This window comes from Homo sapiens, chromosome 22, assembly GCF_000001405.40.
Source record: "Homo sapiens chromosome 22, GRCh38.p14 Primary Assembly".
Classification (NCBI taxonomy): Eukaryota; Metazoa; Chordata; class Mammalia; order Primates; family Hominidae; genus Homo; species Homo sapiens.
Window position 1 is genome coordinate 45,132,414 of NC_000022.11, and position 530,688 is coordinate 45,663,101.

Below are 530,688 nucleotides of genomic sequence, written 5' to 3' on the forward strand. Positions count from 1 at the left end.
GTTTCACCATGTTGGCCAGGCTGGTCTTGAACTCCTGGCCTCAAGTGATCCAACCACCTCGGCCTCCCAAAGTGCTGGGATTACAGATGTGAGCTACTGCTCCTGGCCTGAACCTGGCTTTGAATACAAATGAGCATATGTGTATGTGTCTGAGAGAGTGGCAGACTCGGGGGAAGCAGGCTGAGTGAAAAGGGACAAAGGAGGCCAGAGGGAAGAAGGAGAAGCAGAGAGGGGAGCACCAAGTATCTACCCACCACCTGGAATCTTCCGGATCCTGCGTGGCCCTGGAAATGACCTGCCTATGGCTTCAGACACGGCGACTTTAGGATGCCATCATAACACCCTCATTTTGGCAGACCTCCTGGGCCTTAAAGCTTCACCATCTCACTCAAAATTCACGGTGGCTTTTCCAAGCTAGCTTTCATTTGCCTTGAGATTGTCAGAATTACCTAGTGCCTCCCATTTTTCTTGCCTCCTCGCTCATCAATGCCAGTATTGCTTTCATACCCTAAGGACTGCTGTCTTTTAGCATCTTCTCTTTCATAATGAGTTAACTACAAATACACACCCCTCGGGATCAGAAAAGTAATGTGGCCTACAAGGAGTGTAAAAGCATTTGTAAACTTTATTTGTAAACCATATACATTTTAAAAAGAAAGTCAAATATTTTCTTTTTTTTTTTTTTTTGAGACAAAGTCTTGCTCTGTCGCCCAGGCGGTAGTACAGTGGCACTATCTTGGCTCACTGCAACCTCTGCCCCCCCAGGTTCAAGTGATTCTCCCTGCCTCAGCCTCCCAAGTAGCTGGGATTACAGGTGCCCACCACCATGCCCGGCTAATTTTTGTATTTTTAGTAGAGATAGGGTTTCGCCATGTTGGCCAGGCTGGTCTCGAACTCTTAGACTCAAGTGATCCACCCAACTCAGGCCCCCAAAGTGCTGCGATTACAGGTGTGTGCCACCATGCCCGGCCAAATATTTTCTTAAAAAGTAGGATCTAAAGTAATTCAAGGGCTGGGCATGGTGGCTCATGCCTGTAATCCCAGCAATTTGGGAGGCTGAGGTGGGCAGATCACGTGAGATCAGGAGTTCGAGACCAGCCTGGCCAATGTGGCAAAACCCCGTCTCTACTAAAAATACAGAAATTAGCTGGGCATGGTGGTGGGCGCCCATAATCCCAGCTACTCAGGAGGCTGAGGCAGGAGAATCGTTTGAACCCAGCAGGAGGAGGTTGCAGTGAGCTGAGATCGCACCACTGCACTCCAGCCTGGGTGACACAGCAACACTCTGTCTCCAAAAAATAAATAAATAAATAAATAAAATAAAGTAATTCAGGCAGAATTTTAAAATAAAGCCTTCTCCAATTTTTTCTGAGCAAGGAAAAAGAAGGAAATAAATCAGTATTTGTTGGGGGTGTACAAAATGCCCAGAACTGCGCTAGCCCCACCTTCTGTCTCAGTGGTGTGTGGTCTTCCCAGCAATGCTTAGAAAGAGAGAACGGTGTCCTCATTTCACAGATGGGGAAATAATAAGGGCTCAGGAAGGTGACATACTTCTAATAAAACTGAAATCTGAGCTGAGCTTGGTCTGACTTTTACAAGTGCATTGGACTTTTTCCACTCTAGGAAAACTTCCTCAGCTCTAACTTCCAGGTAGACTCGGGTTAATAAATGTCATGTCACAGAAAGTTCTAGCAAAGCCCATGGCTTCACAAAGCAGATGGTTTGATATGAACTTAATGTTTTTGTCTAGAATTATCCTTCATAAATGTAGGAAAGGCAAAGACAGCCCTTCACCTTCTGGTAAAACACAGGCCTCAATTTCTCCTGCTCCCTCCATCTTAACCTCTTCATTGAGGAAAAAATAATGCTAAGTGACTCTTGTCCAACATGAGTTTAGTGGTCAAAGGCAGAGTAGAAATTACTTAGATGAGGCTCATAGTAACACTATACCCATGATAACAGCCATATTATTCAGGATAAAGTCCAGGCAGCTAAAACAGAGAGACTCTAAAAGACAGTGACTCACAGAAAGTCCTTATCATATAACAGTCCCAAAGTCGGGACAGTGAGAGGGCTCATGACGTCACTCAAGGACCCAGGCCCTTTCCACCTTGTTGCTCTGCCAGACTGCAGAGTACTGTTTTCGCCCCATGGTCAAAGCTGGGTGGGAGCACATGCACATTCCAGCTTGTGAGAAGAGGAAAGAGCACCGCTGCAGGACCAGGGCTCATCTTCCATGCCCAGGGCTCATTTTCCATGCTGGGGACGACCTAGAAGTTGCACCATCATCACTGCACACGTTCTGTGCTTGGCCACAAGGCCGCACTAGCAACAAAGCAGACAAGAAGTGTAGTCTCTCCCTGGGCCCAATGGCAATTCTGTTCCTGTGGAAGAAGGGGAGACCAGATTTTAGTGTCCAACTATTAATTGCAACCTGCCACAATAACAACCATAGTTTACATCTGTACTTTGCTTTACAGTTAATCAAATACTTTCATACCCTCCAAGCCACCTAATCTAACAACAAACCTTTGAGTAGGCAACATTTCTCTCATGTTATACATGAGAAAACAGTACCAAATGCATTAAGGAAATAGGGTAAGGCATAGGTTGGAGTTTTAAATGCTCAGTGGGAATGCACCCCCTGTGGTGACTAAATATTGGTAGAACCCAAAAGAAAAGCTTGTTCAGTTTGTTCCAGACAGTATTTATTAAGCAAGTACTAAGAACCTAGGAACTGAGAAAACAGAATGACAAGACAGGGTCCTTGCCCCTAAAGATTTCACAACAGTTGAGGAGAGCAAAACGGTGCTTGTAGTATATAGGCATGCCTTGGAGATATTGTGAGCTTTGCAGGTTCAGTTCTAGAATAAAGCAAGTATCTCGATAAAGCAAGTCACACAAACTGTTTGGTTTCCCAGTACGTGTAAAATTTATGCTTACACTATACAGTAGTCTATTAAGTGTGCAATAGCATTATGTCTAAAACAATGTACATACTTTAAGATTAGATTTTTTTTGTTTGAGACAGAGTCTCACTCTGTCGCCCAGGCTAGAGTGCAATGGCCTGGTCTCGGCTCACTGCAACCTCCGCCTCCTGGGTTCAAGCGATTCTCCTGCCTCAGCCTCCCAAGTAGCTGGGATTACAGGCGCCCACCACCATGCCTGGCTAATTTTTTATATTTTTAGTAGAGATGGGGTTTCTCCATGTTGGCCAGGCCGGTCTCAAACTCCTGACCTCAAGTGATCCGCCTGCCTCAGCCTCCCAAAGTGCTGGGATTACAGGCATGAGCCACCACACCTGGCCAACAATATTCACTTGTATCTCTTCCTCCTGCATTGCTTAGCATGTGGGAAGTTTGCAAAAATGCTTGCTGAACCAAACTGAATATTGTATTTTAAAATTTGCCCATGTGTTGTCATGATGTAGACACATTGTAGACTTTGCTATTGTTCAAATGTTGTCTTATTTGATGAATACAAATACAAAGGGTTTGGCTGAGAACTTGAGCTCTGGTATCAGGTAGGCCTGGGTCTGAGCCTCAGATTCTCCACTAACTAACTGTGGCACAATGTAATCTCTCTAAAAAGCAACATAATTAGATTTGCATGCTCAGATGAGATAAATGCCCACCTGGAATTCCCTGCCCAGCTGAATGTCAATAAAAGAATGACGGAGAGAAGAGTTTGTTTTTCTTAATAGGACTAAAAGAATACCACTGTAAAGATTCTCATTGAAATAAATTCTATAGTATTTATTTCAGAAAGAAAACATTTAAAAGAGAAAAATGTAGGAAACAACGGTGAACAATAATGGGTAACTACGTAGGCAAATCTAAATAAGTATTGACTGTATAAAAACAACAGCAAATTGTAACTAATTTGAATATAAAAATGAGTTGGAAGTAAAATAATGAATAATAATAACATATAATTCTTACTCTGAGCAGGGCAACAGGGGAAAAGTGACATACAAGACATAAAATGACATATTGAGTCCAAACAGGTGTTTGGATTATAGCATTTTAAACTCTTGGCATTATCCAAGACTACAGTAGAGATATTGATTAATTTCAGATAAGTCGAAAATGAATGTTAAATATGCAAATTTTAAAAACTTCTACCCGTGGGATGGGGTAGTTGAGAAGTGGGTATAATGAAAACTCAGACAAAACAGAAAACAAGAAGAGTCTTTTTTAATCAAATAAAAAAAAATAAACATGAAAATTAGAAAGTACAATGTTAGACAGTATCTATAGTCACAATGATAGCAAACAAAGTTTCCACTACAAAACACAGAATCACAGAGGAGACACAGACAAGACAAATTAATCTATATAATACTGAAAGAAACACACCCAAAGCCGAAGTATCTAGAAACACTGAAACTGAAAGAAGCAGGGCGTAGGGGGAGAAATAGGTTTACCTAGTTCTATTTTACCAGAAGAATATGAACCAAAAAAGAAAGCTTGTATAGTTATTTTATTCTCAGAAAAAAATGGAAAGACAGAAAGTATTATCAGAAATAAGAGGCTATAATAAAAGGAACATTTCCCCACAAAAGTATAAAAATTCTGAACCTGTTTTCAACTTAACAACATAATCTCAAAACATAACCAAAAATGGACAGAATTACAAGGAGAAATTGGTAAATCCGCATCAAAGTCGAAGAACGTATCATTTTCCCAAGAACATTTACAAATATTGGTCACATACTAAGCTATAATGTCAAACTCAACAAATACCAAAAATTGATATAATAAAAACCAATTTCTCAAATCCAATTTAATAAAAATAGAAATCATTAACAGAAAATAAGTCTAACATGTCCATGCGATTGGAAAGTTAAAAAATAAACTCCAATATAACTCATGGGTCAAAGAAAAACTCAGCAACTATCATTTAGGACAAAATAATATTTTTGAATATCCCCTCAATGGTGCCACTCTACCCGCTCCTGACCAATGCTGTTAGACAACACACACAAACACACATTCACAGACACTGTACTGGGAATAGAGAAACAAAATTGTCATTATTTGCAGAAGACTCCAATAACAAAAAAAAAAAAAAAAAAAAATGAAAGAAGATCAAAGACAAGGCATAAGAAGAAAAGAATTTAATTAGGCTGCAGGATATAAGATGAATATACAAAAATCAATTGTGTGCCTATATGCCCACAACAAATGGCTGAAAACTGTCACTTTTAAAGAATACAAAGTATTTAAGGTACCTAGGAATGTATCAAACAAAAGATGTATAACATCTTTATGTTGAAAATTATAACACTTCTTGAATGACAAAAATGGATGAGAAAACCTCCCATTTAGAGGAAAATTCTCTCAAAACTAATATTAAATATTAAGCGCAGTTTCACACAAAATCTCAACAGGGTTTTTTTGAAGAACTTGTAAACTGATTCCAAAATGTATATGAAAGAGCAAAAAGTCAAGTACAACTAAGAACATTTTAAACAATGTGAGACTTCCTTTGCCAGTTATCAAAACTTACCATGAAGCTATTAAATTTAAGATATTGATACTGAGATAAATATATGGTGAATGAGACTAGAGTGCACTGGGGAGCAATGGGAGTCGGCTTTTTAAGGGATACAAAATTACAACTAGCAACTAGACAGGAGGAAGAAGTTCTAGGGTTCTGTGTCAATGTAGCATAACTGTAGTTAACAATAAGATATTACATAGTCTCAAATAGCTAGAAGGAGAATATTGAATGCTCTCAACACAAAGAAATAATCAATGTTGGAGATAATGAATGTGCTGTTAGCTCTGATCACTATACATTATACATCTCAAAACATGACTCTGTGCCCCATAAATATGTACATTATATGTCAATTAAAAAATTAAATTTGAAAAGGAGAGTAGCAAACAAACTCATGCATATATGAAAACACAATATATGATAATATATGATAGCTGTTATTACAAAAGGAAAAGGATTTAATAAATGGGGCTCCACACAGCTTGTTTTCCATATGAAAAAAAACCGAACTGCTTTCTAATACTATTCGCAAAATACTATTCACAAAAATAAATCCTAGGTGGATTAAAGACCTAAAAGCAAAACTTGAAATCAAAGGAAACAGAAAGACAAGAAAAATAGCAAAACTTGAAATAGAAGAATAGAACAAAAACTGAATATTCTTATGTTCTCAAGGATAAGAAAGGTCTGAACAGGCAAAACACATCAACTATAAGGGAAAGGTTGGTAAGTTTGATTATATAAACAAATGAAAACTTTGTTACAACCAAAGTCACTGTTGCTGGGATAAAAGTCAGCCTATAGAGCAGGAGACATTCACAATACATATAACTGACTAAGGATTCATTTCCAAAACATATAAAGAATGTCTATAAGGAATAAAGGCCAGGTGTGGTAGCTCATACCTGTAATCCTAGCACTTTGGGAGGCCCAGACTGGAGAACGGCTTGCGGCCAGGAATTCGAGACCAACCTGGCCAACATAGTGAGACCTCGTCTCTATTAAAAAAAAAAAAAAATCTTTAAAAAAATTATACATACATACATACCATATATATGATATATATCATATATGTATATATATGATATATATCATATATATATAAGATATATACCACATAACTAATACATAATATATGTATATATAATAATCCATATATGTCTATATAATAAGGGCCAAAAACTCCAGTAGAAAAATTGGGGAAAATTTAAATAAGCATTTGACAGAAGAAGGAACAAAAGACCAAGAAAATCAACCTCATCGGTAATCAAGGAAATGCAAATGAAAATGATGAGGTTCTCTTTTATACCTAGGAGAAAGGAAAAACTTAAATTGAACACAATGAAGTTTCCAGGGAGGCTGGGCACAGTGACTCACGCCTGTAATCCCAGCACTTTGGGAGGCCGAGGTGGGCGGATCACTTGAGGTCAGGAGTTCGAGACCAGCCTGGACAACATGGTGAAACCTCATCTCTACTAAAATAAAAAAATTTGCTGGGCGTGGTGGCATGCACCTGTAATTCCAGCTACTCGGGAGGCTGAGGCGGGAGAATCGCTTGAACCCAGCAGGCGGAGGTTGCAGTGAGCCGCGAATACACCACTGCACTTTAGCCTGGGCGACAGAGCCAGACTCTGTCAAAAAAAAAAAAAAAAAAGTTTGGGAGGAAATGTGGAGTAAAAAACCCTCGCACATACTGACAGGGTCATACAAACACTTGGGGTAACCATTTGGACAGAGTTGGTAGGTGAAGATGCTGGTACCACATAACCAAGGAACTCTACCGTAGGTATATACCCAAACACTTCCGCAAGGATGTATGTACAAGAAAACACTCGCTGCAACATTAGTAGTGATGGCAAAGATTTAAAAATAGATAAACTCTGTTGCACTTATTTGGTGGACCACGATTCATAGCTGTGATGAGGAGTGCCTGGCATACAAGCACTATATAAGTGTTTGATGACATCATCATTGTCACTGTCATCATCAGCATAGATAAACCTCAAGAGCTGAAGTTCAGTATAAAAAAAAAATCAACAGAAAGTTGTACAGGGTGTGTTATTACTGGTATAAAGTTCATGTAGTTTAAAATCGTTTTGCCAATGTTGTAAGGCATACTTATGGATAGACACATGTGTAAATAATATAAACTACGAAAACCTGCCTGGGAATAAAAATCATGAAACTCGGGATGACGTTCATCGGGGAGGGCAAAGGAGGGAAATGAAGTCAGGGAGTGCAGGAAGGGCTCCATTTGTATTTGCAGTTTTATTTCTAAAGCTGGAAAGACAGTATATGGAAACTCCTTATCTTACTCCCCACGTGTCTTGTCTTTTTTTTTTTGCAGGCAGGATCTTGCTTTGTCATCCAAGCTGGAGTGCAGTGGCACAATCTCAGCTCTCTGCAGCCTCGACCTTCCCAGGCTCAGGTGATCCTCCCACCTTGGCCTCCCAAGTAGCTGGGACTACAGGCGTGTGCCACCACACCCAGCTAATTTTTGTATTTTTTTTTTGTAGAGGTTTATGTTGCCCAGGTTGGTCTCGAACTCCTGGGCTCAAAAGATCTGCCTGCCTCAGCCTCCCAAAATGCAGGGATTACAGGGGAAAGCCACCACGCTCAGCCCTCCGTATGTCTTTATGTACTCAATATTTCATATTTTAAAAAGAAGTCTGGTAATGCCATGTGCCAGTGAGGATTTTCAGGAAAAGAAACTCATACTGCTGCTGGGAATATAAATTGGAATAGCCATTTTGGGGAGCGAAGTTTGAATGTCTGTCCTGGGACCCAGCAATCCGACTTCCAGGAGCCTATGCTAGAGAGGTCTCCTGCATGCGGGCACAAAGACATTGATAAGGATGGTTAACCAACCACTGTTTATAAAAACAAATAGAAACAATTGTTTCTAAATGTCCATCAATAACAGCTGACATTTAGTAAGTGCTTGCCACACACCAGTGGTTGTATAGGGGGATGAACACATAGAAATAAAACGGATAAACAGAATAGCCTACTATTACTATTAAAATGATAAAGAGGACATAAATATATCAAATATGATAAACCTCCAAAAATGTGTTAAAATGGTGAAAAACAGGTACACGCAGTATAAATTTTAAAATCATAAACTGATATCAAATAATGCCACTCATAAAAACATAGAGGGCCAGGTGCTGTGGCTCACGCCTGTAATCCTAGCATTTTGGGAGGCTGAGGTGGGTGGATCACTTGAGGTCAGTCATTTGAAACCAGCCTGGCCAACATGGTGAAACTCCGTCTCTACTAAAAATACAAAAATTTGCCGGGCTTGGTGGCAGACACCTGTAATCTCAGCTACTTGGGAGGCTGAAGCAGGAGAATCCCTTGAACCCAGGAGGTGGAAGTTGCAGTGAGCCGAGATTGCACCACTGCACTCCAGCCTGGGTGATAGAGCGAGACTCTGTCTCAAACAAACAAACAAATAAATAAATAAATGGGGGAAGAAGTTTTGAGAGTCTCTGACCTATGAGGCTGCAAGCACCCTGGGGTATACATTTACTTGACAGCAGTTACCTCTGAGGAAGGAAGGAGAAGAGGAGACAGTGGGCTGTACACTGCAATGTTATGTTTCTTAAAAAAAAAAAAAAAAAAAATCTGGGCCAGGTGCAGTGGCTGATGCCTGTAATCCCACCACTTTGGGAGGCCCAGGAATTCCTGAGGTCAGGAGTTCAAGACTAGCCTGGGCAACATGGCGAAACCTATCTCTACTAAAAATACAAAAATTACCCGGGTGTGGTGGTGGGCACCTGTAATCCTGGCTACTCGGGAATCTGAGGCAGGAGAATTGCTTGAACCTGGGAGGCGGAGGTTGCAGTGAGCTGAGATTGCACCACTGCACTTCAGCCTGGGTGGCAGAGCGAGACTTCATCTCAAAAAAAAAAAAAAAAAAAAACTGAAGTAAATATGGTAAAATATTAACATTTGTTCAGTCTGAATGGTGAATACGCAGGTGTATTAAATTCTTTTGTATTTTTCCATATGCTTGAGATATTTTATGTCTGATTTAAGGAAAAAAGAAAAGTCACCTCCTTTGAGAATGTAAAAAAAGAAAAAAGAAATGAAAAACCCCCAACTCTAAATCGTTCTTTGATTCAAAGGGAATCAAGTTGCTCATTTCCAGTAATGACAGGCAAGCTAGGACTGACCCAACCACTGAAAACATCTAAAAATCTGGATTAAACAAACATCCCATTAGTATTCTATGTGTTAGAAGCAAGTCACAGATCCTGGAGTTACACAGGGCATGAGTAACAGGGGACAGGGATCAGAGCAACCATGTAGCTGGCTGTCCCCACACAACCGCTAAGAACATTGAGACTAAAAAGAAGCTGTACCCAGAGAGGTAGGGAGAGTGTCTCAGAGCACAAGCCATTTGTGCAATGAGGATGTTTTCTAATACACTGGACTTGTGGTCCTGTTCCATGGCCCTCAGGCCAGAATGACAGAGATCAGAACCCAGGACCCACCTGCCTGGGTGGGTATCACATGGAAGACGCTGCCCATATTGGTTTGGGGCAGCACGACAAATACAAAAATACAAGCCAGATTTTCACACACACACACACACACACACACACACACACGCGCGCGCGCGCGCGCGCGCATGCGCTACTGGGAATGCAGAGACCGAAGCCTTGAGACTAAGGAATGAAACTGAAGTTCAAAAAAGAAAATAAGCAGCCTTTGGGAGAATGTGGCCACGGGCCAGCCCTCAGGTGGACTGGCATCCAGGGCACTTGTAGCATTTTTGGGCCAAGGACTCCTGAAACTTTAACTTGGCTAGAGTTATCATCTGATGGTGCCCCTAAGAATCTAGCAGACGAAGAGACGGGAAGGTCCTTCCCAGGCCTCAGGGAACCCACACAAATAATTCCTCCAGGGTAACGGCAAAACGCCAAAGATATTAGGCACTTAAAACAATATGATAACATGCCGGGCGTGGTGGTTCACGCCTGTAATCCCAGCACTTTGGGAGGCTAAAGTGGGCAAATCACGAGGTCAGGAGTTTTACACCAGCCTGGCCAACATGGTGAAACCCCGTCTCTACTAAAAAATAGAAAAATTAGCTGGGCGTGGTGGCGGGCGCCTATAATCCTAGCTACTCAGGAGGGTGAGGCAGGAGAATCGTTTGAACCTGGGAGGCAGGGGTTGTAGTGAGCCGAGGTCGCACCATTGCACACCAGCCTGGGTGACAGGGCGAGATTTTGTCTCAAAAAAAAAAAAAAGGAATATGACAACATGAAGAAAGGCCAAGAAAAACCACAAACAAGACAAATAGAGCTGCACAGGCTTTAGAAACTGGAATTATCAAGGCTACTTTTAAAAACAATTATGAGCTGGGCATGGTGGCTCACGACTGTAATTCTGACACTTTGGGAGGCCAAGGCTGGTGGCTTGCTTGAGCTTGGGAGTTCAAGACCAGCCTGAATGACATGGCAAGACCCTGTCTCTATAAAATATTTTTGAAAATTAGCTGGGCGTGGTGTAGTCCCAGCAACTTGGGAGGCTAAACTGGGAAGACTGTATGAGCCCAGGAGGTTGAGGCTGCAGTGAGCCATGTTCATGCCACTGCAGTCCATCCTGGGCAACAGAGCAAGAACCCTATCTCAAATAAATAAATAAATAAAAACAATTATGCTTACCACGTTAAATGAAACAAATGACAAACTTAAAAATATTTTCAGGGAGCATGAAACTAAAATGTGAAAAAAACATATTTGAAAAAGAGCCAAACAGGATTCCTAAAAATGAAAAATAGGATATCCCAAATTTCAAATTCTATGGACTATTAGTGGCAGACTGGACACAGTCAAGGAGAGAATTAATGAACTGAAAGTCAATGCAGAAGAAATTATCCAGAATGCAGCCTGGAGAAGACAGAAAATACTGAGGAAAGGGTAAGAGATGTGTGGGATACAGTAAGGAGGTCTAATGTATTTGCTCAAAGTCCCAGAAAGAGAGAACTGGGAAAACCAAGCAGAGGAAACAACAGAAGAGATAACGCTGTGAGTTTCACCAGTCTGACCACTTATCCACAGATTTGAGAGCCCAGTACATCTCAAACAAGATAAACAAAAAGAAACTGTCATCTAATATATCATAGTGAAATTGCAAAAAAAAAAAATCAAATAAAAAAGTTGTAAAAGTGTGTATGGAGGGGATGCCCTTCAAAGAAGCATTGACTGCTTTTCCATAGATTGATTTTCCACAGCAGTGAGAGAGATCAGAAGACAGTGTAAGAAAGCATCTCAAAGAAAAGAACTGCCAAGAAAATTTTCAAGAATTAAAATAAGAATAGTTTCAACAAACAAAATTGAGAGTCTGTATCAGTAGATCCTCACTGAATGCAATACTACAAATTGTGCTTCAGGCATTAGAAAAGAGTTCCCAGTTAGAAGTTCTAAGATGAAAAAAAAGAAGTAATAAATGTGTGGGCAACTATAAATAAACATTGATCATATAAAGAATAATCATGTCTACTAAGGTTATAAAAAATGACAATACCAGACAATAGTAACATATGATTAAGAGATGATATAAGGAATAGTAGGTAGGATTTTAACAGGTAGAGATGACAGAGAGAAACATTCTGGGTAGAAACAGAAGCTTGAACAAAGAAATAGTGGTAACAACAACATAGAGAATAAGCAGTCCAGTCTGACTGAAACAGGGCAAATGAAAAGAACCTGGTGAGCAGCGCTGTATTAGGAAGGATGTGAGGACTTGGTCTTTAATGACTTGTGCATCTGGGGCTCATAGGGGTAATTGCAGACTCTTGGTTAATGTCACGGGACTCCCAAAGTCTTAGAAAACAGATAAAACTGATGTGGTTCCTGTCCTCAATAAGCTTTTAGAAGCACAAATGAAGGAACACCAGAGATCTTCACAGTTTATCCCTCCAACACAACTGGTAGTTCTGAAATGAACCTCTAACAAACAGCATGTTGGAAAATTACAAAGAATACTTATTTCCTTAATCTGCTTTCAAGTCCCATGGTAGTTTTTTCTTAATAACAGCTTTGTTGAGATATAATTCACAAACCATAAAATTCATCCTTCAAAGTGCACAATTTAGTGGATTTTAATGCATTCACAGAATTGTGCAATAATCAACCACTATCAAGTGTTATATTTTTATCACTCCAAAGAGAAATCCATACTCCTTAACAGTTGCTTCCCATTCCCCCCTCCCTGCAGCCCTTAGCAACCACTACTCTACTTCCTATCTCCATGCATTTCTGTATAATGGCTATTTCATATAAACAAAGTCATACAATATGTGGTCTCCCGTGACTGGTCTTCTGTTCTTTCACTTAGCATGTTTTCAAGGTAGATCCAAGTTGCAGGATGTATTAATACTTCATTCTACTTATTGCAAATAATATTCCATTGTATGAACATGCCATATTTTATGTATCCACTCATTCATTTATGGATATTTTGGTATTTCTACTTTCTGGTAATTATGAATAATTCTATAAACATTTGCGTAAAAGTTTTTCTATGGGCATGTTTTCAACTTTTTTGGGTGTATACCTAGGCATGGCATTCCTGGGTGATATGATAACTCTGTTTTTTAACATTTTGAGGAGCTACCAAACTGTCTCCCAAAGTGGCTACACCATTTTTTATTCCCCCCAACAATGTATGAGGGTTCTAATTTCTCTACATCATCAACACTTGTTGTCTGTTTTATTATATCCACATAGTGGGTGTGAAATGATATCTCTCTGCAGTCTTGATTTGCATTTCCCTGCTAATGATGTTGAACATCTTTCATATGCTTATTGGCCATTTGTATATCTTCTTTAAAGAAGTGTCTATTCAGGTAGTTTGCCCATTTTTACTGGGCTTTTTGTCTTTTTTATTGTTGAGTTATACACTTTTTTTTTTTTTTAAAGAGACAGAGTCTCAATTGGTCACCTAGGCTGGAGTGCAGTGGCACAATCATAGCTCATTGCAGCCCCGAACTCCTGGGCTCAAGTGATCCTCCTGCCTCAGCCTCCCAAGTAGCTGGGCTGACTTTTCATATTTTGTAGAGAGGGGGTCTCACTACGTTGTCCAGCCTGGTTTCAAACTCCCGGCCTCAAGTAATCCTCCCACCTCAGCCTCCCAAAGTGTTTGTACTACAGGTGTGAGCCACCACTCCTGGTCCCAACATGTCCTTTATATATATGTATACATATATATTATATATATATATATCCCTTATCAGATATATGATTTGCAAATATTTTCTCTCATTCTTTTGGTTATCTTTTCACTTTCTTGAATGGTATCTTAAGAAGTACAAAAGTTTTGAGTTTTGATGAAGTCTAATTCATTTTTTCTTTTATTGCTTGTGCTTTTGGTGTTATAAGTAAGAGATCATAACCTAATTCAAGGCAATGAAGATCTATGCCTATGCTTTCTTCTAAGACGTCTATGATTCTAGCTCTTACATTTAATTGATTCATTTGAGTTAATTTTTGTATATGGTGGGAGGTGGGGGCTCAACTTCATTGTTTCTCCTGTGGATATCCAGTTGTCCCAGCATCATTTGTTGAAAAGTCTATTCTTTCCCATTGAAATCTTGCCTTTTATTTCTTTTTCTTGTCTAATTGTCCTGGCTACAAATCCCAGTACAGTGTTGCAGAGAAGTAACAAGAGTGCCCTTCCTTGTCTTGTTCTTGATCTTAGGGTGAAAACACTCAGTATACTGTTCTTTTTGAGTTTTTCATACCTTTTATCAAGTTGATAAAATTCCCTTCTATTATTAGTTTGCTGTCTGTTTTTATCATGAAAAGCTGTTAGTTTTTTTATCAAATGCTTTTTCTGCATCAATTGAGATAATCATATAGTTTTTTCCCTTTATTCTATTAATGTGGTGTATGATATTGATTTTTATATGTTGAAGTACGCTTGCATTCCCAAGACAAATCTCACTTGGTCAGGGTATATACAGTCATGTGCTGCATAACAGCGTTATATATGATGGTGCTCACTTGAGATTATAATACTTTACTTTTACTGCACCTTTTCTATGTTTAAATACACAAATACTTACCGCTGTATTACAGTTGCCTGCAGTATTCAATGCAGCAACATGTACAGGTTTGTAGCCTAGGAGCATAGGCTATACCACACAGACTAGGTGTGTAGTAGGCTATCCAGCTAGGTTTGTGTAAGTATACTCTAGGACGTCTACACAACAACAAAATTGCCTAATGATGCATTTCTCAGAAAGTTTCCTCCTCATAAGTGACAAATATCTGCAATTCTTTTAATATGCTGCTGAATTCAGTTTGCTAGTATTTTCTCGAGAATTTTTACATCTATGTTCATAAGGAATATTGGTCTACAGTTTTCTTGCACTGCCTTTGTCTAGCTTTGGTGTCATGGTAATGCTAGTCTCATAGAATGAGTTAGGAAGCGTTTTCTTCTCTTGTTTTTTGGAAGTTTGAGAAGATTGGTGTTAATTCTTTAAATGTTAGGTAGAATTCACCAGTGACACCATCTGGTCCTCGACTTTTCTTTGTTGGGAGGGTTTTGGGGTTTTTTTAAATTACTAACCCAATCTCCTTACTTGTTAAAAATCTATTCAGATTTTCTAATTCTTCTCAAGGTTTGGTAATTTTATCTTTCTGGGAATTTGCCCATTTCATCTAGGTTATACAATTTGTTGGCATAAAATTATTCATAATATTCCCTTATAGCCCTTCTTAATCTTAAGGGCATTTGTGATGCCCTCTTTCATTTCTGACTTTAGTAACCTGAGTCTTTTTTTCTTGGTCAGTCTAACTAAAAAGCTTGAAAAGAACAAAGGAGTAACTTTTGATTTTTCTCTATTCTATTTCTATTCTGTATTGCCACTAAAATCCGTGATTTTTTCTCTTCTGCTTGCTTTGGCTTTAGCTTGCTTTACTCCTCGCTGCCCCTCCCCACCCCCCCACCCCTTTTTCTTTTACTTTCTTAAAAGGTAAAAGATTTTAGATTTGGTTATTGGCCTGAGCCCTCACTCTTTTTTTTTTTTTTTTTTTTTTTTTTTTTTTTTTTTTTTAGTCTCACTCTATGGCCCAGACTGGAGTGCAATGGTGTGACCACAGCTCATGGCAGCTTCCAACTCCTGGGCTCAAGTGATCCTCCTGCCTCAGCCTTGCAAGTCCCTGGGATTATAGGCACAAGACATTGTGACTGAGATCTCTTATTAATATAAATTTCCTTCTAAGCTCTGCATTTATTGCTTCCCGTAAGTTTTGGTGTTATGTCTTCACTTTAATTCATTCCAAATATTTTCTAATTTCCCTTGTGATTTTCTTTAACCATTCATTATTTATGAGTTTGTTGTTTAATTTCCATATCTGTGAATTTCCCAACTTTCCTTCTGTTAATAATTTCTCATTTAATTCCCTTGTGAGGGGAGAGCATACTTTGTATGATTTCAATCCTTTTAATTTTATAAGGCTTGTTTTATGGCCTAATACATGGCCTATCTTTGAAAATGTTTTACGGGCACTTGTGAAGAGTATGTATTCTGATGTTCTTGGGTGGAATGTTCTCTAGGTGTCTATAAGGTCTAGTTGCTTTATAGTGTTAAGTCTTCTATTTCCTTGTTGATCGTCTGCCTGGTAGTTTTATCTATTATTGAAAAGTGGGTATTGCATTTCTCCCTTTAGTTGTTGCTTTTTATTTCATGTATCTTGCTTGGTCTTGTTGCTTTTATGGAATTGTTGATTTTCTCAGGTCTTTATCCACTATTCCAGAAGTGCTCCTACCCTCGACATCTGATTTGGAGCTTAGAGAATGTGTAAGCTTTTCAGTTAGAATCAATCTTGTTTTATAATATCTTCTAGGCCACAATATCAAGGTTCATACACTGTACAATGATCATATTCATTTTTTCCAGAATTTTCATTTAACAGATCTTAGCATCAGTGACATGTATGAAGAGTAAGGTAAACTTGAAGATAAAAACTAATATACTAATGCCCTCTTAGGTTTTTTTGTGTAGTAATTATAGGCACCGTATCTCCGATATCCTCAAACATTACATTTCTCCCAGGCTGTATATTTCACCTGAAAATCATAATCATGAAACTATACAGCTGTCAGGATTTTATCTCCACCTAGAATCTATGTAGATGCCAACCCAGTGTACCCTAATATACTCAAGGTCTCTAAATTATTGGTAGAAACGGTCCCTGACTTACAATGAATTGACTTAAGATTTTTCAACTTTACAAAGATGCAAAAGCAGTACCCATTCAGTAGACGCCATACCTTGAGTAATTATACAACTATTCTGTGTTTCCCTTTCAGTACAGTACTCAATAAACTGCATGAGATATTCAGCATTTTAATATAAGCTGTGTGTTAGATGATTTTGCCCAACTGTATGCCAACGTAAATGTTCTGAGCAAGTTTTAGGTAGGCTAGGCTAAGCTATGAAGTTCAGTAGGTCAGGTGTAGTAAATGCATTTTAGGTTTATAATAGTTTCAACTTATGATGAGGGACATAACCTCATCGTAAGCTGAGAAGCATCTATACCCGGCCTTATATATTAGGTATTTCACTTAGATTATTTTGGTTTCTTAAGTGCACACCTGAACATTACTCCTTTCTTTGAAGGTTGGTTTTTCACTACAAAACCAACCTAAAATAAAATCTAAATTGGGATTTCATTAGTCTCTATGATATAGAACTTTACTCAGTAGCTTATCCTCTAGTCTGTATTTATAAAAAAGCTCTAAGTTGTTCTTTTCATATCAAGTTTATCCAATTGTAAATACTAAAAACTTGTTTTGCATTCAGCAGTCTGTGTTTGTCAAGTGTGAGTTTTGCTGGCAAAAAATTCTGAGCCTAAAGCTTAAAACAATTATGAAAATAGTTAAGCTGAGTCAGAGACTGAGTGGCTTATTGCTATTATAAACATCTGAAACGTAATATGTTCTTCTGGAAGATTCCAATGAGAGTGATTGTAATATCCTTGCCTAATACAACTTGGTGCAAGGACTCTGCATATATAATTATGTAGATAATATAATCCTAGAGTATCTTATTCCACGTGTGTTCATGGTTGTCAATATTTGATTCTACCTTTTATTCAAAATATTCTTTTTATTCAAATAGAATTATTTGCCAATAGCTCATATCAATATAGAGACTGGTGTTCACTAACAATTGAGACTTAATTTTTTCCAAATCAGCTTAAATCATGATTGACCATGTGTTATAGGCTGAACTGTGTCCCCCCAAAATTCATATATTGAAGCCCTAATCCCCAGTGTGACTTCATTTGGAGATAGGACCAATAAGGAAGTAATTAAGGTTAAATTAGATCATAAGGGTAGGGCCTTGACCACATGTGGGATTACTGTCCTTATAAGAAGAGACACCAGAGAGCCCTCTCTCCCTCCCCCTGGCCTGACCTCTGTCTTCACATATGCATTGAGGAAAGACGTGAGAACATAGCTAGAAGGCAGCTCTCTACATGCCAGGAACAGACTCCTCACTAGAAACCAACTCTGCTGGGCTTTGATCTGGAACTTCCAGCATCCAGAACTGTAAGAAAATAAATGTTCGTTGTTTAAACTACTCAGCCTGTGATATTGTATTAATAATGGCAGTCTGAGCAAACTAATACACCATGTTTGGCTCTAGAGGTACAAAAATGAATCAGACCTAAGTCCTATACTTTAGGAGCACACTGTCTAATGAGGAGACACTTTCATGAAAATACAATGCCATAAAAAACTTCTAACTCAGCCTGGGAGCCCTGGAAGGCTCCCCAGAGCACACATTTGACTAAGGTTTTCAAAGAAGTCCAACTAGGAGAAGAAACAGCAATCCAGGCAGAGAGAATCCTCAGGAAGGACTCGGAGGCATTCAAAGGCAGGATGTATTCAGTGAACACTGAGAGGTCAGCGGGCATAGAAGGTGTGAGGGACTGTCAGGACAGAAGGCTGAGTAAACGGACCAGGGCAAGATGTCTATGAAGGGCCCTGAGAGCCAATATATAAGAAAACGGTTATTAAACAAAATGTTAGTACTAGGGCTGTCACAGCAAACTACCATAGACCTAGTGGCTAAATAACAGAAATTTCTTTTCTCACAGTTCTGGTGGCCAGAAGTCCAAGATCAAAGTGTCAGCAGGGTGGTTCCTTCTAAGGCCTCCCTCCTCGGCTTGCCGACGCCTCCTCACATGGTCTTCCCTCTGTCCACGCATCTACATCCAAATTCACTCTTCTTAAGAAGACAGGATTCATACTGGGTTAGCGCTCACCCTAATGACTTTATTTTAACGTAATTACCTTTTTAAGGACCCTGTCTCCAAATGCAATCCCATTCTGAGGTACAGGGATTAGGACTTCAAAAGATGAATTTTGGGGGGACACAACCCAGACTCTAGCAAACAACTACCACATGCATAACACAAGTTAAGTTTAAAACATTCACCTCTAGAGAAGTGATTCCTTTTGGACAACTTTTATACTTTTACCCAATGAACTCCCAGGCTTTTAAAGATTTCATCTGCCAAACTGCATTTATTAGCTTACAACTTCATCATTTTTTTTATTTTTTTAAATCAAAGACAAAATGTCAATCAAATTTCATCAGCAGGAAACATCTAGAATGATCATACTGAGTTGAAAAAAATGCCAACCAAGAGAAAAAGCTGACATTCTAATTAAAATGTGAAAACCCGTTGTGGGATAAACATGTGACCAGTGATAAACTTTCTGAAGAAGACCTCCTGAAGCGCACACACCTACAGCTGCATCCTGTGCGTGTCTGTATTACAGCTCTCAGCATACCGTATTGAAATTCTGTTTCTATGACTGGAGCCCGTCCCACACTCTGAATTTCCTATAGATAGGGACCATGTCTCACTCATTTTTACATCTCTAGCAGTGTCCCTGTGATAAGCTGTAATGAAGCCATTACTACCTCTTCGTAATCCCCAGAGACCAGAGGAGCCCAAAGCTGAAAAACACTGCTCGAGGATCTTAAATGTAAATGGGAAGATCACACATGTGTACATATACTCGTGTTCATGTACACACAAACTCCTACTTTAAATGCCAAGACAATGCACATGAAGAGGGCTCAGAAGAATGATACCGGTGGTGCCAGAGGATTCTGAGGAGGAGCTGATCAAAAGCTGGAGCACTCAGGGAAGACTTACTGGAGAAGGTGAGATGGGCTTTGGAAGATAAAGTAGAATTTGGATAAACAAAGAAGAGGGAGAAGGCATTCCAGTGAAAAAAATGACATGAGAAAATTCAGGGACGGAAAGGAAACATTTCATGCTTTTCAGCAATTAAAGATTTTTTTTTTTTTTTTTTTTTGAGACAGAGTCTCGCTTTATCACCCAGGCTGGCATGGCCTAGGGATAGGCCCAATTGTAGTAGGTTAAATAATGACCACCCAAAGATATCAAGTCTTAATCCCAGGAATTTGGAAATGTTACCTTATTTGAAAAAGAGGTCTCTGCAAATGTGACTTGATCAAGGATCTGCAGATGAGAACACACTGAATTAGCTGGGTGGGTCCTAAATGCCATCACAGTGTCTTTTCAAGACAGAGGCAAAGGAAGGTAAGGAGACATGGAGAAGATGATGTGAAGGTGGGGGCAGAGACTGGAGTTTCGCAGCCACACGCTCAGGAATGCTGGGGCAGCCACCAGAAGCTGGAAGAGGCAAGGAAACTACTATAGGGCAAAGTATAAAAAAACACCAATTTATTATTTTATCATTTTGAATCTTATTAGTTTGGCTTTTCTTTGAGGGGGATGAAGCCTCACTCTGTTGCCCAAGCTGGAATGCACTGGCGCGATCTCAGCTCACTGCAACCTCCACCTCCTGGGTTCAAGTGATTCTCCTGCTTCAGCCTCCCAAGTAGCTGGGATTATAGGCGCCCGCCACCACGCCCAGCTAATTTTTGTATTTTTAGTAGAGATGGGGTTTCACCATTTTGGCCAGGCTGGTCTCGAACTCCTGACCTCAGGTGATCTGCCCGCCTTGGCCTCCCAAAATGCTGGGATTACAGGCGTGAGCCACCGCACTCAGCTTTTATTGTCTTGAATTTCTTAACCAGGGCATTCTTTCCCCATACCAGGATACTTGGGAAATGTAATTATTAATGTTTCTAATGTGGTATTATTTTGCTATACAAAGGTCCTGGGCTCAAATACATTTGTGAAAATATTAAATAGTTCAAACAGCTTTATGTCATAACTTCTTGGCTCCTATGATGATGTGCTTGTGAAGCTCTAAGACTGGGGAGATACGACACCCCGAGCCTATTTAACCATGGAATACTTTTACTTCAGAGCATTTCTCAGCACTGGCATTCCATTGGCTATTTTTTGATAAATGCTGAACTGCAGCAAAGAAAGGAATCGTCTTGAAGAGATTTCACTCAGACCAGGAAGCAGCCTAATAATGAAACGTCCATGACCCACTGAACAGAACACTTCAGTAGTAACCAAAATCTTTCGTCTCTAGGCTCCTCATCTCTTTCACCTGGACAGGGATGGATTCATATGGCAAAATATTCTTTTCCAAACCCAGTTTATCTGGTTTTTATTAACAACACCTTCTTCTGATGGCTATTTTTTTTTTTTTTGGAGCAACAGAGTCTCACTCTATTGCCCAAGCTGGAGTCAATGGTGCGATCACAGCTCTCTGCAGCCTCCAACTCCTGGGCTCAGACAATCTTCCCACCTTAGCCTCCCTAGTAGCTAGAACTACAGGCATGTGCTACCATGTGCAGCTATTTTTTTTTATTTTTGCAGAGATGGCGTTTTGCTTAGTTGCCTAAGCTGGTTTCAAACATCTAGCCTCAAGCAATCCTGCTGCCTTGGCCTCCCAAAGGAATTATTTTCTTAAATTTGTTTTTATCATTAGTTAAGCCAGATAGATTTCCCTAATCAACTGGACTTTATTTAGTGGCTACTGAGGCTGCTCTAACAAGTTACCACAAACTTGGTGGCTTAAAACAAGAGAAATTTATTCTCTCACAGCTCTGGAGGGTAAAGTTGAAAATCCAGCAGGGCCACGCTCCCTCCAAAGGCTCTAGGGAGAATCTTTCCTCGCTTCTTCCAGTGTCTGGTGACTCCAGGTGTTCCTTGGCTTATGGCTGCATACCTCCATTCTCTTGCTGTCTTCCCATGGCTGCCTGCTCTTCCTCCCTTAAGAACACCTGTCCCTGCATTTAGTGTCCACCTGGAAAATCCAGGATCATCTCAAGTTCCTTAATTACATCTATAAAGACCCTTTTTCCAAATAAGGTTACATTCACCAGTTGAGTGGGTTAGGATGCTGACATATCTTTTGAGGGCCACTAACTATTCAACCCACTACAACCCTGAAAGAGGTATTAGTGTCGGTCTGCCACCAAGCTCATCTCTGGGTAATTACAAAAGTTTAGACCTGCAAAGTTGAGGGCCAGATCGCAGCCAGTAAACTCATCTGGTAGTACCTTTCTGCTTCACCATGAACCATCCCCATCACCTCGCTCAACCAAACAGCAGAAGTCATTATTTCCATTTTACAGACAGACAAACTGAGGTTCCATGAATGTGAGTAAAACCTCCAAGGGCACAGAACTAATCAGTGACAGAACTGGAATTCAGACTTGAGTCTTTATGACTGTGAAATCACACTCTCAACTCCATCTCACTGTCTTCTGCATTCCTTCTAGGACTATTCGTCTTATCTACTTCTGAGTCACACAAAACACACATAACAGACAACAAACAATATGAGACTTTTCCAGATGTGTCAAATGTTTTATATCCTGTTTTCCCATTTCTAGTCTTAACACCCCTGGCTCCTTCAGCCTTCACTTAGATGACATGGCTTGTCCCCTTCCCTTTTCAGTCACATTCTCTAAATCTGTTGCACTTAGTCTGTATGCTTCTTGAAAGAATGTTTCCCAGAGCAGACTAATTATAAACACCAATTTTTATTTAGTATTTATGTGCCAGGCTCTGTTTAAAGCATTTCAATTGTATTACTTGAATCTTCAGTAATCCCATTAGCTAGGTTACTATTATTATTCTCCATTTTGGAGATGAGGAGACACAGAAGTATCCTGCTCAAAGTCACAATGCTAGGATGTGAAAGACAGTATTAAAATGCAAGCAGCCAATCTCCAGGGCCCTGCATGCTTAGCCTCTACCCTCTATGCTGCCTCTCCTTGTGCCTACTACAAGTTTGGTCTCAACTGCTGGGAGTAGAAAAAGGCCATTTTCCTCCTTCTAAATAGTATTCAATTAATGCCACCTAAGATCATATCATGGTCGTATCGCATATGGGCATCTGGACATTGCTAAATGTGCGCCCAGCACTGATTCCCTTCCTCTTCCTTCTCAAAAGGATCTCAATTTTGTTCACGTATCTATCCTTCCCCCTCCTGAATTAGGGGATGGCGAATTAGTGGAACCATCCTCAGTGTCAGGGGTACAGCTTGACTGGCCTAAGACCTATTCTTAGACTGAAGTTGACCCAAAGAGAACTGAAGGAACACTGACAATTTTCAGAGGGACTCGTACCTCTGTGTGTTAGTTAGCTTGGACTGCTTTAACAAAACACCATAGACTGATGGCTTAAGCAACAGTTTATTTTCTCACAGTCCTGGAGGCTGGCAAGTCAGTTCCTGGTAGTATGCAGATGGCCAGCTTCTGGCTGTGTTTTCACATGCCATATGACATCATTTAACCTTAATTACTTTCTTACTCTAAATTCAATCACACTAGGAGTTAGGGTTTCAACATACGAATTCGTGGGGGACACAATTCAGTCCACAGCATCCTGTAATGTTCTATGACGTAAGCAAGAAGTCAGATGTGTTTGCCTTCTACTCCTGCATTCTCTGAGAAGGAATCCCAGTCCCAGACTCTTGAACTCTAATTTCACTGAATAGAAGCAATTAACTAGGCTCTGAGGCAGAGGAAGAAAGAGGACCTGGGATGAAGACTGAAAGGTCACTGATGGCTGGGGAGAGGGAAGAAAGTCTGAAAGGAGAGGCTCAGGCAAGGCAGATTCAATTCCGATAGGCAACTTAGAGAAAAATCTTGCCCCTGACCCAAGAAGCTGATGCATCTAACACTAAGACCTCTTTCCCAGTAGAAGTCTGTACTGTCCATCCTTTCAACCACTAATGGTAAAACCAGGGCAGTATGCCTTTTTAAACTGTACCCTGAAGGTCAGAAATATACTGATTTCAGAAATGTCAAAGGTACATTTTTTAATCACAGAAATGGGGTATTTCCAATCCCAGCTTTAACTTGGTAAAGCCTTTCCTATTACCCTGCTATGGGCTCAGTTTTATTTCCCTCAAATTCTTATGTTGAAGACCTAACCCCCAGTACCTCAAAAAGTGACTACATTTGGAGAAAGGGCCTCGGAAGTAACTAAATTAAAATGAGGCAGTTAGAAATCCAGGGACTGGTGTTTTTTGTTTGTCTGTCTTTGAGACGGAGTTTTGCTCTTGTCGCCCAGGCTGGAATGCAATGTCACAATCTCGGCTCACTGCAACCTCTGCCTCCTGGGTTCAGGCGATTCTCCTGCCTCAGCCTTCCAAGTAGCTGGGACTACAGACGTGTACCACCATGCCCAGCTAATTTTTGTATTTTTAGCAGAGATGAGGTTTCACTGTGTTGGCCAGGCTGGTCTCGAACTCCTAACCTCAAGTGATCTGCCTGCCTCGGCCTCCCAAAGTGTTGGGATTACAGGCGCGAGCCACTGCGTCCGGCTTTATTTGTTTTTGAGATGGAGTCTTGCTCTGTTGCCCAGGCTGGAGTGCAGTGGTATGATCTCAGCTCACTGCAACCTCACCCTCCCCAGGTTCAAGCAATTCTCCTGCCTTTGCCTCCCAAGTAGCTGGGACCACAGGAGTGAGCTACCACTCCTGGCTAATTTTTGTATTTTCAGTAGAGACGGGGTTTTAACATACTGGTCCAGCTGGTCTCAAACTCCTGACCTCAAGTGATCCTCCTGTCTCAGCCTCCCAAAGTGTGGGGATTACAAGTGTGAGCCACCGTGCCCAGCCTGACTGGTGTTTGTATAAGGGATTAGAGACACAGACAAAATAGAGAGGGAAGACCATGAAGACACGGGGAGAAAGTGACCATCTAAAAGCCAAGGAGAGTCCTCAGAAGAAATTAACCCTGCTGACACCTTGATCTTGGATATCCAGACTCCAGGACGGTGAGGAAATCAATCTTTTGTTTAAACCACTCAGTCTGTGCTACATTGCTACAACAGCACAAGCAGACTAACACAGGCCCCAGTCTGAAATGGTCTCTCCCCTCCCTTCTCTCAGCTACCATTGGAACTTCATTTGGTATTTAATCAAGCACTGCTTCAATGTTATCTCGCCCACTAATATCTCACACAGTAAAACTGCTTACTACTTTTTTCCCATCCATTTTTTCTCCTGTCTCCCCAACCAGGTCCTTCACAAAGTCTATGAGTATAGGCTTTGCCTTACAAAATATACATCTTGAAATCTTTTGATGGCTGAGCCCTCCAGGCAGAAACCACCTGCTGCCAGGCCATGGGATGTGCTGGGGGCCAGCCGAAAAGGTCTGCTAAAGTCACAAAACTGAGAAAAAGTATGTGAAAGAGGGTGGAGACGGACAGGAGGAAAGAACTAAGTACAAGAGAGGGCCAGACACAAAGGGTAAAGCAGCAAGTAGGTCAACACAGTGAAAGCAATGACAGAGCATGTACAGGCAGACTGAGACCTGGTTTGGTACAAATCTCAAAGAGAGGGTCTTCCAGTCGTCACTGGTAAACTCAGCTCTTTCCCCACTTTGTATCGATTTACGCAGAGGACATTCAACTGTAAACGGTAACCAGGTTTTAGTCGCTGGCCAGGGAAGGGGCTCTTAACTCTAAATGCCCCTTCTCCCCAAACACTAGAAGGCATGGAGTTTTTAGGACTAGGTGTGGGACAGGAGAGGAATGTTAGCATGTGCAAAGTGAGACTCTAAATGTGCACACACAATTCATAAACATACGTCTTCATACATCACATGTACACAAAATGGTGGAGACTTTCTTTTAGGAGAAGGAATTTTAGCATTATAACGACATGATAATGATCTGAAGCCAACCAGGGGTTGCCTATCCTGTTCCGCTCTGCAGTCTTATCTTCCTCTGGTATCTGATAAGGGGTCAGGAAGCTCTGGCACCATCCTGGGGCCATCTGGTTTCTTTAAGCAGTTGTGCCTATAAAGGGACTGAAGAAAAATAGTAAGAAAAAGGAGATTTTCCAGTTATTTCATCCAGCACCCTCCCCCCACCTCTCCACCTCTATAAAACCCATCCATCCTAGGAGGTCATTTAGCTCCAAGATGTGAATGTTTAATCGCTTCTGCTTGCATCGATTTCTCCCTCCTCGGAATGCAGAACAATTTTTGCCCCATCATCATTGACTGGTGACATCTCTTGATGGTTTTATTATTTAATTGGCTAATTTTGTTCTCAGAAAAAAGATACGCTTTTATAAGCCACAGTATCTTTAAGTTTTTTTACGTACTATATATTGTTACTTTTTTAGTGACCATAAAGCCTCAAGAAAAAATAAATAACAGCATTAGAAAACTTAGCCATTACTTTTAATCCTTCTGCACTGAAGCCTAAAATATGAAAAAATGTGAAAAATAGAAGTTGTGAAAGTTTCTGAGTGTCCAGCAGATTGGAATCTCTAGGACAAAATAAGTCATGTGCTCTGCCCAAAGTCTCGAGGCAATCCAGTTGAATCCCAGTTTAGTTAAGTCTTTCTTAAAGAGCCAAATGTGTTCATATTGAAAGAGATTCAGTCTAGAATCTATGAATGGGGACAGGGAGTCCCTGACCTCTGGCCAACATTTCAAAAAGCCTACTGGAAATCATAAATCTAACTCATAATAAAACTGCTCTGGCTAAAACACAGCTCTTTGCTTTTAGCCAGAGTTACAGGAACTCAGCTCAATATTAGTGGCGGTCTAGAAGCCAAAACCGCCGAATGTCAGTCACACTTTTTTGTTTTTGTTCTTTTAAGCCTCAGTGGGGGTGAAAGTTATATTTTTGATCAGTTAAAAAAAAAATGAAACTGAATTCCCATTTCACAAATATTTTACTTGTGTTGAAACAAGGTCTTGCTCTGTCGCCCAGGCTGGAGTGCAGTGGTGCAATCACAGCTCACTACAACCTCGACCTCTCGGGGTTAAGCAATCCTCCCACGTCAGCCCTCCCAAGTAGCTAGAACCACCACGTGCCACCACGCCCAGCTAATTTAAACAGTTTTCGTAGAGATAGGGTTTTGCCATGTTGCCAAGGCTGGTCTCAAACTCCTGGGGTCAAGCGATCTGCCTACGTTGGCCTCCCAAAGTGCTGGGATTACAGGCGTGAGCCACCATGCCCGGCCTGTTTTTTAAAAATTTTCCATTTTTGTTTTTTGACGAGACGAGGTCTCATTATGTTGCTCAGTCTGGTCTCCAACTCCTGGGCTCAAGCAATCCTCCTGCCTTGGTCTCCCAAAGTGTTGGGATTACAGGTGTGAGCCACTACACCTGGCCAAAATATTTTACAGTAAAATATTTTAAAACAAGAATTAGAAAAATATTAGCATTAGAAAAAAATGAAAATCTTTTGAGCTGTTTAGGGGAGAAAGCTCCAAGGAACTTAAAAACAAGTGATACTGTCTTATTTAACAGTCCATTTACTCAGCCCCATACTGTGTGCTTTACCTAAGTGTTCACACTTAATCTGTACAACCAAATGAAGGTACATAATACACCCTCGCTTTACAGATGAGGAAACTTGAGCTCAGAGCTCAGTTTGTCCAAGGCTGCCAAGCTGGTAAGTGATACGGCCAGGAGATTAACTCCAAAGCCCCACTGCCAGGCAGATAACAGAACATTTCCTGTTTTCATTCCTTAACATTAGGAGCAAAGTGTAGTTCTGTAGGCTTCCTGTTGGGTGTTTTCTGGTAAATCGTAACAGGAATGACTCCAGGTCGAGGTTTAAGCCTACCTAAAATGAAGGCCAGAACACAGCTAGAACACAGCAATATTATCTTGCCATTTTCTTTGCTAGGTTAAACTGGGCTTGAATGATCTGAGACATTTATGACCTGATCACTGTGGCAAAACTGATACAAAGCTGGCTCCTGGCATGGACCTCTAACAGCAGAAAGAAAGGCAGGATCACATCACCATGGACTCATTTGGAATCAGGTAAAGTAGGTAAACTGACATGTCTGGGTATTTATTTACTGAACATGATGACAATGACCCAGCCTAACAACCATCACAGTCCTTTGGCTCTCAGGGGTTAAGCAAATTGAAAGGGATTTTTGAAAGGCAGAGTATAGGAAAAAAGGGCTAACACCTTTGGAGGAGTATTTCATAACATGAGACTTGAGCTTCATTAAAAGGAAGTAGCCAAATTCAATGGAGGTAGATGTCTGCGTGCAAAGTGCCTCCATTCTTCTGAGTTATAGCCAGTTTAAAGTTGTCATTTTAGCCAGCAATGAAATCCATCCAGTAAGGCGCAAGACAGCTACAGTGCTATCATATACATAAATCTTTTTTATTTGCATTAGAAAGGCATCAGTTATTTCAATGCTACAATGTGTAATTAAGTAAATGTGTTAATCATTTGGCTTACCCTTACAATACTGTATTATTCCAAGAATGAAAGTTCTGATTTTAACTAAGCCACAATTCAATGTTGAGTACAAGAAAGTCTACCTCTACCTAAGCTGCCTCTATCCCTGACATGGTCACAACCTAGAGATCAAGCAGCCAGTTTGTCAGAGGCATTGGAACCAGAGCAATTCCATCTTGAAGAGGCAGTAGGTAAAATCAGGCAGAGACCTGTTGGCTGCATTCTTAGTAGTCACAAGATGTTTAGGGTTACAGGAACAGATTAATAACGTTCACTAAACAAACCCAGGACTTAACAGACCCAGGAAACATTTTGATGTCGCTGTATCTGTTAGTCCAAACTGCACCATTTTCTTTCTTTCTTTTTTTTTTTTTTTTGAGATGGAGTCTCGCTCTGTTGCCCAGGCGGGAGTGCAGTGGGGCAATCTCAGCTCACTGCAAGCTCCGCCTCCTGGGTTCACGCCATTCTCCTGCCTCAGCCTCCTGAGTAGCTGGGACTACAGGCACCCGCTACCACGCCCGGCTAATTTTTTGTATTTTTAGTAGAGATAGGGTTTCACCATGTTGGCCAGGATGGTCTCGATCTCTTGACCTTGTGATCCACCCGCCTCAGCCTCCCAAAGTGCTGGGATTACAGGCGTGAGCCACCACGCCCTGCCAAACTGCACCATTTTCTAAGCCCCCCGCCATTTCGCAGACACTGGTCAAAGCGAAACATTCCACGGGGGTTCAGGCCGTGAGAAATTTCCTGCCCAACTTTCTTACCAAACCCTGTTGGGTAAAGGCCCAATTGAAGGAACATCCCTATCAAACCTTGCTCAGCAAAGGTGCAAGGAACATCACTGTCACTTTCTGAGGGAACAAGGGCCAAACTGCCTGATCATAGAACGTTTTATGGATAGATATACTGGTAAGTATATTCACATGGCAAGCCATACTGCCCATTCCCCTCCTGCCCTATAAGTACCCCAGCCTGTAAGCAGCAGTGGGCTCTGGCATTAAGCTGATCCCCCATCTCTGTAGGTTTTTGCCATATACCTGTGTTGCTGTTGAGCTGCCCTTTGTTTTTTTTTTTTTTTTTTTTTTTTTTTGAGACGCAGTCTCACTGTATTACCCAGCCTGGAGTGCAATGGCGTGATTTTGGCTCGCTGCAACCTCTGCCTCGCGGGTTCAAGTGATTCTCCTGCTTCAGCCTCCCAAGTAGCTGAGATTACAGGCATGTGCCACCACGCCCCGCTAATTTTTGTATTTTTAGTAGAGATGAGGTTTCACCATGTTGGTCGGGCTGGTCTCCCACTCCTGACCTCAGGTGATGCACCCGCCTCGGCCTCCCAAAGTGCTGGGATTACAGGCGTGAGCCACAGCGCCCGACCTGTGTGTCATTCTTTAACTCTCGTCTTCCCTTCAAAACCTAACAATATCTTAAGATCAAAAGCATTCTTCATTTAGGTTTCGCTTTAAAGATAATATAGATCTTTGCCAAAGTCAGTAAACAAAGATGAACAATCCTTGTGTCAGGCCTCTGAGCCCAAGCCAAGCCATCGCATCCCCTGTGACTTGTACGTATACGCCCAGATGGCCTGAAGTAACTGAAGAATCACAAAAGAAGTGAAAAGGCCCTGCCCCACCTTAACTGATGACATTCCACCATCGTGATTTGTTCCTGCCCAACCTTAACTAAGTGATTAACCCTGTGAATTTCCTTCTCCTGGCTCAGAAGCTCCCCCACTGAGCACCTTGTGACCCCCCACCCCTGCCCACCAGAGAACAACCCCCTTTGACTGTAATTTTCCATTACCTTCCCAAATCCTATAAAACGGCCCCACCCCTATCTCCCTTCGCTGACTGTCTTTTTGGACTCAGCCCGCCTGCACCCAGGTGAAATAAACAGCCATGTTGCTCACACAAATCCTGTTTGGTGGTCTCTTCACACGGACGCGCATGAAACCTTGGTCGTGGGCCCTCGTGGTAGAGCCCATGTCCCCCAAGATTTCTTTGGCTGTGTTACCTTAGATTTGAACAAGCACTGTACCTAAGGCGGGCGCCTTCCTCCTCCCGCTTTCAGGAATGCCCTGCTCTGCCATTCTTTTGCTTTCTCACTTCTCTAATACACTTGCTTTCACTTTAGTCCGTGGACTCGCCCCGAATTCTTTCCTACGCGACATCCAAGAAGCCTCTCGCTGGGTCTGAGTGGAGACCTCTTTCTGGTAATAAACGGACTAGGGAGATTCGACTTTGAAGGTGAAAACAAAAACCACCATCCAGTTTATAAGAAGGCGCTCGAGGCCGGGAACGGTGGCTCAGGCCTGTAATCCCAGCACTTTGGGAGGCTGAGGTGGTGGGGCGGGGGGAGGGAATCACCTGAGGTCACGAGTTCGAGACCAGCCTGACCAATATGGTGAAAACCCGTCTCTACTAAAAATATAAACATTAGCCGGGCGTGGTGGCGCACGACTGTAATCCCAACTACTCGGGAGGCTGAGGCAGGAGAATCGCTTGAATCCGGGAGGCAGAGGTTGCAGTAGGCCAAGATCGTGCCACTTCACTCCAGCCTGGGCGAACAAGTTAAACTCTCCATCTCAAAAAAAAAAAAAAAAAAAGGGCGGCACTGGAAACAGCTGGGAGTGACAGGGCCAGGGATGAGGGATCGCAAGCTGCTGGTGAGAAAGGAGCTCAGAGGCTGCCTGGCCTACGGGCCAGGAGACCTCAGCGCAAAAAGCGCAGGACTCGTTCCCCTGCTCTACAGCTGAGTGCCCAGGACGGATCTCACTGGCTGAAAAAAACAGAAGAGAAGGCACCCAATGCAAAATCAAATGTCAGCGAACGAGGGGTCCTTTAACAGGCGGCCCACACGGCCCCTCCTGGCGCCGAGACCCAGCCCCTCCGGGCCACCCCGGCCAGGTACGACCAGCAGGGTCACCTGCGCGCGTCCCCCGAGACGGGGCCTCCTGATGTGAAGCGACCCCAGTGGCACCTCACACGATTCCCGAGGGTTGCGGGCGGCCTCTCCTCAGCCCTGCAGCTCCCACACGCGGACACCGCGGGCCTCGGCCATGTCCACTGACCGACCTTCCTCGCCGGAACTCCTCGCGCATCGCCGGCCCCTCAGCGGCGACTAGCGCGCGAACATCCTGGAAGACGCGTTGCCGGCCCCACGTGAGCCGACGCCCCAAAGCGCGGCTGCTGGCGCCGGCTACGAGATCAAGGTCGGCGCGTGCGCGCTTGCGCGAGACCGGCATTCTCAGCCCCGCGCCGGTTTCCAGGGAGCTGGGCGCATGCGCCGCGTAAGGGGCCCGGCCGGCGGAAGGAGGTGCTACTGCCGGAAGCGCCGGCGCGCTTGCGCAGTAGCTGAACGCGGGCGTTTCTTTCCTCCCTTTTTTTCGAATTGGTTTTGGGGGTAGATTCGAGTTACAAAATGGCCGCCCGGAGCGTGTTCGGCGCGGTTCCCCCAGCTGTCTCTGGCTGAACCGGCGCTCTCGCCTCCCTGCCGAACACAGCGTGAGGAGCCCCCCCAGGGATATGGTGTTTGAGTCTCTGGGCTTGCCGAGCACTAAGTCCTCTGAGTTCCGCAGCGCAGCACCGGAAGCGGCCGAGCGCGCTCAGCCCGGCGACCCCTGCGGGCTCCAGACCCCTGCGCCGCTGCGCCCCGGGTTTCGCCGCAACCAAGACCCAGCGAGTGCAGCGGCGGCCGCCGAGGAGGTGAGGAGCGGCGGCGGGCGCGGGAGGAGAAGAGGCTGAGGGCGGGAGCCTGGTGCTGAGAGCCCAGGGCCGGGAGGGCGGGAGCGGGCTCGGGCCTGGGAGGGGAGTGCGAGTGCAGGGCTGGGGACTGGACCCTGGGGAGGGAGGTGCGGGTTCAGCGCCGGGGGACGGGCCCCTGGGGAGGGGTGCGGGGCCGGGGGACCAGACCCTGGGGAGGGGCTTAAGGGGCTGGAGGACGGGACCCTGGGAAGTGGGGTACAGGGCTAGAGGTCGGGACTCTAGGGAGGGAGCCTGGGTCGGGCGCACGGGCCGGGCGGGGCGCGCGGTGGGGGAGCGACGGGTGGAGGGTGGGGTGGGATGACAGCGGCGACGCAGCCCCGGCTGTTTTTGAAGCGGGGCCCGGGCCCCACCGGGCTGCGGCGTCCGACTCGAGTGAGACTCTCCCCTGCGGCCCCGCCGGAGGTAGGGGGCTGGCAGGGCTGTCCTGGCGTGGTCTTCTCCGTTTCCTTCCTAGCGATTCCTCTCGAGCTTCCTCTCCCCCTGGCCGCCCCTCGTCTCTCTTCTCTTGGGCGCATTACCTCTCTGGCCTGTCTTACTGCGTTCCCGGGTTATTCATCACCCATTTGCTCGGTTCCATTAAGAACCAGCTTGGAGATTAGGTATTTCTGTCTCCTTACTTGGCCCCCTTGTTGTTTTCCTCCAACAAGGCACTTCACTATTAAGTGTAGCCAAATCTGTGTTTTCGTTTTAAGGTGATGTTGACAAGTTGAGCTTTCCAAGGGCAGAGCTACACCAGATGCCAGAGACCACATAACTATATCAGGCACAAATAATGTTTTTTTCCAGTTTACCTAGACTTTCAGTCTCCCACCACGTTGCTTCATACCTAGAAATCATGTCTAATTTGGTTTTTTACCCACAAACGCAAACGTTTTTTAAATTCCCTTTTATTGATTGTTTGATTGAGACTGGGTCTTGCTTTGTCACCAGGCCTCAGTGTAGTGGTAGCTCACTGTGTAGCCTGAAGCTCCTGGGCTCAAGTGATTCTCCTGCCTCAGCTTTCCAAGTAGCTGGGACCACAGGCGTGCGCCACTACGCTCGGCTAATTTTTTATTTCTATTCATCTAATCTATGTCCATCTTTATTTTCGTAGAGACCAAGTTGGTTTCCAACTCCTGGCTTCAAGAGATCCTTCCGCCTCCCTTAAGTTCTTCATAACAGTAGCTAGACATAAGACTCCAGGTGCCAGGCCTTGTTCTGAATATTTTACAGAGGGTTTTTTCTCCCCCCCACTTCTAGCATAAAAGTAAAATGTATTGTCTGAAGTGTCATGCTTTGAAATAAAATAGGGATTTGGTAAAATATTTGTAAAAATCTGGTTTGTAATCCAAGTTATTCTTCTTCCATGCTACAACTTTTACGTTTTGGAGGGAAAATGATAGTTTATAGCCTTTGCTTCTAATAAAACTTGTTTCTTTAATAATTTATTAAGCCCTTCCTCTGCTCCAGGCACTGTTCTAAGCCAGTCTTTGTTTATCTTAACTTTCTTAATACTTCCTGTTCCACAGATGAAGAAACTGAGGCACAAAAATTAAATATAACTTGCCCAAGTTCTCACAGCTAGAAAATGGCAAAACTGGGATGCCAGCATCTTTTAGTATTTTTTGAAATACTTTATGCTCACTGGGGAAATACTTCCCCAGCTCACTGATCTAATGACAGACAGGACACCTGCTGTTTGAGCTGGGCACTGTTGGGGCATTTGGAGTATATCTGTAAACAAAACAAAGATCCCTGCGTTTTGGTTATATACTGATTTGGTGAGTATGTTAGGACGTGGAAGCCCCTACATTTATTTAGACTATTTTACTGCGTCACCTGTCTCTTCATTGTGGGTATGAGTTAGAAGTTACAATTTTACTATTACAGTTTTTGTGTATTCAGCTCCATCCCTTTTTTCTCCACAGCTAATTTTTTTTTCTTTTTCTTTTTTTTTTTTTTTTTTTTTTGAGATGGAGTCTTGCTCTGTCACATAGGCTGGAGTGCATTGGCGCGATCTCAGCTCACTGCAACCTCCACCTCCTGGGTTCAAGAGATTCTCCTGCCTCAGCCTCCGGAGTAGCTGGGATTACAGGTGCCACCACCACGCCCAGCTAATTTTTTTATTTTTAGTAGAGACGGGGTTTCACCATGTTGGCCAGGCTGGTCTCAAACTCCTGACCTCAAGTGATCTGCCCACCTTGGCCTCCCAAAGTGCTGGGATTACAGGCGTGAGGCACTTCGCTGGCCCCACAGTTAATCTTAAATAGCAAACGTGACCGTTGGTGACTTCTTACTTCTCCAACCCTCTGGTGGAGACATTAGTTAATGAGTAGGAAAATTGCCAAAAAGAATCCGTACAGAGACCTGGTTTCTGCACAGTAAAGAATTATGTCTATTCCTGTATTTGTTTTTGTTTGTATGACAAAGATTAATGGCAAAACTTAACCAAGTGTTTTTGGGTGGACATTAAAAAGAGAGGGTTCCCAGCGAATGGAAAGTGTATTTATTTCTCATCCTTTATATTTTAGAATCTTGGACTTTAATATCATTTGTAATCAGAAAAATAGCATAAACTTACAAAATTTAAAAATCACTAAAATGTATTAAAAGCTGACAGCCCGTATGTAATTACTCCACTGGCCATCAAATTGTAGAGGCCTTTGGAATACCAGCATTTGCATTTTACTTTTAGATACTAAAGAGTGATATGTCACCTCATATCTTAGCGACCACTTTGTGGGGTTGTAATACACTCTGTATTACACAATACACCAGAATAAGGAAGCTTACTCTGGTGTATTGTGGTGTTGAGAGCAAACAAGAGTGGGGAGAGTATCACGAAGGAGTTCAGGCAGGTTTAACAAGACCTGGCAGGTCCCCAAAACTAATCAGTAAGTTTTTGGGCGAGGTGGGTAGCAGGGGAAATGGAAAGGTTTTTTGTCCAGCTGGAGAGTTAGTGAAGAAGGCAGCACAACACTCATAGCGGAGCTCTGGGTTGTGGGTTTTCTTTGTTTTGTTGTTATGATATTAAGATCAGAAAACAAATCGTAAATTTTAAGGGATGGACAGGAGCACCCTCTTTGGTTAGGTGCCGGAATCCACTGCAGAGTTCACGCCGTTCCCCAACTCCTGCCCCTTCCACTAATGCCATCGTATTGAAGAGTTAAGCCAATGATTTGTTTTTGAAAGGTTATAAGTTCCCAGAATACTAACACACCCATGTTAATCATTTTGGACTTCTAATTGTCTTGGCAATATACAATTTGAAGCAACAAAATGTTCAGTCTTGGGAACCATGTATCTCTGTCGGCTGTAGCTTAAAGAACAGTATTCGTGTTGTGGAGGCGTTTCCAGCCCGTTATTCGTATTCTTACTGAAAGATACACTTCTTTAATGGGTCATCTTTAAGAGAATTTTAAATATTAAAATTATTTTCTTTATGACAAGACTTTCAGTATGTATATGCGTAGAATAAGTTAAGGACTTTTTGATTATATATACAGTACTTCAGATTCCAGATTTTTAAAAAATCAATTGATATTTCATTTTAATTTTTCCAAATGGAGTCGGTTTAGTGTTGTTCAGGACTGCTGGTGTTCCCTAGGAATCTTCTTCTGCCTCCTGGAAAAAGCCTTTATTGATTTGTAACACTGGGAGCCTAACAGCACCAATGTAAAGTTCTCATTAAAGCAGTTTCCAGATGCTTTTTTTCCCTGATAAAAAAACCAGAGATGTTTTTATCTCACTTCATGCTAGAGTGAATTTTTAAAATTCTTTATAAGAATTTATTCTTCTAGAAAAATAAACTCTTCTGTTTTCTATAACTTAGGTTCGAAAACATGGCCAAAAGAAATGCCGAGAAGGAACTGACAGATAGGAATTGGGATCAAGAAGATGAAGCTGAAGAGGTAAAAAGCAGCTTCCCTAAGAATGATTTCCTGTTTCTTTTGCCTTTTACATTCATTTTGGGGTTCCTCATGAAGACTTGTGACAGAACTAAAAGACCTTTCTAAGAACATCATGAATGGGAGATGACAAGAAATTATATGACCTGTACTTAGTGTAGATATTTATTAATTACATTTCTGTGACCTCTAGTTAGTGTAGAAATGTATTAATTACATTTAGATGTGCTTTTCCACTAGTGCCTGCTCCTTAAATATTCTCCTTAGTAGAAGCACTTTTCCTCCTGAGTTTCGTATACTTGAAGCATTCTGAACCCATGTTTGCAGTAAGCCATTTTAGTCATGACTGAAGGCTGAGTTAAGTGATGTAGTCATGAACTTAGCACACTGCCCAGATGTGAAAGTGGTACACCATCACCATCTTGGTCTGTGGTACTCCGTTTCCCTAATGCTTCTTGGAGGCCTGCTTTATTTCCTTTTCTTAATGGTAGACCTGAGACCCCTAACAATTGCATTTATAGGAATAGAATTGAGATTGGCCTAGTTCCTTTTCCAGCAGAATAAAAATGGTCTCCCCTGAGGAAATCTGATCATTTTTCCCTTATAAACAGTAGGACTGGGCAGCATAGAGAGATCCCGGTCTCTATAAAAAAAATTTTTTTTTTTTTTTTTTTTTGAGACAGAGTCTCACCCTGTTGCCCAGGCTGGAGTGCGGTGGCACAACCTCGGCTCACTGCAACTTTTATCTCCCGGGTTCAAGTGATTCTCCTGCCTCAGCCTCCCGAGTAGCTGGGATTACAGGTGTACACCACCACACCCAGCTAATTTTTGTATTTTTAGTAGAGACAGGGATTCACCATGTTGGTCAGACTGGTCTCAAACTCCTGACCTCAAGTGATCCACCCGCCTTGGCCTCCCAAAGTGCTGGGATTACAGGCGAGAACCACCGCACCCAACCCCCCAAAAAATTGTTTTAATTAGCTGAACATGGTGGCATGAGCCTATAGTCACAGCAATTTGGGAAGCTGAGGCGGGAGGTTTGCTTGAGCCCAGGAGTTCAAGGCTGCTGTGACCTGTGATTGCACCACTGCACTCCAGCCTGGGCAACAGGGTGAGACCCTGTCTAAAAAACAAAGAATAAAACACAGCTGTACTTATAGGATGTGGGCGAAGGATTACCCAGGTGCCGAGGCAAGAGACTGAAGGCACAAACTGTTTCAGTATAATACATAAAATAGTTAGAATAAGAATAGTCATAATACAAATTAGATACAGAGATGATCACGGGCATTATCAATCATTAGTATAAACATTACTAGTCATTAGCTTTTAATATTACTCTTTGTTGTACTACTAATATAACCAAGGAATAACCGGCAGATACAGGGTCAGGTGCTGAAGGGACATTGTGAGAAGTGACCTAGAAGGCAAGAGGTGAGCCAGCCCTCTGTCACGCCCGCATAAGGGCCGCTTGAGGGCTCCTTGGTCAAGTGGTAACGCCAGTGCCTGGGAAGGCACCTGTTACTTAGTAGACCGTGAAAGGGAGTCTCCTTTACTTGGAGGAGTCAGGGAACACTCTGCTCCACCACCTTCTTGTGGGAGATTGGATATTGTCCAGGCTTGCCAGTAGTCATCCAGAGGCTTGAACCCCTCCCTGTGGTGCTGTGCTTCAGTGGTCACACTCCTTGTCCACATTCATGCTCCTCCCGTAGTCCTGGTTCCTCTTTGAAGTTCTTAGTAGATAGCAGTAGAAGAAATAGTGAAAGTTTTAAAGTCTTTGATCTTTCTGATAAGTGCATAGAAGAAAATGCTGACGTACGCCGCCTTCCTTCTCTGCTTCAGCTACCTAAAAGGGAAGGGCCCCTGTCCCATGATCACGTGACTTGCTTGACCTTGTCAATCCCCTGGACGACTCATCCTCCTCACCCTGCTCCCTTGTCTTGTATGCAATAAATATCAGCACGCCCAGCCATTCAGGGCCACTGCCGGTCTCCGTGTCTTGGTGGTAGTAGTCCCCCAGGCCCAGCTGTTTTCTCTTTATCTCTTTGTCTTGTGTCTTTATTTCTTACAATCTCTGTTTCCCCCTTCGAGGAGAACACCCGCAAAGCCCAGTAGGGCTGGACTCTACAGTCGTACCTTATCAGCAGTGTGTTACCCCCAGGCCAGATGACTAAGGAAATCTGTAACCACGACTTTCAGGTTAACAGCATAGTGCTAAGTGAAAAAAGAAAAATGTTAAAACTGCAACTGTTTCCAAGCTTATTCTTAGACGGCCATCTTCCTTCTTTTGGAATCTTTCTGGTACTAGTACTTTTTTTCTCTACAAGTGTATCTCCTCACATATGTTTAGGGAAACCAGAATCCCAAGGATGTGAGTGTTTTGACAGGGTCAAAACTGATTTGGTGCTTTTTAACTAAAATCTTTGGTTATGGGGGTTTTTGGTTTTTTGTTGTTGTTGGTTTAAGATCTTAAGCACAGTTACATTCTGGGCTATAGTAACATCTAGATTACCATGTAACTATTTGCTTAGACATTAAAATATTCAGGAATGAAAGAACTCCCATTCGAACATATGCCAATGAAATGTGTGGAAAGATTACATTTAGTTAAGTACATTTAACTTGGGGCAAGTGCAGCCAGATGGTCCCCTCTATGAGTGTAGGAGCCCGTTAAGTTTAATATGATCTGAAACAACTATAGGTGAGAATTTTTGCATGAGAAATATTTTATTCCGACCCTACAGGGTAAAAGAAGGGCTATAAACTAAAGCCGAAGATATTCAGCAGCTTTCTGACGTGGACATCAGAAGTGTGGACATGAGTGTGCTTTGAGCGCACTGTGGAAGAGCAGTGGTTGTCCAGCAAGGTCCTAGGTGCCTCCGTGGCCTTTCGTACAGTGGGCAAGTTGGGCAGGACTCATCTTAAAAATCATGTGTATGTTATAAATAACAAAATTTATTTATTTATTTTTTTGAGACAGTCTTGCTCTGTTGCCCAGGCTGGAGTGCAGTGGTGCTATCTCGGCTCACTGCAACCTCCACCTCCCGGAGGGTTCAAGTGATTCTCCTGCCTCAGCCTCCCAGGTGGCTGGGATTACAGGTGCCCACCACCATGCCCAGCTAATTTTTCATTTTTAGTAGCGACAGAGTTTCACCATGTTGGCCAGACTGGTCTCAAACTCCTGACCTTTGGCCTCCCAAAGCGCTAGTATTATAGGCGCAAGCCATTGTGCCTGGCCAAAATTTATTTTTGAGAGGCCGGACACAGTGGCTCAGTTCTAGCTTGTTGTTGTTGTTGAGGATTTTGTCATCTGTTTGGCTTTATCTTACTGCTGCTTAATTTGTATTGTATTGCAGGTGGGAACATTCTCCATGGCCAGTGAGGAAGTCTTGAAGAATAGAGCCATAAAGAAAGCAAAGCGCAGAAATGTTGGATTTGAAGTGAGTGCCCCCTTACAGCTCTTGCTATTAAATACTCATTTGATTTCTGGGTTGCACAGCAATCCCTCCGCTGGGAGCAATGATATCAACAAATGCTTTCTTAAAATACTTATTCTTTGATGTAGGTCATGGGAGATAGAAAAAAATAAGAAACGTCAGGTCTGGACCTTAAAGAGAGCTTATCCAGTTGAGGAAATAAGATAAATATAGACAAATTCAAGTTGAGTGACAATCTGGAGAAGAAAAATGAGCAAAGCAATACAGAGGTGGGCGAAGTGGCATCAGATTGGAGGAAGAAAGGAAAACGCAAGGATCTTCTGAGAGTCTTGTCTGCTCCCTGCGATTGAGGCCTTGGTAGGGGGAGCCCTTTCACTATACTAGAGGCATTTTAGGTGTGGATTTTTTGCTAGTATAGTATATTAAAATGATTCATTCCTGTGCTAAGAAGGATGGAAGATGAGTTGTAACTCCTAAATTGAAATAATGTGCTGATTATTAAGCAGTCACTCCGCATCTAAGAACTCGTCCCCAGTACATCCTCTCCCTTCAGATACATTCTAGACCCAGGAGAGTGTGGTCTTGGTGGCCTGGACATCTGGTGTTAGGCAGGAGATGCCGCTTTGAATATCCTGGGTGGCAGCTTTGAAATAAACCTACCCTACCTCACGTTTTGCAGTGTTTAAAACATCAAGAATAGACTATATTCTTGGGTGTCTCTAATCTGGAAATCCAAAATGCTCCAAGATCTGAAGCTTTTTGAGCACCAACGTGATGCTCCAAGGAAATAGTCATTGGAGGATCTCAAATGGTCAGGTTAGAGGTGCCGTGCCAGTAAGCATAATGCAGACTTCCTGGGAGCGGAAATACTTACTTTCCTGAGCGTTCTCCTTAAGGGACATGCAAGCTTATTTCCCTTTTATTTCCAAAAAAAAAGGATAGGAAAGGTGTATCATTCACACTTTGAGAAGCAATGAAAAGAAATTGTTATTACAAAAATATTCATTACATTGCCAAAGTTTTGATCATAAAATGTATTAAAGTTTGAAAACGTAAGGAAGGGAGCCAGGTAGGTGGCAGTGGTGGGGAGGCAGTCAGTAAGACGTTTACAACAGCCAGTCACTCAGAGCGTCTCATAAATGGTGGTATGTGTTAATGGGAAAACAATTCAAATTATAAAAATAAAGTATTCGCAATTTTCCTAAAATATATTACTGTATATACCAATATAGTGTAATTCGAGGCAGAGATACGTAATCCTACATGAAATCGATTCTCAGGTGGTTCTGGGTAGTCTTGAACGTCTTTAGGATGCCATGGCTAATGTCATAAGTGTGTGCTCTTTCTCTGCTCCATTGCATGCTTCAGATGCATGAGAGGAGCTTCATTTCCTGACGTTGTAAAAGCTCTTTCATGTAGAATTCAGGTTAACGGGTTGCACTGCCAAGAAAGGAAGTAGGTACAGAGGAAGCATATCTCAGATCCAAGCTAGAGATTAGGTCTTGTGTTTTGTAATTAATTAATTATATTTTGCTTAAAAATTGTATTTCTTATTTGACAAAAATTATATACTTATGGTGTACAACATGGTCTTATTTTCAGATGCATAATACATTTCTACCTGCCTGTTGTACAGTAAACCTCTTGAACTTCAGGTGTTTTTTTTTTTTTTTTGTCTGGTTTGATTTTATGAATTGCCTTGACTGGTGACTAGGTGGTAGACGTAGGTGTTGAGCTGAGTGATATTTGATGGCTCTTTCACTGGGAAGATACATGGGGGGAGGGACAGTTTAATTAAGGAGGAAATGGTTGGTCTTGGAAATGCTGTATTTGAAAGGCCTTGGTACACTCAAGTGGAGTGCCCTGGAAGACCACTAGGTATACAACAGGAATTATGGCAAGGATGGGCACAGCTCCGGCAGCTTTCGTCATGTGGGGGATTGAGGCCATGGGAATGGGCGACAGGAGGCATGCAGGTGGAGGGTCCTACGAGGAGTGAGAAACAAAGCTCACTGCAGAAGCCAAGGGAAGCCATTCTGAAGGAGGGGCAGTCACCTGTGCAACCGAAGGAAGTTCAAGAGGTAGAAATAGTACAGACCATAATCTACAACTTAAGCTGAAGGGATGAGGGAAGGAGAGGGCAGGAGCCCTTGGGCAACTAAGGGAAATTAAGTGTAGGTGGATAATAGAAATCCACAGATAATTTTAGCTGTAACTCTTAGCCTGAAGTTTTCATATATTAGGACAATTAAATGTCATGTCACCCACCAGAATGCTGAAATGCGGCTTTTCCTAAATAGTGGATTCAGTAGATCTGCTAAGCACTGGAGATGTATTGGTGAGTAAAAAAGACCAAAATCATCTTGCCCTATGGAAGAGAACAAATACATAGTATTAATTTTTCCTCTGTAAGTGCCATGGGGAACAGTAAAACCAATGAGGGAAATTGAGGGATGTGGGGCTGTGTCAGTGCCCATGGAGGAGCCCACATGGGTATTTTCCCTTTTTTTTTTTTTTTTGAGACAGGGTCTTTGTCGCCCAGGGTGGAGTGCGGTGGCACAATCTTGACTCTCTGCAACCGCCGCCTCCTGAGCTGAAGCAATCCTCCTGCCTCAGCCTCCTGAGTAGCTGGGACTACAGGCATGCGCCACCACACCCAGCTAATTTTTGCATTTTTGTAGACAGGGGGTCTCACTCTGTTGCCCAGGGTGGTTTCAAACTCCTGGGCTCAAGTGACCTGAATGTCTCGGCCTCCCAAAGTACTGGTATTATAGGCATGAGCCACCACACCTGGCCCCTTGATGAATATCTTAATCAACTTTTACTCTCATTTTTCTGAATATCTTTTTTTTGTTTAACTTGTGGTTCTTGAATTTTTGTTGTGATTCTAGAGCCAATTTACTATCAGCAATTTCTAAAATCCCTACAAGTGACTTTTAACTTTGTGCAAAATCGGAGGCTCTGAAAAGCCACTTAATGGCTTTATAGTTTGTCCATGAATCATTGTTTTAAAATGACAGCTATCAGTGTGGCGGGTTTGGAATTTTAAATGATGAAAAATCAAATGTAGAGCAACAGAATCTAAGCTCTGTTTATTATGTGCATTAAAACTCATACAAGTTACAATTTTCCATTCTTTGCCTCATTTTATTGCCTTAAATATATCAGTGGTCAGTAAACATCTGAAATTCTGTAGATGAGATTGAAACTTTGGTTTTGGAAAAACATGCAGTAATATTTAGGCTGACTGGCCCATTTAGTAAATGAAGGGGTTCCAGTTTAATTTTTTTTTTTTTCTGGTGAAATCATGGTTATAATTCACTCATGTGGAAACTTAAGATTTGTGAACTGTCTCTTAGATGTTCGGTCTAAGAAGCAGATCACTTCCTATAATGTAATCACTTCTTCGAACAACAACAAAAAAGGGCTTCTAAAAATTGTGGTGAGTTTATTTAGCAAAGCACTATAAACCGAGGAACCTTTCTCCAAAAGTTCCAGGGGCAGAGAGGAGCTTTAGAATTCATACGGAATGCCACACATTTCCAGAGCATCTTAGGTTAGAGATGTGAGCAGGCTAGCACAAAGGGAAAAGGCCTACTAGAAAAACCTTGTTAAAACAATCGAGTTTAAGGAAGCAGTGAGGAAAAGGAGAGTAAGAAGTTGTCCCGGGTTGTTCAGCTAACAGGAACATGTAGATTTGAGACTCGATCATCTAAGTTTTTGTAGGCTGAAAGCAGTTGCAAGCCACAGATGTTAAGAAATTAGGCAAATGGATATTTTTAGTTAACCTACCTTGATGTTTTTATCATTTCTTTAGGCAGTAAATGGTCTTTGACTGAGTAGTACATGAAGTATCTTTCATTTGGGATTTAGTTTTATTGAGCCGCTTCAGTAATTCTGAGGCTGGGTGGTGGGTACATAGGTTTATTGCATTAGTCTTTCTTACCTTTTATGTCCTAAAAATACACATAATATATTTTTTAAATGTCCTTCCTGCCTGTTTCAGGAAAGCAGCTTTGGGTTGCAAAGCTGTTCTTATGAATACAATCTTCCCATCTCATTTCTTATTTCTGCTTGTGCCAGCAGTTTGCCTTATAACGCTGACTGCATGTGGAGTCTAGGTGCTGTTTAGCCAAGATGCTGTTGTCACTCACTTGCTTTTTGGTAATAGAAAGTACACTTACCTAATGTGTGCTCCTCCTTCATACTTCAGTCTGACACTGGAGGAGCCTTTAAAGGTTTTAAAGGTTTGGTGGTACCTTCTGGAGGAGGACGCTTTTCTGGATTTGGTAGTGGCGCTGGAGGGAAGCCTTTGGAAGGACTGTCGAATGGAAACAACATAACCAGTGCCCCTCCCTTCGCCAGTGCAAAGGCAGCGGCAGATCCCAAGGTAGCCTTTGGTAAGTAGCTCCCATCCCCCAGCCGCCTGTGTAAGTATCATCTATGGAAAATAGCTTTACAAAGATGTTTTTCTTATAGCTACCCTGTGTCTTGGAACTGTGTGAGCAAAACCAGGGTGATAATGAAAGAGATGGAACTTAGGGAGGTGTCGGTTACTTACAGAGTAAGTGGGTAGAGCACAGGCTTTTGATCCAAAACATCTCAGCTTTGTTCTCAGCTCTGCTGGCTACCAGTTGTGTGACCCTGGCCTCTAGGCCTCAGAATGTTCAATTTTGAAAGGAGAGTGGCCCTCAGAATTGACCTAGAGTCGAGAGAGAAAAGAAAATGCTATGTAGACCCTTTGTGTGCCAAGGGCTTTCTGTGTGCCTCGCACCAAACTGGCTACTGGGAACTCAGATGCGGTTCTCCGTGGCCAGGGTGCCTCCCACGCTAGGTTTGTTTGGGTATGGGATGTGTTGATTGCCTGATCCTGTTTTGAGGGAGTCAGTCAAAAACTCTTGGAATTAGCAACAGAGAATAGGATCACGGGTTAAAAGCTTGGAAATGATCCTGACTGGTTGGGTTGTATTTAGCTGATTATTCTGAGAGTATATACTGTTTGATTTTAATTTGGCAGAATGTTTAGTGTGATGTAAAATAAGTGTTCTCTGTTAAGTTTTGTTGTTGTTGTTGTTTTTTCTAAGTTGGAGTCTTGCTCTGTCACCAGGATGGAATGCAGTGGCGCGACCTCTGCTCACTGCAGCCTCCGCCTCTGGGTTTAAGCGATTCTCCTGCCTCAGCCTCCCGAGTAGCTGGGACTACAGGCATGCACCACCATGCCCAGCTAATTTTTGTAATTTTAGTAGAGACGGGGTTTCACCATGTTGGCCAGGATGGTCTTGATCTCTTGACCTTGTGATCCACCTGCCTTGGCCTCCCAAAGTGCTGGGATTACATCCGCGAGCCACTGTGCCCGGCCTCTGTTAAGATTTTTAACTACAGCCATCCCCTAGTATCCTGGGGATTGGTTTCAGCACCCCCTTGGATGTTCAAGTCCCATAGTCAGACCAGCATAACTCTTAGATAGGAAAAGTGAGTGTTCGTATCCACTGGTTTCTCATCCCCAGAGTACTGCATTGAGACAGGGTCTCGCTCTGTCACCTAGGCTGGAGTGTATTGGTGTGGTCTTGGCTCACTGCAGCCACAACCTCCCGAGCTCAAGTGATCCTCCCCCATCAGCCTCCCCAGTAGCTGGGATTATAGGTACACACCACCACACTCAGCTAATTTTTACATTTTTTGTAGAGATGGGGTTTTGCCATGTTGCCCAGGCTGGTCTCAAACTCCTGAGCTCAAGCGATTTGCCCACCTCAGCCTCCCAAAGTGTTGGGATTACATGCGTGAGCCACCACACCTGGCTGAGGACTGCATTTCACAGGTGTAGAACCTGCAGGTACAGAGGGGCGACTGTACTTTAATACTGTTCATCCCAACAACCTTGGGGATTAAGTGTTAATGCTGACCTGCTGTTCTAACAGTGCTGTTTGAAATAGGCATCCTTTTGTCTACTGCCACACCACCCTCGACGCGCCCGATCACATCTCAGATAGGCGTCCTTTTGAAGGAAAAGATTATTTTTAAAATGTGTAGAGCAAGCATATGGTGGTTAGTGTTCTTGTATAAACTTTGACTTGATCTTTATTCATCGGCTTTACTGATAACTGGTTACTAAATTCTACTCCTTGAACACATACTTTTTGAGCGGTCACAAAAATAGGGCACAGTAGGTCGGGCGCAGTGGCTCACGCTTGTAATCCCAGCACTTTGGGAGTCCGAGGCGGGCAGATCATGAGGTCAGGAGTTCAAGACCAGCCTGGCCAACATGACGAAACCCCATCTCTACTAAAATACAAAAATTAGCCGGGTGTGGTGGCGGGTGCCCGTAATCCCACCTACTCGGGAGGTTGAGGCAGGAGAATCGCTTGAACCTGGGAGGCAGAGGTTGCAGTGAGCCAAGATCGTGCCACGGCACTCCAGCCTGGGTGACAGAGCAAGACTGTCTTGGTGTGGGGGGAGATACAGTAAAAGCAGAAAGTATGAAGGCAGAGTGGCAAAAAAATCTAGATGATTTAATCAAATTAGGCTAAATAAATGGTTCAATTATTAACTTTCTATAGGTTCTCTTGCTGCAAATGGCCCTACCACCTTGGTTGATAAAGTTTCAAATCCCAAAACTAATGGGGACAGTCAGCAGCCCTCCTCCTCTGGCCTTGCTTCCAGTAAAGCTTGTGTCGGAAATGCCTATCACAAGCAGTTGGCCGCCTTGAACTGCTCCGTGCGGGATTGGATAGTGAAGCACGTGAATACAAACCCCCTCTGTGATCTGACACCTATCTTTAAAGACTATGAGAAATATTTAGCAAACATTGAACAGCAACACGGGAACAGTGGCAGGAATTCTGAAAGTGAATCTAACAAAGTGGCAGCTGAAACACAGTCTCCTTCCCTTTTTGGCTCAACAAAATTACAGCAAGAGTCAACGTTTTTGTTTCATGGCAACAAAACTGAAGATACACCTGACAAGAAGATGGAGGTGGCATCTGAAAAGAAAACGGACCCATCATCACTAGGAGCGACAAGTGCCTCATTTAATTTCGGCAAGAAAGTTGATAGCTCTGTTTTGGGCTCATTAAGCTCTGTCCCCCTGACTGGATTTTCTTTCTCCCCTGGAAACTCCAGTTTATTTGGCAAAGATACTACCCAGAGTAAACCAGTCTCTTCACCATTTCCCACTAAACCATTGGAGGGCCAAGCAGAAGGTGACAGTGGTGAATGCAAAGGTAAGTACCAGCTTTGTCGTTGAGTCGAGGTTTGCATAAGATTCTTGTTTCTTGGGAAACCCAGAGACTTTGATTCCAAATATGAGTCTGGATTCACATTGAGACGTTGTTCTCTCCATGTGTGATCTCAGACAGAGCTAATCAGCTTCTCTGAGTTTCAGATTCCTGCTTTATAAAAGAGTAAGACTTTTGTAGGGTTGTTTATAAGGATTAAAAATAAAATGAATTTGAAAACACCTGACTTTGAAAAGTCTCAAACACACATGGTTTAGCATATAAAAAACAAGTGAATTAAAGACGTTTTTTGAAAATTGTGTTTTTGGAAAAGTTCATCAAGTTCATCATGAATGTCCCCTGAATTGATTTGTACTTAGGAGATCTCACTGTAAATAAAGTCATGTGGCAAAACAGTACTTGACTATACATTACAAATGTAGACTTTTCATAGCCATAGAGAAGAAATCAACATTGTTTTCCTCCTGTGGGTTTGGAGGCGCCTCCTTTCCAGAGCGTGGCAGTGGTGTCTAAGTGATGTTTCCTGTGTGTATCGTCAGTGCCCCAGACAAGGCACAAGGTCTGGGCCCTCCAGACCTCTGTTGTTAGCTTAAAAAGTGGGGTGATGTCATGATGCTGCTTCCTCACATGGTGGTTGTGAACAGGTGATGTCTGTGAAGACACCTACTTCTAAGCAGTTGAAAGTGAGGCCAGGTGAGGTGGCCCACACCTGTAATCCCAGCACTTCGGGAGGCCAAAGTGGAAGGCTCACCTGAGGCCAGGAGTTTGAGACCAGCCTGGGCAACATAGCAAGACCCCATCTCTACAAAAATTTTTAAAAATTAGCCAGGCCAGGTGGTGGGCGCCTGTAGTCACAGCTACTCTAGAGGCTGAGGTGGGAGTATCTCGAGCTCAGAAGTTCAAGGTTGCCATGAGCCGTGGTTGCATCACTGCACTCCAGCCTGGGCAGCACAGACCTTGCCTCAACAAAAGAAAAAGTGTACTTCTCAGACATATGGACATACTGATCCTTGAGGAAGAAAACTGCATTTGCCAATTTGCCTCTGAAATATTACGGTTTTCTATCAGGAGTCTAGACTTCCATTACTGTTTTGCCTTGCCCTGCTTTCAAGTATATCCTCAGGCACGGGCCCTCTGGGCACAGGGTGAAATAAGGGTCTCCCCTTTTCTTTCTTCTCTGCCTCCCATAAATAAAACAAATGGGGAGTCTTTCCTGAGGCAGGCACTGGGGATTTGAATCGAGTCCCAGTGGAGGCAGGATGCCCCTCAGTGAGCGCCTGTTCCTTGTCCCTTGGTTATCACAGTTTAAGCATCAGAAGACTCGGGAGATTGGAGGGATAAGACGGACAGTCGTGTGACCTAATCATCTGAGCATCACAGTTGTTTTTCTTAGAATTGCTTTTTGGTGAGTTTTTATGCAACTGCCGTTCTCTTTAAGAGGATCCTTTTATATATGTGGGGTTTTTTATTTTTTTGAGACAGGGTCTCGTTCTGTCACCCAGGCTAGTAGTGCAGTGACGCAATCATAGCTCACTACAGCCTCTACCTCCTGGGGTGAAGCAATCCTCCCACTTCAGTCTGCCAAGTAGCTGGGTCCACAGGCACGTACCGCCACACCTGGTTAACTTTTTTATTTTTTGTAGAGATGGGGGGCGTCTCACCATGTTGACCAGACTGGTGTTGAACTCCTGGGCTCAAGCGATCTTCCTGCCTTGGCCCTGCAGCGTGCTGGGATTACAGGCGTGAGCCACTGTACACAGCCTAATACATGTGTTTAAATGATGGCCTAGGTCTCCCGTGTTTGGGAGACCCCGTTAGTGGGGATACCTTTGGTACCAGAGCAGTGACCCATGTGGCAATTCAGACAAAGCTTAAATTACTTACACTGGGGCTTTGGAATGATTTTTCTGACAACTTGTCCCCTGTTAAAAAAAAAAAAAGTATTTTTCTATCTTTGGCTATTACTGATACTTGTAGATGTAGTCACAGGAATATTCAGGGGTGAAGGTGTTAAAAACTCATCCGAGATGGAATTTTCCAGTGGGTAATTTGCATATAGAGTGTTGATTTTTTTTTTCTGTCATAAGCATGGAGATTTTTCCATTTTAAGGTTTTCTATATATTGGAAGTTATTTTAGAATTAAGAGGTATGTTCCCATTAAAAGGGATTCTTATTTTTCACAAAATAGTTAAAATCCTGCAGGTACTCCCTTCTGGCATCCCCCCCCCCCCCCATTAAGTGTGCATTTTAGTCTGTCAGTTTACATGGAGTGCTCCGGTGGAGGTTTAGGGTGTTACGTAACAAAACTTCAGTCACTTCTTTAAGCTCTGGATTGGAATCTTACTGAATTATTGTCATTTTTATAAAAGGTGGAGATGAAGAAGAGAATGATGAGCCACCCAAAGTAGTAGTTACCGAAGTAAAAGAAGAAGATGCTTTTTACTCCAAAAAGTAAGAATCCCCACAACCTGCTGGCGCATGTGTTTTGCAGGCATGGTGGCATGCTTCAGGCTGGAGAATGTCCTCACGGCACTTGACTGAGCTTCCAGTCTCGGGGTCAAGCTTTGCCTGCTCTCAAGTGGAACAGGAAAGAATTCTTGGCCAGTTTATTTAAAAATCCAGTTCTAGAAATGTCCTGGTGGGCAGGTCTCACTCTTTTCTGTCACTTTAGCTCTTTTAAAGTGCTTTAGAGACAGGATCTTCCATGATCTTCCCAACCCCATCCCATCCCATCCCATTCCATCCCGTCTTCTCTCCCTGTGTCTTTCTCCCTCCCCTTCCTCCTCCCCAACAAAGAAATCGCAGAGTCAGTCAGTGATTTCAGGTTTGGCCTCAGAAGGCATCTCTCATCCCTTCCTGGAGACTTGGTTGGCCTTTCTGGATTTTCTCATAGTCAAAAAGTTAAGCACAGTAACCGTCCCTTCCTGTTGAGGACTTATAAAAACTTTCATCTTCCTTTCAATTAAATGAGATTAGTTTTTACAAAGATATTTGCTGAAAAAACATCTGTGCCATTTCAGAAGCTTTCAAAGATGTGTTTTTGTAATGCAAAAATTTCCGAATAATGAGCCAGCAGTTTTCCATGAACAGGTCACCACATCCTGTGGGATTCCCAGGTGTTAGTTTCAAGAACTTTTAAAAGAGGCCAACAATTTCTTCTGTGTTTAAATTTCATTACTCACATGACATAAAGGAGTGACCCAACTTTAAGATTTTTTTTTTTTTTAATTAGAATCAAATGAGGCCAGGCATGGTGGCTCATGCCTGTAATCCCAGCACTTTGGGAGGCTGAGACAGGCAGATCACCTGAGGTCAGGAGTTCCAGACAAACCTGGCCAACATGGTGAAATCCCGTCTCTACTAAAAATATGAAAATTAGCCTAATGTGGTGGCGCACGCCTGTAATCCCAGCTGTTTGGGAGGCTGAGGCATGAGAATTGCTTGAACCCTGAGAAGCAGAGGTTGCAGTGAGCCAAGATCATGCCACTGCACTCCAGCCTGGGCCACAGAGTAAGACTGTCTCAAAAGAAATACATAAATCAATACATGAGCCATGGTTTTGTATTAATAACCTCAGGAGATGCATAGCACAGGAGGCTGGGAAGATATTTGATTACTTTGTTATTAGTTAGACCCTACCCAAGAATGTTTTCCAAATTTATTTAAAAATGTTGTGCAATCAAAAACTGAAAGAGCCTTGAGGTTTGTTTTTTTTTTTTTTTTTTTGAGACGGAGTCTCTTTCTGTCACCCAGGCTGGAGTGCAGTGGCACAATCTCGGCTCACTGCAAGCTCCGCCTCCCAGGTTCATGCCATTCTCCTGCCTCAGCCTCCCGAGTAGCTGGGACTACAGGTGCCCGCCACCACGCTCAGCTAATTTTTTGTATTTTTAGTAGAGACGGGGTTTCACCGTGTTAGCCAGGATGGTCTCAATCTCCTGACCTCATGATCTGCCTGCCTCGGCCTCCCAAAGTGCTGGGATACAGGCGTGAGCCACCGCACCTGGTCGAGGAGAATTTTTAAAATAAGAAATAGGCCACAAAAAAAAAAGGAGGGAGAGGTGGGCGAGATAGGACAGGGTCTTTGTCCTTTATTTGTTCCTGTCTTTAGAGGACCAGATCGGCGATCTTGAGCTCAGGGCCAAAGGAGCAGAATGGCAGGGGTTGGGGGCGGGGGGGGGGGGGGGTTGGTGTTGAGCCCTGATTTTGACTGACTTGAGAACACAGTTTCAGAAAGTGTTATAAAAAGTTTCATGGGGCCCACTGTTTAATTTGAAAAAATGGGGAGGAGTTTTAAAATCTCTAAGCAGATTTTCTTATTCTGGTTTTTGCTCAGGCTCTGTTTGGATCAATTAAAGATTTATCCTGAAGCTTCCTGTACTCATTTAATAGAGATTTTCCACACAAGTGTGAAGAGTGGTTGTTAGAAAACTGTGTGACTTGATTCGTCCTTGAATGCTTGATGGTCCCTATTATTTTTCTCCATAGGTGTAAACTGTTTTACAAGAAAGACAATGAGTTTAAAGAGAAAGGCATAGGTACTCTGCATTTAAAACCTACAGCAAATCAGAAGACACAGCTTTTGGTGCGGGCAGACACCAATTTAGGTGGGTACCTTTTTTCAGTTAGCACAAAATCATCATCACATAGTATATAAAAGCGTTTACCCTGCTGACTCAAGGTTATTAATATGTTTTTAAACAGAGCGCATTCAGGCCAAATTCATCCTGTATTTACTTATTTATAGTTTTGAGTCCCAGGATAATAGTGTGTAAGGAAACATAAATGTGTTAGAAGCTGTAAACAAAATGATTTTTCATTTTCCTTTGTGTTAGAAATGTGACTAAGAAGCTAGAGATTAGACCATTTAATGAACACCCAAGGGAAATTAACCTTTTAAAGGAATCCTTTTTATATAGCAAGTAATGACTAACTGCTTGCTGTCCATCCTCAGTTTTAACCTGAAAAGAGTCCACTGCAAGGATCCTAGTGCCCGGAGGAGGAGGAAGACGGGGCAGGCCTGCGGTGGAGCGGGCAGTAGTGGTAGAGAACAGGGGGCTGTGTTGCAGAAACTCCAGGGAGGCATTTTTCTTTCCCGTGGGCTTGACTAGGGAGTAATAACATGGTCGTGTCACTTTTGCCCAGGGAGCTGTGCCGGCCTGTGACAGAGGTGTCCTTTGTCCGTGTGGCGCAGTGAAGACACTGGGTTGTGCCACCGTGTTCTTCCTTCAGTGCAAAGACGGACAGTGTTGAGAGGGCTGACGGTTCTGAGCGAGGCTGCTGGCTCTGAGAGAAACGCTGTGTGGGTGCAGAGACCCGGGCTGGAGGGAGGACGGAAGGCCACTCCTCACAGTGAGGGCAAGTGCTCCCCGAGGCCTCCCAGTTCTCAGGGAACCAGTCCTGATTTTGTGCTGTCCTGTTGGCTCCCTGTCTTAGATGTATTAAGTTATTTCAGCATTTAATGTTTAGCATATTACAGACTCCTTTGGTGGAGCTATAGCTTCTATAATTTTGATGGGTTTTGTTTGTTTGAATGCAGGCAACATATTGCTGAACGTTCTGATTCCACCCAATATGCCATGTACGCGAACAGGGAAGAATAACGTTCTTATCGTCTGTGTTCCAAATCCACCAATTGACGAGAAGAATGCCACCATGCCAGTCACCATGTTGATTCGGGTAAAAACCAGCGAGGATGCAGACGAGTTGCACAAAATTTTACTGGAGAAAAAGGATGCCTGAACACGCAAAGTCGGCTGCAGAATTATTGCCAAGTTGCTGCTGCTTCCACCGCCCCTTAAAGTTAGTCAGTTTTTCTTCTCTTCTTTGACATTCTAAGAACTTATAGATAACTTAAAACTTTTGTGAGGAAGATTAATGTGGCCAATAAAACCTTTAAATGTTAAGTGTCAAGAAACTGCACTCTCCCTTCTTAAGAACTGCCTAAAGTGTAAAATACATTTGAATGCAATTTTTGGAAGATTTTTTAATGTTCGTTTATTAAACTAACCCTAAGTGATTTCTTCAAGGACTGCAATCAGGGTATCAATTTGCTTTCCCAAAGGCTCTTCCAACCCGTGGGTTTTGGGGTCCACCGCCACCACGAGAGAGGCTTTTGAACAGGTGCCTGGCTGTGTTCAGAAGGAAGCTGGCCTGTGTGCTTCTCTCCGGTGGGCTCAGCCGACGTGTGAGACTTGTTCTGTTACCAAATGAACCGGGCTGCCACGCTGTGACAGGCGTTTGTCCTCTGCTTTATTTTTACTTTGAAGCTCAAATGCGAGTACTAAGTGTTCACCTCAGCGTTCGAATCATTGGCCTGTAACCCTGTGGGCTGCTTCACGAGAATTCAGGACCTGCATTTTCATTCTAAAAAGAAATGAACAGCTTGTGAAGGAGTTTTTTGGCTTCATAGTTTCTATTCATGAGGTAGTGTTACTTCTTTATCCCCCTAAAGACAAAATGAAGATAAAGGGGGATTGCCAGGAATGGGTTTAAAAGCACAAATGTGGTAGCTTATCATCTACACCATGGAGAGTGAACCCTTACGAAATGAAAGTCAAATGAGACCATCCGAGAAAAAGATGCGCATAGGCATTTGTACCATGATCAACCCCACGCACATGAAAACTGTGACCAAGTGACGTGCCTGGGAGCTTTGACACACGAGCCGTGTGAATTCACTAGGAAACATGTAATAAAGTCATGGAAGAGAAAATCGTGTGTAAACTTTGCCTTTAACTTTAGACCGCAGTATATTATAATACATTTGATATCTGAAATATCTTTACTTTTTTAAGAGTAAGATTCCATATGTCTGTCTGGAAGGGAGCCATGGTTATTCACACGAATATCCCTGTCACTTCTCCAGAGGTGTCAGGTAACTAACACGAGCATTCTTTGAAGACTCTGGGCACATGAATGATACACAGAATTGAATGTTTAAATTTCCACTGAGTCCTCATGAATCATTTGAGACTAGTACCAGCTGATCTTGTGTACAGGCTCAGGGTCAGTGCCCAAGGGCTCCCGCGTGTGTGTTCTGATCTTCAGTGCGTAGCACATTCTCCATTTAGAAAAGAGTGGTCAGAATAATTGTGGACGGTACAGTGGCTTTTTAAAACTACAGTCTTTAGGTGTAAGGTTTGGCGCCGGGAGCAATTTTATGATCAAATATGATGAACTCCTAAGTCACTGAGGTGTGATTGGGCCAATGTTGGCATGAGGTTCTTGCTCTACTTCCAGTGTTTTGATTCCACTGGGAGAATTTGGCCTAGTGTGTGGCTTTGGATGAATCCGTGTAGAGAGAGGTGAGCTTGTCCTGTTACAGATGCTGTCAGACATAGCGATAGTAGGCACCTAGGGAGGAAGTGGCCGTTAGTTTTACACTGACTTTTTAAGAATGGAGAATGCACGTGGGTTTCTGTTGCGGATGATTCATAGTAAGCAAGCGGTTGATGCTGTTAATACCGGCCCCACCCGATTGACATTAAGTTTATTCAGCTTTTAAAAAGATGAAGAACTAAGGGGAACAAATTTAAGTTTGTTGCAACTTAGCCACACATGCTTCCCTGGTACCAGCTGGAATCAGCAGCTCACAGGCATCTTCAGGACACTTCAGTGTATATGACACAGTACTTTGTTAGCGTCTGCGTGTGTATGGAAAGTTGACAAAAAATGGCATGAAAAGATCATGATTGGATTTTCTTTTAAACCTGCCCTTCTGTAAAAAATAGTTTATATATTTTTAAATTAGTAGGTATGTGTGGCTTCCTTTTTTCCTAACATTCCCAGCAAATTTTTGCTGCTAAGACTATCACTGTTAAAGTGAAAATTACAGGGAAAAATGTGATGAATATACCGTAACTCAAAATGTGATATTTTCTTAAAATCACTCTTTTATGCTTTAGGAACTGGTTGGTCTCCACTTTGATTATTAGTGTAAAGAGCCTGAGTATACGTGGATTTCATTGTAAAATTTAACTCCTTGTCTTTTACTTGGGGCACGGGGCCCCTGGAGGGCTTCCCTACTTTCCCCACTATGTTAACAGGTAATTCTGATTTATGCGTTTAGTTTGACTTATTTTTAACAAAATATTAGAAGTTATGCTTTAAAATGTTTAATGTGGACTGAAATTTTCATCTTTTGTTTGAGAATCTATGAAGTGTATCATATACGTGGCCTAAAGCAAGGTGTGTATTTTGTTATTCTGAAATTGTTTTGCATCTGGACAAATACTAAATATCCCAGTGGCCTTTTTTTTTTTTTTTTTAAAACCTGTGTATCCATCTCATCCTTTTGCGCATTCCTAGTAAGCAAAAAAATTTGTTATGCCATCTTCATTATTCGAATTACAGACTGAAAAAATATGGCCAGTTTTTAAAGAAGTTTAGATTATGTTTTCCATGGAAGGACAAGTCTGACTGTTCATAGGCTGATTTTCTTTAAGAGGATTATTCTGTTTTACAATTTCAATTCTAGATCACATTTTATATATGCTGCATGCCAAAAAAAAAAAAAAGAGAAAACTGCCTTTTCTGGTGTGGAGGGGAAGAAAAACTAATATTCTACCTTACTAGTAGAGTTCAAAACAAGTTTTCACTGAGAGCCTTTTCAGTAAAAGTTAAACAAGTTTGTTTTTTGAGCATTTGTCAGTTATTCTATTTCAGAAGAGTCAAAATTCAAGCACGATACATTTTGAAGGCTTTGCAAACTCCTAAACCCCTGATGAGTCCTCTCATTCTGGAAGTGGGAATTTGAGTAGATACTGATTTGTCCCGTAGTATGGCAGATGACAGGGAGGTCTTTTCCAAGCAGGCACTCAGAACACAGGTCACCGTATGTTCTCAGCCAGTAACAATCATACTGAGGACGAAGGACTCTCCGTTTGATGCAGACACAATTGTAATGGAGATGTAAAACTTCTTAGCAATCAGATGGATAAATTGTTTGCTTTTTACTTTAAATAGGAAATTGTTTTCTAAAACTAAAATACTTGAATTGTCAGACAATATAATCTCAGCTTGTATTAGTTTTTGAATGCTCCCATCGAGGAAGTGTAACAATCCATGAAATGTGAATAAATGAAAAGTAAACAAAATCCCAATGTGTGAGTCTTATGTTCCTCTGTGATGCACTTGGCATTAATACAAGTCAGACAGACCTGAGGAAGAAGAATCAACGCAGAAGCTGCAACCGGAAACTTCCTTGAACAACAGGAAGGTCAGCTTGGAGGTGAGTGAGAGACCAGTTTATTATCAGACTCCTTGTTGGGGGCCGAGACTACTTTTAAACCATTCAGACCAAGGGTTTCTGTTGGATTAAAATCTTAACAGATTGGAATGGGAACAATTGATCCTTAATGGGCTAGTGTGCAAAGCATTGGCTAGGTGCTTTATATGTATTACCTTGGTTAGTCCTCAAAGCAAACCTTTGAGACTTATTTTTTAACCTTTCCTATGTTACTCAGCATTTATTTGGTTTATAAGGGGTATTTTCTGGTTTAAAAAAATAATATTGCAAAGATTTAAGTTATCCATCAAAGTATTTTCCTGAACCGTTAACATCTAATAGAAACTAAATGACACTAAGAGAATGTCATCTGAAGAGGAAGATTGCACCTGAGCCGCAGCAGCCCTGTTTAGATACTCAGCTGCATGGCTGGGCTAGAACCTGGGTTCTCAGAGTGGTCCTGGGACTGACACATAAGAAGTTGATGGAAATGCAAGCCCGGCCGGGCCCAGTGGCCCACGCCTGTAATCCTAACACTTTGGGAGGCCGAGGTGGGTGGATCGCTTGAGCCCAGGAGTTTGAGACCAGCCTGTGCAACTGTTGGGAAAAGGGCTTGTGGGGTGCCTGTATAAACTGGCCATAAAAATACAGGACACTAAGTTGTGGAAAGCCACAAGAGGTCTCTGAGGAGGAGAGCCTCCTAATTGCCATCATGTTCCCATGCTCAGAGTGAGACCTGCTCTCGTATCTGTAAACACTGTGTTCAAGGAGAGAGACACTCCTTTGAAACACTGGAATGCGGACAGACGTGCAGGCTCCGAGTTAAGCCCGCTCCCACCAGCTACTCTCCGATAAAGATACGCTGTTTGAGCAGCACAGAGGAGGTTCGTTGAAACCGCTGTTGCCGTAGATGATGCCTGTGACGCGCCGCCGCCCTTCCACTGTTTCGCCCCGAACATCTGCTTAAATCTAAGTGATTGGACTCAATAGTGTGGAGACCAGAGCTCTAAGCCTTTTGCAGCCTCCACATTTTGCAACTGGCCCCCTGGCTCCCACCTTCACTCTTAACCTGTCTCTTCTCAATCCTTTGTCGCCACCAGACTTCGGGTACCCTACGGGTGGTGTTGAGGCTGGTCCCCAACATGCAACATAGCAAAAACCCTGGCTGTACAAAGAATACAAAATGTAGCCAGGCATGATGGCATGCACCTGTAGTCCCAGCTACTTGGGAGGCTGAGGTGGGAGGATGGTTTGATCCCAGGAGGTGGAGGCTCCAGGGAGTGAGCAGTGATCATGCCACTGTACTCCAGCCTGGGTGACAAAGCAAGACCCTATCTCAAAAAAACAAAAAAAAATCAAACCCGGCTGGGCGAGGTAGCTCACGCCTGTAATTGCAGCACTTTGGGAGGCTGAGGTGGGAAGATTGCTGAGCCCAGAGTTAGAGACCAACCTGGGCAACACAGCAAGACCCTGTCTTTAGAAAAAAAAAAAATTTTTTTTTTTTAATTAGCTGGGCATGGTGGTGGAAGGAATCGCTTAAGCCCAGGAGATCCAGGCTGTAGTAAGCCGTGGTTGCGCCACTGTACTCCAATCTGGGTGACAGCAAGACCCTGTCCGTGCCCATCCACCCCCCCACAAAAGGCTAACCCATGGGCCCCAACTAGGCTACTGAATCAGCGCCTCAGGTTGGAGCCCATTTTTAAAAATTGAGATAGAATTCATATAAACTGCACCCCTTTAAAGTACATGATTCAGTGGCTTTTAGTATACTCACAGTGGTGCAGCCGTCATCACTGATCCAAAGTATTTTCCTCACCGGTCTTCTGGGTTTGAACGTTGGGTTAGAGCGTGCATTAGGTGATCCTGAGGCATGCTCACATTTGGGAACCGCTGGCACATGCACTCCCGATGACTCCAAAGATGGCCCGTGAAATACCCCTTGCACACGCCGGGAAGAAATGGCAGTAGTGATCAGCGTTGCCAGCAACTATGCCAGCCTTTGGACGTAACCTTGTCTCACTTCAACATCGTCGCGTCCCAGGAAGGAAAGTGGTGATTCTACTTGAGAAAACCCAGGCCCAGGGTTAAGTGTGTCTGAGGTGGTGCAGCTTGAGGTCCCAGCCCCACACACCTCTCCCCAGCGTGCCACGTTAAGTGAGATATACGTGCCCACTAAATTACTCAACTGCACTGGCTTCTGGAAGTGGCTAAAATCTTTTAAGCAAAATTGTTTATTCAGAGTAGCATAAAATTTGGCTAAAAGCCATGGTTATTTCAAAATGAGCAACCTAATTGTTTCATTAAAATCAGATTCCAAGAGGAAAGACCCCAGTCCACACAGAGGAAAGAACTCTCTAACCTGTTGGCTGATGGAGAGGCTAAGTCAGGGGCAATTCAGTGACACTGTAAGGAAAGAAAAGACAACATGATCCTTTCTTTATCCCCAGAAACAAGTATTTTCTCTTCCTCATGTAAATTTTCCAGCTGTTCTTAGCATTTTAACAATCAGGCACAAAGTACAGCATGTTACCACAGTCAACATGTCTATTTACAATGAACTGTGTTATTATATGGATTGAGTTACATTCCCCTCTCCTCCCAGTGTAAGATTCCCAAAGGTTTTCCTTTCCAGTTACCTTTTTTCCTTCTAAGCTAGGGCATGACAGTACTTCCTAAAAGCTCATCTAAGGCTAAAGGAACCGAAATAGCAGATTAGCCTTCCAAGAGGAGGCAATGAATAGGAATGAGGTTCCCGCAGGCAGCTTCCAAGATAGAGACTCTCCCCAAATTTCTATTAAACATTTTTCAGGTGACTGCTTTAAAAGGACTTCCCACTGTTCAACAAGAAGGGGGTTGACCTGGATGGCAAGGAAGTCTTCACCTGCTAGACCGCCTCCTTCCTAACCTCCATCTTCATGGGCTGCCTTTGGGGTTGTGGTCAGAAAATTCTCTTGGTCTGGTGTTTCTAAGGCAGTGGCTGTTCCCAAGAAGTGTCATTGATGGGATGTCCCTTACTGTATTCCGGAATGCTTGCGTTCCTCTCAGACCCTCTTTTCTCTGCCCCTCATTTTCCACTCTGTAACTTTCTGCGGTGTCTTAGGTCTTAACATCCATCGCTGGTAACTCACTAAGTCCATCTGACCGTGGAAAGGAAAAGCTCACAGTGTGAAAGGCGACGATGAGGCTGCTCCCACCTACGAGGGCCCTGCAGTAGCAGACTCGGAAGGATCAGCCGGAAAATGCGAGAGCCTGCTCGAGGTCCCCTCACCTGCTGAGCTGCAAGACAGACGCCTGCTGCAAACACCTCATCTTCCGTTAGATCAGCCAGCTTACCTGGAGCCTGCAAAACCTGAACTTGGGGCTCCTGGCCTCTATTCCATTTTTTCCATTTCTGTGAGGGTTAAGAGGTTCTCTGAAAAAGCCTGGGAAATTTTATAGTACAACTGAAAGGGTGTGCACTACTTTGTGGAGGCTAAAAGCTTAACTTGAAATGCATTTTTTTTTTTTTTTTTTTTTTTTTTTGAGATGGAGTCTCTGTCACCCAGGCTGGAGCGCAGTAGTATGAGCTTGGCTCACTGCAACCTCTGCCTCCTGGGTTGAAGCGATTCTCCTGCCTCAGCCTCCCAAGTAGCTGAGACTACAGGTGCACATCACCACGCCCGGTTAATTTTTGTATTTTTAGTAGAGATGGGGGTTTCACCATATGTTGGCCAGGCTGGTCTCGAACTCCTGACCTCAAGTGATCTGCCCGCCTCGGCCTCCCAAAGCACTGGGATTACAGGCGTGAGCCGTGCCAGGCCTTGAAATGCATCTTGAAATGATTTAATACTGCAAATATGGCATCTCTGGCCAAACCCATCACTGACCTGCCCACCTCTTCTCGGACTCCTCACTGGCTCACGGCAGGCAAAGCCAGCACACAGGGTGATTTTTCTCTGCCTCCAACACACTCTAGTTCAAAAAAGTAGTTTGTGTGAAAGCTCCAAAAAAAGTTTCAGGAATCACTGGGGGCAAATTAAGTTTCAATCATTAAATTATTGCTTTGCTATAATATCTGTATTTACCCTGAAATTCCCATTACAGAAAAAGATTAGAGGAAGACACAGAAAAAAAAAATTTAATATTCAACATGCAAAACAACCTTTAAAAGAAACATGAAATCATAAAGCAAAGCTAACAGCCAACCAACAAATACCGCCTAGCAATGATTTCCACTGGATGTGGAAGAGGGTTAATAAAGACGCTGTTGGTAACGCGTACAGAACTATCACTGGCAATCAGCATACTGAGCTATCCAGTGGAGGCCAGCATCGTGTTTTTGCTAAAATACATGTTGTAGAAGTCATAATTCATAGTGAAGAATCTCAACAGGTTTTCTTACAGATTTAATTACTCTCACACAAATAATTCATTTGGAAACCATAAAAGATACCTATTTACACCTAAACTGCCTGGCCTTCCAGAGCGGGGACTAAAGGGGCAGGGCGGGGAAGAAAGCGAGCGTGTCGCGGGCTCTGTGGGGTTGCAGGGTCACTGTTATTTTGATCTGCTGAGCTCAAGGACTGGAAACGGAATAAAAACGCCTACTCGCCTTAGGCAGGATAAGAAGTTGTAAACTCACCCATCAGCAGCTGCCTCCACTTCTGAGGCTCCCCCTGCGGGAGGAGCTCTGAACCCAGCCCTGAGGCCACTCGGTGTCCCGAGGAGTGCTCCAGGGCTCGGAGAAGGGGCTCAGGGGTCCTTTTGCCACTGAGGATCAAGCCAGCCAGTGAAAAAGAAAAAACAAAAGCCCCAGCAGGTGCCCATCACCCGGCTCCCAGGGGTCATCTGCAGAGTCACGTGGCACTCTGGCCACTGCTGAAGAGCTGCTCTCCCTCGAAGGGCAGTGGCTGCCCCCTCCAGAGGCTGCTTCCATTCAAGCTCAAGGGCACGTGCCTTTCCTTATCTCGTGGAGTGTCCGTCCTATCAGGTGGTTGTTTGTAAAACAAAAGTACAGTCATTCTGCTTTCTGATACAGACTAGAGCAAGAGGACAGGAAGAACCAGTGGGCTGTCAAGAGACACTTGGTTTTTGAAACAGGACATGAAAGCAAATCCCACCTAAATTCAAAAATTGAGGAAAACGTCAGTGAAACCTGTTAAGTTCGCTAAAAAGTTGGCAGATGTTTCGTATGTCTTTAAAGGATTTTGGCCAACAACTTAAAACCACCATATTAGGACATGGTCCAGGCAGTCATTAGAATATACTGGCTGCACAGGGCCTTTCCTCTGGGACATCTTTTAATGAAAAAAAAAAGTTTTACTTTGTTCTTCAAAAGTCTTCTACTAACTAGTCTATTTATGATTAAAACAGCAAAAACAGATCCTGGTTTGAGTGCAGGTACATTCTTTGGGGGAGGGCACCTCAGGAACATGCATTTATACCCTTCCTGTGACTCCGTGTAGAGGGAAGACTAACTCACAGTCCATAAGAATCCAAAAGTGAGCGGCGACTTCACTCAGCAACCCATCCTGCCTCCAAGCTGACTTGGCTATAGAGTATCTTGCGTCCTTTTGTTCTCTTCTGACTACCTGTCACTCATGTTTTAAATAATCTTCTTTTGAAATAATAAGCCTTAGCTGGCTTTGCAGGCAACTAGGCACTTCCAGCAGGACATGAGAATGTAAGATGGCCACTACCGGAACTTACAGGTGCCAAAAGAAGAAAGGGTATAAACGGAGACCACCTATCACTCATCAGAACCTAGGATCATCACATTCCTTTAAATGGAAAAGCCCACCCTACAACTTTCTTTTTAATGTTCTAAAAAGTGACACCTAGGTTTCCTCAACAGAAAGCTGTGCTTCAATCCCAAATCCCCTTGAGACCAACATGCCTTAAAGGGGGTTTGGGTTTAAAGACCAATGTATCTTTTTTTTTTTTTTTTTTTTTTTTTTTTTTTTTTTTTTTGAGACAGAGTTTCGCTCTCGTTGCCCAGGCTAGAATGCAATGGCGTGATCTCGGCTCACTGCAACCTCTGCCTACTAGGTTCAAGTGATTCTCCTTCCTCAGCCTTCCGAGTAGCTGGGATTACAGGTGCCTGCCACCATGTCCAGCTAATTTTTCTATCTTTAGTAGACATGGGGTTTCAGCATGTTAGTCAGGCTGGTCTTGAACTCCTGATCTCAGGTGATCCACCCATCTCAGCCTCCCAAAGTGCTGGGATTACAGGCGTGAGCCACTGCGCCCAGCCCCAATATGTCTTAAAGGGGGTTTGGGATTAAAGTACAGTTTTCCGCTGAGGAAACCTAAGGTCTTAAAGGGGTTTTGGGATCAAGTGTCCTGTTGAGGAAAACTAGGTGTCACCATGCATTAGTCTTCCCCGCATTACACAAAAGGCAGGTGTGTTCCCAGAAAAATTAAAGATGGTCTTACAAGAAGTACAAATGTGCCAACACCAGGACTTTGGGGACCCTGGTTCTGGCCCTGCCACTTGTTACTCTATTACTTTATTCCACATGTCATCTGTTACTTTGGAAAAACAAACCTGGGAGTAACACCTTACTGTCTGGTTCTCAAGTGGCTAAGTGGCTCTGAGCAAGTTTTAAATCCGGCATCGCAAGTACCCTTTGGAGAGGGATTTAGGGCCTGAGAAAGGCAGACTCCACCGAGTGTCTGTCCATCTGTCCGGACAGCACCATGTGGCTCAGCATGCAGGCCAGGCCGCGTGCCTGGGTTTGACTCCCATCGCCGGCCCCTGCTGTTAGTTCCGGACAGTTCCTTGGTGCCTGTGTGCTGGTTTTCTCGTCTGTAAGATGGGGTCGGACAGGCAGCTGCACATGGTAGGCGCTGTGTGTCGGCTATGAAACCACCAGCCCACCGCGTGCCCTGTTCACATGCCTTACAAATTGAGGGCTGATCTCTAAAATAGCATGATTTGTACACGTTTCTGTGACCAGCGAGCCCTTTCACACATCACTGTGACTGGTCCTCATGGTCACCCTGTGAGGGGGGCAGCATTTTTGCCATCTTACAGACGGGGAGCCCAGCTTGCTCTGAGCCATCCAGCAGTGCTGGCCAAGCCTCCGAGCTTGGCCAAATGCTGGCCCCAGAGGAGACAACCTTCTCCCGCCCCTCACCTCTGAGAACAGAGGGCGGGCCGCTGTGCTCCTCACAACCTGGACTGCCTCATCTTCCCACGGACGAGCTGTCAGGGCTGTGTTTCTCCCAAGATCCCCAGAACAACCAGGGGAAGAGTTCCTGAAGAAATGGGTGTATTTTAGCCACATGGACTCAAACTTGGAAGCAGCATTTGGCATCCCCGGAGAGCACTCAAATGGGGCTGGACCATGCTCGGGGCTCCCTGAGGCTCTGTCCCCACACTTTGGGGCATGACATGACCTGGCTCTGTGCTGCCCTAAGACATGGGTTTAGGAACATGAAATCGTGCAGAGCTGAGCTGTCAGGCCTGAGCAGACACTGCTGGGGGAGAGAGAAAGTTCACATCCCCCCACCAAGCACGGTCTCAGATTAGGTTATTACAAAGGGCGAGGGGGAGGAGGGCATCCCAGGAGTCTAACATCCAACCCGACCTATGCAGAATGACGGGTGACCACGCCCTGACCCAGCCACACACTTGAACCCTGGGACTTCAGTGAGGTAGGTGGTATCAGCCCCATTTCACAGGTGGGCAAACTGAGGCAGAATGAAATGCAATAGCTCGCTTTTAATAACAACATACAAAAGTCTGGAGAAAGCCCCAAAGTAGTCCCCTGTTCCCAGAGCCCAAAGAATAAACAGATGGGAGAACAAGACCCTCCTCTTCCTTTTCCCCCACAGAGAAGATCCCTAAACACATCACCGGAACCCCTCAAATATTCCTGGGAACTTCAAACAAAAAAACATAGCAACAAAGAGACCCAGCTTCCAGTTTATTCCCAGTTGGGTAGGGGACAGGCCTGCTCTCGGGGAGGGTACCGTGCATCCTTGCAGATGGAAACGCCTTCATGCTGGACCAGGCCGAGGGCAGGCCTGGGGCTGGGCAGCTGCTCACACGAACCAATGGGGGTGCCCATGTGAGCCTCTGAGCAACTCCTCTGCCTCAGTGAGCTGGTCTGAGAGATGGGACCAACACACGCCGTCAAAGGAAGTGAGTTCTAGGAAACCAGGGAAGATGAAAAGACACCCCCGCCCCCAGAAGACGGGGTCCCACCTAGAACCTTCCTGGGAGGATGCCAGCCCCACCCCACATCAGACACCCTTTGGCAGATATCCTGTTCTGCCTGGCTACCGAGGCCTCCCGACTACCCTCAGAATCCAAATTCTGCAGGTTCCTCCGTGCGAGGCCCAGCGTGGGATGTCCCAGGTTGGAGGTGTGCGTGTTGGCGGTGTTCTTTGGCTGGAAGCAAAAGGCCGTTCTGGCGGGATCGGGGCCGTCTGCTCAGCTGGAGGCCTTTCTGGAACTGGGCGTGGGTGAGGTATTCCCAGCCCAGGGCAAAGCCATCAAACTTCTCGTGTTCCCATCTCCTATTAGAACAAAGTGGTAAACTGGGGAGGATGAGCTGGGACTGACTCGGGTGCTGAAGTTCATCCGCACGGCATTCCAGAATCTTCCACCGGCTTTCCTCAAGAACATGTGGACAGTCCAATGCACTGAGTGCCCTGGCTGGGTGGTTCCGCCTGCTGCTGGGGGGACGTGAACATAGACCCGCCGCTCTGGCCCCGCTCTGGGCATCAGCTGCTCCTTCCGCTCTCTCTCATGGCCGCTCGGCATCTCTAGTCCTCTTTGGGTGCAGAGGGCTCTCCAGAGATGGGTGGGGGGCGATGGGCGGGGGGCACAGGGCGGAGCAGCGCCAGCAGGGGAGGGAAGAGGCACTTCAGTTTGGGCTGGTGTTCGTGGAGTCGGCCCCGGCCCCGGGAGTCGAGTGGCCTCGCCTGGCTGCGGCTCCAGCACTGGCGTGCCATCGCAGACCCCGGTGGCGGTGGACAGGTAGGCACTTGGCAGCACTCCGAGGGCTGGGCCCGGCCGGGGCTCTGCGCAGGCTCCGCACGCGGCTAGGTCATCAGGATGGGCTTCTGCCGAACTTCCAGGATGTCTAGGGCCGGCAGGAGGGAAGCAGGTGAAACAGTAACCCTCAACAGCGGTGAGTGCTATGGTCACGGCAGTGCCACTTCTGAAGGAAGCCCGCCTCAGCCACTCATGCATCTCCTCTCCAGGCCTCACAGACTGCAGAGGAGACGTGTCTCCACCATCCTCACCCTGCAGACTGGGAAATGGGCTCGCAGCAACGGCACACCCTGCAGGGCCTCAGGTGCAAGCTGGTGTGGGGGCCAGAGCCACTGCCTGTCACAGCTGCTGCAGGCCTGGGTCAGCGAGGTGGCCTGAGAGCCTCCCCTCGCCCGTGAGTAACACACACCTGGGCATCTGTGGCCACTCAAGAGGGGACAGCAGGTGCGCCAGAAAGGTGAACAAAGGGAGGACTTCAGCTCTGGGAAAGCTACGGCTCCACCCAAAGTCTGAGACAAAGAGGCCAAGAGCCCTGCAAAGAAACCCAACCAACCGACAGGACAGGGCGGGATGACTCCGGGTGGCTCACAAGTACCAAGGCCCTGGAGGCAGAGCTGGCTGTGAGAAGGTGCGGCTGCTTCCCCACATCCGCCAGCATTACCTGTTAAAATCCGATGCAGCGGCAACGTGACGTAGGTTAAGTGTGCATAGAGAAGGAAGTTTCCATCTGCTCTGTTCAGCTTCAGCCAGGACCCGACCAGGGACCGTCCTGTGCCCGACAGGGACCGAGACCGCAGGTTGGTTGCATTGTGCAGATCGGCTGGAGGAAAGAAGGCCAGGTCAAGGCCCCCACAGCATGGGACGCGGCGGGAGCAGCAGGAGGCCAGCTCCCAGTCCAGGCTGAGGCCAAACTCTGCTGAGGCCAGGACGCTCCTTACCAACACCCCCACACCAGCACCCACACGCTCCAGAGCTGCTGCCTCCTCGCCTGTAACACCCCTCCCTGCTTCCTCTGGCCCAGACCCAGGCCTCCAACTCCAGGAAGACTTTGGCCACCCCCCTCATCTCTCTCTTCTCTGTCACAAGCTTAGTCTCCTCCGGGGGTTCTGGCACACACACTGTGTAATTCTCTGCTTCTGCAGGCCCTGTCCCTGGAACTAGGCACCGCCACCTGCAGAGCATGGGAGCAGCAAGGCTGAGCCGACCTGCACCATTACCCAGTCCTGCGGTCCAGGCTGGGGGAACCTGCCCCAGAGAGGCAGACTAGGGCAGTGATCAGTACTTCTTACTGATTCGGGAACGGGCCCAGGTGGGGAAGGGGCTTGCCCAAGTTCACACAAGAGCAGGTCGAGGCCAGTGCTGGAGTCCCTGACCCAGGCCAGGGCCTTGAGCAGGTGGGACACCCCTGCTTCTTGGTCCCAGTGGTCAGGACAAAGACTGCCACCTCTTCTGATCAATGCTGCAGCCCTGCTCCCTGCTGGGGGAGGTGCTCAGTGGGAGTTGTCAGCGAATCCTTCACGTCGTTTTTTTTTGTTTGTTTTGAGATGGAATCTCACTCTTGCCCAGGCTCGAGTGCAGTGGCACGATCTCGGCTCACCGCAACCTCTGCCTCCCAGGTTCAAGAGATTCTCCTGCCTCAGCCTCCTGAGTAGCTGGGATTACAGGCGCCCACCACCATGCCCGGCTAATTTTTTGTATTTTTAGTAGAGACAGGGTTTCACCATGTTGGCCAGGCTGGTCTCGAACTCCTGACCTCAGGTGATCCACCCGCCTCGGTCTCGCTAAGTGCTGGAATTACAGGGGTGAGCCACTGTGCCTGGCCAATCCTTCACTTCCATACACTCAACAGACACGCACACAGTGCGGAGCCAGGCGCCCGCTGGGTCCTGAGGATGACAGTGAGGAAGGCACGTGGTCCATGCCAGCAGAGCATGGCAGAACTTCCCAACCTGTCTGTGACGGCCACGCCTGTCCCCAGGAGCCATTTCCCACAGAGACTGCTGAGTGGCATTTTAAATATGCTAATCTGATTGTGTCACTCCCTTGCTTAAAACCCCTCAGAGGCCTCCCTGGGGGCTCTGGGAACAACTCCTGTATTCTGGAAGGTCACTGAGCGAGGACAGGGAGCAGGCACGGGTGCTCAGGAGAGAGTGCAGACTGTGCCTGGGCAGGACTAAGGGGCATGGTAACACCCAGATACAGACAACCGGAGTCCAGGGGACAGGGGCACAGGAAGGCCCCGGGGGTAGGCTGCACGAGGTGGCGACTGTGTCACCAAAGAGCACGTGGTTCTGGGAGGCTGCACAGAGCCAGGAGGGCCAGGCCTCACCCTGAGGGCGAGCTGGCCCAAGGCAGCGCAAGGGAGGGAAGCCCTCCTCTCTCCCGCCACACCCCGTGTGTGCGGAGCCATCAGATCACCCATCCGCTTTCTTCCTTAAGCAGGCTGAAAAGCCTTAGAAAGGTGGGAAATCCCCTGAAACTGACCAACTGCTGCACATCTGCGCTCCAAGCACTCTGCCAAGGAGACGCCTGAGCCCACCAGGACGGGACCCCCAGAGGCAGCCATTTCTGCCTGTCCCCAGCTCTACCCCTCAGCTCCTGGAGGGCTGCCTGGCACATGGCACCCACTCTCTAAGTGCTGCTGAATGAACAAATGAATGAATGAATAAATGAATGAATGACTGGTCTGGATCAAGAAGAGACTGAAGGGCACGGGGACCCTAGGGCACGGAGTGGGGGGTCACCTCCACCGTCGTCCTCCCGGAAGAACTCCTCGCTGTCGTTGGCCGAGTGCGACTTCTTCATCTCAGCGATCCGGTTCCGGGGCACCTTCCTCTTGAGGGATGGGGAGAAGAAGGCAGGCCGGTTGTTCCGTTCTGGGGTGGGGGGTGTGCTGAAGGAGGTCACCTGGGAACAAGCAGCCAAAGTCACCAGAGTAGCAGAACAGCCCCCTCCCCGGGGGTCCCAACGCCCCTCCTATCCCACCCTCAAACAACCTGACACAGCTCCCAGGGAAGAGGCCGCTGGCCCAGGAGGACCCAGGCCCAGCCGGCCCGTGCTAGGTGGGGCCTAGAGACTGGAAGATGCGTTCCAGCCCAGGGGCCAGCAGGACACCTGGCCACCAGTGCTACCCGAGGAGGGGCCAGGCTGCTGCCGCAAATGGCAGAAAGACCCCCCTCCTCTGGGCCTCAAACAGTGGGTAGGGGGTGTTCAAGCACAAAGTAACAACAGCTGCTGACGCTGAGTGAGCACTGGCCCCACACACAGACCCTCTGAGCCTCCAGCTCCGTGAGACAGGGGCTAGCGTCAGCCCATCTGACACATGGGGAAACTAAGGCAGGGACCGAGACCCTGGCTTGCCTGTGGTCACCAAGCAGGACGGCAGCAGCCCTGTCTTCTGTCCCCCAGGGCCACGCTCCTCATCCTACTTCTCAGGGCTGACGTGGCCCCATCCCTCTCATTCCCAGCACCCTTCACAGGAAATACTGTGCTAAGTAGCTCTATGCCTCTGTCTTCTCCCCACTTCTAATCACGTTTGGTTCTGTTCACCAAACATTCACACCCACTCAGGGCCAGGCAGGCACAGCACTAAGGACAGACAGGCACATTGCAGGTCCCTGCCCTCAAGGAGCTCACAGTCTGCTGGGGTGACAGACTCAGAGAGTGACAACCATAGACAGCATGCTGGCTGTGGAGACAGAGAAAGAGAAGCACAGGATACATGAAGCACAGAGGCAAAAGGGATCCACAGCCTGGGAAATCAGGGAAGGCTTCCTGGAGGAGATGCCGCTGGAGCTGGGTCTTGAAGGACGAGTAGGAGTTCGCCAGGTGAAGAAGGGGGGGAAGGGCGTTCCAGCCAGAGGGAACTTGGCCCATCTCCTCCCTCCTCCCCATGCCAACAATAATCTGAGGAGCAGGATGAGCTGGGACTGAGACTTCGGGAGCCCCGTCAGCCTCCTCGTCACGGCTCCGACATCCACCAAAGTCCTGGCAGCTGCTGGGCTCCAGACGGTGTTCCCACAAGCCGGGGAAGGTTTTTAAAAGATAAAAGAAACAAACAGCAGCAACCACAATACACAGAGTCAGCATGTGTCACGCACTGGCTCCAGACGACCCCGCCAGAGAAGGAGACAGGTAATAGCAGGCGCACAGGCGGCAGTCCCCAGGGGCCAGCCCTGCTGCTGACCCTGTGTGACCCTAGCACATCCCTCCTCCTGAATCCCAGGGCTGCCCAGCTGCTAAGGCACCAGGGACTTTCACACCCCTCACAGCCACTCCCGCTGGACAGATGGGAAAACCAAGGCTCAGGCAGGTCTAGTGACCTGTAGTCACTCAGCCCTCAGGCTGTGGCTGGAGGTGGCACCCGGGTTTGTCCAGCCCAGAGCTCGGGCCACATCTTCGTAAGGACTTTCACACACACATTTTGTCAGAGTCCCAGGGCATAATTTAGGACCAGGGAGAAGAACCAGGCCCTTTATCTCGGAAACAAACTCAGAAATATAAACCACCTCATTCCAAAGACAAGAGAGGCCCCTGCCTGGAATTCTCACCCATCTTTGCAAAAAATAGCACTTGCTGTCTTTGGCTTGCAAAACACATTCATTGCAGAAGATACCTCCCCCCCAAAAAAAGATATACAGAAGAGAAAGAAAACCAACATCTGACCACCCGGAGATATGCATGATTCAGATCTTTCTCGAACTAAAAGTATAACAAACGCACACTCCCTCATCTCAGGCATGCCTGCGGTAATGCATCGTTTACATTCCCACGCCTCTGCTTTCCAAGTAGGTCAACAGCAACTACTGCAGCTGCCACCTGGGAATCCTCCTGAGGGCCAAGCCCCGGATTCCTCAAAGCCTCCCAAATACTGAAGGAGCAGGTATCCTCGTGCCCTGTTTCTAGATGAGAAAACTGAGGCTTGGAGAGGAAAAGAGACACACCCAAGGTTATGAGAGCAGCAGAGCAGGATTCTGGCTGTGGGTGGCGTCTCTCCTGGACAATGGCTGGGCAAGACTGCCCCTGGACCTGTGCCAAGGGCACCCCCCTGCCCAGCACACCTGTACTCTTCCAAGAACTACAGCTCTGGGCAGTCCCTCTGGAAGAACCAGGTAGAGCAAAGCAGCCAGTGGGCTGGAGACCTTCTCCTGCCTGTGCCCCACCAAAGGCTTCTGGGAACAAAGCTGCTGCTGACCTCAGCCTCCCGCCCTGGGGAAGGAGAGTGGCCTAGGCAGAGCAGGGCCCCAAGCCCAGTGCTATCCCAAGAGACCTTGTGACCTGGGGCAAGCTGGCAAGTCTGGTTTCCGGCTGTGCGAGGCAGGAACGCCTCTCCTGCAGCAGAACCTCCTACAAACCGCGGGGCAAAGAGCTGGGTGGCCTAGGCCTCTGCATGCGCTGGCTGACCCTCAGTCACCATCATCCCCATCTGACTCACCGGGGAAGGCCGGCCACGTGCCCACGCTCACCCAGCAGGTCCACCCAGGCAGGCGCCAGGGCCGGGCCTGGGTCCCCAGCCAGTCTCTTCTGCCCACTGGCTCTGTGGACTCAGCCTGGCTTTGTGGCATCTCAGGGAGGCAGAAAGAGCTCTGGCCCAGCACCAGCCTGCGGTGTGACCTTGGCCAGGCACAGCCCTCCAGGTCTGCAAGGCAGGAACGCCTCCCCTGCGGCAGTGCCTCCTACAAACCGCTAGGCAAAGAGAAGGGCTGGGTGGTCCGGGCCTCCGCACGCTCGGCACCTCGGCCTGCGCACTGGTGGTTGGGGATGACAACACCTATGTCCCCAGGGGGCCGTGAGCACGGGGGAGACGGTGGAAAGTGAACTTGACGGATGGGAGCCCCCGCCCCCAGCTGTGCAGCCCTTACCCGCTCGTGCATGGGCGAAGCTGGGCTGGAGTCCTCTTCAGTCCCACAGGGGGATGTGTCACCTGTAGACACTCGGCTGACCGCCATCTCGGCGTGGCCCTTGCCCTGGGGGCCCTTCATGCGCACAAACTCCATGTTGCTGTACTTGTAGAAGCCAAACGACATCTTCTGTGCCATGCGGGCGGCCACGCTCACCTGGGGGCCGGCGCGGGGCAGCCTGAGTCAGGGAGGTGGCGATGGCTCCATGGGGCCCCTCCCCAGGACATGAACAGCCAGGGCGACCATCCCTCAAGGAGCGGGGGCTGCCCGGGAGGGAGCGTCTGAGCTGGCAGGCGGGGCAGCTGGAATGGACCCACATCTCTGCCTGGTGCCCCTCCTGGTGCCCCTCCCACCGCCCCATGAACCACGGACCAGGCTGAGGACAGGGCCCCAGGCTGGCAGCAAGGCTGGCTGCGGATGGTGCCCGCTGGGGGAGAGGGGCCTGCCCACATCTGCTTGCTTAGTTGGGGGCGACTCGGAGCACTCCCAGGGCCAGTCGCAGGAAGCAAGTGACAGTGAGGAGGTGACAGCGACACCATCAGCCATCACTTCCCAGGGAACTAGAGACTGAGGAGGAAGTTCCCGCTCACATTTCAGATGAAGGCAAGTGGCCCGCATGGGCTGAGGCCGACCATGAAGAATGACGTTAAGAGGACCAGGGAGCGCCTAGAAGGAGCCCGGAGGGGCTGCAGGTACCCCTGGCGGCCGCTACCATGCACAAGCAGGCTGGGGGGCCCCATGGTATGGACCACGGTGGGCTGTGGAGCCGCCGTCCCCGGGCCCAGAAGAACACCCGTGAGGCCGCCCCGCACTCACCCGGTTGTCATACACCTTCTTGAGCGCCTCGTAGCGGATGGAGCCCTGAAAGATGACCCCCTGGAACGTGTTGGTTTTGTCACTAGCCACCAGCTCCACACAGACCATCTCTCCTTCCCCTACGGTCATGTCGCTGAACACCTGGGCCAGGACACAAAGAGACAGGGACGTGACCATCAGCTCCCACCGCCCACACCACAGCCTGGCCCAACTGGCAGGGAGGGCTGCTCAGAAAACCCCATTTTGCAGGGGACAACCGGCTGTCACACACTCCTGTGGCCCCATGCCCTCCGAGCCCCACAGGACAAGAACAGCCTCACACTGGGGCAGGGGCTGAGCAGCAGGGGAGGACAGGGACGCTTACGGAGACTCTGGGACTGGCAGAAGACGCACACCCTCATCACGGTTCACCAGGACCGTCAGCCACCGTCTGGGCCCCTCCACACCGCCTAGGGGTGCCCAGCCCTGCCTGCCACATCTTTGAGGCTCCTGTGTGGCCAAAGGCTCAGTGTGGTGGCAGGGTGACTGCCCACCTGGGGTGACAACACCAGACTAAGGTGCCACAGGCCCCATCCTGCCACCTTCCCGAGTCATTGCTCCCAGGACCTGGTGCACAGACTGTGAGCTCCGAGGCCACAAAGACTTAGACGCAAATCTCAGCTCTGCCCTCTAGGAGCTACGTGTGCCTGGGGAGGGGACATGACCTCCCTGAGCCTGCGATTTTCCTGCAGACGCCCACGCCTTCCTCCTAAGTCCTCAGGGCCCTGAGCACCTTGGATGCGCACAAGGACCCCGACCAGGGCCTCAACAGAGGAGAGACACAAATGGGCAGAGCAGGGAGTGAGCTGCGACCGGCTCCCTCCCCGCCCTCCCAGTGCCCTGTGTTTCTCGGTGAGTCTCCTTCTGCCCAAGCCCGTTTCCCAAACCTTAAAACAAAGGCTTGGCCCAGATAACTCCGGAAACCCCATCCCTCTTTGACATCCTAGGATTCCAAGTCAGTGCAGGCGTGGAGGCGCTTCTTTATCATTTACTAGCATTAATAATGGCTCCTCCCGCCCGGGCAGTGCTTCTTGCAAGAGTTTATGAGGCGTCCTCCCACTCAGGAGCCTTTTAGTCTTCAGCCCTGACAGTAAGTAGGACAGATGATCATGACACTGATTTTACAGAGGAGGAAACGGAGGCTGCGCCGGGGAAATTCACCTGCCCACAAGCAAACACTGGGAAGAGAGAGAGCCACATCTGCCTCAGCCGGACTCTTCCCGGCTCCAAGCCACCCATGCCTTTCTGCAAGGCTAAGGCCGCGGGGAGAAGCGCCTAACACCCATCTCACGAGAAGGGGAAGCTAAGGAGAGAGGCCCTGTGCAGAGCTCACCTCCTCGAAGCTGTCAATCATGAAGAAGATGTTGGGGTAGCTGATCTTGGACTCCTCCCCCTTGCTGTCCATGGGGTGTTTACTGGGGGACGCGAACACTTGCTGGAAGAAAGCAGATTTGGAGGACAAGTGAGGCCCCACCCGGCACACAGGCCCAGAGCCAGTCCAAGCCAGTATAGGGAGGCCACCCGGCCCAGAGCCAGTCCAAAGCCAGAGACCTACCAGGAGATGTGGGGGATAAGCTGGTTCTGTGCTCCTCGAATGGGATACGGGATCCCAGGAGCTGAGCAGATTTCTGGAGTCAGACCCCTCACCTCCAGGGCAGAGAAGCAAGCAGGAGGACTTGTCTCTCTCTGCCACGCCCAGCCTGAACTGGCAGTTAGGAGGCTGGGGGCTCTCGTGCCAGGGCTCACCTGAGATTTCTTCTTATGGATGTGAATGTCCCCGCCGTCAGCACGTGTGCACACCGCACAGGTCACCATGTAGTCCAGCTGGAAGAGAGCACGGGTCAGCGTGCAGGGAGGGGTCAGCCATCCCACAGGGCCAATCCGCAGCCCCACCCATCCCACCCCATACCTTCTGCAGGATGAGATTCAGGCAGACGCTCTCCTCCCAGTCGATGTCAGGGTCTCCCAGGCCTGGCAGCTTCTTGGAGTCCCGCCGGTACACCTCCACCTCCACCTCAGGCTCAGCTGCCTGCGAGGCCCAGAGCAGAAGTGAGTGCCCAGGGCCCACTGTGGTGCTCTTCTTCTTCCCTGACTACTATGCAGGCATTACGATGGACAAGGACTCCAATTCTTTTTTCTTACTATTTTTTGAGACAGGGTCTCACACCGCTGCCCAGGCTAGAGAGCAGTGGTGCAATGACAGCTCACTGTAGCCTCAACCTCCTGGGCTCAAATGATCCTCTCACTTCAGCCTCCCAAGCAACAGGGACCACAGGCACGTGCTACCACACCCGGCTAATTTTTAAAACTTTTTGTAGATGTGGCGTTTCGCCATGTTGTCCAGGCTGGTCTTGAACTCCTGGGCTCAGGTGATCCTCCTGCCTCGACCTCCCAAAGTACTGGGATTACAGGTGTGAGCCACCATGCCCGGCCAGAACTCCAATTCTTGCTCCCCAGTTCTCTAGCGACGGGAGATGGGACCCAGGGGCCATCCATTCTCCTCACTAAGCCTCAGTTTCTTCATCTGTACAATGGACTAAGGGCATCTTCCCCTCAAAGTTGTCATAATGATTTAAAGAGCTCATATTTGCTAAGTGGCATCAATGATAATAGTGACACCTACTGAGCTCTTAGTGGACGGCGGGGTCTGGGCTACACATTTTACAAATTATTAATCCTTTTAAAGCAACCCTGCAATGCAGGTATCATTAGCCCCATGTTAACAGATCAGAGTCAAATTTACTGAAGATCAATAATAAATACATATCAGAGAGAAACCAAAGCATGTCTACACCTCTCCTGGGAGACTGGCTTCCAATTTTTTTTTTTTTTTGAGACAGAATCTCACTCCATCCGTCACCCAGGCTACAGTGCAACACATCTTGGCTCACTGCAGTCTCCGCCTCCTGGATTCTAATGATTCTCCTGCCTCAGCCTCCTGAGTAGCTGGGATTACAGGCACGTGCCACCACACCTGTCTACTTTTTGTATTTTTGGTAGAGACAGGATTTCACCATGTTGGCCAGGCTGGTCTCGAACTCCTGACCTCAGGTGATCTGCCCACCTCGGCCTCCTAAAGTGCTGGGATTACAAGCATGGGCCACCGTGCCCGGCCTCAATTTATTTCTTATTTATTGTTTTGAGACGGAGTCTCGCTCTGTCACCCGGGCTGGAGTACAGTGGCACAATCTTGGCTCACTGCAACCTCTACCTCCTGGGTTCATGTGATTCTCCTGCCCCAGCCTCCCAAGTAGCTGGGATTACAGGTGTCTGCCACCACACCTGGCTAATTTTTTTCTGTATTTTTAATAGAGAGGGGGTTTCACCATGTTGGCCAGGCTGATCTCGAACTCCTGACCTCAAGTGATCTACCCACCTCGGCCTCCCAAAGTGCAGGGATTACAGGCATGAGCCACTGCACCCGGCCTCAATTTATTTCTTATTTTTTTATTTTTTTGAGATGAAGTCTTGCTTTGTCACCCGGGCTGGAGTACAGTGGCACAATCTTGGCTCACTGCAACCTCTACCTCCTGGGTTCACGTGATTCTCCTGCCCCAGCCTCCCAAGTACCTGGGATTATAGGCGTCTGCCACCACACGTAATTTTTTTTTTTTTTTTTTAATAGAGACGGGGTTTCACCATGTTGGCCAAGCTGATCTCAAACTCCTGACCTCAAGTGATCTACCCACCTCGGCCTCCCAAAGTGCAGGGATTACAGGCGTGAGCCACCGCGCCCAGCCTGGCTTTCAATTTTGAAGCAGCTGTGCTGACTGGGGGCCTCTGGTCCCGGTCCTGGGTGCTCTCACTGACTCGGGCTCCGAGGGGCTGGGCACTGCTGGGCCCTCTTGCAGGTGCACAGGCCTGCACCCCCCAAAGGCAGAGCTGGGATCTATGGAAAGAGGTGCAAGAGGCCAACCTTGCCTAGGAGCGAGAAACAGACGTCCCCGGGTCGGGGGGCCCCACTTCCACCGCCTGTATGGTTCTGCAGTCACCCCGAGCCCCTGAGCTGAGAGTCCTGGGGTTCACAAGACTCTGCTGTTCCTCCTGGTCTCGCTTCATTGACCTGTTCATTTGCTTTTGCTCAGCAAAGCGCTGTGGACTCAGTGAATGAAAGGCTCGGGGGCACGATCACACGGCTGTTCGGGGCAGCACCACAGCACAGGCAGGCGAAAGAGCAGGTTCCCCATCAGAAAGGTGTCCGTGTGCGCACCAAAGCCAGGCCCAAGAGGACACTGGGAGCTGCCCGGTACCCACTGACAGGAGGGTGGCCAGGCCGCCATGGTACACTCTGCAGGCATTACACAGCAGTGAGACCAGATTACAACCACCTGTGTCAACAGGCATGACTCACAAACATGACATGCGGAGAAAGAAGCCTGAAACAACATATACTGCCCGATTCCAATGTATGAGCTGTGAGAACAGGCAGAACCACCGACTCCACACACATGAGCTGTGAGAACAGGCAGAACCACCGACTCCACATGCACGAGCTGTAAGAACAGGTAGAACCCGCCAACTCCACACACACGAGCTGTGAGAACAGGCAGAACCCAACTCCACACGCAGGAGCTGTGAGAACAGGCAGAACCACCGACTCCACACGCACGAGCTGTAAGAACAGGCAGAACCCACCGACTCCACATGCAGGAGCTGTGAGAACAGGCAGAACCCGCCCGGGAAGTTTGAGGAGACAGAGCAGCAGCTGCCCAGGGGGAGGTTGAGCCCTGGGGTGGGGTGAAGGGGCCTCGGTGTTCTCATCACACTCTGTATCTGGGGGCTGGTGAAACCAGGTGTTCAGTCTAAGAAGAATCAAACTGTGTACACGTCTGTGTTTTTCTGTATAGACGTTATATTGAAAACAATCTACTAAAAAGGAAAAAGTGAGACTGGGGACAGGGCTTCGCCGCTGGCAAACTGTGTGACCCCAGGAAGCTTCCTCCCCGTCTCTGAGCTTTGGTTTTCTGAGTGGGTGTGAAGGTGATCGGCACCTTAGGATCCTGAGGTGTCACGTGACCGTGAGACACAGGGCTCCGGCCACCAGCGCAGAGCCAGCAGCACACAGAGCCAGGTCCCCCTCCTGCCAAAGGCACACAATGGGCTGCCCAGGAACACAGAGCGTTTTGTCCAGGGCTGGAGGAAACAGAGGGCAGGGAATCCAGGACATCCCTCCCTGGGAAAGGCTGGACTGGGGATGTCCCTTGGGCCCTGGAGCACTCGGGGTTCCTGGCATCCTGTCCCCCTGACACTGCAGCTCCTGCCCATCCACGCTCCCCTGCTAGGTGCAGGAGGCCCGGCTGGTTGCTATGGCAACCGGGTACCAGCGGGATGGGCATGGGGAGGGGGCGGGAAGTAGCCAGGCTCCCGCAGAGGACTTGCAGTGCGCAGGCGACTCCGCGGGTCCCCCACCTCCACCGAGCGCTCAGGGCTTTTGCCAGGGGGGGTCTCCCCGTCTCCCCATCAGCGCCTCCAGCCTGCCCCCTGCAGGCCACCCTCAGCACTGCAGCCCGACAAGCTGGGAAAAATGCCAAGTTGGGGCAGCCCCAGGACCCACCCACCAGGCCCCGCAATCTCCATCGGCCTAGTCTGGCAGGTCCCATGTGGCACTCGTCACACACCCTCCCACTCTGCACTCACTGGTCCCTCCACGGGGCGTGTCCTCAGCCCACTGCTGCCCGCTCTCTCTGTCCTACAACCCGCCCGCCAGATGTCACCTTCTGCACTCCCCCCACCACCGCCGCCCTGCTCCTCTTCCCACCATCACAGCACTGATGGCTCCATAGCACTGGCCATACCGTCTGTCTATCCAAACAGACTGAGGCCAGATATGAGTCATTTCTGTGCTCCCAGCACTGAGTGTGGGGGGGCATCTGCACATGGCTCACAGTGGGTGTTCAATAGAACATTCTAGCATGTAAACAGCTGGACTGCCACCTGCTCCCGTGGGACTCAGGCTTCCCTCACTGACCTCGACACCCCCAAATTTTCAGCAGATCCTGGATGTGACCCCATCCCCTCTGCTCCAAATTCCTCAGGCCTAGATCCAGGGCTGCGCTTTCTCAGTGGAGGGCTCTCACCTTTAACTTCTGCTCCACCCAAGATGGACCCCTCATCTGCCGTTCCTTTCTCCTCCCCCTACCCCGGCCTATCCAGGGTGCACACAACCCGTCCTCCCACCTCCCTGTCTGCCCTCTTGACCAGAGTCGTGACCTCTCTGGAATCAAAATTCAAAGTACAGCTGAGAGTGTCTCAAATGCACCAAGTCCTCGTTAGAGCCCTGGCTTGCAACAGACTCTGCCTTGGGGAAAAGACCAACATTTGGGGGTGGGAGAAAAGTTCTCTGCAACCTGAACTCCAGCAGAAGCTGAGAGGCCACAGTGGACGGAGGCAGGGGTGGGGTCCACAGCCCTGGGACGACAGAGGGCCTGAGCCTCCGAGTTCCGGTTCCCATGGGTGAGAGGAGTCCCTCCCCCAGAACTGTGCAGAGGTGAGAGGAGCCTGTGCCCGCCATGAGGGTCACGGGCAGTGAGGATCCTGAGGCACCATCCACCCCCCTGCCAAGGGCACTCATATGGTCACACTAACCCCAAACATCCCAGCCTCCCAGGTGTCCAGAATGGGAGGGCCCTCACCTTTCGGGGCACCTGCCCTGATCCCCTTTTACCCCAGAGAGGAGATGACCTGGCAGTGTCATATGGTAAACCAGGGAAAAACAAGACTGGCCTTGAAAGCTGGTCTCTCGATTGTACACCCAGACAGGGCGGGCGTGGCAGCAGGTTCTGAGGAGCCCTGAGCCAGCTCCAGAAGGTTCTTACTCGGGGATCCCATCACCAGTCAGGCCTCCTCTTCATCCCTCCCAGAAAGCATTCCCTGCCTGCCCGAGTGTGGCTCTAGTCCCTGCACACCCTGCCTGCCCGAGTGTGGCTCTAGTCCCTGCACACCCGCCACTGAAACTGCTGCGCCAAGGCCGCCACCCCTCCCTGGTACCGAATCCAATGGGCCCTTCAGACACTGCACCCCACTGGCTGCACCCACGTCTCCAGACCTCCCCTCTTGGGGTGCCCTCCCCTCTCCTGGCTCTTCCCCCACCTCTCTGGCCAGTTGTTCATGGTCTCCTGCTGGTCCCTCCAAAGTGGGGCTAGCTCAGGGCTCGGGGCCAGCATGCAGGCACCCAGGCCCTTCCACTTGCAGAAAATCCATCCCGCGTGTGTTCAGGCTCAGAAAATGGGCCCAAGGCAAGACCAGGCTCCAAGTAATCCCTGCATGAGCCTCTGCCAGCAAACCATGGCCCCGGAGTTACAGAGCCAGGCAGGCTGCAAGTTCCAGACCTAGCTACACGGCCCTCTCATTTCTTGTTTTTGAAGGAAAACAAAAGCGTTTCCATGTCTGGCATATGGAGTTGATTAAACATTTTACGAACAGCAAAAGCTTGTGAAAAACAGAGAAGGAAGCATGCAAAATGTATTTTATTAGCTCCTCCCACACTGCGATTTAGTGGATGAAATACGTTAGGCGAATCACTTCATCTCCGAGCCCTCCGTTTCCTCATCTGTAAAAGGGGTAAGAACACCCACCCTGTCGAGTTGTTGGGACTTCACAAGGAGGCTAAGAAGAAGAGAGCTCAGCACTGTGTCTAGATGATGGCGAGGGCTCAGTAAGTGGAAGGCACCGTCATCATCACCACCACTGAGTCAGGTCACCCTGCCATGGCCAAGGGAGGGCCCTGGGCTCTGGAGTCCGACCTTTGCTCTACCATCTACTGACTAATTATAAGAGGCCAGCCGAGTTAGCTGTCTCTGATCTGTTTCCTCAAAGCTACGACGGTGACGGCAATCACTGCCCTTCAGGGTCACAGTGAAGATGAATGACAATGTGTACAGACACCCAGCACATCCAGATTTGCACATGAGACTGTCTACACAGTTCCTGGAATACAGTAGGTGCTCAATAAATATCACTCACCCTCTTTGATATGCATGAGCACTGTAGGAAAGCCCACATGTACACCGAGAGCAGACACCACAGGGATGCTTGGGGCACAGACGCAGGGGCAGGGGCCGGGGGTCACTCACCTTCCTCCCGTCTGCACCGCTTTCGCTGCCGGAGTACGCCAGCTTCCGGCGCACATAGAAAAGCATGTCGTCCTGCCGGGGAGCCCATTTCTCCATGAAGTAGGTGGAGAACATCCAAGTCCAGAAGACGATGCGGTCATCCTTGAAGCACCCTGCAGAGGGAGGCCAGACAGGAGTGAGGAAGGACGGCCACCCTGGCCCTTGCAGCATGGCCTTGGCCAAGCTGCGCCCATACCCCCACATTTCTGGCCAGAAATTTGCGAGGGCTCTGAGATGCGCCACCCTTCCCTCACCACTCCCGACCCCCACCCATGGAGCATCCAGAGAGGCTGGAGGACACCTCCCAGGAGGCCCAGTTCCTCCACTCAGCAGCAGCCTGAGAGCCCATGCTCCCAGCCCCACAGCTGAGCCTGACTCCAGCCTGGGGATGAATCAGCAGCTTCGGAGGAAAAGGAAAATCCCGAGGAGCCAGGAACGCCACTGGCTGGCTGGTGTCTGGGCTGGAAGCCGGGAAGGCTTGGCTGGGGGGGAGCCTTTGGAGAGGCAGGGCTCTCACCAACATCTCTCACCCCCACCCACTCCCCCTGGCTGCGGCAGTCCCAGCGGGAACCCGACTTAAAGGGACAGCCGCCCTCCAGCCAGCCAAGGCTGCAAGCGGGAACCGCAGGGAGACAGCACCCGCCCCACCCCTGCCCCACGTCTGCGCAGCTTCGTGCTCATCTGATCCTCACAGGGACTTCTCCTTCTATTACAAATGGTATTTCTTTATGATAAATATTTGTAATATTTTCCTGCAAAAGAGAAAAAGCCCACAGGCTTTGGTAGGGAAGATCTGGGTTTCCATTCCAGCGCTGCCGCTGGTGATGGGACAATGGGCGGGGGCTCTGAGCCACAGGTTCCTCGGGGCACATGCAGACAAACCGAGACCACGGGCACACAGCAGGATCAACATAGGTGGGTCTGTCCCCTCTCTAGACAGATTCAACACTTCAAAATATGCAGCCAAGCTCTCTCTTATCAACTCAGTAGATTAAACCGGGTCTGCTTTTGTTTTCTGTCTTCCTCACTGACCAGTGCAATCTAGTGCTGGTACTCGGGCTGGAAGGCACTAATCCCGACACTTAGAGATGGGGAACGTGAGGGCCAGTGGTGCCAGAACCCTCTCTCGCGCTCACAGGCAGGCCAGTGGGCTGACCAGGACTCGGCCACTAGCTGAGTCAAATGCAGAACACCCCAGCCTTGGTTGACGTCAGCCACAACACTAACCAAAGAACCAGGACTCACAGCCAGCCCCAGCCCTCGGCCCTCAGCCCTCAGCCCTCTGCCCTCTGCCCTCAGCCCTCTGCCCAACAGTGTGTTGCTCACCCACTCCCATGCCCTGCCTGGCTCCTGGGCTCTAGGGCAGTGAGAGGGAGGAAAAGAGAAGGAGGCTTCATCGGTGAGGGTCTGGGTCAGCGAGCCTTGTCAGCCTCCAGGGGTGAGGGCCAGGAGAGCCCACGGGACTGGCAAGACCTCCCAGGCTCACAGGACCCGGGGGAACGAAACACGCGTGCTGTCTGCAGAGTCGCTTTGAAATTCCTGCCGCGTTTTTGCAACAGGCAAAGCCCAAGTCACGCTACTACAGACCCTTGCAAAATTAAGCAAAGCGCTGTGATTATTCCTGGATAAACTTCAATTCTTTTTTACTTCCTCTTTACATTGCTTCACTTTTGGTTCCCTCTTAGAGCCCAACGGAATAACAGAATAAATTTGGTCTTTAAAAACCAGCCCTTGGCTGGGTGTGGTGGCTCATGCCTGTCATCCCAGTACTTTGGGAGGCTGGGGTGGGTGGATCACCTGAGGTCAGGAGTTCAAGACCAGCCTGGCCAATATGGTGAAACCCTGTATCTAGTAAAAACACAAAAATTAGCCAGGCATGGTGGCGGGTGCCTGTAATCCCAGCTACTCGAGAGGCTGAGGTGGGAAGATCACTTGAACCTGGGAGGCAAGAGGTTGCAGTGAGCCGAGATCGCACCATTGCACTCCAGCCTGGGTGACAGAGCAAGACTCCATCTCGGAAATAAATAAATAAATAAGCCAGGCATGGTGGCAGGCGCCTGTAGTCCCAGCTACTCTAGAGGCTAAGGCAGGAGAATCACTTGAGCCCGGGAGGCAGAGGTTGCAGTGAACCAAGATCGTGCCACTGCACTCCAGCCTGGGCAACAGAACGAGACTCTGTCTCAACAAACAAACAAACAAACAAAACAGCCCTTAAGAAAACTGCCAGATTCTCACAGAGTTATACATATACTTACAAAACCAGCCACTAGCCACTCCTAGGTACCTGCCCAAGAGAAATGAAGCACATGTCCACAGAGACTGGTACACAAATGTTCACAGCATCTTTATTCGTAACGGCCACAAACTGGAAACCAGGAGAATGCACACATGTCACAATAAAAACAAACTAGTGATCCACACTACACTGTGGATAAACCTCAAACTTGTCCTGCAGAGCAAAAGAAGTCAGGCGCAAAAAGCTATTTACTGTATGATCACATTCACACGATGTTTCGGAAAAGGCGGAATCGTAGTGACTTAAAGCAGGAGGGTGGTTGCCCTGAAAGGTTCTAGATCTTGATTGTGACGCTGGTTTCACAGGTGCGTATAACCATCAAAACTCATCAAACTTAGCCGGGTGAGGTAGCTCATACCTGTAATCCCAGCACTTTGGGAGGCCAAGGCGGAAAGACTGCTTTAGGCCAGGAGTTCAAGGTCAGCCTGGGCAACACAGTGAGACCTGGTCTCTAAAAAAAAAATAAAAATTAGCTGGGCATGATGGCATGTGGCTATGGTCCCAGCTACCAGGGAGGCTGAGGTGGGAGGATCACTTGAGCCCAGGAGTTCGAGGCTGCAGTCAGCTATGATCGAACCACTGCACTCCTGCCTGGGGGACAAAGTGAGACCCTGTCTCTAAAAGGGTATTAAAAAATAAAATTTAGGCCAGGTGCAGTGGCTCACACCTGTAATTCCAGCACTTTAGGAGGCTGTGGCCGGCAGATCACTGGAGGTCAGGAGTTCAAGACCAGCCTGAGCAACATGGTGAAACCCCATGTCTATTAAAAATACAAAACTTAGGTGGGTGTGGTGGTGCTCACCTGTAGTCCCAGCTACTCGGGAGGCTGAGGCACTAGAATCACTTGAACCCGGGAGGCAGAGGCTGCAGTGAGTCGAGATTGTGCCACTGCACTCCGGCCTGGGAGACAGAGCGAGACCCTGTCTCAAAAAATTAATTAATTTAAAAAACATAAAAACTTATCAAACTGTTTAGTCTACATATATGCAGTTTATTTTACATAAACCATATGCCAATAAAATTGTTAAGTTGTAGCTAATGCTGGCAAGGGTGCATTGAACTGGAACTCTCCGATATGCTAGAGAACAAAACATGTGAGAAGCTAAAGAGCATTTTCTCACTCCTATGCATCTACCTGACGGCAGAGTACAAAATTAAAGGCCTTCTGCACAAAAACATTTCGTGTGTTACTCATGAGAAAAAATAATATAACAGCAATAACCACAATGAAGACGACGAAAGGAAAGGACACAATATCCTGCCATTTCTGACATTTCCCCGAGGTAAAGCATGCCATACGGATTCAACCAAATCGCCACCAATCTTTTTAAACGATGGCTATAAAGACTACACACAGATGCATGGGAATACGTGTAATACGATGTTTAGTGGAAAAGCGGAACCCCAAGTTGTAGACACAATGATGACAACTACGTAAATCACATGGAAACACCAGAGGTAAACAGACGAGAACGCTAGGAGTGGAAGAATTGAACACAGCATTTTTTTTTACTTAATATTTTCAGTCATAAGATTATAATACTTTCTCCCATGAATGTACAACTTTTAATATCATAGGACTCATTAAGAAAGGGAACGGGGAGGCGGGTGCCTGTAGTCCCAGCTACTCGGGAGGCTGAGGCAGGAGAATGGCGTGAACCCGGGAGGCGGAGCCTGCAGTGAGCCGAGATCGCGCCACTGCTCTCCAGCCTGGGCGACAGAGCGAGACTCCGTCTCAAAAAAAAAACAAAAGAAAGGGAGCAGGGAGAGTGGAGAGAAAAGAGATTCTCTCTCTTCAGAGGGAGGAAGGGAGGCAAACACAGACACACTCCACATCCAAGAGCCAGGAAAGGTCGGGACTGGAGGGATATCTCTGATTCCCGGAGGCACAGTACAGTGTTAGGAGTTGCAGTCAAACATATGTGTGCTCAGGTCCTGACGCCACCCTTCCCTACTCAGATGGCCAATTCATTCAGCCAACCTCTCTGACCCTCAGTGGTTCTACCTGTCAGATGGGTCTCTAACCTGCCACCCTCCCAGAATCCAAGGTGAGGACTTGGCTGAAAGTGAAAGTGCTCTGCTGGCTGCACGGCTCCAGCTGCTGCAATGTGGGCTGCTGGAGACCCTCTGCTCTGCTGCCCTGCATGTCAGAAACACTGACACCGAGCACGGCAGTGTGGCCTGCTTGGATGACGTCAGTGGATCCCAAACCTTCCAGTATCCTTTGGCCTCACGGTGCAGCAACTGGCTGTGAATAAACACACGAGGCACAGCTGGCCTGTGAAGTCACTGCTGACTCTTTCTCCCACAAGCAAACCCCTTCTCCCTTCACCCTTTCCCAGGGGCTGCCGAGCAAGAAATCCCCTGGGTCACAAGCCCCGGGAGCTGCTAGTCCAGCACAGAGCCTCGTCGTCTCCAGACTCCTCTCTGTCCCTTCTCCCTACCGTCTTGCCAGTCAGGGCTGCAGGTTTTCCCCACCCTCAAGCAGAGTGGAGACTTACGGAAGCAGATGTGGCCCCGAAAGCTGAGCCAGGCTTACGGTGGTAGCACCTCGGACAGCTCTGTGCTCACGGCCCTGCCTTCCCTCCCTTCCCTCCCGGGGTCCTATGAAGCCAGATTATAATCCATTCTCCTGATTTGAGGCAGCCGTGAACACTGAATTAGTCAGTACCGACCCACTGGGTCCTAAGGCAAATACAAGGTTAGGGTCCTCTGATCACATTTTCAGCAACTGATCAATTCATAACCTTACTTTATGTATGTTTCTCTTTCAAGACACTTTATTTAAGGCCAGATGCGGCGGTTCATGCCTGTAATCCCAGCACCTTGGAACGCTAAGGCAGGTAGAATACTTGAGGTCAGGAGTTCAAGACCAGCCTAGCCAACATCGCAAAACCCCATCTCTACTAAAAATACAAAAATTAGCCGGGCATGGTGGCGGGCGCCTGTAATCCCAGCTATTTGGGAGGCTAAGGCAGAAGAATCGCTTGAACCCGGGAGGCGGAAGTTGCAGTGAGCTAAAATCACGCCACTGCACTCTAGCCTGGGAGACAGAGCAAGACCCCGTCTCAAAAAAAAAAAAAAAAAAAAAAAAAAAAGACACCATATTTAACATATAGTTCATTCACTAACACTGAACTCATGGCCAACAACAATCAATGTTGAACGAAGCTTCTCTAACACATGTATTTTCTCCATAAAGTACATCACAGCCATCTTGTGCCTGGGACTAGATAGCATCTCAGCCCAGGGCCATTTTAAAGCACTGACAAAAAGCACAAAAAATGCAAAATACATGGCACTAACTAGACTGCAAAAAGGACACTTCTTTACAGTGTGAGACGGAGCATCGCCTTGTCTGACCTCAGCTGGAAACCTGTGTCAGGTAAGGAATTTTTCGACACTGCATGAATGTCAGTCATTAACCCGAAAGTGCCATGAGTACTGATTTTAGGGTTACAAATAAATTTCAGTGAGTAGGTGAATCCGTGAATAATGACAATGGCCTGGACCAGGAAAACTGATATTTGCCAGGAGTTCTGGTGATCCAGCTGTCTCCCCTGCCTCAAGCGAGTGACCTGCTTCTGTAAGTCACTCTCTTCGAACTCCAGAACTGGAAGAGCCCTTTCCAGGTGAGTGACTCCAGGGACTAGCAGGGGAGAGGGCGCGTGGGAAGTGAGCACTAAGCCTGGGCCGTCCACACCCCAGTGCGGTGTCTGCCACCTCTGAATTGCCACTAACTCTCCTCCTGGTTCTGCACGACGCTGGACTGGTGGCATGACAGCACCAAGAGCTCAACAGTGCTGGTTTCAGGAGCGAGGAACGTGATGACAGCTCGCGCGTGCCCTGCACCCTACAGTGTGTTTATTTATTCATTTATTTTTGAGACAGAGTTTTGTTCTTGTCGCTCAGGCTGGAGTGCAATGGCACGATCTCGGCTCACTGCAACCTCAGCCTCCCAGGTTCAGGTGATTCTCCCATCTCAGCCTCCCAAGTAGGTGTGATTACAGGCATGCACCATCACACCCAGCTAATTTTTTTGATTTTTTTTTTTTTTTTTTTTTTTTTTTTTTAGTAGAGACAGGGTTTCACCATGTTGGCCAGGCTGGTCTCAAACTCCTGACCTCAGGTGATCCACCTGCCTCAGCCTCCCAAAGTGCTGGGATTACAGGTGTGAGCCACTACGCTCGGCCACCCTACAGTTTATAAAGCCCTTTCACCCATTGTCTTTTCAGATCCTCATGGCAACTTTATGAGGTGGGGACCACCTCAGCTTAGTTTCAAACCTCAGTCTTCATTTTCAACCAAAACTTGAGACTCTAGTGGCTAGATGGTGTGTGCAGGAGCTGAGACACAAACCCAGCCCCTCCAACAGAGCCCATATCCTTCTCCTGGATAAGCCCACATCCTTATCCTTAGCCTGGCCCTGCAGGAGGATTCTCCCAGCTATGTTACAAATGCAGAAACTAAGCGAACCCGGGGGTCACCTGGTGAACAGCTAGGAAAGCAATTCAGGCTTTCAGACCTCTCCCCTCCCCCAACTTCTGAGTCCCCAGCGGGGTGGGCTCACAGGGGCCACTCTGAGCCCTGAAGCACCATCAGGGCTTCCTGGGATAGTCTAAGAACCCGTGAAAGAACTTCAGACAAGAGCTTCATGCACAGGGGCTGTGGGATCCACTTTCCAGCCGAGTGCCAATTTAACATAATTTAATTATTTTCCATGGGGATGGTTCTTCAGATGCACACTGAAAAGGGAAACTTTTATCTTTCGAGGCATTTCACGTGAATCCAATCACAATATGGGATGGGGGAAGACTGTCAGATTGGAGTTCAAGAGCAGACTTGATTCCCATTTGTGATGCACTGCCCACGTGGGTAAGTGACTGAACCTCTCAGACCTTCAGTTTCCTCATCAGTAAAATCAGAACAGCTGCCTCCTACGGTTACCATGGAGACCAAATGAGCTCCTACACAGTGCTCAGCAGTGCAACACGCACTTAGAAACGATGAATGACAACTGCCACTGTGGTTACTATGATAACTTGGAACATTTTCCACTAACCAGACCCTGGGAATAATCGCGAATTACTTTAGGAGGCATTCCTTGAAACCCACCCCAATCCTTTTTTAGAAAAGGATTAAACCATTAAACCACACAAGCAAGTTATGGTAAAGCCCTGATTAAAATAGTTTATAGCCATTAAAAATGATGGTTCTGTATTAAATAAAGAAAAATGTCCAAGAACTATCTCCCAAAAAAGTACATTAACACAGCAGGCCAAGAGGTGATTGTTTTTTTTTTTTTTTTTTTTTTTTTTTTTAAGATGGAGTCTCAGTGTCACCCAGGCTGGAATAACATCATGTGATCTCGGCTCACTGCAACCTCCATTTCCTGGGCTCAAGCCATCCTCCTGTTTCAGCCTCCTGAGTAGCTGGAACCACAGACATGCACCACCAGACCCAGCTAATTTTTGTATTTTTGGTAGAGACAGGTTTCACCATGTTGCCCAGGCTGGTCTTGAGTGCCTGAGCTCAAGCAATCCGCCTGCTTGGCCTCCCAAAGTGCTGGGATTACAGGTGTGAACCACTGCGCCCAGCCCAAGAAGTGATTTTGGGAAGGCAATCCTATCAGATTTTCAGGAAACAGACAGCTAGCTTCAGGGCTACTCACACAACTTCAGAGCCTAAGAAACATGCCAATTCTTTTTCACAAGGAGGCACAGTATTGATTTCGAAGACCACACACACAGAAAATTACAGGCTAATCTCACAGATGTCAAGACAAAAATCTTAAAAATAGTATTTAAAAGAATCCAGCAACTTATTAAAAATATATGCCATTGGCCAAGCAGAATTTAACTGGGAATAAAGAATGGTCTAGGCCAAGCTCAGAGGCTCACGTCTGTAATCCTAGCACTTTGGGAGGCCGAGGCAGGAGGATTACCTGAGGTCAGGAGTTCAAGACCAGCCTGGCAAACATGGTAAAACCCCGTCTCTACTAAAAATACAAAAAAATTAGCCGGGTGCGGTGGCAGGTGCCTATAATTCCAGCTACTCAGGAGGTTAAAGCAGGAGAATTGCTTGAATCCAGGAGGCGGAGGTTGCAGTGATCGAGATCGGGCCACTCCAGCCTGGCGACAGAGACTCAGTCTCCAAAAAAAAAAGGTTCAATATTAGAAAATCTATTAATATATTCATATCTATTTAGAGCTCAAAAGAGAAATAACACAGGATTATCTCCACAGATGCTGAAGGAGCATTCAATCAAATTCAACACGCATTCTTGATTTTTATTTATTATTTTATGTTGGGACAGGGTCTATCTATGTCACCCAGGCTGGAGCACAGTGCTATGATCACGACACACTGCAGCCTCGACCTCCAGCCTCAAGCGATCCTCCCACCTTACTTTCCCAAGTAGCTGGGACTACAGGCATGCAATACCATGCCCAGCTGTGTTTTGTATTCTTTGTAGAGGCAGGGTTTCGCCATGTTGCCCAGGCTGGTCTTGAACTCCTGGGCTCAAGCGATCCTCCCACCTAGGCCTTCCTAAGTGCTGGGATTACACGTGTGAGCCACTGTGCCCGGCCCCCCCAACCCCACCCACTTCTCACAAAACACTGCTTCCACCTTGTGCTAAGCGTCCCCATCCTGGCCTGTATCACCATCACTGCCTGCTCACTGGTCTCTGCGTTTCCACCCTGCCCACTGTTAGAACACACATCAGTTCTGGTCACTTTTCAGCTCAAATTCCTCCACCAAGCTTATTTCCTGACCTGCCCCCAGGCTCTTTACTGAACTATCACCTTCTCAGACAGGCCTTCTCAAACCACCTGATTTAAAATTGCAAATCCCACCCTCAATATGCCCTATCCCACTTCCAGCTTGATTTTTCTCCACAGCACTTGTCACTATCGAATATATATTTTGCCTATTCTGTTTACTTTCAGTCTTTCCCTAGCAAAGGAGTCAGCAAATTCCATGAAAGTCCAGAGAGAAAATATCTTCAGCTTTGCAGACCATAGCTGCAAATGGCATGGCAGTACGTAAAGAAATGGCATGCCATGGCGATATGTAAGGAAATGGACATGGCTATGTTCCAATAAAAGTTTCTTTACAAAAACAGGAAACAGTCCGGATTTAGGGTTATAGTTTGCCAACACCTGCCCTACCAAAGCTGATGTATGTTTTCACGCAGATGCCCTACCAGAACTTAAGCTCCATGAACACATCATTAGCTTTGCTCTATGATCATTTTGTTCAATGCTATACATTTAGTTTCCAGAATGGCATATATGACATAATAAATATGTGCTAATTGAATAAATGAATTAAATGATTAATGAAAGCAAGGTGGTATCAGTACATGACTGGACAGATCAATGGAACAGAATAGAAAGCAAAAACACAAAACTCAAACACACAATAACTGGGTTTTTGTTGTTGTTGTTGTTGTTTTTTGAGACAGAGTCTCACTCTTGTTGCCCAGGCTGGAGTACGGTGGCACGATCTTGGCTCACAACAATCTTTGCCTCCCAGGTTCAAGCGATTCTCCTGCCTCAGCCTCCTGAGTAGCTGGGACTACAGGCATGCGCAACCACGCCAGGCTAATTTTTCTATTTTAGTAGAGACGGGGTATCACCATGGTGACCAGACTGGTCTCAAACTCCTGACCTCAGGTTATCTGCCCGCCTTGGCCTCCCAAAGTGCTGGGATTACAGGCATGAGCCACTGCGCCTGGCCAAGAGTTTTTATGAAGACAGCACTTGAAATCAATAGGATGTAGATTATTCTTCCACAATTGGTCTTGGTACAAGTGGCTTGCTGAGGAAAAAGAATAAGGTTGGGTCCCTGCTCAAGCCAAAATAAATTCCAAAAAGATTAAAACTTTTAATGTTAAAAGTAAAACTATAAAAAAGAAAAACCATGAGAGGATTTTTTATTCCCTCAGAGAGGGAGAAGCCTTTCTAAGGAGAACATAAAAGCTATTAAGGAGAAGAATGATCAATCAAACTATATAAACACTTAAAATTTCTCTTATTTGAGACAGGGTCCCACTCTGTCACCTAGGCTGGAGTCCAGTAGCACAATCACTGCAACTTTGACCTCAACAGGCTCAAGTGATCCTCCCACCTCAGCCTCCTAAGTGGCTGGGACTATAGGCGCACGCCACCACACCTGGCTACTTTTTGTATTTTTTGTAGAGATGAGGTCTCACTATGTTGCCCAGCTGGTCTCAAACTCCTGAGCTCAAGCAATCCGCTTGCCTTGGCCTCCCAAAGTGCTGGGATTACAAGCATGAGCCACTGGGCCTGGCCAAAAATTAAAAATTTCTATAGGGGAAAAAAAACCACCCCCGCCCCCCCACCACCACACACATACACCATAAACAAAGCAAAAAACAAATACCACACTGGAAACACAGACGGAACCCTTACATGAGGGCAATTTCCTTAACAAATACTAAGTTGTACACAATGCATAAGAAAATAAAATGGCACGGAAAGCAGAAGGAAATATAAGTGGTTTTAGAACACAAAAACATGCTCAGCTTGACACAATTAGAGAAATGTAAATTAAAGCCTCAAAATTCTATTTTCCATCTATCAGGTTTGCAAAGATCAAAATACCTGACAACACTTCAGGTCAAAGAGGATGTGGAGAAACAGGGACTTTATATCCTGCAGTAGGAACGTAAACTGCCAAAAATATCAGACAGTCAAAATCACAAACGCATTTTACCTCTGACCCAGCGATCCCACAGATGAATTTTTCCCTGTGGTCTCACTACCTACCACCTACATAAGATTCTTTAAGCATTACAGCACTGTTGGCAAAATAGTGGAGTGGTCCTATCAATAGGGATAGTAATTAAATAAACTAACTTATAAGACATTCACAGAACAGAACACTACGCAGCAATTAAAAAAGATTGAAGCAACTCTATCTGTTCCAAGGAAGAAAGTTCTCTAGAATAAATGAAGCAAAAAATGGAGAGCAGACCAATATTAGAGGTTTTTCCTATTAAAGCCAATCGTTTAAGATGACTCCAATGCTTGCTGGAGCCTGCGGAAGAGAAGGGAGGTGAGGAAGCCAGATGGTCAGGGTCCATCCTGGCTCTGGCAGTTCTGGTCATGTGACAGACAAATCCAAACCTCCTGGTGCCTGTTTCCTGACTTGTAAAATGGCAGTAACAATGGTATCTACCTCCTGGGTTGTTGAAAGTTAGTCCATCCACGTGAAGCCTTTAAAATTGTGCTGGCACCGAGCCAGCACCTAGGATCAGCACCAGATAAGCACCCAGGGTCAGCACTGAGCCAGCAACTAGGATCAGCACCAGATAAGCACCCAAGGTCAGCACTAAGCCAGCACCCAGGGTCAGCATTAAGCCAGCACCCAGGGTCAGCACTAAGCTAGCACCCAGGAACAGCACCAGATGAGCACCCAGGGTCAGCACTGAGACAGCACCCAGGATCAGCACCAGATAAGCACCCAGGGTCAGCACTGAGACAGCACCCAGGATCAGCACCAGATGAGCACCCAGGATCAGCACCAGATGAGCACCCAGGATCAGCACCAGATAAGCACCCAGGGTCAGCACTGAGACAGCACCCAGGATCAGCACCAGATGAGCACCCAGGGTAACCACTGAGCCAGCACCCAGGGTGGGAAAGTATTATTACATCATTACTAGTATCCTCATGGCCTCTGGGGAGAAAAACTATGAAGGAGAAAGACTCAGTGTTTTCATTAAGAACCTTCTCAAACCTTTTGTATTTTGTACCCTGAGCACGTTTACCTATCCAAAAAGTAACCAAAATATTTCTAACAATGCAGTTACTTGGAAAAACGCTCATGGTAGAGGAAAAAAGCCAGGACACAAAATTATACCTGAATACTTAAATGAAGGAAACTGTCTATTTTAAAAAATGCCTAGGAGGAAAGACTGAAGGAATTACACGCACATGCCCACAGTGAAGGGTTAAGAGTGGTGCAGTGCACAGATCCTCATCCCGCAAATAAAACAAAGACAAAAAAAAGTGAGGCCAGAATAACTTCGTCCTGTTTTACAAATACTCTGCGGCATGTTTACAAATACACCCAGGGCTGCCTGTGTGCCAGGCGTGGTGCTCAACACTGAGGCCTGACGCTCTTGATCTCACAACAACTGAAGCAGTTTATTTTACAAACGAGGACATGGCAGGAGGGAGACTGCCCGGCTCCCGCGGTTGGAAGCTGGTGTTTGAACCCACTCGTCCTCACATCAGTTAGTTTGGTCTCATGCGGTCCCTGCTGCCCCCGCCATCCCCAGCTTCAGTGGAAGCAGGATGAATTTTAAGTAACACAGACAGAAGTGAGATGGTAGCTGTGGCAGGCACCAGTAGAAGGTGGTGGCTGGACAGGGAATGCCAGTCAGCTGGAGACTCAAGGAAAACTAGGAATCAAGCAGGCAAAGGTGGACGGCATTCAACGCTCCCCTTGGGGGAAGATGAGTGAGGCCAGGATGGTGGATCAGCCCTGAGGCTGAGGAAGTAGAGTGGGAAGAAGAGCTGGAGGGGCCGGGCCCTCTTCCCTGGGTCAGGGGTTCTGTGTTATCCCCAGAGGGCTGGGGACCCCTGAAGTGTTTGGTGGGGAGGGGGCTGAGAAGGCGTCTGCCGTGGGGTGGCCTGCAGATGCTGGGTGCCTGTCCCGGGACTGTCTGGGTCAAGGGCCTTGAGAGGGTCCTCTCCAGAGAACACCGGGCTCAGCAATAGACTCCACTTGGCCCTGGTCATGGTCCAAAGGTGGGGGTCAACTGGACTCTTTGGGGAGAGTCCAGGCGGCCCTTGGCCCTCTGTAAGCCTCCGCACCCAGGCAGCCAGGGCTGGCTGAATGGGCTTCTGTGGCCCCTCAATAGGCCTTTCATCCACTCGTGCCTCGCAGAGCCTCTCCCAGAGCCTCTCCAGCTGAGGGCCTCCCTCCCTCGGGGCACAGAAAACAAAGGCACTGTCCAGGGAGGCCCCTGGCTGCTCTGACGAGGCACTTGGGGGAGGGGAGCTGGACCATTGAGTCCCCACGTGAGCAGTGCCATGCCCTCTCCTCTGACCAAAGGGAAGCGTGGGGTCTCCACGTTGCGTGCCTAAAACCCCTGCCTGGTTTCACATCTTCCTTTGGAAGAAGTCCAGGCTCCCTTACCAGGCAAGCCAGGCTCTCCAGGCAGCCCCCGCATCTGCCATGTGGTCCCCGATGTTCCAGCCAGCCTCGGCCCTTCTTCTCTGACCAAACGCCCTGCATCCCCCTGGAGAGCCTTGCTCCCTCTCACCAGGTCTCGACCACACCACAGGGCACAGGGCACAAGCACGGCGCCCATTCCAACTTGGCCTGTGCAGGTCAGCTCAGGGGCCACCTCCACCTTTGCAGTCACCCCCTCGGGGTGCCTTCCTTACCACCCCACCCCAGCACCGGCCTTCCCTGACCCAGCTGGGGCCCTGCAAGACATCCCGAGTGCTGCCCGTGCCCACGTGCACCTGACGGCATTGCCTCACTTGATCTTCACAAAGATCCTGAGAGGTAAGAATAATTCCCTTCATTGATCTGATGAGGAACTTGGGGCTCAAGGCCCGAGCGCCTGGTCTGCAGTCAGGCCTGTCAGGGCCAGGCCAAAGCCCCACCTGCCTGCAAAGCCACGCTCCTGGCTCCACACTGCAGGCTTGTCACACTGGCCCCTCCCCACCCAGAAAAGGCCCTTTGCTGGCAGGGCGTCCGGGGCCCAGCGCAGGGCAGTATCCACCACAGAGAGCCAGTGAACGACAAGAAACACAGGACGTGCCGAGCCCTGTCCTCGGTGCGTTCAGAGAGCACGCGGCAGCCTCTCCACTCACCCTCAGCTGCTGGCAGGCAGAACTTTATTCATGGGCCTGTCTTAGACTTGCACAACGCTGTGAAATCCTCGAAGTGCTTTCACAATCCCCAGGCCACATGTGTGACCACCTAACAGCCATTTTACAGTTAAGGAAACCGAGACCTTCAAGTCCGGGCACCTGGCAAGCTCGTGGGGTTGGGCTTCGTATCCAGTTCTGTGGGCCTGCTCTGCCCCAGGCGCTGCATGAGGTCCTAGGGGACAAAGGGGAACAAACCCTGACCTCAAGGTGCCTTGCATGGCGGGGGAGGCTCCTGCTGGATTGGGGCTCCCATAAAGCATCCTTTATCCTCCTCTAAGCAACAATTCCCACAAAGCCCCCTACCTCCTGTGACCACCGCACCTGCTGCCCGCCCCGACCCCACAGCTGTTTCCAGACAGTTTCAATATCTCCTAAGCACAATCATCAAGCTGAAACAGTGGTTCCATATTCAAATTCCTGTTTTCTGTGAGATCATCCTCACAGGGGCCTTATCCAAGATCCTAACTCACTGCTCTGCTCAGACACAGAAAATGGCCTCCTACATGACCAGCTGACCGACCGACCGACCACTTCCTGAGTAATTTCTCAAGCTTCTCCTGACACTCACGCAAAGGTGCCCCATCTCAGCCAAGAGCCAGCACTGCCAGCTTCCCCGCCCTTTCCTCCACTGCCTGGGCTTGAGGCCACCCAGCCACTGCCCAGTCATCATTCCACCTCCTCCCGCCTCCATGCCAGCATGCTCTATGGCACGAGGAAGTCACAGAACCCTTGAACCTTGAGGCCCACCCACGCCCCCAGCTCACGATATCTGCAGAGATGCCAAACCCTGGCAGAGGAACTCAGGCCATGTGCTTCAGCTGCTCCCTCACTCCTCCACTCCCTGCCCGGGCCCTGAGCCAGGAGCCAGGCACACAGCTGGACCCATCCGCCAATGCCACCCACCCTTGTGCCCAGCACCCGGCCCACGGCAGGTGCTCAGTGTGCAGGCCCACATGTACTAGGTGCAAGGCAACGACACACCACACAGGACAAGGATGCAAAGCACCTTCTGGGCCCTTCTGCGGCTCTGCCTTCCCAGGGGTCTCAGTCCCCTGCTCGATCTCATGCTCTCCGCAGGCAACGTCCTTGGAAATGCCCACTCCCACACCAACCCTCATTCCTAGCCCTCCTCTACTCTGACTTCTGAGACCCACTGCATTGTGAAAACCAGGGGGCTGGGCTCTGCCTCGTACACTATGCCAGGACAGGCCCACCCAGGAAAAAAAGGGCATCGAACATCCTTCTCTGGAGAAAGGGATATGTTTGAGCATGAGAAGGGAAGCGCCAGCCTCGAATCCAGGACAATTAGGTCCAACATCCCCTGCTGCTATGGGACCCTGCACAAGTGCCTTAGCCTAAGTCCCACTGTCTCCCTCTGCCAACAGGGACAACACCCCTCACGTCACCGGGCTGTCACTGGAATGAAACGCTGCCAATACAATACTGGAGGAAATGAAGTCCCCTCCGTAAAGGGGACTGCAGTGGTTCTGGCTCCAACTGTCCCCGGGAGAGAACGGGCCCCACTGAACTTCAGGGAAGGATCCTGGACGCAGAGCCTTCTTCTTGTCGCAGCCTCTGATAGAGATGACCTCATCCCTGTACCCTAAAGCAGAAGCAGCTCCGGCTGGGGCGGATCCATCGGGGTTTGCTGCAGGGAGAGGGCTCCCGGGAGCTGAGCAGCAGCTAACGAGCTCCCACTGTGTGCGGGGGCAGCTCCCTCCTCCCTGGATCAGGAGAAACCTGGAATCCTAGACCCCTACACCCCTGGTAGGCATGGTCTCAGGGATGGCCCAGGTCAGCACCGGCCAATGCAGACAATCCGTGGGCTGGCAGGAGGGACCTGCAGATAGAGCTGGGGGTTTGGGGCAGGAAATCTAGGACCCAAAGTGTGAAGTCACAGTTCACAGGGTTGTGGGATGAGAGGGTTCGATTTCTATTTTGTGGGGCCAGAGTGGGGTGTGATTCTTCTCGCTTGTCTTGCTTCCTTCACTTCTGATGTCCCCGATCCCCAGCACACACAGCATCAACCTCCCTGAGCAGCTGGTCCTGCCTACCCACAGTGCTTTTTACAAGTGGCTTGGTTTCAAGTGGTTAAGAGTGTGGACCAGTGAAATGTGTCCCAGAACCTTGGCTGTGAGCAGTGACCAGGCCAACCTTCTTCTCCCTAATTCATAAAAGGAAACTGAGGCACAGCGCTGCCACCTGTCACAGCAGCCTCCATGACACGCTCTGAGGCTCTAGGTCTGACCCTCGCTCCTTCCTCAGGCAGAGATAGAGCAGCAAGCAGTACTACTCTGCAAAGGGGAACAGAGCCCAGAGGCCTACAGTGACTTCCCAGAAGCGGCTCAGCAAATTACAGTGTGAACCTTCATTGCCCTTTTCCTGCCGCCTCTGCTCAGGCAGGGCCCTGTGTGGGCAATACCTCGCTCAAGGGCCAGTTCCCCAACAAATGATCACCTCTTCACCGGAAAGATCCCTCTCCACCCCCCCAACCACCAAACACTCACCCGAAAGATCCCTCTCCACCCCCCTACCACCACTCACCCGAAAGATCCCTCCCCATCCCCCCCAACCACCAAACACTCACCTGAGAGATCCCTCTCCACCCCCGCCATCACCACTCACCCGAAAGATCCCTCTTCACCCCCCAACCACCACTCACCCGAAAGATCCCTCCCCATCCCCCCAACCACTCACCCGAAAGATCCCTCTCCACCCCCCAACCACTCACCTGAGAGATCCCTCTCCACCCCCGCCATCACCACTCACCCAAAAGATCCCTCTCCACCCCCACACCACCAAACACTCACCCGAAAGATCCCTCTCCACCCCCCCACCACCAAACACTCACCCGAAAGATCCCTCTCCACCCCCCAACCACCAAACACTCACCCGAGAGATCCCTCTCCACCCCCCAACCACCAAACACTCACCTGAGAGATCCCTCTCCACCCCCGGCACCACCAGTCACCCGAAAGATCCCTCCCCATCCCCCCCACCACCAAACACTCACCCGAAAGATCCCTCTCCACCCCCCAACCACCACTCACTTGAGAGATCCCTCTCCACCCCCGCCATCACCACTCACCTGAAAGATCCCTCTCCACATCCCCACCACCACTCACCGGAAAGATCCCTCTCCACTCCCCCATCACCAAACGCGCGCCTAGGCAGCTCCTCCTGTCACTCCCAGGGGCCTGCGCCCAGGCATCCGTCTCTGAGCTGGTGCGAGGGATGAAAAGTCAGAGCCGTGGAGGGGAGCTCAGGTGGGAGAGGGACAGGAGCCACACACGAGGGACTACGCAGTGTCACAGCACAGGGGCAGGAATTGACAGGTGGCACCAAGAACAAGGGTAGCAGTGGCTGATTCCACCAACGGGTCAGGAAGAGGCCACAGAAGGGCCCTAGAGCCAAGGGCCCCCCTCTCCGCCAACAACGGGTTGAGGAGGGTGATTCCAGGCCAAGTGTGGAGGGGACCTCGGGAAACCCCCTCCAACAAGTCTTACGGCTGGGGCTCAGGGGGTCAGCTGGGGCAGGTCACCAAGGGTCTTGGACTATATGCCTGGCAGACATCAAGAGGTTCTTAAAGGTGTGAACGTGGGCCAGGTGCAGTGGCTCATGCCTGTAATCTCAACACTTTGGGAGGCCAAGGCGGGTGGATCACCTGAGGTCAGGAGTTCAAGACCAGCCTGGCCAACATGGCAAAACCCTGTCTCTACGAAAAATACAAAAAAATGAGCCAGGCATGGTGGCAGGCACCTGTAATCTCAGCTACTCAGGAGGCTGAGGCAGGAGAATCACTCGAACCCAGGGGGCGGAGGGCGCAGTGAGCCGAGATTATGCCACTGCACTCCAGCCTGGGTGACAGTGACAGGAACAGCCACATGGGGACATATGGGACAATGCAGGTGGGGAGAGGAGACAGCCCAGGCACAGCCTGGACCTCAGCCACAGCTGGCTGAGGGGCAAGGGAGGGCTGACTCTTGGCCTGCGGCTGAGGAGTGCAGGGGAGAGCAGACACAGGGCGGGCAGCGAGTCACGTCTTGGTCAGGCTGAGCTGGAGGCACCCGAGACACATACAGGTGGGAGCAGATGTCCCAGGGCAGTTGGTGATAGGGTTCAGGCCACGTTACCCCAAAATACGACACGCTGGCACTTGAGAAAATAGCAGAAGCAGGAAGGTCTCTCTCACCCTCCCTCTGCCCTTCTCCCTGAAGCAGGTCATGAGACCCTCATGTGAAAGGCACCCTCTCTATGTCCGGAGGAAAAGAGCATCCTCATCTCTGAAGACACAGCAATTAGTTGAGAGAAGAATCTCAACAAACAGGCCTTGCTAAGTGCCCCCAGTTTATTACCCCAGATCACATTCTTTTTTTTTTTTTTTTTTTGAGACGATGTCTTGCTCTGTCACCCAAGCTAGAGTACAGTGGCGCAATCTTGGTTCACTGCAACCTCCGCCTCCCGGGTTCATGCAATTCTCCTGCCTCAGCCTCTTGAGTAGCTGGGATTACAGGCACCTGCCACCACACCCGGCTAATTTTTAGATTTTTAGTAGAGACGGGGTTTCACAATGTTGGCCAGGCTGGTCTCGAGCTCCTGACCTTGTGATCCACCCACCTTGGCCTCCCAAAGTGCTGGGATTACAGGCGTGAGCCACGTCGCCCAGCCCAGATCACACTTCTTTATCCAGTCAGACTCCTCCACAATGACCCACTTCTTTATCAAACCTAGCATAGAAAATAAACAGGTTGAGGCTGGGCACGGTGCCTCAACATACCTGTAATCCCAGCACTTTGGGAGACTGAGGCAGATGGATCACCTGAGGCCAGGAGTTCAAGACCAGCCTGACCAACATGGTGAAACCCCATCTCTCTACTAAAAATACATAAAAATCAGCCAGGCATGGTGGTGGCCGCCTATAATCCCAGCTACTCAGGAAGCCGAGGCAGGAGAATCGCTTGAACCCAGGAGGCAGAGGTTGCAGTGAGCCAAGATCTGAGACTCCGTCTCAGAAAAAAAAAAAAAAAAAGAAAGAAAATACACAGGTTGAGCCCATTTCTTTGGATTTTCACTTCCTTATGAAGGCTCCTGTATCATGTAAAACTTACACTAAATTATACTTTTCTCTCTTCTGCCTTTTGTTATAGGAACCTCAGCCATGAACCTAAGATGGGAAGAAAGATAGTTTTCACCTCCTACATTGGCAGTGGGGCCTGAAGATCCGAGGGATGTCTGGGCTTGTCCCAGCGATGTGTGTGAACAGGATACAGAGGCAGGGGTGGGAAGCCAGAGGCATGAACAATCAGCCTGTACCTGCCTGCCACCACCCCCTCCCCAGGGAGGGCCAAGCTCCCAAGAGTCAGATCAACCCTAATTCAGCACTGCATTTCCAGGGTTCAATATATATGACCTCCACAAATGACACAATGGTGACTACAAATACATAAAAATGTACACTCAGACAGGGGTAAAAACTGCAGAGAAGGTAAGAAATTAACAGGCACACCAGGCGCAGTGGCTTATGCCTGTAATCCCAGCACTTTGGGAGGCCGAGGCAGGTGGATCACAAGGTCAGGAGATCAAGACCATCCTAACATGGTGAAACCCCGTCTCTACTAAAAATACGAAAAATTAGCTGGTGTGGTGGCGGGTGCCTGTAGTCCCAGCTACTCGGGAGGCTGAGGCAGGAGAATGGCGTGAACCTGGGAGGCGGAGCTTGCAGTGAGCCGAGATCGCGCCACTGCACTACAGCCTGGGTGACAGAGCGAGACTCCCTCTCAAAACAAACAAACAAAATTAACAGGCACAAGGGTCTTGAATGGCTGTTGTTGCTGGAAAGGTGCCTATGAAGCAAGGTTTCAGAAAGAACCAGAAGGGAGAAGCCTAGTCCAAGGCCACCTCACCCCAGGTCCACCTATCACTCTGAGGCCTGGTCCCCCTCTGTAAATGGGACAACACCCCTCCTGCCTTCTGCTCAGCACTGCTGTGAGGACACACGAGGGTGTGCAGGGCAGCACTTCTCTATTATAATTACATGGATAATCCACACGCTTCATAACATGTGGATTTGTATTCTGCTTTTCTCCCTTTCTCTGCCATAAGTGTTGCTCCAAGTGTGAAAAGCATTTTTCAAGATTCAAAGCACATCCCAATACAAAGCCCTTTTACATTAAAGATAATGGACACGTGGAGTAAGGGAACTCTGCCTGTTGTTCACCTGCCTCGGTCTCCTCACTTGCACCACGGGGCAAGAGGCAGCACTGGTGAGATCAGGCAGCCAGCCCTCCTGATTCTTCACCCTGTTTGAGACAGTCGGGGTCCACTCTGAGTCTCCCCTGTCTGTGTCAGTGATAGGGCTAGGCTGGTTGAATTCTGGGACTCTCTCCATCCCAGCTCCCCCAGGACGGGCTGTGACCCAGAGGGCATTCTGCTGCCTCAGCCGAAACTGGGACACTGGGAGCAAACTGCCCCCCTACCTTGGGAGGGTAGAGCTCATCAGGCACAGGAAGCCTGGAGTCACATCTTCTCCCAGGAGAATGCCCATCCTGCAGAGTGGGCTGGGTGGGGACCGGCTCCAGGGGAGGCTGGCCCACCGCCTCTCCATGTGGTGGGGCTGAGCCAGGGCTCTGTATGTGACCTCAGCCTCCGTTTCCCTGATGTGCAGAGTTCGGCTTTGACTCAGGGGCACAGGTATCTCTGGGGGTGAGGAAGGGACCCCGTGGAGTGTTAATTTTCCCACCCACCCCCGCCAGGTGTCAATGTCGATGACATTAAGGTTCATGCTGTTGGGGCTCAGGTGGATCCAAGGACAGGTGGCTGGGAGCAGGCCAGATCAGGAAGGTGGAGGAAGGCATCACAGCCAGTCCCTCCTGCTTCTGAGCCTCAGTGGCCCCATCTATCACATGGGGGCAGGGGTGGTAAACAGACAGCCCAGTGGCCACCAACTCAGGCTGACACACCCAGACAGAGGGAACGAATGAATTACACCACAGACTCCAGGGCCCCCCAGGAGGACTTTCACTCAGATGCCCAGGTCGGGGGAAGGAATGGGCATTTTGTTTTAAAGTTCCCCAGGGTTCTGTGCTCTGGACACGGTGTGGTACAGGGTGGGCAGACTGAGGCAGGCGAGGTGTTCTAAGGAGTGGAGGCTGAGGTTCAAGTGGAACGGGTAAGCACAGGTGCTAGGCCGAGTTCCCCAGCACAGGCCACGCAGGGCATGCAGCCCCACTTCCAAGGAGTCGGTAGGCCTGGGTGGGAAAGCTCCCCTCAGCACAGCAGCCACAGCCATAAAGGCCCAGAGGCGGGCATCACCTGGAAAGTGGGAAATCACATCCAGTCAAAACACGCTTCTACTTCAGCTGCAGAACAGCCCGGGTGCCCACCCGGGTGGCAGGACCTTCACTAGGCTGACTCACCAGGGGACCTGGTGGCTGCTCTCAGGACGCTGGGAGGGTGGGCAGGACAGCCGGGTTTGGGTGATAGGCAGTGAGCTCTGCCCTCTTAGGAAGCTGAGTGCACCAGACCCAAGCTGCTGGAAATGACCGAGGGAAGGTCTACTCAACCCTCTGAGCCTCTGCTTCATCCCTGTAAGACACGGGCTAACTCCTACCTGACAGGGGTTATGATATTAGATGACGTATTGTTTACAAGTCCCGCTTGGCCCTGCCTAGCCCAGCACCGCATGCAGGAGGGATCAGAGGTCCAGAGGGACAAGGGCCTCCAGAAGACAGAAGAGCGGGGCTGGGGCTGCACAGGAGCTGCAGCTATGCACCAGGGCTTCCCCAATCCCACAGAACCCTTAGCGGGAGAGCCTGGACTGGGGCTTGCAGAGCTCCTGTCTACAGCAGTGACAGGGAGAGGCTGGTTGAATTCTGAGACCCGGGGGCCTTGGCAGAGGCCGGGCACATGTACTGACCCTGAGGGGCAAACGTCTCTGTTGTCTCTGAGGCCCGGCAAGCTGGGGTGGCCTGCAGTGAGGGGTGACCAGGAGTGGAAGGTCAGTGTGCGTGTGGGTGCCGTTGGGGAGCTGGCCTGGCCTGTGCTCAGGGCTCAGCTCCCAGGCCTCATGGTCCTCCGATGGGGAAGAGGGGGCCTCTGCTTCCTGCTCGGGGAAGACAAGCCTGAAACGCCAGGGGGAGAGCTCTCAGGTAAGAAGACAAGGTTGGAGGATCACAGACTGGCAAGGCATGGGCCCAAAGTCTAGTCTGAGGCTGGATCCTTTCTCAGCTCCCTGCATGCCCTCAGCAGGGACGCCCATCACTACCTTCTGTGGCTCACCTTCCTTCCTAGTCCACACAAGCTAACTAAAAGGGTTCTCCTTCAGCCCCGTGAACACCCGTCTACCACCTACGGTCCTACCCCTGCCCTTGGGGGTCACACAGCAGCCTCCAAGAAATGGCCTCCCAGGTGGCCAGCTTAAAGACATAATCCAAATACAGACACCTTTGCACGTATAAAAAGCTTTGCTGCAAGTTATTTCTAACAGTGAAAACTGGATCCCAGCTATGTTTCCAACCACATGAGACCAATTAAGTAAATCACGGCATTGCCCACCCAACTCTCGAGCAGGCATTTAATGTTTGGAGTCTGAGCAACATGGGAAATGTGTTAGGAACCTTAAATGAAAAAGCGTGATTAAGAAACCTGCATAGAGAAGATCAAGTACTCTTTTAAAAACCTCTGGAAAGATCAGAGGGCAGGACTTTGCAAAGTTAATGGTGTGTCTCTGGGTAATTGGAACTAGGCATAATTGTTTCCTATTTTCTAGTTTCCGTAATGTGCATGTGACTTTTTTTTTAATTAGAAAAAAATGTGTTTGGGAAATCTGAGGATGTTAACAAGTCTCCTGCTTGGGGCTTCTTTACAGCAGCCTAGTGGTGTGGCTGACACAAGCCTCCCCAGCTCGATGAAGGAGGCAAGGAGACCCAGGACAGTGAGGGGACGGCTCATGCCATGGAAGTTCCTCTGCAGAAGGCTGGAAGCTGGAGGCGGAAATGACTCCCCAAGGCCCCTGAGCAGGGCAGCACAGCATTCTTACCCAGGCCAGTGGTGCCTATGCGGCCGCTGCAAAGATGTCCATGCAGCTGTGGTCCTCGGCCTCTTTAAACTGTAGGGTCCAGCGTCCTCAGGTTCCGTCCGGAAGGACACAGAGTCTCAGCCTCAGGAGAGGGCCTCCTGGGCTGCTCCAGTCCCAGGAACGGGTAGAGGCCGGAACCCACAACCCTTAAAATAGGCCCAGGAACCGAAAGAGGCTCTGCTGCCATGCCACACGGCCACACTTCCTCCCCGCTGCGCTGGCCCACAACTAGCTCTGACTGCTGTGGGGTTGGAGGGCCCCAAGGAGTGCAGGGAGAGCTTCCGCATTGACTCAAAGCAGCCCGAGCGTCGGGGCATAAATACAACCCTGATTCCACGTGCAGGCACTGCGCCAGGTGCTTTGTATCCTGGATAATAACAGCAGCCTGGACTGCACCCGACTCCACACCAGGGATTTGTGCTGAGCCTGTACCTGCCACGTCTCATTTACTCCCTGTCACTTCTCTCATACAATCCCTAAGTCCCTAGAGAATTTGTGGTCTCCAGTCTACAGATGAGGACACTGAGGCCCGAGGGCTGGAGTGCTTAGCCAGGGCTCACAGTCTTCCTTTCCAGCGGCACCTCCCACTAAAGGCCCCCCGGCCCCCATCACTTATGCCCAGCTACACCTGGCCTAGCAAAGTGATGGCGGGTTGGGGGAGGTGAAGGGTGCACAGCGCTCTTCCCCATTCGCAGGCCTAGCACACACAGGTGTTCAGCACAGAGGCAAGGCCGTCTCCCTCACTCCTCTGGCCCATTCCACGAACCCTTCCGGGTTGGCTATTTGCACATGATGGGCCTCAGCTGGAATGGCAGCCCTGCCACCTGCCAGCTACGTGGCTGTGGGTACATCCCTCCCCACGCTGAAGCTCAGCTTCCTCACCTGCAGAATGAGGTCAAGACAGAACCCACCTCTCCGGGAGCAGGACTGAAGGAAACGCGGCAGGTGTTAGGCACCGGCTCGCGGCAGGCACGCAGCATCCTCTGCACTGATGGCCCCTCCCGTGCAGCCGCCCCACAAATCACACCTGCAGGGCTTCCCGAGGCCAGGGCTGGGAAATACCAAGTTCTGAGCCAGGGATTACTCCAGCCTCGACTTATACAGCCCTGCTTAGAGCAAAGTGAGCTTCTGCTCCTCCATCCACACAAGCCCATCCAGCCTCAGCCCTGCTTGAAGACTACGCTGTCCACAAACCCCTCCCATGGGCCACGCTGGTGGCTCCATTCTCTGTGGCCTCTGGCTAAGTGTTCACAGCTCCACTGGGGTCCTGCCTCCATCCACTGTGGCCAGGCTGCCACACAACCTGGAACACCATACCCTCAGCACCCTGAGGACGGGTCTAGGTGGGCCTCACCTCTGCGCAGGGTTAAGCAATTAAGAGCTTGGGCTCAGCAAGATTCGGCCACTTCCTAGCCTTGCAGCTGGGGGCACCTTACTTCCCCCCAACCTGTGTTCCCTCATCAGGACAAAGAGAAGAACAGAACAATGTCTAGCCCACAGGATTACTCCAAAGACAAAAGGAAAGAATGAACATAAAATGCCCCTTCTCTGCACCACTCCGGACACAGGGAGAATCCCTTAGCCCCAAATGCCAGGCACAAATTGCTCCAAGAATGCTCAGCTGAGGCAGGGCACAGAGACAAGCAGCCGGATGTGGGTCCCACCTGCTCACGGCACCTCTCAGGACTCACACCAGGTCTTGGGCCCAGGTCGCGTCCACGTTACCTGACCAACTGTCGGGTGGGCTGCCCCTGTTGAAAGGGAGCCTGTGTGCTTGGGCTGAGGCCCAGGGCCCAGGAGAAGGCCCAAGCCCCGGGAAGAAGTGGCAGGGTTTGTCCCCCTTCAGTCCAAATGTCTGCATCGCACACCTGGGTCCTGAATCACCTGGTTCATCTGTGACCTGGAGTCATGAGCAGTGTCCTGTGGATGCAACACCAAAATCTTGCTCCGGGCAGCCGCAGCCCCACTGCTTCCAGCAGGGTTTGTACTTCAGCTAACAGTGACCTGTGCTCCTGGCTGTCTCCCCCATGGACTGTGCCCTCCCACAAGGCAGGGATCAGGGCCCAACACTCCCGCCCCCTCTCAGTACAGAGCAAGTGCTCAACTCCCCTTCTACTGCAGAGGCTGCCACAGACAAGCCTCAAAAGCCAGATGTGAAATCTACAAGGTGCCTTTCATCACGAGAGCTGAGCGATGACCCCTGAGTGAGGAGGGCCAGGAGCTTAGTCCCATCTCAGAGACAGACACTGACTCAGAGAATGACAACCACTCAACCAAAGCCCAGCGCCTCCACCTGAGGCTCCCTTGACACCTTCAAAACAACGTCAGAGGACACAGCAGGTTTCTGAGTAACCCAAGCTTTTGCTAAACAACAACAAAAATCTGGGAGATTTAAATTCATTCATAAATCTAACAGGCTGTCACAGAGGTGAAGTGGAGATGATCAAACACAACCCTGCCCCCACAGCTTGAGAGTGTTGATGATTCAGTGGACGCAGAAGTGCTCCGGGGCTGGTGTTCTGGCTCCTCTCAGGACTCACACCTGAGAGGTGAGAGGTGCGCTCCACTCTGGGCATCAAGTTCCTAGTAAGCTCACCCCTCGCTGAACATCAAATCTCTCATCTGAAAAATGAGCCCTTTTTTTTTTTTTTGAGACAGAGTCTCACTCTGTAGCCCAGGCTGGAGTGCAGTGGCGTGATCTCGGCTCACTGCAACCTCCGCCTCCCGGGTTCACACCATTCTCTTGTCTCAGCCTCCTGAGTAGCTGCGACTATAGGCGCCCGCCACCACGCCTGGCTAATTTTTTTTTTTGTATTTTTAGTAGAGACGGGGGTTTCCTCATGTTAGCCAGGCTGGTCTCAAACTCCTGACCTCATGATCCGCCCGCCTCAGCCTCCCAAAGGGTTGGGATTACAGGCATGAGCCACCACGCCCGGCCAAAAATGAGGCCTTCTAAGAAGCTAAGATTCCCATCTCCGTGGCCCTCCACGCCCTTCATCTGCCAGTCCAGATAATAATTTTCTCACTTGTTCACTAAATGTTTACTGGGCACCTGCTCCGTATGTGCCCCATGCTGGGCACCAAGATGAATCAGACTGGGTAATGCCTTTGAAGGCCTCACCTGCTAACTGGGGAGACAGCACACAGACCATGACAAGGCCACAATCATCCTGATTGTCCCAACAAACATGTGCCTGGCACAAAGAGAACACAGGCAGAACAGGACTGTGTGCCTGGGAGCTGGAAAGAGTTCCCGGAGAGGCAACACTGGAGCTGAGACTTAAAGGAAAACTTAGAGATGCTTGTGGGGCACATGAGTAGGGGCGGCTTTCCGGGCAGAGAAAACAGCAGGTTTTCTCTGCTTCAGAGCCCTGCAGGGACTGAGTTCAGCAGCAGGGGAAGAGGGGAGACCTGGCACGTGCGGGAGGCCTGGAGAAGAGACAAGGAAACAGCGTGAGTATCGTAGGCACATAAAGACCTGGCTGGGGATATTCAGGGAGTGGAGGGCAGGCTCTGAGGTCAGGCTGGCAGAGGGTCAGTCCCGGCTATGCTGCTATGCTGCTTCCTCATTGGTTGTCCCTGGGCAGGCTCTCTCTCTCTCTCTCTCTCTCTCTCACCCTCAGGCTCTTCATCGCTGATATGGAGATAATACTGCTCCCTGGCAAAGTCAGCATTGTGTCAGGATTAAATTTGCAGCATGAGTAAAGCACCCGGCACATAGTAAGTGCTCAGTAAATGCTAGGTGCCATTTTCACTGTTCACTGTTCTTCTGGGAATGGCCCTGCAGCCTCCTTGCGGGAGGGGCTGCCTAGAAGAGGAGAGAAGGTGCTCACAGGTAAAGGTGGTCAGAGGACAATAGGTGTGTGTGGACAGGGGAGTGGGGAGGGACTGCTTGAAGCTGCTGAGCAAACAGGGCCAAGTGACCTGCAGCAGATGGTCCTTCAGATGCATCCCAGCTCAGATATTCGGTGCCAGCTGACAGGTGGGCCTGCCACGGTGGCACACAGTAGGTGCTCAATGAATGTTTGCAGAATGAATGAATAAGCACGCTCCAACTTCTGCTCAAAAGTAAATCTTGACACCTTTTCAGAAAGAAACCATTGAAACCTTGTCAACCATTGAAGTTCTTGTCCATTTCACTTCATAAGCACCCCCCACCCCACCCCTGCATGAGGAAAGGCTCGCCTGGGCAGGCTAGGCTGGGGCCTGCTCACTGGGAAGCCTCCCATGCTAAGCCTGCCTCCTACAAAAGGGATTCAAATTTACTTCCTCTCTCCACTCCAGCCTCCAGGGTGTGGCCTGCTGAGGGGCCCTGAATGCCTGGGACTGCCATGTCCCTGCAGCTGTGTGACCTTAGGGGGATGCACTTGTTCTCTGGGACTCAGTTTCCCCAACGGTGAATGAAGGGGTGAATCTGGAAGGCTGACATTCCGTACTCAGCAATGCTGTCACCCCCTCAGAAATCCCCAGCCTAGCCTGGGGGTGGGGTGGGGGGTGGCTGACAATGTGGTATGAAGTCATTCCCTGCACGGAGGAGGGAGGGGTCTTTTCCATGGAGAAAATGACGAACCTGAGACGACAAAAGAGGGGGCTTCTCCTGGGCTTCAGTCTGGGCATGATCCATCAGTAATGGATTACCTCACTGGCTGGGAGACCCCACCCACACCTGCAGTCCCAGGCCCTTCCAAACAATACGAGGCACCCCCATCCCACGCCCCCCAGCAGATCCATGACTTAAAGCCCAGAATCACACCGAGAGGCAGCAGGCCCTGCCCCTCAGCCAAGCGGGCGGGTTCGGGGGGCCATTGCCCAACAGGTCCCTGGATACAGCTAAGGGATGAGAGGGGCCGGTGGGTGCGGAAAGACAAAGGCTTCGGGTAGCAGGAGACAGTGGCCAGGGCACGCTCGCAGCGAGGTCCACCCAGAGCCCAACGAGGGCCCGACCCTGCCGCGCTGGGCTAAGGGTGTACCCAGATCCCACGCCCACACTCCCTACCGCGGTGCTGAGGGCCCGGGGCGGGCTTCCTGGAGAAGGAAGAAGACCCGCAGAGACACGAAGAAGAAGGAGGAAGATGAGACAGACACCCGGACGGACTGACAGGGGGAGACGCCGAATGAGACCCGGGCACAGGGGTGCGGGGCGCTCGTCGGACGGAAAGCAGAGACAGACCCAGATGCAGGGACGGTGGGGGGGGGGCCATGGAGGAAGACAGGGTACCCAGGCAGACCCAGAGACCACGACACCCGCGCAGAGACAGAGATGCGCGGGGCGCACAGAAACACGGACGCGCAGAGGCGGCCCCGGAGACGCTCACCTCTCCCGGCCCGGCCTCGCCCCCGGGTCCCACTCACCGAGGCCGCAGACCTCGCGGCGCAGGCTAAGACGGCCGCGCTCCTCCGCTATGGCACGCAGCATGTGCTGCAGCGAGCGCTCCTCGGCCTCGGCGCCGCCCGCAGGCTCGGGGGCGGCGGCGGCGGGGAGGGCGGGCGGCCCGGCCCGCAGCCCGCCGCGAGCACCAAGGAAGCCACAGTCCGCCTCTGTGCGCGTCGCCGTCGCCGCCGCCGCCGCCACCACCCGCCAAACACAGCACCGGCGAGCGCACCTCCGCGCCGCCGCCGCCCGCGCGCCCCCGGCTCCGCTCGCCCCGCCCCGGCCCGGCCCGGCCCCGGTCCGGCCCCGCCCCTTCCCCGCCCCGGCCCCGCCCCTGTCCCCTCCCGCCCCGCCTCTGAACGGCCCGGACCCACCCCGGCTCCCTGGCCCCGCCCCCTGACCTCCCTTGCCCCGCCCACTTCCAAACGGCCAGTCTCCGCCAATCTTCGGATGCCCAGGACAGCCTCCCTCAAACCGCTCGCGGGGTCCCGCCTCCACCCAAGGTCCTAAACGCCCCACCAACGGGATCACGCCTCTGAGCCCCTCCCGCCGCCCCTTCAGGGCACCTCTCCCCTCCCCCGCTGCTACCCCACGGGATGTGTACTTTGTCACCCGCCCTGTGCGTTGCCACCTCCACCAAGTCCCCTCGGCTGACTTCTGGGAACTTCCTCCGCAGAACCCCTCAAGAGGTCACCTGCTCCCAGAAGGTGGTCTCCTGGGGGACACCGTGGCAAAGCCCTTCCGGCCCCCCTCCTCTGCACCTGGCACAGTGCAGAGTGTTGCGCCTCCATTTCCTCAGCTGCACCATGGGGGACCTTTCCCTGCCTTGCCTCCCCAACATGGGGGAGTGTTGATGAAGGGGGAGGTATGAGGTTAGCTGGGCGTGTCATCCTGATGAAGCCAGGTCTGGCCAGCATCCCTCCGTGTGCTAGTTGTGGCTGATACAGGAAGACACCGGAGAAGCAGCCAGTGGCCTCCCCAAACCTCACGCCTGGTGGTCCATTTCCAAGAACAGGGGGAGATGGAGAGACCAGCATTGATTTCCAGGTCTCTCCAAAGCTAAATCTACATCACTCCCTGCATTCACAGCCTGTGTGTGGACCCCAGACCCATCAAGGTCCCCCTTTCCCCTGTCTGGAGTCCTCTTCTCCCCATTCCTGTGTAACTTGCTTCCTTTGTGTCCCGAGTGTCACATCCTCAAAGAAACTCCCCTGACCGCCTTCCCTCCCTCTCTCTTCCCTTAGTCTGTTTCTCCTTCACAGGGTGACACTTACCTCCTCCCGACACATTGGATACCTATGGGTTCACTTGTTCTCTTCTCTACCGAGGGAGGGGCCTGTCTACTACACAGCTGTTGTCTCAGTACCCAGAACATTGCCTGGCACACATTAGATGCCCAATAAATAGATATGGGCTGCAGGCTGGGCACAGTGGCTCATGCCTGTAATCCCAACACTTTGGGAGGCCGAGGTAGGTGGATTGCCTGAGGTTAGGAGTTCCAGAACAGCCTGGCTAAAATGGTGAAACCCCATCTCTACTAAAAATACAAAAATTAGCCGGGCATGGTAGCACACATTTGTAATCCCAGCTACTCTGGAGGCTGAGGCAGGAGAATTGCTTGAACCTGGGAGGCGGAGGCTGCAGTGAGCCGAGATCCCGCCACTGCACTCCAAGCTGGGAGACAGAGCAAGACCCTGTCCCCCCCCAAAAAAAAAGAAAAGAAAAGAAAAAAAAATGTAGGCTGCATAAACGAAGAATGATGGAGAGGTCTGATGGGGACGCAGGGGTCTTCCTGGGAGGCACAGCAGGAAGGAGCCGTGGGGTTGGGCAGAGCCCCAGAAGGGAGATGGGATCTGGATCCTGCTTCAGGCCTCTGCCCCAGTTTTGTGCCACTGGCCCCTGAACTCTTCAGAGCAGAGCCACATCTGACCCCTCTGTGTCCCCAGTGCCAGGCCCAGGAGGGCTCTGTAGAAAGGTGAGCAGTGAGGGAATGAAGGAAGTGCGCGACCAGCCTCACGTGTATTTCTCTTCTCCAGTGGGCCTGCATCCCTGTCTGTAAAGTGAGGACACTGGCATGAGGGCTGAGGCCTCTGGTTCTGCGTCTGGAGAGCTGGGGTTTGGGCTGGTGGACGTGAGAACTGGGGATGGTGGATCAGACAGCATGAGCGAGTGCTCCAAGGCTGTCAAGTCCAATAGTCACATCCCTCTTTGCCTCCCCAAACCCCACAGCACCCCCTGCCTGTTCCCACTGCCATGCGTTTGCCCACAGTGTTCCCTTGGCCTGAAATCCTTTCTGCTCCGCAACTGTAGTTGCCTTTGGGACCCACATTGCCTGGTTACGCTTGGCCAATGCATTGTGTTCTTATTTGCTTCACAAACCCCCTTTCCCCACCCCACCCTCCTGCACACAGTTGCCTCCGTGTATTCTGTGTCATATGACCAGCATTGAACCAATTCATCCCACTTCCCGTGGCACCCAGCCCAGGACTGGTGCCAGAAAAATATCTGTTGAATGAATGAGTAAACAAACATCGCTTGGGCTCTCTCCTTTGTATTTCAATAATACTCCAGGTATTACCTATACACAGAATTTTCTTTCTTTCTTTTTTTTTTTTTTTTTTTTTGAGGCGGAGTTTTGCTCTTGTTGCCCAGGCTGGAGTACAATGTCGCGATCTCGCCTCACCGCAACCTCCACCTCCCAGGTTCAAGCAATTCTCTTGCCTCAGCCTCCCAAGTAGCTGGGATTACAGGCATGTGCCACCACGCCCGGCTAATTTCATGGAGATGGGGTTTCTCCATGTTGGTCAGGCTGGTCTCGAACTCCTGACCTCACATATACACAGAATTTTCTAATGTCAACAAATGCTAAATCACACTGTGCATGGGAAGAGGGCAGGAGCAGGACTTCTGGGGCTACAGAGCATGTTCTGTTTCTTGATCTGGGGGCTGGTTACACGGGTGTGGTCAGTTTATGAAAATTAAAAGGCTGCACAGCTGGGCATGGTGGCTCACGCCTGTAATCCCAGCACTTTGGGGGGCCAAGGCGGGCAGATCACCTGAGGTCGGGAGTTCGAGACCAGCCTGGCCAACCTGGCGAAACCCCATCTCTACTAAAAATACAAAAATTAGCTGGGCGTAATGGCACACACCTGTAGTCCCAGCTATTCTGGAGGCTGACGCAGGAGAATCGCTCGAACCTGGGAGGCAGAGGTTGCAGTGAGCCGAGATTGTGCCACTACACTCCAACCTGGGCAACAGAGCGAGACTCCATCTCAAAAAAAAAAAAAAGTTAGAAAATCAAAAGGCTGTGTGCTGTGGTTCAAACCTGTAACCACAGCACTTTGGGAGGCCAAGGCAGGCAGGAGGCTGGCTTAGGCCCAGGAGTTTGAGACCAGCCTGGCCAACATAGCAAGACCTCATCTTTACAAAAAAAAAAAAATTAGCCAGGTGTGATGACACACGTCTGTGGTCACAGCTACTCAGGAGGCTGAGGTGGGAGGATTGCTTGAGGCGGGGAAGTCAAGGCTGCAGTGAGCCGCGATCACACTGCTGCACTCCAGCCTAGGCAACAGAGTGAGACCTGGTCTCAAAAAAAAAATATATATATATGTATATATAACATATATATATGTAATATATATAATATATATGTTATATATGTAATATATGTATGTAATATATATATAAAGCTGGCATTTTGTAATTATTTATGCACTTTTCTGTATACAAATATTCAGAATATAAAATAGAATTGAAAGTATATAGGCAGAATAATGGCCCCAAAATGCCCACACCCTAATTCCTGTGCTAATTCCTGTGAATATGTTGCCTTACCTGGCAAAATGGACTTTGCTGACGTGATTTTTTGTTTGTTTGTTTTCGAGACAGGGTCTCACTCAGTTGCCCAGGCTGGAGTGCAGTGGCACGATCTTAGCTCACTGCAACCTCCACCTCCCCAGCTCAATCCATCCTCCCACCTCAACCTCCTGAGTAGCTGGGACTAAGGGTGTGTGCCACCACACCCGGCTATTTTTTGTATTTTTTGGTAGAGACAGGGTTTCACCATGTTGGCCAGGCTGGTCTCGAACTCCCGACCTCAAGTGATCTGCCCACCTCGGGCTCCCAAAGTGCCGGGATTACAGGCATGAGCTGCCACATGGGGCCTAAGAGTACAGACACTGAGATAGGGAGACTATCCTGGGTTATCCAAGTGGGCCCAATCTCATCACATAAATTCTTAAAATCGGGGAACATTTCCTGGCTGTGGTCAAAAAGAGATGTGACAACACAAGAATGGTCAGGTAAATGCAATGTTGCTGGCACTGAAGAGGGAGGAAGGGGCCACAAGACAAGGCATACAGGCAGCTTCCGGAAGCTGGAAGAGGCAAGGAAACAGATTCTCCTACAGTTGCCCCCAGATATGACACAGCCCTGCCTGCACCTTGACTTTAGCTCAGCAAGACCTCAGTTGAACTTCTAACCTACAGAACTGGAAATGTGTTAAGGCAATAACGTTGTAGTAATTATTACAGCAGTGATACCAATACGTGGGCAAGCCTGAGATGTGGGCATTGTGTCAGCTCTCCACCTAAGCGCTTCTATCCCTGAGGTTTATTTTGCAAACACTTAGAACAACAATCAAGCAAAGTTTAGCAGAAAGAAAAAACAACCACAATCCAATTGCTTTAATAGGTCAGTCTTGCTTCATTTTTCAGAGTTCCTGCCCGGGGTTTGCCTAATGCCATCCCTCTACACTATTGTAACAGCGGTGTCCGACAGCACACATTTTTATCTCCAAATGCTTGGGGCTGATCTTATTCAAAGAGCCAGACAGTGTTTTTTTGTTGTTTTGTTTGTTTGTTTGTTTGTTTTTTTGAGACTGAGTTTCACTCTGTGGCCCAGGCTGGAGTGCAGTGGCGCGATCTCGGCTCACTGCAAGCTCCGCCTCCCGGGTTCACGCCATTCTCCTGTCTCAGCCTCCTGAGTAGCTGGGACTACAGGCGCCCGCCACCACGCCCGGCTAATTTTTTGTATTTTTAGTAGAGACAGGGTTTCACTGTGTTAGCCAGGATGGTCTCGATCTCCTGACCTCGTGATCCGCCCGCCTCTGCCTCCCAAAGTGCTGGGATTACAGGTGTGAGCCACTGCGCCCAGCCACCAGACAGTGTTAAGAACAAAAACTTTTTTTTTTTTTGAGACAGAGTCTTGCTCTGTCACCCAGGCTGGAGTACAGTGATGCAATCTCAGCTCACTGCAACCTCCGCCTCCCAGGTTCAAGCAATTCCCCTGCCTTAGCCTCCTGAGTAGCTGGGATTACAGGCGCCTGCCACAATGTGGGGCTAATTTTTGTATTTTTAGTAGAGATGGGGTTTCACCACGTTGGCCAGGCTGGTCTTGAACTCCTAGCCTCAAGTGATACACCTGCCTCGGTCTCGCAAAGTGCTGGGATTACAAGTGTGAGCCATCGTGCCCAGCCACAAAAGCTTCTTTAGAACTCCCCCGCCGTGTTTTAAGTGACTGACAGGCCCAGAGACTTGCCAGTTCAGCTTCGAGGCCCTGGCCACCACCCTCTCCTGTCTAAGCCTCAGTTCACGTCACAGTCTGTATAGGAGGTGGTGGGACTGGCTGATCTCTGAGATCGCTCTTGGCCTTAACATTCTGCAAGACTGTTATTAAACTCCAGCTGTTCATCTTTTCTCCTTGGTCCCCAAGAAGAAAAGATAACTAATTCCCAGTCACGTTAGGTATAAACAGCTCCAATCTCAGGTCCATGAGCTCATGTTCCGAAGGCCAGGTTCCAGGGCTCTCCCATCCACCCTTGTAAATCATTAACATACTTGCCATAGTCCTGTGAGAATGTGTGTCAGCAGCTTCCGGCCAGACTTTTCCCTGTGACTCATGGTTCTCCTTTGCTGGGAATCCCTGCTTCTCATCTGGAAAACAGATGAAACCCAGCCATCATCCCCAGGCCTAGACTGCAGCAGCCCCTCTAATACGGGCCTTTTCTCACCTGCTACAAAGATAGAGGCACTACTTGACAAGGTTCAGTTGCCTCCCTTCCTCCCTTCCACACCATTGCACCACCCCAACACCCCCACCTAAGCTAACTCCACACAAAATATTTTCTCATTCTCAGATGTTGTCAGAAATTCTACCATAAGCGATCAGCTTTTTTTTTTTTTTTTTTAACAGATCCCTGCTAAAATTCCCCTGGAGGGAGTAGCCTTAAAATTATTATTAAGCATGACACCTTGGTGAGAATAAAGGATTCAGAAGACACTTTGAAAGAGGAAGCACCTGATGGGATTGGGGGTGGGGAGAGACATACTAATATTTCCTGAGGCCCTGCCGTATGCCCGGAGCTTCATGGATGTGGACAACTAGAACCCCTGAGCCCCGGAAGAGGCAGCCAGTGTTTTTTCTTCATATGTTAGCGGGGGCAAGCAAAACCCAGAGAGGTTGAGTCATGCTCAAAATCACACGGCGGGCCGGGCGTGGTGGCACATGCCCATAATTCCTGCACTTTGGGAGTCTGAGGCAGGCAGATCACCTGAGGTCAGGAATTCAAGACCAGCCTGGCCAACATGGTGAAACCCCGTCTCTGGGCTGGGCACGGTGGCTCATGCCTGTAATCCCAGCACTTTAGGAGGCTGAGGTGGGTGGATCACCTGAGGTCAGGGGTTCAAGACCAGCCTGGCCAACATGACGGAACCCCGTCTCTACTAAAAATACAAAAAAATTAGTCCAACGTGGTAGTGGGCACCTGTAATCCTAGCTACTTGGGAGGCTGAGGGAGGAGAATCACTGGAACCCAGGAGGTGGAGGTTGCAGTGAGCCGAGATCACGCCATTGCACCAGCCTGGGCAACACAGCAAGACTCCATCTCAAAAAAAAAAAAAAGAAAGAAAAAGAAAAGAAACAAAACTCTGTCTCTACTAGAAATACAAAAATTAGCTGGGTGTGGTGGCGCACGCCTGTAATCCCGGTTGCTCAGGAGGCTGAGGCAGGAGAAACACTTGAACCCAGGAGGCAGAGGTTGCAGTGAGCCAAGATCACACCACTGCACTTTAAATGGGCGACAGAGGGAAACTCCACCAAAAAAAAAAAAAAAAAATCACACAACAAATCAGAACTGAGCCAGGATTCCAATCCTCCTGTAGCCACGAAGGAAGAGATATCAGTGTACACTCTGGTATTAACTCATTCCTTTTCTGGTTTAAGGTGGGAAGGTCCACTGGAAAGCAGAGTGTGGAATGCTAAGTTGTTGTTGTTGTTTTGAAACAGGGTCTCACTGTGTCACCCAGGCTGGAGCGCAGTGGCATGATCACAGCTCACCACAGCCTCCATCTCCCCAGCTCAGGTTATCCCCCTGCCTCAGTCTCCCAAGTAGCTGGGAGTACAGGCATGTGACACCATGCCTGGCTAATTTTTTTGTATTTTTGTAGAGATGTGGGGTTCTGCCATGTTACCCAGGCTGGTCTCGAACTCCTGACCTCAAGTGATCTGTCCACCTCCATCTCCCAAAGTGCTAGGATTGATTACAGACACCCAGCCCTGGAATGCTGTGTTTTTTCTTTTGTTTTGTTTTGTTTTCGAGATGGAGTTTTGCTCTTGTCACTGAGGCTGGAGGGCAATGGCGCAATCTCGGCTTACTGCAACCTCCGCCTCCCAGGTTCAAGTGATTCTCCTGCCTCAGCCTCCCAAGTAGCTGGGATTACAGACGTGTGCCACCACACTCGGCTAATTTGTGTGTGTTTTTAGTAGAGACGGGGTTTCACCATGTTGGCCAGGCTGGTATCGAACTCCTGACCTCAAGTGATCCACCCACCTCCGTCTCCCAAAGTGCTGGGATTAATTATAGGCATGAGCCACCGCGCGCAGCCCTGGAATGCTGTTTTGAAGGAAGAAAACCTATGTCATGCAACACAGGACAGCTTCATTGCTGGGAAGTGGAGTGGAGATGCAGGGTGCTCCAGGGCAGGGGCACCTGAAACCAGCGCAGCCTGAAACAGGCAGATCCCTTCTGCTCCAGCGCCCTGCTCCATCTGTCAATGAGAAGGAGGCTAAACTAGATATCCCCTTGGGCCTTTCCAGCCCCAACATCATGGGAGAACAGGTAGGGTGGGCCAGGGCAGGGAGAGCTGGAGAGCCTGCTCCCCTTTTCCTGCCCCCTGAGGCTCCAGTTCAGAAGATGTTCCCCTTGTCCATGAACACACAGCCTTGGCACCCTCTGCCTCCTGCCTGGTCATGGCTGTGATCCAGGTGAACCTGACCTACCTGTCTCTGGACAGAACCTTTTGACTTCTGCTAGCACAGCTCCCTGGCATCTCCCCACCCCCAAAGCTTTGGTGAGCAGAGCCAGGTGGGACTGGGCAATAGGTCTGGTCATTGCCTCCATTTGGTCATCTCAGAATCAGCCCCCTTGGAGGCATCTGTGTGACCTCTGCCCCTGCTGATGCTAGGTTATTGGTTAGGCTCACAGGGCTGGAGCTCACAGAATTTTGAGGGGCGATGAACACTGTGTTAATAATTAACATTGTGTACTACTGTAAAATGCAAAAATAAAATGGCAAAATTAAAATTAATAGACATTTCATTAAATACCTACAAGATGGAAGATTATGTCATCTTTTCGATTTGGTATTTATAAAAGTTTTACTACATTTGAAAACTCTTTGTGGGTTAGATTTTCTCACGTAGCAAGAATTCTGAGAGTTCCAGATGGTCGACGAGAAATCAGAAACTGAAAGTTACTGGTATTTTAGTTTATTTGGCAAACGTGTATTCAGGACTTACCTCTGCTGGGCGTGGTGTTATGAATTTACATATGTCAACACACTGAATTCTATGACTTAAGAGCCATCATTATTCCTGTTTTATGCATGAGGAAACCGAGGCATACAGAGGTTATGTACCTTCTCCAAGATTAGCAAAGGCAGAGTCACGTAGCCAAGAAAATTCAAAGGCAAAATTATAGAAATCTTTTCAGATTTTTTTTTTTTTTTTGAGACGGAGTCTCACTCTGTCACCCAGGCTGGAGTGCAGTGGCGCTATCTCAGCTCACTGCAAGCTCCGCCTCCCAGGTTCACGCCATTCTCCTTCCTCAGCCTCCCTAGTAGATTACAGGCGCCCGCCAACACACCCGGGTATTTTTTTTTTTTTTTTTTTTTTGTATTTTTAGTAGAGACTGGGTTTCACTGTGTTAGTCAGGATGGTCTCGATCTCCTGACCTTGTGATCCACCCGCCTTGGCCTCCCAAAGTGCTGGGATTACAGGCATGAGCCGCTGTGCCTGGCCTGAAATCTTTTCAGAATTTTTCAGGGGAAACATTTTGATAAGGGTGCATTCATGTTGCAGATGATATAGGCTGAGCCTCTGAAAGCTAGAGTGACTCAGGCCAACAAATGCCTGGAAATGGCTCTGTCCTCCAGCCCACATGGATGGTGGGGCCCACACGTGGAAGGTAACTATTGATGAAAGAAGAAAATTAGGCCAGGTGCAGTGACTCACGCCTGTAATCCCAGCTCTTTGGGAGGCTGAGGGGGAGTGGATCACCTGAGGTCAGGAGTTCAAGACCAGCCTGGCCAACATGGTGAAACCCTGTCACTACTAAAAATACAAAAATTATCCAGGCATGGTGGTGGGCGCTTGTAATCGCAGCTACTTGGGAGGCTGAAGCATGGGAATCACCTGAACCTGGAAGGCAGAGGTTGCAGTGAGCCAAGATGGCGCCATTGCACTCCAACCTGGGCAACAAGAGTGAAACTCCATCTTAAAAAAAAAAAAGAAAGAAAGAAGAAAAATTAACAACTCATTGCTCACTTGGAGGGATAGCGTCTCCAGAGAAGGGAAAAGACAGCACTTCTTAATAACACTCAGTGGTATGCCGAGGTCTCTTTAATCCCCCTTTAATCCCCCTAAATTAACTGCAGGATTGTACTGGGTATTTTTGGGTTTTGTTTTTGTTAGAGACGGCGTCTCGCTCTGTCGCCCAGGCTGGAGTGCAGTGGCGCAATCTTGGCTCACTGCAACCTCTGCCTCCCAGGTTCAAGCGATTCTCCTGCCTCAGCCTCCCAAGTAGCTGGGACTACAGGCGCGTGCCACCACGCCCGGCTAATTTTTTGTATTTTTAGTACAGATGGGGTTTCACCGTGTTAGCCAGGATGGTCTCAATCTCCTGACCCACCCACCTCCCAAAGTGCTGGGATTACAGGCGTGAGCCACCGCACCCGGCCTTGTTTTTGTTTTTGAGACAGTGTCTCACTCTGTCGCCCATGCTGGAGTGCAGTCCACAGCTCACTGCAACCTCTGCCTCCCAGGCTCAAGTGATCCTCCCACCTCAGCACCCCTCCGAGGAGCTGGGACAACGGGCTCACACCCCTACACCAGGCAGATTTTTGTATTTTTAGTAGAGACAGGGTCACGCCATATTGCCCAGGCTGGTCTCAAACTCCTGGGCTCAAGCAATCTGCCTGCATCCACCTCCAAAGTGCTGGGATGACAGGCGTGAGCCACTGCACATGGCCCGGATTGTACTGTTATCATCCCCATTTTATAGGTGAGAACATTGAGGCTCACCTTTTGACAACATTTTGCAGGGAGTGGAGATGCCGAGTGGCTTACTCAAGGCCACGAAGCCAGGGGGTTGTGCCCGTGGTAAGCGCTGAGAAGAAGGCGGTGACTGTACTTGTATATCTGGCCTCACTTCAGTTATATTGATGTGTTTAGCACCTACTTAGTGAAGAGCCCACACCTGTTCCCACCCAGTGCCGCCCTTTCCTACGTGGGCGATGGAGCAGTGGTGCATCATGGGAGCCACGGATAAGGGCTGGATGGGAAAGTTTGGGCACATCTGGAAGCCCCAGGCTGTTGTATAGACCTTCAATCCTGGGAGTCATGACCAAGGAGTATTTATGGTGCTTCAGAAACATGAGCCGAGGCTGGGCACAGTGGCTCACATTTATAATCCCAGCACTTTGGGAGGCTGAGGCATGTGGATCACCTGAGGTCAGGAGTTCAAGACCAGCCTGGCCAACATAGTGAAACCCCGTCTCTACTAAAAATACAAAAATTAGCCAGGTGTAGGGGTGCACACCTGTAGTCCCAGCTACTCAGGAGGCTGAGGCAGGAGAATCACTTGAACCTGGGAGGCGGAGGTTGCAGTGAACCGAGGTGGCTCCACTGCACTCCAGCCTGGGCAACAGAGTGAGATTCCGCCTCAAAAAAAAAAAAAAAAAATTAGAAACGTGAGCTGGGTGAGTGTCAGTTTCCTGTGGCCGCCGTAACCAGTCACTACAAACTGCTGGCTTAAGCCAACAGACATTTATTCTCTCACAGTTCTAGAAGCCAGAAGTCAGAAACCAAGGCATCCATGGGGCTGTGCTGCCTCCAGAGGCTCCAGGGGAGGAGGCGTCCTGCCTCTTGCAGCTTCTGGTGGCTCCAGGCACTCCTTGGCTTGCGGCTGCACCACTCCAATTTCTGCCTCCATCTCTTCACATGGCCTCCTCCTCTGTGTCACTGCGACTCAGTCTCCCCTGCTGCTCTTAAAAGTTCAGGCTTGGCCAGGTGCGGTGGCTCACGCCTGTAATCCTAACACTTTGGGAGACCAAGGCGGGTGGATCACTTGAGGGCAGGAGTTTGAAACCAGCTTGGCCATGATGGTGAAACCCCGTCTCTACTAAAAAGACAAAAAATTAGCTGGGTATGGTGGTGCACGCCTATAATCCCAGCTACTCAGGAGACTGAGGCAGAAGAAATCGCTTGATCCTGGGAGGCGGAGGTTGCAGTGAGCCAAGATCGTGCCACCGCACTCCAGCCTGGGTGACAGAGTGAGACTCCTTCTCAAAAAAAAAAAAAAAAATTCAGGCTCACACCTGTATAGGCTCACAGCTATAATTCCAGCACTTTGGGAGGCCACGGCAGGCAGATCACCTGAGGTCAGGGGTTCGAGACCGGCCTGGCCAACATGGTGAAATGCTGTCTCTACTAAAAATACAAAAATTAGCTGGGCATGGTGGCAGGTGCCTGTAATCCCAGCTGTTCGGGAGGCTGAGGCAGGAGAATCGTTTGAACCCAGGAGGCGGGGTTTACAGTGAGCCGAGATTGCGCCACCGCACTCCAGCCTGGGCGACAAAGCAAGACTGTCCCCTCCCAAAAAAAAAAAAAGTTCACTTGACATTGAAGTGAACCACCGTGAATCCAGGATGCTGTCACCTCAAGAGACTGAGCTTAATCACATCTGCAAAGATTTTCTTTCCAAATAAGGTCACTCGCATTCACAGGTAGACATCTCATTTTGCAGGAAGTAGGGGACAAACTTCAACTCACTGCTGCAGCCTCTTCCACCACTTTTGCTAGTACAGCATCTGTTCTGTCCTCTTCTCATGATGGGGTTTTTCCTCTGGGACCCACCTTGTGCCCATTTCAGTTCACGAGAGCTGAGCCAGGTCTGGCCCATTAAATCAGAGCATCTCCCTCGCCATAGTGATAGTCCAGGGATGGTCCAGTCAGGGCCAATCCCAGGACTCTGGATGTCTTTGCAGTAAGGCCACTAAGAGGACAGCTGCCAGCCGCCATCTTTCCAGCAGCCATCTTGGTAGGGCGACCTGGCTGAGAATGGAGTCCACACAGAGGAGAACAGGGCCGAGAGATGGAAAGTGAAGCCCAGTCTTTCAGTTGCGGAGCCAATACACCCCCTTTCCTGCTGAAGCCAGCTGAGAGGGGTTTCTGGCCCTTACTCATTGTTAGGTTTTGAAGGAAAGGCAAGGGTTAAAGGAAAAGACACACACACACACGCACACACACACACACACACACACAGAGAGAGAGAGAGGTGGGGGGTGGGGATGCGGCTCTACAGCAAACACAGGCATTTATGTCCAGCATCAGCCCTGCGGAGGTGGGGACCAGCTTGATGCCAGTGGCTACTGCCACTTATAGGCTGGAGTACGTATAGGCCTGGGCAGGAGGGGTCTGGGGGGCATGGCCTGCTGCCTGGAAAAATGTTCATAGCAGGCTGGGCGCGGTGGCTCACACCTGTAATCCCAGCACTTTAGGAGGCCGAGGTGGGTGGATCACAAGGTCAGGAGTTCGAGACCAGCCTGGCCAACATAGTGAAACCCTGTCTCTGCTAAAAATACAAAAATTAGCTGGGCATGGTGGCAGGCACCTGTAATCCTAGCTACTCGAGAGGCTGAGACAGGAGAATCACTTGAACCTGGGAGGTAGATGTTGCAGTGAGCCGAGATAGCACCACTGCACTCCATCCTGGGCAACAAAGCAAGACTCTGTCTCAAAAAACAAAAAAGAAAGTTAATAACATGCCATGTTGAGGCAGTTTGGCCCTTGTTTCCACAGAATGTGACAGTGATGCTTCTTCAGCTGGGTCTTTGCCTGGCAGGGTATGATAAGAAAGTCAGGCAGTCAGGGAGGATGTTTGTCACCACCTGAACCCCTGTGGAATATTTCACTTTGACCAAGGCCTGTGAAATGGCGGGGGGCTTACAAAATGGTGCAGTTTGGGCCGGGCACGGTGGCTCACACCTGTAATCCCACCACTTTGGGAGCCCGAGGCGAGCAGATCACCTGAGGTGAGTTCGGGACCAGCCTGGCCAACATGGTGAAACCCCATCTATACTAAAATACAAAAATTAGCCAGGCATGGTGGCACGTGCCTGTAATCCCAACTACTCAGGAGGCTGAGGCAGGAGAATCGCTTGAACCCAGGAGGCGGAGGTTGCAGTGAGCAGAGATCACGCCATTGCACTCCAGCCTGAGCGACAGAGTGAGACTCCGTGTTAAAATAATAATAATAACAGTAATAATAAAATGATGCAGTTAACACTCATCAGTGGGTTATGACTGAAACAGAGACCACCATGAGCCCTCACTTAACAAACGGGGGAGTCCCAATGGTACGTTGGCTGCTGGGCCCTCCCTACCAGAGATGAAAGTGGGACGGGCAGTAGAGGGTGAGCCCTGGTAGGGCCCTAGGAGGCCTCTGGTCCAGCCTGTCCATTTCACATTGAAGGGACAAAAGCCAGAGAGGCAGGGACCAGCCTGAGGTCACATGTGTGCTGCCCTCAGCCTAGAATGCCCATTCACCCTCACTCTCAGCTCAGGCCTCTCACGTGGGCCCTCTCCGAGGGTGGGCTGGCTGTCAGCAGGCACTGTCTTCCTGCTGAAGCCCAATATGTCCTGTCTGCACCCCCCCATAACAGCCCTGCTGATTCTGCTGCCGCTGCTTGCTGACATTTTCTTCCCTTCTGGCCATGCTGTTCTGTTCACGAAGTGCACCAATCCATGCCTCATCGTGGCATAGAGCTTGGGCCCTTCATCCTGAGTAGAAGTCTGTGGACAGAATTCAGGAGATCTGTGAACTTGGATGGGAAGAAAATAACACCTTTAGTTTTACTAATGTTGAGCGGAAATTTGGCATGTCTTTCATTATGACTGTAGGCTACAGACCACAGATATACTGGTAATATCTGTGACTTTGTCACCAGCATCCACACAGGGCCTGACAAGAGGGTGAGTCAGATGTGGTTCCTGCCTTCCCAGAGCTGCCCTGAGTTTGCAGGGGTTTGCAGGAGAGGCCGGGAGACCCAGGCTGGAGTGTTGCTGTGGGAGTGAAGAAGGGGAGGAGACCAAATCCAGAGATAATGAAGCAGTCACAGTGGCAGGCCTTGGTGGCCTGTGTGACATGCAGCCAGCACTGAATTGCCCCTCACCCTGAGCCCTCTCCCCTCCCTGGTGTTTTGGTCTGTTTTGTGCTGCTATAACAGAAGACTGGGTAATTTATAAAGAAGAGAAATTTGTTTCTCGCAGTCCTACAGGCTGTGAAGTCCAAAACCAAGGTGCCAGCATCTGGTGGGGGCCTTCTTGCTGTGTCCTCACATGGCAGAAGGTAGAAGGGCAAAAGAGCACTCAAGTGTGCAAGAGAAAGGAGGCCAAGTTTATCCTTTATAAGGATGCCACTTCAACAGTAACAAACCCACTCCCACTCCATAATAATGACATTAATACATTTGTGAGGGAAGAGCCACCATGACCCAATCACCTCTTAAAGGCCCCACCTCTCAACACTGTTGCATTGGGGATTAAGTGTCCAGCACAAGACACACTCAAACCATAACACCCAGCTTTTAGGACCCAGGAATCAGTCCCTCCAGGCTTCTTCGGAGTCAGGTCCTTGGGGGTCCATCCTGGGCCAAGCTCCTCCCTCCCATGGCACCAAACTCCATCACACACCAACCACTCCCCACATCTGCTTGACCTTCAGCCCTTACCTTTTCCTGTGCCCAGCTGAAAGTTCAAGAAGTTCATAGAAATGCCTGAAGGGACACCTCAATGTGTCCCCCAGATCTCATCCTCCTGCAGGCTCTCCCTCTCCATTTCTTTCCAGACACCCCCTCCTTTGCTCTCAGCTCTCATCCATCTGGTGATTTCATCTTCTAAGTACTCTCAGGTCCATCTGCTTCACACCATCCCCACTGTCATGAGTTCTTCTGCTTGAACTCTTTTAGCAGTGTATTTGTTTTCTATTCCTGCATAAAAAATTATCACAAACTAAGTGCTTTGTCAGCCCACCATGTTATTGGTTGGTAGCTCAGGCTCACCGTATCTGGGTTCTCTGCTCAGGGCATCCCAGGGCTAAAATCCTGGTATTGGCCAAGGCTGAGGTCTTACCTGAGACTTGGAGCCCTTTTCCCAGATCATGTAGTTGTTGGCAGAACTCATTTCCTTGCAGCTAGAGAACTCATGGAGGCTTCCTTGACTTTTTTTTTTTTTTTTGGCAGGGTCTCGCTCTGTTGTCCAGGCTGGAGTGCAGTGGTATGATATCAGCTCACTGTAGCTTCATCTTCCTGGGCTCAAGGATCCCCCCACCTCAGCCTTCCAACTAGCTGGGACCACAGGTGCACACCACCATGCCCAGCTAATTTTTGTATCTTTTTTTGGTAAAGATGGTGGCTTGTTATGTTGGTGAGGCTGGTCTTGAACTCCTGGGCTCAAGCAATGCATGCACCTTGGCCTCCCAAAGTGCTAGGATTACAGGTGTGAGCCACTGTGCTTGGCCTTTATTTTTATTTATTTATTATTTTTTAAAAATAGAAACAAGGTCTCACTATGTTGCCCAGGCTGGTCTCAAACTCCTGGGTTCAAGTGATCCTCTTGGCTCTGCCTCCCGAAGTTTTGGGATTACAGGCATGAGACACTGTGGCCAGCCCCTTGGAGTGTGTGTGTGTGTGTGTTTGAGATGGAGTCCCTTTCTGTCACCAAGGCTAGAGTGCAATGGCATGATTTCAGCTTACTGCAACCTCTACCTCCCGGGTTCAAGCAATTCTCCTGCCTCAGCCTCCCAAGTAGCTGGGGTTACAGGTGCCTGCCACCATGCCCGGATAATTTTGTTTGTATTTTTAGTAGAGATAAGGTTTTACCATGTTGGCCAGGCTGGTCTCAAACTCCTGACCTCAGGTGATCCACACACCTTGGCCTCCCAAAGTGCTGGGATTGCAGGTGTGAGCCACCACACCCAACTGAACTTTTTAAAATGGACATTTTTTCTCCATAACTACAATACCATCATCACACCTAATGAAACTAACACTAATCCTCTAGTTCCTTCTTCAGGCCAGCAGAAGCACATCTCTCTGACTTACCCTGTCTTTAAGAGTCCCCTTTCAAGAGATCACCTTATTAGGTCAGGCCCACCCAGGACAATCTCCCTTTTGATCAGTTCAACTGTGAGGGACCCGAATCACACTTGCAAGTTTCTCTTTTGCCAAATAATGTAACACAATGACAGGAGTGATATTCCGTCATATCTACAAGTCTCACCCATACTCAAGCGGAGAAGATGACACAAGGACATGGTCACTGGTGGTCATTTTAGAATTCACCTACCACGAACATCCTCTTCGTGGGGCGATATGGCTGGGATGTTTGTCCCCTCCAAATCTCATGTTAAAATGTGACTACTAATGTTGGAGGCGAGGACTGGTGGGGGGTGTTTGGGTCATGGGGGCGGACAACTCATGAATGGCATGTGTCCTCATCATGGTAATAAGTGGCAATGAGTTCACACAAGATCTGGTTGTTTAAAAGCGTGTGGCATGCTGGGCGTGGTGCTTCATGCCTGTAATCCCGGCACTTTCGGAGGGTGAGATCGGCAGATCACCTGAGGTCAGGAGTTTGAGACCAGCCTGGCCAACATAGTGAAACCCTGTCTCTGCTAAAAATACAAAAATCAGCCAGGCGTGGTGGCAGGCACCTGTAGTCCCAGCTACTCAGGAGGCTGAGGCAGGAGAATCACTTGAACCTGGGAGGCGGAGGTTGCAGTGAGCCGAGATGGCTCCACTGCACTCCAGCCTGGGCAACAGAGTGAGACTCTGCCTCAAAACAAAACAAAACAAAAAAGCATGTGGCCCCTCCCACCCCTCTTGCTGTCTCATTGCGTGATGCACTTGCTCCCTCTTTGCCTTCTGCCATGATTGGAAGCTTCCTGAGGCCCCACCGAAGCTTACCAGATGCTGGTGTCATGCTTCTACAGCCTGCAGAACCATGAGCTAAAATAAACCTCTTTTCCTTATAACTTATTCAGTCTCAGGTATTGCTTTATAGCAATGCAAAATGGACTAACCCATGGGGTCTCCCAACTTAGGAGGCCTGGCCCCTCCAACCCACCTTCTACCCAAAAACCAGGGAGATCTATTTGTCTGTCTGTATATCATTGACCTATCTTTTCTTCTTTCTTTGTTATTAATTTTTTCTTTTTAATATGAAATATTTCAAATAAATCCAAAAGTAGAGTGAAGTATATAATAGAAAATTTTTATATCCATCCCCTAGATTTAAATTATTAATATCTTGCCATATTTTCTCCATTTGTTTTGTTAGAAATATTTTTGTTTGTTTGTTTGCTTGTTTTTGAAACAGAGTCTCGCTCTGCCACCCAGGCTGGAGTGCAGTGGTGTGATCTCGGCTCACTGCAATTTCTGCCCCCTGGGTTCAAGCAATTCTCGTGCCTCAGCCTCCTGAGTAGCTGGGACTACAGGAGCACGCCACCATGTCTGGCTAATTTTTTGTATTTTTAGTAGAGATGGGGTTTCACCATGTTGGTCAGGCTGGTCTCGAACTCCTGACCTCAGGTGATCCACCTGCTTGGCCTCCCAAATTGCTGGAATTACAGGTGTGAGCCACCAAGCCCAGCTCATCTTGTTAAAAATATTTTAAAGTTAATTTTAGATATGATGCTCATTCACACCCAAATGCTTCAGTAAATGCATTGACTTTTTTAGGTGGACATTTTTTTCCATAACCGCAATACCATCATCACAATGAATGAAACTACCAATAATCTAGTTCCTTCTAAATCTCAGTCACATTCAAATTTCCCTTATTGTCTCTAAAAAATTCTTGTTTTTGTGTGTGTTCGTTCGTTTGTTTGTTTGTTTGAGATGGAGTCTCACCCTATTGCCCAGGCTGGGAATGCAGTGGCAGAATCTCTGCTCACTGCAACCTCCACCTCCCAGGTTCAAGCCATTCTCCTGTCTCAGCCTCCCGAGTAGCTGGGATTACAGGCGCCTGCCACCACACCCGGCTAATTTGTGTATTTTTAGTAGAGATGGGGTTTCACCATGTTGGCCAGGCTGGTCCCGAACTCCTGACCTCAGGTGATCCGCCTGCCTTGGCTTCCCAAAGTGCTGGGATTATAGGTGTGAGCCACTGCGCCCAGTCTCTATAACATCCTTTATAGCTGGGTGTTGAATCAAGGTTAGGATGATCTTTCCAGAATCCAAACTTGAACATGTCACTTTCCTGCTTAGCAGTTAGTGGTTTCCCTCACCCTGGGATACAGGCCGAGCCCCAGCCTGAAGAAGGCAGGACCCCCAGGCCCCTGGGCCCCTGTCCCTCACTCCTGCCCTCCTGCCTCATAGCCTTTTGGCTTCTCAACAGGCCATCATCCTTCCAGACACGAGACCTTCTTTGCTGTTTGCTCCTCCTGGAATGTTCTTTGCGCCTTCTCATCCTCCCATCCAGTTCAGCCATCATTTCCCCAGGGCGGCCCCCAGGAATCCCTGAACCAGACCCTACTCCTGTCTTATCTGACTCCTTAGAACCCTGTTCCTGCCCTGAACCCCCTCCTTCCCCTCACAGCACCCAGTTTGATTCGTGGGTGTGACGGCTCTACTACTCTCTCACTCCCCCATGGCCTGCGGCCCTAGGAGTGGAGTGTGTCTGTCTGCTCACCAGTATAGTCCCATACCTGGCCCAGAGCTGACACATAGTAGGTGCTCCATGAACATATGCTGAGTTAGCAAATGCACGAGTGAGCCAGGATGAGGAGGAGAACTGTGTCACTGTACCACCGTCTGAGGGCTTTGCAAGTCGCTGCTGGCAAGAGGGAAGACAATGATAGAACAGCATGGCCCCCAGGGGGACAGGGCCAGCTGTGGGAGAACTGCTGCCCTGGTGGGCATCGGGGGGACAGTAACTATGGGGATCCCTGAGGTCACTGCCCAGAGTTCCCTCTAGGACACCTGGCTTTCCTGGCTGCTGTGGGCCATAGACAGAAAGGACAGGACAGGAGCGACAGAGAGCACTGTCTCTTTAAGAAGCAAGAATGTAGCCGAGCAAGGTGGCTTACGCCTATAATCCCAGCACTTTGGGAGGCCAAGGCAGGTGAATCACTTGAGCCCAGGAGTTCAAGACCAGCCTGGGCAACATGGAAAGACCCCCGTCTCCACAAAAAAAATACAAAAATTAGCCAGGCATGGTGGCACGTGCCTGTGGTTCCAGCTACTCGGGAAGCTGAGCTGGGAGGATTGCTCAAGCCTGGGAGGTTGAGGCTGCAGTGAGCCGTGATCACGCCATTGCACTCCAGCCTGGGCAACAGAGTGAGACCCTGTCTCAAAAAACAAAACAAAACAAAAAGAAGCAGCAAGAATGTGCTCGTTCTCCCTTATAGGTGCTGACTGAAGCTGCACGGGAACCACCAGGTCTAGGATAGAGGCAGGAAGGGCAAAGGTGGGGGGAACACCAGGGGAAGTGAGGGCTACAGGAAGAGGGGCCTTGGGGCTGGGTGCGGTGGCTCACGCCTGTAATTCCAGCACTTTGGGAGGCCGAAGTGGGCGGATCACCTGAGGTCAGGAGTTCAAGACCAGCCTGGCCAACATAGTGAAACCCTGTCTCTCCTAAAAATACAAAAGTTAGCCGGGTGTGGTGGCAGGCACCTGTAATCCCAGCACTTGGGAGGCTGAGGCAGGAGAATCGCTTGAACCCAGGAGGCAGAGGTTGCAGTGAGCCAAGATCGCGCCACGGCACTCCAGCCTGGGTGACAGAGTGAGACTTTGTCTCAAAAAAAAAAAAAAAAAAGAAAGGGGTTGGGGGAGGCTTCAGAACAAGGATGTGGGCTGCAGGCCCGACTTGTCTCCTGGCATGCTCAGCGATAGGCAGGTCCCCACATACCCTGGGCCTCAGTTTCCTCATCAGTAGGAGAAGGGGGCCCCTCATTCCTCCTGGATACTGAGAGCCACGAGGAAGTGGGGAGAGCCACACTCGGGGCTAGAATCCCAGCTCCACCAGCCCCTCGCTGGGTGAAGCGGCTCAGCCTCTGTGAGTCTCAGGTCCCTTCTCAGCAAAGTGGGGGTCATGGGGGCCGTGCTTCCCCATGGGGCTGTGCACACATTCCTTGCGGTCCTGCCTGGAAGCCTCTAGCACTTTCAATACAGGAATGGTTTTCATGGTCCGTTTTCCTTAAGACTCAGCACACAGAGACATCATTCATTCATTCTCCCCTCTTTCATCGTTGCCTGCCTCCTCAGGGTAGGCCCTTGATGGCTGGGTTCTGGGGACACCAAGTGCTCCCCACAGCCTGAGATATCAGTGGTTCATGGCTTGGCAGGCTGCCCTATGATTGAAGAAACAAGGAAGGGACAGGTGTGTGTACAGACGTCAGAGCAGCCAGGTGCAGAGGCAGGTGCGTGTACAGATGTAAGCGGGGTCAGGTGCCGATGTTATGGAATCTTTGGGGTGTCGCTTTTCTGGGCAGAAACCTCTGTGGCCAGTGGCATCTTTGTCTGAGTTTTGCTTGGGCCCACTGGGCTCATTCCGCCCACTTGTCCTGGCAGACTGCACTCGGCTCACACTATCGGCCTGGATCCCACGTCTACCAAGGGAGACTGCGTGGGGTGGTGACGGGTGTGTAAGCACGCGTGAGGTCCGGCCACTGCACAGTCAGACACGCCGGCTGCTGCAGTGGGGCAGGCAGCTCCGGGTGCCAGCATGGGCCCCAGCTCTCTGCGAGGCTACAGCTGGACCAGGCGCACTGCAAGCAGCTTCCACAGCTGGCACTGGGGAACACAGTGGCTCTCAGAAGCTTGGAGATGCCAGAAACCACAGGGACCCAAAGAGGGCATCACAGCCCTGGCTTGGGAGACTCCCCGGTCTGGGCTCCCCAAAGGGCTGCAGCTCTTCCTTCCTTCTCTTCCCCTGCAACGTGGCCAGCAAGGGGCATGTCTCAGCACTGTTTGTGTTATAGCTCTTTTAGCCTTATTCAGTGGGTCCCAAGTTCTTGTCCTCCACTCAGGAAGAATGAGGTACGGAAACAAGAGGGTGAGCAAGACGAAGAGGAGCTTTATTGAGTGACAATAGCTCAGAGGAGGCCCTGGAGAGGGCAGTTCCTCACTACAGCTGGTCATCCGACGTCTGCTCAGCTCTGGCTGAGCCTGGGGCTTCTGTCAGCCTCAGAGAGGGGGAAGTTCATGCTGACTGGTCCATGGGCGGCCATGGGCAGGCCCAGAAAAGGCAACACAAGTTCGCACTCCAGTCCACGGCACTGACAGCCTGGCCCCCAGCCTTCAGGGCCTCCCTGGCCTGAAGGTGGGCCTCACCAGGGACTCACCCCCTTCTGCCCAGAAACCTGTCTGCCTCCTGCTGCCATTCATGGCGCCCAGGCTATAGGTACCAAGGGGCGTCTGCAGGCCACTGCCAAGCTGCCCTCAGTTCCTCCTCAGCTTCATTCCTATGCTCATCAGTGCCCAAAATCTGGAGAGGGCTGAGACGGCAGGGGGCTGGCATGTCAGCACTGCCCTGAGTGTGTGCACACCTGGCTGGGCTGTGACAAAACCCAGGCTCGGCCCCAATTTTGCCCCAAGATCAGAGCAGGTGCCGACAGCAAGGAGAAGCCAGGCAGTGGGAGCAGGCATTTCCAAGCCTGTGAGGGCAGGGGGGCCTTCCAGGGCCCCCAAGAGTGCAGAGATGCCTGGGTCCGCAGTGGCAGTTAGGGCCGGTGCAGCTATGTGGGATGTGGGGCAGGACTCCAGCCTGCTCCGTGGAGCGGGAGGCCCCGGTCTGCAGCTGTGGTTTGGGCGGCTGCAGCTGCACCTGGGAGGGTGGGGTTCCCACCTGCTCCCAGGCTCCGAGAGCACAGGGATGCCTGGGTCCACAGCCGTGGCTTGGGCAGCTGCAGCGGCATGCAGGGAGCTGCCACCCCGACTCAGAATGGGAGAGGCTCCTGCCTGTCCCCAGCTCCTGCCAGTTCCATGGAACATGCAGCCCCAGCCGTGCCTCCCTGCTGCAGCTGGTGTGACAGCAGCAGCCGCTCCAGATGGCCTGCCACTGCCACCACTGAGACAGGTGTGTGTATAGAGGTCCATTTTATTCAGGCTGGCGAAGGAAGGCTTCTCAGGGGAGGTGGCCCTTGGGCTTCCTCCAGATGCTCTGGAGTCCTCAGTGTCTGACTCCGGCAAGTCTTTCTGAAGAACAAGCAAAGCTCTTTCTCTTGCCACCGCCAAAACATTTCCAAGGGACTCTTCAGAAGAGAGTCAGTCTGCACAGCTCCCCTGGGGCCTGGGCGGTGGGGGCAGAGATCTTATCCAACTTCTCAAATGAGATTCTGCAGGCTCCAGTGACTCGCTGGAGGTCACCCAGCTGGTAAGAAGAGGAACTGGAACTTAACCTCAGGGCTTCCACCCCGGCTCCTTCTTCTGCTCCACAAATGCAGCCCAAGCCTTGAGGGCAGTGAATAGGTCAAGGGCCAGGACAGTAGCCTGGAGCCACCCCACGAGGGTGTGGGAACCGAGGGCGGGGTGGCATGGTGAACATGGAGGAGGGAAGCCCCTATTTTTCCTGAATCCCATGCCCTGGGATCCCAGAGCAAGGCTGGCCAGGGCTGACCTTCCTTCTCATTGCAGCATCTGCTCTCAGGGCCAAGGATTGCTCTGATGACAGACTACAGGCAGAGCGAGTGGCCGGCAGGAGCCACGTGCTTCCGGAGCCTCCTGCGGCCACCCCTGCCTCCGCACTCCCCCTACAGTCCACCTCGACACAGCAGCCCAGGCCACGTTTCCAAAGCCAAAGTCAGATCATGCCATTCCTGTTCTCATCTCACACAGAATAAAACCTCAATTCTTGTCTCCGCCTGCAAGTCCCTGTACAATCCGGCGCCTGCTGATCTCATCAAGCTCTCCTGGAACCAAATCACCAGAGCAACACCATGGCAGGGGCCTCCCTCTCAGAGGAGGAGGCATTGACAGGAGATGATCTCAGGGCAGACAGTTCTAGACCAGGACAGAGCTGGAGCTGAGGCCTGAGGCAGCAGGTGCCTAGCCAGGGGCCAGCAAGGAGGTCTGAGTGCTGGAGGTCAATGTTAGAAAATAGTCGGGGCCCAGACCAGGCAGCCCATGAATGGGTTTTTCTTTGGTTCACACAGTATATTACAAAACGGACCCACACATATGTAGTTAACTGAATTTGTTTGTTTGTTTGTTTTTGAGAGAGTCTCTTGCTCTCTTGCCGAGGCTGGAGTCCAATGGTGCAATCTCGGCTCACTGCAACCTCTTGGGTTCAAGTGATTCCCCTGCCTCAGCCTCCCGAGTAGCTGGGACTACAGGCACACACCATACCTGGCTCATTTTTGTAATTTTAGTAGAGACAGGGTTTCACCATGTTGGCCAAGCTGGTCTTGAACTCCTGACCTCAAGTGATCCACCTGCCTTGGCCTCCCAAAGTGCTGGGATTACAGGCGTGAGCCACAGTGCCTGACCAAATTAACTGATTTTTGACCAAAGTGATGAAGCAACTCGGTGGGGAAAGGAAAGTGTTTCCACAAAAAGTGTTGGATCAACTGGACGTCCATATATATATAAAAAAATGAACTTCCACACTTACTTCATACTACATACTAAAATTAATTTGGGGCTGGGTGCAGTGGCTCACACCTGTAATCCCAACACTTTGGGAGGCTGAGGTGGGTGGATCACAAGGTCAGGAGTTTGAGACTAGCCTAACCAACATGGTGAAACCCCATCTCTACTAAACATACAAAAATTAGCCGGGTGTGGTGGCACTCACCTGTAATCCCAGCTACTCAGGAGGCTGAGGCAGGAGAATGGCTTGAACCCAGGAGGTAGAGCTTGCAGTGAGCCAAGATCACACCACTACACTCCAGACTGGGTGACAGAGCGAGACTCCATCTCAAAATAAATAAATAAATAAATAAATTTGGGGGAGTCTATAAAATGGACCACAGACCTAAATGGAAGAGTTAAAACTGTGAAACTTTTACAGGAAAACAGCAGAAAATCTTAGTAACCTTGAGTTAGACAGAGGCTTCTGAAATAGCACACAAAAAGCACAAATTATAAAAGGGATAATTGATAAATTGGACTTTATCCAAATTAAAATTTTTTGGTTTTTGCAAAGCATACATCCAACAAAGGACTTGTATCTCGAACACTTTCTCAGCTTTTTTCCATTCCCTTCCTCATCCAAGGAATATTTTTAGACAATCCTTCCTAATCACCCCCATGGAAATTTAATACACAGGTACCCGTTTATGTATTGTGCGTTTATTGTGCTTTGTACATAAAGAGCACAATTTTTTCATTTCACGAGAACCAATTTTTTCCCATTGGGGGCAATTTTGCCTTCATTGAAAATGCATGATCAGGCCAGACACAGTGGTACACGCCTGTTGTAATCCCAGCGCTTTCAGAGGCAGAGGCAGGCAAATCACTTGAGCTCAGGAGTTTGAGACCAATCTGGACAATATGGTGAAACTCTGTTATCTACAAAAAAGTAAAAAAACTAGCCGGGTGTGGTGGTGCATGCCTGTGGTCCCAGCTACCCAGAAGGCTGTGGTGGGAAGTTCACCCGAGCCCTGGAGGTCGAGGCTGCAATGAGCCACTGCACTCCAGCCCGGGCAACAGAATGAGACCTTGTCAAAAAAAAAAAGAAGAAGAAGAAGAAAATACATGATCTAGAATATTAAAAAAACTCTTATAGTAAACAATAACAACCCATTCTTTTTTTATTTTTAATGGGCAAAAAATTTGAATAAACTTTTCACCAAATAAGATATACAGATGACGAAAATGAAAAGAAGTTCAAAACCATGAGTTCTGGGCGGGCACAGTGGCTCACACCTGTAAGCCCAGCACTTTGGGAGGCCGATGCGGGAGGATCACAAGGTCAGGAGTTTGAGACCAGCCCATCCAACATGGTGAAACCCTGTCTCTACTAAAAATACAAAAATTGGCTGGGCGAAGTGGTTCACGCCTGTAATCCCAGAACTTTGGAAGGCCGAGGCAGGTGGATCACGAGGTCAGGAGTTCGAGACCAGCCTGGCCAAGATGGTGAAACCCTGTCTCTACTAAAAATACAAAAATTAGCTGTGCGCAGTGGCAGGTGCCTGTAATCCCAGCTACTTGGGAGGCTGAGGCAGGAGAATCACTTGAACTCATAAGGCAGAGGTTGCAGTGAGCTGAGATCACGCCACTGCGCTCTAACCTGGGTAACAGAGTGAGACTCCATCTCAAAATAATAATAATAATAATACAGAAATTAGCCTGGTGTAATGCTGCATGCCTATAATCCCAGCTACTCGGGAGGCTGAGGCAGGAGAATCACTTGAACCTAGGAGGCGGAGGTTGCAATGAGCCAAGATTGCGCCATTGCACTCCAGCCAGGGCAACAAGAACAAAACTCTGTCTCAAAAAAAAAAAAAAAAAAAAAAAAAAGATTCCCTAGGGAATGAGATGTTACAGTGAGACACCACTATACATATACCAGAATGGCCAAAATGAAGAAGACTGAACACACTAAGTGTTGGTGAGGATGTGGAGGAACTGGAATTCTCACGCACTGCTGGTGGGAATGTAAATGGATATCCACTGAAAGACAATTTGACAGTTTCTTAAAAAGTTGAACACATGCCTGCCACATGGCCCAGCCATTGTACTCTTAGGTATTTATCCAACTGAAATGAGAGCACATGTCCACATGGAGACTTGAACAGGAAGGTTCATAGCAGCTTTAGAGCTAAAATTTTAAAAGCGCCCATTAACAGGTGAACGGATCAGCTAACTGCATATCCAGTTGCATATCCTACAATTGGATACTACTCGGCAATAAAAAGGAATGAACTATTAATGGCATCTAAGAAAATGGATGAACCCCAAAATAGTTATGCTGAGTGAAAGAAGCCAGACCAAAAAAGAACACATGTTATGATTCCACTTACATGAAATTCTGAAAATCTCAGTCTCATCTATAGTGACAGAAGCAGACCAGTGGTTGCTTGGGGGTGGGATGGGGGTGGGGTGGAGGAGAGGGGAGGGGGGATGAAGAGGGAATGGATTACAAAGGGACAAGGACATACTTTTTCTTTTTCTTTTCTTTTCTTTTTTTTTTTTTTTGAGACGGAGTCTCACTCTGTCACACAGGCTGGAGTGCAGTGGTGCGATCTCGGCTCACTGCAACCTCTGCGTCCGGCGTTCAAGCGATTTTCCTGCCTCAGTCTCCGAAGTAGCTGGGATTACAGGCACCTGCCACCACACCAGCTAATTTTTGTATTTTTAGTAGAGACGGGTTTTCGCCATGTTTGGTCAGGCCGGTTTCAAACTCCTGACCTCAGGTGATCCATCTGCCTCAGCCTCCCAAAGTGCTGGGATTACAGGCGTGAGCCACCGGGCCCCGCCAGGGGCACACTTTTGGGAGTGACGGAAATGGTCATTATCTTACTGTGGTGATGGAGTCACAGAATATACATCTATATTCAAAACTCATCAAATTGTATACTTCAAATATGTGTGATTTATTTTATTTTATTATTTTATTTTGAGACAGGGTCTTGCTTTGCCACCCAGGCTGGAGTTCAGGGGCACTATCATAGCTCACTGTAGCCTTGAACTCCTGGGCTCAAGCAATCTTCCTGCCTCAGCCTCCCGAGTAGCTGGGATTACAGGCACGCGCCACCACACCCAGCTAATCTTTTATTTTTGTGGAGATGAGGTCTCACTATGTTGCCCAGGCTGGTCTTGAACTCCTGGGCTCAAATGATCCTCCCGCCCATGTCCACGCATGGTCCTTCCCTCTGCCGCACACAGAGGAAGGACCTGGGGCAAGAGGATCTGTGGGAGCTGAGTGGGGGAGCCTAGGAGAGAGGGGGTCCGAAAGAGGGGGTGGAAGGGAGAGGATGCATGCCCCGCCACTGCTGGGCTTCCTGTCCCCCTCTCCCTCCCCGCCAGCCTGCAGCCTTCCAACCGCTGCCCCTGCCCCTCCGCTCAGACCTTCCCCGAGCTCCAAAACCGTCCTGGGCTGCCAGGCCCCGCCCCGTCGCCCCCCATCCTCCACCCCCTGCCCCTTGCTGACCTCATCACCCAGCCCTCTCCCCTCCCTCCTCCTGACAGCCGCCGGTGAGGTTCCCTCTGCCTGGAAGATCTTCCCAGTCTCCCCAACCTCCCTCTGTCCCCTCCTCCAGGTCCCCGCACAGTCCCTTCTGGTGAGGCCACCGACGCAAGCCCCGCCTCCACCCGCTCACCCCTCACTCGCCCCCATCCCCGTCACCCGCCCCACTCCCCTCACCCGCTTCCCTCACCCCTCACCCTCCCCTATCTCCCTGGCCCGCCCCCACCCCCCTCACCTCTCACCCGCCCCCACCCCCGTCACTCCTCACCCGCCCCCATCCCCCTCGCCCGCCCCCATTCCTCCCGCCCCTCGCCCGCCCCATCTCCTGCCCTCGTCTCTCCCAGCACAGGAGAGCGCCGTGGGTTTGCTGACCGCGTCCCTGCTGAAAGGCGACTCCGGGAGCACAGGCTTCTGCCCTCTCCTGATGTCCCTAGCAGCGCCGGGCACGCAGCAGTGCTCGCTGGGTTTTTGTTGCACCTTTGAGAGGAAAAGGAGCTCGGTGTCCCCTGCAGCCCCTGGAAGTGAGGCGAAGAAGGCCAGGATGGAGTTGGGTGGGCACCCGCCTGTGGTCGTACCCGGATCGTGGAGGCCGCGGGCCCTGAACCCTAGACACTGGGCGGGACCCTCCCTCCATTATAAAAAAAAGTAATAAAGCAAAAGCATCTCGCGACTGCGCTGCCATAATGGCAAATGTGTCGAAATTATACGCGAAAACAATTGCTTCCCCCTGAGAGGGCATTCTTCTGATGCTAATAGAAATTGGGGGAGTCAGCCTTGCTGTGGGCGCGGCACCGCCCCCTCCCCGGCCGAACCGCCCGCGTTGCGCCGCCAGGGGGCGCCCGACACCAACGCGAGGCTCCACGCGCCAGCGGGGCGGGGCTGAGAGGAGGTGGGGGCGGAGCCTGGGTAGGCGGAGGCGGAGGCGGGGGCGGGGGCGGGGGCGGGGGCGGGGGCGGGGGCAGGCCCCGGGCGGCGAAGCCGCGCTCCACAGCCAGGACCCTGCTCTCCCGGCCCCGGCCCACCCTTGCGGTCCCGGCTGCACCCAAACCCGACCCCCTGCACTTCTCACCTCCCGGCGTAGTGCATACTGTTCCTTCCACCGGGAACACGCGGAATACCTTCCCCGTTCAAGATCTAGTCGAGGCACCACCGCCTCCAGCAAGCCTTCCCGAGCCTCAGGCTGAACCAGGCACCTCCCTTGGGCTCCTACAGGTCCCCTGGCCACACTGTCACTCTGTATTCTTCTCCTGGGACAGTGGACAGTGAGTCCCCCGGCCGGGATGGGGCTGGGTCACCCACGATCCTAGCACGTGGTGAGTGGGTTTCAGGTGAATAAATCTGGGAGCCGGGAGCCCCAGGCAGCTTACTCAGATGATCGATGGTGGAAGTCCTGTCCCTCCACCCACCTTTGCTTAGAGCCTGGGACCACAGACGCTCAGTAAGTAACTGGGCTCCCTGGCTCCTGCCCCAGCCTGTCAGCCCCCATCTATAACTTCTGAGGGCTGAATCTTCCTCCTGCAGAACCTCGGGCTCTGAAGGTGATCCTTAGTAGGCCAGCTTGCAGCCCAGCCTTTGCATCTAACACCCTCCCCGCTTTTCACAGTCTCTCCCTGTTCCCTTGTTCAGTTGGGGTGGGGGATCGTTTGTGAGACTTGTCTTCATATTGTGAGCAATAATAAAGTACTTAAAGATATTTGAAAACTATTTTCTTACGAATAATAGAGAAGATTCCAGTTATCCCTGTAGTAATCTCTCACTCATTTGCAACCTTGCAGACTTAGTGGTTTCAGAAAGTCTTGCAAATACTCAGCCTTTCATTCCCCGGGGTCCCGTGCTGGCATCAGGCTCACACATGCACCAGGTGACTGGTTCAGGCACAGAGGGAAGCGGACTGCCTGGGTTTAAATTCCAGCTCCACGCTCCATGGATGTGTGACCTTAGGTAAACTACTCAGCCTCTCTGTGCCTCAATTTCTTCATGTGTAAAGTGTGATGGTGATGTCAGAGCCACCCCTGGGATTCTCAGGACGATTCGGGAAACTGCCTGTGGTGCACTCAGGAGGGAGTGGACCACAGAGGAAGTGCTCAGTAGGGGTTAGTAGTGAGCAGTGCTATTAGGCCTTCAGGGTCACTGTCATGTGCTCAAGGAAGCGGGAGAGAAAGGAGCGAAGCTTGCCTGGCCCCAGGACAGCACTGCGTGAAGTCCCTGAGACCCTCTTTTCTCACACTCCTCTCATGTAACCCTGAGGTGGGGATGCACCTGTGTTTGTCCTCCCCCCCATCCTCCTGACCCGGAACTCCTGGAGGGAGGAGAGGGCTGAATTGTTGGGGGCAAGGGAGAACATGGCTGCCCTCCTCTCCTGGGTGAGAACTCTTCATTCTGGGGTGGGAGTCAAGGTCCTGACTTGAGGAAGCAGGAGCTCCGCGTGTCGGCTGAGTGAATGAGTGAATGAATGAATGAATGAATGAATGAATGCATATGCCAGAGGCAGTGTCACACAGTGGCTAAGGATGGGGGCATCGGCTTCCAATAGCCTCAGATTCAAATTCTGGCTCACCTGCCTGCCAGTCATGGGGACCCTACTACCTGACTGCTCTGAGCCCCGGCATCCTCCTCTGCACTGCCCACTCCGTGCCCAACCTCTGGATGTTTGTGTCTGCCTTAAATCTGTCCACTGAAGCCCCAAGCACCTGTATTTGGAGATAGAACCTATAAGGAGGTAGTTAAGGTTCAATGAGGTCACGAGGGGGGGGGCATAATGAGGGGATTAGTGCCTTCATTAGGGAGAGCTTGCGCTCTCACTCTCTCTCTTTTTTTTTTTTTTTTTTGAGACAGAGTCTGACTGTGTCACCCAGACTGGACTGCAGTGGTGCAATCTCAGCTCACCACAACCTCTGCTTCCTGGGTTCAAGCAATTCTCCTGCCTCAGCCTCCCAAGTAGCTGGGATTACAGGTGTGTGCCACCATGCCCAGCTAATTTTTTTTGAATTTTTAGTAGAGAAGGGGTCTTACTATGTTGCCCAGGCTGGTCTTGAACTACTGAGCTTAAGTAATCCTCCCACCTCAACCTCCCAAAGTGCTGGGATTACAGGCATGAGCCACCAAACCCAGCCAAAAACTGAATTTTGAAATTTAATTTTAATTAATGTTAAACAGGCATGTGTGTCTAGCGGCTATAGTGTGAGACAGTGCAGTTCTAGAGAAAGGAGAGGCTTGGCCACACAGACTGATTTGAGGGGCAGTGAGAGATCAGCTTCTTCCCAAAAGGCACCCTCTGCCCCACCCCTTGGTGTGCTTCATCCATCAGTGCAGGTTGTCTGAAGCAAGGTCCCACTAAACAAGCAAAGGCCCAGCATTCAGTCACCAAGCACTTGTGATGTGCACCGCCCCATTTAATCTTCACAATTGGGTATTGTTGTGTGCATTATTTAATCCTAAGAGCTGATTCACAAGGGAGAGACTGTTACCATTTTCATTTGGTCTTAGCCAAAAGGCCGAGAAGCGATGGTTATCATTTTCGAATGTGGATACGGTGCAGAGAGGCAAAGCGCCCTACCCAAGACCCCAGAGGCGAGTCCTTTAGGCTTAACCTTCATGCCTCCCAGCCTCCCCAGGAAACCGCCCGGGACAGCTGGAGGCATTCACAGCCCATGTGAGCAAGTTTGTTAGGACTTAAAGCCTGGCGGCTGTTAAGGGTTGAGTGGGGACAGGGACATGGAACTAGTTCTGGAGCTCGGGTTTCTGGCAGAATGTTCCAAAAATAGGAACTAGCAGCCAAAGGACAACGTCAGAAATGACCGAGTCAGGAGTGGTCTGTGTCTGAGCTGGGAGAGGCAGCAGAGAGGATTGTGGTTTGATACACATTTGTGTAAATAAGCACGCCTGTTTTGTAGATGGGGAAGCTGGGGCAGAAATGGGGCAAAAATACGATTTTAAAGCCAGTCGTGTACAGACATGGTGGCTCAGGCTTATAATCCCAAAACTCTGGGAGGCCAAGGTGGGAAGCTTGTTTGAAGCTAGGAGTTCGAGACCAGCATGGGCAATAAAGCAAGACCCCATGGTATGCGCCCGTAGTCCCAGCTACGCAGGAGACTGAGGCGGGAGGATTACTTGAGCCCAGGAGGTCGAGGCTGGAGTGAGCTATGTTTGGGCCACTGCACCCCAGCCTGGGTGACAGAGCAAGACCCTGCCTCTAAAAAAATAAAGTAAAATAGGCCAGCCCTGCTGGGGCCGTGCTGGTGGCTGGACTCTGAGCTTCCCTCTGAGCCTTGGTCTCTTCACCAAAACCACTTGGGGGTGGATCTGACTCACATAGAGGCCCCTGCCGCTGGTCAGGCACTGCCTGGGATGGACCACGCAGGATGGGGGTGGGCAACGGTAAAAATACACCAAGGCCCAGAGTCCAGGCTCCTAGTGTCCAGCTATCACTGGGGCCTAGGAGTGCCCACCCCAACCCTCCATCCACAAGAACTCCTGAAACGGGACTCGGGATCACAGCATCCATTCAGTTTTTGTCTGGGTCCAGTGGCTCACGCCTGTAATCCCAGCACTTCAGGAGGCCCAGGTGGGAGGGTCACTTGAGCTCAGGAGTTCGACACCAGCCAGCGCAACATAGTGAGACCCCTTCTCTTCTAAAAGAATGTATCTGGGCTGGGTGCCGTGGCTCACGCCTGTAATCCCAGCACTTTAGGAGGCCAAGGCAGGCAGATCACGAGGTCAAGAGATCGAGACCATCCTGGCAAACATGGTGAAACCCCGTCTCTACTAAAAAATACAAAAAAATTAGCCGGGCGTGGTGGCGGGCACCTGTAGTCCCAGCTACTTGGAAGGCTGAGGCAGGAGAATGGCGTGAACCCGGGAGGCAGAGCTGCAGTGAGCCGAGATCGCACCACTGCACTCTAGGCTGGGCAACAAAGCGAGACTCCATCTCAAAAAAAAAAAAAAAAAAAAGTGTATCCAGAGATCTGGCAGGAGACTCAGGGAAAAATCACTGCAGCGTTGTAACCCCATTTTTCTCCTCTGTAAAGCGGGGGTGGCATGGACAGTCTCCTCGAGTTGCTACAGGGTTGAAGGGGCACTGTTTGGGAGCTGTGAGGTGCTCCTGCTTCCACCCGGGGCCTGCACGAGTCCTCCTGGCTCTGAACCCCCGACCCAGGACTGGCTCAGGGTGAGGGGTCAGTGGTCCGCATGGTGGAGAGAGAGAAATTCTGAGCCAACAGACTCTGTTCAGGGGACAGGAAAGGCCCTCATCCCCGCTGGCTTCCAGATCTCCCAGATAAGGAGAAATTAATGTTTGATCTGAGCTTCATTCCAGAGACAGACAAACCAGTTTACTGCTGCTGACTGAGAGGACACCCCACCCCTGCTATCGCACCTCACCGCCCTTTGGACTTGACACAGGACTTCTCCTGGGCCCCATGGGTCCCATTGTCCTCAGGCCCCTGTGCTTAGCATGGACCGGGCAGTCGGTGGGCCTGGGGGATGTTTGCTAAAATCAGGTTGCAAATCCAGCCCGCCACCTTCCGCCACTTCTTAGTGGGAGAAGCTGCCTCCGAAGCCAGGGATGGGACCCTCATCAGGAAGTCAGCCTCATGGATCCCAACGTAGACGCTGCCAGGAGGAGAAGAACACAGAGATCTGACTGCCTCACTGAGCAGCTGTTAGCCTTGGCCGAGCCACTTCCCCTCTCTGGGCTCCAGACCCTCAGCTGTAGAAAGGAGTCTTAATCCCTTCTCCCCTCCAAATCTGCTCTTCCCCATCTCATCTCAGTTGGGAGCTCCCCAACTCCATCCTTTTGGCTCCTCAGGCTAGAACTAGGGTCCCCCTTGACTCCTCCCTCACTCTCACCCCACCTCCAGTCCATCAGCAAAGTCCTGTGGGCCCAACCTTCAAAATACATCCACCACGAGAACTTTCCTCCGGCCCGCACCGGTGCCAGCCTGCACCACGCCATGCTGCTCCCTCCTTTACCTATCTGGTGTGATCCAAGACGAACTTAGCACCTAGAAAGAGCCTTCCGTCTTCCACGCATGTTAATTAGAAAATTTACCTGTTTGGCCTGGCACGGTGGCTCGTGCCTGTAATCCCAGCACTTTGGGAGGCCGAGGAGGGTGGATCACCTGAGCTTGGGAGTTCGAGACCAGCCTGACCAACATGGTGAAACCCCGTCTCTTCTAAAAATACAAAATTAGCCAGGTGTGGTGGTGCATACCTGTAATCCCAGCTACTTGGGAAGCTGAGGCAGGAGAATCGCTTGAACCCAGGAGGTGGAGGTTGCGGTGAGCCAAGATCGCGCCGTTGGACTCCAGCCTGGGCAACAAGAGTGAAACTCTGTCTCAAAAAAAAAAAAAGAAAGAAAGAAAGAAAGAAAATCTACTCATTCATTCATTCATCAAACACTGCTGAGAATGTGCCCTATGCAGGACACGGGAGGAGGAGGATTTGGGCCAGGCCTTGGAGAATGGGGGGCTTCCATGATGGAACGTGCAGCATGGGCACCCCAGGCAGTGGGCACAGCAAGTATAAAAAGAGCTTCAAGGCAGGGGTGGGGGGCTTCGACTATTGATGTCAGAGTTGGAGGGCACTGCAAAAGTCCTCATCCTTGGAGCCACCAAAGGGCAAGAGAGAGCTGGGTGAGCTTAGGGACCTGTCAGTGTTCAGTGGGGCTGGTGCCAGGGAATGAGGTAAGACAGGAAGGAGGGGAGGTGGAGAGGTTGCTGGGAGCTGACTGGCCACCAGGGCCTTGCACACTGGGGTAGGAAGCGTGGGCTTTATTTTTTTATTTTATTTTATTTTATTTTTGAGATGGAGTCTTGCTCTGTCACCCAGGCTGGAGTGCAGTGGTGCGATCTCGGCTCACTGCAGCCTCCGCCTTCCAGGTTCAAGCAATTCTCCTGCCTCAGCCTCCTGAGTAGCTGGGACTATAGGTGCACGCCTCCACACCTGGCTAATTTTTGTATTTTTAGTAGAGACGGGGGTTTCACCATGTTGGCCAGGATGGTCTCGATCACCTGACCTCATGATCTGCCCTCCTTGGCCTCCCAAAGTGCTGGGATTACAGGGGTGAACCACTGCGGCTGGCCGGAAGCGTGGGCTTTATTCAGAGGACAGTGGGTGACCTTGAAGGGCTTTACATGAGGAAAGTGACAACCAGACTTGCGCTTTAGAAATGTCACTCTGGGGCCCAGATGAGACGCAGAACCACGCTTGCCCCTTCCTTTCCAGCTGCGGCCCCGGAACTTGCAGCTGCATTGATGTTGATGCCTAGGAAGAACCAGATTGCCGTTTATGAACTCCTTTTTAAGCAGGGAGTCATGGTGGCTAAGGAGGGTGTCCACCTGCCTAGGCACCCGGAGCTGGCAGACAAGAATGTGCCCAACCTTCACATCATGAAGGCCATGCAGTCCCTCAAGTCCCAAGGCCACAGGGAGGAACAGTTTGCCTGGAGACATTTCTACTGGCACCTTACCCGTGAGGGTATCCAGAGTATCCGTGAGGACCTCCATCTACCCCCTGAGACTGTGCCTGCCACCCCACACTGCAGCCCTCCAGAGACTGGCAGGCCTCGGCTAGGTCTGGAGGGCAGTCGACCTACAAGACTCACAAGAGGGGAAGCTGACAGAGACCAACAGATGGGGCACTGTGCCTCCTGGTGCAGACCAGAAAGCCGAGGCTGGGGCTGGGTCAGCAACCAAGTTTAGAGGCAGATTTGATCGTGGACATGGTCAGCCATGTCAGTAAAACTGGAGAGGATTATTTTGCATTGAATAAACTTATAGCCAGAAAAACTTTTTATTTTATTTATTTTTTATTTTTTTTATTGAGACAGAGTCTCACTCTGTTGCCCAGGCTGGAGGGCAGCAATGTGATCCCAGCTCACTGCAACCTCCCCACCTCCCGAGTTCAAGTGATTCTCCTGCCTCAGCCTCCCAAGTAGCTGGGATTACAGGCGCCTGCCACCATGCCCGTCTAATTTTTTTTGTATTTTTAGTAGAGATGGGGTTTCACCATGTTGGTCAAGCTGGTCTTGAAGTTCTGACCTCAGGTGATCCGCCCTTCTCGCCCTCTCAAAATGTTGGGATTACAGGCGTGAGTCACGGCGCCCGACCCAGAGAAACTTTTTTAAAAAAGAAATGTTACCCTGGCTTCTGGGTGGGGACGCATCAGAGGAGTGATGCATGAACAGGGAGACCCAGTAGGAGGCCAGTCTCCGTAGAAGACAGGGTGTGGACACCAGGGTCCCATGGCCTGGGTTTAAAACCCACCTCCCTACTCCCTGTGTCTTACCTGGAGGACGCTGGGTCTGTCTACCTGTCCATCTCGGCAGGGTCAGGCACTGTGCGGGTGCCGCGGTTAGAGCTCGCGTTTTAGCGGGCAGTTATTCAACTGCCTTGAGCCTCACTTCATCTGAAGGTAATGGAGGTAATAACAGTACCTGCCTGCCAGACCAGATGTGACAGATAAGTTGAAATGTGTAAAACCCCTAGCACAGTCCCTGACACGTGGGGTCAATTGTTATTATGTTATTAGTCCAGGCATGAAAGTGTGGAGGGGGCCAATTACATGTGTGAGGGCTCAACCACACCCCCCAGAACTCATCTGTCAAAGTCCTAAGCTTTAGTACCTCAGTAAGTGCCTGTATTTGGAGACAGGTCTTTAAAAGGGTAATTAAGCTAACATGAGGTCATTAGGGTGGGCCTAATCCAATATGACTGGTATTCTTATAACAAGAGGAGGTTAAGGCTGGGCGCGGTGGCTCACACCTGTAATCCCAGCAGTTTGAGAGGCTGAGGCGGGCGGATCACCTGAGGTCAGGAGTTTGAGACCAGCCTGGCCAACATGGAGAAACCCCGTCTCTACTAAAAATAAAAAAAAATTAGCCGGGCATGGTGGCACACACCTATAATCCCAGCTACTCAGGAGGCTGAGGCAGGATAATTACTTGAACCCAGGAGGCAGAGGTTTGGAGTAAGCCGAGATCGCACCATTGCACTCTAGCCTGGACGACTGAGCCAGACTCCATCTCAAACAAGCAAACAAAATAAATAAATAAATAAATAACAAGAGGAGGTTAGTGGGCTGGGCGTGGTAGCTCACACCTGTAATCCCAGCACTTTGGGAGGCTGAGGTGGGAGGATTGCTTGAGGTCAGAAGTTCAAGACCAGCCTGGGCAACAAAGTGAGCTCTTGTCTCTACAAAAATTTAAAAATAAGCCAGGTGGCGGCAGGCGCAGTGGCTCACACCTGTAATCACAGCACTTTGGGAGGTCAGGGCGGGTGGACCATGAGGTCAGGAGTTCAAGACCAGCCTGGCCAAGTGGTGAAACCCTGTCTCTACTAAAAAAAAAAAAAATACAAAAATTAGCTGGGCATGGTGGCAGGCACCTGTAATCCCAGGTACTCGGGAGGCTGAGGCAGAGAATTGCTTGAACCCGGGAGGCAGAGGTTTCAGTGCACTCCAGCCTGGTGACAGAGTGAGACTCTGTCTCAAAAATAAATTAAAAAAAAATAAGCCACGTGTGGTGGCACATGCCTGTGATCCAAGCTATCTGGGAGGCTGAGACAGGAGGATCGCTTGAGCCCAGGAGCGGGAGGCTGCAGTGAGCTATGATCGTGCCACTGGACTCCAGCCTGGGCAACAGAAAGAGACCTTGTCTCTTAAAAAAACAAATAAACAAACAAAAAACGGAGATTAGGACACACACACACAGAGGAAAGCCCATGTGAGGACACAGGGAGAAGACTGCCATCTGCAAGCCAGGAAGAGTGGGCTCAGGAAGAACCCTTGATCTTGATTAGCCAGCACCTTGATCTTGGACTTCCAGTCTCTGGAACTGTGAGAACGTGAATTTCTGTGTAAGCCACCCGGTCTGCCTTACTCATTATATCAACCCTGGAACACTAATGCACCGTGCCAGGCAGCGGTGGCAGCATCAGAATGGAAGAGGTGGGTTCCAGAGTCACTGGGAAGATCCGTGTGCCCAGCACGCAGTAGGCACTCAACAAACACCTGTTGAGTAAGTTTGGATTCTACGTGAGAGGGGCCTGAAAGGAAAGAGATGGCCCAGAGGAGACAGGACTAGTCCAACAGAGCCCAGGGCTGTGGTGACACCTGGGGAATGTGGGGGACCCTGCCACTGCCCACCACCGCAGTCACAGGGCACATTCACACCCACGACTGCACTTCATCCCACCCCTCTGCAAGAGGACCCCTTGAGCATCCCCATCTTCCTGAAAAAGAAACCAAGGGTAAGGACCACCACAATGAGAATCACAGCCAGGGCTGAACACGGCTCTTCAGAGAGTCCTGTCATGCGCGGCCCCTTGGAGTCACCAAGGAGGGCATGTTCTGCAGGACGGGCAGCTGGAAATGTGGGTCTGGAGCTTGGGAGACAGGTGGGGGCCCCTTAGAGCAAAGTGGGCGTCCTCATCACAGAGTGAGGATAGACGAGTGAGCACCAGGCAGGGACTTGGGTTTCTCCACTGGGGTTTTTGTTTCTCGTTTTAAAGTGACTGAATCTCTGGTCGGGCACAATGGCTCACACCTGTAATCCCAGCACTTTGGGAGGCTGAGGCAGGTGGATCACCTGAGGTCAGGAGTTCAAGACCAGTCTGGCCAACATGGTGAAACCCCATCTCTACTAAAAAAAATACAAAAATCAGCTGGGTGTGGTGGCACGCACCTGTAATCCCAGCTACATGGGGGGCTGAGGCAGAAGAATCGCTTGAACCCGAAAGACGGAGGTTGCAGTGAGTTGAGATTGCCCCACTGTACTTCAGCCTGGGCAACAGAGCAAGGCTCCATCTCTAAATAAATAAATAAAGTAGCTGAATCTGAAAGCACTGAAAAGCTTGACTTCCAGAGTCCTGGGACAGAGCCCCCACAATGAAAGCCAGCACTTGCTGTGGTGGGATTCCTGCAACTTCTCTGACTTCTGAAGAGAGGAGTCATGGAAACCGACTGGACCCGGGCTCTTCAGTGTTTGGAGAGACATTTCTGGGTCAAGAATTTCCAGCCCATAAATTCCCCATGCTTCAGATTCAAAGGAGGTCTGTGAAGGGCTGGGCTTTGCTTAACCTTTCACATCGCAAAACTTCCTGCCTCTCTGGCCTCAGACAAACACATCCTCCAGGCCAGGGTTCAGAAGGACGGTCTGATGGATCTAGATGTATAAATGACCTCAAGTCAGACTGAATCTGAGTGCTCTAGAAGTGGCCTGATCAAAAAGGAAACATTAAAAAAAATTTTTTTTTAACTTTGGGCTGGGCACAGTGGCTCATGCCTGTAATCCTAGCACTTTGGAGGCCGATGCAGGAGGATCAGTTGAGCCTGGGAGTTTTAGACTAGTCTGGGAAACATGGTGAAATCCCACCTCTATAAAAATACAAAAATTAGCTGGGTGTGGTCGCCCCTGCCTGTAATCCCAGCTACTAGAAAGGCTGGGGTGGGAGGATAGCTTGAGCTCAGCGAGGTCGAGGCTGCAGTGACCAGGGATCATGCCAGTGCACTCCAGCCTGGGTGACGCAGAGAGATCTTGTCTCAAAAAAAAAAAAAAAAGAAAAAAACAAATAAACTTAGGAAAGTGCACGTGGAGCAGCAAGGGACACTGGCAGGTGTCAGGCCCCCTTTTTCTCCTGTTTCCCCTCCACTGACACAAGCAATGGTCTCTCCCAAGTGAATTTCCCACCATGACTCATTTCTCCTGTACTTCCCCCTCTTCAGAATGAGCCAAACAAAAGTCAGCAATCTTTGAAGTGGACATTTGTTTATAAATCTAAGATTTTTTTCTTTCCAGAACATGTTTTGGGCCTTTGCAGATTATTGTTTTAACATTTTCCTTCAAATGTTCTCCCCATATTTGGGCAAGGCAAGAGACAAGAGGACTTTTTGGGGTTTTTGTTTTTTTTTTAAAGAAACTGCAGCGTTTTGGAGAAAACAATTTCCTGGGCCTACTTCCTCTCACAGGTGATTCTGAGCTGGGCCTTTAAGATCAACCCTGCTGAGGCCAGGCACGGTGGCTCACACCTGTAATCCTTGCACTTTGGGAGGCTGAGGCTGGTGGATCTTGAGGTTAGAAGTTCAAGACCAGCCTGGACAACATGGTGAAACCCTGTCTCTACTAAAAATACAAAAATTAGCCAGATGTGGTGGTGCACACCTATAGTCCCAGCTACTTGGGAGGCTGAGGCAGGAGAATGGCTTGAACCTGGGAGGCGAAGCGTGCAGTGAGCCGAGATCGCCCCACTGGACTCCAGCCTGGGTGAGAGAGCAAGACTCCATCTCAAAAAAAAGAAAATCAACCCTGCTGGCCTCTGATAAACTGCAGGTTCACAACCAGGTTCACAAACAATTGTTGAACAAGAAATGTCAGTCTATAAAAATTCTTGGAAGAAAACCGCAGCCCTGTTCAAGAGTTCCTTACCTCTGGGACATTTTCTGTGTGCTGAAGATAAGGATCTGATCATCCGCTCTCTGCATGTCAGGGCTGAGAGGTGACCAAACTCCCTCCCCACTTTCTAGAAGGTAAACCGACACCCAAAGAGGGGAACAGTGCATTTCTGTGGCAGAGAACAGACTCTGTCCCCCAACATTTTCACTTTGAAAAATGTCAAACCTACAGAAACATTTCAAGAACACTACAGTAAATACTCATACTTATTTACCAATTGCTAACATTACACTAAATTTACTTTCTCTTTTTCTCTCGAATCTCATATATATGTTAGTTTCAGGTATCATGACACTTTATCCACATGCAAGCTGGGAGGATCCCTTGAGGCCAGGAGCTAGAGACCATCCTGGGCAACATAGTGAGACCCCATCTCTACCAAAAAAAAAAAAATCAAAAAAAACTTGCTCAGCCTGGTGGTGCATGCCTGTAGTCCCAGGATTGCTTGAGTCCAGGAGGTCGAGGCTACAGTGAACTATGATCTTGCCACTTTGAGCTATGATTAAAGCTGCAATAACAGAGCCAGACCCTATCTCTTAGAAAAAGGATAAAGAAAATCAGCAGAAACTAATTAATTTCTGTATGACGTTGATGACATAACCTCACTGGCAGAAAAAGAATAAAACGATCTGAGTAATTATAGAGCTGGGTTGTCCAGGGGTACCTCCTTAGTGGAGTACACTCTAAGAACTGGGAGGCCTGTGACAGAACCCCAAACCTCACTAGTGACTTTGTTATTGGCAGTGGGGAGGGCGGAGCCATTGTGAAGCAACTTTGGGTTATCCTAGGATTGGTGGTACCAGAACCCAGATTCTCACTGTAGGATGAGGGAGATTTGGAATGGAAGAAGGAAAATGCTGGTGTTTTGTTATTTGTAATTAGTTATGGAAAAAAATTACTAAAACAAGATTTTTAAGTGAAAAGAAAAGAAAAAGGCTGGCCAGGCACAGGCCTGTAATCCCAGCACTTTGGGAGGCTGAGGCGGGTGGATCACTTGAGGTCAGGAGTTCGAGACCAGCCTGGCCACATGGTGAAACCCCGTCTCTACTAAAAATACAAAAAAATTAGCTGGGCATGGTGGCGTGCGCCTGTAGTTCCAGCTACTCAGGTGGGTGGCTGAGGCAGGAGAATCTCTTGAACCCAGGAGGTGGAAGTTGCAGTGAGCCAAGATCACCCCATTGCACTCCAGCCTGGGCAATAGAGTAAAACTGTCTCAAAAAAAAAAAAAAAAAAAAGAAAGAAAGAAGGAAGGACAAAGAAAGAAGAAAGAGAGGAAGGAAGGAAGGAGAAAGAAAGAAAGAAGGAAGGAAGAAAGGAAGGAAGGAAGGAGAAAGAAAGAAGGAAGGAAGGAGAAAGAAAGAAGGAAGGAAAGAAAGGAAGGAAGGAAGGTAGAAAGAAAGAAAGAAAGAAAGAAAGAAAGAAAGAAAGAAAAAGAAAAAACTAGGTTCATTGAGACAGACCGAGAAGCAGTAATACCCAGTTGCAAGAGGCACCTTGCCACTGTTAGATCTTAAACTCCAGTCTCCAGTGAAAGGCACCAGTGCCCCTTGGAGAGATGGCTGAATCCAGAGCTGGGACAGGGAATGTCAAGAGGAGCCCGGGACATTTTATTGTGCCAGAAAGTAAAGAGGTTCTCAAAGAATGGTGGGAGCGTGAAAGCAGCTAGCACAGAGCTGCTGGAAGGAGCTGCCAACAGCCAGGCCTGGGAACATTTGAGCACAAAATAAATAATGGAAGTCATACATTCAGCTTGCTTTTTTTTTTTTTTTGAGACGGAGTCTCACTGTGTCACCCAGGCTGGATTACAGTGGCACGGCGCGATCTCAGCTCACTGAAACCTCCACCTCCTGGGTCCAAGAGATTCTCCTGCCTCAGCCTCCCAAGTAGCACTGATTAGAACTCACCGTCATGACCATGTCCTGCCCAAAAGGTTTAACTTGAATTTCATCAATAGGAAACCATCAGACAGATCCACATGCAGGGACTTTCTGCAAACCAGCTGGACTGGATGCTTTGCAAATGTTCACATCAGGAAAGACAGAAGCAAAACAAAACAAAAGGCTGAGAACTGTCTGATGGTTTCCTATTGATGAGATTCAAGTTAAACCTTTTGGGCGGGACATGGATGTCCAAGTAGCTGGGACTACAGGCGCCTGCCACCACGCCTGGCTAGTTTTTTGGGTTTTTTTGTATATTTAGTAGAGAAGGGGTTTCACTGTGTTGGCCAGGCTGGTCTCAAACTCCTGACCTCATGATCTGCCCACCTCGGCCTCTCAAAGTGCTGGGATTACAAGCGTGAGCCACCGCATCCAGCTGGGGAAAGATTTTTAGGGATCAAGGGCCGGGCGCGGTGGCTCACGCCTGTAATCCCAGCACTTTGGGAGGCTGAGGTGCGTGGATCACAAGGTCAGGAGATTGAGACCATCCTGGCTAACACAGCGAAACCCCGTCTCTACTAAAACAATACAAAATATCAGCCAGGCATGGTGGCAGGTGCCTGTAGTCCCAGCTACTCGGGAGGCTGAGGCAGAAGAATGGCGTGAACGTGGGAAGTGGAGCTTGCAGTGAGCCGAGATCACGCCACTGCACTCCAGCCTGGGTGACAGAGCAAGACTCCGTCCCCCCCAAAAAAAAAAAGAAAAAAAAGATTTTTAGGGAACAAGACATACATTAATCCAGAGATACCAACTTTACCAAATGATGAAATGGAACATCCCCAATAATGGGACACACTGACCTCATGTGCTTCCTTCCTCCATTCCAAATCTCCCTCATCCTACAGTGAGAATCTGGGTTCTGGTACCACCAATCCTAGGATAACCCAAAGTTGCTTCGGAATGGCTCCGCCCTCCCCACTGCCAATAACAAAGTCACTAGTGAGGTTTGGGGTTCTGTCACAGGCCTCCCAGTTCTTAGAGTGTACTCCACTAAGGAGGTACCCCTGGACAACCCAGCTCTATAATTACTCAGATCGTTTTATTCTTTTTCTGCAAGTGAGGTTATGTCATCAACGTCATACAGAGATTAATTAGTTTCTGTTGATTTTCTTTATCTTTTTTCTAAGAGACAGGGTCTGGCTCTGTTATTGCAGCTTTAATCATAGCTCAAAGTGGCATGATCATAGTTCACTGTAGCCTCGACCTCCTGGGCTCAAGCAATCCTGGGACTACAGGCATGCCCCACTAGGCTGAGCTAATTTTTTTTTTTTTTTTTTTGGTAGAGATGGGGTCTCACTATGATGCCCAGGATGGTCTCTAGCTCCTGGCCTCAAGGGATCCTCCTATCTTGACCTCCCAAAGTGTTGGGATTACAGGCATGAGCCTCCTTGCCCCTCTTCTGTTGTTTTTTTCCTATCCTTGTTGACTTACTTTTATTTCTTAAATGTAAAATTGATTTAAGGTGCATCCAGAGATGTGCACAGATTCTTGTGATGGAGGGAACCGCACAGTCATGGTGAGGAGTCCATCATAATTTTCAAACGCCCCTTTAAGAAGTAGGCATTAACACCCTGCTCCATCCCTTTGGAGGCAGCCCTGGGCTGAGCACTGGACTCCTGGGTTCCACCAGCCTCAGTGTCTCCAGGAGACCAAGCGCGGCCGGGGGTGAGTCCCTGTCCCCGCGCCCCCCACCACGCTCCAATACTTACCCCCTGCCCCACCCCCCAGCCTCCCGGGCCTTGGCTTGTACCTGTGAACCGAAGGGGTCATACTAGGCGTCATACTAGGGTCTCTGGATAGCTCCCAGGCCTGGACTTCGTTTTCCAGGATATCACCTTTACTGGTCAACCCATTTTGTTTCGCGAGTGCCCAGTGAGTGTTTGGCACGTAATAGAGCCTCCATAAATAGTTGTAGAAATTAGCGTCATTTTACAGTATGGAAACTGAGGCTCCAAGTGGGAGTGGCTTGCCCTCAAGGTCCCATTGGTGAGAGACGCTGTGGAAGGGCTGCCCTGGCCTGGGCACACAGTAGGCGCTTTGATGCGGGCTGGAGAAGGTCCTGCCCGGTGGGATTGCGCCCTGGGGCACCGCGCACGGGTCGGGGAAGCCCGGGGCAGGGCCGTATGCAAATAGCGCGCGAGGAGGCCGCGGATTGGCCAGCCCAGGCGGGGGCGGGGCGCGCCGAGGGCCCAGAGCTGGCAGGTGCCCTGGCAGGGACAGGTCTGGTGCCCGCGCCTGCTCGCTGGACCGCCCGCCCCGCGCTCTGGCGGCTCCTCCCGGGCGATGCCTCCGCTCTGGGCCCTGCTGGCCCTCGGCTGCCTGCGGTTCGGCTCGGGTAGGCGGTGAAGGGCAGGAGGGGGCTGAGCCCAGAAAGAGCGGGCAGCTCTGCCCTGGGGCGCCCGCCGCCTGGACCCTGATTCCTGGCGCTGGGGACCCAGATATTACTGTTATGAATAATAGTGATAGCCAACGTTTACGGGCCTCCTCTGTTGGGAATCCGAGGGCTCACAGATGGCTGCAGCCCTGCGATGTGTGTTGCAAGAGACCAACATGCAGGGGGGCTGCGGTAGGACAGAGAAGGGACTAGCCCCAGCCCCATGGTGACGCCTGGACGGGGGCAGATAGAGAGATATTTCGGCCGAGGAAGCAGCATGGGCAAGTTCATGGAGGGGAGACAATATTGGGCTGTCCTGGGAACTGCCAGTCCATGGGACCAGCTGGAGCCTGGGGTGAGGGGAGCCTGTGGGGGAAGGGGTGAGGCTGGAGACCGAACAAAGCAAAGCCCAGAACTTCAGGACCTCACTGCCTTTCCAGAGAGGCTGGACTTCGTCAGGGGGCGCTGGGGGACCATGGGAGGGCCATAGCCAGAGAATGAGGCAGTCAGACTTGCATGTGGGGGGAGGGCCCAGGTGAGGAAGGTGGGACGGAGGAGGGCTGGGCCGATGGCATGGAGAGATGCTTAGGAGGGGCAGTGGAGTTCTTGGCAACTGAGTGTCTGCAGCAGGGAGAGAAGGCAGCAGTTTGGCCCGACCGCTCCATTTCTGAGCAGGATGACTGGGCAGGGGGCAGTGTCTGAGACAGCTTATGCGGTGGCCCAGGGGGAGGGTGAAGCCCAGGGCCTGGCACACAACACGTGCTCAGTAACTGCAAGCAGAGTGGGTGTGGACAGTTCTGCCGGAGGTCAGTTCCCATCCTCACTGCCTCCTCCAGCTGTGAACCTGCAGCCCCAACTGGCCAGTGTGACTTTCGCCACCAACAACCCCACACTTACCACTGTGGCCTTGGAAAAGCCTCTCTGCATGTTTGACAGCAAAGAGGCCCTCACTGGCACCCACGAGGTCTACCTGTATGTCCTGGTCGACTCAGGTAAGGGTCCTGCTTCCCTCTGGCTACTCCAAAAGGGGCTCTGACCTGTCTGCAGGGAGGAGGGAAGGAGGCAGATAGAGGAACCCTCCATGCCTGTAGTCGTCTCATTAAACAGGTACTGCAGCCACAGACCTGTCCTTGCCTTGCAGGGACATCCAGTTAGTGAGGGAAGTAATAACACCACCAGTCACTGAACACCTACACCATACCAGGCACTTTGCACACCATAGAGCTAGTATCTACAACCAGCTTGTAAGGTAGCTATTACCAATCCCCATTACAGAGCAGGGAAGCAAGGCTCAGAGAGGTGGAATAACCCCCCCTGGACCTCCCAGGGCTGGAGAGTGAATCCTGATCTCTCTAGTCCCCAAGCCCAAGGTCCTTCCTGAGGCTTCGAAAGGTGGCTCAAGATTGGTGTTTCTGAGACAAAACCATGCATTTGGACCTGCTGCTGTGGCCCAGCCCCAACCCCTGCCCTGGAGGGGATCCTGAGCTTCTGAGACAAGCCAACATCAACTCTTGCATTTCTAGCAGCCAGTCATTTACAACAGCTCATTCGGGACCATCCTTTTCTTCTTTCAGCATGTGTTTATTGACTATAAACTAAAGTGCCTGATCTCCGGGCACTGTAGGGAATTTCTCTCCCATTTCATAGAAGACTAGGGTCTGAAGAGGTAGAGTGAGTTGTCCAAGGTCACCCATCTAGTAAGGAGGAGAGCTGGGTCCTGCCTCCACGTTATTTCCCTTGGACCGATGACCTTCCTTTCCCATTTTACACAAGAGAGAATCCAGGGCTTTCAGCAATGAAGAGACAAAGGTCTGTTGGGATGGGGGGTTGCAGGAATGTCACAAGATAAGGCGAGAGTCAGACACAGCGCCCAAAGCAGGGAGGTGATCCTTGTCCATCTCCCACATTGCACTGAGAGGGCAGAGACTAAGTTTGCCCCATGCCTGTGATGCCAGTGCCCAGCACAGAGCTGGGGCAGAAAGGATGATCAGGCATTTGATGAATAACTGAGTGAGTGTCGCTGAGCCGGAGTGGCCAGAAGCCTGACTCCCTGCACCGCCTCTGCAGCCATTTCCAGGAATGCCTCAGTGCAAGACAGCACCAACACCCCACTGGGCTCAACGTTCCTACAAACAGAGGGTGGGAGGACAGGTCCCTACAAAGCTGTGGCCTTTGACCTGATCCCCTGCAGTGACCTGCCCAGCCTGGATGCCATTGGGGATGTGTCCAAGGCCTCACAGATCCTGAATGCCTACCTGGTCAGGGTGGGTGCCAACGGGACCTGCCTGTGGGATCCCAACTTCCAGGGCCTCTGTAACGCACCCCTGTCGGCAGCCACGGAGTACAGGTGGGTGTAAACAAACCACTACAGGAGAGCCGCGGCAGTTCCCCAGTCCTGATGAGGGAGAGCAGGGGCAAAGTAGGAGCAGCCACACTTCTTGAGAACTTATATGCTGAGAACATCCCAGGTTCCAGGCAGGCCACGCTGAGCCTCAAGTTCAGAAGAGGCCCCTCTTGGATTGACGCTCTGCAACTACCGTCTTGAAATTCTGTATTTTATTTATTTATTTATTTTTTGAGACGGGGTCTCCACCATTTCCCAGGCTGGAGTACAGTGACACAATCTCAGCTCACTGCAACCTCCGCCTCCCAGGTTCAAGCGATTCTCTTGCCTCAGCCTCCCGAGTAGCTGAGATTACAGGTGCACACCACCATGCCCGGCTAATTTTTTGTGTTTTTAGTACAGATGGGGTTTCATCATGTTGGTCAAGCTGGTCTCGAACTCCTGACCTCCAGTGATCAGCCTGCTTTGGCCTCCTCCATAGTATTGGGTTACGGGCGTGAGCTGCCATGCCTGGCCCATCTTGAAATTCTTAATTGTTGAACAAGGGCCCACATTTTCATTTTGCTCTGGGGCCCACAGATTATGCAGCTGGTCCTGGCCCATCTACGTGTGTGGAAGTCACCCACCCAAACCCCTTCGTCTTACAGGAAAGGAAACTGTGCCAGAGAGGGAAGGTCACCCAGTGGAAAGCTGGGGCCCAGCATGAACAGAAACCCTACCAAAGCCTTGCCATCTGCAGCCTCAACTTCTGCTTTTTTTTTTTTGAGATGGAGTTTCGCTCTTGTTGCCCAAGGTGGAGTGCAGTGGTGCAATCTCGGCTCACCACAACCTCTGCCTCCCGGGTTCAAGCGATTCTCCTGCCTCAGCCTCCTGAGTAGCTGGGACTACAGGCGCCCCCACCACGCCTGGCTACTTTTGTTTTTGTATTTTTAGTAGAGACGGGGTTTCACTGTGTCAGCCAGAATGGTCTCGATCTCCTGACCTCATGATCCGCCCGCCTCAGCCTCCCAAAGTGCTGGGATTACAGGCGTCAGGCACTGCGCCCGGCCCATTTTTGTATTTTTAGTAGAGACAGGGTTTTGCCATGTTGGCCAGGCTGGTCTCGAGCCCCTGACCTCAGGTGATCTGCCCGCCTCAGCCTCCCAAACTGTTGGGATTACAGGCGTGAGCCACCATGCCCAGCTTCAGCCTTTTTCTTTTTCAGTTTTCTTTGTGATGCCAAGGAGCAGGCTTGGAGTCACGGAAGGCAGAAATGCAAGGAAGACAGATGCATTAGTGCTCAGCAACTATGCCACGTGTGTTACATGGAGGAAAGAAATGGAGGGGAGCTCTAAGAGGGAGCGCCTAGAAGGGCAGCTTCTGATTCTGAAGGCTTCATGGATGCAGGAGGTGGCAGCTGATCCAGGGAGGGGTCCTGGGGGGGGTCCTATTGGCCAAGCTCAGCACTGTCCTGTTGCCCAGAGCCCGCTCAGTAGCCGTCTACATTTCCGTCTCCTGGAAGGGCCCCCGCTGCCGTCTCCCACCCCTAGGCCATCCTACATCCCCCCACCGCCTCCCTGTGGGTGGGGCTCACAGGAAGCATAAAAGTCACCCTGGCTCCGTCTCCTTCCAGGTTCAAGTATGTCCTGGTCAATATGTCCACGGGCTTGGTAGAGGACCAGACCCTGTGGTCAGACCCCATCCGCACCAACCAGCGTAAGTGGTGGGCAGTGGTGGTGGTGATGCTCAAGGGGACCCGAGAAGGCGGGGCCAGCCACGGCGGTGAGAACCAAGGCTCCTCTGTCCCTGTGAAAGCCTCCCAGGCCAGGCAGTGATGAGTAAAATGCTCCTTAAAGCTGTTGAGCCAGGCCAGGTGTGGTGGCTCACATCTGTAATCCCAGCCTTTGGGAGGCTGAGGCAGGTGGATCACGAGGTCAGGAGATCGAGACCATCCTGGCTCACACGGTGAAACCCCGTCTCTCCTAAAAATACAAAAACAAAAGTAGCCAGGCGTGGTGGGGGTGCCTTTAGTCCCAGCTACTCGGGAGGCTAAGGCGGGAGAATAGCGTGAACCCGGGAGGTGGAGCTTGCAGTGAGCCAAGATGACACCACTGCATTCCAGCCTGGGCGACAGAGTGAGACTCCGTCTCAAAAAAAAAAAAAAAAGAAAAAAAAAATTAGCTGGGCGTGGTGGCACGTGCCTGTAATCCCAGCTACTTGGGAGGCTGAGGGAGGAGAATCGCTTGAACTGGGGAGTCAGAGGTTGCAGTGAGCCGAGATCACGCCACAGCACTCCAGCCTGGTGACAGAGTGAGACTCTGTCTCAAAAAAAAAAAAAAAGTCGTTGAACCTGGAACTTCCTCCTTCCTCCTTTCCATCCTTGAGGGCCAGGTGTGGGAACAGATCAAGGTGCAGGCCTTGGTGGCATTTGGGCTGGGGATGGGTGTAAGCGGATCAAAGCCGGCCCATTCCTCCGTCTCTCCAGCCCTTACAGTGGGTTGGCCTCAAAGGCACGCGGAGCTGACCCGGCATTTACGTCCTAACCAGCCCCTTTGCTAAATCCTCATAGCAGCAAGCACCCTATGGCCAGGTAAGATGTTTCCAAGGCCTAAAACCAAGATGGCAAAGGCAGCAAGGAACCGCTCTCCTTCCCTGCACACCTACTCCTTAGCACCTGGGCGGCTTTCCTGAGGTGGAACGCCAGGGTGCTGCGCTGTTCCTTGCTCAGCAGAGACCCAAAGTTCATATACAGAGTCGAGTCTGCTGAATGACAGGGGCCACGCCAGGGTCTTTGATGGTAATTTTGGGCAAATGATATCCTAACTTAAGACCTCCTCCCGCCACACCTTGGCCCCCAAGACGAGGCTGTCTGGCAGGATGAGTGTCAGGGTCCTGTGCATTTCACCTGCAGAGCCTCCTGTTGAGCCCATGTGCACCCCCAGGGGCGTGGGGGGCTCTGAAAGGTTGCCTGAAGTCACACGCGAGTGGGTGGTAGAAAGCCTTGTGTGTGAGTATGTGAGTGCCCGTGCCTGTTGTGGTATGTCTATGTGTGTGTGTTTGTGTTGCGTGTGGCGTGTGGTAACTGTATAATGTAGTTTACGGTGTTGCGTATGTGTGTGAGTGGTGTGTGAGTGTGAGAATGTGTGTGGTATGTGGTGTGTGGAGAGTATGTGAGGAGTGTGGTGTGGATGAGTGTGACAGTGTGTGGTGTATATCAGGGGTCCCCAACCCCTGGGCCATGGACCAGTACCAGTCCATGGCCTGTTAGGAACGGGACCGCGCAGCAGGAGGTGAGCAGTGGGCGAGTGAAACTTCATCTGCATTTGCAGCCGCTCCCTGTAGCTCGCATTACTGCCTGAGCTCCGCCTCCTGTCAGATCAGCAGTGGCATTAGAGTGTCACGGGAGCGCGAACCCTGTTGTGAACTGCGCATGCCAGGGATTAGGTTGCATGCTCCTCACGAGAATCTCATGCCCGATGATGTGTCACTGTCTCCCATCACCCCAGATGGGACCGTCTACTTGCAGGAAAACAAGCTCAGGGCTCCCACTGATTCTACATGATGATGAGTTGTACAATCATTTTATTATATATGGCAAAGTAATAATATAGAAATAAGGTGCACAATAACTGCATATAAGGTGCTTGAATCATCCCGAAACCACCCCCAGCCCACTCCCGTCTGCAGAAAACCTGTCTTCCACAAAACCGATCCCTGGTGCCAAAAAGGCTGGGGACTGCTGGTATATGTGGTGTGTGGTGGGGTTGTGTGTGTGAATATGAGGGTGTGTGTGGTTAGTGTGAGAGTATGTGTGGTGTGTGAGTGTGAGAGTGTGTGTGGTGTGGGTGGTGTATGTGGTGTGTGGTGGGGGTGTGTGTGAATGAGGGTGTGTGTGGTGTGTGTGGTTAGCGTGAGAGTATGTCTGGTGTGTGTGAGAGTGGTGTGGGTGGTGTATGTGTGTGTGGTGTGTGGGTGGTGTGAGAGTGTGTATTGTATGTGTGTGGTGTGTGTGGTGTGAGAGTGTGGCAGGTGTGTGTGTGAGTTTGAGTTGTGTGATGTGTGTGGTGTGTGAGTGTGAGAGTGTGTGTGTGAGTTGGAATGTGTGTTGTGTGGTGTGTTAGAGTGTGGCAGTGTGTGTGCGTGTGTAAGAGTTTGAGTTGGTGTGTGGTGTCTGAGTGTGACTGTGTGTGTGTGGGAGTTGGTATGTGTAGTGTGTGGTGTGTGAGAGTGTGGCAGTGTGTGTGAGTTGGTATGTGTGGTGTCTGGTGTGTGAGAGTGGCAGTGTGTGTGAGTTGGTATGCGTGGTGTGTGTAACTGTGTGTGTGTGAGTTGGTATGCGTGGTGTGTGGTGTGTGAGAGTGTGGCAATGTGTGTGTGTGTAAGAGTTTGAGTTGGTGTGTGGTGTCTGAGTGTGACTGTGTATGTGAGTTGGTATGTGTGGTGTGTGAGAGTGTGGCAGGGCGTGTGAGTTGGTATGTGTGGTGTGTGGTGTGTGAGAGTGTGGCAGTGTGTGTCAGTTGGTATGTGTGGTGTGTGGTGTGTGAGAATGGCAGTGTGTGTGGCTGGGGTGGCTCCTCCCATCCTCACTCCCTACCGCCCCTCCCGTGGCATTCCCACGCAGTGTGGTTTCACCGAAACAGCCTTGGAACCCTTGGGACTAAGAGTCCTGAGCCCAAGCCCCGCCTCTGCCCCTCACTGCGGTGTGAGCCGTTATGGACCTCGGTTTCCTCATCTGAGAAGAGGGAAGAAGAATTCTTGATGGGCCTCTGCAGCAGGGTTCCTTTGGGGAACCCAGGCAGAAGCACAAGGCCCAGTTTTTTTGGGGGAGGACCGTGGGGCCCATCTGGGGGACAGCATGCACCTCAGGACCAGGCTGGCCCAGCTTGAGCCTGGATTCTGCATGTCCTTGGCTGGGGACTCAGGCTCCCTGAGCGCAGTGAGTGATCTGCAGAATGGGGTCTCCAGGGGACCTACCTGGAACAGTAGCTGCAAGTGGCTGGCTGCAGTAGGACCTATACATCATCTGTTCACAGCGTTCCAAAGGGTGAGGCCATCCCCAGAAGAGTGACAGCCACCGTCCACCTGGCCCCGTCAGACCAGGGCCCTTTGCCTCATCTTTACTTGTAATCCATATCTCAGCCATCTCACCAGAAGACTTGAGTCAGTTTATGATTTAAAATTATGCAAAGCCGGGGCACTCTGGTGGTGGCTCACACCTATAATCCCAACACATTGGGAGGCTGAGGTGGGAGGATTGCTTGAGCCCAAGAGCTCAAGACCAGACTGGGCAACATGGTGAAACCCCATCTCTACAAAAAAAAGTACAACAAATTAGCTGGGCATGGTGGCGTGCACCTGTAGTCCCGGCTGCTTGGGAGGCTGGGGTGGGAGGATGGCTTGAGCCTGGGAGTTTGAGGCTGCAGTGAGCCAGGATGGCGCCACTGCACTCATGGCTGGGTGACAGAGCAAGACTCTGTCTCAAAAACAATAACGTAAAATAATGCAAAAAAAAAAAAAGAGAAGAAAGAGTTAAAAGAGGAAGTGGCCAGAAACACACAAAAGAAAGTTGGAAAGTGGAATGTGGGGGAAAATAAGGTAATTGTGCCTAAAACCTGAGAGAAGTCGCCCCACTGGGTCCCAGGGTCATCCCTGGATCCCCGGCAGCCAGGGCGGGGGAGACACCCGCCGCCTCCTGGGAGAAGGGTGAGGGTGGTGCGGTGTCTGGGAAGTAACCGGGCTGCATCCCACCACAGTCACCCCATACTCGACGATCGACACGTGGCCAGGCCGGCGGAGCGGAGGCATGATCGTCATCACTTCCATCCTGGGCTCCCTGCCCTTCTTTCTACTTGTGGGTTTTGCTGGCGCCATTGCCCTCAGCCTCGTGTAAGTACCTGCCTGCTGGGAGGGCTGGACCCCAGGGACATGCCAGACACATTTGGCTCACAGGGACTCAGCAGTGGGGTCCTCCGAGGCAGGGGACAGCCCGGAAGGCAAGGAAGCTACCCTCTGCCCCGCGGGTGGGGTCTGGTGAAGAGGGAGCAGAGTCCTGGGATTTCAAAGCGGGAGGATCATCAAAGTCAAGTTGCTCAGCTGGGAAGGGTGGGACTCAGCACCTGGGCTTGTGGGCAGACAGCCGATTCAGATCTTAGCTCTGACACTGAAGAGTTATGCAACCTTAGGTATGGCTTGCTATCCTTCTGTTCTTCAGTTTCCCCATCTGGAAAATGGAAATAATAAATATTAGTCATCTCACGGAGTTGTGAAGGTTAAGTGGAATAATCTCTATAGAGTCTCTAGAGCAGTGCCTGGGAACTCAACAAGCATTTGCTTTCGTTGTCATTATAATACACCTACTTGCAGTACAGAGGGGGAAACTGAGGCCCAGAGGGGGTCAGAGTGGCCCAAGGCGACACAACCTGGGACCAGAACCCAGAGTTGGGGGCCTAGAACCTGGGACTCGGGACTCCACTGACACCTCTGATTTGTGTCGCCTTTGGATGAGGACTTGAGGTCTCCCGAGGGGTGTACCAGGTTTAGCAGGGCTGTGGGTGGGAAAGACAGGTGAACCCACAGTCCACTAGCCCCTGGGAAGACCAGGCAGGGGACAAACCAAGGTGCCGTGGGAATCCAGAGGAGGGCCGGGGGGGTGCTGCCTGGAGCATCAGGGTGGCCTTCCTGGAGGAAGGGTCAGTGTGAGCAAACTCTCATCAGCAGAGTGTTCCTCAGTGAGAGGCAGGGAGGCAGGGAGGCCCAGGGGACTTTGAAGACTGAGAGAGGTCCCAGTGTGGGTAAGGGTGGAGCAGATAGGAAAGTTTCTTGGAGTAGGTATAGTTAAGTGGATCCATGGAAAGCAGCCAGGCAGGAAAAGATAGGTGGGGCGGGTGGAGATCGAGTGAGGAAGGAGGCTGAGAACTTGTGAATCAGGTTGGTGGGCTGTGGGCTCACCTGTCTTCCGCACCCCCATCCCTGCTAACCCTGGTACACCCCCCCCGGGAGACCTCGAGTCCTCATCCAAAGCTGACACAAATCAGAGGTGTCAGTGGAGTCCCGAGTCCCGGGTTGTAGGCCCCCAACTCTGGGTTCTGGTCCCAGGCTGTGTCACCTTTACCATTTAATGACAAATGACTCTGACATTTAAGTGAACAAAAACAAAATAGATGATATCAGCCTCCCAGAAACTCTGCCTGGCTGCACCCGGGAGCAGTCAGAACACAGCAATGTCCCTCCTTCCTTTTGGACAGTGCCCTAATCTGGCACTGAAGACCCTGCTATCTGAAATTAGCCCCAGTTTTTCCATGTATCCCTCTTGCTATCCCCACTTTGTTCCGGCTCCAGCTGCACTAAACTGCGATCTGTACCATCGCTCCAGATACTCCTCAGCCCTTCCTGCCTCACACCCACCATGTGCTGACTGACCCCACACTTGGATGCCTTTCTCTTCCCCTACGCTCCTTTTTTTTTTTTTTTTTGAGACGGAGTTTTGCTCTTGTTGCCCAGCCATCTCGGCTCACTGCAACCTCCGCCTCCCAGGTTCAAGCGATACTCCTGCCTCAGCCTCCTGAGTAGCTGGGATTACAGGCGACCATCACCATGCCCAGCTAATTTTTTTGTATTTTTAGTAGAGACAAGATTTCACCATGTTGGCCAGGCTGGTCTCGAACTCCTCACCTCAGGTGATCCACCTGCCTTGGCCTCCCAAAGTGCTGGGATTACAGATGTGAGCCACTGCACCCAGCCCACACACCTTCTTTAGGGCCACGTGAGCTGCCGCCTCCTCCAGGAAGCCTTCCTGCAGCTCCCACCTGCGCTTGTCCATGCTGCGTGGTCATTGTTGCAGTCAGTCTGCCCCTGCAACCTTAGCTCTTTGGGAACATGGGACAATGGCCTCAAATTGTCCAGCTCCCAATAAGACCTATAAGTTGTTCACATCATTCCAAAAGGTGGACCTCTTCCTTATTCCCAGGGCCTGGCACAGGGTCAGTGCTCCAGAAAGATGGATTGATTGAATTCATGTCTACGAAGACGATATCTGTGAAAGCTATGTCTGAGTATGAAGGTCCCCAAGCAGCTAAAGGCATTTGGGTTTGCTCTGGTCCCCTAATCCTGGGTCTTTCCATCCCCTTGGACAGGGACATGGGGAGTTCTGATGGGGAAACGACTCACGACTCCCAAATCACTCAGGAGGCTGTTCCCAAGTCGCTGGGGGCCTCGGAGTCTTCCTACACGTCCGTGAACCGGGGGCCGCCACTGGACAGGGCTGAGGTGTATTCCAGCAAGCTCCAAGACTGAGCCCAGCACCACCCCTGGGCAGCAGCATCCTCCTCTCTGGCCTTGCCCCAGGCCCTGCAGCGGTGGTTGTCACACCCTGACTTCAGGGAAGGTGAAACAGGGCTTGTCCCTCCAACTGCAGGAAAACCCTTAATAAAATCTTCTGATGAGTTCTAGTTCAGTAACTACTTACAGAATGAATGAGTGAGAAGGTGAATGAATGAATCAATGCCAAACTGAGGGCTTGAATTGTTTCTCTACAGGGTAGGTGGGAGCAGGGGGGCTAATTTTCAGTCAAGGCTACGGCATGTGAATTGCCAGGCAGTGGCACATGCCTGTAGTGCCAGGGACTCAGGAGGCCGAAGTGAGAGGGTCGCTTGAGGCCAGGAAGGCAGGGCTGCAATGAGCTATGATCGTGCCATTGCACTCCAGCCTGGGCAACACAGCAAGATACTGTCTCAAAAAACAAACAGGCTGGGCGCGGTGGCTCATGCCTGTAATCCCAGCACTTTGGGAGCCTGAGGTGGGCAGATCACCTGAGATCAGGAGTATAAGACCAGCCTGACCAACATGGTGAAACCCTGTCTCTACTAAAAATACAAAATTAGCCGGGCGTGGTGGCGCATGCCTGTAATCCCAGCTACTTGGGAAGCTGAGGCAGGAGAATGTCTTGAACCCGGGAGGCAGAGTTTGCAGTGAGCTGAGATCGTGCCATTGCCCTCCAGCCTGGGTGACAAGAACAAAACTCTGCCTCAAAAAACAAACAAACAAACAAACAAACAAAAAACAAGTTGGTTGACCCTCCCTTACCCTCTAAGCCCCTAGTCTCGGTCTTCTCATCTGTAACATGGGCTGGTGGAAATGGTGAATTTCTGAGGCCATGCATACCTGGCTAGCAAAAGAGAAGAGCTGCCCAGCCCCCCTGCTCCAGGCCTCAGTACACTCCCACTCCAGCAGGAAGACCAGAGGATGGTGAATGAGGCACAGCGACAGAAGCTATCACTTCCGGGCTGAGGCTGCCGGATGCCTGGGAGGGGGCATCAGGTCAGCCTGGGGGGTGAAGGGGCTGTCCCAGTCTAGGGTCTCCATTCAAAAGCTTCAACTCTCTCTTCTGAGCCAGGCAGAAAGACTGCTTCCCCATTGGGCGTGCAAGACAAAATCACAGTCCGTCTTCCTGTTGCTGAAGGAAGATGTGGTTTGTCAGAGCAGGGTTGGTTACAGAGTGGATGCTACCCAAGCGCTACAAATACAACAGCCCAGGCAGGCTGGCGGGTGCCCCAGGTGGACCAGATACTTACCCCAGGGCCACTGTTAAGCAATGAATGTTTGTGTCCCTCGACATTCATGGGTTGAAATCCTAACACTGGCTGTGATGGCATCTGGAGGTGGGACTTTTGGAAGGAGATGAGGCATGAGGGTGGAGCCCTCTTTCCACTTGTGAGGATACAGTGAGAAGGCTGCAGCGTGTGACACAGAAGGCGGCCCTCATCAGAACCCCACCACGCGGGCACCCCGATCCTAGGTGTCCAGCTTCCAGACCTGTGAGAGAGAAATTTCTGTTGTTTACAAACCACCCAGTCTGCAGTGTTTTTTTTTTTGAGATGGAGTCTCGCTCTGTCGATGAGGCTGGAGTGCAATGGCACAATCTTGGCTCACAGCAACCTCCACCTCCAGGGTTCAAGTGATTCTCCTGCCTCAGCCTCCCGAGTAGCTGGTACTACAGGCGTGCGCCACCATGCCTGGCTAATTTTTTGTATTTTTAGTAGAGATGGGGTTTCACCGTGTTAGCCAGGCTGGTCTCGATCTCCTGACCTCGTGATCCACCCGCCTCACCCTCCCAAAGTGCTGGGATTACAGGCATGAGCCACCGCACCCGGCCTCCCCAGAGAGTATTAATTCCTCCCGCTTCTGTCCCCAAAGAGACTGTTGGGAGAGGCTGCCGAGGCAGTAAAGTGCAGTCACTCTGAAGTCAGAGGGGTCTGACTTAACCTTTCAGCCAGGTGACCTTTCAGCAAGTGCTTCTGGAGGAGCTACCCCACCTCCTGCAGCCTCCATTTCCTCATTGGTAAATGGGTGCCGCACACGGTGGGGGTGAGGGTGAAGTGGAACAGTGCGTGTCCACTGGTATCCCTGCTCCCCGCTACATTACAGCCCCCATGTTCCAGCTGGTGAGTGTCTCTGCAGCGTCTAGACTGAGCTACTGGAGGGCCGGTAAAGGTTGGATCCATTTTTGTGACCCCCACCCCACGCAGCACACAGCAAGGAGGGGAAGGAGTTTGGTCATCATAATAATCACTCACGTCGTTATTTATTGGACACGTGTTTTGTGCTCCGTGTTCATGGGAGGAATGAGGCATCCACTTTAAGGAGCTATATATATATATTTATTTATTTACTTATTTATTTTTTTGAGACAGTGCCTCGCTCTTGTCACCCAGGCTGGAGTGCAGTGGTGCCATCTCAGCTCACTGCAACCTCCGCCTCCCAGGTTCAAGTGATTCTCCTCCCTCAGCCTCCCAAATAGCTGGGATTACAGGCGCCCGCCACCACGCCTGGCTACTTTTTGTATTTTTAGTAGAGACGAGGTTTCATCATGTTGACCAGGCTGGTCTCGAACTCCTGACCTCAGGTGATCTGCCCTCCTCAGCCTCCCAAAGTGCGGGGATTACAGGCCTGAGCCACAGCACCCGGCCAGGAGCAATATTTTGCCAATGTTGGAATATTCAAGGCCAGCAAGAGGAGAGGTGGCCAAGGGTGGGAGAGGCTTGAGGCCACCATGGGGAGGCTGGATTTTATTCCGGGGCTAATGGGAAGCTCTGAACAGTTTCGCACAGAGAACGGTCTTCGTGAAGCCCACTTCACAGCTGTGCACAGGATGGATTTGGGGGCAGGAAGCCGAGGGGTGGCAGTGTAACTCTGATGGGGACACGGAAGAACTTGCTGATGAACTGGCTGTGGGGGAGGAGGGAGAAACGGGATCTGGCATGACCTCTGGGTTGGGGACCAGGGCCACTGAACACACGGTGGTGCCCTCAACCAGAATGGGGACACGAAGTTTCAGCTAGAGGCAATCCAGAATGCGGGGTGGGCTCAACGCGAGCTGCATGGCATGCATCAGTAGGGCTGAGTAGCAGGCTACGGGGTATCCAGGTCTGGCGCCCCGGGGGAGGAAGGGGCTGCAGATATCCGTGTTGGAGTTGTCAGAGTTATCAGAGGGGTTAGAGCAAATGGTTGCTCCCAGATACTCGCTGCCTGGATTGGAAAGGATTATACTCCCTCCCGCCCCTCATTGTCAGGTCTGGCCGTGGGACAGGCAGGGGCCACTCTGAGCAGAGGTTTGAAGAGCCTTTGGATGGTTCCGCTGTTGCTCAGCCTCTGCCGGGAGAACAGCATAGCCCAAGCGGGACTGCTATGTGTGCCTGGGCCCTGAATGAGGAAGACGCATGGAGCCGAGTCACAGCCTGCTCACAGCCAACAGGGATCCCAGACAGGAAATTCACCTTTGTATTGTAAACCACTGAGACATTAGGGGTGGTTGTCACTCACTGTAGGGGAACCGCTCGGAGCAGAGCCGATGTCCCTCAGTCCTTGCCCGTATCCACAGAGGCCACAGAGGCCCAGCTTCCCCGCTGCTGGTCTAAGCCTTGGCAGAACTCCCCGTGGTCCTCCCAGAACATGAGAGCATGGGAGGTTTGTGAGTTGCTGCCACATGGCCCTGTCCCCACCTCCCATCTTCCTGGGGGCCTTTATGAGAGTTTCTCATGGCCCTCAGCTCTGATGAGGTTTGAGGCTCCTTCCTCGTCCTCCTCAGGGTACAGCTGCAGCTCAGCAACGGGGTGCCTCCTGCTCACGCTGTCCTTATTGGGCCCCTCTTATTTCAGTGTCATCCTGTGGGATGAGGATGCAGGGAGCAGGGGGCAGGCATCTCTGATCTTTTGCTGTCTGAGTCTCATGAGGACTCTGTTTTTGCTTTTTTTTTTTGGCCAGCTGAATCCATTAGCCTTACTTTGTCAGTCATATTAAAGCAAAAAGAACCTATGGCAAGCTTTCTGATACGCCAAGCAATGAATGATAGTATTTGAAGCTCCAGGACTGCTGAGATCACGAAAGGCTAAGGACCAGAGAGGCAGCCAAGGTGAGGGACAGAGCTGCGGTAGTATTTGGGTGGGGACGGAGGGATACCACGGAGGCCAGGAGAGAACTGATGGGAAAGCCGGACCCTGCTCTGTCTCCTGACAGCCCTGTTACTGAGAAAGCAATGGTGCTACTCTACCGGCCACTCCACCCGCACTTTTTTTTTTTTTTTTTTTTTGAGACAGAGTCTCGCTCTGTTGCCCAGGCTGCAGTGCAGTGGTGTGATCTCAGCTCACTGCAACCTCTGCCTCCCGGGTTCAAGTGATTCTCCTGCTTCAGCCTTCCGAGTAGCTGGGACTATAGGCACCCACCATCATGCCCAGGCTAATTTTTGTATTTTTAGTGGAGACGGGGTTTCACCATGTTGGCCAGGCTGGCCTTGAACTGCTGACCTTGGGTAATCCGCCTGCCTCGGCCTCCCAAAGTGCTGGGATTACAGGTGTGAGCCACCACACCTGGCCCTCCACCCCCACTTCTGCAAACAAAACAGCTCCTCCTCTTTGGATGGGTCCTTGCAGAATGTGGATCCCAGGCCCCTCCTAGGCAGCACCAGGGCAGAGGCAGTAAGTTTGGATTCTGAGGGGTAGGACAAGTCCTTGCCAGCTTCCAGTCAGCTCTCCCCAATCCCCCTGAGCTGAATAGCCCAAGCTGGTGGTGGGGGTGAGCGGGAGTTGCTGCGCTTGGCTCCTGAGCTCTGGGCTGGACTCAGGCTTCATAGAAACTGCTAATTATAAATCCATGCAGAAGCAGTTTTATTAGCTTGCTTCTCCAAGTCTGTAGGACTCATCTGCCATGGCCAGGATGGCAGGGACTTCACAGCTGAGCTTCCTACTTCTACACAGAGGCGGCTTCACCTTCCTCCCACTCCAGCCATGGTTCATGGGTTAGCTACTCACCCTAGGTGAGCTGTGTGATCTGGGGCAAGGAGGTAACCTCTCTGGGCTCCCCTGACCTCACCTGTGCAAAAAGGGTCAGATGCTTGGGAAGGCTGCTCCCAAATGGGTAATTTCTTCTGAGTTCAGGCCAATCACAAGGGATGCCATTCAGTTTGATCCAATGGAGCCCGGAGCCCGGAGCCCGGATCCCCAGGCTTAGGAAACCTGGGAGCCACCCATCCGGTCAGAAGAATGGAAATCCCCGAGGAATTGTCAGAGCAGAATCTTGGACAGAATTGGCACCCTAAATAAAAGGGCATATGTTCCTCGTCACCCTCTATCAACTCACCCAGCTTGATTTTCCCACTTTATTGGGGCAGCACTGATGTATAATAAGATGCACCTATTTAGAACATATCTGATGAGTCTTTTTGTTTGTTTGGTTTGTTTTGTTTTGTTTTGAGAGGGAGTCTCTCTCTGTCGCCCAGGCTGGAGTGCGGTGGCGCAATCTCAGCTCGCTGCAACCTCCGCCTACCGGGTTCAAGTGATTCTCCTGCCTCAGCGTCCTGAGTAGCTGGGACTAGAGGCACCTGCCACCATGACTGGCTAATTTTTGTATTTTTAGTAGAGATGGGGTTTCACCATATTGGCCAGGCCGGTCTTGAAGTCCTGACCTTGTGATCCGCCCACCTCGGCCTCCCAGAGTGCTGGGATTACAGGCGTGAGCCACTGCGCCTGGCCCGGCCACTGTGTATACACTTTAACAAATGTATACACCTGTGAAAGCTCCACTGCAATGGTGATAACATCCATCTCGTCAAAAACTTCCTTGGGCTTCTTGGTAATCCCTCCATCCCACCCCTGCCCACCCTGTACTGCAGTGATCTTTTTTTTTTTTTTTTTTTTTTTTAGACAGTCTCACTGTGTTGCCCAGGCTGGAGTGCAATGGCACAATCTTGGTTCACTGCAACCTCCGCCTCCCAGGTTCAAGTGATTCTCCTGCCTCAGCCTCCCGAGTACCTGGGATTATAGGCTTGAACCACCATACCAGGCTATTTTTTGTATTTTTAGTAGAGACGGGGTTTCGTCACGTTGACCAGGCTGGTCTCAAACTCCTGACCTCAAGTGATATGCCCGCCTCGGCCTCCCAAAGTGCTGGGATTACAGGCGTGAGCCACCGCACCCAGCCTGAGCTTCTTTCCATCACTAAAGATTAGTTTGCAGTTTCCATAATTTTTATATAAATGGAACCACATGGTATGTTCTCTTTTGTGTCTGGCTTCTTTCACTCAGCATAACAATTTTGAGATTCACCATCCTGCTGCGTGTATCAACACTTTGCTCCTTTTCCTTGCTGAGAAGTACCCCACTGTGTGGATATTCTATAATGTGTGGATCCATCATTGACCTGTTTTGTTTCCAGTGTGGGGCTATCACACATAAAGCCGCTGTGAGCACTCATGTGCAAGTCTCTTTGTGGACATCTGCTTTCACTTCTCTTGGGTAAATACTGGAGAGTGGAATGGCTGAGTCATATCATGGGGCTATGATGAAAAAAAATTTTTTTTTTGAGACAGTCTCAGGCTAGAACGCGACCTTGGCTCATTGCAACCTCTGCCTCCCAGGTTCAAGCGGTTCTCGTGCCTCAGCCTCCCAAGTAGGAGGGACTACAGGTGTGCCCCACCACGCCCAGCTAATTTTTTGTATTTTTAGTAGAGACGTGGTTTCGCCATGTTGGCCAGGCTGGTCTCAAACTCCTGGCCTCAGATAATCTGCCCACCCCCACCTCAGCCTCTTTTTTTTTTTTTGGAGACAAGGGTCTCACTCTGTTGCCCAGGCTGGAGTGCAGTAGCACGGTCTCGGCTCACTGCAACCTCCGCCTCCCAAGTTCAAGCAATTCTCCTGCCTCAGCCTCCCGAGTAGCTGGGATTACAGGTGTGCACCACTACACCTGGCTAATTTTTGTATTTTTAGTAGAGACGGGGTGTCACCATGTTGGCCAGGCTGGTCTCGAACTCCTGACCTCAGGTGATTCGCCCGCCTCACCCTCTTAAAGTGCTGGGATTACAGGCGTGAGCCACCGCTCCTGGCCGCGGGGTATGATGAATTTTTAAAGAAACTGCCAAACTGTTTTCCAAAGCGTTTGTACATTTTTTAGAGAAAACCTTTTTATTTTGAAATGATTCACAGGAAGTTGTAAAAAAGAAATGTACAGGGAAGTCCTGAGCACCTTTACCCAGCCTCTCCCCGTGTTAATGCCTCATATAACTACAACACAGTTATGTCAAAAACCAGGAAATTCAAATTGGTACGATACACAGAGCTTATTCAGCTTTCACTAGCCACAAGTGCTCGTGTGTGTGTGTGTGTGTGTGTGTGTGTGTGTGTAGTTCTATGTAATTTTATCAAATATGTAGCTTTGGGTTACCATCAACACAATCAAGATACAGAACTGCTTCATGTCCACAAGGCTCCTGCACCCCTGCACAGCCACACGCACCGCTTCCCCAGCCCCTAAACCCTGGGAATCACTAATCTGTTCTCCATCTTGACAATATTGTCATTTAAAAACTGTTTTATATGACATTTTGGGCTGGATGATAAAAACAAAATTAAAAATGAAAACAAAAATAAAACAGAAACGGTTCTAGAAATGAATCATAGAGTTTATGTAACTTTAAAAGATTGCCTTTTCTTCATGCAGCATAATTTCCTTGTGATCCATTCAAACGATTGCATATATCAAGAGTGCATTCTGGCCGTACGTGGTGACTCATGCCTGTAATCCCAGCACTTTGGAAGGCCGAGGCAGGTGGACCACCTGAGGACAGGAGCTCAAGACCAGCTTGGGCAACATCATGAAACCCCATCTCTACTAAAAATACAAAAATTAGCCGGGCGTGGTGGCGGGCGCCTGTAATCCCAGCTATTTGGGAGGCTGAGGCAGGAGAATTGCTTGAAGCCGGGGGGTGGAGGATGCAGTGAGCCGAGATCGCGCCATTGCACTCCAGCCTGGGAGACAGAGCAAGATACCGTCTCAAAAAAAAAAAAAAAAAAAAAAAAAAAAAGAGTCCATTCCTTTTTTTAGTTTTTGTAGAAACAGGGTCTCAACATGTTGCCCCGGCTGGTCTTGAACTCCTGTCCTTAGGCAATCTTCCCCCCTCAGCCTCTCAAAGTGCTGGGATTACAGGCGTGAGCCACCGTGCCTGGCCTCTTACTTATCGCTGAGTAGTATTCCACAATATAAATGTGCCACAGTTTGTGTAACCACTCGCCCACTGAAGGACATTTGGGTTGTTTCCCGTTTTTGGCTATTATATCAATAAAGTTTTCATTTCTGTGGGATAAATACCGAAGAGCACAATTGCTGGATGTTTTGGTAAGTGTAAATTACTTTTATGGTTTTTTTTGTTTGTTTTTTTGAGACGGAGTCTTGCTCTGTCGCCCAGGCTGGAGTGCAGTGGCGCAAACTCGGCTCACTGCAAGCTCTGCCTCCCGGGTTCATGCCATTCTCCTGCCTCAGCCTCACGAGCAGCTGGGACCACAGGCACATGCCACCACCCCCGGCTAATTTTTTTGTATTTTTAGTAGAGACGGGGTTTCACCGTGTTAGCCAGGATGGTCTCCATCTCCCGAACTTGTGATCCGCCCGCCTCGGCCTCCCAAAGTGCTGGGACTACAGACGTGAGCCACCGCGCCCGGCGCAAATTACTTTTAAAAGAAACTGCCAAACTATTTTCCAGAGTGACTGTACCATTTTACACTCTCACCTGCAATGTATGGATGGTCCAGTTTCTCTGCATTCTCACCAGCAATTGCAATTGGCATCATCTCTCTTTTTTATTCTAGCCATTCTGGTATTTTTTTTTTTTTTTTTTTTTTGAGATGGAGTCTCGCTCTGTCGCCCAGGCTGGAGTGCAGTGGCGCGATCTCGGCTCACTGCAAGCTCCGCCTCCCGGGTTCACGCCATTCTCCTGCCTCAGCCTCCCGAGTAGCTGGGACTACAGGTGCCCGCCACCACACCCGGCTAATTTTTTGTATTTTTAGTAGAGACGGCGTTTCACCGTGTTAGCCAGGATGGTCTCCATCTCCTGACCTCGTGATCCACCCGCCTCGGCCTCCCAAGGTGCTCGGATTACAGGCGTGAGCCACCGCGCCCAGCCTATCCTAGCCATTCTGGTAGGTGTATAGTGGTATCTCATTGTGTTTTTGATGTGCATTTTCCTAACGAATAATAATGTTGAGGATGCTTTCAGGTACTTATTTGCCATCCATATATCTTTGGGGAAGTATCTGTTCAAATCTTTTGCCCAGTGTGGTTTTTTTTTTTTTTTTTTTTTTTTTTTGAGACAGGGTCTTGCCCTGTCATGCAGGCTGGAGTGAAGTGGCGCGATCTCAGCTGACTGCAACCTCTGCCTCCTGGGCTCAAGTGATCCTTTCATCTCAGACTCCCGAGTAGCTGGGACCACAGGAATGCATCACCACACCCAGCTAATTTTTTTATTTTTTGTAGAGACGCAGTTTCGTCATGTTGCTGAGGCTGGTCTTGAACTCCTGAGCTCAAGCAATTTGCCAGCCTCGGCCTCCCAAAGTGCTGGGATTGTAGGTGTAAGCCACTGTGCCCAGCCTTACACAGATTTTTAAGATTGAGTTGTTGACCTTCTTCTTATTTATTGTTTTAGAGACAGGGTCTCGCTCTGTCACCTAGGCTGGAGCACAGTGGCACAATCATACCTCACTGAAACCTCCCAACTGCTTCACTCAAGCACTCCTGCTGTCTCAGCTTCCCAAGTAGCTGGGACTACAGAGGTACACCATCATGTCTGGCTAATTTTTAAATTTTTTTAGTTGAGACAGGGGTCTCACTATGTTGCCCAGGCTGGTCTCAAACTCCCAGCTTCAAGCAATCCTCCCACCTCGGCCTCCCAAAGTGCTGGGAATACAGGCTTGGGCCACCGTGCCTGGCCCCTTCTTATTGAACTGTGAGTGTTCTTGTTATATTCTAGATTAGGTCCTTGGTCTGACATATATTTTGCAAATTTCTTCAGTCTATGTCTTGCCCTTTAAATTTTGTAGCAACATCTGTCCCTTACACAACTTCATTTGTCTTCATAGCCTCATCACGCCCTGACACCCGGGTTCACTGTCCATTTCCCCACCCACTACGCTGTGAATGGCAGATGGACCTGACAGCAGTAACTTAAGCATACCCTGAAAATGACCCTTTGGTCTAAGAAGAAAGTGTGTTTGGAGTCTTGAGCTAAGGAATCTGGGAGTGGCCAACTAGGAGTCTCACTTCTTTTCTATGAAGAGATCTGAACCCCTGGCCTGTTGGTCCCTTGGAATGCAGGCCGTACAGGGGATCCAGGCCCTTTGTTGTGGCTTAAATGGAGGTTGCTAGGTGGAGAGGGCTCCACAAAAATTGCTATATAAATTGCATGCTTTTTACAAATGATAGTGTTTCTCCTGTCCAGGCCACTGCCACTGGATCACTTTTGTATCTAAGTCCTCAATAAACTCCATGTCTCATTCACTGGCTCTGGGTCTCTTCTTCGGCCTCTTGGACATGGTGCCATTCTTATTGGAGTCAATAGGGGCCTGGCGCACCATGTTGTCAGCTCCACGAGGGCAGTGCTGGTTTTCCCGCTATGTCCTCGGCTCCTTACACAGCGGGTGTTCAGCAGATATTGTTCAGTGCTCCTGCCAGTCCTCCCGGACATGGCGTGTCTTGGTGGCAGGTGACATGGACTGGTGAGTGGAGACCTCAGAGCAGCCTGTTGCAAAACTTCCAGGCCAGCAGTAAGGGGTCCTGAGCTGGGGCACGGGTGGGGTCTGGGGAAAGGAGACGAGCTGACGGAGAAGGAGGGCCAGAGAGACTTTTCCAAGGTGCAGGCTCCCCTCTTCCCTTCCCCTGCCTGCCATACACACCCCGCCTGCTGCTCAGCAATGGCATCACAGCCCCTCCTGCCAGCCTGCCCGGATGCAGGGAGCAGCAGGAGAGTTTCTACAGGAAATAGACATGGGCATGGGTGGCATGTGGGGAGGCTCTAAAAGGCTTGATTAGCTCCTTTACCATGAGTGTGTTTACAGCATGTATGTGTAATGACACACACAGTGTGAGGGTGTATATTGCATGGTGCGTGTTATCTCTGTGGGGTGTGTTCTTGTACACCGGTGCAGGGCATATATGTGTTATGATGTGGGTTTGTCCAGAGAATAAAGCAACAACTTCCTCTCCAGGATGGGAGGACTGTTATGTGGTCTCTGGTGTCCTTTCTGTCCATTCTTTAGAGCATCCCACCAGGGACCCTGCCTGTGAATCTGTTGGCTCTCTCTTTTCTGACAGTGCAAAACAAAGCTCCTTCTGCAGCCAGACAGACCCTGGCAGCAATTCCAAGCAGATGCCCACTTACCAGCTCGGACTAGTTGCTCTAACGCCTCTGAGCCTGTTTTTTGGTCTGTTAAAGGAGATTAATAACACCTACCACGCAGGGTGGCAGCGACAGTGAGGAAAGGTATGCCTATGAAGAGCTTAGAATAGCGCCTGACACACAGTAGGTGCTCAATTCACAGTAGTGTATATGCCCACACACAGGTATGTACATTCCAAATGCACCAACGCCCCTCAAGATACCCTCAATACACAAATAGATTGAGTCTGGGCTGGATGCGGTGGCTCATGCCTGTAATCCCAGCACTTTGGGAGGCTGAGGTGGGAGGATCACTTGAGCCCAGGAGTTCAAGACCAGCCTGGACTGGTGGAGACATGGTGAGACTCTGTCTCCATGAAAAATAATTAAAAATTTAAAAAATATATTTTAATTTGAAAACTTTTAAAAAGGAAAGATATGGACTAGGTCTGGTCGCTGGGCTCCTGACGACAAGGCTTGCTGTGCACATACATCTTCATTAGTGTGAGCTGTGCTCACGTCGGCTGCGTGGAGGCTGGGACAGACACGGACACCCCACAGTGCCCAGTGATGTGTCACACCCACACATCAGCACCACGCTGACCTCTTGCCAACCTGCCATATCTGCCCCCTTATCTACTCAGAATGGTCAAGGTGCCCAGGGGGCAGTGTCTCTCAGTAATTTTCCACAACCTGAGAAAAAGCTGTGTTTCTCTCAGATGTGGGGAAAAGGGGAGCCCTTGTTCCTGAGGCATCCTTCCTGCTGTCCTTGCTCTTGTAAGGCTGACTGGCTGAGTTTTTGGGTGGAGGGGCTGAGGCTCCCAGCCTATCTCAGATGGTGCTGAATGTGGCTGGAGGTTACGATTGCTTTGGTCCCACCACCCCTCAGAGGATGCCCTGCGCAGAGTCTTGGGTCTGACTGACCTCGGCAGCACCCAGCCCATAAGGTCCTGTTAATCAAAATCCTTGCTGGGGCCTGGGAGCTCCATGAGGGAAGGGGCCACATCTCCCACAGGTCTCGGGCTTCAGCACCCAGTACAGGAGCAGGTGTTCATGAACTGAATTATATATCTTTTGCATTAAAAAAAATTTTTTTTGAGACAGAGTCTCGCTCTGTTGCCCGGGCTGGAGTGAAGTGGCATGATCTCAGCTCACTGCTGCCTCTGCCACCCGGGTTCAAGTGATTCTCCTGCCTCAGCCTCCCGAGTAGCTGGGATTACAGGTGTCCGCCACCACGCCCGGCTAATTTTTGTATTTTCAGTAGAGATGAGGTTTTGCCAGGTTGCCCAGGCTGGTCTGGAACTGCTGACTTCAGGTGATCCACCTGCCTCAGCCTCCCAAAGTGCTGAGATTACAGGCGTGAGCCACCGGCCTTTTTTTGCATTTAAGTCGCACCTCCAGGGGTTGGGGAGCTGTATGCAGTGGTGGTTACATGTGTGGGCTGAGGCATGGAACTACACAACCTCTTGGGCCTGAGCTTCCCCTTGTTAAACTGGAATAACAATGAAGACGCCTTCCTCATAGGGTTGTTCCAAGAACACCATGAAGGAACGCATGCAAAGTGCTCAGGGAGTGCCTGACCCCACATACAGAGCACCCAGGGGCTGCCCTCTTCATCCCAGAGTCACTGCTCCCACTGTTTTCTGGGCTCTGGCCCCCCCTAAAATTTCACAGGCCGCTAACACAACACTACCTTCTGTCACAAAATGAGAGCTTTCTGGTGGGCTAGGGTAGGGGGAGATATTAACAGCCAACTTTAAAATCAGGCAGGAAAAAAAGGTGCCAAGGAGACAGGAAGTAATAAATGACTCCAGGTTGGGCAGGGCAGGCTGGGAAGAGGAAGTGGATTGGGTCTTGTTTAGGTAAAAGACTTCAGTGGCAGACAAAGGAGGAGTAATAAGATCGCTAGGGGGCCCGTGCCCAGCCCACCCACGCACAATCTCAGTCCTCGCAATACCCACAAGGTAGGTGCTAGGATCACACCCTTTACGGACGCGGCACCTGCGACAGGGATGCGCGAGGAGTCAGGGGGCCTCGCCGGATCGAACCTAAGCTGGGGAAGAGTATTTCTTGTATTTTTAGGAGAAATTCTCAGCCTCGGGGAAGAGTATTTCTTGATGAGGGAAGAGCGCGGGGAAGACACTCACGCACGCACAAACATGTGGGCGGCCATGGTGTGCCCAGCGCCGTGCTGGCTTCTGGGAACCCCCAGTGGACAAGACGGACAAGGTACCGGCTCTCAGGGGAAGTGGGAGCCAGTCACAAGCGTACCTAATTTCGGAGAGTGACAAGTACTCTGAAAAAGAAAGAAGGTAGGGCTGGTGACTGGCCAATTTAAGCGGGCAGGAGTCTGCTGGGGGACGGAGACCAGCCTCAGGTCTGGGTTGGGGACAGAAGCTGTGCCTAAGTGTGGTGCAGGATGCAGTTGCAAAGGAGCGCTTCCGATCGCACTTGATGCTCGCCACGTCCCTGCAAAGTGCTCCCGCCCCCTTTCTGCAAATGAGGAAACGGGACGCGCGGCTCGCCGGGCCAGGTAGGGCTAGGACGCGGACTCTAGGCCCAAGCGCTCCCCAGCGCAAGCCCTCCCCCGCACATCCGACCGCGCCTGCGCTGGAGACCCCGGGGGCGTGGCCTCCCCGGTGGGCGGGACCGTGGTCACCGAGGTGGGCGGTGCCAGAGGATCTGGCGGCGGGGCGGGGCGGGGCGCGCGTCCTGGCTTCGCCCTTCCCCGGGGCGGGGCCTCCGGGGACCGCGGGGCCGTTGGTTTCGGGACGGAACGTTCACGCGGCTGGGGCGGGCGCGCGGGGGAAGGGTTTGCGGCGGCGCCGCTGCCGGCTAACGCGGAGGGGCGCCTGGAGGCGGCGTGGCGTCCGCTCTGGCTCCGACTCCGGCTCTCGCTCTCGCTTCTAGCCCGCGTGCCTGCGCAGTCCCCTCCCCGAGAACCATCCCCTTGCCCCGCCCAGCGTCAGGGGTGCGCGGCCGCCGAGAGACCCCGGAGGCGTAGCCGGCTGCGGAGGCGAAGAGGTGGCAGCGCGAGCTGGGACCAGCGTCTCGGAGGCGCCGCAGGTGAGGGGGCGGGGCGGGCCCGCGGTCCCTGCATCCGGAGCCCCTGGGGACCCCGAGATCCTCAGGATCCGCCCCGGCCCCGGGGCCACCCCAGGACTCCCTCTCAGCTCTTCCCCTGGAGCCCCTGCCCCCGAGACCCCCTCAGGATCCGCCCTGCCCCTCCAGGCCCGCGAACCCCGAAACTCCAAGATTTTCTCTGGACTCCGAGACCCCCTGAGGACCCCGGCCGCTAGTGGGCCCTGAGAACTGTTGGTTCCGGAAACTCTCGAGGTTCCCTTGGGACTTGCTTCCAGCAACCTCCTCAGAAGCCCCCAGGCCCGGGGCATCTTCCTGTGGGGAGCCGTGGTTCCCAGTGTCCTTAGCCCCGCGAGACCCCGGGTCCCCGTGCCGCCCACCCTGAGGCTCCCTCTCCGACCTGATCTCAGGGCTAGGTTTCTCCAACTTGAGGTCCCTGGACCTGCGGGGCGTGGGTGGAAGTGTTCCCAGGTCTGGTGATAACTTAAGACGGTAACAGCGCGCCCGACGACCACCTCCTAAGCTGTGGTCCCCGCGCCTGCAGGTGCAGGGCCGGGTTTAAGTTTTAATGTTCTGCTGAGACTCAGGTGGCCCCACAGGACAGTCTATAGAGCAGGAGACCTGAGGTGGCCGAGGGCGGCCGAACCGGGGAGGGAGCGAGTTAGGGCACATGGGGACGCTTTTAGGTTGTCTCCTCCTTAATTTTTTCATTCAAGGAACTAACATTTTGTTTTTGAATGCCTGATAGGCTCCAGGAATTGACACTGGAAATAGAGATGAGACGGTCCCTGCTGTCAGGGCCTAGGGACCTGGGGCATAAGACAAGTAGGTCGTTTTTATCTGGAGGAAGCTGTGTCGTCGCTGGCAGGGAACCCATCTGGGTGGGCATGGGATTCTGGGAAGGGGTGGGTGTTAAGGAGGGCGTCTTAGGAGTCGTGGGGAGGAGATGCTAAGCAGCAGGTGAGCTGATTCTTGAAGGTTGAGCTAGAGGAGAAGTTTGCCAGGGTCATTCCAGGCAGAGTTTCAGGGGACAGCCAGTATGTCAAAAGGCAGAGAGGCTGCCACGGCACACAGTGTTGGAAGGCGGGAGGTGTGGCTGGAGCACACCTAATGAAGGTGGCGTGGGAGTGAATGCTAACTGCGGAGAACCCAGCTTTGCTCCCGGAGGCCCACCGTGCCCTTGGCCCTTTCTTGAACGACTGCACCTGCCATTGTCCTGAGAAATGATCCAGCTGAGCTGAAGGAAGGTGGGAGGTGGTCAGGGGGAGAAGTGAGGGAAGTGTCTCGCTAGAGACCTGGTATGGGAGAAGCTGGGACTTTTGCAGAGTACTGGGTTTGAGGTGGGAGTGACAAGAAAGAGGGTGTGATTCTGAGAGCCAGTCAGGACCAAAGCATGCCCAGTTTAAGCTGAGTGGAGGGTTTGGTACTTAAAGGGAGTGGGTGGCCATTGAAGGGCTTTGGGAGGAGAGGGGCGGGAGTTGGTGTGTTTTTGAACCATCCATGTGGCTGTGGTGGGGAGACTTTTTTGGAGGAAGCAAGACCCTATGAGAGATGGGGGTGACCTGGACCAAGGCGGTGGTAGTGGGGGACTGTGGCTTTCTGGAACGGGGCTAAGCTTCTGAAAGCCCAGGCCCAGAAGACTGGTTCCCGCTCTTTCCTGTCTGAGCCTGGGGTCTGAACTTTAAGTGAGGTTTTTGTCCTATTACCGTAGGGTCTGTGGTCGCCTTAGTGCTTCATGGTGACTGTGTGTGTGTGCTTCACCATAGTCTAATGACCACACAGGACGCAGTGGGGCAGGGTGGGGAGAGGCTGAGTCTCAGAGGTGGGCCAGGACCATGCTGGGCTAGGGGTCCTGAAGAGAACCTGTGTGTGGAAAAACCACCCATCGTGCTTTTTCTATTATCTCACTCAACGACAATCAACAGAGATGTCTTCTGTGACCAAATGTGAGGAGAGGTTTCTCCCTGCCACCAAGCGGGCAGTCATTTGTGCAAGAGACACCAACTGGGTATCTTCCAATTCAGTTCTGATACTACCTGGAGATAGCATCAAATCTCGCAAGTTGAGGGCTCAGTCCCCCAAGACTGCCCTCCACCCCTTCGGACACCAGTCACAAGCCTGAGCCTCTGGAACTTCTGATCGATCAGCTTCAAGTTGGGGTTCCCATGACCCTTCCTTAGGTTTGATTAATTTGCCAGTCGCGGTGGCTCACGCCTGTAATCCTAGCACTTTGGTAGGCCGAGGAGGGTAGATCATCTGAGGTCGGCAGTTCGAGACCAGCCTGGCCAACATAGCAGAACCCCATCTCTACTAAAAATACAAAAAATTAGCTGGGCATGGTGGTGTGCACCTGTAATCTCAGCTACTCAGGAGGCTGAGGCACGAGAATCCCTTGAACCCGGAAGGCTGAGGTTGCAATGAGCTGAGATTTTGACACTGCATTCCAGCCTGGGAGACAGAGCAAGACTGTCTCAAAATTGCTATGGAACAGCTCACAGAACTCAGGGAAACACTCAGGTTTACTGGTTTGTTATGAAAGATATCGCAAAGGACACAGATGAGAAGATGCGTAGGGTGAGGCGTGGGGGATGCTGTGCAGAGCTTCTGTGCCCTCCCCGGGGTGTACCATTCTCCAGAAACTTCGGCATGTTTGTATTTATCTCTCAGGAAGCTCTCAGAACCCAGCCCTTTTATGCCTTTTATGGAGACGACTTAAGCATGTAGGCATGCTTAATTAAACCATTGGCCTTTGGTGATCAACGTAATCTTTAGCCCTCTCTTCCCCAGGTTAGTGGGTGGGGCTGAAAGTTCCAAGGATCTAATCCTGCCTTGGTCTTTCTGGTGATAAGCCCCCTTCTGAAGCTGCCCAGGGCCTATCTGCGTCAATCAGCTCATTAGCATACAAAATGACAGCACTTTGGAGATTCCAGGGATTCTAGGAGTAGTAAGACGGGAAACAGGATGAAGACCAAGTAGAGATTTCAACAAAATGCAAAGCTGTTGGAGGGGAGACAAGTTCAGATGTGTCAGAAATTTCCCTCTGGTGACTATGTGGGACTAGAGGACTAGAGGGGCTGGAACTGGAAGCAGGTGCCTTTCAGTGTCAGACATGTCGTGAGGGTTTTTTTTTTTTTTTTTTTTGAGATGGAGTTTTGCTCTTGTTGCCAGGGCTGGAGTGCAATGGTGCGATCTCGGCTCACTGCAACCTCTGCCTCCCAGATTCAAGCGATTCTCCTGCCTCAGCCTCCCAAGTAGCTGGGATTACAGGCGCCTGCCACCTTGCCCAGCTACTTTTTGTATTTTTAGTAGAGACGGGGTTTCACTATGTTGGCCAGGCTGGTCTTAAACTCCCAACCTCAGGTGATCCATTCGCCTCGGCCTCCCAAAGTGCTGGGATTACAGGTGTGAGCCACCACTCCCAGCCAAGTTGTGAGGGCTTTAAGACTGTGGCAGACGGTATGGATTAAACAGATTTAGGAAGAAAAATCTACAGGACTTGTTTGTTGAAGTCTGGGCTTAGGTGAGGGAGAGACAGACTCAGGGATAACTGCACAATGGAACTTCCTGTGGTAACCAAAATGTAATGACTGTTGTCCAGTACACACTGGCCGCTTGTGGCCGCCGAACACTGAAAATATGACTAATGTGACGCAGCTGTTTAATTTTATTTAGCTTTAATTTTAATTAAATCTAGGAAGGATTCCCTATCACACATCTAGGGTGTAGTAGGAAGCACACTGTTCCAGGCTTTGTTCTTTTATTCCATTTAATGCTTCCAGCAACCTTAGGAGGTATAAGATATTCTTTCCTTTGTAGAAAAAGTAAATAGGCTCAGGAATGAGTCCTTGCCCAGGTAGTAAGGAGTTCAGCCAGTACTGATTTGTTGGCCAGGCTGTTGCTGCTGTATCCTACCTCCTTCCCCCAAGGAGCCTGCAGCATCTCCTTGTCAGGAAAATGCCGTCCTCTTGAGTTGGTAGCATTGTTCCTCCATGTGGCCCTCCTTATCTGTTCCCACCCCGCCCCCCAAGCTAACATGGACAGTTGAATGATAAGCACACTGTGCAGGGGCTGGTCTTTTTCCTGGAGCTGCTCTGCCTGCCGCCTCTTCTATCTGCCTAATGGCAACTCTTTCAACATTTCCGGGGAAGGAGAAACTGTAGAAAACTAAACTGTGCCTTATTTGTAATGATTTGGTGGTAAAGAGGTAGAAATGAGTGCCTTAAAGTGTTGGGGTCACAGTGGACCAGACAATGCCCAGGCCGGTGGGAAGGGTATGGGACATGAGCCAGGAGTTACTTTATAGCTTGTTCCCAGCCCCGTGGGGGAAGTTGACAAAGTCACTGTCTCTTAGTCTCAATTTTCACTTCTGAAAAATTAGGGCATTTGGTTTCATGTAACCTTTAAGATCCTGCCCGCTCTGAAATTCTGTCATTTTACATTTTGTTGGAGGTTTACCTTCTAGAACATGTCTTACGTATCCTCTTGAGGTGGGGTAAAGGCAGGTGGGTCCACAAGCCCCTGGCCTCTGTCTTGGCGTGTTTTAACATTGGCTTGTTAAGTAACACGTTTATTTGAGTTAATGTGTCACATCTGGTGGACAAACTGTATGTAAAATGCTGAATGCTTTAGTGGATGGCAGAGTTCCCAGTAAAATATCAGGTATATTTGTTTGCCATTTCAAGCTGCACTGATGTTAGGAAGAAAGGCGCAAGAATATATAATACACAACTTGGGGCTGGCCTGTTAGAAGGGTTCACTATCGGCCTTGGCCAGGCTGTGGGTCATAGGAGTCGCCACCTCATCGGGTTATTGAGGTTAACTGAGATAGTGCGTGTAAAACGCTTAGCATTTTCCCTTGAATCTCTATTAAAGGCTGAAAAAGTGGCAGTAATTAATGTTGCTCTTTGAATTAATTTGTGACCAAATTAAACTAAATTTGAATTAGATTCTTTTTCTAGTGGTGGGTTTTGCTGTTTTCCTGGTTTGGGTGTATACGTCCAAGCAGCTCTGTTTGGTGGGACTGGTTTCAGGAATCCAATTAACTTATTTCCATCATTACAAAATAAGGCATTTTTCCCATTATAATTAAGTTCAACAGAATAAAAAGTAATTGGTTAAGTGGAGTGCGTTCAAATTAAGGGTTCATATTTTCTGTAAATTGAAGAAAATAACTCATCCTGAAGATCCCTTATTATTAGTAATGGCTGAGATTAAGTTTTACCAGAACCATGATTACACTGAAATGTAGTTGTGGTGACTGCCTTGGAAGAGTGGTGCTAGCGTGAGGCGGTTGAGAGTAACAGACACTGTACACTTTATTAAGTGCCTTTCAGATACGCGTCTCCCTTGAATGTCTGCAGCAGCCCCGTCGGTGATGTGCATGTTGGGATCCCCATTTGGGAGATGGAGAAACAGGTTTAGAGAGGTCTACCTGGCTGGGGGAAACAGGTTTAGAGAGGTCTACCTGGCTGGGGGAAATAGGTTTAGAGAGGTCTACCTGGCTGGGGGAAACAGGTTTAGAGAGGTCTACCTGGCTGGGGGAAACAGGTTTAGAGAGGTCTACCTGGCTGGGGAAAGGGTGGTGTTTCCTTGTCTCCAGATCCTGTGTTTTCTGCACCTTAGTCCTAATGCTGCTTCAGGTGGGGGTGTTGTGGTTTCAAGGCTAAGCCTCTCCTTTGCAGTTCCAGAAGCTTAATTTTTTGCCCATTTGTGCCTTGTTTCCAGTTCAGGTGACCCTAGTCATGCTAATCAAACTCACCAGAAACCTATCAGCTGGATCGCAGATGGTTCATTTGTGGTTAGAAATATGACTGTCACATGTGCTTGAAGACTGTTGCTCAGTGATTTGATTTGATTTTTGAGATGGAGTCTTGCTCTGTCACTCAGTGTGGAGTGCAGTGGCACGATCTCGGCTCACTGCAACCTCTGCCTCCCGGGTTCAAGCGATTCTCCTGTCTTAGCCTCCAGAGTAGCTGGGATTACAGGTGCGCACCACCATACCTGGCTTATTTTTGTATTTTTATTAGAGACACGGTTTCACCATGTTGGCCAGGCTGGTCTCGACCTCCTTACTTTAGGTGATCCGGCCGCCTCGGCCTCCCAAAGTGCTGGGATTACAGGTGTGAGCCTCCACATCCAGCCTTGCTCAGTGATTTCTGCCGCCACACTCTTCTCCTCTCCCAAGCCTACGTGGGAACCTGATGGCTGTGAAAAAGGAAGTTTGTGGGAATCACATCTAGAATGAAGGGAGAGGAGGATATTAATGAGCAGGGTCTGGCCGTTGAGCTTCCATAGCATGCAGTCATCTGTCTTGCTGAGGGTCATGCTGGGAAGGGCTTGCTTGAAGGCTCCCGGTCTTCCAGAGCTGCCTTGGTGTAGTCAGAATGCAGTGGATAGATTCTGGCCTCCTTTAAGGACATTCCAGTCCTCAAGATCCACCCTGGCTACACTGATTAAATTTAGTATTTCCCAGCCTCTTGTCTCCTGTCAGTAGCACATTTATAAATGCTTTCTTAGTGTGAGGCGCTTTTGTCACAGTGGCAGTGGTAATATTGGTACTAATAGCCTACTGTGTTGCCGGGCTTTGCTCTAAGGGCTCAACATAAATCAACTCCTTTGTAGTCACAGTGACCTTGTCTGACTTTGCAAATTCTGGGGTCATTTTATGATCACTGTGGATTGACTACAGGTGAGTTAAAGGTGAGCATTCGGAAACTTTGCCGAGTAAATGTGACACCACTCACTCCTGTGTGAGATGGATGTAGTTTGAGCTTATGTTTACTCTGAGTCCCTCTTGCTTCATTGTAATCAGATGCTGCTTGGACACCCTTATCTCCTTGCTTTTTGAAACTGCTCAAAGCCCATGTGATCATCTATTTATAGAAAGAAATTAAGAAAGTTGGGCACAGTGGCTCACACCTGTAATCCCAGCACTTTGGGAAGCTGAGGCAAGTGGATTGCTTGAGGTCAGGAGTTCGAGACCAGCCTCTGACCAACATGGTGAAACCTGTCTCTACTGAAAAACCACAAACTTATCCAGGTTTAGTGGCGTGTGCCTGTAATCCCAGCTACTTGGAAGGCTGAGGCAGGAGAATTGCTTGAACCCGGGAGGCGGAGGTTGCACCAAGCCGAGATTGCGCCATTGCACTCTAGCCTAGGCAACAAGAGTGAAACTCACTCTCAAAACACACAGAAAAGGTTTTCTTAAAGGATACTTTTGAGGATCCCAGAATCTGGACACTTCCAGTTGATGGTTTGTGCTTGTTAAGTGAACATATAGCTTGTAATGGAAAGCGAGTAATTTAAGGTTTTTTTGTTACACCACTTTTAATCATTACAGTTCTTGACACACATTCCCCTCTCCCCACAGAGCCTCGTGATGTTCGTTCATTCGTCCATCTGCTCTGTTTTCCTTGGCACTCTGGGCTTCTCCCTGTCCCGCCAGGGTTTAAACAGCCACAGCCTATTTGCTAGCTCAGCGCCAGGCCCAGGTCCCGGCCCAGCAGGTTCTTATGCCAGGCTCGCTGGGGCCACTCATGCAGTTGTGGCCCAAGGCAGCCTTGCTCTTGTGTGGGTGGATGGTACCTCGGCTGCCCACCAAGTGGCAGGCCAGAGCTCTGCAGGGCAGAATTCCACCGGGACAGGCTCTGTCGTAAAGGGTGTGTCGGACTTGTACTTGCTTCCCGTTATCCCATTTGCCGATATCTCAGTGGCCAAAAAGTCACATGGCTAAGCCTGGAGTCTGTGAGGGGCTGTAGAAGGGTGTGGCTGCCAGCAGGCATGAGGGGCGGGGCCATTAACATCCTACCACGGTAGGGTTGTGAGGTACTTTGTTTTACTACCTGTAAATAACAAGTTCGATTTTGGTAGCTTGTATTTTGCATTGAACTCCGTTTGATGAACGTTTACGTAGTGCTGGATGCCAGGGTTTGAAGAATAAGACAGTCTCTAGCTACTCTATGCTAGTTTATAAAATGCTAGTGATCTTAAGTTCTAAGCAGACAGCATCCTGGTAAGAGTTTGGCTTTGGATTAAAAAAGACAGGAACTGCTTATAAGAATCTCTGCTGGGGCCAGATTTTGCTTTCAGAAATGCTGATAGGTCCTTGAAAAAAAAGAAGGGTTGCTATGATGACTTGGCTCTGGGCCCACACACCGTGGTGACGACATAGTCACTAAGGAAACCGAGAGATGCAGCGTCTGAAAGGCCTCCGAAGGGTTTTGTTACTGTTTTCTGGGATCTGATTGGCTTAGACGGTGTTTGGATGGGAGCAGAACGCTGGAGCTTGCTGTCCTGCTGAAACTTCTAGGACCTGGTGCCGAGTGCTTTTGAGATCACCTTACTTGGATTTTGGTTTAAAAACAAGGGGGAGATTTAGGGTAATTTCTAGATTATTGTGAGATTTGACTCTGATGTTTAGGCTGCTGTAAAACAGGAAATGAGGTAATGTCTTTAAACATGTAGTGTGATAATGAACTGTAAATGTCTAAATATGGGCAACTGTGCAGTTCAAGTTGCAGAGTTGCTGTGTTGAGTTTTTATATAATTGGGTACTTTCCGTGTTGGCTCCTTTGATCCTTAAAAGTATGCATCAGTATTAAAGTCTAGAGGCCCATCTGCCTATTGAGGTTGGACTCCGTGTGGTTGTGTTTGAAATACTGTCTGAGGAGCCAGCACCAGACCTGCAGTTCAGGCTGAGAAAGAGGTTTTGAGCACTTAAGCGAGCCACAGACCACCCAGGAGTGCGAGCTGTGGCCTGTTACGTAAGTGTTAGGAATAGTGTGATACCTCGTTCTTTTGAGAAACTTTGAAATCACTTAATTTCGGAGTTAAATATAGCCTGCAAAAGTTTAATTTGTTCATACTGTTTTTGAAGATGTGTAAATGCAGTATTTAGGATTTGAATTTGTAACCATAATCACTTATATGTGGAGAATCGAAAGCAATTGAACAGTGGTTGAAAGAACTAGAGGTAGATTTTGAAAGTTCTTTACTGTGGTAACAGTTTTAGGCATGTGGTTTTTTTACGTCACTGGTTGACCAGTGCGTGTTTAAAAAATAGTCTAAAATGTCGTGTACAGACGGCTGAACTAAACAAGCCCTTCTCATAGACAGGGAGGAGTAACTATTTGGAAGTGATGTGGATTATTTTGGGGGGCGGGAGTAGGGGGCACTTGAATTAGCCAGCTGATGAGCCCTCTTATCGTCCCCTTCCAAATAGGATTGAACAGGAGTGGCTCCCAAGTCCTGCCCCACAGCAGGAGGCCGGGAGTGTGCAGGCCGCCTCATCCACAGGCCAGAGCCTGAGCTGTTGGACTCAGCAGTTCCAGCTGCCAGAGCACTTTCATACAGAGGCCTGAGCTTTCAAAACTCGGCCCATTGGCAAGAATCCATGTTTTATGGTTAATAAAACTGAGGATTGGTGAACAGTTAAATCAGTCATTGAAATCTCAGGGGTGGGGTCCAGAGTTGCTTATATTATTAATAGATGGTGGAGGGATTATATTATACAGCGGAGAAACTCAACTTCTGTTACTTTCCTTAGAAAGTATCTAGTAGATTAAAAAAACAAAAGATTAGTTTGATGACTGATGTTAACTCCTCAATGGGAAGAAGGATGTGTTAGGGCCAAGCCCCAGCCCGGACTCTGCCAGTCTTTCCCTGGGGCAGGTTACAGGCATCTGTGAGCCTCGTTTTCTTTGCCTGTGGACTGTGATTTCTTAGCATTTGGGGTAAGGTCGCAGACATGTTTGGGAGTTGATGGAAGCTGTGAACTCTCCCTAGGAAAATATATGCATGGACTTAGGTAGTTGTTTACATTTTCAAAGGATAACGGGGATCCCATTTAGCTCTGCGATCTAATGATGCTTATGGACTGATTAAGCCTTGTTTCCTTACCCTGGAAAATTACTTTTGATGACCTGATTCTAGTGGCTGGGTGTGTGTGTGTGAGTGAAGATTACACATGTGAAAAAGTGATTTTTCAGCCAGTTGCTGTGGCTCATGCCTGTAATCCCAGCACTTTGGGAGGCCGATGCAGGCGGATCACAAGGTCAAAGATCGAGACCATCCTGGCTAACATGGTGAAATCCCGTCTCTATGAAAAATACAAAAATTAGCCGGATGTGGTGGCGCAGGCCTGTGCCACTGCACTCCAGCCTGGTGACAAAGCGAGACTCCATCAAAAAAAAACAAACAAACACGTAATTTTTCTTTTTCTTTTCTTCCTTCTTCTTCTTCTTTTTTTTTTTCTTTTTAAGACAGGGTCTCACTCTGCGACCCAGGCTGGAGTGCAGTGGCACAGTCGTGGTTCACTGCAGCCTCAACCTCCTGGGCTCAGGTGATTTTACCATTCAGCCTTCCAAGTAGCTGGGACTACAGATGAGCACCACCACATTGGCTAATTTTTGTATTTTTTGTAGAGATGGGGTTTCCCCATGATGTTGCCCAGGCTGGTCTTGAAATTCTGGGCTCAAGGGATCCTCCCACCTCAGCCTCCCAAAGTGCTGGGATTACAGATGTGAGCCAGCGTACTCTGCCAAAGTCATTTTCAGTCAGTGCTGGTTTGGATGTGGCAAAGCGAGCACTGACGTGTTCTGCTGACCACTTTTCTGGAAAGCGGTTTGGTGGTGTGTGCTAAGATATTTTACAGTGTTCATACTCTCTAACTCAGCAGTTCTTCTCAGAAATCTCTCCTAAATAAATAATTTCACAATATACAGGCTTTGTGCACTAAGTCGGTGGTCAGGGTGTTATACTAACATTCTGCATCAGACATGTGTCAGTAAGAGAGAATTCCATATATATACATTACACTTACATTTATGAATAGTTTTTAATAACATAAAGGAGATGTATTTATTTTAATGCATGAAAAAGTAGGATATGCACTGTGTTCTCAAATTATGTCAATACTTTTGTTTGTTTGTTTATTTTTGAGACGGAGTCTTGCTCTGTTGCCTAGGCTGGAGTGCAGTGGCGCGATCTCAGCTCACTGCAACCTCCACCTCCTGGGTTCAAGTGATTCTCCTGCCTCAGCCTCCCTTGTAAACATTTTTAAAAGAGAGTAGAGGGAATATATAAATGTTAACAGTTACTGCTCACAGGTCATAGGATTATAGGCAAAACCTTATTTTTCTGTATTTTTCCTTGCTTACAGTAGATATTATTTCTAGAATTGGGGGGAAACGCGATTTTGGAAAATTTTTATTTTTTATTTATTTTTTATTTTTGAAACAAGGTCTCACCCTGTTGCCCAGGCTGGAGTGGAGTGGTGTGACGTGGCCATGGCTCATTGCAGTCTCAACCTCCCAGGCTCAGGCGACCCTCCCACCTCAGCCTTCCTAGTAGATGGGACTACAGGCATGCACCACCATGCCTGGCAAATTTTTTTATTCTTTGTAGAGACAGGATCTTGCTGTATTGCCCAGGCCGGTCTTGAACTCCTGAGTTCAAGCAGTCCACCTTGGCCTCCCAAAATGCTGGGATTACAAGCATGAGCCACCATGCCTGGTCTGATTTTGGAAAAATTAAAGAATATGGAGATAGCTTGGTGAAAGAGACCCAGATGGTTTGGGATTTCTGTTTTTATATAAGGTAAGAATTGGCTTTTTACTTGGATGACTTCTTTAGAGTGGATTTCAGTAAGGCCGAGGGGAGGGCTGGTGCCTTGGAGCTGGTGCCGATGCTGAGGATGGCCATGCTCCAGTCCAGTGCTCTGCACCTTAGAGCACTCGTTGGCTTCCTCTGCAAAACCGCCTCTGGCTTCGCTTTGTTGTGCCGCTTGCTGTGTTTTGCTTCTCTGATAAGTCATCTGTGTTCATGTGCACTGGAAATTCTTCTAGAGCAGTGTCCCAAGAGACAGCGAAAACCCCAGCTCGGAGCCCACAGAGCCCATCCTTCATCTGCTCCTGTGTGTGCGTTTTCCTTCTGTGCTGTCCCGTGTAGAACAGCGAGAGTCCAACCAGCCTGATGAGTCTCATGAGATGAGGAATGGTGGCTTAGGAAGCATTTTGGATGTACGTCATTTGCGTATGACATTTTTCAGATATTATAATTTAAGTAAAGATTGAGGACCTTTGATTTTAATTCTAGCCTTAACTATCTTCCAGGGTGCAAATAAAAACTTTTACCTGGGAGACAGAAGTCACTTCTGACTAATTTTTCTCTTTAGAATTCACAGATGGATTCAGTGGAAAAGACAACAAATAGAAGTGAACAAAAATCCAGGTAATTAAAGGCAACTATACCTTCAAGCAGCTTCATTGACTTCATCTAGCGTCTCTCGTGAGTGTGCGCACTCGTTCTTTAGTACCTGCAAGGGCGAAAGTGAAATGGAAACACTGGGGCATGAGAGAACCTCGAGGGCCATTTTCCACCCTTGGCTTCAATGTAAGGAACGTTCCAGAAGGCAGCTTTCTGCCCAGTCTCCAAACCAAGCAACATGTCATTAGAGGTGTCATGTCTAGAACTGGGAGTGTCAGGCTTCCTAAGAAAGAATTCTTTGACTACAGATGGACAGCAGCTTGTGTTTGCTATAAAGTGAAGCGCGATAAAGAGGTACTTACTGTTGGGATTGGTGGGTGGCAGGAAACCAGCATTTGCCAGTAACTGTCTTATCCGTCACTGCAAGCAGGGGTCATTTTGTCATCATCGTTTGTATTCATAACCTGTGTGCAGCTTCAAAGGAATGATATGTATCACTTAAATTGAGCTTAACACTGGGCAACTTAAAATGCATGAGACACAGCTGTCCCACGTCCTTTAAGGAATAAGGGTAGAACATGTGAAATAAATACGCAAAGAAGGATACACAGGCCGTCTCCCCACAGCGTCAGAGGGGACTGTGTGTGTGTGTGTGTGTGTGTGTGTGTGTGTGTACACAGCACAAGGCCGGAACTCGCAGACAGTTCCAGACTTTGTGTTTGCAATGTTTCCGCTTTGACTTTCATTCTCTTGCTCCCTTCTTTTCAAGTAGAAAGTTTTTAAAAAGCCTCATCCGGAAACAGCCCCAGGAACTGCTCCTGGTTATCGGGACTGGCGTCAGCGCAGCAGTGGCCCCCGGAATCCCTGCCCTTTGCTCGTGGAGAAGCTGCATCGAGGCCGTCATCGAGGCTGCAGAGCAGCTGGAGGTGCTGCACCCCGGAGACGTCGCCGAGTTCCGGAGGAAAGTGACAAAGGACCGGGACCTGTTGGTTGTCGCCCATGATCTGATCCGGAAGATGTCACCTGTAAGTGTCAGACAAGTACCTCTTGGGGACAGCTTGGTTCTGCAGCAGGTTGGATGAGTCTGTGAACCTAATGTTAAACTCTGCAGGCCTAACTTGTGTTCAGTGCTCAGCAGAGTCGGGCTGATGAGCCAGAAATCCTTGAGTCCATCGGGGTGTCGTCTTTTAAAATTGAGGGGATGCCAGCCACACTGCAGCGTGGGGCTCCTAAAGTAGCTCCTATTAAATGGAGCCTGACTGTGTGAGATCGTCTCAGGGAGATTGTCCAGCTGCACTCAGTATGAACTTTGTGATTGTATATTCACTTAGTGAAGGGATATCCCTTAGGCGTGTTTGGTGTAAGCAGGCCGGCCATATTTCTTCAGATGACAGGTGCTTCCTAGAAAACATCTGAAGATGGGAGAAGTTCCAGCTTCTTTGTCTGCTGCAGAGATGATCTAGATGATCTAGTTGAGAGGAGAAGCACTGATGATTCAGGAGCTATTCCTGAGCGAGGCCCTGGGGCCGATGGGTCTGGTGCAGGGGAAGGTGCGTGGCAGGCCATTGTTGTCCCCGTCAGCTATGGCGTGTGGCCATAAAGGCTGGGAAGCTGGACCCTATGGCTGGGGCTCTTGGCAGTCATTGTCTTCTTCTGCTCTTGTATTTACTGAAGAGGCACAGTCACCATCTGAGAGTCAGGACGGGAGGAGATGTTGGACGTTTGAACAGAGGAGAGAGCACGAAAAAAAGTGAGCTCGTCACCAAGGAGAGTGGGAGAGTTGAGGTTGGCTGTGAAAGGAGACCTTAAACCACATGGCTTCATGTGAGCACCTTTATAATCCCCACCTAGAGACCCGGGTGGGCAGCCCAAGGAGAACATGGTGGCCGGGCAGGGCCCCTCTTTGCTGGCTCTGCCACCCTCAACAGGCAGCTTCCGTCGGGTGCCCTGCGGGCAGCTGTAAATGATGTGCGTGCGCGGGGAGTGCGTGGAGGAGGGAAGTGCGGGGAGGGGAGGAAGTGGGGGGCTTCAAGGGCCACCACTGAAGTCACATACACCGCTTCTGTTTCATCTCATTGGCCAGAGTTTTAGCTAGGGCTGCACCTAGCAGAGCTTGGGAAATGTTTTTAGTCAGGTGACTCTGCCACTCATGGGTGTTCTATTAATAAGGAACACCTTTCATCACAGGCCAGGGGTTGGAAATGTACAGCCTTGGGCCTGTTTTTGCAAATGAGGTTCTGACAGGCGGCCACACCCATTCATTTACGTATAGTACGTGGCTGCTTTCATGCCTCCAGGCCCAGGTGAGTAGTTGGAACAGAGACTTTCTGGCCCACAAGGCCTAAAATACTTCCTCTCTGAGGCAGGGGCGCGGTGGCTCACGCCTGTAATCCCAGCACTTTGGGAGGCCGAGGCAGGCAGATCACCTGAGGTCAGGAGTTTGAGACCAGCCTGGCCAATGTGATGAAACTCTGTCTCTACTAAAAATACAAAAATTAACCTGGCGTGGTGGCAGGCGCCTGTAATCCCAGCTACTCAGGAGGCTGAGGCAGGAGAATCGCTTGAACCTGGGAGGCAGAGGTTGCAATGAACCAAGATTGTGCCATTGCACTCTATCCTGGGCAACAAAAGTGAAACTCCATCTCAAAATATTTTCTCTCTGGCCCTTGTAGACAACATTTGCTCACCCGTCATAGGAAGAAGAAGGGAGGAGTCGAAGGGAGGCCAGGGAAGGGTAGTGGGGTCGCTGGGCAGCACTGAGGGCCCTTGTTGTCCTTCAGGTGAAGAGAGACTGTTTGTCTAGAATGAGAATCGTTTGTCTTGAAAACAAGTAGTTGAGCATCATTCAACTCTTCTGTTCACTTTTGCGTGTTTTTGAAAACCTCCATCAGGAAGCGTTGAGGTGAGGCTGTCGACACAGCTGTGTTGAGAGTCGGAGAACAGGCATGGGGGAAGCTGAGAGTTGGTTGCATCAGGAATTCCAGCAACACCAGAGAAGGGTGAGGGGCTTGCAAGTGTATTGGGGGAAGTTGTAGTGATCCATTGTAGACTCTAAGCTGCTTGATGGAAGAAGGCAGGACAGGACAGCAGGGCAGCTAGTGACTGGTCAGTGATAGTGGGGTCAGTAGCTCACGGGCCTCAATGGGCTTGAAGTTTCCCTGGGAGCCAGGGTGCTAGAGAGGTGGGCAGATGGGAGGGAGTGGTTGGACAGGGGAAGCTGGCCCAGAGGTTCTGGAAAGGATCCAGGTCTTGGTAACGATAAGGCCTTGGGGGCTGTATGTGTGGATGGCTGAGATGGACCAGGACTATTGGAGGAGAGTGATGGCTGGAATTTAGAGGCCATGATCCCAGGGAGAATCATCCAAGCGGACATGAGAATCACCCCAAATTATGACGGCACAGCTGGAGAGACTCAGCCCTCACCTTCATCGGTGCAGGGAGTGCAGGGGAGCCCCCAGGAAGGGTCTCAGGGATGCATAGAGCCAGGTCTCAGGTCGGGGAGAAGGTGAGCATTCCCAGGAGATGATGGAGATGTGGGGGTTGGCTGATGGCAGACCCCCTGGGAACAGTGGGAGGGTTTGGGTGGTGGGAGAGTCAGAAGAGCTGTGGCGATGAGTGGGAACCTATGAGTCTTGGTTTTCTTGTGCCGGCCAAGCAACACGAACAGGCACAGAGGGCGAGGGGAGGTATTTTGATACCCAGGTGCCGAGGCAGAGGGTGACAATGAGGCTGGGAGCCGGGCAGAGGGGACCCTGTGTCCTCCTGAACCCGCCCCCACCCCGCCTCTCTGTCCCCTCCCAGCAAAGCTCTGCAGCATGGTTGCTGCATCTGCTGTCACCAGCCCTTCCTTTTTCTCTTGAAGCCATCCCAGCCAGGCTTTGGCTGTCAAGGCCCCTTGGAGACAGCTCCTGTCAAGGCCACCGGTGAAACACTGAGGCTGCTTCCGGAGGCCAGGCCTCAGTCCTGATCCTCTTGTGTCTCTCAGAGTATATGCGGCACTACGGGCCAGGTGTGCTGGCTCATGCCTGTAATCCCAGCACTTTGGGAGGCCAAGGTGGGCAGATCACTTGAGGGCAGGAGTTCAAGATAAGCCTGGGCAACATAGCGAGACCTCGTCTCTACAAAAAATAAAAAAAAATTTAGGCCGGGTATAGTGGCTCACGCCTGTAATCCCAGCACTTTGGGAGGCTGAGGCAGGTGGATCACCTGAGGTCAGGAGTTTGAGACCAGCCTGGCCAACATGGTGAAACCCCATCTCTACTAAAAATACAAAAATTAGCTGGGTGTGGTGGTGCGCACCTGTAGTCCCAGCAACTTGGGAGGCTGAGGCAGGAGAATTGCTTGAACCAGGAGGGGAGGTTGCAGTGAGCCAAGATCACGCCACTGCATTTCATCCTGGGTGACAGAGCAAGACTCTGTCTCAAAAAAAAAAAAAAAAAAAAAAAGTTAAAAAATTAACTAGGTGTTATGGTGTGTGTGCACCTATAGTCCCAGCTACTTGGGAGGCTGAGGTTGGAGGATCACTTGAGCCTGGGAGATCAAGGCTGCAGAGGGCCGTGATCGTGCCACTCACTGCACTCCAGCCTGGGTGACAGAGTGAGACTCTGTCTCAAAAAATAAAATAATAAAATGAAAAATGAAATAAAATAATATAAAAAATTAAATTAAAAAAATTTTTAAAAAATATAATGAGTTGGGTGTGGTGGTGGCACCTGTAGCCCTAGCTACTTGGGAGGCTTAGGTGGCAAGCTCGCTTGGGCCCAGGAGTTGGAGGCTGCAGTGAGCTATCCTGGCACCACTGTGCTCCAGCCTGGATGACAGAGCAAGGCCCTATCTCAAAAAAAGAAAAAGAAAAAAGAAACACTGCCTCCCGCCTCATTGAAGGTGCCACGAAGACACGCTGTTTCATTACCACCGAGAAAGAGAAAACTGGGACTGTGCAGCGCTCAGGGAAAGCCAGAGTCTTTACAGTGGTCCTCAAGGCCCAGGTCATCTGCTTCTGCTGCCGACTCTTCCCCTCACTCCTCTCCTGCCTCCGTGGCCTCTTGCTGACCTGGGACGTACCTGAGCCGTGACCTCAGTGCTGTGGCCCTTGCTCTTCCCTCTGCTTAGAACATTCTCCACGAGCCCTCACCTCCTCAGGCCCCTGTTCAGATGCCCTCTTCTCAGAGAGGCTTGCCTAGTGTCTTGGTCCTGTCCACCTCCCCTGACAGCGCCTGCCCCCGTCTCTGCCGTGCTTTCCTGTGGCAGCGTCACCGGTGGCGTGCTACACGTGAGCATCCCCTGTCCCCCTGCTCTGGGGTTGCGGCGCACGCTGTGAAGCCAGATTTTCTTTGTTTTCAGCCGCTGTATCTCTGGCACCCAGAAAATGGCCTGCTTAGGTGCTCAGTAGTTGTTAAGAGCTGATGTTTTGGTAACTGTCGTTCCACCTTTTTGTAGCGCACAGGCGATGCCAAGCCCAGCTTCTTCCAGGACTGCCTGATGGAGGTGTTTGACGACCTGGAGCAGCACATCCGGAGTCCTGTGGTGCTGCAGTCGATCCTCAGCCTGATGGACAGGGGCGCCATGGTCCTGACCACCAACTATGACAACCTGCTGGAGGCCTTTGGCCGGCGGCAGAACAAGCCCATGGAGTCCCTGGACTTGAAGGACAAGACCAAGGTATGGGCTGGGGGTGCGGGAGGCCTTTGGCCGGCGGCAGAACAAGCCCATGGAGTCCCTGGACTTGAAGGACAAGACCAAGGTATGGGCTGGGGGTGCGGGAGGTCTTTGGCCGGCGGCAGAACAAGCCCATGGAGTCCCTGGACTTGAAGGACAAGACCAAGGTATGGGCTGGGGGTGCGGGAGGTCTTTGGCCGGCGGCAGAACAAGCCCATGGAGTCCCTGGACTTGAAGGACAAGACCAAGGTATGGGCTGGGGGTGCGGGAGGCCTTTGGCCGGCGGCAGAACAAGCCCATGGAGTCCCTGGACTTGAAGGACAAGACCAAGGTGTGGGCTGGGGCTGCGGGCAGCCTGCAGGTGTGGGGAGTTCTGTGCCCTGGGAGCTGCTCTCACTTTGTAGCAGTGAATTACTAATAAAGTAGCCAGGCATGGTGGCGCCTGCCTGCAGTCCCCGCTACTGGGGAGGCCGAGGTGGGAGGATTGCTTGAGCCCAGGAGTTCCAGACTGAAATGAGCTATGATCATGCCACTTATTCCAGCCTGGGTGACAGAGTAAGACCCTTTCTCTTAAAAAAAAAAAAGTAATAATGGAAAGTGGCACACTGGCAACTTGGGAGGCTGAGGCAGGAGAATAGCTGGAACTGGGAGGGAGATGGTTGCAGTGAGCTGAGATCACTGTACTCCAGCCTGGGCAAGAGAGTGAGACCCTGTCTCAAAAAACAAAAGAAAAAAAAAAAGAAATACCTGAGACTGGGTAATATATAAAGAAAAGAGCTGTAATTGGCTCACGGTTCCACAGCTGTCTAGGAAGCATAGCAGCATCTGCTTCCGGGGAGGCCTCAGGAAGTTTCCAATAGTGGCAGAAGGCAGAGTGGGAGCAGGCATGCCACATGGCAACAGAGAGAGTGGCAGGGGGGTGGTGCCACATGCTTTTAAATGACCAGATTTCTCAAGAAGTCACTGTCACGAAGATGGCACGAAGCCATGAGGGATGATCCTGCCCCGTGATCCAAGCACCTCCCACCAGGCCCCACCTCCAGCACTGGGGATCACAGTTCAGCATGAGATTTTCGTGGGGACAAATGTCCAGACTATATCAGTTAGCATATATTTACAGTTATAAATAACACTACAGGGTCCTCATACTTTTATGTCCTGTTTTCAAGATGAATTCCTAGAAGAGTTTTATGGTCAAAAGGTATGAATGTTTTAAAGACTGATGATGTAAATTACCAAATTGTTTTCCAGAAGGAGCACCAGTTACACTCCCGGTAGTGGCTGAGTGTGGGAGTATCCATTTCCTGTATCTTGCCAACACATGGTGTTATTAAGAAACAAAATGAAATACACCTTGTCCATTTGATAGCTGAAATTTTCAACATTGATTTCTTGTGTTACTAAAGGTTGAGCGTAGTTTCATGTGACTCTTGATATTTCTTTTGTGACATACTTGTGACCTTTGTGTGTCTGCTTATGTTATTCATAACTAACACTGCTGCCTGTGTTGTCTGGGCTGCCTTGTGAGGTAAGGCCCTGGCCCCGCTCTGTGTACAAAGAGACTGAATTACGGGGCACGGGGCAGTGTACACGGGGGCAGGGCCGCCTGAGGGGAGCGGGCAGGGCCAAGGCACCCACTCCTGCCGGTAGTGCCATGGAGTAGACATCTGCTCTCTGCGTCTGAGCCACATGGTCCCCACTGCTGGGGCTTGCTGTTGGAAACAGACAGCCAGTTGCATAAACAGAACTGCCAGCTGGCTCACCGCCCAGTGATGGCAGCAGGGCTGTTGGTGTTTGTGTCCATTCCACCTGCTGCTGTGCGGGCTCCGGGGTGAAGATGACTTGACAGTGACCCGATGGGCATCTTTGTAAGGTCCCGTGTTCTGTATCTTGATAAGGTCCTGCGTTCTGTATCTTGAACTGAAAGGAATGCACTTAGCCATTTGATAAATACTTTTCTCCACATACATATGTATATTTTTTTCTGGGTGTGTAGAAGTAATACAGAAATAGCAGTAATTAAAATATAACATATAACTTAGAAGTGAAAGTCCCCATAGCCCACCTAAAGTAATCACTCTTAACAGTTTGCTGTAACCTCAAGTGTTAAAGACATTTTCTATGTAACTGTCTGTCTTTAAATAAGTCCTTTTTTTCCACCCTGAGACAGGGTCTCACTTTGTTGCCCAGGCTGGTCTCGAACTCCTGAGCTTCAAGTCTTGGCCTTGGCCTGAGTAGCTGGGATTATAGGTATGAGCCACCCAGAAGCTCTTTTGCTATCATGGGACCAGCATGACTGGCGCTAACAGCCGATCCTCTCTCAGGTTTTACAGGTGTGACTGTACCGTCGTAGGACGGGAATAACTAGGGCTCACAACCAAGTTTCTCTTAGGTTTTGAAGGTATAAGTGTAAAGTGAAGCATCTCTCGATGATTCTTTCCAAGATAGGTTTAAAAACTATGAATCCATTTTCAGTATTTTCTTCTCTCTGTTTGAAACAGTTTGAGGATGTGTTTCTTTTTCTTGGCTTGATGTTTGGTAGGTCCTTGAATGGGCAAGAGGGCACATGAAGTACGGCGTCCTCCACATTCACGGCCTCTACACGGACCCCTGCGGGGTGGTGCTGGACCCATCGGGGTATAAAGACGTCACTCAAGACGCAGAAGTCATGGTACGGCCCGTCCTAATTAGCATCGGTGCGTCCTCTCAGGGATTACTGGTGGCCACTGGCCATTGGCTGCAGTTGAGTGGCTTCCCAGGCTCCAGGCGTCCGTGCCCTTCAGGTCGGCCCTGCACACAGTTGCTGAGGGAGGGGCCACGTCTCTTGTCCTCGTCTGTGTCTCTGGGGTCCCGCATGGTGCCTCCATGTTGAGTAGATGCTTGGCGAACATTTGTTGGAGGAAGGAATTCATGATTCCTTTCAAAGCAGAGATCTGCCTGTACCCTCTCTAGGAGCCCTGGCCATTTGGTGGTTCTCACCTGCCCAGGTATATAGTGAAACTCCTCAGCATGACATATAGGCCCCGTGCAGTCTAGAATGTTGTCCTTGTTCTTCCAGGCTTCTTCTGGTCTGAAATTCTCTGCTCTCCTTCCTGTAGTTGTAAAGCTTCATTTTTGGCCTGGTATAGTGGCTCATGCCTGTAATCTCAGTGCTTTGGCAGGCCAAGGCAGGAGGATTGCTTGAGTCCAGGAGGGAGAGGCTATGGTGAACTGGGATCGCACCACTGCACTCCAGCCTGGGCAACAGAGCGATACCTCATTTCTAAAAAAATAAATAAATAAAAGTAAATAACACTTCATTCTCTGTGAGGTTTTATTTTTCTTCTTCTTAAATAGACAGGGTCTTGCTCTGTGGCCCAGGCTGAAGTGCAGTGGCATGATCAAAGCTCACTGCTTCCTTGAACTCCTGGGCCCAAGGATCCTCCTGCCTTAGTCTCCCGAGTAGCTGGGACTGCAGGTGTGTGCCCCTACTCCCGGCTGTGAGGTCTTCCTGATGCCCTAGAATGCAGTGTGGAAAAGCTGTGCTTCTGGTAAGCACTGAGAAACTCGGTGTCTGTGGATTTACCCTCAAGCACACAGCTAGGCGCCCTGTTCCTCAGTGCTCATCCCTGGGCCGGTGTCATTCCGTGACAGGTGTCAGCAGATGAGTGACTGGGCAGATGCTTTTCAGTTGCATCATTAATACTGCTTGGTGATAAGAAATACCTGGGCTGAGACTGAGCCTCTCTGAGATATTTGGTTAGCTGCATTGGCGATTCCCTCCTGCCTGCCTGAGTGACCCCATGCAATCTGCTTTCCCTGTGCCCACCCGACCCCGTCAGTCATGGTCACTGATCCCCTCCTCAGCTCTCTTGCCCTCATTCGCAAAACCACCCCTGCAAGAATTCCCACATATGGCCCACTGAGATCAACATTAATTTCAGGGTGTTTTATGTGCATAATTCTGAACTGAAAACATTTACTGTCCTCATTTTGTGTTTTAATAATTTAAAATCGTACCCAATTTGAGAAGATTTGAGTTGGGTGACTGCACTGGTGAGTGTGTGGGGTGGGCGATGGGCTGGCCTTGCTGTTAGGGGTGTGGGCACTGCCACCCGCCTCGGCCAAAGACCAGCTACCCTGGCTTAGCTGGGGACAGGCAGGCTCAGCCCAGCTTTGGTCTTTGCTGCCACAGGCTGCTGCTGGGGGGTGGCCTGAGTGCCATGTCGGGAAGGATACTGTCCTTCTAACTGTGCTCCTCAGCGTGGCCCTGGGAACGCCTGTCAGGGAGCAGTGATGTAAAAGCACACACATGTGACTTGGTTAGTTGTAAGCTCTTGCTGTCTTTCAAATGAGCACTCAATTTCTTCATTGGCCTTTTCTAGGAAGTCCTCCAGAACTTATACCGCACCAAGTCCTTTCTGTTTGTGGGCTGTGGGGAGACCCTTCGTGATCAGATATTCCAGGCCCTCTTTCTTTACTCCGTGCCGAATAAGGTGGATTTGGAGCACTACATGCTTGTGCTGAAGGAGAATGAAGACCATTTCTTTAAGCATCAGGCAGATATGCTTCTGCACGGAATCAAAGTTGTATCCTACGGGGACTGTTTTGACCACTTTCCAGGATATGTGCAAGACCTTGCCACTCAGATCTGCAAACAGCAAAGCCCAGGTATGGGATCTGGCTTCACTTTCCTTTTTCTTTCTTTTTTCTTTTTTTTTTTTGAGACGGAGTTTTGCTCTTGTTGCCCAGGCTGGAGTGCAATGGCACCATCTTGGCTCACCACAACCTCCGCCTCCTAGGTTCAAGGGATTCTGCCTCAGCCTTCCGAGTAGCTGGCATTACAGGCATGCGCCACCATGCCTGGCTAATTTTGTATTTTTAGTAGAGATAGGGTTTCACCATGTTGGTCAGGCTGGTCTCGAACTCCTGACCTCAGGTGACCCACCTGCCTTGGCCTCCTGAAGTGCTGGGATTACAGGCGAGAGCCACCGCGCCCGGCCTGTCTTCACTTTTCAAGTACAAAACTCACAGGGCTCTTCCAGTTGTTTCTCTCTGTCTTTTTTTGATGGAACCCACATACCCCTAAAATTCACCAGTCTTCGTTATTATTTTTTAAAACTGCCTCTGTAATTTAAAATTAGAAGATTGGAGTAATTGGTGTCCTAGTGACAGTCTGTAACTAGAACTTTAAAGTAACTTCAGGCTGGGCACCGTGGCTCACGCCTGTCATCCCAGTTTTTTGGGAGGCCAAGGCAGGAGGATTGCTTGAGCCCAGGAGTTTAAGACCAACCTGGGCAACATAGGGAGACCTGGTCTCTACAAAAATGTTTTTAAAAATTAGCTGGGTTTGGAGCGGGCGCGATAGCTCACGCCTGTAATCCCAGCACTTTGGGAGGCTGAGGTGGGTGGATCACGAGGTCAGGAGATCGAGACCATCCTGGCTAACACGGTGAAACCCCGTCTCTACTAAAAATACAAAAAATTAGCTGGGCATGGTGGCGGGCACCTGTAGTCCCAGCTACTCAGGAGGCTGAGGCAGGAGAATGGCATGAACCCGGGAGGCAGAGCTTGCAGTGAGCCAAGATCGCACCACTGCACTCCAGCCTGGGTGACAGAGCAAGACTCTGTTTCCAAAAAAAAAAAAAAAAAAGAGCTGGGTTTGGTGGTGGACATCTGTGATACCAGCTACTCTGGAGGCTCAGGTGGGGGGATTGCTTGAGCCCAGGAGTTAGAGACTGCAGTAAGCTGTGATCAGGCCACTTATTCCAGTCTGGACGTCGGAGGAAGACCCTGTCTCTAAAAATAAAAAATACAGTAACTTTGAAGTTTACAGCTGTGCACACATGTATAGCTGGACACATTTATTCCTGTTTCAGGTTTCCTTAACCAAGAAGGAAAACTACCAGGCTAGCTTTATCAGTTGTGATACTTAACACTTGAAAGACGCAGATATCTCATATCTGTGTCCTATTACTGCAGTTGAAAAGTTACAACTTCACAAGCACAAAATGATTTCATGAACACTTTACTTCTTTTTTCACGTAATGTATTTTCCCTGTTCTGAATGCAACACCTCTTTTAAGTAGTGCTCCTTGGCACTTTTGAGAAATTGCTCATCTATCAGGAATGACCAGGGTAAGTGAGAAATTCTTAAACTTGGTCATCTTGATATAAGGGAATTAATAGCTGCGAGTTTGGCATCATAAAACATTGATGATGGCAAGCTTGGAAAGGCCTGTGCTGGCTCGTTTAATTGTAACAGGAAACCCAGGCACACTCACCACACACTAGAACGAGGTTAGCCACAGAGGCAGGTATATGTGACCAGCTGTGAACTTGGAGACCAGAGAATGCACAGATAATCCAATCGCTAAAGTTTTTGTTGTTTTTTTAACCACTATCATTTCTTTTCAGAATTGCTAATAATTAGCAAAATGGACCAATGTAAGTTCCATTTCCATAAATAAAAGTATGATTAGGGCAACAGCTTCTTATTAAGGGCAGAAGAAAAGAGCTCCTGCTTGCCATGTGTCACCCTCTGCTCGGAGTTCCATATTCTCACCTGACTTGGTTTTTCATGGCAGCATGCAGTGCTAGTAAGTAGATGATTTCATAGACGAGATGAGCTGAGCTGGCACAGGCACATAACGTGCCCAGACATTTTGAAGCTGGGATTGGGATCCTGGCCTGACTGCAGAGCAAAATACACCATTTGGTGCATCCTGGCACCGGCCCACATGTGTGGCTCTGCAGAGAGGCAGCGGGCTTTTCTCATCTCTGCCCCCGTCCGCCGCTTCTCATTCCACCCCCACACTCCCTGGAAGAACAGGACCCAGAGTAACCCTGCATGTGCTCGGGCTCCTAGAGTGGGGCTGAGCAGCTTTCTGTCCCACTGAGCCTCCCTTTCCAGGTTGGGGCAGGCAAGTGGATTCGACAGGCTGCCAGAAGACTGCAAGGTCATTGGGAGTTTTAATCTGTGACTGTGTCATGAAGGACATTTGTACTCGAATTCATGGAGTGCCACTCCTGATGGGAGAGGAGGCCCATGACAGTGACAGTCATGCTAGTGATCGCGGACACCACACCATGCTGCCTTTGCCAGCTGGCTCCTTCAGCGAGTCCTCGCACCAAGCCTGGGAGGTAGAGGTGAGGGCAGCGAGCAGCGCAGGAGTCCGCAGCCCGCGCGGGCTGACCTGCCCAGAAGCCTGTTCCCAGTCCCTGCCGTTCCCAGTCACTGCCTCAGGGTGGCCGAGGAGGACGAGCTCTTGGTGTCTCGGCTCCACTGACTGCTTTTCTTTCTCCTTCAGATGCTGATCGCGTGGACAGCACCACATTATTGGGTAAAGCAGATCTTTCTTCTTGCCAGCCTGTTTTTTGCCTACACATTCCATTGTCTTCTGTCACTAACTGTAAAATCATAAACGTTTGTTTTTCACCTTAAATAATTAGCTTGTATTAAAACAGCCCCACTGAAGATGATAAATAGCCATGCCTTAGCATGGTCCCTGCCACACCAAGAGACTAAAAGCCATCCCTTTGACGAGGAAGCACAGCCGAATCACACGTGAGCCAGCTGGCACCTGAGAATAATTTCTTGCCCTAGAACCAAGAGTGACGGGACTTGGAACAGGTTCTATTTGTGTGATACCATGTGGTGCCAGATGCAGTGCCTTAGAATGACCCAGCTCTTCCGAAATGTTCGTTGCACGGGTCTGAGCTTGCACACAGAAGCTTCCTATTTAATACTTGTTTTGAAATGTGAACGCTCTTCTTGCTGGGCTCAATTCTGCCTGTTTATAAATTTAATGAGACTCGGTGGCCATGAGCGTCCTCCTGTGTGTGCGCTGGGCACCAGGTGCCTCCCCTTGCCGAATCATTTGGGTAAAAGGGACTCTGGTGAGTGGCGCGGAGGCCTCTGTGCGCAGCCCTGTTTTCCCTGGCTGTTTGGCCCAGCGCGTTCACAGATGGGAAAACGCGCATCGATGTGGGAGCTGCTCGCCTCACATCCATGTTAGTGGTGCAGGAAGTATGAAACCGCCGCAGTCGGCTCCCCGTTGCCACCTATTCCCATGCGAAAGGACATCTTCATTACACTTGCTTTCTCACTGAAATGCGACTCCTGGAAGCATGGCTCTCTTTGGAGAGAAGCCGTAGCGTGGTTGATGTCATCTCTAGTGGATGGCAGGGTCTGCTTGGCCAGTGCTTCAGTAAGGTCACATTATGAACTGTGCCTTGGCGAGTGGATTCTGAATAAACAAGCTTCTTAATAAATTCTTCTCTTTTAGGTAATGCATGCCAGGACTGTGCAAAGAGGAAGTTAGAAGAGAATGGAATTGAAGTTTCAAAAAAACGCACACAATCAGATACTGGTATTGTGTCTGTTCTTTTTGTGGGGAGCTGCCTCGGGTCTCTCTTGTTGGCAGGCATCTTCAGGGACCGTGCTGCGCTTTAATGCCCCGCGCCCTATGGTGGGAGGACGGTGCATACGTTCTGTCAGGGCCAGAGAGCACAGGAGGCTTACTTAGCAGAGACCCTGACCTCTCACCCCAACCCGATTCCAACTGCCCAGAGCTACTGGTACCTCTTTAGAAAAATGTTACGGAGAAAACATACACTAAGAAGGTGCAGCGGGCAGAAGGTGCTCTCTCCAAAAAGAAAAGTTAAAAAGATGAATAAAAAGTGCACAAGTTACATAAGGTCAGCTCCGCATTTTTGCGAAGTGAACGCTCCCATCTAATCACACGCAGTTGAGGAAGCAGCATTGCCAGGACACCCCTTGTCACTGTCCAGCCTCCTCCAGCCCCCAAGGGTGACCACTAGCCTGATGCATGTCACCTGAGTCTCTGGAGAAAAGCACTTTAACTCATTTGAGCTTTGTTGCCTCTGTTACAGACTAAGATTTATTTAAGTGATTGAACTATTTATCTAAACAGTGTATTTGAATAGGCCTCTCTGTTGACGCTATGAAGGGCGATCTCGCTTGTTCGTGCCGGTCCCTCCCTCTCCTCCCCTCCTCCTCCTCCCAGGTTTGCGTAGTGCTGTGTGTTATTTCTCATTCTTTAAATAACATACTTAAGCCAGACTTCCCCACACGAAGCCTGGGCTGGATGGGCCCCCACATGCGTATCCCACCCCCTAGCCCGCTGGCTTCCCCGTTTTGTCGGTCTCCGTGGTGACAGGACAGAAAGGAAACGAGACCCCCAGTCTGTCTGTAGGTTGATTGTAAAAGTTGGCAAACAAAAGCATTTCCGTGATGAAAACAGCGTCAGTGTTCTTTCCTGCTTAGCCAGCATGTGTGTTGTGTCTGTGGGCCCAGTGCCACGCCGCCTGTGCCAGCTGCGGATGTGTCCTCAATGTCAGGGTCAAATGTGGCTTGTTCTTATATTCCATTCTCCCATTTTTTATTGTTTAATATTGGGGCTTGAAGACATTTGTGTTACTTCTTACTTTTTGAGGAGTTTTTAGGTTCTTCTTTCCCCTTTGTGTTCCAAAAACTAACGTTTCCCAATATTCTTAAATGTATGCACTCCCTCAGCTTTCAGAACTGAATAAGAAATTTTTTTTTAAAAAAAGTATGCATTCTCTTCATCCTGCCACCCCACATCTCCCAGGACACCTTCTCCTGGTCGGCTCCGCTGGGGACTGCTACCTCCTGAGCTCCCCTCCTTCTCTCTGAGATGGAGGCCTAGGTCTCCCTTGCTCTGGCCCCCCATCCATCCTGCTAGTACCTCCTGAGGCCGCTTCTGCAGACCCCAGTGTGGGGTCGCCTCCTGAGGGCCATGTGTCTGCAGGTGTCTGTGCCATCCTCATGCTCGCGGGAGTTTTGGCATGGGATTCTCCGTTGTGATTCCCCCGGACTCCACTGTCTGAAGACCAGGTTTCCTATGAAGAGGGTCTGATGGGAACCTGTTCCCAGTGATTTGAAGGTACCCGTTGCTTTTTTTCCTGGGAGTTTTTAGGATCCTCTTTTCCCTTGATTAGAAATTCAATGAGGATGTATTTAGGTGGAAAACTTTTTTACCTGCCTTACTCACATGTTCTTTTTCCTCTTCCATTTCTCCAGTTCTGGAATGGTCTGTGATTCTCTTTATTTCTTCTTTCCATCTTCTCTGTTCTCCCTTTCTGGAAGTCATACTAGTTGGGATTGCCTGGATTGATTTCCACCGTCTTTTAAGTTTTCTCTGATGTCTTTTTTTTTATTTTTTGAGACAGAGTCTTGCTCTGTTGCCCAGGCTGGAGTGCAGTGGCGCGATCTCGGCTCACCACAACCTCCGCTTCTTGGATTCAAGCTGTTTTCCTGCCTCAGCCTCCTGAGCAGCTGGGACTACAGTCGCACACCACCATGCCCGACTAATTTTGTACTTTTAGTAGAGATGGGGTTTCACTATGTTGGCCAGGCTGGTCTCAAACTCCTGACCTTGTGATCCACCCACTTTGGCTTCCCAAACTGCTGGGATTATAGGCGTGAGCCACTGCGCCCGGCCAAGCTCTTGTTTTCTTAGTTACCTTTTCTCAGAGCATCTGCTGTTGTAAGTCTGCGAGAACTCTGGAGACAGAAGTCAACCTGGTTATCTGACTCTACTACATTCCTGAAAACATTGAGAGAGGATTTTCATATAATAGGAGTTTATATTTAGTACTTTATATAAGTAAGCCAAAGTAAAACACTCTTAAATACCTATATAGCAGTCCACCCAAAATTTCTGAGAGCTACGAAGCATCCAGCTTATCAGTTACCTCTTCATTTAACATTTAAATCCTTCAGTGGGTATGCTGGAGCAGTATCATGTCCCTGCACGTTCCTTCAACACCACAGGGACCATGTGCAATAGTCCATGTTATAAAGATTCTTAGTGAGTGCAAATTTAGTCAAGTAAAATAAGGCAGTTCTAAAAGGGCCACCTGCAGAGTGAATTATAGCACAAGCGAGGGCTGGTGGCAGGGGGTGGGGGCGCCCTAGCGTCCTGCCGTCCAGGGGCAGGGAAGATGAGAGTGAGCTGATGTGGCAGTCCTTGTGGGAGAGCTGTGAGGGGCAGCTGTCACAGACTCGACATCCTCTCATTTAGTTTTATACAACTTTGGCTGGGCTTAGTGGTTCACGCCTATATTACCAGCACTTTGGGAGGCTGAGGCAGGTGAATCACCTGAGGCCAGGTCAGCCTGGCCAACATGGCGAAACCCCGTCTCTACTAAAAATACAAAAATTAACTGGGTGTGGTGGCGGGCGCCTACTGTAGTCCCAGCTACTCAGGAGGCTGAGGCAGGAGAATTGCTTGAACCCAGGAGGCGGAGGTTGCAGTGAGCCGAGATCACACCATTGTACTCCAGCCTGGGCGACAGAGCAAGACTCCGTTTCAAAAAAGATAAAATAATAATAATAGTTTTATACAACTTCAAATGCACTTGGGGGCACACATGTTTTAGAGAATTCGATTTTGATATTGTTTTGGATCAAACTGTTTGAAATCTTTTTGCAAATATTTGGATTGTGAGTTCAGCTAGTAGAACCATCATATAAGTAAAAACAAAACACAAAACTGGTGTTCTGTGAACTGTTTCCTCCGGGGTAGGTGGTTCTTTTCCACTACTTTCTTTCACGTTCATTGTTTTGTTTTCTGCATATCTGGGCTCCTCCAGTGCCTGCTGACAAGAACGAAGGCCCGGGCGATTATTCTCAATAGATTGGCTTTCTTCTGCTGTTGCTGCTGTTGTGTGTACATAGATTTTGTCCCCCCGTGGCCTACCTCTGACTGGTGTGCACATCGCGGGTAGGGCCTACTGCCTGGTAGACCTTGCTGTGGAGCATTGGGCAGGGGTTTTCTTCAATACCTGTGAGATCTGTGCTCCTAGACGCCATCACCTGCACCTGCAGCCCCGGCTCTCCCCACCCAGTCATGTCTCCTTAGGGCGAAGCTCCTGGCCTCTGTTGTACAGAAAGCCCTGGCCTGTCCTGCATGTGGGTGAGAGAAGCCAAGCCTGGGGATCCCAGAGGAATCGACAGGCTTATTCTTCTCCATACCTCCAACAGGCTCTCACTGTATGTTTGTTGAAATTGCCCCATCCTCAGTCCACTAAGAAATAAAAGAGCATCCATGTTCATGGATTGAGATTCCCACAGATCGTTGCAAATGTAATGTCATCATTTGCTTGATCCCCTGATAGTACTGATAATTACACAAGGTCATTTCCAGACAGTGGCTACTGTTTCCATTGTGGAGGGGTTTTCAAAGTCTTCCGTACATAAGAACAATTGTAAAGCAGTTTCTGAAATAGAAATCTATTGCAAATAACTTCTTTTAGCTGGACTTTAACCCTTGGGCATTTCATTCTTTTATTTAAACAGATGATGCTGGAGGGTCTTGAAATCTTTACAGTAAAACCTGCAACTTGAAAACTAGCCTTCTGTAACCACAGTGCCCAAACGAAGAGGAATGTATGGAGAACTCCACGTGGATCTCTGATTGCGAAACCGTCACATACACCAAGAGAGCCACATGGGCATGTGGCCCTCAAGGCTGGGTGAGAGGGCTCCCCTGTGTGTTGAACTATGCAGGAGGGTGACGCGGACACATTTCAGGTGGACTTTGCAAGGACTGATGGATAGCTACCTCAGGGACCAGAATCCGTGGGAAGGGATGGACCTGGTGTTCCCGTTCCCATCTGACAGGCTCTCTTTTGTCAAGGTGGTATTTTTCGTAATAAAAGGGGAAGAGTAAAGACTGTCCAAGCAACAGTAGCTGCCAAAGAGAAAATACGAAATAGACACTTTTTTTTTTTGAGTCAGAGTCTCACTCTGTCACCCAGGACAGAGTGCAGTGGTACGATCTCAAGCTCACTGCAGCCACCACCGCCTGGGCTCAAGTGATTCTCCTGCCTCAGCCTCCCGAGTAGCTGGGATTACAGGCGTCCACCACCATGCCCAGCTAATTTTTTTATTTTTAGTAGAGTTGGAGTTTCACCATGTTGGCCAGGATGGTCTCGAACTCTTGACCTCAGGTGATCCACCCGCCTTGGCCTCCCAAAGTGCTAGGATTACAGGCATGAGCCACTGCGCCCAGCAAAATAAACACATTTTATAATTTGTATGTGGAAACATGTTACTATAGAAAGCATTTTAAAGGTACGTTTTAAAGGTCCACTGTTAAATAGTAAAGAATGAATCCGCTAGCGAAAATGTTTTTAGGGAGAACAGCTGGATCAAAAGGGCTTCTTTGGAATTAGGTTGTTTTAGTAACTTCTGTTCCAAAGAAACACAGGTCTGATATTGCTAAGAACTGAAATCGGAGGAGCCAGAGGCCCTTTTCAGTCCAGGCCAACATTGTGCACGGCCACTGTGGGACTGACAACCGGGATAGCTCAAGTTCGAGAGACCAGGTTTCAAACATTATAAGTTCCAGGCTTTGCAAGTCTTTATTCTCTGGGGTAATATCCAGTCTTTCTGTTATTGTCTCTTAAAATTCTCTTCCATGGCCCACATTAAGGGAGTTTGCAGAGAGTGAGGGAGGCAAAACTTGAAAAGGGCCTGCAACACTTTAAACCTTCTCAGGTTCACCCACATGAAACGGCTGTGCTGAGTGTGCTGCCGGTGCCCGGGGAGCTTCTCTGACTGTGACCCGGCAGAGGCTTCTGTGGCGGTGCATGAGCGGCCCTACAGTGGAGGGTTCTCTTTGGAAACAAACAGCCCTGCTTGGTTTCAGTTTGAGGCCACTTATCTTCAATGTGACATTTCTTGCCAAGCCCTGTGACACTCCCCATTGATGACTCCCATAGGTACAGATAAAGTTAAGAACAGGAAACAGAAGGGTAGGATGCATAGGGAGGGAGAGAAGCCCTGAAAACTTTTTTTTTCTTTTTGAAGCATGGAAAACAAATCTTTTATGCCACTCCAGCCATAAATAAAATTTTAACTTCAACCCTGTGTGCTCAGTGTTTCTTTAGTTATGCCAAGGCTTGCTAGAATGTTATTTAGTGAGAATTTTTAGCTTGAGTTGCCACCCAACTGTGAAATCAACTAAATGATTACTTGAATGTATTTAAATGTTTTAAAAAGCAAACATTATAAATTTTTCTTTAATGTCATTTAGTAAGTGCAGTCAGGGAATATCTGAATCTAAGAGCTGGCCAGACACAGGGTATAGCAGAATTACAAGCATAGAGGATGCTATGCAGTAGGATGTAAAGCTCATTACAGCCCATTTTTAAGAAAAGCTTTGTGTGCTCTGCTGGAGGACACAGCCATGTTGCTGCACCACATGGATGTATCTAGTCAGTTCTGTTGTATGCTCGTTGTAGAATGTAAAGTTTATTCCAATCCGATTGATAGATTAAAGGCAATTCCAGCATAGTGCACTTGCTTGTGTATAGTTTAGTCCGTGAGAAACATCACATCAGGAGGTAACAAAGTTGGCCCTGCTGTTTACTGCCTCAAGCTAGAGTAGCTATTACATTTTAAAATGGTTATATTTTAAGACAGGGCAGGTAGCTCAAACCTGTAATCCCAGCACTTTGGGAGGCTGAGGGGGGCGGATCACTTGAGGCCAGGAGTTTGAGACCAGCCTGGCCAACATGGTGAAACCCTGTCTCTACTAAAAATACAAAAATTAGCCTGGCGTGGTGGCGTGTGCCTGTAATCCCAGCTACTTGGGAGACTGAGGCAGGAGAATCACTTGAACCAAGGAGGCAGAGGTTGCAGTGAACCAAGATTGCACCACTGCACTCCAGCCTGGGCGACAGAGGGAATTCCATCTAAAAAAAAATAAAAATAAAATGGTTACATTTTAAATAGTTATACAAGTACCTGCTAAGAACCTCCTTACTATCTCAACAAAGCCTGAATATGTGCTGTGGCCCTTAAATTAGGTTACTGGGCATGCTCTGTTATATCAGAAATGACTGAACTTGGTGGGATCACTGACAGTCTATAAGTCAAAGTTATGAAAGAGAACAGCCAAGCGCGGTGGCTCACGCCTGTAATCCCAGCACTTTGAGAGGCTGAGACGGGTGGATCACTTAAGGCCAGGAGTTCGAGACCAGCCTGGCCAATGTAGTGAAACCCTGTCTCTACTAAAAATACAAAAATCAGCGGGGCACGGTGGCAGATGCCTATAGTCCCAGATACCTGGGAGGCTGAGGCAGGAGAATCGCTTGAACCCAGGAGGTGGAGGTTGCAGTGAGCAGAGATCGCGCCACCGCACTGCAGCCTGGGCAACAGAACGAGACTACGTGTCAAAAAAAGAAAAAGGAGGACAAATAGAGTGGCTTCTGCTGTCTGCAGTTCATAGAGGTCAGCTATCTCACCGTACCGGAAGTCCCTTCCAGGAAGGAACCAAATCTTTTTGAGATTTAATTTCTTCCTCACAGAGTGCATTCTGTTATTACATGAAACAGTGTTGTTAAAATGGATACATTTACTCAGGAGGCTACTCCTTGGTTAGCACTTGGGCCCAAAGCAGTCTGAAGTGGAAGCCCACCTCAGAATTTTCTTGTCCCTTTTTTTTTTTTTTTTTTTTTTTTTGTTGAGACAGTCTTTGTCACCCAGGCTGGAGCACAGTGGCGCAATTTCAGCTCACTGCAACCTCCACCTCCTGGGTTCAAGCGATTCTCCTGCCTCAGCCTCCTGAGTAGTTGGGATTACAGGTGCACCCCATCACACCTGGCTAATTTTTATATTTTTAGTAGAGACAGGGTTTCACCACATTGGCCAGGCTGGTCTCGAACTCCTGAGCTCAAGTGATCCACCCGCCTCAGCCTCCCGAAGTGCTGGGATTACCAGCGTGTGAGCTGCCGCTCCAGGCCTGTCTTGTTCCATTTTGAAGTGGAAATGAAGTGGTGAAAGTGCAGCTTTCTGCACATAATAACGTTTGTAAGTGGAGAAGTCAGTTGTCACTTGAGAAACTCTGTATTCTTCAATATTTCCGTAACAGAGATTCTATTTATAAAAATTCAGATTGCATTGAAACAGACATAATTCAATTTCACCATTAAAATATTTTTGGCTTCTAAAATTCTACATTGGAGACATTTGAAATTAGAACATTTTTTATTGATATTTTCAATACTAACATAGTTTCTCTGAAACAATTTCCCAAAAGCCAGGTTCAACAGTTTATTAACAATCTTATAACTAGTATGTTTAAAAACCAAGAGAAGTTCCCTTCAAGATTACTTGGGTGCAAGGCAAGATCAGAGTGAAGATGAAGCTGAATTCAAAATTTTTCCAACCAAACTAGCTTATTTCAAAATAGAAGTTAGAATTATAGTACAAAATTGTACCTTTTGTTTGTTTTTTAAAAACTCATTTGACACCAGCTCTCACTGAAAACTTTCCCTACTAGAATGAGGTCTGAACACTCAACTAAAGTGAGCCACAGCCTCTTTGGCTAGAACGACTAAGGTTTCTCTTAAAGGGTGCACCAGGCTGGTCCTGCTTGCTCCAGAAGTCTCCTGTGGAGGAGCTGTGTGAGTATTAGAGTGGGAACTGAACAGTGATCAGGTGACTGCTGCAGGACTGCCCCTAGCGGGACTCTCCGTGTCTCTTGCTGCTTTCTTGGCCTTCAGTGTCTGGATACTGAGAAAGATCTAGGGTCAAAACTCGGCTGAACATGCAGTCATCGTACTAAAATGGAGAGAAGACAGTTAAAAGTTCCCCTAATTAGGGAAAAAGTATTATTAAAGTAAGAGCCATTAGTGAGTCTAGAATTGCATTCAAAAGGAATCTTCTTCAACCTAGTAAGATATCTGCATTTATATTGGTTGTGGGTTTTTTTGGTATTATCTGGTATGAGAATTTCCATTACTCATGCATTATATTTCCAGGTGGTCCCCTAACATTCTGTAGGCACAGGAAGGTAAATTTTTATCTTTGCTTAAAGGAAAATTCAGGAAGTAAATCCTAACTGTCCAAAACCAAATGACCTGAACTAGTGGCTCTACTTCATGAGTTCAGGTTAGTATTTTCAATGGCTTGAGAAAGGTGTGTTCACATTTTAGAAGTTACTATACAACTTGGAACTTCTAATGTATTTCTTTGTTTTGTCCTCTGATACTTTTGGAGGATAAATGGTTCCTTGCTCTACCACAGTGCATTTGTTTTTGCTTAAAACACTGAAACACTGCAGAAATAAGAAGTATAATGTTAACAGTTCGTGTAAATTAACATGGACTTATTTCACGAAACAAAACTATCCTACTTACTGTTCTGCAATTTTCCATTTGCTTTTTTCACTTAAAATATATCTTCAATCTCTATGTATTGTCTAGGAAAGCACCAGTAGTTATTTTTAATCTTATTTGATTAAAAAGTCATTTCAGCATTAGACTCCATTTGGAAGTTTTAATTAGGAAAGCCCAGTGGCTGTCAGGGTACTAAGGGAAGTTGGCATTGGGTACACTCCTCTCGCCTCTGATTTGTCTTTACCTCAGGATAGATGCCGATCAGCGCGTCGGCTCTGGAATAGAACTCTTCTTTTAGGGAGATGACTATCATCTGAAACTGGTCTTGAGTTTGCTCTTTGATGTAACTTGACACCTGGAAGAAATAAAAACACACATTTCACTAGGAAGGAAAGGCCTTGTCTGGGCTCTGGAGACAGTAATTCTGCATGTCTCTGAGTCTGGTCAGTTTAGGTGACAAGGACTTATCCACCTTTCCAATAATTCAATAAATCCTCAACAACTGCAGAAATGGAAATAGATTCTAAAATGAGATAAACTTCATTAAACCTATGATCTAAAACTTTAAGAATATTTTAAAGAATAAAGCTCCAACTTAAGATACTGTGATGTGAATAGGTAACCAGCCTTTATAACAAGAAAAAAACTACCACTCAGAGTATTTTTTGAGGGTGAAAAAGGGCTGGTATTTAAACGTATAACCTCCAGGCTGGGCGCAGTGGCTCACACCTGTAACCCCAGCACTTTGGGAGGCTGAGGCAGGCGGATCACCAGAGGTCAGGAGTTCAAAACCAGCCTGGCCAACATGGTGAACCCCGTCTCTACTAAAATTACAAAAAAATTAGGCAGGCATGGTGGCAGGTGCCTATAATCCCAGCTACTCGGGAGGCTGAGGCAGGAAAATCGCTTGAACCCGGGAGGTAGAGGTTGCAGTGAGCCGAGATTGTGCCACTGCACTCCAGGCTGGGCGACAGAGTGAAAGACTCCATCTAACAACAAGAAGAGCAAAAATCCAAAATAATTTCCACCTTCCTATTTTGCCAACTCAGCCTGAAAGGAAAAACAGGGCAATTATATATGTATTCGTAATCCATAATCAAGTCATTTGGTTAGAGGTGAACTCTGGTTCCCTAAGGAAGCTCAATTCCAAGGAAATGAGAAGTGCAAAATGGACTCAATAGAGATGAGTCTTGGTGAACAAACCACTCAGAACTTGGACGGTGATAAACCCCAAGAAGAGAAAAACTACCAACAGTCTAACAAAGGTAATACCAACTCCTGGATTTCTCTGAGGGCCTAGAATGGGTCTTCTCCATGTGCACCAAAGATCCTGTGGACACAAGCTCTGGAAGTAGGAATGGTAGCTTCCATTGAGGAATGAGTGGCCATGTTTTACGTGAGAAAGGAAAGAAACTGCTCTAAGAGGCTGAATTCATAGAAGGAACTTCCAGCATTAGAGGCAATGGTAGTAGCCACTATGACAGGGCTGAAAAAAGGTCTTGGGCCCATAATAGGAAAAGAAGGGGAGATAGGATGCGAAGATGCAGGGCATGCGTTTTTCCTGGAGAGTTACCTGTTGGGCACCCTGATCACAAGAGGGAGTGGAGGGTGCTTCATAGTTCTTCATACTACATAACTGCTCATACTCAATTCAGCAACGGAGTATCAGAAAAATACATCTCAAAAGGGATAATGCAATTAAGAGCTTTTAATACATAGGATGGGTACTAGTAGGAGTCTGAAGTAAGACCTAGTACCTGGAGATGCCACCAATGCAAACATCTAATTTTTCCTCAAACAAATACCTTCAATACAGCCAAGAAAAAGACAGCCACCAAGATTTCCCCTCACAGAATGTGGGATATAAAGTGCCAAAATTCTCCTCCTAAGGGGAGATTTCTCCCAGATGAGTCTGCCATGGAGTCCAGTCATTTGATGCATGCTGGCTGGCATTCAGGAGACAACTCAAGATGCTCTTCTTTCCTGTTTCCTTCCCAGCTACCATGTCCTGTTTCCTCCCCAGCTACCATGTCCTGTTTCCTTTCCCAGCTGCCATGAAGCTTCTGGCAGAGACTTTTTGGGGGTATGGAGTTGATGTGATACTCTTGTGTATCCCTGGGCCATGTTAAAAATGCAGGGCCTTCAAGAGATTTTCTCAGATGAATACAATTTGAGAAATGCTCAAAGACTACATTCATGCCATCAGAAGGTACCTCAGGTTGCAGCTACCCAGGCAATTCACATGAGACTCAACAGAGTAAGCAATCAAGGAGGTCAGCTTCAGAGGTGCAGAACCTACTGGGTGGTACCCCGAGACTGAAAACATCTCTCAGCCACGGGCTCCTTAACATCACTCACAAGACTAGGTTATAAACCAGAATGCCAATTTATTTCTTTTTTTCTTTTTAAATTTATTTATAATAGAGACAAGGTCTCACTATGTTGCTCAGGCTGGTCTCGAAGTCCTGAGCTCAAGTGATCCTCCCGCCTCAGCTTCTCAAAGTGTTGGAATTACAGGCATGAGCCATCACGCCTGGCCCAGAATGCCAATTTATAAGTAAATGATGAGAAATACATCTCTCAACATGACCAGAGCAGCCACCCTGTAAGCAGCCGTTAATGCAAAGCCTGGTCATTTCTAGAAGATGGATGGGCCTGGAATCAGAACCAGGAGAACCTAATTCACCCATCTCCAAGAATGAATGGCCCCAGTAGCAGAACCATGGTACTGGGAACTCTGCAGGCCGGTGCTGCCCTTCCCCTGGGCAGTGTCGGGCACTGCCAGGATTTGCCTCCATCCTTTGTTCATGTTCCATAGCAGACCCCACTCTCATGTCCAAAATTCAATCTAGTCACTGTCAATTTGTTTGGGCTGAGAGCCCAGCTCTTTTAGGTGGGCTCTGAGTATCTACCCACTGATCCTTGAGTACTGACTAAAATTCAACTCCTAAGTGTGAAACTGTTCCTTAGTTCTCTCATTCTCTCAAAGACTGAAAACAGGATCATGCTCAAGTACAGTAAATTATTGGATACATTTTGATAGAACTGGGAAGTAGGGCTGGTGTGGTGGCTGACGCCTGTAATCCCAGCACTTTGGGAGGTTGAAGCGGGTAGATCTCTTGAGCCCAAGAGTTTGAGACCAGCCTTGGTAACATGGTGAAACCCCATCTCTACCAAAAACACAAAAATTAGCCAGTCTCATAACCTGGTCTCAAATAAATAAATAGATATAAAAACTGGGAAGGTAGGATTTTAAACTTTAATTCTTTTGGAATTTAGAGATGGTACTCTTGGGGCCTGTTATTAGGGGTTCTCTAATTCCCAATATCTAGATTTGGTGAGAAACCTGTTATGCCAGCAGTAACATTGTTGATCAAGTACAGTGATCCTCATTTGACCCCCATGTTGATTTCTCATCAACTCTGGAAGGTCCTCTAAGCCTTGAATGAAGACTACCCTGAATCAACTTGTTTTAGATATTTAGCTTAGATTTCAAAAGGACTGTTTTTTTTGTTTTGTTTTGTTTTTTCCTGGAGTGCAGTGGCACGGTCTCGGCTCACTGCAATCTCTGTCTCTCAGGCTCAGGTGATCCTCCCACCTCAGCCTCTTGAGTAGCTGGGACCACAGATGTGTGCCACCATGCTCAGATAATTATTTTTTTAAATTTTTTGTAGGGACAAGGTCTCCTTATGTTGCCCAGGCTGGTCTCAAACTCTTGGACTCAAGCAATCCACCCGCCTCAGCCTCCCGAAGTGCTGAGATTACAGGCATGAGCCACCAAGCCCAGCCTACAAGGACTGATTTTTTTTTTTTTTTTTTTTTGAGACAGAGTCTCTGTCGCTCAGGCTGGAGTGCAGTGGCACAAACTCAGCTCACTGCAAACTCCACCTCCTGGGTTCAGCCGATTGTCATGCCTCAGCCTCCCAAGTAGCTGGGATTACAGGCACCCACCACCACGCCTAGCTAATTTTTGTATTTTTAGTAGAGACCAGGTTTCACCATGTTGACCAGGCTGGTCTCGAACTCCTGACCTCAAGTAATCCACCTGCCTCAGCCTCCCAAAGTGCTGGGATTACAGGCGTGAGCCACGGGTGCCTGGCCAAGGACTGAATTTTTTGTTTTGTTTTGTTTTGTTTTTTTGAGACAGAGTCTCACTCTGTCGCTTAGGCTGGAGTGCAGTGGTGCAATCTCGGCTCACTGCAACCTTCACCTCCCGGGTTCAAGTGATTCTCCTGCCTCAGCTCCTGAGTAGCTGGGATTACAGGCGCACACCACCACACCTGGCTAATTTTTGTATTTTTAGTAGAGACGGAGATTCACCATGTTGGTCAGGCTGGTCTTAAACTCCTGACCTTGTGATCTGCCTGCCTCGGCCTCCCATAGTGCTGGGATTACAGGCGTGAGCCACCGTGCCTAGACCAAGGACTGATTTTTAATGAGCATTTTCCATTGCTTGCCTCACATGATCCTTGAATTGTAGACAGTCTATTGAAAATGAAAAGCAGAAACTTACTTTGCCTATGTTAGTATTGTCTAGGGCTGCATCCACTTCATCTAAAACAAAGAATGGGGCAGGACGAAAACTAGAAAAAAATTACAATCAAGTAAGTTACAATTTTCTATTTGTTTTACAAAAGACTTGGAGGAAAAGATTAACAGTATTCAGAATAAATAAAACACATTCTTTTGGATATTTCTAAGTAATCGGTGACCTCTATGTTACTAAATCCAGTGCTCAGTTATCAGTCCACATGTATGTGACCTATGCAAGGAGTATTTGGGATTGGTCACTCCCTCCTTGAAATACTGCTTTGTGACTTGTAAGGGGACACAGTCTACTTCCCCTCAGCCCCTGCTTTTTCTGAGTCTGCTGAGAACTCTTCATCTCTCCAACTTTGGATGGCTGCAGTGCCCTCAGGGCTCTGTGCTTATCTAATCAACTCCCTTGGTGATTAAATCTGGCCTCAGGGTTTTAAATACCACCCAAATACTGATGGCTCCCGCCCTCTTACCAATAATTCTAACCTGTCTCCTGAGTTCTTTTTTTTTTTTTTTAATTTTTTTTAAATTTTTTTATTTTTTGAGATGGAGTCCCGCTCTGTCACCAGGCTGGAGTGCAGTGGCACAATCCCGGCTCACTGCAACCTCTGCCTCCCGGGTTCAAGTGATTCTCCTGCCTCAGCCTCCCGAGTAGCTGGGATTACAGGCGTGCGCCACTATGCCCAGCTAATTTTTGTACTTTTAATAGAGATGGGGTTTCATCATGTTGGCCAGGATGGTCTTGATCTCCTGACCTTGTGATCTGCCTGCCTCAGCCTCCCAAAGTGCTGGGATTACAGGCGTGAGCCACCGCGCCCGGCCCTGTCTCCTGAGTTCTAACCTCAAATGTCCAACTACTTTCTCTACAATTCCATGTGGGTGACTAATACATATCTCAAACTCATCTCAAAGCAAACTTCTCCCCTGCCCTCCAAACATGTTCCCTCCTGTGGTCTTCTCCATCTCAGTTAATGGCAGCTCTTATTACTCTAGTTGATTAGGTCAAAACCCACAGAGCCATCCCCTTCACATCACTTCCTTCACACCCGTACCTGTCAGCAAATTCCGTCTGCACAACCATATCCTCTCACCTTGGCCCAGTCACCATCGCCGTCTTTCACCTTGATTGTGACCAGTCTCCTAGCCCTGTGCCTGCCACTGCTGCATACAGTCTATTCTCCATCCATGCTGTGCTCACTCTGGCCTCGGGGCCTTTTGCACTTGCTGTTGCTGATGTCTAAGAATATTCTTCCCTTAGCTGTCCACATGACCTGCTCCATTTATTCCTTCAAATCTTTGCTCAAATGTTACCTTCTCAAATAGACCTTCCCAGATGACTCTTTAATATTGCTAACCACTTCCCTGCCACTCACCATCTCCATTCCCTGCTTTTTTTCTCTATAGAACTTGTTACTTTCTAATATTCTCTATATTGGATAATTAGTTTACTAATTTACCTTATTTATTATCTGCCTTCCCCAACTAAAATTAAGTATCTTCGAGGCAGGCATTTTGTTTTGTTCACAGCTGTCTCCCCAGTGCCTGCAACAGCACCTGATACACAGTAACTAGTAAATATCTGTTGACTAAATGGATGTGGGTGCCACCTGTCTGATTTTGCTCAGATGACTTGTTCAAAGCAGGCCTCCAGCTTTTATGGTTTTCTCTTTTCTTTTCCTGTGGCGGCCTATTCCTTTTCCTTCTAGAGACCAGTAAAAAGTTTTCAAACTCTTGTATGTTTTTGTTCCTGGTCATGGAAATAGAGAAGCAGCAGTATCTATATTTTACTAATTGTATTATGCATATATTTTTTGAGACAGAGTTTTGTTCTTTCACCTAGGCTAGCGTGCAGTGGTGTCATCACGGTTTATTGCAGCCTCGAACTCCTGGGCTCCAGCAATCCTCCCACCTCAGCCTCTGGGTAGCTGGGCCTACAGACATGTGTCACCACATCTGGCTAACTTTTTTCTATTTTCTGTAGACACGGGGTCTCACTATGTTGCCCAGGTTCAGCATCTGTACTTTAGATCTTCATCTAATGTTCTGAATGTTGAAAGAGGTTAATTGCCTTAATTGTAGATAACTTTTTGTTTCTTGATTTGTTTTACAAAGAAACAGTTCCACCACCATCAGTGGAAATAAGGAGATTAAATACTTTTATAGAAGAAATACTTCAACATTCTTTACTAAGTAGCAGATCTTGACTATTGACTAAGAAAATAATACACAAATTGGGATTTTTGTCAATCCTGATGTTACCTCTGGCTATTCCAAGTATTTTTTCTTTTCTAAAATGGAATAGTAGTAGCTATTGATAATAACAGAAATTGAATAAAAATCTGTCACTAACTAGCTGGGCATGGTAGCACATGCCTGTGGTCCTGCCTACTCAGGTGACTCAGGCAGAAGGATCACTTGACCTGGGAGTTTGAGCCTAGCCTAAGCAACATAGTGAGACTCTGTCTCCAAAAAAAAAAAAAAACCCCACTAAAAATCTAAGAATTCTGTCTTCGATTTGCTGTGTAAAGTCTAAATTGTTGTAGGCCTAAAACATAATCTGAATTGTCTGGCTGAAGAAGATAGTTTTGTATCTCATTTGCTAAATATTAATAAAGACAATAGTTAATATATCTTCTGTAGGAAGGTCCCCTTGGCTTCTGCCCTGATATGAAAACTGAATAGCTTTTGTGACCTTACCTGTGCACAGCAAACAGGAGAGCCAAGGCTGCCACACACTTTTCTCCCCCTGACAAATTGTCCATTGGCATAAACCGTTTGCCTGGGGCCACACAGTTATAGCTAATTCCCTCCAAGTAAGGTTCTTCAGGGTTCTCTGGGCTAAGAAATGCCTGAAACGCATGTTATTTATTTAGCAATATCAGAAAAGCAACTGATAAAGTTCAACTTGGAGTTTAACTGCAAAATATTCTATTGGTTAGCTTTTCTTCAATTTTGATGGAAAACTACCAATGCCTATAAATAATGTATTTAGTTCTACATGTAATCACAGACAACAGGGTTGTCTGGGTAGGCGGTAGAGGGAAAACACTCTCCTAACATACCCAGGGATCAGCCCTTTCCACCAGACTGCCAGTCAAACCTCAGAGGCACATGCCACAGTCTTACAAAACAGTCTTCATGCAGTTCACTCACTGATACGTTCATCAAACATGTACTGAATACCTATTATGGGCCAGGTACTGTAGATAAACAGAGATGAATCTTGTTTTCAAAGAATTAGGCATGGTGACTCATGCCTGTAATCCCAGCACGTTGGGAGGCCGAGGCAGGCAGATCACTTGAGGTCAGGAGTTTGAGACCAGTCTGGCCAACATGGTGAAACCCTGTCTCTACAAAAAATACAAAAATTAGCCAGGCTTGTTGGTATGCGCCTGTAATCCCAGCTACTTGGGAAGCTGAGACACTTGAACCCGGGAGGTGGAGGTTTCAGTGAGCCGAGATCGCACCACTGCATTCCAGCCTGGGCAACAGAGGGAAACTCTGTCTCAAAAAAAAAAAAAAAAGAAAGAAAGAAAGAAAAAAAAAAAGGGTTAATGGGTTTTAGTCTTACTTTACTGAAAGTAAGTTATTTTCAGTTCAAGTTCTAAATATCTGATCCAGGATCACCTTTTAGTCATAAAAGAAAATGAGAAAACAAAAGCAGAGCAGGTACATAAGTCCCGACCTACATCTTCATTTCACATTCAATTCCACAAGTATTTGCTATGGATACTGATAATGGAATGGGAGTGGTTATCATTAAAAGGGTCATATCTGAATTTGAACCCTGCCTTTAGTTATTTTCCTCTCTTTTGTTACTCTGGTCAACTCCACAGATGAACCATCTTCCCAGGATCCTCTATTATTCCACATTTACCACAGAAACCAACAGTTCTATAAAATCAAATTAATACCAGACTACAGAATTTTGGAACTAAAAGAGAATTTGGAAACAAAATGATTTAGTCCATTTATTTTTCAGATGAAGAAACAGACCCAGAGAGGTTTTGACTTGTCCACACTGAACAGTGTGGAGTGAATGGGATCTACAACGCAGGTCATTAGATAACCACTCTTCATGAACTGACTTTGCCCCATGAGTGAGTTGCTCAAATAATGTGGCAGTGGTTATTTCCCACCAAAAAAAAAAAAAAAAAAAAAAAAAAACAACCACCACCGGTAACACAGAATTCTCACTAGTATTTGAGGATGAAAGATACATACTTGGGCGCTGTTGTTTCTGCAGAGCTTCTTGTAGATTTGATCAATTGAGATTGAGACATGCTCAAAACACTGGGTGAAAAGATCGTATCTCCTTTTTTTCACTTGCTCGAACTCTTGCCTACACAGTCTGGCTTCCTTTCTGCTGGCCTCAAAAGCTAAGAGAGAATCAATGTTCTTTATTTTAGAGACCACTGAGGAGGTTCTTTTACTTAAACTGTAAAGCATAAAATATTTTTAAAATTGGATTTGAGTTTGGATCTCTTGAGTAAAGGTACCTTCAAAATACCTAAACTATTATTAATTCCAAGAAAATAGCTCTTAGAATTCATGAGCCTCTTTTCTAGTAGGGCTAATTGTTAAATAATATTGACAAGTTCTGATAGGGTATGTATGTATGTATGTATGTAAGTATGTATGTATGTATGTATTTAGAGACGGAGTCTTGCTCTGTTGCTCAGGCTGGAGCTCAGTGGCGTGATCTCGGCTCACTGCAACCTCCACCTCCCAGGTTCAAGCAATTCTCCTGCCTCAGCCTCCCGAGTAGCTGGGACTACAGGTGTGTGCCACCACACCCAACTAATTTTTGTATTTTTAGTAGACATGGGGTTTTACCATGTTGACCAGGCTGGTCTTGAACTCCTGACCTCAGATGATCCGCCCACCTCAGCCTCCCAAAGTGCTGGGATTACAGGCGTGAGCTACTGCGCCCAGCCTGATAAGAGTATTTATTATGTCAATTTTTTTGGTATTAAAAAAATACATGTGTTTTAAAATCACCAATAAACCTGGTTTTAAATTAAAGCAAAACATTTCAAAAAGGAAACAATTAATGATTCAGTATTAAAAGCACACATTAATATAAGACCACAGAGGAAAAAATCTATAACAAAAAGGGACAACAGAGGGGAGATTGTTGGCAAATGTTATAGCAATCAAAACACCCATGAATATAATCTTGTTAGTGACTACACTCAATTTTACCATCTGTGGACTCTTGAAACTTGTCTCTGACAGTCTTTAAGTTCTCCAGTGCTCGTAGGTTTGGGGCTGCTGTTTTCAGTAAGATATCTTCCTGGGATGCTACTTGCTGCAATAAGAGCCTAAGGTGGGCCTCGATTTCTTGATCAGACTGTAGAGCCTATTATGGGCAAAGAACAACACTGACTGGCATGGCATGTCTTTTACATCCAGCAAGGTAGGGTGCGTGTGTGGGGCACTTCACCATCCCAGGTCCCTGTGCATCCACTCCTTCTCTCCCCAAAGCCCTCTCTGAGCCTGGAGGTGCAGTCCTGCTGCAATATTTGTAGCTTCCTGAGTCGGCAGTGCTCTTTTCTTTGAACACATTTCAGCTCATTTTTTAATCTGGGTAAAGAGCAACAATTTATACTTCACCTTCATTTATTTAAAAATATTCATAATCTACTATGTATTACACTGAGGATTCAATGATGGAAGCTATTCAGTCTTTGCCTTTAAAGACTTACAGGGAAGTCAGACATATAAACTGGATTAAAAATTTTTTGTAAGAGACAGGTCTCACTCTGTTGCTCAGGCTGGTCTTGAGCTCCTGACCTTAAGCAATCCTCCCACTTCAGCCTCCCGAGTAGCTGGGATTTAAACCAGCTTTTACAGCGAAGTGAAAAGACTTCTAATAGGGCAAGCATAGGTACTACGGGGCAGGGAGAGGGGATCCAATCCAGCTAGACAGGTTAACACTTAAACCTGACACAAGTGATGAATAGAAGAGAAAAAGTGCCACGCCCTTCCAGAAGCTTTTTTTGCCACAAATACAATCAGAGTACAAAAAGTAGGCCGTGTGTGGTGGCTCATGCCTGTAATCCCAGCACTTTGGGAGGCCAAAGCATGTGGATCACCTGAGGTCAAGAGTTCAAGACCAGCCTGACCAACATGGTGAAACCCCATCTCTACTAAAAATACAAAAATTAGCCAGGCATGGTGGCGGATGCCTGTAGTCCCAGCTACTTGGGAGGCTGAGGCAGGACAATCGCTTGAACCCGAGAGGTGGAGGTTGCAGTGAGCCGAGATTGCACCACTGCACTCCAGCCTAGGTGACAGAGCAAGACTCCGTCTCAAAAACAAAACAAAAAAAAGTCTAACAAAATATATTAACAGCATATAAACTGAAAAGATGTGGTGGATATTGCTACTCAGCATCTGTTCTCCATTTTTTTTTTGTAATGCAGCACATGCTTTTGACCAGGTAGATCCACTTCTCCATCCTGGACCACATGTACTTAGACTTAGAGGCAGGGCCTGCTTGGTCTAAGGTAAAGTCCACCATCCTCCTCCCTCTACAGTGATTGGTTCAGCAATGAATATGTGACCCCATTCAGGCAACTGTGATGAGGGGACAATTGCTGGGGCTTTGTAGGTAAAACCTTTCTTCAATTTTAGAACAGCATGTAAACCAAAGAGTATCTGAGACAGGTCTCAATCAATTTAGTTTATTTTACCAAGGTTAAGGACTTGCCCCAGAGAGAAGTCTGTGCCTTTCTCCAAAGATGATTTTGAGGGCTTTGATATTTAAAGGGGAAAAGCAGGCAGGAGCAAGAGGAAGTATATGGTCACATCACTGAATCCATATATCGCAAGAGAAAAGGAGTAGGCAGGAAACAGTCAATTATGGATTCATCTCATGCTCAGTAAATCAGCACTTTACCATAAGATGAGAAACCATAAATATCTCCCCACGGAGTTGCTACCTGGGGAAATACTTAATTTTTCTTTTCTTTTTTTTTTTTTTTTTTTTGAGACAGAGTCTTTCTCTGTCACCCTGGCTGGAGTGCAGTGGCACAATCTTGGCTCACTGCAACCTCCACATCCCAGGCTCAAGCAATTCTCCTGCCTCAGCCTCCTAAGTAGCTGGGATTACAGGCACGTGCCACTGTGCCCGGCTAATTTTTTGTGTGTTTTTAGTGGAGACAGGGTTTCGTCATGTTGGCCAGGCTGGTCTCGAACTCCTGACCTCAGGTGATCTGCCCATGTCAACCTCCCAAAGTGCTGGGATTACAGGCGTGAGCCACCACGCCCGGCCTGATACTTAATTTTTTATATGTAGCTCTCTGCTTAGGAACAAAAGGAAAGGCAGTTTTTTGCATGACTCAGCTTTCAGCCTAATTTCTTCCTCTTGGTACAATGAATTGGGGTCCAAGTTTTCATTTTCCTTTCACTAGCACCACTACAAAAGACAGCTTCTTTCATCTCTGAAGGTTGTAGCTGTGTGGCTGTAAAGCCAAGAATAGCTGCACTCATGTGGCATTCAGGAGAGAAGCAGCTTCAGAATGAAGCCAACACCCAAAGAAATGTATGGCTACAGGGATGACTGGGAAACAGAGCCAGAGCTGCTCAATTAAAGGCACTAAATAAAGTTAAATTAAAGCTGGATTCCAGGTCTGTGCTCTGCAGCTGTGAAGGGTGTGCCACACCATCACCTACAATCCTGAGAGAGGCCTGTGTCTACTAAGGGTACTGCAGTGGGATGCCAGTGAGCAAATTTGGGATGCTGGAGTAAGTAGTTGGTTACTTTTGTTTATTGAAGGACTTCTCAAAAACTTTAATATCCATTGTGAATCTCTTCTCTTCCCTTCCCAAGAAGGGAAAAGACTTTCTCAAAAAGTAACCACAGAAACTTTTCTTCTTTGGCTAGACATTTCATGACACCAGTGTTCTACACAACACAGTCAGAAATGCTGACATAAACATTTTTTAAAGTAACCAATATATTTACTAGCTATTTTGTGATAACATGATACAATAAATATATATTTGGTTTTCATCCCAGTTCTAGGCACAGCATACCTAAAACCTTTGCAATTTCCTGAGTGGTAGGAGTGAGAGGGGCATCTTTTATTATTCATGATAAGCCCCCGTCAATCATACCTAATGAGCTGACTGTTGGAGGATGGGGACTATTGCAAGAGGAACCAACCAGGTGATTGGAGGGCTGGAACCTTCAGCCCCTCTTCTCTAAGGAGGTGGGGGAGAAAGGCTGAAGATTGAGGCTGGATCACCAATTGCCCATGATTTATCAATCATGTATGTAATGAACCTCCCATAAGAATCCCTAAACAGTGGGTTGTGAAGAGCTTCCAGGTTGGTGACCACACAAGAGATGCTGGGAGGGTGACATGCCCGGAGAAGGTGTGAGAGAGGGCATGGACCCTTTCTCATACCTAGTCCTATGCATTTCATCCATTTGGCTGTTCCATGAGTTGTAGCCTTTAAAAATGAACTGGTTAATGTAAATAAAGTATTCCCCTGAGTTCTATGAGCCATTCTAGCATATTATCAAATCTGTGGAAGGAGTTGTGAAAACTCCTGATTTACAGCCAACTGGCCATGAGTCTGGGAGGCCTGGACTTGTGATTGGTATCTGAAGAGTGGCCAGTCTTGTGGGACTGAGCCATTACTTTGTGGGATCTGATGCTAACTCCAGGTAGACAGTGTCAGAATTGAACTTAATTGTAGAACCCCCATTTGGTATTCAAAGAATTAGAGAATTGCTTGGTGTGGCAGAGACCCACAATTTGTGTCAGAAGTTTCATGATTACAGTGTTTTTCCTTTGTATATTTCTTCCAAAACCATTAGGAAATCTTTTAAAAAAAAACAAACTTAATTCTATCATCCAAAAATGATTCGGTAAGATTTAAATATTCCGTATTACTGTGAGTGATAAACAACAGAAAGCTTTCCATTACCTTCAAATCCTCTTTTAGAGAGCTGTAGTCTATTTCAAAGGCTTCTTCTTTTTCATAGATATCAATTGTTGCCTGGGTACTTTCTGCTTCAGTTCCCATCTGAAAAATATGTGAACACATACATTTGTTGATTAAGTTTGTTGTCTTATATGGGAGTGGTTCATGGCACTCCAAAAACAATTACAATAGTAACATCAAAGATCAGTTATATAGATCACCTTAACAGACATATAATAATAAAAAAGTTTGAAAGATTTCGAGAATTATCAAAATGTGACACAGAGACACAGAAAAGTGAGCATATGCTGTTGGAAAAATGGTACCAACAGACTTTATCAGCATGGGCTTACCACAAACCTTCAATCTGTAAAACAAAAACAAAAACAAAAAAACCCCTGCAATATCTGTGAAGTAGAATAAAACGAGGCATGCATGTATATGGGAGGATGCGCATAGGTCATATACCAAAACTATGCCATTTTAGATAAGAGATTTCAGCATCCTCGGATTTTGATATACATGGGGGATCCTGGATCCATCCCTGTGGATATCAAGGAATGATTGTACTTCCAGCCAATCTAAAGTGTCCTGTATAATCCAAATGTGGTGAAAAAGAAAGAAAAAAGGCCAACAGGGAAATGTTAGTGAGCCTTGGTTTTATCCTGTGATTTCTTTGGTGTCCATTCTTGCCTCCTCCTGTTCCGTCACCACCTGGAGATACTCAGTAGGGCACGTTTCTTCTGAGAAGGACCTCAATACAACTGTTGGAGAAGGTGCAGAGCAAGAACCACCCCCGCACATGATGTAAAATGTTATGAGAGTGCAGGGAACCGCTGCATACTGCCTGTGGCTCATTGTGCAAAAACATTCTTGACTCCAACAACTTTAATTCTCTGATTTCTCTTGGGTATCTAATATGTAGGTAAGAAACATGGGTTCATCCCGTGGCCCTAGTCCTCTGAGATGACAGTCATTTTGCCCTTTTTCCCTCCTATGAGATGTCTTCACCACCCCTAAAGGGGCTACAGAACAAGAGAAAGAATAAGCAAAGGGCAATGCATTAAGTTCCACACAACGGCACATATTTTACAGTCATTTGCTAGAATACCTCCACTTCAATGATGTCATCCAGTGACCCCGACAAAAGGATTATCTCAATGTCTTGCACTTTGCAATCAAGCAGCAAGTTATGCTTCTCTAATCGTTTCTGTTCCAGAGAAGTTTGAATACTTACAACTTCTTTTTGCAATTTCCCCACTTCCCTGTAATTACACAGATATGAAAAAGTAATTTTACTCATTATGTAACACTGCACCAAGGAAGAAAAATGTATGCTATAAACTTTTATGAAAAAAGAATTATTTATTCCTGTGAGTGCTGTAAGTTCTAGAATCCTCTCATTGATGCTTGTAATTTAATTGTTAACACTCCTGAGAAAGGTCACGAATATACTCAGTTAATCTAAGGGAGCATTTTCCACTAATAAATGTTACTGATTTAATCAGGGTTACCAAAAACAGTGCTTTCCTCACTCAAATATAAGCTCTACATTTTAGACCTCAAACCAAGATAAACAGACTCTTAGCAAAAGAAATCCCTTGCCAGTAAGTCACATACACTTAATAATCTGTTTTCCTTGCTACCACCACCACTAATGTAGTAACGCCTTCTATCTGAAAATGAGGGCTTGGGTTTTACTAATCGAAATGATGTGAGATTTTTAAAGGAACCTGGAAAAAGGACCAAAAGAAAATGGAAAAAAAAAGAAAGAAAGAAGAAAGTAAGAACTATGTGTTTTTCAAGAATATGAAGGGAAAAAGAAAGTATTCTGTTTGGGCTGAGTGTGGTGGCTCACGCCTGTAATCCAGCACTTTGGAAGGCCAAGGGAATAGGATCATTTAAGCCCAGAAGTTTGAGACCAGCATAATGAGACCTCATTTCTTAAAAAAAAAAAAATGGAAGAATGTGTTCTATTTACACAAAAAACAAGAGTTTTAAAAAAGCAAGAGTAAACGGACTTTAATTCCACTCCAAAATCTTAGACAAAGAACTTTCTGGCTGTATCTTGAAACACCGAAGGTCTTCGAACAGTGAGAAAAACTGTGAAATGCCAAAAGGCTGAGCAAAAACAGAGAATTAACTTTGTCTAATCACTCATGGTTATGTAAATCATGATGCATGACAGGAAAGCAGGTGTCATTTTGGTACAGGCCAGTCAATTCAAATCGTCATTGCCATCATCATGGCAGACACACAAGCTAATCTTGTGCCAGGTACTTTTTTTTTTTTTTTTGAGACAGAGTTTCACTCTTGTTGCCCAGGCTGGAGTGCAATGGCACTCTAAGTGCGTATGAATATTAACATATGTAATACTTACAACGATTCTGTGAGGTAGGCACTATTACTATCTCCATTACTGATGAGGAAATTAAGGTATCATATGTCAACAGCAGAGCTGGGATATGAAACCAGAAATTGTGGCTCCAAATTCTATCTCCTTACCCTCTGTGCTATCTTGCACAGACTAGAGGGAATCTCTGTACAACAGGAAGACACCAATGTCAAGGTAGAATTAGGGTAAGGGACTCTATACAGGTTCATGTTTTCATCCAACAAAAAGAACTATTTGCTCTAGGCCAGGAGCAGTGGCTCACGCCTATAATCCCAGCACTTTGGGAGGCTGAGTCGAGCAGATCACTTAAGGTTAGGAGTTCGAGACCAACCTGGCCAACATGGTAAAACCCTGTCTCTACTAAAAGAGAAACACACACACACACACACTAGCTGGGCATGGTGGTGTGCTCCTGTAGTCCCAGCTACTTGGGGGAGACTAAGGCAGGAGAATCATTTGAACCCGGGAAGCAAAGGTTGCAGTAAGCTGAGATCATGCCACTGTCCAGCCTGGGCAACAAAGGGAGACTCCGTCTGAAGAAAAAACAAAACACTATTTGCTCTAAACAACTAACCACTTCTCCTGGTTGAGAATGTTTGAAAAAAATTACAATGTTTGAAGGGTGTGATGTGAGACCAAGAGCAACAAAGGGCACATATTCAAATGCAACTCATTTCATACATTTCAGATAGTTGGTGTCCATGTTTAAAACTCTGACTAGGTCTTTCAAACTGATGAAGTCTTAATTACCTATCAACAGCCAGAAACTTCTTCCGTTCCTCTTCAATTTGAGTTTGAACTTTCTCGGCACTGGAGTTCTGAGTGACACGTATGTCCTTAAGTTGCTGCTGCTTTGCCATGAGTTCATTCACTGTCTGCAGACAGTTTTCTTCAGCCTGAACAGAGAGGATCTGCATTGTAGATTTACTATCTTTTATATTAATAAGGTACTTCTATGTTCTTATCAATAACACCAAACCAGTTATCCCGAGATGAACCTTCTCACCCTATGTGCTACCTGACCTTCCATCGTGGACTGTGACTCACGTTCTACACTTTTTAGAAACTGGTGATCATTACCTGCCTTTATCCTTCATTTTGTTTTTGTTTTTTTGTCCTTATTTTGGATTCATTCCTCAGCTCACTGACTTCTGTTCCCATTCTCCAATGAGAGTGTTTCTGCTATCATGATCTCTGTCAATTAAACATTTTCCAGACTTTTACGTTTTTGACAGCCTTGATCATTTCCTCCTTCCTGAAACTCTGGGGCTTCTGTGATACCACCTCTTTTGACTCTCCTCATAAGCTAAGTGACCACCTTCCAGATCCCATCGCTGCTCCACTGCTCTTCACTGCCTACCTCCCTGCTAGGGAGTCTCAACCATTCTCATGTGGTTTCAGTTTACTCCCATAAACCAGCAACTCCCAAATCTGTATCTTCAGCCTAGACTTCTCCCATTATCTACTGTTTAACAGCCTGCTGGAAATTGCCATCTAGACATCACATAGGCAACTCAAGCTCCACAGGTCCAGAATTTTCTCTCCTTAACCTGCTGCTCCCATTCACCAATCACCCCAGTTAGAACTAAGGAGTCATCTGTGACATCCCCTTGCCCTTCCTCCCATGTTGACATCCAGTAATTCATAAAGCTCTGCTGATTTTACTTTAAGTATTTCTTAAATCTGTCCCCAACCCCTTCACTAACAGGACCCTTCAGGAGCGCACAAAAGGTTTACCACATGAAGGAAGTCATAATTTCAATGAAGAGGCACTTCAGCTACCCATTATTAATTACCTTCTTTAGGTGATCAATATCTTCACTACCTTTCTGGATAGTTTCTTTTAATGTGTTGATCTTATTCAGTTTCTTCTTAAGGTGACTGCGACTATACTCAAGTTGAACATTAAGCCGAGTTTTTTGTTTTTCAAATTCTAATCTAGTATAATAAAGTCAAGCATTACAAGTGTAAACAGAAAACTTTGATTCCTTCTTTTTTCTTATGGGAAATTTCAAACAAATATAAAAGTAAAAGGAATACTATAATGAACTCCCAAGTAGCTGTCACCCAACTTAATAATTATCAATTCATGGTCATTCTTGTTTCATTGATAACTCCACTAATTGACCCTCCCACCACTGGCTTATTTGAAGCAAGTTCTAGACATGATGTAATTTCACCTGTAAGTATTTTTGTATGTATCTCTAGAAGTGAAATGACTTTTAACTCATAAAGTATTATGGCTAAAATATAATTCATTAATATCAAATTGCTGTCATTGCCAAATTTCCTTTTTAAAAATTTTCTTTTATTCTGGGCGCAGTGGCTCATGCCTGTAATCCCGGCACTTTGGGAGGCCAAGGTGGCACATCACTTGAGGTCAGGAGTTCGAGACCAGCCTGGCCAACATGGTGAAACCCCACCTGTACTAAAAATACAACAATTATCCAGGCTTGGTGGCGTGTACCTACAGTCCCAGCTACTCAGTAAGCTGAGGTGGTAAGAACTGCTTGAACCTGGGAGGTTGCAGTGAGTTGAGATCACACCACTGCACTCCAGCCTGGGTGACAAAGTGAGACTCCATCTCAAAAAAACAAAAGCAGATACAAAAAAAATTCTTTTTTAAAAAAGAAAAATTGGTTGTTTGAATCAGTATCCACACATTGCATACAGATGATGTTTCTTAAATCTTTTATAATCTACAGATTTCCTCTCCTCTTTTTCTTTATGTGTTTATTCTTATTATTTAGTCTTTTCAAATAACTATTTTTTTTTTTTGAGATGGAGTCTCACTCTGTTGCTCAGGCTGGAATGCAGTGATGCGATCTCAGCTCACTGCAACCTCCGCCCCCTGGGTTCAAACAATTCTCCTGCCTCAGCCTTCCTAGTAGCTGGGATTACAGGTGTGTGCTACCATGCCCGGCTAATTTTTGTATTTTTAATAGAGACAGGGTTTCGCCATGTTGGCCAGGCTGGTCTCAAACTCCTGACCTCAAGTGATCCACCTGCCTCTGCCTCCCAAAGTGCTGGAATTACAGGCATGAGCCACCGCGCCTGGCCCAAATAACTATTCTTATATAAACACCAAACTTGGGAACGTTCATTCCTACTTTGCCAGCTTCATAAACTCCTCATAAAGAATTCCATTGTCAACTGTAGCTCATCCTTTCCATGCTCACCCTGCCCCCCCACCACACCCTGCTAACAGAATCATTTGTTCGAGAAACATTTTTAAGTACTAACAGCTATTGTGCTAGATACTGCTAATATAAAAACAACTATAACAATTAAAACATTAATAACTATTTAATGAGAGGTTACTATATACCTGACAGTGTTATAAAAGTTTTTACATGAATTAACTTACAAGTTTTAAAACTCTACTAGGTCAGTAATATTATCATCTTTATTTAACAGATGAGAAGACCAAGGAACAGAGAGCTAAGCAACTTGCCCAAGGCTACCCACTTAGTGGTAGAGCCAGGGATGACACACTCAGACAGGGGGACAACAGAATCCCTGCTCTTAATCCGTGACCACACTGCCTGTAGGAGAGCTTAAGAAATTTATTTGTGCTGCAGGAGGCAGACATACAGATGATGTAGAAGTGGAACGCTTCTTCACTTGGCTTTGGGGTGTCACATTACCCTGGCTTTCCTTTCCCCCAACTAGCTGCTCTTTTAATGGTTCTTTCTCATCTCTTCGACTTGCTAACATCTTGTAGGATCTCTTTTCCTTTTTTTTTTTTTTTTTTTTTTTTTTTTTTTGAGATGGAGTCTCGCTCTGTTGCCCAGGCTGGAGAGCAGTGGCACGATCTCGGCTCACTGCAAGCTCCGCTTCCCGGGTTCACGCCATTCTGCTGCCTCAGCCTCCCAAGTAGCTGGGACTACAGGCACCTGCCACCACGCCCGGCTAATTTTTTGTATTTTTAGTAGAGACATGGTTTCACCGTGTTAGCCAGGATGGTCTCGATCGCCTGACCTCGTGATCCGCCCACCTCAGCCTCCCAAAGTGCTGGGATTACAGGCATGAGCCACCGCACCCGGCCGGATCTCTTCTCCTTTCTATCCACATTCATTCCGTTGTTGCTCTTGTGTAGTTACATGACTTCAAGTGCCATTTATATACGGACATTCCCAAAATTTATACCTCTAGCCTGGGCCTCGCCTTTGAACTCCTAACTTGTGTATTCAGCTACCCATTCTATACCTCTAACTGGATATCACAGACATCACAAACTCAGTACCTAGAATACACAGTGAATAAGCCACTAGAAGTAACAGAGGATTTAGCAAAGTTACTAGATGTTAGATCAATCTAAAATTTGAGATTAGGCCGAGCATGGTGGCTCACACCTGTAATCCCGGGCACTTTGGAAGGCTGAGGTTGGCAGATCGCTTGATCCCAGGAATTGAAGACCAGCCTGGGCAACATGGCAAAACCCCATCTCTACAAAAAATACAAAAATTAGCTGGGCATGTTGGCACACACCTGTGGTCCCAGCTACTTGGGAGGCTGAGGTAGGAAGATCACTTGAGCCCAGGAGGCAGAGGTAGCAGTGAGCCAAGATTGTGCCACTGCACTCCAGCCTGGGTTGACAGAGTGAGACCCTGAATTAATAAAGATAAAATAAAATTTGAGATTATTTTTCTACACTAGTAGAAACCAACTAGCAAAAGCATCATAAAAACACATACTATTCACAAGAAAAAAATAAACCCTATAATTATCTAGAAATTAATAAGAAAACATAGATCTCTATGGGAAAAAACTCCAAAATTCTAATAAAGGATATAGATGATTAGAATAAATGGAGAGACATTCTATGTTTTTAGATGGGATGACAATATTTTGAAGGTATCAATTCTCCACAAATCTATCAATCCAATGCAATCTCAATTAGAATTCCATTTTGGTTGTTTTTTGGGTTTGTTTGTTTGTTTGTTTGTTTTTGAGACAGAGTCTCCCTCTGTCACCTAGGCTGGAATCTGGTGGAACGATCTTGGCTCACTGCAACTTCTGCCTCCCAGGTTCAAGCAATTCTCTTGCCTCAACCTCCTGAGTAGCTGGGACTACAGGCATGTGCCACCACGCCCAGCTAATTTTTGTATTTTTAGTAGAGATGATGTTTCGCCATGTTGCCCAGGCTGGTCTCAAACTCCTGAGCTCAGGTGATCCGCCTGCCTCGAGCTCCCAGATTGTTAGGATTACAGGTGTCAGCTACCATGTCCAGCCTCCAGTTGGATTTTTGTGAGAACCTCAATAAACATTGTAATAGGCAGAATTATTTAGAAAGCAAGTCTAAATAAGAGGTCCAGGCTAAAGGTACAAATTTTGGGAATGTCAGTATATAAATGTTACTTAAAGTCATATAACTAGACAAGTTCAAAGTTTACCTCAGAAGAAGAAATATGACAAGGTTAAAGAGGGGGCATTTTATGATGATGAATTAATTCATCAAAAAGACAGTGATCCCAAATATGTATGCACCTAATAACAAGGCTTGAAAATACATTAAGTAAAATCTGGCTGGGTGTGGTGGCTCACACCTGTAATCCCAGCACTTTGGGAGGCCGAGGTGCATGGATCACCTGAGGTCAGGAGTTTGAGACTAGCCTGGCCAACGTGGCAAAACTCCAAAAAACTAAGTGCTGGGATTACATGCATAAGCCGCTGCACTCAGCCACAGATAATTCTTAGATTTGCTCTTGAGATAATTTTCTATATCTTGTAGGCATTCTTCATTCCTTTCATTCTTTTTTTCTCTTCTGTCTTTTCCTGTAGCCTATCTTCAGGCTTACTGATTCTTTCCTCTGCTTGATCCATTCTGCTGTTAACAGCCTCTAAGGAATTTTCCAGTTCAGCAAATGTATTTATCAGTTCCAGCATTTCAATCTCTTTGTTAAGCTTCTCCGATAAATTTCTGAGTTGCTTTTCTGTTATTTTGGAGATCACCAAGTTTCCTTAAAACTTCTATTTTAAGTTCTTGATCAGAGAGCTTGCCTACTAGTCTCACTAGGCTCAGTTACTGGCTCCTTGCTTTGTCTGTTTTGGGAGGTCATGGTTCCCCGTTTGCTATTGTTTCTTGTGGATGTACATCTATCTCTTCACATTAAAGGATTATCTCTGTCTGGCTTGTTTTTGTTTTTTTATTTGGTATGTTTGCTTAGAAATTTGCAATATACCTGTTGGGTACCTTTTCTTTTTTCCCCGCTGATAGGCTCACTGCCTGCTTTTTGGCACCAGGTGATGCCTTAAGCTCAGGTTTGCTTCAGCTCCAGCAAACTTTGGAGCGTTGCCTATCTTGCATGGGGGAGATCCTAAAGGGGATATCCTGACAATTTGGGAAGGCTGGCTACAGGCTGGTGCCCAGGGGACCTATGGAACCTACCTCTGTGTGGTGTTGCTGTGTGATGCTGCTGAACAGCCACTCTAATTTGGTGTCTCCTTTGACCAAGTTACACAGCAGAGTTTCCTGGACTGGGGATGCTAGTCCTGCTTCACTGCTTTGTCTGTCGGTCCTCAGGAACTTTTCTCCCTTCAGTGATACTTCCTATGGGCTGAGGCAGGGACAGGCCCCTTGCCAGGGAACCCAAGATGGTGAGGAAGCTGGTTGTCCACCTTGATCTCACTCTTTCCAGGGTAGTAACCACGAGTCAGGGGAAATTTTTCTGCACACTTGGTGCCTGACATATTGGGATAAGGGCACCACAGATGTAAGTCCAATTCTCTTATTGTCTGCAAGATTTTTCACTTCTCTGTGGCTTCAGGAACTGTCTCATTCTTGTTTTTGAATTCTGGGATATTGCTGGTGACAATCTCAGCACTGTATATTTGTTTATGGTTTTCTCTGGGAAGCAGTGAAGCCAGCTTGATTCTATTCTGACATTTTGGTGATGTCACTGCCAAATTTGTATACTTTATTTTTCTTGTCTAACTTTATTGACTAGTATCTCTAGAATAATATTAGATAATAGTGATACTGAGTATCTCTAATTTCTGACATTACTAGGAAGTGAAACCATGAAACCACAATGCTGATTTCTGAGATGTATTTTTTCATATCATAGGTATCTTAACTATTCACATCTTAAGAATATTCAACCAAGAATAAATGCTGAATTTTGTCAAGTGTTTTTTCATCATCCTTAGAGTTGATCATATGATTCTTTCTTAATATGGTGAATTAAACAATAGATTTCCTGATACAGAACCATCCTTATAGTTCTGATATAAAGCCCACTAGATAATGGTACATTATTTTGTTGTTGTACTGCTGATTTGTATTTAACCTTGTTTTACTTGGTTATTTATAGGTGACATTGATTTACAGTTTCTTATTGTATGTATACTTTTTTGAATTTTGGAATCAGTATTATGTTCCTTTCATAAAAAGATGCATTTTTTCCTCTTCTACATTCTGAAATAGTTTTTTTTTTTTTTTTCTGAGACCGAGTCTCGCTCTGTCACCCAGGCTGGAGTGCACTGGCATGATCTCGGCTCACTGCAATTTCTGCCTCCTGGGTTCAAGCAATTCTCTGCCTCAGCCTCCAAAGGAGCTGGGATTACAGGCACCCACCACCACGCCTGGCTAATTTTTGTATTTTTAGTAGTGATGGGGTTTTACCATCTTGGCCAGGCTGGTCTTGAACTCCTGACCTCATGACCCACCTGCCTCGGTCGGCCTCCCAAAGTGTTGGAATTACAGGCGTGAGCCACCACACCTGGGCTGAAACAGTTTTAATATTGAACATCTGTTTAGACATTAAACACTGAAGTTACATGTGCCTTTAAAGTCTGCTGAGATAATTCACCTGTGAAGCTATCTGTACCTGGTGTATTTGGCAATGGGGTGGGTAGGAAGCCTTTTTACTTTCTCTTCCTATTGTAACTGGCCATCTTAGATTTTTCTATCTTGAGATAATTTTTGGTAATATATTATTTCTTGAAAATTACCACTTACTATCTACATATATGAATATTTACAGACAAGCAAATTATTGTCTCATTCTTTTGTTTTTTTTTTTGAGACGGAATCTTGCTCTGTCGCCCAGGCTAAGTGCAGTGGCACGATCTCGGCTCACTGCAAGCTCCACCTCCCAGGTTCATGCCATTCTCCTGCCTCAGCCTTCCGAGTAGCTGGGACTACAGGCGCCTGCCACCATGCCCAGCTAATTTTTTGTATTTTTAGTAGAGACGGGGTTTCACCGTGGTAGCCAGGATGGTCTCTATCTCCTGACCTCATGATCCGCCTGCCTCGGCCTCCCAAAGTGCTGGGATTACAGGCATGAGCCACTGCACCTGGCCTATTGTCTTATTCTTTTAATAACCAGTATACGTGTAATTATGCCCCTATTCTCTTATTTTGTGTATTTATGCTTTCTCTCTTTAAAAAATTATGGAACAAAAAAGTTAGATCTCTTTGTAAGAATATAAATTTTTACTAGCTGTTTCTTTTTTTTTTTTTTTTTTGAGATGGAGTCTCGCTCCATCGTCCAGGCTGGAGTGCAGTGGCGCAATCTCCGCTCACTGCAAGCTCCGCCTCCTGGGTTCACACCATTCTCCTGCCTCAGCCTCCCGAGTAGCTGGGACTACAGGCACCTGCCACCACGCCTGGCTAATTTTTATTGTATTTTTAGTAGAGACGGGGTTTCACCATGTTAGCCAGGATGGTCTCGATCTCCTGACCTCGTGATCCGCCTGCCTTGGCTTCCCAAAGTGCTGGGATTACAAGCGTAAGCCACCGTGCCCGGCCTAGCTGTTTCTTGATGAAATGAAACTCAGGCATAATTCCTCTAAATTATGAAATAATAACTATTTTTATAAATATGTAAGCTCCTTACCAACATCTTTTTATAAAAATACCTTTTTTGATCAATTTCTTGTTGCCGTTTAACATGTTTGTTCTCAAATTCACGAATATTTTCCACGCCAATTTCTTCACAGAAGTGTTGGAAGATATCGTCTTCTACCTTTTAAATTATTTTAAAACAATTGATTTAATAAGCAATTTTAAGAAATATATAATCTTAAATATGTTTTTCCCTCCAAGATTTTCCTGAATTAGGCCAAAAACTAATCCCACCAAGCATTACTGTATTCTGAGAAGCCAGTACTTTTTTTTCCTTTAATTCCATAAATTATGCCATCTACTTTCAAATTTCTTATTCAAAAAAACTAAGAAAGATCATAATTGGCCTTATTAAGTGCTTTGGCTTTATGAATGTTTAGTATAAAACTGGAAGAATTCCTTTTACTTTAGACCCACAAAAATATTACATTCTACATAAATAAAGGAAAGATTCTTTATGTATGAGTAATACAATAGCACCTTTGCCAGTATAGTAACAAGTGGAATGGGGCATAGAATTAAGAATGAAAAAGACTTGGAAAAGCTAGAATGGGGAAATTCAACAAAGTAAAATTTAACCTCAATGTTTTAAAGCTCTCATTTTATGTATAATTATAGGATGAGAAAGAACTATTTTAAGAACAGGACATTTTTAAAAACTTTCAGATTTTAGTTGAATATACATTAAATATGAATGTGGTATGACTGACGCAGTAGTAAGCTACAGTTAGCATGACTAGATAATCCAAGTCATGGAAAGTTACAGTTATAAACATACAGACCCACAATATGCTGTACAGACAATATTTTGACATCATGCTCTGTTCAGGGGCATTGATAACATCCAGAGGATGGTTACCAGAGCTGGTCTTAAATCCATGGTAATGTGAAATGAATAAAGAAACTAGGGATATTTAACCTGGAAAAGAGATAACTAATTAGGAAGTAACGTAAGTGTGGTTCCAAATCGTGGTAAACGTCAGGCCTAAAAGCAATGGGTGGAATTAATCAATGGGTGGTGTAACAAATCACTTTGTAAGGATCAGAGATACCCCACGGTGGAATGGATTAAATCAGAAAGTTTCTATCCCTTTATAAGCAGAATCTAGGTGACCAAATTTTTATTGTCCTAGAGCCAAGTACTGTGCCTGACACAGAATAGGTGTTTTAAAAAAAACTCCTGAGTGAATAAATAACCTTAAAAGATAAGCTGAATGACAGTTCTTTCCCTCATGGTATTAGGGAAGTGGGAGAAAAGAATGAGACTATAATTTTCACAGTGGGCAAGGAGAGGTTGGAGTGCAGAGGAGAGTAGGCACAGGTCATTGTCTCTTGAGGTGAGCAACAGAGGTTCTCAAAAAACACAAGGAAAATTTGGCAAACCAATAAAACTTAGCTTACAACATTGTTGTTTCTGACAGGGCACTGTTACCTATCAACCTTTGCTTTAGCATATATTTAAGAAGCCCTAAATCTAGTATCTGGTCTAGAACTACATATACCATTTAGGAATAAATATAACATTCATGACCTTATCTATCTTTTCTTGAAATTCTTTAATTCTTCGTTGTCGTTCCTTGATTCCTTCACTCAACATAATACATTGAGACTCAATATTTAGTAGTTCACTTTGTAACTGAGATTGTTCCTAATAACAAAAGAGAAAAATTTTTTTAACATGGCTGTTTTAGCTTTATATAGTGAAGCCAAAAATGTGATAGGTATCTTTTGGAATAAAAGAAGAATCTATGAGATAAGATGAATTCACCTGGATAAAAGGTTAAATACCACATAAATAATTAAGGGACTATAATATAATCTCAATCATGGGATAAAGTATCTAAAAATTGGCCAGGCATGGTGGCTGTAATCTTTGTGAAGCCAAGGTGGGCATATCACCTGAAGTCAGGAGTCTGAGACCAGCCTGGCCAACATGGTGAAACCGCATGTCTACTAAAAAAATACAAAAATTACATGCCTGTAATCCCAGCTACTCGGGAGGCTGAGGCAGGAGGATCACTTGAACCTGGGAGATGGAGGTTGCAGCGAACAGAAATAAAGCCACTGCACTCCAGCCTGGGTGACAGAGTGAGAGACTCTGTCTCAGGAAAAAAAAAAAAGTATCTGAAAATTACATGGAGCTATATAAATGTAATTCCTGAAATTCTATGTTCTGGGTCAAATGCCTATCATATTTTATGTAAGTCTATATTACCTGGTAAAAAGCAACAAGGTGCTTCTTCTTAATCATCTCTAGTTCATTTTGTGAATATTTGAGTCGTGTTTGAGTTCCCTGTATCAGGGTCTGTATTTGTTTCAAATCTGTTTCTTTGCGGAGTGTCTTCATTAAACCCTAAAAGGAAAGAAAAACATGAGAATATTTTATGATAGAAAAGCACTTTCACTTTTCAAAGTGCTTTCATATGTAATAATTCACTGATTTTTACATACCACCACACCTGCACCTTACCTCCCTTTCCTCTGATAAGAGACTGGGCAATTAAGTACATTAGTGATCTGGAGTAACCAAAATGCCATACAGCTTCCTCAAAAAAACTAACAGTGCTTAATAGGAAAGAATTGGGAATGGAAAATGAAGAGGGGTGTGTATATTCCATCCAACGCACATTAATGACATAAATAGGATCATGTAATTGCCTTGTTTTTAGTGCATCTTTCTGTTTTGGCTTGCCTCTCTCACTCCCTTCTTCTTTCACTCACCTTATTACTCAACCAAATTAACTCCCTCAGACACTCCCTCCCATTGACTCCAGGTCTTTTTTTTTTTTTTGAGACAGAGTCTTGCTCTGTCGCCCAGACTGGAGTGCAGTGGCACAATCTTGGCTCACTGCAAGCTCCGCCTCCCAGGTTCACGCCATTCTCCTGCCTCAGCCTCCTGAGTAGCTGGGACTACAGGCACCCGCCAGCAGGCCCAGCTAATTTTTTGTATTATTAGTAGAGACGGGGGTTTCATCGTGTTAGCCAGGATCATCTCGATCTCCTGATCTTGTGATCCACCCACCTCAGCCTCCCACAGTGCTGGGATTACAGGCGTGAGCCACCGCACCCGGCTGACTCCAGGTCTTCAGATAAACTCTTTCAACCAACTGCCAAGCAGAAACTCTGAATCTACCTATAACTTGGAAGTGCTTTCTCCAACCCCCAGCTCCCAGTTCTTCTGCCTTTCTGGACTTAACCAAGGTACATCTGACATGTATTGATTGATGTCTTAAGTCTCCTAAAACATATACAACCAAGCTGCAGCCTGGTGACCTGGGGCACACGTTCTCAGGACCTGTTGAGGTGGTGTCACAGGCATGTCCTTAACCTTGGCAAAATAAATTTCTAAATTGATTGAGACCTGTCTCAAGATACCTTCGGTTTACAATAAGATGGGGCACAAAATTACTTTCTCCAGATGTGCCAATACCATTTATTAAATAATCTATCCTTTTCTCACTGAACTAAAACATCATCTTGGTTGAACATTAATTGTTAAGCATACTGGGCTCTATTTCTGGAATTCCTGTTGTTTCATTAACCTGTAAGGTACCTGTAAATAGCTATATCTTGAATTTAGTAAGATTACCATAACTTCTAATTTGAGGCTTTAGGCAGTCTAGTCCACAGGCAGTAAGGTTTGTTTTGGGAAAGGGCTGTTACTGTCTTTGTTTCAAAGCTAAACTATAACCTAACTTCCTCCCAAAGTTAGTTTGGCCTAGGCCCAGGAATGAACAAGGACAACTTGGAGGTTAGAAGCGAGGTAGGGTCAGTTAAGTCAGACGTTTTTCACTGCCTCAGTTATAATTTTGCAATGGCGGTTCCATAACTTTAAATGATGACTATTGCAGTTTTCATAAATAATCTAGGTAAATGATTAAAATAATTAGGCAAATGTGATGGGATAAATACTTGTAGACAAACTCATAATTTGGAATCTAAAGTTACATTAAATAATAGATATTTCATTATTTGGGTATTTTCCAATAAAAATATATTGTAGGAAAACATTCTAAAAAAAAGGGTGTCCATTTCAAAAAGGTGAACAATTTTTGTCTAATTCAAAGCTTATTTAAAGGTTATGTATAAAACAAGGTAAAAGAAACCGGAAAATAAGAGAGAAGTAAAGAAAGTTATAAAAACAAAGACGGTTTTTTTTTTTTTTTTTTTTTTTGGTAAGAAAGCTTAAAGAGAAATAATTTTATATGAGAAAGAATCTTGTGTAGTAAATTTAGTCCTAGAATAAAATGACTGGTTGTTTAAGAAAAAGGGATGTTCAGGACAAACCAGAAAGTTCAAGCATATCATGAGTGGTCTGTGTAAGTCACAATAAAAAGATTTATAGAAAAAAAAACAAAAAACTTTTAGATGATCAAGTTGTCTCTAATTAAAGGGAAATTATAATGGTCTTTCTAGAGATTGGGTTTGATGTAAAAAATTACTCTTGCAACATGTGTACAAATATCAGGCCCAGTACAATACAGCAGTTCAGTCCTACCATGACTTGTCTTTAGTAAAAATGGAAAACTGGAGAGAGAAATATTATGTTTCAAAAACTAGTACACCTGTTGTTACAGTCTAGTCTTGCCTAATGTTTTTGAATTTTTACAGTTTGGACCAAATTCTAATTTTTCTTGGTTACAAGTCTTCAAAATAATGTTTTCAATTGTTTTCCTTCTTTTTTCCCCATTTTTCCTAATTTGGAGTTGCTGAAAACTAAGCTGTGCTTTTCGTAAAGCCCTACGAACTGAAGCTACACAACTTAAACTTCAGAAGAAAATAACAGCAACCTATTTATACACATAAGCCACTTTCATACCTGCCTACTAATGTATGGACTTCAGAGTAATGTGGCCTATATCGATTTTCCAGGATTGTTCTTCTTTTTTTGTTGTTCTTCCTTCCTTCCCCTATTTTCACAGGACATGAGAAAATCAGCTTTCCTAGTAACTTGGAACCTACTCATCTAGAAATAAACCATCCTAGCCATGAGAGATCACATGAAACCTGAGACCAGAGAATCATTTTCCTCTAAAATGCTTTCTCCAAAATATTTTTAAAAAGAAAAGGGGGGAAATGTGAAAGGAAAATAAATCTTGGGGCTCCAAAATCACTAAGCTAAAGGGAAAAGTCAAGCTGGGAACTGCTTAGAGGAAACCTGCCTCCTATTCTATTCAGAGTCCCCACTCTGTTCACCAAGATAAATGCATATCTGACTGCCTCCTTTGGAGAGGCTTAATCAGAAACTTAAAATAATGCAACCATTTGTCTCTTATCTACCTATGACCTGGAAGCCCCCTCTCTGTTTCGAGTTATCCTGCCTTTGCTTCCAGTTGTCTTGCCTTTTCCAGAGCGAACCAATATTCATCTTACATATGTTGATCGATGTCTCATTTCTCCCTAAAATGTATAAAACCAAACTGTGCTCTGACCACCTTGGGCACATGCTGTCAGGACCTCCTGAGACTGTGTCATGGATGTGCGTCCTCAACCTTGGCAAAATAAACTTTCTAAATTAACTGAGACCTGTCTCAGATATTCAGGGTTCACACTTCCAAGACTACATTGAATAGTGATAACAGATAACTATTTCTTGATTTTAACTGAAATGATTTCAGTGTTTTCACCATTTAAGCAATTATTTCTGTTCAAGTAAGAGCTATTTATTTTATTTAAATAATTTCCACTAATTAGTCTTTTACTTAGTAGTATTTAAACTAGGTCTGGCTGCTGAATTTTATCAAATGCCTTTTCTACATATGATGACATGACTTTTCTCCTGCCTTTAATTCATTAATAGATTATGATGATCACTTAAACACCCTTGTATTTGTGAAATAAATTCTATCTAGTCAGATGTATTATTTTACTACAGTGTTCAATTCTCTAATACTGACATTTAGATATTATATATTTATACTCATAAGGGAAGTCAGTTTTTAGTTTTATTTTTTGTACTATATATTTTATATTAAAGTTATACTACCTTTATAAAATAAGCTGGAAAGTTTCCATCTTTTTTATATGTTACATAGAACTGAGCTGTAAGCCCATCTGGTCCCAGAGGTTATTTTTGGTTTTTACTTGTGGTAAAATATACGTAACATAAAATTTACCATCGTTACCATTTTTATTTGGCTAGTCAAGCATAGTCGTGAGAGCTTTACCATTTCTAAGTGTACAGTTCAGTAGTGTTTAAATATATCCACATTGTGTGCAAGCAATCTCCAGATCTCTTCATCTTCCAAAACTGAAACTCTGTCTCACTTAAACAACAACTCATTCTCTCCCCTTCTACAGCCACTGGCAACCACTGGCCTCCTTTCTGTCTCTTATGAATTGGACTACTCTAGGTACCTCATGTTAGTGGAATCAGACAGTATTTGTCTTCAAGTTTCATCTATGTTGTAGCATATGCCACAATTTCCTCCATTTTTAATGCTGAATAATATTCCATTGTATGTATATACCACATTCTGTTTATCCATTCATCTGTTGATTGACACCTGGATTGCTTCTACCTTTTGGCTATTGTGAATAATGCTGCTATGAACATGGGTGTATAAATCTCTTTTTAAGACCCTACTTTCTTGTTTTGGGTATATGCCCAACATATTCACAGGTTTCTGGGGTGACAAAAAAAAGAATTGCTGGATCATATGGTAATTCTATTTTTGATTTTTTGAGAAGCCATCATACCATTTTCCATGATATGATACACCATTTTATATTCCTGAAGTCTTTTTTCAGTGTAGATCACAGTGGCATTAAATATAGTTTTTTTTTTCCTCACACAAAACTAGTTAGACTGATGCCATGACTCAATAATGGATCTAATTTTCAGCTCCTTAGTACAATGGCTTTGATCCTCATGTTTGCTTTTCCCTTGGTGCAATATTGCTGCTGCATCTTGACTGCGTTCCAGTCAGGAGGAAGAAATGCAGAACACCAAAACTTTCATTTATATCTCACTGGCCAAAACTTGTCACATGGCCAGCCCTAGCTACAAGGCAACTTGTGAAATTAAGTTGTTTTTGTTTTTCACAATCTTGTAATAGAGTCTAGAAAGGAAGGAAACTGTGGATGGGGATTAGGCCAGCAAACCACACCACTGCCTATCTTTTCAAACATTTCACTTTTTTTTGTTCAATCTTGGTAATTTATATTTTCTAAAAAATATCCATTTCTTCCAGATTATCAATTTTTAAAACTATACAGTTATTTGCATGTAGGATTCTTTTAAAATTATTTTAATGTTTTCATTCCTGATCATGTATGTTTGCGTCTAGCTTTTTTTTCCTTCATTAGGATTGCAGAGTTTATCTAGTCTTTCAAAAGCACTAGCTTTTAGATTTGCCCCTTTTCTATTTTCATTTGTTTTCTACGAAATTAATGTCAGCTTTAACAAAATTTCCTAGCCTGGGCATGGTGGCTCATGCCTGTAATCCCAGCACTTTGGGAGGCCAAGGCAGGCAGATCACAAGGTCAGGAGTTCCAGACCAGCCTGGCCAGCATGGTGAAACCCCGTCTCTACTAAAAATACAAAAAATTAGCTGGGCATGGTGGTGTGTGCCTGTAATCCCAGCTACTCGGCAGGCTGAGGCAGGAGAATTGCTTGAACCCGGGAGGCAGAGGTTGCAGTGAGCCAAGATCACCCACTGTACTCTAGCCTGGGCAACAGAGTGAGACTCTGTCTCAAAAAAAAAAAAAAAATTCCTTGTATAACTTTTGTTATTTTGTGGGTATTCTAATTTCTTTTATTTTTGTTTATTTTTAAATAGAGATGGGGTCTTACCATGTTGTCCAGGCTGGTCTCGAACTCCTGGGCTCAAGTGATCCTCCTGCCTTGGCTTCCCAAAGTGCTGAGATTACAGGCAAAAGCCACCACGCCTGGCCAGTTGTTCTAATTGCTTTCCTTTTTTTTTTTGAGACAGGGTCTCCTTCTGTTACCCAGGTTAAAGTGCAGTGGCATAATCACTGCTCACTGCAGCCTTGACCTCCCAGGCTTAAGTGTTCCTCCTGCCAAGTAGCTGGGACTACAGGTGCATGCCACCACTCCTGGCTAATTTTTTAATTTTTTATTTTTTGTAGAGAAGAGGTCTCACTATGTTGCCCAGTCTGTGATTCCTCTATTTTTTTTAGAGTGACTAATAAGTTCCCTTATATTTTCTTTCTTCTTTAGTAATGTAGACATTTTCCTCTTGATGTAGCTTTTACTGTGTCTCAAAGATAATGGTAGGAAGTATATTCCTATTCATCAGTTTTGAAATATTTTGTAATTTGCCTCTGGATTGCTTCCTTAATCCCAAAACTATCTACAAATACACTTCTTAATTTCTATAGAGACAAATATTATTTTGGTCACTATTTCTTATTTCATTAAATTATCATCTAGCTGACCTATAAAAAGCTCTACTTTAAAAAAACTATTGAGGTTTCCATTGTGGCCGAGCATATGATCAATTTTCATAAATGTTTAACAGATATTTTTAACAGTATCTCACATTTATTGAGCACTTACTGTTCTATGCAATTTACATTTATTAACCAACTTAATCCTCTTAATGCTACGAAATAGATGTTATTATTATCCCCATTATACTGATGAGGAAACTAAAGCATAAAAGCGTGTAACTTAGAAGTCACTCTGCTGAAATGTTCCACTATATTTTTATTTTTAATTAAGAAGTAGTTTCAAGCCTTCTTTTCCCTAATTCAACCAAACTAAACACTTAACCTTTCCTTCTAAGAGTGATTTTCCAACTCCTGAGTTATCTTTTCCATTCTATTAAAAAAAATTAGTCTCACTCTAAATATTAATATTTAGGTGCTATGTGCTGCAAACAGATTTATAATGGAAATCTTTGTCTTATGTTACATATAATCTTCTTTATTCAATTAAATTGTAAGTACTTACTGAAAGCTTACTACACACAAGGATTTTTAACCTTAAAGTTCACATTGTCTGATATTATTACTTTTGTTTTCTTTTTGTTTGCATTTGTCAGGTAAGCATCCCATTATTTTTCAACATTCAGGTTTTTTTCTTTTTTCTTTTCTTTTGAGACAGTCTTGCCTTGTTGCCCAGGCTGGAGTGAAGCGGCATGATCTTGGCTCACTGCAACCTCTGCCTCCCAGTTCAAGCAATTCTCCTGCCTCAGCCTCCTGAGTAGCTGGGACTGCAGGTGCGTGCCACCAAGCCCAGCTAATTTTTGTATTTTTAGTAGAGACAGGGTTTCACTATGTTGGCCAGGCTGGTCTCGATCCCTTGAACCCCTGGCCTCAAGTGATCCACCCACCTTGGCCTCCCAAAGTGTTGGGATTACAGGCGTGGGCCACCATGCCCAGCCTCAACATTCAGTTTTAAAATGACTTCTTGTAAATAACACTCACTTTTTAAATCTATGAGTCTTGATCTTTTAATGGGAGACTTAAATCTACTCATGTTTACCGTAATCACTGACATACAAAAATTTCATTACTTCCATCTTGCTTTTGTTTTATTCTTTTCACTCATTTTTATTGGTTTTCTATTTGTCCCTGTGTTAGCTTGGTATACTTTTTAACACTCTAGTCCCTCCTGTCCCCCTGCGTCCAATATACATACGGTCTTTAGAATATTCTAACTTCCTCTCCTCACAGATGAGACTTTTGGAACACATTGACCTTTCTCTCCACTTCTAATTCCTTGACTTTGCTGAGTTAGTTTAGCACTATTCGTTTATTATAATTAGGTCTATTCTAATTCATGTGTTGCTTAGAGTACTTTCCTTTTTCTTTTTACTTTTTTTTTTTTTTTTTTTTTTGAGACAGATTCTTGCTCTGGAGTGAATTCTTGGCTGGAGTGCAGTGGCGCAATCTGGGCTCCCTGCAACCTCCACCTCCTGGGTGCAAGCGAATCTCCTGCCCCAGCCTCCCAAGTAGCTGGGTTCACAGGTGCAGGCCACCACGCCCAGCTAATTTTTGTATTTTTAGTAGAGACAGGGTTTCACCATGTTGGCCAGGCAGGACTTAAACTCCTTCCTGGCCTCAAGTGATCCACCAGCCTCAGCCTCCCAAAGTGCTGGGATTACAGGTATGAGCTATTGCTCCCAGCCACTTAAGAGTACTTTCTCTAGTATTTTTGTCACATGGAGTACGTGGATGACAATCTGAATTTGCTTATTGGCAGATCCTCGAAAGGTAAATAATATCTTGGTTGTAGTCCTCTTCCTTTTAGCTATTATTCCATAGTCCCATCCAGTTTTGCAGTCTGATACGAGCCTTTTTTTTGTTTAAACGTATAAGGAATTTTTCTTGAAGGGCAGGTAGCTTAGCATTGCTTCTATAACCTATAGGTTAAGGAGTTACACCCAGATGTGTGTTATTGTGGGCCCTTTCCCACCAAACGTACGTGAAACTCTGTGTGTCCTTTCAACTGGTCAATTAAAGTTGATCCTTAGAGAAATTTTCTTGTTTTTAATTTTCTCCTTCTCTATGTTCTTTTCCTCCTTTCAAGAATTTATTAGTCTCACATCAAGTTTCCTGAGTCTATCTACTAAGTCTCTATTTTCCTCCTACTTCATATTTGTAATTTTATTACCCTAATTGAGAAGCTTCTTCCACTTAGTCTGCCAGGTTACAAATTTGGTTCTCAGCAATGACATGCTTTCCTTCAATTCATCTACTACATTTTACAGTTAAGAAATATGTTTTTGGCCAGAGGTGGTGGCTTATACCTATAATTCCAGCACTTTGGGAAGCCAAAGTGGAAGGACTGCTTAAGGCCAGGAGTTCAAGACCAGCCTGGTCAATATAACAAGGCCCTGTCGCTACAAAAAATTAAAATAAAAAAAAATTAGCAGGGCCTGGTGGTACACCCCTGTAGTCCCAGCTACTTGGGTGGCTGAGGTAGAAGGATCCCTTGAACCCAGGAGTTCAAGGTTACACTGAGCTATGATGGCACCACTGCCCTCTAGCCTGGGTGATGGAGCAAGAACTGTCTCTTTAAAAAACAAACAAACAAACAATAAAAGAAGTACTTTTTTTTTTTTTTTTTGTGAGATGGAGTTTCATCCTGTTGGCCAGGCTGGTCTCGAACTCCTGACCTCAGGTGATCCACCCGCCTTGGCCTCCCAAAATGCTGGGATTACAGGCGTGAGCTACCATGCCTGGCCAGAAGTACGTTTTTTAGTCCTAGGAAATCTTTTTGTGCGCTGGGGATTGGCAGGGGAAGGATGACACTATACTAAATTTCCTTAATGCTCCATTACTTTTTTTGTTCAAGTTATTGCCTGGCTCCTAGAACACCTCAGATACGTTTATGTATTTCTTTGCCCACTGAGGATCATGTCTGAGTATTAAAGTACCCTAAATCACAGCACCCCACAAGGATTTTCTATACCTGAGGGTCAGTAATTACAAGAGAAGACTGTCAGTACCACCCTGAGACAGAGACCACCCTGAGGCAGAAGAAAAGATACCTCTCTGGTATCCCTGGACTCTTCCAAACTCAGGAATAGGGAGGCCACAAACTTCCTGCTAAGCTAATATTTAGCTTCGTGGGGTTCAAGACCAGGCATCTTCACATGGGACAAATGTTTAACTTACCCCCAGATTCCACTATGTCCTGATTCTTACCCAAGCACTTTTCACATCAAAAGAGACGAAGCCCTATATCAGCTTTTCCCAGCAGCCTCCCTCAGAACCCAAGACATCATTCCCTCCTAGCTGCCACCTGGTTCAGGTTGTGACACACAGATGGAACCTTAGCATGGACATGGATGGGAAGCAAGATTTGCTTTAAGTTGGCATCTTCCCAGAACTTTTTCTGTGCCTAGGCCTAAATTTGTTAAAATCTTTAAAAGCTGAATATTCCTATACCTTAGATTAAAACATAAAATGTAGTCTTATGCTTCAGAAAAAGATGAAAATTAGTCAAGTAACCTTGCCAAAATATATGCTTGAATCAACCAAGGAAGAAAACTAAATAGAAACAATAAATAAATAATCTGAAAGCATTCTATATTGATTTAGCATCTGTAAAATTTGGCTTCAATAAATGAGGGAATTACAATATTCAACAAATGATACTTTTGTAAAATGGTAAGTCAGTTGGTAAAAATAAAGCTGGATCCCCAGTCATCAAAATAAATTCCAGATGAATAAAAAATATAAATGTTAAAAACACAAAAGCACTAGAAGGAAGCATTATTGAACTTCTTTTGTGATCTTCAGAAAGAATTTGGTCTTTCTAAGCATAACACATCCTAAAATCCAGAAGTTATAAAAGATTAAATTTGGCTACATAAAGATTAAAAATGCATGTATGACAAAAAGAACAAAGTCAATGTGAAAGAAATACTCAGCAATTAAAAAGGAATAAACTTTTGATACATACAACATGAATCTCAAAAATACTAAGCTAAGTGAAGAAAACATAACACAAAAGACTACTGACTGTATGAATCCATTTATATGAAAGTCTAGAAGAGGAAAAACTATAATGACAGAAAGTAGATTGGGTTGTGAGGCCCCAAGGGGTCCAGAAGAGGGGACTGAGTAAAAGGAACCCAAAGGAATTCTGCGGGGTGAAGAAAATGTTCTATGTCATGAGTGCAGTGATGGTTACGTGACTACATACATTTGTCAAAAGTTACTAAATTATACTTACAATGGGTGACTGCTATTGTATATAAATTATATTCCACCTGAAGCTGACTAAAAATCAAATGAAAAAATGTTTACAATACATATGACTAAGAACTAATTTACTTAATACAAATAATTCTTAAAATAGTAATGAAATAAGAAACAATGTACTAGAAAAATGTGCAGAGAAAATAAGCAGTTCACAGAAGGAAAAATTACAGAGGACCATTAAATTCATGAGGAAATGCCCAACCTCAGTTATACTTTAAGAAATGCCTATCAGGCCGGGCACAGTGGCTCACAACTGTAATCCCAGCACTTTGGGAGGCCAAGGCAGGCGGATCAACTGAGGTCAGGAGTTCAAGACCAGCCTGACCAACATGGAGAAACCCCGTCTCTACTAAAAATACAAAATTAGCTGGGCATGGTGGCACATGCCTGTAATCCCAGCTACTCAGGAGGCTGAGGCAGGAGAATCACTTGAACCCAGGAGGCGGAGGTTGTGGTGAGCCAAGATCGCACCATGGCACTCCAGCCTGGGCAACAAGAGCGAAACTCTGTCTCAAAAAAAAAAACAAAAAACAAACAAAAAACTTGCTGCAAACACTATTTATAGCAACAGTCTATCATAAAACAAAGAAAATAGGAAAAATAATACATACACTTGCACACACAAAGAAAATTTCTGGAAGCTGTGTATCAAACTGTGTTTAGTAAATAACTCTGAGATATAAGGAAGAGAGTAAGGGAAAGATTTTTATTTTTTATTTTTATTTCATTCTGCATTATTTGAACTCTTAAACTATAGAATTGGCACTGTTATTATAAAAAACCCACCTAGTTTAAAAACACAATTATTCTACTTAGTATATTACAACTTTTATGACATGGATTTACCTTTAGCTCTTGGATTTTCTGGCTTCGTCTGTCTCTTAGATTCTTTAACTCTTTCTCATCCCAGCATCTAGCCTTGTATTTTAAGTCACTTGACCCTCCAGAGATCACTCCAGATTTTAAAAATAATGTTCCATCAAGAGCTACTGTCTGTAAAAGTAAAAATATTTTGCCCTGGAGAAATGTACATAAAGATACAAATAAAGACACAATGTGTCAATTTTTAAAGCTAAGAATAAAACATATGAGAAAAGCCACTTACTGAACTTTACTAATAAAATATCTAGTTTATGAAGAGACCCCAAACAATAAACAAACCACAAATATAAAACCCATTTTACTAAGGCCCAAAGCAATTCTAGGCAATAAATTATTGATTTAGTCTTATATCAATATCCGGGTTGGTTCCAATTTTTCCTATTATACACAATGGTTCAGTGAAAAAAGCTTGTACACATATCATTTCATATACATGTAAGCTAATCTACATGCTAAGTTCCTCAAATGTACAAGTGAGATAACTGCCCTTCACAGAACTGGTATAAATTTAGGTTCCCACAGCAGTGAACAGAAGAATCTCTTTCCCCATAAAGTGTTACTAAACATTTTGATGTTGGTCAATCTGACAGGTGAAAATAGTACCTCAGTGTAATTTTAATGGGTATTTCCCATATGAGTGAGGTTGCATTTTCATGTTTAAGAATTATTATATTTCCTCTTATGAAAACAAGTTTGTTCATATCCTTGCCCATTTTCCCACTATATTATTGTTCTTTTCCATAGTGATTTGTAAGAACATCTGCTCTTTACTATGAGCTACAAATATTTTCCCCAGTTTGCCATTTTTCTTTTGATTTTTCTTATGGTAGTCTTTGCCATGCAGAAACTCTTTATTAGGTGAATTCATTCATCTTTTATAGCTTTCGGGTTTTTTGTCATATTGGAAAAGGCTTCCTGTCTCTGAGATTAAGAAAAAATTTCCCAGGCCAGGAGTGGTGGCTCATGCCTGTAACCCTGGCACTTTGGGAGGCAGATCACTTGAGGTCAGGAGTTTGAGACGAGCCTGGCCAACATGGTGAAACCTCATCTCTACTGAAAATAAAAAAATTAGCCAGGCGTGGTGGTGGGCACCTGTAATCCCAGCTGCTCAGGAGGCTGAGGCACGAGAATCGCTTGAACCTGGGAGGCAGAGGTTGCAGTAAGCAGAGATCACACCACTGCACTCCAGCCTGGGTGACAGAGCAAGACTCCATTTCAAAAAAAAAAAAAGAAAAGAAAAAATTTCCCATGGTTTCTCTTAGAAATTTTATGGTTTTACTTTTTAAATTAATATTTCTAATTCATCTGGAATTTATCCTGATACAAGGAAGAGTTTTAGATTAACTATATTTTATTCCAGGTGGTAACCAGCAAAGTGGTACCCTGCACTTTATTCATTATTGTTTAATATGTGCAATTTTGGAAAAAATAATCTTTTCACAAATTTTCCAGCTACTTACTGACATTTTTCTGGGTCTGTTTTTTGCTTCACCATATTAAAAGGGCACAGTATAAATAGATCTTTTTATAATATATATGTTTTAGAGTAACAACCAACCAGTCTATAGGAGAAGAAAATAAATAATTGTATCTCTGGTTAAGTGGAACAGATAGAATAATTACATGTATGTAAAGAGATTCAGGATTTTTAAATTTTGGTACATAAATTTTTTAAATATGTAAAAACTGAGTTATCACTAAAATATGGTGCCCAAACTATAGCTAGCAGAATTGATGTAATCCATATTTGTAGTTTACAGATACTGTATGTAGTTTATACATACTATAGTTTATAAGTAAACAAGTAAACCAAAATATTTAATACTACTTGCAATGTTTGACTAAAGAAAATTCTATAACATGGTATCAAGTATATAGAAAACCAAAAGCACAAATTGCAGATGATTCACCAGATGATTTCTGTGAAAATGTGACATCTATCCAATTGTTTGACCCAATCTAAAACACAGAGAAAATTCTTTCAAAGTTCCTGAGATATAATTAAGATACAAATAAGATACATCTGATTAAAATTTTGAAATACTGATAAAAATAAGATACAATCTGAAGGGGTAAAGATGTTACTGTGAACAAGATAGAAACCATAAATATTTGTTATATGAAGGAATAAGCAATCATATCTTCATGTGACTTCTTTAATTTGACTATACAAATCTTCAAATATCAATTCTATAAAATATACAAATATACAAAAGTCAATGTTAGTGCAGTTAATTAGGCAGAAAAATAAGAAAAACACTTAATAACTTACTACCCTAGCTTAAATTTAACATGTAGAACTCAATGACAGTGATCACATTATGCTTAAGATTATTGATCAGAAACACCAAAATGTATGAAAAATTAATCATGTTAGATAAGTCAATAAATTTAACACTGGAAATCTTCATGTCTCATTAAGAAGTGCCTGCTTTTTGTTAATTTGCAATTCTGGACATTCCAGATTAAGTGTGTTAATTGACTAGTAGGTAATAAAATTACTACCAGTTTTTGAGAGCTATTTGCCAGGCACTATAATAGCATTTTTCATGTTATTACTTAATTTAATTCTCATAACCCTATAAAATAGGTAATATTATTTCCCCAATTTTAGATGAGAAAACTAAAACTAGAGGTTTAGAAACTTCCCTAAAGTCACATAATTAGTTACTAAGTAGCATCACTGGTCTTACTTTATAGCTTATACCCTTAAGCATTATGTGATACTTCATCATAAATGTAGTTTTAAAAAAAAAACTATGTCAGATTATTTGAGTTTAACATTGCTCAACTAAATACAAATATAACTAAATACTCTCTATTCCACTGAGAGTAAAATAGTACTTATTTTTAAGACCAAAATTATTCCCTCAAGATACTTGTATTTAGTAATCTCATTTCAATTGTGTTTTCTAGAAATTCAAATATGTTAAACCTTGAATATGCAAAAGGACAGTTAGTATCTCCACTAAAGTATGGAAGAATTAGCCCACATTGTAAAATAAATACCCAAAATCTTTCCTGGTATTCAAAACCACAGGTACCATATCCAGGGTCCATATAAGGTTTAAAACAACAACAACAACAACAACAACTAACTGCTTTAAGATATTATTAAAAGAAATCTAATTTCCAAAATTATAATTTATGATGTTGAGAAATGCTATAAGAGTTTTTTTTCTAAATTCAACAGAACATTATAAAAACCACTGAAGCCATAACCACCTTAGGTTCTATGTTGGTTCTCTTTAGAAAAAAGAACACATAAAACGCATATGTAAATATTTGTGTGTGTTTGTGTATGCTAGTCTTATAAATACTACTTCAACTTATCCAAAGGTGTGATCCAAGCCTCTTTTCTTACTTTCTGTCTTTCAGGTCCACTGAGTGCAATATGCCTTGCTTCTTCCATAGTCTCACAAACAAGACCATTTCCACACACAAACTGAATCACTTTCTTCAGCTGAGGAAACTGAGTCTTTATGACATCAATCACCATTTTACAGCCTTTAAGCTCCCTTAGTCTTTCATTGATTGGCTTGATCTAAAGGGTTTTAAAATATTTAACATGTTACATACACTGAAATAAAAACCAAATGTTCATTATATTCTTTCTCACAAAACATATATACGCATGGCAGCAAAAGATCAACAGTATGTACCCAGCCAGGCGTGATGCTCACGCCTGTAATCCCAGAATTTTGGGAGGCTGAGGTGGGCAGATCACTTGAGGTCAGGAGTTCGAGACCAGCCTGGCCAACATGGTGAAACCCTGCCTCTACTAAAAATACAGAAAAATTAGCCAGGCATGGTGGCACATGCCTGTAATCCCAGCTACTCAGGAGGCTGAGGCAGGAGACTCGCTTGAACTTGGGAGACAGTAGTTGTAGTGAGCTGAGATCGCGCTACTGCACTCCAGCCTAGGCAACAGAGTGAGACTCCGTCTCAAAAACAAAACAAAACAAAAAAAAGTATGTTATTACATACCATAAAAGATTGATAAGAACATGATGAACTACATCCCATCATTGGTTTGGGTAATATTTTTTAAAAACAAAACTTCATCGAAAGCCACAAGACGTAATTTCCAGTTTCAACTCTGTCATTAACTAGTCAGGATAAAACAATGCATAGGAAGTGTTCCACAAAACACTTTCAAAATCATAAAATCTAGTGAAAAATAATGCCCATTTTAGATATGTGTCAAGAGAGCAGAAAAACACTATGGAATTTAAAAAACCACTTTTGGGCCAGGCGTGTAGCTTACGCCTGTAATCCCAGCACTTTGGGAGGCTGAGGCAGGTGGATCACCTGAGGTCAGGAGTTCAAGACCAGCCTGGCCAACATGGTGAAACCCTGTCTCTACTAAAAACACAAAAATTAACCGGGTGTGGTGGCAGGTGCCTGTAATCCCAGCTACTCAGGAGGCTGAGGCAGGAGAATTGCTTGAACCCGGGAGGCGGAGGTTGCAGTGAGCCGAGATCACGCCATTGCACTCCAGCCTGGGTAACAAGGGTGAGCCTCTGTCAAAAAAAAAAACAGCAAAAAAAACCCACAAACAAAACACTTTTGACTTAAATGATCAGGAAAGCCTTCAGAGCTTCTTAGTCATGACCTTTAGTTTGGGTTTACAACAGATCACAAAGTGTCTGCAATATATTACCAAAACCCAGCAAGTATGATCTCACTTTTTAATAAAACAAAACAAAACAAAGCAGAAAACTCATATACAACTAAAATGTGTGTGTGTATGTGTGTGTATATACATTTGGGAATATGTAGTTATATACATTGAGTGTATGGAAGCAATCTAAAGTAGTTACTACTAAGGAATCAGGCATTATGAAGGGGTAGGAGTATCCCCTTTATATTTGATACACTTCTGTGTAAGATTTTTTAAAAAATGAGTTTGTCTTGGAAAAAACCTCAAGTGAGAAATAAAATAGGATTCTAACAGACAGATGAGATGGGGTAAAGAGTTTTAGTGAGCAGAAGGTAACAACAGTGTGGAAGTACAAAAGGGAGGTCTGGACCATGAGTAACACCAGCCAGCATTTGCTGAGCCCCTCCTCTGTGCAGGTCCTATGCCAGGTGCTTTACAAGTAACAATTCCTTGTAGCAATCCAATAAGGTAAGAATTAATTCTTCCATTTCCACACATGGAAAACTGATGCTCAGAAAAATTAAGAATAGGACAGGCGTGATGGCTCACGCCTGTAATCCCAGCACTTTGGGAGACCGAGGCAGGCGGATCACCTGAGTCGGGAATTTGAGACCAGCCTGACCAATGTGGAGAAACCCCGTCTCTACTAAAAATACAAAAAAAAGAAAAAAAATCAGCCGGGCGTGCTGGCACATACCTGTAACCCAGCTACTTGGGAGGCTGAGGCAGGAGAATTGCTTGAACCCGGAAGGTGGAGGCTGCAGTGAACCAAGATCGTGCCACTGCACTCCAGACTGGGCGAAAGAGCAAGACTCTGCCTCAAAAAAAAAAAAAAAAAAGAAAAAGAAAAAAGAAAAAAAAAAGAAAAATTAAGACTATATTAAGTAACTGCTAATTAGAAGTAGGGCTGAGATTCAAACTCAGAGCAGTCCAGCTCTAAGGCATGTGCTCTTAACTATTACGCAGACTGCCTGCAATTCAGGGTCTTGACTGGTGAACCAAAGAGAACATTTTCTTGAGTAATCAATGAAAAATCACTGAAGGATATCAATCATGATATGACAGAGTTCCTGCTTCATGAATTTAGACTCAGGATATGTTAAGGTATCTCAATACATACCTCAAGGCTCAAAATTTAGCCTTTTCCACAAAGAGCTAACACACTGGGTCAAACATTTACAATTGAGGCTGAGTTGGCATTTCCAACAGACCATACGTCTTATCCATTTCCTATACTTTGCTATATAGGACAGAATATATTGCTGGCTAATAGGTAGAGTGGTGCACTGCTAGTGCAATGAAATCAAAGGTAGAATTCTGTAAAAACTAGATAGGGAAGAAATGGTATGATGTCAAGAAAGAGAGTAGCCACTTGATATTATTCTTTGCTTGCCAATATATTTAACACCAGCCATTAAAATGATTGCCTAACTGGCATCCAAGCTACAATTTTTCTCTATCACTATCATAGTTTTAGGCAATAAGATCATTCTTTAAAAGACAAGATTTTTATCACTATAAATACCAGGCATTACAAAGTTCTTACATCAAGGTAATCTAGAGCGAGGAATGTCTCAGGTTCAGCTCTTTCCTCCTTCAGAAATCGAATACAATCTTTTGCTACCTTTTCAGAGGCTACAACAATGGCAGTGATGAACCGGCCAAAAACCTTAGTAACAGCCAGCTGGTATTTCTTATGAATAGGATGACACAGGTCAAATAGTCTTCCAAACTTAGCAGGTTTCAAAAAAGGAGAGAAAAACAGATATATTAGAGTGAAATATATAATTCATTATTTTCTAATGTAACAAAGTAGCGCAGACAAAAACTAATTTTATAAAATTACATACATCATAATTAATAGAGTTTTATTCAAATAGACCTAAGTTTCATTATGCAATGTCCATCTAGCTATGTAACACTTCATTTAAAAAAAGAGTAACAAAGAGGGACTAGCCTTACCAAAATATTAAAATATTTTCTAAAACTACACAATTAAATAATATTCATTTATTCCCTGACCTATTAAACAAGAATCTATAAGGGACCTACTATTGCAGGTACTGAGCTAGATACTGGATAAAACATAAATGAACAAAGCAGATACTTTCTGACCTCACAGAATTTTCAGTCTAGTGAGGAAGACATAAATAATCAATAATCACATGTATGTACAAAATGGAGCTAGACACTGACAGAGAGTGCTCTGAGAATATTTAACAGGGACCAGGTTGGTATAAGAAGTCTAGGAAGGATTTCCAGCTGGGCGTGGTGGCTCACGCCTGTAATCCCAGCATTTTGGGAGGCCGAGGCGGGCAGATCATGGGGTCAAGAGATCGAGACCATCCTGGTCAACATGGTGAAACCTTGTCTCTACTAAAAATACAAAAATTACTGGGCGTGGTGGCGCACGCCTGCAGTTCCAGCTGCTCGGGAGGCTGAGGCAGGAGAATCGCTTGAACTCGGGAGGCAGAGGTTGCAGTGAGCCGAGATCATGCCACTGCACTCCAGCCTGGCAACAGAGCAAGACTCCATCTTAAAAAAAAAAAAAAAAAGTCTAGGAAGGATTTCCATGAAGTGTTACTTGAGCTGAGACCTGAAGAATGGTCAAGAATTAATTAGACTGAAGTTCAAAAACTTTACTAGAAAATGTTTGAATGTCAAGCATCATGTATCAGTGGTCTCTAGAATATTTGAAGGTTTAATTTTGTATCTTTGGACTCTTTCCTCCGTTTGTTAGGTTCTACTTCAAGAATACCATTTTCCTATGATAAACCATCACTGTCTTTGCTGTTTAAATATCTTTGACTTTTTCTTCTCCATTAATTTGTGATTATCTCAGGCCTTTCTTCAGGGTCAATAATTTGATTTTCAGCTGTGTAATCCATTATTTGCTACCTTTTTTTTTTTTTTAAAGAGATGAGGTCTTGCTATGTTGCCCAGGCTGGTCTCAAACTCAAGTATTCTCCTGCCTCAGCCTCCGAGTAGCTGAAACTATAGGCGCACACCATCACGCCTGGCAGCTACTTCTAATTTATTAGTATTTCTTGCTATTAATGCTTCTAATTTGTTAATTTGTCTATGTTATTTATTACTTACATGCTAACTATAATTATTCAGTAATAATGCCTATTCTTGATTTGTTTTCACAGCTTACATTTTCCTTTTTATCTTATTGTTTTACCTCATATTTGAATCTAGTTTTATAAATTCAAGTTCTTATTAAATTGCCCATAGTGCAAAACATTTATGGGGATTTTGTTCTGTAACCTTCTAGACTGGGCTCTTTGACTTCTAAATGTTTTAAAATAGTTTCTTTCTCTTTGTTGTTATTATATGTACCTATAGCTGCCACAGTGATTCTTTTCACTTTGCTTATGTTTAATGTGAGTAGCTCTGTTCAGATCTTTGATTTGCTATGGCGGATAACTTTTATTAATTCCCTTTCTCACAGAAGTGAGACAATCACCTCCTCCGAGCAACAGTTGATAGAATAAGTATTTCCTATTCTGTTTACTTTCTTGTAAGGGATTGGATGGTAGGGGCAAGTGAGAACTCACCTAAGACTTTTAAAGAACATACTTCATTTAAGTACCTGAATTCTCTCGTCTGAGTTTTTAATTAATATCCCATACCAAGGTTCTTCTACTTTGAGGGAGGAGGACAAATCCCATCTTGAAGAGAGGGCTTCAAAATGGCCTCTCAATTTTAAAGCCCTAGTAAGTGAGAACTTGGGTCTTCACTTCCATTAGAGAGCATATGAGCTTCACATTCCCCAATTCACCAGTGTTTTTTTGTTTTTGTTTTTTTGAAACAGTCTCACTCTGTCACCCAGGCTGGAGCGCAGTGGTGCTCACTGCAACCTCTGCCTCCCGGGTTCAAGCAATTCTCCTGCCTCAGCCTCCCAAGTAGCTGGGATTATAGGCATGCACCACCACGCCCAGCTAAATTTTTTGTATTTTTAGTAGAGACAGTGTTTCACCGTGTTGGCCAGGCTGGTCTCAAACTCCTGACCTCAAGTGATCCATCCACTTCGGCCTCCCAAAGCGCTGGGATTACAGGCACCCAGTTCACCAGTTTTTAAATCTCTCTCCAGTTAGAAGAGGAAAAGGAAACACATACATGTGAGTTTGCTTCTTGCTAGATCAAGGAATACTAGGTGAGAATTCTCAGGAATTAGTCAATTTATCAGTTCAGCTTCTGTGGAGTTGAGAAAAAGCAATGCTATACTTCAATACTTTTTTTTTTTTTTAAATCCTAGATTATCACCATTTTCTAAAGTTTATGGCATCAGGTCGATTTTTTTTTTAACTAGTTGTGTGTGTGTGTGTGTGTTTCACTAGTTTTTGTCACTTGGATAGGAATTGGGGGATCTAGATTTTGTGACCTAGATTTACTCCTCCATCATTATCCAGAAGTCGAAACCAACATTTAGGAGTCAGAAAGTCAAAACAGATGCTATAAAGGAGATGAAGATGGGTGGCCAGAGACATAGGAGGAAAACCATGAAAGTGTGGATATGGAGGCCAATGGTAGATGTTTCCTTTTTTTTGGAGACAGAGTCTCACTCTGTGGCCTAGGCTGGAGTGCAATGGTGTGATCTCAGCTCACTGCAAACTCTGCCTCCCGGGTTCAAGCGATTCTCCTACCTCACCCTCCTGAGGAGCTGGTATTATAGGCGCCTGCCACAATGTGCGGCTACTTTTTGCATTTTTAGTAGAGACAGGGTTTCACCATGTTGGCCAGGCTGGTCTCAAACTCCTGACCTCAGGTGATCCACCAGCCTCAGCCCCCTAGAGTGCTAGGATTATAGACGTGAGACACTGCCCTGGCCGGTAGGTGTTTCAAAACAGAGCAGTGGTTACCAGTCTCAAATGCTGAAAACAGGCCATATCATAAAATAAGGACTGCACAGTATACACTGATGTTAGGGACAAGAGGATCAGATGCCACCCCGATACAAAAGGAAATAATCTTGTGATGCTGGCACCCCAAGCAACAAGTGATACTGTATTTTGGCTAATGAAATACACTAGCAATACCAGATGCACAGTCATACTTACAGAATAAAAATATGCCAATGATGTCTGCTGAAAAAATATTTCAAAAACAAATAAAACCATGAAAAACATGAGGTTTGAGGCTATGTGTCTGGGTGGCTCAGAGTACTTCACAGCATCCAGGTCCTTTTGGGGATACTGGCCACAATTTGAACTTTCTGGGTACTATGTTCATGTCAAGCTTCTCCCCAATAATTACGTTATCTACAGCTACTACTGGAAGTTTTACCCTAATTAGTTACTGTCACATTTTAAATATAAAGAGTCAAACACAAAACTTAAAGATGTCTGAAATAATATTGCTTTGTAATAATGGTAATATTTCTAATCCCAAATGAGAAGATACTGTTGAAAGCAAACAGGAAAGCTTAGTTTTTTTTGTTTAAATTAACTATTCATTCTCATTACCACAGAATCTGGGTACAGTCTTTTAAGGTGTTCCAGAACCTCTGCTCTCTTTTGCTGACGTTTTCCCTCATGGGTATCAATCCCAGCATTCTGCAATTCACTTCTAATAAGATTCAATTCTTCATTAACTTCAGACATTCTTGATTTTGTTTTTTCAATTTCATCCACTAGGGTTTCCTCTTGCTGTTTTTTCTCTTTCAAGCAATCCCTACAAAATAACAACAAATTATACAGCAAAATGATAAACCAAAATTTAGGAATTACCAGGTACAACATACTCCTGTCTGGCATTGCAGGGGAATAGAGCAGTGCTCTATCAATTTTTAAAGGGTAAAAAATGCAATAAACCTGACACCAAACATGGGCAAAAAAGATTTTGCTCATTCTTTGTTGATTTGAAAAATGTGGCTGGGCCAGGTGGCTCACTCCTGTAATCCCAGTACTTTGAGAGGTTGAGTGGGTGGCTGGCTTGAGTCTAGGAATTTGAGACCAGCCTGGCAACATGGCAAAAACCTGTCTCTACAAAATACAAAAAAAAAAAATTAGCCAGGTGTGGTGGCACACACCTGTAGTACCAGCTATTCAGGGGGCTGAGGTAGGTGGATCACTTGAGCCCAGTGGGTGCAGGCTGCAGTAAGCCATGATCACGCAACTGCACTCCAGTCTGGGTGAGAGTGAGACCCTGTCTCAAAAAAAAAGGAAGAAATACATAAATAAGAAAGCTGCAAGGGGTGCGATGGCTCACACCTGTAATCCCAGCACTTTGGGAGTCCGAGGAGGGTGGATTGCTTGGTCCAGGAGTTCAAGATCAGCCTGGGCAACATGGTGAAACCCCATCTTTACCAGAAATAGAAAAAATTAGCTGGGTGTGGTGGCATGTGCCTGTAGTCTCAGCTACAGGCTGAGGTAGGAGCGTCATGTGAGCCCCGGAAGTTGAGGCTACCGTAAGCCATGACTGCGCCACTGCACTCTGGCCTGGGCGATGGGAGTGAGACCCTCTCTCAAAAAATAAAAGAAAATTGCTGCAAGAAATTTTTTTTACTCTACCTACATGCATGTCTTTGTATACTCCTCTAACTTCTCTATTCGTTTTTTATGATCTTCTATTTGTTCTTTTATTTGTTTTAGATTTCCCTAAAAGAGGAAATAAAATCTAAAATCAATTACGGCAATTCCAAACCAACAAAATTACATGCCTAGAACTTACTATAATATTATAAGCTGTTATAAAATTGAAAGATATCAAATATAATTATATGAAAACACTTATCAGAGCAAATTACAGATCAGGGTTCAACTCCTGAATCTTTACCATTTGCTAGATATTTGATCTCTAGCGATTTCTCTCTGTAACTTCAAACTTCAAGGAGATTATTTTCAAATATCTATATAGTTCTTACCCCTTAACTAATGTACTGAACAAATATATTAGGTTGGTACAAAAGTACTGCAATTACTTTTGCAACAATCTAAATATATTCACTGGCTACCATGTGATAGGAACTAGAGGTACAGAAATAAGCAGGAAAGAGTCCCTGCCCTCAAAGAACTAATGTCTGGTAGGAGAGACAGATAATTAAATAAGTAATTATAGTAGAGTGGTTTTGTGTTATAATAATATAGGCACCTGTAGGGCAACTAATAGCCTTGTGGATGAGGATTTCGGGAAAGTTTTGTTCTATTCACTTTATCATTAAATCCAACTGGAGACTACCACAAGTCTTCTCCATCTGTCTGCAACTACATGTGTTCTTCTTGTTTTTTTGTATTCAAAAGACAACAGCAATTCAACCAACACTTATTGACATCTACTAAGTGCAAGGTTTACAATGGACACAATTAGAATCCTGCCTTTAATAAGCTTCCAGTCCAGTAGAGAGGTACCAATTAATTTTAATTTTTATGCGATCTGACAAAAGCCCTTAGATATAGATAAAAAATTGACTGGGCACGGTGGCTCAGGCCTGTAATCCCAGCACTTTGCAAGGCTGAGGAGGATGGATCACCTGAGGTCAGGAGTTCAAGACCAGCCTGACCAACATGGAGAAACCCTGTCTCTACTAAAAATACAAAATTAGCCAAGCATGGTGGCGCATGCCTGTAATCCCAACTACTCAGGAGGCTGAGACAGGAGAATTGCCTGAACCTGGGAGGCGGAGGTTGTAGTGAACCGAGATCGCGTCATTGCACTCTAGTCTGGGCAACAAGACCGAAACTCCGTATCAAATAATAATAGGTAGTTATATGAGGAAGAAATTATTTTTGGCTTTTTTAGGAGCTGGGATATAAAGAAAAGGAGGGCCAGGGAAGGCTTTGCGGTGTTGGTAACTCTAGATTTTAACATGTAAAGATGAATAGGTTATTCCAAAAAGAAACTAGCATGTACAAAGGCAAAAATGTCCAATGTGTATTTTCATAAATCAGTGTATAATTTTATAACATATCAATTACACAATTATACAAATGTTTTAAAAGTAATTCCTGCTATGTTACCACCTTTGTTTTTCTCCTTGCACAAAATGCCTCTTCTACTCACAGAACTATCACAGATTATGGCTATTATATTTGTATCTTCATCTGCCAAATCATGAAATAAATGAAATGAGACAGTATAGTGTAAGGTTAAGGAGATTCATTCTGGAGACAGGTACAAAAAGGAAATAAAATTTCATTAAGAATGATTCTAAATCATTACTGTACAACCCAAGACACCTGAACTTCTCCATGCCTCCTCTTTTCAAATGCCAGTCTTTCTTCATCTGTCTTCTGTTCCCACTGCAGTTTTTCCAGTTGTTGAGTCATTGTAGCTACTTTCTTTCTTACTTGTTCCTTAAGTTCTTTATAACGATCCAGCTGCATAAACAGTATTGAAAAATTGCTAATTCACCTTAAGAAGCATGAGAGCAAATTTCTTTGTATGAAATCCTGTACTAGAAGATAATTAATCTTCCCAAAAGCTTGCTTTATATAAATTAAATCATAATCGACCACCTTCCCCCGGTAAAATAATGTGAGCATGAAAGCTTCCTTTAAAAAAACTGTTTATTATTTATTTATTTATTTATATTTGAAACTTATTTATTTATTTATTTTTATTTTGCCCAGGCTGGAGTACAGTGGCACAATCACGGCTCACTGCAGCTTTGGCCTCCTGGGCTCAAGTGTTTATCTTATTATTCATAAGGTAATCATTTTTTCCTCTCATAAACACTTAAAGATACATGTGGCTTTGAGGAGACATGATCACTTAATTGACAAGAAGGAAACTGATTACTTAAGGTGCTTTAAAATGTTCAGTGATGAATTAATCTCTAACTTATTATACAAGATTTAATTATAATAAATCACTAGATGGCAAAAACATGTAATCGACAAACAACCACATTTTTATCGTTTATCTCTTTTATCAATTTTATGATAATCTTATATCACAAATATACCAAATACCAAAACAATTATGACTATATATACCAAAATAATTATAACTATATAAGTAGAAAAAAATATATCATTTTCTCTGGATTCTCCTTTCTCTTTTAAGATTTTTGGACAGAGACCTTAGTATAGAGGTTTTTGTTGCTCTATTTTAAACAGTCTTTTAGGCCAGGCACAGTGGATCATGCCTGTAATCCCAGCACTTTGGGAAGCCGAGGCAAGAGGATCACTTGAGCCCAGGAGTTTGAGACCAGCCTAGGCAACACAGTGTGACCTCATCTCTACAAAAAATTTAAAAATTAGACAGGTGTGGTAGCATGCGCCTGTAGACGGGAGGATCAATTGAGCCCAGGAGTGACACTGCAGTGAACTATGATTGATAGCAGCAGGAGACAGACAAATCCTAGACAGACAGGGGTGGGTCCCCAGTGAAACCTGACCTTCAAGCCAAAGACAGTTTAAAGCCTAGCTACAAGTGCTGGGTAAATCCACAGACAAGACTGAGAAACTCTCTTGCTGTTTGGTGTGCTTACCTCTGATTGATCCCTACCCTTCACCTATTTTACATACACCTACCCTTCCCTAATTGGTTTTTCACATTGTTGTACCCACTTTAGGGTGGTGCCGTTGTTTTAGCCTTTTTTTGCATACTCACAAACCAATCAGCACACATTCCTCCATTCTGAGTCCATAAAAGCCCCAGACCCAGCTACACTGGGGGAGAAACCACCTGACTTCAGGTAGTGGATGACCTCTTGCATCCCCTCTCTGCTGAGAGCTGTTTCATAGCTCAATAAAATTCTTCTTTGCCTTCCTCACTCTTCGATTGCCAGTGTAGCTTCATTCTTCTTAGACACAGGACAAGAACTGAGGACCCACTGAACGTGGGTACACAGAAGGCTGAAACACTGTGGCCCTCTGCCCTCTGCTGGCAGAGGGCAGCTGCCCCACATGACAGGAAGCAGTGGTGGGGCCGAGCAAGCCCCAGAGCTGAGGGCCAGAGTGGGTCAAGAGGCTGACAGAGCTGTTAACATGCCTTCGGACGTGCATCCTTCAGGCTGCAGACAGGACTAAAGAGCTGATTAGCACACTGTAACACCCCCTCTGGGGCTTTGGGGTCAGGAGCACCCTTGCCTGGGTGCCACTGTGTTCCCCTCATCTGGGCGCCAGAGCCCACTGTGGAAGTGGCTTGCAACACACCTGGTCCAGCTCCAAGCACCACATGAAGCCTGCTTCTGTGCCGGTACTTGGAACAGCTGGCTGGAAACTAAACTTGCTCGCTCACACACCCTCTTCTGCTGGGGGCTGAGTGAGCAGTCGTGGCAGCTGTGGGATTCGCGCCAGAGTGCAGGCCAGGTGCGGCCTGGCAGGCTGACAGGGTGTCTCCTGCAGTGAACGTGGGACCAAGCAAGGCCTGAGCAAGGGCGTCACCAACTGAGGGTCTCTGGCTGACAAAGTGACTGAGAAAAATCCTGCATCGGCCGGGCATGGTGGCTCACGCCTGTAATCCCCGTACTTTGGGAGGCCAAGGCAGGTGGATCACCAGAGGTCGGGAGTTTGAGACCAGCCTGACCAACATGGAGAAACCCCGTCTCTACTAAAAATACAAAATCAGCCAGGCATGGTGGCGCATGCCTGTAATCCCAGCTACTCAGGAGGCTGAGGCAGGAGAATCGCTTGAACCCATAAGGCGGAGGTTGCAGTGAGCCAAGACCACACCATTACACTCCAACCTGGGCAATAAGAGCGAAACTCCATCTCAAAAACAAACAAAAAAAAATCCTGCATCATGATTATGCCACTGCACTCCAGCCTGAGTGACAGAGCGAGACCCTCTCTCTACAAAATTAAAATTAAAAATAAATAAATCTAGTTCTGTATACAGGCTGAAAAATTTAAATCCCCACAATTTACATTGAGGATAATCTCTTAAAATATCAGAGAGGTCATCTTTTAAATTTTTTTCTAATTCAAAGCAGCTGAAATAATAGAAACACAAGATTTCCCCTAAGTTGTCCTTTTTTACCTGACTGGCTTCCAGTTCAATGTCTCGCTTTTTATGTAAAATTTCTTCCTCAATCTGCTTTTCAAAACTTCTCCATGCAGCATCTAAATCAGCCAGCTCTGTCTCCAGGGCTTTTATATCATCTTCCTGTTTAGAACATTGTTTTTCGCTGTCCTTTATTGATTTCTTAGCCACATCTAATTTCTTAAGGTGGTGAGAAGTGTTTTCTTTGGCTTTAATGTACTGAGGCCTCTTCTGATTTAAAAGGGTTTCAACCGATCTGAAAAGGGAAAAATGTTTGCTTTAAAGAAAATTTCATTTCTTTAATATATAAAGGGAAGAAGTTGTTTTGATCAAACCACTTTAAAAAAGAAATCCTAAAAATCAACTTTCAGAGACTGTAAGCAGATCAATGGTTGCCAAAGGTTGAGCAAGGTCAGGGGGAGGGATGAATAAAGCACACGGTCACTTTTGAGAGTGGTACTGTAGTGGTAGACACTTGACACTATGAATTTGCCAAAACCTGTATTACTTTACAGCACCAAGGATGAACCTTAATGTAAGCAAATTAAAAAAGAATCACTCAGGAGGCTAAGGGATCCTATATGGAATGTAGAATGCAATAAAAAATCTAACTTTATTATAAATGTAGAAACAGCCTTACTGAAGGGGTGGAAGGAAAACATGCTGACCTAATTCTAGAAATGAGTGGAGTCTGTAAGACTAAAAGCAAAAGAATTGTATATAAGTACTATACTGTAGTTACAAAGATGCTTTCCATGGGGGTACGGGTTAACAATTCTGACGCTATTACACGTGATTACTGGAAATGCACAATTAAGCAAATGGATGGCAGATGGTAGAAGCCAGATTTCCCATTGTTGAAGTGGGAGGTTACAGATAAGCAAGAGAAGGCTAGAATGATTAATGTGGTAATGGCTTAGAATTGGGAGACATCAATATGAACTCATGTTTAGCTTAATATAGATGGTCACATATGAAAATATTTATAGCTATGTGTATAAATAGTATACACAGGTATTTCCTAGTTCCAACAGCTGAGAAAGCCTAGAAGCAAGGACACTCCAGTAGCAACGAACACACCTACCACCTAGATGTTGGTTCCTAATACTGTTCTCCGATAAAAGGAACCAGGGTTCCTTGGAGAGCCTGGGGCAGGCTCATACAAGCTGGGGCAAGCTGATGCTTGGACTGGCTTATACAAGATGACAGTAGAAGATACTTATCTTCTAGAAAGTAAGGAAGAGCTCCAAAAAAAAATCACAGTAATGAGAATATTTCAAAGGGACACAGGAGCCAACTCAAAGAGTTCTCAGTGGCCACAGCAGGAACAATCTAAGCAACAAAATCAACAATGTAATACTGGATTATAACTCTAAATGTAAAATATCCATAAATCTATACTGATGTAAACAAATAACAATTAATTTAATTTTAAAATAATTAAGTAGAGACAAATCTGTGCAGAATTCCAAAAAAATCATGTAGATACTTTGCCCTCAAGGTAAAACATAACTCTCCTTACTCCTTAAGTGTGGGCTAAGCATAGTGACTTCCTCTCAAAGATTATAGTATGAAAAGGGAGAAAAAATAACCTCACAGAGGAGAAACATGACAAAAACTACTTCAGTCAGGTGATCAAGGTCAACATCAACAGTGATACCATGTTGATATGACACATGATATAGTACATGATAAATGTCATGTAACATATATAATACACTGACACTCTGATAGAATATAATGAGAAGGACATTTTACTTCTGTGGGCTTCCTCCCCACAGTCTGTATCTTCAGTCTAATTATGTGAAAACCATCAGACAAATCCGGATTGAAAGATGTTCTATAAAAAAACTGACCAATATTCCTCAAAATTGTCAAGTTCATCAAAAACAAGAACTGTCACAGCTAAAAGGTGCCTAAGGAGACATATAACTAAATGTAATATGGTATTCTGGATCATAAAAAGGACATTAGGCAAAAGCTGAGAAAATATGTATAAAGTATGGACTTTAGTTAATGTATCAATATTAGTTTATTAATTCTGACAATGTATCATAATAATGTAAGATATTAATAATAGGAGAAACTGAGTGTTGGGAATATGGGACTGATACAGGGGCTAAAAATAAATTATTTAGGCAGATAGTGAAGGTTAAGAGAGTCCTCAGCAGAGCTTCCCTTTTAACGAAAAGCAGCCCCAAAATCATTTCTTTTCTAACAAAGAGGAGCCTGAAAAATTAGGCTACAAATGGGGTACATAAGCAAGCTGGAAGCTTACACGAGTGAATGCCGGCAGCTGAGCCAATAGAAAAGGGGTACTCAGAAGCCAGCTATGTTCAACATGAAGGCTCCATCTTCCCTTTTCTTTGTCACCACGTGTACAGTAGAAAAGCTGGCAAACATGGCGCCAGCCAGGTACAGAATCTGCATAATAAAAAATTAGGGTGGGATGGCCAGCTTCTTTGTGCACTATGCAAATGGCACATCTAGTCCTAAGCGGTTCTTCACGTGCTATGCAAATGGAATACCTGATCTGAACAACCCTTCATGCCCTAAATCAGACACCGCCTCCTCAAGCTCATCTATAAAACCGCCTGTACTTCACTGTGGACCAGAAGACCCAATTGGGAGCCCCTCTCTCTGCATGAGAAAGCTTTTCTCTTTCTTTCACCTATTAAACCCACTCTTAACCTCACTCCTTGTGTGTCTGCATCCTTGATTTCCTTGCTGTGAGGCAATGAACCTCGGGTATTACCCCAAACACCACCACTTCAGGACCATTCTACACCACCTTTTTTTTTTTTGAGATGGAGTCTCACGCTGTTGCCCAGGCTGGAGTGTAGTGGCGTGATCTCGGCTCACTGCAAGCTCCACCTCCCAGGTTCATGCCATTCTCCTGCCTCAGCCTCCCGAGTAGGTGGGACTACAGGTGCCTGCCACCATGCCCAGCTAATTTTTTGTATTTTTAGTAGAGACGGGGTTTCACCGTGTTAGCCAGGATGGTCTCGATCTCCTTACCTCGTGATCCACCTGCCTCAGCCTCCCAAAGTGCTGGGATTACAGGCATGAGCCACCACACCTGGCCTATACTATCTTTATAATTTTTCTGTATATCTAAAAGTATTCCAAAGTAAAAAGCTTATTTTTAAAATCAATTTTCAAAGTGTCACTTATATTATTCCCTCTATCAAGCTACATATAACCCAACTGTTAATATCTACTTTTAAAAACTCACTTTAATTCTTTTTCTGTTTGTTGTAGTTGTCTAGTTAGCATTCCATGTTCCTTTTTCCTGGCTTTAACTATGTTTTCATGATGAGACAAAGACTCTCTTTTGACACTCAAATCCCTATTCACATGCTCTAACTTGGTGTTCAGGAGATGAATCTTTTTCTCATTATGGTATAGTTGAAAAAGCTGCAGTTGTATCTTGTTCATTTTCAGTTCTTCAAGGAGACTCTGGTAACGTTCTGCCTATAAAAGAGTATAATTCAACAGCAGTTAAAAGGGAGTGTATTTAAGTTGGCCTTTCATAAACTCAACTACTATACCAACAAATTAACTAATGAATGTTTATTTATTAGGACATAATGTTCTTGCCAAAAGTAGCATAATTTGGCGAGGGTTTCTGAATATACTTTTTAAATAACCCAATACACCAGCAAATGATTTTGTGTTCTTGCGCTCAGTGGTATGATGATGAGAACAAAGAAGTGGCATGCATTAGCCTGGGTCCCTTTTGTCTGGACCTGTGAGTTTCACAACTCAATCAGTATTTCTGGCATCAGCTTCCTCCTTTGTAAACTGAAAGAAGAGTGTGATATGACTTATAAGGTGCTAGTAACTTTAAATTCAATGACTCCAGGAAAAATTCCTACTACAGGAAGTAGTTTTTCTACCGATAAAACAGGACTCTTACAGTGCTAAATTATATGTGAAAAATAATAATTTCCTTAACATTTGTGCTATTAAAGAAATAAAGGAACAGGCTACCTCAAGAGGAGCTCCTAATCAATATTGGAAGTATTCAAAGTAACAGGCTATCCACTAGGATGTTGTAAAAAACAATTAGGAAGTTGTTTCGTTCTAACTGTCCTTAAAATGTTTAAATTTTGCAGTTCAGTATATTGTGATTATTATAGTCTGACTTCCACTGCTGCCACTCCTTTCCACTAACAAAACCAAGGACATGTATACATATTAGAAAACATGAAGACACAGAGAAACATCACTAATAAGAAACATCCACTTTCCATTTACTTCTTCAAATATGTATTGAGTATCTACTATGAGCCAGGTGCTGGTCTATGCATTGAGAATATAGCAGAAAATAAGACAGACTATCCCTGATCCTGTTTGTTTGTTTGTTTGTTTGAAACAGAGTTTTGCTCTCTCACCCAGGCTGGAATGCAATGGCACGATCACAGCTCACTGTAGCCTCGACCTCCTGGGCCCAAGAGATCCTTCTGTGTCAGCCTCCTGAGTGGCTGGAAAGACAGGCGTGTGCCACCACACCAGGCAAAGTTTTTTATTTTTATTTTTGTAGAGATGAGGTCTCACTATGTTGCCCAGGCTAGTCTCGAACTCCTGGGCTCAAGGGATGCTCCCACCTTGGCCTCCCAAAGTACTGGGATTAAAGATGTGAGCCACCATACCCAGCCCAACCCTGCTCTTGTGCAATTTATATTACAGTTATTCTAATGGGGAGAAGAGAGGAAGAAAAGTCAGAGAATAAACACAAGGACTAAACTCTGATCTTTTTTCTTCTCTTGCCCAAATTTCTATCTAAGGAGCCTGGGGAGTCTGCTCTACAAAGTTTCATCAGAGGGTGTTTTTTGTTTGTTTGTTTGTTTGTTTGTTTTGAGACAGAGTCTCACTCTGTCGCCCAGGCTAAAGTGCAGTGGTGCAATCTCGGCTCACTGCAACCTCTGCCTCTTAGCTTCAAGTGATTCTCCTGCCTCAGCCTCCTGAGTAGCTGGGATTACAGGCATGTGCCACCACGCCCAGCTAATTTTTGTATTTTTAGTAAAGACAGGGTTTCTCCATGTTGGCCAGGCTGGTCTCAAACTCCTGACCTCAAGTAATCCACCTGCCTCGGTCTCCCAAAGTGTTGGGATTATAGGCATGAGGCGCCATGCCTGGCCAGAGGGGTTTTATTCACCCTATATCATATAGCTTACTTTCCAACCTGATGCTGGCATAGTATCACATGACAGATAAGGAAGGAAATTAAAATATTTTAACTGCAAATATGTTTCTTTGCCATATCTTGAAATAGCCGTGCAAAGTTGTCTCTTGTGGGGAAAAAAATCTACATTCTGTAGAGAATCCCCTTTCCCTTTTCCAAACCTTTTTTCCTGAACCAGGAGACAACCAACTAAGAGTCCCATACCTTTTCAAGTCTGATAAGAAACATTTACAATGTATTCTCTCTGAAGCCTGCTACCTGGAGGCTTCCTGTGCATAACAAGAACATTGGTCTCTACAATCCGTTATCTTAATCCAGACATTTCCTTTCTATTGATTCCAGGTCTTTAGCTAAAACTCTTTCAATCAATTGCCAATCAGAAAATCTTTGAATCCACCTATAACCTGGAAGCCCTGGCTCCCCCTCCTTTCCAGAATGAAGCAACATACATCTTACAAGTATTGACTGATGTCTTATGTCCCCCTAAAATGTATAAAACCTAGCTGTGGCCCAACCACCTTGGGCACATGTTCTCAGGATCTCCTTAGAGCTGTGTCACAGGCCATGGTCACTCATATTTGGCACAGAATAAATCTCTTCAAATATTTTACGGAGTTTGACTCTTTGTTGACAGACAAGCAAACAAATAATAAACAAGATAATTTTATACAGCAATAAACGCTACAAAAGAAACAAAATAGGGTAATGTGCTAGTACAAGGGAGGGGGTGCTAATTTAGATTGGAGGAATGAACAGTAAATGCCTACCTGAGAAAATGGCTTTTTAATAAAAACATGAATGAGAGACTACCAGGTATGTAAAATCAGGCACACAGCTATCTAGGCAGAGGAAATAGCAAAAGCCCCAGAATAGAAAGGAGTTTGGTGTGTTCAACACATAATAAAGGTCAAGGTGGTAGCAAAGCATAGGAAGTTAAGGCTCAAGAGGTAAACAGAGACAAGGCTAGTACGCCTTATAAGAGACAAGATTCTTGGCCAGGCGCGGTGGCTCACGCCTGTAATCCCAGCACTTTGGGAGGCCGAGGCAGGCAGATCACGAGGTCAGGAGAATGAGACCACGGTGAAACCCCGTCTCTACTAAAAATACAAAAAAAAAATTAGCCAGGAACGGTGGCGGGCACCTGTAGTCCCAGCTACTCGGGAGGCTGAGGCAGGAGAATGGCGTGAACCCAGGAGGCGGAGCTTGCAGTGAGCCAAGATCATGCCACTGCACTCCAGCCTGGGGAAAAAAAAAAAGAGACAAGACTCTCAGTGCAGTGAGAAGCACTGCACTGGAAGGTTTTATGCATGGAAAGTTAGGATCTGATTTGAGTTTCAAAAATATCACTTTAACTACAACTGAAGATAAGGTACTATATTAGGCATTTTGAAGGGGCCCAAGAAATGTATAGAAGTACATTTGCATGTAATGTGGTCATGGCCTCCTAGGAGGTTCCCAAGACCCTTTTAGGGAGTCCCTGAAAACAAAATTATTTTCATAATAATACTAAGACTTTGTCTATTTCAATGTGTCGACACATGCACTAACAGTGTGGACAAAATTGCTAGGCCTTAGCATAAGTAAGATTTAACACAGAAATGTTTATGAGAATTCAGCTGTCTTTTATCAAGCTAGACATTAAGGAAATTATAAAAGTGGTAAAACAATGTCTCTCTTCTAATTGGTTGTGGAAAATACAGTTATCTTTCATAAAAATGCTATTTATATTAACATGTAATGAGTTTATTGCTATTTTTACAGGGATCATTAAAATATTTTTTAAATTTCCAGTGTTAATTTCACATACAATAAATATTAATAGATATAACCCATATGAACAAAAACTCTTTGGGGTCCTCAATAATTTTTAAGAGCATAAGGGGTTTAATATCCAAACATCTGAGAGCCTTTGCCACATAAGACATAAACCCCTCAAGCTTGTTTTTAGTTGGGAAAATCAGACATTTTTCTAGTTCAGGCTGTCCTGCCTATTCGGAAAGAAAAACCCAAATAGTGGGAAATACATCAAAAAGTTTATCTTAATGAATATTGGGCTTTAATTGTCTTATACTATTAAATTAATCTTCTTGGTAAGCCCAAGCCCATACCTAGTGATTCTAACATAGAAAGTTTTATATCCAACAACTAATGGTTACATCTTCATGACATCTTACCTCTTCCTTCTCTAATTTTGCTTGTCTGCGCTCTGCCGCTATATTTTTTTTCTTATTAAAGTTAAACTGTGCATCCTCTTCGGCTTTTTGTAACTTTCTTTTCTTTTCTTCATATTCTCCTATAAGCTCTCCTGAAGTGCTGATTTCCTCAAAAAACTGGGTCCTTTCTTTGGGTTTCTTCACTGAAATTGACTCTACAGTTCCCTTTTAAAAACAGTAATGCACATCAACATATAAAATATAGTGATGTATTTTCAAAACTCTGAATCAAATAAACTACTATAGCTACTTACCTGAAAAACCAAACAATTTTGTGCTTTGACTATTATGCCTATCTTTTCCAACTCTGCAATGTAAACAGAACGACTCACAAGATTATCATTAAAGCGAAATTCTGAGCATCCCCCTAAAATAAAAAAATAAACCCTGTTAAAAAATATATAAATACCAGATATACCTCAAAATCCACCGAAAGTTTAATAAAATTATTTTTCTTATTGAAATGGCCAGTTATATAATAATATACATGGGAATAAATGCATTTAATGAGTCAACAAATATTGAGTGTCTATTACATGTCAAGGTCTCTTTTACAGTGGCGAACAAAACACATGAAAGTCTCTTATCTGAAGAGCATATATCCTAGTCAGGATGTAAAAGGAAAATAAATCTCAGAACCCCTAACTCACTAAGCCAAAGGGAAAAGTCAACCTGGGAACTAGGTCATGCAAACTTGCCTCCTATTTTGTTACTAAATAAGGTAGCTGTAAAGATTGAAAAACAACAACAGCAACAAAAACTGCATGCCTCCCTCACAATTTACCCACAGGGAAATTCCTTGTGGGCCCCAAGATCTTTACCCTAAAACAGTTCTGTTGAATTTTAACCTGACAATATAAATTGATAGCTTATCTTCACATGTACAGGACAAAGGACAGAACTCAGTCATCCCTCTGCTCACCTGAGATAAATGTATATCTGATTGTCTCCTCTGCACTATCTTTATCTTTTTTTTTTTCTGAGACAGGGTCTTGCTCTGTTGACCAGGTTGGAGTGCAGTGGCGCAATCTTGGCTCACTGTATCCTAGACCTCCCGGACTCAAGTCATCTTCCCACCTCAGCCTCCTAAGTACTGGGACTATAGACTCACGCTACCACACACAGCTAATTGTAGAGACAAGGTCTCACCACGTTTCCCAGGCTGGTCTCAAACTCCCGAGTTCAAGCAATCGTCCTGCTGTGGCCTCCCAAAGTGCTGGGATTACAGGCATGAGCCCCATGCCCAGCCTATATTATCTTATATAAAAATGCAGATTCACTGAGCTAGCCTAATGCAGAAGTGACTATGCCTCTACCCCTGTCACATGTGAACAATTGATCAAAGGCTCAAAAGAATGCAACCACTGGTCTCTTTTCTATCCACACCTTTAAAAAAAATTTCTTCCTCTTTCCCAAATCCCCGCTCTTTTCCCGTAAATGTATATATACACACACACACAAATTCAAACATTTCACTCAAGTTGCTTTTTGGTGGTAGAAAAAACTGTCTATAATAAAGCCAAAAATATGCATACAATTTGTTCATCACTAAGAAAAACTGATAAACATAAAGAACCTCAAGAATAAATTTTATGATTTCTCTGTCTTCAAGGTACTCCTTCCTTCATCTTATTATTATTTTTTTGAGACGGAGTCTTGATCTGTCGCCTAGGCTGGAGGGCAGTGGCGTGATCTCGGCTCACTGCAAGCTCTGCCTCCCGGGTTCATGCCATTCTCCTGCCTCAGCCTCCCGAGTAGCTGGGACTACAGGTGCCTGCCACCTCGCCCAGCTAATTTTTTGTATTTTTAGTAGAGACGGGGTTTCATCGTGTTAGCCAGGATGGTCTCAATCACCTGACCTCGTGATCCGCCCGCCTCGGCCTCCCAAAGTGCTGGGATTACAGGCGTGAGCCACCATACCCGACCCTCCCTCCTTCATCTTAACTAAATATCCAGATTTTAAAATGTTATTTGACAGTAGGGGGATTTGAACAATTATGTCAGTTAAGGAAAAGCAGACATAATTGGAGAAATATGTGGCGAATCAAACAGGTTCTGTTACTTGCTTCTGAGATATGCTATGCAAGAGAAAAAAGAACTCTAGTTCATTACACCAGTAGAATAATAAACCATACCCTCCAAAGAAAGAAAAAATGGGCAATCTTACTTGACTCTTGAAAAATAAAATGAAAAAAAATTATAAAAAAATACCTCGGATAATCCTTGCAAATGTTTTCTCTTCGCCACTTTCCTCCACATATATAATTTTTACACTTGCAGAAGAAGAAATAGGTTTTCCAATATGTGCTCCATGAATGAGTTCTTGAATATTTTTCACTCTTAAATTAGCTATTTTCTCTCCCATTACAAAACTAAGTGCATCCATTACATTAGATTTTCCTGGGGAAGAAAAGAGATAAAACATTATTCATTCTTAATGATAAAAAGCCCTACCCAGAGCTGAAGAAATCAGGCCACCAATCGAAGTGAAATATAGCCAAAAGACATGTCCTTTTTAATCAATGTTCAAAATGCATGACTGAAATATTTGATGTAGATAACTCATTTCTTCTATGCATCTATTGTAGACTATTAAGAGGTCTAAATTTAAGGACTGAAATACACCTATCTAAATCCCAGCTCTCTTCCATTGTTAGGTATCACACCATGGCAAATCATTTAACTTCACTGAGTTTCAATTATCCTCATTTTATAAATATGGAAACTACCTAAAGCATTGGTGCAGCACCAAATCCTCTTATACTCTAAAAAAGAGAGGCTAAGGCTGGACGCGGTGGCTCATGCCTATAATCCTAGCACTTTGGCAGGCCAAGGTGAGCAGATCACCTGAGGTCAAGAATTCGAGACTAGCCTGGCCAACACGGTGAAGCCCCCTCTCTACCAAAAAATATAAAAAATAGCCGAGCTTGGTGGCACGCACCTGTAGTCCCAGCTACTCAGGAAGCTGAGGCAAGAGAATTGCTTGAACCTAGGAGGCGGTGGTTGCAGTGAGCCGAGATTGCACCACTGCACTCCAGCCTGGGCAACGAGGAGAGACTCCAACTCTAAATAAATAAATAAATAAATAAATAAATAAATAAATAAATAAATAAAAACAAGAGAAGCTAACTAAATCCAGGATCGAGGGCTAGATTAAAATTGTTTGATTGGTATGAGATGGTGCTACAGAAAATTTATATAGCAGGCTTGATACTGTTATCTTTTGAAAGTCCTACTTACAAGGTTGGCTGGCTTACAGGGATTTGGATTTGGATGTTGGGAGGGTTTCTAACATTCCCTATTAAGAATGGCTCACAGTGCCTAAACTATCTGTACAAACAATATGATTTAATCTGAACATATGCTTTCTTTCTAGGATTCTGGAATATTATTTTATAATTTCTTTTGAGGAAGGTCTGGCCTAAGAAGATTCTGGAACTTGGGTACATGATAGGCAAACGGTGCCTATGTGACAATCTCCCGATAAAAACGCTGCACATTGAGTCTTTAGTGAGGTTCCCTGGTGGGCAACATTTCACATGTGTGGACTAGCTGCTGGAGGAATGAAGCACTGAGTGACACCAATGGGTAAGGACTTGGAATCTTGCAACTGGTTTCCTAAGACTTTGCCTCATATATCCTTTCCCTTTGCTGAGTTCGCTTTGTATTTTTTCACTGTAATAAATAATAGTATTGAGTCAAACTATATGTAGAATCCTGTGAGTTTTCCCAACAAATTACTGAACCTAAGGGTAGTTGTGGGCATTCCTAACCCCAATGTTAAATCTGTTACCCAATCATTGGCCCATAATTTTCTCTAAGACAATTTCCAAGGTGCAATGTCAATGCAGCTGTCACCATCACTATTATTTCTCCTTTTCACATCCCTTCCCCTATATCCACAAAGCAGTTTAAATTTTCAGGCTGGGCGCAGCAGCTCACACCTGTAATCCCAGCACTTTGGGAGGCCGAGGCAGGAAGATCACCCGAGGTCAGGGGTTCGAGACCAGCCTGACCAACATGGTGAAACCCCGTCTCTACTAAAATACAAAAAATTAGCCAGCTGTGGTGGCGTGCGCCTGTAATCCCAGCTACTCGGGAGGCTGAGGCAGAAGAATCACTTGGATCCAGAAGGCAGAGGTTGCAGTGAGCTGATATTACACCACTGTACTCCAGCCTGGGCAAGAGAGCAAGACTCCATCTCAAGACAAAAGAAATAATTAATTAATTTTCAATGCCAAAACTAGGAAAGTAACATAAACAAAGCAAAGGAATACTATCAGCCACCGGAAATATGGCTTAGTTTTAGAGGTTTAGGGTCTTTCTAAAAAGAACTAGAAATAAATTGCTGCAAATTTATTTAGCTGAGTCTCAGTCAACTAACAGGTATGAAACGGCTTTTTTGGGTTAATGGATAATCTGCACATTGAGGGCTATTGTAAGACAGTGCATATGGACAAGATAAACATTCACTGAATTAAATTATTAAGTAATTTAAGTATTAAGTAACAAAACTAAACATAAACTTTTAAAATCAATAAGTCAATCCTTATTTAAATCTGCCTAAAATAAATACTTCTCATCCAAATCCATTTATTCCATTAAATTTCATTAATATTGTCCCTGCCTAATAAAGGTTATAGTCTGTCAAGAGAGTCAAGGCAGCATAACATACCACAAAGTGGCAACAACCCAAACTATCAACTGATGGATAAACAAAATGTAGTATATCTATACAGTGAAATATTATTTGAAAATAAGAAGGAAATAAGTACTAATACAAGGAGCAACATAGATGAATCTGAAAAACATTATGCTAAGTGAAAGAAGTCAGACACAAAAGGCCATATATTGTCTGATTCTATTTATACGAAATGTCCCAAATAGGTAAATCCATAGAGACAGAAAGTGAATTAGTAGATACCAGGAGCTAGGTGGAGAGGAAATAACAGGGAGTGATTGCTAATGAGTACAAGGTTTCTTTGGGGGCAATGAAAATGTTTTGGAAGTAGATGGTGATGATGGTTGCACAACTTTTGAATATACTAAAAACCACTGAACGGTGCATTTTATTTATTTATTTATTTTTACTTATTTATTTTTGAGATGCAGTCTTGTTCTGTTGTTGCCCAGGCTGGAGTGCAGTGGCGTGATGTCAGCTCACTGCAGCCTCTGCCTCCCAGGTTCAAGCGATTCTCCTGCCTCAGTCCCCTGAGTAGCTGGGACTACAGGCGTGCGCCACCACGCCAGGCTTTTTTGTATTTTTAGTACAGATGGGGTTTCATCATGTTGGCCAGGCTGGTCTTGAACCCCTACCTCCAGTGATCTGCCTGCCTCAGCCTCCCAAAGTGATGGAATTACAGGTGTGGGCCACCATGTCAGGCCTTATTTTTTTGTTGAGACAGAGTCTTGCTCTGTCGCCCAGGCTGGAATGCAGTGGCACAGTCTTGGCTCACTGCAACCTCCGCCTCCCGGGTTCAAGTGATTCTCCTGCCTCAGTCTCCCAAGTAGCTGGTATTACAGGCACGTGACACCACCCCCAGCTAATTTTTGTATTTTTAGTACAGACAGGGGTTTCACTATGTTGGCCAGGCTGGTTTCTAACTCCTGACCTAAGGTGATCCGCCCGCCTCGGCCTCCCAAAGTGCTGGGATTATAGGCATGAGCCACGGCGCCCGGCCAATTTTATTTTATATTTATCTTATTTTATTTTATTTTAGAGTCGAAGTCTCGCTCTTGTTACCCAGGCTGGAGTGCGGTGGTGCTATCTTGGCTCACTGCAACCTCTGCCTCCCGGGTTCAAGCGATTCTCCTGCCTCAGCCTCCTCAGTAGCCGGGATTACAGGTGCATGTCACCACACCCGATTAATTTTTGTATTTTTAGTAGAGACAGGGCTTCACCATGTTGGTCAGGCTGGTCTCGAACTCCTGATCTCATGATCCACCCGCCTCGGCCTCCTAAAGTGCTGGAATTACAGGTGTGAGCCACCGCGCCCAGCCTTTTTTTTTTTTTTTTTTTTTTTTTTGAGACGAGAGTCGCACTGTGTTGCCAGGCTGGAGTGCAATGGCGTGTCCTTGGCTCACTGCAACTTCCACCTCCCAGGTTCAAGCGATTCTCCCGCCTCAGCCTCCAGAGTAGTTGGGATTACAGGCGTGTGCCACCACACCCAGCTAATTTTGGTATTATTAGTAGAGACCTCCGCAGGTCCTCTGGCCTCTCCAGACCTCAGTTTCCCCAACTATAAAATGGGGAGAGCAGCCATGCGCCATGGCTAACCAAAGACGGTGTCGCCAGGAACTTAGGAAAAGCTCAGTAAACTGGGTCATCATCACTACATTCCTGGGTCAAAGCTCCCTTGGATCCAAATGGTGGTTCTGGCTGCTTGGAACCCATTACCTCCTCGACAGCTCCCTCTCACTTCAACTTCGGATGAGAAGGGAAAAGGGACGCGAGTGACCAGGGCCAAGGGCAAGAGCAGTCCCCGAAGCAGGAGTGAGGGCAGAGAACAGGGCCCAGGGCGGGACCGGGGCGGAGAGGAAGCGTCAGGACCCCCAGGGTGGGGGGCGAGGGTTGGGAGCCCCTGAGATGAAGGGCGAGGGCCGGAGCTGAGGTGGGGTGGGGTCCCTCAGGGTGTCGGAGGAGGGTCGGGAGCCAGGAGGTGGAGGGCGAGAGCGGGGCCCGAGGCGGGGCCGAGTGGAAGGGTCAGGACCTCCGAGGTGGGGCGGAGGGACAAGGGTCGGGACCCCTGAGGTGGACGGCGAGGACCGGGGCTGAGGTGGGGTGATGGGCAGGGGCTGGGCCAGGGCCAGGCCGGGATCCGGTCGCGGTCAGGCTCCGGGACTGGAAGGGGAAGGCCGGCCAGGCGCCCGCGGCAGACGCCCACACCCCACAGGCCACGTGTGGCCTGGACGCCTGGGACGGCGGAGGCGCTCCGGTGGCGCCCTGAGCTGCTCAGTTACCAGAGCCGTTGGGGCCGATGATGCAGGTGAACCTCCGGAAGGGGCCAATGACCTGGCGGCCCCGCCACGACTTGAAATTTTCCACAAGCAGCAGCTCCAGGTGGGCCATGGCGCCGCCCTCCACGCCTCACCCGCGTTATCAAGCGCCCGCGGAAAAAGCGCGGGAAGGGATTCGCCAAGTGTCGCGAGAAGAGAGCGAGACGCGGCAAGCGCGGAGCCGTTCCTTAGCAACGAGTTGTTGACATTTCCGAGAGAGCGGGAGCGTCTGTACCTCTGCGGCGTCACTGGGAGCCCGACGGAAAACTGCGCTAAAGGCTTGTCTTTCCCCTGCCCGACCGAAGGAGCCGACCTTGCCTGCGCTACAGCTTCCTTATTTTCGTCGCCTGTTCTCCTGATCCTGCGTGTTCTAAAAACCCCTTAGGCTTTCCATGGGTTCCCAGACCATGGCGGTGGCGCTGCCCAGGGACTTGCGGCAGGACGCCAACCTGGCAAAGAGGAGGCACGCGGAGCTGTGCAGGCAGAAGCGGGTCTTCAACGCCAGAAACAGGATAATTGGGGTGAAAGGGCAGGGGCCGGGACGGGGTTAGAGCGGCAGATGCGGGCGAGGGGCTGCGTGGAGGGGGAAAGGAGATGAGTTCTAGGATGAAACATCTGAGCCAGGAGGCAGCAAACGGCCTCCTGCAGGGCCAATAATGCTCCCTCTCGAGCTCGCCTGGAGTCACCAACGGTTCTCCTCCCCTGAGCCAGATTTTCTACAACTCGTTTACAGTGGGGCAGAGATTAAAAATAATAATAAGTAGGATTGTTATTACTGAATAAAATGATCTGGCTCTAACCCTTCTCCTCTGTTTTTCCATTTATAGGGAGACACTGAAGCCTGGGATGTTCAAGTTCATGACCAGAAGATAAAAGAAGCTACTGAAAAAGCTAGACATGAAACCTTTGGTGAGCATTTCCTGAATGCTTATCTATTGGTTTAGGATTGTGTGGCTTTAGACTCCAGTCTTCCCCACCGTCCCCCTGCCCCGCCTTTTTTTTTTTATTTTTTATTTTTTTTATTTAATAGAGATAGGGTCTCACTATGTTGCCCAGGCTGGTCTGGAACTCCTGCGTGCAAGTGATCCTCCCACGTCAGTCTCCCAAAGTGCTGGAACTACAGGCATGAGCCACGGTACCCAGCCCTCCTTTCTTCACATATATAAAAAGTTGTCATTTTCACACTCTTCTTCCTTTTAAATTTCACAATTTCTTGTGCCCAGTTAACTTAATGCACTGATTCTTCTCTTAAAAACAGCTATTGAATTCGAATGTGGATTATAAGAAATAGATTTTAAGGGTATATGTATGTTTTCCTTCATTTTCTTAAAAAACTGGATAGGAAAAGCCTTAAACACAGAAAGACACACACACACACTCACTTGCTCTGCTCAAAAGTTTAAGACCGTCTATGAAGGACAGCTGTTTATACCAGACAACACATATGTCCGGGCTCACACCCTCAAGCTGACTCAGAGACAGACATGATTCAAATCATAGTATTCAAGTACCTTGAATACTGTTATTCAAGGTATTATTATTCCACTTCAAATACAACTTATTTTCCCCTATCGTGTCCAACAATTTCAACAATTGTTGAAATTTCACACTTTGAGAGGCTAAAACTAGAGGATCACTTGAGACCAGGAGCTCCAGACTTGCCTGGGCAACAAAGCGAGACCCCATCTCTACAAAAAATAAATTGAAAAAAAAAAAAAAAAGAAATTTCAGTGTTTTTAAACACCATAAAGATTTTTATAATAGAAAAAAAAGCAGGATACAAAATTGTACATACAATGGGCTGTTATGTTTTTAAAATATTTTAAAATATGCTCAGAAGAAGAAGAGAGGAAATATGCCAAAATGTTAGCAGGGTAATGTTGGAGGGATAGAATTATGAGTAAACTTTATTTTCTCCTTTATACTGTTCTGTATGTTCTAAACATTTTATCTTTTTTATTAATATTTTTAGTTATGAGGTAATTCAATCTTACAAAAACAATGTGACAGGTACATATGTACCCACCATCAGACTAGATGTTAACATTTTGCCAGATTGGCTTCAGATATCTTCAGTGTTTTTTGAGAATTGTGTTTTTTATATATGTGTATATATATATATATATATATAACAACACTGCCCTGCCCCCTACCTCTTAATTTTCCCCTCCTTTCTCCTCAGAAGTGTTTATCATTCCCATGCTTTTTTTTCTATTTTCTTTTGAGATGGAGTCTTGCTCTGTCTTCCAGGCTGGAGAGCTGTGGCGCGATCTCAGCTCACCGCAACCTCCGCCTCCTGGGTTCAAGCAATTCTCCTGTCTCAGCTTCCCGAGTAGCTGGGATTACAGGTGCACACCACCATGCTGGGCTGATTTTTGTATTTTTAGTAGAGACGAGGTTTCACCATGTTGGCCAGGCTGGTCTCGAACTCCTGACCTCAGGTGATCTTCCCGCCTCTGCCTCCCAAAGTGTTGGGATTACAGGCATGAGCCACCAGGCCCAGCCCCCACGCACTATTTATGCTTGTACTATTTATGTATGTATTCATAACAATATAAAATTGTTTTTATGTGTTTTTAAAATTTATGTAAATGGTATCCTATTGAATAGATCCATTTGCAGTATGCTTTTCTTTCATCCAGGCTTGTATTTTTGAAATTAATCAGTGATTTACATATAGAGAGTATTCATTTTAATTGTTTTATGGCATTTTGTTATATGAATTAACTACAGTTTCTTCATCCATTCCCATACTGATGGCTGGTTTAGATTTTTTTTTTTCAGTTGTTTTGTCATTGTGGACACTGCTGCAATGACTGTCCAAGAATTGTGTCCCTAGCACATGTGAAAGGGATAACTAGAAGTGGAATTGATGGATCAAAGGTAGTTTTATGGGATATTGAAAAATTGTTTCGTTGTAAGTGTACCAAGTTACACTCCTACAAGCAGCAAATGAGAGGTTTTTGTTTTGTTTTGTTTTGTTTTTGAGATGGAGTCTTGCTCTGTCACCAGGCTGGAGTTCAGTGGAGCGATCTCGGCTCACTGCAACCTCTGCCTCCCGGGTTCAAGCGATTCTCCTGCCTCAGCCTCCCAAGTAGCTGTGACTATAGGCACGTGCCACCAAGCCCAGCTAATTTTTGTATTTTTAGTAGAGACGGGGTTTCACCATCTTGGCCAGGATAAGCTCTATCTCTTGACCTTGTGATCCGCCCACCTCGGCCTCCCAAAGTGCTGGGATTACAGGCGTGAGCCACCATGCCTGGCCGCAAATGAGAGATCTTGTTTCCCCACATCCTTACTAATGTGTGCCATTATTAGCATTTTAAATATTTTGCCTTCGATTCATTGGATGTTTCCCACCTTGTATGGGTGATCATCCTTTCATAATTGTATTGATTACTCAGGTTTTTTTTTTTTTTTTTTTTGAGACAGAGTCTCATTCTGTAACCCAGCCTGGAATGCAGCGGCGTGATCTTGGCTCGTAGCAACCTCTGCCTCCTGGGTTCAAGCGATTCTTTTGCCTCAGCCTCCCGAGTAGCTGGGACTACAGGCTCCTGCCACCACGCCCGGCTAATTTTGAATTTTTAGTAGAGACAGGGTTTCACCATGTTGGTCAGGCTGGTCTTATACTCCTGATCTCAGGTGATCCGCCCACCTCGGGCTCCCAAAGTGTTGGGATTACAGGTGTGAGCCACCACACCCAGCCTCAGGTTTCTTTATAGTGATCTGCCTGGCCGTTCCTACACTTTGCCCATTTATTGGGTTGGGGTTTTGGGGTTTTTTTAATTGATTTGTAGGTACTCTTTGTATATTCAGGATACTAATCCTTTAATGGCTGTGTTACTTTTTTGGAGGGTTGTATTACTTTTGCAATCACTGAAAAAATTAGTTTTTAAAGTAGATTCATGGGCTGGGTTCAGTGGCTCACTTCTATAATCCCAGTGACTCAGGAGGCTGAGGCAGAAAGATGGTTGGAGGCCAGGAGACCAGCCCAGGCAACATAATGAGGCCCTATCTCTAAAAAAGTAAATAATAAAAAATAAAATGGATTCAAATTTATTTTTTCCTCTGAATCCTAAGCTTATGGATATGCTGTATCTCTTCCAGCTGCTGAAATGAGGCAAAATGACAAAATCATGTGCATATTGGAAAACCGGAAAAAGAGGGATAGGAAAAATCTCTGTAGGGCTATCAATGACTTCCAACAGAGCTTTCAGAAGCCAGAAACTCGCCGTGAATTTGATCTGTCCGACCCCCTAGCCCTTAAGAAAGATCTTCCAGCCCGGCAGTCAGATAATGATGTTCGGAATACGATATCAGGAATGCAGAAATTCATGGGAGAGGATTTAAACTTCCATGAGAGGAAGAAATTCCAAGAGGAACAAAACAGAGAATGGTCTTTGCAGCAGCAAAGGGAATGGAAGAACGCCCGTGCTGAACAAAAATGCGCAGGTAATGAAACAGAAGAGACGAGCTGGTCTCAACGCTCTCTTCAACAAACCAACCCTACAGTTTTTTTTTTTTTTTAAGCAACCCTACAGTTTTTTTTTTTTTTTAAGCAACCCTACAGTTTTTGTGGGATTTGTTTAAAGTCCTACCAATGTGCACAGACAGCCACATGCTACTTTGGCCCTGTGGGGAAAGAAAAGTCAGAGCCTGCCCTCCAGGAGGGAAACACCTGCAATGACACCTCAGTCATGTGGAAAACACTTTCCGTGTCGGGGTCCCAGTTGGATGCCGGCGTGCAGAGGTAACTCAGAATCGGTCCCTGCCCTCCCAGTCTGCGGGGAAGGTGAATGGGAAAGATGCAGGTCTTCCTGAGTCTCTTGGGTGCTGTGGTAGAAATTCCTACAGGGGACTTTGGGGGTGTAGTTGCAGGCATGGTGGTCACATGCCCTCACCAGGACTCCCCAAGCCCAGGGAACCTCTTGGGCAAAGGCTCCAAGGCATGAAACAGCCTCTCATTGAGGGAACTGCAGAAAGCCCCATGTGTCCTCACTGAGGTCAGCAGCATTCTGCTCTCCCAGCTCCTCTTCATGCCTGCACTCGAGCAGCACTGACCCGCCCAGCCACTTCTGTGCCGGAAAGACCGGGTAACGAAGACGACAACATCCCTGCTCTCTTGGGGTGTGTCAGCGGGTGATGGAATAGTGAGGAGCTATGAGGAAGACAAAACAGGGACCAGGCACAGAGAGGAATGCACTCCGCCTTCTTGAGCGCCTCCTCTCTGCTTGTTAGTTTGCAGTCTCCTTGCTCGGCCCATCCTCCTCCAAGCCTCTTCTCTCCCCAGTCTACTCTCCATGAGTGATGTCTCCCCAGATCATCTTCTCCCATTCTTCTCCCACTCCTACCAGATTTATGCCCTCCCTGCTCCACTGGAACTGCCCTGGCCAACCTCACCAGTGACCTCCATGTCGCCCAATCCAAGGTCGGTTTTTGACCTTCATCTGGACCTAACAGTCGATCACCTCCTGCTCCTGGAAATGCGCATGCAATTCAGCTTTCAGAACACCACTCTCACATTAGCTCCCTTCCCATCCAGGTCCTTTGTTGGTTTCTCATCTGCTCAACCTCTGGATGTTGTTCACACCAGTGCTCTCCTCTACCAGCTAAACTCACCCGAGTGATCTTGTCCGGTCTCATGGCTTTAAATGCCACCTATAGGCCATCATTTCCCAGGTTTATACCTCCAGCCTGGACTCTTCCCTGAATCCAGACTCATAAATTCATCTAACTTCTCTTGGATGTCTAATGCACTTGTCAAGATCAGCACGAGTCCAATAACTCTGTTCTTCCCTGCAGACCTGACCTTCTACCCACATCCGTGACAGCTCCTTTCTTCTAGCTGCCCAGGCCCCAGCCCAGGTAATCTTGACTCCTTCCTTTCTCTCCATTTTTCAGCTACTTTCCACACCCTCCAACATTCCCATTCTGAACTAAGGCTATCAGCATCTCTCGGCTGGGCGCAGTGGCTCATGCCTGTAATCTCGGCATTTTGGGAGGCTGAGGAGGAAAGATCACTTGAAGCCAAGAGATCAAGGCCAGCCCGGGCAACAAAGTGAGACCTCATCTCTACAAAAAATTAAAAAGTTAGCTGGGCATGGTGTCGTGCCCATGTAGTCCCAGCTACTCAGGAGGCTGAGGCAGGAGGATCACTGAGCCTGGAAGGTCAAGGCTACAGTGAGCCGTGATTGTGCCACCGCCCTCCAGCCTGGCCAGCAGAGTGAAACCCTGTCTCAAAAAAAAAAAAGACCGGGCACAGTGGCTCATGCCTGTAATCCCAGCACTTTGGGAGGCTGAGGCGGGCAGATCACGAGGTCAGGAGATCAAGACCATCCTGGCTAACACGGTGAAACCCCATCTCTACTAAAAATACAAAAAATTAGCCGGGAGTGGTGGCGGGTGCCTGTAGTCCCAGCTACTCGGGAGGCTGAGGCAGGAAAATGGCGTGAACCCGGGAGGCGGAGCTTGCAGTGAGCTGAGATTGTGCCACTGCACTCCACCCTGGGTGAGAGTGAGACTCCATCTGAAACAAACAAACAAAAAGCATCTCTCAGCTGCTCTTTGGGTCTCTCCCCTTATCCTACAGAGTAAACATTTCACTCAGAGTAAACGATTTTTTTCAGAGACCTACAACGCCTTCACAGTCTGGCCTTATCTCCTGCTATGCTGCCCTCTCACTCCATTCTTTCCACACTATCTTGCTGTTTTCAGACGTGAGTATATCAGGCTCACTTCTGCCTCAGGGCCTTTGCATGTGCTGTTCCCTCTGCTTAGAAATGTCTTTCCCCAGATATCTGTAGGGATCACCACTCTCCTCCAGGGCTGTGCTAAAGTGCTATCTTATCAGTGAGGCTTCCCCTGACCCCCCTATTTTAAACCCTGTACCCTCCTCCCACCCCACATTCCGTATCCTGTTGCTTAATTTTTCTCCATAGCCTTGATCACTGACGTGTTGTATGGTTCATCCATCTCCCAAGTGGTCTAAATTTCCACCTCTGGCCAAAAGGCTTTGTTTCAGCTGTGGACTTGGTTCTTCAGCAGTCTCCTTGACATCTCACAGGACCCTTCACAACATGTCGGAAAGCAGCCCTGGATCCTCTTCTGCATCTGCTCCTTTTTCCATCTTTCTCCTCCAACTAACTGGTACCTCCTGCCCTTAAACCAGAAGTCTAGGGAATCATCCATGACCCACCCCTGACTCCAGGCCATCTCTGACTCTTGTCCCTTCTACCTCCTGCATATATTTTGAACTGTCCGCTTGTCCCCATCCCTGCTGTCACCCTTGTGATGCAAGCCACCATCTCAGCTGAACAGACCTCTGCCAAGATCTTTCTGATGGCCTCCACTTCCTTTCTTGCCCCTCTCTGGTCCATTCCCAAAACAGCAGTCAGTGATACTTTTAAACAATGTGGAGTTTGGCCAGGTGCAGTGGTTCACACCTGTAATCCCAGCACTTTGGGAGGCCGAGGTGGGTGGATCCCCTGAGGTCAGGAGTTTGAGACCAGCCTGGCCAACCTCTGCCTCCCAGGTTCAAGTGATTCAACACTGTTCTTACTTTGGGAGGCCAAAGTGGGCAAATCACGAGGTTAGGAGTTCAAGACCAGCCTGGCCAACATGGTGAAACCCTGTCTCTACTGAAAATACAAAATTAGCTGGGCGTGGTGGTGCGCGCCTGTAATCTCAGCTACCCCGGAGGCTGAGGCAGGAGAATTGCTGGAACCCAGGAGGCAGAGGTTGCAGTGAGCCAAGATGCACCACTGCACTCCAGCCTGGGCAACAGAGCGAGACTCCATGTCAAATAATAATAATACTATTATTATTATTAATACTATTATTAATAATAATAATTAAATAATTAATTATTATTTAAATGCCACCTATAGGCCATCATTTCCCAGGTTTATACCTCCAGCCTGGACTCTTCCCTGAATCCAGACTCATAAATTCATCTAACTTCTCTTGGATGTCTAATGCACTTGGATGTCTAATTAATTATTATTATTAATAATAGTATTATTAATAATAATAATAGTATTATTAATAATATTAATAATAATAATAGTATTATTAATAATAGTATTATTAATAATAATAATAGTATTATTAATAATAATAATGTTATTATTCTGCAAAGGAGGTATGTCCTGCTTCACAGGTAAGGACACAGGCTCAGCAAGGCTAAGTAATAGTTGAGGTTAACAGAGCTCGGAAATGTCTGGGCTGGGATGTGAGCCTCCTCTGACTCCAAATCTTCACATTTTGCTTTTGGACCTTCTACCTTGACCCCTTCACCTCCTACTCTTCCTCTTTCTCTTACTCATTGGCCTGACCAAGTCCTCCTGCCACTCCACAGTATCTGTCATCTGGCCCCACTTCCTCCATAGAGTCCTGTCTGGTTTCTTGCTCTTTCACTTCTGGATTCCCCTGAATCCTTTCCCAAAACCTCTGCACCTGCTCCCAACCCACTTCTTTTGTCCTGCAGGTCTCAAACGTCATTTCTTGGGGCTGTAGAGTATCTCTTGCCCACTGTAAGGATGTAGCTGCCTCAGGATAGAGCAGGACAGCAAGGGGCACACCACCAGCCTGTCCCAGGACCCCAGCATAGTAGTGATCACTAGCACTCATCTGGGAGCTTGACTCTCCCACAGCCTTCAGAGGCAGGTCCTGTCATTATTGTTCCCGTCCTCATGCTCATGGCTAAGGACGTGGTAGGAGGCAAAGGCACGAACGGCCACACGTGGGAAGGTGCTCCTGTGGCCAGGTCGATCTGATTGCTTCTTGCCTCCTTTCAGAGGCCCTCTACACAGAGACAAGGCTGCAGTTTGACGAGACAGCCAAGCACCTCCAGAAGCTGGAAAGCACCACCAGAAAGGCAGTTTGTGCATCTGTGAAAGACTTCAACAAGAGCCAGGTATAGGTACTCCGCGACCTCGGGCTCGACGACTGGAGGGGAGGATGAGCCCACTACGGCTTCCCAAGGCTCTCCGGCTTCCCTGGGATCCCAGTCTCAGCCTGCTCCCTGGTCACATGACCGGCCCTGACAGAGACCCTGATGGGCTGCCTGATGACAGAGATGGATGAGACCCAGTCCTGTGCCTTAGCTCTGAATCTTGGAGGGAAACCTGCCAAACTAGCCATGTAACCTGGGGAAGTCAGCTCACCTTTCTACACCTCGGTTTCTTCTTCTGTAACATGAGGATGGTGACATCCACCTAGACTGTTACCGCCTAGCTCTGCTCCACTGCCTGGTGCTGGTTTCCATTCTTCCCACCTCTCAGACTTCCCCTTTACTGAGAACAGCTACTTGGATGCTCACCGATGGCAGGGATGATGAAGAAGATCATAATGAGCTCGAACACTGGGGCCTCCTGAGACCTCCCACCTCCTCTCTAAACTCTGGCCCCCCTCCTCCCACACACTCCCCTCCCCTCCAACCTGATGCTGAAATTGCTGAAATAGGTTCTTCTTTTTGTTTCTTTGGTTTTTTTGTTTGTTTGTTTTTGAGACAGGGTCTCACTCCATCACCCAGGCTGAAGTGTAGTGGCACGATCATGGCTCACCGCAGCCTCGACCTCCCAGGCTCAGATGATCCCCCCACCTGAGCCATCCAAGTAGCTGGGACTACAGTCACGCGCCACCATGCCCAGCTAATTTTTGTATTTTTTTGTAGACACAGGGTTTTGCCATGTTGCCCAGGCTGGTCTCAAACTCCTGAGCTCAAGCAGTCCTCCCGCCTCAGCCTCCCAAAGTGCTGGGATTACCACATCTGGCCCTCTTTTCGTTTTGGAAATTAGAGCTCGCCCCCCTGCCTCTCCCTCCCCCCACAAGGTTTTCTTTTCGAATGCAATTCTGTTTTCTGGTGGGTGGGGACTTTGCCTGGGTTCATTGATCAGGTTCGCTCGTCAACTAGAACTATGGTCCCCAAAGAAGGCTGTGCAGGATCTGTGGGAGAGCAGATACCAGAGCCCTGCTTTATATTCATTTTTAACCTCATCACTTTTGATTTCCATGTACATGTGTAGTTATAAGCATGTGCTATCATTAAGGTATAGTAGTACCATGCTGTGAACTAAATATATTGGAGATACAAGCTCAAAACTGTCCTGGTGGAGGCAGGCAGTCAAAAATCCCAGAGAGGCTGGACCAGACACCAGAGAATGTGGGTTTTCAACACGGGGGAGAGGAATGAGGAGAGCCAACTGCGGGGGCTGGGGAGGACCAAAAGGCAAAGCAAGACACCTGAAGTCCGAGCTCACCACCCAGTGAGCTGCAAAGGTCTTAGAGATCATCCATCCCTGCCCTTCATTTTACAGAGGGCGACCAAAGAGGGGAGGCTGTTTGCTCCAGTCCCCACTGCAAGTGAATGGCAGGATGTGGGGCCCTTGACAATTAGTCCACTGTTGGCTGGTGATCTGCTCATTCATTTATGGAAGCGATGGTGATGATGATGATGATAATTCACTCATTCATTCATCAATTCAACCAATGTTTATTGAGCCCTTCCTGCTGGGCATTGGAGTGGCTTTTGCTAAACCCTATTGTCTCATTCATCAATTTATTCATTCATATATTCTAGAAGATGTTTAATGGGCATCCACAGCCTGCCTGGTTTTCTCAGACCCCCGGCTCCTCACGTGGATGCCACGAGGCAGCACCATTGCAAACACTCCTGCACTGGGAAAAGCCGCCCTCTGGCTTCTGCAGCTCTGCTACTAACTACAACTAGGCTTTTTAATTAACCTGGGATGTTAATCCAAAGCCCAAGCAGGCCGGTCCAGTTCAACAGGAAGGACACACGTGAGGGCCTCCAGTTCTTGGGTCGGGGCTCATTTCGTCAGAGAGGCATTGTGGCATCAGGGTGTGGCACGCAGGCTCTGGAGCCCGACCACACGGGGTGCAGACCAGGCTCTGCCCTGCAGCCTTGGGCAGGCCACCCACTGCGTCCATTTGATCATCTGCAGAATGAGGAAGCGACAACACCCTCCTGTGTCGGTCAGAATGTGCTAACCCTTGCTGGGATAAGAAGCAGCAGTCTCAGTGGCTTAAACAGAAAGTTGATGTTCCATGCATGCTCCCTGCCCGCCATGGACAGGCTGTGAGGCCTGTTCCTTGGCATCCTCACTTTGGAGCCCAGGTCCTGGGATGGAGCGACCGCCAGCCAGAGGATCCCTGCAGGAGGAGGGAAGGAATGTGGCTAGTCCCCGCAGGCTTCCTCCCAGGAGCAGTACTGCCACCTCTGCTCACATTTCTTTTTTCTTTTTTTTTTTTTTTTTTGAGGTGGAGTCTTGTTCTCTTGCCCAGCCTGGAGTGTGTAGTGGCGCGATCTTGGCTCACTACAAGCTCTGCCTCCCGGGTTCACACCATTCTCCTGCCTCAGCCTCCCAAGTAGCTGGGATTACAGGCCTCTACCACCACGCCCAGCTAATTTTTCTATTTTTAGTAAAGATGGGGTTTCACCATGTTGGCCAGGCTGGTCTTGAACTCCTGACCTTGTGATTTGCCCACTTTGGCCTCCCAAAGTAAGAACAGTGTTGAATCACTTGAACCTGGGAGGCAGAGGTTGCAGTGAGCCGAGATTGTGCCACTGCACTCCAGCCTGGGTGACAGAGCGAGACTCCGTCTCAAAAAAACAAACAAACAAACAAACAAAAAAAAACGGGTGTAGGGGCTTGGAAGGATGAGCTGACTTCCTTAGGGAGTACTCAGTGGCAAGTCCGGTATTGAAGTTGGGCCTGTCTAACTACAAAGCTTGTACTGTGTGACTCAATCAAGCTGGCCTCTGGTGAGCACATGTGGGAGGCCGGCTCCTTGCAAACTGCCCTGTCCATGTGTTACTGAGGACAACTGTAAACCCAAGTACATGTCTCCTAAGCCATCTCCTGACTTTACAGAGAAATGACTGCAGCCCAGAGAGGGGAGGTGACTTGGTATAGGCCACATAGCCAGGGAACCCCCAGGGAATCAAACAGAAATGAGACCTGGAATTACTTTGTACTGGGGGCTGCAGCTCAGGACCACTGAAGTGACAGTGCATTTTCTACCACTGTTGTCAATCACTCTGTTGAGCGTTCTTTGCAGCCCACAGATGTCCAAGGGTTGCCAGGGGCATAGAGCCCTGCCTTGGGTGGGACCAGGCCCACGCGGGGTGTCGGCCTAATCCAAGGAGGGAGTTCCCTGCCTTGGTAAGTTGGTGCAAGACCCGGAGCTCTTATGCATACACCCAACAGGTGGTGATCCCCCGAGTCCAGCCCACCCGCCCAGCAGTGCGCAGGCAGCCAGGGGTTCAAGGACCCACCCACATCCGTGCCTGACAAGTCTCCCCTCCACCCGACTCCTGCTGCCCTTAGCATATCCTCCCCTCGAGGGCCCCCAGTGAGATTTGCTGGCCTGGGTGTCAGAATGCCCCTGGGGTCACTCGGACCATCTTCTTTAATGTCTTCACCTGCTTAGGCCATCGAGTCAGTGGAAAGGAAAAAGCAAGAGAAAAAGCAAGAACAAGAGGACAACTTGGCCGAGATCACCAACCTCCTGCGTGGGGACCTGCTCTCCGAGAACCCGCAGCAGGCAGCCAGCTCCTTCGGGCCCCACCGCGTGGTCCCTGACCGCTGGAAGGGCATGACCCAGGAGCAGCTGGAGCAGATCCGCCTAGTCCAGAAGCAGCAAATCCAGGAGAAGCTGGTGACTGCCCCGCCCCTTTTTCCAGAGCCCATAGAGCCAGGCTCTTTGCTCCCACTGCCTTCCAGGCACAAATGTAGTTGTAGCAGGCCTTGTGCTCTGCCCTAGCACCTGCCCTCAAGGAGTTTCCCTTCTAGTCGGTGGGAGACAAGAGCCAGATAGTGTCACACCCGTATGATGTGGCATTAGGAGTAGGAGTGCCAAGATAGAGGACAGTAGAATGGGAAGACATTGAAGCAAAGACCCAAAAGAGGGTAGGGAGGGAGCCATGTGTCTACCTGGGAAAAGGGCGACCGGGCAGGGTGAGCTGCAAGGGCAAAGGCCTTGAGGCAGGACCCTGCCAGACCTGCTCAGAGAAGGGCGTGGAGCCTGGTGACTAGAGTGGAGTGAGGAGAGGGGCAGGTACGGAGGCCTCAGAGGCAGACGGTCGAGGTCCTGGCAGTCCACTGGGGAGGACTTTGGCTTCTTCTGTGACGGAGACGGGGAACTCTGCAGGGTTTTGGACAGAGAAGTGACAGGATCTGACTTAGGTTGAACAGGATCCCCAGCGTGATCCCCCTGGATTGAGGGCAGACACTAGGGGCTGAGGGGGAAGGAAGGAGATCTCCAGGAAGGCCTTTGCAGTGTTCACAGCGAGAGGTGATGCTGGCTGGGACCACGGGGCAGGCAGTGGGGGTGCTGAGCAATGGTCAGATTCTGGATCTGTTTTGAAGGTAGAGTCGACAGGATTGGATGCATGATTGGGTGGGGACGTGTGAAAGAGAGGAGTTAAAGGCGACTCTAGGTCCTGTGGCCTGAGCAACTAGAGGGATGGAATTGGCATTTCCAGAGATGGGGAAGGTGGTGGGAGGAGCAGGTTGGTGGGTGGGGAGGGGTGGAAATCAGAGTTACAATTTTGGATACGTCAAGTGTGCAAAGTCCATTAGATATCTGTATCTATTAGGATTACATTTGCCTGAATGTGGCAGAAAACCACACATAACAGCATCTTAAACAAAATAGAACTTTCTCTCTTGCAAGTAGACTAAATCCTCAGGAAAACAGTCCAGGGCTGGTATGGCAGCTCTGTGGTCATTGACTGATGTCCTGCTATCCTTGGCTCCTGGCTCTCACTTCTTAGTGCAAGATGGCTGCTTGAGCACCAGCCATCACATGCATAGTCCAGCTACCAGGAAGGAGGAATGGAGAACACTCTAAGGAGATTTCCACTTACATTTCACTGGACAACACTTAGTCACAAGGTTGCCCCTAACTCTAAAGAAGTCAAGGAAATGCGTTTATTCCAGACAGTGAAGTGCTGGTGATTGTTTTACTAAAGAAGAACGAAAAATGGTTACTGGGAGACAAGTAGTATTTTCTGCCACAATCTCCAATTAAAGCCCAGGAGGCAGCTGGATATGTAACATAGGGCTCAGAACAAGGTCTGGGCCAGAGGCATAAATGTGAGTCGTCACCTACAGAGAGAATGTATGCATGTATTTTGAGACAGTCTCACTCTATCACCCTGGCTGGAGTGCAGTCATGCAGTCTCGGCCCACTGCAACCTCTGCCTCCTGAGTTCAAGCGATTCTCCTGCCTCAGCCTCCCCAGTAGTTGGGATTACAGGCATGCACCACCACACCCAGCTGCTTTTTGTATTTTTTGTAGAGGTAGGGTATCGTCATGTTGGCCAGGCTGGTCTCAAACTCCTGGTCTCAAGTGATCCACCCACCTCAGCCTCCCATAGTGCCGGGATTACAGGCGTGAGCCACCATGCCCGGCCCTACAGAGAGTATTTAAAGCTGAGGACTGAGTCCTGCTCCCACCTCCCCAGCACCCCCCTTCTCACCACCACTGTTGATAAAGAGCAAAGGCATCTGAGAAGGGGCCGCCAGGGAGGTGGACAGATGCAAGCCGTGGTTTCCTGGAGGCCAAGTGAGGAAAGGTGTTTGGGAGGGAAGGAGAGGGGAACCCCTGGGTCAAACGCTGCTGCCATGCTCAGGCTAAACGCTGGATCCAGCACCATGGCAGTCACCAGGGACCCTGTCAGGAAGGAGCATGTTTGGCAGAGGAGTGGGGCTGCCAGCCTAATGGGCTCAAGAGAGAACAGGCAGGAAACGAATGGAGATGGCACATGCAGACAGCACTTACAAGGCGTTTGCTGTAAAGGGTGCAGAGAAATGGAGTAGGAGCTGGTGGGGGCCATGAGGTGAAGGGAAAGTTTTTGTTTGTCTTGATTGTAGAAATAACAGCATGCTTGTCATTCAGCCGGAGTGATGCAGTAGAGGGGGAAATTGATGCCAGAGGAGAGACTTGCTGGAGCCGTGTCCCTGGGCTGCAGGAGAGCGAGGGACATGGAGTGCTAGTTGAGGGCTTGGTGTGGCCTCTGGGAGCTCAGAGCCATCACTGGAGTCACGGGAAGGGGCATCAGGGCGGGAGCTTGCGGGTGAACAGAATTGAGACCTGAGTTGATCTGTACTGGGGGCTGTGGCTCAGGACCACTGAAGTGACCGTCATTTTCTACCTTTTAGAAGTAGAACTGAGCAGGGCCGGGGGGAGTTAGTGCTAAGTGGTCATCTAGAAGAGCTGGAGAGGGAACAGCCTGGAGGAAGGGGACAGGATGGTCAGACAGTGCCCAGGGCCCACTAGGGGGTCATAGTCAGATGACTGGGTCACCCCATAGGTCTGGGTCACCCCATAGTCTGGGTCACCCCAGAGAGCACTGTCAGGGTGTCCCCCACCATGCTTAGCCAGATTCATTGTGGTCACCGCCTGCCTGATCAAGTGAAGGACTCAGGGGGCCGAGGGTATTGGCCTGGGAGCATCTGCCATGAGACGAACCAGGGGGCCAGAGAGAGATTGGAAAAGTGGCGGCCAGCAGACTGGAGGTCACACTTTGCGGGGGGCATAATCATTGGAATCAGGGACTTGGAGAGAGAGTGGAAGAGACAGGTTAGAGCAGTGAGACTGTTATTGGTAATGACAACGGAAGGGTGGAGGGTCCCAAAGGGAGGGTCTCCGGACCCACAGCATCGGCCGGGTGGGGCCTGCAGTCTGTGGTTTCGAAAGCCCCCAGGGGATTCTGATGCCTACTCAAGTTTGAGAACCACTGGTAGGGTGTGCCCAGTGGGTGAGAAGGTGAAGCCGGGACTAGATCTTTGGAGAGGAGGCAGGAGAGCTGAGCAGCTGGGGACAAGAGAGGGCTGTCTCTGTGTGTGCTGAAACCACTGAGAATCCTGGCAGGAGAGATCTGGAGAGGGTCTCAAACCTGCAAAGAGTGGGTGGAAGAGGCCAGGCTGGGGTGGCAGGTGCCATAGTTGGTGTAAGCTTCTGATCTGGTGGGTCTGGGGAGGAGGAGGGACAGTGGCGGTGGCGTGGACCAGGGCATGAGGAGTGGGTGGGGCAGCTCGTCCACCTGCTTCCCTGCAGGCCAGAGGTGCACATGTGTGGGAGGCTGCAGTGGGGCCGGGACCTGGGCAGGCAGGGGGCGTGAAGTTCAGGAAGTAGTCCAAGGTGGAAAGGGCGCCGGGGCTGGAATGGGGGTCCAGGGCCCTGCTCTGTGCTTCAGGACTGCCGCTCTGCCTGGACCATCTGGCACAGGAGATCGGCCGGCCATCCTGAAAGCAGTATTGCTGTCTAGTTTTCATTTTTTGTAGAAAATTAAGAAGACAGAAAAGCACAAAGGGGGAAAAACACACATGAAACCTCCCCACTCAGAACTACTGCCCGCTTCCTTTCTGGGTCCTTGCCTCCATCCCCTTTTCTATGCTTGGAGGTAACTGGGAAAGTTGAGATCTCACCTCAAACAGCTGGGCTGTCTGCTTTGCTCTTAGCCCGGGTGAGTGTGTCCCATGCCATTCCCTGTTTGCCACCAAGCAGCTTGTGTGATGACCCTGGGCTCCTGAGAGCAGCCTGGCTTTACAGCGGGGGACACTGAGGTTCATGAGAGCAGGGTGACTTGCCTCGTGGGTGACAAAGCCCGCCAGCCTGCCTTCAGTCCCAGGATGGGGCCGCCCAGACCCCCGTGCCACTCACCGGACACATCCTTGCTTATTTGGCGGGAGGAGGCTCTGCCCTAAAAATGGCAAACGTGGGCAAAGGGGACTCGTCTTCAGCCCTAACAAAGCTGACAACACACGGGGAAGTACCCCTTCCTCCACACAAATCCAGCTTCCTCTTCCAGGGCTCCAGAGTTTTCACAGTGAGGAGGGCAGTGAGGAATGAGCTGAAACATAGCAACTCAGGGGTTGGGGTGCCCCTCTAGGACCATAACCTTCCTGTCACCGGGTGAGGCTGTGGTGTCTGCATGTTCTGGAAGCTGCCCAGGTGATCTGCGTTCAGCTGTGGGGCAGCCGGCCATGGCTCATGGAGGTGGCATCTGACAGCTGACTGAGCCAGGGAGCCCCCTGAGGACCTGAGAAGGAAGACTCTGGGCCCAGCCTGCACCTGGGAGCCCTGCACCCCGGAGCTGGGAGTGGAGGCTGCTGTAGGAATTGAGTCCCTGCTGTGCCTTTAGGAGAAGGAGGACGGCCAGCACCTCCTGACGGGGGAGGGCAGCTGGGCCACATGGAATGAGGGCAGGCTGGGGGTCTCCTCTGGCTTCCTGCATGACATCGGTCACCTACCTGCTCGTCCTCTGAGCCTCAGTTTCCCCATCTGTAGAATGAGAGGCCAGGCCTCCTAGATAATCCCCTGGGGTTCTTTGGCTCTGGGGAAAGGTGGTGGTGAGCCGCCTCTTTTCCTTCCAGAGGCTCCAGGAAGAAAAGCGCCAGCGAGACCTGGACTGGGACCGGCGGAGGATTCAGGGGGCTCGCGCCACCCTGCTGTTTGAGCGGCAGCAGTGGCGGCGGCAGCGCGACCTGCGCAGAGCTCTGGACAGCAGCAACCTCAGCCTGGCCAAGGAGCAGCATTTGCAGTGAGTGCTGGGTGGGACCAGGGCCAGGTGGGGGACCGGGTGGAGGGACCGCGGGGCTGTGGAGGTCAAGGACGAGGAGGGGGCAGGAGGGGAAACACCCCGCCCTGGTGGTCCTCATCTGGACACTGTGGACCTCAAGTGGGCTGGCTTGGGTTGACAGACCCATGGGCCACAGGTCACTGCTGTCCACACGGGGTGCATGGGTGGAGGGCACCGGAAAGCCCCAGGGAAGAGCACTGAGTCTGCTGGGGGAGTCAGGAAGGCTTCCTGGAGGAGGCTTCATTGGTGAGACCCAGGAGGAGGATGGCACTGCCTATTCAGGGACGGCTTTCCAGGTAGAGAGAGGGGCTCCTGGGCTGCCCCAGAAAAGCCTGGAGTCTCTTGGTTATAGACAGGACTCCAAGAGTTCAGAGCTCCAGCTACAAGAAGATGTCAAATGCAAGCAAACAGGTGAACTTGCACCTGAAAAACACAGTATTTATTTACTTATTTATCTAGCTCTTGGCTTAAACTCAGGGGGGACCCAGGAATATTTTCTCCAATCCGATATCTGGTTGCTTGTGGGTCCATCTGTTATCACTTCTGCTGAAGGCCTAAAAGGAGCATTAAGAGTGATCTGAGGGCTGGGCTCGGTGGCTCACGCCTGTAATCCCAGCACTTTGGGAGGCTGAGGCGGGCGGATTATGAGGTCAGGAGTTTGAGACCAGACTGGCCAACATGGTGAAACTAAAATAAAACTAAACTAAAAAGACAAAAATTAGCCAGGCATGGTGGCACACAGTTGAAATCCCAGCTACTGGGGAGGCTGAGGCAGGAGGATGGCCTGAGCCCAGGGGCTGGAGGCTGCAGTGAGCAATGATCGCACCACTGCACTCCACCCTGGGTGGCAGAGAGAGATGTTGTCTCTAAAAACAAGAAAAGAATGATCTGAGAAATCAAACAGGGTGAACACCCACGGAGATTTAATTTTCTTATGTCCCCAAATGTTACTGGTGTAAGTCCCTAATCTAACTGCAGTGTAATTAAAAAGTGACCCTCGCCGCTGAGGAGCGGTTGAGATGGATCATTTTGGGGGGCTCATTAGGTATGAAACGTATTCTGTATTTTGGGGATAACACACTAATAAAAAGTTTGTGTGCCTTTTCAAAAAAAAAAAAAAGAAAGAATAGGAAGTATACACATTTGCTGACCTTTTTTTTTTCTCATTTTGTTATCAGGAAAAAATATATGAATGAAGTCTATACAAATCAACCCACGGGAGACTATTTCACACAATTTAATACAGGAAGTCGATAATGAGGAACACACCCTTGTTCCCGTCATTCACGTATAAAGAGTGGCTACCTTAAAGAGTCACGTTTCTTTTTTAAAGATACACTCCTTGGGCCACAAGTACCCTTCAGCTGTAATCGTCCACTGTGGACAAAACATTTATCTAACCTCTCCCGTGTATTTCTGTGAGGAACATTCGTTTCTGTTCAACTCAGCTCAGCGAAGGTCTTGAGTGGGGCTCTAGGAAGTAGCTCCACACGGGCCTGCTCAGGGCCACCCTAGAGAGAGGTGGTATTTAAGGTGGTATTTAAGGTGGGCCTGTGTTCCGCACAGACTCTAGGTTCAGCTGCAGTAATCGTTACTGCTGCCAAATGCGAGCTCTGTGCAAATCCAAACACTTCATGTAGAATTCACTAATGTGATTCTCACAACAGCTGGTGGTGCGTATTTTTACTACTCACATTTTCTAGTTGAATAACCTGAGTTACAGACACGTTAAGTGACTTGGCGAGGTCATACCCCCAGGAAGTGTGGGCGCTTGGGATTGAACCCAAGGATAAGTGGCTCTCAGGCACTTCACTCGGCCAGCTCCTACAGCTGACCTGAAACAGCAGTGGCCTTGACACAACAGAGGCTCGGCCAGGCACTATGGCTTACGCCTGTAATCCCAGCACTTTGGGAGGCTGAGGTGGGCGGATCATGAGGTCAGGAGTTCAAGACCATCCTGGCCAACATGGTGAAACCCCGTCTCTACTAAAAATACAAAAATTAGCCGGACGTGGTGGTGCGCGCCTGTAGTCCCAGCTAGTTGGGAGTCTGAGGCAGGAGAATTGCTTGAACCCAGGAGGTGGAGGTTGCAGTGAGCCAAAATTGCGCCACTGCACTCCAGCCTAGCGACAGAGCAAGACTCTGTCAAAAAAACAAACAGACAAAAACAAAACCAGAGGCTAATTTCTGCTCTCATAGAAGTGCAAGCTCATATGGTGGCTCTGCTGAGGCTCCTTCCAGCTTGTGGCTCTGTCCTCTCCGCTGCCACACGCAGCTCCTGTCTTGTGGTCCAGGATGCTGCTCCGGCCTCCACCATCCTGCCACGCTCTGGCCAGCAGCGAGGAGGAAAGGCAAAAAAGAAGGGGGTCGGCATGCTACTTCTCCATGACAACATGGAGACATGGCATGGAAAGTGCATTTCACCTCCGCTTGTATCGCATGGAGCAGAATTCAGTCATGTGACCACACCTACGTGAATGGAGGCTGGGAAGCTTAGCTGGCTGACCGTGTGACCAGACCATCATTCTACAACTGTATACAAATGAAGTAATACATATTAGGGGACAACTAGCTATCTGCTGCAGGCCACACTTGAAGAGTGACTTGGAAATTGCCAGGCAGGAGGTGTGGGGAGGCATTTTCCACTGAGAGTGGGGACTAAGTCCAGCCCTGTCCTTGAGGTCAAGGACAGGATTTCTGGCCCCAAAGCCTAGAAATCACTGGGTTCCCCCACCCCAGTTAACCTCTTCCTCCTCCACATGGGTTTCTTGTGGGGCCATATACCCAGGGCCATTGACAGATGGCAGCTCTTGGCATGTTATCCTTAGCTGAGATAGAGCTGGATACTCCAGTGCAGACAGCTTAGCTCACTTTACCCTCCGTCTAAATGCCCCTCTGGTTCTTCCCATGCTCAGACCCTTCACTGGCTGACGTTTCACCTGAGCCTCAGGATCGGTAGGGTTTTTAGGTGGACAGAGTGGGGCTGGACTTGCTAGCAGGCATAAACAAAGGCACTGCGGTGTCCAGGAGAGAAGTGGCAGGGCAGTATCCGCTGAGGTGGGTGTGTAGAGGGCCTGGGGTCTGGTGTGGGGTGGGGGTGGAAGGAAGAGGTGTGTGGCCAAGGTGTGAGGAGCAGGCGGGCCGACGAGGAAGGCTGCAGACTTTATCCTGAAGGCAAAAGGGGAGCTTGGAGAGAGTTGTCGGCCAGGCAGAGAGGGCTGGGTGTGCTCTAGCAGCCCAGCAGGCTCAGGCCACCCAGGGGCTGCCAAAAGGGAGGCAAGGCTTTGCAGACAGACTTTATGCCTCCCTCTGGATCCAGGCCCACACGGGCTCCCAGGCAAAGCATTTGAACAAATGACCACACTGAAGACGTTGTTCAAATTCACAGTCGATCAAGTAATGCTGCCACCCCCAGGCTGGTGTGGGACCACGGGTGGGACCCAGGGGACTGCCTCAGGACCTGTAACTAGAGTGTGGATTGTGATGTAAAGCCAGAGAGGGGAGGGCGAGAGTCGGTTTGTTAGCACGCCCTGTGTACCAGGCTCCCACTGGGCCTCTTGGGCAGGTGGTCTCTTTAAACTGCCCCCATCGCACCGCTGGAAAGCAGCTGCTTAGCCTCGTTTTGCATCCACAAAATGAAGGACCTCACTGTTCTCACTGCACCAGGCAGGGCCACCATGCGGATCCCAGGGCTTCAAAACTCTCAGCCAGCTGCTCACCCCTTGTTTCCTGAACTGGAGCTGCGTATTTTCACAGTGACTAACGGTAACACGGACACTCCCTGTAGGGAAAGGGGTTCGGGGTGTACTCATTTCCCAGGCTGCCATTAACAAATGCCTGCAGACTGAGTGGCTTAACCAGGAGAAACTTAGAGTTCCTCGAGGTGCTGGAGGCCAGAAGTCCAAATTGAGGTGTAGGCTGTGTTGCTTCCCTCTGAGGCTGCGAAGAAGGATCTGTTCCGGGCCTCTGCCCCAGCTCCTGGTAGTTTGCTGGTGATCTCTGGTGTTCCTTGGCTTGTACATGCATCACTCTGATCTGTGCCTTCCTCTTCCTGTGGTCTTCCCTGTGTGCGTGTATGTGTCCAAATTTCCCCTTTTCATAAGGACACCAGCCACGCCGGGTTAGAGCCTAACCTAATGACCTCATATTAACTAATTTCATTTACAATTAACCTATTTCCAAATAAGGTTCTATTCTGAGGTACCTGGGATTGGGACTCCAACATATCTTTTGTGGGAGGACCCAATTCAACCCACAACAAGGGGAAAGGCAGGAGAGCACCTGGTTCCGTTGCCTCCCAGGATAACTCCATTAGGAACATTTGTGTCCAGGCTGAACAAGCCAGGCTCTGGGAGGGCCCCAGTGATGGGCGAGTGACAGCCAATACTGTCATTCACCCTCCTGCTTTCAAGTGGGGAGATAAAGGGAGAAATGGGAAATAATGTCGGTTCATTCAATGAGCACTGAGCACTCTTCCTGTCCTGGATCAGGCTAGGCCCTGGGCCAGGATCGCCACGTCTAATGGGAGACAGGGACAGGGAGGGAAATCCTTGGGAAGAAGGCAGAGGAGAAAAGGGAGACAGCGCTAGGAGGCCGCCGCAGCCATCACCACTTCGTTTATATGCCTGGAATCACGCCCCAACGTGGAGAGGCTTGCTTTAACTCTGAAGGCTGCAACTTTGTAAAAAATACTCCTGAAGGAAGGAAGGGCAGGCGTGAGAACTTTGGACGCAGACTTGCTTTCTGTGCGCCCTCTGCTGGTGACCAGCAGCACAACACAGTCCCTGCCGTTCTCCAGGCAGGAAGAGGAACGAGGTGATTAAACTGCGAAGGCCCAGGTCCTGTGCTGGGCAGTTTCTTGCAACAGCCCCGACACTGCTGGATGTTGTGATTCCCGTCCACAGGATGAAAGACGTTCCGTGTGTTGCCCCTGGGTGGAAGGCAGAGCCGAGGCCAGACATGGGGGGTTACTCTCCCCTGAAAGGCCCATTGTGATTTCATAAATCCAAAGGGTTTTTGTTACATTTCCCCCCTAATTTTTTTTTTGAGAGGGGGGTCTCACTTTGTCGCCCAAGCTGGCGTGGCACAATCTTGACTTACTGCAACCTCTGCCTCCTGGGTTCAAGCGAGTCTCCTGCCTCAGCCTCCCGAGTAGCTGGGATTACAGGAGTGCACTACCACGCCTGGCTAATTTTTGTATTTTTAGTAGACACAGGGTTTCTCCATGTTGGCCAGGCTGGTCTCGGACTCCTGACCTCAAGTGATCCGTCCACCTTGGCCTCCCAAAGTGCTGCGATTACGGGCCTGAGCCTCTGCACCCAGCCCTCCCTGCTACATTTTATTTCAAGCATAAAGAAAAACTGAAGGAATTGTACAGAATGTACACATACATCCACCACCTAGATTCTACAATTAATATTTTGCTATATTTGTGTCCTAGTGAGAGGTGACAGCGTGCTGGCAGTCCTCAGAGCCCTCGCTTGCTCTCGGCACCTCCTCTGCCTGGGCTCCCACTTTGGTGACACTTGAGGAGCCCTTCAGCCCACCGCTGCACTGTGGGAGCCCCTTTCTGGGCTGGCCAAGGCCAGAGCCGGCTCCCTCAGCTTGCAGGGAGGTGTGGAGGGAGAGGCGCGAGCGGGAACCCGGGCTGCGCGCGGCCCTTGCGGGCCAGCTGGAGTTCCGGGTGGGCGTGGGCTTGGCGGGCCGCGCACTCGGAGCAGCCGGCCAGCCCTGCCGGCCCCGCGCAGTGAGGAGCTTAGCACCCGGGCCAGTGGCTGCGGAGGGTGTACTGGGTCCCCCAGCAGTGCCGGCCCACTGGCGCTGCGCTCCATTTCTCAGCGGGCCTTAGCTGCCTTCCCGCGGGGCAGGGCTCGGGACCTGCAGCCCGCCATGCCTGAGCCTCCCACCCCCTCCATGAGCTCCTGTGCGGCCCAAGCCTCCCCGACGAGCGCCGCCCCGTGCTCCACGGCGCCCAGTCCCATCGACCGCCCAAGGGCTGAGGAGTGCGAGCGCACGGCGCGGGACTAGCAGGCAGCTCCACCTGCAGCCCCGGTGCGGAATCCACTGGATGAAGCCAGCTGGGCTCCTGAGTCTGATGGGGACGTGGAGAACCTTTGTATCTAGCTCAGGGATTGTAAACGCACCAATCAGCGCCCTGTCAAAACAGGCCACTGGGCTCTACCAATCAGCAGGATGTGGGTGGGGCCAGATAAGAGAATAAAAGCAGGCTGCCCAAGCCAGCAGTGGTAACCCGCTCGGGTTCCCTTCCACTCTGTGGGAGCTTTGTTCTTTTGCTCTTTGCAATAAATCTTGCTACTGCTCACTCTCTGGGTCCACACTGCTTCACCGCGAAGATCTGCAGCTTCACTCCTGAGCAAGCGAGACCACAAACCCACCAGAAGGAAGAAACTCCGAACACATCCGAACATCAGAAGGAACAAACTCCAGACGCGCCACCTTAAGAGCTGTAACACTCACCGCGAGGGTTCCCGGCTTCATTCTTGAAGTCCAAGAACCCACCAGTTCTGGACACACTAGCTCTCCACAGACTGGCTTTTAAAAATTCTAGTTATATATACGCCACTTACAAAAGGCACATCTAAAACAAAACAGCACAGAAAAATTATAATAATAGCGTTCAAAAGCCATTTGTATTTGCCCAAATGACGTATGTCCACACTTGTGTCTGGCACATGGGTGTCTACAGGAGCTGTATTCATAATTGCCAAAACCGGGAAGCAAGCAACGTGTTCTTCAATAAGTTAATGGATAAAAACACTGTGGTACCTCCAGACAATGGAGTCTTATTAATATAAGATATAATAATAAGAAAAGAGCTATCAAGCCACAAGAAAATGTGGAAGAAGCTTAAATGCATATTGCTTGGTGAAAGAAGTCAATCTGCAAAGGTTATCTACTGTATGAGTCCAATCATATGACTTTTTTTTTTTTTTGAGGAGTCTCCCTCTGTTGCCTAGCCTGGAGCGCAGTGGCACCGTCTTGGCTCACTGAAACCTCCGCCTCCCAGGTTCAAGCGATTCTCCTGCCTCAGCCTCCCAAGTAGCTGGGACTACAGGCGTGCACCACCACGCCCGTCTAATTTTTGTATTTTTAGTAGAGTTGGGTTTCACTGTGTTGGCCAGGCTGGTATTGAACTCCTGACCTCAGATGATCCACCCACCTTGGCCTCCCAAAGTGTTGGGATTACGGCATGAGCCACTGCACCCAGCCTGACTTTTCAAAAAAGGCAAAGCTATAGAAACAGTAAAAACATCAGTGGTTGCCAGGGACTGAGGGGAGGGAGGGATGAATAGGCAGAGAGAGCACAAGGATTTTTAGGGCAGTGAAACTTTGCTGTGTGATGCTGTAACCTTGGGTATATGTCATTATACATTTGTCAAAATCCACAGAATGTACACAGGGTGACCCCTAATGTAAATTATAAACTCTGGGTGATGATGATGTGTCAATGTTGGCTAGTCAATTGTAACAAATGTACCACACTAACATGAGACATTAATAATAGGGGAACTAGGGGCCTATGGGAAGGGAGCATATGGGAACCCTCTATACTTGTTACTCAATTTTCTTGTAAACCTAACACTGTTCTAAAAGATAGCCTATTCATTTTAAAATGAAGCCATAAGATAAACAGGAAGAAAAATAGAGTCATTTGCACATGGTTCTTTATTCTGTGTTCAAGTTCTTATGTTTAGAATAATGGGAAGGGGGCCAGGCACGGTGGCTCATGCCTGTAATCCCAGCACTTTGGGAGGTCGAAGTGGGAAGATGACCTGAGGTCAGGAGTTTGAGACCAGCCTGGCCAACATGGTGAAACCCTGTCTCTACTAAAAATACAAACTAGCCAGGCATGATGGTGCGCACCTGTAATCCCAGCTACTCAGGAGGCTGAGGCAGGAGAATCTCTTGAGCCCGGGAAGCGGAGGTTGCAGTGAGCTGAGGTCACACCACTGTACTCCAACCTGGGCAACACAGCAAGACTCTGTCTACAAAAATAAAAATAAGGCCAGGTGCTGTGGCTCGCGCCTGTAATCCCAGCACTTTGGGAGGCCAAGGTGGGCAGATCACGAGGTCAGGAGATTGAGACCATCCTGGCTAACACGGTGAAACCCCATCTCTACTACAAATACAAAAAAATTAGCCGGGCATGGTGTCGGGTGCCTATTGTCCCAGCTACTCAGGGGGCTAAGGCAGGAGAATGGCATGAACCTGGGAGGTGGAGATTGCAGTGAGCCGAAATCATGCCACTGCACTCCAGCCTGGGCAACAGAGTGAGACTCCATCTCAAAAAATAAAAAATAAAAATAAATAAATAACATAAAAATAAGGCCAGGTGCGGTAGCTCACGCCTGTAATCCCAGCACTTTGGGACACCGAAGCAGGTGGATCACGAGGTCAGGAGTTCAGGACCAGCCTGGTCAACATAGCGAGACCTCGTCTCTACAAAAAATTTAAAAAATTTTAGGCCGGGTACAGTGGCTCATGCCTGTAATCTCAGAACTTTGGGAGGCTGAGGCAGGTGGATTACCTGAGGTCAGGAGTTTGAGACCAGCCTGGCCAACATGGTGAAACCCTGACTCTACTAAAAATACAAAAATTAGCCAGGTGTGGAGGTGCACACCTGTAGTCCTAGCTACTCAGGAGGCAGAGGCATGAGAATCACTTGAACCAGGGAGGTGGATGTTGCAGTGAGCTGAGATCATGCCACTTCATTCCAGCCTCGGGTACAGAGTGAGACTCTGTCTCAAAAAAACAAGCAAAAAATCACAAAAAGACCTTTACAGAAATGTTTATAGCATCTTTATTCATGATAGCACCAAACTTGGATCAACCAAAATATCTATCAACAGGTGATCAGATAAACAAAAGTTATATTCCTATCACTCACAGCTGAAAAGAAACAAACTGCTGATATACCCGTCAAAACGGCAGAATCAGAAATCATAATCAGGGCGGGGCGCAGTGGCTCAGGCCTGTAATCCCAGCACTTTGGGAGGCCAAGGGGGCAGATCACGAGGTCAGGAGATCAAGACCAACCTGGCTAACATGGTGAAACCCCATCGCTACTAAAAACACAAAAAATTAGCCGGGCGTGGTGGCATGTGCCTGTACTCCCAGCTACTCAGGAGGCTGAGGCATGAGAATTGCTTGAACCCGGGAGGTGGACGTTGCAGTGAGCCAAGATTACGCCACTGCGCTACAGCCTGGGCAACAGAGCAAGACTCCATCTCAAAAAAATAAATAAATGAAATAAAAAATAAAAATAAAAAATTAGCTGGGCATGGTGGTGAGGGGTGGGGTGGGGGGTGTTCCTGTAATACCAGCTACTTGGGAGGCTGAGGCAGGAGAATTGCTTGAACCCGGGAGGCAGAGGTTACAGTGAGCCAAGATCGCACCACTGCCCTCCAGCCTGGGTGACAAGAGCGAAATTCTGTCTCAAAAAAAAAAATCATAATCAGAAACATTGTAACAGATACAAAGGAGTTCACAGTTTACAATTCTATCTATGGGGAGTTCCAGAATTGGGATAACTATTCCATCAGTGCTTGCCTGGGACAGGGTGAGGGGGTTTGATGGCAAACAGGCATGAGGCTACTTTTTGGAGTGATGGAAACGGACAGAAAAAGAAAACCCAACCACACTCCTACCCCTGACAGGACTGCAAAGGGAGGACCCCTAAGAAACCGGGTACCATCTGTTATGCATGCAGCAGGACGAGCCGCAGACAAAACTCCTCAGACACTGAGTTAAAGAAGGAAGTGGTTCTTTCGGCCGGGAGCATCAGGTAAGACTCCTGTCTCAAGAGCCGAGCTCCCCCAGTGAGCAATTCCTGTCCCTTTTAAGGGCTCACAACTCTAAGGGGGTCCGCGCGAGAGGGTCGTGATCGATTGAGCAAGCAGGGGGTACATGACTGGGGGCTGCATGCACCGGTAATCAGAAGGAAACAGAACAGGACAGGGATTTTTGCAATGCCTTTCCATACAAAGTCTGGAATCTATAGATAACATAACCGGTTAGGTCAGGGTCGATCTTTAACTACCAGGATTAGGTCAGGCAGGCCCAGGCCTGGTTTCGGGTCTGGTTCCTAGGCGCCGGGCTACCTGCATTTCGTTTCGCTTTTCTTTCCTTTTCTGAGTATAAAACAAGATAAAACAATATGAGAGAGTCTGTCTCTCTTCTCTCATGTGCAGTGAGCTGTTGCTGTCTACTGGAGAGCTGTCCACCAGCAGGTGGCACATCTATCTCTCGTGCTCCCAGCATAGCCTCTGGCCATCTGGTTTCCACCTGCACCGGGTCTCCCTCTGCAGAAGCGACAGCCACTTTGGAATGTTGGTGCAATGAGGTGACAGGTCCCCATGCTCCTGGGTGGAGCAGCGTCCTGAGCCTGGTTACAGGAGGGATCATGGGGTGAAGGTTGGGGATGGAGCAGGGGCCTCTAGAGCACCTTTTCCAAAGAGACATGTTTCCTTTTCTTTTCTTTTCTTTTCTTTTTTTTTTTTTTTTTTGGGACAGAGTCTTGCTCTGTCACCACCCAGGCTGGAGTGCAGTGGTGCGATCTCGGCTCACTGCAACCTCCGCCTCCCGGGTTCAAGCGATTCTCCTGCCTCTGCCTCAGCCTCCCAAGTAGCTGGGACTACAGGCGCATACCACCACACCCAGCTAATTTTTTGTATTTTTAGTAGAGACGGGGTTTCACCGCGTTAGCCACAATGGTCTTGATCTCCTGACCTCGTGATCCACCTGACTCGGCCTCCCAAAGTGCTGGGATTACAGGCATGAGCCACCGCGCCCAGCAAGAGGCATCTTTTCAACCATATGGATTGTGCCCACGTGATGTTAAGAGAGTGGTGAAAAGAAGCTGGAGGATGCCGAGTGAGAATGAGGCTGTGAGTGACACAGAGTAGGTAGTTGCCAGGTGGGGCTTCATCTGTGCTTGCCCCGACCAAGTAAAGGCCTTGATCCTCCCCCACCCACCACCTCATCCAGCCCACCCCCAGATTCATGCTCCCCCATCTTCGAACCTCACTTGCTCTCTGCCCAGACCTGGCAAAGTCAGTTTCATCTACTGAGTCTGGAAGGTCTGCCTTCCTTTCTTCTTCCAGCGAATGAAAGATGAATCCAAAGTCCCTGGGGCCAACCCCCAGCATGGCCCCCAGAAGTAAACAGGAATGGGAATGAGGGCAGATGGAATGTCTGCGAGTCAGTGGGTCTTTTCTTTTCACCAGACGTTCCAGAAAGCTCTCCAAACACACTTGTTCTAACAGTGTCAGAAAAGACTCCAGCCTCATTGTCCACAATTGTTGGGGATAGAACATTCCAGAGCCTATTGAAGAAAAAAGTGGGTAGGGCCATCTCCTCCACACCAGGCTGATCTGTGAATTAATCGCCCCTGAAGGTTTTCCCCGGGGCTCTGGAGCTGACAAATGTGACTTTGTTACCTGGATATCCCTTGGAACCTGGCAGAGCCTGAGGACAGGACTCAGCCACAGAGTCTCTCACCCAAAGCCACTCAGTGTCCTCAGCTGCCCATCTGGTAACTGGCCCTAAAACGGCCTTTCAGTTCCAGCACTGCCACCCCTCCCAGCCCCACTGGCCCAGCCTCCTCATTCCCAGCTCAAATTCGTGACCAGGGGGCCTATGGGACCTGGTCGTCTTTTCAGATGGACAGTCCCTAGGTCAAGGCCCACTCCCTGGCCCCATCCTCGCATGGGGAGAGTCGGCTCATAGTATATTCAGAGGCAAAAAGGGCGGTGGGCTTGCAGCACCAATAAACATGTCCAGCAAAATATGCTGATGGTGTACATGGCTGCTGCTTGCTGAGCCCGTGTGTGCTGATGCCACAGAGCTGAGCTTCTTAAAATCTGCAGGAGGCTGCCGGGTGCGATGGCTCACGCCTGTGATCCCAGCACTTTTGGGAGGCCGAGGCGGGTAGATCACCTGAGGTCAGGAGTTCGAGACCAGCCTGACCAACATAGAGAAACCCCATCTCTACTAAAAATACAAAATTAGCCAGGTGTAGTGGAGCATGCCTGTAATTCCAGCTACTCGGGAGGCTGAGGCAGGAGAATTGCTTGAACCCAGGAGGCGGAGGTTGCGGTAAGCTGAGATTGCACCTTTGCACTCCAGCCTGGGCAACAAGAGCAAAACTCCGTCTCAAAAAAAAAAAAAAAAAAAAACCTGCAGGAGGCTACAAGAAGTGTTACCAGTTTCATATCCCCAATGAGGATGAGGAATGTGAACACAAAGTACCTAAGACAAGTCTCAATCCATTTAGAAAGTTTATTTTGTACCTGGGCTTGGTGGCTCGTGCCTGTAATCCCAGCACTTTGGGAGGCTGAGGCAGGCAGATCACCTGAGGTTACGAGTTCAAGACCAGCCTGGCCAACATGGTGAAACCTCGTCTCTACTAAAAAGACAAAATTAGCTGGGCATGGTGGCAGGTGCCTGTAGTCCCAGCTACTTGGGAGGCTGAGGCAGGAGAATCACTTGAACCTGGGAGGCAGAGGTTGCAGTGAGCCAAGATCATGCCACTGCACTCCAGCCTGGGCAACAAGAGCGAAACTCTGTCTCCCAAAAAAAAAAAAAAGGAAAGAAAGTTTATTTTGCCAAGGTTAAGGACGTGTCTGTGACACAGCCTCAGGAGGTCCTGCTGACATGTGCCCAAGGAGGTTGTGGTATAGCTTGCTTTTACACATTTTTGGGAGACATGAGGCATGAATCAATATGTGTAAGATGTACATTGCTTCAGTTTGGAAACGCAGGACAACTGGAAGCAGGGATTTCCAGGTCATAGGCATATAAAAGATAAATGGGTGCATCCTTTTGAGTCTTTGATCAGCCTTTCACTGAATACACAATTTCCATGTGAGCAGAGGGTAGAGGAGTAGTCCTGTGTGCCCTAGTCTGGCTCAGTGAATCTGCATTTTCACATAAACAATAGGGCAGAGGAAGCAATCAAGCAATCATATATGCATTTGTCTCAGGTGGGCAGAGGCCTGATGGTGAGTTCTGTCCTTTGTCCCACATCTGTGAAGATAAGCTATCAATTTACATTGCCAGGGTGAAATTCAACAGAACTGTTTTAGGGTAAAGATCCTGAGGCCCACAAGGAATTTCCTTGTGGGCAAATTGGGAGGGAGGTATGCAGCTTGTTTATCTTTGTAGCTATCTTATCTAGGAAGAAAATGGGAGGCAAGTTTGCGTGATGCAGTTCCCAGCTTGACTTTTCCCCTTGACTTTGCGATTTTGGAGTCCTGCGATTTTCCTTTCACAAGAACTAAGGGCTAGAGAGGGGAACTCACTTTCCCAAGGTCCCAGAGCCAGTTCAAGATGGAGCCAGGAATTGTGCCCAGTTCTAAAGTCCCAGCTACCTCTGACAGAATGCCTGCAAGGAGACAGTCAGCAGAGCTCCAGGAGGGGAAGACAGGTGACAACACTCTAGTGTATTTCTCTAGCTTGACCTCTGCTGTGAGTTCCAGGCTTGGTACCCAAATGTCGACTTGATAGCTTTACTGGGATGTCTAACAAGCAGGCAGTCAACATGAAGGCATCTGAACAGAACTGGTTTCCCTCTACCCACACCTGTCCCTCCAAAGTCTTCCCTGTCTTAGGCTATGGAAACCCCAATGCTTCCAATTGCTCAGGCCAGAGAGTTTGGATCCATCGTTGGGCTCTCTCTCTCTCAATCTATCAGCAAATCCTGTTGGTAAGACTTCAAAATATAAAACAAATCTGGCCAGCCACGGTGGCTCACGCCTGTAATCCCAACACTTTGGGAGGCCGAGGTGGGTGGATCATCTGAGGTCAGGAGTTCGAGACCAGCCTGGCCAACATAGTGAAACCCCATCTCTACTAAAAATACAAAAAAAAAAAAAAATTAGGTGGGCATGGTGGCTGGCACCTGTAATCCCAACTACTCGGGAGGCTGAGCCAGGAGAATTGCTTGAACCTGGGAGACAGAGGTTGCCGTGAGCCGAGATCATGCCATATTTGTTGCATGAATTGGTGAACTGTGGGCGTGAGTTTCACAGCCTGAACCTGAACACCCAGGGTTCAGGCATACTCAGGACAGGTCTAGACAGCAAGGAATGTGGATCCTCCAGAGACCTCTTTGTGTGATGATGGAGTTGCTGCCTGGAAAATCTCATCCTAGGGGCAGTGACAGTCCAGGCACACAGACGTACGTGTCCTAGTTATAATGGAGTGACTGATAATGAAGAGAGCTGGGGCTCAGCTCTGTGGGGTCTGTTGGAGGTCTGGGGGAGGGCACTGGAATCCAAAGGCTAGTATCTCTGTGAGCCCTAGGGGGCACAGGCAGCGTGACCCCACAGTGGCACCCGAATCATGGCCCAGGCTGTCGGAGAGCGTGATCAGCCAAGCCTGGACGCCAGGAAAGTGGCACCACCTCCCGGCGGTGGACAGGCCATGTCAAGAGGCCGGAACAACATGGCCTGAATCACACCCAACCTCATGCTCATAGTGCAGCACTTCTAAGCAATGCATTAGTGCTGCATCCCTCTCTTCCCTGGGTTCAGAGGTGAGAGGACATGGCTTCTGCTGCAGAGAACTCATGCTCTGGAAGTCAAGGCTGCCGTGAGCTGTGACGGCACCACTGCACTCCAACCTGGGCAACAGAGCGAGAACCTGTCTTAAAAAACAAAAAAAACCAAATGAACGTGTAAAATGTGTGTTTATCAAGAGCCCACAACAATATTCCCAAAGTTCTGATCCTGGGCTTCTGCAGCAATGAAGAAGTCCTGGCTATGCACGGCGGCTCATGCCTGGAATCTCAGCACTTTGGGAGGCCGAGGCAGGCAGATCACGAGGTCAGGAGTTCGAGACCAGCCTGGCCAACATGGCGAAACCCCATCTCTACTAAAAATACAAAAATTAGCCGGACATGGTGGTGGGCGCCTGTAGCCCCAGCTACTCAGGAGGCTGAGGCAGGAGAATCGCTTGAACCCGGGAGGTGGAGGTTGCAGTGAGCCGACACGCGCCACTGCACTCCAGCCGAGGCAACAGAGTGAGACTCTGCTTCAAAAAAGAAAAAGGAAAAAAGATTGACACCTTTGGAGGGTTTTGAGCAAAGAGTGATTGGACTTCCATGCTGGAATGACCTGTCTGGCTTCTGGGATGAGACGAGAGTGTAAGAAGGCAAGGATGGATGAAAGAGACCAGAGAGGACAGGGCCGTGGTAATTATCCAGGTAGGAGACAGCAGTGGCTCAGACCCGGATGGGCAGCAGAGATGGTGAGAAGTGATTCACTACTGCACAAATGTAAAGATGTAGCAAAGAAACCTGCCAACAGATCAGACGTGGGGTGTGAACATGGGTCAAGGATGATTCAAGGTTTTTGGACTTGGCAATTATTTAAATAGAGTTGTGGTTACAAAAATGGATGTCTTATTTCAAAAGGATCTCTTGGGCTGAGCTCACCAAGCAGGGACAGGCACTGGACATTGGAGTTAATCCTTCTCCAGCCCCTTCGGTCCTGGTCGTCCAGTGGAGGAGACACCAGGCAGCAGATGGTTTAACCAATCAGGTGGGGCAGGGCTGTAAGGACAGAGAGACCTGGTGGAAGTGAGGAGCGGAAATAGACTGCACCTGTGGCCTTGTTTCTTCTTCTGGGACACATATTTTAGGAAGGACATTGACACATGGATGCATTAAACAAGATCCAGGGCCGGGCGCAGTGGCTCACGCATGTAACCCTAGTACTTTGGGAGGCCGATGCAGGTGGATTGCCTGAGGTCAGGAGTTAGAGACCACCTTGGGCAACACGGTGAAACCCTGTCTCTCCTAAAATACAAAAGAAAAAAAAATTTAGCCAGACGTGGTGATGCGCGCCTATAATCCCAGCTACTTGGGAGGCTGAGGCAGGAGAATCTCTTGAACCCGGGGATCACAGGTTGCAGTGAACCGAGATTGTACCACTGCACTCCAGCCTGGGTGACAGAGTGAGACTCTGTCTCAAAAAAAAAATAAATAAAGATCCAGTGATAAGTCTAATAACTACCCTAATTTTGAAGTACAGCTGGCCATTATTTAGTGAGGAAATAGTCACAGGTGCTGCTAATCTTCCCCTGGAATGTTCTGTACCTTCATCATGGGAAGAAGTACTGCATTCGGGGACGGGCTGGTTGGAATAAAGGAGCAAGTTTCCACTGGCCGGGTGCGGTGGCTCACGCGGATTACAACGTCAGGAGTTCGAGACCAGCCTGGCCAATATGGTGAAACCCTGTCTCTACTAAAAATACAAAAAAAAAAAATTAGCCAGGCGTGGTGGTGGATGCCTGTAGTCCCAGCTACTCAGGAGGCTGAGGCAGGAGAATCGCTTGAACCCGGGAGGCGGAGGTTGTAGTGAGCCGAGATCAGGCCACTGCATTCCAGCCTGGGAGACAGAGCAAGACTCTGTCTCAAAAAAAAAAAAAAAAAAAAAAAAAAAAAAAAAAAAAAGAAGCAAGTTTCCCCCATTCTATTTCATGGGTTCCCTTCTCCTCCAGCTTCTCCATGGATCTCTTGGGAATCTGTGGACTCAACTCAAGAAATCCTGTATTGGCCGGGGCGGTGGTTCATGCCTGTAATTCCAACACTTAAAAAAATTTTTGTCAAGCCAGGCATGGTGGCTCATGCCTGTAATCCCAGCAATTTGGGAGGCTGAGGTGGGAAGATCACAAGATCAGAAGTTCAAGACCAGCCTGGCCAACATGGTGAAACCCTGTCTCTACTAAAATAGAAAAATTAGCCAGGTGCAGTGGCTCATGCTTGTAATCTCCGCACTTTGGAGGCCGAGGTGCTGAGATCACCTGAGGTCAGGAGTTTGAGACCAGCCTGGCCAATATGGTGAAATCCCATCTCTACTAAAAAATACAAAATATAGCCGGCTGTGGTGGCATGTGCCTGTACTCCCAGCTACTGGGGAGGCTGAGGCAGGAGAATCGCTTGAACCTGGGAGGCAGATGTTGCAGTGAGCCAAGATTGCACTACTACTGCCCTCTCACCTGGGCGACAGAGTGAGACTCCATCTAAAAAAAACAAAAATTTTTTTTTCAAATATTAAAAAAAAAGGAACCCTGAATTACACCCATTTTGCTGATGAGTTGAATAAAACGAGGCTCAGGTAGGTGAAGAGACTTGCTCAAGACCATGTAGTCCTGAGCTGGATGGGAATCCAGGCTGCGTGGCCACAAAGCCCACTTCAGACTCCTGCCCTCCATCTGTAAATTGGAGATCACCCGGCTTACCTGGCTCGGCTGCTGTGAGAATTTGGTGCAATGTGTGTGCAAAGGCCCAGTCCATGGGAAGGGCTCCATCAACAGCCACTCCTGGGATCCTGGGATAGCCGGATGAGATGGAGGCCAGACAGAAAGAATGGGCTCTGGGCGCTTGCCCTGTGGCTGTCAGCGGCCTGGATGATTTGAGGCTGTTTTTGAAGAGCCCAGCCCTCCCTCAGGCTGTAAGTTGGCAAGTTGAGTCCCAGGCCCGGCCGGTGGCCTGGGGCCAGCTGGGTGGGGCAGGGAGCTGGCTGGTCACTGAGGCACCAAGCAGGGAGGAAGAGAGAGGCTGCCCCAACCTTGACCCAACCCCGCCTTGCAAGCAAGCCCCAGAGGAGGGAAAGAATGGACTCGATCTCTCGACTCCTTTTATGTAGCCATGTGCACAAGATGAATGGCCAGGGAGCTGTCAGGAGGAAGGCCTCGGCCTCTGGATCTGGGTGGTCTCCCTTCCTGTGGAATTAGCTGCACAGGCTCCCGCTCTCTTGCCTCCTCGCCAGGGTTCCCAAGTCACACCTGGTGCAGTCACAATTGCACTGAGGCCCCTGGAACCTCCTGAGGGGGTTCTTTATTAATTATTATTATTTTTTTTTGAGACGGAGTCTCACTTTGTCACCCAGGCTTGAGTGCAGTGGCGCGATCTCGGCTCGCTGCAAGCTCTGCCTCCCAGGTTCATGCCATTCTCCTGCCTCAGCCTCCCAAGGAGCTGGGACTACAGGCACCCGCCACCATGCCCAGCTGATTTTTTTTGTATTTTTTAGTGGAGACGGGGTTTCACCGTATTCGCCAGGATGGTCTCGATCTCCTGACCTTGTGATCCGCCCGCCTCGGCCTCCCAAAGTGCTGGGATTACAGGCGTGAGCCACCGCACCCGGCCTCTATTTTTTTTTTTTTTTTTTGAGACAGAGTCTTGCTCTGTCTCCCAGGTTGGGAGTGCAGTGGCATGATCTCGGCTAACTCCCAGGTTCAAGTGATTCTTGTGCCTCAGCCTCTCGAGTAGCTGGGATTATGGGCACCACCATGCCCGGTAATTTTTGTATTTTTAGTAGAGATAGTGTTTTGCCATGTTGGCCAGGCTGGTCTCGAACTCCTGGCCTCAAGTGATCCACCTGCCTCGTCCTCCCAAAGTGTTGGGATTACAGGTGTGAGCCATTGCACCTAGCCTATTTATGTATGTATGTATGTATGTATTTATTATTATTTTCTAAGACAGAGTCTCACTCTGTTGCCTAGGCTGGAATACAGTGGCGCAATCTTGACTCACTGCAACCTCTGCCTTTCAGGTTCAAGCAATTCTTTTGCCTCAGCCTCCTGAGTAGCTGGGACTACAGGCATGTGCCACCACGCCTGGCTAATTTTTATATTTTAGTAGAGATGGGGTTTCACCATGTTGGCCAGGCTAGTCTCGAACTCCTGACCTCAAGTGATACTCCTGCCTTGGCCTTCCAAAGTGCTAGGATGACAGGCGTGAGCTGCTGCACCTGGCCCTATTTATTTATTTTTGATGTAGAGTCTCGCTCTGCCACCCAGGCTAGAGTGCAGTGGTGCAATCTTGATCTTGGCTCACAGCAGTCTCCACCTCCTGGGCTCCAGCAATCCTCCCACCTCAGCCTCCCAAGTAGCTGGGTCTACAGTTGCGCACCACCACACTTGGCTAATTTTTGTATTTTTGCAGAGACCGGTTCTCACCAGATTGCCCAGGTTGGTCTTGAACTCCTGGGCTCAAGAGATCTGCCTGCATCAGTCTCCCAGAATGCTGGGATTACAGGCGTGAGCCACCGTGCCAGCCCTCTTGGGGGTTTCTCGGGCTAAGCCATTACCTCTCAGCCTCCGTGCCCCGGTGGGCTCTGAAGGAGCCTGTTTCATCCTGAGCAATGGTGGAGGCGGAGGCTGCAGAGGAGGGGTGAAGTCCTGGGGCTCTGGGGGAGACAAAGGACCCTGCTGGTGTCCCTCAGACCCGGGTTCTGGCCCCTCTGCTTCGTGTGACTTCAGACAAGTCGCTTTACCTCTGTGAGTCTGTTTCCCCAGCTGTAAAATGGGGATCATAACACCAACCTACCTCTCAGGATCCCCAAGAGGAGGAAGTAGGCGAATGTACAAGAAGGCCCCTTCCACCCAGCCTGGGCACTGCTGGTGCTCACAGGGACTCAGGAACAGTGCGTCATGGGGCGTGGGTCACCTTCTCTGGGCCCACATACCAGCTTTGCCTCTCACTGGCCGTGTTCTCTTGGAAAAATGACCTACGTTTCCTAAGTCTATGTTTCCACATCTGTAAAATGAGGATGATCCACATATGGTTGTCCCAGTATTATTCTGAGAATTAAATGAGATACTTCATTAAAGTACTTGATGCATAGGATGGACTTAATAAATTACTACGTAACGATACACTCTGGGAATATGTAAGGCCTGTGAGTGGAGAATGCCATGCCGGGGATGTTATTTGGAAGGATCCAGAATCACTAAAACAGAATTTAACAGGGAGAAGGATAAAAGTTCTCCATTAAAGTTCCAAACATGAGTTTCGTATATTTTTCCACTTCTGTGTCAGAGAAGCCACACCTCTCCCGTCACCAGCCCTCGGAACCTGCAGAAAGAGATGTCAAATGGGAAGACCTCGCATGTGCTGGCTTGTGGCATTTGCCTGTTTCTTTTCACAGCCAACGAACCGTCACTGAGCACCGTCTGTGTGCCCCGAGGTAAGGGGCCTGGGGAAGCCCCAGGAAATGATCCCGGGTCCTCATCCCTAAGGGGTTCACCCTTTGAGGCTGTTCTGCCTTCCTGGTGGAAAGTTCAGATGAACACCCTGAAATTGACCAAGTGGCTGGCTTTCTTCCACCCAGAAACACATTGGGAAATGGATATTCTAGAAGAGTTCTCCAACAACCATTTCTTGGAATTGTAAATGTCTGAGGGCTGCTGCAATACTTCAGATTATCTTGTTTTCTTGATCTGTGGAAGCCAAGATTTTAATGCTACATCTGTGTGAGTATCTTTTGATAATAAGAACCAAATGTTGTCGGTGGAAATGACTGGAAATTACACTTAGGATCAGAATGTGGGGTTTTAGATTCCCTCTTGGAAGGCAGTGCTGAGAAACAAACACAAGGGACATTTTCCCTATAAATCACTCAGGATGTTGCAACACTCAAGGCTCCTGCCTGCTCCTCTCTCCGGGCATCAGGAAGCCTGGGATGGAGCACCCTGGGCGAAGGGGTCCACTGGTCAGTAGTAAATATCCCATAGCTCAAATTAAACCTCCAGTTCCCATCTCCCCTCTAAATTCTTTCTTATTTTTTTGAGACAGAGTCTCACTCTGTTGCCCAGGCTGAGTGCGGTGGCGCGTTCTCAGCTCACTACAGCCTCCGCCTCCCAGGTTCAAGCAATTCTCCTGTCTCAGCCTCCTGAGTAGCTGGGACTACAGGTGCATGCCACCACGCCTGGCTATTTTTTGTATTTTTTAAATAGAGATGGGGTTTCAGCATATTGGTCAGGCTGGTCTCGAACTCCTGTCCTCAGGTGATCCACCCACCTCGGCCTCCCAAAGTGCTGGCATTACAGGCATGAGCCACTGTGCCCGTCCAGTTCCTTCTTTTTCTGCTGCTAGAAAGCTTCACCACAGGCACGTCCAAAATGAACTCATCATTTCCCCCAAACCTGCAGACTCCACATTGATGAAAGACACCACCTGGCCCTGGGAGAGAAACCTGGGAACCATTCCTGATCCTCCCCACCGTGCTGCCCCCACATCAATCAAATCCTGGCCCTTCTCTCTCTCACTTGGCTCCCCCTTGGCACCGGTCCTGGTTTAGGGTCCTCCTGCAGAGCTTGGGCCATTGCTTCAGCCTCCTCTTGCCAGCCGCCAGCAGTCGGCCTCCCACTCCTCCAATCTCACCTCCAGCCAAAGTAATCTTTGGAAAAACCCAGCTCCCACTTGGCCATGGCTCTTCTTGAGAACTAAATTGGAACCTGAATGCATCAGTTTTCTCCACTTGAACTCCACCTTCACATGAAAACATAAATGACATCCATAGAAACTCAGATCTAGGATTTAGGAAAAGGCGGTAGGGAACTTCCAGGAACTGCCCTGAGACCAGGACACTCAGGGTGCAGATGGTCCCCCTTCCTTCTGTCCACTATGTCCTGAACAATGGAACTGAGGGTCTGGTGGCAGGATCTGGTACCTGTGCTGGGCAGGGCCCAGGACATAGAGATGACCCAGAGGCAGTCCCTGCAGTGAGGGGCTCTGAGGATGGGTCGTTGAGAATGACTGAAAGGGGAGGGGCCAGACAGGGGCAGAGCCAGCTTGAGAAGCACCTTGGAAGGCGGGCCAAGAGCTGGATCCATGCCCGTGGGCTGGGGGTGATGGCAGAGCATTAGCAGGACAGGGAATGGGTGGTGCTGGGCTTTCGTGCAATCCGGCTGAAGGCCACAAGCTCACCTATACCCCTTTCCAAATCTTAGCCTGTGGCTTGGGCTTTGCACTTGGGAATCAGGCTGAAGGACAGAGACCACCCTGGGCCCCACCATCCCTCAGCTAGAACTGCTTCTTAGGCCTGGGCCAGCATCTCCACAGTGCTGGGAGGCCTTCCTGTTGCAGCCTGAGAGTTTCTGATTAATAACAGATTTATGTGCATTTGATTCATTTTGCTTTTTAGAGGGCCTCAAGGAAATAAATATTTGCTCAGTGAATGAACAGTCCCCATTTCTCTAACATAACTCCCCTCCCAGTCTGCCCTGAGACACCCAAAGGGCAGAGCTAACAAGAGCTCGATGTGGTTTTGTCAATGATGGGGGCATCTCTAGTACAACAGTAATCATGGCTAATGCCTGCTGGGCCCCTATCATGTTCTCAGCATTTTATTTGGATGACTTCATGTCACGCTGGCAACAATCTGTGAGCTCCATGCTCTGATTACTCCCATTTGCAGATGAGAAATTGAGGCTGTCGTGGGCTAAGCCACCTGTGCAAAGTCACCCAGTCAGTGAGGATCTGGACCCAGGTGGTCTCACTCCAGAAAGCCCACTGTGATGCATGGTGCTGGGCTACCCTGGCCCCAAGATCCAGCAAAGCCCCTTCCTGTGGCACATTCTCTTTCACCCCCTTCTTCCTGCTAGAGCACAGACCTGAGCCAGCCACCCTCCAAGCCTATGATCAGTGGGTGCACAGAGTCTAAAGAACCGTATTGAGGCCGGATGAGGTGGCTCACACCTGTAATCCCAGCACTTTGGGAGGCCAAGGAGGGTGGGTGGATCACTTGAGGTCAGGAGTTCGAGACCAGCCTGGCCAACATCACGAAACCCCGTCTCTAACAAAAATACAAAAATTAGCTGTGTATGGTGGCGCACGCCATGCCTGTAATCCCAGATACTCAGGAGGCTGAGGCAGGAGAATCATTTGAAACTGGGAGGTGGAGGTTGCAGTGAGCTGAGACCGCGCCACTGTGCTCCAGTCCTAGCCTGGGTGACGGAGCAAGACTCTGTCTCAAAAATAACAAACAACAGTAACAACAACAAAAACCAAGAGCTGTATTGCACAGAATGTGGGGCAAACTCAGAACAGTCAGTACTCAGCAGATGTCTGAGGAAAGAGTGACGGGTGCCTTCCCTAATAAGACAGTCAACAGCCCCCACCGCTTCAGGACCCTGCCTTGCCCGGGACCAGCACCTCTTTTGGATCCCAACACTAAAGGCTCTTGGGCAGCTGTAAATTGATATCTGGGAGGGGAAGTCCTCACCCCTCAATCCAGTTGATATAAATGGATCCATCTGTCCTTTCCAAATGGCTGGTCCTATGAGCAGTCAGCTCCGTGGTCAAAAAGATTCACTGAACACCCACAGAATGGTCAAACGTTTTGGTGAATCCATCATAAATCAATGTGTGGTTTTCCTTTGGGAAGGCAGGCATGGGCTTTGGGTACAAGAGCGTCACGGAAGTGACAGTGGAGTACCCTGTCCCCACCTCCCCACAGAGGAGCCCATCCTAAAGGGGCCACTTCCAGCCATTCTGACTGCAGTCACTGCCTCCTGGGCCCTGGGTGCACGTAATTGGTTCTGCATGGTGTTTGTTATGGTTTATGTTGAAATCAGAAAGAAAGAACTTGGTGGGGAGGGTGTCAGAGACCACATGGTTGACTCCCTACTGGCGTCTCTACTAACCTGTTCCCAATTAGAGGTTTGTGGGGCTCAGGACCTGGAGCTTGTTTGCAAAGCTCTTTGACCAAATTCAGCCTCTGAGGGCCCTTTTTGGAGCTGTGTTTCCTTTTTAAAATGCAGGCTAAAAAAGTGGAGGTGAGAAACAGCAAGATCGTGCAGCCGGGAAGGGTTGGGATATTATTAACCCTTGTCCTTCTGCACCAGGCTAAGTCCAGCAACAGGTTTACAGGGCTGACACTCCTCCAGCCAATGCTTCCAGCCATTGCTGGCCACCTGGATTCAAGAAAGAGCCAGGTGGAAATTTGGGAAGAAGCAGTATTTTCTTCCAGGGCTTGGGTACCATTTTTGCCGTCTACAGAAATACACTTCGCTATATTTAGGCAGTGCTATTAGCAGGCCTCTCTCTCTTTTTGTCCCCCTCAAGAATGTTTCTCAGTTTGTTTTTGTCATTTAACATTTTTTTCCTACCACCTGGAGAAATCATCAAACACTCACATCCATGAATCAAGTTTTCCTGCCGCTTGCTAATTAAAATAAATCTCTGGCCAGATCACGGCCATCTAACCTAATTTAGGTGTCAGTGGAAAATATGTGTGCATGTTTCCCCCACCTCGGAGAGCTGGTCGCTGGTATTTATGGGCACCTGCTCTGTGCCAGGCACTGCTGGTTGCCCTACACACATTCGCTAAGTTCAGGCTCTTGTCCGCTGCGTTGTGGGAACTGTGATCCTCATACCACGTTACAGAGAGAACGCTGTGCCCTAGGGAGGTCACGCCACTTCAATTCCACAGCCACGGGGGCTCGGGGAGTTGGAGATCGGAATCCAGATTTGCTTGACTCTCATCTGTGTCCAACATGATGCTAAACAGCCGCCCTTGGTGTGGCACTCAGGTCAGAGCTGGAAGTGAGACATACTTGGGACATCCACTTCTGAGGTTCGGCAGATTTTATTTTAACTTAGAATTCCACTGGCGTGTGACTAATTGATCCTGCCTGAAGCGTGTTCCATCAAAGGGGCCCTGACCTAGGGACTCGAGGGGGTCAGACCTCCCTCCGAATACACCACCCTCCATCAGCACTACCCGAGAAGTCAGCTTTTAGCTTTCAGACCTCTCCCCAAGATGAAGGTGACAAGTGAGGCCTTCTTTATTGCTCCCAGAGGCCCCAGCATTTTAGGTATTTTAGGTATGAATTAGGAAAAACCACCCCCGCCCCCATGCAGGGCTCTCTGGGTGGGTGTGGTCCCTTGTCCAGACACATGGCTAGGCCAGCTTCCAGTGGGTGACATCCAGGGCACAGCCTTTATCCCAACAACTTACAACCACAGGGTCACAAGAAAATGGGTCATATGGATCATATTGAGGGAAGTGCGTGCAGACACCATTCTAAACACTTTTAGTTATATTAACTCATTTAATCTGCACAACCGTCATATGAGGTAGGTTCTATTACTATTGCCATTTCACAGATGAGGAAGCTGGTCGGGCGCGGTGGCTCACACCTATAATCCCAGCATTTTGGGAGGCTGAGGCGGGTGGATTACGTGAGGTTAGGAGTTTGAGACCAGCCTGACCAACATGGCGAAAACTTGTCTCTACTAAAAAAAAAAATACAAGAAAAATTAGCTAGGCATGGTGGCATGCACCTGTAATCCCAACTACTTCAGGAGGCTAGGGCAGGAGAATCGCTTGAACCCAGGAGGCAGAGGTTGTGGTAAGCCAAGATCACACTACCGCACTCCAGCCTGGGCAACTCGGTAAGACTGTATCTCAAAAAACAAACAAACAAACAAACAAACAAACAGATGAGGAAGCTGAGGTTGTCATTTCAGAATACAGGAACCATGGGCCAAAGCTTTTTTTGGGGTTTTTTTTTCAGACAGGATCTCACTCCGTCCCAGTCACACAGAGCTGGGCGGGCGGATCATGAGGCCAGGAGTTTGAGACCAGCCTGGCTGACATGGTGAAACCCCATCTCTACTAAACATACAAAAATTAGCTGGTCGTGGTGGTGGGTGCCTGTAATCCCAGCTACTTGGGAGGCTGAGGCAGGAGAATTGTTTGAACCCAGGAGGCGGTGGTTGCCGTGAGCCGAGATCGCACCATTGCACTCCAGCCTAGAGTGCAGTGGTGCGATCACAGCTCACTGCAGCCTCAGTTTCCCAGTTTCAAGCAATCTTCCGACGTCAGCCTCCTGAGTAGCTTGGACCACAGGTGTACACCATCATACCCAGCTAATTTTTGTATTTTTTATAGAGGTGCTGTCTCACTACCAGCCACCAGCCCAGGCTGGTTTTGAACTCCTGGGCTCGAGCGATTCTCTCACTTCAGCCTCTCAAACTGCTGGGATTACAGGCATGAGCCACCACACCGGGCCCCAGGGTTATTTTATGTGACAAACTCCACCACGTGACTCTCCTGAACCCTTCTGGGCAGCCCTCACTGTAACATCACAGAAGATGGACATGACCTCCAAAGCCCCCTCGGTCAGGTTCCTGCCTCGCCCCCTCCAGGGCCCCGCACCCACCCTGGTCTGGCAGCACTCCAAAAGTGCTCTGAGCCTTTGCACTGGCTATCTATCCTCCTCAGATTATCCTTCCCCACCTGCTCTGCCTGGCAAACACCTCTCCTTCATCTCTCGACACTTCCTTGAGCATCGTGGTTTGAGGGTCTTTTCAAGAGCAGCTTCTTTCTTCCTTCCTCTGGGTCCTGCTGTGTCCACCACATACATCTGTCACAGGACACCTTACAGCTTTTCTGTGTTCACTGTCCACCTCCTGCAATCGACAGTGGGTCCTGGGAGGACAGGTGCCAGGCCACTGTAGGGGTCTTGTGCCCTAGGCATCCTGCAGGCTGGCCCGGGCTAACTGCTTAGTGCTTGGGAAGGGCCCTGCCCTTCTGCTAACCCCCAGCCCAGGCCAGCCTTGTTCAATGAGTGTGCCCCCACCCGATCCCCATGGCACCCATGTTAGGCTCCTCAGGGATGATCTAAACCACACTTAATATTTGCTGAAACCAAAATACCTTCTGTCTAGATCTGATGGTTGTGAAGTTCTGGATAACATAATCTAGCCTGTTCTTTTCTCATACTTGTTCGGTGGCACTGGTTTGCTGGTGTCTTGAGCATCTATGAAACAGTCTCGCAGAGGCCTGGGGAGAAAGCAAACAGACGTAGAAATCTTATGGACATTGCTGCTCATTTCAGTGAACCCGAGGCCGTGTTCTTAGCAAAGCATCCTAGGAAACACCGGGCTAGGCATGCGTGGAGAACATGGGTCCTCAGACTCTCAGCTCCTCAAGGGAGATGTGCTCAAATTCATGGTGACGGTATTCAGATCGCTCAGGGTAAGGGCTTTCCAAATTGAGAGAAGCCCTCAGTACAGACCTCTTGCACCACTAAATACCTTACTCAGAAATTGCAGCATAATGGTTTGCATGGCTATAAAAGGGCCTGGAGTAAGCCATGTTGGCCAGGCCTCATGCCCAAATTCCTAGGGCATTTTCTCCATCCTACAGCCCCACACTATTGGGGCTTTGTAGTAATGTCTGGGCGGCACCCACATGCGGGCCCCCCGTTGCCTTGAAATGATGGCCCATTGGTGCCCTACCTGGCTGTGTGCACTGGGATGACAGGTCCTGAGGAACACGGATGGTGGTGGTGAGAGAGGAGGAGGCAGCATGAATCTCAAGCCGCTTTCTGACTTGGGCAGCTGGCTGGGTGGGAGTCTCTTTCACAGAGGCAGGAAACACAGGAGGCAAGCCAGGGTTGGGGTGGAAACATGTAATCAGCGTCCTAGGGCTGCCATGACAAAGCCCCACAGACTGGCAGCTTAGACCCCAGACTTCTTTTTTTTTTGGAGACTGAGTTTTGCTTTTGTCACCCAGGCTGGAATGCAGTGGCGTGATCTCGGCTCACTGCAACCTCCACCTCCTGGGTTGAAGTGATTCTCCTGCCTCAGCCTCCCGAGTAGGTGGGACTACAGGCATGCACCATCACACCAGCTAATTATTGTGTTTTTAGTAGAGATGAGGTTTCACCATGTTGGCCAGGTGTCGAACTCCTGACCTCAGGTGATCCACCCGCCTCGGCCTCCCGAAGTGTTGGGATTACAGACGTGAGCCACTGCGCCCAGCTTAGATCCTGGGCTTCTTTCCTCATAGTTCTGGAGGCTGGAAGTCCGAGACAAAGGTGTCGGCAGGGCTGGTTTCTTCAGAGGTCCCCCGCCTTGACCTGTAGATGCCTCCTCCTCCTTATGTCTTCACGTGGGCATCCCTCTGTGTGTGTCTGTGTCCTAATCTCTGCTTAAAAGAAGAATAAGGTGGGCTGGGCACAGTGGCTCACGCCTGTAATCCCAGTACTTTGGGAGGCCGAGGCGGGCGGATCACAAGGTCAGGAGTTTGAGACCAGCCTGGCCAACATGGTGAAACCCCGTCTCTACTAAGCATACAAAAATTAGCTGGGTGTGGTGGCGGGTGCCTGTAATCCCAGCTACTTGGGAGGCTGAGGCAGGAGAATTGTTTGAACCTAGGAGGTGGGGGTTGCGGTGAGCCAAGATTGCACCATTACACTCCAGCCTGGATGACAGGGCAAGACTCCATCCCCTCCCCCCCCAAAAAAAGAATAAGGCAACCTCAGCCCTCATCTGTTAAATGGGAAGACAACCAGTCACATTCTTATAAGAACTCACCCTAATAGACTCATCTTACCCTAATGACCCCATTGAACACCCTGTCTCCACGCACAGCCACATTCTGAGGTTCTGGTGATGACAGACTTCAACGTGTAGATTTCTCAGGGACATGATTCCTCCTGGAACAGCATGTGTGCAGTTCTGAACAGGCCAAGTTCTGAGAACCTCTGAGATGTCCAACAGGTGGTGGTGGAGGTATGTGTCTAGGTTCGGAGGGAGGGCGGGGCTGGGGTTGGGAAAACGATGGTGCCTAGAGCCACAGAGGAGGGAGCGTTGAGCCAGGATGGAGGGTGGAGGGAGAAGGAGCCAGGACTAAACACATAGGAAACCCACGGGGAAAAGGGGGATGGCAGCTGTGAATGATGGGACACAGGAGACCCGGAGGACAGTGGAGTCACAGGAGGGACCCACGGAAGGGACTGCTTCAAGGAAGAGGAAGTGTGGCCATGCTGAATTGGTCTTGTTGGGGCAGGCCTCTTTCCCCCTGGCCCTCATTCTATTTCATGTCTTCCCCAAGATGGTGGACATCTTGAGACAGGAATTTGGTTTTATCCAAGTCCCCAGCACTCACCCCAGGGGCTTGGCTCAGGAAAGGAATAAAAATTGAAATATAAAAATATCCATAGGCCAGGTGTGGTGGCTCATGCCTTGTAATCCCGGCACTTTGGGAGGCAGGTTGATCACCTCAGGTCAGGAGTTCAAGACCAGCCTGGCTAAGATGGTGAAATCGTGTTTCTACTAAAAATACAAAAAATTAGCCAGGCATGGTGGCAGGCGCCTGTAATCCTAGCTACTCCGGAAGCTGAGGCAGGAGAATCGCTTGAACCCGGGAGGTGGAGGTTGCAGTGAGCCGAGGTTGCGCCATTGCACTCCAGCCTGAGCAACAAGAGTGAAACTCCATCTAAAAAACAAAAAAATTCACTTACAGTTTTCCTTAATCAGGTATGAATTTCTACCTTAATAAAATCAGCCTCTTTTCTGAGAGTTAAAGATGGGTAGACATAGACTTTGATCATAAGAGGCTTATGCCCTGCCCAGCAAATGGTTCTGAGCTAAAGTGAAACACCCAGACAGGCTGTTCTACTTGGAAGGTTAAAAAAAAAAAAGAAAAAGAAAAAGACCCAACCCAGCCTGTGCTCGCTGTGGCTTTCTTTGGCTTTTAAACACTGATTGGTCGAAGTGAATGATGTTTTCCAGATGCTTCCATCTCCTCCAGCCTGGAGTCCAGCTGGCCAGCTGGGCCCCCACTGTGGGCCTCTCCTTCAGTCCAGCCTCCTGCGCAGCCAGGAGGCCTTCCCCGGGCCCAGCTTCCATCCCTCCTCCCTTCAGCCGTGTGGCTGCGGCGTTGCTTCCTGAGTAGAGGAGGCCTGGGCCCATGGTCCCCATGGACCCTTCTGGCTCTAACATTCTACAGCTGTGTGCTTCGTGGGCTTATGGTGCCTCAGAATCAAAGTCAGGCATTCGAGGACCCCCGGGGGGGTTAGCAGTCATGATGCCTTTTATTTGAAAAGTGCTTCATAATCCTCAGGGACACCCCCTCCACATCTGTCCCAAGCTGCCTGCCTGGCCCCACCTCCTTGAGCACAGGTCCTGGTCCTACTGCCTTGATAAACCCACTGCTGGTGACATGCGTCCCATGCTTGCTCTGCCGCTGAGCTGCTGTCCTGGGGCTCCTCCACCCCTTGGCATTCATCACACACTGGCTTGAATCAATAGATAGCTTTCTTCTCTTGGAATAAATATCTTTCTGGCTGGGTGCAGTGGCTCACGCCTATAATCCCAACACTTTGGGAGGCCAAGGAGGATGGGTTACATGAGTTCAGGAGTTCGAGAGAGACCAGCCTCTCCAACATGGTGAAACTCAGTCTCTACTAAAAATACAAAAAATTAGCCGGTTGTGGGGATGCACACCTGTAATCCCAGCTTCTCAGGAGGCTGAAGCACGGGAATCACTTGAACCTGGGAGATGGAGGCTGCAATGAGCCGAGATCGCGCCACTGTACTCCAGCCTGGGCAACAGAGAAGAATTATGCATTCAGAGGAAGTTGCAAAAAATAGCACAGAGACTTCTATTTCTGGAAAGATGGAGAAGATATACTTTTCCCTATTTCTCCCGCTAGGTACAATCCCAAACCCCAGACATTAAATATGAAACAAACATAAGAATATTCTGAGAGAAGGCCGGGTGAAGTGGCTCATGCCTATAATCCCAGCACTTTGGGAGGCCAAGGCGGGTGGATCATTTGAGGTCAGGAGTTTCAGACCAACCTGGCCAACATGGTGAAATCCTGTCTCTACTAAAAATACCAAAAAATTATCCAGGCATGGTAGCGCATGCCTGTAATCTCAGCTCCTCAGGAGGCTGAAGCAAGAGAATCGCTTGAACCCAGAAGGCGGAGGTTGCAGTGAGCTGAGATCATGCCACTGCACTCCAGCATGGGTGACAGAGGGAGACTCCATCTAAAAAGAAAAAAAGAAAAAAGAAAATCCTAAGAAGGCAAATCGACTAGGGACCACAGGACCCAGGGAGCCAGCATGATGGTGGGCTCTCTGGGTCTTCCTTCTGCCTTGTATATATATTATGAAGTTGGAGCTAGGGGAGCTGGCATCTAGAAATGCCAAGAGGCCCAGACAAAAACAAGTCCCACCAAAAGCCTGTTCTCTCTCACCAAAGGACTAGCAGAGGGGCAGTCCAGCAAGACAGAAAACTTAGACAATAACTGCTCTAGCTAAACACCACAGAAAGAAAACATCACCCCACCCACACCCACGAGAGGCTGTAATGAGGTGCCCCACCATCCTCAGTGAGCTGGAACTGGAGAAGGTCAGGTGGAGAGCCAGGTCTTTCATCCCTGCCAGCTAGTGATGAGGCTCCCCCAACTCATGGTGTCAGTGGAGACACACAGAGAGTCTGGGCTTCCACCCCCACCTGGCATTAGCAAGGCATCCCTCCTCATCTGCAATGGGGCGGTACCCTAGGAGGCCTAGCAGAGAGCCAGGACTCTTTATGATGGCCCAGCGGTAACGAGGCCACTCCTTCCCGCCATCCCAAGGCTTCAGATGGGAAGAAGTGATAAGGCATTTTCATTTCACCCACCAGGAAAGTATCAGTGGAGGTTAGCAGGGAGCCTGAACTCCCTCCCTGATCCAGCAGCAATGAGGAGCGCAGCACCCTCAACATTCAGGTGTCAACAAAGGCTAAGTGAGAAACTTGGACTTCTGCCACCATCTGGCAGTAATAAGGCAGTGCCCCTTAGGTTCCCCTGCCTGAACAGTGTCAGAGAAAGTCAGCTGAAACAGAAGGTTTAAGTAATATCCAGAATCTTGTTTGTTTTGTTTTGTTTTGTTTTGAAACAGAGTCTCACTTTGTTGCCCAAGCTGGAGTGCAACAGCGTGATCTCAGCTCATTGCAACCTCCGCCTCCCCGGTTCAAGCGATTCTCCTGCCTCAGCCTCCTGAGGAGCTGGGATTATAGGTATGGGCCACCAAGCCCAGCTAATTTTGTATTTTTAGTAGAGACAGGGTTTCACCATGTTGGCCAGGCTGGTTTCGAACTCCTGATCTCAGGAGATCCACCCACCTCAGCCACCCAAAGTGCTGGGATTACAGGTGTGAGCCACCACACCTGGCCTGGAATCTTGTACGTTATATAAGAATATCCAGGTTATTGCTAACATGGTGAAACCCTGTCTCTACTAAAAATACAAAAAGAAATTAGCTGGGCATGGTGGTGAGCGCCTATAGTCTCAGCTACTCAGGAGGCTGAGGCAGGAGAATGGCGTGAACCCAGGAGGCGGAGCTTGCAGTAAGCCAAGATTGCACCACTGCACTCCAGCCTGGGCAACAGAGCGAGACTCTGTCTCAAAAAAAAAAAAAAAAGAAAAGAAAAGAATATCCAGGATACAACTGAAAATCCCTCATTATACCAAGAACCAAAAAGATCTCAAACTGAATGAAAAAAGGCAATAGATATCAACCCCAAGATGACAAAGATGTAAGATTATTTGACAAATATTTCAAAGCAGCCATGATAAAAGTGTCAGCAAGCAATTTGCTTAAAACAAATTTAAAAAATTGTAAACTGGGCTGGGCGCAGTGGTTCATGCTTATAATCCCAGCACTTTGGGAGGCTGAGGTGAGCAGATCACCTGAGGTCAGGAGTTTGAGACCAGCCTGGCTAACATGGTGAAACCTCGTTTCTACTAAAAATACAAAAATTTAGCCAGGCGTAGTAGTGTGTGCCTATAATCCCAGCTACTCGGGAGGCTGAGACAGGAGAATTGCTTGAACCTGGGAGGTGGAGGTTGTAGTGAGCTGAGATTGTGTCATTGCACTCCAGCTTGGGCAACAAGAGTGAAATTCTGTCTCAAAAAAAAAAAAAAAAATAGAAAACTGGCTGGGCCTGGTGGCTCACACCTATAATCCCAGCACTTTGGGAGGCCAAGGTGAGCGGATCCTTTGAGCCCAGGAGTTCAAGACCAGCCTGGGCAACATGGCAAAAACCTATCTCTATAAAAATACAAAAATTATCCAGGCATGGTGGCATAAGCCTGTGGTCCCAGCTACAGCTGAAGCTGCTGGGACACAGGGCACCAAGTCCCTAGGCTGCACACAGCTCAGGGACCCTGGGCCAGGCCCACGAAACCACTTTTTCCTCCTAGGCCTCTAGGCCTGTTGTGGGAGGGGCTGCTGCAAAGGTCTCTGACATCCCCTGGAGACATTTTCCCCATTGTCTTGGGGATTAACAATTGGCTCCTCGTTACTTATGCAAATGTCTGCAGCCTGCTTGAATTTCTCAGAAAATGGGATTTTCTTTTCTATTGCATTGTCAGGCTGCACATTTTCTGAACTTTTATGCTCTGTTTCACTTTTAAAACCAAATGCTTTTAACAGCACCCAAGTCACATCTTAAATGCTTTGCTGCTTGGAAATTTCTTCTGCCAGATACCCTAAGTCATCTCCCTCAAGTTCAAAGTTTCACAAATCTCTAGGGCAGGGGCAAAATGTTGCCAGTCTCTTTGCTAAAACATAACAAGAGTCACCTTTGCTCCAGTTCCCAACAAGTTCCTCATCTCTATCTGAGACCACCTCAGCCTGGACTTTATTGTCCATATCGCTGTCAGCATTTGGGGCAAAGCTTTTCAACAAGTCCCTAGAAAGTTCCAAACTTTCCCACATTTTCCTGTCTTCTTCTGATCCCTCCAAACTGTTCCAATCTCTGCCTGTTCCCCAGTTCCAAAGCCACTTTCACATTTTCAGGTATCTTTTCAGCAATTGATACTAACTTACTATATTAGTCCATTTTCATGCTGCTGATAAAGACATACCCAAGATGGGGCAATTTATAAAAGAAGGAGGTTTAATTGGACTTACAGTTCCACGTGGCTGCAGAAGCCTCACAATCATGGCAGAAGGCAAGGGGAGCAATTCCCATCTTGCATGGATGGCTGCAGGCAAAGAGAGAATGAGGAAGACGAAAAAGTGGAAACCCCTGATAAAACCATCAGATCTCGTGAGATTTATTCACTACCATGAGAACAGCATGGGGGAAACTGCCCCCATGATTCAATTATCTCTCACCAGGTCCCTCCCACAACACGTGGGAATTATGGGAGTACAATTCCAGATGAGATTTGGGTGGGGAAACAGAGCCAAACCATATCAGATGGAAAAAGTTATATCATGCAAATGTTAATCAAAGGAGAGCAGGTGGCTATATTAATACCAGATAAAGTGGACTTCAGAGCAAAGAAAATTACCAGAGACAGAGAGGACATTATATAATGATAAAAGAGCCAGTCCACAAGAAGACATAGCAATCCTAAATGTGTAAACATCAAAGAAGAGAGCTGCAAAATACGAGAATCAAAAGCTGGGGCCAGGCGCAGTGGCTCACACCTGTAATCCCAGCACTTTGGGAGGCCAAGCTGGGCGGATCACCTGAGGTCAGGAGTTCGAGACCAGCCTGGCCTACATGGTGAAACCCCCGTTTCTACTAAAAATACAAAAAATTAGCCAGGCGTGGCGGCACACGCCTGTAATCCCAGCCACTCGGGAGGCTGAGGCAGGAGAATCGCTTGAACCCGGGAGGCAGAGGTTGCAGTGAACCGAGATCGTGCCATTGCACTCCAGCCTGGCAACAGAGCAAGACTCCGTCTCAAAAAAAAAAAAAAAAAAAAATTTGCCAAGCATGGTGGCGAGTGCCTGTAATCTCAGCTACTCAGAAGACTGAGGCAGGAGAATCACTTGCACCCAGGAGGCAGAGGTTGCAGTGAGCCGAGATCATGCTACTCCACTCCAGCCTGGGTGACAGAGTGAGATTCTCCCTCAAAAAAAAAAAAAAAAAAAAAAAAAAAAAAAAAAAAAAAAAAAAACTGGAAGGACAAATAGATAAATCAAGAATTATACTTGGAGACTTTAATACCCCTCTCTCAATAAATTATAGACTAATCAGGCAGAATATCAACAAAGATATAGAATAAGAAAACTCAACAGAAACATCAACCAACAGTATCTCAACAATATTTATAGAACACTCCACCCAACAAGAGCAGAACATATGTTCTTTTCATATTTTCCTCATTGTCTTGGGGATTAACAATTGGCTCCTCGTTATTTACGCAAATGTCTGCAGCCTGCTTGAATTTCTCCTCAGAAAATGGGATTTTCTTTTCTATTGCATTGTCAGGCTGCACGTTTTCTAAACTTTTATGCTCTGTTTCACTTTTAAAATCAAATGCTTTTAACAGCATCCAAGTTACATCTTAAATGCTTTGCTGCTTAGAAATTTCTGCTAGATACCCTAAGTCATCTCCCTCAAGTACAAAGTTCCACAAATCTCTAGGGCAGGGGCAAAATGCTGCCAGTCTCTTTGCTAAAACATAACAAGAGTCACCTTTGCTCCAGTTCCCAACAAGTTCCTCATCTCTATCTGAGACCACCTCAGCCTGGACTTTATTGTCCATATCGCTGTCAGCATTTGGGGCAAAGCTTTTCAACAAGTCCCTAGAAAGTTCCAAACTTTCCCACATTTTCCTGTCTTCTTCTGATCCCTCCAAACTGTTCCAATCTCTGCCTGTTCCCCAGTTCCAAAGCTGCTTTCACATTTCAGGTATCTTTTCAGCAATTGGTGCTGGGGAACATACACCAAGATAGACCATATCTTGGACCATAAAACAAACTTTAACAAATTTTCAAGAATTGAGAGATCATGAGGGTATGCTCTCTAATCACATAGAATCCAACAAGAAATTAATAGCAAAAAGATAACAGGAAAACCTCCACATACTTAGAAACTCAACAACACACTTCTAGACAATCTATGGGTCAAACAGGAAGTCTCAAGGGAAGTAAGAAAAACACATTAAATTGAATACAAATGAAAATACAACATATTAAAATTTGTGAGACACAGCTAAAGCAATATCATGAGGGAAATTTATAGCAATAAATGCACATATTAGAAAAAAAAGCCTCCAGCCTGGGCAACATAGTGAGACCCCATCTCTATTTTAAATTGTATCTGTATAATTTAAAAAGAAAAAGAGGCCAGGCATGGTGGCTTACGCCTGTAATCCCAGCACTCTGGGAGGCTGAGGTGGGCGGATCACCTGAGGTCAAGAGTTCAAGACCAGCCTGGACAACATGGTGAAACCCTGTCTCTACTAAAAATACAGAACTGACAACTCAGCTGTTTCCTGCATTCCTTGAGCATGTTCACTGTCAGTCTATGTGGACCGCCTTGACCAGGTTCAAGAGTTCCTTTTCATTCCAGTTTATTGAGACTTTTTCTTTTTTGAGTCGGAGTTTTGCTCTTGTTGCCCAGGCTGGTGTGCAATAGTGCAATCTCAGCTCACTGCAACCTCCACCTCCTGGATTCAAGCGATTCTCCAGCCTCAGCCTCCCGAGTAGCTGGGATGACAGCCACCCGCCATTAACCCTGGCTAATTTTTGGGTTTTGTTTTGTTTTGTTTTGTTTTTTGATACTAAGTCTCAATCTTGTCACCCAGGCTGAAGGGCAATGGTACGATCTTGGCTCACTGCAACATCTGCCTCCCGGATTCAAGCAATTCTCCTGCCTCAGCCTCCCGAGTAGCTGGGATTACAGGTGCCTGCCAGCATGCCTGGCTAATTTTTGTATTTTTAGTAGAGATGGGGTTTCACCATGTTAGCCAGGCTGGTCTTGAATTTCTGACCTCAGGCAATCCACTCGCCTTGGTCTCCCAAAGTGATGGGATTACAGGAGTGAGCCAACATGCCAGCCTGTATTTTTAGTAGAAATGGGGTCTCACTGCATTTTCCAGGCTGGTCTTGAACTCCTGACCTCAGGTGATCCACTGGCCTCGGCCTCCCAAAGTGCTGGGATTACAGGCGTGAGCCACCGCACCTGGCCTATGGAGACCTTTTAAGCATCAATGATTGTTGAATTTTGTCAAGTGTTTTTTCTGCTGTATTAGTTCATTTTCCCACTGCCATAAAGAACTTACCTGAGAGTGGGTAAATTGTAAAGGAAAGAGGTTTAATTGACTCACAGTTCAGCCTGGCTGGGGAGGCCTCCGGAAGCTTAACACTATGGAGGAAGGTGACAGGGAAGCAAGTACTTTCTTCACAAGCCATCAGGAGAGAGGAGGATGAAGGACGAGCTTCCAAACACTTAAAAAACCATCAGATCTCGTGAAAACTCCCTCATTATCACGAGAACAGCACGAGGGAAACCGGCCCCATGATCCATTCACCTTCCTCCCTCCACATGTGGGAATTACAGGTCCCTCCCTCAACATGTAGGGATTACGATTGGAGATGAGATTTGAGTGGGAGCATAGAGCCAAACCATATCATCTGCATATATTGAAATGATTACATGATTTATGGCAACGTGGTGACTTACACTGATTGATTTTCAAGTGTTAAACCAACCTTGAATTTCTGTGATCAGTCTGACTTGGTCATGATGGATTGTCCTTTTTGTATATTTCTGGATTTGATTTGATCATATCACATTAAGGATTTCTGTGAGTGAAAGGAAAATAAATCTTGGGACCCCCAAATCACTAAACTAAAGGAAAAAGTCAAGCTGGGAACTGCTTAGGACAAAGCTGCCTCCCATTCCATTCAAAGTCATCCCTCTGAGGCTCACCTGAGACAAATGCCTATCTGATTGCTTCCTCTTCCCTATCGTTTATGTAAAAATGCAGATTCACTGAACGGGACTAAATTGTGTATTCAGTGGAAGACTGGTCAAGGACTCAAAAGAATGCAACCTTTTGTCTCTTGTCTACCTTTAACCTGGAAGCCCCCACTTCGAGTTGTCCCACCTTACAGGACCGAACCAATGTACATCATACGCAGGAAGCTCAGAAAGCTTAAAATAATGGCAGAAGGTGAAGGGGAGCAGGCACGTCACATGGCAAAAGCAGAAAGGTGAGAGAGAAAGAGAGAGAGAAGAAGGGGAGGTGCCACACACTTTTAAATGACCAGATGTTGTATAAACTCGGGGTTAGAACTCACTTATCAGCAAGGGGATAGCCCAAGCCATTCATGAGAAATTGGCCGCCATGATCCAAACACCTCCCACCAGGCCCCACCTCCAACATTGGGGATTACAATTCAACATGAGATACGGGTGGGGACAAATATCCCAACTGTATCAGCAAGGATATTTCTATATTTTGGAAATCTTTCCATTCGAAATTGACAAAACGAACAAAGGCTTGTCACTGGAAGTGGTAAGCTTCAGTATTGCGGGGGGGGTTGGGGAGGGCAATTGCTCACGGGGAACTGGCATTTTCCAGATTCGTTCCAACTCACTTGATCAATGAGTCATTACTGTGTGGTGTTTTTAAAAAGCAGTTGAAATATTCTATTGCTGCAGCAGAGAAGGATCCAGGCAGCCCAGCTCCAGGTTTTGAGTCTCGGTGGTGACTTCAGCGTTTAGAAACAATTGTTTTTGGTTCAGTTCTAAAGCATTATGAATTCTGTTTAACTATGAACAAATTTTTACTTGACCCTCTAAAGTAGATCTCCTATCTTTATGATCTGTTTCATTTTCCATTAAAGTTTTAAAAACATATTTCAAATATCCCCTGGCATCAAAATGAAGTTATAAGACCTCAGAATCACCAACAAACGCTCTCTTTCTAGAATGCGAATGTGTGGGGAAGTTTTATTAAAGTGATTTTCATGTGCAAAAAGAGATTAGGCACGAATAAAGCCTGCCATAAAAAGCACACACGTTCTCTGGGGAATGTCTCAGTTTTGATTTCAGGGTTCAGTCTCGGTGAGATAATGATAGTCTTTAACATATGCATATTTCTTTTCTTTTTTAGTTTGGGCTTGTTTTTTGTTTGTTTGGCCTATGTCCCCATTGTGACTCTAACTTGCCAAAACTTAAACCTGAAAAACTGGCATTAGAAATTAGGCATAACATTACGAAATTACACATACCTCCAAATTTTTTCATGCCTTTTGGATAGTCTCAATTCCAATGTTGTTTTATGCCAATAATGAACATGTGCTGAGATGCAGTGCGGGTTGTTAAAAGTGCTTGCCAAACATACTTCTAAAGCTAACCCCGTTAGGGGAAGAAAAAAAACATCACATTACAGCACATTGGCTCAAAAGCAATGTACCCAAAGGTTGGCCCTCAAATGTTTCTCATTAAGAATCTTCCCTCCCCAAGGGCAGGCCTGGACTTGTTTGTTCCTTAATTTTCAGCCTTTAGCTCAGTGCCCAGCAGTGTGAGGTGGTTAATTGCTGCCAACCAGACAGGTTATTTGAAAATATTTGCCTTTAAGAGGTGTGTTAAATGAACAGTCCCCAGAAGTAAGATCCACGCCTCAGGGCAAAGGATGTTGTACTGCTTTTCACTTCCAAAGTGGACTTTCAAACTGAGATGTCGCTCTGAAATCCAAGAAGCTGCTTGGCCTGGAGGGAAAGGTTTCTGAGAGGGGCAGAAGAGAGTGCTGGCACCGCTGTGTTCCTGGGTAGGGCTGTGCCATGCCATGCTCCACACTCTCCTTTATTTTTATTTTTTTATTTCTTTTTGTTTGAGATGGAGTCTTGCTCTGTCACCCAGGGTGGAGTGCAATGTCACGATCTCGGCTCACTGCAACCTCTGCCTCCTGGGTTCAAGCAATTCTCCTGCCTCAGCCTCCTGAGTAGCTGGAATTACACGCACTCACCCCCACGCCTGGCTAATTTTTGTATTTTTAGTAGAGATGGGTTTTTACCATGTTGGCCAGGCTGGTCTCAAATTCCTGACCTTAAGTGATCTGCCCCCCTCAGCCTCCCAAAGTGCAGGGATTAAAGGCATGAGCTATCACGCCCGGCCCACACTCCTCCTTTAGGATAGTAGGGCCTGCACCCGGGTGGGGTGAGGGCTGGTGCAGACAGGACCCACTGGTGGCTTCTATCTGGAATAAGCTTCTTTTTTTTTTCTTTTTTTAAATTTTTTAATTTTTTTTATTATTATTATACTTCAAGTTTTAGGGTACATGTGCACAATGTGCAGGTTAGTTACATATGTATACATGTGCCATGCTGGTGTGCTGCACCCATTAACTCGTCATTTAGCATTAGGTATATCTCCTAATGCTATCCCTCCCCCCTCCCCCCTCCCCGCTGGAATAAGCTTCTTCATCCCTAAGTCATTCTCACTTGTTCTTCAAAACTCTGGTGAGAAGCTCCCACTCTGCGGAGACTACTTTGAGGCCCAGTCTGGGTTACCTGTCTCCTCTCCTGCGCTCTCCGGGTCCTCCCCGTGTCTGCCTGTCACAAGCTAAGCCCAAGGTATTGCCATCCTGTTTCCCTCCTGGCCTGTCAGCTCCTTTGGGAGGGGACCACGTGTGGCGCATCTTTGTGTCTCTGTGACCAGCAAAGGATGCTCCTACGTTCCCCACTAGCCCCCCCTCTGCCCACCCCAATTCATCAACGTTCTTTTGAAGGTGCTTTGTCCTCGCCCGCCCACCGCCACCCCCAGCTGCTTTTTCCTTGTGCTTGCTTTCCAGCACTTTGACTGTGCTGTCCCTAGAATGTGGTTTTCTGTATGTTTATCCTGCTGGGGCTAAGTAGAGCTGCTTTATTCTGTGGATTGTCATCTTTTATTATTTTCTGGAAATTCTTGGCCATAATCTGTTCCTTTCTCTGCTCCCGTTCCTCTCTCTCTCTCCTTTTATTCTGGGACTATGCTTACTTGAAGGGGTGATACGGTTTGGCTCTGTGTCCCCACCCAAATCTCATGTGGAATTGTAATCCCCACGTGTTGAAGGAGGAGCCTGGTGGGAGGTGATTGGATTATAGGGGTGGATTTCCCCCTTGCTGTTCTCGTGATAGGGAGTGAGTTCTCACAAGATCTGATGGTTTAAAAGTGTGGCACTTGGCCAGGCACGGTGGCTCACACCTGTAATCCCAGCACTTTGGGAGGCAGCGGGTGGATCACCTGAGGTCAGGAGTTCGAGACCACACCCTGGCCAACATGGTGAAACCCAGTCTCTACTAAAAATACAAAAAGTAGCCAGGCGAGGTGGCATGTGCCTATAATCCCAGCTACTTGGGAGGCTGAGGCAGGAGAATTGCTTGAACCTGAGAGGCGGAGGCTGCAGTGAACTGAGATTGTGCCACTGCGCTCCAGCCTGGGTGGCAAAGGGACACTCTGTCTCAAAAAAAAAATGTGTGGCACTCTGCCCATCTCCACAGCTCCTACTCTGCCATGGTAAGACGTGCCAGCTTCCCCTTCTCCTTCCACCATGAGTGTAAGTTTCTTCAGGCCTCCCGGTCATGCTTCCTGTTAAGTCTGCAGAACTGTGAGTCAACTCAACCTCTTTTCTTCATAAAATACCCAGTCTCAGGCAGTACTATTTTATTTTAATTTATTTATTTATTAATTTTTGAGACAGGGTCTCACTCTGTTGTCCAGGCTGGAGTGCAGTGGCGCAATCTCAGCTCACTGCAACCTCCACCTCCTGGGTTCCAGTGATTCTCAGGCCTCAGCCTCCCAAGTAGCTGGAATTACATCATGGAATTAGCCACCATGCCCGGCTAATCTTTGTATTTTTTTGTAGAGACGGGGTTTCACCATGTTGGCCAGGTTGGTCTCAAACTCCTGACTTCAATTGATCCACCCGCCTCAGCCTCCCAAAGTGCTGGGATTACAGGCATAAGCCACCATGCCTGGTCCCCTTAAGTTCTTAATTGTTTAGTTCTAGAATTTTAATTTCATTCTTTTTCTTCAAAGATGCCAATTTCTCATTGAAAAATATAACTTTTATTATTTTATCTGTATTTCTTCTATTTGACACATTAATCATTATTACTTTTATTGACTTTTTGTTTATTTATTTGTAGAGACAATGTCTCACTCTGTCCCCCACGCTTGAGTGCAGTGACAGGATCATGACTCACTGCAGCCTCAAACTCCTGGGCTCAAGGGATTCTCCCACCTCAGCCTCCCTAGTAGCTGGGACCATAGGCACAAACCACCATGTCCAGCTAATTAAAAAAATTTTTTGTGGAGATGGGGTCTTGCCCAGAGTAGTCTCAAACTCCTGCGCTCAAGTGATCCTCCCACCTTGGCCTCCGTAAGTGCTGGGATTAGAGGCGTGAGCCATCGTGTTCAGCCTCATTATTATTTTAAAGTCCTTGTCTACTAACTTTAATATCTGCATCTGACTCTTTTCATGTCTAGTGATTTTAATGAGGTGCTGAACATTGTATATAAGAAGGAAGAAGGCTCTAGGTGATGTCATTCGCTCCAGAGATGGGTCCTCTTCACCTCCTAAAAATATTCATGCTTAAGTGAAAAAAGCTGTATACAAACTAGCCCTATTGGATAACCAGTATGAAGGGGCTTTTCACCTCATTCTAATCAGAAACTGAGCAGTAAAGGGGCGGGGCCATAGTTCTCATCATACTCAACCTATGTCCAGGGTGTCCTTGTTTCCAGACCATGCCTTCATAGTCTCTCTCTCTTTTTTTTTTTTTTTTGAGATAGAATCTCACCTTGTTACCCAGGCTGAAGTGCAATGGCACCATCTTGGCTCACTGCAGCCTCCGCCTCCCAGGTTCAAGCTATTCTCGTGCCTCAGCCTCCTGAGCAACTGGGATTACAGTTGCACACCACCACGCCCAGCTAATTTTTATATTTTTGGTAGAAACGGGGTTTCACCATGTTGGCCAGGCTGGCCTCGAACTCCTCACCTCAGGTGATCGGCTTGTCTCGGCCTCCCAAAGTGCTGGGATTACAGGCTTGAGCCACCATGCCCGGCCCATAGTCTCTTTATTGAGAACCCCCTGGGCCTTTGTCTCCTCAGCCCTAAAAGATGACAAGACAGCAGCTCTGTCCATCAGAGGTTCCAGCCTAGCTCTCCCCGTTCTTCCCAAGTAGCCTTAAAATCTGGCAAGTGTCTGGGGAGGAGACATTGGCAGTGTGTTTGAGACAGGTCTCCTCCCAGGGCTGATCTTTTGTTCCCTAAGCACAATTCTGCCCTTTAGAAAAAGTTTCCTCCCCACTCCCCAGCTTCCGGCACCAGAACCCAGCAAATGTACCTCCAGGGAGAACAGGCCAGATTCCCACAAGTGTCCTTAGCACACTCTCCCATGTGACCACTGAAATATCTGCTGCTTCCCCCACCCTGCAAAGGCTTTCTGCCTTGAGAAGCCCAATCCTCAGCCCTCAGGAAAAATAAAAAACAAAACAAAACAAAAAAAAAACAGCTGGAGACCCACCGCTCACCTCAGGGCCTCCCAGCACTAGAGTCTTATCTAACCTAAGCCGCATTGCCTCCACAGCTCTTTGATGTCTTTCAAAGTATGTTTTTTGCTATTTATTCAGCTTTTTCTAATTGTGGCAGTGGGAACTTTGGCCTGTGATGATCTACTAAGTGTTCCGATTTAAAAAGTAGAAAAAGAATGTCTCTTAATAGCTTATCCACATACTTGCTTTTTTAAAAAAAAATCACGCTTAAGTGAAAGCACTAAAAGCACAATTGCACGGACACTAGGATTGCAGCTGCAGAAAGCCTCCATGCAAGCAAACCAGAGCTAGAGGGAAACGTGGACAAACGAAGCCTGCTGGGCCGGGCGAGGTGGCTCACACCTGTTATCCCAGCTATCTGGGAGGCTGAGGCAGGAGAATCACTTGAACCCTGGAGGCAGAGGTTGCAGTGAGCGGATGCTGCACTGCAGCCTGGGAGACAGCGAGACTCCATCTCCAAAAAAAAAGAAAAAGAAAAAAAATGAAGCTTGGTGGGCTGGGTGGTTGGATTCTGGGCCCCTGTTTTTCTGTGCTTTTGATTTCCTTTAATATAACTTAAATGACTCAAATGAGGTTTATGGAATTTTCCAGCGTATCATATTGAAAATCCAGGCTTGGCTCTGTGGTTCCACATAAGGTCTGCTTGAAGCTTTTGTCCCAGGTTCTTGAATGGACGAATGCCCACCCACTCTACCTGTTGTGAATCACCCCAGGTGATTCCCTGCTCTTTTTCTTTTCTTTTCTTTCTTTCTTTTTTTTTTTTTTTTGAGATGGAGTCTCACTCTATCGCCCAGGCTGGAGTGTAGTGGTGCGATCTCAACTCACTGCAACCTCCGCCTCCCGGGTTCAAGCGATTCTTGTGCCTCAGCCTCCTGAGTAGCTGGGATTACAGGCGTCTGCCACCATGCCCAGCTAATTTTTGTATTTTTAGTAGAGACGGGGTTTTGCCATGCTGACCAGGCTGGTCTCGAACTCCTGAACTCAAGTGATCTACTCGCTTTGGCCTCCCAAAGTGCTGGTACTACAGGCATGAGCCACCACACCGGGCCAATTCCCTGCTCTTTTGAAGAAGCCCCCACCTCATCTTGCCCCTGTCATTAAGAGTCTTACAAAGGTTAAGGTCTGGGAGAATCAACCATATCAATCCATTTAAGTCTCTTGTTGTCTGGTGCTTTTGTGGATTGAGCTCTAAACTTGGAGCTGGGGAGAGAAGAGAACCAGGCTGAGCCTCTCACAGGCTGCGTGAGAGAAAGCCACTGCCCTTTCCAGCCTCAGTCTCTCCATCTCTAAAGTGGGTACAATACACCTGCCTCTCAAGGTTGTTGGAGGACTCAGGGCCATGCTGTGTGTGGTGCCAGCCCCAACCCATGGTGAGAGAGATTGGCAAACCGTCAATGCCAGCATGAGCTTGCAGTGGGGAAGGACCCGTGGGGACCCAGAGGAGGGCAGAGAGGAGAGGAAACACACATCCCACGTGGCCCCACAGACCACCCACCCTGCACCCCACATCTGCACACTGGTGCATATTGCACCATCAAACCCTGAAACCCCAGGGGGAGTTAAAGGCATCTGGTGGTCTGAAACATGAGAGCGCATACAACATGGTCATAAATGAAGTCAGCCTTATAAACTGTGAAATCCAAGACGCGGGCTGACTTTTTCCTGTTTCCCAATAAACACTGCAGATTTTACATTCAGAAGGAAACTAAGACCAGAGATAAAGTTAGAGCCCCGTTCTGTGGTGAGATCACCACCTGGTATCAGGTGTACCTCTCAGACCAAGAAGCTTCTGTCTGTGATCAGGGAGGGGGACTGCAATGCTGAGATAGTTTTTGTCTGTTTGGTTCGATTCCGCTCCCAGGACAGTGCTCGGCGCATGGTCACACTCAACAAAATCCTTGGTGAGCGAGTGCATGAATGAATAAAGAAGCCATTCACTGAGCATGCAGAGAGAGGAGGCTGAAGATGCAACTGAAGAAAACAGACAGAGTAGAGTGTCCCTAGGGCCACACGTGGCAGTTTGGGAGGCTGGACTGAGTCCTGCAGACACTGGGGAGTCAGGGCATGTGGCAGGATCCTTCTGCTGTTGCCCAACAGTCCCGGTGCTGCAGGAGGGAGGGGCGGGCGTGGGGATGGCTGGGCCTTGGGCATCGCCAGAGACATCATAGCCTTCCGGGACAGCCCAGGGGCTTGGCAGAGTGTCTTGTTGTAAAGCTTGTGGGGTCTGCAGGGCCTACTCTGGCTATACCCACCCACAAGGCCATGCAGCCAGAGGGTGCGGGAGACAAACAGGAGCCGAGCCAAGTGGCCAGAAGGAAGGCCAGGAGCAAGCCCCAGCAGAAGCCAAGCCCAGCAGACAAGGTTTGTGACATCGAGAGGAAGCCACTGTGGTGCCCTGGACACAGCGTGGCAGGGGGACAGGGGGGACAGACTCCCTGGTGGTGCTGAGGAGACACGGAACACCCCACACTTCCCTCTGTAGAAAGCAGATTCCCAGGCCTCGGGGTTAAATGGGAACCAACAGGCAGCATGGGGCCAGGCCTTGGTTAGAGCTCCATAAAGACATGCTGGCATGGAATGGGTGGGACTGGCTCACGCCTGTAATCCCAGTGCTTTGGGAGGCTGAGGCAGGAGGATCACTTGAGCCCAGGAGTTTGAGACCAGCCTGGGCTACATAGTGAGACTCCTGTCTCTACAAAAACTAGGAAAATTAGCCAAGCATGATGGTGTGTGCCTGTAGTCCCAGCTACTTGGGAGGCTGAGGTGGGAGGATTGCTGGAGACTGGGAGGTCAAGGCTGCAGTGAGCCTTGATTGCACCAAGATTGCACTCCAGCCTGGGCGACAGAGTGAGATTCTGTCTAAAAGAAGAAGACATACCAGCATGTGGCTGAAACAGTGATGGAGACACCCACTCCGCCTACAGAGGCTAAGGCCTGTCTCCAAACCTTTGCTCTTCTCTCCGCCTCAGATGCCTCTCCCCTCCCATCTCTGCCCACAGAACTCCTCATACTCTTCCCAGCTCAAGTTTCACAATCTCCACGAAGTTTGCCAAGGTCACCTCTTCCTGCCGCATCCTCCTCCTCCTCTATCATAGCCAACGCTTATCTGACATTGCCAAGTGCAGGGCTAGAAGCTTCATATGTGTTATCTAATTTAATGCTCCCAATACCAGTATGAGAATGGTGTCATCATCCTTTTGTACACAGAATCCACTGCAGCTCAGAACAGGTAAGTGGCTTCCCCAAGGTCATCCAGCCGGTGAGATATAGAGGCCATGTTCAAATACAGGTCTCTGAGGGCAAAGCCCGTTCTTAAGCATTAGGAGCCCTTGCTACCCATGAGACAGTGGACATGGCCCCCAACATTGTCCCTTGGTGCTCTCTCTTGATCTTTTTCTTTTAAGGTTTGTTTTATATACTTGTCTCCACCCGGGAGACCAGGAGCTGAGTCTCTTGAGAGCCAGGACCTTGACCCAGTTGCCGCATGCTCTCCTCTCTTGTTCCCAGCCCTCACCCATGCTGCCCTTCCCTCCCTTCCCTGCCCACCTGGCAAATCTGCTGGGCTCCAGGCAAACACAAGCTCCTCCAAGGGCCCTCCCTGCTCCTTGCAGGCCACCTCTTCTCAGGGATCTCACAGTTTTCCACGGCACTGAAATGGCTGGTGAAAGAATCCGTCTCCCTGAGACCATGAGCTCCTCAAGGAAGCTGGGACTGACACCTCCATGTCTCCAGGGCCCAGCCCAGGACCTGGCACAGCTCTGTGTTCAGTGTTGGCTGAATGAATGAATCCAGTCCACCATGAATTGATCCTGAAGTGGACCTAGAGTTGGAGGGACTAGACTATTGATTTTGCAACTTATTAACTATGGGATCTCAGACAAGTCCCTTCACCCATTTGGGCCTCAGTTTTCTCATCTGTAGAATGGGGATGATTTGAGGAAAACAGAGGTTGAAGCACTTCATAAACCGAGTTGCTGCATAGTTGTGAGGTGAGATGATGGAGGTTCCCAAGCCCAGGCTCCAGGGAAAGACTTTGGCACTTGCCCCTTGCTAAACAAAGCATGCAATTTTAAAGGCTCACAGCTATCGCAGATTTTCCTAAAACATGCGTCAATACAAAAGTTGTTGAGTTCCTTTAGAGAAACACTGTAACGGAGACTCCCTGCACTGACAATTTAGCTGAGCAAGTTTGCTCTGGCTGTGCACGCCCCAGGGATTCCTCCATACCTGCAGCTGGAACCCATGAAGAAACTTTGGGCCTTTAATTAGAACCATTTGCCCTTCCAATGAACGGCAGGTGGCTGGGCCAACTTACAAAGAGATGCTCATTAGAGCAGTATGTGCCCTTTGATCCATCCGTCTGACTGCTGGGACTCTGTCCTAAAGAAATAATCCCAAATATGGAAAGGCTTATGAACAAATACACCATCTTTGGAGTATTTCTTGTAACGGCAGAGAAACTGGAATCAACCGGAATATCCAATGGGGAATAAGTTGCTGATGTTTCCTCAACTGGATGGGACTTTATTACTCACTGAGAAGAAATGGCTGGGAAGGCTTTGGAGCAACATAAAGTATGTTTATGATAGAATGTTAAGTAAACAAATCAGGTTACAAAACTATGTACCCTGAGATGAACTATGCAAACTATGCATATAAATATCAGAAATAGGCTGGGCGCGGTGGCTCTTGCCTGTCATCCCAGCACTTTGCGAGGCCAAAGCGGGTGGATCACGAGGTCAGGAGTTTGAGACCAGCCTGACTAACATGGTGAAGCCCCGTCTCTACTAAAAATACAAAAATTAGCCAGGTGTGGTGACAGACGCCTGTAGTCCCAGCTACTCGGGAGGCTGAGGCAGGAGAATCACTTGATCCCGGGAGGCAGAAGTTGCAGTGAGCTGAGATCGTGCCACTGCACTCCAGCCTGGGCGACAGAGTGAGACTCCGTCTAAAAAAAAATTCATGGTGGACTGGATTCATTCATTCAGCCAACACTGACCACAGACCTGTCCCAGCTACTCGGGAGGCTGAGGCAGGAGAATCGTTTGAACCTGGGAGGCGGAGGTTGTGGTGAGCTGAGATGGCGCCATTGTACTCCAGCCTGGGTGACAAGAGCGAAACTCCGTCTCAAAAAAAAAAAAGTTTATTATAAATTTTTTTTTTTTTTTTTTTTTTTTTTTGAGACAGAGTCTCGCTCTGTCGCCCAGGCCGGACTGCGGACTGCAGTGGCGCAATCTCGGCTCACTGCAAGCTCCGCCTCCCGGGTTCACGCCATTCTCCTGCCTCAGCCTCCCGAGTAGCTGGGACTACAGGCGCCCGCCACCGCGCCCGGCTAATTTTTTTTTTTTGTATTTTTAGTAGAGACGGGGTTTCACCTTGTTAGCCGGGATGGTCTCGATCTCCTGACCTCATGATCCACCCGCCTCGGCCTCCCAAAGTGCTGGGATTACAGGCGTGAGCCACCGCTCCCGGCCTATTATAAATTTTTAAATATCAAAAACATAGACTGTCTCTAAAGTAAAATCAAGACAAAACAAAAAATAAAAAATAATTAAAAATAAAAAAGAAACAAAGGGCTAGTTTTCCAAGGGTAGAGGTAAAACCTGACGTTGTAAAAATGTGTTCTGGAGAATCGTTCATATGGCCTGTTTTAGATTTTTTTTCTTTAATGAAAAAGTAACACATGTACAGGGTAAAAAATATTCTGTGTGAAAGATATACAAACACCACTATCCTAATGAAACTGCCTTTTCCTTCCAATATTTTATCTATATTTGTATATACTTTAACAAAGTCTAGTGTACATACAATTCAAAATTCTGGCTGGGCATGGTGGCTCATGCCTGTAATCCCAGCACTTTGGGAGGACAAGGTGGGAGGATCACTTGAGCCCAGGAGTTCGAGACCAGCCTAGGCAACATAATGAGACCCTGTCTCTAAAAAATAAAAAAGAAAAAAAAAAGCTGGGCATTGTGGCACGCGTCTGTAGTCCCAGCTACTTGGGAGGCTGAGGTAGGAGGACTGCTTGAGCCTGGGAGGTCGAGGCTGCAGTGAGCTGCGATGGCACCCCTGCACTCCAGCCTGGGCCACAGAACGAGACCTTGTCTCAAAAAAATTTTTTTAAGTTTAATTTTTACTTTATATAAAAAACAAATAACTTGGTTGCAACAATCTTTATATTTATAAATTTAAAGAGTTATAGGATACTCCATAGTAGAAATATATTTATTTCACTGATCTTTGATATTATATATTAGTTGTTATGATTATGTTTCCTTTATATATCTCATGGAAATACATATGGTTGTACTCAATGCATATATAGTTGTACATAATTAATACGTAAAATTCATATGTAATATGAAAAATAAGATTTTTTCTTTATATTAACAATAACAAATTAGAAAACACGATAGAAAAAAATACTCCAATCAGAATGACAATAAAAATATTAAGTGCTTAGAACTAAACAAGGCACCCACAACATGGATGAACCTTGAGGATATTATGCTAAGTGCAGTAAGCCAGACACGGAAAGAAAAATATTGCATGATCTCACTTATATATGGAACTCAAAGAAGTTGCATACATAGAAACAGAGAACAAAACCGTGCTTATCAGGGGCAGATACGGCGGGCAGGAAATGGGGAGATGTAGGTCGATGGATACAAAGTTGCAAGATCTAATGTACAATGTGAGGATTATAGTTAATAATATTGAACTAAATTCAGAGTTTTTCTAGAGCAGGGGGATATCATTTGGCTCTGTGTCCCCACCCAAATCTCATGGTGAATTGTAACCATGCATCAACTGTGTTGGAGGAGGGGCTTGGTGGGAGATGATTGAATCACAGGGCTGGACTTCCCCTTGCTGTTCTCGTGATAGTGAGTGAGTTCTCACGAGATCTGGTTGTTCAAAAGTGTGTAGAACTTCTGCCTTCACTCTCTCTCTCCTGCTCCCTTGTGAAGATGTGCTTGCTTCCCCTTTGCCCTTCCTCCACGATTGTAAGTTTCCTGAGGCCTCCCCAGCCATGCATCCTATACAGCCTGTGGAACTGTGAGCAGATAAAACCTGTTTTTTTTGTAAATTACCTAGTCTCAGGTAGTTGTTTATAGCAATACAGGCGTTGGGGACCCCTTGCATTAGTCTGTTCTCACATTGTACTGGTCCATGGTGTGTTAGGAACCAGGTCATATACGGCAGGAACCTGAGCGGGAGGTGAGCTAACATTACCACCTGACCTCTACCTCCTGTCAGATCAGTGGCAGCATTAGAGTCTCACAGGGGTGTGAACCATTTTGTGAACTGTGCATGCGAGGGGTCTAGGTTGCATGCTCCTTATGAGAATCTAATGATAAGTGTAATGCACTTGAATAATCCTGAAACCATCTCCCCACCACCACTGCCCCTTGTCTGTGGAAAAATTGTCTTCCATGAAACCAGTCTCTGGTGCCAAAAAGGTTGGGGACCACTGTTCTAGGGAGTAGATTTTGGGAGCTCTTACCACACACACACAAAGGAAAACTGTGTGAGATGATGGCTATGTTGATTTGCTTGACTATAGCAGCCATTTCACTATGTATAGGTATATCAAAACATCATGTCATACACCTTAAATATATACTATAAAAAATTAAAAAGGTGCAAGATCTAAATATATACAACAAAAAATAAAGAAAAAAGGTGCAAGATCTACACTTTAAAAAACTGCAAGATTTTAATCAACACATATAAAAGAAGATGTGAATAACTAGAGTGACAACTTTGTCACTGATAGAAAGAATCAATATTGAAAAGATGTGGCTGGGTGTGATGGTTCATTCCTGTAATACGAGCACTTTGGGAGGCCCAGGTGGGCGGATCACTTGAGGTCAGGAATTTGAGACCAGCCTGGCCAACATGGTGAAACTGTGCCTCTACTAAAAAAAAAATAGTAATACAAAAATTATCGAGGCATGGTGTCAGGCGCCTGTAATCCCAGCTACCGAGGAGGCTGAGGCAGGAAAGCTGTTTGAACCCAGGAGGCAGAGGTTGCAGTAAGCCAAGATCACACCACTGCACTCCAGCCTGGATGACAGAGTGAGACTGTCTCAAAAAAAAAAAAAAAAAAAAGAAAGGAAAGAAAAGATGCTATTTCAGTCAAATATCTTTGCAATGAACAGGAAGCACTACCTTAAACATCAAGGGAGATTGATGGAAGGATTTTATAGAGCAGGAGTCTCAAACTTGCCCACATCCCAAGATTACCTGGGGCTGCCTGACAGCCACCCCTGGAGATTCTGACTTAATTGGTCAGGCTGTGGCCTAAGTATCAGGATTTCTACAGCTCCCTAAAGCCCCGTAGAACAATGTGCACTATGGTCAGGAATCTCACAGAGTCCAATAATCAGATTAGCTGGGTCCAGGGGTGGGGATAGGGGTCACAGAGGGTCATGTAAGAGAAACACTCTTCCAGGGACCAACCGTGTGGTCAGTGAGAAGGGTGCAGTTCTCAAACAAAAGGAAGTCATGGGCTGGGCACAAGTCCCCAAAGGTGCCCACCACTTTCCATCCCTTGGCTACCCAGTCCACACAAACACTCTTTTCCCTGTATGCACAAACTTGCCTTGGTTTAATTCAACCCAACCATCTCACACACACCTTCCAAGTTCTTAACTTTCCCCTTACCAGAGGCAACCAAAGTCATGTCCAGCTGTTCCATCCAGAGGTAATGAAATTGGGACCACTTTTCTCAGTGTCCACCATCTTTGGGGGTATCCACCCCTCCTCCAATTCTGTAACAATCCTAGCATCAATGATGACTCTTTTTTTTTTTTTTTTGAGATGGAATTTCACTCGTGTTGCCCAGGCTGGAGTGCAATGGCACAATCTCAGCTCACGGCAACCTCCACCTCCAGGATTTAAGTGATTCTCCTGCCTCAGCCTCCAGAGTAGCTGGGATTACAGGCATGCGCCACCACGCCTGGCTAATTTTGTATTTTTAGTAGAGACAAGGGTTTCTCCATGTTGATCAGGCTGGTCTCAAACTCTTGGCCTCAGGTGATCCACCTGCCTCAGCCTCCCAAAGTGCTGGGATTATAGGTGTGAGCCACTGTGCCCGGCCAATCGTGACTCTTAGTTGCAAACAATGGAAACCCGCTCTGACTGCTGCAAATAGGAAGAATTTATTGACATGATATTTGGTAGCTCATAAATTCATCAGGAATACTGCAGATTGAGCCTAGAAGCTGGGCTTACACAGGGACATCTGGAATACAGACAGGGCCATAAAGCCAGTCAGATGATGGCATGACCACCATACCACCATGCCACTGTCACTCCATGCTGGATGCCACAGGTCACTTTGCCATCAGTGCTGGTCCTGAAACCCACCTTCCCACTGCTGCTGCTACATCTGGTGACCAACAAAATGGTCTGGCTACCAGCCCAGTAAGGAGCCCTCATAAGATAAGTAAGCAACAAGGAGGAAAGGGCCCCAGGTCAGGGAGGGCTCCAGGTGGGGAAGCACAATGAACAATTGTTGTGAGAAATGGCTAATCACAAACAACCTGAGGGCACAATGACTTCAGTGAACACAATGACCTCTGTCTGCATGTAGCCCCCTCCAGCAGGACTCTACAAAACTTCCCTTCAGCCCCTGCCTCTTTGCAGACAGCCCCTTCTCTGCTGTACTGCCCGTTGCAACCTTGCAACGTATTTTCATATCTTCTCTCATAAATCTGCCTTTCTTTACTTACTACTGTCTTCATAAATTCCCTTACTGCCTGCGACATCAGTCCTAGCTGGTGGATACTTGCAACATTTTGGTGGCCAGTATGGGGACTCTCTCTTCTTGCAGGGAACCCTCTCCCCTCTCTCTATTTCTTTTATTTCCCAACTCAGGACCCTCAATGGAGTGTGTCTAAACACGGACACAACTGAAAGTCTGTAGCCAAGGCTGCACTCTGGTGAGACTGAAAGGTGTCCATGTGGAAGCCTCTGACCGCTGCTGCTTGATTGGATGAGAGTTCAGAGTTTACTTTCCTTTTCAGTCTCCCAGTGGACAAACTCTAGTGTCCCTCTGGCGATTGACTGCAACTGGCCAGGGCCACTCCCTGGTATGGCCTAAAGGCCAGCAGGTCAACAGATTTGACTGCCTTGTACAGAAGGAAGGAAGGGCCTCTCCTGTCCTTTCTGGTCAAAGGTCCCTGATCCCTCTGTGTGTTGCAATTGACACACGTTTTGTCCCCCTCTTTCTCTTTCTAAATTATTCCATGAAGACAGCCACACCTCTTGCTCTGGACGTCTCCAAATCAGGTGATCTCACGTGGCCTCAGAGTTTCCACATTCCTGCCCCCTCTCCTGGGCTGGCCCCAAGCTGAGTTCATCCTTTACCCTTTTTTCCTCATACCTGGGCTGAACACCCAGTGTGACAAGGCCCCAGAGCTGAGCACTGATGGCAAAGTGACCTGTGGCAAAGTGTCCTTTCTGATAGGTGGGACACCCCTTTAGAAGGTGTACCCAAGTCCCTCAGTGGGCATGAGTGGAACCCTCTTCCTCAGTGGTATACCCCAAAAGAAGGTGCAATTCATGTCCCAGCAGATGTGACTTGCTGGCAGCTCCTTTTCCAGCCCCACCATGGGACAAAACCCATCTATTCCTTCAGATTCACCTCTGGGTTGCATCCTAGAACACAGACAAATTTAACCCTCAGACTCTCAAAAAGAAACACCTAATTTTCTTGTGTAATACAGCATGGCCCCTATGCAGGAAATCCTCAAATTAGCCTCCTCAGTCTTTTATAACTGAGAGCATAATCTGGAGGACAGGGCTAAGGAGAAAGAAAAATGCAGGGACAAGAGGCAGGCTCAACTGTTGGCTGCTTTACAAGCCCCAACCCGGCTCCAGGTTGCCCCAAGGACACTCCTCCAGGTAACTGGCATCAGTGCAGAAGGCCAGGCCACTGGAAGGCAAACTGCCCCAATGGGACACATGGGAAAAAAACCCACATAGCTCGCCCCCTCTGCTACAAGCCTGGCCATTGGAAATGGGACTGCCCTGAGGGCCGAAGGGTCCCCAGGACAGAATCCCAACTATTGATGGCCTCAAGCTGATGGGGGCTCTCTGCCCCGGCTGGCTTCCAAATCAAACATCATCATCAACAAAATGAAGCCAAGGGAAACTCTGGAGGCGGCAAGTAAAATTATAAATTTCCCTTTTGCTTTCAAGAGCTGCTTATCATAAAGATGCCTCCTCTACCCCTTTCTGCAAATGTATACCTCTTAACATATACATGGTAAAAACCTGGAAAATTACTGTCTAGACTTAGGCTTTTAGATTGAGTCACTCTTGGAACTGCATACATCATTGAATGAAAAAGGTTAAGTTAAAAGAAGGATGCATAATAATAACATGGCTAGTCTTAGAAAATTCTCTTGAGCAGTTAAAATCTTTCGCAAGCTTGAAAATGCCCTAAAGTCCTTCTGGAAAAAACAACAGCCGTCACCTTGTGCTGGAGGTCAGTTGCTAAGGCTTTGCCCTTTTCACAGCGGTGGCCTGGAAATTCCTGGCTTTGGAAGTGAGTCCTTTGAGGTTTAATACTTGTGGTATTTTTGCCATTTATTGATTCTTTTCCCCCTCCATGGACAGCTTCTGTCTTGTCGTGGCCCAGAAAAATAGAAACTTTAATGCCTTTTAGGTCACATGGCTCTTATCTTTAAAAAATAAAGACAGTCTGGGCCGGCGCAGTGGCTCACACTTGTAATCCCAGCACTTTGGGAAGCTGAGGTGGGTGGATCACCTGAGGTCAACAGTTCGAGACCAGCCTGGCCAACATGGTGAAATCCTGTCTCTACTAAAAATTTAAAAATTAGCCGGGCACTGTGGTGGGCTCCTGTAGTCCCAGCTGCTCAGGAGGCTGAGGCAGGAGAATTGCTTGAACCCAGGAGGCGGAGGTTGCAGTGAGCTGAGATTGCGCCACTGCACTCCAACCTGAGCGACAGAGTGAGACTCCATCTCAAAATAAATAAATAGATAAATAAATAAATAAAGACAGTCTGAAGATTGTTGGTAAAGTAAAACAAAAATGTCTTCAAAGTTCACACATTTGAACTAAATTCAGCAGGTCAGGTACTGTTTGCCAGATACTTTAAGGCCATAAACTGCCTCTGCAACTTCTATTAATAATAATTGTTTGACTTGTCTGCTTATAGCCATTAGATTCTTTTTTTTTTTTTTTTGAGACAGAGTCTCGCTCTGTAGCCCAGGCTGGAGTGCAGTGGTGCGATCTCAGCTCACTGCAAGCTCTGCCTCCTGGGTTCATGCCATTCTCCTGCCTCAACCTCCCAAGTAGCTGGGACTACAGGCACCCGCCACCACGCCTGGCTAATTTTTTTGTATTTTTAGTAGATACAGGGTTTCACCGTGTTAGCCAGCATGGTCTCGACCTCCTGATGTCGTGATCTGCCTGTCTGGGCCTCCCAAAGTGCTGGGATTACAGGTGCAAGCCACCGCACCCAGCCGTTTACAGCCATTAGATTCTAGGTAAGGCCTGGAGAAATATGGAGTTAGTCTGGTTCCCTGGCTAGGCTGAGAAGAGTCAGATGTGATCTGCAGCTCCATCCTTGTCCTGAGCTGTGCAATCCTGACACGGTTAAAACTGCTTGCTCACCAAGTTTTTCACCAAAAATAAAAGTTGCTAAGAGTTAACATTGTAGCATGTGCTTGAGACTACTTGTATTAGTCTGTCCTCAAGCTGCTAATAAAGACATACCCAAGATTGGGTAATTTATAAAGGAAAGAGGTTTACTGGACTCACAGTTCCACATGGCTGGGGAGGCCGTGAAGGAGGAGCAAAGGTACATCTTACATGGCAGCAGGAAAGAGAGAAAGAGAGCCAAGCAAAAGCAGAAACCCCTTATTAAAACCATCAGATCTCGTGAGACTTATTCACTACCACAAGAACAGTATGGGGGAAACTGCTCCCATGATTCAATTATCTCCCACCGGGTCCCTCCCACAACACATGGGAATTATGGGAGCTACAATTCAAGATGAGATTTGGGTGGGGACACAGCCAAATGTATCACTACTGGAGGAAGAGTTTAGGTGCAAAGTATAGAAGGAAAGTTGAACGTGTTTTTGGCGGGAGGTTAGAAGAAGGCGTGGGAATACAGTTTTTATTAAAGCAGTGGTCCCCTCACCTTTTTGGCACCAGGAACTGGTTTTGTAGAAGACCATTTTTCCATAGACAGGGGGTTAGGGGAATGTTTGTGGGATGAAACTGTTCCACCACCGATTATCAGGCATTAGATTCCCATAAGGAGTGCACAACCTAGGTCCCCCACATGCACAGTTCAGGATAGGGCTCAGGCTCCTATGAGAATCTGCGGCTGCCGCTGATCTCACAAGAGGCAGAGCTCAGGCAGTAATGCTCACTTGTCCGCCACTCACCTCCTGCTGTGTTGCCCAGTTCCTAACAGGCCACGGACCAGTACTGGTCCTTGGCCTGGAGGTTGGGACCTGGTGTTAAAGGGAATGTAATCTTGTCTAGCTCAGAGGGTTTTAAGGATTGGCCTAACCTAAAAGAGTCATGAGACAAAACTGAAGGTTTAAGCAAGTTGAAAAGGGTTTGTAAAGGGCTAATCTTGTAAGAAGTTCTGTGCGTATAAGGAAGTTGGCTAAGATATAAAGAGATTATTTAGTTTTTCCATAGGTTGAACATTGAAATAAAAGCATACTGATGTAGAGCTGGAATCTGGGCCCACGTGTCTGAATAACAGTTTTCCTAGGAAATTGATCTCTTTAACAGAAAATTGTAAAGAGTTATAAGAGGTTTATGGAAATGTTACCTTATGGTCAAACTAATTAAGACTGTACAGATTTGTTGATAAGGTGCTATTAATAATTGGATTTAACATTAATAATATAGTAATGCAAAGGTGAAATCAGGTTTTCTCTTTTAAACAAGACTTTTATGTAAGATTAAAAAATAATGAAAGATTCTTGTTTACCTTTTAATAAACAACAAAAAAGGGAGGGGAGAGGAGACAGATTCAGCTGGCCTCATGCTGTCTTTATTGCATCCTGTTTGGAAAGTTGTGCATCCCCTCTATCAGCAAGTAAAGATTTTTGCATTTAAAAAATTTTGGAGTTATCATTTTCTTTAAAGAAATGACTTACAGTGATTCTCCAATACTCTCCTTTTCTGAGCAACTCTCCTCCAAATCCTGTTGGGTAATGGGAACAAATGGCATTCCCTGACTCCAAAAGAAAAAATTTATACATCTTTATATTATTTAAGGGACCAATGCCATTGTCCCACCAGTCCCTGGTAATATCTAAATACCTCACACCCCTTTGGGCCAAAAATATACTTTCCAAGATAGACGCCTACTTCATATTTACACAGCCTCTGAATTCATCTTTCCCTCTAATAGCCCTATTTCTCCCAAGAAAGCTACCTAAATCTTGAATGAATAACTTCAACCTAGATAGTCCTGCCCCAAGGGTTAAAAATAGCCCACATTTATTCAGAGAACCCCTAGGAAGAAATCTAACTGAGCAATCTCTTGAGGGGTGATAACATCTACAGTGTGTAGATAACTTCTTTAATCTGTTGCCCCTTCACACAGAAATCACACAGCAACATGCTGTACAAACCTTAATTTTATAATAAAAGGAAAATAATTTATGTCTAATTCAACGTTTATTTAAGGTTACATACAAAACAAGGTTAAGAGGAATAATTCAAAGTTTATTTAAAGGTTACATGCAAAACAAGGTAAAAGGAACCAGGAAATAAGAGAGACATAAAATGATCATAAAGGTAAGGAGATATTTTTGGTAAGGAAGGTTATAAAGAAAGAGATTTTATATGAGAAAAGATCTTGTATGGTAAACTCTTGTCCTAAAGGAAAATGACTGGTTGTTTAAGAAAGAGGGATGTTTAGGACAAGTCAGAAACTCTAGGCATGTGGTAGATGGTTTGTGTAAGTCATTAAAAGGTTCATAAAGGGGAATTTATGAAAGGAATTTTATACGGGATTAAGATGATTATAATTGAAAGGGAATTATTTAGGACGATCTTTCTAACAATGGTCCCCTATGTTAAAACAAGGTTTTCTTAAGGTATTAATCTGCTCTTAATAAAATTGCAAGAAGTTTTACTTTTAATGTTTCTTTTAAAAAACTTCTCAGAATCATATCTCAGAAATTCAATGTTTGCTGTGTGCCACTGCTTTCACCATTTTCTCTCCTGGAGAAGGCCTATGATAATAACTCTTTTCTTCAGTTTTTTGTTTGTTTGTTTGTTTGTTTTAAGAAGAGTCTCGCTCCATCACCCAGGGTGGAGTGCAGCAGTGCAATCTTGGCTCACGGCAACCTCTGCCTCCCAGGTTCAAACAATTCTTCTGCCTCAGCCTCCCGAGTAGCTGGGATTATAGGCATGCGCTGCCCGGCTTTTTTTTTTTTTTTTTTTTTGTATTTTTAGTGGAGATGGAGGTTTCATAATGTTGGCCAGGCTGCTCTCAAACTCCTGACCTCAGGTGATCCACCCGCCTTGGCCTCCCAAAGTGCTGGGATTACAGGTGTGAGCCACTGCATCCAGACATCTCTTTCCTTCAGTTTTTATCAGCTCCTGTAACTTTTTCCTCCAGTTCTGTTATGACCTAATGCTAAAATGTTTCAACTTGAAGGTCAAAAACCTAAGCACTGTTTTCCTCTAAAGTAACTTAATTCTGTACCCTTAACTTTTCTTAATATATCTGAATTCTCAATGTAAAAAAAAAACGTGAAAACTTCTCATGCTGCTCCTAAGAGTCATGTATTCCCCTCCTACATTCATAACCCTGAACACACTCTTCTTTTGTCTAATTAAATTCAAACACTTTTTCATTGAGCTTAACTTCCAGGTTATCTAAATGGGCTTCCAATGAGGAAAAACAGTCACACTGCAAAAGGGTTTTTTTCTTTGCCTTTTTGGCAACTGGCTTAAGAAACAAAATTTTATTGGCTGGGCATGGTGGCTCATGCCTGTAATCCCAGCACTTTGGGAAGCTGAGGCAGGCAGATCACTTGAGGCCAGGAGTTCAAGACCAGCCTGACCAACATGGCGAAACCCTATCTCTACTAAAAATACAAAAAGTAGCTGGGCATGGTGGCACATGCCTGGAATCCCAGCTACTTGGAAGGCTGAGGGATGAGAAATGCTTGAACCTGGGAGGCGAAGGTTGCAGTGAGTCAAGATCGTGCCATTGCACTCCAGCCTGGGCAATAGAAAAAGACTCTGTCTCAAAATATTACATGAATAAATAAATAAGACACAACATTTTATCTTCTAGAATTCAGCAGTTTCAACTTCAAATGATGCTGCAAACGGAATATTGGTCTCTCCCCAATGATGTCTGCTACCTTTATAAGTCTCCACTGAATTCAGCTAGACATCAGGGGTTTTTTTTGTTTTGCTTTGTTTTGTTTTGTTTTGTTTGAGATGGAATCTCGCTCTGTCACCCAGGCTGGAATGCAGTGGTGCCATCTCAGCTCACTGCAAACTCCGCCTCCTGGGTTCAAGCAATTCTCTGCCTCAGCCTCCCGAGTAACTGGGATTACAGGTGCCTGCCACCACACCTGGCCAATTTTTGTATGTTTAGTAGAGACAGGGTTTCACCATCTTGGCCAGGCTGGTCTTGAACTCCTGACCTTGTGATCCACCTGCCTTGGCCCCTCAAAGTGTTGGGATTACAGGTGTGAGCCACCTCACCCGGCCTGGACATCAGTTTGCTCCCCCTCTCTGAGTCCCTTCTTCCATCCAGCAAGATCCAATATCCTAGGTCCCGCAGTCTGGGACAAGGACACGTAGGGTCTCTTGACAGATAGATAATCCTAGGTAGGGGTAACCCTATGCCCCGGGGGTCAGCAGGAATCAGTTGAAAGATGAGACCTCTGCCACAATGCCAAAGATTTGTCATTGTTATTTTGTCAGAGGGGGCATGTGGAATCCCTATAAGATAAGTAAGCAACAAGGAGGAAGGGGCCCCAGGTGGGGAAGAACAATGAACAATTGTTCTGAGAGGTGGCTAATCACACAACCTGAGGGCACAACGACCTCATGGCACAATGACCTCTTCTGTAAGTAGCCGCCTCCAGCACAACCCTATGAAACTTCCCTCCAGCCCCTGCCTTTTTGCAGGCACCCCCTTCTCTGCTGCACTGCCCATTGCAATCTTTTAACATATTTCTTTTCTTTTTTTCTTTCTTTTTTTTTTTTAAGACGGAGTCTCGATCTTTCTCCAGGCTGGAGTGCAGTGATGCAATCTTGGCTAACTGCAACCCCCACGTCCCGGTTTCAAGTGATTCTCCTGCCTCAGCCTCCTGAGTAGCTGGGACTACAGGCACCCGCCACCACGCCCAGCTAATTTTTGTATTTTCAGTAGAGATGGGGTTTCACCACGTTGGCCAGGATGGTGTCAACCTCTTTATTTTGTGACCTGCCCACCTCGGCCTCCCAAAGTCCTGGGATTACAGGCATGAACCATCACACCCGGCCACGCAACGTATTTTCTATATCTTCTCTTATAAATCTGCTTTTCTTTATTTACAGCTGTCTTGATAAATTCATTTACCACCTGAGACACTGGGCCTAGCTAATTGCTACCCACGACACCCTGCTCCTTCCCACCACTGGCCCCCATGACAAAGCCCAGGGTGGCCACATTTGATGGCTTGGCCTCGGTCCTGGGCCAGCACCCCAGATTTAAGGGAAGCTGGTGGGGGAGAAGTGAGAGTTTTGTTCCTGTAGTGGAAAGAAAGCCGGGTCTCCTAATGGAGCTCTTAAGTGGGAATTCCTCAAACACAGGAAGAAAAAGAAAGACATCCTTTAGAATCCCACTTCACTGTTCTGCAACCTGGACCAACAGGAAATTTAAAGATCACCATTTCTAAGCAATAGTTATGGCTCATATGGAAGAAATGCAAATCTTCCCTGAAACAAACAAAAACTCGCACGAAACGACTGTCCCATTGCCACTGCTGCCCCCAGGCTATGGGGCAGTCTTTCCAGAACTCCTTTGGTGCGTGTTCTGTCGTTTTGTCAGAATGAGAGACAAACAAAATTGCATTTGCTTCAGCCACGTAATGGTTTTGTTTTGTTCTGTTTCTTCCACATGAGCACCCATGCTTTAATCTTTTGGACATTCACTTTTTCCAGCTCCACCAACTACCATTAGAGAGCCAGAACGGCACTCTCCCTGCCCCCGGTGTTAGGATCCTACCAGCTTTTTTGTTTCTGGACTTTTGTTCCTGTGGCATAGGAACTTCAGTCTTCAAAGCAGAGTAGAAGTATGGAACTCAGGAACTATGGGGTTGATTTATTTATTTTTCTTCCAGTAGAGAGTTTATTTGGGTTCCGTTCGAGGACTACAACATGGGAGTATAGATTCAAGTTGCCCTGGATATAAGCTCCCGGGAACTATGTTTTAACATAAAGATAAATGACGTTCATTTTGTTTGAACTGGTGTCCCAGGATAGTGGAGGTTCTGGAACGTCCTGGAATGTTGTGTTCTCCCGCTCCTTCCTTCCCTGGTTCACACCTATTTACAATGTCCCAGATCAGGCTGGGTGAGGTGGTTCACGCCTGTGATCCCAGCACTTTGGGAGGCCGAGGCGAGCGGATCACCTGAGGTTCCAGCCTGGCCAACATGGTGAAACACCGACTCTACTAAAAATACAAAAATGAGCTGGTCGTGGTAGCACATGCCTGAGGCAGAAGAATCACTTGAACCTGGGAGGCAGAGGTTGCAGTGAGCCAAGATTGCACCACTGCACTCCAGCCTAGGTGACAGAGCAAGACTCCATCTCAAATAAACAAACAAACAAAAAACAAAAGAAAAGAGCTATCATGTCCCAGATCATAGACACATAATTCCTCTCCCTCAAGTCTCCAGCTGTACTAGTTTGCTCGGGCTGCCATAATGAAGGACCACAGACTGGATGATTAAACAACAGAAATGTATTGTAGAGGCCAGAAGTCCAAAATCAATGGGTCGGCAGGGTTGGTTTCTCCTGAGGCCTCTCTCCTTAGTTTGCAGAGGGCTGTCTGTCTTCTCCCTGGTTATCACATGGTCTACTCTGGGTGTGTGTGTGTCTGTGTCCCAACCCCCTCTTCTTATAATCCTCTTCCTATTGGATTAGGGAGGGCCCACTCATATGACCTCTGCAGAGACCCTACCTCCAAATACAGGCACATTCTGAAGGACTAGGGTTAGGATTTTAACAGACGAATTTGCGGGGGACACAGTTCAGCTCCTAACACTAAGCAATCATTTGGCAGTGTGCTGTGTGGGCGCGGTGTGGTGGTGAGAAATGGCTCGGGTCCCAGGCATGCCTGGGTTGCATCCTGGCCCTGCCATGGGTCCTCATGAAGCTGACTGGTTCCTTTATGATCCTGCCTCCCTTGTTGTGAGACAGGAGAGCATGTGTCTCTCACGGCTGACTGTGTAAGTAAAATGAGACCAAAGGCCTGGCACATGCTGGGGCGAACGACACATGGAAATTAACATCCTTAGATAAAAGTGCAAGACGGGCCTCCAGCAGGGAGCTGGGAGGGCAGCTGGCTTCTGCCAAATTTCTTTTTTTTGTTTTGTTTTTTTTTTGAGATGCAGTCTCACTCTGTCATCCAGGCTGGAGTGCAATGATGCAATCTCGGCTCACTGCAACCTCCGCCTCTCCAGTTCAAGTGATTCTCTTGCCTCAGCCTCCCGAGTAGCTGGGAATACAGGCACGCGCCAACACGCCAAACCAATTTTTTGTATTTTTAATAGAGACAGGGTTTCACTATGTTGGTCAGGCTGGTCTCAAACCCCTGACCTCGTGTTCTGCCTGCTTTGGCCTCCCAAAGTGGTGTGAGTCACGGTGCCTGGACTAAATTCTTAACCCTCTTTGAGGTGTTTGGTATAGGACCACTCCCTACTGTCCACCCTTCCTGTGGCGGCCCCACCCATCTTTCAGCCCCTCCTCTGATCACCCCTATCCCCAACCTCTGCTGAGCTACACCCACTATTTGAACCCAACATCCTTCCTCTAGACCTGTACACAGCCTGCTCCCTTATCTGGGATGTTTGTCACCCTCCCCGAGGCCACTTCTCCTGGTCCTGAACCTCTTTAACTCCTACTCATCCTATAGACTGTGAAAGTGCCAGTGTTGGGTCACCTCCTCCAAAAAGCCTTTTTTTTTTTTTTTTTTTTGAGACAGAACCTCACTCTGTTGCCCAAGCTGGAGTGCAGTGGCACGATCTCGGCTCACTGCAACCTCTGCCTCTCGGGTTCAAGTGATCCTCCCACCTCAGCCTCCTGAGTAGCTAGGATTACAGGCGTGCGCCACCATGCTCAGCTAATATTTTTGTATTTTTAATAGACACGGGGTTTCACCATGTTGTCCAGGCTGGTGTCAAACTCCTGACCTCAAGTGATCCACCCACCTCAGCCTCCCAAAGTCCTGGGATTACAGGTGTGAGCCACCGTGCCCGGCCAGGAAGCCTTCTTTGACCACTTCCTTGGTGCTTCCTCAGCCTCCAGGGATTCCCCCATCACCGCCTGGCCTGAGGACATGGACATGGGGTTGTCACTGCAGGAGGAGTCCCATGAAGACAGTAGACCGCATTCTGGAATGCCTTTGTATTAGTCCATTTTCATACCACGATAAAGACATACCCAAGACTGTAATTTATAAAGGAAAGAGGTTTAATTGACTCACAGTTCTGCCTGTCTGGGGAGGCCTCAGGAAACTTACAACCATGGTGGAAGGCAAGAGAGAAGACAGGCACCTTCTTCACAAGGCTGCAGGAAGGAGAAGTGCCAAGTGAAGCGGGAAGAGCCCCTCCCTTATAAAATCATCAGATCTTGCCGGGTGCGGTGGCTCATGCCTGTAATCCCAGCACTTTGGGAGGCAGAGGCAGGTGGATCACTTGAGGTCAAGAGTTCGAGACCAGCCTGGCCAACATGGTGAAACCTTGTCTCTACTAAAAATACAAAAATTAGCTGGGTGTGGTGGCTCGCTCCTGTAATTCCAGCTACTTGGGAGGCTGAGGCATGAGAATTGCTTGAACCCGGGAGGCAGAGGCTGTAGTGAGCTGAGATGCACTCCACTGCACTCCAGCCTGGGCGACAGAGCAACACTCCATCTCAAAAAAAATAAAATAAGTAAAAATAAAAATAAAAAATAAAACAAAATGAAATAATCAGATCTTATGAGAACTCACTATCACGAGAACAGCAGCAGGGATCCACTCCCATGATTCAATTGCCTCCACCTGGTCTCTTCGTAAATCCCTGTGGGTCACAATTCAAGATGAGGTTTGTGTGGGGACACAAATCCTGACCATATAAGCCTTGAATTGGGTGTTGTGCTGTGTGGGAGGCATCTACTAGAGGCTTGGCAGAGCCCGTGGTTCTCCAAATTTTATGTGTGTGGAATAACTTGAAATCTCTAACTTGTTGGCAGCCCACTTAAAAGCATGGAGCTCTTGTTGCATTTATTGCTCATCAAGCCATTGCCCCGGGACCTTCCCAGTGAGGAAAAAAGCCCCTAGTGGAGGAGGGACTCAGAAATGGACCCAGGAGTGACTGGGCGTGGTGGCTCATGCCAGTATTCCCAGCACTTTGGGAGGCCGAGGCAGGCGAATTACCTGAGGTTGGGAGTTCGAGACCAGCCTGACCAACATGGTGAAACCTGTCTCTACTACAAAAACACAAAATTATCCGGGCATAGTGGCGCATGCCTATAATCCCAGCTACTCGGGAGGCTGAGGCAGGAGAAGCACTTGAACCCGGAAGGCGGAGGTTGCGGTGAGGCGAGATCGCGCCTTTGCACTCCAGCCTGGGTGACAAAAGTGAAACTCTGTCTCAAAAAAAAAAAAAAGAAAAGAAATGGACCCAGGAGTGGAGGTGTGGAGGTGGGTGGACCACAGCTCCCATGCTGGCAGAGGGCAGTATCTGGAAAGCCACACCGGGTACAGGGACTCTGCCACCTCTCTAAGCCAGTCTCCTCTGCTGTAATATGGAGAGAATGGCTATCTCAGCAGTGGCTGTCATGTTACACGTGGCTCTGTCTCAAAACGCACGGCATCGCCAGCTGCTAGGCATTGCCCTCTCCATTCATGCACCAACAAAAATGTACTGAGCATCAGAGATGTGCTCAATAACCCAGGGCATAGCAGCAAACGGGGCTGACACTGTCCCTGCCTTCAGGGAGCCCATAGACTAGTGGGCAGAAGAAAAAAAATCAATACATTAACAAAGAAATAAAGGAATATGAAGGGGGATATGTGTCATAAAGAGGGGGGTGGGTGTAGGGTACCAAGGTGCAGGGACTTGGTCAGGATGATGGGCAGGAAAGGCTCTCTGCAGAGGTGGCATCTTGGCTGAGACTTGAAGGACAGGAAGGAGCCTGGTTGAGCAAAGATGCAAGGAAGGTGAGGCTGAGGTGCACCTGGAGGGGTGGGCAGAGACCAGGGCAGCTGCTACTCTCAAAAAGCTAAGAGAGGGAGCGGACGGGGCGTAGCAGCAGCAACACCACGTGCAAAGACCGATGCAGACTTGTGTTCCAGAGGTTGGGCAGCGTCAAAGCTGTCTGTGTCCTAATTCAGGGAAAAACAGTCCACACATGCCAATAATGATCTTTCAAACATTTGGAGGGCTGTTTGTTATCAGGGGAGAGTGACCTGTTGTTCCGCTCCTCTGGGATGGAAAAAAGCTGGACTGTCACAGCAGGACATAATGAATGACTTCCTGCTTGGAGTAGATTCTTTGGGGTGTGTGTCATCTTGCCCAGGACCCAGGGATCAAAGGGTGGGGGGCCTCCCTGGCCCCTACATCCCCTAATGGAACTTTTCCAAAGACAAGTTTCATTTTTTGCAAACTACAAGCAAATTTGCTGCTCATCAAGTCTCTTGACTCTTACATAAAGACTGAGGGGAGCTGGGCGAGGTGGCTCACGCCTGTAATTCCAGCACTTTAGGAGGCCGAAGCAGGTGGATCGCCTGAGATCAGGAGTTCAAGACCAGCCTGGCCAACATGGTGAAACCCCCTTTCTACTAAAAATACAAAAATTTGCCGGGCGTGGTGGCGCACACCTGTAATCCCAGCTACTCAGGAGGCTGAGGCAGGAGAATCGCTTGAACCTAGGAGGTGGAGGTTGCGGTGAGCTGAGATTGCACCGTTGCACTCCAGCCTGGTAGGCAAGAGCGAAACTCCATCTCAAAAAAAAAAAAAAGACTCAGGAGAAAAATGATGATAATTTAATGCCAGAAACAACCATGTCTCTCCTAATGGTGGACTGTCTTTGGTCAGGAAACAAGAACAGTATAATCATAATTTGATCATAATTTGAATTTTGCTTTGGTTGCCAAGAAACTCGGGGTCAGGTTGAAGTGCAGTGACTATATACGTCTCTAGGTTTTTGGCACAAATATTCCTCCCTGACTCAACTGTTTCCTGAAACAAAAAACAACAACAAAAATTTTTCACTCGTCAAACACACCATCCACTTTCTTTCAGTTTCCTTTTAGTCTTTAGCCACATGAATACAGCTTTTACGTGGTCCTCGCTCCACACTCACACTCAATTTGGTTTTCTATTTTTTCACAGAATATTAGTTCACAAATACCATATTTCTATTTATGTATCCTATTCTGTCTTCTCAACAATGGCACAGATATTCCACTGAATCATGAAATATTGATAGGGTTGAATCCAACTGTACATACCATAAATGGGCTATTGTTGAACTCTGTATTTTTCCCTAGATTTTCACTGTTTTAAATAATTCTATTACAAAAATAAACACTTAAAGGTTATGAAGGGAGCCATCCAAAGAGAAATAGAACCAGCTAATAAGCATATGAGAAGGGTTCAACCTCTCTGATGATTAAAAACATACTTTGAAAGAAGATAAGAGTTTCTTTTCCCTGTGGAAATAGCTCAGATTAAACAACGAGGTGACACAATGCTGGCTGGAAGTGGAGAGACTCACAGCTGCTGTGTCTCTCTCTGGATTGTGAATTTGTCAGTTTCTTGGTGCAGCACTTACTCTTCTAGGCCATTCCTGCTGGGAGCCGCAGAGGTACAGCTGAACCTGGAGCGCACAGGTTTCACGGCAGCATCATTTCTAACGCTGCAAAGTTTAAATGACGAAAATGTCCCCTAATAAGAGAGTGAGTGGTTAAGTAAATGTGTATGCGACTTCTAAACATATCCACTCACTGGATATGTAATGGAGATTTCTAATAAGACAGGGAAATGTTACAATGCTATAATTTTTATTGAAAAACAGAACCCAAGATACAAAGGGAGTCAGATGACCTCCATTCAAATAGAGGCACTGCCAATCTCCAGTTCTGAGACTCCTGGGTCAGAGACAGGGACTTTATTAGTTGCAGTAAAATAATAGCTGCAGTTTAAGCATGGTGTTCACATGAGTTCCTTGTGTCTTCCAAGTCCTAGGGTCGGTGTGGAGTGGGCGAGGTCAAGGGCCCATCATGGATGGTGGATGCCTGCACACACAATGGGCTGCATTACACAGGAGAACACTGAGTTTGGGGAATTTACCGATTTTCCGGTAAACTTGTCCAGAGGGAGATGGTACCTCCTCCTTTGAGGTTGCTTTTTGCAAACACGACCCTGAGACACGGGTACAGAGTGACCAGGGCTTTGCATTTGTGGCATACTCAGCAAGAATGTGCAGGAATGCCCGTGCCCATGATGGGTTCTTCTCCCAGCACCTGGGTGTGGCTCACCTGGACTGCAAGAATCTCAGGCCTATGATCTTCCAGTGGGCCTCTGGAAGCTGGATGTGCTGAGAACTAGAGAAGGGGGCCGAGAGTCAGCCTGGGTTTTGGGGTCTGAAGCATGCTTAGAAGCATCCTGGTCCATCTCCTGCATTTTGCAGATAGGGAAACTGAGGCCCAGAAAGGGACTTGCCCAGAGCCAGACAGTGAATGAGGAGGGGGTCAGGACTGGTGCTCCCCTGTGTGGTCCTGAAGGCACATCACTGTCACCACCAGCACAGCAGCTGACAGTGATTACATTACAGAGTTTTCTCTGTGGGGCTTATGTGATGAGAGTCAGCATCTCCTTCAATTCTCACGACCGTGCAAAGTGCAAAGTCCTAATCCTTGCCCCACGTGACAGATGAGGAAACAAGGTACCAAGAAGTCAAATGCTCAATGCCACAGAGCCAGAGAGTAGCGAGCTTGGATTGGAACCCAGGTGGTCTGGCCTCAGACCCTGTCCCAGGCTGTCAGGACCTCTAGCTTGTCCTGGGGGATAGGGGTCCATGGTGGTGCCTACTTCCCTGACACCCAGTGCCTGGCTTTCCAAGTCACCAGCCACAGGGACAAGAGGATGTGGAGAGGCCATGGAGGACAGGCCTGGGATGAGGACTAGAGTGAGTGCCTAAAAAGGGGGCGCCTTGGCTGGGCGCCACGGCTCACGCCTGTAATCCTAGCACTTTGGGAGGCTGAGGCAGGCGGATCACAAGGTCAGGAGTTCGAGACCAGTTTGACCAACACAGTGAAACCCCGTCTCTACTAAAAATACAAAAAATTAGCTGGGTTTGATGGTGTGTGCCTGTAATCCCAGCTACCCCCGAGCCTGAGGCAGGACAATTGCGTGAACCCGGCAGACAGAGGTTGCAGTGAGCCAAGATCGTGGCATTGCACTCCAGCCTGGGTGACAGTGTGAGACTTGCCTCAAAAAAAAAAAAAAAAAAAAAAAATGGTGGGGGCTGTGCCTCAGAACAGGAGTAAGCTCTTGAAGCTTCAGGAAAGGCTGGGAGAGGCCAGGTTTCCATGTCCTCTCTCCTGGCTCTGGCCTCCCTCCCCAGCTGTTGCAGGCTTGGCTCAGCCCTCCTCCTCCCAGCAGTCCCTCTGCCTGCCTAGGGCAGTGTCAGTGCCTAGCTGAATGTAGGAGTCACCTCCTCCTACTGTCCCTGTTTCCTCATCCCCACCCCCTTCTCAGCCACCCACAACACAGCCACTCCCTCCCCATCCCCAGAAAGGGCCCCGGTCACATCGCCAGCGGCCACCTGCTCCATCCCCATTGGGACTTCTCAGTCCTGGCTTCACTGAGCACTGGGCCACACTGGGCAGTCCCAGCCAGAATCACTTTTTTTTTGCTATCACCCAGGCTGGAGTGCAGTGGTACAATCTTGGCTCACTGCAACCTCCGCCTTCAGGGTTCAAGCAACTCTCCTGCCTCAGTCTCCCAAGTAGCTGGGACTACAGGCATGCACCACGATGCCCAGCTAATTTTTGTATTTTTAGTGGAGATGGGGTTTCATCATATTGGCCAGGTTGGTCTCGAACCCCTGACCTCAAGTGATCCACCCACCTCGGCCTCCCATAGTGTTGGGATTACAGGCATGAGCCACCACGCCCTGCCCAGAATCACTTTTTGATTCCTTCTTGGATATTGCCTTCTCCTGGTTTCCTTCTACCCCTCTGCCTGTTTCTACGTCTTCTTTCTGAATCCCCCAGGTCCCCTGGTTCCCCCTTCGCCCTCCACCACCTTCCCTTAGTCATCTAGACTCCTTCCAGGGCACCCCATTCTCCGATGGCTTAAACGAATTAAGTTAATACCAAAGTAGTAATGAGTTCCCAACCTGTTCCAACTCAGAAATGCCTCCCTCGGGCCATCTGCTGATGTGCTGTTTCCGCACCCCACCCCATCCAAAGTCAAAACGGACCAGGATCTCTGGTGCCTCCAAACTTTTGCAGAGACATCAGGAAAGCTGGCACCACCAAGGAAACCCTTCCCACCTCTGCTCACCTTTCACTGGCCAGTCGCATGTCACCTCTTCCTGAGGGGCCTCCTTAACCTCAGAGGCGTGAGCATGCTGGTCCCCTTGGTAAGCTTTCCTGGGCTCTCTGCAAACTTCAAACTTATAAGACACCCTGTGGGGAGATGAGTTCTTGTCCTTTTGTTTTTCATTTTAAAATTTAACATGTGACCGGGCACGGTGACTCACGCCTGTAATCTCAGCACTTTGGGAGGACAAGGCGGGTGGATCACCTGATGTCGGGAGTTCAAGACCAGCCTGACCAACACGGAGAAACCCCGTCTCTACTAAAAATACAAAATTTGCCAGGCGTGGTGGTGCATGCCTGTAGTCCCAGCTACTCAGGAGGCTGAGGCAGGAGAATCGCTTGAACCCGGGAGGTGGAGGTTGCAGTGGGCTGAGATTGCGCCACTGCACTCCAGCCTGGGCAACAAAAGCAAAACACCATCTCAAAAAAACAGAAAGAAACAACATGTATTCAGAAAAGGGCACGTACCATAAATGAACAGCTCAATAAATTCTCACAAACTGAGCCCAACCTTGTAACCAATACCCAGAGTAAGAAAGCTGAACCTAACCAGCCCCCGAAAGCCCAGCACGCTCCCACTCCAGGATCACCACTCTCCTGACCTCTGAACTGTTCTTGCCTTTTTTTTTTTTTTTTTTTTTTTTTGAGACGGAGTCTCACTCCGCCGCCCAGGCTGGAGTGCAGTGGTGAGATCTCGGCTCACTGCAACCTCCGTCTCCCGGGTTCAGGCGATTCTCCTGCCTCAGCCTCCCGAGTAGCTGGGACTACAGGTGTGCACCACCATGCCTGGCTAATTTATTTTTATTTTTATTTTTAGTAGAGACAGGGTTTCACCATGTTGGCCAGGCTGGTTTCGAACTCCTGACCTCAGGCAATCCGCCCACTTCATCCTCCCAAAGTGCTGGGATTACAGGTGTGAGCCACCGCCACCGGCCTGTTCTTGCCTTTTATGTAAATGGAATCATGCAGCGAGTGTTCCTTTGTGGCTGACTCTATTACTCTGACTTACGTCTGTGAGATTTACCCGTTATGTGAGTTGCGGATCATTCACTCCTGTTCCGTTTGTCGTGCTCCTAAGCCCGAATACTCCACGATATTCATCTGCCTTGATGACGCTAGGCTTCCCAATTGGAGGAATTATGAATGTGCGGCTACATGTCTTTCTGTCTTTTGGAGCACATGTTGTATGCGTTTCTGCTGAGTGTAAGGCTGGGCGGGGCGTCGGTGGCTCAAGGGGTCCATGGTGAACTCACAGGAACACCGCTTTGAGCTGCCCAGTGGCGTTCCTATGCGTCTCATCCAGTTCCTCCGCATCTTCACCTGCACCATTTTATTCTTCTTCTTTGGAAAATAAATCTACTTGTGGTTCCAAAGCCTAACTCATCCTCAGTAACCCCGGTAGCTATGAATTCCTATACAAGAGGCTCCCGCAGGCCCAGCGCCAAAGCTGCCTCCCCTGCAGCCTCGGTGACTTCCCGGGTCTCTCCCTCCGGCCCTGGTGTCCCGGGTGAGCCCAGCACACGTTGGGATTTTGGTTGTTTGTTGGCCTGGCCCGACTGTCCCTGTCTCTGAGGGCAGAGTCGGGTCCCATCCCGGGACACGCCTGGGGTTAGCCACCGACCTGCAGCCTCCCGGCCGAGGGTGCGGGGTTGGCGGTAAGGCCTGCCCCAGTGCCCCCCAGCAGCCGGGCCTCCGACTGCAGGCCCGGGTCCCCGCTCCTCCGCGCGGAGTCGGGCGGGGATAACCTTTGATCCCGAGCCCTCCCCTCGAGAGGGGGTGGGGGGAGGAGGGGATCGGGTTTCACGGAGTGTTGGGGGATAGGACTGGGGGCATCCGGCCCGAAGGCGCCCCCTCTGTGCCCCCTCCGGGGAAGTCTGGGATCCAGGCCCTCGCCCCCAGCCGTGGGCGCGCGCCCCTCGCAGCCGGGGTCCGGGGAGGGAGGGTCCCGGCAGGGGGCGCCGGGGAGGGAGGACCAGGAGACCCGCGGCCCCGCCTCCGCCGCGCCCTCCTCCCGGGCGGGATAATTGAACGGCGCGGCCCTGGCCCAGCGTTGGCTGCCGAGGCTCGGCCGGAGCGTGGAGCCCGCGCCGCTGCCCCAGGACCGCGCCCGCGCCTTTGTCCGCCGCCGCCCACCGCCCGTCGCCCGCCGCCCATGGAGCGCGCCGCGCCGTCGCGCCGGGTCCCGCTTCCGCTGCTGCTGCTCGGCGGCCTTGCGCTGCTGGCGGCCGGAGGTAGGGGCGTCCCGGGTCCGCCGCCCCAGCTTAGGGTCCCGACCCCCTCGGCCTCGCGCTCCCTGCGAGTTTCGGAACCACGGGGACTCGGAGTCCGTGCGTTGCCCTGCGCGGCGCCCCCGGACTGTCAGCGCCGAGGCCTCGGCGACGCCCCCCTCCCCCACGGCCAGCTCCGGTCCTCATCTCCTCCCCGGCCTGGGGACTTGTTTCAAAACCGGATTCCCCCACCCCTCAAACACACCGTCCTACCCCAGTCCTAGCAAATCCAGCCGGCTCCGGGGGCCGCATCCCGGGCCCTGGGGGTTCAGGGGCGCTAGCTGGGCTGGGGGACGCTGGCTGGGGGTTACCGAGCCCAGGGCGCCTTGCACTTGACGCTGGAAGCGCCCTCGGCTATCTTTCCTCACCGCTTCCCGCCTCCACCCCCAGGTAGGAGCTGTTGTACCCAGCTTGCGGATGTGAAACTTGAGCCTGGAGGGTGGGAAGCAGTCTTTTCCCCAGGAGACACTAGCGGTCCTGGGATAGGGGCTGGAGAGGAAGAAATGAGAAAGCCAGGGAGCAGCCTGGAGGTTTTTGGGGCGTAGCTGGGAGGATGGAGGGGATGCGGACCTGGCCACCTCCTCCCTGCCTCCCTCCCGGGACAGAGGGCCCAAGGCAGTGGTTCTGCCGGGCTCGGTGCTCAGCGGGGACTGGGGACTGGTCACTTCCACCAACGGCAAGGGGGATGGAGTTTTCCAAGAGCAGATCTGATCGATGGCCCAGACCTTAGGCCCCAACTCTGGGACTGACAGCTCCGGGACAGTGCCCACCCAGCCCGCGCTTTTCTCCCCTCTAACCCTCAAGGCCTGGTCCCTGGGGGGACTGCCACGAGGTCCTCTGATCAGAGCAGCTGCTGGGCGGCAGAGCTATGACCTGTGACCTCTCTGCTGACCCGTGGCTTCTCAGAGCCACTAGCCAGGCCCGGCACTCCTGGCGTCTTTGTTTCTCCAGTGGCCCAGGTCCAGGGGAGTGCCCTAGACCACCCTCAGAATCCGAGTCTTAATCCCTGGTTTAGTTGAGTTCCTTTTAACCTCTGGTGACCGCCTTTGTTAGTCAAAAGGTCGCTTGTCCCAACTAATGCTCACTGGGGGATTCCAGGAAGGGGGCTGAAGGGGGCTGGAGGGGGAGGGGAGGCTGGGAGCTGAGCTCTACAGAGCTTTCTTGACTGGCTGGCTGCAGCAGAGCCCTGTGGAGCTCTGATTGTTCAGGCGGTGCTGGGCACGGCCTGGGCACCTCGTGGGGTTGGAGATGGTGTGGGGAGGCGCAGAGCTCAGTGTTGGCACCAGGAGCCTTCGCAGCCCCTGGGGGCTCCCTGGAGGCTCTTTAGAAGAGATGGAGCTTGATGTAAGGGGAGCGCGGGAAGAGGGCATTCCAGCAAGCAGCAGGCCGGGTGGCTGCCAGCTGGAGGGAAAACCCCGAGGGGCCCTGGGTGATGGGTGGGTGGGACATCCGAGACTCCTGTTAGAAAAGGAAGGAGCCTCAGAGGCCCCGATTGTGTCGATGAGGAAGCTGAGGGCCTGAGAGAAGGCGTGGTAAAACTCTCCCTGGCCCCGGAGTCTCTGCGTTCCCTCTCACTGTTCTTTTCTGTCTGCGGTTTGCGAACAATTTCTCCCTATGTGTGTGTGACTGAATGAACACCCCAGGACTTGCGGGCCCAGTGTGGCTCACTGCTGAGCCACAGAGAAGTTTGTAATTGGAAGGGTTTAAAAAAGCCTCCTAATTGCACACTTCGATAAAAGCAGCTGGATGTCCTGTGGGCCTTTTGTTTCTTTTGGGGAGAAGTCTCTTTGAGTTTCAACAGGTTTAATTTGGTACAGTTTGGGAAGGGGCTTTTGAAGACTGCCTGGCCCCTATCTGCAGCTGTGAGGCCCCCGAAGCCCTGTATGTAAGGCCACAAGTGGCACCGCCCCTGCTCTCAGAGAGCTGTGGGGCCGCAGATGGTGAGCCTGTTAGCTGATCTGCAGAAACTCCTTTGGCGACGGCCGCTTAAATGGAGAAGGGCGCTGATCTTTCTTGCCAAACGGCCGAGAGGAGCCGCCTGTCTGTCCTGTGTCTGTCCGTCCCGTTGGGCTTTACTGAGAGCTGGGTGGGAGGGAGTGGAGAGGAGGAGGTGTTAGGAAAAGACGATTGTGTTTTCTCCAAGGCTTTCTTGGCCTCTGGCTGCAGCCGGGCAGCGTTTCCGACTGATTAAAAGAAAGTTGGGAGGGAGAACAAAGGCCAGGGAGGACTTGGCTTGAAAACGTGTGGTCTGTGCCGCCACTCCTGGAAGTTTCCCAGTCAGGAGGTGGGGGCCAGGGCACTGAATGCATGAAGATGAGACTCTGTGCCATGGGGGTCAGGGCTGGGGCCTCTCCTGCAGCACCCACAGCTCTGGCTCACGCCCCGCTCCTGGCCCTGCTGAGTGCCCCCCAACTCAGGGCTGCATTTGCCACCCCTGTTAGGTGTGTAGGGCAGGAGTAGGGGCACGCGGCTGACTCATCTTCAGGTCCTGGAGGGCTCCACGGGCCTTGTGAGACTAGAAATCAGTTTGCATCAGAAAAAGCCATGAGATGGTTTGGTGGTTTTCTCATTTATAAAATGAAGGGAACAAAAACCTACTTAGGTTGTCTTGAGGATTAAGAGAGAGAACATAGGATAGTGTCTACCATGGCAGCTATATTATTATTATTATTATTTTATTTTATTTTTGAGACGGAGTTTCGCTCTTGTCGCCCAGGCTGGAGTGCAATGGCATGATCTCGACTCACTGCAACCTCCGCCTCCCGAGTTGAAGCGATTCTCCTGCTTCAGCCTCCCCAGCAGCTGGGATTGCAGGCGCCCATCACGCCCAGCTAATTTTTGTACTTTTAGTAGAGATGGGGTTTCACCATCTTGGCCAGGCTAGTCTCGAACTCCTGACCTCAGGTGATCCACCTACCTCGGCCTCCCAAAGTGCTGGAATTACAGGTGTGAGCCACCGTGCCGGCTGGCAGCCCTGTTATTAATGTTAGCTATTATTCCTGTTGTCCCCTTCTCTAGGAAGTGTTGGCACCAGGAGCCTTCGCAGCCCTTGGGGGCTCCCTGGCGGCTCCTTGGAGGAGATGAGGCTTGATGTGAGGGGAGCGCGGGAAGAGCGCAATTCTGCCAATACCCCAGAATTGTTTTCCCCAAGATGCCTCTGCACATTCTACTACTACTGAATTTCCCAGCCAGGCGCTGAGCAGAAGGCCCCATGGGGCTATAGGACTGGTAGTCGTCAGTGCCAAACCCGTGTCAGGAAAGGTGGTGTTCTTAGCCATTCAGTCATTCATTCACTAAGGGACAGCTCAGTGCCAGACACTGCTCTATAACTTGTGGATGTGGCAGGAAAGGAGAGAGACCCAGTTTTTCCCCCTCATGCAACTAGGAGATCCAGAAAAATGAACTGAGCCCTACTGGCAGAGTCAGGGAAGACTTCCCGGAGGAAGCGGCATGCAAACTGGGAACCTAAGGAGGAAAAGGCAGTGGCTAAGTCTGTGGGTAGGGCTGGGAGGATGGGGGAAAGGGTGTTCCTGGCAGGGGAAATGGCAGGGCCAAATACCTGGAAGGAAGAGAAAACACGAGACTTCCAGGGAAACCCCCTCCTTCTACCCACTTCCAGTTCCTTCCAGTTCCACCCCCTCCTCACCACTGGGGGAGACTGTGCTGTCTAGAGACTTCTCCAGCAGCTTCCCTGACCTGGTGAGACTTTAAGCCCGGGCTCTGAGCACTGGGCACCTGGTCAGGGCCGCCTTCCAGGTGAAGTTTATTAGAACAGTTCTAAGAGGGCATGTAGTTATTTTGCCAGCATATTTTATACAACAAGATTTTCCTTTTGCAGAATAGCAAATCATAACAATTTGATGAATGAATCCTTTCGTAGGCCCCATATGGTTCCAGTTTCCTTGTGATGATCTCACATGTGGCCCTATAAGTAAACAGGGTGGGAGGGGGGAACCACTGTGTCAACTTCCCTGGGATAGGAGACCCCCTCAGGCTGGAGGGGAGCTCAGGACTGGCTAAGTCATCTGCCACAAGTCACCCAGCGAGGAGCGGGGCTGGGGCTGGGCCTAGAGCTGGGCTGGGCCCCACCTCCTTTAACCCCACAGTGGTCCTAACTAGAGGCTGGGGTGGGAGGGAGCGAGGCACCAGTCGCCATAGCTTCCTACAGGTTATTTGCGGGTTACTACACTGTGCGGAGCCAACATGAGAAGGGGGTTAGGAAGCTGTGTGTTGGTCCCAATTCTGAAAGTGTCTGGAGAGATCTTGATGACACCCACAAACTCTCTGCCTCTGTTTCCTTCACTATAAGATGTGAGTGTCCTCTGGGTAATTATTATAGGTGAAATGCTTTACATTTAGTAACCAATGTCGTCATCTCAGCAGCCCTACGAAATAGGTGATCCAGTGTTGTTTTGAACCTATTTTTATTTTTTATTATTATTTTTGAGACGGGGTCTCACTCTGCCGGCCAGGCTGGAGGGCAGTAGTGTGATCTCGGCTCACTGTAACCTCCACCTCCTGTATTCAAACCATTCTCCTGCCTCAGTCTCCTGAGTAGCTGCGACTACAGGCATGCGCCACCACACCTGGCTAATTTTTGTATTTTTAGTAGAGATGTAGTTTCACCATGTTGGCCAGACTGGTCTTGAACTCCTGACCTCAAGTGATCCACCTGTCTCGGCCTCCCAAAGTGTTGGGATTACAGGCGTGAGCCACTGCGCCTGGCCCTGTTTTTCATTTTGGATCCTGTTACCCACTGGAGTGAAAAGGTCCTGTGAGTTTTGCTACCTAGGTATGAAGCCCGGCTTCTTGTTTTGGCCTAGAACTCCTCTATGGACCTGCACAGTGCCATTTCTGAGAGTCACTGATGCGTGTGATAGGTTGAGGATGGAAATCCAACACCTGTGCACCCAGCATGGTCTCCCCACAGCACGGGGACTCGAGCACCTTCCTGCCCCACCCCTGCCCCAGTTCACCTGTGTTACCTAGCTATACCCTCACCCTAGCCCTGCAAAGGAGGTGCTGTCATTGTCCCCCTCATCAATGAGGGGACATGGAGGCCCAGAGAGTCCAGGTAGCAAGACTGTGGGTGCATAGCTGCTAAGTGACAGCAGCAGGACTTGAGCTTGGGCAGCTTGGCCCTGACGTCATACCCCTCACCAGCACACTGGACAGCCTCGCGTATCTTTTTTTTTGAGACGGAGTCTTGCACTGTCTGGGGTGTGATCTTGGCTCACTGCAACCTCTGCCTCCCAGGTTCAAGCAATCCTCCTGCCTCAGCCTCCCAAGTAGCTGGGATTACAGGTGCCCGCCACCACGCCTGGCTAATTTTTTGTATTCTTAGTAGAGACGGGGTTTCACTATGTTGGCCAGAGTGGTCTCTAACTCCTGACCTCGTGATCTGCTCACCTTGGCCTCCCAAAGTGCTGGAATTACAGGCGTGAGCCACCGCGCCCAGCCAGCCTCACGCACCTTTAGAAGACTTGAATCTTTAAGTCTAGTTCAGGGGGGGATGCCTGTTTCCTTTGGAGTGTGATGGTGGGGTGTGTATGAGCTTTACAGTCAGAGCTGGATCTGAAGCCTGCCTCTGCAGAGGCTGCATGGCCTCGGGCAACTTGGTGATTCTCTCTTTGCCCCCACTTTATAGAATACCTAGGATCATGTGAGATCATTTGTGCGTTCATTCATTCACGGACATTTATTGAATGACTGCTTAGGGCAGGCATGGGGGCAGGAGGCAGAATGAGACAGTGTCTGGCTCAGACTCATGGCACTAAGTACAGAGTTAATTATTTGTGCTAAGTGCTGGGAAGCTCAGAGTACAAAGAGACCATGCAAGAAAGAAAACATATTTGTCCCATGTGCATGCGTGTATATGTGCATATGTGTGTGCATTGGCGGTAGTTAGGGAGGACTTCCTGGAGGAAGGGACCTTTGAGCTGGTGTGGCATGAACAAGCTGGCCTGAGGAGAGCAAGCGTCCTGGGACCCTCCAGCCTTTGAAGCTCCAGGTTCCAAATGCCAGGTGCAGAGGATGCATGACAGGTGGCCAGAGGGGTGAGAGGAACACCAGGGGAGATGCGTCCTGGAAGCCCAGGAGGCCCTTGGAGCAGGGTGGGATGTTGCAGAAGGATGAGGATGCCCCTCTGTGCACTGGGCTGATGTAGGAAGTTGCTGCCGGGGCCAGAGCTGCCTGGAGGGAACTGTGGGGAGAATGCTTCTCGCCTTCCCAGAGAGGTACCTTCTGCTCCTTCTCTCTTGCTGCCTCCTCCCGGCTGGTTCACCATCCAAGACCCCTGTCATCTCCATGACAGATGCTGGGAACAGGCTCAGCAGTGGACACAGTCAGGTCTTGTGTTGGGGATGGGGCCAGGAGCCCTAAGAGCAGGCTCCAGTTCGCCCTGCTTCCTCCTGCAGAGGCCAGGTGGTCTTGAAGAGGGGACACGAGTCTGTCCTCATCCTGGAACTGTAAGGGATGCAGGGACATAGGCCAATCTGGCTGGACCCCTGGTGGCTTCCCAGACAACATAGTAAAACTCCGTCTCTACTAAAAATACAAAAAATTAGCCAGGCGTGGTGGTAGGCGCCTGTAATCCCAGCTACTCAGGAGGGGCAGGGTGCAGGTGGGGGTTGGGTGGAGTCGCCCAGTCCTGTTTGGTTGGAACTTTCCATCAGGGTCTCTGTGGTTGACATCTTGTTGCATTTCAGGCTTTTCGGTTCCTTGGTTCTGGACACCACGGAGGCCACTCCAACTCTTTGCTGTAGCTTTAGACAATGCTGTGGGGCAGGTGGGGTGGGGGCATGATCCTTTTGTGTGGTGAGTCCGGGAGGCACACAGGATGAAGCCTCAAGCTCCCATTCACTTTTAAAAACTCCTGACGCCCTCAGCTGCCTCTGAGTTTTTGAGCTTGAGCAGAGGAAATCAAGGAAATTGAGGCTGGCTTCTGATCACATGCCTTTACTTCATCCCCAGCTATTCACGGAGCTTTGCCAACTTAAAATATCCTCATTTGCCCGATGAGGATATTAAAATAAAAAACAGACACCCATTCAACCACCATCTCATATCGTCACCACTTCACAGAGGTAGGGGACATTTTAATGCCCCGGATTTTGGAAGGACGCGGTCTCACAATAAAAGACAGTATTGTAGATGGAATCGGGCCGGCTTTGTAGAGGTCCCTGGATCCTGCTTTGCTTTCACCCTATTTTGTTGCAACCCAGTGGAAATTTTGCCAGAGCAATGCCCTTACACAGGGTGGGATTGGGGAAGCCTGCTCTTAACTGCAGGCCAAATCCTCCATTCAGTTTATAAATGAAAAAACTGAGGCCCGGACTTGCTCCGGGTGGGAAAACTCTCAACCATGAGATCAGAAGCAGACTCCAGGCCTCCCGGTTCCCAGCCCCCAGTCTCCCCTCTGTGACAGTCTGCTTGCTCAGCAACCTGGGAATTAAGATCCTCGTGGCTCACAGGCTGCTGGGGATGGGATCAGGCATTGCCCAAAGCTTCTGCGATGTTTACAGCTAGCAGGCTGACATTCTGGAAGCTTCCACCCAAGGAGTGGTACAGAATCTCTCTGAGCATCTGTAGTCTTAGAAAGAGCACGTGGCCATATCCTTCCTGGGTGTCCAGGGCATGGTCCCCGCAGGCCATGTGACCTGTGTTTCTCTGCATGCCTTGGAACATGGGGCATGCCGCTGATCTACACCATAATCTTTATGGAGGTTTAACTCACCTGGAAAAAATTTAGTTTTAGCAGCTGTCCCAGGCAACAAACGGTATCTGAGGCCTGTGAACTGAGCCAGCTCCATCCATCTGCACCAGTTACTCCGGCAGGCATGTGTCTCTCCTGAAGAGAGGTGGTGGATGTGGTGGCGTGTTGGCCATCGGGCACCGTGTCAGCCTGGAGGAGTGTGTGGTTCCTTTGAAAAAGAATGTTCTCCCAATCCTGGTGTGATAACTTTTCCTTTTGTTTAATTTTGAAGCTTCTGTTTTTTCCTGTGGTCAGTGTGCTAATGTAAGCACTTTTCCTGGATTATCTCATCAATCTTCCCCCATTTTTTTTTTTTTTGAGACAGAGTTTCGCTCTTGTTGCCCAGGCTAGAGTGCAATGGCATGATCTCAGCTCACTGCAACCTCTGCCTCCTGGGTTCAAGTGATTCTCCTGCCTCAGCCTCCCGAGTAGCTGGGATTACAGGCATACGTCACCATGCCTGGTTAATTTTGTATTTTTAGTAGAGACGGGCTTTCTCCATGTTGGTCAGGCTGGTCTCAAACTCCCAACCTCAGGTGATCCACCTGCCTCGGCCTCTCAAAGTGCTGGGATTACAGGCATGAGCCACCATGCCTGGCTTTTTTTTTTTTTTTAGACAGTCTCACTCTGTCACCCAGGATGGAGTACAGTGGCACGATCTTGGCTCACTGCAACCTCTGCCTCCCGGGTTCAAGTGATTCTCTCACCTCAGCCTCCTGAGTAGCTGGGATTTCAGGTGCCCGCCACCATGCCCAGCTAATTTTTGTATTTTTAGTGGAGACTGGGTTTTACCATGTTGGCCAGGCTGGTCTCGAACTCCTGGACTGAAGTGATGTCTGCCCACTTCAGCCTCCCAAAGTGCTGAGATTACACCCATGAGCCACTGCTCCCGGCCTCTTCCCCCATTTTTACAGATGAAGGAAGTGAGCCTCCTTGAGTCTTAGTAAGGGAGGGAGCTGGATTCAAGGCTGAGCAGTTTTAACCCGCAGCGTTGCCTTCCCTGGGAACATTCGAGTTGAAGGTTAACGAGATTTTGCAAGAGTTTGCTCTTGGTTTATATCTAATATTATGCTTTGGATCTAACTCACATGGTCAGATGCAGGGGTCAGATTGAGACTGGTTGATTGAAACTCCTCCGAAACAACAGGAAATGATCTGGGAGAGAAGATTCCAGGTCCCCTGAGGCCCTGCTTCTCTCTTGATCCCCCACAGCCCAGTGTCGAGTTACCAGCGAGTGCCTGTTCTGCTTGGGTGGGTGTCCAGTGTGGTACTGGTCAGAGGTAATTTTTGGATCTCAGAGCTGCTCACAGCTGTTGGCGGTCTGGGATGGAAGAAGCAGGCGTGGCTTCGGTTGGCCCACATTATCCTCCTGACTCACAGTGTTCCAGGGCTGCTCAGCTGCCCTAGGGTTTGTGTACAAATGGCCTTGATTTGACACCCTTCTGAAGGTGGGGGGCCTGACTGATCAGGCAGTTGGTTGGATGCTGTTGACCCCCGCAGAACTCTTGGTACCTATGAGGCGTGGAGTTGGCGTGGGGGATCTGTTAGCCCCAGTCCCCTTTTTGCCCCCACCCCAGCCTGGCCGAGAGTCCTGGGCAGGCACTGAGAAGGCAACACATGGGGTAGGACTTGATGAGCAGGTGGATAGGACAGTGAGGTGGGAGGTGCCTCTGTGGGCCTCAGATGGTCCCCAGCCTGTGTGATGGGGCAGCGAAGCTCAGGACACCTGGTGTTTGGATATCCACAGGTGACCGGATCCCCAGGCAAATGAGCAGCTGGAAGTCCCTGCAGGGATGCGGGAGGCACAGCCAGGGTGGGGCTGGACCCCAGGCCCTTCCCCACTCCCATCGCCCCACCCTCACAGGACACACGGGGGAGCTGTGATCCTCAGGGTGTTCTTTTGTTTTTAGTTTTTTTGTTTTGAGACAGGGTCTCCCCCTGTCCCCCAGGCTGGAGTGTAGTGGTGCAGTCGTGGCCCACTGCAAGCTTGAACTCCTGGGCTCAAGCGATCCTCCCACCTCTGCCTTCCAAAGTGCTAGGATCATAGGCTTGAGCCACCATGCCTGGCCTTTTTGTTGTTGTTGTTCTTTTGTTGTTGTTAAGTCATCTTTATTTTGGTTGCAAAGTTGCAATCTATTTTTTACTGAACATTTTAAGTCTCATTTGAAGTTTCATAGCTTGCCGTGTAAACCATTGCATACACTGTCAAACTGCTGTACAGAACATTCTGAAATACAATCTACTAAATTAATTCGCTTGACACTGTTCAGATTACTGCATGAAAACAACATTGATTGAAGAAGGCAAGTAAGTCAACGGGCAAAGCATCGATTGCTTTCCTACTGTAGGATGTTATAAGATGACCAACAAACACTAAATTATTTTGCTTAAAAGATGTACTTTTTATTGTGGTAAAATACGCATCACATGGGATTTGCCATTTTAACCATTTCCTTTTTTTTTTTTTTTGAGATGTAGTCTCACTCTGTCACCCAGGCTGGAATGCAGTGGCATAATCCCTGCTCACTACAACCTTTACCTCCCAGGTTCTAGTGATTCTCCTGCCTCTCAGCCTCCTGAGTAGCTGGGATTGCAAGCTCACCCCACCAAACCCGGCTAATTGTAGCTGGGATTACAGGCGTGAGCCACTGCGCCCGGCCCATTTTAACCATTTCTAAGTGTATGGTCCAATGGTATTAAATACAGTCACATTATTGTACAATCATCACCACCTCCATCTCCAGAACTTTTCATATTCCCAAACTGTTAAATACTAACTCCCCGTCCTCTCCCCCGAAGCCTGTGGCACCCACCCATCCTTTTCCTTCCTGTCTCTGACAAATTCCCTACAAATTTAACTCCTCTAGGGACCTCATAGGTACTCTTATCCTGGGTCACCATACGTGCCTTACTGGCCTTTCTTTTCATAACCAGAGTAAAGCTTGTTTATTTTATTTTGAGACGGAGTCTTGCTCTGTCGCCCAGGCTGGAGTGCAGTGGCGTGATCTTGGCTCACTGCAACCTCTGCCTCCCAGGTTCAAGCGATTCTTCTGCCTCAGCCTCCTGAGTAGCTGGGATTACAGGCATGCACCACACGCCTGGCTAATTTTTGTATTTTTAGTAGAGACGGGGTTTCACCATGTTGGTCAGGCTGGTCTCGAACTCCTGACCTCATGATCCGCCCACCTCGACCTGCTGGGATTACAGGCGTGAGCCACCGTACCTGGCCAAGCTTGTTTATTTAAAAGGGGACAGAGACAACTTTTTTTCGTTTCTAATCGGAATGTGTCTTGGAAAGGATATGTCTGAGGGGTGGGAGTGGAGTTGGTTTTGTGCTTCAGGGAACCTGTTCCTGCCCTGTCCCAAGGTAAGCTTGTAAAGAGGTCGGTGCCCTTGTTTTGGAACCCAAGTTAATGACGCACCTTTTCTTGTGTGGGCTACACACATCTTTAACCTGCTGCAGATAGTACTTTTGTTGGCATCTGGAGCCATGATGCCAGGCCCCTCTTCTCCCTGAAGCTCAGTTTTCCTCTAATGGGTGGGAGGTAACCAGTGCTGAGTCCACTAGGAAGATCGAGGCACATCTCCAAGGCTAAGAAACCGGCAGTTCTGTAGCCTCAGCCACTCCCCCACCCCTAGCTCATCCCTGGCTTTTGCCGAAATTCTAACCAGCCCCGTATTTTGTGTGGGTGGGCTCCAGCCCCTCGGGATTTTCCTGGGGGTCACTGCCTCCACCCCCTGGGACGATGGAGGAGGAGGAGGCTTGTTTGTGGGGGCAGAGGATCTTGCCCCAGCAGCCTTTGCATGTCAAGAGTGGTCTTGCAGATCGGGCCCCTTGCCCTGGCTCTGTTTAACTGGTGCTTACTGAGCCGTGACGTTTGTGCTGGGCATGGGCAGGTGCGACATGGACAGTGAGAGGAGGAAGACACCATCCCTGGCCCCGAAGGAGGTTTTAATTCAGGAGGAGCAAGAAAGAACAGTGTTGGAGGCTGCCAGGACTGAGCCTGATGCCAGAACTCAGGGCCCAGGAGCCGTGGGTGAGAGCAGTGGGCAGGAGGGCGTGGGGGCCTCCAGTGTCCACTGAGCCCTGTGAGGAGCTGGTCACACACTGGTTTGCTGTGGGAGCAGGGACACCTTAACATGTATGTTCATGTCACTGGTGACTTGACGCTTTTCAGCTTCCTCTGTTCTTAATTCCATTTGGAGCCCAGGCAGGATGATAGCAGAATGAATGGAAGGGGTTGAGGAGTGAGAGCCGGTGAATGAGAGGGGCCTTGTCTGTAGGCCTTTGTGGGTCAGGGCCCGGCAATTGATTGGTGAGTGTTACAGTGAGGATGATCGTCCACCTCTTGGGTCCCCTCCCCATGCCTCTGCCTCGTCGCCATCCAGCCTGGCCATGGTCCCTGCTTGGCTCTTTGTGGACTCCCTGATGGGGCTGTGCAGGAGCTCTCCCTTGGCTAATGACGGGGTGAGCTCAGCTCCCCTCGGGCACAGCCCCCAGACAGCCCTGCTTTGCAGAGTTCAGCTCTGGGGCTGCTCAGAACATGGGAGCTACCTTCTGAGTTTCCGGAAGACCAAAGGACTTCACATTTGATTGTCCTGCTGAGAGTGAGGTTCACAGTACCCAGACTCCCCAGCAGGAAGCATTTCCAAACCGTTTCTGCAGCTCTGGGTGCAAAATTCCCAGGGCTACGGGAGCCTGCCCTTCCCTGTGTTTTCCTTTCTCAGAGTCCGAAGGAGGCTCTGGGGCCACAGCTCACCTGCGGGGGATTCCGCACACCAGCACCCGGCTGTGTCTCCCCCATTTCTTATGAGCAGCGATAAGTCAATCCCCTTCGACGGTTTAATCCTCCAGCGACTGTTTACAGAGAACTTTCTGTGTGCTTGGAACTTTATAAAGTGCATCCCTCTTCTCAGCAACCCTGGGAAGACAGTGCAAGCCCCGTTTTCCCACTGGGGAAGCTGTGATTCAGAGAGGCGGCGCTGCCTGCCCAGGGTTAGAGAGCAAGAAAGTGCTGGAGCTGGGATTGGAACCAAAGGCTGTTTGGCTCCAAAGCTTACACTGTTTCTACTCAACTCTGTAGCTGCCACATGCTGGCATGGATGTCGGGGGTATACAAGGACAGGAGACAGAGCCTGCCCTCAAGACATTTGTGGCTATGAGGGTAAGGCAGGCAGGCAGGGCTCTGGAGGATGGAGAGACATGCGCCAGGCACGGGGTGATATGGGAGCAGAGGGGCACCCGAGCTATGCAGGGTGGGCAGGCAGGCGGCCAGGAGAGGGTGACAGGGCATGGGAGGTGGGCTAGGATAGGAGACGGGCTGTGGAAGACACGAGGGTGAAACTGCAGGTGGGGGCTGAGTGGGCCTGGCCAGAGAAGGGGTGAAGGGAGTGTGGGGACAGACATGGGAACCGGGGTTGGCTGCAGAAAGGGTGAAGGGGGTAGGGGGACAGATGGGAACTGGGCTTGGCTGCACAGGGGAGAGCAGCCTCGCTGTCAGGCCACATGGCTGGATCACATCCTGTTCATCCAGGAGTGCACCACGGCCTGTCTCGTCTGTAACAGATAAGGTCCTTGGCTTAGTGAGTACTTTTGCTTTTCTTAATGAATTAGAGCAAGAATGAATGAATGAGTGAATGGGGACATTCAAGGTTATCCCCATGATAACACGGTTGTCACTCCTGATGACTTTTCCTCTGGTGCTGGGAGGCAACTCCAGACAACTTGACATTAGCTCTGCCTCCTGGTGAATCTCACGTTCACCGAAGAGCATCGCTGGAGAGGGGACACCTGAGGTGGGAGGGGGGCTGAGTGGTCAGGCTGCTGGAAACTGTTGGGCTTTGCTGTGGCACGAAACTTCACCCTTACCCACGCCACTGCAGGACTCCTCCTGCCAGCCTCGGGGAGCCGGGTGAGAGTCAGAAGGGTGGGTCTACCTTGCACTGCAGAAAGCAGCTCTGAGTTTCCTGGAAGCCCTGGGGAAAAGGGAAAGCCCAGAAGTTGTCACTGGGGGACATGGTTCTAGGTGAGACCCCCCTCCTCCTGGCCTTGTGGAATGGCCTGGCTGAGCCCTAGCTCATTCGTGCACTGACCTTATCCATTCTGGAATGTTTCTGCAAGTTTCCCCTCCTCCCCTGCTGAGAACGGGATGGAGCATCTGAAGGACGCATAGTCTAGAAGTGCTTACAGTGGCTGATGACTGATAGGGTGGTTTAGCAAGGTGCTGCCTCACCCAGCAGACAGCAGCCGCCCTCTGGGCCACCCCGAGGGCCCAGCCTGGAAGAAGAATGTATTCAGGCAGGGCACCCACAGTTGTGTGTGCGGAAACGCTGCCAAGCCCAGTGGGATTTACCCTCTAGGGGCTGGAAAGCCATTAGGAAGGAAAAGTGGTGCTTCTTAAAGCCCAGTTTTGTAACATCCTGCCGAGAGGTGACCTTCTGCCCAGCAGCTGGGGCTGTCGTGCTAATGCTTTCTGGCATTTGAGTCCTTTAGAATGAGGTCCAAGTATGTGGGCACCTGGCACCCGGCCGCTCCTCCCTTGGGGCACAATGGGGTCTTCTCCCTTCCGTGAGCTGAGGGGCTGGGAGGGTGCCCACTGGGGCTGTAGCCTGGGCTGGGGCATGGGGCACAAGGGCCTGTGTGCCCAGCTCATTTGGGCCGTGGCCTGGCTCTGAGGGTGTGGGCCGGCTGCTTGGAGCGTGATCCTTTCATCTGCCCTTTTTGCGAGTGGGAGATAAGATGGCCAGGCTGCGGTTACTCCTGAACCTGTGCTCTCTGCTTTGCCAGTCCTGTCCTCACCAGACTTCTCACAGGTCCCCGTTTCTGTGGAAGAGGGGATCTTGTGGTAAGTCAAGGGCAGAAACCATCACCAGCCTCGGTTTCCTCAATCTGTAGCTTGAGGCTTATGTCCCCCCTCCTGCCCCTTTGCTCCCAAGATTAAAGGAGAAAACACGGATGTGGGTCACAGAAGCTGGTCTAGAAATGGTGGTTTTTAGGCTGGGTGCGGTGGCTTATGCCTGTAATCCCAGCACTTTGGGAGGCCATGGCTGGCCAATCACGCAAGTTCAGGAGTTCCAGACCAGCCTAGCCAACATGGTGAAACCCCATCTCTACTAAAAATACAAAAAAGTAGCCGGGCGTAGTGGTGGGCACCTGTAATCCCAGCTACTCAGGAGGCTGAGGCAGGAGAATCACTCGAACCTGGGAGGTGGAGGTTGCAGTGAGCTCAGATCGCGCCATTGCACTCCAGCCTGGGCGACAGAGACTCTGTCTCAAAAAAAAAAAAAAAGAAAAAAAAAGAAAATTTTTTTTTCCTTCTTACTTGACTCAGCTCGTTGCATTTTGAACCCCCTCCCTGTTTGCAGTCTCTCCTCTGGAAAGAGTCATGTCGGCTGTTCCCTGACCTGCTGGGCTGGGCTGGCCGGCAGCATGGCCGTGCCTCTGTCATCAGGGGCTGTCTTTCTTGCCTACTGGACTGTGAAGGCAGGGACCCTGTCTGGACAGGGACCGCATCAGCATCTCCAGCATGTGGCTGGAGCAGGGATCCATGTGTGCTTGGATCTCAGGGGCTGAGCCGCAGCCCTGTCCAAGCTGGATTCAGATGGGGGAGGATTCAGGTCTTTCTTCTAGGAAGGAGTGGGGTGTGGACTCGCAGCTGGGGTCTGGTGGGGTTTTCAGTACTGGTTTGCAGAGTGACTAAGGGATGTGCCCCCAGCCTGATGCTGTCGTCAAGACAGAAGGACGTGCGTGTCCTGGTGGTGCATCTGGGAGGGCCCTCCACCCGCTGAGTGGTGAGCCACCTCTCAGCTTGTTCTCTTCCCTGCACAGTGGACGCGGATGTCCTCCTGGAGGCCTGCTGTGCGGACGGACACCGGATGGCCACTCATCAGAAGGACTGCTCGCTGCCATATGCTACGGAATCCAAAGAATGCAGGTACGTTTGCCAGTGGCCACTGTTTCACTGGAACAATGTTCCTTTAGAGAAAAGTGGGGGAGGAAGGGACAGTGTGTGCCAGACCTCTCGGGAGAGGCTGGACACCCAGGCCCGGATCCATCCAGGCTGCGGGTGCTGCAGTGGGTGACTCCTGCCTCCCTCCTGGCACCGGCCTGGCACCGGGCCTTGGCTCACCCTTCCTGTGCCACTCTGTGATTGTCGGGGTATGTGTCTCTTTCACTGGGCTGGGAGCAAGAAGATCTGGGCTTGCAGCTGTGGGCAAGTCAGTTTTCTCTTTTAAAAAAGGGGGGACAGTTGTGGGGGAGCAAAGGAGATGATGTGACTAAAGAGCTTTGCGAGTGGAAACACGGACCACCTACAGACCCCAAAAATGCCAATGAGCCGGCGCAGAGTGAAGCGTTCCACCAGCCGGTTTTTCAGCTTCTGCAGCAGCCAACATCTGGATCGACCGTTTTTATTCTTCTCTCCCTACATTGACTCCAGCTCTCTGAAAATTCTGAGACCGTGTAAGCTTAGAATAAATAATGAGAAGCCGGGCGCGGTGGCTCACGCCTGTAATCCCAGCACTTTGGGAGGCCGAGGTGGGTGGATCACCTGAGATCAGGAGTTCGAGACCAGCCTGGCCAACATGGTGAAACCCCGTCTCTACTAAAAATACAAAAAAAATTAGCTGGGCGTGGTGGCATGCGCCTGTAATCCCAGCTACTTGGGAGGCTGAGGCCAGAGAATTGCTTGAACCTGGGAGGCGGAGGCTGCAGTGAGCTGAGATCGCGCCACTGCATTTCAGTCTGGGCAACAACAGCGAAACTCTAACTCAAAAAAAAAAAAAAAAAGGAATAAATGATGAGATTAGGTCATGCTGATCATCATCATAAAAATAATAGTGAAAACCCCAGAATGCCCGTGTGGAGCACCTACTTTCTGTGTACCGTCTGCACGGACAGCAGCCAGTCTGGCCCCGGGAAGGACAAGGGCTGGGGAGGTGGACCAACCTGGTTGGGTTTCAGGCTGGGTGACCTGAGCCAGCTCAAAGGCACCATGATACCTCCTTTCTGGGGTTGTTATAATGATCAGAGATCACCCGGGCGCGGTGGCTCACCCCTGTAATCCCAGCACTTTGGGAGACCAAGGCGGGTGGATCACCTGATGTCAGGAGTTCCAGACCAGCCTGACCAACGTGGTGAAACCCCGTCTCTACTAAAAATATAAAAATTAGCTGGTTGTGGTGGCGGGCGTCTGTAATCCCAGCTACTCGGGAGGCTGAGACAAGAGAATCGCTTGAACCCGGGAAGCGGAGGTTGCAGTGAGCTGAGACCGTTCATTGTACTCCAGCCTAGGTGACAGAGTGAGACTCCGTGCCCCCACCATCAAAAGAAAAAAATCAGAGATCACCTATGAAATCAGCACCACAAAGCCAGACTGTGGCAACGTATTGGTTTTCTAGGACTGCCAGAGCAGAGTATAAGGGGCAGGGTGGCTCAACCACCGGTTCCTCATAGTTCCGGAGGCCAGAAGTCTGAGACCGAGGTGTCAGCAGGGTGGGCTCCTTCTGAGGCTCCTCTCCTGGGCCTGTAGATGCCCTCTTCTCCCTGTGTCCTCACACGGCCCTCCCTCTGTATGTGTCTGTGTCCTGCTCACCGCTTCCTCGAAGGACACCAGTCCTTTGGATTACAGCCTGCCCTAACAACCTCATTTAACTATGTCACCCATTTAAAGTCACTGTCTCCAAATAGAGTCCCATTCTGAGATACTGGGGGTTAGGACTTCACCAGATAGATTTTGGGAAGACACAATTTAGCCCATAATAGGGAGCCACTACTATTAATACTTAGTGAAATAAAAGAAAGTGAGGCATCAGCCCGTGTAACCCCTCAACGTGCAGGCAGAGGAACTGAGGCCGCAGATTCAGCAGCACTCTGGGCCTTGCTTGTGAATGGGGATTTTAGTCACTATCAAATGTATTACTGACTTCTACTCACTAATGTCTTTGGTAAATTTTGGAGTTATCTTTTTTCTTTATTTTTTGAAACTGAGTCTTGCTCTGTTGCCCAGGCTGGGGTGCAGTATGTTGATCTTGGCTCACTGCAACCTCCGCCTCCTAGATTCAGGCGATTCTCCTGCCTCAGCCTCTCGAGTACCTGAGATTACAGGCACACACTACCACACCAGGCTAATTTTTGTATTTTTAGTAGAGACAGAGTTTCACCGTGTTGGCCAGGCTGGTCTCGAACTCCTGACCTCAGGTGATCCTCCTGCCTTGGCCTCCTAAAGTGCTGGGATTATGGGCATGAGCCACTGCGCCCGGCCAATTTTGGGGTTATCTTTAATCTCCATTGAGTCCCAGAGGACAAACACATTGCCTTCTTAGAAATTTCAGACATACATTAGATTTCCTGGAATGTAAGAAATACCATCAGAATGGCTGAGAGGGCATTCCTTCTCTCTTTAAGTGCGGGTGCAAGTCCAGACTCCTGGGTATCGTGAGTTTCCATATGACAGTGTCCCTGAAACACGTGGCTCAATGCCCAGGACACCACTCCAGGGTCACCAGATGCAAGTGACTGGCCCATTGTGTCACTTAGGCCCCAGGAGGCCCATTGACTCATCCCAGTGGACACACAGGCCAGGGGCCACATACCTGTCCTAGGCTGCCTCTCAAGTGAGCTACTGAGCTGCCCAGCTCTGCCTGCGTCACTGCCCTGTGGCCCCAGGTGCTGTCCGCTGCCCTCCAGCCCTTCCTGTGTGCTTCCCCTTTACCCTGTTCTCACTGGGGTCCAAACCCCACGCAGCCTGTGCCAATCAGAGGCCAAGCCTGGGCTCCAGGTCACAGTGAGACGGAGCCCACATAAGGGTTCAGGAGGCAGTCACTGATGTGGCTGTGGGGGTCCTCGGGTGAGCAGGACCCCGCCCCAGCCTCCCCAACCTGGGGAGGTCAGAGCTCCTGTCTGGTTGAGGCAAGGGCTGTGGATGCGGGGTGTGGCCAGCAGTGCAGTGATGCTAATGAAGGGATTTTCTAATGAGTTTTGTATAGATTTTCATTTTTAATGAAGGCAGGGAAGGGATAGGGCAGATCAGAAATCAAATCTTATTTACAAGAATCCTCTTAATAGTGATATTTAAAAGATGCAAAAAACAGGGATCACTGACCACCTGGTTTGTCTGTTGTGTTAGCCAGCTCTTTTTTTTTTTCTTTTTGAGATGGAGTCTGGCCCTGTCGCCCAGGCTGGAGTGCAATGGCGCAATCTCAGCTTGCTGCAACCTCCGCTTCCTGGGTTCAAGCGATTCTCCTGCCTCAGCCTCCTGAGTAGCTAGGAGTACAGGTGCCTGTCACCATGCGTGGCTAATTTTGGTATTTTTAGTAGAGACGGGAGTTTCACCATGTTGGCCAGGCTGGTCTCGAACTCCTGGCTTCAAGTGATTGGACGCCTCAGCCTCCCAACATGCTGAGATTACAGGCATGAGCCACTGCACCCAGCCAAATTCTCTTCTTTTGAAGTGGCTTTCTGTGAGGCTCACCAGCTGAAGTAAAATCAGTTTTTGTTCATTCAACAAATCTTTATTGGTTCTTGATGCTCAGGAAGAGGCAGGATGAAAGCCATGAGCAGGCAGGCAAGCCCAGGCCAGCCCTCCTGGCAGCAGTCGAGGGTGTGAGGCCCTGAGGGTCCATAGGGCCCAAAGGAGGGGGTATCAGCTCCCTGAGTGGGTGAGAGGCTCAGAGAGGACTGCAGGGAGAGGCCGACCTCTCCGCAACCATGGGCTGTAGCCAAGCAGGGGTTAAGCAGCCTGCAGCTTCAACAAGGACGTGTTTGGGGTGGTCAGAAGATGGCAGCTTTGATGTTTTCCCATCATGAATCATCTTGACTCTAGGTCTCCACCAAGGCCCGACATTCCTTGGGATCCAGATCTAAATCCACCTAAAACTTTGGATTAGATTAAACCCACATGTCCTTCAGCGTCTTTTGGAGGAATCTGGACACATCCAGTGAAACCTAAAGCAAGTCCCAAGCTGACATTTTCCAGCCCAGCATTTCTCTAACCCCTTCTTTATTTTGCAAATCTCACTGAGAGCCTGCTAGGTGCCAGGCTCCGTTCTGGTGAGTGGGGATCAATCGGTGAACGAAATATGCAAGTCCCCTGGCCTCGTGGAGGCGGCATTCTATAGGGGATGCAGAATGCAAAGAAAGTAATAAGTCCGTCTGATGGTTTGTAGGAAGGCAGGATGTGCCGTGGGGGAAACAGGGAGGCATAGGGGCTTCTGCTCATGGTGGGTTTATAATTTTAGAGCCGTGGGGTTGGCCTCACTGTGCCAGGACCTGAATGGGGCGTGGGCAGTATGGAAAGTGGGAAGAGCATCCCAGGCCGAGGGAACAGCCAGCGCAAGAGCCCAGAGGAGAGGGTGTGTACAGCAAGGCGGCCAGGGTGGCTGGAGTGGAGCCAGCAACGGCCAGTCCCAGGGAGGAAGCACCAGATACAAGGGTAACCAGGTGGCTGAGGGGGCCATGAGATAGAGGCTGGGGTGTTGGGGGTGAGCCTGAGGCAGCTGGACACCCTGAGGTGCCTGGGACACTTGATTGCTTCCACCTTTTGGATGTTGTAAATAATATTGCTGTGAGGCCGGGCGCAGTGGCTCACGCCTATAATCCCACCACTTCGGGAGGCTGAGGCGGGCAGATCACTTGAGGTCAGGCGTTTGAGACCATCCTGGCCAACATGGCAAGATCTCATCTCTACTAAAAATATAAAAAATTAGCTGGGCATGGTGGCAGGTGCCTGTAATCCCAGCTGCCGGTGAGGCTGAGGCAGGAGAATCACTTGAACCCAGGAAGCGGAGGTTGCAGTGAGCCCTGATCGCAACATTGCACTCCAGCCTGGGCGACAGAGCAAGACTCCATCTCAAAAACAAAACAAAACAAAACAAAAAACAACAACAAACTGCTGTGAACATGGGTGTGCAAGTATCTGTTTGAAACCATGCTTCAGTTCTTTGGATATTTACCCAGAAGTGGAATTGCTGGGTCCTATGATTATTCTATTTTTAATTTTGGGAGGAACTGTGCTCCACGGCAGCTGCACCCTTTTCCATTCCCACCAGCAATGCACACGGGTTCCAGCATCTCCACATCCTCACCAACACTTGTGATTTTCTGGCTAGCCAATAGTTTTTGAATGGATGCACGCATGGCTGGTGGCTCGCTCTGGCAGTTTAGTGAAACGCCGTTATTTGCAAATCCACCGAAAGCATGAGTGAAATGTGTGCTAGCTCAGCTCGGTAATTCCATCCTGGAGCCTGAAGGCAGTTTTGAGACACACGGGCAGCCGGGTTCAGACCTCCAGTCCCCCAGGGAAGGTTGGGGGAAGGTGCACTGGCAGCTGCCATTTTTGTGCAGAGGTGGCCTGGCTGGCAGTGCAGGGAAGCTGGGGAGGCCCCCACCCTCTCTCCTGGAGGCACGAGTTGGGTGGCTCTTCCTGCCCTTGCTGGCTTTGGCTGGAGCTGGGGTTATTTTGGGTCTGGTCAGGGGCCACCCGTGACACACTCCTCTCCTGCTCATTGCCTTTGGAGCCCGCCCACGCCAGCCCCTAGCTGTCACAGCCTCATGGTTGTGTTGGAGGAGCTGATTTTGGCAGGTCGAGGACCTCTCCCCAGAGCCCCGGCAGGGCTGGGAGGTGTGGGCTTTGCAGCTAGGTGCCACTGCAGCCACCATCCCTCCCTCTGGGGCCTTGGGCAGGCTACCCAACAGGACTCTCAGAAGCTGTTTGCTCTGAGCCTGGAAGATGGAACGAGCACTGAGAAGAGCTTGACCTGATAAAGGGGTGGAAGGTTGGGCCCAGAGTCAGCCCCCCGCCGCTTTTTGGTTTTCAAATCAGCAGGAACATTGTGCGGGTGAAGCCTAGTGCTCAGAGGAGTGACGCGGCCACTCTGGTGACAAAACTGGGCCTCCTGGCTCTGACTCCAGACACCATACTACATTCTGTCTTTCTTTTTTTAAAAAAAGAGGCCAGGCATGGTAGCTCACGCCTGTAATCCCAGCACTTCGGGAGGCTGAGGCGGGGGGATCACCCGAGCTCAGGAGTTCCAGACCAGCCTGGCCAACACAGTGAAACCCCGTCTCTACAAAAATAGAAAAGTTAGCCAGGTGTGGTGGCGCATGCCTGTAGTCCCAGCTACTGGGGAGGCTGAGGCAGGAGAATCGCTTGAACCCGAGACGCAGAGGCTGCAGTGAGCTGAGATCACACTACTACACTCCAGCCTAACTCCATCTCAAAGAAAGAAAGAAAGAGAGAAAGAGAGAAAGGGAAAGAGAGAGAGAGAGAGAAAGAAAAACAGAGAGAAAGAAAGAAAGAGGAAGAGAAGGAAAGAGAGAAAGGGAGAAAGAGAGAGAGAGAGAGAAAGAGAGAAAGAAAGAAAGAGAGAAAAAGAAAAGAAAAGAAAGAAAGAGGGTCTTACCATGTTGCCCAGACTGGTCTCGAATTCCTGGGCTCAACTGGTCTTCCCACCTCATCCTCTCAATGTGCTGGCATTACTGGTGTGAACCACTGTGCCCGGCCAAGCCTTTCTAACTAAATGCTAATTGAGCTCCTTCTGTATGCCACTGGGGCACTGTGTATTTCTCTCTCTGTGTCTGTGGGAGCAGGGAAGGGGAGGCTCAAAGGTGAGAGCACCCCCACCCCCGAGGATCTCGTGCCCTGGGCCCCCTGCGCACAGAGCCTTGGCCCAGCCCACCCCTCACCCACAGGATGGTGCAGGAGCAGTGCTGCCACAGCCAGCTGGAGGAGCTGCACTGTGCCACGGGCATCAGCCTGGCCAACGAGCAGGACCGCTGTGCCACGCCCCACGGTGACAACGCCAGCCTGGAGGCCACATTTGTGAAGGTGAGAGCCAAAGACCATGTGGGGTCGCTGCCCGTCCCCACTAGTCGGCAGACCCAGGCCCTCCCAGCCAAGCGGCACTGTCTGTCAGCGCTCCCTGCCTCAGGCCACCTTTCTTTGTGAGCAGCTGGGGGTTCCTGGGCCAGGAGGGAGGTGGAAAACCCCACTGTTTCTCCCCCTCCACTGTAGCCGTAAACCCCGGAGGACACCTGGGGCCGAGTCTCCCACGAGGCCGGGGGGTGAAGTGAGCTGGCCTTGCCCTGAGAACCGCCTGTCTCCAGGCATTGGGCAGATGCAGAAGTCAAAGCAGGGCTCCTCCTGGGCTTCCAGAATCTTCTTCTCAATTCAGGGTCGGCACCCTCACCCTACCCAGGAGGCTCTCAGGCTTCTCTACCCACAGACTCGTCAGGGTCCAGAGGTAAAAATGGGCCCTCACTAAGACCTCTGATAAGATCTGACCTCTATAACGACCCTAAAAGAGGAAACTGAGGTTCAGAGAGGCCCAGCCTCCAAAATGGCCTCTCTGCAGTCCTGTCAGGGACCCAGACGGGATCCTGCCCTGAAGGTAAGCTGTGAATAAATGGCATAGTCCTCTTCCCTGAGTGCTCCTAGGACCCTACGTGCTAGCAGGTCACTCAGGACCGCTATGGCCGTGGAAGGGCTGTGTCTTTGCAAGAGGTGGAAAGGTGCCTGACAGCATTGCCTACAGGCAGTAAACCCAAGGTGTCCAGGCCATCCCTCCCTTACCACCCAGCCAGCAAGGAAAACAAGCCCGGCCAGGAGGAACTTGGGCCTGGAGGAGCTCGGGTTTGGAAGCTGGGCTTCTGTTGGAGGTGCCAGATGACGAAAATGCATTCCCTGGAAGAAGCTTCCCGTTCCTTTTAGGAAGGTGATGGAATAATTTTAAGAAACAAGAATCTGAATGAAGTCTGGATTCCAGGAGAGGGTGTGGGAGCTCCTTTGTGGGGATTCTCCACATAGATTGGGCTGTGGAGGGACTCCGTGTGGAGGAGTTGGGGGTCCCGAGTCCCCTGCCCACCTTGGCCTGTGTGGGCTTTCACAGGGCAGGGCTCTGGCCCAGGAGAGAGCTGGGTGGGGTGATGGTGGGGGTGCCTGGGAACCAGGACTTTGGGCGTTTCATGACTGCCCCCGCACCCTCCCACCCAACACCCAATGCAGGGCTGGGCCTTGCAGATGCCGTCGGTCCGGCACACAGCTGTGCCCATGTCCCCAGACTTGAGAGGTGTGGAAAAAGCACAGAACATTCTAGCAGGAGTGGGAACAGATCTCTCTGGCAGATGAGCGACTTGTGTTTCCAGGAAGGATTACTCACACCCCAAAAGATGGATGAGGTGACTGATGCTCCCTACACTTTCTGGCAGCGGAGGGCGTAGAATAAGCAGCCTGGAAGACCCATCAGTGCCACATAACTGAGGCAAAGCTACACCTCCTGGCTCCTGCTGGGGACTGTTTAGAAAGTTCTGTGCTCCTCTTAGGATAACCACTTAATAAAGACTGAAGCAGGGCTTTTCGTGTGTCAGGGCAAATGTTGCTTCTGGGACTCAGGTGTGAGGCCACAGGGACTTGGAAGTAACTATTGGGACCTGGGCCCAGGTGGCAGACAGCCACCCTGTCCTTTGACCTTGCTTGATGACTCGTCTTGAAGTTCCTGTGCTTTCAAATGCACGGTGCAATTCCTGCTGCCAGAACCCCTCTAACTCAAAAACGGAGAGGCAGCATGCATGTGTGTCATTTTTCCGGGCATGGTAGAGAAATCTCAGACCATGCAAAAGGAACAGAACTTTGGAGCTGGTGCATGGTGCTATAAGAAGCTCCCTCTTCCTGGATGTGTGCGAGCAGAGCCGGGTGGTCTCTGGGCGGGGCAGGGATGTTGAGGGGTGCAATTGCATGTTGGGGTGGGGAGGGGAGGTGGATGCCAGGCCCTTTAAGCTTCCTTTCAAAACTGGGACCTAGATGATTTGGAGTAGGGGGATGGCCTTGCTTTGCTATTTGTTGCTGACATTTAGAAGTGGTATCTAAGCCAGACTTGAGTCATCACTCTACAGGTTGTGTGGACAGGGGGCTCAGAGAGGCCTCCCCTGAGGCCTCTCGTGGACCCCGCTGGGCTGTCTGCCCGCTCCTCCATCTGGGATCTCCACCTGTGTTTGCAGAGGTGCTGCCATTGCTGTCTGCTGGGGAGGGCGGCCCAGGCCCAGGGCCAGAGCTGCGAGTACAGCCTCATGGTTGGCTACCAGTGTGGACAGGTCTTCCAGGCATGCTGTGTCAAGAGCCAGGAGACCGGAGATTTGGATGTCGGGGGCCTCCAAGAAACGGGTAACTTTCCCCCTTCCTTCCCTAATGAGCAGTGTATTAAGGTTCTCCGGGATGTGTATATAGAGCGAGAGTGGAGAGAGAGAGATTTTAAGGACTTGGCTCATGTGATCGTGGGGCTGGCAAGTCCAAAATCTGCAGGGCAGGCCTTCAGGCTGGAGCCCCAGGGAAGGAGGGGCATTGCAGCTGGAGTTCAAAGGCAGTGTGCTGGCAGAACGCCGCCTTTCCCGGGGAGGCCAGTCTTTTTTCTCTGAAGGCCTTCTGCTGATTGAGTGAGGCCCACCCATGGTATGAAGATGATCTGCTTTTCTCAGCATCAACAGACTTACATGTTAATCTCTTTTTTTTTTTGAGACAGAATCTCTCTCTGTCACCCAGGCTGGAGTGCAGTGCAGTGGTGTGATCTTGGCTCACGGCAACCTCCGCCTCCCGGGTTCAAGTGATTCTTGTGCCTCAGCCTCCCGAGTAGCTGGGATTACAGGTGTACACTACCACACCTGGCTAATTTTTGTATTTTTAGTAGGGATGGGGTTTCACCATGTTGGCCAGGCTGATCTGGAACTCCTGACCTCAGGTAATCCACCTGCCTCAGCTTCCCAAAGTGCTAGGATTACAGGTGTGAGCCATCGTGCCTGGCCAATATTAATCTCTAAAATATAGCTTCACAGCAACATCCAGGCTAGTGTTTGACTAAATATTTGAGTACCATACCCCAGCCCAATTGACACTTACGATGAACCATTACAGGTAACACGTGCATCCGTGTCACCATTGCCTTAACTCAGCACGGACTAACTCCGGTTGTCGGAGCCATTCATGTTTGTGACCTTATCTGAAAGCCGCTGTCCTGGAGTGACGCTGAGTGCTTGGAGTCTGGGATCGGACAAATCTGTGCTCCCATCCGGGTCCTAATGTGTACCTTGGTCCCCTCATCTGGGAAGTGGGGATAGTTGCAGTCCTACTTCATCAGGTGCTGGGAGGATGGAGTGCGAGATTGGGTGTCAAGGGTTGGGTAGAGCACCTGGCCCCATAAATGTCTGCCCTCACCATCTGCCCTTGTCCCTTCAGCTGCCCGGGGCAGCATGGGTGGCTGGCCTTGCTCCCACTTCTTGGGTGAGGGTCTGATGCTGAAGATCGCACAGCCGACACGTGGAGGAGGGAGAGCCTGGCCTTCCACCTCCTGGCCAGTGCCCTCTCCATCTGGAGCTGACGATGTATGGGCGAGCAGCTGGGGGCCATCGCTGGCTAATAGCTGGCTATGCTCTGTCAAATCATAGACACTTACTCAGCAAAGGGGCATGTGACCCCAAGAGCAGCTTCAAGAGCGCTCTCAGCTGTGTGCCCCCCCGTTCTGTGTCCTCGCCCTGCATTTCTGTGTGGTTCAGTTACAGGGTTCAGGAGACTTTGTGGCTGTCCAGTAGCCTCTTACACTTAGGCCACGGTTTCTTGTGCTGTAACAGAATTAACCTGGAAGAAGGCAGGACTCCGCCTGGGCCAAGCTTGCTGTGTAGTTTTCGGCCTGTTCCCTCCTCTCTCTGAGCTTTGCCCCCACTCTCTTAAAAAATAAAAGAGGTGTGAGCTGGGCACGGTGGCTCACGCCTGTAATCCCAGCACTTTGGGAGGCCGAGGCAGGCGGATCACCTGAGGTCAGGAGTTCGAGACTAGCCTGGCCAACATGGGGAAACCCTGTCTCTACTAAAAATACAAAAATTAGCTGGGCGTGGTGGCGGGCGCCTGTAATCCCAGCTACTTGGGAGGCTGAGGCAGGGAGAATCGCTTGAACCTGGGAGGCGGAGGTTGCAGTGAGCCGAGATGGCGCCATTGCATTCCAGCCTGGGTGACAGAACGAGACTCAGTCTCAAAAAAAATAATAAAATAAATAAAGAGGTGGGGAGGTGCCGGAAGGGGCGAAAGGGAAGAACCCTCAGACCTGTAGTCTCTAAGTCAAGGTAATGGCTGTAGGGTCCTGGGTGACACGGAACCTTTCACTTCTTGTTCTTAGGTTTTCAAGTCCAGGCTGTAGGGCCCCTGGTCACAGAGGACCCGGGTCACCCGGGACTCATCTTTCACTTATTGTTCTTAGTTTTTCAAGTCCAGGGCCCCATGGATGCCACTGAGATGATTTCAGATGTTACAGTCATCAAGAGGGATTGGGGCCGCATTCTGCCTCATTCCTTGGCTTTTGAAATCAGAGACGACATTTTCACTTTAAACAAACCCAAACCATTCCTGCTGGTGGAGGATTTCTCCTGCATCTCGGGGGTGGATTTTCACTGATTTATGTCTGCAGCGTGAGCAGTCTCTGGGCTTTTCTGCAGCTCCAGATGTTAGATGTTTTATCTCTCCGTCTTTTATCTGCTTCAGTCCTTGCCCCAGACTATCCTCGCATGCTCCCTCCTCTGGGAGGGCTTCCTGTCTTCACAGCCGCACCTTCCTCCCACTGCTACCAGTGCCATGGACCCACTGTATGTTTCCTGGGGGCCATGCAGAAGGTCCCCAGACCAGTGCTGGCCTGCGACAAATAAGTACAGAAATGGAGAATAACCCTTTTCAAACACATAATAGCATTTGATAGAATCAATCAGGAGACTCAAGTTTTTACTGCGTGCATTGCTTTAGACTTGGAGGGCGTGTGTTGGTTGTTAGCAAGGCTGTGACTGCATTTGCTGAGATGGTCAAGTAATTTGGACTATGGGAATATCACCCAGCATGAAGTCAATGATTACAGGCCTTTGTGTCTGTGGTCTTTCTGTTATAACTGATCTTTTTTTTTTGAAACGGAGTCTCGCTCTTGTTGCCCAGGCTGGAGTGCAATGGTGTGATCTTGACTCACTGCAACCTCCGACTCCTGAGTTCAAGCGATTATCCTGCCTCAACTTCCTGAGTACCTGAGATTACAGGTGCATGCCGCTACACCTGGCTAATTTTTGTATTTTTAGTAGAGACAGCATTTCACCGTGTTGGCCAGGATGGTCTTGAACTCCTGACCTCAGGTGATCCGCCTGCCTCGGCCTCCCAAAGTGCTGGGATTACAGGTGCCCGCCACCACGCCTGGCCTATAATTGATCAGATATCAATTATACATTTTCAAGTGTAATTCTAGCTTAAAGAGGATAAAGTTAATACTTAGCTGTTTATATAAGATGTTCAAATGGGCATTACTGCCTGATAGTGACAAGAAGAGAGAATGTTGGGAGTTTCTTTTAAGATAAGATGGGTGTTTGGATAAATGTCTGACTTGGTCTTTTTCCCCCTTAGATAAGATCATTGAGGTTGAGGAGGAACAAGAGGACCCATATCTGAATGACCGCTGCCGAGGTGAGACTCGGGCGTCTCCCATCAGTTGGTATTTAAACAAACCCCAAGGGGCCAGCAAGGTGGCTCAGGCCTGTAATCCTAGTACTTTGGGAAGCCAAGGCAGGAGGATTCCTTGAGCCCAGGAGGTTGTGGCTGCAGTGAGCTATGACTGCACCTTTGCACTCTAGCCTGGGCAACAGAGCTGGACCCCGTCTCAAAAACAAAAAAACAAACAAACAAAAAGCAAAACCAAGGAATCTCGGTGCTGATCTCACTGGAAGTTGGAATCCAGGTTTTGCTTTGGTTTACCCTGCAAAGTACCCTTTGGCTGGGAGCCAGCCATGAGCCACTTCCACCCTGAGGAGTCGTGGACTCCCAGCTCCTCCTTCCCTTTCCCCTTCCAGATCTAGGGCTGGCTGGGGAGGGGAAGGGTGGGCTTACCAAGGAGGGGCCCTGGTGAGGCCCTGCTGGGGAGGGTGGCCCAGGCCCAGGGCCAGAGCTGGTGTGGAAAGCCTGCACGTTACCGAGCCCCCAGGCCTTGTGAAGGTGACAGAGGCCTCCCTCAGGCTCTCAGGGGAGAGGAGGGGGCTCAGCGTTCCCTGCCTTTGTGCCCCTGGAGCCCCAGCCACGGTTCTGTCACCATTGGTGATATTCATTTGCCTCACAGGGAGATGTCTGCACATTTAACTAAGGGCCTCGCAGGTTTGTTTTTCATATGATAAAACTGCTTTTCTTTCATGGAACATTCTGGCATGTCTAGACCTGCAGATCTGCCTCACAAGCTCTTTCAGTGGTTCCCCCTGTGGTTAGGGTGTTAATTAGGGGCCAGTTTAATTCTTAAATGATGCAGTCAGTGTACAGTGACAGTTGGTCCAGGGGCGCTGTCCAGGGGCCTGGTGGAGGGAGGAAGGGAGTGACCTAGAGCCCCAGCAAGCCTCAGGGCTATGGGAGGAGCTTTCTGGGGAGGGGAGAGCTGGTCTGCAAGGAGGAGGTGGGATTAGCTGGGAAAATAACCCTGAAACGGTCCTCAGGGAGACCTGAAGCCTTGTAAAGGGCACGGACCCACTGTAGCAGGGTACTGGGAGGCAGTGGGCTGGGGAAGGAGGTGGGGTTACAGGGCCAGAGAGAGGGGCCCTAGAAGCAGGCAGGCTGGCAGCAGTTAGAAGTGTATCTCGTAGAATCTTTCCCTGGTTGAGGCTTATCCTGATGAGATTTGCACTCTGAGCATCACTCTGGCCACCCTGTAGGAAGAACAGGTTGTGGGGTGCTTCTGGGCTATGCAGAAAGACCAGGTAGGAGGCTGTGGCCACAGCCAGGTGGGCAGCTGCAGGAACTGAGGCCATGGTAGTGGGCTTGGAGCAGTGGGACAGCTCGAGAGTTCAGTGAGGAGCAGGTACATGAGGCCTAGTTGGGGCCTGGCCTTCCACGTGGAGCCCACACCCCCATGTCTGTGACCGGCAGTGAGCTCTTCTCTGCTTCGCCCCTTCCAGGTCCACCCCAGCCTACAAAGGGCACCCTGCACACCACCTGATTTTCCAGACGGGGAGGTTGGGACCTGAAGCAGCAGCCCCTGGGGGGTGTCCAGAGCCAGAGCCTGGGGGTCTCCCAGTAGGGCAGCAGGTGGGCTCCAGCCAGGTCAGCCTGCCTTCCTGGGTTCGTCTGCCCAGAGGGCGTTTTCTATGACCCAGCCTGAACGGAGCTAGAAACCAGGCGGTGCCTGGGTGCGTCCATCCCTGGCTCATGCACGCTGTGCTTCCAGGAGGCGGGCCCTGCAAGCAGCAGTGCCGAGACACGGGTGACGAGGTGGTCTGCTCCTGCTTCGTGGGCTACCAGCTGCTGTCTGATGGTGTCTCCTGTGAAGGTAATGTCCCTATCCCAGGTGCCAGCAGGACTGGCCGGTCACTGTGCTTGGGAGCTCTGTGCTGGAGGACTGACCAGGGCCTGCCTTCTACAACCCAGACCCCATTCAGGGGTGGAGAGCAGCCCAGGACGCGCTTTCTCGTGTTCGCTGGAGTTTGCAGCGCAGAGGCCCCTGCCGAGACTTCCCTCCAAGACAATATAAGCACTGGGGTTGGGAAAGAGGATGGAGTTGGGGTCTAACCAGGTTCCGGATCCAGGATCTGCTGAGTGGCCTTGGGCACATCCTTCAGCCTCTCCTGGCCCCCGCGTCTGTGAGATGGGGGAGATGGAGAAGATGCTGCCCCTCCGTGGGGTTCTTGAGGACCACATAACTACAGTCTCAGAAAAAGCAGTAGATATGAACGTTAGCAGGGGAGAGAAATCACTGCTTTCGACTCCGTGCAGTCCACAGCCCGGATGTGCACATGGTGGACCTGAGCTCAGTTTGCGAGGGTGCAGGGAAGCACTTCCACCGTGGCTTTGGCACATTCCTTTCTAGGATGTATTAGGATGGGTCGTTCTTGCTGGTCACCCCCGCACTGCCTCGGTCTCTCCTAGATGTCAATGAATGCATCACGGGCAGCCACAGCTGCCGGCTTGGAGAATCCTGCATCAACACAGTGGGCTCTTTCCGCTGCCAGCGGGACAGCAGCTGCGGGACTGGCTATGAGCTCACAGAGGACAATAGCTGCAAAGGTACAGCATGCGCTCCGAGTCTGCAAACCTGGTCTTCCAGGCGTAGATACGGCGCGGTGGGAAGGGCAGCTCTGGGGTCTGGGCTCCCGCAGTCCTGCGCCCTCTGTGGCTGCCTGGGCGACTGCCTGCTCATCTGCAGGAGGGAGGTGGTTATACCCACCAGGGTGTCTGGACAGGTGGGATGGAAGGTGAAAGTGCTTGCCAATAATGTTCAGAACATTGAAAAAGTTGACAGTAGTGCACCGGTGCCAGCTAGTTCAGCTGTTAGGAAAGATTTACGTTCTTATGGTGCAGAGTAAACGATGGCAGATTTGGGTTTCTAAAAAGGCTCAGTGCATGACTATTTAAAATCAAGACCAGGGATGAATTTCAGGTTCTCACATGTACTTTCTACAAAAAAAAAAAAAAAAAAAAAAAAAAAAGCAAAAACAAAAATCCCACAACTGTTTTTGCACAACAGCTGCCTTCCATCCAAATCCAGGCTTCCTTGAAGTTCAAAGCATATCCCCTTCCACTGCATAAACACATGGCATTTCTGGCTGCCAGCCTTTCCCCGCCAAGCCTTAGGTGTTATTTGGCAGATGGGGAGGCTCTGATGAGGATCGTTTAGAACACAGTTTTGCAGAGGGTTTCAAGCCTTTCAGAAGGACAAATCCACTTGTGTAAAAATGTCACTCACTGTATCATGAGAGTGACTTCAAAGCATGGCACACCCCTTCTGACATCTGAGGGCCACAGAGCAAATTCTGTCCTCCCCACCCCCACACACCAGCTGGGTGGTTTGGACCCCTAGAGCCCAGTGGCCAAGCCAGCTGAGTATACACATTTGACCATTTGACAGCCATGAACTTCAAGGGAAGGGCAGCCCATCACATCCCATCATGACTGTAACCCTTGTTAATATCTGGATTATTGTGAAGACTTCAGAATGGATATGTTTATAGAGACTGTGTTTGTTGCCACTAAGATAATTGCTTTATGATCTAAACTAAACATACACTTAGCCTGAATGAATACTAATATATATATACCTGCCAGGAAAATGCCAGGGTGATTTATTATAACAGACAGTTTGCCTCATAAGAGCCTTGGGAAAAAAAGTCAGCTTTTTAAGTCTTTAGCAACTGGAGCACGATTTGGCTCAGTGAAGTCTTTTTTGTGTATGATTTCTCTATTAGAATGTTTTGGGTTATAGTCTGAGTAATGCGCATTAGAAAAAAGCTTTCTTGTGATTTTAAAGTGTTGTAAGATGCTTCTGGCAGGACTCTTGCTAACAATTTCCTTTTTTTATGATGTACCAGATATTGACGAGTGTGAGAGTGGTATTCATAACTGCCTCCCCGATTTTATCTGTCAGAATACTCTGGGATCCTTCCGCTGCCGACCCAAGCTACAGTGCAAGAGTGGCTTTATACAAGATGCTCTAGGCAACTGTATTGGTAAGAGGTGTGCCGCCAGGATTAGCGGGTTATTCCAGGAGGGGCCAGCGACCTAGCCTTGGGGCAGGCCTCTAGAATCTGCGGGGCCGCATGGTATACAGAACAGGGGTTGGCAAACTTTTTGTGTAAAGGGCTGGACAGCAAATAGAGCAAATACTTTAGCCGTTGTGGGCCATATGGTCTCTGTCATAATAGTCAACTCTGCTGTTATAGTCTAAAGCGGCCAAGGGCCATCTGTAAACAAATGGGTGTGGCTGTGTTCCAATAAAACTTTATTTACAAAAATAGGCAGTAGGCTGGATTTGGCCCAAGGACCACAGTTTGCTGATCTGGGTTTAGATTAAAGAGCTTGGGTTTTGGAGTTAGAGTGACCCAAGAAAATTACTTCTGAGCTTTAATTTTTTCCTCTATAAAATGGGAGTAATCATAATACCTGGCTTAGAGACTTGAGGCCAGGATTAGGCGAGTACTTGCGAAGTACTGGTACACAGGAAGCACTCGGTGAGTGGTGATTCCCTGCCACAGGCATTTAGCCTATTAAAAAATTATTTTAAAAAATACTTGGCTGGGCACAGTGGGTCACGCCTGTAATCCTAGCACTTTGGGAGGCCAAGGCAGGAGGATTGCTTGAGCCCAGGTTTTTGAGGCCAGCCTGGGCAATATAGCGAGACCCCATCACTACAAAAAATTAGCTGGGTGTAGTGGCGCATGCCTACAGTCCCAGCTACTTGGGAGGCTGAGGTGGGAGGATCCCTTGAGCAGGGAGGTCGAGGCTGCAGTGAGCTGTGATCGTGCTACTGCACTCCAGTCTGGGCAACAGAGCAAGACCCTGTCTCAAAAATAAAATAAAATATAAAAATAAAAAACAGTCTGTGTTAGTATTTGAATTCATAGAGACAGAAAGTAGAATGGAAGGTGCCGGGGCTGGGCAGGGTGGGGGATGGGGAGTGAGTGTTTCCTGGGCGCAGAGTTTCAGTTTGAGAAGATGAAAAAGTTCTGGAGATGGATGGGGGTGATGGTGGCACGACAGTGTGAATGCAGTAATGCCCCTGAACCGTCTACTTAAAATGGTTACGATGGCAGATTTTGTGTTACATAAAATTTGTAGTTCACATGTAGTTCACCACAATGAGAAAAGAAACTCTGGCCAGGCACGGTGGCTCACACTTGTAATCCCAGCACTTTGGGAGGCCGAGGAGGGTGGATCACCTGAGGTCAGGAGTTTGAGACCAGCCTGACCAATATAGTGAAACCCCATCTCTACTAAAAATACAAAAATTAGCTGGGCGTAGTGATGGGCGCCTGTAATCCCAGCTGCTTAGGAGGCTGAGGCAGCAGAATCGCTTGAGCCTGGGAGGCAGAGGTTGCAGTGAGCTGAGATCACGCCACTGTACTCCAGCCTGGGTGACAGAGTGAGACTCCATCTCAAAAAAGAAAAAAAAAAAGAAATTGCTGATATCAGAGAAATACTAATATGAAAAGAGAGAATCCCATGTGAACTTAGTATGAATTTAGGAGGCCTGGGCAAGACCGCTCACGCTAGAGGAGCTGTGTGGGGTGCGGCCGGGGAGCTGGCCGGCCTGGGTTACTGGTTCTGGAAAGACAGGAGGTGAGTCCTGCTTTCCCCAGCCGTTGTCAGGTTAACTGCCTGGCTAGGCCGCTGCAGTCAGCGCTTAAGTCCTGATCCACCGGCTCTCCCTCGGCCTCTGCTTGGCAGACGCCCCTGGGTCCTGCCTTTGAGGTCAGAGAGACTTTTTAGGAGAAGAGGTGAGGAATCCGAGCTACAGATCACACTAGTCAGAACCTCCCCACCTGGGGTGGCCCCATCACCTCTCCCCTGCCATGAGCAAGGGGGTATACATTTCCATCTTGCTTCGATTTCAACTTTTCCTTAGCGAAATCTGTATTGATCATTTATTTGAAATAGTGGTTTGGAGAGAGAGCTCTTCCCCCACTGCATTATTTTTAACCACTGAGATATTTAAAGATAAGTGGATGTGGCCGGGCACAGTGACTCACGCCTGTAATTCTGGTACTTTGGGAGGCCAAGGCGGGTGGATCACTTGAGGTCAGGAGTTCGAGACCAGCCTGACCAATATGGTGAAACCCCGTCTCTACTAAAAATACAAAAATTAGCCGGGTGTGGTGGTGGGCACCTTGTAATCCCAGCTACTCAAGATGCTGAGGCAGGAGAATCGCTTGAACCCAGGAGGTGGAGGTTGTAGTGAGCCAAGATCGTGCCACTGCACTCCAGCCTGGACAACAGAGCAAGACTCTGTGTCAAAAAAAAAAAAAAAGATAAAAAGACAAGTGGAACAGTGAGCCCTTAGGACAGGGGCCTCGTCTGAAACCCGCCCCAGCCTTCCTCTGTTACAGCTTCCCTGTCATCCCCTGGGGGAGACTTCTGAGCTGGGGCGCTGTGGCTCAGCTGCCAGTTGGCCCCTCGCCAGTCCCTTGCCAGCAGGGAGGGGTGGTTTTCGCTCAGCGCAGGGGGTGGTGAGCAGGGAAGCCATGGGCTCTCCGGGACCAGCGGGGAGGATAGTCCTGCTCAGACTTGCAGCCTGCTCAAAGGGGGGTCCGGAGGAGGCTGGCGTCGACTGAGGATGGAAACCCTGACTCATGGCAAAATCAGCCCCGATTTCCACAAAGAGGCAATGTTTGCAAGTCTCAACCTAGCCCTGACTTTCCTCTCTACAGGGTGCAGCACTGTGTATGGGCTGAGGCTCGGGAGCCGTCCCCTTACTGTCCTTCCAGGACTGGCAAGCAGGCTGTGGGCTGAAGGCCAGCCTGGCGGCACTGAGCTGTTCCGTGCCATCTCCCTGGGTCCTCAGTGACAGCATCGAAAGCCAAATGTTCAGCTCCCTCAGGGTCCCCTTAGCTTGGGATGCTGGGATGAGGATGGGGTTCCCCTTTTCATGTGCTCTCAATCCTTGCAATCAAGCTCAGGAATCATTGTTTTAAAAGATCTCTATTTATTTCAAAAATTATGTATGTCTTGACTTATAAATCAGCAAACAAAACCTAAGTGTAGGAAGTAAACGCTCCTCCCCTGGCCAATCCTGCCCGCCTCTTGGCAGGGTCCATGAGCCCTTCTGGGCTCTGCTCCCTTGAGACTTTTTGTTTTTTTATGAAAATGGGATCAGACTGTTCTGCCACTTGCTTTTCCCCCCCACTTGACAGGGTATTTAGAAATCATTTCATGTCAGCACCTTTATGTTATCTTTTTAAAAATGACTGCATCAGCAGAAATACGTCTTTCTAAGGAGAAAATACATCAAGATAGAAGGTAGTTTCAGGCCGTCTGGGAGAGGGCTGAAAAGGTTCTATGTCAGGTCCTGGTCCCCCAGCACGCACCCTGGGTCCTCTGCTCCCACACCTCTGCCCATGGTACCCGCTCCCTCACCCAGGAACAGCATGGTCCGTGGTGGGAAGCGTTGATTTCCTTGTGTAGCCAGAATCCATCTTCCTGGAGCTCCTAGAACCATCCTGGGGCCCCAAGAGCCCATCCGAGCCTCCTGCCTGTAGCAGAAGAGCTCTTCCTGCAGAGCTAGTACAAGGGATGGGTCAGGGTCCCAGAAAGTGGAGGTCTCTGCCCCTATCATGCATGGAGAATTTTCTAGAACCTTAAGGTTGGGTCACCGAGGGCTTTGAGACCAGCATGGCTTTGTCGGGTTTTCTTTGCTCTTTTCTTCAAATTCCCTCCTCCTGCTGCTGTATTCCTTTCTCCTTCTCCTCCTCCTCTTCCCCCTCCCATCCTCCCCCTCCCTTCTCCTCTTCCCCTCCCCCTCCCCTCCCACTTCCCTCCTCCCCCTCCTTCCCTTCCCCTTCTCTCCCTCCCCGCCTCCCCCTTTCCCTCCTTCTTTTCTTCTTTTTTTTTTTTTTTTGAGACAGTCTCACTGTCACCCAGGCTGGAGTGCAGTGGTGCAATCTTGGCTCACTGCAACCTCCACCCTGCTGGGTTCAAGCAGTTCTCCTGTCTCAGCCTCCCAAGTAGCTGGGATTACAGGTGCCCACAACCATGCCTGGCTAATTTTTGTATTTTCAGTAGAGATGGGGTTTTGCCGTGTTGGCCAGGTTGGTCTCGAGCTCTTGACCTCAGGTGATCCACCCCTCGGCTTCCCAAAGTGCTGGGATTGCAGGCGTGAGCCACCACGCCCAGCCTCTGCCTTTCTTCTTGAGTGGGGAGGAAGGAATGGGCCAGGGCTTCCCACGTGCCCTGGCTGACCTTGCCTGGGGATGTCGGCAGGTCCTGGGGCAGGAAGGGGTTCCACTGAATCTAGGAAGCACTGGGTGAAGCCAAGTGAACGGGGACCTTGGTAGCTTGGGCTTTTCCCATGTGAATCCCTGAGAGGGAGAGATCGGGTGCCCTGTTCCCAAACTCACCCTATGCTTTACATTGATTTGCTGTCTGTTTATTCATTCCCATTCATTCATTCATTGATAGCCAGGTCTTACCCCTGTGGAGTGCACGATGTTCTGAGGGACACTGTTGTTCTGTGGAACAGAGTTTGGGGAATCTAGTCTGAGTGAGGAACCTGCAGCGCCAGTGGGAAGGCAGCCACCGCTCTGCTAAACGCTGCATTTATTCGTGTTACAGGGCAGGGGCCACCCAGCTGTTTCTCTAAAGGGCTAGATGGTAACTAACAACTTCAGTCTCTGTGGCAACCACTCAACTCTGCCTTTTGCAGTGTAAAAGCACCCCTGAGCAATGCATAACAGAGTGGGCCTGGTTGCACGCTAATAAAACTTTATTTACAAAAGCAGGTGTAAGCCGGGTTTGAACCAAGGGCCATCATTTGCTGGCCACTGATTTAAGGGAGCTGGAAAGCAGGAGACCCTGATTCTAGACCTAGGCCCTGGTTGGCCCCTGACTTCAGCCATGAGCCCAGAGTCATTCAGTCTCCGGACCTTGGTTTCCTGTTTATAAAGTGCAGGCAGTAATGATAGTGATACCGGCCTCACCTCACTTGCAGGCTGGCTGTGGTGCTCGAGAGCGGTCATGGATGTAAAAGCTTTTGTAAACTGTAAATTGCTGCACGGTCAGCGCGAAGGGCTGACTCATTTGACTGAGGAGGGTGGACTTGGCTGGCAGGGAGAGGGGTACAGCTGTCCTCCTTTCTGACTTACGCTCAGGGGTCTTCCACCATCACTCCCTCTCTTTGTTCCCCCATACCAGATGCTTTGTAAGTGTCTGAGCAAGGTTCTCCAAGGTGATGTTTAGATGCTTAGGTCCTTTTCCACTCCCTCTATCAGGAAGTGCAATCTGTGTATTCTTCCTCCGAATTTGAGCAGAAGGAGGGTATCCCTGTGTAGCATGGCCCTCCTGGACCATTCATGGGTTCACACTTGCTCATTGTATGTCATCAAAGGTAAATGCCCCACGGTCCCCATGTCAGAGATGTGTCCACTCAAGGAAGGAGACTGCCGTGCAGTGAGCTCAGGGAGCCATGGCACCTCCCGGGTGGGCCTGGCTCAGCATAGGCCCTGTGAAGCCCAGTCATCGGAGGGGCCTAGAGCCTTGCTGGGAGTCAGAGTTGCTGGCACCACGTGGACAGTCACCTGTCTCCTTAATACCGTGCCCAGTGTGTGGAGTAGATGAATGCAGGAGAAGCCAGGCAGGCAGGTCCCGATTTGGCGCAGCGAACGATGGAGGTGCTGGAGATTTAGGGACAGGAAGAAGGGCCAGAGAGGTGGTGTTTGAGGCGGTATGCAGTGATAAAATTTGGGAGCCAGCTGGGAGGCGGCTGTGTGGTCCAGAGTGAGGGGGTTGAGCCCCTCCATTTGTGGTTTTGCAAAGAGGTGGGAAGGGGAGTTTCTTTGGAGATCCAGTTTTTGGGTTCTGGGACACCCTCCAGGTTTAACCACATGGTCTCTGTCTTTTCCCGCTGTAGATATCAATGAGTGTTTGAGTATCAGTGCCCCGTGCCCTATCGGGCATACATGCATCAACACAGAGGGCTCCTACACGTGCCAGAAGAACGTGCCCAACTGTGGCCGTGGCTACCATCTCAACGAGGAGGGAACGCGCTGTGTTGGTTGGTATTAAGAAAACAAATCTGAAATCCACTTTCCTGTCTGCTTCCAGCATGCACCCTGCCTTCTCTGGAAGCAGAAAGTTGATCCCCAAAGCAAAGCCATTTCTATCAGCCCATCCATCCCACTGTCAGTTCCCAAGCATGGGGCTTCATTGTCTTGCCTGGACTGGTGCACCAGCCCGTCTACTGCCTCAGCCTTGTCTGGCTTGTCCTGAGCCCAAAGCTCTCGCACCCCACCCTGTTTACAGTTCCATCAGCTCCCCGTTGGTGACAAAGGATGGATGCCTCTGCTTACAGTCCAGTCCCCCAGAGCTGGCCCAACTCCACAAACCTTGTAATTCAGGCAATGTGGGTCTGCCACTCCCCACACAAGCACTGTCCTTTCCTCTCTGTGTGGGTGTTTGCTCTCACGTCATTCCCTCTGCCCACCTGCTCCTACGTTCCTTTGGATCCAGGGCACCCAGCCTGCCTAGATCCCGCCAGGGAAGGAGCCTTCCTCGCATAACCCCCAGGACACTTCTTCAGTGTCTCCCTGGGTTCCTGGGCACTTCCTACCTTAATGAGAGTCATTGCTGGCCTGCCAGCCAGGTAGGGCTGCCTCTGGGTCAGCTATCTTCCCAGTCCAGGGCCCGGCACTCAGTAGGTGCTCTGTGAAGTCGTGTTGAAATGGAATGCCTGTTTCCATGTCCATGTGTTCCTTTCTTGCTTTCCTTTCTGATCATCTTGGGGGGAAAAAACCCAAACTAAAGGTTTTCATCATGGCTTTCTTTCTCCTTTGCAAGATGTGGACGAGTGCGCGCCACCTGCTGAGCCCTGTGGGAAGGGACATCGCTGCGTGAACTCTCCCGGCAGTTTCCGCTGCGAATGCAAGACGGGTTACTATTTTGACGGCATCAGCAGGATGTGTGTCGGTGCGTGGGGGGCCCCGCAGGCCTCGGGGGAACCCAGCCACGTGGCACCAGGGACACATTTCTGTGGCACCTCGAGTGATGTGGTCTGATCCTCATCTCAGATAATCCCAAGTGCAGGCAGACCCTGAGAGAAGATCCTGAGTCAGGAGACCCCATTCTAGCCCCAGCTCTGCTACTGCCCAGCCAGGCGGCCACTGGCACCACCCCCCTGTGTGTGAGCCTGCTCCCCATCTGTGGAAAGGGGTTCTGCTTGACCCAGGACCTCCAAGTGCTGATGAGCCAGGTCTACACATGTGGGCAGCATCAGCGATTTCCTGGAGATTCACCGCTGAGCTGTAGATCCCCAGGAGCTAGAGATGTGTGCCTTTAGCCCAGGGCAGCGAGGGGAAAAGTTGACCAGGAGTGGGGTCAGGTCTTGTCCAGCCAGTGCCTGCTGTCACCAAACCTAGGTGCTCAGGGAAGCCTGGCAGCTGCCAACCACTCCCCCAAAGTGGGCACTTTGCTAGATCCTGGCAGACCCTCCTTGTGGGTCCTGGGGAGGAGGACTGGCAGGAGGGCACAAGTTCAGATGTGCTGCCGCAGAAGGAGCACGAGGCTCGCCCACCAGGCAGGCACAGCGCGGCAGTCCCGGCTCTCCCACTGACTTCCCGCATGCTCGGGACAAGTCACTTTGCATTCCTTGTCTGAGAAATGAGGCTGGAGGCCAGGCGCGATGGCTCATGCCTGTAATCCCAGCACTTTGGGAGGCTAAGGCAGGTGAATCACTTGAGGTCAGGAGTTTGAGACCAGCCTGGCCAACATGACGAAACCTCATCTCTACAAAAAATACAAAAATTAGCCGGGCGTGGTGGCACATGCCTGTAATCCCTGTTACTTGGGAGGCTGAGGCAGGAGAATCACTTGAACTGGGAGGCGGAGGTTGCAGTGAGCTGAGATCATGCCACTGCAATCCAGCCTAGGAGACAGAGCGAGACTCCATCTCAAAGATGAAGGAAAAAAAAGAAATGAGGCTGGAGGAGGTGGAGGACAAAGGACATGAGCTGGCCTTACTAGGAGGGTGGAGTGTGGTGCCACTGTGTTGGACATTGCCCTGAGTCAGCCCACCCCTCACTTTCAGATGTCAACGAGTGCCAGCGCTACCCCGGGCGCCTGTGTGGCCACAAGTGCGAGAACACGCTGGGCTCCTACCTCTGCAGCTGTTCCGTGGGCTTCCGGCTCTCTGTGGATGGCAGGTCATGTGAAGGTGAGGCTGGGGCCCCGTCCACTCACCTCCCCCAGGTCACCTTCCTCCTGGGGAAGCCACCCTTCTGCAGACCGGTTTGCAGCAGATCCGCGATGGTTTCCCTGTTAAATGACATGTTAGCAGGGGAAGTGCCTGTAAAATATTGTTCATCAGAGAGGACTGCCCGCCTGCCCACCCGATTTCTCCTGATGACATCCACCCTCCGAGGCCGTGTCGGGGTTCATAGGCTGCGGCAGAGGCCATGCGGGATGTGGCTAGGATTATGGGGCTTGGAGCATGACACCCACGAGTCACAGGGCCTTGGTTATGCCCGACCTCTCCCTGCCTCCGTGTCCTCCCCGGGGAGAGGGGTTGATGTGTGAAACAGCAGCGAAAACTGGACACTTGTTTTGCACAAAGACAGTGTGTGGGTTTTAATCAGATGCTGCCTAGGGGAGACAGGCCTCTGTGTCCATTGATCTCAAGTCACCCAAACAAAAGGAGGGAGGCTTTGTAAATGACGAGCTGTGAGAGGAAGTACTGAGGCCTTTAGGGCGTGGGTCACTGTGCACCTGCCTCTAACTTCTTTTTTTTTTTTTGAGACGGAGTCTCGCTCTGTCACCCAGGCTGGAGTGCAATGCTACGATCTCGGCTCACTGCAACCTCCGCCTCCCGGGTTCAAGCGATTCCCCTGCCTCAGCCTCCCGAATAGCTGGGATTACAGGTGCACACCACCATGCCCAGCTAATTTTTGTATTTTTAGTAGAGACAGGGTTTCCCCATGTTGGCCAGGCTGGTCTTGAACTCCTGACCTCAGATGATCCGCCCACCTCGGCCTCCCAAAGTGCTGGCATTACAGGCGTGAGCCACCGCGCCCGGCCTGCCTCTAACTTCGTGTTGGAGTTAGGCTTTCCCCACCCGCAGAGACAGGGAGAAGCACCCTGGCCTTCCGGATGACGACATTCCCCAGGCATGTCCCCAGCCCTTGAGAAAGACACTCCTTGGTTGCACATCTCAAAGGGACAGAGAAACCGTTTACATTTGCAAGTTTTTCTAAAGTAGATGCTTCTAAGGAACATGGAGGTCAGCGCCTGTAGTCAGGTTTGGGCTGGAACCAAGAGAAAATTCTTTTGGCAGCATTGATCTTTCTCAGACAGGCATGTCAAGGGGGCTGGGTCTACATCCTGGATACCTGGTCTTGGGCCAATGGCAGCCACGCTGAAGTTGGGTCAGGTCTCTTGGTATGTGGGGGTTGGACAGAGTTGTTCCTGCCAACAGTCTTGTGGTTCTCAGATAACACCAACCTCCTGGGCTGATGGGAAGGTCACATGAACTGCATGTCAGCCCAGGGCCTGGCACATACTAGGTGCTTGGCAGATGTCGTGTCTTGTATACGGATTAGGTTCTGAGCTGAGCAGACACTGAGAGCTTTGGATGGCCCTCCACAATCGTCCACATTGCCGATGACACCCTGTTTGGTGCCGTGCACTGGCTCACAGGACGGCTTCTGCAGCCTGACTCAAACATGGCAGGTCCTAACATTTTGCCATGAGAATTTTCCTTCCTGATGAGATGGTCGCAGGGGTTGGATATGCCACAGTGAGCTGTGGTGTGCATGATTCTCAAATCGGAGGACGGACGGTGTGAGGGGTCCTGGGCTTAGTTCACAAGAACGTGTATGGACAAGGAACAAGATTCACGAGTTGAGTCTCTCAGGCTTGTGTTCAAACCTGACTTCTGCCATTTCCATGGCCTTGAAGAAGTAACTCAGTCTTTCCTGGGCCATGGTGTCCTCATCTGTAAAACGGGCATAGTAGGACCAACCCCATAGGGGGTTGTGAGGATGAAACGAGATTAAGCATGTGAAGAGCTTATCACAGGGCCAAGCACAGGATGAAGAGCTGGCGGTGTGGAGGCTGCTGGCTTTATTATTATTTAGTAGAAGTAGTGGGATTCCTGGCTTGTGCTTCCTCTAGTCATTCATAAATTGCTGAAAAGTCGGCATTCATATCCACATTAGTGGACAATATTGTGGATATAGAACCAGAGCCTGGCCAACCTTGCTATGTGACCTTACTAACCATTTGTTAGGGTCCTGCCCCGGGTGTGTAGCAAGAACTCGGTCCTGCACTGGGGAGTGTCTCTAGCGGGGGATGAGAGACCACACTGGACAGGTGGAGGCCAGGCCTGGTGTGTGGGGGCCACAGAGATGAAACACGGGGTGGAAGGCTATTGGACGTTCTGTGACAGCCACATAGTATAGATTTAAGGCTTTTCCAGCCACAATCTCTGTTGCAACCGCTGAACTCTGCTGTGGTAGCAGAGAAGTGGCCAGAGGACCATGGTAAAAGAATGAGTGTGGCAGGGCACAGTGGCTCACACCTGTAATCCCAGCACTTTGGGAGGCTGAGGCAGGTGGATTACTTGAGGTCAGGAGTTCGAGACCAGTATGGCCAACATCGTGAAACCCTGTGTCTACTAAAAATACAAAAATTAGCCGGGCATGGTGGTGCACACCTGTAATCCCCCAGCTACTCAGGAGGCTGAGGCAGGAGAACTGCTTGAATTCATGTCCACATTTAGTGGACAATAGCCTCCCGGAGGTGGAGATTGCAGTGAGCTGAGATTGAGCTACTTGTACTCCAGCCTGGGCGACAGACAAAGACTTTGTCTCAAAAAAAAAAAGAGTGAATGTGGCTGTATTCTTTATTTTATTGTTATTATTATTTTGAGACGGAGTCTCGCTCTGTCGCCCAGGCTGGAGTGCAGTGGTGTGATCTTGGCTCACTGCAACCTCTGCCTCCTTGTTCAAGCAATTCTCCTGCTTCAGCCTCCCGAGAAGTTGTGACTACAGGTGCGTGCCACCATGCCTGGCTAATTCTTGTATTTTTAGTAGAGATGGGTTTCATCATGCTGGCCAGGCTGGTCTCGAACCCCTGACCTCGTGATCCGCCCACCTCGGCCTCCCGAAGTGCTGGAATTACAGGCATGAGCCACCATGCCTTGCCGGGCTGTGTTCTAATAAAACTTTATTTATAAAAACAAGTGTTGGGACAAATTTGGCCCATAGACTATGATTTGCTGACCTCTGCTTTAGGTAAAGGGGACAGTTGAGCAGTAGTTCAGAGTTGCTGAGTGGCCCAGTGAGTTCTGTGCATTGGAGTATGAGGAGTACTGGCGTATGGGCTGGGTGGCCGAGGACTTCCTTGTGTGCCGTCATCTGTTTAGGATGCCATCTTGGAGGTGAAGTGGAGAGCACAGGATCAGATTTCCATTTGAGAACTAGAATGGACTCTGGCAGCCAGGTCGGGGCAGACTTCCAGGGGCCAAGGCTGGAGGCGATCGCTGCCATCCTGGCAGGAGAAGTTGTGGTCGAAGCAGGCAGGAGCAGGGATGGAGGGTCCGGAGCCACCAGCGATGACGCCTCTCCCTCGGCCACACCCCCCGGGACCTCTGTCTCTCCGAGTGTGTTAACCTGAGGGAGGTGGAGAGGAGATTTTCTGTTCACTGACCCTGAGGGCTACTGTGGAGGCAGGGACGTATGATGCTCTGAGCGGTGACCCTCGTTTTGTATTTCAGACATCAATGAGTGCAGCAGCAGCCCCTGTAGCCAGGAGTGTGCCAACGTCTACGGCTCCTACCAGTGTTACTGCCGGCGAGGCTACCAGCTCAGCGATGTGGATGGAGTCACCTGTGAAGGTGCGGACGCCCCTGCCTGCTGAGGGGGAAAGCACCCCCTGGTCTTGCCATGACACAGCAGCACGGCCTCTGACTTTCAAAATCCACAGGGAAGAGCCTGCTGGGATTTCTTCACCTGACAAACCTTCCATGTCCACCCTTGGAGGCAAGCGGGTGGTTTGCTGTTTTCCCTCCAACTGAGGTTTTTTTTTTTTTTTTTTTTTTTTTTTGAGACACGGTCTTGCTCTGTTGCCCAGGCTGGAGTGATATGGTGCAATCACTGCTCACTGCAGCCTCAGCTTCCCAGGCTCAAGTGATCCTCCCACCTCAGCCTCCCAAGTAGTTGGGACCATAGGTGTATACCACCATGCCTGGCTAATTTTTTATTTTTAAAAAATTAGAGACGGGGCCTTGCTGTGTTGCCCAGGCTGGTCTCGAACTCCGTGGCTCAAGTGATCCTCTTGCTTCAGCCTCCCAAATTGCTGGGATTACAGGCATGAGCCACCGTGCCTGGCCCCCAACTGAAATTCTAATATACTTTTCCCATCCTTAAGCGTGAGGGTGGGAAGGCAGCAAACCACTCCTGACTTGTTCTTTAATAAATGTGCACGGCGGTAATTACAACATGCACTGGGACCTTGGGCCGCATATCTCAGGTCTTGGTGGTGGTGCATGGCTGAGAGGTAAGGAGGGGGCTCAGGGACCACCTATATCCCTGACTCAGAGCTCTAACTCTTCATCTGTAACATGATGATTAACTTCAGCCTCACCAGATCATTGGAGGATTAAACTAGATGACAGCAATTACAGGCAATTAAGGGCAATTACGATGATTACCATTTTCATGTAAGGTGTGTGTGTATTTTGTTTGCTTGTTTGTTTTTGAGACAGAGACAGCTCTGTCACCCAGGTTGGAGGGCAGTGGTACAAACACGGCTCACTGCAGCCTCCATCTCCTGGGATCTAGCAATTCTCCCACCTCTGCCTCCTTGAGTAGCTGGGCCCACAGGCATGCACCAGTATGCCTGACTAACTTTTTTGATTTTTTGTAGACACAGGGTCTCACTTTGTTGCCGAGGCTGGTCTCGAACTCCTGGGCTCAAGTAACCCTCCTGCCTCAGCCTCCCATGCCTGGGATTCCAGGCATGAGCCAGTGCACCCAGCTGAGGTGTGTTTCTTATTATTGAACTGTGGTCCATATTTCCCCCTGCCCGCCACATGCATACTTCACACCATGAACTTGCTGTGTGACCCTAGGCTAGTCCCATCGCCTCTCTGAGCACGATGGTCTCTGAGGCTTCCTGTGTTCAGCTTGTCCTGTGCTGCTGCCCTCCCGGGCCCCAGTGCAGCCCCCAGGGCGATGTAGCATGGCCAGCAGCCATGGCCAGGTGCCAGGACACTGAGGCTGAGGTGGGCTTTGCCGTTGCAGACATCGACGAGTGCGCCCTGCCCACCGGGGGCCACATCTGCTCCTACCGCTGCATCAACATCCCTGGAAGCTTCCAGTGCAGCTGCCCCTCGTCTGGCTACAGGCTGGCCCCCAATGGCCGCAACTGCCAAGGTGAGCAGGAGGGATGCCCTGGGGTCCCTCACGCTCTGCTTGGGGCCCTGCAATGTCGTGGGGCTGAGGCTGGGCTCGGGGGCTGTGCTTCCCCAACCCAAGGGCCACAGCACAGATGGAATGCATTCAGGAAAAGGAGGCCCACCCCATCCAAGGGGTGTCCTGGGGTCTGCAGCACCCTGGTCTCCTACACCCAGGCCCCAGCACACTTGTCCTCTGGATTGTCTGAGCCTGTGGCGGCTGCATCCGGCAGGAACACTTCAGCCCTCCTCCCCTCCCCTCAGCAGCCCCGTAAAGGCTGGAACAGAGGCCTTTAGGAAGATGCCCGCCAGGGAGGAAGCAGTCCAGGCCAGGGGATGGCGTGGCCTGGTGTGGGATGGCCCAGGGATACTCATGGCTATGGGTCAGCTCCAGCATCGGCTAAGTAATGGTGGCCAATGGCATTGGTTCTGCATTCAGCCCCCTTTTCTACGAATGCTCTAGGGGGCAGTGTGTGTCCCCCAGAGCCATCTGATAACCATCCATTCAATCACTGACAGCGGGTGCTGAGTAGATGTTTGTGAGCGCGTGATCCTCAGTGTACACACTGCGCCCAGAAGCTGAGTCATGGAGGTGGGGCTGTCCAGCCAGTTCCTCGGGAGCCCCACACAGGACTGTGGATCCTGGGGCTCTGGAAGCCCCCTGGGTCCCACAGATGTAGCTTCTGGTCATGAGGAAGGTGACTTTGATGAAAGGCAGGCAGGAGCTGCGGTGTTTCCTGGGAGGCCCCCTCCGCTTGCCCTGGGCTCTGGATGGAAGGCTGGTTGTGTCTGCATTTCTGACGGAGCAAATGACTTTTCTCCTGGCCAGGCTCCCTCACCACAGCCTGGGGTCCCGCCCAGACTCAGCATAAACACATTCCTGAGCCGGGCCTTTGAGGCTGGGGAGTGTTGTTTTTGCCACCGATGCTCAGGCATTTGGCACCTCTTAATGGATGTCTCCCAGGGTTGGTGACAGCCCCTGAGCCCCACTGTTTGGCTGCTCCAGAGTCTATGGGAGTTGGGCTGCTCCCCCATCTCCAGGGGCCTCTCAGTGTGGTGCCCCAGGCCCCATCCCAGGAGTCCCAGACCTGGTGGTTCCAGTCCACCCTGAACAGCCACCAACCCCAACACACAGGCAAGACGTATGATCCCTCGAAGGCTGTTTTTCTCATTGTTGTGTGGAGCTAGCAGCTCCTGCCCTTTTCTCCTAAGAGGTTGAGTCACACCTAGGGTAAGGGTGCTGAGCCTCGGGAGCCACAGAGAGGCTCTGGTTAGTTAGTGTATGGACTCTGATGCCAGCCTGCCCGGGTTCAAAGCTCAGCTCTGACATTTATAAAATGTGTGACCTCAGGCAGGTCTCTTAAGCTCTGTGAGCTCCTCATAAAATGAGGATCATAACAGTATCTGCCTCATTGAGTTCTTAGGAGGATTCAGTGACTTATCCTTGCGAGGTACTCCCAGGACCCATCATGTAGTGTTTACTTTTACCATCGTCACGCTCCCTCCAGGGATTGCGAATGATAAGTTAACACTCTATAAATGTAAATACCCTATAAATGTAAGAACTGGCACAGGACGCTGCTCTGAAGATCAGCCAGTGGAGGGCAGGGATGGCCTGATCGCCACCCCTAACCCTAGTTGATGGGAGGCCTGGGCTCCTCCGTCTCCAGATGGGTATGGCTCCTGCAGCCTCTGCCTTCACTGTGCTGCTGTGGGGTCTCTTGCAGACATTGATGAGTGTGTGACTGGCATCCACAACTGCTCCATCAACGAGACCTGCTTCAACATCCAGGGCGGCTTCCGCTGCCTGGCCTTCGAGTGCCCTGAGAACTACCGCCGCTCCGCAGCCACGTAAGTCCCTTGGACCATGCCATCGTCGTCTGTCTGTGTTGGCCTTCCTGGTGACCCAGTTCCCGGGTGGGTGGGTTATCAGGCTGTGACCTCGGTGTCCTCCCATGAGGGACTCAGGGCACTCAAAGATCACCTGATCCCTGGCCCTCAAGCCCCTAAATGCTAGTGACACTGGTCTCGGAAAGTCAAGGGGGTAACTGCAAATGAGTCTGGGGTCTATAGTCATGTTTTCAGGCCAAGGCTGTGCACAGAACCAGGAGAAACCACAGCCCTCTTTTTTCCTAGGGTGGAAGCCTTGGGCAAGCTCTCTGGGCCTCAGTTTCCTCATCTGTAACATGCAGATGTCAGAACGTGCTCTGACTGAGATGCATAGGTAGCAATGTCTCCATGTCAGCCCAAAGCCAGGGAGCCGATGTGACCTGTTGGACGTTGTTGTTAGGTGCCCACCTGAAAGCCAGAATTCGTCCAGCCTGGTGACCGTGTGGGAACGGCATCAAAGATTCCAGATCCTAAACGTGGGGCTGCGTGCCCCTATGTCTTTGTAAGCTCACTCACTCCTAGGCCATCACGGCGCCCACTTGAGACCACGGTTCCCACTTCCTATCCCCCTTGCCCCTAATTGTATTCAGAAAGTCTCATTTAGTGCCACAGTCAGTTGCTTCAGGAAAAGCTCCATGCTGGGACCGATCTCAGGACTGTGGACTTGTGACCTCTCCCAGCACTCTGAGTGCACGATGCAGGCAGCCAGCTGTTTCCGAGGCCTTGGCCCCTTGACCTTCAGCCTGCCTTGGGCTCTTGGCCAGCTGCCCCCGCGACCTGAGGGTCAGTGGTAGTGTCCACCTCTTGACCCTAGGGGCAGCTGCCCTGGCTTGTGGCATAGCAAGGCTTCTGGGTACCCGAGCAGCCCCGTTGTCCCTGGCAGCCCTCCATATTCTTCCTGGCTTTGCGATTCTCATTGGCTGGCCCAGCCATTTCCCTGTTTCCCAGCACGGATTTCTGTCTGCTTGAAAACCCAACATCTTGTTTCCTTCCTGAGCTTGGGTTAGGAAAAAGCTGCCCCAAAACTGGGTTTGCAAGTCTGTAGCATCCCGAAGAGCTCATGGTTATGCAACAGCCTGCCCCAGGCAGTGACACTGCTTCTCTGAGCCATTAAGAAAGTTCGATGGCCTTGGCTGCAGGCTGTGCAGCCGTCTGTCATTGTAAGTTCACTCTCTCCCCAGCCTTTGTCAGCGCCTGGGCTTGAGGATTCCAGGAGGCTGGCTGTGGTTGTGACCTCGATTTCTAACTTGCGCACAGTCGTGAAACCACCTTTCGAAGAGGGGGAGGCTGCCCTGCACAGGGGCCCTGGCGCCTCCTAAGCCTGAGGGTGGGCGGGTTGGCCATGTGTGCTGAGGTCATGGCTGAAATCAGGGGAACCCAGCTCCACCCCTCATGTTGGCTGTGGAAGCCTCTGCCACCCCTCAGTGCTGGAGAAAGTCGTTTCTTCCTGGACCTACTGCGTGCAGGCACCTGGGTAGACAGCCCACAGAGGGCTTTGTCCCCGCACAGGCTCCGCCTTCGGCGTGTGTGCTAGGAGGGAGGAGGGGACCCCACCTGGCTGGGCGTGAGGGTGGGCAGGGGGCTGTCTGGAGTGGGCCATGCCTGCATGGAGGTGGAAGGGGGAGCGAATTAGGCAGAAGCGGCGGGAGTATGGACACATGTGCGGTGAAATGGGGAGTTCAGCCTGAAACCTGGGCCCTGTGTGCTGTGCAGTAAGGGATTGAGCTGCTGGGCGCCTGGCTTGTTCCAGCCCTTGGACTCCCGGGACTGATAGTGAGGAGGGGCCACCCCCTCTCAGCACTGCTAACCCCTCAGACTGGAGTTTTGTATTTTACAGCCCCTTTTCCTGCTCATCAAAAATCGAAGCTGCTTAACACGTTTTTTCATCTAAGCTTCAGAAAGCAATTTTTAAAATCTAAAAGAGCCATATTTAGGAGGGACCCATGGCCGGCGCTTCTGTGGTTAACAACTCAGCAAGAGCGCCTCCTTCGGGAGCCTTGACAGACAGGACTGCAGAGTCCGCTGCTGTGCCTTTCTCTCTCTCTCCACTCAGACGGCTTCCATCTGGGGAACATCCCGGCGGCCGAGGGCTGGTAACTGGAGCATGACCCAGGAAGCTGGGCCGCAAACCACAGGGCTCGGCCTTGTGGACAGGACCAGGCTGTTACAGTCCTGCCCACACAATTCCCTTCTGCCCGCAGGAGGAAGTGTGCAAAGCTGTCCCACAGCCTTCATGGGGCCGGACACATCCTCTTTATCCCCTCAGTGGGGCCGGCGCCTGATGACCTGTGGTCTAGAAAGCTGGAGCAAAGCCGGGTGGCCTTGGTTGCCGCTTCCCGGGGATGGGACACGAGTGAACAGCTGTGGGCCTGAGGGTGTAACACGGTGGACGGTGGCAGAGATAGAGCCGTCGATGGCCCCCCTGCCTTGGCCAGTTCCTGGGGCTTGTCTCCCGGACGACGAGCGTGTGAAAGTCAGGAAAATGCCGGCAGGGATATCCACAAGCACCTGGGGTGGCCAGAACTGCCGTGCCTCCCAGGAGAAGGAGGGGGCCTAGAGGGCCTTTTTTCTCTGGTGTGTGGTGGCTTAGGATCATTTCCATAGAGCTTGAGGTGTTAGGGTCAAATGTGTTGAACTGGCAAGTTGGAGCACATTGTCCTCTAACGCATGACATGGCCCAGGATGGGTGGCCTGCTGAGGGGACATGTCTGGAAACCAGGGCCTGCGTGGCAGGGGGGGACGGGGCGGGCTCGCCTATGCCCTGCTCTGTAATACATTCAGTGATGACAACCCGTCCCTGACCTAGACACACTGGCTAAAAGGGATTTTTGGGCCGTTCCCAGTCTGACAGGCAGTTTGCCAGACAGTTATGTTTCTGGTGTTTTAAAAAGTTTGAGTAGAGCGAAGTACGATCATTGAAGCCAGGACTTACCAGGAAAATCAAGGACATGTTTATTTTTGTGCATTAGTCATTTGCAAAGCACATAGCGGGTGCCCCAGGCCCTGCTCTTTGTCCAGAAGGAGCCAGCCCAGAAACTCCTAGTGTAGAGAAGGTTTTGGGGTGCTCTGAGGAATGACTGTGTGGGGTCGGAGGGGGAGCCTCCAGGGGAGGAGTGACCAGTCGCTGTGTGTGATGACGGCGGGAGCTGCACCAGAACACCACGCACACCTCCCATTGCTTTCCTCCGCTTCCCTCTGGCAAAACAAATTCCATCCCTGGTTAGTACCCGCCATGCTGAGAGAAGCGGGAAGCCGAAATCCCACCAGGGCGACTCTAGCGCCACCTGCTGACCAGCCCCATCCAGGCTGGTCCTGAAGTTGCTGGTGTGTGTGCGTGTGCGCGTGCTTGTGTGTGTGCATACATTGTGTGTGTAAAAGCTTTGAAGTAAGACAGGCCGACTTTGAAAGCCAAGCTTGCCCCTTACGACACACCACGGAGCTATCAGCAAGTTCTGCATCCTCAATGGGCGTCTGTCTTCCAGCCAGTAGAGCGGGAGGACGATGGGAGACAGTGGAGGGAGCGAGTGGAAGGAAAGTCTGCTGCTTGCAGCCTGCTCCCTGCACCCGGAAGCGCAGTTCACCTGCACCCGGAAGCACAGCTCATGGGTCCCATGCTCCTCCCCCAGTTCACGGACGCTTTGGTCATAGCTCCTCAGAGGCCCCCCTGGGGGAGAGCTCTCAGATCGCCTGGAGCACTCCCGTTTGGCCTGGACCTGGGCATCTCTGGGGCAGGCCACCGCCAGCAGCACCCGTGCCCACCTTCTTTCCTGCCTCTGTTTTGGGCCCCTCCCAGGCAGGACTCCCCCGTTCAGTGCCCCTGACTCCCAGGCCAGTCCTTTCTAAGAGCTTGGAATGATCACTAGCCAAGTAAATGCAAGGCCTCCTGTCAGTCCTGACAAACCTGGAAAGAGGAGGTAAAAGGAGACCCCAGTCTCGATAAATGCCTCAAGCAAGTCCAAGTAACCCAGCACGAGACATGGAAACTTAAAAAGCCAAAAGGGAGATGTGATAGAAGGCCAGGACGAGAGGATGCTCCTGACCTCAGAATCCAGACACAGCCCAGATGGCAGGGCTTCCTGGAGCACCTGGGCCAGGTCCTCTGGGGCTCCGCACCTGGGCCCTGCTTCCTCAGGCAGCCACCTTCAGAGTATGATGGGCCAGGAGTTCAGTACACAGGAGACGACCCCTGTCCCATCTTGTGACAAGAAATTAGAACTTGTTACTATCCTGTAGCGGAAGATAATACCGATCTCCATCCTGTCACAGGAGGTTAGAATCTGTAACAGGAAGTTGGAATCTGTGCTCATCCTATACAGGAAGTTAGGACCCGTCCCCGTCTCCACCACAGGAAGTTAGGACCCGTCCCCGTCTCCACCGCAGGAGGTTAGGACCCGTCCCCGTCTCCACCGCAGGAGGTTAGGACCCGTCCCCGTCTCCACCGCAGGAGGTTGGGACCCGTCCCCGTCTCCACCCCAGGAGGTTGGGACCCGTCCGTGTCTCCACCGCAGGAGGTTGGGACCCGTCTCTGTCTCCACCACAAGAAGTTTGGACCTGTATTAGGGTTCTCTAGAGGGACAGAACTAATGGAATATACATATATATATATATATAAAATGGAATATATATATATATATATAAAATGGAATATATATATGGAATATATATATAAAGTGGAGTTTATTAAGGATTAACTCACATGATCACAAGGCCCCACAATAGGCCATCTCCAGGCTGAGGAACAAGGAGAGCAGTCTGAGTCCCAAAAATGAAGAAAAAATGAGTCCAATGTTTGAGGGCAGGAAGCATCCAGCACGGGAGAAAGATGTAGGCTGGGAGGCTAGGCCAGTCTCTCTTTTCACGTTTTTCTGCCTGCTTATGCTGTAGCCGTGCTGGCAGCTGATTAGTTGGTGCCCACCCAGATTAAGGATGGATCTGCCTTTCCCAGCCCACTGACTCAAATGTGAATCTTTTTTGGCAACACCCTCACAGACACACCCAGGATCAATACTTTGTATCCTTCAATCCAATCAAGTTGACACTCAGTATTAACCATCACAAGTCCACCCCTTGTCAACTTGAACCCATGCACATCTCCTGAGATCATACATAATCTTCAAATAAAGACAATAATAAGATCATAATTACACCTAACATAACTATACTTCATACGACCAGAAACTCACCAATCCCCAACCCAAATACTATTATATAAAGTTAACGATACTTAAATGCTGATGTGAATTCAATAAATCTTATGTCACTTGATAAAAGAGAAAGGAAATAAAATGAAGTCATTTTTGTTAGTACAAGTGTATACATGCACAAACATTTTTGATTGTTTTTTGTTTGTGTGTTTTTTAAGACAGAGTCTCCCTCTGTTGCCGAGGCTGAAGTGTGGTGGTGTGATTTTGTCTCACCGCAACCTCCACGTCCCGAGTTCAAGTGATTATCCTGCCTCAGCCTCCTGAGTAGCTGAGATTACAGGTGTGCACCACCATACCCAGCTAATTTTTCTATTTTAAGTAGAGATGGGGTTTCACCATGTGGGTCAGGCTGGTCTTGAGCTCCTGACCTCAAGTGATCCTCCCGCCTCGGCCTCCCAAAATGCTGGGATTACAGTCGTGAGCCACAGCACCTGGCCATGTTTTTAAAAGAAGGAGGAAATACTCACGACAATTACAGTCCTCGTTTCTGCAACTGGTCACATGGCTCGTAGCTGGTATTGATGACTGCCTTCTTCTACTACCCATTCTGTATTCCCTTTGCCTTCAGCAAGCACCTTGGCAGATCTTGTTTTTTTTTTTTCCTGGTGGAGTGACCCAAACCTTCATTCCTGAAGGGTCTGGGTCATTTGTAGTCCTGCCTGGATTGGGCTGTTGTAGTTTCCCATTGACCTTAATCACAGGGCATGGTAATACTGAGAGATGCCCTAATGGATCTCCTGTATTCCATGCATACTCTAACTTATCTTCATTTTGGAGTAGTAGACTGATTTCATCTTGATAGTCTGGGTCAGCCACCCCAGCCAACACTGTAACTCCCTTCTTAGCCTGTTGACTTAAAGGTAGGAGGAGCTTCAAGTGTCCAGGTGGCAATCTTAATTTCCAGTTTAATGGAATCCTTGTTCTGTCTCCTGGTGGCGGCGTTCCTCCCTCTGGAACTAAGACCTCTAGGCCAGCAGAACGTAATGTTGCAGGAACAGGAAGCAAAAATTTTGCTAGTGGATCACTAGGGGTGATGGTGAGTGGTGCCACTTCCATTTCCACCCTTGGATGCCTGGACCCGTGAATCCTGGCTATGGGAGAAACAGTGCCATAATATTGGACCCTGATTCAGAGCATACATGGCCTTCTGTAGAACTTTGTCCCAGCCCTGCAAAGTACTGTCACCTAGTTGGCATTGTAATTGTGACTTCAAAAGGCCATTCCACTATCCTATCAATCTACCTGCTTCACGACGATGGGGAACATGGTAAAACCAGTGAATTCCATGAGCATGAGCCCACTGCCACACCTCTTTAGCAGTAAAGTGAGTGCTTTGGTCAGAGGCAATGCTGTGTGGAATACCATGAGGGTGGATAAGGCATTCTGTGAACCCACGGATGGTAGTCTTGGCAGAAGCATCGTGTGCAGGATAGGCAAACCCATATCCAGAGTAAGTGTCTATTCCGGTGAGGACAAACCTCTGCCATTTCCATGATGGAAGAGGTCCAGTATAATCAACCTGCCACCAGGTAGCTGGCTGATCACCCCGAGGCATGGTGCCACATCGAGGGCTCAGTGTTGGTCTCTGCTACTGGCGAATTGGGTACTCAGCAGTGGCCATATCCAGGTCAGCCTTGGTGAGTGGAAGTCCATGTTGCTGAGCCCATGTGTAACCTCCATCCCTGCCACCATGGCCACTTTGTTCATGGGTCCATTGGGCAATGACAGGGGTGGCTGGGGAAAGAGGCCGAGTGGTGTCCACAGAATGAATCATCCTATCCACTTGATTATTAAAATCCTCCTCTGCTGAGCTCTTTTATGTGATATGGTGAGCACTCTCATGTGATACAAATATCTTCACAGTTTTTGACCACTCAGAGAGGTCTATCCACATACCTCTTCCCCAAATTTCATTGTCATCAATTTTCCAATCATGCTTCTTCCAAGTCCCTGACCATCCAGCCAAACCATTGGCCACAGCCCATGAATCAGTATGTAATCGCACATCTGGTCATTTCTCCTTCCATGCAAAGTGCACAACCAGGTGCATTGCTTGAAGTTCTGCCCACTGGGAAGATTTCCCTTTGCCACTGTCCTTCAGGGATGTCCTAGAAAGGGGCAGTAGTGCTGCAGCTGTCCACTTTCGGGTGGTGCCTGCATATCGTGCAGAATGATCTGTGAACCAGGCCCTAGTCTTCTCTTCCTCTGTCAGATGATCGTAGGGAACTCTGCATGAGGCCATCGGTGCAGGCTGGAGAAGAGAAGGCAAGTTGGCAGGAGTGGAGACCACGGGCATTTGAGCCACTTCCTCATGTAACTTAACTTGTGCCTTCAGGACCTGCTCAAGCCCGATCACGTATATACCACTTCCATTTGATGATGGAATGCTGCTGTTCATGACCAACTTTATGGCTAGATGGGTCAGAAAGCACCCAGTTCATGATAGGCAGTTCAGGTCATATGGTGACTTGATGACCCAGAGTCAAACATTCAGTTTCCACCAAAGCCCAGTAACAGGCCAAGAGCTGTCTCTCAAAAGGAGAGTAGTTATCTGCAGAAGATGGCAGGGCCTTGCTCCGAAAGCCTAGAGACCGCCACTGTGATTCACCTATGGGGGCCTGCCAAAGGCTGCAGCCAGCATCCTTATCTGCCACTGACACCTCAAGCAACATTGGATCTGCTGGGTCATATGGCCCAAGTGGCAGAGCAACTTGCACAACAGCCTGGACCTGTCATAGAGCTTTCTCCTGTTCTGGACCCCACTCAAAACTGGCAGCCTTTCAGGTCACTCGATAAATGTGCTGGAGTAACACTCAAACGAGGAATGTGTTGCCTCCAAAATCCAATAGGCCCACTAGGCGTTGTGTCTCTTTCTTGGTTGTAGGTGGGGCCAAATGCAGGCAACTTATCCTTCACCTTGGAATATCTCGACAGGCCCCAAACCACTGGACCCCTAGAAATTTTACTGAGGTAGAAGGTCCCTGAATTTTATTATCAGATTTATTTTCCATCCTCTGGCATGCAAATGTCTCACTAATAAGTCCAGTGTGTTTGCTACTTCTCACTTACTGGATCCAATCAGCATAATGTCACCAATTTAATGGACCAGCGTGATATCTTGCAGAAGCGAAATGCGATCAAGGTCTCTCCGAATAAGATTATGACATGAATAAGATTATGACACAAAGCCGGAGAGTTGATACACCCCTGAGGTATGACAGTGAAGGTATATTGCTGGCCTTGCCAGCTGAAGACAAATTGCTTCTGGTGGGCCTTGGAACAGGAATGGAGAAAAAGGCATTTGTCAAGTCAGTGGCTACATACCAGGTACCAAGAGATATGGTAATTTGCTCAAGCAATGAAACCACATCTGGTACAGCAGCTGCAAATTGGAGTCACCACTTGGTTAAACTTACGATAATCCGCTGCCGTTCACCAAGATCCATCTGTCTTCTGCACAGGCCAAATGGGAGAGTTGAACCGGGATGTGGTGGGAATCACCACCCCGCGTCTCAAGTTTTTGATGGTGACACTAATCTCTGCAATCCCTCCGGGAATACGATATTGTTTTTGATTTACTGTTTTTCTAGGTAGAGGCAGCTCTCATGGCTTCCATTTGGCCTTTCCAACCATAAAAGCCCTCACCCTACCAGTCAGGGAGCCAGTGTGGGGGTTCTGCCAGCTGCTAAGTATGTCTCTGCCAATTCTGCATTCTGGCACTGGGAAAATGACCACAGGATGAGTCCGGGGACCCACTGGACCCACTGTAAGTCAGACCTGAGCTAAAACTCCATTAATTACCTGACCTCCTTAAGCCCCTATTTAACTGGAGGGCCACAATGACGTTTTGGGTCCCCTGGAATCAACCTCAGCTCAGAATCAGTGTCCAATAGTCCCCAAAATGTCTGATCATTTCCCTTTCCCCAATGCAGTTACTCTGGTAAAAGGCCAGAGGTCTCTTTGGGGAAGGATGGGAGAAAGATTCACTGCATAAATTGTCAGTAATGTAGTGGGGTCCTTCCTCAAGAGGACCCGCCTCCCCTTCATTCAAGGGGTTCTGGGTCTGTAAACTGGTTCAAGTCTGGAAATTGATTGAGGGGCCGTGATTCTCTTTTTTTGTAATTCAAATTAGTCTTTTGTCCACTTGATCTAGAAGTTTTCGGCTTATACAAATCAAGTAGGAATGCAGTAGGCTTCCTATCAATTTCACTTCTAGGAACACTGTGATTAATTAGCCAATGCCAGAGCTCTACACGAGACAGACTATTCTGATTGCTGCTTTGCCTCTGCTGTCCATTACAGAAGCTACACCCACCTTGCCTTTGATGGTTGAGTGCTGTCACTTGGCCACTGCCACCTCAGGATCCAATTATTTCCATTGTATTTAAATTTTGTAGTTGAGTGACTGTGGTTCCCACTGTTAGATCTGACATACCAAGACGAGCAATTACAGGGCTCTTCAAAGATGCAGGTGCTGCCCTCACAAATCTGTTTCGAAAGACATTGGTCAAGGGTATATCTTCTGAATCCTCCCAACTTGGTTGAGTAGGTCTAAAGTGACTAATCCACTCCACCATCCCAATCTCCCTAAGTCTTTGGATTCCTTCCTCTACATTAAACCAAGGAAGACCAAGCATTTCCAGCTTGCTCACAGTGGGCCATCTCTTCATCCGTATTTCAGCTAAACCAGCAAATAAACTATTAGAACCTTTTTTAACTCCCCGAGTTGCAACATTAAATGCAGAGTCCCTGCTTAGTGGGCCTAAATCTGTAAATTCAGCCTAATCCAACGCTATGTTCCTTCCACCATTCTCCGACACCCTTAATATCCATTCTCATGCCCGTTCTCCAGATTAGTTTCTATAAATTAGAAAACTCAAGCAGTTCTTTTCGAGTGTAGCTCACTTCCTCATGGGTCACACTCTCAACCTCATCTCTAGGGGCCCGCCAGGACTTTAGTCTAGTTATAGGTCTAGAGGCAAACAGGGGTGTTAGGGGTGGCTCCTGAGGAGAATCAACATTATCTTGCCTGGCAACTGCCTCACAGGAGGCCATCACTGTTGCCTCAGGCAGCGTGGGGTTTATCTCCTTAGACAAAGGTGGAAAGGCTGATGGGTCGGGGCGGGGATGTTGCCACTACTGGGGATGGGGAAGCTGTTAAGCTGTTTCTTCTGGCAAAAAAGATTCATCAGAGTTTATAAACTCAGTGTCCCCAGCTTCATCAGGCTCCTCCCACATGTCCCCATTCCAAGTTGCAGGGTCCCATTCTTTTTCAATCAATGCCCTCACTTTAACAGCAGACACCTGGCGAGGCTGTGCATGCATCTTTCATTGCAGGTCAGCCACTCGCATGATAAGAGCTTGTGTCTGTTTTTCCACAATTTCAGCTCTTCCTCTACAGGAGATAAGACTCTCACTCAGGGCAATCTTAGCAGATTTGAGGCTCAGTATCTGCTTCTGAAGCTGGGAGATGGAATCCCTGAGTTCATAATTTTCTTTCATCACTTTGTCCACTAAACTTAGGAGCAACCAACCAGCTTCATTATGTTCCTTGGTTCTCCACATATGATCAAAGATATTATGTATAGAGTCACTAAACTTGCCTCATGAGCGATGAATCAGGAGTTTCAAATGCGTTTATTTTTCATAACTCTCTAAACAGTTCATGCCAAGGACTATCAGTGTTCTCCATACTATTAGAAGTGGAGTCCTTAGCATTTTTGGATCTAATCGTTAACCAGCCAACCCCAGAAACCCCAAAACCAATGAAAGAACTCCATCTTTAATATTCTCTTCCTCTAGAACCACTCCTGGTACCAAAATCTGTAGTAGTTAGGGTTCTCTAGAGGGACAGAACTAACGGAATACATATGTATAATGGAGAGTTTATTAAGCATTAACTCACACGATCACAAGGTCCCACAATAGGCCATCTGAAGGCTGAGGAGCAAGGAGAGCCAGTCCGAGTCCCAAAACTGAAGAACTTGGAGTCCGATGTTCAAGGGCAGGAAGCATCCAGCACAGGAGAAAGATGTAGGCTGGGAGGCTAGGCCAGTCTCTCCTATCACATTTTTCTGCCTGCTTATAGTCTAGCCGTGCTGGCAGCTGATTAGATTGTGCCCACCCAGATTAAGGGTGGGTCTGCCTTTCCCAGCCCACTGACTCAAATGTGACTCTCTTTTGGCAACACCCTCACAGACACACCCAGGATCAATACTTTGTATCCTTCAATCCAATCAAGTTGACACTATTAACCATCACAGGACCTGTCCCCGTCTCCACTGCAGGAAGTTAGGACCCATCCCTGTCTCCACCCAGGAAGTTAGGACCTGTCTCTGTTTCTATCACAGGAAGTTGGGATCTGGCCCTGTGGACCCAGATGGGTTACTGAGCTTGGAACACGAGGGCTTAGTGACAAGGAACTGGGAACTGACCTCAATGGCTGAGTAGCGATATGGCTCCCTCACTCACTCTGTGACCTTGGGAAGTGGGAAGGCCACATTCTCTCTGAGCCTCAGTGTCCTCATGTGAAAAATATCACCGAAGCCACTGTCATGGGGTGGTGGCAGTGATCACACTAGAGAGTGCATGGTGAGGAAGAGCTGAGCACTTGGTAAACGGCAGCAGCTCTGATTGCTAGTGGCAGAGATAGTCATTTCATGGGTCACCTCCGAGACACAACCAAGAGCCCTGCGTAGCCCTGGCCACTGTCTGGGCAAGGGCCTGGGAAGGGCAGGGTGTGCCTGGGGAGTGCCCCTGGGGTGGGGCTCTGCCAGTGAGCAGGGGACGCACCTCACTCCGGGCACAGCCTTTGGCCCCCGGCCACCCAGCGCCCGAGATGGTGTTGGAAGAGGCTAGTGCCTGAATCAGCAGCCTGGAGGTCCACGGCGCCTCCCGCAGGTGAGTGAGGTGTGCCCTTCGTGTTGGCTGAATCGGCCAGAGGGGCGGCGGGAGGCCCCGCCTGCCAGCCCCGCATCCCCGCGCTCTGCCGTTTCTCCGCTTGCTGGACCGGCCCTAACCCTCTTCTTGTCTCTCTGCCCACTTTTCTTGCAGCCGCTGTGAGCGCTTGCCTTGCCATGAGAATCGGGAGTGCTCCAAGCTGCCTCTGAGAATAACCTACTACCACCTCTCTTTCCCCACCAACATCCAAGCGCCCGCGGTGGTTTTCCGCATGGGCCCCTCCAGTGCTGTCCCCGGGGACAGCATGCAGCTGGCCATCACCGGCGGCAATGAGGAGGGCTTTTTCACCACCCGGAAGGTGAGCCCCCACAGTGGGGTGGTGGCCCTCACCAAGCCTGTCCCCGAGCCCAGGGACTTGCTCCTGACCGTCAAGATGGATCTCTCTCGCCACGGCACCGTCAGCTCCTTTGTGGCCAAGCTTTTCATCTTTGTGTCTGCAGAGCTCTGAGCACTCGCTTCGCGTCGCGGGGTCTCCCTCCTGTTGCTTTCCTAACCCTGCCCTCCGGGGCGTTAATAAAGTCTTAGCAAGCGTCCCACACAGTGAGCCTCGCGTGCCTTGGTTTTATTTGGCATGGTTGGGAGTCTGTGCCGCTTGTTACCCGGGGGTGAGCTGGGCACTGGCCACCGCCTGGTACCCCCGAGGGCTGACTGAGGAGCGCTCCCCACTAGAGGGTGTGTGCTCGGGGGTCCCTGTTCACAGAGCCCACTGTCTGTGCCGACAGGGAGGCCAGGCCGGGTACATCATTTCACATGTGTTAACTTGTCTTCATTTGTGTTGAACCCAAAGAATAAAGGTGGTGGTGGAGAAGGGCCCTCAGATTGCTGAGCACAGTCCCCTCTCGTTTTACAGATGTGGAAACTGAGGCCCAGAGAGAAGGGGAAGGGTTGGCCAGGGTCGTCTGGCCTGCTGTGGCCATGCCAGGTCAAGGAAGCGGGTCTGCTGGCCCCTGCCTGGTTCTTTGCTGTATCCCCGGAGGTGAGCATTTCACTGAGACAAGAAAGCTCTCTCCTGAGATTCAAGCCTCCTCTTCTGTTTGTCTTGATCAGAAGCCCAAATCTGTGGTGCAGAAACACGGGATGCGGTTGCGGCTCCTAGGATGCAGCTCTTGCCTCAGTGAAGTCGTTTTGCCCCCACTGAGGATCCTGGCCCTGTGCCGGGGGGAGGCAAAGGACCACACAATACATGTGATACTCACGGGATCCTTCATAGGCCTTACACCAGTCCTGCCAGGCAGGTGGTCATCCTCATGAAGACTCAGAGAGGGCAAGTGATTTGCCCAAGATCACACAGCTGGTATCCGAGCCCTGGTTTACTGACTCCACAGATCTGGCTGTTGCGTTCTGCCAGAATACCTCCACTGAGGGCCTTAACCCCCTGCCTCCCTCCATCTCCTCCACCATGGTCCAGCCAAGCCAGTCATCTGTCCCCCTCTGCTGCTCCCAGCGTCCATTCACCTCCCCTACAGCTCATTCTTTGCTTAGCAGCTGGAGTGATCTTTTAGCCTCTGCCTAAAACCGTTCCTGGCTTCCTTACCATTTGGGTTAAGGCCTCCAGATCCTCAAGATGTCTGAAGGCCGTGCCTAATTTAGTCCTTGCATGCAATTTCCAGCCTGGCCTCAACTTGTTCTATCCTTGCCCACTTCCCTTGAGCCACGCTGCAAGCTCTGCTGCCTCCGGCCCTTGGTACGTGCTTTGCACCCTTGGCCTGAATGTTGCTTAAACTCCAGCTCATGTGCCTGCCTCAGAGAGGCCTTCCCTGCCACCCCTGGCTTCTGTTTTCTCTGTCCGTCCTTCTCATGACCCCTTTCCTTCATGGTGCTTGTAACAGGCTGCGGTTCCTGTTGACTCGCGTTTCACATTTGTCTTCCGCACCTTCCAGAAGGCTCTGTGAAGGCAGGGACCAGGTCTATCTCATTCAGTGCGGTGTTCCCAGCTCCTTGCAAGACATCTCGCGTGCAGAAGGTGCTCTGTCAATGTCTGTTCAGGGAACAGATGACTCTGCCAGCCCTGGCTTATGTCACTAGCATTTCTGTGGCTGTGACACTGTGCTGACACTGTTTCCAGGCAGAAATCCAAGAAGGGAAGGCAGAACACCCCAGCGGGATCAAGTAAAGAGGACTGCAGGGTTCTTCCATGGAAGCAGGGGTTGGAGGATACCCACCTTGATGCCTAGTGAGGAAGATGGACCTGGACAGACAGTCAGCTCCACACCTTGCGCTGAGCAGCTGTGATTGTGCCACGGGAGCATGAGCCCTTTTCCCCACGGCCCTTGCCACTGTCTCCTGGCCCTCTCTCTGATCATGCCAGGTTTGCACCAGCCTCGAGTCTCCCATGTTGTAGTACATTCTCCAAGATGCAGCCCAGGAGCCTCTCTGAAGGACCAGTCTGGTTACGATGGTCTGAGCTTCCTTAGAACCTTCCATGGTTGTCTTTTCCCAGCAGATGAAGCATAGCCTCCTTGGAATGGCATGGGAGGCCTGGCCTGATCTGGCCTCTGCCCACCCTTTGAGCTGCACCTGCCCCACCCCAGCTCATCCATGTGCTTGTACCCTGGCCCCACGGGGAGGCTTGCCCTTCCCTGAATCTGCCTTCTTGTGGCTTTAGCATGTGCCATGCTGTCCCCCTGCAGACTGCCATTCTCCTTGCAGACTTGGCTCAGAAGTCACCTCCTCAGTGCAGTTAGCCTGAGCTCCCCTGGCCCCAGGTGCCTCCATCAGAGCATTTACCCCATTGTGTTGTGGCTGTTCCTTAACGTCCCCACTAGCCAGGCTCTTTGAGGGCAGGGATTGTGTCTGGTTAATTTCTGTATTCTCTGCAACTTTGCAATGTTTGGCTTGAAGAAGGAGCTCAGTAAACATCTGAATAAACATGCAGGTTGATGGATGGATGGACAGACCAATGGATGGATGGATGGATGGATGGATAGCATTTTTAAGGCTTAGTTCAAATATCGTCTCCTCAGCCAGGTGTGGTGGCTCACGCCTGTAATCCCAGCACTTTGGGAGGCCGAAGCAGGCAGATCAGCTGAGGTCGGGAGTTTGAGACCAGCCTGGCCAACATGGAGAAACCCCGTCTCTACCAAAAATACAAAAATTAGCTGGGTATGGTGGCAGGCACCTGTAATCCCAGCTACTCAGGAGGCTGAGGCAGGAGAGTCGCTTGAGCCCAGGAGGCAGAGATTGCAGTGAGCTGAGATCGGAGTATGGCACACCAGCCTGGGCAAGAAGAGTGAGACTCTGTCTCAAAAAAATAAGTAAAAATTGTCTCCTCTGTTTAGCCAGCAAGCCACAGCAGGGGTTCTTGTCCTATTCAGGCATCCATTTGTCAGGGGCGGGATTACTCAGGCTGGAAGGAACACCTGTGCCTTCATGTGCATAGCAATGTGAAGAGGTGGGGGAAACCTCTCAGGGGCTTTGGAGGCTACCCAGTGACCTTCCACAGCTTGCCAGAAGCTCCTCTGCAACATTCCCACCAAGGGACTCTTCTTTGCTTGTGGAACTCCCTGCCTCCTGAGGGGTCCCGTTGCATTTTGGGATCCCATCGACGTTTGCGTGTGTGCCTGAGTGCACTGTGGGAGTGACAGCTGAGTGACCTGAGTGCTCACCCCTGTCCCGCAGCTCCTTGGGGCTCCTTAGCCATGTTCTCGGCTCATGCTGCTGACAGAGGACACCATGCAGGAAAAGCAAAATAAGAGCAGGAGGTTGAATTTCCTTCTTGCCATTTACTAGTTCTGTGACCCTGGATACATCGTCAGCCTTTCAGAGCCTCAAGGCCCACCTTATGGTTGATTTTGAAGATGGCCTGAAATAGTCCAGCAGGCAGCGCCTGATACAGAGTAAACACTCCATAGGTGTGAGTGTGGGTTTCTTCATTCATTGGAAGGTAACTGGGTGTTCGTGTGGCTTTTCATTGAAATGGGGATGAAGATTCAGAGAGTTTGGAGGGATCCAAGGTCATATGTGGAGCTGACATCACTTTTGATTCAGAACCTGTGCTTTCCTGGTTGTGTCACTAGTAAATCAAGCTCCCAAGGAGAAAAGACAGCAATAAGGGTGATTTTTATTGTAATGATAATAATAACAACTCCAACAGCTAACACATAGAGTGCTGACCATGAGACAGGCGCTGTTCCAAGCATGTAATTCGTTTACTCTTCACAGCAGCCTAGGGAAGCAAGCAGTGCTAATATCCCCATTCCACAGTGAGGACAGGGAGGCACAGAAAGGTGAAGGAACTTGCCCAAAGTTCCACAGCTGGTTTCCAGTGGCACTGGGATTCAGACGCAGGCAGCCTGGGCTGGGATCTGTGCTCTGATCCCCTGTCCTCCACTGCAGCAAATACGGGGGAGAGGCAGCATCCCTGGGATGAATGAGACTGTTGCTCCAGCCCCATCTCACAGAGCCCGCTCTGCCATTCCCAAACTCAAAACAGGATATCTTATTAGCTAAAGGAGGAGGCAGTGTGGTAAGGAGGAAAGGGCTATGAGGCTGGAATGAAATAAGATATGCAAAATGGGCCAGGTGCGGTGGCTCATGCCTGTAATCCCAGCACTTTGGGAGGCCAAGGCAGGCAGACCACTGAAGGTCGGGAGTTCAAGACCAGCCTGGCCAACATGATGAAACCCCGTCTTTACCAAAAATACAACAATTAGCTGGTCGTGGTGGTACACACCTGTAATCTCAGCTGCTCAGGAGGCTGAGGCAGGAGAACTGCTTGAACCTGGAATACAGAGATTCCAGTGAGCCAAGATTGTGCCACCACACTCCAGCCTGGGCGATAGAGTGAGACTTTGTCTCAGAAAAAAGATATGCAAAACGTGTAGCGTAGAGACTGGAAAGGCAGATGCATTATTTCTGAAGCTCTCTAGATCCCAACCAAAAAACACCCAGACAACTAGATAGGAAAAAAAATGTTTCCATGGAAAACATTTACAAACGAAACAAGGTATGGTTGTCTGCAGTTCAGGCCCACCTGCATGACTTTGGCATCTGTGCAGGAAAAAACAGTGGCAGAACCCCAAAATAATCAACAGGTATCCCCAGAAAGTGTACTAGGTGCTTTGGGGGAACAGCAGCTGAAACTGGGAGGCGTTTTCCTCACTCCAGGGGCCAGAGTGTGCACAGAGCCAGTGGGAGGGAGGAAGGGGCTGGCGCAGGCTTGCTCTTGGGAGCTTTTGAAACTTAGCCACCACAGCTCTCCCTAAGGTCAGAGTCTCACACGAGGGAGAGACTGCTGGAAATGGAACAGAAATTGTGTAGAAAAGAGACCATAGAGACTGTGGGAAGAGAAGGTCCGGGTAAATGTGGAAGAATGTCAGGAGGTGAGCTCTGCAAAGTCAGGAAGATAACTGTGAATGATACTCTTTCTCAAATTCCAGGAAAACTAGTTTCCTTTAAGGATGATCAACCCAAAAGCATCAAGGTCAAATTCCATGGATGAGTTTCTATAACAAAGTACCATAGACTGGGTGGCTTAAAATAATAGAAATGTATTACTTCATGGTTCTGGAGGCCAGAAGTCCAAAATCAAGGTGTCAGCAGGGCTGCACTTCCTCTGAAACCTCTAGGGGAATGCCTCTTCTGTAGGGGAGTGCTCTTTCTGTAGGGGAGTGCTCCTTCTGTAGGGGAGTGCTCCTTCTGTAGGGGAGTGCTCCTTCTGTAGGGGAATGCCTCTTCTGTAGGGGAGTGCTCCTTCTGTAGGGGAATGCCTCTTCTGTAGGGGAATGCTCCTTCTGTAGGGCATGCTCCTTCTGTAGGAGAATGCTCCTGTAGGGGAATGCTCCTTCTGTAAGGGAATGCTCCTCCTGTAAGGGAATGCCTCTTCTGTGGGAGAATGCTCCTTCTGTAGGGGAATGCCTCTTCTGTAGGGGAATGCTCCTTCTGTAGGGGAGTGCTCCTTCTGTAGGAGAATGCTCCTGTAGGGGACTTCTGTAGGGGAGTGCTCCTTCTGTAAGGGAATGCTCCTCCTGTAAGGGAATGCCTCTTCTGTAGGGGAATGCTCCTCCTGTAAGGGAATGCCTCTTCTGTGGGAGAATGCTCCTTCTGTAGGAGCATGACTTGTCTCAGCCCCTGGTGGTTTGTTGGTGATCATTGGTGTTCCTTGGCTCGCAGCTACATCGCTGCAATCTCTGCCTTTGTCATCACATGATCTTGTGTGTCTTTGTCGTCACATAGCCCTCTTCTTATAAGGATAACGGTCATCTTGGATCAGGGCCCACCCTACTCCAGTGTGACCTCATCTTAACTGATTACATCTGCAATGACCGTAGTTTCCAGTGACGTCACATTCTGAGGTACTGGGGATGGAACTTTGACATCTTTCTTGGAAGGATGTAATGCAAACCATGACACCCATAGAAAGTGTTAGGGGCTGAATTGTGTCCCCCCCCAAATTCATATGTTGAATTCCTAATCCCTAATACCTCTAAAGTCCCTATCTCCAAATGCAGTCACATTCAACGAGGTAATTAAGGTAAAAGTGAGATCATATGAATGGGCCCTAATCCAATACAGCAGGAGTTCTTATAAGAAGGGATTAGGGACCAGGTGTGGTGGCTCACGCCTGTAATCCCAGCACTTTGGGAGGCCAAGGTGGGCAGATCACAAGGTCAAGAGTTCGAGACCAGCCTGGTCCACATGGTGAAACCACACCTCTACTAAGAATACAAAAATTAGCCGGGTGTGGTGGCATGTGCCTGTAATCTCAGCGACTTGGGAGGCTGAGGCAGGAGAATCGCTTGAACCCAGGAGGCGGAGGTTGCAGTGAGCCGAGATCATGCCACTGTACTCCAGCCTGGGTGACAGGGCAAGACTCTGTCTCAAAAAAGAAGAAGAAGAAGAAGAAGAAGAAGAAGAAGAAGAAGAGATTAGGAAACAGACATGCACAGAGGGAAGACCATGTGAGGAGGACACAGGGAGAAGTCAGACTTCTACAAGCCAAAGAGAGAGGCCTCAGAAAGAACCAAACCTGCCAACACCTTGATCTTGGACTTTCAGCCTTCAGAACCATGAGACAATCCATTTCTCTTGGTTAGGCCACCCAGTCTGTTGTATAGCAAACAAATGCACAGCTATTATAAGCAAAAAAGAGAATAAGAGACAGAATGATATCCCTCTGGGTAATGAAAGCACACCAGAAAGACGTGCCCAGACTAAATGAAAATTCTAATATTCTATCTTGAAAGAAACCAAAAGTGTTAAGAAAATAAACAAAACATAGAAGAAAAATGGGGCCGGGTGCCCTGTAATCCCAGCATTTTGGGAGGCTGAGGCAGGTGGATCACCTGAGGTCAGGAGTTCGAGACCACCCTGGCCAACATGGTGAAACCCCATCTCTACTAAAAATACAAAAATTAGCCAGGCATGGTGGCAGGTGCCTGTAATCCCAGCTACTCAGGAGGCTGAGGCAGGAGAATCACTTGAACCAGGGAGGCAGAGGTTGCAGTGAGCCAAGATTGTGCCATTGCCCTCTGGCCTGGGTGACAGAGCGAGACTCTGTCTCAAAAAAAAAAAAAAAAAAAAGAAAAGAAAAGAAAAGAAAAAAAAAAGAAAAAGAAAAAAAGAAAGAAAGAAAGGAAAATAGAAAAATCGAGTCAGAATTAGAAGAAAACTGAGAAATGAAGTAATAGACCAAAGAAACAAAAAGTTAAAAATTTCAGATGTAAATACTAAACTAGATGGAACACAAAAGTGAATAAACAGATAAATAGAAGTTGAAAAGAACAACAAGTTTTAAAAATCAAGAAAGAAATAACAAGAGATGAAAGGCTTGAAGAAAAAGTGACAAATATTCAAAATCTGTAAGAAGATCTGACATTTAGATAATAGGACTCCCTGCAGAAGAAGCCGAATACATGGGGGAAAGTACTATACATGATCTCAAGAAAACTTTCCATAAATTAAAAAAGAGATTTGAAATTCCACATTGAAATAACACATAGCGTACCTGAGAATATCAACAAGAACAACCAACACCAAGACACATAACACATTCTTGTGAAATTATTGTACTTTAAAGAAAAGGAGGAAGGCCGGGTGTGGTGGCTCATACCTGTAATCACAGCACTTTAGGGGCCAAGGTGGCAGATCACAAGGTCAGGATTTCAAGACCAGCTTGACCAACATGGTGAAACCCCGTATCTACTAAAAATATAAAAAATTAGCATGGTGGTGCACGTCTGTAATCTCAGCTGCTCAGGAGGCTGAGGCAGGAGAATCGCTTAAACTTGGGAGGCGGAGGTTGCAGGGAGCCGAGATCATGCCACTGCATTCCAGCCTGGGAAACAAGAGTCTCAAAAAAAAAAAAAAAAAAAAAAAAAGAAAGAAAGAAAAGGAGGGAAAAACAAACTATGAACATTTAAACAAAAACAGTAAGTGATTTATAAAGGAAAAAAAATGTTCTCATCAGACTCTTTGACAGCAACACTTTATGCTAAAAGAAAATAAATAACATATTAAGGACTCTCAAGAAAAGTTAAGCCCAGAATTTTATACCTAGCAAAACTGACTTTCATGTGCAAAAAGCATAAACTATTATGACCATGCAAGCATTAAACATTCAGTTACTTCTAAAACTACAACTAAATGAGTGTTATAAGGAAAAGAGTATAGTATGAATTACTGGATAGGTCAGACAATGTAGACATAGCACATTTATTTTTAAACTCTGAGCCGAATAGGGAGAGCATATCAAAAATTATTTTCAATAATTATGTTAGTCATGGTAACTTTAGAATTGTTATCCTGAGGCTACTGTGTAGGTAATGTGGGATAATGATGGGATACTGCATGTCCTTGAGGACCAGGATTCTGATGTGGAAGAAAGAATGTGCCTTTGTAATACAGAAGAGATTAATTAAAAAACCATATGGTCCTTCTTTTGAATTGGATATCAGTATGAACTCTTGGTGTATATTAGTTTTTAAATGTTCACTGAAGAGGCCTAGAAACAATGACCAACCCCCTAGCACTGAGCCTCCCTAGTATCCAGACTGGTCTTGATAAGCCATTTCTCACTAAAAAACAAAAACAGGCCAGGCGCGGTGGCTCACACCTATAATCCCAGCACTATGGGAGGCCAAGGCAGGCAGATCACAATGTCAGGAGTTCGAGACTAGCCTGACCAACATGATGAAACCCCATCTCTACTAAAAATACAAAAATTAGCTGGTCGTGGTGGTGCCCGCCTGTAATCCCAGCTACTCAGGAGGCTGAGGCAGGAGAATCACTTGAACCCGGGAGGTGGAGGTTGCAGTGAGCCGATATCGCACCACAGCACTCCAGCCTGGGTGACAGAGCGAGACTCATCTCAAAAAATATATAAAAATAAAAATAAATGAAAAACAAAAACAGAAATACAAATCCAAGACTTCTTGGAGAAATGGTTGATTCCAGGTCTTGGGCAGTAAAAGTGTAAAATGAGGCTGGATCATCTCGTCACATCAGATAGCAAGAAAGCTGTGAAAGACGACAAGGGCTGGGCCAAAAGGACCCAGGAGCCAACTTCATTTTCCCTCTGGCAAGAGATGGGAAAATTTGAGTTTCAACAAAGGATAAAAATTGCAGAGGATCAAACCTCATCGGAGTGGCTTCCATCATGGGTTCATACTGATTTTTTTTTCCCCAAAAATCCTTTGGAGAATGATAGCACACTAGTTAGCTTATTATCCTGAAAATTAGAAAATTCAAGGAAACAACCAAGTATTGATCTGCTATTTCCTGGTAATTAAATCACAAGAGCACATGAAGGGAAGCATCTGTTTACAGGAGTAGTCCAGCTAATAAATGGAAGTGAAGTGGTAGAACCAGACTATCGGCATTTTGCAATCCTTGATGAATCAGTGGGCGTAGGCCTTGAGCATCAGTAGATGCTGTCCTCACAGAGACAGCCAGTCACTGTGTGGCTCTCACTGAAGACACACTACCACCTACCATCTTGCCAAAGGGACCGGGCCTGCATGGGATCAGGCCTCTGGATCTGGCTGCCAATGTCCAAGAAATCCAGTGGACAGAGGACCATGCTGAACTGCACCGTGAGGATGCAATCAGCAAAGTCCAGCCTGTAGGAAACACAACAGCTCAAATTCTTCAGGTTCTTTAATAGATAAGTTGTATGGAAAATAAAGGAGGCCGGGCACGTTGGCTCACGCCTGTAATCCCAACACTTTGGGAGGCCAAGGTGGGTGGGTCACCTGAGGTCAGGAGTTCAAGACCAGCCCGACCAACATGGTGAAGCCCCATCTCTACTAAATACAAAAAATTAGCCAGGCATGATGGTGCATGCCTGTAATCCCAGCTACTTGGGAGGCTGAGGCAGGAGAATTGCTTGAACCCAGGAGGCGGAGGTTGCAGTGAGCTGAGATTGCGCCATTGTACTCCAGCCTGGGTGACGAGCAAAACTCCGTCTCAAATAAATAAATAAATAAATAAATAGAAAAGAAAATAAAGGAACAGAGAAGAAACCTGTAGCTTAAAATGGACTTAAAAGGCAGAGCAAAAACTTGTTGATGGACAAGTCTGAATGATTGTGTCTAGAGACGCACACTGATGTGAGAAAACTATGAAGAAACCCAAGTAGGCCGGGCTCGGTGGCTCAGGCCTGTAATCCCAGCACTTTGGGAGGCTGAGGTGGGCGGATCACAAGGTCAGAAGTTCAAGACCAGCCTGACCAACATGGTAAAACCCTGTCTCTACTAAAAAAAAATACAAAAAAAATTAGCCGGGCATGGTGGCATGCGCCTGTAATCCCAGCTACTCAGGAGGCTGAGGCAGGAGAATCGCTTGAACCTGGGAGGCGGAGGTTGCAGTGAGCTGAGACTGTGCCACTGTACTCCAGTCTGGGTGACAGAGCGAGACTCTGTCTCAAAAAAAAAAAAAAAAAAAAACCCAAGTAGAGCACTGCCGTGGGACTCAGGCTAGGGGTCACTGTTGGGTTGCAGGAGGGGTTGAGTTCTGTCTGGCAGTTGCGGGGCGTTTGGTGGCTGGCCAAGTTCTCTTTCTTGACCTGGGTGGTGATTATAAAGGCGTTTGCCTTGTAATAACTCGTTAAACTATACTTTCATTTTGTGTAATTTTGTATCCGTGTTTTATTTTATGATCAAGAGGTTGTAAAAATCTGTCTAGCACAGTACCTGGAACCCAGACCTCTGAGAGACTGTAGCCTCTTCTGCCTCCCCGTCACCTGGTGATGTGGAATTGACTGCCCTGTGCTGGGCACCGAGCTTGGCGCTTTCTATCTGCTCCTTCGTTTATTACCCTGCTGCCCAGCCTCACTGTGGGCTCTGAGAAGGCGGGACCATGTGTCCCTTGTTCACTTTGCTGTCCCTAGCAGCCGGCGCCTGGCACTCAAAACATATTTGTTGGGCAAGTGAACCTGTGACTCTATTTTGCCATTGTAGCTATTGATGCTCAATTCGTGCAGTTGACAAATGTCCAAGCTGTGCTTATCCGCCAGGGCACATGGAAGCTGGAGGGTGTTGCTGGCATTTAGGTCCCGGTCCAGTTTGCAGGAAGGGCCATGAAGCCTCCCCACAGAGCAGCCAGGCTGCAGAGACCACTGTCGTTCTCTGATGGAGCTGTCTCTGGGACAGATGCCCCTGCCCTGGCCACCTGCTCCTCCTCCCTAGACCTCGGCCCCTGTGGGAGCTGCTGTCCCAGCTTCCCCGTCAGCCTCGTGTGCTGTGGTTCCCCTCAGGCTCCAGCAGGAGAAGACAGACACGGTCCGCTGCATCAAGTCCTGCCGCCCCAACGATGTCACATGCGTGTTCGACCCCGTGCACACCATCTCCCACACCGTCATCTCGCTGCCTACCTTCCGCGAGTTCACCCGCCCTGAAGGTGAGTGGGATGGGTGTGGGGGTCCCAGGGCCCCCTAGGGCCTCCCTCGGCTTCAGCTGAGGGCTTGGCCTACAGGAGTTGTTCCTTGTAAGATGTGGCCCAGGCTTTGAAATGCAGAACTTTCTTTTTTTTTTTTTTTTTTTTTTGAGACGGAGTCTCGCTCTGTCGCCCGGGCTGGAGTGCAGTGGTGCCATCTCGGCTCACTGCAAGCTCCACCTCCCGGGTTCACGCCATTCTCCTGCCTCAGCCTTCCGAGTAGCTGGGACTACAGGCGCCCGCCACCACGCCTGGCTAATCTTTTTGTATTTTTAGTAAAGACGGGGTTTCACCGTGTTCGCCAGGATGGTCTCAATCTCCTGACCTCATGATCCACCCGCCTCAGCCTCCCAAAGTGCTGGGATTACAGGCGTGAGCCACCGCGCCTGGCAACTTGACATGCAGAACTTTCTTTGTGTCTGTGTCCCCCCCACACCCACCTGGCACAGCAGCATTTGGCCCATTCTCAGCTTTCCGTTCAGGTGGTCTTTTCTTATGGGTAACGGTTGTTCTGCAGAGAGCCATTAAGCGCTGATTCTGTGACCAGCACTGGAGAATCAGGGAGGGCCTCCGGGAGGAAGTGATGGCTAGGCTGGGTCCTGAGTGGTGAGGTATTTGAGTGAAAGGGGGAGAAGGGGAGGAGGGTGCCCAGTGGAGCAGGACATGGCCAGAAGGGTCTGGAGGTATGGGGGGGCGGTGTGGGCGTTTGAGAAACTGAGCCAAGGTTTTCTGCTGGAGCGCTAGAGGCTTGGCAAGAGGTGGGCTGGAAGGATAAACAGGAGGCTAAAACTGGAGTTGGGCCTTCAACCCCCAGGCTTTGGGGGAACCATCGGAAGGTTGCAGTGGAGGAGGTTTGCATATAGAAACATCATCCTGTTGATCCAGGGCCAGGTGAACTGGAGGGGCCAGACGGGGAGCAGGAAGCTCAGGTGTAACCCAGTCAGTGCTCCCACACCCCAGCCTGGCTCTCTAGGAAGCTCCTGGCATGCAGTGTAGTCATGTTGTGTAACCTGCCATCACTGCACCGTTTCTCTGGAGCAGGGCCTGGGCTGCGTGCTCCCAAGCCTGGCAGAGGGCTATGGATGGAGCATTGTCCTGTTCACCTCGCTTCCTGGCTGTGCTGCCCGTGTGCCCGGTCCCCAACCACCCCCGCCCTCTAGGGAGTCCCTATCCCTGGCCTGCGGAGAAGCATGCCATGATGAGTTCATTCAGCAGCCGTGGACGGAGCCCCTCTGTGTCAGGCTCTAGGGACATGGTGATAAGAAGGGGTCCTCCCACCCTCTCAGGGGAGGCATGCAACGGAGCCAGCCGCGAGGACACCAGTGTTTACACCATGACACAACCATGCGGGGGGGTGGGGGGAGGAGAGGCTCCCTCAGCACGTGGTTGCCCAAGGAGCCGTCCCCAGTCCCAGTCCCCCTAGGTTTGCTCCTCCCGAAAAGGAATAACGCTGAATCGTCACAGGGTGGCACAGACTTGGGTCAGAGAAAATAACTAACTGGTATTTGCCTTTTGCAAAATGATGGGGTTTCACCAAACCACATACAAATCCTTCCCAAATCCCCAGTGGCTGGTTTTGTGGCCTCTCCGGCCAGCCCCGATCTGAGTGTTGGTTATCGCAGGGAGCCGAGTGCCGTTGGGACACCTGTTAGCATCTTGGGCCCAGGAAATCCACACCCTGACCTTAAGTGCTGAAAGGACCTTTAGTGGGTCTCCGCCGGCTTCCTTCCTCACCTTACAGGTGAGGAAACTGAGGCCCACAGAGAGGACTCCCCCAAGACAGCCCAGAGCTGGGGCTGCCCTGCTTCACTGTCTGATCTGGGAGATGGACACACACCCCCCAGAGAACCCAGGCCACCGCTCAGGGTGGCCCCCCTGACCTGTGGCACTATAGATGGGAGAGGAGCCCACCCCTCTGGCCTTTCTGCTGTCTCCCTCTGTCCCCTCACTCGCTTTCCTCCTCTGGTCCCCACCTTCATGAATATGCACAGTGACTGATGACTTCTCACCAGCCCTTCCTCTGATTAGCTCTGTGTCCCCGAGGAAGATCCAAAATCTCTCCTGACTTCAGTTTCCCCTGCTATAAAACAGGGATGGGCTATGATATAGGAAGGTCCAGACCCCTCCACCCTCCCCACACAGGGGATCTCTGGCTTCATTGATGTTGTCTCATGAAAGGGCCCTGGGTTAGGTCTTCATTCCCCAAGGGTGAGTTCCTGGGGACGAGGCTGGGACTGGGGCTGGGGCCAGGCTGTGCTGAGCCCTTCTCCATTCTGTGCCTCTGCAGAGATCATCTTCCTCCGGGCCATCACGCCACCGCATCCTGCCAGCCAGGCTAACATCATCTTCGACATCACGGAAGGGAACCTGCGGGACTCTTTTGACATCATCAAGCGTTACATGGACGGCATGACCGTGGGTGAGTGGCTGGGAATATCAGCTCTATCCAGGCACCCCTCCCCCTCCACCCCGAAACCCTCTCTGGCCCAGCCCAACTCCCATCTGAGTCCCCTCCCCAAATTCAAGCCCACCCAACCTTCAGGGCCCAGCGCCGAGGCCACCACAGCTCCCAATCGGTCTCGGCCGGAGGAACAGCCAGAGTGGGGGATCCTGCCTGGGATCTGACCCTAGCTGTGCCACCCACTCTCTGGGTGACCCCTCTGGGTCTCGGTCTCCCTGCCTATAACATGGGTGGGTTCCAGAGAGCGCTGCGCCTCACAACCATGAATTTCAAATGATACCACCCAAGTAAAGTGCTTGTCCTGAGGGCTGGCACAGTCCCGCGGTCGGTGGGAGCTAAGGGGATTGTTATTCTTGGGGTGCAATGGGAGGGATAGCAAAGTAGGAATCAGAGGGCCTGAGCTCTGGTCTCTCAGCCTTGGAACTAGCTGGATTCGCCATGTGGCCTTGAGCAGTAGTCGTCCCCTCCCTACGCATCAGTTGGTAAGAGGACCAAGGCCACTCTGTGTGCACAGCCCATCTGAATGGGGAGCTCACTGCTCTTTCTCCCTGGAGATCCGGTGTTTGGGGAGCGTGAAGGGAGGCTGGGGCATGAGGGGACTGTGGAAGTCCTGTTGGTGGGTGCAGGCTGGGGAAGATGTTTACAGGCGGGGGCAGGGCCCTCCCTGGCTAGGAACGGGCTTTAATGACAACCTACTCGTGTGAAAAAATATCCAGGCCCACTCCATTCCGCACGCTTGTTTCTGTCATTCACAGCCCCTCTCCTGAACTGTCACATTTTAAAAGATTTACAGTCATGGGAAATGAAAACGGTGGCATCTGCCATTTTGGACTCGGATTTATACTCTGAACACTTTCAAAGCAGCTGAGCAACGGACGGACAGTCCCTGACCTCCCCTGGGCCTCAGTTTCCCCATTGTGAACTGGGAGGAGTGGGCTTCCTAGTCCCTTAGGCGCTGGAGTCCGGGAGGTCCTAACCAGAACCCACGAGCGTGCAGTGCGCACAGAGCAGAGCGTTTTGGAGCCTGGCCTCCAGGTGGCGCTGTTGGACCTTGGACGCTCAGTCTTTGCGCCTCAAACCCGACGGTTGTTAAAACTGGCAGCTGGAGAAAGGGAATCGTTATTCCCGTCTTGCCAAAGAGCCATTTATAGCACCTTTACAAGCTTTTAAATGGGTTTGCATGTTGTAAACATGACTGAGTCACTGGGGGGCTCCCCACCCCAGCCTCCTCCTGCGCTAGCTGGCAGCAGGAATAATTAGTTAATTACAATTAATGGTGCATTAGCCCTCGCGTGATTCCAAGGGGAAGGCGCATGGTTTGGTTGTCGGCAGTTGTGAAACTTGCTGCTTGCCCTTGAGTCACTCCCCACTCTGGGCCTCAGTTTCCCCCATTGTGAAATGAGAGTTTAGATGAAGACAGCCTTGAGGGTCCTTCAGGCCCCTGTGCAGGAGGGCAGGCAGGGAGGGGGTTGGGTCAGGGCTTTGTCCTGTCCCACTGGGTGGGTGGGGTATGCACCCTGACACTGGCCCACAGCCGCCCCCCGCCCCAAAGGGGCCAGCCCTGTGCTTGATGCTGGGCCTGCAGTTGTGGCTGGGACATGGCCCTCAGGTGATTTCTAGATCTTGGAACATGGGAGTTTGGAATCCTAGGACCTTCTAGTTCACTCACTCATTCTTTCCGTTTCTGAACCCTTCTTGAGCCTCTACCTGTGCCTGACCCTGGGCTAAGCCTTGCAGATACAGAGATGGATAAATGCCACATAGCCCCTGAGGACTTTGCATCTCAGCAGCAGGGAGAAGCCACCCCGTATCAGATCATCAAAATATGATGCCGAAATAGGCATGCACAGAGACAGGCCTTGATGGCCTGTGGAGGCTCTCTTAGGGGAAGTCTCCTGGCAGGTTTTACGTCTTTAGTTCCCACCTACATCCTTCCTGGGGTGACCCAAGCCAAGAGGTTGGGCAGCTGCTGGGCCTAGAACCAGCACCCACCAGCGCCTTTCTCTGGCTGCATCTGCTCCAGACAGAACCAACCTGGGAGTGTCTGTTTCTCAGCTTCCCATCCACTGGGGCAGAAAATCCTGGCATGTCAGAGCCTGGAGGCTCCTAGAGACCATCCCTTCCTTCTTCCGTAGGAGGGGAAACTGAGGCCCGGAAGGGCGAGGGGGCTTGCCAGTCTTCTTACAGTGAATCAGGGACACAGTGGGCAATGGAAAGGAGTCCCAGGGTATGAGAGATGATCACAGGTGCCGTCCCGGCAGCGGGCTTCTGGGAACGGAATGTGGATGAGGCCACAAGGACCCAGCGGCTTCCCCCGGCACAGTTGGTCACGGGTGCCCTGGTCTTTGGAATTCTGGGCTGGGGCTGCGTGGGGGAGGGCCCCAGCCTGGCCCTTGGAATTGTCGTGCCTGTAGCCCTGTGTGCTGGGGAGGCCCCTGCCTCTTCCACGCCTCGGTCTGTGTGCAGGATGCCCCACCTGGCTGGGCTCCTGGAGTTGACCTGGTGCCCATGTCATCTCAGGTGGAAGACTGAGACCAGGGAGGCAAGCCCTGCGTGTTGGGACCTAGGCTGCATTGCTGGCTGGCTCCTGTCTCTGTCCCCACTGCGCTGATCTTATTTCTCTGTCTGAGATCTCCTCCTTGGGCTTCCATATCCCTACTTCCTTCTCCCTCCTCTTCTGCCCAGAATAACTTCCATACATCCTGGGAGCTTCCTGGTCCCTAGGGGCAGCCATCCCGGCACACGGCTCCTGGCCTGTCCACCTGGTAATAGATGGTTCCACCGTTGGACTCGAGCCCAGCCTGAAGCAGCCCTGAAAACGTGGGGTTGAACCCTTGCCGGCTCCTTACCGTTGCTGGGCACCTTCACCCCCGCATTCCCCAGTCCTCACAGACACTGCCAGCGACGGGTCATGATTGTCTCCCTTGGGCAAAGGAGGGAGCTGAGTTAAATGACCGCCTGAGACTGTGCAACTGAAAAACTGCAGGGCCTGGGATGTTTTCCGACTTGTTTTTAGCAGTGCAGTTCTGATTTCAAGCAGTGACTTAGGCAGAAACCCTTCATGGTGGTGGAGAGGAAGAAAGCGGCTTCCAGGGCTGCTGCTCCTGGTGGGGAGCGTGGGAGGCTCTTGAGCCTCCTGGGCAGCCCCGTGCAGCTCTGTGCTGCCTGCAGCACACGGCAGGGAACGCCGCCTACTCACGGTGCTTGCTGAACACCTGTCTGCTCTAGGCCATGCCCTGTGTGGACACTGGGCACCGGATCAGGAGGGCTTCCTGGAGGAGGTGAGGCCCGAGCTGAGTGTCCTTGCATGTGAGGGAGTGACACTTAGTGAGCACCTGTGATGACCAGGAGCCAGGGTTTCATCATCGCCAGGACCCTGTGACACGGTGGGATTATCTCCTCTAACAAAGGAGAGAGCGAGAGCCAGAGAGGGCAAGAGATTTGCCCGAGGCCACTCAGAGCTGGGGCCAGAGCGGGCCTGGAGCCCGGTCTTCCCCAGACACCACACCCGCCCAGAGCCGGAGCCCAGGGTTGACTGCTGCTGTGGTGGGCTAAGTTGCTGTGAGTTTGGATGTCCCAGAAAAACAATCAGCGCACAGGCCCCGGGGCTCGCCGTGTTCAGTCCTCCCAGAGTAACAGAAGAAGAGGGAGAAATGCCCCGAGTCCACTAAGAACCTGCAAGGGCCGGGTCGTCCTCTAATGTAGCCTTGAAAGACCCGTTCTTAGCGGGGATCGAGGAGCCCGCAGCAGGGCCCGCGCCGTCGTCTTTGTAAAGCCCCCTTGCATTCCTCTTTAACCGGCTGTCAAAGAAAAATGAAGAATGCGTTTTCGCCCTGTGCAAAAATGCTCCATTAATGCCCGAGGGATTCTCAGGCCACTACAAAGCTTTCCTTATCTGGCTCTGGATTCATTCTCAGCTCTGCAGCCTGTAATCCGGGGTGCTCTGGGAAGAGATCTTTCAGGTAGTATATCCTGAGTGATGACTAATGGGGGAGCCCTGGCTGCAGCAGGGGCGGGCTGTGTATCATCAGCGTGCGGAAGAGAGAGACAGAAAGGCAACTCGAGGCCACCCGGGCTCCCCGGGCCCCTGGGCTATGGCTGCTGTCTGAGCCTCAGACTTCCCCTCCAGCCTCCAGATCACCACTTCCTTTTAACTCTCAGGCCAGCCACATCTGTGTCTGTCTGGCTCCCTCCACTCAGCCTCAAGACCCAGCATGTGTGTGACCACTTCCAAGAAGCCTCCCCTGACTGCTCCAGGGTCATGGCTGTGTGATAGGAGGGCCTGGCCTGCAAAAACGCCCTCCCTATTTCTCCAGGGAGGGAAATCTGTGTGCTATGAGGCTTGGTTGTGGCCACATTTCTGTTAAAACCCTGCCAATGCCAACAGGAGCTACAGAGCCTGCAGGTGAAGTAATTCTTTGGCCTACGGACGAATTTTGCATGTGGACCTCCTGACCCTTGGGCCTCCCGGGTTGCAGGGAGCTACGGAGTTGTCTTTGTAGTTTTTTGCAGGCCAGCCCCTCCTGTCGCACGGGCATGACCATGGGGCAGTCAGGGGAGGCTTCCTGGAAGAGGTCACACACATTCTGGGTCTTGAGGCTGAGGGGTGAGCCAGACAAGTGGGACACCCAAACTCACAGCCACGTCTGTGGCTGGCCCATGAACAGCGCGATGAGAGGCAGGGAGCCAGGAAGGGAGGGCACAGCCTGCGGTTTGGGGCTGCTGGAGCATCCAGGGTGCAGGGAGGGTCGAGGGGAGGCCGAAAGGGGCTGCAGGGCCAGGCCTTGGTGGATGCTGTCCTGGGGACCACGGGAGCCACGGGAGGTCTGTGCTGCCCATGGAGCTTCCAGATCCCGCTGCTTTATTTAACCCACTGGGCCTCCTGCAGCTTGAGGTTGCGGTTGAGGTTGTACCCACTCAGCAGGTAAGAAGACTGAGGCCGGAAGAGCCAAGTCCCCAGGATCTCCCAGCCAGGAAGTGTTCGAGGATAGGGCTTAGACCTGAACTGCCCAGATCCGGGACTCCCCATCCCCATGGCCTATGTTAAGCCCTGATTATTTTTTCTGGTCTATACTAGCTGGTATCTACACTGGCTGGCATCTGTCAGCCGTGGTTGAGTCTGAGTCCCAGCCGTAGAGGATAAATAGTGAAGCACCTCCTTTCACACAGTCACAGTGCTCCCGGCCATGGGATCTTGGGTCCTGGGCCAGCCCCTGATGAGGAAAGACCTCCCTGTATGTCCAGGCAGTCAAAAGATGAAGTTCAGATGTCACCATGCTGCGGAATGGCGAGGTCCTGGAGGGTCTCTCTCCGGCTCTTTACCTGCCGAGGGCCCACTCATCCTTGGTCACACAGGCGACCCATCATGCTGCTCCCTGGGACCCCCAGACCTGCCTCCTTTCCAGGACCCCTCCCAGCCTCAATGATTCCCCAGTGACAGCCACAGCCGCACCTGGTGCAGATAGATGCTGGGGCTGGCTGCAATTTAGGGAGGATCTTTCTAGGCTGGGGCAGGAGCTTCACGGCTGGGAATGGGCTTTAATGACAACCTACGCATCTTAGAAGACATTCAGACCCACTCCACTCTGCACAGTTGTTTCTGGGCAAGCCCTCTGATATGATTTAGTGCACGTGTGGCTGGGTGTGGAGTGTGTGCGTGTGTGTGGGTGCGTGTGAGTGGTGAGTGCGTATGCACAGGGTTTGATCTCTGAGATGTTTTATACTCTCTGGCTTGGAGAAGGGACAGTCCTGTAGTATCAAGACCAGACCTTGTGTCCCCAGCCCAAGGCTGCCCTGGGCCTAGGGACAGTATTTGGAGACTTCGCTGGCAGTTTTGCGTTGGAATCACCTGGTGCCTCCCTGTACGTCCACCCACCCTGTGCCCAGATCCCCTTCGCAAGCACCATATGCTGTTAGATCCTCGAGCAGCCTTGTGGGACAGCCACCCTGGGGCTGGTATCACCATTTATGTAAGAAAAAAAAGGAAGTGCTGGCCCAGGGTCCCACAGCCAGCAAGTTGGAGCTGCACTGCCCAAGCAGGTCCTTTAGTCAGCTCTCTGTTGTCCCCCAAGCCCCTCAGCCCCCCAGGCAGCTCTAAGGGCTCAGCTGCTGCAGGATTCCTTAGAGAAGCTGAAGGGTTTGGGTCCTCAGCTCCTGGCCGGGGCAAGTCTGGCCAAGCAGCATGGCAGCGATGAAGTCCACATGATCGAAGGGTGGATGCTTACCTTAGACAGCTGCTCACCTTAGACATGGTCACCTATATTACATTTAGGAAGGAAACGCCCTAATTGGAGACTCTGCATCTCATTAATGGAATCAGATGAAACGATGTATGTGAAAGCTCCCAGCAGTGCCTGGCACACAGTGGGTGCACAGGATGTAAATACTGATGGAAACCTAAATGTTCTGTAAATATCAGTTCTTCCTAATTTCGCCTTGCCGTCTCTCTTGAGAGTGGCTATACCTTCTAGGCCTGATCAGGAAGGAAGCTGGGTTTTGGTGTGCCAGTCAGGTGAGACGCAGAGAAGACAGCACAATCAACACAGGAAGTAACAGAAGCAGCTAGTTACTCACAGGTCCTAGAGAGGTGGGGAGCACCCCTTGCAGGGCCAATGGGAAGGGGAAGCGCCTGCAGCATGAGAGAGAGAGAGAATGAGAGAGAGAGACAGAGAGAGACCTGTGGGACCAAAGCCTTTACTGGGGTCCAGGGTGTTATCCAGGCAGGTTTCCCGTGAGGAATTCTAACTGGGGGGCTTGGAGCAGGCAGGAGTTCCCTGAGGTCATGCGGTGGCGGATGGGGGTCACTTCTGCATAGGCCTGCACTATCGATGTAGGTGTGAGGGTCTTTGGGTTGTATCCAGCTGTCCCATAAGGCAGGGGCCCCCAGGAGGTGGTGGTATAAGGCAGTCCTCTGGGTCAACCGCCTTAAGGAACTGGGAGGAGGTGGAGAACTGGAACCCGCAGCAAGGGTGACTGAGCCCTGCTCTGGTGTGGGAGTTAAACGCACATTCAGAATGCGTGCCGAGGCAACATAGGATGAGAAGCCGGCACAACACCCAGGCTTTTCCATGAAAGTGAACTTGACAGCCGCTTTCCCACATTGTCTGTGCTGAGTCGTGGGAGCCTCTGAGTTTTGCCAGTGTGTCAACGCGCTCCTGCAGCACTCTCACCCCCACTTAAAGGGAACTACCACAGTTTATGTTTTGAAATCGCATTTTAAATTCCATCTGTGGGTGTATAAGGATTATTACCCAATTTCAAGTTTACCGTTTGAAAAATAGCAATGGCGTGAGTGGCCCCTTTTAGGCAAAGTGTGATTGGGTCTGTGTGGCCGCGGCAAACTGCTCTGGGCTTGCGGCTTTGTTCTCTGTTTCCAGCTGTGTGACTTTAGGCAAATTTCATAACCTGTCTGAGCCTCAGCTTTCTTCTCAGTAAAATTGCCATAATAATATTTGCCCTGCAGGGTAATAGGGACTGAGGTGTGTGCCTGTTTTAACATAAGAGTGGTCTAGTCTGGAGGATAAATGAGCCGCTGGGAGGAAGAAGTTTGGAAATGGAGGGCTGGTGGGAGCCCGGAGCCTTCTTAGGGGACAACAGGCCAGATCAAGGATGATGGGACAGGGCCAGGACCGTCCAGCCCAAAGTGGCTCCAACTGCCCAGGACCTACTTAATAGGCAGATCTCGCGGCCTGGGCTGGTGAGGCCGGCCTGGCCGGAAGCAAGTCAGCAAGCAGGCCTCTCAAGTCCTATCATCCTTGAATTATCTTATTCATTCAACAAGAACATCCTGGGGTACTTTTCTATGCCAGGCCCTGCACTGGGTACTGCAGAACAAATCTACATCCAAGCTACGCATCCTGCTTTTAAGAAGCTCCCCACCAGCATCCATAGCATCCTGCCAGAGTTCCCACAGCTGAAAGTGCTTGTGGTTTAGGGGTTGGTGTCATCCCAGTTCATGTCTGAGAGAGAGAGAGAAGTGGCGTGTGGCAGGGCTGCTATGTACAGTTGGATGTGTTGTGCACTGCAAAATCTAGGCAGCACCATCCACCGGTGAGTCTATTTGCAGTACACAACCTGCTCAACTGTATGCAGCAGCCCCGGTACAAGGGCTTGTGAATGGAGATATCTACCTAGCTGTACCTCTCCCCCTGGCCAGGCAAGGCCTCAGTCAAGGCTTGAGACCGTCCATTGTCCCAGCCAGCAGGGCCCAGATCACCTCGTTAAAATTATTACCTCTTAAGGGGTTAAATGTGCGCCGCTGACCGCGTCCTGCAGCCCATGTGGAGAGTTTGGCCCGGGATCAGTACACATTACAAATGAGATTCAGAAATTCCACCTAAAAACAACAGCGCGGCCGTCCCTGCCCAACGATGAGTGATTGCCCTGTCCTGGCTTTCACGGCAAATCCCAGGGATGACGCGCTTTCTCTTTTCTGGGAGACACAGCCCTGTCACCCCGGGGGCCACACCCTGGCTGGCAGCCAAGTTCTTTCCCAGGGTGCTGGGCCCGGCCTCCTCTGGGCTGGGATCAGCTGCGGCCTGACTCCATCTTGAGCTGGGGGTGTCACCGAGGGTTCCAGGAGGTGGAGGGCATGGGGACGAGGGTGTCTCAGAGACTGGGAGATGGAAGGAGAACACACACCTTTTCTGCTCCCTATGTCGTGACCCCATGGGGCAGAGATGGGCTCTGAGGCATCAGAGCCTGTGCCCTGTGTGACGGCGCGTAGCCCCCCGAAACAGCTGCTGTTATCCCTCCTTGAGGTTATCAGCCCCCAATTCCCCAGATACCAAAACTCTCAGAAGTCACCCCCGTCACAAAGCTGGTGACCCTCCCTGCAGCAGCTCCTGGGCTCAGGCCAGACCCCTCAGAAGGCTTGGTAGCATTAATGGGGTACAGTCTCTGCTTTTGAGCCTACTTCAGTGAGACACACAGGGGGCCCCAGGGACCAGTCCCGGAAACCTCCCTGCTCAGTGGGTGGCCCCTGGACAGCCTGGGCTGGACCTGCAGTAACGTGGACAGCATTCATTCGGAGCTCAAGGCCTCAGCCCCAGGAGACGCCCTGTCCATGTGAGTGCCGCACTGCACACCCGAGATTGGTTTTCCAGCCCAGGACCTGGCTAGGAAGGGTCGGCGGGGTACAGCCCGCTCAGCACCCCCTGCCGTGGCCGCCTCTGCAGGAGGAGACAGCATGGTGGGGAGAGGGGACTGTCTTGCCCTGCTGAACCCCCAGGGGTCGGCTACACCCCTCTCTACAGGCCTTTTTGGTGTAGCGCAGGTGAGACAATGCAGCCAGAGAGGTTGGGAGATTACACAGCTCCACATCTGCGGTGTCACCGTGGACGGGACCGTCATGGTCCCAGCGGGAGGGTGGAAGGAAGCCAAACTTGAGACGTCTGCCTTGCACAAAGGCAGTGGTGCTCGTCAAGGTTTGGGCTGGAAGACTTAGCACCTGGCGGGCATCTGAAAATTTCCATCTCCCGTGCCTGCTTGGTCCCCACGGACACATGCCTGAGCCATCAGGGACTGCAAATCACAGGGGTGGGAAGACAGGGACGCACACTGAGCAGGTGAAAGGTGGTGGGGGGTAAGCAGGTGTTTCGGAAGGAGTAGAGGAGGGCCCGGAATGGGGCCACGTAGGAAAGGGTCACATCCATTCACCCTGGAGTCAGCCCGAGGGCCCAGGCAGGGTGGGGTCCTAGTGATGCCTGTCGGTGGGTGACATCAGGCCATCCACAGCACCGGGAGCCAGCAGAAAGGGCTGGGCCAGGCCATGTGGACAGGGTCTACGGACAGTACAGGGCCAGAGGTCCCTATTCTGGGACCTTGACATGCTGCCGTTCTCGTGAGCTTCTGGGGGACTCCTGCGAGGCATGTGGGCTGCTTCTCAGACCTGCGGGTACCCCACCTCCCAGATGTTGTCAATGGGATGTGAGGTTCACGAGCACGTCACGGAGCCTCTCCCCTCGTCATGTACGTGCGCATCATGGCAAAATGTGCCTGGCCACTGGTTCCTGACGCTGGAAGGCACGAACCCACTCCCCACACCCACAGCCGGCGTTGCTGTGACTGCAGTGTCTGTGTTCTAAGCCCCACTTTTCACATCCATCCCCGCTGCCCGGCCAGAGAGACGTCCTCAGCCCAGAGCCCCACTTTTCACATCCATCCCCGCTGCCCGGCCAGAGACACGTCCTCAGCCCAGAGCCCCACTTTTCACATCCATCCCCGCTGCCCGGCCAGAGACACGTCCTCAGCCCAGAGCCCCACTTTTCACATCCATCCCCGCTGCCCGGCCAGAGAGACATCCTCAGCCCAGAGCTTCCTATCTCCCTCGCCTGCTCCTACCCTCCAGAATAAAATGTGTACGAGGTAGGGAATCTGTGCTTGTCTGCCAGTTGTGGTCACTGCTGTATCTCTTAGAGTGGGGCTTACCCCTGGGGGCCCAGCGCTCAGGGATGCGTGGGCTCCAGGCTGGAGAGAAGCACCCAGATCTACCAACTGGCCTTCCGGCTCTGCAGAGCCGCTTGCATCTTACTCCTTCCTCTTCCCTCCGCTCTGCTTCAGCCACTCCAGCCCATGCCTCAGACCCCAAATATTCCATGGCCTCTCTCCTCTCCTGGACTGTAGCCGTGACATTCACTTCCTTCTCCTTTTGGTGAACTCCTATTCATCCCTCCAAGCCGATGTCAGCTGTCACCTCCTCTTGGATGCCGTCCACACGCTCCACATGCAGAGTGTGCAGCTCCTTCTTTTGTGCTCCAGTGGCCCCAGATGAGCCCCTTTTGCAACTCTCCTCATACTCATTCTCCCAACGAGTAATGTGTGTATCCCTGGGGGCAGGTCCTGCTCTGAGGAATGCAGCAGTGACTAAGGCAGACATGAACGCCTCTCTCATACACTTTTTATCCCAGAGGGTAGGAGTACACGAGAAACAAGCATAATATATACACGGTCAGATGGTAGTGAGGGCTGTGCAGAGCAGGGGAGGGGAGTGGGAGGCGGGGTGCAGCATGGCGGTACAGCTTTAAATCTGGTGGTCAGTGACATTTGTCAAAGACTCAGGAGCTGAGGAAGTGACCCACACAGAGATCTGGAGGAAGAGGGCTCCAGGCAGAGGGAATGGCAGAGTGCTGGAGTGGCCATGCCTGGGGAACTCCTTCTGGAAAGTCTGTCGTGAACCAGAGCAGATAAATGCTTGTGCTGGGGGGAGGGGTGTCGTGAAAAGGGAAACACCAGGAGTTGTGGCATTGGGAGTTTCTTCGCTTGACTTTCAATTCCACCAAACAATTCCTAGACAGAAGAGCCTCCAGGGGTTTATTCGTGCAAGGCTACCCTCTGTCACCCTGTTTGTCCTTGCTTCTTATACACACACAGAACAGATGCACCCACTGGGGTCACCCCAACCCAGCCCCCAGCAGTTGCCCATAACTGGCCGCAGGATCCCACACACCTGCTGACTTCCAGAGTCACCAAGGGGTTAAAAGGGGCTGGGAACAGCCTCTTAGTCTCCAGAGCCTCCCGCAGGAATGATTTGTGACCCTCTTAGGCTGCTGGTCTGCACCTTCTGAAAAGCCTTTAATATCACCGGGCACATTCATAAATTATTCTTTTTTAAAAATGAAATGTTTTAGCCAAACAGCAGTAGAGGCATGTTGTGCAAAATTAGCAAAAAAAAAAAAAAAGGAATGACGATGATATGAATCTTTTGGCGGCCTCTCCTAACCGTCTTTAAATCTGCGAAAGGATCTCAGTGCCCGCCATTACCTGGCCAGCACCGGGAGGATGTCAGGTGCTTCCAGGCGGACTCTGCTAGGAACATTCCATCTGTGGCCAAGGCTATCACAGTCCTCAAATTAACAGCAAACCCCGCGTGGCCCTTGTGGTGTGCCAGGCACTCTTCTGGGCATATATATGTATTTTTTATATATAAAAATATTTTTTATATATATAAAAAATATATAAAAATATTTTTATATATATAAAAAATATGTAAAAATATATTTTTTATATATAACTTGCTCCTCATAGCAACCCTGTAGATCATTATTCCCATTTTCCAGATGAGGAAACTGAGGCACACAGGAGCTTCCAGGCTCAGGTGACATGAATTAAGAATGCACACATCATGCTGGGACTCTGTGGGGTTCCTGCTGTCATGACTTTCCCCAGCGACCTTGGGGAGGGCAGAGTTCTACTCTTTGAGGCTTGACCCGGTCCTGAAATCTCAGTTGTCACTTCTGCATCCTGACAACATGGAGCACGGTCCATAGCGTAGGTGTATCGTAAATGTTCAGTCCATGGCAGCGCAGACAGTCATCTGCAGATTCGCGAGCCTCTGGGATGATGGCCTGGAAAAGGGACATTGAGGACGTGGCCTTGCTCCAGCCTGGGGGGGCTCTGTGCCATGGCCCTGCAGCAGGGGGCCCCTTTCTGCCCTGAATTGGCTCATTCATGGCGCCTCTCAGGAGTAAAGGAGAAGAAAGTGATGGTTCTCCACCAACTTCACCTGTCCCCTCCTGCTGAACTCCAGCAGCGGCTCCCATGGCTCCAGGAGAGAGAAGGGGCATGACTGGCCTGCCCTCTCATCAGCCTCTCCCCTAGCCCTCCCTCCTTTACTCTCATCTGCTCAGGAAAACTGAGAGCACCAAGCTGCCTCATGTCTCCACCCTCCCCGCAGAGCACCCTCCCCGCAGAGCACCCTCCCATCGCCCTTTTCTTGTTGGGCACCTCGTTCTTCAAAGTCAGTTCAAGGTTAACCCGTTGGGGAAGCTTCCATGACACCAGTTCCCGGTTTGGGGTGTGTATTTCTCCGAAGCTCTCCCAAAGGAGATTTGCTTACCTTTATCAGCCTCTGCTGCCCCAATCCCCTGTGCCTGCTCTCCCAGTGGCTGAGAGCCCCATGAAGAGCCAGACCAGGGCCAGGTGATGTTGGTAACCCCAGCACCCAGCACTGCAGCCACCCACAGCAAGTGCTCTGTGCTTGTCAGATAGAGAAGAGAGGGCTCTGCTCTGACCTGCAGGCCTGGGGCTCAGGACCCCCTCTCTGCACTCAAGGGCTGCCCGCCAGGCCAGCCTCTCTTCCCCCCCATCCCTCCAGACCTTCATTGCATCTGTAGAAAGAGGCAGAGTAGCCTTCACTCCGGAAGGCAGAGGGCAGGACTTGGCCCCTCTGGTGTGCCCACGTCTTTGAGTGAAGTTGGCAAGACTTGAACTCGTCCTGCCCTTCGTGGCCCCCTCACCTTGGGGGATTGCAAGGGGTTCAGTGTGGCTGGGGCAGTGTGCTGAGAGCTGGGCTGGACGGGGCCGTGGGCCTCAGCAAGATGCGTCTCACCTGCTGTGAGCCCGGGTGGGGGTAGGGTGAGAAGAGCCCCCTGCAGAGCCACAGTGGGCCCCCACGGTTGGATTTACCTCCTGGCTCTGAGCACAGTGGGAAGAGGCATGGGAGGGGTGAAAAGGAAGGTGGTACACGTGTTCAGGTAGATGCGACGAGGCCGGAACTGAGGCCAGGTGGGGTTGTGGGGAGAGAAGGGAGGAGAGTCTGGAGACCTTTAGGAATAGAATCCATTGGCCTCAGTGATGGTTTAACCTGAGGGATGGGAGTAAGGGGCCTATCGAGGGCGACTCCAAGTTCCTGGCTTGGGGGTACCTGCCTGGAGAGTGAGGGGTAGGGGAGGAAGGGAAGTGGGTTTAAGGGAGGAGGGTAGGTCAGTGTTTGGCGTGCTTGGATTTGAATTGTCCATCTGGGAGGGGCGTCTGGAGAAATTGGAGTGGACTCCGAGTTTGGGTCGGGGGCCCAGGAGGACCCCACCCAGCAGGTAGGTGGGTGGAGGCTGAGGTCGGCTCAGGAGACACACGGAGGGAGGGGACATGATTTCTTATCCCTCTAGTCTCAGTCACAAGTTCACTTCTCCTAAAAGGAGGTGCCTCAGACAGCAGATCCTTCCAGAACTCTCCCAGACCTTGTCTTCCTTTGGCAAGGCCACAGAGCTTGGTGGAAGGGGCAGTGGCCCAGGGTCTGGGCTCCAGTTCTGGTTTACTGCTTGCTGGCCGTGTGATTGTCAGCAACTCACGTAACCACACAGAGCCAAATTTTCTCCCCGGTGAGCCCCCACTGCCTGCGTTTGCGATGAGAGGAGAGACAGTCGATGTGAGTGAGCTCTGTGATGACGAAGCACTGCAGAAATGTTAGTTCCCACGCCACAGGTGAAGGCTGAAGGGCTTTAGTCCAAAGCTGACATTTCCCTTCATATTTTTCCCCAAGGGGAAAGGTGCACCCTGAAACGAAGAGCTGTCTCTTTCGTTCAGCTACCTTCAGCTGTCCCCTCCAAACTGTCTGATTTAGCTCACGGGAGACCTGCGGAAGGAGCACATTTATAACCATCAAGAAATACGGATGATGAGTTTTGCTGAGACATGTTGACTGACACTTAGTATTTTAAATATGCAGCCCAGACACCTGTCCCCCTTGCTTCCCGGCTTTTATGGCGTTTCTCAGCCAAGCAGAGAAGACCAGGTTTCGGGAGCTCAGTCCCTTCAACTGCACCACCAGCTTCTGATGCGATTCTCTCTAATTGCTTTCTGCTGTTTTTGCCGTGTGTTTATGACTCAGCTAAGGGCAGTACAGTCGGGAAGTGTCCTGCGCGCCATTTTGCAGACAGGAGGGAGGAAGTGTCCTGCGCGCCATTTTGCAGACAGGAGGAAGGAAGTGTCCTGCACGCCATTTTGCAGACAGGAGGGAGGAAGTGTCCTGCGCGCCATTTTGCAGACAGGAGGGAGGAAGTGTCCTGCGCGCCATTTTGCAGACAGGAGGGAGGAAGTGTCCTGCGCGCCATTTTGCAGACAGGAGGGAGGAAGTGTCCTGCGCGCCATTTTGCAGACAGGAGGAAGGAGATGTAGTGGGATGGGAAGATCTGGGCTCTGAGGTCAGTCCCCGCTGGACGGAAACCTGCGGCCCTGTTAGCTCCGTGATCTGGAAGGTGCTACTAGTAGCGCCTCATTTTTCTCCCCAGGAGAAGGAGGGCGACCGTGTCTCATCCCTAACTGCGATGGGGGCTGAATGCGGCTGTGGGCACATAGGGTCTCTCTGTCTCCACCCATGTCTCCTGCTGTGTGGCCTCTTTCCAGCCCATCCACACTCTAGTTGGTGGCTTTGTGAGTGCTGACAATACTTCCATGTGCTTTTTTGTTTTTTCTTTTTTGAGACAGAGTCTCGCTCAGTCACCCAGGCTGGAGTGTGGTGGCGTGATCTCGGCTCACTGCAACCTCTGCCTCCCATGTTCAGGTGATTCTCCCTGCCTCAGCCTCCCGAGTAGCTGGGATTATAGGCGCCTGCCACCATGCCCAGCTAATTTTTGTATTTTTAGTAGAGACAGGGTTTCGACATGTTGGCCAGGCTGGTCTCGAACTCCTGACCTCAGATGATCCACCCACCTTGGCCTCCCAAAGTGCTGGGATGACAGGCGTGAGTCACCACGCCCGGCCGCACATATTCTCAACGTTTCCTCTTTGCCATTGGTCTGTGCTGCTCGTCCTCGCCTGCAGGAACTGTGGAGCCTCTTGGGGTGAATTTACTGAGGCCTGGTGATGGTTTGCTTCTTCCCAGTTGCCTGCGGTGCTTGTGATGGGCAAGCCTGTTTGGGTCTCCTCTGAGCTCCTGGCCTCTCTGTTTCAGCACCTTGTCCACACAGCCCTACACTTCCCTTCCTTTCTGCTCATGGCTGGCCCCACATGGTGGCCACAGTTAATTTCCACTGGTATGAGATATTGTGCAGTCTCTTGATTCATCATCTGGTTTGCTAAAATGCTCTTTGACAGCCCTGCACACTCCATTACACGTTGTCAGCTAGAATCACAAGCCTCACGTTGGAGGCTGCACTTTAGAAGGGAAGATGACGTGCCCAAGGTCACACAGCTGGTCGATGCAGAGCCACCTAGGAACTCGAGGCTGTAACTCTAGGTCTCTTTATAAACCAGTGTCTAGAGTCAGAGACATGAGACTCAGGCAGAGAGACCCCCCCCACCCCCCGCCACTGACTTTCATCATTTGAAACAATGGAGAGACAATCAAGTGCAACATCAAATAGCAGGAGCTGAAAGATGGCTTCGAGATGGGGCCGAGAATGTGGACCACAGAGCCCAAGAGGCAGCGAAGGTCTCCCCACTGCACCCGAGCACTTCGTGTTCAGGATCCTGGATCCCCAGCACATCAGCTGCAACTTACAGAGCAGAGCCAAGACATGAAAGTGAAGCGCCCGAGGGGACCTACATTTTTCAACAGGGAGAAAAAAAGTGCTTAATTATATCTTTAAGAGGCACAGACACGCCAAGGGATACCAGCAGCGTCTGAGACCTGAAGCAGAAATGCCAGGGATGAGGATTTGGAAGATTAACACAATTGAACTCAGCACTGTGGCCTTTTTTTTCTTTCTGGGGCTTCGGAAAGGTAGGAGGCAAACACCCTGGCAGGTAAGACAGACAAGCCAGGTGTGATGGAAATGCACCTCTTTGTCCTGCCTTTTACTGCTGGGGTGGTCCTTCCAAATGAAACTGCTCTCACCCGGAGCCTTCAGTGGCTCCCCTTTCCTTCAGGACAAAGTGTTGTCTTCGTTCCTAGATTGTGAGGCTTCAGGGACTGATTTTCCTTCTTCCTTCTCTCCTTCCTTCACTCTCTTTTCTTCTTCTTCTGCCTTCATCTTACGACGTGTTCATGGCAGAAGGCCTGCCATGGGCCTGCCAGGGCCTGGGTTGGGGATGGTGGGGCAGAAATGAGCTGACACTGTCCCTGAACAAGGAGGCCGACTGTGAGCGTCCCCTGCAATGAGCAGGTGCAGTGTTGCAGTGGAAAGAGACCAGGTGCCAGGTGACATAGGGGGTCCAGGGAAGACTTCTGTGAAGACTTCTATGAAGCATTCCAGCTGGTCCCAGTGTCTGGCACATGAGACATGGCAAATCAGAGTCTGTAGGATCAAGTGGATGGATGGAACCAGGCCCCTGGTGGCAGCTCTCATGTTTGCGATGCTGCATGTGGGCAGCGAGTGTTCCTTGCTACTTCTTCCTCCTTCCCTTGCCTCCCTGTGTTAGAGAAGTTGGTGGTGGTTCTGAAAGAACAGTGGTGTAGAATTCGTGATGGGGAGGCAGCCAGGAAATGACCCAGCTTCTTGGTTCTCTGAGACTGACGAAGTGAGGTCCTGGGGCAGTCCCCACCAGATGAGGCACGTGGCTCAGCCTCATCTGCCTGCCTCTCCCCAAGATTGACACCGTTCCCAGAACCGGCCTGAAACTTCATATTTTTGGGCTTTGCACTTGTCCTTCCTGCTTCCTTGGCTCATATTTATTCCTCAAAACCCAATTTAAAGCTTCCTGTTTAAAGCTCCTCTGTGCAGAGTAGCCTCTAATGGATGGGTGGGTGGATTCATGGGTGGGTAGCATCTAATGGATGGGTGGGTGGATCCATGGGTGGGTGTGTGGGTGGATGGACAGATGGGTTGATTGGTGGGTGAATGGATGGATGGTTGGATCCATGGGTAGGTGAGTGGATGGATTGGTGGATAGATGGATGGATGGATGGATGGATGGATGGATGGATAGATGGATGGGTGAGTGGATAGATGGATGGATGGATGAGCAGATGGTTGGGTTGATGGGTGGGTGAATGGATGGATGGTTGGATCCATGGGTAGGTGAGTTGATGGATTGCTGAGTGGGTGGGTGGATGGATGGATGGACGGATGGATGGATAGATGGATTGGTGAGTGGATGGTTGGGTTGATGGATGGTTATGAAGCTATGAAGAAAAGTGGTATCAGAATCTTGATTCTGCAGGCATTTATTTGGCATCTATTATGTGCCAGGAACTGAGGACCAGCTGAACTGTTAAGGTCCTCTTTCATGAAGTCCTCCCTAGCCACTGGCCTGGGTTCAGTCGAGGTGAGGGCAAGGAGGTGGAAGTCATGCTTGAACTAGCCTGGAGATGGAGGAAACCTGTTCCCCAAACCAGAGCCCAGGAAAATGTGGCTAGGCTGGAGGAGTGTGGGCAGGTCCGCTGACAGGGCATGGCCTGGGAAAGGGGGTCCTGGGTTGAGTGGGGTTGTGCACAGACTGGGAGATGCAGTGTGGACTTCAGGTCAGAGGGGAGGGATAGAGAAGCGGATTTGGAAGGTCAGGAAGGGGTGCACATTCCTTGAGCGCCTGCTGTGTGCAGCCGTACAGTCTGTTGTTCAACCCTCGCAGCATCCCTACTTGTTCTACCTTAATAACTTTTCTTGTTAAATGCAAAGAACCTGAGAAAATCCAGGCCCCGAATCTGACCATCAGTGATTCAGCCTAGCGCCTCCCTTCCCCTTCACAGCACCCTTTTCCCTAGTGTGGTCCTTCCTTTCTAGTTGCTCGTCTCACCACGCAGCTGTTTACAATCAGCTTGGAGCTCTGGTCTTCAGCCATTGTAGAGACCAAACCTCGTGAAGTACTCTGGTGCAATGTATTTAGGGACAATCATTTTCTATATGTTCAGGGCTTTCCTCTCTCATAAATCAGTCCAAGAGAAATACTTAACACCTGCTGTATGTTTCTAAGAATTCAGCCACGCTTTGGCTGGGAGTCAGATCACTTTAAATATTAGAATGCTTTTTGATAGCCAGTGGTCATTTCTCAGTGGAAAGAAAAAGGATGACATCGAGTTTGATTTGTTTCTGATTTTGAAGGTTGCTGGGGTTTTTTTTGTTTTATTTTTGGTTTTGTTTTTTGAGACAGAGTCTTGCTCTGTCGCCCAGGCTAGAGTGCAATGGCGCGATCTCAGCTCACTACAACCTCCGCCTCCTGGATTCAAGTGATTCTCCTGCCTCAGCCTCCTGAGTAGCTGGGACTGCAGGCGTGTCCCACCACGCTCGGCTAATTTTTTGTATTTTTAGTAGAGACGGGGTTTCACCGTGTTAGCCAGGATGGTCTTGATCTCCTGACCTTGTGATCCGCCCGCCTCGGCCTCCCAAAGTGCCGGGATCACAGGCGTGAGCCACTACGCCCGGCCAAAGGTTGCTGTTTTTAATCCCTGTTCATAGAAGAGGAAATTGAGACTCAGGAAGGTCAAATAATCCATCTGGGGGTCCTACCACGGAGCCAGGTCAGTTCGTATCCTGCAGGTCTCAAAGGGCCTACTTAGAACGTCTGTGGCAGGTCCCTGTCCCACATGGAGCTCACTGCATGAGCACTTTCTTCTTTCTTTCTCTGTCCCCAGACTGACCCCTGAGGACAGACCTTCAGTTTCTCTACATTCTTATTTAGCCAGTGCCAGGCACACGTAGCATGCGCAGACCCTCTGTGCATTGGAACTGTTGATAATATTAATGGTCCCACATGCACCAGGAGTGTGTATTTAAATATAGACATTTAAGATAAATATATAAATATATCAACATAAGAATATGATAATTATATATACATATATCAACATAAGAATATGATTACTATATACATATATCAACATAATAATATAATTATATACATATATCAACATAATATAATTATGTACATATAGCAACATAATATGATAATTATATATTTATCATGTTTATATTTTATATATAAATTTTAGAGTAAATGTAAACATTTTATATGAACAAATATGGATATTTATATATAATTATATTTACATATAAATACACTTATGTGTAAATATAATTATATAATAATTATATAAATTTATATGTAAATTTATAAAATACACTTTAAACTATTTAAAATACAGTTATATAAATTTGACATACTTTATAACATATATTTTTAATATATTGTTTTATATGTATAATAGTTATATATCATATATGAAACTATATAATATACAGAAATATAATAATAACAGAAATAGATCTCTTTTTTTTTGGGACAGGATCTTGCTCTGTCACCCAGGCTAGAATGCAGTGGCACAATCTTGGCTCATTGCAACCTTGACCTTCCCGGGCTCAAACAATTCTGCCACCTCAGCCTCCTGAGTAGCTGGGACTATAAGCACACACCACCATGCCTGGCTAATTTTTGTATTTTTTGTAGAGACAGGGTTTTGCCACGTTGCCCACGCTGGTCTCGAACTCATGGGCTTGTGATCTGCCCGCCTAAGCCTCCCAAAGTGCTGGGATTACAAGCGTGAGCCACTGCACCCAGCTGAAACAAAGACATATCTGACTGTTGCTTGTGGAGGTGCCTGCCATTCCTCCCTACAGTGATTCACAGGCTCACCCAGCCTCTCCTTCTCCTTCAAGCCCCAAACCTCTGAATGCCAGGAAGGGTGGTAAGAAGTGTCTCTGCGCCTAGTACCAGTAAAGTTGGCAGGTCACTGTGGCTAGCGGGGGCACCATTGTTGGCCTCGGGCCTGGGGAGAGAAAAATATGACATACAGGGGGCCCACGGGGGTACGTTAGGTTCAGCCCTGTAAGCCCACACTGACCCTGGTGGGCAGACCCAGCCCAGGGAGGGGCAGGCAGGAGTGACCCCGTCATCAGGTTCTGCTGGCGAGCCCAGGGTGGTGACAGGCGCACGTCTTTTGCCGGGAGCTGAAGACGTTCATGGGCTTTCAAGCAGGACAAAGCTTCAATGTCATCACCAGGTAGCAGGCAGAGCAAGGGTGCTGACAGCCTGCAGAAGCCTGTGCTTATCTCTCCATCGGAGCTAAAGCCCATGTTTGCTTAGGGAACAGCCTGAAATTCCACCCCAGCTGCTGGGCCTTTCACTTTTGAAACATAAGCCCAGAGAGCGAAAGGGGGGAACGTTGTGCCCAGATTCTCTTTCTGAGCGTGAACTTGATGTTCCTGACCAGGAACCAGCCACTCGTACCGAAGGCCTTCCTGACCCCTCAGTTCTCCCCTGAGCCTTTGCTGTGTCCTGGGCACCAAGAGGTGGAGATAGGCTGTCACCGTGCACGTTTCCTAAGCCTGCAGAGGAACTGTTCACAGAATCCAGCCTGGAATCAGCCGTTTGTGGCAAACAGTCAGTAGCTATTTCTCAACTTGTGGTTGTGAAGCTGCAGGCTCCATATTCGCTCTTCACAGAGCATCCAAGCAGGTGTCTCAGTGCCAGCTCACACCGTTCACACTGCTCACACCAGCTCTGGAGAGCTGCTTGTACACATCTCTCCACAAGTCCACTTTCAGTGTTGCCACGTGGTACCGGAAATTTGCCATAGAAATTGGCCGATGGTACGACCAGAGAGCCACCTGTTAGATAGTTACCCCACATCCCCACCCTCAACACCACCTTAGACAAATCCTACTGTCAGAACATGTGGAACGGAGAAGGGACCTTGGCGGTTCATTCATAAATGTCAGCACCCATAGGTCTGTGCCTGTTTGGCCGCAGACACTGGGGAGCAGCCTGTAGCCTTGGCTTGTGCAGCTTCCTCTGCAGGAGGGGTGCCTCTTCCAAGAAACCTGTCCTGACTCCCCAGCCCTCCCCACCTCCATTCTCGCCCCCGCTGGACAATGCACACCCTCCATCAGAGCGTGGTGCATACCTTTCATCCTAGATCTCCCACCAGCTTTGAAACCAGCATCCTGTTCATGATGTCTGGAACCCTGGGAACTGTCCCAGCACCTGTTTAGCACATGTGTGCATGCGAAGGGGATCTGCTGAGTGCTCTGCTCTGGTGGGAAGGCCGCTCTGCACAGCTGGAGCTGATGCCTTGGCAGATGCTGGGCATCTGAATCGTGCAGTGCAGGAGCACAGGGGCATGGCACCGTTTGTTGCTGGGGAACCTAGGCCTCAAAAGGGCCTCAGCCTCTCCGCAGTGCAGTGAGGACTGTCCCATACTCTCACTGCGTACAGAGTATGGGAGAGTCTCTGTGAGGCTTTGGGTGCCCTGCAGAGGGAAGGCAGTGCCAGCTGGGCCTGGTCGGGGGCCATGGAGATGGCGGGCCCAGGCTGGGGAGGACTTGTGGCACCCACTCCCTTACCCGCTAACCCGGATCCCCTGGAATCTGCAGAATGCCTGGGGTTGCTCCTCTTCTACCCTGCCGTGGCTGAGCTTTGTCTGTGCCCTGTCCTCTGGCCACGGTCTTTGCCTGATCCCTACCCTGGTACAGGCAGAGCTCCCTGCAACCCCCAGCTGTTTCCCCAGAACTGACACCAGTCTCCCTGCACCACCCATCCTCCTTTTGACTGCCCTGGGGACGCCACTGCTGCTCTGATCCTCTGTCACTCCAGCCACCTCTTGCTTCCCTGTTATCACAAACACTGAACAGTGAGCTCAGGTGTCAGCCTCCACAGAGGCATGCACAGCAAGGGGTCCGGAGGCATGCCCCATGGAGAACTGGGGGTGCTCTGCTTGCAGGAGGATCCAGGGCCCATTGCAGTCCTCAGATGTTCTGGGGGAGAGGATACGCCTGCTTCATTTCTTCTCAGGGGTCAGAACTGGGCACAGGGGGTTGGAAGGAGGGAGAAAGATGTCTATCAGGTACCCACTGCATGCCAGGCCCTCTTCTAGGCTCCCTTAAAACCTTTCAGGTAGGCCAGTCACGGTCGCTCATGCCTGTAATCCCAGCACTTTGGGAGGCCAAAGCGGGTGGATCACCTGAGGTCAGGAGTTTGAGACTAGCCTGATCAACATGGAGAAACCCCGTCTCTACTAAAAATATAAAATGAGCCAGGCATGGTGGCACATGCCTGTAATCCCAGCTACTCGGGAGGCTGAGGCAGGAGAATGGCTTGAACCCGGGAGGTGGACGTTGCAATGAGCCGAGATCACGCCATTGCACTCCAGCCTGGGCAACAAGAGTGAAACTCCGTCGCAAAAACAAAAGACAAACAAAAAACACCTGTCAGGTAAATGGTGGTAGAGCAGAAAACCTGGGCTCAGAAGCTGGCATTGATCCCAGAGCCATCCAGTTTCAAAGCCCACACCCACAACTTTCCTCCAGGTTGGGCAGTGCATGATGGAAAGGCTGTCCCAGCAAGTAGTGAGTTCACTTTCACCAGTCCCTGGAGGCAGGAGCAGAGCCTGAGCTGACCACTTGGAAGGAGATGTTATTCAGGGGACTCGAGCATCTGGCGTAGGATGGGACTCCATGAGGTCTATGCCTCCTTCTAGCTCTGAAACTCCTCAAGGGAAACCATTTCCCAGATCTCTACGTTGCTGCAGTCCCTTCTAACTTCCAGCACACCTTCTGCTCTCTCCGCAGGTGTCGTGCGCCAGGTGCGGCCCATCGTGGGCCCATTTCATGCCGTCCTGAAGCTGGAGATGAACTATGTGGTCGGGGGCGTGGTCTCCCACCGAAATGTTGTCAACGTCCACATCTTCGTCTCTGAGTACTGGTTCTGAGGGCTGGTCTGCCGCACAGCCGCAGGTGCACCTCCAGGCCAAATCATTGCTGCCAGTGACTGTGGTCTGTACTTGTTTATACCCTCAGACTTTTTTAATGTTAGGTATTTGTAGCATTAGGCCAACATGTATTAAGCTGAGCCAGATGAATAAGTCCATCTGATGTATTTTCGGTGTTTAAAAAATGAGCCCAGTTGCTCAACTGTTTGGTTGAAAACCTTGCTCATTTTTTAATGCGAAGGCTAAGTGTCACCCCCTTTCTCTGCCTCTGGCTGGGCCTTGCTAAGGGCCAAGGAAAGAAAGACATTTTTTAGGGGGCAGCCAGTCCAAATGCCAAAAGAAGACCAGTTCTTGCCCTGATTGTATGAAATTTGACATTTTGGCACTTTTTTTTTTTTTTTGGCCAATCAGATTTTCTATGTTCTAAGGACATGGCTGCTGTAGAATAGCACAGACGTGGATGATAAATTATCCCCAGAAGCAGCATGACAGAATGCCTCGGGGAGCACTTGGAAGGGAAATTGCAGTTCTGTTGAAATAGAGGAAAATCCCTTGGTAAAGACACAGCCTGTTAGGCTCGTGTGGGCCTCCAGTATGTTCACCAGGGGAATGGCTGGGATTTCTCGGCACTCTGCATCATCCATCTTTTCTTATAGGTGGGAAAATAAACAACTTTGTGATCCTCCTGATGGCCTGTGCATGAGAGTCTTTCAAGAAGAGGGCTCTCTGCCAGCTCAGGAGTCTTCCGCCAGCTAAGGGACTGGAAATCTCCCCCCGCCGTCCCCCTGCCTCACCCCACCCAAGGTTGTCTCAGTGCTCCTCCTGCCCCTCAAGGTTCTGGGGCGGGGCCCAGCTTGTGTATTGGAAAAGCTTCCTACACACGTCGTTTTCAATGCCATGCCCACCCTCTGAGAAGTGTGGCTCGGGTTTGTTCCCTGCCCCATGTCCAGTGCTGCTAGGAAAGCCCAGGGCTCTGGCTTCTGTGTGACTTGCTTCCAATAGCATCCCTCGTGGCATCCTGATCCTCTCTAGAAATCCCTGGGGGCAAATAATGACCCTTCCGCAGCCATGAGTCCCTGCCAGACACAGGCCTGGGCCAGGCATTTGACATGAGGTGCTTCGCTCATTCCTCCTGGTGGCCCAGTGTGGTGGGTATGATCACACACAATCTTGAGATGGACAAACTGGGCTCAGAGAGAGGAACTTGGCTGCCAAAATTCACACATTTGAGAGACAAAGAGGGAATTCAAATTCCATTTATCTGAATTTAAGCCCTCTCTAAACCCTGTGTCAGCAATAGATATGGACAGACTGAATTTGTTGGGGGACTGACACCCCAATTGGCATCAGTGGCGGGGCCAGGGGCTCCCTGTGCCCCAGGGCCCACTCCGGCCTCCAGGGACTCAGCATCCAGGCTCTGTTTCCACACACGCCTCTCCTCCAAATCCTTCCCTAGGTTGATCCCATCCTCTTAGGTATGGACCCCATTTGTGGCTCAGAACCTCTCTCATCCTATGCCTCATTTCGCAGCCTGGACCCTAGCACTGGGTGAGATCTCAGCCCCACACTCAAGCCAACACCACTCCAACTCTCAAGAACATGGTCTCCACCACCTTTAGGAAGACCTTTCCAAGGTCACTTATTTGGGTCACTGGTCCATCAAAGCCAAGCCTGGGCCAGCCAAGTACAAGGCCTGCTGGAGCCTTGGCCGCTGTAGCTGGTGGGAAACAAGAGGCCAGGTGTGGGGCTGGACAGTCCAAGGAGCCACATCCGGGGACAAAACAAGTGCAGGGGACATCCATGCAGGTCTTGATGCCAGGGAGTTAGGGAATTGGGGTCCTGGCAGGGAAGCAGGGCTGGGAGCTGGCTGCAAGAATGAAAGGAAGACTCAGGGGGAGGGGCAGGAAATAGAAAGGGACATGTAGGGGGAGTGCTGCCGCCCACTTGCAGCCTGGGGGCAAATCTGCCAGAGCCAGGCCGTTCTGGGCTCAGCAAAGCTGGTTTCTGGGAGCCTTCTTCAGTAGGGTGGGGTGGGAAGACCGAGGTGCAGGCTGCTTTGGGAAAAGAGTTTCCCATATTCCTAACGGGAGTTAGGGCAGGCCAGGTGCAGTGCCTCACACCTGTAATCCCAGAACTTTGGCAGGCCAAGGCAGGTAGATCACTTGAGGTCAGGCGTTCCAGACCAGCCTGGCCAACATGGTGAAACCTCGTCTCTATTAAAAATACAAAAATTAGCTGGGCATGGTAGCGGGTGCCTGTATTCCCAGCTATTCGAGATGCTGAGGCAGGAGAATCACATGAACCCAGGAGGTGGAGGTTGCATTGAGCTGAGATCCACTCCAGCCGGGGCAGAGGAATGAGACTGTGTCTCAAAAAAAAAAAAAAAAAAAAAAAAAAAAAGGGCAGCTAACATGGGAAGAGTGAATACAGAGCCAAGCCCCCTGCTGCTGATTGGCTTTTGAATGAGCACATGATCCAAGCTGTCCAATCAGAGTCCTGCCTCAGAGAGCCTGCCGTCTGGAGCAGAAGAGGGCAGGAGGGGCCCGCAAGTAAGCGGTGAGGGCGCCAGGTTGAGGAGCCCAGGGGAATAGAGGGAGTCCTGACCCTATCTGATTCAGAATCAGGGAGGCAAAGGCAGACCTCTCTCGGCAGGGCTAGCAGGGCGAGTCACTGCCATCGTCCGAGCTTCAGTTTCCACATCTGCAAAGTGGAGATTCCCAGATGGCAGTGAGGAGCGCTGGAGAGCATGAGTGCAAGAGGGCTTTGTGCATTGCAAAGTGCTGCATCCGTGTGTGACGGCTTATTATCATTAACCGTTAAAAGCAGCGATGACGGTGATGACGATAATGGTTGCCACTGTCAATCGAGCCACATGAACGCGCTCTGGAAGCTTGGCATCTTTTCAATCCGGCATTTCCTTTTCTTAATCATCCTGGAGAGACTTGGTAGACAGTTGTGTAAATTACCCACCAGCTTAACTCTTCATATTTCATATCATGCTATGGGTTGGGCACCTGATGGACCCATAAGTATCTCATTATACTTGCAAAGTAATTACTGTCAGAGCCTCGCATCAGCGGCATTAAGGGACCAGCTAATGGGAGCTGGAGGTGCCTCTGAGTTCCTCCACAACAGTGATTCCTTCTTAATTGTAGCCTTAGAACAAGATAACTGAGGGACATTGCTAAAGGCAAAGCAGTTTATAAGCAGCATGAGACAGCAAAACACACAGAGACACCAAGTTGAATCCTTCTTGTTGATCTGGTAGAAGAAACTTGGAGGGAAGGTCCCAGAAGGTGTCATAGAGTGGTATTCGACCAGAAAGCTGCCTGTTTTTTTTTTTTATTCCTAAGGGACATCTATTCTACTGTACAGAGGAAGTCTGTGGCATGTGTCAGAAGTGCCTGGGCTGCCCAGGGTCCTAGCAGGACCCGTTTTAACATGCAGGTGGGCATTGAGTGGAGGGTGCCAGGGCCCACCCAGCCAACCCAGCCAAGCCAGCCAACTAGAATTCGAGGAGGTAAGCCAGCTTTTCCAAAGTTCTCAAGTTTGTCCAGGTGAAAAAACACCTGGAAATCAAGGGTTTTTTTCCTAATATTGTAACATGAAAATTTTCAAATATACAGCCGAGTTGAAGGAATTTTACAGTGAATACCAGGGCACCTTCCACCTAGATTCTGCCACTGACATTTTATGAGATTCAGTTGCATTTTGAAGAAATGACAATATGATGAATTAATAAATACAAATAAGAAACTTACAGTTTCTTGTAGGCTTGCGCTCAAATCCAGCCACTTACTAGCTGTGTGTCCTTGGGCACATTGCTTAATGTCTCAGAGCCTTGGTTTTCTCTACAACGAAATGAAAATAAGGACACATACTTCACAGGAGTGATTGTTAGGATGAAAGGGGATGATTACGTAAAACAGTGCAAGAACTGCTACACAGGAGGTCCTCCATAAATAGTACTGTCATGACACACACACCCGAAAGGATAGTCTTTATTCAGTTAGATGCCACATTTTATTAAAGTCTTGTGTGGACAAGAAGTGAAACCTCAGAGGAATTTATGAAGAATAATTGGAGGCACTTCCTTGTGACTTGGCTTCATCCGGACCGGATGACTTCTGGGTGCCAGCAACAGTTCCCCATTTCCATTCACGTTTCCCCACATCGTTCATGCCAAAGAGATGGGTGCCAAGAGGCCATCCGTCTTCATCCTGGACATAGAATGAGACGGGAACTCACTCTTGAAGGACTTTTGAAGTCTCAGAGAAGAAACGGAGCCACCGTAGACCTTTTGAAATACGGCCTGTGAGAAGCACGGTGACAGTCACCATTACTACCAATAATCACATTACTCTTTGTGGGAAAAAAGACCTACTATGTGCCAGGAAGGCTTCGGTAATCATCTCCAACACACACACATTCTCTCACACACACATGTGCGCATGTGTGCACACACACACACACCACACACACACACACACACACTCCGCAGCCCTTCTGCCATGCCCAGCTCAGGGCCATCTTCTCCCACAAGGATGCCGGTCTCATCTCCTGAAATGAGGTTGCAGTGAGCCGAGATTGAGCCACTGCACTCCAGCCTGGGTGACAGAGCGAGACTCCATATAACCTCTGCCTCCTGGGTTCAAGAAACTCTTGTGCCTCAGCCTCCCAAGTAGCTGGGATTACAAGCGCGTACCACCACACCCAGCTAATATTTTTTGTATTTTTTAGTAGAGACAGGGTTTCGTCATGTTGGCCAGGCTGGTCTCGAACTCCCAACCTCAGGTGATCTGCCTGCCTCAGCCTCCCAAAGTGCTGGGATTACAGGCATGAGCCACCGCGCCCGGCCTGATCTCAGTCTTTAAGAGAGCAGCAGCTCATCTGTGGCCACTGCTTCCCAGGGACTTGCCAGAAGGGAGGTGCAGGGCACAGGGAAATAACCCACCTCTATCTGACGGCTTCAATGGTATCGAATGTCCTCAGTGGCAGCACGCAGCACAGAAGCTGAGGTGTGGCTGCATTCCATTTGGAGAATTCCACTGTGATTCATGGTGTCAGCTGCGGGTTCAAGGTGTCACAATTTAATTATTAAACATCATGAGGCATTAGGAGGCTTGGGCACGCACTGATAAGTGATCCATTTCTAACACAGCTGGTTTATTACTGTTTGTGGCAGCTCCTGCACGAATTGGTGTCCGTTAACTAAGCAATGGTATTATAATTACACATTTAAATTATGTATGGGAAGGGTGTCAGTGGTAGAAGTCAGACTGCAGTGATTACTTTCAGTCTTCAGACCTCCTGGATGTAGTCTCTCTGCAGATAGCTGTAACTCTGGCTTGTTTTCTGCTCATTTTCTGCAGACATGTAGAATCCACTGCTAGGGTCCACTGAGCTGTCTTCTGGGTGGTTTTTGGTGCTGCAGGAGATAAACACATGTGTCTTCCTGGTTGGACCCAGTTGATGCACTAACCTAATTCTGTCCTTTGCCTGCCCTGATCTCCATAGCCTGCTTCTTCCTGGAAATTTGCTGCTGCTGCTGCTTCTTTTTTTTTTTTTTTTTTTTGAGACAGGGTCTCGCTCTGTCGCCCAGGCTGGAGTGCAGTGGCGTGATCTCAGCTCACTGCAGTCTCTGCCTCCCGGGGGTTCAAACCATTCTCTCTGCCTCAGCCTCCTGTGTAGTGTGGATTACAGGCACCCCCCACCATGCCCAGCTAATTTTTGTATTTTTAGTAGAGATGGGTTTTCACCGTGTTGGCCAGGCTGGTCTCGAACTCCTGACCTCAGGTGATCCACCCGCCTCGGCCTCCCAAAGTGCTGGGTCTACAGGCGTGAGCCACCGCGCCCGGCCGGAAATGTGCTTCTTTAGAGGAAAGCACCGTTGATCCCACCTCCTTGATCTGGTTTCTAAGACCTCATACAAACTGGGCCCGTTAGTCTTTGCTCCCTGATACTATCTGATACCATCTGGTCTCACTCCTTCCTTCCCATCTTGTTCATTCATTGGTTCACTCATTCATTCACTCACTTCACGCCCTCCCTCTGGTGAATCAGTTCCCCTCTGTCCTCCCCACTCTGTCCAGTCCTCCCCTAGGCTGCCAGGTTACATTTCCAAAACTCCGATCTGATCAGGCCCTCTTGGTCTCAGATCCTCCAAGGGCTTCCTTCAAGGGCTCCTGCACCAACCTCGTGGTGTGGCTGTGTGACATAATAAGAAACATTCACTTCTATTTGGTCTCTTTCCGGGTTCCTGACACAAAGCTCCTAATCCCTTGTCTTTGGTTTAATGAGGTGACTCTCAGTGGCTCCTGGGTGGGGTTGGGGGCTGAGCACCAGAAAGACCCAGATTCGACGAGGAGCCTGGAGCTTTTGGCTCCACCCCCACCCTCCAGGAAAGGGAGAGGGGCTGGAGATTGAGCTAATAATCCATCACGCGTAAGTAATGAAGCCTCCGTAAAAATCCCTGAACTACAGGATCCAGAGAGCTTCTGGGCTGGTGGACACATCCGCATGCTGGGAGGGTGGCGCCCCCCAACTCCACGGGGACAGAAGCTCCTGTGCCCGGGCCCCACCAGAGCTCGCCCTGTGTGCCTCTTCGTCTTCCTGTTCATCTGTATCATCAATAATGTCCTTTACAAGGACATTATTGTCCTTGTGATAATGAATGAGGAAGGAATTATTCCATTCAGGAAGGAATGAGACCAGATGGTATCAGATAGTATCAGGGAGCAAAGACTAATGGGCCCAGTTTGTATAAGGTCTTAGAAACCTATACATGTAACCAAAGTGTTTCCCTGAGTTCTGTGAGCCATTTTAGCCAATTACCAAACCCGAGGAGGGCGTTCTGGGGACCCCTGATGTGTAGCCAAGTCAGACGGAAGTGTGGGTAACCTGAGCGCCCAATCTTTGCAACTGACATCTGAAGTAGGGACGGTCTTGCAGGACGGAGCCCATATCCTCTCGGGCCTGTGCTAACTCTGGGTGGCCAGCGTCAGAATTGAACTGAAGTGTAGGACGCCCAGATGGTGTCTGCAGAGAGCTGGCCGGGCGTGGTGGCTCACGCCTGTAATCCCAGCACTTTGGGAAACCGAGGCGGGCGGATCACCTGAGGTCAGGAGTTGGAGACCAACCTGGCCAACATGGTGAAACCCCATCTCTACTAAAAAAAATACAAAAATTAGCCAGGCGAGATGGTGGGTGCCTGTGATCCCAGCTACTCAGGAGGCTGAGGCAGGAGAATCGCTTGAACCTGAGAGGTGGAGTTTGCAGTGAGCCAAGATCGCGCCATTGCACTCCAGCCTGGGCAACAGAATGAGACTCTGTCTCAAAAAAAAAAAAAAAAAAAAAGCGGGACAGACAGGGGTGGGAAGTTGGGGAGGGGGCTCTGGGAGGGGGAAGATGTGGGTGCCCCATGTGGAGCTAAGAATGGAGGAGTGGCAGGGGGCACAAGGTCACAGAACCAGGCTGAGGAAGAAGAGGTTGCCTGGAGGGTGGGACCCAGAAGCTACTGAAATGTCGCAGCAGAAATGGCCATTGAACGCCCCTTCTAAGGTCCTCGGTGGGAAAGTCAAGTCCTAACATCCTACATGGGGAAATCTACGCAGTTAGCAGAGCCAAATATGACAGCGACATGAGCCAGCCACTTTGGGAAACAGTCAAGTCCTAACATCCTACATGGGGAAATCTACGCAGTTAGCAGAGCCAAATATGACAGCGACATGAGCCAGCCACTTTGGGAAACAGTCAAGTCCTAACATCCTACATGGGGAAATCTACGCAGTTAGCAGAGCCAAATATGACAGCGACATGAGCCAGCCACTTTGAACCTGACGTTTCATCGTCACGTGAGACTGTAGCTCTCTGAGTCCCACACCCTGGTCACCTTGTCCTGGTTCCTGCACCTTTGAGGGTGAGTTATTCAAGTCAGCCGGTGGAGTAGACGGTGCTCCTGATCATTCCTAAAAGGCAACAGCCTTTTCTGCATTTCTTGCAGGAAAAGTCAGACAGATCTGAGAAGAAATCTCCAGATTCCCCAGAAAGCACTCTCTTGAACATCCTTTCCTGTGCATACACAGCAGGTGTTTAATTCTTGCTCTAGGGAGCAGAGCCCGTCCCAGTGTGAAGAGTGGCTTTGCACACAAGAAACTATTTCTCCATTGTCTCCCTAGATTAGAGAGGCCCCCAGTTGAAACTGCTTCCCCTGAGCCTTCGGTATTAGAAACTGGTAAAACCCCTCCAGAAGCATCGCCCTGGAAACTTGAGCACCTCAACCCCCAAACTCAGATCCCAGCAGAGAAAGCCTTTGGCATCCCAGGACCGAATGCTAACGGCGCTGAGGTCGGGTGAATCCGCTCTGGCCTGTGGTGATGGTGACTTGCTGTTGAGAACCTTAGTGTTTTGAGTGAACAAGAAGAAATCTATTCCAGCATGATTATTCCAATTGGGATTTAGGAGGACTGGGCATTCTCCACATTCCAGTCTTCTTCAGTTCCATGGGCTTAAGAGGGGGCTTATTTTTTTCTTTCTGTGCCACAAAAACTTGGCAGCGATGACTAACCTAGGGTAACATGAGAAAGCTTACTAGGTCGGTCTGTGGCTTTCCTGCTAGCTTTCCTGTTTGTCATACGACAGTGAGACCAATGCCAGCTCATCATGGCACAGAGAGCTTTGGGTGATCTTTGCAGCTGGATGTGAGGCCCAGCTTGGTGGGCTAATGCCCTGGAGAATGGGTACCTTGGGTGTTCAGTGAGAGGCACGGTAGGAGTGGGGTAGGGGTGAGAGGAAAGAGGCATGCGGAGCTCAGAGGTAGAAGCACAGCCTGTTTCTAATAGACATTAAAAAGAAAGGACACTTTTGGCCGGGCGCTGTGGCTCACTCCTGTAATCCCAGCATTTTGGGAGGCCGAGGCGGGCGGATCACCTGAGGTCAGGAGTTCGAGACCAGCCTGGCCAACATGGTGAAACCTCACCTCCGCTAAAAATACAAGAATTAGCCAGGCGTGGTGGCACATGCCTGTAGTCCCAACTACTCAGGAGGCTGAGGCAGGAGAATCACTTGAACCTGGGAGGCAGAGGTTGTAGTTAGCCGAGATCATGCTACTGCACTCCAGCCTGGGTGACAGAGTGAGACCCCATCTCAAAAAAAAAAAGAAAAAAGAAAAAAAAGAAAGAAAAAGAAAGGACATTTCTAACTGGACAGGGATGACCTTCGTTAGAGAAACAGCAGCAACTTGGCCTTCACCAGCCCCAAACAACACTGCCAGGTTGAGATCATTACTACCATTTTGCAGAGGACAAATGTGAGCCTCAGAAACGAAGAAACTCCCCCAGAGTAGGACACGGCCAAGCTGTTTCTTACCCTCCGGCCTCCTGTGCTCTTTCCATGACAAGCAGAAAGAAGAGGCTACCTTTGGTTTAAGGTCTCGATAAACTTTGACACTGTGGAACCAATCCTTCCTCCTTGCAAACAACATTCAGTTCAACTTGGTGAATCTCTATTGACCATTTATTATGTGCAAATGCCTGTATGCATGAAATAAAATTAAAAAATAAAATATGCATGAAATTAAAACAACACACAACAATAACCAGGCATGGACACAAGGCCTAGGAAGGGCTTGGCATGAACACACTAAATCAATTTAGCCGAGGAGACCATTCCCAATATTCTGGAGGGGGCAAGTCTGATATTAACTCCCCGGGGAAAAGAGCCCTTTCCTCGCTTACTCCTGGTAGGACCAAACCCAATATCTAGCACTTTTTACCAACTCTTTCAAGATCCTCCCAGAGAGTTTTTTCATCTGTATCAGTTCTCTCATCTGAAAAGTGAGCCTAATAATTACTACCTTGCAGGAGTTTGGGGAGTATGAAGCAAGATGGTGACTACAAAACGTGGGCACGGTGCCTGGTCCGGAAGAGGAGCTCAGAAAATATCTGTTCCAGTTCTTCTCTTCCTTTCCCAGGCACGTGCCTTTGTGAGTTCTCAGTAAATGTCACCTCACTCTCCTTTTTTAAAAAAATAAAAATTTTTCGGCATGTCTCCTATAACTCAGGTACAGGGCTAGGCCCAGAGATACAGTGATGAATGAGACACAGTGGTGGTTACGGGACTTACCAGCAGGATAACGTGAAGGCTGGCACGGGGTCTTTCAGGCCCAGTAAAAGCAAGTTTCTTTCATTGTTTATTGCAAATTTACTGAACTACGTTTTGTTTTCATCATTTGTGTTTTCTTAATTTTCTCTCAATGCACCAAACTGTTTAAGACAAAGCTCGTTTCAATTTCATAAGAGAAATGAATTCTAGAAGCAGGGTCCAATGAAGTTGGCCATTATTTAACTTCACTAACGTGAATAAAAGCAACCTATGCTTTTAGTATACAAATAATTTTGTAAAAGGTAAAGAGTATCATAATAGAAATCACCCTACACGATAGCCAAAAGGCGGAAGCAACCCAATTGTTCACCAATGGACAAACGGATAAACGAAATGTGATCTATGGCCAGGTGCAGTGGCTCATGGCTGTAATCCCAGCATTGTGGGAGGCCAAGGATGGCAGATTTTTTGAGCCCAGGGGTTTGAGCCCAGCCTGGGCAACATGGCAAAATCCTATATCAACCAAAAAAGAAAAAAAAATTAGCTGGATGTGGTGGTGCATGCCTATAGTCCCAGCTACTCAGAAGGCTGAGATGGGAGGACCACTTGAGCCTGGGGGGTGGGAGGTTGCAGTGAGCTGAGATCACGCAGCTGCACTCCAGCCTGGGCAACAGAGCAAGACCCTATTTCAAAAAAACAGAAAACCAGGCCCGGCATGGTGGCTCTTGCCTGTAATCCCGGCACTTTGGGAGGCCGAGGCAGGCAGATCACTTGAGGTCAGGAGTTCAAGACCAGCCTGGGCAACATGGTGAAACCCCATCTCTACTAAAAATATAAAAATTAGCCAGGTGTGGTGGTATGCACCTGTAATTCCAGCTACTTGGGAGGCTGAGGCAGGAGAATCACTTGAATCCCGGGAGGCAGAGGCTGCAATAAGCCGAGATCGCGCCATTGCACTCCAGCCTGGGTGACAGAGTGAGACTCCGTTTCAAAAAAAGAAAAACAAACAAACCCAAAATGTGGTCTGTTCATACAATGGAATATCATTCAGCCCTAAAAAGGAAGGAAATTCGGACACAGACCACAAGATGGATAAATCTTGAGGACATTGTGCTCAGTGAAATAAGAGTCGCAGTCACAAAAGGACGAATACTGTATGATTCCACTCAGATGAGGAATCTAGAGGAGTCAAATTCGTAGAGACAGGAAGCATTCATAGAATGGTGGGTGCCAGGGCCTGGGGCGAGGGGGACAGAGAGCTGGTATTTAATGGGGACTTAGGGAAAATGAGAAAAGTTATGGAGGTGAATGGTGGTGAAGGCTGTACCACGATATGAATGAACTTAGTGCTGCTGAAAATTATACGCTCAAAGATGATTAAAATGGTCAATTTTATCTTATGTATATTTTACCACTTTGAAAAATGTTTAATAAATAAAAATAAATTTTTAAAAAAGGCTGAATGAGGTGGCTTATGCCTGTAATCCTAGCACTTTAGGAGGCCGAGGTAGGAGGATCACCTGAGGTCAGGAGTTCGAGACCAGCCTGGCCAACATGGTGAAACCCAGTCTCCACTAAAACAAAAATTAGCTGGGCGTGGTGGCGGGCGCCTGTAGTCCCAGCTACTCAGGAGGCTGAGGCAGGAGAATCGCTTGAACCCAGGAGGCGGAGGTTGCAGTGAGCCGAGATCACGCCACTGCACGCCAGCCTGGGCAACAGAACAAGACTCTGTCTCAAAAAAAAAAAAAAAAAAGAAAAAAGAAATCACCTGAAAATGAACATTGTAAAACTTCTGTCTTACGGAGAGTTGCCCTAGGCCGATTTCTGCAGTTTCTTTTTCTCAGTAGAGGGCTCCTGTCGCAGCTTCCAGGTTTTCATTTACCTCCCTTCCTACTGAAGTGAGTTGCGCTCCAGGCTTCTCCCAGGAGGCACCCAGAGTGCAAATGCTGCCCAGCTACCAGCTGGAGCTGACACAAGCCTGCTGTAATTTGATGAGCGAGCAAACCCCTGTCCCAGAGCAGGAGTTGAGATCATTCGTGCAACAACAGGACGCAGCCTATTGCTAGCAACTCCTCGTGACCGGCCCCCGCCCCAGCAGCGGCTAGCCCGCAGGCCTCGGTGGAAAGAAATACCGTAAATGTAGCAGCGACTGTCATCGCTGTTTTATTTTCTCTTTGGCCTCTGGGTATTCACACCGCTTCCCCATTATTAGTCATATTATATCATCAGCCACAGTTGTGCTTGTCAACCACTCGGGGAGAGAGCTACCATTAGAATACAGGGGCATGGAAGAAAGAAAAAAGAAGCAATCCTTCTCTGGGGAAGGAGGAAAACAGGAAGGGTGGCTGCTGCATGATGGTGCGCCCGCCGCGTAGCTGTGGCTGGTGACAGACGAGGCAAAGTGGGAGACTTCATCTGGTCAGGACCCCACGGGGACTTGCTGTTGTTTTTCCCGGTCTCAGGGGCCCTCAGAGCCAGAAACAGCACAGTTGTGGACAGAGGTGGACAGAGGCCAGGCCCGCCCGTTGGCTGGTGCCTGACTCGGTGGGTCTGTGGGCTGCTTCCTGAGCGGGAGGTGACTGTGGCCAGCCTGATGCAGGGCAGAGACACCGTTTCCGTGGCAACCGGCTCTAACAATAGTGATGCACATTTCTGGCCAAAGCACAGTGGTGGGAAGAACTCGGACCGGGGAGCCAGAATGGCCTGGATTGGAGTCCAGTTCTGCTACTGACAAGCTGCATGGTGGGGGCGAGCTGTTGAGCCTCTCTGAGACGGATATGGTGGCAGCACCGGTGGAAGTGCCTAGCATGGTACCCGAGACCTAGTAAGGGCTCGGTGATGCTTGGTCACCGTCCACCATCCTCCTCCCCTTCAGCCTATGGTGAAAAATAGTCCTGTCTGTTTCGGTAACAAAACTCCAGACACCATCCTGCCCATTCGGACCGGTTCTGCACTTCCCTCCATTCATGGAGAAAGGAGCCTCGAAGGGACAATGATCACCGTCTCCTTCTGAGAACTGTGCTGGCTGGCATCCTGCAGACACCGAAGGGCCAGTTTCTAAGGACATGGCCTGGGTGTTCTGTCCAGCTGGATGGCAGGCCGTGACCCCAAAATCAGCAGTGATGATAACGAAGCGAGTGAAGCAGTATGGAGATGGCCAGTGATCACAATCCAAGATAACTAAAGGCAAATCTGTGACAAGTAAACTCAGTGACATGTATATGCTTGCCGCAGTGTTCAGTACGCAGTTAGCACATAGCCAATGCCAGTCGCCTGGCTTAACCTCTCCTTTTCTTTTGGAATATGAACAATCCACTTCATGCATAACAACTGTTAAGCACGGCCGTGCGCGGCGGCTCACGCCTGTAATCCCAGCACTTTGGGAGGCCGAGGCGGGCGGATCACTTAAGGTTAGGAGTTTGAGACCAGCCTGGCCAACATGGCGAAACCCTGTCTCTACTAAAAATACAAAAATTAGTCCGGTGTGGTGGCGGGTGCCTCTAATCCCAACTACTTGGGAGGCTGAGGCAGGAGAATTGCTTGAAACTGGAAGGCTGAGATTGCAGTGGGCCAAGATCACGCCACTACACTCCAGCCTGGGCAAAAGAGTGAAACTCCGTCTCAGAAAAAAAAAAACAAAACAAACTGTCAAGCATGAGGCAAGGTGAGGCCAGTGGCTGGCAGAACCAGCAGTACAGGGGCAAATAGTCCTCTTTGGCCTTGGTTTACTGCTTGCTTAGAGACTGAAGGGAAGAGCAGCTGCAGGTGCCAGCTCCCCATGGCCCTTGTGCAGGGCAATGGCACAGACGCCAGGGTATTCCACTGCGCAGGAGCCCATTGAGACTGCAGCTAAGAGGTTTCAGGTCCTCTGGCTATACCCCAAGGGGTGGGGAGACCAGGCAGAAAGTCTCATACCTCCTCTGAATCTGGGAGAAACCAGACATCCAGAGTCTCATGACAACCTCCTTGGTAGAGAGGGAAGCCAATGAGAAACAGTCTTGTCGCAGCTCCTCACAAGCCCCCCAAGTTCTCATGGTCCAGGAGGACCCCAAGACATCCAGCCAAGATTCAGGCCAGCTGTGTTTCAAACCCAGCCCATGTGACCTGGGTTGCACACACGCAGAGGCCAGGACAGAGCTGTTCTCCCACAAGAGTGCATGCAGGAAGCTAAGAAAACACTTGTTCAACCTCATAGAAAGTTTTTTGTTTGTTTTTCTTTGTTTGTTTTTGCTACGAAATTTCTTTAAAAGGTGATTTCTATACTTGGGTCTTAGCTTTAGCGTTTTTGCTGAGACAGCATCTTTTTTTTTTTTTTTTTTTTTGAGACGGAGTCTCGCTCTGTCACCCAGGCTGGAGTGGAGTGGCACGATCTCAGCTCACTGCAACCTCTGCTTCCCGGGTTCAAGTGATTCTTCTACTTCAGCCTTCCAAGTAGCTGGTATTACAGGCACGTGCCACCATGCCTGACTAATTTTTGTATTATTAGTAGAGACAAGGTTTTGCCATGTTGGCCAGGCTGGTCTTGAACTCCTGACCTCAAGTGATCCACCCGCCTTGGCCTCCCAAAGTGCTGAGATTACAGGTGTCAGCCACCACACTGGGCCTGAGACAGCATCTTGCTCTTTCATCCAGGCTGGAGTGCAGTAGCAATGATGCAGGGCAGGTGAGCCCCCAAATTGGGGCTTAGCCCAGGAAGGGTTTTGGTTTTATCCAGGAAAGAGTTCGAGGGTGAGCCGGTGGTGTTAGACAGCAGTTTTGATTGAAGTGGCAGTACACAGCAGCAGCAGAGGTTCTGCCCCTTGCAGAGCAGGGCTACCCCATAGGCAGTGTGCCCAGAGCAGCAGTCAGAGGCAGGTCTGCACTCACATTATACCCACTTTTAATTATATGTACATTGAGGGGTGGTTCACACAGAAATTTGTAGGATAAGGGTGTCAACTTCTGGGTTGTCTGGTCGTTGCCATGGAAAGGGGCAGTAGCTTCTGGGTGTTGCCATGGCAATGGTAAACTAACATGGCACACAGGTGACTGTGTCTTATGGAAAGCTCCTTCTGCCATCCCCTCTCCTTGTTAGTCCTCAATTAGTCACATGTCTAAGCCCCACCTTCAGAGTTGAGTCCCACCTTCTACTTCAGCGGGAGCATGGCTCACTGCAGCCTCAACTTCCCGGGCTCAAACCATCCTCCCACCTCAGCCTCCTGAGTAGCTGGGACTACAGGCGTGCACCACCACGACTGCCTAATTTAAAAAAAATTTTTTGTAGAGATGGATTTCAGCATATTGCCCAGGCTGGTCTTTTTTTCTTTTCCTTTTTTTTTTTTTTTTGAGACAGAGTCTTGCTCTGTTGCCAGGCTGGAGTGCGGTGGCACAATCTCAGCTCACTGCAACCTCTGACTCCCTGGTTCAAGCGATTCTCCTGCCTCAGCCTCCTGAGTAGCTGGGATTGCAGGCATGTGCCACCACACCCAGCTAATTTTTTTATTTTTAGTGGAGACAGGGTTTCACCATGTTGGCCAGAATGGTCTCGATCTCCTGACCTCGTGATCTGCCTGCCTTGGCCTCCCAAAGTGCTGGGATTACAGGCGTGAGCCACCACGCCCGGCCCATTTTTTAAAAAGTGAGGTTTAACATACATACAGTGAAGTGCATACATCTTTTACGTGTATAGCTTAAGGAATGTTTATATTTGTATAGACCTATGTACTCACCTCCCAGATATTGGACATTTCCAGCATCCAAAAGAGTCTCCCATGCCTTTCCCTGCCAGTGCACAGCCCTCTAGAGGCATCCTGACTCCTGTCACCCTTTTGCTTCCTCTTGAACTTCCCATAAATGGAATTATGTAGTGTGTGTTCTTCAGTATCTGGCTTCTTTTGTTCAATATTATGTGTGTGAGATTCCTCCATGGTATTGGGTATAGGAGGAGTCCATTGATTTTTATTGTGGTGTAGTATTCCCTTGCAGGGATAAACCACAATTTATTTACACAGAGCTGCTATGGGTTTCTTTGTCCATGTCTTTTGGTGACTACCCCCTCCCCCCAGTTTCTGTTGGGTATATATTCAGGAGCGGAATTGCAGTGTAGGCCAAAAAGTCTACCAATTTACAACACTCTATGAGAATTTTCTTTACATCCTCACCAACACTGGTGGTGTCATTTTCATTTTAGCCATTCTAGTTGGCTATATGACTGAGTACTTTTTTAGCCTTTTTGAGCAGTGTCTCATTGTGGTTTTAAGTTCCTTTTGTTAAAAGATATGGGCCGGGCACAGTGGCACTCCAGCCTGGGCAACAGAGTGAGACTCTGTCTCAAAAAAATACAATACAATACAATACAATACAATACAATACAATACAATACAATACAATACAATACAATAAAAATATGGCTAATGATATTCAGCTCCATTTATCATACTTTCTGGTCATTTGATATCATCTTTCATTAAGTGCCTGTTTAAGTCTTTTGCCCATTTTTAATCAGTCTGTTTTTTCTTACTGATTTGTAAAGTTTCTTTATATTCTGGATAGGAATCCTTTATTGAATATACAGAATGTAAACATTTCCTCCCAGTCTGCAGCTTGCATTTTCATGCACTCATTGGTTTCTCTTGATAAACAGAAGTTCTTAATTTTGTTTTTATTTTTATGTATTTATTTATTTTTTGAGACAGAGTTTTGCTCTTGTTGCCCAGGCTGGAGTGCAGTGGCACGATCTTGTCTCACTGCAATCTCCGCCTCCCGGATTCAAGTGATTCTCCTGCCTCAGCCTCCTGAGTAGCTGGGATTATAGGTGCCTGCCACCATGCCCAGCTAATTTTTGTATTTTTAGTAGAGATGAGGTTTCACTATGTTGGCCAGGCTGGTCTCGAACTCCTGACCTCAGGTGATCCACCCACCTCAGCCTTCCAAACTGTGGGGATTACAGGCATGAGCCACTGTGCCCAGCCAGAAGTTATTAATTTTGATCAAGTCTAATGTGTCAATCTTAATCATTAATCTTTGGGTTAACGATTTTTGTGTCCTGTTTAATAAATCTTTGCCTATCTCAATATCATGAAGATATTATATTTTTTTCTAGAAGCTTTATTATTTTACCTTTTACATTAATATAGGTCATCTTGAATTAAAATTTGTGCATAATTTGAGGTAGGGACCAAGTTGCATTTTTTTCCACATGGATATCCAATTTGGCATCGTTTTTTGACAAGACCATCCTCTTCTCTACTAACTTGCTCAGGTAACTTTATTGTTAATTACGTAGCCATCTATGTGTGAGTCTGTTTCTGAACGCTCGATTCTATCTTATGGCCTATATGTCCATTTTCATGCAAATATCACACTGTTTAATTACCTTTGCTTAATTAGGGTTGCTTTATAGTAGGTCTTGATATCTGGCAGAATAAGCCTTCCAACTTTGTTCTTCAAAATTTTTCTGTCTATTCTAGGTTCTTTGAGATTCTGTATAAATCTGTTTGTCAATATCCATTACAAAAACACCACCGGGATTGTGACTGAGATGACGTTTGTTGTATTTTCCTCTAATTTGCTTATGAGGCGGCTCCCAGTTTATAGAGTGGCTGTGAACTCTAGCCCTGCCCTGACGGAGCTTGAGGGCAGGTGGCTGTGGGTGTCACAGTGCATCTCTCAGGGATACTTCTTTATCCTGACACACGGTCTGATGCCTCAGTGTCTGACTGTGACCAGCTGTCCCTCTCACAGGAAACTCGTTTACCCTGGCAGACGCCCTTTGGCTCTTGTCTGACCTGTGTCCAGTTTATTCCCACCAAGACCGCCACTCCCTAGGAGAGCCCTGGCCGGCAGAGAGTTAGGTCTGGGTGCGTTGGTCAGGTGGGCCACGGGGGAGACAGCACAACAGAACACATGAAATAACAGAAGCGGTTTATCACTCCCAGGTCCACAGAGAAGAGGGTCCTGCAAGGAACTGCGGGAAGTCTGGAGACGGCAGGGAGCTCAACCAGCAGGTGGTCGGGGGTGGAGAGGGAGAGAGAGAGAGACCTGCGGGACTAAAGCCTTAATTGGAATCCAGGTCGTTATCCAAGCAGGTTTTCCACAGGGTGTTCTAACTGGGAGATTTGGGGGATGCATGAGGGCCAAAGGTCACCGTGTGACTGAGAAAGGGTCACTGCTGCATAGACCAGCCCAGTCCCTGAGAGGGTGGGGTCTTTAAGGCAAGTCAAGTGGGTTGTATCCAACTATACCTTGGGAAGGGAGTCCCCGGGAGGCGATAATGTAAGGCAGACAATCTGGATTGACCATCTTGAAGAAATGGGAGGAGGTGAAGAACAGGAAATGATGTCAAGGATGACTAAGCCCTGTTTCTGGTATGAGAAAGCTAAACCTATATTCAAAATGAATGCTGAGACTGGGTGCAATGGCTCACACCTGTAATCCAATCCCAGCACTTTGGGAGGCCGAGGCAGGCGGATCGCTTGAGCCCAGGAGTTCAAGATCAGCCTGGGCAACATGGCAAAACTCCATCTCTACAAAAAATACAAAAATGAGCCAGGCGTGGTGGAGCGCATGTAGTCCTAGCTACCTAGGAGGCTGAGGCCGGAGGATCGCCTGAGCCCAGGAGGTTGAAACTGCAGTGATCGTGCCACTGCAGCTGGGGGACAGAGTGAGACCCTGTCTCAAAAAAAAAAAAAAAAAAAAAAAGAATGCTGAGGCCATTTACTATAATATTGAATCTATAGATGGATTTAGGAGATTGACATAACAACAGCATTGAGACTTCTAATCCATAAATGTAGTCTATCTCTCCATTTATCTAGGTATTTTTTGAGACAGACTTTTGCTCTGTCACACAGGCTGCAGTGCAGTGGCATGATCTTGGTTCACTGCAACCTCTGCCTCCCAGGCTCAAGCAATTCTTCTGCCTCAGCCCCCTGGGACTACAGGCACCCACCACCACGCCCAGCTAATTTTTGTATTTTTAGTAGAGACAGGATTTTACCATATTGGCCAGGCTGGTCTCAAACCCCTGACCTCATGATCCGCCCACCTTGGCTTTGAAAGTGCTGGGATTACAGGCATGAGCCACCATGCCCGGCTTTTTTTTTTTTTTTTTTTTAGAGACAGAGTCTTACTCTGTTGCCTAGGATGGAGTACAGGGGTGTGATCACGGCTCACTGTAATTTCAAACTCCTGAGCTTGGGCAATCATCCCAACTTAGCCTCCTGAGTAGCTATGAGTGTAGCTATGTACCACAATGTTTGGCTAGTTTTTTAGTTTTTTGTAGATTTGGACTCTCTCTATGTTGCCCAGGCTGGTCTCAAACTCCTGGCCTCAAGTGATCCTCCCACCTTGGCCTCTTAAAGCACTAGGATTACAGGTATGAGCCACTGCTCCTGACCTTATCTAGGTCTTCTTTAATCTCTCTTAGAAATGTTTTGTGGTTTTTAGTGGAGGTCTTACATATCTTTCAGAAGATTTATTGCTAGCTATTTATATTTTCTTGCTACTGTAAGTTGTCTTTGTTTTCTAGTTGTTTGTTGCTAGTATATAGAAATAAACTTAACTTTGTATGTTGACATTTTGTCTAGTGGCCTTGCTAAATTTATTAATTCTAATAGCTTGTAGATTTTTTTGGATTTCCTATTTATACAGTTTTGTCATCAGAAAGCAAAAACAGTTTTACCTTTCCAATCTTCATGCCTTTTTCTTTTTCTTGCCTTATTGCACGGGGCAGGACCTCCAGTACCAGGTTGAGCCAAAGTGGTGATCATGGCTGACAAGAAGAAAGTGCTCAATAGTTGCATTTATGTTAACAGTAGGGTTTTAAAAAATATATAGTCCTTATCAGATTAAAGAAGTTCCTTTAAAAATGTATTCTTAATTGTTGGAGAGTTTTTATCATGAATAAGTGTTGAATTTTATCAAATGTTTTTCTGCATCAAAGGGCATGATTGTGTGATATTTCTCCTTTATTCTGTTATTATGGAAAATTACATTGATTGATTTTTTTTCAAATGTTAAATCCACTTTGTATTTCTGGAATAAGTTCTACTTGGTCTTGAGGTATCATCTTTTTAATATATCTCTGGATTTGATTTACTAACATTTTACTTAGAATTTTTCATCTATATTCATGACAGATATAAGTCTGTGTATTAGTCCATTCTAACACTGCTATAAAGACACTACCTGAGACTGGGTAATTTATAAAGGAAAGAGGTTTAATTGACTTACAGTTCAGCATGGCTGAGGAGGCTTCAGGAAACTTAAAATCATGGCAGAAGGCAAAGGAGAAGCATGTACCTTCTTTACAAGGTGGCAGGAGAGAGAGCGAAGGGGGAAGTGCCAGACACTCATCAAACAACCAGATCTCATGAGAACTCGCTTACTATCACGAGAACTGCATGGGGGAAAACCCCCTCATTATCCAATCACCTCCCACCAGGTCCCTTCCTTGACACATGGAGATTACAATTTGGATTACAATTTGAGATGAGATTTGGATGGGGACACAGCCAAACCATATCAGTCTGTAAATATCTCTTATGTAAGATTTGTGCCTAGCTGTAATATCAGAATTTTTCTGGCCTCATAAAATGAGTTGGGGGGGGATGTTCCTTTTTTATTTCCTGTGTTCTGTTTCTGAGTTTGCATAAGATAAGTATTATTTCTTAAATGTTTGGAAAATTACCAGTGAAACCACCTGAGTCTGGAGTTTTCTTTGTGAGAAGGGTTTAAATTACAGATTTAATTGTTTTTAACAGTAGATGATTCTTTGGATTTTCTACTTAATCTTGTATCAGTTTTGCTAAATTGTAGGGGTTTTTTGTTTGTTTGTTTGTTTTGAGACGGAACTTTGCTCTTGTCGCCCAGGCTGGAGTGCAATGGCACGATCTTGGCTCACAACAACCTCCAACCTCCACCTCCCGGTTTCAAACGATTCTCTTGCCTCAGCTTCCTGGGTAGCTGGGATTACAGGCATGCGCCATCACACCTGGCTAATTTTGTATTTTTAGTCGAGACGGGGTTTCTCCATGTTGGTCAGGCTGGTCTCTAACTCCCGACTTCAGGTGATCCGCCCGTCTCGACCTCTCAAAGTGCTGGGATTACAGGCTTGAGCCATCATGCCCAGCCGCTAAATTGTAGTTTTTAAAGAATGTGTCCATTTCATCTAGGTTTTCACTTTTATTGGCACAAAATTGTTTGTAATATCCTCTTGTTACATTTACAATATCATTAGCCTCTACCACAGTGAGGGCCTCGTTTTATATCTGATATTAGAATTTTAAAAACGTGAGTTTTTCCTATTTTTTTCCCTCTTGGTCATTATTGATGGAATTGTCTATTTTATTGTATTTTATTTTTGAGACAAAAGTCTTGCTCTGTCACCCAGGCTGCCGTGCAGTGGTGTCGATAGCGGCTGCTGCCACCATGCCAGCTATAGCAGGGGGCACGGCTGGGGCTGCACACTCCATGGAGCCAGTGGAGGCCCTGCCCCTTCTGAGTTGGGACGGGAGCTCCCCAGGTGCTTCTGCAGCCACCCTCCCAGGTGCAGGACCTGGATGTCTCTGCAGCCTACACCCTCGAGGGCCCAGGAGAGGCCCTCACCCCATCCCTGCTGGCTCCAGAATGTCTGCTCTCACTGTCTGGCCTCTCTCTGCTCCAGTACCCGCTCTGATCTTGGAATGGGGTTGGGGCCAAGCCTTGGGACTATGAATGGCAGTGGGAGGCAGACAGATTAGTGGGTAGAAGCAGGTGGGTCCCCAGTAAGGCCCCACCCTCAGGCTGAGGAGAGCCCGAAGGCTGGAGGCCAGGCTGTCAGTCCCACAGACCAGAATGGGGACTTGGGTGCCTCTTCTGGGCCCATCCATGGCCATCCATTGACCAGTCGGCATGAACTTCCTCCCCTCTGAAGTCCATAAAAGCCCTGGGCTCTGCCAGAACAGGGTAGAGGATGGTCAGAGGACGAAGAGGGCAGAGAGACAACACGTTGGCCAGCTGCAGAGAAGAGCTACCCTTTGGAGATGATGGAACAACCAGCTCCAGAGAGGAACTACCCTCTCTGCTGAGAGCTACAGAGATGGCCTGCTGGCAGAGAGGAGCCAGCCTTTCCAGGGCCTCCTCTCTGCTGAGAGCTGCAGACATCAGGATGACCAGTTACAGAGAGGAGTACCCTCTCCAGGGCCTCCTCTCTGCTGCGAATGGAACACTCAATGACCTGCCTACAGAGAGGAGCTACCCACTGTGGGCCTGAGCTGTTATAACACTCAGTAAAGCTCATCTTTATCTTATTCATCCTTCATTTGTCTGTGTACCTCATTCTTTCTGGATGCAGGACAAGAGCTCAGGCAAAGGTGCCATGACCACAGAGGTTTCCGGCCAGAAAATTAACACCCCAAAGGTCCCATAACAGTGTGATCACTGCTCACTGCAGCCTCAACCTCCTGGGCTCAAGTTATCCTCCCATCTAAGCCTCCCAAGTTGCTGGGAATACAGGCATCCACCACCATGCCCAGCTATTTTTTTTAAAATTTTTGTAGAGTTGGAGTCTCATTATGTTGCCCAGGCTGATGTCAAACTCCTTGGGTCAAGTGATCCTCCTACCTTGGCCTCCCAGAGTGTTGGGATTACAGGCATGAGCCACTGCACCTGAGCCTGTCCATTTTACTAATCTTTTATTAATCTTTTCAAACACCTACCTGGGTTTTATTTTCTCTATTGCTCCCAATTAATTCATTAATTTCTACTCCTGTCTTGATTACATTCTTCCTTTCACTTTCTTTCTTTCTTTTTTTATTATACTCTAAGTTCTAGGGTACATGTGCACAATGTGCAGGTTCGATACATAGGTATACATGTGCCATGTTGGTTTGCTGCAACCATCAACTCATCATTTACATTAGGTATTTCTCCTAATGCTCTCCCCCACCAGCCCCCCACCCCCTGACAGGCCCCGGTGTTTGATGCTCCCCGCCCTGTGTCCAAGTGATCTCATTGTTCAATTCCCACCTATGAGTGAGAACATGCAGTGTTTGGTTTTCAGTCCTTGTGATAGTTTGCTGAGAATGATGGTTTCCAGCTTCATCCATGTCCCTGCAAAGGACATGAACTCATCCTTTTTTATGGCTGCATAGTATTCCATGGTGTATATGTGCCACATTTTCTTAATCCAGTCTATCATTGATGAACATTAGGGTTGGTTCCAAGTCTTTGTTACCTTTCACTTTCTTTAGGCTTAATTTACTCGGTTTTGGGGTTTTTGTTTTTTTAGTTTTAGGAGACAGAAACTTAGATCATTGATTTTCATCCTTCTTATTTCCTAATACATGCATTTTAAGCTAAAAGTCTCCACTTAAGCATTTTTTTAGCCACTTCCCACAAGTTTCAATGTTTATTTTCATCATCACTCAGTTCAAAGTATTTCCTAATTTCCACTGTGATTTCTTCTCTGACCCAGAGGTTATTGAGAAGTATGTTGCTTAATTTCCAAACACTTGGGGATTCTCCAATTATCTTTCTGTTATTAATTTCTTGTTTAATTGCACTGTGGTCAGAGAACACACTCTTATGTGATTTCAGCCCTTTGAAATCTGTTGAGACTTGCTCTAGGGCCCAGCATATGGTCTATTTTGGTAAATGTTCTGGTTCCATTGTTCCTCTCCCGCCCTGGCACCACTGATAGACGTTTTAGCATTGACTCGTTTATTTTTACCTTACGTAGCTAACATTTTTGTATATTCACCCAATATTTCCCCTTTTCTGTGTTTTTCATTCCTTCCTGCATTTTGATGCTTCCACTGGGGTCCCTTTCCTTCAGCCCAAAGAACTTGCTCTGGGGTTTCTTGGAGGTGGAGCTGCTGGTGATGAATTTTCTTAGCTTTTGTTTGGAGATATTTTTGTTTATGCTTCATTTCTGAAGACTATCTCCTCCAAAAGGTTGGCCAGTTTGTTTGGCTTTTTTCTTTCAGCAGTTTAAAGATGTCACTCTATCATCTTCTGGATTCCAAAAATGTGAAATGTTTCACCAATTTGCATGTCACTCTTGGGGGCCGTGCCGCCTTCCATGTGTCATTCCAATTTTAGGATACATGCTGCCCAAACAAGCATATAGCATCATTTCTAAAGCATTTACACATGTCCTTAAAAATACCTTTCTTTCCAGTTTCTCTGTTCGGTCCCTCCCCTTGATGAGGAGCAGAAGGGAGAGGCCACACACCCTGTGCTTGTTTTCTTGGTGTGGGTTTCCAAAAGGTCCTAAAAAAATAATACCCTCTTCCCTCACCCAGGTTCTGAGCAAGCTGAGAAGCACCGCAGGGAGAGGCAGGTGCAGCTCTGCCCCTTTCATCGTGGACACAGGGGCCCCAAGTTGAGAGTGGGAGTGGCATCTGGAACAAGGACAGCAGCTCCCATTTAATGAGAGCCTGCCCTGTGCCCGACACCACAATGGGCACATCCATTCTCCACTCCACCTTTTCTCACTCCACCCAGAGCCCTATCCTCTGAGGCAAGTGCTGCCAGCTCCACTGGACAGGCAGGGGACCGAAGTTCTAAGAATTAAGCAACATTCTCGTAGCAGCCAGGTCAGGATTCAAATCCAAGTCAGTCTCAATTGAGCAAGGTTTTTTTTGTTTTTGTTTTTGTTTTGTTTTGGGACAGAGTCTTACTCTCTCCCCTAGGCTGGAGCACAGTGGTGTGATCTTGGTTCACTGCAACCTCCACCTCCCAGGTTCAAGCGATTCTCCTGCTTCAGCCCCACCGGGTAGCTGGGATTGCAGGCACGCACCATCATGCCCAGCTAATTTTTGTATTTCTAGTAGAGACGGGGTTTCACCATGTTGGCCAGGCTGGTCTCAAACTCCTGACCTTGTGATCCACCCGCCTCAGACTCCCAAAGCGCTAGGATTACAAGCGTGAGCCACTGTGCCCAGCCTCGAGCAAAGTTTTAAAAGTGGAATGGGTTTCCCGTTCCCAACGTAGGCTCCCCACATGGCAGCTTTATTAAACGGAGTAGATTTTATCTTTATGTATATGAAATAATAGCATCAAGCCACTCTCCCCCTTGCTCACAATATTTTAGCTAAGTTGGCCCCTTTTCCATTTCTAAGACACTGCAAACTCTTTCCCACATTGGAGTCCTCTATGCTGTTCCTTCGGCTGAGATGCTTGTCCTTGCCCTCTTCACCGGCCAGGTCCCGCTCCTGCAAGTCTCAGTGTAAATGCTCCTGTTAAAGTTGTCCATCTTGACCCCTCCCCAATTTAAATCAGGTCCTCTTGATAACCTTTTATCATTCCTGCTCATTTGTTTTCTTTCTAGAACTTACCATACTTTATTTATTATTTTTCGAGATGGAGTTTTGCTCTTTTTGCCCAGGTGGAGAGCAATGACCTGCCCTCACCTCACCAAAACCTCTGCCTCCCGGGTTCGGGATTATCCTGCCGCAGGCTCCCAAGTAGCTGAGATTACAGGAGCCTGCCACCACGCCTGGCTAATTTTTTTGTATTTTTAGTAGAGACGGGGTTTCACCATGTTGGCCAGGCTGGTCTCGAACTCCTGACCTCAGGTGATCCGACTGCCTCAGCCTCCCAAAATGCTGAGATTACAGGCGCGAGCCACCGCGCCAGGCCTATGCTTTGTAATCACATAACGTGTCTTGTTATTTTTGTAACCTGTGTTGCCCTCCTTTACGAAGGCACAGGCACATCTGTTTAGTTCCTGGCCACGTGGGCACCTGGCGCTGAGTACTTACTTGTCCGTGCTGATTGATGTCCTCCCCCAGCCCCCATCTTCTTTTCAGAAGTTTCCTCTTTCTGCTCCGAGAGGGGCTGAGCCAGCCGTGGCTCCCTTCCATCCCGATTCCAGTGGAGACAAGCCGGGGAAGTTTCTGGGAGCTGCGCGGGTGAGCAGAGCTGAGACCCGGCATGGCTGTACTGGCCGGGTCACTGCAGGGTGACTGGCGGCTCGGCTTGATAACACGTTTACCTGAGTCATCTTTGGCAAAGGTTACCAGGCTCCAGGATGGAACACGCATGGGGGAAATGCCTCTTCCGTGACACGCCCACCTCGCTCTAAAGTGAGACGAGGGAGGGAGGGCGCGGCTGCCAGGTAATGAAGTCTAGAGTTTACTAGAGTTGAGGGATTGATGTGTTGCGTATGGGCTGGGTCTCATTTCCAGGAAGCTCAGGACAAAACCCTGTTCATGTTAGAGGGCTTTGGCCAAATTCTGTCCTGTGTGTTTGGGTGAAGTCCTGTCTTCACAAGTGGTTTTAGTTCCTTCAGAGTAAGAATTATTTGTATTTTATTTATTTATATTATTTATTTATTTATTCATTTGAGATGGAGTCTCACTCTGTCTACCAGGCTGGAGTACAGTGGTGCAATCTCGGCTCACTGCGAACTCCACCTCCCGGGTTCAACTGATTCTCCTAGCTCAGCCTCCCAAGTAGCTGAGATCACAGGCATGTGCCACCACATCCAGCTAATTTTTGTATTTTTAGTAGAGACAGGGTTTTGCCGTGTTGGCCAGGCTGGTCTCGAACACCTGACCTCAGGTGATCTGCCCGCCTTGGCCTACCAAAGTGCTGGGATTACAGGCGTGAGCCACCGCGCCCGGCCTGTTTTTTAAAATTTCTATTTGACAGATGAGGAAATGGAGGCCCAGGCCTCGCTGCACTAAGAAGAGGGCTCTGGATCCTGACCCAGGTCTGGGTGAAGCTCAGGCCTCTTGACTTAGGGTGGAGGTATAAACAGGGTAAACAGGTAAAAACAAGCGAAACAAACAAAAAAAAAGCATAATCACTAATGCCATTGAAAAGAATTACTTAAGACTTTGAGGCCAGGTGCGGTGGCTCACGCCTGTAATCTCAGCACTTTGGGAGGCCGAGGCAGGCGGATCATGAGGTCAGGAGATCGAGACCATCCTGGCTAACACATTGAAACCCTGTCTCTACTAAAAACACACAAAAAATTAGCTGGTGTGGTGGCACACGCCTGTAGTCCCAGCTACTTGGGAGGCTGAAGCAGGAGGATCACTTGAACCCAGGAGGTGGAGGTTACAGTGAGCCGAGATTGTGCCACTGCACTCCAGCCTGGGCGAGAGAGCAAGAGTCCATCTCAAAAAAAAGAAAAAAAAAGATTTTGAAATGTAAAGCTGTAAAATCCTGTACCCTTCTCTACAGCCCCAGGCTTGCTGACAGGCAGAGGTCAAGGCCACGTCTGTGCTGTGTTTTTCCACTTCTGTGAGCTCCCCTGCCACGGCTCACTTATCTGCAGCTCACGGGCCACGTGGATTTCAACGCAAGGGGGTGGCACCGGTCTTTGCTTATGCTGGGTGGGTGTCACTCTGGAATTCCTTTCCTGGGACTGCATAAAACAAACAAACCCCCAAACCTCTAATGAAATGGGGTATAACAAATCAGTGAAGGTTCTGCAGAGAGGCGGATGATCGCGTCTGTAAAATATTTCCAGAAACCCTGGCAGTTCCTGATGCACGTGATGGGAACACTGCCTCGGTGGGTGACCGTCCCTTTGCCGCCTCACCAGAATGAACCTCCGAGTGCCCCAGGAGCCACTCGAGGACGATGAGAAGGTAAACTGACTCACTTCAGCGAAACAGATTTGTGGCAATCATGTTGCGGCAGTAATTACAGTTTATGGCAGGAGATACACACTTAGCAAAAATAAATACAAATAGCACGACTCATGTGGTGGCAGCCTTCACTCTGGGGCTGGCTTTTGTTTGTTTGTTTATTTGTTTTTGTTTTTTTTTTTTGACAGAGTCTTTCTCTGTCGCCCAGACTGGTCTCGGCTCACTGCAACCTCCACCTCCCGGGCTCAAGTGATTCTCCTCCTGCCTCAGCCTCTTCAGTAGCTGGGATTACAGGCATGCGCCACCACGCCCGGTTAATTTTTGTATTTTTAGTAGAGTTGGGGGTTTCACCGTGTTGGTCAGGCTGGTCTTGAACTCCTGACCTCGTGATCCACCTGCCTCAGGCTCCCAAAGTGCTGGGATTACAGGCATGAGCCACCACGCCAGGCCTTTTCTTTTTTCTTTTTTTTTTTTCTTTTGTGATGCTAGTATAGCTGTTAGAGGCACATTGAATAAAATTCACAACATCTCTTTAGGGAGAGGCAGCACGTGTCCTTTGCAAATAGCTCCAAGTCGGTAACCTATCAAAGCAGGGAGGAGATAAACCTGAGCTCAGGCAGCCACTGGCTTGATAGCCACGTGGGTTTGGACAGGTCACTTTAACTCTCTGAGTCTATTTCCTGGTAGATAAAGTGGAACTAATAATGCCTGCCTCACACCATGGTTATTATGTGAATTAGAGAAACCATGTGACAGTCCCCAGCCTGGCACGGGGTAGGGGCTTTGAAAATGCAAGCTGGGGCTGGGCGCGCTGGCTCACACCTGTAATCCCAGCACTTTGGGAGGCCGAGGCAGGTGGATCACTTGAGGTCAGGAGTTTGAGACCAGCCTTGCCAACATGGTGAAACCCCGTCTCTACCAAAAATACAAAAATTAGCCGGGCGTGGTGGCACGCGCTTGGAGGCTGAGGCAGGAGAATCACTTGAACCCAGGAGGTGGAGGTTGCAGTGAGCCAAGATCATGCCACTGCACTCCAGCCTGGACGACAGAGCAAGACTGTAAAAAAAAGAAAGAAAGGAAGGAAGGAAGGAAGAGAGGTAGGAAATGCAAGCCAGCTATCTCTGTGTGCAATCACAACCATTGCTATAATTTACTGTGCTCTCTCCATTTTAACTATTGGTGTGGGTCTGCACCATAATTTCTACTGAGAACCTCCTAGATTCTGGGCAAGAGGCAAGCAAATGACATCTTAGGGAGGTTAAGGGACTTGACCAAGGTCACAAAGCTGGTAAGAAGCTGAGCTGGAATTAAAAGAGTTTCTTTTTCTCCCTCGGTTCCTCCCTTGCTCTGTCCTTTCCTCACTCCCTCCCTTCCCTCTTCCCTCCCTTCCTTCCTTGTTTAAATACCCCTCCCAAAGTGTTCATGACGTCAGCTTTTTGAAGGGCCACCTTTCAAGGTAGCAGTTGTCAAGTAAACCATTATTGTAAGGGCTGTCCTCTCTGCCCGCCCTCTGCTGTCCCCGCCCCCTCCCTGCCACCTCCTGCCATCACCCTCTCTCTCCCCAGAAGTCAGGGGCCATGCAGATATTCTGGGGAAGCCCCCGAGGCCACTGTCAGGCAGCCTACACTAGCTCGGCTAGCCAGGAAATGTGACCTCACAGCAGCAGTCCCCTTGTGAATTATCTCCTTCCCCGACCATGCACTGTTAATCTCACCGCCTATCCACACCACCTCTGAAGGGTCTGCGGGGAAAATTGAGCCATGTGGGCTACTTAGTAGCTACAGGGAGAAGCGCGGCCCTGAGCAGCTGGAGGATTATGTATGGGCTTGTTGACTTTGCTTTGTCCTTGCCCTTGCTCGCCGGTTGTCCCCATTAAGCTGTGAACTAGGCGGTAGGATGTGAACGTGGTGAGGGCCTCACATCCCTCCATTGGCTCATCCAGCAGCGTGTGTCAGCAGCCAAGCAAGGGCTCTCATGAGCCATAGTTTAATGGATACACCTGAGGTTCCCATTTTAAAAATGTTTTCAGCTGGGTGCAGTGGCTCACACCTGTCATCCTAGCACTTTGGGAGGCCGAAGCAGGCGGAGCAGTTGAGGTCAGGAGTTAGAAACCAGCCTGGCCAACATGGTGAAACCCTGTCTCTACTAAGAATACAAAAAAATTAGCCAGGCATGGTGGCGGGAGCCTGTAATCCCAGCTACTTGGGAGGCTGAGGGAGGAGAATTGCTTGAACCCGGGAGGTGGAGGTTGCACTGAGCTGAGATCATGCCATTGTGCTCCAGCCTGGGCGACAGAGCAAGACTCCATCTCAAAAATAAATAAATTGATTAATTACATTAAATAAAAATGTTTTCGAGAGAGGAAGCAGGGGGATGAAGTGGGAGAACGCGCTGGCGGTCGCCAGGGAAATGGTGCTGGCGGCTGGAAGAAGAGAGGCAAGGGGGAGAAGTGAGCTGAGCCACCACCCAAGGCAGGTGCAATCAACAAAGCGGGCCATCCAACAAGTGCGGATTGTGAGTATCAGGACCCGAGACTCCCATGTGGGCCGGGTGGAGTGCCGGACAGGTGACTGCTATAACCACGACTGGGAATTAAGAGAGGCGCACACATCATCTCTTTCAGTGTCACAAGAACCCCAGAGGTGGCCCAGCTGAGGGGGGCAGTATTGATAAGAATGGGGTTTGGCTGGGTGCGGTAGCTCACGCCTGTAATCCTGGCACTTTGGGAGGCCGAGGCAGGTGGATCAGTTGAAGTCAGGAGTTAGAAACCAGCCTGACCAACATGGAGAAACCCCGTCTCTACTAAAAATACAAAGAATCAGCCAGGCATGGTGGTGCATGCCTGTAATCCCAGCTATTCAGGAGGCTGAGGCAGGAGAATCACTTGAACCCGGGAGGTGGAATTTGCAGTGAGCCAAGATCATGCCATTGCACTCCAGCCTAGGCAACAAGAGCGAAACTCTGTCTCAAGAAAAAAAAAAAAGAGAGAGAGATAATGGGGTTCACCGTGTCAGAGGAGGGATGCACAAGCCCGAGTCGACCAGGAGAATCCAAGTGAGTCTGGGGGTTGCAAAGATCACCAGGACCCCGAGAGAAGCCGACAAAATGAGCAGAGGAAACTGCAGATTGTTTACCCTCTGGGGGTGCCGAGGGATGCTGTGGTCTCCCAGACAGCCAAGGAAGGAGGGAGCCCGCCCTGCTCTCAGTTGCCCTGGCAACGCAGCCAGCCTTGGTTCAGGGAATTAGAATGAAAAAGCTGCATGCAAATGAGGTAAATTGCAATTAGGGGGGAAGAGCAAACACTTGGCCTGTTCTTGAGGCCGCACTAGGGAGGTGTCCAGGAGGTATTTGTGCAGCAAAGAATGAGGCCGCAAAAAGAAGAACTCACATTGCATAAAAGCCTACACCAGGCCCAGGGTGCCCAGGGGTCCCTTGGGTCCTGGTGGATCCCCCGCTTAATGTTGGTGGTGGTCAGATGTCTGGTGAACGTCAGGAGTCCCACGGCTGCCCCTGACCAGTATAATGCCTGCTGCAGAGACCAGAGGGAGCAGGATCAGCTGTCAGCACTACCAGAATTATCTCCTTCTTACAGATGAGAAAGCAGAGGCTTGGAAAGAGTGCACAACTCACCCAAGCTCACACAGCTGGTGATAAATTCAAAAGTCAGATTCCAGACCCCTCAACCATTCACTCACTAAGAACCCCAGGGGACTGGGCATCTGCCCTCATACCAAAAACAAACAATTCTCTAAAGATGAACCCCCCATATTCTGACAAGTATTCTGCTACCCACCTCGTTGCTCCAAACTGAAACCCACCAATGCAGCCCTGCCCACCTGTATCGTTAATGACTTTATAAAACATGAGGGAGGGCCAGGGACCATGACGCACGCCTGTAAACCCAGCACTTTGGGAGGCTAAGGCAGGAGGATCAATGGAGAACAGCCTGGGCAACACAGCGAGACCCCATCTCTATAAATAAACAAAGTAAACATAAAATAAAATGTGAGGGACAACCAAGGAGCATTGGACTTTGAGGAATGCCTCTGACATTCAAGGTGAAAGTAAAGAGCTGGGCGCAGCGGCTCACACCTGTAATCCCAGCACTTTGGGAGGCTGAGGTGGGGAGACTGCTTGAGCCCTAGAGTTCAAGATCAGCCTGGGCAACATGGTGAAACCCTGTCTCTTCAAAAAACAAAAAAGTTAGCCGGACGTCGTGGCATGTGCCAGTAGTCTCAGCTGCTTGGGAGGCTGAGGTAGGAGGATCACTTGAGCCTGGGAGGTCGAGGCTGTGGTGAGCTGTGATTGTACCACCGCACTCCAACCTGGGCAAAAGAGTGAGACCCACACACAAAAAACAGAATAAACAAACAGAAAAAAAAATTCCCTAAAGTAACAGAGAATTAAGGAAATGCATGAGAACTTCAAAAACAACCACCACAAAGACCTCTAATCAGGATCCTTAGAAAGACTGGAGAAGATGCTGTATTCGTAAACCAAGAACTGACTACTCTGAGAAAGGAACGTTCTGAAAACAGGAGAGAGATCCTGTCTCCAGTGATCGGCAGAGCAAGAAATAAAGGAATACGTATATTGCCAAAAGAGAAGGAGGCACAACAAGAGGACAAGAAAAGGTGTGGGGAGACGGAAACTCCCAGCAGAGGAAGGCGCAGGAGCCGGGATTTTTGGGCAGTGCATGCGGTCCCTGGTGATTGAGCGGCCAGTCCTGCAGCAGCGGCTCACCTGCCCCACCCCCATGCCACCCCTGCCGGAGGAGTGCCCAATCTGTCCTTTCCCCATGGGTCAAGAGGCAAGTTGTCTATTGTTCCTCTGGCTAACCCTACCTTGAAAGTGATTCCTTATCCCCCAGAGCAGGCAATGGAAAAAGAGAAGTATTGTGCTCTGGTCCGAAGCCTGCATTCCCTTCTGTGGGGGCGGGGGAGACAGGGTTGGGGGGGTGCCAGTGTTTATTTTCCTAACCGACAGATAGCCCGGGATTATGACCTAACTTCAAACCACCCAAGCAAGAATGTGCTTCTATTGTTTTGTCTTCAGAAGCCACCTTAGTGTGTAGTGCAGGGTCGACCCTGGAAAATAGAAATCATGGAAACTAAGACGTGATGAGGGACTGGGCTGATAAATAGCTCGGAGCCGGGCAGGAGCCAGCTAATCACTGCTGCAGAGAAGCAACAGCTCTGATTCCCCTAAGTTAACCCAAGCTGGAGGAATGCTGACAGTACGATCTGCCTGGCCTGGGACGGGGATACCAGGTCACTGGGATGAAGACAGGCAGGGCTGGGCAGTCAAAATCCTACAACACAGATAGCCCCCAAGTGCAGAGAACTCTAGAGGCCACGCCTGCAGATACAAACAGGATGGAGCCACACTGGTGGACCAAGATGCTGTCCTGTGACCCTGAGACCCTGAAGCCGGAAGGATTGTCTTAGATTCCCAAAGGGCAGCTGCTTCTCAAAGGGTTACTACTGTCATCCGCCCTTGGTCAAGGGCATCCTTAGTGAGGGTGGGAATTTTAAGAAGCAGTCACATTTTGTGTATTTGTGTTTGTCTTTCTCATCCTTATGTCACAGAGCATCCACTGAGCTGAAAGTGAAAAAACAATCGTGTATGCTTTGAAGTCACAGAGACTTGGGTAAAATTCCTGCTTCTGCCACATACTGGCTGTGTGATCCGGGATCAATCCCTGAGGCTTGCTGAGCTCCAGTTTCCTTGTCTGCAAATGGGAGAAGTTACTTTTTTTTTTTTAGACAGAATCTCGCTCTGTCGCCCAGGCTGGAGTGCAGTGGTGCTATCTCCGCTCACTGCAACCTCCGCCTCCCGGGTTCAAGCCTCCCGAGTCGCTGGGACTACAGTCGTGTGCCACCATGCCCAGCTAATTTTTGTATGTTTAGTGGAGATGGGGTTTTGTCATGTTGGTCAGGCTGGTCTCAAACTCCTGACCTCAGGTGATCTACCCGCCTCAGCCTCCCAAAGTGCTGGGATTACAGGCGTGAGCCACCACACCTGGCCGGGAAGTAATTTTTACACTGAGGTGAGGCTCAAGCAAGTCTCCCCTCCTCAAGGGAAGGCTCTGTTCTTGATGGGTCCCTGTTCTTATACCCTTAATGCCTAACGGAAGCACTCCTTCAAGACACAGTTTAATCTTCCTAACTTGGTGGACCAAGATGCTGTCCTGTGACCCTGACACCCTGAAGCCGGAAGGATTGTCTTAGATTCCCAAAGGGCAGCTGCTTCTCAAAGGGTTACTACTGTCATCCGCCCTTGGTCAAGGGCATCCTTAGTGAGGGTGGGAATTTGAAGAAGCAGTCACATTTTGTGTATTTGTGTTTGTATTTCTCATCCTTATGTCACAGAGCATCCTTGTGTGGTGCCAACACCCTTGTGTGGTGGGTATCATGGGCGATACCACTGCCAGGTGCTTTAAAGGCAGCAGCTCGTTCGATACTGACACAGCCCTCTCAGCTAGGATTTCTTTGCATCATCTCCTTTTGCTGATGGGGAAACTGAGGCTCAGAGAGGTTGTGTAATGGAGCCAAGGTCACATGTCAGCAACAGCAGCAGAAATTGCTGGCAGAGAACTATGTTCAGACTCCCTTCCCTTCACCTCTGTGCTCTAGGGCCTCAGAATATGTTTTTTTGTTTGTTTGTTTTTGTTTTTTTGAGACAGGGTCTCGCTCTGTCACCCAAGCTGGAGTGCAGTGGTGCAATCTTGGCTCATTGCAGCATCCAAGTCCTAGACTCAAGTGATCCTCTACCTCAGCCTCCTGAGCAGCTGGGACTACAGATGCACACCACCATACCTGGCTAATTTTTGTATTTTTTTTGTAGAGACAGGGTCCTGCTAGATTGCACAGGCTGGTCTCTAACTTCTGGCCTCAAGTGATATTCCCACCTTGGCATCCCAAAGTACTGGGAAGAATACTTTTGAAAATGAATCTTCTGCCGGGTGTTGTGGCTCACGCCAATAATCCCAGCACTTTGGGAGGCTGAGGCAGGAGGATCACTTGAGGCCAGGAGTTAGAGGCCAGCCTGGCCAACATGGTGAAACCCCATCTCTACTAAAAATACAAACGTTAGCCGGGTGTCGTGGCTCACACCTGTAGTCCCAGCTACTTGGGAGCCTGAGGCAGGAGAATTGCTTGAGCCTGGGAGGCGGAGGTTGAGGTGAACAGAGATCGTGCCATTGCACTCCAGCATGGACAACAAGAGCAAAACTCCATTTCAAAAAAAAACAAAAAAACAACGAAGTCCACTTAAAGTATTAGTAACTGGATTATTAAGAAAAAAAGAGAAGGAAAGAAAGAGAGAAAGCCACAGGTAAATAAATGACTTTGGAACTCATCCTGGGGGATAGGGGCTCAGCAAAGATCTCCAAGCCAGGCTCCCATTGTGCTCACAAGAAAACTCTGTAGTTAGGTCTCCAGTAGGTACTGATTGCAATGCAAACAATTACAAGCTGTAAACGGCCTCTGCTCAGGGGAGAGGTCCAGGGATCCCCCCATGCATGCATGCATCACTAGGAGCTATGTAGAAATGTTTCAGATCCCTTCTCTACATGAACTTAACCCAGTCAGATGAAGAGCAGCAAGGCCAGGAGCATTCCATTTACTGAGTGAGTTTAAGGTTTTGGGTTGTTTTTTCTTTGAGACAAGGTCTGGCTCTGTCACCCAGGCTGGAGTGCAGTGGCACAATCTCGGCTCACTGCAACCTCTACCTCCCAGACTCAAGCGATCCTCCCACCTCAGCCTCTTGAGTAGCCAGGACTACAGGCGCACATCACCATGCCTGGCTAATTTTTGTATATTTTGTACAGATGGGATTTTGCCATGTTTCCCAGGCTGGCCTCAAACTCCTGAGCTCAAGTGATCCACCCGCCTTGGCCTCCCAAAGTGCTGGGATTACAGGTGTGAGCCACCACACCCGGCTGGATTCTTCTTTATAAGCCCTTCGGAATAGGATCAAACCAATCCAGCCATTGGAGTCTTTCAAAGATGACACAGATGTGAGGTGAGTTTCGTAGAATCACAGCCTCGGTTTAGAAGCTGAGGCTGTGGTTGACTCTAGGAGCTTCTAAGGCCTTATTTATTTGTTTAGTGGCTGGAAGGTCAGATGGGGATGGGGAGAACCCTGGGTGATGTTTTCCGGAGAGGTGGACAGCTGTATTTCAGTCCCGCCCACCTCTAGCCAGCTATTATTCCCTGCTCATTTGCCAGGAACCTAGCTGCATATAGGCTGTCCTGCTGGGGGAACAGTTTTACTGGAAAAAAAGTGCCCGTCACATTTTTTACTGGAAAAGTTGAGAGGGTGGGAGGCAAGACTGGCTGGTTTCAGGTTCCCATCCATGCACTCAAGGCAAGCTGGGCTCACAAAAGCACCGCTCCCTCAAAACCCAGGGCAGGTTTTAGACCAACAACAGCCGAGTTTGGTTAAAAACGGTGGAAAATATTGGTGCTTTCTCATGGTTTTGGCCCCCGATCGAGTTGATGCCACTCCAGAGGTTCTAGCATTCCCAGTCTACAACTGCAGATTCTCAGTTTCTTCCAGAAAACAAGACGCCTCTCAACCAGCAAAATTGGTCATTTTCAATCTCGGTTTCCTTCTTGCCATTGCGTAAGTCCAATCTTGTTAAACCTACGAAGAGTGAGGGTCAGAGCCGTGTACCCCTAATTATATTCCCAACACTTACAATCAGCCGGCTGATGTGTAGTTAAGAAGCACAATCTTCATTGGCTTTTACAATTATCAGGAGAGGAGCAGATGGAAGTCACGGGGCAGGGCAGTTTTCTGAGTCTGGTGAATTTTGCTGATATGAGAAGGAAAGTGATAGTTTTAGAATCAGAAATTTGCCATAGAACAATGTCTTCTCTCCTGACCTCTGCACCTGCCAAGGCCCTGCTCCACCTCTGTCTTCTGTGTCCTGAGGAAGCCTTTCCAACCCCTTTCAGGATGAATGAACCCCCTCTTCTGTGCTCTCATCTCTTTTCTAGACCCCCAACTCATTGCTGCCTGAATAGCTCCATCCCACTAGACCAGAGACTTCCTGAGGCCAAGAGCTGTCCTACCCGCCGAGGACACCCTCATTTGCTTGAATGAATAAGCAAACGGCTCCTTCCTCCAGCCATCCCAGCCACTAAGTTTCACCTTGACCATGACTGGTGCTTCTCAGACCCAAACAAAGTAGCTACTGCAGGAAAGGGAGCCCCTGTAAAAATGAAAAGATGTTCATTAACATGGGGGAACACCTGTTTGACCTCCCAGTTTTCTGCTTGTTGGAAAATATTCTAATTTTTCCTCAGCAAGTAGATTTCCCTTCCTACGCCTTCGCCTTCAATTTCTTTTCTTTTCTTTTCTTTTTTTTTTCTTTTTTTTTTTTTTTTTTTTTTTTTTTTTGGAGACAGGGTCTCACTCTGTCGCCCAGGCTGGAGTGCAGTGGTGCAATCTTGGCTCACTACAACCTCCGCCTCCCGGGTTCAAGCGATTCTCCTGCCTCAGTCTCCTAAGTAGCTGGGATTACAGGCGCGCGCCACCACGCCCAGCTAATTTTTGTATTTTTAGTAGATACGGGGTTTCTCCATGTCGGCCAGGCTGATCTCAGGTGATCTGCTGGCCTCAGCCTCCCAAAGTGCCGGGGTTACAGGTGTGAGCCACCTCGCCCAGCCCAATTTCTTTTATAATCTGTCCCCAAAAAGGAAACTTACAAAATCCTCTTTAAAGAATATTCTCCACAGCAGCAGCAGATGAAAGAAAATGTTATTGAGTTGGGCGTGCCTTAATCACCATTCACTCTACTCTTAGCCATCTATATTTGTCTGTCTGCCCGATTCCCTTGTAAGTATTTGTACTAAGGAAATTTGACTTGCTGCCACTTGAGGTATTGTGGATAAGTGGCCTTTTTAGTTGGCAAATCCAGAACTTTCTATCGTCATCAACCCACACTTTGTGAGCTCCTATTAAGGAGTAATCTCCTTGCTCTACTATGGTCTTGTACATGAGCAAGGAGATTACTAAAGTTTTTAAAGTCAGCTAAGAAAATAAATCAACATTTTTGTTTGTCAGTAAGAGGTTGATGGCATATATATTTACTGTATATATATGTGTGTGTGCACATACACATATGTACATAAATGACACACATGGTGAAAGCAATGTTATTTGGTTAAGACTAAAGGCATTGTTGGGAAGGGAGGTGGGGAATTAGATGTTGATACAGTAGGTGTTTCAAATGTCGGATTTCAATGGTAATGGGAAGGAAAAGAAAGAAGAAAAATGGCTCCTTAGAATATATCAATTCATCATTTCCCATTTGCAAACATTGAAAAAAAAAATGAGAGAAGCTGTATGTCTTTCCTTGAGAGCTGCCTTTTAGCTCCCAGAGAGATGGAGTTTGGCTGATGTCAGGGTTTCTAAGGAAACGATGTATGCTTATGAATAGCAAAGCAAATAGACATATAAAACGCAAGTAAATCATTAATTGATTAATATTATTATTGATGGGATCTGGAGAGACTTACATATTCCTTCTTTATTCCAAGCTCTCAAAAGTTTTCTTTCATCGCAAAGCAAACACTCAGAAGGCCACTTTATGGATAATTATTCCCTCTTTGCTCCACACTCTAGAGACGAGGAAGGGCTCACTCTTGGATTTTAATGGATCAAAGAAAATGGTAAGCCAGGCAAGAGAAGTGTGCTTCATGTTTTCTGTCTTTTTTTAAAACTGATGGCTGTGGTTTTTGAAGAGAATGGAAAATGCATTAGGGATAGTTTGACTTAAACACGAAGCACCTTTTGGTTTGACAAACAGATTTGAGTAGAGGCTGAGTCACATCTTCTGACCCATGATTATGTCTGTTTCAATGGTGCCTTTCTCAGTGGCTGGATTCCATGGCGGACGGGTAGGGCCAGGAGGAGGTGCTGAGTGGTGCCAGGTGCAGGGTGGCGCAGTGTGGGGACGGCAAAAGGTGAGGGAATCCAGTATGCGCTGATGGAAAGCAGAGGGGGACGCCAGCCCAGTGGCCAGATGAGGCCGACGCACCCCCGGGAGGCCACGGTTGCAACACGAGGGTGTGTCCCAGCTTCCTATTAGTGAGTCAGCATTTCCTCCTCTGGTGCCCAACAGCCCTGGGGTCGCTGTGGAGGTTAGGGAGAGGTGAACCGTCCCGTCTGGATGATCCTTGTTTGCCTCTGGCCCTCCTTGTCAATCCAGACCACGACCAAGAAACCTTCCCTTCACATTGCGTCCTCCTCCCCTTGGCACTGCAAGTGCCCAACCTGAAATGTGTCCATGATCACTGCTATCCAGGAAGTGTGCAGTTGGAGACCAGCCCTCTCCCGAGGCCACACCTGGAGTAGCAGAGAGGGCAGACAGAGAACATGCCCTGTGCAGAGACCTCTTGGAGTTGCACCTGCCTTGCTGTGTGACCTCAGCCAGCCACTTAACCTTTCTGTGCCCTGGCCACCAATCCCCTCACAGCACCCCCCTCAAAGGGCTGCTGAGGGCATGCCTTTGCGTGCACCGCTCCTATTCTCACAGTGAGGGAAGCAAGGGCCAGGGAGACAGCGTCTTGGTTGGCAACAGGTCCAGCTTCTGGCCCCAGCTCTAGATACTGTGGGTGCCCTCAGAGCCTCCACAGGACTTTCAATGAGAGGGGTGCCTCATCCAGCCCACCCCTACATGTAGGCCAAGGGGATAAACTATCTCACATCCCCCACGTGGCGGCCCCTTTCCTCCACGGAGCTTGCTCAGGGAGGGACTCAGTGCCCGTTTGTTGATTGGATAAGGTTGGTCTGCGCAGGGAGGTGCTGTGCTGCAGGAAGGTGAGAAAAACCACAGCCTGAGAGCTGTGAGCCCCAGGGGCCTGGAGCAGGAGGCGGGAGCAGAGGAGAGGGCAGTTAATTCTGTTGGGGGTCGAGGGACAGGAACCCAGGACAGCTTCCTGGAGGTGGCTTTTGAGGTGGGTCTTGAAGAATGCACAGAAGCTTGGCAGAGGCTCAGAAAGCCAAGAGGGCAAAGCCATGGAAGTGTGGGGAGGCAGAGGGTGCCAGGGGTGCCGGCTGTCCCAGGACAGCAGCGAGGAAGGGGGTCTCTACTCCTTTCTCCTCCTCCTGGTGGACGATCTCAGACCCTGTAGGTCCCAGGAGGGGAGGGAGAAGCTTGATTCTCTGAGCCTGAGGTCTCTGAGGGCAGACCCTGTGCTACCCTCCTCACACCCTAGGAGCAGGTGCCAGTCTGGGAAGCTCTGAGGGCTTTTCCTTTTCAGAATGGGTGGGGGTGGCTATGTCTCAGCCTTCACAGTTGATCAGTGACACAGACCCTAGGCCTGTGGTCCCTGGTCAGGAAGTTGTGCTGGGGGCAGGGAGGGGCCTGCCCTCAGGTGCTGGTTGGCCTTGGTGGAGAGTGGGGAGTGCTAGGGGCTGGGAAGACTCCCCTGGGTCCCAGAGGGAAGGGCTGTGGAGGTGCTTGACTTTCCCACCTCATTGTGATGCGTCCAGGTGTGAGATACACGCACCTAACTACCCCTTTGAAGGGATAGGGCTGGCAACTCGCAGGCCTCAGAATGAGGGCACACAGTAGCCCTAGGGTCAGCTGGGCCCTTTGTCTTTGTGGCAGCTACACTCAGCCTGAAGGGCAGCCAAGCATTCACATCTGCCAAGAACCTGGGACTGAATCCTGGAACACAGTCTACACGTCTCCCATCCCAGGTCTAAAATGGGAAGGTGGACAGGGGAGGAAGCCGAGAGAGGGTCACCCCCGCCCTCCCCTTCCACCCTGGAAGAGGCAAAGGGGTGCTCCCTTACCCACGTTTTGTTGATTGGACAGTTGAATTCAGAGAGGTTGCCCGATGGACCAGAAGAAACACAGCCAGGAAGAAGCCGTGGTAGCCCAGAGCAGGAGCCCCTGAGGCCCGTGCTCCTCCCTCAGGCTTGTGGGGCTCAGTCCAGTCCCGCGCCCTCCTCTCCAGGGAGCAGCCAGGCTGGGTTCACAGCGCTCTTGCTCCAGTCCACAGTCTCTGCTGGGTTTGGGCGAGTGCAAGGCACAGTAGCCCAGAATCCCAGCTCCCAAATCCCATGAGCTTTGCCACGGCTCAAGCTTCTGGGCCCATCTGGAAACGATGCTGCCGGCCTTACGGGGTGCCTGTGGGGTTCATGGGCCGGCGTTTGAAGAGGCAGTGGTGGTAGGGGCCCGGAGAGCAGGGCTGGGGCTGGTCCCTGTGGGACGGTCACCCCCAGAGGAAAGGTGTGGAAGGCACAGGTGGACTCTCATGGGGCTCTCAAATCACCCGAGATGAAGGTTCAGTGCAGTCCCCAGGCACAGACCCCAGAGATCCTGACTGGGAGGTCTGGCGTGGGGCCCCAAAAGGTGTAATTTTCCCCAGCACTGCAGGTGTGGGGTCCGAAGCAGGTGGTCCGTGCACGGCACTCAAGGCCTTGGTCCAGCGTCAGTGCGGGGTTCGTGCAGCAGCCACATGGGCTGACTGCCGCTGGCCCTGGGAAGACAGGGCAGGATGAGGCTGGGCATCCCCCTGGGCTTGGGACACAGAGGGAACACACGGATGTAGGGTGTGAGCCTACAGTGCATCCTCTGCTCCCCAAAGTGTGCCACCATTCAACATAAAGCCCGTTGCATTTGCTGTCCACGCAGCCTTCAGTGAACCTGTCTATGGGCACACTCTCAGAATCAACAAATTACGGGGCTCGAAATCAAAATCCGCCTCTTCCCCCTATACCAGAAAGGCCTGTCTGTGCCCAAATGTTGAGGGAAATGGATCTGCCTTGACCCTTTCCTTTGGCGCGATCTCAGCTCACTGCAACCTCTGCCTCCAGGTTCAAGTGATTCTCTTGCCTCAGCCTCCTGAGGAGCTGGGACCACAGGTGCGCACCACCACACCCAGCTAATTTTTGTATTTTTAGTAGAGACGGGATTTCGTCTTGTTGGCCAGGCTGGTCTCGAACTCCTGGCCTCATGTGATCCACATGCCTCCGTCTCCCAAAGTGCTGGGATTACAGGCATGAGCCACCGCGCCTGGCCACCCTCTCCTTTCAATGAAACGCTTTTACCTTGGTTTACAGACTCAGATGAGATACTTCCCATCTGTTCATAAAGGGAACAGATTCTGACTTGTGTTCTAATCTTGAGTACCAAAAACTCCCCTAGAAGGGAGCTCTGCATTTTCAGAGGCTCACCCACGTGCCCATGTAGGGTCTGAGAAAGGTCCTGCATGGGTGAGTGATTTAGGGACAGGCGGTAAACTGAGGAAGTGACACAAAGCCTCCTGCACAGAGATCCCACATTCTACCTGGTATTACTCCCATTCTCTGCACTGCTGACAGCTCTCAAACAGATTCTTTCCACGAGGAATTAGCCCGCACACAACATGAATGGGCTCGTTTTATATCAGAAGGCTGAATTTTAACTGACAAATTGGACAGGTTCCCTAAGGCAAGGGTTGCTAAGCTTTGTCATTCTCGCTAAAAATGTGATTTATAATATATTTCTATTTGCTAGACACTCCTTTTCCCAGGAATGAAGACCCAGCCCAGAAACAGGAGGTCTGCTCAGTATCTTGACCCCATATAAAAATATGCTCCTCAAAAGTTTTCATTAGCATATAAACAGATATGCATCAATCAATCTGCAGCATGGCCACGTCAGCTTTATTTCATTATGTTTTAATGATATTTTAAGCAGCCAAACTCTTAGAATTCAGGACAGGGCAAGAGTAACCCACAATTTACTTTAGAATTTTATGTTTTAAAGGAAAGATCTAAGGGTCTGATGAAAGGAGTTGTATTTCCTCGGATCTTTTCTTCCACTTTATAAAATAAAAACCATTTTTGTTGCTTCTTAAGTACTCTGGTATTTACAAATGCAGAATATGTCAGATATTAGAGATCAACCCACACCTTCAGCCAAGTTTCCTCAGAGATCCTTTGTAAAAAAAAAAACCACACACACAAAAAGTGGGTGAAACCGTCTGACTTCTTAGAAGTCTGAGTTAAAAGTTGCAAACTCATTTTGCCCAAGATAACCAGAAATGCTCTAAGCTAAGTGGGCAGAAACAGATTTGATCTCTGTATCTGATTGCTGGCAGAAGTCAAGCAGCCAATTTTTCAACAATGTCTCCATATCATGAAACTTCCTAAAAATCTTCAAGGGAGTAACCTGAGCTTGTGAAAAATGATCCCGAATGTCAATAGGACAAAGCTTCCCTTCCAAGATATAATTAGGGGAGCTTGGAGCAGGCCTTTCATATTTGAGTTGACAAGCATCTTTTTTCCTTTGTTCAGTCTGTTCTGGAGGGCTTTAGGAGGGCTTCGCCATTTCTTTGTTAAGAGGAATGGTTGAAACAAAATTTGTATAAGAGGAATCATTTAAAATTGAATCCATCCAATAGGAATGTTTATTTTACCCAACGTTTTTCTGTGTGAGAATAATACCTGTTTTTTCTAGGTAATATATGTCTTTTATTTAATCACATGCATATTTAAGCCTCTAAGTTCTCTGTTCAAAACACTGATTTTTTTTTTTTTTTTTTTTTTTTTTTTTGAGACAGGTCTCGCTCTGTCGCCCAGGCTGGAGTGCAGTGGCGCTATCATGACTCACTGCGACCTTGACCTCCCAGGCTCAAGCGATCCTCCCACCTTAGCCGCCCAAGTAGCTGGGACTACAGGTGTACATCACCATGCCCAGCTAATTTTTCATAGAGATGGGGTTTCACCATGTTGTGCAAGCTGCTCTTGAACTCCTGGGCTCAAGCAATCTGCCCACCTTGGCCTCCTAAAATGTTAGGATTCCAGGCATGAGCCACCGCACCTGGCCCGTAACACTGATTAAAGACATACAGATCGGCCGGGCGCGGTGGCTCACGCCTGTAATCCCAGCACTTTGGGAGGCCGAGGAGGGGGCAGATCACGAGGTCAGGAGTTTGAGACCAGCCTGGCCAGCATGGTGAAACCTTGTCTCTACTAAAAATACAAAAAATTAGCCAGGCATGGAGGGATGCGCCTGTAATCCTAGCTACTCGGGAGGCTGAGGCAGGAGAATCACTTGAACCTGGGAAGCAAAGGTTGCAGTGAGCTGAGATCCCGCCACTGCACTCTAGCCTGGGTGACAGAGTGAGACTCCATCTCGGAAAAAAAAAAAAAAGATATACTGATCATATGAGCAAAGCATTGCTAAGAAGGCTGATGTAATTGTTAGGCTCCACTGAGAGACGCCTGGTGTCTAGAACTTACGATGTCCAGGCTGGTGGGAGCTGGCCTGGAGTTGGTACCCCGTGGCGATAGAAACATGAATGCATGAAGAGTATCTACAGAAGGGACCAGAACCTTGAGAAGACTCAGAACTCTCAAGCAGAGGCCGGTTGCGATGGCTCAAGCCTGTAATCCCAGCGCTTTGGGAGGCCGAGGTGGGCAGATCACTTGAGCCCAGGAGTTCGAGACCAGCCTGGCCAACATGGTGAAACCCCCACTCTACTAAAAATACAAAAATTAGCCGGGGGTGGTGGCGCATGCCCGTAATCCCAGCTGCTCGGGAGGCCGAGACAGGAGAATTGCCTGAACCTGGGAGGCACAGGTTGCAGTGAGCTGAGATTGCACCACTGCACTCCGGCCTGGGTGATAGAGCGAGATTCCGTCTCAAAAACAAACAAAAAAACCAAAAAAACCTCAGAACTCTCAAGCAGGACTTCTCAACCTCAGCACTGTTGACTTTTGGGTGGGACAATTCTTTGTTGTGCGTGTGGCGGGATGGAGGTGCTACGCCATGTACCTTAGGATGCTTAGCAGCACGGGGGCCTCTCCCCACCAGACGCCAGGAGTGGTCTCCCTCCTCCGGGTAGATCACCAAAAGTTCTCCAGACATTGCCAAATGTCCCCTGCAGGGCAAAATCGTCCTCGGTTGAAATTGTCCACTGCTCTAAAGAATGCAGGAAGTTGGGCACACTTAGCTCGGAATGAATATTTACAGGGAACATTAAAGCTGTTTGTAGGCATCGTACGAAAAAAGTTATTCTGATTGTTTCAGAAGGCTGAGCAAGAACAAACGGGGCAAACCTGTATTTTGACTAAGGAACAAGGAGACCTTTCTAGAAGAACCGCTCAGCTCCCAGTCCCCAAAGTGTGTATGTTTAGACCGGGCGAGGATCCTGAATCAAGGTCCGGGCCTCTTTCCTCGGAAGAACAGACCGACCGATGGTCTTCTGGGCACCCAGAGGAGCAGTCAAGCGCGGTGCTTGCTGAGAGCTTGGCCTCCGTGGGTGCCATTTAATCTGCGGTTGGGAGAGGTATTCAGAGCTTTGCAGATGGGCCTCTGCCGTTCCTCAGGGCCCACTCCAGTGCCCAGGGAGGGTGGGCAGAGCAGCGGAGGCAGGGGGCTTGCGGTGGGGCTGGGGCCGGCAGAGGAACAAACGGACTCACAGGACGTGCGGCAGGCAGGAGAGCCCTCTCCCGACCTGACCGTCACGGAAGCCTCTCAGCCGGTGTCTGAGCTGGGACTGGGACCCAGAGTCCTCAGTCAGGCTCTTCCCTCCGAGGTGGGGAGGCGAGCCCGGGGATCCGCACCTGCCCAGGTGGACTCCGCTGCTGCGTGGCGCCTGCCCTGGGACCCACGTGCGGCTAGGCGGCACCTCCCCGGGCGCCCAGCAGGTGGCGGTGCGCGGCCTCGAATGGCGGCTGGCAGGGCCGGGACGCGGCGGCTCCTCGCCGGGCGCGTTTCCTCCTCCAGCACTGTCTCACCCTGCTCCATGCTAACCTGCTGAACGGCCCCTGGCCTCTTTCCGCCCCGCCCCCGCCTCCGCAATGCGCCCCCCTTCCCTTCTGCGGTCCCCTGCCTGTCGCCCTCTCACGCTCCAGGTTGTGAGCGAGTATCTCCCCACTTTAACACCCTACACCACACCGCGCCCGGCCACAAGACAGCTTTACAACATACACAACCCTGACGAGGAAACGTGTTCAAAACCAATCACTGCGCTCATCATAAAGGTAAAGAAAGCAAGGAGGTGTGTGTCCACGCACAGGGTAAATGTGGGCTGGGTGTGGGGTTCTAACTTGGAGAGGGCCTGAGGGCAGTGGCAACTCGCATTGCATTGGAGGGAGGCCTTGGCAGGGCCCACGGGGAGAGGCTAGAGAGCCTCCCAGGTGCGGGGCAAGGCATGGGCTATGCTTGGGGGCAGAAACAGACATCTGGGGAGCAATGAGAGGCTTTTGGCTGCAGAGGGGCAGCCGGGAGACCTGCCCCAACCCTCTTCAAGCCCTTGGTCTTGTTTCCTGACATCCCAGGTCGTGTACAAATGTCTCCTCTCCTAGAAGCCGAGGTTGAAAAATGGTCAAACCATTAATTACTCAACAGTTTGTTTGGGCAGTAGTGTCTGCAGCAGTGGGGTTTTTATACAGCACAAAAATAACAAAACAAAGTTGGAAAGCGAGGGCCATTCTGGATGAACGTCCACCCTTGGCTCATGGTCCAGGCCATCGAGATGTGTGACCATCCTGAGAGAGCAGATGACAGAGGTGCTTGTGCCTTTGGTTGGTGGGGAGTGGGTGGAATGTGGCCATTTTTTGGTAGTGGGGTGAACTTGTGAACAGTGTGATCATAATAATGGCTAACAGGTTTTTTTATTCTTTTTTTTGAGATGGCGTCTCACTCTGTAACCCAGGCTGGAGTGCAATGGTGTGATATTGGCTGACTGCAACCTCCGCCTCCTGGGTTCAAGGGATTCTCCTGCCTCAGCCTCCCAAGTAGCTGGGATTACAGGTGCCCACCACCACACCTGGCTAATTTTTGTATTTTTAGTAGAGACGAGGTTTCACCATGTTGGCCAGGCTGGTCTCGAACTCCTGACCTCAGGTGATCCACCCGCCTTGGCCTCCCAAAGTGCTGGGATTACAGGCGTGAGCCACCGTGCCCGGCCGGCTAACGGTTTATGAGCACTTACCAGCCACTGTCCTATGCCCTCTCGTTGAATGCTCACAATGACCCAATGGGATGACCCTGTCACCATCGTCCATCCCATCTTTCAGAAGTGGACGCTGAGTCATGCTGAAGTTATATAATGCACTCAGCTCACATGGCTGGTAGCACTTGAGGCAGGGATCTGGACACAGACGGCTTGACTCCGGAGCTCCTCTCAACCACAAGCCAATGTCAACAAGCCTCCACCATGAAGGTCCTGAATGATATGAATAAAATAGCATTCGCGGCAGAGTGATCTCCTTGGATCTCCTGAGTGGCCCATTTGGCAGTGGGTATGGCTGGGACAACTATTTGCTAGCTTACTAGAATGTCATCATTCGTGAAGTATCTTCATATACATAATCATATTTGATTCTCCCAGCAGCTCTGTGTGCTGGGCAAAGCAGATATTAGAAACCCCATTTTATAGATGAGGAAAGTGAGTCTTGGAGGCTGTTGAGTGGCTGGCCTGGAAGCTGGCAGTTTCCTGGCAGCTTTGGAAGCTGCAGTCAGGGAGTGGGATTTCAGAGTGCAGTTGGAACCTTCGAGAGATGACAAAGGCCCAGGGTATGGGTGGCCACGGTGGAACGGAGGTAAAGGTCACCATCCAGGAGGTATGGAAAGGGCTGTGCAGTGCTGGCAGTCCCCCGGACGCCTTGTGCACCTGAGCTGGGGCTGGACTGGGAACCAGCAGAATCAGGCACCTGCTGCGGGTCAAGCCTGTCGGTAGCTTATTTCAACCACTCTTCACGATTTATCTCGGTTTATCTCCCTCTCCTCAGCCATGCTTTCCAACTTTGTTTTCTGTTATTTTCCTCTGCTTACTGAGGCTGAGTGCTGTGACTTGTGCGAAAGCGTGACTGGCAGAACCCACAACTGTCTGCCTACGATGTTGTTATTTCTGTCCTCTCCAAGGGCCTCTTCTCGGCTTATGTCCTCTGCACACTTGCGCACCGTGGAATCCAGCCCGCTTCTCAAGCCTCACTGTTTAGATTTGGGACGCCAGTTCCTGGGCATGGTTTTAGCTCTGAAATTGGAAAGAAGGACACTTAGCTTAGAAATGTTATGGACAAAATAATTCATGAGGATTTGTAATAGACTGGGGGTGGGGAGGAGCCAAACCAGCGAAGAAGAGGAGGAAATGAGTGACATAAAAATTGGGGGCTTGGGAAGACAATGATAGGGTGGTTAAAAAAGGGAAGGATTTGGTATAAAGAAAATAAGTCCTGTTCAGCAATGTTTGGTGGTGGTGAGACGCTGCTCACAGGGTAGACAGAAGCAGGAAGTGAGGGTGAGAACTAAGGGCCACAGAAGCACACCTGTGAGTCATCGGGGGACGCATGGAACCCAGGAACCATGCACGCAAAGCCTCGGGGGGCTGCCAGTGCTGGGCTGCCCTTCCCACACCTGCTGGGCAGTGACCTTCACCTCCGCTCACTGTGGCCACCCACGCCCTGGGCCCTGTCATCACTTGAAGGTTCCAACTGCACTCCGAGATCCCGCTCCCTGACCACTTCCGACGCCGCCAGGCCTCTCACGCCTCCGTCCCACCACACCCCCTGACCTCGTCCTGATCTCAGCTCCCTGCACTTTCCTGTGGACACCAGCCACCCCGGGTCCCCATCTCTGGGCCTCCGGACCACAGGGGACATCATCCCAGCCACACTCTTGCCAGCGCCCTCACATGCCTGGCCCTTTTGTCCTTCCGCCCTGCTCATCCGCAGCACTCAAGCCAGGGATTTACACAGCACCTGTCTCCGCCATCCCATGCTAGCCTCCACACTCTGGTGGGAGAGAGCCCACACCAAGGATGTTTGGTGCCTGCAAAGCCATGGTACTCAGAGGCAGCTGCTCACCCCATGCTCTCAGCCTCCTCCTCTTCCCAGCATGTATTCCAAATGGGTGACATCTTTTCTGGCAGATGGCTCTGCCTTGTAGTTCACAAAGGAACAGGGCAGGGCGCAGGCATGGACGCCCAGAGCGCTGTGCTCCCCTACCTAGAAATGCATTTTCTTTCTTTTCTTTTCTTTCTTTCTTTCTTTTCTTTCTTTCTTTCTTTCTTTCTTTCTTTCTTTCTTTCTTTCTTTCTTTCTTTCTTTCTTTCTCTTTCTTTCTTTTTCTTTCTTTCTCTCTCTCTTTCTTTCTTTCTTTCTTCCTTCTTTCCTTCCTTCCTTCTTTCTTCTTTTTTTTTGAGCTCTGTTGCTCAGGCTGGGGTGCAGTGCCACAATCTTGGCTCACTGCAACCTCTGCTTCCCAGGTTCAAGCGATTCTCCTGCCTCAGCCTCCTGAGTAGCTGGGACTACAGGCACGTGCTACCAGGCCTGGCTAATTTTTGTGTTTTTAGTAGAGACAGGGTTTCACCATGTTGGCCAGGCTGGTCTTGAACTCCTGGCCTTGTGATCCGCCTGCCTCAGCCTCCCAAAGTGCTGGAATTACAGGTGTGAGCCACCACACTCGGCCTGGAAATGCATTTTCTATGTGTGACCACTGTGCCAAGTGCTTTGTGGCTGTGTTATCTCATTCATCCTTGTGCCAACACCCCTTTATTCTCATTTTGCAGGTGAGGAACTTGGGGCTCAGTGAGATGGAGTGACTTTGACCTGCCTGATGTTCCACAGCCAGCAGGTAGGAAAACGAGGGGTTTCACATGTGTGCCCTGAGTCCACACAGCCAGGTACCAGGCTTGGTGCCAAGAATAGAACCACAAGCTGGACAGACAACGTTCGTACCCTCATGAAGCATATGTTTTAGGACAGACAGGCAACAAACAAGGAAATAAGTGACTCCACTGAATAATTACAGACTGTGTAGGTGTCAGCAAAGGGAGACACAGAGTTCAATGACCCAGAACGCAGAGCACTCTGGCTTAGGTGGGAGGTCAGCGGAGACCCCAGCAGGAGAGTCACGTCCTCTCTCGCTAGCCACCTGTCCCTTGCTATCCACCTCCACCTGTTCAAGGGCTGCCCACTCATCTGTGCTCGGGATGCCAGCATTAGCAAAGCATCTCAGCTTCATTGTGGGCAAGTAGCCTTGGTATAGATGATGAGCTCAGGGGACTGAGGCCTAGAGGTAGAGAGGTTGTAGGGGTATTTGTGGGGTCAGTCATCTAGGGACGAAATGGGTCCTTAAAGAGAAAACCAGGGGATGGGCGCAGTGGCTCATGCCTGTAATCCCAACACTTTGGAAGGCCAAGGTAGGCAGATTGCCTGAGGTCAGGAGTTCGAGACCAGCCTGGCCGACATGGTGAAACCCCATCTCTACTAAAAATACAAAAATTAGCTGGGGGTGGTGGCGGGTGCCTGTAATCCCAGCTACTCGGGAGGCTGAGGTGGGAAAATCACTTGAATCTGGGAGATAGAGGTTGCAGTGAGCCAAGATGGTGCCACTGCACTCCAGCCTGGGCAACAGAGTGAGACTCCATCTCAAAAAAAAGAAAAAGAGAAAACCATGGTTTGGGTCACCAGCCTTGGATGGGTGCCTCAGGTGGGTCCCTCCCTCTTTGGAAGATGGCCTGGGCCACAATGGAGGCAGGTTAGTTCAATTCCTGTCAACAAATAGTCGGTGAGCATCTTGTCCCAGCTGGGACTCCCTAGGACGTGGAGGATAGAGAATTTGGGTGTAGGAAGTTTACTGGGAAGTTCTCTCGGTATCACAGTGGAGAGTAAAGGAAGCGGGATTGGGCAGGGGGAGAAGCTGAATGTTTGATGGTGACAGTGGGTGGATCAGTCTTAATGAGTGGCTGTCCATGCCAGCGGGCTCATGCACGGCTTCAATCCTTGCCACTGTAGCCAATCGATTCATGAGAACATTGTATCTGCTCCCTGGGGGCCAAGGACAAAGGCTGGTGGCTAACGCCATTGTTGGTTGTTGAATGCCTCTTCTGTGTTGGACACTCCCCGGCGCGCATGAACCTGTGACGTAAAGATATTTTTTTCTTGTTGCCCATTCTCTTTGTTCATTCACACCTTCTTTCTCCTCAAGATCTGATTCCCAATCTTCAGGCTTCCGACCACGCTATCTGCCACTGTTCATGAATCTCTATATACTCCAACCTTGGGCCACCTCTCTTTCCTTGTGAGATAGATGACCAGCTCAACCCTTAAAACTCTGTCCCTTAAGATTTCAACTTATTGCTGCTTTCAAAGCCATCCCTGGATGGGGCTGCAATCCAGCCACATTCCACTTTTGGCTTGTGCCTGCAGACCGAGTGTGGTCGTCAGAACAGTCTCCCAAAGAGGTCCCTATCCTAAGAGCTGGCACCTGTGAATATGTCAAATTACAAGGTAGGGGGTGGATTCAGGTTGCTCATCAGCTGATCTTGAAGTGGGAGATTATCTTAAGTTATCTGGGTGGGCCCAATGTAATCACAGGGATCTTATAAAAAAAAGAAGGAGGAAGGAGAGTTCATGTTAGAGATAGAAAGGAGGTGTGATAATGAAAGCAAAGAACCAGAAGGATGGCATTGTGAGAAAGACTCAGCCCTTCAGCCCTGTGTGGCTGGCTTTGAAACTGGAGGAAGAAGCCATGAGCCAAGGAGTGTGGACGCCTCTAAAAGTAGAAAAGACAGGGAAACATTCTCCCCTAGAGTCTCCAGAAGGAGCTGATGGGCTGGGTGAGGTGGCTCACACCTGTAATCCCAGCACTTTGGGAGGCCGAGGTGGGTGGTTCACCTGAGGTCGGGAGTTTGAGACCAGTCTAGCCAACATGGCGAAACCCAGTCTCTACTAAAAATACAAAAATTAGCCGGGCATGGTGGCATGAGCCTGTAGTCCCAGCTACTCGGGAAGCTGAGGCAGAAGAATCGCTTGAACTTGGGAGGTGGCGGCTGCAGTGAGCCAAGGTCACACCATTGCACTCCAGCCTGGGCGACAGAGTGAGACTCCATCTCAAGAAAAAAAAAAAAAAAAAAAGGAGCTGATGGACACCTTGATTTTAGCTCAGTGAGACCCATTTCGGTCTTCTGAACCCCAGGACAGTAAGATATTAAATGTGTGTTGTTTCAAGCCACTAAATTTGTGAGTATTTGTTACTGCAGCCGCCAGGAACTAGTACACCAAGCAATTCCATCTGTGAACCAAGCCTGCCCTTTTTCCTTCTTCCTGTGATCCTAAGGCACTCCCACCTGGTGGCCACAGGTGAGCTTAGGGACACGTACCAGTGCAACGGAGGTAGATGACGTGATTTTGGGCCACTGGCTTGTGTGACTTGCTTCTGCCCTCTGGCCTTGCCAGTTCTCAGTCCCGGATGTGCCACTTCCGTGCTCTGGTGAACTGCTGCAGCACCTGGAAAGTTGTGATAGAATCCAGCTTGTCATGCGCAGTACTGGCCACGTGGACCCTTGACATCATGGTCAGGGTCTCCATATCTACCAGGGCTTGGTTAGCATGACAGGAGCTTGTTTTCTTTAAAAGTTTGCTGACTGGGGCTAGCACAGTGGCTCACGTCTGTAATCCCAGCACTTTGGGAGGCCGAGGCAGGTGGATCACTTGAGGTCAGGAGTTTGAGACAAGCTGGCCAACATGGTGAAATCCCGTCTCTACTAAAAACACAAAAAGTAGCCCGGCACGGTGGCACATGCCTGTAATCCCAGCCACCCCAGAGGCTGAGGCGGGAGAATCGCTTGAACTCGGGAGGCAGAGGCTGCAGTGAGCCGAGATCATACCACTGCACTCCAGCCTGGGCGACAGAGCGAGACTCTTGTCTCAAAAACAAAAGAAGTTTGCTGACTGTTGGTAAACGTACTCAGTGGCACGATCAAGGAGTTCTGGAGCACTTCCGTCACCCCTAGTATTTCCATTTGTGGTCTATTTGCAGTGTGTCCTGTGGTCATTTGCCAAATATCCCTGTTCCTACTCCCAGCTCTAGGCAAATACAAATCTACTGCTTGCCCGTATCGTTTTTGGTCTTTTCTAGGGATTTCATATAAATGTAATCATATGCTATGTAGTCTTTTTTGTCTGCTGTCTTTCCTTTATCGTAATGCTTTCTAGGTATATCCATGTCACAAGCATCTCTCCACTCTGACAATCAGAACTCCAATGTCTCCTAGCCCTGTGTGAGCCCCGGGAATTGTGAAGGTTACAGTTCCCTGACAGTTGTTCTTTGTCTTGTTCTGTGGACTCTCCCCCAGCGCACGCACAGTTTAATATTTAGTCCGAGACCCAAGCAGATGCCTATCTGATTTCTGGAGTTCATTCTCTGCAAAGCTTCCACCTCCGGAAATTCCAGCCACTTCGATTTGCAATCTGTGATCTCTGCCTCCCTAATTCATTGAGATTGTCTTGCTATCCTGGGCCCCTGCTTTCTGTGCTGTGATGTGGAATGTGAGTCCAGGCAGAAAGGCTGGGCGATCATAAAGATCACCTCGTTTATTTCTTTCTCTCAGGGATCCCAGTCCTATTCTTCCTGTTAATCAACGTCTGAGAAAGGGTTCTGTTTCCCGTATATTTTGCTCAGTTTTTTAGTTGTTTGAGGCAAGAGGGCAAGTCTGCCACTAGTTATCCTTCATGACCATTATTGTTGTTGGATTTTTTTTTTTTTTTTTGACAGAGTCTCGCTCTGTCGCCAGGCTGGAGTGCTGTGGCACGATCTCGGCTCACTGCAACCTCCGACTCCCTGGTTAGAGCGATTCTCCTGCCTCAGCCTCCCGAGCAGCTGGGATTACAGACGTGCGCCACCACGCCCAGCTAATTTTTGTATTTTTAGTAGAGACGGGGTTTCACCATGTTGGCCAGGATGGTCTCGATCTCCTGACCTCGTGATCTGCCCGCCTCAGCCTCCCAAAGTGCTGGGATTACAGGTGTGAGCCACCGTGCCCAGCCCTGGATTTTTTTTTTCATGATCTATTATTCGTACACAATCAAATTCACCTTTTATTTTTTGTTAAATTAATTAATTAATTATTTTTTGAGATAGGGTCTCGCTCTGTCATCCAGGCTGGAGTAGTGGCACGATCACAGCTCACTGCAGCCTTGATCTCCTGGGCTCAAGCAATCCTCCTGCCTCAACCTCCCAACTAGCTGAGACTACAGGCATGTGCCACCATGCCCAGCTAATTTTTAAATTTTTTCTGGAGACAGGGTCTCACTATGTTGCCAAGGCTGGTCTCAAACTCCTGGCCTCAAGCTGTCCTTCCATCTCAGCCTCCCAAAGTGCTGGATTACAAATGTGAGCCACCAGCATGTATGTGCCCAGAGGGTAACTGTATACAGGTAACCACCATCACCATCATGAGAGAGAACAATTCCCTTCCCCTGGCCAGTTTCCTCCTGTTCCTTCACACTCCATCCTCTTCCCCTCTCCAACCCCATGCAACTACTTATCTGTTATCACTATAATTTTTTTGTTTGTTTGTGTGTTTTTTTTTTTGTTTGTTTGTTTCATTTTTTTGAGACAGAGTCTCCCTCTGTTGCCCAGGCTGGAGTGCAGTGGTGCAATCTTGGCTCACCGAAACCTCTGCCTCCCAGGTTTAAGTGATTCTCCTGCCTTAGCCTCCCAAGTAGCTGGGATTATAGGTGCCCGCCACAATGCCTGGCTAATTTTTTGTATTTTTAGTAGAGATAGGGTTTCACCATGTTGGCCAGGCTGGTCTCGAACTCCTGACCTCAAGTGATCCACCCACCTTGGTCTTCCATGTTATCACTATAGTTTTGTCTTTTCTATAATTCCATATAAATGAAGTTATACAGTACACAGTCTCTTGTGCTTGATGTCCTTCATTCAGCATGATGTTTTTGAGACTCACCCACATTTTTGCATGTGTTAGCATTTTGTTTCTTTTTATTGCTGAGCAGCATTTTATTATATGGCTATATCACAATTTGCTTGCCCATTCACCGGGTGATGGACATTTGGGTTGCTTCTGTTTTGGGCTATTATGAATAATGTTACTATAAGGATTCACGTACATGTTTTGTGTAGACATACGTGGAAATGAGGGGACATGTTGTAAATGTATGTTTAGCTTTTGGTTTTTTTTGAGACAAGGTCTCCAGGCTGGAGTGCAGTGGTGCCATCATAACTCACTATAACCTCAAACTCCTGGGCTCAAGCAATTCTATTGCCCCAGCTTCCTGAATAGCTGGGACTACAGGTGTGCACTACCACGCCCAGCTAATTTTTTAATTTTTTTGTAGAGACAGGATCTCCCTATGTTGCCCAGGCTGGTCTTGAACTCCTGGGCTCAAATAATCCTCCTGTCTTGGCCTCCCAAAGTGCTGGGATTACAGGTGTGAGTCACTGTGCCTGGAAATGTTTAGTTTTTAAAGGTATTGCCATACTGTTTTGCAAAGTGGCCATACCAATTTGCACTCCAACTAGCAATGTGTAAGAGTTCCAGTTACTCTAGGCCTGGCGTGGTGGCTCACGCGTGTCATCCCAGCACTTTGGGAGGCCGAGGTGGGTGGATCATCTGAGGTCAGGAGTTGGAGACCAGCCTGCCTAACATGGTGAAACCCTGTCTCTACTAAAAATACAAAAATTAGCCATGTGTGGTGGCAGGCGCCTGTAGTCCCAGCTACTTGGAAGGCTGAAACAGGAGAATCACTTGAACCCGGGAGGTGGAGGTTGCAGTGAGCCGAGATCGTGCTACTGCACTCCAGCCTAGGCGACACAGTGAGACTCTGTCTTAAAAAAAAAAAAAAGTTCCAGTTACTCTAATCCTCGGTGACACTCATAAACTTTATTTTTTCTAATTGGTGTGTATTGATAGCTTATTGATTTCCTATTTGAATTAACTTTGCATTTCGGTCAAACCCATATTTCTGGTAAGACTATCAAAATGTCAGGTATATTCCACTACCTGACGGGCCATTTAAATAAATATGGACAGATTTCATTCAAATGTCATCCTCAGTGCCTGTTTTCTGGTTGTAGAAAAGCTTTCCCATGCAAGAGGGCTGATGATATGACGGTGGCTCATTATGCTGCAGTGTATTTTCTCCAGGTAAAGAAAGCTTTTCGTGGTTCACTGACTGAGGAAAATCAACCCCTCCACAATCTAGAACCTGAAGACTGGATCTTCTGGGAACATCAGAAATAGACTGCCTTTGCCATCCACACTACAGCAAAACTCTGGGACCTTGAACTTTGGGTTCATAATCTCACAACCCAAAAGGTTCCCTCCACACTCCTGGAACTGTACACCCTTTGGAAACTTTAAGGTAACACTAACCAGGGAAGTGTCTCCCCAGAAGATGACATTCTTGATGTGAACAGCTTTTCCCCAAGATCATGAATCAAGATTCCTCTACTATCAGGAGACTCTCAATCTTTCAAATTTTTCCCCCTTGCTTATGCCTCCATGAGCAATAGAGGTGAAGTCGGGGTCAGTTGTGTGTACTCATGGGGTATACTTTTATTTGTGAAGGATTTTGCAGCCAGCCTTGTACATGGATAACCTTATGGTTTGACAGATGGAAGATGAAGGCCCAATGTAGGTGAGAAATTTGAATGGTATATTATGTTCCCTTATAATCAGTCAGAAGGACAACATGGATCTACTCCTGTTTACCCACCTCATGGGTTAAAGAAAACATTGCCAGGAGGTCTTCACTCTTCTAGAAGGGCATCATTTGTTAGGTCCTTTTTGCATGGTTTGGAGTAAATGAGGCAATGATTAGAAATGTATCCCTCATGAGAGGCCCCACAGCAGATTCTACCATAAAGCCTGTGGTTACGCAACGGACTTTAAATTCTTTTGGGAAAGTTATGCTAAATAATAGAATTTCTCTAGATTTCTTACTGGCTAAACAGAAGTATCTATAGAGCTCCTGGCACTTGTTGCCCATGGAAAAATACATAACATCTGGTGTTATAGAGATTCAGTTGTAGGGGATTAACAAAGAGAGTGCTCAGTTAAAGTGAGTAGACTCTTTAGCTCATTCTTTGATCCTTTGATCTATTTGGTTTTAGCTTGTTTGGTTTATGGGGACCTTGGCTAAGGAGCATACTCCAAACTCTTGGTATTATCTTTCTGATATTCATAATCATCGTTTCCCTGGTGTGCTGTCTTCTCTTAAAAGTTTTAAATGTCTGCATGCAGCCATCTCTAGAATGTCAAATGGTCTCTCTTCAGGTGGAATGACAAGAGCTGAAAGAAATGTGTGGCCATGAGGGCACCATAACCTATGAATGACGTGCTGAGACCAGAAGCCCAAAATGATGGTAAATGAGAGTGGCAGTAAGGCCCTACGTTTTGGTCACACTCTCACCTAAGTGAGAACGTGACCAAAAGGGGAGAATTTTAAAAGAAAATTATGGGAGGCCATTGTTTTGGACTGAGCTCCTGCACTAAGCCCCAATAGACCAGAACAAACCAAAATGGAGTTACTCATGCTAAATGTGATATAATCAAACTAAGACTTTCATGAAACACATAGATCCTAGAAAAGACCTGATTTTATCTTTTTCCTGTGAACAGGACATTCCAGGATGTACCCTCTACTCTAACCTTTACAAAAAAGTAACCTGAAGTCCTTGTTCCCAACTTACAAAACCCACTGTTTTGCTGTTTCCCAGTGGGTTCCAAGACTAACTAAGTACGTTTATGATGGTGATAGTAACAGCAATGACAAAGTTTTGGTCAATCTCTCAAAATTGAGAGGATGATCAAAAGAGGGGAATTGTTAAGTTTAATCTAAAGCTACCTCCTTACATATTTTAAGTTCGGCCTAAGGGTTTCTCTGTACATCGTCAACTAAAACCTAAGTAGAGTTGTGTGCCTAGTAATGTGCCAATCACTGAGTTTTAACCAATCAAAGGCAGCCAACTGTTCAAACCATGTCCAAATAAGGCAAACGCTGAGCTGTAACCAGTCCAGCTGTTTCTGTCCCTCACTTCCATTTTCTGTCACTTTTCTTTGTCTGTCCATAAATCTTCTTCCACCATGTGGCTATGCTGGTGCCTTTGAGCCTACTGTGGCTCAGGAGGCTCTTCAATTCACGAATCATTCTTTGCTCAATTCAATTCAATTTAATTCAGCTAAAGTTTTGCTTTTAACACTTTGTTAGTGTGTGTTTATTTCTGGGCTCTGTATTCTGTTCTCTCGATCTACATGACAATTTCACACTATCTTGATAACTGTAGTTTTATAGTATCTTGAAATCAAATAGTTTAAGGCCTTCACCTTTGTTCTTTTTCAAAATTGTTTTGGATATTCTGGGTCCTTTGCCTTTTTGTATAAATTTAAGATCAGATTTTCAAAATCTTTTCACAAAGCATGTTAAAATTTTAATTGGAATTATACCAAATGGATAGGTCAACTTGAAGAGGACTTACATCTTAACAATATTGAGTATTCCAACTCACAAACATGATGTATCTTTCCATTGAAATAGGTCTTTTTCAACTTCATTTTGTAATTGTTTGTGTTTCTCACTGCACAGGTCTTGTATATCTTTCATGAAATATAGTGCTGGATATTTTTCATATATTAACCTGTATCTTGCAAACTTGCTACATTCACTTATTAGTTTTAATAGTGTTTTTATAAATTCATTAGGACTGCCTATATACACTTTTTTCCCCCCAATTTGTTTGTCTATTATTTCTTTTTCCAGCCTTGGCTAGGACCTTCAGTAAAATACCGAAGATAGTGATGGCAGACATCTTTGCCTTGTTCTTGATCTTATTTGAAAGCTGAGTCCTTCACCATTGAGTATGATATGAGGTGTAAATTTTGGTTTGTTTTTGTTTTGTAGAAGCTCTCAATCGGGTTGTGAAAGTTCCCTTCTATTTCTAATTTTCTGGAAGTTTTTATTGAGAGGGTATTGAATTTTATCAAATGCTTTTCCCCATATCTATTGAAACGATCATACACTTTTCTTTTTTATTCTATTAATATGGTGAATCATATTGATTCACCAACTTTTAAATCATTTTAGAAGTTAAACTAATCTTGAATTCCCCAAATACACCCCACCTGGTCTGGATGCCTTATTCTTTCTATAGATGGTTTGATTTAATTTGCTAATATTTTGTTAAGGATTTTTGTGTCTATGATAGTTAGGAATATTGGTCTGCAGAGATTTTTTTTTTTTTTTTTTGAGATGGAGTCTTGCTCTGTTGCCCAGGCTAGAGTGCAGTGGCATGATCTTGGCTCACTGCAACTTCTGCCTCCCAGGTTCAAGAGGTTCTCCTGCCTCACCCTCCCGAGTAGCTGGGATTACAGGTGCCCACTACCATGCCCAGCTAATTTTTGTATTTTTAGTAGAGATGGGGTTGCACCATCTTGGCCAGGCTAGTCTCGAACTCCTGACCTCATGATCCACCGACCTTGGCCTCCCGAAGTGTTGTGATTACAGGGGTGAGCCACCGCGCCCGGCCTGTCTGCAGGGATTGTGTGTGTCTATGTGTGTGTGTGTGTATATATGTGTGTGTGTGTAAAGCTTTTGACTGTTTTTAGAATCAGAGTAATAATAGCCTTGTATAAAATAAGTTAGGAAGTGTTCCCTCTCTCTTTTCTGAAAGAGTTTGTGTAGAATTGGTGTTGTTTTTTCCTTAAATGAGGGATAGTATTTATCATTGAAGCCATGTCAACTTGGGGTTGCTTTATGGGAAGGTTTTTATTTATAAGTTCAATTTATTTAATTGATTATCAGACTGTTTAAGTTTTGTATTTTTTCTTGAATGAGTTGGTAATTTGTGTCTTTTAGGGAATTTGACCATTTCACATAGGTTTTGTGAAACTTTATTATTATAAAGTTGTTCACAATATGCCCTTTTTATTATTTTCTGTTTGTTTTTGTTTTCAAGATGCAGTCTTGCTCTGTTGCCCAGGTTGGAGTGCAGTGGTGCAATCTCGGCTCACTGCGACCTCTGCCTTCCAGGTTCAGGCTATTCTCCTGCCTCAGTCTCCCAAGTAGCTGGGATTACAGATGTGCACCACCACGCACAAATAATTTTTGTATTTTTAGTAGAGACAGGGTTTCGTCATGTTGGGCCAGGCTGGTCTTGAATTCCTGACCTCAAGTGATCCACCCACCTCGGCCTCCCAAAGTGCTGGGATTACAGGCATGAGCCACCGAGCCTGGCCCTTTTATTTTTAAATTGAGATACGGTCTTGCTCTGTCACCTAGGCTGGAGTGCGGTGGTGCGATCACAGCTCATTGCAGCCTTGACCTCTTGGGCTTAAGCAATCCTCCCACCGCAGCCTCCTGAGTAGCTGGGACTACAGGTGTGCACCACCACAACCAGCAAATTTTTTTTTTTTAACTTTTTAGCAGAGACAGGGTCTTGCCACATTGCCCAGGCTGGTCTCAAACTCCTGAGCTCAAGCAATCTTCCCGCCTTGGCTTCCCAAAGTGCTGGGATTGCAAGTGTGAGCCACCACACCCAGCCTATTATTTATTTATTTATTTTTTGAGATGAAGTCTGGCTCTGTCCAGGCTGGGGGGCAGTGGCTCAATCTCGGCTGACTGCAACCTCTGCCTCCCAGGTTCAAGCAATTCTCCTGCCTCAGCCTCCCGAGTAGCTGGGATTACAGGCATCCGCCACCATGCCTGGCTAAGTTTTGTATTTTTAGTAGAGACAGGGTTTCACCGTGTTGGCCAGGCTGGTCTTGAACTCCTGACATCAGGTGATCCACCTGCCTTGGCCTCCCAAAATGCTGGGATTACAGGCATGAGCCACTGCGCCTGGCTGATAATATCTAATATTTAATCAGTGTTTATTCCATTATACTTTATTGTAATTATTGATATGATTGGGCTGGGTCTATCATTTTATTTATATTTATGTATTTATTTAGAGACAGGGTCTCACTCTGTTATGCAGGCTGGAGTGCAGTGGCACAATCACAGCTTACTGCAGTCTTGCCCTCCAAGCAAGGGATCCCCCAACTTCAGCCTCCCAAGTAGCTGGGACTAAGGCCTGCACCACCATACCTGGCTAAGTTTTTAAAAAAATTTTTTTAGAGATGGGGTCTCACAATGTTGCCCAGGATGGTCTTGAACTCCTGAGCTCAAGTGATCCTCTTGCCTTGGGCTCCCAAAGTGCTGGGATTACAGGTATGAGCCACCACACCTGGCCTTTGTTTTCTGTTTGTCTTCTCTGTATTCCCCCTTTCAGTTCCTCCTTTTCTTTTTTATTTTCTCACTTGAATGCTTTTCAGAATTACATTTTGATTTTCCCATTAGCCTCTTAGCTACAATTCCTTACATTTTTTAATGGCTACCCTAAGGAATGTAATATACAATGAACTTACAGGTCAGTATCCCCCTCTGTTCTTTGTTATTGTTGTTACATGTAATACATCTACATACATTATACACCTCACATGAATATGCTTAATTTTTGCTATGAACCATTATATGGTTTATAAAACAATTGAGAGGAAAAATGCAAATGGGAAAAATTATTTGTATTTACCCAGCTATTTACCATGTCTAATACTTGTCAGCTTTTCTGAGGATTTGAGTTTCCATCTGATATAATTTCCCTCAGCATGAAGAAGTTCCTTTAGCATTTCTCGTGGTACAGTTCTGTTGGTGAGGCCATCTCTTAGTTTTATTTTATCTGAACATGTCTTTAATATTGTTTTTATTCTAGAATAATATTTTTTCTGGATGTAGAATTCCTGATTGATAGTTTTTTTTTTTCCTTCAGGAGGTTACAAATGTTCCACTATCTTCTGGACTCCATGGTTTCTGATAAGAAGCAGTCATGAATCAATAATTGTTTTTCTGTATATGTCATTTTTATGTTGATGCTATCAAGATGTTTGTTTGCTCTCTTTCTTTGACTTTCACTGGTGTGATGTGTCTTAGCATAGGCTTCTTTATGTTGATTTTGTTTGATGTTAGTTTAGCATCTTAAATTTGCAAGATTCCACCTTTCACCAAATTTGGAAAATTTTGGCTATTATTTCTTCACATACTTTTTTTTGGGGGGTCCTGTTTTCTCTTTCCTGTCCTTCTAGCCTTGCAATTACACTAATATTTGAAAATCTGATATCCTCTAACAGGTCCCTGATATTCTTTCTCTTTGTTGTTTAAAAAATATATATTTTTTCAGCCAGGTGCTCATAATTGAACTCCTGGCCTCAAGTGATCTGCCCGCCTTGGCCTCCCAAAGTGTTGGGATTACAGGCGTGAGCCATCATGTCCAGCCCTTTTTAATCATTTCTATTTCTCTGCTGAGATTGATCATTTTCTCTCTTGAGGTTTTTATTCACTGAAGTCATGTTTTGTTTTACCTCATTTAATTTAGTTATAATCATTGCTTTAAAATCTGTCAGTTCTCACATCTAGTTCATCTCATGGACAGATTTGATTTTCTTTTCTCTTGAGAATGTTCTCTAATTTCATATTTGTATTTCAGGTAACTTTTGGATTGTATTTTGATACTATTAATAGTAAGCTGTGGGGATTCTGGATTCTGTTATTTTCCTCTGTGGAGTGTTGTTTCCTTTGTTTTCATAGACAATTTTCTTATGTGGGCTTGGGCTGAAAACTCTATTTCTTCAGGGGCAGTTCCAGTTTTGCGTCAGATCTTTTGTATTTAGTTGAGCTGCTTTGGGTCTACACCACATGATAAGGTTTATTAAGTGGGCAGTCAGCTATACGGATATAATTAATTTGGGGATCCCCTCTATCTTGGTCCATTTCCTGCTGCTTATAACAGAATATCTGAAACTGGGTAACTTATAAAGAAAAGAAATTTATTTCTTACAGTTATGGAGGCTGAAAAGTCCAAAATTGAGGGGCTGCATTTGGCGAGAGGCTTCTTGCTGAAGGGGACTCTCTCCAGAGTCCCAAGGCAGTGCAGGGCATCACATAGTGAGGGGGCTGAGGGTACTAGCTCAGGTCTCTCTTCCTCTTCTTATAGAGCCACCAGACCCACTCCCAAGATAACCAATTAATCCATTATTCTATGAATAGATTAATCCATTCATGAGGACAGCTCTCATGAACCAGTCACTCCTTAAAGGCCCTACCTGTCAATACTGCCACATTGGGGATTAAAATCTCAACATGAGTTTTGGACAGGAGAAACATTCAAAGCATAGCACCCTCTCTGGCTCTT

At 48.7% G+C, this 530,688-nt stretch overlaps 7 protein-coding genes, 8 long non-coding RNA genes, 1 other non-coding gene and 2 pseudogenes across 61 annotated transcripts, besides 74 other annotated features; 7 read left to right on the forward strand and 11 right to left on the reverse strand.

Annotated features, from left to right (window-relative positions):
* Positions 1-1,344: 1,344 nt before the first annotated feature.
* NUP50-DT (NUP50 divergent transcript) lies at positions 1,345-31,368 on the reverse strand. Of its 2 annotated transcripts, none has more exons than NR_038956.1 (3): positions 31,164-31,368; positions 6,411-6,503; positions 1,345-2,384 (listed from the first exon to the last, which is right to left on the reverse strand). It is a non-coding gene; the product is annotated as an NUP50 divergent transcript (long non-coding RNA). The 2 variants fall into 2 exon arrangements; NR_038957.1 differs by lacking the exon at positions 31,164-31,368 and adding an exon at positions 19,992-20,171.
* Positions 7,675-7,969: an enhancer, noted in NCBI's record as "tiled region #5228; K562 Activating DNase matched - State 9:DNaseU". NCBI's record gives its function as "activates a minimal TATA promoter and a strong SV40 promoter by Sharpr-MPRA in K562 cells {active_cell/tissue: K562}" and the evidence as "EXISTENCE:reporter gene assay evidence [ECO:0000049][PMID:27701403]".
* Positions 27,295-27,589: a silencer, noted in NCBI's record as "tiled region #5104; K562 Repressive DNase matched - State 8:EnhW". NCBI's record gives its function as "represses a minimal TATA promoter and a strong SV40 promoter by Sharpr-MPRA in K562 cells {active_cell/tissue: K562}" and the evidence as "EXISTENCE:reporter gene assay evidence [ECO:0000049][PMID:27701403]".
* Positions 31,024-31,073: a silencer, noted in NCBI's record as "silent region_13872". NCBI's record gives its function as "represses an Ori minimal core promoter by ATAC-STARR-seq in GM12878 lymphoblastoid cells {active_cell/tissue: GM12878}" and the evidence as "EXISTENCE:reporter gene assay evidence [ECO:0000049][PMID:35858748]".
* Positions 31,441-31,963: an enhancer, noted in NCBI's record as "H3K27ac hESC enhancer chr22:45559735-45560257 (GRCh37/hg19 assembly coordinates)". NCBI's record gives its function as "activates a minimal SCP1, AML or CMV promoter by ChIP-STARR-seq in naive H9 embryonic stem cells {active_cell/tissue: H9 hESC(naive)}" and the evidence as "EXISTENCE:reporter gene assay evidence [ECO:0000049][PMID:30033119]".
* Positions 31,441-32,073: a biological region, named in NCBI's record as "H3K27ac hESC enhancer GRCh37_chr22:45559735-45560257".
* Positions 31,512-55,604, forward strand: NUP50 (nucleoporin 50). Of its 8 annotated transcripts, none has more exons than NM_153645.2 (9): positions 32,258-32,345; positions 35,755-35,833; positions 38,575-38,764; positions 39,187-39,270; positions 43,481-43,667; positions 45,825-46,487; positions 48,873-48,954; positions 50,989-51,107; positions 52,040-55,598. In NM_153645.2, exons 4-9 carry the CDS (start codon positions 39,202-39,204, stop codon positions 52,240-52,242), a joined length of 1,323 nt encoding a protein of 440 aa, NP_705931.1. In that variant the 5' UTR covers positions 32,258-32,345; positions 35,755-35,833; positions 38,575-38,764; positions 39,187-39,201; the 3' UTR covers positions 52,243-55,598. The 8 variants fall into 8 exon arrangements, with proteins under 8 accessions (NP_009103.2, NP_705931.1, XP_024307914.1 ...); XM_011529833.2 differs by lacking the exon at positions 38,575-38,764 and adding an exon at positions 33,452-33,703 and having other exon boundaries at positions 32,266-32,542; positions 52,040-55,604; NM_007172.4 differs by lacking the exons at positions 32,258-32,345; positions 38,575-38,764 and adding an exon at positions 31,512-31,883 and having other exon boundaries at positions 52,040-55,604.
* Positions 31,844-32,073: a silencer, noted in NCBI's record as "silent region_13873". NCBI's record gives its function as "represses an Ori minimal core promoter by ATAC-STARR-seq in GM12878 lymphoblastoid cells {active_cell/tissue: GM12878}" and the evidence as "EXISTENCE:reporter gene assay evidence [ECO:0000049][PMID:35858748]".
* Positions 32,104-32,283: a silencer, noted in NCBI's record as "silent region_13874". NCBI's record gives its function as "represses an Ori minimal core promoter by ATAC-STARR-seq in GM12878 lymphoblastoid cells {active_cell/tissue: GM12878}" and the evidence as "EXISTENCE:reporter gene assay evidence [ECO:0000049][PMID:35858748]".
* LOC105373064 (uncharacterized) lies at positions 43,829-59,199 on the reverse strand. The gene is made up of 4 exons (NR_146602.1): positions 58,611-59,199; positions 58,089-58,132; positions 57,504-57,787; positions 43,829-43,969 (listed from the first exon to the last, which is right to left on the reverse strand). It is a non-coding gene; the product is annotated as an uncharacterized LOC105373064 (long non-coding RNA).
* Positions 58,456-58,956: an enhancer, noted in NCBI's record as "H3K4me1 hESC enhancer chr22:45586750-45587250 (GRCh37/hg19 assembly coordinates)". NCBI's record gives its function as "activates a minimal SCP1, AML or CMV promoter by ChIP-STARR-seq in naive H9 embryonic stem cells {active_cell/tissue: H9 hESC(naive)}" and the evidence as "EXISTENCE:reporter gene assay evidence [ECO:0000049][PMID:30033119]".
* A 631-nt stretch (positions 59,200-59,830) lies between the features above and the next one.
* Positions 59,831-108,481, reverse strand: KIAA0930. 2 transcript variants are annotated; one of them, NM_001009880.2, is made up of 10 exons: positions 108,227-108,481; positions 79,543-79,694; positions 73,380-73,499; positions 73,217-73,294; positions 72,804-72,905; positions 71,432-71,572; positions 70,577-70,771; positions 67,460-67,622; positions 65,377-65,535; positions 59,831-64,803 (listed from the first exon to the last, which is right to left on the reverse strand). In NM_001009880.2, exons 1-10 carry the CDS (start codon positions 108,288-108,290, stop codon positions 64,763-64,765), a joined length of 1,215 nt encoding a protein of 404 aa, NP_001009880.1. In that variant the 5' UTR covers positions 108,291-108,481; the 3' UTR covers positions 59,831-64,762. The 2 variants fall into 2 exon arrangements, with proteins under 2 accessions (NP_001009880.1, NP_056079.1); NM_015264.2 differs by lacking the exon at positions 108,227-108,481 and adding an exon at positions 79,852-79,971.
* MIR1249 (microRNA 1249) lies at positions 68,541-68,606 on the reverse strand. Its single transcript, NR_031651.1, has one exon. It is a non-coding gene; the product is annotated as a microRNA 1249 (primary transcript).
* Positions 69,914-70,058: an enhancer, noted in NCBI's record as "145 bp 22:45598280 sequence used in MPRA reporter constructs". NCBI's record gives its function as "activates a minimal TATA-containing promoter with rs78538621 allelic activity by MPRAs in UACC903 melanoma cells {active_cell/tissue: UACC903}" and the evidence as "EXISTENCE:reporter gene assay evidence [ECO:0000049][PMID:36423637]".
* Position 69,986: a transcriptional cis regulatory region, noted in NCBI's record as "rs78538621 or 22:45598280 MPRA-significant variant associated with a GWAS melanoma risk locus at 22q13.31". NCBI's record gives its function as "allelic transcriptional activity by MPRAs in UACC903 melanoma cells {active_cell/tissue: UACC903}" and the evidence as "EXISTENCE:reporter gene assay evidence [ECO:0000049][PMID:36423637]".
* Positions 78,577-79,077: an enhancer, noted in NCBI's record as "H3K4me1 hESC enhancer chr22:45606871-45607371 (GRCh37/hg19 assembly coordinates)". NCBI's record gives its function as "activates a minimal SCP1, AML or CMV promoter by ChIP-STARR-seq in naive H9 embryonic stem cells {active_cell/tissue: H9 hESC(naive)}" and the evidence as "EXISTENCE:reporter gene assay evidence [ECO:0000049][PMID:30033119]".
* Positions 79,209-79,758: an enhancer, noted in NCBI's record as "H3K27ac-H3K4me1 hESC enhancer chr22:45607503-45608052 (GRCh37/hg19 assembly coordinates)". NCBI's record gives its function as "activates a minimal SCP1, AML or CMV promoter by ChIP-STARR-seq in naive H9 embryonic stem cells {active_cell/tissue: H9 hESC(naive)}" and the evidence as "EXISTENCE:reporter gene assay evidence [ECO:0000049][PMID:30033119]".
* Positions 79,759-80,308: an enhancer, noted in NCBI's record as "H3K27ac-H3K4me1 hESC enhancer chr22:45608053-45608602 (GRCh37/hg19 assembly coordinates)". NCBI's record gives its function as "activates a minimal SCP1, AML or CMV promoter by ChIP-STARR-seq in naive H9 embryonic stem cells {active_cell/tissue: H9 hESC(naive)}" and the evidence as "EXISTENCE:reporter gene assay evidence [ECO:0000049][PMID:30033119]".
* Positions 90,809-91,310: an enhancer, noted in NCBI's record as "H3K4me1 hESC enhancer chr22:45619103-45619604 (GRCh37/hg19 assembly coordinates)". NCBI's record gives its function as "activates a minimal SCP1, AML or CMV promoter by ChIP-STARR-seq in naive H9 embryonic stem cells {active_cell/tissue: H9 hESC(naive)}" and the evidence as "EXISTENCE:reporter gene assay evidence [ECO:0000049][PMID:30033119]".
* Positions 91,311-91,810: an enhancer, noted in NCBI's record as "H3K4me1 hESC enhancer chr22:45619605-45620104 (GRCh37/hg19 assembly coordinates)". NCBI's record gives its function as "activates a minimal SCP1, AML or CMV promoter by ChIP-STARR-seq in naive H9 embryonic stem cells {active_cell/tissue: H9 hESC(naive)}" and the evidence as "EXISTENCE:reporter gene assay evidence [ECO:0000049][PMID:30033119]".
* Positions 92,012-93,006: an enhancer, noted in NCBI's record as "H3K27ac-H3K4me1 hESC enhancer chr22:45620306-45621300 (GRCh37/hg19 assembly coordinates)". NCBI's record gives its function as "activates a minimal SCP1, AML or CMV promoter by ChIP-STARR-seq in naive H9 embryonic stem cells {active_cell/tissue: H9 hESC(naive)}" and the evidence as "EXISTENCE:reporter gene assay evidence [ECO:0000049][PMID:30033119]".
* Positions 93,007-93,999: an enhancer, noted in NCBI's record as "H3K27ac-H3K4me1 hESC enhancer chr22:45621301-45622293 (GRCh37/hg19 assembly coordinates)". NCBI's record gives its function as "activates a minimal SCP1, AML or CMV promoter by ChIP-STARR-seq in naive H9 embryonic stem cells {active_cell/tissue: H9 hESC(naive)}" and the evidence as "EXISTENCE:reporter gene assay evidence [ECO:0000049][PMID:30033119]".
* Positions 93,648-93,792: an enhancer, noted in NCBI's record as "145 bp 22:45622014 sequence used in MPRA reporter constructs". NCBI's record gives its function as "activates a minimal TATA-containing promoter with rs6007506 allelic activity by MPRAs in C283T melanocytes and UACC903 melanoma cells {active_cell/tissue: C283T | UACC903}" and the evidence as "EXISTENCE:reporter gene assay evidence [ECO:0000049][PMID:36423637]".
* Position 93,720: a transcriptional cis regulatory region, noted in NCBI's record as "rs6007506 or 22:45622014 MPRA-significant variant associated with a GWAS melanoma risk locus at 22q13.31". NCBI's record gives its function as "allelic transcriptional activity by MPRAs in C283T melanocytes and UACC903 melanoma cells {active_cell/tissue: C283T | UACC903}" and the evidence as "EXISTENCE:reporter gene assay evidence [ECO:0000049][PMID:36423637]".
* Positions 100,700-100,844: an enhancer, noted in NCBI's record as "145 bp 22:45629066 sequence used in MPRA reporter constructs". NCBI's record gives its function as "activates a minimal TATA-containing promoter with rs5766573 allelic activity by MPRAs in UACC903 melanoma cells {active_cell/tissue: UACC903}" and the evidence as "EXISTENCE:reporter gene assay evidence [ECO:0000049][PMID:36423637]".
* Position 100,772: a transcriptional cis regulatory region, noted in NCBI's record as "rs5766573 or 22:45629066 MPRA-significant variant associated with a GWAS melanoma risk locus at 22q13.31". NCBI's record gives its function as "allelic transcriptional activity by MPRAs in UACC903 melanoma cells {active_cell/tissue: UACC903}" and the evidence as "EXISTENCE:reporter gene assay evidence [ECO:0000049][PMID:36423637]".
* Positions 102,827-103,176: an enhancer, noted in NCBI's record as "active region_19217". NCBI's record gives its function as "activates an Ori minimal core promoter by ATAC-STARR-seq in GM12878 lymphoblastoid cells {active_cell/tissue: GM12878}" and the evidence as "EXISTENCE:reporter gene assay evidence [ECO:0000049][PMID:35858748]".
* Positions 103,027-103,171: an enhancer, noted in NCBI's record as "145 bp 22:45631393 sequence used in MPRA reporter constructs". NCBI's record gives its function as "activates a minimal TATA-containing promoter with rs5766576 allelic activity by MPRAs in C283T melanocytes and UACC903 melanoma cells {active_cell/tissue: C283T | UACC903}" and the evidence as "EXISTENCE:reporter gene assay evidence [ECO:0000049][PMID:36423637]".
* Position 103,099: a transcriptional cis regulatory region, noted in NCBI's record as "rs5766576 or 22:45631393 MPRA-significant variant associated with a GWAS melanoma risk locus at 22q13.31". NCBI's record gives its function as "allelic transcriptional activity by MPRAs in C283T melanocytes and UACC903 melanoma cells {active_cell/tissue: C283T | UACC903}" and the evidence as "EXISTENCE:reporter gene assay evidence [ECO:0000049][PMID:36423637]".
* Positions 103,237-103,366: an enhancer, noted in NCBI's record as "active region_19218". NCBI's record gives its function as "activates an Ori minimal core promoter by ATAC-STARR-seq in GM12878 lymphoblastoid cells {active_cell/tissue: GM12878}" and the evidence as "EXISTENCE:reporter gene assay evidence [ECO:0000049][PMID:35858748]".
* Positions 103,387-103,466: an enhancer, noted in NCBI's record as "active region_19219". NCBI's record gives its function as "activates an Ori minimal core promoter by ATAC-STARR-seq in GM12878 lymphoblastoid cells {active_cell/tissue: GM12878}" and the evidence as "EXISTENCE:reporter gene assay evidence [ECO:0000049][PMID:35858748]".
* Positions 103,527-103,626: an enhancer, noted in NCBI's record as "active region_19220". NCBI's record gives its function as "activates an Ori minimal core promoter by ATAC-STARR-seq in GM12878 lymphoblastoid cells {active_cell/tissue: GM12878}" and the evidence as "EXISTENCE:reporter gene assay evidence [ECO:0000049][PMID:35858748]".
* Positions 108,055-108,144: a silencer, noted in NCBI's record as "silent region_13875". NCBI's record gives its function as "represses an Ori minimal core promoter by ATAC-STARR-seq in GM12878 lymphoblastoid cells {active_cell/tissue: GM12878}" and the evidence as "EXISTENCE:reporter gene assay evidence [ECO:0000049][PMID:35858748]".
* Positions 108,295-108,354: a silencer, noted in NCBI's record as "silent region_13876". NCBI's record gives its function as "represses an Ori minimal core promoter by ATAC-STARR-seq in GM12878 lymphoblastoid cells {active_cell/tissue: GM12878}" and the evidence as "EXISTENCE:reporter gene assay evidence [ECO:0000049][PMID:35858748]".
* Positions 108,515-108,574: a silencer, noted in NCBI's record as "silent region_13877". NCBI's record gives its function as "represses an Ori minimal core promoter by ATAC-STARR-seq in GM12878 lymphoblastoid cells {active_cell/tissue: GM12878}" and the evidence as "EXISTENCE:reporter gene assay evidence [ECO:0000049][PMID:35858748]".
* Positions 108,605-108,804: a silencer, noted in NCBI's record as "silent region_13878". NCBI's record gives its function as "represses an Ori minimal core promoter by ATAC-STARR-seq in GM12878 lymphoblastoid cells {active_cell/tissue: GM12878}" and the evidence as "EXISTENCE:reporter gene assay evidence [ECO:0000049][PMID:35858748]".
* Positions 114,000-114,144: an enhancer, noted in NCBI's record as "145 bp enhancer 63 fragment used in the MPRA reporter construct; PK_construct_542". NCBI's record gives its function as "activates an SV40 promoter by MPRA in HepG2 cells {active_cell/tissue: HepG2}" and the evidence as "EXISTENCE:reporter gene assay evidence [ECO:0000049][PMID:23512712]".
* Positions 114,066-114,079: a transcriptional cis regulatory region, noted in NCBI's record as "HNF1 motif; enhancer activity is reduced when this motif is scrambled". NCBI's record gives its function as "necessary for full MPRA enhancer 63 activity {active_cell/tissue: HepG2}" and the evidence as "EXISTENCE:site-directed mutagenesis evidence [ECO:0005528][PMID:23512712]".
* Positions 114,324-114,383: an enhancer, noted in NCBI's record as "active region_19221". NCBI's record gives its function as "activates an Ori minimal core promoter by ATAC-STARR-seq in GM12878 lymphoblastoid cells {active_cell/tissue: GM12878}" and the evidence as "EXISTENCE:reporter gene assay evidence [ECO:0000049][PMID:35858748]".
* Positions 117,219-117,268: an enhancer, noted in NCBI's record as "active region_19222". NCBI's record gives its function as "activates an Ori minimal core promoter by ATAC-STARR-seq in GM12878 lymphoblastoid cells {active_cell/tissue: GM12878}" and the evidence as "EXISTENCE:reporter gene assay evidence [ECO:0000049][PMID:35858748]".
* Positions 122,450-122,629: an enhancer, noted in NCBI's record as "active region_19223". NCBI's record gives its function as "activates an Ori minimal core promoter by ATAC-STARR-seq in GM12878 lymphoblastoid cells {active_cell/tissue: GM12878}" and the evidence as "EXISTENCE:reporter gene assay evidence [ECO:0000049][PMID:35858748]".
* Positions 130,937-130,986: an enhancer, noted in NCBI's record as "active region_19224". NCBI's record gives its function as "activates an Ori minimal core promoter by ATAC-STARR-seq in GM12878 lymphoblastoid cells {active_cell/tissue: GM12878}" and the evidence as "EXISTENCE:reporter gene assay evidence [ECO:0000049][PMID:35858748]".
* Positions 130,997-131,832: an enhancer, noted in NCBI's record as "H3K4me1 hESC enhancer chr22:45659291-45660126 (GRCh37/hg19 assembly coordinates)". NCBI's record gives its function as "activates a minimal SCP1, AML or CMV promoter by ChIP-STARR-seq in naive H9 embryonic stem cells {active_cell/tissue: H9 hESC(naive)}" and the evidence as "EXISTENCE:reporter gene assay evidence [ECO:0000049][PMID:30033119]".
* Positions 131,257-131,446: an enhancer, noted in NCBI's record as "active region_19225". NCBI's record gives its function as "activates an Ori minimal core promoter by ATAC-STARR-seq in GM12878 lymphoblastoid cells {active_cell/tissue: GM12878}" and the evidence as "EXISTENCE:reporter gene assay evidence [ECO:0000049][PMID:35858748]".
* Positions 136,661-136,890: a silencer, noted in NCBI's record as "silent region_13879". NCBI's record gives its function as "represses an Ori minimal core promoter by ATAC-STARR-seq in GM12878 lymphoblastoid cells {active_cell/tissue: GM12878}" and the evidence as "EXISTENCE:reporter gene assay evidence [ECO:0000049][PMID:35858748]".
* Positions 137,081-137,732: an enhancer, noted in NCBI's record as "H3K4me1 hESC enhancer chr22:45665375-45666026 (GRCh37/hg19 assembly coordinates)". NCBI's record gives its function as "activates a minimal SCP1, AML or CMV promoter by ChIP-STARR-seq in naive H9 embryonic stem cells {active_cell/tissue: H9 hESC(naive)}" and the evidence as "EXISTENCE:reporter gene assay evidence [ECO:0000049][PMID:30033119]".
* RPS10P31 (ribosomal protein S10 pseudogene 31) lies at positions 143,148-143,722 on the forward strand (annotated as a pseudogene).
* Positions 152,357-152,666: a silencer, noted in NCBI's record as "silent region_13880". NCBI's record gives its function as "represses an Ori minimal core promoter by ATAC-STARR-seq in GM12878 lymphoblastoid cells {active_cell/tissue: GM12878}" and the evidence as "EXISTENCE:reporter gene assay evidence [ECO:0000049][PMID:35858748]".
* On the forward strand, positions 152,536-163,461 carry UPK3A (uroplakin 3A). 2 transcript variants are annotated; one of them, NM_006953.4, is made up of 6 exons: positions 152,536-152,652; positions 153,528-153,683; positions 154,759-155,038; positions 156,648-156,730; positions 160,768-160,900; positions 163,147-163,461. In NM_006953.4, the coding sequence occupies exons 1-6, from the start codon at positions 152,601-152,603 to the stop codon at positions 163,304-163,306; spliced, it is 864 nt and encodes a 287-aa protein (NP_008884.1). In that variant the 5' UTR covers positions 152,536-152,600; the 3' UTR covers positions 163,307-163,461. The 2 variants fall into 2 exon arrangements, with proteins under 2 accessions (NP_008884.1, NP_001161046.1); NM_001167574.2 differs by lacking the exons at positions 154,759-155,038; positions 156,648-156,730.
* Positions 157,946-158,479: an enhancer, noted in NCBI's record as "H3K4me1 hESC enhancer chr22:45686240-45686773 (GRCh37/hg19 assembly coordinates)". NCBI's record gives its function as "activates a minimal SCP1, AML or CMV promoter by ChIP-STARR-seq in naive H9 embryonic stem cells {active_cell/tissue: H9 hESC(naive)}" and the evidence as "EXISTENCE:reporter gene assay evidence [ECO:0000049][PMID:30033119]".
* Positions 169,675-169,969: an enhancer, noted in NCBI's record as "tiled region #10691; HepG2 Activating DNase matched - State 6:EnhF". NCBI's record gives its function as "activates a minimal TATA promoter and a strong SV40 promoter by Sharpr-MPRA in HepG2 cells {active_cell/tissue: HepG2}" and the evidence as "EXISTENCE:reporter gene assay evidence [ECO:0000049][PMID:27701403]".
* On the forward strand, positions 176,547-209,542 carry FAM118A (family with sequence similarity 118 member A). 24 transcript variants are annotated; one of them, NR_146323.1, is made up of 12 exons: positions 176,547-177,237; positions 177,615-177,770; positions 189,189-189,380; positions 189,629-189,802; positions 189,958-190,013; positions 190,762-191,014; positions 195,429-195,650; positions 198,190-198,343; positions 200,012-200,297; positions 202,937-202,969; positions 203,915-203,998; positions 207,973-209,542. NR_146323.1 is itself a non-coding variant. In NM_001349916.2 (11 exons), the coding sequence occupies exons 3-11, from the start codon at positions 189,770-189,772 to the stop codon at positions 207,990-207,992; spliced, it is 1,116 nt and encodes a 371-aa protein (NP_001336845.1). In that variant the 5' UTR covers positions 177,521-177,770; positions 189,189-189,380; positions 189,629-189,769; the 3' UTR covers positions 207,993-209,542. The 24 variants fall into 24 exon arrangements, 21 of the variants coding, with proteins under 21 accessions (NP_001098065.1, NP_001336845.1, NP_001336843.1 ...); NM_001349916.2 differs by lacking the exon at positions 176,547-177,237 and having other exon boundaries at positions 177,521-177,770; positions 198,190-198,318; NM_001104595.2 differs by lacking the exons at positions 189,189-189,380; positions 189,629-189,802 and having other exon boundaries at positions 198,190-198,318.
* Positions 177,187-177,866: a silencer, noted in NCBI's record as "silent region_13881". NCBI's record gives its function as "represses an Ori minimal core promoter by ATAC-STARR-seq in GM12878 lymphoblastoid cells {active_cell/tissue: GM12878}" and the evidence as "EXISTENCE:reporter gene assay evidence [ECO:0000049][PMID:35858748]".
* Positions 178,583-179,391: an enhancer, noted in NCBI's record as "H3K4me1 hESC enhancer chr22:45706877-45707685 (GRCh37/hg19 assembly coordinates)". NCBI's record gives its function as "activates a minimal SCP1, AML or CMV promoter by ChIP-STARR-seq in primed H9 embryonic stem cells {active_cell/tissue: H9 hESC(primed)}" and the evidence as "EXISTENCE:reporter gene assay evidence [ECO:0000049][PMID:30033119]".
* Positions 186,069-186,118: an enhancer, noted in NCBI's record as "active region_19226". NCBI's record gives its function as "activates an Ori minimal core promoter by ATAC-STARR-seq in GM12878 lymphoblastoid cells {active_cell/tissue: GM12878}" and the evidence as "EXISTENCE:reporter gene assay evidence [ECO:0000049][PMID:35858748]".
* Positions 186,169-186,238: an enhancer, noted in NCBI's record as "active region_19227". NCBI's record gives its function as "activates an Ori minimal core promoter by ATAC-STARR-seq in GM12878 lymphoblastoid cells {active_cell/tissue: GM12878}" and the evidence as "EXISTENCE:reporter gene assay evidence [ECO:0000049][PMID:35858748]".
* A 2,107-nt stretch (positions 209,543-211,649) lies between the features above and the next one.
* SMC1B (structural maintenance of chromosomes 1B) lies at positions 211,650-281,186 on the reverse strand. 5 transcript variants are annotated; one of them, NM_148674.5, is made up of 25 exons: positions 281,046-281,186; positions 276,297-276,485; positions 274,340-274,452; positions 274,047-274,250; positions 269,920-270,158; positions 266,682-266,940; positions 263,933-264,073; positions 262,272-262,354; positions 261,221-261,428; positions 257,299-257,484; positions 254,454-254,633; positions 251,054-251,200; positions 239,742-239,879; positions 239,058-239,174; positions 237,541-237,647; positions 230,472-230,613; positions 229,426-229,571; positions 227,392-227,545; positions 226,284-226,382; positions 222,546-222,702; positions 221,565-221,719; positions 220,038-220,189; positions 217,315-217,384; positions 213,046-213,156; positions 211,650-212,244 (listed from the first exon to the last, which is right to left on the reverse strand). In NM_148674.5, the coding sequence occupies exons 1-25, from the start codon at positions 281,152-281,154 to the stop codon at positions 212,143-212,145; spliced, it is 3,708 nt and encodes a 1,235-aa protein (NP_683515.4). In that variant the 5' UTR covers positions 281,155-281,186; the 3' UTR covers positions 211,650-212,142. The 5 variants fall into 5 exon arrangements, with proteins under 5 accessions (NP_683515.4, XP_011528446.1, NP_001278430.1 ...); XM_011530144.3 differs by lacking the exon at positions 281,046-281,186 and adding an exon at positions 277,027-277,052; NM_001291501.2 differs by lacking the exons at positions 217,315-217,384; positions 220,038-220,189.
* Positions 281,269-282,102: an enhancer, noted in NCBI's record as "H3K27ac-H3K4me1 hESC enhancer chr22:45809563-45810395 (GRCh37/hg19 assembly coordinates)". NCBI's record gives its function as "activates a minimal SCP1, AML or CMV promoter by ChIP-STARR-seq in naive H9 embryonic stem cells {active_cell/tissue: H9 hESC(naive)}" and the evidence as "EXISTENCE:reporter gene assay evidence [ECO:0000049][PMID:30033119]".
* On the forward strand, positions 281,280-300,096 carry RIBC2 (RIB43A domain with coiled-coils 2). 4 transcript variants are annotated; one of them, NM_015653.5, is made up of 7 exons: positions 281,280-281,602; positions 281,909-281,990; positions 285,189-285,533; positions 289,877-289,995; positions 293,535-293,762; positions 298,487-298,653; positions 299,871-300,096. In NM_015653.5, the coding sequence occupies exons 1-7, from the start codon at positions 281,474-281,476 to the stop codon at positions 299,947-299,949; spliced, it is 1,149 nt and encodes a 382-aa protein (NP_056468.3). In that variant the 5' UTR covers positions 281,280-281,473; the 3' UTR covers positions 299,950-300,096. The 4 variants fall into 4 exon arrangements, with proteins under 4 accessions (NP_056468.3, XP_016884255.1, XP_005261581.1 ...); XM_005261524.5 differs by lacking the exon at positions 281,280-281,602 and adding an exon at positions 281,665-281,813; XM_017028766.2 differs by lacking the exons at positions 293,535-293,762; positions 298,487-298,653; positions 299,871-300,096 and adding an exon at positions 286,884-286,946 and having other exon boundaries at positions 289,877-290,560.
* Positions 309,938-310,500: an enhancer, noted in NCBI's record as "H3K4me1 hESC enhancer chr22:45838232-45838794 (GRCh37/hg19 assembly coordinates)". NCBI's record gives its function as "activates a minimal SCP1, AML or CMV promoter by ChIP-STARR-seq in naive H9 embryonic stem cells {active_cell/tissue: H9 hESC(naive)}" and the evidence as "EXISTENCE:reporter gene assay evidence [ECO:0000049][PMID:30033119]".
* Positions 324,669-325,938, reverse strand: LOC107985537 (uncharacterized). Its single transcript, XR_001755613.2, has 3 exons — positions 325,751-325,938; positions 325,167-325,292; positions 324,669-324,919 (listed from the first exon to the last, which is right to left on the reverse strand). It is a non-coding gene; the product is annotated as an uncharacterized LOC107985537 (long non-coding RNA).
* Positions 343,861-344,360: an enhancer, noted in NCBI's record as "H3K4me1 hESC enhancer chr22:45872155-45872654 (GRCh37/hg19 assembly coordinates)". NCBI's record gives its function as "activates a minimal SCP1, AML or CMV promoter by ChIP-STARR-seq in naive H9 embryonic stem cells {active_cell/tissue: H9 hESC(naive)}" and the evidence as "EXISTENCE:reporter gene assay evidence [ECO:0000049][PMID:30033119]".
* Positions 365,857-368,574, reverse strand: LOC105373066 (uncharacterized). Of its 2 annotated transcripts, XR_938305.2 has the most exons (3): positions 368,383-368,574; positions 366,351-366,416; positions 365,857-366,107 (listed from the first exon to the last, which is right to left on the reverse strand). It is a non-coding gene; the product is annotated as an uncharacterized LOC105373066 (long non-coding RNA). The 2 variants fall into 2 exon arrangements; XR_001755615.1 differs by lacking the exon at positions 366,351-366,416.
* Positions 366,845-367,481: an enhancer, noted in NCBI's record as "H3K4me1 hESC enhancer chr22:45895138-45895774 (GRCh37/hg19 assembly coordinates)". NCBI's record gives its function as "activates a minimal SCP1, AML or CMV promoter by ChIP-STARR-seq in primed H9 embryonic stem cells {active_cell/tissue: H9 hESC(primed)}" and the evidence as "EXISTENCE:reporter gene assay evidence [ECO:0000049][PMID:30033119]".
* Positions 370,470-468,722, forward strand: FBLN1 (fibulin 1). Of its 4 annotated transcripts, NM_006486.3 has the most exons (17): positions 370,470-370,651; positions 386,269-386,374; positions 393,130-393,265; positions 395,434-395,596; positions 398,852-398,911; positions 400,650-400,751; positions 401,348-401,485; positions 402,787-402,924; positions 408,816-408,959; positions 409,742-409,870; positions 410,988-411,113; positions 414,672-414,791; positions 416,200-416,331; positions 418,079-418,202; positions 442,098-442,240; positions 444,564-444,695; positions 467,894-468,722. In NM_006486.3, exons 1-17 carry the CDS (start codon positions 370,573-370,575, stop codon positions 468,031-468,033), a joined length of 2,112 nt encoding a protein of 703 aa, NP_006477.3. In that variant the 5' UTR covers positions 370,470-370,572; the 3' UTR covers positions 468,034-468,722. The 4 variants fall into 4 exon arrangements, with proteins under 4 accessions (NP_006477.3, NP_006476.3, NP_001987.3 ...); NM_006485.4 differs by lacking the exons at positions 442,098-442,240; positions 444,564-444,695; positions 467,894-468,722 and adding an exon at positions 432,471-433,293; NM_001996.4 differs by lacking the exons at positions 442,098-442,240; positions 444,564-444,695; positions 467,894-468,722 and adding an exon at positions 430,499-430,949.
* Positions 371,084-371,697: an enhancer, noted in NCBI's record as "NANOG-H3K27ac hESC enhancer chr22:45899377-45899990 (GRCh37/hg19 assembly coordinates)". NCBI's record gives its function as "activates a minimal SCP1, AML or CMV promoter by ChIP-STARR-seq in primed H9 embryonic stem cells {active_cell/tissue: H9 hESC(primed)}" and the evidence as "EXISTENCE:reporter gene assay evidence [ECO:0000049][PMID:30033119]".
* Positions 371,698-372,311: an enhancer, noted in NCBI's record as "NANOG-H3K27ac hESC enhancer chr22:45899991-45900604 (GRCh37/hg19 assembly coordinates)". NCBI's record gives its function as "activates a minimal SCP1, AML or CMV promoter by ChIP-STARR-seq in primed H9 embryonic stem cells {active_cell/tissue: H9 hESC(primed)}" and the evidence as "EXISTENCE:reporter gene assay evidence [ECO:0000049][PMID:30033119]".
* Positions 372,312-372,925: an enhancer, noted in NCBI's record as "H3K27ac-H3K4me1 hESC enhancer chr22:45900605-45901218 (GRCh37/hg19 assembly coordinates)". NCBI's record gives its function as "activates a minimal SCP1, AML or CMV promoter by ChIP-STARR-seq in naive H9 embryonic stem cells {active_cell/tissue: H9 hESC(naive)}" and the evidence as "EXISTENCE:reporter gene assay evidence [ECO:0000049][PMID:30033119]".
* Positions 372,926-373,539: an enhancer, noted in NCBI's record as "H3K27ac-H3K4me1 hESC enhancer chr22:45901219-45901832 (GRCh37/hg19 assembly coordinates)". NCBI's record gives its function as "activates a minimal SCP1, AML or CMV promoter by ChIP-STARR-seq in naive and primed H9 embryonic stem cells {active_cell/tissue: H9 hESC(naive and primed)}" and the evidence as "EXISTENCE:reporter gene assay evidence [ECO:0000049][PMID:30033119]".
* Positions 373,540-374,151: an enhancer, noted in NCBI's record as "H3K4me1 hESC enhancer chr22:45901833-45902444 (GRCh37/hg19 assembly coordinates)". NCBI's record gives its function as "activates a minimal SCP1, AML or CMV promoter by ChIP-STARR-seq in primed H9 embryonic stem cells {active_cell/tissue: H9 hESC(primed)}" and the evidence as "EXISTENCE:reporter gene assay evidence [ECO:0000049][PMID:30033119]".
* Positions 382,728-383,662: an enhancer, noted in NCBI's record as "H3K27ac-H3K4me1 hESC enhancer chr22:45911021-45911955 (GRCh37/hg19 assembly coordinates)". NCBI's record gives its function as "activates a minimal SCP1, AML or CMV promoter by ChIP-STARR-seq in primed H9 embryonic stem cells {active_cell/tissue: H9 hESC(primed)}" and the evidence as "EXISTENCE:reporter gene assay evidence [ECO:0000049][PMID:30033119]".
* Positions 391,834-392,385: an enhancer, noted in NCBI's record as "H3K27ac-H3K4me1 hESC enhancer chr22:45920127-45920678 (GRCh37/hg19 assembly coordinates)". NCBI's record gives its function as "activates a minimal SCP1, AML or CMV promoter by ChIP-STARR-seq in naive and primed H9 embryonic stem cells {active_cell/tissue: H9 hESC(naive and primed)}" and the evidence as "EXISTENCE:reporter gene assay evidence [ECO:0000049][PMID:30033119]".
* Positions 396,126-396,676: an enhancer, noted in NCBI's record as "H3K27ac-H3K4me1 hESC enhancer chr22:45924419-45924969 (GRCh37/hg19 assembly coordinates)". NCBI's record gives its function as "activates a minimal SCP1, AML or CMV promoter by ChIP-STARR-seq in primed H9 embryonic stem cells {active_cell/tissue: H9 hESC(primed)}" and the evidence as "EXISTENCE:reporter gene assay evidence [ECO:0000049][PMID:30033119]".
* Positions 414,122-414,623: an enhancer, noted in NCBI's record as "H3K4me1 hESC enhancer chr22:45942415-45942916 (GRCh37/hg19 assembly coordinates)". NCBI's record gives its function as "activates a minimal SCP1, AML or CMV promoter by ChIP-STARR-seq in naive and primed H9 embryonic stem cells {active_cell/tissue: H9 hESC(naive and primed)}" and the evidence as "EXISTENCE:reporter gene assay evidence [ECO:0000049][PMID:30033119]".
* Positions 414,624-415,123: an enhancer, noted in NCBI's record as "H3K4me1 hESC enhancer chr22:45942917-45943416 (GRCh37/hg19 assembly coordinates)". NCBI's record gives its function as "activates a minimal SCP1, AML or CMV promoter by ChIP-STARR-seq in naive H9 embryonic stem cells {active_cell/tissue: H9 hESC(naive)}" and the evidence as "EXISTENCE:reporter gene assay evidence [ECO:0000049][PMID:30033119]".
* Positions 415,958-416,745: an enhancer, noted in NCBI's record as "H3K4me1 hESC enhancer chr22:45944251-45945038 (GRCh37/hg19 assembly coordinates)". NCBI's record gives its function as "activates a minimal SCP1, AML or CMV promoter by ChIP-STARR-seq in primed H9 embryonic stem cells {active_cell/tissue: H9 hESC(primed)}" and the evidence as "EXISTENCE:reporter gene assay evidence [ECO:0000049][PMID:30033119]".
* Positions 421,434-421,543: an enhancer, noted in NCBI's record as "active region_19228". NCBI's record gives its function as "activates an Ori minimal core promoter by ATAC-STARR-seq in GM12878 lymphoblastoid cells {active_cell/tissue: GM12878}" and the evidence as "EXISTENCE:reporter gene assay evidence [ECO:0000049][PMID:35858748]".
* Positions 468,909-469,481: an enhancer, noted in NCBI's record as "H3K27ac-H3K4me1 hESC enhancer chr22:45997202-45997774 (GRCh37/hg19 assembly coordinates)". NCBI's record gives its function as "activates a minimal SCP1, AML or CMV promoter by ChIP-STARR-seq in primed H9 embryonic stem cells {active_cell/tissue: H9 hESC(primed)}" and the evidence as "EXISTENCE:reporter gene assay evidence [ECO:0000049][PMID:30033119]".
* On the reverse strand, positions 472,019-473,234 carry LINC01589 (long intergenic non-protein coding RNA 1589). The gene is made up of 2 exons (NR_131244.1): positions 472,988-473,234; positions 472,019-472,345 (listed from the first exon to the last, which is right to left on the reverse strand). It is a non-coding gene; the product is annotated as a long intergenic non-protein coding RNA 1589 (long non-coding RNA).
* Positions 492,118-492,219, reverse strand: RNU6-1161P (RNA, U6 small nuclear 1161, pseudogene; annotated as a pseudogene).
* Positions 493,403-494,602: an enhancer, noted in NCBI's record as "P300/CBP strongly-dependent group 1 enhancer chr22:46021696-46022895 (GRCh37/hg19 assembly coordinates)". NCBI's record gives its function as "activates an origin of replication core promoter dependent on BRD2, BRD4, P300/CBP, MED14 and CDK7 cofactors, with strong dependence on P300/CBP, by STARR-seq in HCT116 cells {active_cell/tissue: HCT116}" and the evidence as "EXISTENCE:reporter gene assay evidence [ECO:0000049][PMID:35650434]".
* Positions 495,176-495,470: an enhancer, noted in NCBI's record as "tiled region #3085; HepG2 Activating DNase matched - State 8:EnhW". NCBI's record gives its function as "activates a minimal TATA promoter and a strong SV40 promoter by Sharpr-MPRA in HepG2 cells {active_cell/tissue: HepG2}" and the evidence as "EXISTENCE:reporter gene assay evidence [ECO:0000049][PMID:27701403]".
* On the forward strand, positions 503,568-524,243 carry LOC105373069 (uncharacterized). Of its 2 annotated transcripts, XR_007068130.1 has the most exons (4): positions 513,437-513,695; positions 514,346-514,958; positions 517,226-517,290; positions 523,596-524,243. It is a non-coding gene; the product is annotated as an uncharacterized LOC105373069 (long non-coding RNA). The 2 variants fall into 2 exon arrangements; XR_001755590.2 differs by lacking the exons at positions 513,437-513,695; positions 514,346-514,958 and adding an exon at positions 503,568-503,723.
* On the reverse strand, positions 504,202-508,016 carry LOC105373067 (uncharacterized). Its single transcript, XR_938308.3, has 3 exons — positions 506,228-508,016; positions 504,858-504,918; positions 504,202-504,519 (listed from the first exon to the last, which is right to left on the reverse strand). It is a non-coding gene; the product is annotated as an uncharacterized LOC105373067 (long non-coding RNA).
* Positions 506,148-507,347: an enhancer, noted in NCBI's record as "CDK7 strongly-dependent group 2 enhancer chr22:46034441-46035640 (GRCh37/hg19 assembly coordinates)". NCBI's record gives its function as "activates an origin of replication core promoter dependent on BRD2, BRD4, P300/CBP, MED14 and CDK7 cofactors, with strong dependence on CDK7, by STARR-seq in HCT116 cells {active_cell/tissue: HCT116}" and the evidence as "EXISTENCE:reporter gene assay evidence [ECO:0000049][PMID:35650434]".
* Positions 506,148-507,745: a biological region, named in NCBI's record as "CDK7 strongly-dependent group 2 enhancer GRCh37_chr22:46034441-46035640".
* Positions 506,636-506,930: an enhancer, noted in NCBI's record as "tiled region #12951; HepG2 Activating non-DNase unmatched - State 4:PromP, and K562 Activating DNase matched - State 8:EnhW". NCBI's record gives its function as "activates a minimal TATA promoter and a strong SV40 promoter by Sharpr-MPRA in HepG2 and K562 cells {active_cell/tissue: HepG2 | K562}" and the evidence as "EXISTENCE:reporter gene assay evidence [ECO:0000049][PMID:27701403]".
* Positions 506,974-507,745: an enhancer, noted in NCBI's record as "H3K4me1 hESC enhancer chr22:46035267-46036038 (GRCh37/hg19 assembly coordinates)". NCBI's record gives its function as "activates a minimal SCP1, AML or CMV promoter by ChIP-STARR-seq in primed H9 embryonic stem cells {active_cell/tissue: H9 hESC(primed)}" and the evidence as "EXISTENCE:reporter gene assay evidence [ECO:0000049][PMID:30033119]".
* Positions 513,255-513,544: a silencer, noted in NCBI's record as "silent region_13882". NCBI's record gives its function as "represses an Ori minimal core promoter by ATAC-STARR-seq in GM12878 lymphoblastoid cells {active_cell/tissue: GM12878}" and the evidence as "EXISTENCE:reporter gene assay evidence [ECO:0000049][PMID:35858748]".
* Positions 513,555-513,624: a silencer, noted in NCBI's record as "silent region_13883". NCBI's record gives its function as "represses an Ori minimal core promoter by ATAC-STARR-seq in GM12878 lymphoblastoid cells {active_cell/tissue: GM12878}" and the evidence as "EXISTENCE:reporter gene assay evidence [ECO:0000049][PMID:35858748]".
* On the reverse strand, positions 515,141-524,283 carry LOC105373068 (uncharacterized). The gene is made up of 3 exons (XR_938309.4): positions 524,181-524,283; positions 519,821-519,947; positions 515,141-515,692 (listed from the first exon to the last, which is right to left on the reverse strand). It is a non-coding gene; the product is annotated as an uncharacterized LOC105373068 (long non-coding RNA).
* Positions 516,274-516,774: an enhancer, noted in NCBI's record as "H3K4me1 hESC enhancer chr22:46044567-46045067 (GRCh37/hg19 assembly coordinates)". NCBI's record gives its function as "activates a minimal SCP1, AML or CMV promoter by ChIP-STARR-seq in primed H9 embryonic stem cells {active_cell/tissue: H9 hESC(primed)}" and the evidence as "EXISTENCE:reporter gene assay evidence [ECO:0000049][PMID:30033119]".
* Positions 524,284-530,688: the final 6,405 nt, after the last annotated feature.

Excerpts from the sequence above, each read along its gene's own strand:
- NUP50 (NM_007172.4), top strand. The coding sequence starts at position 35,765 with ATGGCCAAAAGAAATGCCGAGAAGGAACTGACAGATAGGAATTGGGAT. Across the intron at positions 35,834-39,186 it reads AAGAAGATGAAGCTGAAGAG|GTGGGAACATTCTCCATGGC; the intron begins GTAAAAAGCAGC and ends ATTGTATTGCAG. Across the intron at positions 39,271-43,480 it reads GCAGAAATGTTGGATTTGAA|TCTGACACTGGAGGAGCCTT; the intron begins GTGAGTGCCCCC and ends TTCATACTTCAG.
- KIAA0930 (NM_015264.2), bottom strand. The coding sequence starts at position 79,930 with ATGGGCTCTCAGGCTGCTGCTGAGTGGAGGAACTGGGCCTCCTGGGAG. Across the intron at positions 73,500-79,542 it reads GCGGTGCAGACGGGAGGAAG|GCAGCTGAGCCTGAGGTGGA; the intron begins GTGAGTGACCCC and ends TGGGCCTCGCAG. Across the intron at positions 72,906-73,216 it reads TCCATAAGAAGAAATCTCAG|CAAGTGTTCGCGTCCCCCAG; the intron begins GTGAGCCCTGGC and ends GCTTTCTTCCAG.
- UPK3A (NM_006953.4), top strand. The coding sequence starts at position 152,601 with ATGCCTCCGCTCTGGGCCCTGCTGGCCCTCGGCTGCCTGCGGTTCGGC. Across the intron at positions 152,653-153,527 it reads CTGCCTGCGGTTCGGCTCGG|CTGTGAACCTGCAGCCCCAA; the intron begins GTAGGCGGTGAA and ends TGCCTCCTCCAG. Across the intron at positions 156,731-160,767 it reads CCCCATCCGCACCAACCAGC|TCACCCCATACTCGACGATC; the intron begins GTAAGTGGTGGG and ends ATCCCACCACAG.
- FAM118A (NM_001349916.2), top strand. The coding sequence starts at position 189,770 with ATGAGGAATGGTGGCTTAGGAAGCATTTTGGAT. Across the intron at positions 189,803-189,957 it reads GCTTAGGAAGCATTTTGGAT|AATTCACAGATGGATTCAGT; the intron begins GTACGTCATTTG and ends TTTTCTCTTTAG. Across the intron at positions 202,970-203,914 it reads GGACAGCACCACATTATTGG|GTAATGCATGCCAGGACTGT; the intron begins GTAAAGCAGATC and ends CTTCTCTTTTAG.
- SMC1B (NM_148674.5), bottom strand. The coding sequence starts at position 281,154 with ATGGCCCACCTGGAGCTGCTGCTTGTGGAAAATTTCAAGTCGTGGCGG. Across the intron at positions 266,941-269,919 it reads CAAACAGAAAAAGAATTAAA|ATCGGTTGAAACCCTTTTAA; the intron begins GTGAGTTTTTAA and ends TTCCCTTTTCAG. Across the intron at positions 227,546-229,425 it reads AAGTTTCTGGCTGTTGATAG|GGAAGTGGGGAAATTGCAAA; the intron begins GTAATTAAGACT and ends GTGTAATTACAG.
- RIBC2 (NM_015653.5), top strand. The coding sequence starts at position 281,474 with ATGGGTTCCCAGACCATGGCGGTGGCGCTGCCCAGGGACTTGCGGCAG. Across the intron at positions 281,991-285,188 it reads AGCTAGACATGAAACCTTTG|CTGCTGAAATGAGGCAAAAT; the intron begins GTGAGCATTTCC and ends TATCTCTTCCAG. Across the intron at positions 289,996-293,534 it reads AAGACTTCAACAAGAGCCAG|GCCATCGAGTCAGTGGAAAG; the intron begins GTATAGGTACTC and ends TCACCTGCTTAG.
- FBLN1 (NM_006486.3), top strand. The coding sequence starts at position 370,573 with ATGGAGCGCGCCGCGCCGTCGCGCCGGGTCCCGCTTCCGCTGCTGCTG. Across the intron at positions 370,652-386,268 it reads TGCGCTGCTGGCGGCCGGAG|TGGACGCGGATGTCCTCCTG; the intron begins GTAGGGGCGTCC and ends TTCCCTGCACAG. Across the intron at positions 442,241-444,563 it reads CGAGTTCACCCGCCCTGAAG|AGATCATCTTCCTCCGGGCC; the intron begins GTGAGTGGGATG and ends GTGCCTCTGCAG.